Source organism: Canis lupus, chromosome 29 (genome assembly GCF_003254725.2).
Source record: "Canis lupus dingo isolate Sandy chromosome 29, ASM325472v2, whole genome shotgun sequence".
In the NCBI taxonomy this organism is placed as follows: domain Eukaryota; kingdom Metazoa; phylum Chordata; class Mammalia; order Carnivora; family Canidae; genus Canis; species Canis lupus.
In genome coordinates, this window is record NC_064271.1 from 27,329,051 (window position 1) to 27,770,804 (window position 441,754).

A 441,754-nucleotide genomic window follows, 5' to 3' on the forward strand; every position below is an offset into this window, starting at 1 on the left:
GTTTCTCATGAATAAATAAATAAAATCTTTAAAAAAAAAAAAAAAACAGAGGCTGGAAAAGACTGGAGCTTCCCTGCCACGCTCCTGCCAGGTTAGAGAGCCAGAATGTGCCCTTGCATTCAGACTTTGACGAACCAGAGCTGGGCCTAAAGAACAAACTGGAAGTGAGCACAGCAGGCTCTTCAAACAGTTTTTGTAAAAGTGTGGCTGTCACAGGGCCAGGTCACAGGGCCAGGTCACAGGGCGAGGTCACAAGTCCCAGCTCAGGCGGCTGACAGGCAATCCATCAGCCCTTAGCTCTGCCCCTGGGAGCCCTGACACTTTTCACGGCCCCTCCACCCGCCGCCCCCCTCCACACCCCCAGGTGAGACAGGCTCAGTGTTCCTAAAGTTATCACTCCACGGCATGTTGAGCCCGAAGCTCAAGGAGAGGCAGAAGGGAGGAAAAAGCAGAAGGACTCAGGCCTAGGACTGAGATCACTAAGGAAAAACACTGCGGGCCCCACGATTTTATTCTCAGTGTTGAGGCCTTGACAGCCTCCTCCTGCAATATACAGGAACTCCAGGGGGACACAGCTCCAGGAGATGGAAGCACTTCCACTGCCAAAAATGAATCTCTTACCCCTCCAACCCCCTCAGAGCATTTAGGTTTGCAGCTCTGCACCCGAGGCCTAGGAAGATGTCAAAGCTTTGACAAATCGCCCAAGATCACACTTTAGTCTCTGGCCAGAGAGTCCCAGAGTCCATGAACATTCTTTGGTTTCTTTGGAGATATCTGATCTCGAATGATTGGGGGTCCTAATGACAGAAGGGGAAAATCCCAGGGTGCTCTGTGCAGCTGGAAAGTGGCTTCCCGGATACTTGAAGGAGCCCGTGGTCTTCTCCCCGGGGTCCGCGCTCGCCAGGAGGCGCTGTTGTCGCTCTCTGCTTCCACCTCCCCGCAGCCTGACTTCATTCTGCTCCTATGGGCCCGAACCCTCCAGTCCTTTAACAGTCTCATAGGTTTGTTCCATCACCCCCTCGTTTTCCAGAAATCTTCATTTAATCACTTATGACAACGTGGAACAAGCACCACCTCACATTAGTGTCCCTGCATCTCCGCCAAAGAATATCCCAGGTTCCAACGCTGAGAGGGAACCCCAGCCCCTGCTTGGCCAGGTCACTTGGCAGATGCTAGGACAACTGGAGTGCAAATACCCAAGCATGGAAGCAGGATTTACATTCTTACCCCACCTTCTCCTCCTGGGCACTGTGTCATTTCCTCTACTCATCACAGGCGCCCAATTTTCTTCCATTCCCTGAAATTGCTCTTCAGGGCCCGTTTACAGCTGTGAATTAGACTTTCTCAGAGGGCTCTCAGCCCAGAGGATCCCAGAGCTCCCCTGAGGAAGGGAAGGGGGCTTCGGGCACCATTCCTGATCTGCCTCTCATCATACCTCAACCTGGACAACCCGCACTCGCCAGGCCTTGCCCTCATCCTTGTAATCATCTTAGGAATGTTCCGAGACCTCTGGGCAGAAGCACTCCATCACAGAGTTGGGGAGACGAGCTTTGTTTAAAGTGTACCCTGGGTCCCTCGTGAAGTTTCCAGGCAGAAGGATGTCAGGAGAGACCTAGGGAGATGAAAGAGCTGCTAGTAATGAGAGGGTTTCTAAGAGGCTCTCTGTTGCTTGCTTTCTCCCCTTCATTACCATTATTAAGATAACATCCTAGTCGGCTTTCCTGTAACATTCCAGCAATTCACAGGCCACGAACGTCATAAAGATGGAAGAGATGGCAACAGTGCATTTATCTGGTATGTTCCCGTTCCAGTTCCTAGCACTGTAATCTAATTCTTTTTCAGGAAGAAAGCATAGAAGGGAAGGAGAAAAAAGGAAGATGAAGAAAAGGTGACTTTTTAATAAAAAGTTGGCGTTGGATATACTCTAATTTAAATGTACAAACTCTGAGGGCTAGAAAGATCAGAAAGATACCTCCTCCAGAGGCCCCTGGGTGGCTCAGTGGTTGAGCATCTGCCTTCGGCTCAGGTCATGATCCCGAGATCCTGGGATCGAGTCTCACATCAGGCTCCCTGCATGGAGCCTGCTCCCTCCCTCTGCCTATCTCTCTCTCTCTGTCTCTCTCTCTCTCTCTCTCTCTGTCTCTCATGAATAAATAAATAAAATCTTAAAAAATAAAAAAAAGAGAGACCTCCTCCAAGAACATTGTACCATCTCTTCTACCATTTTTCTGCCAAGGGGTCCATATCTTTTGTGTGATTACTACTGAAATGCCCAGAGAAGGTGCCCATTCTGTCCACACTAACACTGTCCAGCGTCTCAGAAGGACACAACCCCAAGGACTGGTCTGGACTGTCCCATGACCATTACAATGCTGTTTTCGGCACACAGCCTGGGTTCCTCTTTCTTTTCTTTTTAAGATTTTATTTATTTATTCAGAGGATCACTTTATATTTATGCTTAATTTAGTACTTATAACACTGGAGGTTATAAGACACAGAGGAGAGAGAGAGGCAGAGACACAGGCAGAGGGAGAAGCAGGCTCCATGCAGGGAGCAAGACGTGGGACTCGATCCCGGGACTCCAGGATCACGCCCTGGGCCAAAGGCAGGTGCTAAACCCCTGAGCCACCCAGGGATTCCCCTGGGTTCCTCTTTCTATTTCTTTTCCCCTTGTTCTAAGTCAAATATGAGTGACCGTGGTTTGTTCCTAAATAATTGCAGTGTATTCTAGAGTCAACAACTCTGACTTTTTTTTTATTCCTTCTCAACTAAGCTATGCACAAGGCTCCCCTTACATTTCTGATCATAAGTCAATACCTACCTCATTAAAATAGTAGTAGGCTTGTTATAAGTCCTAAATTAAGCATAAATATAAAGTGATTAGAGTGGTGTCCAATGCATAAAAAGACCTCTCTTGGTACCGGCTATTATTAATAATTTTTATTTGTGTACATTTCTCTTTTTATTCCACGGACACGAGCCTTTTTCAAGGATGGAGCATGTAAGTCTGAAAGCTGGACCTAGCATTCTAAATGCCCTGGCACCTAGAAGATTCTTAGAGAGGGACTGGCCCTCCCTTCTCCATGAGGCATTCCATCCCAAACAGCCCTGCTCTTTCCCACTGGGAGATCACATTGCACACATGGGTCTCATTAGCTTCCCATTATTACCGTGACTACTTTGACATTCTTGTTCTCGTCATTGCTCCGAGAGCTTAATATGTACTTTGAATTATTTTCCTTGAAAGTAAACAAAAACCATCTCCACGTAGGTTTTTTTATTGCTTCAAGCCCTTCATGAGTGCTTGCTATTCCTTTAACATCACCTACAAGTTGCAATATACTGATTATATTTCTTTTTAGGTTAAAAAAAGTACTGATTGGGTAAATACATGTGAAGGCATATGTAGGAATTTTTAATTGAAACATATCAGTCAGTAGGCAGCTGATGCATTGCCCATTGACTGCAGAGCACAGTTTTTGGAAAACATGACTAATACTTAACAAATATTCATTGATTCCCACCACGTGCAAGTTACTGTGGCAGGTTTCCTTATGTGGAAAAAATGTAATTTTATGGGAAAAGATAGTTTTTAATTGAAAATAAATATGCATAACAGATACTTGGTGTTAAGAATCATCTGAGGTATTTCTGCATCAATCACCAGCGATGGCAGACAATGTGGCATCCCCCACTCTGAGCTCAGCCAAGATGAAGCCCTGGAATCTTCCTCAACATAGCTCCTTAGGCAATCTATATCAATCTGTCAGAATTCATCTGGGCGTTCACTTAGTCAACAGCATTTATTGAGCACTTACTATGTGCTAGGCATTGTGATAGGTGCTGGGTTGTAACAGCAAACACTACAGAATATGGGCTTGTCCTCCTGCAAGGTGTGTGTGATGAGGCTGGCATTCAATACGAAAGATATTTCCATCCCTGACTTGGACTATTCCTTGCGCTATGACACCTTTTCCCTTAGAAGATATAAGATGAGAGACTCTTCTTGTCTATTAACTCGAGATCACCAGGACTTGAAACTCTGAGTAAACAGACTGATAATAAAAGGGTAGATTACACATGAGGAAGAGGGTGTGTCGGTCAAGATGTCTTTAGTTCTAAGTTAACAGAAAATCCAATGTAAATTCACCTTAAGTGGTAATGAAGTTTATTGCCTCATTGTGTCAAAGACTGAGTTGTCCCCTAATATCCCATAGTCATACATCCCCCATTATTACCGTAGCGTTTGGCTACCCAGAATAAAAACTACTTCCCCAGCCTCCTTCACACTAAGTTTTAGCCAAAAAGATATAAGCAGAAGTGTATTTGGCAGTGTCTAAGAATCTTCCCCAAGAGACAGATGGTACATAACACTCTGCCTTCTTCTTCCTTATGCCTTCCTCCTTAGAGCCGCCTGGAAAACAGATGCCATTATCTTGAACCTTAAGGATAGGATCATATCCTAGAGATAGTGGGCTGATGATCTAGAAGAATCCTGGGTCCCTCCCTGACTCCTCCATAGGATGTGGTCACCACACTAGCCCTGGCCTGCATTCCTTTTACATGAAAAAGAGTTAAGCATCTATCTTGTTTAAATCATTGTTGCTTTAGGAATGCATGACTTTCAACAAAACCTGACCTTAATGACATACTCATGTATTGAGTGGGCTTCAGGGATGGTGTCTCTGGCTCCATTTCCCTGTGATACTTTTGGCCTCTGCTCTTCTCCGTGAGGGAGACTCATCTCGGGCTGGTAAGAATATAGGTGTAGTGGTTCTGGACCTCAGTCTGCACATAACAAAAATCTAAAAAGGGAGGGAAAAAGTAGCTTGCAGAAGTTTTCCCAGAGGGGAAAAAAGAACAAGCCAAGAAATCCTCAACAAACCTCTTCTGTTGTCCGTGGGCCTGAACTGAATCCTGAAACAATTGCAAGTAATTCCATTTGCAAGTGGACAGGAATACCCTTAGCCCAAACAGAGCCATCCCTAGAACTGGTGATGGGGCCACCTCCCTCTAGATCACATACACGAGCTTGTGGGAAAGGGCTAGAAAGCTAAACAAAACTGAAATTGTGTTAAGAAGGAGGAAGAGTAATGCTCTGGTTGCTTATTAGCACAATAAACCACCCAAACTTGGTGACTTACAAACCATCTTATTTAGTTTACAAGTCTGCATTTTGGCCAAGACTCAGTGGAGCAACTCATCTCTGCCGCATATGGCATCAGCTGGAGGAGGGGCACCCTGAAGATCACCAGGGCACTCGACGGCATCTCTGTTTATTTCTATATGACCCTCTACATCGTCTCTCCCACACAGAGGCTTGCAAGTTGCTGGATTTCTCACATAGCAACACAGGGCTCTGAAGGTACATGTCCTTAGAAAGAGTCGAGGAGTTGCTTTTACTAACTTTACCTCACTTCGTTCACATCTATTTATGCATGAAGTCACAAAGACCCACCCAGTTTTAAGAGGAGGGAACATAAACTCTGCATCTTGATGGATCCGTGGCAAGACTGGATCCTTATGTGGAAAAAAATGAGACTGGAATTATTGTTGCGACTTCTTTGTGGAAAATACCATCCGTCCCAAGGTGAATGGGAAGTTAGTTGATAGACCACCAATAACATCCACCACCAGGAGATAAGACATATCTACGGACACCCAGCTGCTTGCTGTGCAAAGTGATAGATGCTTTAAGACCTCGGCTGCAAGCACTACAGCAGCTCAGAAATGGAAGAGATTATATTTCTGATGGCAGGGCTATGCCCAGAAGATGACACCGGTGGTGGGCTGTGAAGAATGGAAAAGCTGAATGGGGAAATGTAAATAAGGGGATGCCGGTGAGACATGAGGTAAGCAAATCCTGAGATGCAAGCAAGTGCACACATGAGGGAACTCCAGAATATGAGACCAGGTAAATAAATCCAGAGGAGCAGGAACCGAAACCACTACTCATGAATGTCTTCTACTAAAAGATTTATAATACTATTTTTCAAGGACTCCCTTTTAAGAACGGTTGGGAACATAATATAAATAAGTAAATTGAATGACAGGAAGGCAGGCAGGCAGACAGGCAGAAGCACCGACAGATGAGGTGGGGGGAGTGAGGGAGAGAGACACGAAGCACGCATATAGCGGGTACCCTCTCTTGGAAGCTGCCAGCTTACAGAGTTGACCCAAATGGCTGCTTACGTTGACTGCTGCTGGCATCATGGTACTCACACTGATTTCCTGTAAATGGAAGAATTGATTTTAAACGACCAGCCTGTGTCACATGGAAAATGATCATGTTCCTCAGCAACCTAAGTGAGGAGGTTTGAGGACAGAGGTGACACAGCCCTGCCCAGTAGCTCTGGTCATGCTAAGGGCTGAGGGGATCTATATCCCATCCCACCTGTGACCTGGTTTCAATTTTATAAGATTCTGATTTAATTGACCTGGGGCTCAGCATGGTAAAATGGGAAGACCTCTGAGCTGGAAGGGACAAAGCTGGCTCTTGTGGCTATATTATGCTAAACTTCCAACTATATAGAAGTAACTGTATGATTTTTTTTTTTTAATCTCCAATCCAGATGTGTAAGGCTCTGAGGGGAAAACTCTCTGCAGTCTGGAATTTCCAATGGGAAGAGACTTCTTTGTCAGTAGACATCGAGGAATTGGAAGGTAAGTAAACCCAGGCTGGGAACACTCTTCGTGCATCAAATCTACTCTTCCCCAAATTCATCTCTGCCTGTGACAAAACACCTTTAGTCTATAATTTTTACCAAGTCCATAGTACTACCCGTTCCAATTGTTAATTGAGAAGTTGGCGTGCCTTAAGTCATTTTAGTAGCGTAAGCACACAGGAACATTCCTAGCCCATTGGTACAATCATATCAAGAGTTAAGAAATGCTTTCTAGGGTCACATGAGCCACCAATCAACTGTGAATTTTCCAAAGCTATTTCAGAGATGTCCAAATCATCCCTGAGGGAATCAGAGAAAAAGTTTCAGATCTGTGGGTCCTAACTCCTACTTGGGTGATTTGGAGACCTACAGAAACTGGTGTGTATGAGAACACACCTAAATGTCCACTTAGGAATGAGGCGGGAATCAAGCAGTGCCTTCAGAAAACTGAGCTCACCCTGACCCATGGCTGGACCCAATTCCTAATAGATGTCAATTCTTGACTCACCTGGGCCAGTATGAGCATGTGCCAGGCACCTTCTACAACAGACTGTGAGCTCTGCTGTCTGATGGCAATAAGTGCTGTGGAGAATGAGACTCAAGTATCACCCAGTGGTGCCTGTCTCTTACAGACATTGATTCTGACGGTCTGACCCCACAGTCTTACTGTCCCCCTTCACAGGCAGGGGTTGGATTCCAGAAATTCTTTTTTTTTTTTTTTTTAAGATTTTATGTATTTACTTATTTTAGAAAGAGAGAGAAAGCAGGGGGAGTGGCAGAGGGAGAGGGAGAAGCAGGCTCCCCGCTGAGCAGGGAGCTCAATGCGGGGTTGATCCTAGGCCCCGGGGATCATGACTTGACACTTAACCGACTGAGCCACCCAGGTGCCCTCCAGAAACTCTTCTTCCTGGAGACTCCTTTCCCTTCCAGGCAACTATCCTATCTCCTCCCCAACCTTGGAATGACCGGCATCTGGAAACTACTCCTCCAGTGGCGATTGCCATGCCTCTGCTCTACCCACCTGTCCCAGGTTCCCGCCTTTGTGTGTGCCCCAAAGTAGGAACTATTCCATCTCTCGCCTCAGCTCTAGTTCTTTCATTTTGGTTTTTTTGCTGTTGTTGTTTGTTTTCTTGGGGGGTGGGGGGGAGGGTGCTTGCGGGGGGGATTGTTTTGTTTTTTGCTTTTTATTGTTTTTCCACATTGTCACGATTGTCTTCCAAGAGCTACTGTGTTTCGAATAGTTGGATGCCTGGGTCACATGAGCTGCAAAAACTTGGGCACTTTTCGGTCTCCGCAGGGCCTGTGCCCCGGGCAGGCACTGCCCCCGAGCCCCGCTGTTCAGGGAGGAGCCCGGGGTCCCCGGTGCGGCTCGCAGATGCAGCGCAGGCAACCCAAAAACCAAAGGCACACGGAGCCGTGCCCAGCAAACAGGTTTCCAGAGAAAAGCTCCCTTGGTGGGAAACGAGGACTATCCCCCCACCGATTCACATGCCCTCCTGATTGCACGCATCCTGTCTAGACCCGCAAAGCCCACCTGGACACTCAAACCCACCACGAGCCCGGACTGCGCTGGCACCTGCGGCCGGTGCCTGCCTCCCGCTCCCCACGGCGCCACACTAAGTTCAAACCTCATGCAACGGCTCCGGTACAGGTGAGGCCTGGCCCACTTAGCCATTTGCCCACAACTGGTTAATGAGCCCGCGATCACTTGTTGTTTCATAGGAAATGAAATTAGCAAAACAACAATTCGCAAAGCAATCCGTTTGGGCTCCCATATCAAGCCTGTCAAAAGGGCAGTAGGCCAGGGGGCAAAGAGTATGGCCTGATCCCACAGACGGGGACTCGCGGCCTGCAAGGGTGAGCTCATCACTGCAGCAGAGAGGCTCAAGCAATGCCCAGCCCAGGAGGTAAGGGGAGCCAGGGGCTGGGTTCTGAGGACCACAGCGTGGAATTGCGAATGGGGCAGGCTTGCATGCAGAAGGGGGGGACTCCTTTCCCTCCAGCCTGGCAATTGTTCCCTAACTGATACCACCTCCTTCAAAACCAGCCCTGGTTTCCCAGGCTCCATGCATGCATTCCTTACAATATGCCCAAAGCCCTGGCTAACCAATCCCGGAGCGAGTGAGGCCGAGTGGGGAGCTGAGTGACCCCCCCCCACTTCCCCCAAGGATGTAGCAGCAGTGACTCAGCAGCTTCTAGTGCTATGCCTGTCAAAACAGCACCGTCTCATCCCTCTCACAGCAAATGCAAAGGTATCAGCCACTGGCCGGAATCTGCAAGCACAGATGTCACCCTGCTTCTCCTTGGGTTCCCGGGAGCCCAGCCAAGGGCCCCTCAGATCCCCGCCCCTCCCACTCCACGGGCAGGTTCCGGTTTTCCCAGATGACTCTCAGCCAGCTAGGTGCCCTTGGCATCCTAGTCAGGTGAACAGCAATATATAGCTCTGCTCTTATCACCTGAAGCTCAAAAGGGATCATGTCCTCTGGGGTGGTGATGGGGGCAGCTGGCTGTCCATGGAGGTACCAGCTCCGGAGTGATGCTGTCGTGAGGCTCCAGGGAATGGAGCCCACTGCAGTCCATAACTTGATTTGTGATATGTTGTGATACATTTGAAGTTAGAATCCCTGGGGGCTAGTCCAGGCTTAGCCATTTACTAGATATATGTTGGGCAAGTCACTAAAACTTTCTCAGCTCCAGTCTCTTCATTTCCAAGATGTGGTTTTATTGTCAAGTTTTGCCAATAACCCACAGTTAATTTTTTAAAAAACTGCAATTAGAGCATTTCAGTTGCAATATTAAGATAACCTAAGGGCCAATATGCAATAGAGCAAAGCATATGAGCTTTTTAGTATGGATAAAGTTAAGGCCCTTTATCATCCTAGCTTCTGTTTCCTCCTCTATAAAATGGGTAATGGCAGGTCAAGGGGTAGGGAGTCGGGCATTACGACTTGCACTTAGTGCTAATGGCCTTGGGCAAGTTATTCAACTTCACTGAGCCTCAGTTTCCTTCACTGTTCAGTGGAACTAATGTTATCTATTTTTTGCATGCAATTATGATTTTTTATTTTTAAGATTTATTTATTTGAGGGGGGCAGGGGCAGAGGGAAAGGAAGAATCTGAAGCAGACTCTGCGCTGAATATGGAGCCTGATTCAGGGCTCGATCTCAGGACCCTGAAATCAGACCTGAACTGAAGCCAAGCGTCAGCCGCCTAACCGACCGTACCACCCAGGTGCCCCTGTAATTATGATTTTTAAATGGAATAATGAATGCATGTAAAAGAAATCTTCTTGAGAGATTCCTAGCATATAAGAGACACTTAACAAAAGGAATAAAATGAAACTACTAGTATTGTTATATGTGAATATGCCTTGTAATTATGTGAAGGGTTATACACATATCAGTTATTAACACCCCCCCCCCCATGCCAAAGGATACAAACACAGTGGAGTGCCTAAAATTATTATCTTAGAAAAGTAAATAAATTCAGCTGTGGTCAAAACACAATAATTAAAATAAACATATATATTTTTTAAGATTTTATTTGTTTATTTTAGAAAGAGAGAGAGCACGTGTACATGTGGCAGGGGGGGCAGAGAGAGAGAGAATCACAATCAGGTTCCGTGCTCAGTGCAGAGCCTGATGCAGGGCTCGATCCCACAACCCCAAGATCATGACCTGAGTCAAAATTAAGAGTCAATCACTTAACCAACCACCACCCAGGTGCCCCTCAAATAAACATTACAAAACTAATATGCAACAATTATTAATGTGAATGATGCCCCACAGGCCTGTGCAGTACACAGCCTGAACAACCATACCTAGGGACCCTGTATAACTGAATGTAATAATTCATGTGTGCATGAATGTGTGTGAGTGTGTGCATATACCAAAGCACACATTTTATTAGTAATGGAATAAAGAACCAAGTAAAAAGAGAGGCGCAGGGAGAGAGCAGAGAGACACTGTACAGAAAGTGACATTTAAACTGGGCCTTGAGTGATGAGTAGAAATCAGCCAGGTGGAACTGAGGGCTAGAAGGGAAGAATGAAAAAGGATATCCAAGTGGAGGAAACAAAATAAGCAAAGTTCAGAAGCACAAGCACAACTATACAGGTTAAGAACTATCGTTGCAGGCAGCCCCCGTAGCACAGCGGTTTAGCGCCGCCTGCAGCCTGGGGTATGATCCTGGAGTCCCGGGATCGAGTCCCACGTCGGGCTCCCTGCATGGAGCCTGCTTCTCCCTCCTCCTGTGTCTCTGCCTCTCTCTGTATGTGTCTCTATGAATAAATAAATAAAATCTTTAAAAAAAATGGAAAGAAAACTTTACATGACAGCAGGTGGCCCAGTGGGTTCAGTGAGTACTGCTTGGCATCATGGAAACAATGCATGGACCTTGGTGGACCGAGAGTGGGAGGAACTGGCCAATCCAAGGAGGTGGGAAAGTGAAAGGGAATTGGAAACATCCTTTTCATAAAGGGCAGAAGGGCTCAGTCAACTCTTGTGTGTACACCAAACCAAGGAATACTGCCAGGTGTTAAAAGGAAAAGTATGTATATAAAAGATCTCCCAGAAATATTGTTGATTGAAAAAAGCAAGTGACCAAACAAAACACATAGTGTGACCTTCCTTTTTCTAAAGCCAACCCACCTATCAACACACAAAACAACGTCCCAGGACCCCTACGTGTGCATTTACAAGTATGTGAATACACAGGACACGTTCTCAGATGGATCCTCCATGCACTGATAATAGCGGTGATCTCTGGGAATGAGTTAAGCTTGAAAAGAGCAGTCCAGGGAAACTCGACTCGTTATATCACTCTATTTTTATAAGGAGAACGTATTCCTGTCTCATTTGTAATTAAAAATTAATTGTGAGGAGAAATCACAGATTAAAATGGAGCTGGCTTTGAAGACAAACCTGTCCCTCCTTCCCAGTTTCGCTCCCAAGGTGACATGGGGCCATCTCCCCCATATGTGCCTTCACCCGACAAATCAGAGATAGAGACCAGACAGGACTAACCCAAGGCCTTCTGCCTCCCAATAAACCAGAGCAGGCTAAAGCTACTAATCTCAATAAACACATGAAATAGAGGATTCTTAAGAGTACCATCTCATTCCACACGGGATTGTCTTTGTAACAGTGTGAAATAGTCCTCATTTACTGAGGTTCAGCTGTTGCTGGGCAACCTGGCAGGAAGGATTTTCATTGCAGCAAAAGCTTTACAGCTTTGAAAAAAGGAGTGCGTGACCACACCACCAAGGTAATAAAGAATGAAAAGCCCAAGTGTGCTTTTTTTCCCCCCTCATATGTTTTAAGTTCTCTCTCTAGTATCATGGAACTGGAAGGATATTCTGCTAGGAATTGTTCATGGAGAAGTAGGTCTTCCGTAGGGATTTGCACCAAGGGATATAGCGGCATAAATAGCAAGGTAACACTTAATTTTCTGTGCACAACCATCATTAATTCATGTGATACTCCTTACAAATGCCCCTGGTCAACCCAAGAAAACCTGTTGAAGTCACACACGAGAAACTGCCTAGAAGCCAAACCTTGTTGTTAAATTGAATTAAGTGTTTTATGTGTCACTTTTTGAAAAATAAACTGCACGACACATTTACCAGACCAGAAACTGCAGAAATACTTAAGGTTTGGCTCTTCCGCAATTGGGACCAATAGATGTCTTGATTCTACGGGTTTTCCATAGAGGGATTACAAAATGGAATATTTAAAGCAACTATGGGTTATTATAAAAAGGGTCGACAAATGCTCTTGGTCACTTTTTCTGTGCTACCCCAGGCAGAGAGGTTATGCCCCATAAGCTCCTAGAAGTGAATCATTACTTTGCAAATTCTATGCTCTGCAGTGATTCAGCACATCACTCATTGCTCTGAAATTGCCAGCAACTGTTGGTCCTCCCTCTTTCTCCTCCGCACGCACGTTACTTACAACAGCGCGGGACAGAGTAACCCCTTAAACAAGAAGGTATTTTGTGTTTTCCATTTAAGTTATCTTAGTACAAAAAAAAAAAAAAGTTACCTTAGTACAGAGTTACTATGGGTTTTATAAATAAATACCAAGTTTTTTCAATACCCATGAAATACAACACAATACATACAAGCAGGCAAAGACATTTTTCCAGATGATACACTAATAATCAAAAAAGGCAACAAGTGAAATTTAAATATTCAGGGTTTGAGTTCAGATGCAGAAGAGTTGGGTTCTTTAAAGGCAAGATCCAATTAGCTGAGGAGATTGTGTACCTACGCTCAGTAAAAGTTTTGAACCAACAGTTGAATAATATATGAAAAAAATTCAGGTCAATTTAAGCCACTAGATATGAAGATGTTTGCCAACAGGGCTCTTGAGAATTAAGGCAGGCTTCTCCATTCAAGAGTCCACGGAGGTTGTGATCTTCTTTAGTAAATTAACTGTAAGAACAGCAGGTGTGGTTAAAGAGGTAGGAGATACAGAGGTATCCTCTACTCTTACTTTTATTTTAGAGCCCTTTTCTCTAGAGGATAATAATATCTGCAACAGACGAGTAGGTACAAGTCGGGGGGGGGAAAGTGTGATTGGTATTCCAGGCAAAGAAAGTAAGGTGTGCAAAGATCTGCAAATGGCACAGAGACCACAACCTGGGAAATAACAATATTTCAAGGCAGTGAGGGGCATCTGGGTGGCCCAGTCAGGTGATCAGCTCTTGGTTTCAGCTCAGTTTTGATCTCAGGGTTGTGAGATTGAGTCCCATGACCGGCTCCTAGGTCAGCAGGGAGTCTGCTTAAGATTCTCTCCCTTTTCCTCCGCCCCTCCTGCTCATGCTCTCTCTTGCTGTCTCTAAAATAAATTAAAAAATCTTAAATACATATATATATATACATATATACATATACTGCAGTGAAATGTAAGCTGCAGGCAAGCAGAGGCTGTGATGGGGTTGGGACTGGATATTCTAGACTTTATCTTGAGAACAATGGAGAGACAATAAAGAGTTTTAAATCAGTAAAAGCTACAATTAGGATTTTTCTTTAAATGTATTATTCAGCAAGTGTTTATTTTTTTATTTTAAAGATTTATTTATTTATTTATTTATTTATTTATTTATTTATTTATTCATGAGACACACAGAGAGAGAGGCAGGCTCCATGCAGGGAGCCTGATGTGGGACTCCATCCCAGCACCCCAGGATCACGACCTGAGCCAAAGGCAGACGCTCAACCACTGAGCCACTCAGGTGCCCGCAAGTGTTTATTTTAAAATTCAAACTGGCTTAGGGACGCCTGGGTGGCTCAGCAGTTGAGCGACTGCCTTTGGCTCAGGGCATGATCCTGGAGTCCTGGGATTGAGTCCCACATCAGGCTCGCTGCATGGAGCCTGCTTCTCCCTCTGCCTAAGTCTCTGCCTCTCTCCTGTGTCTCTCAAGAATAAATAAATAAAATCTTAAAAAATAAAATAAAATCCAAACCGGCTTAACCAATAACATAGATGTATGATTTGTGTAAAAATCCAGAGATAGAATAAAATCAGGCACAGTTCTCTCATGGGTCAAACTCATTTTCTGTGTGATTCTCCTGGTTGTTCCACAGTCTATATTGACTTCATCTCATGCTAAACTCTTTCAGAGATCAAAACGGCTTCTAGGAGCAGCCACAGCTACTTGCAAGCTCACTTAAATGTGGGAGAAAGAGACAACTATCAACTTCCGTAGCTGGATTGGAGTTTCGTTCTGATGACATCAACTTAAACCAGTCCTGCTGGCCATGCTAATGGCCATGAACTAAGCATGGACATACCCAGAATCAATCATTGAGGCACAGGGATAAAATACTGCTAACTGACCTATAACAGAGTATAAACTTAGAGCACATCCAAAGTACAAAACTACTACACCTTAAAGAAGATGTCCAAAGAAGTCGATCCCTGAAGGAAAATCCAAAGAAACAAGATGGGAAGCAGATAGCCTAGTCTGATGTTATAACGTGGGAGACATTGTTGACGCCTAATCCACTAGGCATTTCCTCCTCCTTTGTTGCTTTTATAACTCTTCTTTGTTGAGGAATTAAGTGACCTTTTGCTTCATGGGCGCCTCTCTAGTTCTTTCTGCAGTGACTGGTTTGGGCACGGAACTGAGTCTCAGCCAATGGGAACTGAGAGAGAATATGCTTTGGGGTCTTTTCCTTGCTAATAAAAAGATATTTACTGAAGCAAACACCGCTTTTCTTCTTCCTTTCATGTTGTCCTGTCTGCATGCGATACCTGCTACCACGGCAGCCGTCTCACAGCCACCAGAGGAGACAGCACTGAAATGCTGAGGATGGCATAGCAAAAGCCTGGAAAGCACCTTGGTGACATCATTTTGTAACTAAACCAACCCTAGAACTTCTCTGGCTCCAGACTTCCTGCTATGTGAGATAACAACCCTCTTACTGTTTATGCCACTTTTGTTGGGTAATCTCAGAGTTCAAAACGTCTGAACTGAAAAAGTGTGTTTGCTCCATTTGTTCTTTTTCTCTCCTACTCATCCTCATCCTTGTCCTCCTCCTCCTCCCTCTCTTCTCCTCCCTGCCCCCACCTCCTTCTTTATTCAGAGCATGGATAGTTCAATTTCTCAAACTCTGTTCAGGAAAATAGATCAAAAGCTCTTAAGGTCAAAACATCTGGAGAAGTGTGTGGGGGATCCCTTTAGGTTTATCCATGCCAAATCACAACACAAAATTCTACTATGATCCCTTATAAGCTGTGGCTATTTAACAGATAATATATAAAGATAGCCAACCAGAAACTATTTACTAGGCATTTTCTATGTCCAGGATACAATGTGGAAAGCAAAAAAAGAAGAATGAAGAAAGAATAAGAATAAGAAAGAAGAATAAGAATAAGAATAAGAATAAGAATAAGAAGAAGAAGAAGAAGAAGAAGAAGAAGAAGAAGAAGAAAAGAAGTCCAAAATCCATTATTATCTGAGCAGGGTAAAGTTAGTTGGTATTTTTTACAGATATTTTCAATTTAAGATCTTTAGCTATTGTGGTAGCCCTTATATTTCTACTTCAGTCTGCTCCAGACAGGTTCCAACTCTTTTGTTAGAAACAGGTTGCCACAGTTTTTACAGAAGACCCCACCTAACCACAGCTTGGTGAGCAGCTCTGAGGACCAGTAGCCTACGAAGAGGCCCAATTTAGAGCTCCACCACTTCTCCAGAGGCACATCTACAGGATTAGGAACCCAATGGGTTCCTCTATTAATGGGACTTTCAATTTGTGTTTTGTTTTGTTTTTTACGAATTCGACCTGAGATTTATTTTTTATTTTTTTTATAAATTTATTTTTTATTGGTTCAATTTGCCAACATATAGAATAACACCCAGTGCTCATCCCATCAAGTACCCCTCTCAGTGCCCATCACCCAGTCACCCCCACCCCCCACCCACCTCCCCTTCCACCACCCCTAGTTTGTTTCCCAGAGTTAGGAGTCCCTCATGTTCTGTCTCCCTTTCTGATATTTCCCATTTTTTCTCCTTTCCCCTTTATTCCCTTTCACTATTTTTTACATTCCCCAAATGAATGAGACCATAAGTTTGTCCTTCTCCGATTGACTTATTTCACTCAGCATAATACCCTCCAGTTTCATCCACGTCGAAGCAAATTGTATTGTTGCTTCTAATGAATGAGTAATAGGGAATTTTAATTTGATCCATACAAAAGAAATCAGCAGACCTTAGAAGAGTGAAGTTCTAGGAGAAGCATTGGTGTCAGAATTTTAATTGGCATGAAGAAACTATTCATGCTTCTTATTTTCTTAGGAGAGTCATGATCTTGTTGCCTTATACTCCATTGGAGTCATTAAAATGAGTGATATTTATAATCAATATTTATAAAATACTAGTAACTAATCTTTGACACCTATTTAAAATTGTAATGAAAAACGTTAGACCCTTATTTTTACATGTTCAAAATTCATGGAGTATATGCAACCAATATTTGAAGACTGGTGCTCAAATGGAAAAACTATGACTTGAGAGAAAAAAAGGGGATTTATTGCTGTATAGAGAAACTGATACACAGAACATCCATCAATAGCACACTAACCATAGAAATCAAAGTGACCTTTATTCAGTGCAGAAAGGTCACACTTGGCAAAGTTTCAAAAGGTGAAGAATGGCTCCTAGAAAGGCATCAGAGACCTTCCAATGCACTATAGTCTCAGTCAGAGTAGAATTTCTATCCTTCCATCCTTCATCCTCTATCTCTCCATGAATGATTGTCCCACTCAAGGCTCCCAAGACATTAGTTGTTACCCTATCATCTTAATAAATTTTTCCCTGTGTCTTGTCACCAAGATGAATACTTTATTATTGTCTTAAAAATCAACTCATTTTTTGGGCACCTGGGTGACTCAGTTGGTTAAGTGTCTGCCTTTGGCTCAAGTCATGATCCCATGGTCCTAGAATTAAGCCCCACATTGGACTCCCTGCTCACTAGGGAGTCTGCTTCTCCTCTCTCTCTTCCTCACCACTCTGCTCATGCTCTCTCTCTCTTTCTCTCTCTCTCAAATAAACAAAAGCTTTGAAAAAAAAGCAACTCATTTTTAAAATTTAAATTTACATTAAGGAACTAGATTTTAAGGAAAATAGCAGATTTAATGGGTTGATTGTACTTTTCCTAATACATGATAAAATAATAAAACTTTAAAAATAAAATGTTCCCCATTGTGCAAACTAAACACATTCTGTGCGCCCACTGGTAAAACTACCAGGAAGCATTGTTTTGACTGGAATTGCCAGTGGGCTAAGGCTTTGATCTTCCAAACACTGGTGGACAGAACTGTCTCATTACTAAGGAAGAACTTGAGGCTGTTTCAGCAACCTCAAGGATTTAAATCTGTCTCTGGGCTCAGAGAATGTGTTTGGTTGAAAGAAAGGCCCAAAAGTGACCAAGGTGGTCATTTTCCCTCCCTCAACAAAGAGATAAAACGATATTGTTCACTAGCTTCATATAATGTGTTTCATTGGCTACTTTGCCTGGGAAAACAGCGTGTTATAAAACAGTTGGAGTTCTTGCAACCAAAGTCAACTGAATTTCAGTGGCACCAGAATAAAGAATGGGAAAATCTCCCAAACATTCCTTTAGCAATATTTGAGTTTGAGTCAATCAATTAAAATAGAAAAAATAGGGGTGCCTGGGTGGCTCAGTCGGTTGAGCTTCCAACTCTTGGTTTCAGCTCTGGTCTTGATCTCAGGGTTGTGAGATTGAGCCCTGCATTGGGCTTCATACTAGGCATGAGGCCTACTTAAAATAAATTATAATAATAATAATTTGCATGTAGCCAGAAGTCTGGCGGTACCTTTAGGCTTTTACAAGTCAAAAAAAAGGAGGGAAGAAGGGGGGGGGGGAGAAGAAATGAAGGTGGCAAAGAAATAGGAGATGGGAGACATGCTAGATATTAAGACTCTGTGGAAAACTATTAACAAGTATTAAATTGTCATGTATTTATATAGCTATTTCCTTCCACACTGCTATCACATTCTCTAAATATCTTGCAAAAAAAATCTTAGTTCATTATATATATAGTAATACAAGAAATATGCTATATATTATATATTACATAAGTAACACATGTAATATAATATAAAACCTATAAAATATTTCATATCATATATGATAATTTGGGTTTAGCAACCTAGCAGCTAATACAGAAGAAACCTGATCCAAAAAGCCTTATCAATGCCACGGAAGACCTTGCAACCAGAGAAACCTACATTTCATTCCCAGCTCTAATCAGCTCTATGGCCTTGAGGACAAGTCACCAAACCTTCTGGGCCTCAGTTTCCTCCTTTATAAAATAGGAATGATGATAAGTACCCCTTAGTTACAAGCTACAAAAGTCAAGTACAGGCATATCTCAAAGATATTGCCAGTTCAGTTCCAGACCACTGCCAGAAAGCAAGCCAAATGATTTTTTTTTTTTTTGGATTCCCAGGACATACAAAAGTTATGTTTATAGTATATTGTAGTCTATTAAGTGTGCAATAGCATTATGTCCAAAAAAGCAAGGTAAACACCTTAATTAAAAAATGTTTGATTGCAAAAAAAAATATTTGATTGCTAAAAAATGTTAACCAACATCTGAACTTTCAGCAAGTTGGAATCTTTTTGCTGGTGAAGGCTCTTGCCTTGATGTTGATGGCTGCAGACTGATCAGGATGGTGGCCGCTGAAAGGTGGGATGCCTGTGGCAATTTCTTAAAATAAGACAACAGTGAAGTTTGCTGCATCATTTGACTCTTCCTTTCACAAACAATTTTTCTGTTGCAATGCTGTGTGATAGCTTTTTACCTATGGTACAACTTCCTTCAAAATTGGAGTCAGTCTTCTCAAACCTTGCCACTGCTTTTATCAAGTTTATTTAATATTCTAAATCCTTTATTGTCCTTTCCACAATTGTCACAGCATCTTCACCAGGAGCAGATTCCATCTCAATAAACCAACTTTCTTTGCTCATCCACAAGAAGCAACTCCTCGCCCATTAAATTTTTATCATGAAATTGTAGCAATTCAGTTGCATCTTCAGGTTTCACTTCTAAGCCTAGTTCTTTTGCTATTTCCACCACATCTGTGGTCAGTTTTATCACTGAAATCTTGAACCCCTCAAAATCATCCATGAGGATTGCGATCAGCTGCTTTCTAACTCCTGTTAATGTTGACATTTTGACTTCTTTCTGTGAATCGTGGACATTCTTAATGGCCTTTAGAATGGTGAATCCTTTCCAGAAAATTTTCATTTGACTTTGCCCAGATCCATCCGAGGAATCACTCACTATCTATGACACTTCTACCTTACAAACTGTATTTCTAAAATAATAAGATCTGGAAAAAGAAGATGGAATTGCTCCTGGATCCATGAGCTGCAGAATGGATGCTGCATTAGAAGGCATGAAAACAACATTAATCTTGTTGTACAACTCCATCAGAGCTCTTGGGTGACCAGGTGTGTTGTCAATGAGCAGTCCTATTTTGGAAGGAATTTTTTTTCTGAGTAGTGGGTCTCAACAATGGGCTCTAAATTAAACCATGTTATTAACAGATGTGCTGTCATCCACGCTTTCTTGTTCCATTTTTAGAGCATAGGCAGAGAAGATTTAGCATTTGGGGACCTAGAATTTTTGGAATGGTCAAGGAACATTGGCTTCAATTTCAAGTCCCTGGCTGCATTGGTCCTTAACAATAGAGTCAGCCTGTCCTTTGAAGCTTTGGAACCAGGAATTGACTTCTCCTCTCCAGCTATGAAAGTCCTAGACGGCATTTTCTTCCAATAGAAGGCTGTCCAATCTCCATTGTTAAGTGTAGTTCTTCTATTAATTATCTTAGCTAGATCTTCTGGAAAACTTGCTGCAGCTTCTACACCAACACTTGCTGCCTCCCACCTTTCACTTTTATGTTATGGTGATGGCTGCTTCCCTTAAGCCTCATGAACCAGCCCCTGCTAACATCACACTTTTCTTCTACAGCTTCTTCACCCCTCTCACCCTTCTTAGAATTGAAGAGAGTTAGGGCCTTGTTCTGGATTTGGCTTAACGAATTGTTGTAGCTGGTTTGTTCCTCTATCCAGACCACTCAAACTTTCTCCATATCAGCAAGAGGCTGTCTTGCTTCCTTACCATTCCTGTATTCACTAGAGTAGCACTTTTAATTTCCTTTAAGAATTCTTCCTTTGCATTCACAACTTGGCTAACTGTTCTGCACAAGAAATTTGGCTTTCAACCTATCTTGGCTCTTGACATGTCTCCCTCACTAAGCTTAATCATCTCTAGATTTTGATGTAAAGTAAGAGACATGTGATCCTTTCACTGGAACACTTAGAGGCCATTATAGGCTTATTAATTGGCCTAGTTTCAATACTGTTATGTCTCAGAGAAAAGGGAGGCCAGAGAAAGGGAGAGAGAAACAACCAGTCAGTGGAGCAATCAGAACACACAACAGGTATTGATTAAGTTCACTATCTTATATGGGCACGGTTCATTGCACATCAATTACTAAGGTAACATGACAGATCACCATAACAAATACAATAATAATTTCAAAAGTCTGAAATATTGTGAGAATTACCAAATTGTAATTGTAACACAGAGACACAAAGTGAGCAAATGCTGTTAGAAAAATGGCACCAATAGATTTGTTTGATCTAGGGTTCAAACACTAGCGGCTCTCACTGGAATTTATCTGAAAGTCTGGCCCCTTGTAACTCAGATCACCAACTTTCGACTTGTGAAAAAAAAAAAACAACTACAATGTCTGCAAAGTGCAATTTAAAAAAGAAAAGAAAAATATGATGAGATATGCCTGTATCTAATAGAACATTTGGCATTCAGCAGATGTTTAATAGGAGTCATCACTTAAATGGCTCATATGATGCATAGAATAAAAAATAAAACCAGTTGCTCAGGACCAGCTAGCTAGCAAATAGCTAACCCTCTAACACCAGCAGAACTTCAGTGAAACTCAAGTAAAGAGAGGATGAAGATCCCACCCAATTTCTTTAACAACACTTGGGTTTTGAATCGATCATTGTGAAAAGTGAAATAATTTACACGTGGCCAGGAGTTTGCCAGTGGTTTCAGGCTTCACCATAAGGCATTTGGATTTGGTTTTATATGTGTGTGTGTGTGTGTGTGTGTGTGTGATGCTATCATTTTAATTTAGTAGTCCCTTGACTAAAAGTATTTCACATCCCTTCACAGATTTGCACAGGTGGCTTCAACATTGACCTTCCTTTTTCTATTTACTTCAGAAATAACTGGACTTCCGGGCTCTGCTTTCCTCTCCCAACATCACTGGAGACTGTGAGCTCTCTCTGGCTGAGAAGCCAAGTGAGTCCATTGAACCAGATTAACATCATTTTAATGGATCAACCAGTGACAAGTGCTAGACTCACTAACTAGGTGGCAGACTTGCCTGCCCAATCTCCTGGGAGGATTTCAGATTTCACGCACACCCAGCCCGTTTGGCTCATCACATCTTTCAGCTCCAGATCTTCTGGGATTCCAGTCAGCAGGCCCGTGTGTCTCATTCTACCTCTGAAACCCCCAGCCACTGAGCCATGATGATTTTTCCACACCTCAGCCTGGGGTGTGTCAGTACACAGAGCCAAACGATCTGAACTCTTCCGAACTCATTAAAATACATGTACAACTGGGGTCTGCTAACTCAGCATCCCCTACGCTGGCTCCCCACACCCCACTGTCCCCCTCAAACTCACAACCCCAATAGATCCCATTAATAAAGACATGTGTAGCTGTCTCTGGTGGTCTGGAAACAATACAGTCATATTTAATTCCCACTTGCACCTGATTATATTTTCAGTAGAGCAATAGCCTTTGCTGCCTCCCACATTAGCATCCCTCTGAGGCCATAAAAGACGTGACTGGAGGCCAAAGTCACACTTTCCCACAGAGGCCAAAATTGCCATATTTCTCAGAAAGCTGTATATTTTTATCCAGAACTGATTTGAAATGCTTGGAGAAAGAAATTTTTTAAAGTATGATCAGAAAAGTAGAAGCAAAAACAACTAAATGTCCTTTACTTGGTAACAGTACTTCTTGGGAAAGAGATACATTTGGTGGGGAAAAAAAAATCTCTAGGCCTCAGAAGACAGCAGTATGAAAGGAATACATTTTTATTATCAGAGAAGTTAGAAGGCGATGGATGAAACACTTTTAGCCAAGCTTCTGACAAAGAAATACATCACATCAGTCAACCACAAGATTTGAAGGTATGCCAAGCGCTGCTCATGATTAGACAAGCAAAACAGCATCAGGCTCAAGAGCTTGAGTTTTGGAAGAGATGTGGGGGTCATTTTTTGGGTTCTTGCTGTGGGCTCTTAATCAGGCTCTCCCACGTGCTAACTGTGGGACGTGGGGTGAGCCACATTGGAACTCAAACCTCAGTCTCTTCCTCTGCAAAATGGGCTAATTATATCTCTTCCAAAGGGCTGCAGTGAGCTGAACTGACAGCTTTGCGTTGCATACAGAACAGGTAGGGCAACGAACATTCGTAAGTGCCCATTACGGGATGGACAGTTGTAAAAGAAATGGTGACTGCCCTCGAGAAGCACACAACCTAGTGACGAAGAAAAGTGCAAATGTCTAATTACAATATAATGCAACACCTGCCTCAGCAGTGGTTGGATGTACTGCTCCAGAAGTGCAGAACAAGGGACATCTTCCTGGTGGAGCCAGGAGGCAGATGCTGACAGTCTCATCCCAGGACCTCTGCACTTCCCTTTTTTTTTAAATATTTTATTTATTTATTTATTTATTTATTTATTTATTTATTTATTTATGAGAGACACACAGAGAGGCAGAGACATAGGCAGAGGGAGAAGCAGGCTCCCTGCAGGGAACTCGATGAGGGACTCAATCCTGGGCCTGGGATCATGCCCTGAGCCAAAGGCAGACACTCAACTGCTGAGCCACCCAGGTGTCCCCTGCACTTTCTCATCACATCCCACAGGAGAGGACATGTCCACATGTCCTGGAGCAAGGACATGGCATGCTGATGGTCAATTTGACTCCCAACCTTGCATTCAACGTGAGAAGATTCCAAATACAGCTGGCCACTTTCTTTGACCCCGTTGGGCCCACCAAAACCAGTCATACCTGTGCCTCCTTCCAAGTCGGGAAGACCATCATAAAATAGATTCTTCCTCAAAAGACCTTGGTCACTTCATTTATTTTCTTGAGGATTTTTGAGTCCACATCAAGTCACACCACCACTCAGCTGTACAGAATGTCTTCCACCAGAATCTTCCCGTGAGAGTGGAAATGTCAAAATCAATTTCCTGGAAAGGAAACAAAAAAATGGCTTTTTTCCCCCCTAAAATTGTCTTGATAGCAAAATTTATGAGAGTTGAAGCATGTCCTGAGGGATCAGCTGGAAGGCTCATTTGAAAGGTCGTTTTTATCTGGACCAGGGAAAGCCCTGGAGAAGAAACTCCACTGGGCCCCAGAGGACAGACTGTATGTTGAAATTTTTCCTCACTTTTAACAGCTACAATTCTTTTGCAAAGTGCTGGTTGTATCTCAAGGCTAGCGGGTTGGCAAGGTGTTTTACACAGGAAAACTCAACAAGCTGGAGTCACAGACAGAGGCTGGCATGACATATTGCAGACAGCCTGGCGATGGGTGAGGTATGTCCAGGTGCCAAAGATATTTGGAAAGGCCCAGAGCCCTGTTAAGCTGTCTGGAGCTTCAACTACAAGGAATGCTAAGCTCTCACTGGAATTTATCTGAAAGTCTGGCCCATTGTAACTCAGATCACCACCCAGAACTCATTACAGAATGGTCAAAGGTGAATGGGTAACTTTGCCACAACGGGAAACAAGATTCTGAAGTAAAAATTAGAAACGGTTCTTTTCCATACTCTCCCTGTCCCCACCAAATACATGTTGAACAGAATTTAAGGACTGTCAGCTTGAAGGGATGCCAAACTTCTATCCTTCCCATGCTCTCCAATGCCACTCCATCCAGTTGGTCCAGAAGTACAGGCAACTGTTCCGGAGTCTCAGAATGGAAAGACTGAGCATACAGCGGGGAAAGTTCCGGCAAATCACCAAGTCTGATAAACAGGAGTGATCAGAACAATGATCCCACAGCAGATCTCAGGGCAGAGCCCAAAACTAGAAAGCCAGGGCCCATCCCAGCCAAAGCCCCGGTGCCAGGCCAGTTGATGTGTGAGGGGTCAAGGCCTGGGTCTAGGGAAAGTCCCATTCAGAAGGAGCGACCCCAGAATCAGAGTTTAAGAAGGACTTAGAGGCAGCAATTTTGTCAGAAGAGGACTAGAAAAGCTGAATGTGGATAACACTTTCCATAGAACTGGGGAAAGGTCAGTTACCTATAGCAAAACCCATGAGTGGGCAGCCCAGGTGGCTCAGCAGTTTAGAGCCGCCTTCAGCCCAGGGCGTGATCCTGGAGACCCGGGATCGAGTCCCACATCGGACTCCCTGCGTGGAGCCTGCTTCTCCCTCTCCCTCTGCCTGTGTCTGTGCCTCTCTCTTTCTCTCTGTGTGTCTCTCATGAATAAATAAATAATAAATAAAATCTTTAAAAAAAAACAACCTATAAGTGCTATGGAGAGTTGGAAGGAAAGCTGACACCTCCCAAACCACACACTGCAAGCCTCCCCTGACACTGCAGACCCCCAAAGTTTTCTGGATTCGGAACCCTCTGAGGTCACTGCTCTAAGGTCCCAAGCAGGATGGCAGGCTTGGAGAGGAGGGCACGGGGGCACCTGGGTGGCTCAGCGGTTGAGCCCCCGCCTTCAGCTCAGGTCCTGATCGGGGGGTCCTGGGATCCAGTCCCCACATTGGGTTCCCCACTGGCGAAGAGCCTGCTTCTCCTTCTGCCTGTGTCTTTGCCTATCTCTGTGCCTCTCATGAATAAATAAATAAAAATCTCTAAGAAAATAAAGAAGGAAACCAGGACACACAGTGGAGGATAGACTGAGGCTGCAAAAGTCAGCTGCTGAGGCCAGGTCCCAGCGGGCAGGAGGGCAGGGAGGGCCCGTTGCAAGCCTGAGCCCTGCAGCAGCAGTTCAGGTCCACGGAGGGACAGGCATGCTTGAGGAGCGGTGCGAGGGCGTCTGGACATGTCCCCTGACACTGTGGGCAGCGGGCACCGGTGGGGGTGCTGCTTAATCGTTTCCTGCCTACAGCCCAGACTGGTCTGGGAAGGAGGCCCGGCTGGGCTAGAGCTGCAGGTGGGAGGTCTGTGCGGCCAGCTGTGATGAGGCAGGAGGAGGCTGAGTCAGGGGAAACGTGAGGGGTGGGGGTAAGGGGGGCTGGGGGAGGAGGGAGGGAGGGGGAGAGGCCACGCATCCTCCAGCCTCCAGGGGGTTGAGGAAGAAGAGGGGCCGTTGGAACTTCCGTCCATCATTCTTTATTTTCCTTCCTCTCTCTTTCCTCACAGGCAACCAGCCAGAGGCTGGATGAGCTGTCTCAAGGAAGAAGAAATAAAAACAGCTTTTTAAATTACTGGAGGTCATGTCCTGTTTGAAAGGGCAAGAAAAGAGAACAGCCTCCCGCCCAGGCCGCGCTGGGGGCCCCCAGCCACCGGGATGACCTGATAGTGAAGGCGTGAACCCACAAATCAGCCTTCCAGGCTCCTGTGGAGAAGCTGCCTCCACCTCCACCACAGCTAAAGCACATGTTCCTTTTACTACAGATGCTGCCACAAGGGTTTCCTTTGAGAGCTGAGTGCAGATACAACAACCCAAGAGGAGGTGTCGGGGGCTCCTTTATCCTGAACCCCTGCTTCAGAACATGTGGCCCAGAACATAAAGTGGAGACACCTTCCTTCCCCACCCCCAAGCTGTAATACAACAGCCAGTGAGTGAGCAAAGGTATCATAGCTCCCCTTTCCAACTCATATAGTTTAGAATTCACCAATAACCTAGTTTTCGGGTGAAATGCAAGTGTCTTCAGGGTGTAAATCTTCTGCAAGCTGCCCTTCTGCAATCCAGTCTTCAGGCTGGTGGCCTACAGTTGTTAAACACACCATGCTCTCCGCAGGGCGGCAGGAAGCAGAAGGCTGTTGGCAGTCCTTAGATGCAGCAAGCAAGCCACACCCAAGAAACTTTAAAACAAACAGGTAAGATACACCCTGAGACACAAAATATAAAACCAGTACCTGGAAAAATAGGCCAAGTACCTTAATGAGTCAGAAGAGCTCCCCGAATATGCTGATCATTTGTGGGTGGGCTAAAGAGTCAGCAGGGTTGGTCAACCAGCCACAGGACTATGGCAATGCCTGACAAGGGAGAGGGTGGCCCGTACTCAGCACTGGCTGATGTGATCCAATACCACGCAGAGCTCCATGGGAAGGCAGGTGCATCAGGCCAACTGAAGCCCAAGGCATGAAACATGCCATTCCTTTAACTCACCAAGCAATCTCTGCTGATAATCAGGATCCTCCTGGAGGCCCGTGGTGGGAAAGCACGCCGGCTGAGGGTCAAGAGCACTGCTCTAGTTCCTTTGGTGGGTCTGGTTCTTCATTTTAATGGACATGGTTACTTAATTTACAAATAATCTTGGTTACTATAAATCTGCCTTTGAGACTTGGGTCTGCTGAAGAATTTAGTGCCTGTGGTAAACCCAGTCAACATTAACTGTTTGAGAAACTGAAAAAAAAAATAGGCTTCTTTGCCTGCAAGATTGAAGGTTTGTCGTTGAGCCATGGGAAATCCCTGTAGGCAACGCCTCTCTGTGAGCAGCTGGAGAGATACCCCGCTGGCCTCTCCGGTGCTATGAACAAGACTGCCATAATCGCCCCTTGATCAAACATGCAACTAACATGTTTCTAACATAGACCAATGCACATAAACCAGCTCGTTGGCTAGCGTGGTGGTGGGGAACATCGGGAAGGGGGGGTCCCGGGGAACTTCCATACTTCAGAGAATAATAAAAACCAACAAATAACTAGATTGTGTAGTTCATGAGCAGGAAAGTGTGAAGAGCTGACAATGGGCTTCAGTTAGCTTTGTAGGTTGACAAGGACAGAGGACTGGCCCAAGGGATCCTGGGTAGGGATGAAAATATATGGGAACCAGGAAAAAGATGGAACACTTACAACAGAAAGTTTAGGTTTTGAAGTACTGGATGATATTGGAGACTAAAGACCTGGCCAGATCTCTCAGTGTCTGAAATGCCAGGCTACAGCAGGTTCAGAAGCAGAACAAGGCCTCAGAAGCCTGACATGGTAACAGTGCATAGGCCGTGTCACTCACTGGAACTGAGAGAACAACTAATATTTTGAAGTCTGGTGGAAAGGGTGATTGAATCTATTTTGAGGACTTCCCCTCAACTCTCTAAAATGTTTCTCCTATGCTCTACTATGTCAGTCCAGCCCACTATATTTTACTGGCTTCTGCTACACACATATTGTCTCATTGAACTGTTCAACAAATATGAGTTACTTACTCTTCTCCCGATTTGTAGGTGAGGAATAGAGGCTACTTGCAAGTGAAGTGAGTTGCCATGGTCATGCGGCTGATGGCAAATAGCTGATCAGAGGCACAGCTCCGAATTCAAACTCAGGTCTGCTGAGCTGAAGCCCCACAATCCTGTATGTGTGTGAACAGTCCTCCTGCTATTTAGGGAAATTAGAGAGTATGATTTCTTAGCAGAGGCTTTAAAAGTCAAGTTCTCTACTTGGCACCTGGGTTTTTAAAATTCTTTTATAACAGCATCACATTTAGTCCAGGAAGCATTTGCTTTCAACAAGCATTAATTACACATTAGACAAGTGAAATTCTCGGTTATATTCGATCCTCAATCCTATGAACAGGGCCAGCACTAATTAGCACAGTACATCGAATAGGATTGGTGGCTTAAACCAGATAAAAGCTTATTTTTCTTTTACAGGAAGGAAATCCAAGAATAAGCAATCTAGAGTGGTGACAGTGGCATCACCGGATGGATCATCAGATTCCTGTCTTCCTGCTCCACCATTCCTAACAGAGGAGCTTCCATCTTTAAGTCACCATAGGGTCCAGTATGGTTGCCCAAGCTCTAGCCATCAAGTCCATGATCCAGGTAGGCATCTGAGGAGGTAAAGATGGGCAAGGAAAAATGCCCCACCTCCATCTGTCCCTGTCATAAGGGGCATTTTCTAGAAGTCCCTGTCAACAAATTCCACTTGGAGCTAATTGGCCATTCCAAGCCACAAGGGGATCTGGAAATGTGGCTTATTCTAGGCAGCAATGTGCTCAGCTAAAAATCTGTCACTCAGGAAGAAGGCGAGAACAGATACTGAGTAGGCAACTAACAGTCTGTGCCACTCAGATAACCTGAATCAGCAAGGAAGCCAAAAGTTAATTTAAATTCAGGCAGTATTCTAGGATTCCATTTGCATGTGAATAATGGAAATCTGAACCTCTTACAGCACTTTTCTTCAGGCCGAAGACTAAAAACATTTGAAAACATATTTGAGGGTCTTTAAAAGTTTGCTTTTAATTTTGTTCATGACTTCGGATGTTTTAATGAAAGAGGTATTCCTGTCAAGTAAGCCTAATTTCCTGAGATCTATCAAAATTTTCTCTTATTATATTTCCAATGTATGCACTTAGAAGAATGAGGGCAATATATGAAACATGAGGGGGATCCCTGGGTGGCTCAGCGGTTTGGCACCTGCCTTCAGCCCAGGGTGTGATCCTGGAGTCCTCAGGATCGAGTCCCACATCAGGCTCCCTGCAGGGACCCTGCTTCTCCCTCTGCCTGTGTCTCTGCCTCTCTGTCTGTCTCTCATGAATAAATAAATAAAATATTAAAAAAAAAAGAAACATGAGAAATATAACCAGAGGGGTTAGGAAGGTTGATGCTGGGTCTAGGGAGTGGTAAACGGTGAAAAGACACCACTATCACCCAAATCATTAGAGGCCTTCTGAGGTCTTCCCTGAGAGTTCAGCTTGTTCACAGAACTGTTTTATCTTGAGATTTGCCATGTGAAAATTGTGGAATATTTTTAAAATCAACCCCAAAGAGGGTTATCTTGATTGCCTAGCCACCAGAAACGGCCTCTTCTTGGTAAAGTAGACTCCTCTGTACCCTTTATCTTATGCCTAAATAGGCCACTGTGGTTATCATTAAGGTGGCATAGGAAATTTTTCAAGATCAGAGGTTGGCTATTATCTGTGCAAAATCTGATTTAAAGAACACATGAGAACAGAGCCAGCTGTATCCATGACTCCCCAGACTCAGCCAATTTAGAGTAAATACATGAAAACTCTCCTTGACCACAATTCCAAATTTTATTAGAAAATTAGAATCAAAAAAAAAAAAAGAAGAAGAAAAGAAAATAAAAGAAAATTAGAATCTGCAGAATTTCAGACCTACCATTTTTGATACGCTCAAAATAATCTAAGACCATTTTTCCACTTACGTTAACTTGAGAGAAGCATTGTCAGACAGTGCTGAGTTTGGGTAAACAGTTCCATTTCACCTCCAAGGAAAATAGTGACCTATTTTTAGAGACCAGGGGTTTCAGTGTTTTACCATTCTAGAAATAAACACCATCACCATTCCTTCTCTTTCAATGAGCACAGCTGTCCGGGTGAGGATGTAAACATCCCCTGGCCGAGTTGGGAATCCAAACACAATAATGTCAGGCTGGTGTGTGAGAACCAGGGAATGAAGCTGACTCCAAATTGCACAGGAACTGATCTATTCTCGTGAGCAAACCTAAATGAAACAAGACAAGATACGCAATACACTTGGGCCCCCTTTAAAAATTAACCTTTTTGTCAATCTAGGCTTCTCCTAGAACTGATGCAATGCTCTATTAATCATATTTTCTGTTTTCTATATTTTATGATGTTTTTGACATCTTGAGGGGCCTTGCTGGCCAGGGAGAGATGGCCCCTCCCTCCCTGGGATGGTTAATTCCCAATATACTAATTTACCTGTGAACACACCTTTCATATGCAAACTACCCAACCCTGAGTCCACACTCCCAACCACCTCCTCTATCTAAGTCAATATTCCCCCATCCTGAATTACCCCTGGGCCAGGTACCGGACAACCAAGGACAACTCACACACCCCAAACCCCGGCAGAAATATTTGAACTAGGCAATCCTAAACTGTTTCCCCTGTCCTGCCTTGCCTTTCCCACAGAAAACACAATAAAGACCCTGGCCTAGGTTTCTCTCTCCTTTCTGTCTCCTGACCAACACTGGTGCTTCTCCATGGCGTGGCATGCACCTCCTCTTGGGAAATGTAAGTAATAAAAATCTTCTTTCAATGCCATTAGGCTGTCTGTGCTGTCACTCAGTCACTTGTATAAATTAAAATCTCATGGGAACCAGGAGGACGGACACAGGCTCCCATTCACCAATGCTTCAAAACATGGCACTAAATGTAGACGTGCAAAGTCCCTGTTCTGTCTGTGTCCATCATCCAGTCTCTTGGCTCGGTCTGTGTGCAGTTGGGTAAGTATGACATCTGACAAGAGAAAAATATTTTCTCAACTGTGTAAGGATATCAGAACAATCTCATCTCACAAGAATCCAATACCATTTTGCCCCAGCTTTTCTCCTATGCTGAGAACATGAAGGAGGTTCCTTACAGACAGCACAGCTCTCCTCCCCAGGACGCAGGATGTGGACTTGGACCCTCATGACTCCCTGCCTGGACCACTGTGGTTTCCCAGACTCATCTGGCCGTAACCAACCATGGCCTGTGGGCCACGTCTGGCCCACAGATGTATCTTATTTGGCCATCACCAATCGTATGTTTAAATATATTTAAGTCAACATTTTAAAATCATGAAATTGCACACACAAATCTAGATTTCCAGCTTCTTATAAAGTTTGAAAACTAGCCTGTTTTCCTGAATGGCAAACACAACTAGATAAGCTAGAGCTGAGGAGAGGGAGCCCCTTAGCTGGGACGTTTCTCCAGCCCACCACGGGCCCCTTTGCACTAAGTTAGAGGCAGTGAAGTACTGGGAGGTGAGTCACGGGAGGTGACGGAAGGTTGTTGGAAATAGGGAGGAAAGGAAAGGACAATACATTGAAGATCGGGGTGCATTCAAGCCATTATCAGAACTGAAAGGAATTTTCATCGACTTCAGGACCAGGAAGACTGGAGGCAGAAACATGAGTCCTAACAAAAAAAAGAAAAAAAAAAAAAAAGAAACATGAGTCCTGAGGCACAAATGCAAGACCACTCAAAACATAAACCTGCCCACCTGGAAGAAGGTAGGAAGATTTTTAACCCTCTCACCTTCTAATTCATGGTCACATATACAGATTATGAGAAAATAGAACAAAAGTAACAACATAAAAAGAAAGGAACAACAACCAGGGAATAAATTAAGAAAGCACTTTTTACAGCACTTTTCTTCAGGCCGAAGACTAAAAACATTTGAAAACATATTTGAAATAACACTCCCTTCCCCCAAAAAAGTGCAAAAGCAAAGACATCGAGAACCTGAAATTGTTGAGATTATGCATCTTTTTTCCCTCTAGTGCTGTTGTGTAGTTTGTCATTTTTCTAGGATAGCTTTTGCAATAATAAAAGAAGTAGATAATTATTACTAATTCTTAAAGTTTTTTAAAAATACAAAATAAAAGGACGTGAGATGTCATATTATCTGTTACAACAGAGGAATAGACTATCAATTATCCGTAAAGCTAACATTTATTAAGTATCTACTGTGTACTGAATATGCTAAATGATTCTCTACCACTTCAATTTGTCTTCATGCCATCTCATTGACATTTGAGAAACTGAGGTTCAGCAAGATTAAATAACTTATTTCAAGGCCCACAGCTAGGATGTGATAGAGACCAGGCCCACCCAGACCCCTCAGATTCCACAGGTTCAGCTGGGATCACCAGGTATACTGACTGCCTCCGGAAGCACAGTCCTGCAGAGGGCACTAGGAGACACAAGCATGTGTTGTTGAGGGAAGTGTAAACCCATACAATCTTTCTAGAAAGCAATTGTGCAGTACATGTCAAGGGCTTTAAAAATGTCCCCATTCTTTGCAAGTAATACCTCCAGGAATACATGCTGAGAAAATAAGATTTGTTAAAAAATTTGCGCACAGGATGTTCACAGTATCATTATATATTATGGTGAGAAAATGGAAACAACTCCATGTCAAAGAAAGGAAATGGTTACATAAGTCATACTGTTTCAATTTAAAATTGTTTTCCATGACTTCAGTGACATGGCAAAATCTTAAATAGAAAAGCATGATATGAAAGCATATTTTGTATAATTCTGTTTTATAAATATGAAAAACCTATTTACATACACATGCACAGAAAAAGGACTGGGATAAAAATCACTCAGTTACTATTTATTGTGATGAGATTATAGATTTAAGTCTGTGCTTTCCGTATTTATTATGATGAATACATTCATGTTTGTATACATGAATTTTCTTATACAAGATCTATTCTTTAAGAACCTGGTTTGTACTCAACTTCCTGGATTGCACCTGTTGCCTCAAAAACACCTTTATTTAAGAGGAATGCTTTCAAAAAAAAAAAAAAAAAAAAGAGGAATGCTTTCAGATTTTTGGAATATACAGAATTACATAACTAAACATTACGCATTCCATATGGACAGCATTATGTTAATAATGTAACATAATAAATTTAACTCACATGGAGTCCAAAAAATTAAAATGCGATCATTATTAAAGATAAATTAGAAATTGTTTTATTTGCAGCAAAAGTCTGTTTATCTTGAATCCAGTCTACTAGAAAAGTAAGATAAACATAATTATTCCATGCTGTACAATTGAAGGGTAATTACTGTTCATAATGATGACTCTAAGGCATTGCAAGACGCCAAAATATGTCCTAAGTCACCGAAGAAAGATTGCATTACATTTAGAATAGCTTCATTGTTAAGACTGCTTCCTTGTGCTGAATTCTCTGAAAATGGGCTAACCTACATTTGGAAGGTGAAGTTCCTTTCAGGAAGCTAAAATTGTTTGTTCATCAGGATACCCTATTCCCTAATACTTTGGAATAAACCGGAGGGCACTATATATTCACCGAAAATTGTTCCGAAAGCAGAAAGCATGAACTGCCTCTGGGCTCTTTATGCTAAGCTTACCCTTATGATGTGGGGGCTGGTAGTTAAAAAAAAAAAAAAAAAAACAGAGAATTCATGGAATTGGTAAAAAGAGAAAGAAATCCTGCAAAGGTGGCTCCAGAGAAGCTGGGAATGGTCCCGTCTACAGATGATGCGATGTTGGGACAGTCAGGTTCCCTTAGCAAAGGGATGTGAGGGGAAACTTCAATACAGCTGCTCGAAAGAGGTCAGAAGCCAGAAGAATTTTGGCAAGCGCTGAGCTTGGAGCGAGTCCTACTCTGGGAACTGCAGGATGCTCCCTGCAGAGGACAATGGCAGCAGGAACCATCCTTCTCAGGGCTCCCTGGTAGAGATGCAATGCACCACCAGCCTGAGAAATGGAAACTTCAGCTTTCCTGAAATCACAGGCTTGCTGCCTGGGGCCAGACATGGACAAAAGGGTCCTGTTGACCAAGACAGAGAAGCTGCAGGCAGGTGAGCAGCACCCAGTGGCAGTGGTGTTTACCTCTCCTGGGAGCCCAAGAGCCCCAGAGAGAATGGCACGATAGCCAGCATCACAGCCGCCTTGTGGCCTTCTAGATTTACTCATGGACAACCCAAATTGGGCGATTAGGGTTGTACTTGTCCCCGGAAATAATACTGTAGTACAGGAAATCCATGAAGCCAGGGGCTTAAATGCACTGTTTCCATCTAGAGCTGCACTGCCCACTAGAGCAGCCTCTTCCCCATATGTAGCTATTCAAATTAATTCAAGTTCAATGTAAAACCCGTTTCTCGGCCACCGTAGCCACATTTTAAGGGCTCTAGAGCCACACGTGGCTAGTGGCTACTGTATCAGACTGTTTGAATATAGAACATTCCCATCATCGCAGAAAGTTCTATTAAACTTATATTGAAACCAACATAGATATATAAATGGCACAGAATACAAGTGTCTCATGAATTTTTAAGACAAGATACAGGAACTCAGTGAACATTTGTGCTTGCACCCGGCTGCTTTGAGCTAAGCCCCCAGGGCCTCGAGGTGTACCAATCCATCCTCTCCTTGCTGGAAGCAATTCAGCAGGAACGTCTGAAGAGCCTTGGATGGTGGGCAGCACCTGGAACATTGCATCGGGAACCTATGATATACTGCTTACTTATGGGTTTCGTGAACCAGAGGAAAAGCAAGATTTTGAAATAAAGACCATTCTCCTGGGCTCCTTCTGCTCCTAAGCAGCTCCCTGCCCACAGGTAATAATCAGCTACTTTCAGAAGCAGAAAAGTAAGTCTGACAGTTTTTTTCTATTCCAGATCTCAGAACCCAGGATCCCTGGGTGGCGCAGCGGTTTGGCGCCTGCCTTTGGCCCAGGGCGCGATCCTGGAGACCCGGGATCGAATCCCACGTCGGGCTCCCGGTGCATGGAGCCTGCTTCTCCCTCTGCCTATGTCTCTGCCTCTCTCTCTCTCTCTCTCTCTCTCTCTGTATGACTATCATAAATAAATAAAAATTAATGACAGGACCCTGTCATCCCTCCCCTCCCATCATTGGCCGAGCTCAATGAACTGGTGGAGGATCACAGGCAGGCTCACCCAGTTCCCTCCAGTTTGAAGACAGGTCAACTCTGTTTGGAAAGGGGCAAATGTTTGTGACTCAAGGGTTCTTTCCAGAGTAATTTTAGCATTTATTAGTCATTGTGAGCTCCAGAATACTCGGGTGTCTCTAAGGACCTCCTGCTTCCTGCACCCATGTTGTAACCTCCACCCCACCTTGGTGAGGTTCATGGAGCTCAAGAAGAATGTACTCTAGTCCAACAATTGACTGTATCTTGAGTACAATAAGTCAATCTTTAAAAAAAAAAAAAAAAACGGGGTTGAAAGTCAAAGCTTGTAAAATAATTCAGACATTTTATAGTGTTGTTCTGATTACATACAATTCCCACAAGAAGGGAAGTACCTTTAAAATAAGGACTATTCAATACTAGTACAGGATTTCCTCTTGTTGTTGATAATTTCCTCCTAACAGAAGACACGACGCAGTCCAAACCAAATTCAAAGGAGGTGTCCAGAGACAACGCGGCATCTACATTCTGCAGGGAACATTGTTCAATCTAATTGATGTTTTCCTTGCAAGGCAATAGAGTGAGTGGAACTATTTATATCCAGAACAGAATAGGTTCCCCCTAAACTTAGGGTTCCTGCGTCCCCCACCCCCAACTAGTTTTATATATAGTCAGAATCACAACATGTACCTTTCCAAAGTCAAACAGTTCCATGAAATAAGTTATAAACAATAGACAAATTTAAATGCCAAACTATGTTCTCATTCAGCAGGCTAATCTTTAGCAGCCATGGCGTTTTGAATTGTGGAAATTCTGGTTCAACCATTGTATCTTCGATGGATCCTATCTTCTCAACGGATATGGTGCCTAGAAAAGGATCCTCGGCCTTCATGAAATTGAATTTCTTCCTCTTGGCTAGAACAAGCTCACATATATCTACTTATCAGTTTAAGTTACCTGTAGAGGCCAAGGCCTTTCGTTATATACGGTCAGCCTCTCTGAGCAGACAATAAACCTTGACTCCTGTACATGCAACAGCAGTAAATCAGCAAGTGCATTTTGGCAGAACATTTTTCCAATTTCCTCCCTTCAGTCAGAGAGACACAATTCAACCTTCACAATCTGGCCGGACCTTCTAGAAATAAACTAAGGTTAGCCTTTCGTCCAACTACGTAAACATACCTCACGAAGAAGGTAGTCCTTACTTGAGCTTGAATTAGATGAAAGCTAAGATTATGAGAAATATGACTGCCTGGACCGGGGGGAAATGTAGCAAAATAGTAATAGGAAACATTTAAGAGCCTATCATCATGCAGACTTCTTAGAATTTTAACATGAGAACGTCATAAAGTAGAAGGACACTAGTCAGCATAGCCCAGAGCTCAACTCCAGGCCTTTGAGAAATGTTTCTGAATGAATAAATGAAGAATGAATGCATGATCTGATTAATTTTTGCGGAAATATTATGTTCTCCAGGTCACACCAGCAATCCGGTGGTTAAAACAGACTCACAATAAGAGCAGAAAAATGCTACTTCTTTGGCTCTATTTGCTCCCACCCCCATGCATGTAAAATTTAAGAAGCTGGTCTCCTAATCTGATCAGACCAGTACTTATTCACTGTGTGCTAGTCCTGGGCAAGTTACTTACTTTCTCTGGAGACTCAGTTTCCTCATCTGTCAAGCAGCTATCATCATGGACCCTAGTTCACCGTGCTGTGAACATTAAAGGAAAGAAGGGTGTTGAAAGTTCGACCACACGCCTGGCCATTGTAATCATATGTTATTAGAAACTATTACATTATTATACATTTGATGACATATTATTAAACTCTTGTCGTCATTATTGTTATGTTGTTCTTGTACCTGTTGTTGTTTTGTGCTATGGCAGCGACTCTCAAGCCCAATCCTCCCTGGCTAGTCTGTCTTAGTGGCTCAGGAAGGGCTCACGCATTCTTTTGGCCTCAAGATGACGTTGTTCTTTCCTATTTAACAGCTGCTACCGAAGTTGTCCATGTCACCTCAGAGCAGCCAAGACCACAGGAGCATCATGTCTTCCCTGCATCCTTTCCAGATGCTTTGTGCTTTGGGCTCCCCATGCAGAGGCGGGGACTTTTCCATTCTCCATCACGCTTTGACAGCAACCTGTGGAGAAAACATTCTTCATTCCAAGTCATGCTGGGCTGTAGTTCAGCCTGGGGTTCCAGTGCCACACACTCATCTTAGTGAAATGCCTTCTTAAATTTCTGGACTTTTTTTTTTTTTTTAGAAAGAGCAAGGGATGGACAGAGACAGAGGAAGAGGGAGAGAATCTTAAGCTTGGAGCCCGACAGGGGACTCAATCTCATGACCCTGAGATCATGGTCATGACCTGAGCAGAAATCAAGAGTCGAACACTTAACCGACTGCGCCCCTCGGGACCCTTTTTCTTATAGACCCCCTACGTGGGTCTTTTAGGATGGACCTGGGAGAAAATCTAGATAGCAGACACCATGTTGTGTACAAAACAACCCCTTGTCTTCCAAGGCCATTACCCTTGGGTTTTGTTTTGTTTTTGTTTTTGTTTTTTTTGGTTTCCTCTTCCCTTGAGTTCTGCCCAGAAGTCACCTGAGTCCTTCCTATAAACCGGCTATTCTCCCCAGACAAGCACCCACTGGACTTAGGCAGAGCCAGCCTGGGGACCCCGATTGATACCTAGCACCCCAACCTAATCCTGAAGCCACAGTGAAGAACAATTCTTCAAGGCCAGAATTATTTGGCCAAAATATCATTAAATACTACACAAGAAAATACCGAAGTGCTAGCCTGGGGTCCCTGCATAGGCTGCAGAAGATTTTAGCAAGTGGAAGATCCCATTTGGCAACATTATTACTCTTATGCAAGGGGACCCCCATCTCCAACTCATTGGGGTCCCCCCATGTTACAGCTCTTCAATCGTCTCACTCCCCACATAACACCTTTGCCCTTAGGACTTGCAGCCGGGGCTATACACTGTGCCTAGGCCACGTCGTCCTTGCATCCTGAGAGCCCAAGGCAGTACTTGCCCAGTAAGAAAGGGCTCGTAGTGGAACCTTAATAAAGCCCACTTGGGGTCGAGCCAGAGTTTATGGGGCCTGAAGCTTATATCATTTGGAGACCTCTTTAAGCATGCAAAAAGAATTTCTTTTTCCAAACTTTACAAAATTACACGACCAGGGAAGACACATTGCAGCAGCCCCCCCGGCTCCAGAAGGGCCCCGTGCAAGTGGGAAGCCCTGAAGCCCCCACACATCTGCCTCTGCCTCTGTGGTCCTTGCTGCCAGTCCTTGCAGCCACCCCCGTGTAAACACAGAAACATTCAGTCCTCTGATTGTTTTAAAGCTGGAGATAGCCTTATATGTAGCTGGATGGGGGGGGGGGTGCCCCCTATCCTTAGCTCTGATGGCCGAATGGAGGCTGACCACAAATACACCCGAAGGTAACATTTCTGTGTCATTTTAACTTGATTTGGCCCAACCTCCCTAACTGTCTGGTAGTCTGGAAATTTTCTTTTTTGTTTATTAGTTTTAAATTTAGTTTCTTTGCTGTTACATGTGCTGAGAAGCAGTGTTTTTTATCTTGTTGCACTGAGCATCCTTGCAGGTCCCCCCACCCCAGAGGGGAGGAGTGCGGTATTGTTTTGTTTTGTTTTGTTCCTAAACTCTACAAATAATAGAAGAAATGATATTGTTTGTATTGGGTGCACCTGCTTCCCTAAACCAGGGTGAGGTGTTTTGTTTTTTTTTTCCTCTCCACCCCCACTGTCCTTTTATCTCGGCTACACGGCCTTTGTTGTTTGGTGGGAATTTAGTGGCTCCTGCTTTCTAAGGGAACTTCCTATCCCAGAGAATTCAGAGATTCTCCCCTGGGGCCCCCAGAGACTGTATTGTTTTATTGCTCCCACCTTACCTCACCCCCATTCTACATAAGCCACATAAACAGGCACCCAAACACACAAGATGTTTTTAAAGGAGCAAAAGCAATGCAATTCTGGAAAGGTTTCCTGCGTATGTGTGTGTCTGTATGTACGTGTGCGTGCACGCGTGTCCATGTGGGGGGGGGGTTGAATGTGTGTACATATGTGTGAATGTTACAAAAGAGAAAAAGTTGAGTCTGTGTTTTTTTCTGTGCATTCTCTTTAGTCTTCTTCTTTCTTTTTATTATTGGAGTTCAATTTGCCACCATACAGCATAACACCCAGTGCTCATCCCATCAAGTGCCCCCTTCGGTGCCCGTCACCCAGTCACCCCCACCCCCCACCCACCTCCCCTTCCACTATCCCTTGTTCATTTCCCAGAGTTAGGAGTCTCTCATGTTCTGTCTCCTTTTCTGATATTTCCCACTCATTTTTTCTCCTCCTTTCCCCTTTATTCCCTTTCACTATTTTTTATATTCTTCTCTCTTTAGTCTTCAATACAACAAAAGTAAATCTGATCATTTCTTCTGCTACCTTGGCCTTTCTCCAAGTTACAAGATAGCCCCAGATGCTGAGCAACTTATGCCGCCCACTTCTTTGTCCCATGCACTTCTATCCCCAGGGCCAGTCTCAGCTCCTGGTTTGGAGTCTCTGGACAGCACCTCTCATAAAGCCAACCCCATAGACTGTGCTGGGTGTACAATACAGGAGAAAGGCAGTGGCTCCCTCTGATTCCATTTTATGAATCATGCCAGAATCATACTCCACTTTATCTCTGTGCTCCCAGATCCTGGCAAAGAGCCTCACACATAGGACCTGCTCAATATGTATTTGTAGGATGAATGTTAAATGATGTGACTTTGAGCCAGCCACTACAGGGCCCTGACTCTGATTTTCTTCCTGATAAAAAAGACAGATGATTCCTTGAAATATTTTTTAAAGATTTGTTTATTTATTTTAGAGCGAGAGAGAGAGAGGGAGAGTGCGTGTGCATGGGGGAGGGGAGAGGGAGAGAATCTTCAGGCAGGCTCCCTGCTGAGCGCAGAGCCTGATTCCGGGCTCCATCTCACAACCCATGAGATCATGACCTGCTCAGAAACCAAGAGTCAGATGCTCAATAGACTGAGCCATCTCAGGGCACCCCTTATTCCTCGAATTTTTGTCTAACACTATTATGTTGCTCTTTCAAATGGATTTGAATTGACCTCTTTATGTAAGTTGAGATTAGATGCATGTGGCAGGAAAAAAATAAGATAGTATCTCAGATAAGATGAAATTCCTTCTCATGTAAAATGAGTAGAAAAGTGGGCCATTCAGAGTTCCAAGGTCTCCTCAGGAACACGGGTCACCATCTTTCTGCATTGCCATCCTCAGTCTAAGGAAGATACTATAGCTACCGTGTCTTCCTACTAGATCACCAAGAATAGAGAGTATAGGAAGACAAGAGGGCCCCCTTTGCAGCTGAGCCCCAATGAAGCACCTTCCTGAAAATATCACCCAACAAAATATTTATATCTCATCGGCCCAAATGTAGTCACATGGCCAACCCTACCTGCAAGGACCTATAGATATTCTTTTAGCTGAACACAATATTGCCCCAAATAAGAACTAGGGTTGTATGACTAAGAAAGAAAGGTAGAATGGATATTGGTGTCAAGTAGCAATCTTGCCATACCTGTTCATCTCTGCTTGGCCTGATTTGCAATGTGAGGCACCTTTTCCACTCTCTAAGTAGCTACCCCTTCTTTAAGATCTTAAATAAAGGTATCTCAAATCCTGTTGACATTTGCACCAGTCCTTGAAAAACATGATTAAGAGAAAAAAAATTAATGCATTGTACTTTTCAAATACTAAGTTTATAATTAAATTTTTTTACTTAAAAGACTGCCCTTTATTTCGCGATTATATCATCTTTTCTCTCACATGAACATTTGCTTTTTCATCAAATGTTGCTCAAGGCGGGTGATAATTTTATTAATGCCCTTACTGTAAAAAGTAAAAAATTGTGAACTCTATGTGGGTCACCTGATTTTTTTTTAACCTGATCCTTCAAATTCAAAAGTCTAGGAGCATCACCTTAGGTCATTTCCTTATTTCTCTCCCTGACTTCCCTCCTCTGAGGAAGGAGGATTGAGGAAAGTAGATTAGAAAAGTCTGTACCCCATTAATAATATTAGAGAAATAGAGAACAGAGTTGTCACTCATTGCAGAGGACCATAAACCTCCTCAGCCCTTGATGTCAAGGAAACTGCATAGAGGGGTGTCCTCAAAATACGGAAATGAGGGCCGGGTTCCCGAATTGTGCCTACCTAAAATCCATATTGCCCCCAGAACATACCAGCTGAGTGATATTAAACAAGTGACTTAACTACTTTATGCCTAATTTAAATCTGTAAATGGGGATAATAGTAGAATCTCTCAAATGACTTTTATGAGGGTTAAATTAGAAAATAAACAGGTTAGCGTGGTGTCTGTCCCATGAGATGTCGTCAATAAACGTCTCACATATTATTACAGGCTTTGAGTTAGCTGTGAATAACCAAAAAGCCAAAATTACCAATGGCTTCAATACATAAATGTTTATTTTCCTCTTCTGCAGTGTAAGTCCAGAGACAGCCCAGAGCATGACTGGATTAGCAGTTACGGGCCCACTGGGGACCCCAGTCCTTCTATCTTTCTGTTCAACTGCCCTTAGCTCCTTGCATCATGAGCCAACGTGGCTCTGGAGCTCCAGCCAACACATCCACATGCAAGAAGCAGAAATGGCATAAAAAGATGGCACCTTTACCTTTACTTTCAAAAACTCTGCACAGCACTTCTGATTATAGCACCCTGCGTGGAATTTAGCCTCATGATCACATCACACCTAGAGGCTTAAAAGACTGGGTGCTGTCCTGTAAACTGAGATTTTATTAATAAAAGAGAAAGAGACAGCGAATGACATCATGGGCATATAGTAATCTTTGCCACAGGTATAAGTGCTGATATTATTATTACAAAAGACAGGACTCTGGGAAAGGGAAGTAGGAGGAAGGCAGAGATTCTTCGAGTCCCCAGTGTCACAGCTGTTATGGAAGACTACAGGGGCAAGAGTCCTGAAGCAGAGCTAGGATCAGAATTCCAGAATCCTCTAGGACTGAACACATAGATCTCCAGGTTTCAAACAATTCCTCCTCCAACTCCAATTCTAATTCAGTAGATCCGGGCTCAGCAGTGAGCATTTCTACTTATAACCAGCACCACAGTGGCTGATGCAGCAGGCCCATGAACCAGTCTGGCTCAGGTGTAGGTTACCTCTCTGCTGGAAAAACCTGTAGGATTTCTGCTCCAATGCCCACGCAGGGTTAGGCCTGACCCTGGGCCTTGGAAAGGGGAAGGTGGTGATTATAGAAGATTCTAAGGACATTGTCACCACTACCCCTCAAAATTCACTTAGAGATCCAATTTTTAATCAAATGAGAAAGAAGATGCCTATGTACTGTCTCACTTAATTCCAAAATAATTAATCTAATTGTATTAAATTGCTCGGAGTGTCTGATACAAAATAGCAAGAATATGGAAGTATCTTTATTAACATAAAAATATTTCTATGAATATAAAGAAAACCCACGATAGACTTTGCAAGTTTCGCTCAAACACCAAATACCAAATGCAGTCACTCAGAAGTAAGGGTTTGACCACACTGTACGGAGCCACTTGCTTTTGAAGGGATGTCAGACGGGAAGCAGGGATGATAGACCACGTATGAACTACTCCCGACCCCATGGTGGGGTTCAGGTTCTTCTGCATGGCTCTCAGGGTGCCAAGCCCTCCCATCCTATTAACTTCCTCATCCCCAGATCCCCAGGGGTGCTAACCCATAATCCATGAATGCGCTGGCTGCCTCTGCAGGGCCCCATGGGCTGATCCGCTGCCAGATGACCCACCTTAGATCAGAGAACTCGGGTTAGTTTTCTCCCGACGCACAGGCTTGGTGCTGAACCCTCTCCTGGGTCTGTGCTTTGTGGCTCTTGATGGCCCTGGCTTCTAAGGAACGTCACTTCGCAGTCTCCCATTTCTGACCTCCCCTGCCCCTTATACTTCACACCCCAGCCTGTTTGCTCAGATGTCACATTGGCTCTTTCTTAATGAATAAGCTTCCAATCCTTCTTTGTGACCCCTCTCACTTAAACTGACCCTGTCCTCTCCCCACCTCCATGCCACCATGTGTTTGCAATGTATCTGCCCAGTTCAGCCCACCCCATCAGGAACAATGAGGTGCTTTTAGAGCAATACAATAGGGAGCATAAGCATAAATTTGTACAAAGAAAATTTCCCAAAGCACCCCTGCTCCTTTTTTTCTCCCCCCGTATGCATTTTTCACTGGTGCTCCACGCATTGCACTGTCCTCAGGAAGGAAGGAAGGAGAAGACAGAGGGAAGAAAGTAAACAGAAGAAGGAGAGAAAAAATACTAATAAAGAGATGTCATTCTCTTGGGAGGTCTTGCAAACCCCAAGTCCCCAGAAAAGTTAACTTTGTAGTCCAATGATGAAACAGAGCATGTTCGCCTCAAGTGATCAATTAACCAGGTCACACCTTCCTATACCCAGCCAAGTGGCCAAGAGAGTGCTCTGGACATCAAGTGTTACAGGAGCACAGAGGAGGGTGAAGTAGCAAGTTGGATGAGACAAGAAAGGAGGCAAATCTTCTAGGCCCGATTATGGAGAACCCAGTGCAGTTGGGACCTTTCATTAAGAGTGGGCCAACCCTGTGTGACTCCTTTGTTAGCTGGTTACTACTTGGCCCCACTCTCTTACTCTGACAGCTTATCTCTCCAGTGAGGCTTAGCTACACACAGTGCCTTCTCTGCCCTGTTTCCTCAGGAGGGTCACTGTTGACCTCTCCCTGGGGGAAGGTGTCTACAAGCCACAGGGCTGGCGCTGGGGAAGAAGGGCATTTCCACAGCTCCTGGTCAGCAGCCAGAGCTCACTGTCATTGGAAGGAAGTCAAGCTCCAAATGGACAGAGAGAGGAAAGTTAGGTCAGCTCAGGGGCGATCCTAGTGAAAATCCATGTTGACCGTGAGGACCACAGTCTCTCTCCCACCCACTCTCTTTGATTGCTAGACCAAGGCTCCCACTCTTTTACAAGTTTCCTGGGTAAAAGCCCCAAGTCTGCAGGCTCACTGGTGCACCTGCGATCACCCCCACCAGCAACCTTTCTCTCAGCATCCAGCCTCTCCCTTGTTGCCCAAAGAGGCACGTCAAGCTCCACACGACTCCCCTTCCATTTTCCTAAGGCGGCAAGTAACAACCTTGGCTGCACATTTTTCTAACCACCCAAACAATTTTTACAAACATCGGTTGGTATCACCTCTAGAACATCTGATTTAGTCAGTCATGGGTGTGGACTGGCCACCGGGATCTTCTCAACCTCCCAGGTGACTTTCGCCTGCAGGCAAGTTGAGGTCCACCATCCTAAAGCATTGTTACCTGAAGTCATTGTTTTTCAGGTTCTAGATGAAGTTTGGGGGTTTATGAAGACAAAATTATGGTAGAAGATGAAAAATAATTTCAAAATACATTTTAAATTCTTATGCCCTTAAGAAAAAGTCTCTCAGGCTGTTTTCTCTCTTTGGAAGTTTATCCTGGCTGGAAAGAGAGTAACACCAGCAGCCACTTGATTCCACCTCCACCGGCCCTTCTCTGCCCCGCAAGTCCTCTTTCCTCCCCACTCAAGCACCCTGCCTCCAATCCTGGCTTTTCTGCACACAGATCTTGGCCATAATATGATAAGCGGTGTCCCCAAAACCTGCAAGAGACTGTGAGGTTAATGAAGTGACTGTTTGAACCTCTGTATTTGGCCAGCTGGGAATCTGGAAATCTGGGAATCAGGCTGTGCCTTCCAAAGACATTCCACCTGCTGGTGGTTTAATGGCCCAGCTACAATATCCATAGGGATAATTCTGGATGCTCTTGTCCGCTAGGACTTCCAAGGCTACACTAGGATTATAAGAACTCCAGGTAGCTGGCAACTGTTTCTTCCAGTCTGGAGAGATTAGGTAGGAGAACACACGAAACCCTCACTTACCAACATTCCAGAATGAGGTGCCCACCCTTTCCTGATCTGTTGTCCCTGCTCCCAGGTCCCCTACCCCTCTACTTTCCTAGCCCCTACTTCCTTACCCTCTCTCCCCAGTCCTAACCATTACAAAAGCTGAGAACTTCGGGTGGCCCAGGAGACAATGGAAGGTTAGCAGTCAGAAGAGGGGCATTGGTTACCCTCTTTGTTATGAAGAGCACATCTACACCTCCATGTCCAGTATGCCTCGACTTTCACAGCCCACACACCCACCAACATGCTCTACACACCAAATTACAGCCTCTCCTAGGTGGAATCTGGTGTTCCTTGGAGGCCATCCAGATCAAACACAAATAACTTCTTCGATGAATATTTTTCTTCCTGACATCCCTATGATATGTCAGCTACAGCATCATCCCTATTTATCCTCACACCTACCCCAATTCCATGGGGAAGGTTCTGTAGATACCCCATTTTTCAGATGAAGATTAAAGCTTGAAAAGCTTAAGTAACTCCAGGTAAGAACTCCAGGTAGCTGGCAACTGTTTCTTCCAGTCTGGAGAGATTAGGTAGGAGAACACACGAAACCCTCACTTACCAACATTCCAGAATGAGGTGCCCACCCTTTCCTGATCTGTTGTCCCTGCTCCCAGGGATTTCAGGGTAATCTGTGTTTCAGCTGGTAATCTGGATTTGAACCAAATTTAATTTCAGACATTTCTCTATAATAAAAGAGTTTCAGGCTTAAGACCAGGTAGACCAGTGGTATTGAAGGTTTTTGGATTGTGTGATATTGTTATTTATAATAAGATACATGTATATCTTGTTATATTTGGCAGAGCTCCTAAAACCCTTGGAATTCCCTAAGTGATAAGTGCACTAAACATGTCTTTTGATAACCGTAACAAGTCCTTCTCAACCACGCCTGCATTTACAACTATAACATGACTTTGAAAAACCACTGAAGGATGGAGGCTGGTTGCCAGAACCAGCCAGGCGATTAGACAGTCGAAACTTTCAATCCCATCCCCAAATCTCCAAGGAGGGGAGAGGGCCTGGAGATTGAGTTCAATCATGAATGACCAATGATGTAATCAATTATGCCTAATAATGAAGCCTTCAAAGAACCCAAAAGGGCGAGTTTGGAAGACCAAAAAAAAATTTTTTTTTTTTATGAGAGCCAGGGCGAGGAGCCCAAGGAGGGGGACAAGCTGACTCTGCTGAGTGCAGAGCCCTGACATGGGGCTCTATCCCACAATCCTGAGATCAATGCCCTGAGTCAAAATCAAGAGTCAGAAACTTAACACACTGAGCCACCCAGGTGCCCCCTTTCTTTACCTCTTCATCTGGCTATGGAACTACATCCTTTATAATATCTTTTATAATAAAGTGGTAAACATGAGTAAATGGTTCTCTGAGTTCTGTGAGCCACTCTAGCAAATTAATGGAACCAGAAAAGGTCAGTGGAACCTCCAATCAATACCACCAGATCAGAAGCAAGGTGGCAACCTGGACTAGTGACTGTCATCTGAAGCAGGGTGGGGGACTGCAATCCCTTTTGGGAATGAGCCCTTAACCTGTGGGATCTGACACTATCTACCTGTCAGAATTGACTTAAATTATAGGACACCCAGGCAGTGCCCCCTGAGAATTGGAGAATTGCTTGATGGTGTGGAAAACACATACACTGTAGATTGTATACTCCACAGAAAAATTTTGAAAAATTATCTCCACCACATTTTAAAACTGTTATCTAAAATTTGTCCCAAGTTTAAATAGTGGCAAATTTTGCAATGGTATAATGTTGATGTCTAATGAAGTGTTAAAGGCCATTAGAGAAAGCAAGATGCTATGATGGCTTGATACCAGCCATTGCCTTTGTTGGAAATACCAGAGCAAGTCCCTCTTGAACAGAGGGAAATTCTACATCATTCCTCTTTCTCTTTGAATTCCTATTGCCATCTCACCTCCCTACAGAATTTTATCCTAGTAACATTTTTATATTTGAAAGTATTTTCTTGATCTCCTATCCTAGTTCTCTCCAATAGGGGGTATGTACATAAATTCTTTTTAGTTTTTATTTCTTGGTACCATAAGGCTCTAAATTATGGAAACAGTGGAAAGAAGAAAGGAAGGAAAGGAGAGAGAGAGGTGTAGAGGGCAGGAAGAAAGGACACAAGGAAGGAAAACTCTGGATTGGGTTATTATTGGTTATTATTAAACACTATTTTGAATACTTTATTATTAAAACGTTATTGCAAGTGCATCTCTTCATCATAAAATGAATAAGGCTTTCCCCCCCCCAAAGTAGTTCATGCATAAATGAATGAATATTGCCAAAAGTCTCGTTCTGATGATTCATCATCAAAATTATTAGTAACAGTCTACCATCTGACAATTTAGGTCAGTCTTCATTTTAACAAAAGGAAAGAATTGTAAAGTACCTAATTTTAAAAAAAAAAAATGGTTACACAGTCATTAGTCAGTCTCTTTCCCAATTTCTGGGAAATGTACTAAAAAGATTTACCAAGTCTTGTTAAAGGAACTATTAATTATACCAGTTTCTCTTCTACCTAGGGCGACCTAAGGGAAGAGTGTTGAGAATAAATGGAAAGAACTCATTGACTTTACCCTGGGAGGGGAGAAAGAAAGCCTTCTAACCATTCACATTTCTTACCCATCCTCTCTGCTTTGCTATGACTTGACTCTTCAGAGAGGGTGTAGTCCTGAGCAGCATGCTGAGGATGGAGAGGAAAGGCCCTTAAATAATCATTGCCATCATCCCCATACCGCTGTCAATATTTCTAAATTCAGAACTTTTGAACATGTGCCCAAACACCCTATTTTATAGGTCTTTTTAAAAATTATTTATTTTAGAGAGAGAGAGAGAGAGTGGGGATTAGGGGCAGAGGGAGAGAGAGACTCCTCACGCAGACTCCCTGCTGAGTGCAGAGCCCAGGACCCTAAGATCGTGACCCGAGCAGAAACCAAGAGTCAGATGCTCAACCGCCTGAGCCACCCAGGTGCTCCTATAGCCCATGTTTTGCCCACAACAAAAATATGTGTAAGACAGGCAGAAATAGGAAGGAGAGGGTAAATGTATAGTTCCCCAATTATCATTAGGGAAGACTTCCCTGAAACCAAGTTTTAGAATTGTTCGTTTGTTTGGGGTTCTGGGGTTTCTGAGTCCCTGGGCCTGGGATGGGTGAGGGGCATGGCTTTCTTTTGTACTCTAGGGGGTTGCCGAGGCTGGGGAGGTGGAAAAGTTGCACGTCAAGAATTGCATACGTGTGGTGGTTTAGCACTTGGGGATCGATGCTTATAAAACATGTACCTGTATATCCAATGGCCCTTGGAAAGTCCTAGAAGCTCTAGTCAATTTCCCACTTGAAGCTCTTTTACAACATCCGGGGTATCTTTTACAACATCCAACATCCCTCTGCTTCTCTGCCCTCTGTCCACGGAGCTCATCCTCTCCCAAAGGAGTTGGTTCCATTTTCAGGTTACTGAAGTCTTTACAGGGGCAAGGAGACCCCCTACCAGGTTGAAATCAGTCAACTGACGAAAGGAGTTGGTGGGCTTGCACAACAAGGACGACACAGACTTCTGAGCTGCCCGACTGAATCCTGGCTTTGCCTCTTAGCATAGGATCTCGGACAAGTGTCTTCATCTTGCAAGATCTCGTGATCAGATCACAACGCTGACCTTTCGGGATAACCACTGTTAAAGATGGAAGATGGTGTATGCAAGTGCGCTAGCCCAGTGTCTGGCTTGCATACTGCAAGCAGTAAATAAAGCACGGTTGTCATTCAACAGATTCCTGAGCCTTCCCACGGCTCCATCATCCCGCTCACGTTTCTCTGACTGTTCCGGGAGATAGTGAGTGAGACGCTTGATGAAATGACTCGCTGCGGCCCAGATACGTTATTCTGCAGTGCGCCCCGAGGGCCCAGCAGCCGAAGCCTTTTTAAAAGGAATGGAGGGGGATCCCTGGGTGGCTCCGCGGTTTAGCGCCTGCCTTTGCCCCAGGGCGTGATCCTGGAGTCCCGGGATCGAGTCCCACGTCGGGTTCCCTGCATGGAACCTGCTTCTCCCTCTGCCTGTGTCTCTGCGTGTCTCTCTCTCTCTCTCATGAATAAATAAATAAAATATTTTTAAAAATAAAATAAAAGGAATGGAGGTGTGCAAGGCACAAGGCACAAGAACAAGTGTTTTCATTTACTTCCTGTAAGTGCTCCAAATGCCAATGTGAGTAATTTGTCTTTAAAAGTCGCCCTGTATTAACATTAAGCTCAGTGATTTGCGCATAGAAAATCCATCTTCTTTAAAAGATCCAGAACTTGGGATGCCTGGGTGGCTCAGTCAGTTAAGCAGCTGCCTTTGGCTCAGGGCCTGATCCCAGGGTGCAGGGATTGAGCCCGCATCCGGCTCCCTGCTCAGTGGAAAGCCTGCTGCTCCCTCTTCCCCTCCCCCAGCTCAAGCTCACTCTCTCTCTCTCTCAAATAGATAAATAAAAATCTATTCTTTTTAAAGATTTTATTTATTTATTCATGAGAGACAGAGAGAGAGAGGCAGAGGGAGAAGCAGGCTCCACGCAGGGAGCCAGACGTGGGACTCGATCCCGGTTCTCCAGGATCAGGCCCTGGGCTGACGGCGGCGCTCAACCGCTGAGCCACCCAGGCTGCCCAATAAATACAAATCTTTAAACAAAAATATTTACATAAATAAAAAAGTAAATTCAATTAGCCAACATGTAGGACATCATTAGTTTCAGACGCAGTGTTCAGTAATTTATCACTTGTGTCCCCGAGCCTTTTGATGTAAGCCGGGATGGGGGGCGGCTGTGGAGGCTCTTGTGGAACATAGCAGGGGGTCCTCTGGCCTCCGATTAAAAATCACGGAGGGTACTGGGCCCCAGGTGGGCTTTGGTTCTTTAGAAAGTGATGTACTTGCTGCTCTGAGCCCTCAGCAGAAAAAGCTGCCCTCAAAATCTGCTACAAACCCATTAGCGCTTGATGGTCAGAATCAAGGTCAAGAATGAAGCCCGCTCCCCCATCATAATCCTACACTGTCCTGTGCTCTAGGAGAATGTGTCAGTCTCTTGAGAACTCCCTGGCCTCTACTTATATAAAGTTCTCTCTTTACATACGTAAAGCAGTAATTTCCGTATCAGTTCTTCAGCCTTCAACTTGCTCCAGACTGAACTTCCTTTAAACTTGTCACATTGAGGGCAGGTGGGTGGCTCAGCAGTTTAGCGCCTGCCTTCAGCCCAGGGCGTGATCCAGGAGACCCGGATCAAGTCCCACATGGAGCCTGCTTCTCCCTCTGCCTGTGTCTCTGCCTCTCTCTCTCTGTGTGTCTCTCATGAATAAATAAATAAAATCTTAAAAAATAAAAATAAAAAACTTGTCACATTGAGCCTAAATACTCCATCTGTGCTGCTCTCCTGTGAACCCTGTGTGGCTATAGTCTGTCCCCACAGTAGAACACTTATTTATGAGAGAGAATGAGCACGAGCTGGAGGGGCAGAGGGAGAGTCAAGCAGACTCTGCTGAGTGCAGAGGCCCAGGCAGGTTCGACCTCATGACCCTGAGGTCATGACCTAAGCTGAAACCAAGAGTCAGATGCTCAACCAACTGTGCCCTCCAGGTACCTCCATAGTAGAAGTTCTATTCTCTTCATTTCTATAAATGCAGATACTGTGCGCCCCATCCCTACCCAACCATTTAGGCTAAAACGTGGCAAGATAAAAAATGCTGGAACCCCCTAACTGGTGAAAAGGTGAAGATGAGTTCAGAACTGAACGTCTTCAGTGGAGAATAGGGTCTTTTGGGGGAATATTAAAAAGTGACCGTAGGACACCTGGGTGGCTCAGTTGATTAACCAACTGACTCTTGGTTTCAGTTCATGTCATGATCTCTGGGTCCTGGGATAGAGCCCTATGTAGGGCTTGTCTCCCTCTCTCTCTGCCCCTCCCCCGCCTCTCTCTCTCTCTCTCTCTCTCTCTAAAATAAATCCTTTTTTAAAAAAGTGACCAATGTCCCTCAATCCCGACTAAGCACACACACAAAAGGAAATAGCCCTGAAGTAGGGTGGTCAAGCTGGATTTCTTTTAAAGCATAATTTTAGAGCAGTGATGAGAAAATGCTGAAGTGAAACATGAAATTGCCTTCCCTGATAGTTTTTAAAATAAGATTGGGGGAGGGGTGGATAGAGACCTCTCTGCGTGAACCTGCTGGGCTCGGCTTAGTGGTGGTAACAGAGGAGAGGATCGCATCCACCAATTCGTCCAACACACGCGTCTCGGGGCCTCCTGTATGTTAGGAGCTGGGTGAGGGACCCACCCCCGGAGGTGACCACACCAGGCGAAGCAGACAGCAAGCAAGTCAGCTGATGAGCTGAGGATTTCGTGGGGAACGAAGCCAGCAGCCTGGAGAAACCAAAAGGGGGGAAGGGGGTGCGGAGCGGCGGGAGGGGGCCCGGGGCTGAGGTTTAAGTAGACGGCGGCGGGCAGGAAGGAGACCACAGGGGAAGGCGGCTTTGCGGGGAGCCCCAAGCGGTGGCCAGTGCCCAGGGAGGGGGGGGGAGAGGGGAGGGGGGGAGAGGGGAGGGGGGAGACGGGGGAGAGGGAGGGAGGGACGAGGGAGGGGAGGGAAGGGACGGGGGAGGGCAGGGGGAGAGAGAGGGGACGGGTGGGAGGGGACGGAGGGGTGGGCGGGGGTAGGGCGGCGGATGGGGGGAGGGCGGGGGTGGGCCGTGCAAGGGCCTCGTGGGAGGGAAAGGGACAGGAGGGTGGGTAAGGGGTGGGGAGGGGGGGACAGGAGGAAGGGGGGAGGGGAGGGGGAGGACAAGAGGGAGGGTGGGGGAGAGAGGGGGCGGGGCGAAGGGGAAGGAGTGGGGAGGGGGTGGGGGTCACAGGAAGGAGGGGACGGGAGGGTGGGCAGGGGAGATGGGGGAGGGTGGGCACGGGAGGGAGGGGACGGGAGGGAGGGGTGGGGGAGGGTGGGAGGGGGAGGGTGGGAGGGAGGGGGAGGGGTGGGGAGGGGGCGGGCGGGCGGGGGTGATGGGGGAGGGCGAGAGGGAGGGGCCGGGCCTGGAGGTGAGCGCCCCCTCCGCACCTTCCAGCACCTTCCAGCACCTTCCAGCAGGCGGGGCATGGGACAGCGACGGGGGAACCGCGGCGGCTGCTGAGAGGCTCAGGTGGGGCACCCTTTAATCTCTGAGTGAGTCCGCCTTCCTGCGCCTTCCTACGCACCAGGAGCGGCACCGGCCCGGCCCGGGGAGGCCTGGAAACCAACACGCACAAAACCAAGCGCAAACGCCGCTGGAGGGGGCTCCAGCAAATCCTCGGTAAGTTGGGGGCCTCCTGCCCCGCCCGGCCCGGCCCGGCCCACTGGACGGCACCTCGGCCGCTGCCCGGAATGCTCCCCCTCGCAGGGGCTCCTAACCCGAGGGTCTGTCAAACCCCGACACAAAGCGCCCCACGAGGAACACTGAGGTGAGGGTGTATAACGGGGGCCTTGCGCGCCTCCCCCCGCGCCGCGCCGCCTGCCAGCCCGCGGGCCCGAACCCAGACAGCTGTCGCGCAGCCCCACCTCGGGGCCCGCCCCCCGGGTGTCTCGGACCGCGCCCCGCGCCCCCGCGCCCCCGCGCCCCGCGCCCCCGCGCCCCGCACCCCCGCGCCCCGCGCCCCCGCGCCCCCGCGCCCCGCGCCCAGGACAGCTCCCCGGAGGCCTGGCCTTTCCTCCCTTGCTCCCTCCCCCTCTCCCCGCCCCCGCCCCTCGGCGGAACCCTAAAGCCTCTGAGTGCAAAGCCCTGCAGTTCATCAAGATCAAGGCAGGCGTCAGGTTTCAAGTTGAGGTTCAAAGCAGCTCGCTCCGCTGGGCCTTGGTACTTCCTGAAATCAGATGGCGCCTGTAGGACCTCAGGGTGCTGAGTCACGGCTGGCTGCACGCTCACTCTTTCATCAAGGCCACCAGGCCGAGACCCCATCTTCCCCCCCGGTATAAAGTGAACACGGACCCCTCCCCCCCCCACATGCCCCTTCTGAAGTGGTTCCTGTGAAGTGACCAGACTTAGACCAAGAAGAGTGGTTTTACCTTCCCTCTCCTTGAGGAAATTTGACAACTCAGAAGTAAGTAAGAAACACTCTGCCCCTTCCTTATCTTTACATGATACTCTTTACAGGAAACCACCTTCAGCTCCCGATTCCTACATTGTGTATGTTAGGTGGGTGTTGATCCATTAAGCAAATTCATAGGCCATGATGGCAAAGATACTAGAACATTCTAGCCCTCGGGGAGCCATGCAGATTAGAGCCCTACAACCTGAGAGCCGGCTGTTGCCCCCTGGCCCAGCCTTTCTTACCTGCAGACAGGCTTCCGTGAGCCAGTTTACCAACCCATGTAAATGAGCCTAAAAATATAAAATGGGACATGTTCTCGAAAGCTTGAAAGACCTGGCAACACTGGACCAAAACTCCAGCGTAGAAAAACTGGCGTAGCCCTTCAGAGAGACGGTGCTGGGAGCACGTGTTCCCTGGGTCAGCACCCACCAAGCTGATGCCCCTGCATCCTTCCCCACTAAATGCCGTCCCCGTGTGTATGTGCCCAGGACCCCCACCTAGTCCAACCACTTTATCTGACAAATAAGGAAAGCAGGGTCCAGAGAATTTTAAATTTTAAATTCAAAGGTCACGATTAGGTAAAAGCAGAGCAAGAATTTAGGTCCTGTTTCCAAGACGCCCCCATCCCCCAGAGCTCTGGGTGTCAAAGAAATTGGGCCACATTTGAAGCAGTGTCTCAGATGATATTAGCTCTGAAGTTATTTTAATTATAAATCATCACTGGAAACTAATGAAGGCATCAAAGCTGTGATACGGGTATAGACCAGAAGGGCTGGGGAAAAGTATAACTAGGAGATAGAACATTTCCTGGGGGATTTTAAATATAAGTAATCTATATTTAAAATATCATGATTTTAGCGAGTAACAGAGCAAGGGGAAAAAACTGAATAAAAATCACATCCTAATTTAACTATACTGAATAAATTAAAAATGACACTTCTTCGATTTTTTTAAAGTGTTTTTTAATGCAAGAATTTTTGCCCATCTATGTATGGTTCATGTCATTAATTCATGGTAATACATAGAATGAGAATACGTGAGTATTGGGACCTTTCAAGATTCTTTGTGATGAATGGTATTATTTACCTCATAAGGGAGATTTATGGGCCATATAAAAAAATTTTGTTTACAGGAGTAGAATTATTATAAATGCATGTATAGTATAAAAGTGTGCTGGTGCTGGACGCCTGGGTGGCTTAGTGGTTGGGCGTCTGCCTTCGGCTCAGGGCGTGATCCCAAGGTCCTGGGATCGAGTCCCACATCGGGCTCCCTGTGAGAAGCCTGCTTCTCCCTCTGCCTGTATCTCTGCCTCTCTCTGTGTCTCTCATGAATAAATAAATAAAATCTTTAATTTAAAAAAAAGTGGGGATACCTGGGTGGCTCAATGGTTTAGCACCTGCCTTCGGCCCAGGGCATGATCCTGGAATCCCAGGATCGAGTCCCACGTCGGGCTCCCTGCATGGAGCCTGCTTCTCCCTCTGCCTGTGTCTTTGCCCCTCTCTCTCTCTCTCTCTCTGTGTCTCTCATGAATAAATAAATAAAATCTTTAAAAAAAAAAAAAGTATGCTGGTGCTAATGACCCTGATGTTCTTTTACTTACTGCGTCAATTCAGAATAGAAATGAGTTTTCCTACATTCATTTTTCTACATACCACTGGCTTATCATTATAATTCCACCCTGGTTCCCAGGAAGATCCCATTCCACCTGCACCATATGCAGAAACCTGTCACCTTGAAAGGGTTTAAAAAGAAACCGAAATTTTTCTATGGAAGATTATGTAATCTTGAAAATGACCCCCCCCCCAACTCCTCCTCCAAACAAAAAGAAAAAATTACTAGCCAGATTAAGATCCAGGGATCATTGATGTGCGAGTGGATCCTGCCACGTGTCTCACAGTTCCACGGCGCTTGCAGCAGGGCCAGCAACATGACAGGCCTTACTTCTTACATTAGCAACCATCTAAGCCTAGGTACGAGTAAGAGAATCTAAGGCAGTCTGAGCACAATGCTGTTCAGTAATGCTTTAATGCCACTTGAAATCACGGTTGCTAAAATTAAACTGACACTTGGCAGAAATTACCATAACACTTTCCATCACAGCATTATGACAGGCAGAAAGTGTCTGCGTGGCACAGGCAGTGCTAAGAACAGAGCTGCGCATCCCAAGAGGGACCAAAGCGTGAGGCCACGTAGAGAAAAGTTTGAGTGGGAGCTCGAGTTTGAGACCCACAATCACAAAAATGCTGCAGCTTCCATTCCCTTCAGAGAGACCCAGAAGCCGCCTCTCAAGTTCAAAGTCCAAACTTCTTTCTGCCTTCCTGTCTCTTGTTTTATAATCAGAGCAGGGAGGAGGAGCTCAGCGGTTGGGCAAAGGAAAGGGCAGGCTCTCTTTTGTCATCTGCCAGAGAAGGATTTCTCCCTCTCCTCGCCATCAACCTCAGGACCAAGGCAAACTTCTTGCAAGTCGGGAGACAGCACCCCTTAACTGGCAGGACTACTTTTAATGCAATGGGAGGGCACCGCTCTGCCCTTGGGGCCCAGGGGACTGCCTCTGTTCTGGCAGCGTTTTGTTCTAACCTAAAGCATTTGTCAGCTTCTTCACTCCACAGCTCAGGAGTCAACAGCAACTAAAGGGTTAAGCAAATTCCTTGAAACAAGGCAAGGAAAGACTCCTGGAGCTGTGCAGGTGCAGAATTACAGCCTGCCACTGCTCATCATGCCGAGATCCTGAGCCCCTGCATGGGTTTCAGAGACAGCAATGCTTGGCTTTTCTTGTTTTGCAATAAGAGAGAGAAAGAGAAAGAAAGAAATAAAAGGAAAAGAAAGAAGGAAAGAAGGAGAGAGAGAAAGAAAATGAAATAAATTTTCTGTTCTCTCGGCACAGAGCTATGCACAGAGTAGATGCTCTCAGAGAAAGAAAATTGTTGAGTGGTCAACATGGTTTTAAAAGATTTCATCAGGGTTCTTTCCCACCCTGCAGCTCCCACTGTGACTTGAGGTTTCCTAGGCCCCAGATGGCCAGGCCAGCGTGGGGCAGATCACCTGACCTAACAGTCAAAGGGCTGCATCTCCTAGTGGGAGTCAGGCCACAGCTCTGCGCTGTAATGGAGTCACTTTATTCAATAGCAAATGCACACGGTTTAGGATTCCCAAAATAATGAAGTTATTAAACACAAGAAAACTGGTGACCAGGTAAAAGGAAAATGAGAGGAAAAATTGATCTCTTCTGAACCAAGAAGGGGAAAGGCCAAGGCATGTAAGACATAGGCAGCAGAATAGTTTGTTCTTCCTTTTTTATTTAGTCACAACACATCAGTATAACAGAGGTCAAACCCAGTTCAGTGGAGGTCATTTAAATTACACCTGCTAAAAGAATAAACCTGTAAAATGATGCTTTGATAGCCTGAACCAAATTAAACCAAAAGAAGGCAGCAAAGCCCTTCTGAATATCTCAACAACCACGTTTCCATGCACCAAAGAGGAAAATACAACATAAAAATTTCCAATGAAAAGAGAAAACCTAGCGGTTCTGGGAAGAAGTAGGTTATGCATTTAACAGGTTCCACTGGACTATTCCATTGACGGCTTGCACCCCCGCGATCACTTATCCATGTTAACACTTGTGAATTTGAGATCCGTGAGATTGAAAATTCATTGCATTGCTTGGGGCTGGGAAATGCAGGCATATTCTATGCAATTACCTTTAGTCTCCTCCCCACCAACTCCAAATGGGGATCTAACCTACAAGTGGCTCTCTCCTAACTAAGCCAGAACTGCCAAATCCTGGCAGATGACAGCAGGGCCCCTGATGATTTATACACTCACCTGACTGCTGCAGGAGGCAGAGAATTAACTCAGTCTTCTTTCTTGGGTAAAGCTGATCATCTGATTTGTCAACGCTTTGTTCAGAAATATAAAATTCAACATAGATTCCCCACCCCACCCCAGCAGAAGAATATTATTTATACAACATCTTAATTGTCGAAATATTAACAAATAGCATCATGTTAACATTGAACTTAGTGGTTTGGAAAATTAATTCTAAAAACAGACTTCAACTATACAAGAGGAAAAACAGACCAAAATACGAAATGTTAAAATCCCCAAAACTTTGAGGCAAAAAAAAAAACAAAAACAAAACAAAAAACAAAAACAAAACAAAACAAAACAAAAAAAAACGGGATCATTCTTAGAGAGGTTTACAAAGTAATTAGCCATGAACAAATCTATTACCAAGTGTTGGTTTATACTCACTATTTCAATGTAATGTTTGGAACAAAATTTAACAACTAGCTTTTAAAAACTGCTAAGACGGGACCTGATTTTAAAAAAGAAAAAAAAAAACATTAAAAAAGAAAAAGTAAACCAACAAACCTTTAGTCTTTCAACAAAATTGATCTGAACGTGTACCTTTTCTCCTCTTTACTTTTACTGAGGACTTTAAGGTGATGTTGGCCACAGCCCAGCTCAGCTGGGCCTTTAGGTGTTCCCCTCCCTCCATCCTACAGCGTCGGGTCTTTAAAAAGCTCCAATCTCCGTCCCCCAAGGTCTATAGGGCTTGCCAAGGTTTGCGGCCTGCGTGGGTGCCGAAGGGCTCAGTGCATTGGGAGACAGGAGGTGAAAGGAGCCAAAGGAGAAGGGGAAGGCCGACAGGGAAGCCACCGAGGACAGCAGGGGCGGCGAGAGCTTGGAGGCCGAGGTGACCACGGGGAGCACCGGTCCGAGGCCGCCGCTAGGGGGCGCGCGCAAGGCGGGCGCCTCCGGATGCGCCGCAGCCAACCTGCCCTGGTGGTGCGGGTCCGTGGGCGAGGCGCTGGTGCCAGTGTTCCCGTGGCCGCTCTGGGGCAGCAGCAGGGGGTGCGCGACGTGCGGGTGGTGTCCGAAGGCGCTGCCCCAGGGGAGGTGTCCCAGGCCTGCGTGGGCGCCGCTGGCCGCTTCCCGCTGGGAGGCGTAGTTGTTAAGGTGGGAGACCAGCCGAACTCGAAGCGGGTCGGAGGCATCCAGTCCCTCAATGATGCTCAGATATCGGGCCACCTCCGCCAGGCACTCCCGGAACCCCAAACTCCGATAGTCCATAGCAAGGGCGTGCGCGTCGAAATAGCCTGAGCCGAAGAACAAAAGGGAAAAGAAAAAAAAAAAAAAAAAAAGCTCAAGGCTTTGCTCACTTCCCGCACTCCTTCCACGCCAAAGGCGGCCCTTCCCAGCAGAGAAATACCCACAGCCCTACAAACGGCACCCGACGGGTTCCCCATGCAGGTCCTGGTATTTGGGGGCCGACCAAAGCCTCTGCATTAATGGACAGGAGAGTATGTCTTTGCTAATGCAAGTTCAAAGCACAATTAGAAGCTGCTGAGCAGAAAGTGGAATTATACCCTACCAGCAGATGAAACTGCGTTCATCCCTTTAATGTTTTCCCCCAACAACAACAAAAAAATACATCAAGGACAGAGAAACCACAGAGCAGTGAAATTCATTAGACACACAGATGTAAGTTATCATCATGCAGCTTTTAGGCACTTGGTCCTGAGTAAAGCATTTTCCGGCTGGAGACAGACACACAGACCCCGGTCTCCCACCTTCTGTTAGGGCTCCTCTAATTAACCACAACAGGTTTCTTTCCTCAAGAGTCACGTGGGAGCTTTTTTTTTTTTTTTAATCCTGTCGATAAAATTAAGACCATCTACTTTTTTTTTTTTTTCTAAAGGCTTTTCCTCCAAACGTCAATAAGCAAATGTGGTGAGAGCTACCTGGATTTGATCAGGACTCTCACAACTTCAGGGCACCTCACACGTAAAAGGTCTTCTCCAAAAGAAGGTGCATTAGCTTAGTCCGGAGAGGACTGGGGTGATGAAGTCACTGGGGAAAACCCTCTGTGCATTTCAAAACGTACTGACAGGCAACTGTACACACCGCACATTCTCTCCCCACCCCCAAAGCACACAGCAAAAAAAAAAAAAAAAAAAGGCAGTGACTGCACCAATGCTGGCCTCCGGCAGCTGCTCATTCCACCCAGAGCACTCAGGGCCACCACTGGACGACGAGTACCTTTTCCTCCTGCCGTGTGCAGCATTTTCAGGTGATCCACGGTCATCTGCAGGATTTCGGCTTTTTCTAGCTTAGCAGATCCCTAGAGAAGAAAACAGCAAATAATGATAACGATAATCAAAAGAAAAGGATTGGGCACCAGGAACTGCCTAAAACGGATATGCGGGTACAGGCTTTGCAAATCATAAGGGTCCGAGCTAACGCAAAACGAGCTGCCTTCGCGAAAGATGTTGGAATCCGCGTTATGATTCATCTCCGGCACCAGCAATACGGTTATTTTTCGAGGCACGGAGGAGGTTCAGATTAATGCGGGGAAGGATCCCGAAGGTGTGGACAGCTACCCTGAGAGCTCTACCCACTTTCTCCAATTACCTGCTTCTCAAAAGCACTGGGTACCAGCCGCCTGAGCTCAGACAAACTGTTATTAATCCGGTCCCGTCGGCGCTTCTCAATGATCTGTGGCAAGCAGGCAAAACAAAGGAGGAGATTTCCATCAAGGCTGTAAATTTCAAAATGAAGCAAGGTAGTTCTTCCCATTAATTAATAACAAAACAAAAACAAAAAAAAAAAAAAAAACCAAGAAGCACTGTAAAGAGACTCACGCCTCTTCGTCTTTTCCTGGCCAAGATCTGTGAAGATGTAGTTGGGGACATGGAACCTAGAGCCGAACTCAAGTTTCTGAATGAGGAGGGGGGAGGGGGATTAAAAAAAAAAAAAAAAAGAACAAGAATCGCTGTTAAGCGAGAGGAGGTGAGAGGAGGGGTGCCCCCCCCCACGCCCTCCGCGCACTCAGGCTGTTTTGGCAACTTGGGGCCGAAAGCGCGTCGGGGGCGCCTCGGCCCGGACGGTGCCTGCCCCCCCCCGCCCCCGGGATGCGCAGAGGTCAGCGGAGGGCACCGACGCGCCCCGCGCCCGGCCCGCGGCCTCACCCATTCTCATCCGCGCTCTCCTTCTCCACTTCGACGGTCTCGTCCAGCTCGCTGTCCGAGGAGCTGTAGTCCGGGTGGGCTCGCTTCATGCTGGCTGCGCGGCCGGGGCTCCGCGGGCGGGTCGGCGCGGCGGGCCGGGGGGCTCTCAGCGGCGGCGCCTCTGCGCGCTCGGGGGCTCGCGTCCCGCGCACACTGCGCCCGCTCCCGCTCTGCCTCCGGCTAAAATTCAACCATCCCTTTCCCACGCTGCGCCCCTACTCAGGTCCCCGGGGGAAGGGCGGGAGGGGCGGAGGAGGCGGGCGAGGGGGCGGGGGGCGGGGCGGCGGCGGCTCCGGGGCAACGGCCTCCCCTCCGCCAACCCGGCTTCCCGCTCCGCTGATTGGCAGCCGCCGCGGGGCGGGCCCGGAGCGCGGCCCCCGAGCCCCGCCCCCGCCCCCGCCCCGCCCCGCCCCGCCCCCGCCCCGCGCGCCGGCCCCTGCCCGGCGGCGGTGCGTCGGCTCCGCGGGGGCTCCGCGGGGGCTCGGCCGGGGCTCCGCGGGCGGGGCGGGGCGGGGCGGGCGGCTGTGGGCCGGCGGCGGGCAGGCGGGGGAGGCCGGGCCGGGCCCCGAGCCCCGAGCCCCGAGCCCCGAGCCCGCCGCCCGCCGCGGCCCCGCCCCGCCCCGCGCGCCCCGATCGGCCTGGCCGCGCGCCAGGGCCGCGCCTGCAGCGCCGCCGGTGAGCCGCACGCGCCGCGGGCCGTGGGAAAGTGCCGGCGCCGCGGCCGCCAGCCAATCCGGGCGGCCGGCGGCGGCGACGGCGGGCGCGCTGGCGGCGGCGGCGGCGGCGCTGGGCGTCCGCATGAATGGAGAAGAATGGGCAGGCGGGGCGGCGGGGCCGCGCGAGGGCGCGCCGGCGGGGGCTGGGCGGCCGCGGGCCGGGCCCCCCGGGCGAACCTGAAATCGGAGCCCGGGCGCCGGGCGGGAAGGCTCGGCTGCGGGGCCGCCCGTGCCCGGCGGCGGGAGGCGCGCGGCTGGCGGGGCCGGGCCCGGCGCACCTGGCGGGGCGGGGGCGGGGGCGGGGGGGCCGTGCGCACGCGGCCCCTGGAACGGCCTCCGTGGTCTGCAGGGGCCGCGGCCCCCCGGGCAGCCGGTCTCGCCTCCGCAGGGCTTCCCACCTCCGGCGGGGACCGAGTGCCCCGTGCATCTAATTTCCGGGCGAGTGGAACGCTTGTTTTCTCGGCCGGCCGACTAGGTGGAGAAGGAAAAAAAAAAAAAAAAAAAAAAGACCCCTGGGGATATCCATTATGGGGTTTTTGTTTTGTTTTGTTTTTTGTTTCCAGGCCTTGGCGGCCAGATCCTCTCAGCGGGCGACAGGGTGGCGGGGCCGGGCCCCTGCGTCCCAGGGCCGCCCTCGCTGCGGGAATGCACGTCTCTGGGCCTTGCACACACGCGCGCACACGCACGCACACGCGCGCACACGGCACACCTCTGGCTTGGGTTCTCGGCGGGTCCTGGGAGCTCCGCGAAGTTACCCCAGTCCTCCAGGAGATGCGGGGGGGGGGGGGGGGCGGGGAGGTGGTTGTGTCTCCCTGGCTTGCTGCCCTATTCGAGGATTTGTAGGAGCAGCAGCCGGATGGGTGTTTTGAATTTGGAAATCCAGGATTCTCTGTCCCTTACAAAGGAGCAGAGCACTTGGTATTCCTCTCGGGTCCCTCCTTTGGCTGCTGACCTTGCAGTCCTGTCAGTGAGGGAGCCCTTGATAGATATTGAGGATAACAAAATTGTCCTCACTTTAGCAAACTGCGGCCTCTGTGTCTGTCCCCCCCCCCCCCATTAGTCTTAAGGCACTTCTGACGCCAGCCACACCCTCTGAATGGCCTGAGCCTGGTGTGTACGTTCGATTTTAACCCCTCGCCTCCACACACGCACTATCCCACCTCCTGGCTCCCACTGAGCTCTCACACTTCACTTCACCTTCACCTCCAGCCCCTCAGCCCTTCCTTCTGGCCTCCTCTGCTTCCTTGTCTAGGCTGAGGCCCTCGCTCAAGCCAGGTTGGATTTTTTTTTTTTTTCCTTTCTGGCACACCAGATGCCTTTGCTCCCTGTTTGTCCCCCTCGTGTCAGTTGTCCACCCACGATCAATCCCGTTATCTGTTTACTCTGCCCCTACTCACAGGTAACAGCTCTTGAGGGGTTGTAGAGGTTCGGCCTCCCAAGCTCCTTTCCAACCTCCACAGTCTTCAAACACTTCACTCACTGTCACCTGCCTCTTCCCGGGTTCCCAGAACCTAATAGTCCAGACATACGAGACCCTCCCCTCACTCCCTTCTGCGTTCCAGAAGTCCCTCTGACATTCAGTTTCTTCCCCCAAGGTGACAGTCCACCCAACCCCAGAAATTAGTGTGTCCACTGCCCCTCTGTGATTCTGTGCTCCCCAGCCTTGAACCTACAGTGAGTGAGCCTCTCCTGCTCTGGCCAATCCCTGCTGCCTCGCAGGGGCATGGACCAGCTGCAGATAGGTGGGTGAGAAGAAGACACAAAGTTGGGGTCAAGGACTCCGAACTCCACAGTACCTAAGCAAACTATTTCTTCCACATTCAGTATGACTTTTCTGTCAAAAATGAGATCTACATTACAGTGTTAGATTTCTCCTGCTTCTCAATCTTGACTCCCATCCATCCATCCATCCAACACCCAAGTGTCTTCGGTGTGCCCGGCCCTGTGCTAGGGCCTGAGGTTGCAGTGTTGACCCAGAAGTGGTATGGCCCCTGCTCTCCTAGAACTCGCATCCTGGCAGGGGAGCTAGACAAGGCACAGGTAAAATCACTATAGAGGGCAGCCCAGGTGGCTCAGCGGTTTAGCACCGCCTTCAGGCCAGGGCCTGATCCTGGAGACCCAGGATCAAGTCCCACATCGGGCTCCCTACATGGAGCCTACTTCTCCCTCTGCCTGTGCCTCTGCCTCTCTCTCTGTGTGTGTCTCTCATGAATAAATAAGTAAAATCTTAAAAAAATAAAATCACTATAGATGTGTTAAAGCTTGGAAGTACCTTTTGCTAGGGAAAAACAAGGATACTTCATGAGGTCTGGGAAGGACTTCTCTGAGCTTGGGAAGGCACTTCAGAACGAGGTGGCTCAGTTAGAGCCACAGAACAAAGGGCTGAGGCCCTGCCATAGGCCTCCTAGAATCAAGGAGAGAGCTGGACTGAGTATGAGGCCTAATTTTCCACCACCTGCAGAGTAGAGGGGATTTATCCCTGGAGGCCTTAAGTCAAGAACTGCTTTAGACTTCTTAGCAGTCCCCTGAGCAAGACCCAACCTGCTAAAGCAACCCCTTTTCCAACCAGAGTGGGGCTGCCTAGACCTAGCCCTGTAGTAAAGGGCCTTTTTCAGACATAGGTGGGGAGGGGGTGTTTTTCCTGTGATACCAGCCTTTTCAGATTTGCATACAGGCCCGTTTCCTTGCCTGCCTGTGGAATCTGGGTTTATTTACCCATTCATATCCAGTGGGCTGCCTTTCTCTGTGTTCTCTTGCAGAAAGGATGTTCCAGATACGCTGGAAGCAGTAGATACTTCCTATTAAGGAATTCACTCACAGGGCCAGGGCCAGGTGAGGCCTTCCCAGAGGTGAACCAGCAAGACCCCCAGAGAAAGAACCCGCCCTCAAACTGCAGTTCCAGCATTTCTGTATGAAAGAACGTTAAGGGTGGCCAATTGGCTGGAAGGGACACAAACAGTCGCTGGGTAGGGGACCACCCAGGATAAAGCCCTGAATCTTCAACTGTCTGTCCATCACGAGCTTTGGTCACTGTCAAGGTCCCTACCTTGGTGTCATCCAGGACACCAGCTTGCTAGTGAGTGCAGGTGATCATGGTGAGAGGTGCTGGAAATGGCATGCAGGAAGGCCAGAGACCACACAGCACCCCTGTAAAAGGGAGGGGCTGCCTCACTCTGGGCTTTCACGTAAGTCGTTTTATCCAGTCTGAAGCAGAACAGCTTTGTTAAAACCACTTAGAGGTGAAGCCAGCCCGTGTTCGAGACTTCTGAGTCTTGCTTGTTTATGTATTCACTTGACACAGGTATGTAAAGCCCCCACTACGTGCTGGGCACGGAGCCAGGCCTGGAGCAACGAGCTGAAAAGCCACAATCTTCATCAAGCTGCTCACGAGAGCGCGTGGCAACGATGCAGTCAGATCAGCCCTAGCTGCATGCCAGTGGGCTCGCCTCTCAATCTCTTTAAACTTAAAATGGGGATGTTAATACTAATGATTTTCTGATGTCACAGATTACGTAAGATCAGTTATATAAAGCATTTATTTTAATGGCGCTTGGCCAAGAGTAAGTACTTAATAAACAGTAGCTGTCGTTACTAGCTACTAATATACCTGATTTACCAATGAATACACTGAGCACTGGGTTACCCCTCCGTTTTCTGGTGATACTCTGTTACACATCTAATGAGGTTGAAAGGAGGGGGAAAAATAATGATCTAGAAACTGGATATATTAAAAAGTCTCTAGAAAGTCATATCCTTTAAAGACGACGAGAGAGAACCAGGGCTTTTTGCTAAGAGCACTAGGTTATTTTGAGTAGAGCTTAAAAATAAGCATCTGCTATTCATTATTAGTGAAAGTTGCGCTTTTGAGTTTCTTATTAAGGAACATCCCCTGAGCATGCGGTGATCTAAATATGGGCATGAATAAGTTGCATGCTTACCAGTTCAGAGACGGCTTCTTTAGGAGAACACCCCAAATCAGACACCACAAGACGGAGTCGCCCAAAACTGTCAGAGCAAAAGCTTGACCAAATGCCAGTTACCCTCCGTTCCTCATGCTTGCTGCTTTCCGTAGATGCGGTCTCAAACGCCAGATTGCCTTGTGGCATGTCATGCCACGCAAAAGTGCACTTCCACTATCAACTCCCCTAATTGAGGTCAGATGTAAGACGCCTTGGCGCTCGCCCTGGAGGAATCGCTTAATTGGAAACCCAGCAGGCAGCAGTGGGTACAGTGGGAGGAGGAGAGGGTTCCAAGCTGCCTGGGAGGGTTGGTTCTGAGGGACCCTTTCCTCGCTGTGGGCCCTGGAGCCCACGACCATACCTCTCCTCTGAGCCTGTTTCATCATCTGTAAATAAGAATAATCCCTCAGCTTTTGTTTTTTGGTGGTTTTTTTTTAATGTGATGAGGCAAGCATTTTATAAAATACTACACAAATGTTATGTCTTATCCTTGTGCATGATGATGATGATGATGATGGTAAGAACACGGGCTGTTTCAGCCTGAGCTTTGCTGGGCCACCTAGGAGGATGCTTCTGTAATGCATTCTTGCTCCTGCCGGTGAATTTCTGCAGGATGGGCCACTCTGTCTTTCAAAAGGGGGGAGGGGGTATTTAAAATGCTAAAATGCATTTCACAGACCATTAATCTCTCAAGACTCCGTAAATAAAAGAATCTGTTTTCAAATGCATTGGGAGATTCTTGGAGATGTGGGGACGCTGGAGAGCACACCGAGCGGTCTGTAGTAAAGAATCCTCATTTACATGTGTCTCTGCACTTCCCAAACTCATGGGCCACAGAACCCTTTTTTCATAGAACATCTGCTAATGGGCCACTGAAAAAGCATCCCCAGAAAACAGACTTGGGGAAATTCTGTCCTAGCATAAGGACAGATGCATTTTGCTTTTGACCCATAAGAAAATTAAGCCTAAGTTGAAAGCAACTTAATAAAAAGCGTTGTTGAGTTCTGGTAATAAAACTTCTGCTTTGTAAGCTCTTTGCTAACTATTCTGAGAGACCACTTTCTTTAAGAAATGTATAAATACTTTTTTTTTTTTTTAATATGGAACACGTCATGAGTTTGTGTGTCATCCTTGTGCAGGGGCCATGCTAATCTTCTCTGTATAAATTCTTTTTAATAACAAACATTTTTACAATGCTTGCTATATGCCAGGCACAGTTTTAAAGAGTTTAAATATAATTAACTGAATCCTCACACTAAACCAAGGAGGAGGAGGACCAGGCAGAGAAAAGTAGGAAATTTGCCCAAAGTCATATCTGAATCCCTGCTAGTGGCTTGATTCCATGATGCCCTCTTTTTTTCAAAGAGTAATTTAGAAAAAAAAAAGAGTAATTTAGAGTATTCTCTTCCCAATTAAAATGATATTGTTTTCTCAATTAAAGTAATTCAAATACAAATTTGTGTTTGTATGTATTCTTTTCACGATTTAAATAACTCAACTACTTTTTATTTCCAAACTTTCAAGGCACCTCTGGATAGAATTCAGATAAATCTTAGGGTATTACAAAAGCAAGTTGGTGAACCAGTACTCCTCTGAACGTGCACGGAGTTGCCTTCAATGGAAGTGAACGCCTGTTTTCCTCGTCACCCAGATGCTCATACGATACTGCCACAGTGTGTGTCTCACAACTTCCCTAGATCCTGATTCTAAGTATTTCATAATTGAGCACTTTGTGTTCATAGATATTTATTATGAATAAATCTAAGTGACTTTAAATGATTAAAATGCAAAGTGCGGCAGGAGGTTCCAGGTGAACCCCAAACCGAAACTCACAGACTCTGTCTCTGAAAATAGCGAGCTGCTAACCGCCTAGGTTGTCTGATTTGATATACACTGGAGCTTTGGTTTTATTTATTTTTATTTATTTATTTTTTTAATATTTAATTTATTTATTCATTAGAGACAGAGAGAGAAGCAGAGACACAGGCAGAGAGAGAAGCAGGCTCCATGCAGGGAGCCCGATGTGGGACTCCATCCCAGGACCCCGGGGGTCACACCCTGAGCCAAAGGCAGGCGCTCAACCTCCTGAGCCACCCAAGCATCCCTAGAGCTTTGGTTTTAGATTGAAAAGAATGCTGTTGCTTTTTGGTTTGTTTTGTTACGTTTCAATTTAGGAGCCCAGGGCAGATATGAGAAAGAAGAGAGTTGAGGGGATAGATTTTGAGTCTCAGTAGAGCAAAGGATTAGGACCAGAAGCTGAGGGAGCTGTTTGCATGATTATTCTGGTGAAAAAAAATAATGCTGACCAAGCACCCCAGTAATAACACGATTCAGGGTTCAGACAGGGTCCTCTTTCTGCAACCCCTGGCCCACCTCTACACTCACACCTACCACCAAATGGCACTGTGAGGGTGCAGGGTAATGCACCAGGGAGAGACTGGAGGCTTTGCAAAGCAGCGGTCTTAAGGACCTGGCAGTGGTGAACTCAGACCTGACCATCACTGAGGCACTGCCCAGGTAGGGCTGAGCATTGAGAAAGGGGTCAAAATCTGACAGACAGGCAGAAAGGATTACATTGTAATCTGGAAATTCATGTGACTTTGTCTGTACTCAAAGCCTAAGGAGGCCAGGCAGCATTCCAATTACAAGGGGGAGAATGAAGTGACGGGTATTCAGATATCATCCCTCCTATGTACTGAATTGTGTCCCCAACCCCCAAATTCATATATTGAAACCCTAACCCGCAATGTGATGGTATTGGGAGATGGGGCATTTAGGAAGTCATTAGGGTTTTTTTTTGTTTGTTTGTTTGGTTGGTTTTGTTGGGGGGGAAGGGGCGGTTAGAGAGGGAGGGGGGAGGAGGGGCAGAGAGACTCTTAAGCAGGCTCCATGCCCGTGCAGAGCCCGACAAGGGGCTCGATCTCACGATTCTGAGATCATGACCTGAGCAGAAATCAAAAGTCAGACAGTTGGGGTGCCTGGGTGGCTGAGTCGGTTATGCATCTGCCTTTGGCTCAGGTGGTGATCATGGGGTCCTGGGGTCCAGCCCCACGTCGGGCTTCCTGCTTAGCAGAGAGTCTGCTTCTCCCTCTCCCTCTGCCCCTCTCCCTGCTTGTGCTCTCTCTTGCTCGCTCGCTCTCTCTCAAATAAATAAAGATGTTTAAAATATAGGTAGGTTTAAATAAGGTCATAGAGTGGGGTCCTCATGATGCGATTAGTGCCCTTATAAGAAGAGACACCAGAGAGCTTGCTCTGTCTCTCTGCTATGTGAGGACACATTGAGAAGGCAGCCGTCTGCCATCCAGGAACTGTGAAAAGATAAATTTGCATTGTTTAAGCCACCCAACCTACGGTATTTTGCTACGGCAGCCAAAACTAAGAAAATTCCTATTTCAAAACGTATAGAATGTTAATATATCTCTGTAAGTAGGCATTTCTGTTATAGATGTGTTCTGTTTCACAGTTTTTATAATATATTTTCCCTTTTCAGTGATCTAAGAAGCTAAACAAAAGCTTTTTACAAATTTTTCCCACTTAAAAGGCTCCATTTTTACAGCATCAAAGATATTTTTCTATTTTTCAGTATCTTGTCTTTATAGAATGCCTTATTAATTGTAAGTTCATGAAATTGGACAAGTTGCCCCCCACCCCCCAAACAAATGGCAAAGACCTTAGTTAGTTAGTATCACCATTTAACAAGAGCTTGGGTTTTCAGCCTGGAATCTTCCTTCCTGTCCCTCTGCTTTTTGAGATACTCATCAAATGACAATGAAACTGTCTCTCTGCTGCAAGCTGTCACTGTAGGGAGCTGGCCCTACTGACCCTCTCGCTGGCACATGAGACAAATGAACCTGTTTTTTTTTTTTTTTTCAATTTATGAAAGACAGAGAGAGAGAGAGAGAGAGAGTGGCAGAGACATAGGCAAAGGGAAAAGCAGGCTCCATGCAGGGAGCCTGAAGTGGGACTCGATCCCCGGACTCCAGGATCATGCTCTGAGCCAAAGGCAGATGCTCAAGCACTGAGCCACCCAGGTGTCCCAAATGAACCCATCTTTAAGCCCTCTACCTCATCTCCCTGTCATGTGAAATGCCCAGAAGGGGTCTGGAAGTTTCCTTTGGCCAGTCTTGCAACAGTGGCCACCCCTCTGTGAACAACATTCCAGAGTGCAGCAGGCAGATGGCTTGAGCTCCTTGAGAGTACACTCTGGAGGACAGAGCTTGCCTCCTTGGATTTTAATAAAATGTACAACTGAATGAACTTTTCTTTTACCATCAGAAAACACTATAAAATATTTAACTATTTTGGCTGTTTGGGGTTTACGCTTGTTCCATTGTATTCAGTAATGACAATAATAGTATGTAGGATAAAATTAATGCATTTTTTTTCCACTTGGGAGAAAAAATAATAGAAATAGAAGGATGAGTTGGCAGTATTTGTCCTAGGGTTTAACATATGCCATAATTTTTGAAAAGCAGAATGTATTTAGCTCTTAAGGAGCTTGATTTGTCTTTGCTTCTATGTGCTGTCACCCTTCACTACCTCTGTTCATATGCAATTATCATAATACATACTGAAGTCCTTAAAACTTTTTATCGAAAGTACACAACCTCCAGGGCACCTGGGTGGCTCAGTCGGTTGGGTGGACCACTCTTGATTTTGGCTTGGGTCGTGGTCTCAGGGTCCTGGGATCAAGCCCCTGTTGCGCTCTGTGCTCAGCGGGCAGTCTGCCTGGGATTCTCTCCCCCCACCCCTCCACCACTCACTCACTTTCTCCCTCTCTCTCTCTAAAATAAATAAATAAATCTTTTAAAAAAAAAAAAGTACACAATCTCCAGATGCAGTTTTCTAAGAATCCACAGCTCTGAGTTAAAATGTTTTGTCCTCTGTGAAATGTATGACTCTCGGTAAATGTTCACACCCAATTTTAAAAGTGCATCTAACACTTTGCTGATGTCGGTGAAGCAAACCCAAAATGCTAAGACACTTCAATTATTCCTTTAACTGGTGAGCTTAACCAAAATTTCCGGAATCAGCCCATGTTAAATTTTTTTAGTACTTAATTCATACCACCTTAGTGTCTAAAATTTTCATTCAAAACACAGACTTAAAATATGCACACACACACACACACACACAAATTTATCATACTCTCCTGGTATCACTTATTGCTGATTTGCAACATTTATCTAGTTCCTCTTCTTGAAACTTGACTAGAAGAATTAGCTTTTAAATCAATGTTCTCTAACTATTAAATATTACCTTCTTTTATTCTTTCTCCAAAACTCAATCCTTACTGACAAGCTCCAAAGCACTTTTTTTTTAATTTATTCATGACAGACACACACACCCACACACAGAGAGAGAGAGAGAGAGAGAGGCACAGACACAGGCAGAGGGAGAAGCAGGCTCCATGCAGGGAGCTCGATGTGGGACTCGATCCCGGGTCTCCAGGATCATACCCTGAGCTGAAGGCAGCGCCAAACCACTGGGCCACTGGGGCTGCCCCACAGCACTTTTATAGTACAGCACATCCCTATGACATCTCACGGAGCTCCTGCGGTTGACATAGTGCTAGTAAATACCTAGTAGACATACATGCTTAAATGGTGAGGTACAGATGGGAGGACAAGAGTATCTGGAAAGAGAAATTTCACTAATAGTTCTTTGGATCTTATAATTATGAATTTAGAGGATCCCTGGGTGGCGCAGTGGTTTGGCGCCTGCCTTTGGCCCAGGGCGCGATCCTGGAGACCCGGGATCTAATCCCACGTTGGGCTCCCGGTACATGGAGCCTGCTTCTCCCTCTGCCTATGTCTCTGCCTCTCTCTCTTTCTCTGTGACTATCATAAATAAATAAAAAAACTTTAAAAAAAATTTTTAAAAAAAGATCACACACACACACACACACACACACACATACACACGCGATTTTGCTTTACAGTTGTTAAACATTATGAGTTTTCTACACACAGGGCACTTGGGTGGCTCAGTTGGTTAAGCGACCAACTCTTGATTTCAGCTCAGGTCATGATCTCAGGGTTGTTAAGACGAAGACCCAAGTCAGCCTCCATGCTAGATGTGGAGTCTGCTTAAGATTCTCTCTCTCCCTCTGCCCCTTCCCCTTCTCCCTCCCTCTCTCTGGAAAAAAAAAGTTTTCTACACAAGTCACCATATTATAAACTATAAATATTTTTCTTTCTTCAATTGGACAGTCTGGCCCACAGCACTAAACTATGGGAACACAGTACAAATCTTAGAGAAGATTGTGCAAGAGCACGTCATAGTGTCCTCTCCTTTAGCTTTTTCTGTCGGAAACAAGATCGACAGGTAAGGAATTAAAAGTTTTTGTCCTCTGTGAAAGGCCATCCATATTGTTCTCTAGGAGGAATTCTCATATCGCTTCCTCATTTTTGTTTCTTCATGAAATCTGGTCTCTAGGACTAACATGTTCAGGTGGAGGCCGGGAAGTAAGACTATGTGGATGGTGAATACAGAAAGAATTGTGAAGTAGACACTCAATGCAATGGGTCAAGAGCAATTGGCTGCCTTTATTCCCTCTACCTATGCTTGTGGCATTTATGGAGTTTAGGAGAGAAAGCAGGAGAGGGTGTGGTGTCTGTGCCTGAGGGGGGGGAAGAGGGCTTCCCGTGTAAGGAAACAGGGTGGCAGAGGGACAGTGCAGGGAAATGGGATTACCACTCCAGGAGGACAAAGAAAGTGAAACAGAGTAAGATAATCTAGATGGGTTCAGAAACAAAAGGGGGGATTTTGAATTCCATCACACATAGTTGCGGTGATACAGAAAGAAAGAGAGTCTAGAGTTGGAGATTCCACTAGGACTGAAACTGGATTAAAGCTAGGGTTTCAGGGAGGGCAAGAAAGAGGATTCAAGAAAGGAATTCTGAAATAACACGGAGCAATACTTGGCGTGCCAGTTGGTAGAGATGATAGAGCCCCGCCAGGAAGCGAATCCAGAACCAGTCCCAGGTTTCTTGCCCTAAAATGGTGATTCCCAACGTTTAGCACGAACTACAGTTATCTGGAGGGCCTGGTGCTACTGCTGCTGCTGCTGATCCAAGGACCACACTTTGAGAACCGCTAATTTAGAAGCCATTTGTCTTTGCTAGTAAAGAAACTCGACTCCAACAGAGAACAGTGGCGGAGAGAAATTTGCTTGTTTTCGTCCATCCAAAGATCGCGATGGGATATACAGTATTCAGCAATGTGTCTCGGAAGTCAGCCAGGCTCTTTCAAATGATAAGAACTATATACTTTTCTAATTAATCAGGTATACATTAAACTCCCCAATGGAGCTATTTGGACTTGGGGATGGTTTTGTTGGCAGTGGTAAAGGTTTGATGTTTTCAGAAAGTCACTGCCTACTTGAGAAACCATGGTCTCTCAAAATAAATTTCCCATGGGAAGAGCTCCATAGAGAAGAAAGGGAGCTGTTGTTCCCCCCATGTCAACTGAAATATACAGGCATCTGAAACCCAAATAAATGAGCAAATAAAAGATGAAAGCATACAGGAGATCATCCTTCAAATCCACAAAGGTGAAATAATTAAAAACTAGGTGAACATTACAGTGGTAATAATAAAACTTAATAATACATATTAATTATATAAACAAAGAAAACTGTGCTCCTCCAGGGCCTACTCCATCATTTTGTATTGAATTATGATTCACCCAAAATATATATATTCCAACTTCAGATCTATGTTTAGCTCAGTGGTTCTCAAACTTTAGCAAGCATCAGAATCACAGGGAGGGCTTACTAAAACAAAGTCTTGGGCCCCACCCACAGAGTGTCTGGTTCGGCAGATCTAGAATGGGCTCAGGAATTTGTACTTTAAACAAGTTTTCAGGCAAAGCTGCTGCTGATTGTTCAGAACCACACTTTAGGAATTGCTGGTTTAGGTCCATAGTTCCCAACTTAGCCATATATTAGAATTTTCTGGGAAGCTAGTTCTAAAGATTCCAATTCTTATACCACACCTCAAAACCATCACAATCAGAATCTCTGCGGATGGACCCCAGGCATCAGTATGTTGTTATTTTTGTTTTTGTTTTTTTAAGTTCTCAGGTGATTCCAATGTGTAGCCAAAGTGGAGAACTTCCAGTTAAAGCAGTAGTTCTCAACGATTGGTGCATGTCAGAATCACCCCGGGGACTCATTAAATCCCAGAGAACTGGCCCTTCTTCTAGATTTTCTGATTCAGTGAGTCTGGGTTGCACCCAAGAATCAGCATTTCAATCACGTTCCCAGGGGGACGATGCTATTGATCCTAGAACCATACTCAGAACCATGAGGTAGATGGACTTCGCCTGGCTGAACTTGGAATCTATTAGGGGATATGGTACCGAATACTGAAGTTTGCCTCCCCTCCACCGCCGCCACCCCCCCCCCAAAAAAAAAAAAAAAAAACAACAAAAACTGAGCATTGAGATTTAATTCTTCTGGGATGGTGTCTGGCATAAGTGTGCTGTCCATGCTCCCCGGTGATTCTAAGGTGCAGCCAAGACTGAGAATCACTGCTAAACCAAGCAAAGGTGAGGATGTACCAGTGTATGTGTCTGTCACCTGCAACGCTTGCTGCTCATCTGGGTAAATATGACCTCTTCCAACTAAAACATATTCCTGCTGTAATCACTATACGCAGCCTGTATCTTTGCTTAAGAAAAATACTACATTGAAATAAATGGAAGATTATGACAGTCATTTCTGAATTTGAGAAATAACTAGGTTAAGCCAGGAAGGGATTCCCTCCCCGCCCCTCCCCCCGCCATTGGTTGCTATAAATACAACCTACTGTCTGAATTTTTTTTTTCTGAATTTTTTTTTAATGTAACATGGTAACCCACCCCTTTGGTGATCTGTAGCTAGTCATGTAAACAGAAACATTATAACTGTTATTATAAAAGCAGTTTCCTATAAATGAGAATTCATGCTTATATCTAAATAAACTTGAAACCTGATCAAACACCCTGGCTCCAGGAAAATAACTTTGGGTTTGGACAACACAAACCAGAATAACGTTTTATTGCCAGTTGAAGTTTTTGGATATACAGGGTCATTCTTAATCATATAGTATGAGAATAGCTTGTCTGTTACAGACAGTAGAAGCTAAGATTTGTAAATGGGGTGGGGGTGTGGATGGAGAAGTAGCAGATGGAGTCAACTGTTAAGCAGAGCTTTCTTGGCCAGCCTTATGATATCAGATACCTGTTTGTAAATAATTACTTTCTACTTCAGCTTCCACTGGAAACAGTAATACCTATTGTGTTTTAGCAGCTGATTCACTAAGCTACCACTCAGGACCCTTCTAGGATATACTATGCAAGGTCCACACTTAACACCCAGAAAGACTTTAGAAATTTGGCACAGGAAAGGCTGAGAAGCCACTTCATACCAATTAAAATGGCGGTAATAGGGACACTTGGGTGGTTCAGCGGTTCAGAGTCTGCATTCCGCCCAGGGTGTGATCCTGGAGTCCCAAGATCGAGTCCCACATCAGGCTCCCTGTATGGAGCCTGCTTCTCCCTTTGCCTATGTCCCGTGTGTGTGTGTGTGTGTGTGTGTGTGTGTGTGTGTATGATGAATAAATAAAATCTTTTTTAAAAATAAAGTGGTGGGGATCCCTGGGTGGCTCAGCAGTTCAGCTCCTGCCTTTGGCCCAGGGTATGATCCTGGAGTCCCGGGATCGAGTCCTGCGTCAGGCTCCTGGCATGGAGCTTGCTTCCCCTTCTGCCTGTGTCTCTGCCTCTCTCTCTCTCTCTCTCTCTCTCTCTCTCTATGTCTATCATGCATAAATAAATAAAATCTTAAAAAAAATAAAGTGGCTGTAATAAAAAAGACAATAGCAAGTACTGGGGATGATCTACAGAAAGTAAAACCCTCATACACTACTGGCTGGGAATTAACCACCAATTTGGAAGCTGTTTGTCAGTATCCTTAAAAGTTAAACACAAACTGACCACATAACTGAGCAATTCTGTACCCAGGTATTCACCCAAGAGAAATGAAATCATGTTCACACAAAAACTTGCATGTGAATGTTTATAGCAGCATTATTCACAAATGGTTAAAAGGTGGGAACAATTCGAATGTGCGTCAACTGGTGAATGGATAAACAAAACGTGTTTATAGCTCACGCAATATTATTCAGCAAGGAAAAGGAAGCCTTTATATGTATTACAGCATAGGTGAACTTTAAAAAACATGCTAAGCGAAAGAAAACCAGCCACAAAGGACAGGGTATGATTCCATTTAGATGAAATGTGTAGAATAGGGAAATCTATAGGAGGCAAAATGGGCATTAGGAGTTGCTTAGAACTGGGGAGGAGGGGAGAGAGAGATATAGAGGAAGTGAAAGCTAAACGATGGGGCTGTTGTTTCTTGGTTTTTTGTTGTTGTTGTTGTTTGTTTTTTTAAAGATTTTCTTTATTTATTCATGAGAGACACAGAGAAAGAGGCAGAGACATAGGCAGAGCGAGAAGCAGGCTCCAGGCAGGGAGCCTGACGTGGGACTCGATCCCGGGACTCCAGGACCATGCCCTGGGCCGAAGGCAGGCGCTAAACCGCTGAGCCATCCAGGGATCCCCTGTTTCTTGTTTTTGAGAGAATGGAAATGTTTGTTTCTTTTTAAAGATCTTATTTGTTTGATATATAGAGAGAGAGGTGCGCACACCAGTAGGGAGGAGGGTCAGAGGAAGAAGCCGACTCTCCACTGAGCAGGGAGCCCGGACCAGGGGCTGAGCCTGAGTCCCAGGATCCCGAATCTCGACCTGAACGGAGAGACCCACAGAGCCACCCCGGGGCCCTGAAAATGTTCTCAGACTGGCTCTGGTGCAGATATGGACACCCATTCAACTGTCCACTTTAAATGAGCGAATTGTGCGGTGTGTGAATTCTATGTCATGAAGGCAATTACACGGAATGCCAGGAGCAGGGAGAGGCGGAAGCAAATCTCCATCAAGGCGTCCCTAAAAACACGGGGGAGCACACCTCCGGGGTCAGGCAGGCAGCACGGGGGCCAGTACGCCGGGAAGCCGGGTCGGCCGCTGGAGGTACGGGCCCTGCAGCAGCCCTAGCCCTAACCCTAAAGCCCTAACCCTAACCCTAACCATCCTAACCCTAACCACACCCTAACCCTAACCCTAACCACCCTAAACCTAACCCTACCCTAACCCTAACCGTAACACTAACAACCCTAACCCTAACACTAAACGTAACCTCCGGGCGTAGGCGGGCAGAGCCGGAGGCCAGCTCCCAGGGCGAGCGGCTCACCAGCTGGAGGTGCCGGGCCTTGAAACAGCCCTAACCTTAACCCTAACCCTAACCAACCACACCCTAACCCTACCCTAACCTTAAACCTAACCCTAACCCTAACCCTACCCTAACCACCCTAACCCTAACCCTACCCTAACTCTAACCCTAACCACCCACACCCTAACCCTACCCTAACCACCCTAACCCTACCCTAACGCTAACCCTAACCACCCACACCCTAACCCTACCCTAACGCTAACCCTACCCTAACCCTAACCCTACCCTAACCCTAACCGGCGGGAAAGGCGGGGCGGCTGCGGGCACTCAGGACGGCACCCCGGGGCGCCCCCTCCCCTTAGAGGTCGGCGCGGCCCTAAGCTGCCGCAGGGAGGCTCTCCAGTGGCCTCTTTCTTCCCTCCCTCTTCCCCCAACAAAGGGTAACTGACCGGCCCTGTGACCCGGCAAGAGCTGAGACTCCCCCTACCGTGTGCGGACGCCCCAGAAGCCCGGGAGGGACGCCGGGGACCCCGCAGGCCCCGCCCCCCCCCCCGGGGCGGACCCCGCGCCTCGCGCCGCCGGGCTGGGCGGGCAGCGGGGGAGGGGAGCTGTAATTGCGCCGCGGTCCTGGTTCCCACGCTCCTATTGTTGGCGACTTTGTTTCCAATTCCCATCACGTGTGCTAATTAGTTAGAGCCGCTGGCTGGCTGGGAGGCGTGTGGCTGGCCTCAGAGCAGAAAGATCACTTCCTGTAGGGAGCCGGGCCGCTGAACAGTACTGGGGCTCTTTCTCTCCCCGCCGCCTCCTCTGCCTCCCGGGAGGGCGGGAGTGGGAAGGCAAGGGGAAGAAACGCTGATTGTGGAGCAGATGCCGCTGAATTGCAATGGCAACCCGAGGGGGGGGGGGTACCAAGGGCGGGAGTCGTGGACCAAGGATTGAAGGAGAAATTCTCCTTAGACTTCTAACCTGATTAAGAAATGCGTTACAGAATCACTTTCACAGTTTTGTTCAGAGAGTCTTTGCCAGAAAGGGATACTGGACGAAAGGTATTTCAGTGTTGATTTAATAATAATAATTTAAAAAGTGTCCCCACTGAATAAAACCAGCACTTGCATCCGTGTACAGTTGGAAAGAGGGGGGAAATATAGTTGAGTCATGACTTTGGAGCCAGTAACCTGTCCTTGGACTGAAACCTCTGAGTTTTTTGCGCTTGGGTACTGAGCTGTTAGAAGGGGTGCGGGGAGGTGTTGGAGACCACTGGCAGAGGACAGGGGGAGGCTGGACAAAACACATGGGCTCAATTAAAAGAAAAGGACTTTCTATGTTTCTTGGCTCTTCACTGGGTTACAAGATATAGTAATGCTTTGATTCTCACATGGAAGTCTCCACTTTGAAAATACAATATTATCCATTCTTCTTCCCTGTGAATGAGAGGAAAGCTGCCCTTTTATGAGGACTCCCTGTGTGACCTTATAGACTGTAGCAACAGGGAGAAGGTTCAGCCCTTTCCTTGGAAAGCGGCAGCGTGGTGGAGGAATAAGATCAAGGGTGACTTCATTCAACATGCATTCAGCAAGGGTTTTTTTTTTTTTTTTTTTTTTTTTTTTGCATCTCATATGTGCCAGGCATTGGGCTAGGGCTGGAGATGGAGAGATGAAACATCCAGAACCTGTCTTTAAGCAGCTTACAAATCTAGTTGAGGAGACAGATAAGTATGTAAACCAGTAATTAAGGATGACTCAGAAGTGGAGGTCTGTATTAGGGACTGTGAGGGCCAGAGGAGGGGCACCAGATCCAGGCTGGGGAATTTGGGAAGACTTCCTGGAGAAGGGATGACTCATCTGACACTTAAATGGTGAATAACACATGGCCAAGAGAAGAAGGCAGAAAAAGGCATTCCCAAAAGAGGTAACAACACGTGCAAAAGACCCAGGGGTCTTGACAGAGAATGAGGTGCTCTGCAAACAGGTGTGCACAAGGCTGGAGGGGTAGGCATGGATACGCTGGAGGGGTGAGGGTCATGAAAAGTCTGGTTGAGGACTTCGAACCTTATCCTAAATACCATGGAAATTTTAAGCAAGGGAATAGGATAATCAGATTTGTTCTTTAGGAATATAACTTGGGCAGTAGTTTGGACTGTGGATTAAAGGGAGTCAGGCTAGAAGCAGGGAGAAGAGGTTAGGGACTGACACAATAAGATACTGAAATGAGGAACAGGATGGAGGAGATGGTCGAGTTCAAGAGATATTTAGAAGAGCTGGAAGGAGACCAGTGTTACTTTGCCATAAGCACCTAGGAGGAGTTGAGACAACTCTTCAGTTTCTGTCTTATCCGACTGGCTGAACGATGGTGGGATTCCCCAGGGACAGGCAACCAGGAGGACAAAGAAGAGGCTTAAAATGGAATGAGGTGTTGAGTTTGGTTCTGGCCATGTTATGTGAGAAGTGACTGTGGGGGTATCCAAGTAGTGACATCTGAGGGGCAGATGGTTCTATGATGACTACGGAGCTCAAAGGGGATAGTTTGGGGCCGGGGTGGACGACGTAGCAGTAAGGGACAGGAAGGCAGCATGGTTGGCCTCTCACTCACAGAGGTCACACTCACTCACAGTTTCTCGGCAAGTAGTTTCTAGATGTGCTATTCCAAAAGGGACTTTGGAGGACCGTATGATCCCACTTACAGGTGGCATGTAAAGTATCAAATTCATAGAAACAGAAAGTAGATGACAGTTGCTGGAGGCTGGTGGGAGGTGGGAGAGAAGAAAGGGGGAGTTGTCTTTTAGTGGGTATAGAGTTTCTGATTTGCAAGATGAAAAAGTGCTCGACATCCTTTTCATGATGATAATGAACATACTCCCCACAACTGGACCGTACACTTAAAAAATGACGAAGGTGATAAACTTCATTGTATTTTTTAATCACAATAGTTTTTTAAAAGGGACTCAAGAGGAAAGGAGATGGCAACCCTATCAGCTTCCTTTGGACGGCACTAGGCTAAAACCCTGTTATCTTCTGCTAGTGCACCCTTGCCCATTCTTGGTGGGAAGGTCAAGTTGAAACAGACATTCTAGAATAGACAATATAAATCAAGAGCCTTAGAAATGCTTATGCCCTATGATCTACATATTCTACTGTCTGAAATCAGTCATAAATAAGAAACCAAAAATACTGGAAGAAAATATGAAAATATTAGACGTAATTTTTAAATGAAGTATTTAATAATAGAAAAACAGACATAGTGAAATGCCATACAACTGTTATAAATTTTTTACAAAGAATATACAGCCACATGGGAAATACTTATAAGGGTTGAATGAAACAAAATTTGGTACACAGCATTGTATTTGTGTTTTGATCACAACTATGTCAGACACAATCTATACACAGAATAAAAGCTTGGAAGAAAATATACTAAAATATTTATAGTCGCTGTTTCTGGTTGGGGCCATTGGTGATTTTTTCCCCACCTACTTTTATATATTTTCCAAATTTCCATATTAAGCATATACTCTTTTATAATGGGAAAGTAACCTATATATCTTCTATCTCCCTATTTTTTTTCTGCAAAATTTTCTGATTCCTTCAACCTTAAAAGAGGTGATTTGCATTTAGCTGCAATAGATTGGCAAAGCTGCAAGAGATTATTACATAACTGATTTATAAATGTGTCAAAAGCCAAAAGGAAGGAGAAATGATCATCCGGTAAAAACTTAGACTTTGAAAACTCCTCCATTTGAATACCCTTTTCTTTTTGCTGCTCTTGTGTGGGAAAGAGGAAGCAGGAGATCTTAGCATCAGGAAGTGATGTCGAACATTTTAGCTGATTGTAAGTGCTAGAAAGGCAAATTAAGCCCTTCCCTTTAATTGGCTGTAATCGGTTAAACAAGGTAATAGACCACCTGTGGCCGAGATGGAGCCAAGTCATGAAGAGCCCCTGAGACCACAGCTTTGGCATTGAGCTGCCCTAAGGTCAGCTGGGATGGGCTTTTGATTCCATATCAAGTTACTCAAGACTATGCCACAAAGAAACATTCAATCAAATCCTGAGTGTACGATTTGGTTGAGAACATGTTCATAAAAGGAAGAAAAGTATAAAATTAAACATTTTAAAGAATACTTTAAAAAAAAAATCAATAACCAAGCAAGTAAAGAGCATTTCCTATACACCAAGTGCTTTTCTAAGCATTTCACATATAATTGACTTACTAAAAAGCCTGAGGGGTAGATTCTGTTAAGTATCATCATAATCATCCCCAGTTTGAAGATGAGGAAACTGAAGCACACAGTAAGATTGACTGGGTCACACAGCCTGCAGTGGTACAGGTGGGACTTGAACCCAGACGGTCTACATTCCTAACCACTACACTATGCTACTTCTCAAGATCTCGCTCGAGTTATGCTTTACTAATTAATTGTGAATTCCAAACATACCATAGGCTAGATCTGGCATTTGGAGCAACCATCTGCAGGACATTCCTACCTCCTCATGGTAGCATAATACTTGCAGAAGCAGCACTTGGGAAGTGAAAAAGCCCATTAAAGACTAATCAGCAAGCCTAAAATTACCAGGTGACAATAAATGTCACAAACACTTTAGCCGTGCGCCGTCTCATTTGAGCTTTGTGCATGACAGTGAGAGGATTTAGTGAGGAGCAATTAAGCAAACACCCCTTTGGAAGCAAAAAAAAAAAAAAATGTTCATACATGGTTTGGCTAGTGTGGGAAGACCCTTCTATCAGAGCTAGGATGGAGTCTGGGCTGGCAGTAAAGGAAGGCTCCTAAGAGTGTAGAAGCTCCGTGAGCCCGTATTTTTTTGGCTAACAACGTGTCCTCGGAAATTCTCCAGTGACCTAAGCATCCTTTAGACTCTTCCATGACATGAAGATAAAGGAAAGCAATGGACTAAATTTTCCTTTGGTTTCTGCTTTGCCCCTGCCTTCAATCCCCATGCCTGCATTTCATGGGACCCATTGGCTTCTTGTCCTTTCAATTCATGAGTTTGTTTTGCGTGGAACACACAGAGGATGCAAGTCTAAAAATAAGTTCATCATCTTCTCTCCAAACCAGTTCTTCCTCTCAGATCTCTTAATCAGTAAATGGCACTACCATTACCTGGTGGCCTCGGCTACTGGACCTCATCATTTTTGGCGCCCCCCCAACATCCATTCCACCTGACCTCACCCCCCACACCTATGATTATAAGTCCACTGGGGTGATCATCTCATCCCCGTGCTAGTGATTGTTTGGGTTGTGAGTGGGCAGGTCTAAGTTAATCTAGACCAAAGAAACAGAAGAGGCTTGTTTCAGACTTCTCAGAAAGAGAAGCCAACTTTCCCCTCTCATTCCATATGAACAAAAACCCATCACTGGGCATGGCCACCAGTTGATGTGGTAGGATGCCAATGCTATGGATGGCAGAGTGGAAAGGCAAGGAATGTTGGGCTGCTGAATTCACCCTACAGTGGGTCCTCATCTTAAGTCTTCTGTTGAGAGAACACGTTTCCTTTGTTTTTGCCAGCATGAGGAAGGGTGTCAATTATTTGTGATGGAAATCATCCCCACTGATCTATTTTGCACATTCAAACCATCAAGTCCAGTCTGTTCTCCTTCCTCAATATTTCAAAACCCACTACCCTCCCATCCCCATTTCTTTTTTTTTTCCCACCCCCATTTCTAATAATGATTCTGTTCAGGCCACCACTGACGTCTCATCTGAACTACTGCGAAGCCTCCTTTTACCAAAATCCTGAATTTTGGTAAAATCTGAATAGGCCTGAAGACAAAGCGAAGGTTGAGGCTATGGCAGGCACAGGGAGATTTTTCCCCATCTGGTCATAGAGCGAACTTTGAAGGCTACCATGCCTCGGCCCATCCCAAAAGACATAGAAGGAAGTAACCCTCCATTCTGAGCATCTCTAATCTTGTGGGCCTTGCACTGAGTGGGTGTCAAGACCACCTGCCTCTGGTCCCATCACTTCACTCATATTCTTATCCGTGCTATCTCCCGTCCACAGTTTGTCTGCTGTAGTAACCCCAAATGACACAACCTCAGCTAATCCAAGTTATGGTTCTTGCCAGCCTTTGGACTAGGAACAGTGTATGGTCAGGCCTCACTTGGATGTTCACCCATAGACACCAGGGCCATGAAGCCAGGAAATGTAGTTATTTCTGTCAGTCCTAACTTCTGTTCAACTCTACAAGCACTTGTGGAGTGCCTTCTCTGTGCTGGGCACATGCTAGGTCTTAAAAGGGTAGATAGGGAGCATGTCCTGCTTTGTGTTCCTCACTATTTGACACACGGTGTGCTCAAAAATATTTAAATGAATCAAATAAAGATAAAATGGTGAATACGTTTCAGCCTACGCTCTAGCAGCTCACAATTGATTGAAGAGATAAACCCAAAGTCAGGCTACCACAAGGCTCACTGGTATATAAAATGCAAAAATAAAAATAATAACCCACGCTGATGAGTCCAGTAAGACTCAGGCAATGTTCTAAGAGCTGACATGTCTTCACTTATGTACTCTCCACAACTCTTGCGGCACCTGGGTGGCTCAGTGGTTGAGTGTCTCCTGGCTCAGGTCGTGATCCTGGGGTCCTGGGACCAAGTCCTGCATCAGGCTCCCTACAGAGAGTTGTTTCTCCCTCTGCCTATGTCTCTACCCTCCCCCCTCTGATTGTCTCTTAGAATAAATAAAATATAAAAAAAAATAATCGGCACAACTCTTGACATAGGCTCTCATGTTATCCACACTTTACGTAGGAAGAAACCGAAGCTCAGACAGGTCAGGAAAGTTGCCCAGAATCACATAGCTGGTAACGTGAAGAAGAAAAGTTGGAGAATAGGGAAGGAAAATATTTATTTAGCTGGGACTCCGAAAGAGCACCCATGGAAAAATGGGTTTTGAGCCAAATCTTCAGGGATGAGTAGGTCTTCAACATCCTGGTGGGGTGTGTGTGTATATTCTGGATTAAAGGACAGCATGAATAAAGACTTAGAGGTGGAGATTGCAGGGTATATTCCAAGAACAACAAATAGTCCCACGTGGCTGAGTATAGGAGGTGAAAAGGAGGTAGCTATGGTGAGGATTGAAACGGGATAGATGGTGAGTAGCTCAATTGTGGAGGAGAGAGCTAGTGGCACACCCAGCTTTCCGTCCTTTCTTTTCAGTCTCTCATTTGTTCTGGAACCTTCCAATGCTATTCAACCCAAGTATTTCAGGTGAGCTTTACCTAATACCCATGTGCAGGGTAGTCCCTCACTTATTTAAGCCAACCTACACTTCCCATTCCCCTGGCCACAAAGATGAGTTCCAGGTTGGGCCCGTGACCTAAGCCTACCCGATCAAGGGAATCTCAGGATTCTTGCCCAGCATCCAAGGACAGCACTCTCTCCCTTTGAAAGTAGGCAGGGAAGTTCGCATTCCTACAAGCTGTTGACTTCTTCTTGCAAGCCCGAGGCCAGCCCACACCAGTACAGAAGGCAGCTGGCCCCACCACAGGAGGCACAGCAGGGAGACGCAAGATACCGGGTCCTGAATTACATCACTGAGCCTCGGGATTAAACCATCCCATAGCTGGTCCTCCCATCTCTGGACCTTCCCATTACATGAACCTAAAGAGTAAATTTTTTATTTAAGCAGCTTGAGTCAGGTTTTTTATTATTTGCAATAGAAAGAGGGCTAACTCATAAAGTCTTTTCATTAGGTCATGTGGTTTTAAAGTATTATTCTGGGAAGTGGTTTAGAAAGGTCATGCCGTGGCCATGTGGAGGGTAAAGTGGTTAGAGAATCTCGAGGAAGAGAGATGGCTGGAGGCCCAGTGAGACTTAATGGAGCAAGAACTAAAGCTCTGACAGTGGACATAGGGGGAGATGATATGGAAGAAGAGGCATTGATGCAAAGTTTATTTAAAATGCGCTAGGAAATTCATCTGGGGTTGAAATCATCATTTGTTCTATTTCATTCTACAGCAATGGATGCTTGTGTTGGAAAAATAACTTTTGGGGCCCCTGAGTGGCTCAGTAGTTGAGCATCTGCCTTCGGCTCAGGTTGTGATCCCAGGGTCCTGGGACCTAGTCCCGCACAGGCTCCGGCATAGAGACTGCTTCTCCCTCTGCCTATGTCTCTGGCTCTCTCTCTGAGTCTGTCATGAATAAATAAATAACATCTTAAATAAAGACAGGAAAAGAAAAGAAAAATCACTTTTAAGCTCATCAGTTCCCCAAAGTCTATCCCTTTCCTCCCTATGAAAAGAAGCGAAAGAAGAGAGAGTTATTAGATATTATTCCATTATCCAACTTCTGGTTTTGACTTTGTACTATTCATTCCTTCATCATATCCCCTGCTACATAGCTCATCCTGTCAGATGTTTCCATCCTTCAAAAATGTGCAGCCTGAAATCACATCCCCAGTAATCATCAAGTAGCCCAGTTCCATGTATTTAGCTCCTTTAAATCTTTCTTCATATTTCAGTACTTTTTTTTTTTTAAGATTTATTTACTTACTCACGAGAGACACACACAGAGAGAGGTGGAGACACAGGCAGAGGGAGAAGCAGGCTCCCTGCGTGGAGCCCGATGTGCCAGGATCACGACCCAAGCTGAAAGCAGATGCTCAACCACTGAGCCACCAGGCGCCCCAATATTTCAATGCTTTTAATTCCTCTGCATAGAAGGAGCTATGCTCACGGTTCTCTCGGTTGCATTTCGCAGCTCTTGAGTGGCAGCGGCCCACCGGTTGTGTAGGGCCCGCTGGACGTGTGAGTCCCAGCAGGAAGTGAGGCATGCGGCAATATGCACATCAAACAGAAGGCTTGAATGGATGCAGTTCTCACCTGGTTCTAGCTCTTTCCAGCTGCAGACGTAGGACAAGCGACTTAACCTTCTGGGTCTCAATCTGGCCGCCGCAGTACAGGAGTGATTATTATCCCACAAGGAGGCTCTCTTCCTTTAGCTCTTCCCGCCTCTTCCCAAAGGAGGAGGAGGGCAGATATGGGGGAATCAAGGACCCATCCCTGGGCTGAGTGTTGAATAGTAAGATCTCACTCTCTAAAGGGTGCTGATCTTTACATTTCAAAGCCCTCATGGCCAGAGACTCAGGACAGGTCCAGGCTACTGAGGCTGCTGGGAGCTGTTCTGCTCTGATGAGGTGAGAAGAGCCAGGCCTGCTCTAGGCTTACAAGGAGTCTCGTTTTCCTCTCCTTTACTTATCTCCCATTTTCTTGGACCATCTTCTCCTTGGAGCAGAGCAGGAAAACAGAGGGCTGAGAATTAAATGCGGCTTGCTGGCAAGCACTGAGAAAGAGCCTTGGCCTACTTGTCACATTGCAGCTTCGGCCTGGTCACAAGGAGCCCTCCAGGCGGTCCAGCCTGGCTCCCTGGGGGACGCCCTGGTATTCAGGGGCAAAAGGCGTGTGCTAACGAAGGCTTTGAATTAGCCCTCACTTGGCTACGGCATATATAGATCTAGGAACAGGGGCAGGACAATATTGACAATTGACAATTTTGCTACCTCAACGAAACTACTCCTAGTTAATAAGAGCGCCGTCTTCTAGGAGTATGATGATGATTAAATGAGATCGCACAAGAGGAAACATTTTGAAGTCTCCAAAAATGTCAGGTGATAATCTGGAATTCTCAACTTTTCCTATTCCAGTTTCCTCGTTCGTTAAATGTTCAAAGCTACTCATGAAGCTCTTAGGGATGGCGAGATGAAAAATAGGTGAAAAAAATGCCAAACAATAGCCGTGGGAAAACTCTCTTTTATCTTCACAATTGACAGTTTGGCACTGAAATCCTCTTTAGAGCTCATACTCTGTTAAAACTCTTCTGGACCTTATGCCTTGTTACGGATTTTCTAAATCCACAGAAAACAGGAAAACTCATTTGTTGTGTTCTCCCGTTGAGACAATATGGTTGTTTTGCCCTAAAAACACACAACTGTTTCATTTTAGATTCCTTGTAATTACATCATTTCTAGCAGTAAATGAGCCTCCCGTGCATCATAAGGACCCTGTCCCCTTAGCAAGATCACTCAGTCTATCCTACTGCCCACACCTGCTTTGTTGAGTGCACTTGCTAACCCTCGTGTATCTCACAGGTGGAAAGCATGGCCCTGCCCCCCCAGGAGCTTTTCCTTCAAGCAGCCGTCTCTGATCTTATAGATACAAGTGCACAGAAATCTCAGCCAGTCTCCTAGATATGTTGCAAACATCATGTCTCCACCAACATAAACAACTAAACATGTTAAGGTTTTAAAGAAAGTCTAAATTTCTCAAAGCATAGCCAGCATTTTGGAGGAAGAAACAAAAAGAAAAAACCATGAGGTACGGAAATGCTATAAAAGAAATCCCAGCAGTTACTCTATCTTTAAGGCAATAGGTGACTGGGTGCCCTGGGTACTTAGAGCCGACCAGAAGGAAAACCAGCTAAATAACTGAACAACTGAGAGCAGAATCTCTCTGGGATTTCTCCAAGACCTCATCGGTGCCACGACCGAGGTGCCATGCACCCCGCTTTCCTTCCCAACGGGTGCCTTTGCTGAATGCTGCACCATCAAGGGGCTGAGTCTTTCTCCTGTTTTCTGTGCCTCTTCTAGTTGGGAGTCTCCAGGGGATTCTACGCCAGAATCCACACCGGGGCCTGAACGGAAGGGGCAGAGCACATGATCACCCCGTCTCTGGCCACCCATCCAGCAGAACCCGCCCCCCAACCTGCTACACAGCACAGCAGCGCATGCACCCAGCTGGGGCCTGAGAAGCTGATGCCATCTCTGAGGAGACTCACAGTGTAAGAGGACAGTGGACTTGCTGGCTCTTGTCATAGACAGAAAAAACTTCAAGGCAGAGGCCTCCCAGGAAAGGGTCGCCTCCAGCATGTCCCTTGTCATTTGTCCCATAACTACTTTTTAAGCATCTACAATGTGCCAGCCCCTTGTAGGCTCTAGACCTATATCAGTGACTAAAAGGACCTCATGCCTGTCCCGGTCCCAGAGCCATAGTGAGAGGAACTGTCCCCTCAAGGTGAAGCTTCCTGACAAGTGAGGGATCTAGAACCCCCATGTCCTCATTTGTGAATCTTAAAGGGCACCTCTTATTTAAGAACACTAACATCGAACAGTAAAATCATTCATTTTTCTCCGCACAACACTCTCCGATAACACACTGACAATAGAATATTTTTCCATTTAGCAGGACTCCAGGCTGCCCTTCCGGGCAAGGAGATGCAAGGGGCTCCTTCCTGCTAGCCTGGGGCCAAGTGTTGCCTCTCTAAATAACCAAGAAAATGGCACTCCAATTAAATTATTTTTGATTCAGATTATCTATCTGACCAAAGGGAGCTAAGAGCAGCAGTTGGGAGTGGGGTGACTTCCATCAGCATTTTAATGGACAATGGAAAGATACTGACATTTTCTGGGAAAGACTCAAAAAACATCACTTGATTAAATTCACATTTCTCAGAGAAGCAATTGTAATAACCCCTAACAAATTAGAACAAATTCCATTCTGTCACAGAGTCTGAATCAATGAGCTTCGCCGAATTTCCCATTTCATAGGGGGGGGATGCCAGAGGCTCATTAAGGCTGAGAGACTTGCAGGAGGTGACCGCTCACCCCATCTCCTGATCCCTCACCCAGCGTGGTTTTGGAAGAGAGTTAACAGGTTACACCTGCCTGGAGCAGCACAGAGACAGGACATCAACGCGCCGTGCAAGACGCTAGGCTCTGGCGGGCTCTGGGCCCCCACACTGCCAGATGCAGTTTCCACCCCAGTTCACCATATAATTCACTCAGTCCAAAGCTACCTGGGGCCATGGCCCAAAGCCACAGAACTTCATAGGCATTTTTAAATCTTTTTTTTATTTTATTTATTTTTTATTTTATTTTATTTGCATGCAAGCCCAAAGGGAGAGGGAGAAGCAGACTCCCTGCTGAGCAGAGAGCCCAACTCTGGGCTGGATCCCAGGACCTTGAGATCATGACCTGAGCCAAAGGCAGATGCTTAGCCCACTGAGCCACCCAGGTGCCCCTAACCAGCATTTTTTAAAAAGAAAAAGAATATATTGGAAGACACCAGAGTGCATTGCACATGGTAAGGAAAGTATTGTTTTATGAAACTCTTGTCTCAGTAGGTAGGTAGGTAGGTGATTCGTCATTATTGTGGGCTGGGTCATAATGTAGAGGGCATTTCTACTGAGAAGCCTGGTTAAAGTAAACAGACGATGGGCAAGGTGTGCTCTCATTACTATTTTTGAATGAAGATATAACTAGCATAAAACATCGTGTGTCAGGTGTACAACATAGTGATTCAGTGTTTACATGCACTGCAAAATGATCCCCACAATAAGTATAGCTGACATCCATCAGCACACACAGTTACAATTTTTTTTTTTGTTTATGATGAGAACTTTCAAGATTTACTCTCTTAGCAATTTTCCAGTATACAGTAGAGTATTATGAACTGTAGACCCCATGCTGTGCATCATATCCCCAGGACTTGTTTTATAACTGGAAATTTCTAACTCTTCAACCCCTTTTGCCCACTCTCCCCTAACCTCTCATCTCTGGAAACCACCAGTCTGTTCTCTGGATCCATATCTCTTTACGACTGAGTCCTTCCTTTTTTCCACTTTGCTATTTCCAAATGTTTTTTCAGTTTTGCTGAACAAACAGTGTGCTTCACTTCTCGTTCTCTTGCATTCATATTCCCCAGGACTGTCAAACAGTCTCTGCCTACCTGGTCAGGATTTTTACCTGCTCTGAAGAGGTGATTCCAAGACATATTTTGCTGTTTAAGATGAGATCAGCCTAGGAAAATGAGTGTCATTCACAAGATTCCAAACATTTTGCAGAACTTAACAAACTTACTACACACACACACACACACACACACACACAATTTTTTTTCCTTTCTCTGGTCACGGTACCAAATAGTAGAATGTTTTTAGGACTTGGCCTGATATTCATGAGAGTTCCGTGCATTGTGGCACCCACTGTTTTTAGGCTTCCAGAACCATTTGCAAAGGCCCTCGGTGGCCATAGCCGGACTGACCTGATGGCTCTCTAGCATGTGCAGTGGCTGAAACAGATCCACTCCCAGTAACTTTGCTGCAGCCAATGGGTTAATCCTCCCTGAGCTGAAGCCTGCCATGGTGCAAACCACAAGCTCCCCCTTACAGCTGTTTGAGCATTTCATGAGCCTGACAGGAAACACTTATGTCTGACCTAAAGCTCACCTGTTGCAACGTGACTCCACTTCATTCATTCGCTCTGTCACACGGTCAACAGATATTTTCAACCCCCCGCCATGGGCTCACCCTTGCACGAGGCTCTCCGGAACCCAGGGTGCAGGTGCTCACAGCCCAGCCACAGAGACATCATGCTCATAAATCCCCAGGCCAGGCTGTCACTTGTGTGATGAAGACAATGGGACTTTTTTGGTGCATGGGAAAGGAGCAAAAAGTGTTGGCCTCAGGAGGACTGTTGTGGCTCATGGTGACGCTGGGTATGACCTACTGGAGATGGAAATGGGGATGGAGTCTTAGGATCTTCCCCCTAAAAGTAATTTTCCCTAAACTTCTCTTGTGAGTCCGGTTCAATATTCTAAATTGATTTTTCTTTTTATATCCAACTTTTAGCCCTTCCATCAATTCCATTATTGAGGTTCATTTATTCTCCATCTCTTCCTCTACAAAGAAATAAGCTCTGTGAAAGTAGGGGCTTTATCTATTTTGTTCCCGTGCTCTTCAATGTCTAGTACACTACCTGGCAGTAAATGTTTGCTCAAAAAAAATGTATGTGGCTCATTTTCCCTGGGCTTTGTTGGACTAAAGTGGGGACTGGGACTAATGTTTAAAATAAATTCCTGAAACAAAATAAATTAAATTAAATTAAATTAAATTAAATTAAATTAAAATAAAATAAAATAAAATAATAAAATAAAATAAAATAAAATAAAATAAAATAAAATAAAATAAAATAAGAGTTCCTCTCACAAATAATGAAACAGACCCCCTCACTCCTACCCACCATTGCAATATCTCTATCCCCACCAGGTCTCTCCTGCTTGTTTCTGAGCATTCTCGAAAATGTCTGTAGTGTGCTCAGGAATAAGTTCCTGTAGGTGTGGCCACCACATTAGAGACCTCCACAAGCTGAGGGAGTTCTGTGTTCTCTACGCCCTCCATGCAAGGGCCATAGCTGTGAGCCATGAAGAAGAGGAAGAAACACCTCTTCCTCTCCATTACATATACACCAAAGCAATGTAGCTTTGTGCCATAGATTTGGAAGATTTGTTAAAAAACAAAACAAAACAAAACACATCAATATGTACTTACAGCCCCTTATTTCCCCTAGATTCAGACACGAGTCCATGAAGAGCTCACCTGAAGGCAAGGGGCAGTATTCAGTTTCTCTTCTTTCTGCAGAGCTTCGAGACTTTGGTATTGGGCTGAACTTGTAAGGGCGAGGGATTCCATCACTATTCAGTGCCCCCTGCAGAAAGGACCGCTTGGTTAGCCCATCAGGCACTGCCAGGCACATCTAGACTCCAGTGACCATGTTCAACCCTGAGCTTGAGAGCCACCACTGAATCTCTTCTTTCAAATAGAAACTTGGGCTGCCATAGAAACTTCCCATGAGCCTGACCAAGCCTGTGTGTATGCCATTCATATTTTATTTAATATCCCAGAGCTTGTGTGCGGCCAGTAAGTTTAGTGAAGCAGGTCACAAATCCACATGATATGGCCAGTGGCTGAGTGCTGCGGGAGGACACTGAGCTTCTCTCTAGCCCGTGGAGAGTCTGCCAATGGAGCTATCATCGCAAAGGCAGCTTTGAGAGGGAGTGTGGACCTAACAGACGATACCATCAATCCCATCAATGCAGCTGCTATGAACAGACCCACTGTTACTCCTCAGATCAGGACAGTTCACTCAGCTTTTGGTGTCCCAACAGCATGCAAGTCAATCTGCATAGGACACTTAACAATTAAGCTTTAATGATCTAGTGCGTTGTGAGTGTTTTGTGCATAATAGAAATGCATTTGTAACAGAGGCAAATCTTAGCTGTTTTTGGATGGCTTATTCAAGAATCCACCGCTAGCTACTGCCTTCCTACTGTGTGCTAGAGTCGCTTCTAGTCATAGTCCTAAAGAAAAGATACAAGGTCACCCGTCTCATGCAGCTTACTCGAAATCAGAGGACACGGTAAGAAAACAGATAAATAAAACAAGGTGATTTCAGATCATAAGTTCTATGAAAAAGGTACACAGGACAATATGGCATAAAAGGTGACTGGGATTAGCTGACCCCAATCATTTATACCCCCCTCTGCCTTGCATTCTCTAGTATACATGGTGGGAAGATAAAATGCTTGTGTCTCCACCATCACTTACTGCTAGGTGCTAGGGACTGTGGGACCCAAGTCCAAGACTCCAGGTTGAACCCTCTGAGGAGGCCTTCGGGTCCAATAAAATGCAGAGTCACATAAGAAATTACTTTGATCCTTTGAACTCTCCCTTCTCCTTGTTTGGGACACAGATATAATGCCCAGAGGTGCAGCAGCTGTCTTGTGACCTTGAAGCGAAATCACAAGGAAGAAAGTTGAGATGTTAAGGGGGGCAGAGCAGAAATGTGAGAAAGAACCAGAGTCCCTGATAGCACCACTGAGGCTTGAACAGCCTTGACCTAACTACCCTGGATATCTTAATATATGAGACAAAGGTCTACCAGCTTAGGCCTGTACCAGGTTTATTCTTTTTCTTTTTTTGTTTTTTTAAGATTTTATTTATTTATTCATGAGAGACACAGAGAGAGAGAGAAAGAGAGAGAGGCAGAAACACAGGCAGAGGGAGAAGCAGGCCCCATGCAGGGAGCCCAACGTGGGACTCGATCCCTGGTCTCCAGGATCACACCCTGGTCTGAAGGTGGTGCTAAACCGCTGGGCCACCCCAGGCTGCCCCAGGTTTATTCTTATTTGAAGCCACTTTCCTAACTAATAGCGGGACATGAAGTTGTGGTTGGGAAGATATCTTAACCAAGGTCCTCATGAAAATCTTCTCTGAGAAGGTGATATTTTAGTTGAGACCTGAGTGATAAGAAGGTGACAGTCATGTGAAGATCTGGGAGAAAGAAATCCAAGCAGAAGAAATAGCAAGTGCAAAGGCCCTGAGACATAAATAAGCCTGTTGTGTTCAAGGACGAGATTTCAATGTGTCCAAACAATGGGGGTTGTGGCCATACTGGAGGTCTTAGAGGCAGGCAGAAGCTAGACCACACAGAGCCTTGTAAGTCATGTCAAAGCTCTACTTGAATTCCAAGGGGATTTAAGATAGATGAGTTTGATCTACGTTTTGGAGGTAAAGCCTTCCACAGGGCTTGATGGATTCAAAGTATGATGAGAGAAAATAAGGAATTAAGGGTGACTCCTAGATTTTTATACTGAACAATGAATAGGGGCATCACTCAAGTGGGGGAGAATGTGAAAGGTCTGGGTGAGAAAGGGAAGGAAATGCAGTACAGAGGACGGTGTGCATGTTAAGTTAGAGATGCCCGTTAGAGCTGCAAGTGGCAATGTTGTATGGGAAGCTGAATCCATAAATCTGAAACTCCAGGGAGGAGTCAGGGCTGGAGTTAGAAATTTGGAACCATCCACGTACAGATGGCATTTAAGTCATGGCTCTGGATGTGATTTCCTGGCCAGAGAATGCAGATAAAGAAGGAAATTTCAGCCTGGGGTAAATCAACATTTACATGCAAAATGGAGGTGGGTAGGCCAGCCGGGGAGGCGGGGGGGGACCCAGAAGGAGAATCCAGAAGATTGAGACAGAAGCCAGGAAGCTCTGAGAAAAGGGTGTTTTGAGGACCCGTCATTAGCTCTGCTGAATGATGCCAAGAGCCTGGGAAAGTGACACAGTTGGATTTGTTCATCGGATGTGTTTGGTCATCTTGCTAAGAGCCGTTGCAGAAGAGAGGAGAGGCTCCTGCCTGACTTGAGTGGGGTCAAGACAACATGGGTGGTGAGAACACCAGGTACAGACCTCGCTTGAGTCCAGAGTAGTTCTGTGATGAAGGGAAGTGGAAAAGGGAGCAGTAGCCACAGGGTGTTAGGGTCAATGGACGGTCTGGGAAGAGCTGTTGGTTAGAAGACAGGTTCTATCTGGACAGCAAGGTAAATGGAGTGAAGTGCCAGGGTGTGTGTGATATTTATTGAGCTCCCCCTACAAATTTCAGTCAGTCCTCCCACCGAGCCTGTCAAGTAGCTATTTTCCACCCTCTTTCTGGACACGAGGGACACGGTAGAGTACACTGATTGGCATTTCTGGTTTGAGTCCAAGAGAATCTGAGCTCTGCTGTTTGTGGGCTGTGGAACCTTGACCAGTTATTGAACTCTCTCTGCCTCTGTTTCCTCATCTGAAAAATGAGGATAAAAAAAAAAGTACTTGCCTCAAATGATTGGTGTGAGGAGGAAAGTGTAATCATCCACATAAAACAGGTACACAAGCATCACACATAGTGAGTGCTCAGTAAATATTAGTTCTTTTCAGAGATGAGAAAAGAGAGCCTCTGAGGTTAACTATCTTCATTTATTGAACAAATAATATATTGAGCTTCTACGGTTTGCTCAGCACCACGTGAGGCCAGGGAGTAGAGCCATGGACAAGATACAAAATGTTCTTGTCTTCATAGAGCTTAAAGTTGATGATGATGATGATGATGATGATAATAATAATAATAATAATAATAATAATAATAATAATAAAACCAACAGTAGCCAACATGTATTTACAACATGCCAGACTCTGGAGGCTTCATAGCAGTAAATAACAAAAGCAGAATCTGTCTTACTCCAATTTGTAGTTCTATTATGTCATCCTTCCCAGCGGTATCATTTTGCAAGGAGAAAGAAACCCAACTCTAGTGACATAATCCTGGGGTGTGAGGACATGTTATTGAAAGGAAAACATTAGAGGTGATGACTAACCTTCCTTGCTTTCTCCACCACTTCCCCAAGATGCTATCAGAAACAGGTTGTAAGGATTGTTTTTCTCTGCATCCTGCCCTGTGTCCCCTTCCCTGGTTTCTTCCTTTGTTTAACCAAAGACACAAATGTGACAGGCCCCATGTTAGCTCATTGTGGGTACCAAACATGAGTGCTGTGGGCTGAATTGTGGCCCCCTCAAAATTCACAGGGTTGAAGTCCTAAGCCCCAGAATCTCAGAAAATGACTGCGTTTGGAGATAGGGCCTTTATGGAGGTAATTAGGTTAAAATGAGGTCAGTAGGATGGCCCTACTTCAATGTGTCTGGGGTCCTTATAAGAAGAGGAGATTAGGGGACACCTGGGTGGCTCAGTCAGTTGAGCGTCCAACTGTTGATTCCCACTCAGGTCGTGATCGCAGGGTCACGAGATCGAGCCGCACGTCGGGCTGCTCACTCAGTGTGGAGTCTGCTTGAGATTCTCTCCCTCTCCCTCTCCCCTTCCCCTGCTCATGCTCTCCCTATCTCAAAATAAATAAACAAAATCTTAAAACAAACAAACAAACAAAAAACAAGAGGAGATCAGGACACAGATAGGTCCAGAGGGAGGACCACATGAAGACCGCCAGAAGGTGGCCATCTGCAAGCCAAGCAGAGAGGCCTCAGTCAGAAAAGACCAGCCCGGTCCTCAGCTTGCTCTCAGACCTGCGGCCTCTAGAATCGTGAGAAGATAACTTTCTGTCGCCAAACCCCCCAGTCTGTGGGTGTGGCCGTCAGAGTGGCCCTGGCACACTAACACACTGAGGGAAACACCGCTGGCGTGCAAGGCCTGGAAGCATTTTGAGGGCGGGCAAGTTCACACTAAGTGCCATGCGACACACGGCAAGACTGGGCCGAGTGAGAAGTGCTCAGGTTAAGTTCCTGGACACCACAGATGACGCCCCCCCATTTCTCTCAGCATGGGGGACAGTGGGGAAGACCCCAGGAAAAGTTAGGCCGCAAAGCGGAACTAGGGGTTCAGTCTGGGGAACTCCAAAGCATCCCAGGGAAGTGGGCCAGCACGGATCACCCTTCTTCTATTTTTAGGTCACTCTCTTTGTCCCTCTTATGTGTTATCCTTACCAGTTTCTGTCCAAATCAGCGTGCTGGCACTCCCGTATTGTGACGTTCATTAAGGGGCCAAAGCCTTGTGGCCCATTCTACCGGTGAGGACACTGAGGCACGGGCGGGTGAAGCCGGGCCAGCCCCACACCCAGGGAATGGTGGAGCCAGACCCACCCCCGGCGGTCCTCCCCCTCCGCCGGTCGTGTAAGTGACACCAGGCTCAGTGGAGGAGCAGCGCGGGTGCAGGAGGAGCCCGTGAAGAATGCACAGGGGGAGAATGAGATTCCCCTTTGGAGACAGGTGTGTGGAATGCAAAGGCAGAGCGACACAGAAGCTCGAGAAGGAAAGAGAGGGGAAGGACATTGGTGTTACTTGTGAGAAGAGGGAAGATTAGAAATTGCAAGTGAAAGAGAGGAAGGAGATACTGAAGATAGATAGGAAGGAGGTCGTTAGCAAAGAAAGTTCTGGAAGGAGAGCAGAAGGCTCAGATTTACCTGCATGTGCGGGGCTGGGGGGAGTTTGGGGGTGGCGAGGCCAGCCTTGGAAAGAAATAGGGGACACGGTTTCCTCCGAAGTGAAAGTGAGGAAGAGTTCAAAGGAGGAGATTAGAAGTTAGGGGGGCAAAGGGTTCATGGTGCGTCTGCCCTCCCACCTGCATACCTGCCTGCCTTTTTTCCTTTCCTTCCTTCCTTCCTTCCTTCCTTCCTTCCTTCCTTCCTTCCTTCCTTCCTTCCTTCCTTCCTTCCTTCCTTCCTCTGTTAAAAATTGCTTTTAGTATATATTTTCATATTTGGTGTTGTTCTCTGTGAAGCACAAGGCCTGGAGACGTGATAGGGGAGGGGGAGACCTCAGAGGAGTTATGAAGTCTGGGGAGGGGGGCTGAGGTTCAGTTTTCTGTGAAGCACAAGGCCTGGGGAGGTGGCCGGGGGGCGGGGGGGGAGACCTCAGAGAGGCCGAGCACCAGAAAAAGGGTGCAAAGAAGTCAGCCCCGCACAGAAAGTGTGACTGTGCTGAGGGCTCCCAGCCCAGGTGCAGGGGCGGAGGGAGCACATGGGAAGGAGGGGCGTAGGGGGGCAAAGTCAAGGGGACCAGGGAACTGAGTCAGGAGGGGAGAGGCTGATGGGATTGAGTGAGGGACCCAGGCTAGGGAAGTGAGGAGAGTAAGGAAGCAAAAGATGGCATCAGAAAAGCAGGAGAGTTTCCAGAACTAAGCAATAGCCACGCCAATGTCCCCGTTAATCACTCACTGGGGGTATCCCTGGGTGGCACAGCGGTTTGGCGCCTGCCTTCAGCCCAGGGCATGATCCTGGAGTCCCGGGATCGAATCCCATGTTGGGCTCCCTGCATGGAGCCTGCTTCTCCCTCTGCCTGTGTCTCTGACTCTCTCTCTTTCTCTCTCTGTGACTATCATGAATAAATAAATAAAATCTTTAAAAAATAATCACTCACTGGGCATTTCTCTTGTGTTATTTTACACAGATATTTAAAAGTGAGACTCACAGGCACCTGAAGCACAGGCCAGATTTTGGTCTGTGGCCGTGCTTAGCTGAGAACCATGCTGAGAATACGTGGTGGGCACCAATGGTACAAGGTGCGATGGGGGTGTGTGGATTTCACAGACATGAGAACTCCTATGGTCAAGGCAGTCTCCTGGGGGGGGCCACGCCTGCCCCTGGGTGCTGCTGCGGCTGCCCACGGTCCTTGTTACCTTCTCCCTGCACTGTCCTCTCTCAGCTGTACCCCACCAACATTCTTTCTCTGTAGATTTGACTTGGGTGGGTTTCATTTTTAAGAAATCATCAACAATCTTTTAAGCAGCATCTGACAGATGAGGTCATTGACCAAGATGAGTATTGTACTCTTGGTCAAAATCAAAGTGAGAATAAAATAATGGGACCAAATTCGGGGTGAGAGGACTCACCAACTACTTGAGGACGAATACTGGAGGGATTCTGGAACAGTTCTGAGCAGGACAGGGTGAAGTAGGAGTCTGCTCTCCCAGGGCGAGGGTGGGAAGAGACAACATTCGTTTAAATACATTAACTATTGTTTCTGCTTAGAACCTCGTCTCCTTTTCTTCAAAGTGACACACGACATGCTGCATCGACAACCTCACACATCAGACTGGAGAAGCCCGTGTCTATAGCTGACAACCACAATGTACAAATGCACTAACAGCAAAACACGAATGACAATATGCACCAGATGTCAGAGATGAAGGGAAACATGATCTCAATTTAATAAATATTCTTCACAGAAAAATACATCTGACCACGAAAAAAAAAAAACCTTTAAAATTCCATCTTGAATATTAGAGGAGAAAGAAAATGTTCTTTCTTATGTTCAACTCATTTTCATTCAAGATACTTTTTTACTAAGTTGCTTAAAGCATAGGGGAGAGGAGAATAAAAGCTAATAGGAAATAAGTCTAAGGTAAAGTTACTCCACTAAGAAGGAGCTCCTTCTTATCAAAGTATGATGAGAGTCCTGGTCAGGGAGTCAGGACGTTTGACACATCCAAAAGTTTGGTCTTTCCTGGTCACTAAGTCATCGTGTATTCTTAGGCATGTTCCTCAGAGACCCTCTTCAGCTTTCAACTCACCTCATGTTTCCTTACCTCTTTCTCTCTTTGTTTTTAATTTCAAGTAATCTCTACACCCAATGTGGGGCTTGAACTTACAACCCTGAGATCAGTCCAAGAGTCCCATGCTCTATCAACTGAGCCAGCCCGGCACCCCTCCTTACCTCTCTCTCAACTGTGCTGCAAAGATTCCCTTTTCTAAAAAAAAAAAAAAAAAAAAAAAAAAAAAAAAAAAAAATATTCCCTTTTCTGAGCTTTAAGGAGAAATGAGCACGTTTAGCCTCTAATTACATGAAAGTCTGTCATTTCTTGTTACATAAAGAAATACCTTAAAAGTTATATACCTTAGTTGTCCTTCGTGTATTAAATCATGAGAAACGATAATGAATTTGGTTCACCATTATAAAATAAACTCCCTTCCGAGCTCTTTTGTCTATTTGCTCAATTCAAAATTTGAACAGTATAATCAGCTTATATTTTTGGTATTCACATAAAATTAGTACTTCATAAATATGAATCATGCTATTAACTGTGTGTATTGTAATGTTGTCTAATTACTGTCATTTGCATACTACACCACTCTTAAATAAGTCAAAAGATTAAAGGGAATTTTGGAAAGTACACTGCATATTTCTGGCTGCAGAGTCCAGCATGCTACAACCCGATCCTTTAACATATGTAACTCGATCCTGAACATATGTAGGAGAGACTTTCCACTTTCTAGCCATTCCCACCTCAGTCAAGCCTACAAACTCCAGGAGAAACTCATAAATAACCTCATGCATTAGAAAGAAGATTATGAATTTGTTTCATTTCAGACAGAATGAGGATATTTTTAAAACATTTTTAAATGTAGAGTTCTTTTTTCACATTAACTGGATTAAACTATTTTCTGTTAACATGCGAGGAAACAATGGTGGTAAGTTTTCATTTAAACATGCAAAAGCAAAAGGATCATGGAATGAAGATTATAGCTTCTGTTTAAATAATATTTGAGACAATAAATGATGTGAATCTTTGAGAATCAAAGCCATCAGAAAATATATTATTTTGCAAAGTAGCTTTGGTCCATGTTTTTAATACTTGGATTCTAAGGAGGGTTGGCTGTGATGGTGGCCATCCACTACATAAAACTCCATAACACTAATCCCACAGTAGACGGCAGGGGCAAAGCCGTTAAGAAATATGCTTGCAGAAGGGATCAACAGAACCCATCTCTTGAAAGGATATCCAGCTTTAACCATAGTAGTTTCTTCTGGAGTCAAAAAAGCATTAGTTTGTTCTTTCACAATAATTTATTCTAAACCAGGAAGCCATTGGTGAATAGGAAAAAAAGAAAACCCAACAAAAACCCAAGAATGTTCATTGTTCTACTCAGATGGAGACTCCTCAGCGAGGAAAACAAAGAGAGTTAACGTGTACTCATTTTTAATATTTTCCAGTAGCCTTCCCTGGCCAATCTGACTTTCCAGTATTTCCCCCAAGTAAATGCTAGTGCTGCGGGCATGCTGACGGATTCACAGCAGTGGTTCTCGAAGTGTGATTTCCTGGACCAGGACCATCAGCATCATGACTAGGGAATTTGCTAGAATACCACTTGCCACATCTTACACCAGACCTACTAAATCAGAGATGCGGGTGAGACGCCCAGGGACCCATATTGTGACAAGTCCTCTGGGTGGTTCTGATGCTCTCTGCAGTTTGAGAACTGTCTTCAGCACACGACCTGATGCTCTCACTCCACTCATTTTTCTTTCCTGCTAACGCCATAAATCCTAGTCCTCCTCAAGGCTGGCCCAGTACCTCATCAAACATTGACAAATTCCTTACTTGAAATAGCATTTAACCTTTCCATACCACAATTAAGTGTTAGCTATATCTGATGTGATTTGAGCATGCTGTGTCTTATGCTGGCCTCTAAATTTTTTCTTACCCATGTCTGTTGTATCATTTCACCTCAATTGAAAGCCTCTTGAAGGCAGGAACTATGTCTTATTTTACTTATTTTATTTATTTTAGTACTTGCCCGTGCTCATGCCCTTTTCTTTATCCCATCAACTTCCTTGTACCTATTTTTTCAAGGTTCGGCTTAAATAGCATTTTCAATGAACTTCTCTGTGTATAGTATTTTCCTTCCTTGGAAAAACCATAACTTTATATCTTTTTTTTTTTTTGCTTCATATTGCAGTCATTCATTTGCATCTTATCTCTCTCATCGTCGAAGATGGCGATAATTCTTCTAAACCACTCTTTAAGAAAAAAAAAGAAAGTAAGTAATTTAGCATGCCTCAGGGTAGACGTGTATAATTAGTTTATGTTCTCCCAATATTTATGACTCTGATTTTTGGTAATCCGACGATTTACATAGGAAGTAACTCTCACATTTCAGAGAGCTACAGATACTGTAGTTCTCCTAGGCACACTGGGGGTCTGGGACGGGGTCTGCATGCTGGAGACAATTGCTACAATTTGTGTGGTCTAATAAGCGGTCTCAGAAGATTAGACATGAAGTAATGGGAATCTGCAGGAAATCGAGCCATAAGGAAACCAGGGCGACTTGAAGCCACATTGGTAAGGAAGAAAAGAGCCTCACCCCAGGGTAAGGACCAGTAGCAGAAGGCTTAATTGTTACCATGTCGTGGTGTGAAGCCACCGTGTCGCTGCCTGAGCTAATGGGAACCTGATGCAGCCAGCTTCCTGCAACCCGCCAGTCCTGACTTCAAACACAGGCAGCCCGGCCTGTGGGACCAGGAAGGGGGGGTCACAGGTTTATTTCCTCTCCCACAAGAGGACCTCCCCGCCCCCACCCCAGCCCCCATCAGTGAAAATGAGCTTACCCCCTCACCCCACCCCCGCTGGCTGGGCCTGGGAGCCACTCCCCCTGTCTTCCCCATTTCACACTTCATTCCAACCTCTCCCCATCCCTCCATGAAAAGCCTTCCAGACTCATCTCTGTCGCCTCCAGGAGCCTCTGGGTCTGCTGGCAGACACAGGAGTGGGGGACAGTTCACAGGTCACTTGCCAGCAAATCCCCGGGGGCCAGGGGGGGAGCACACAGCAGGTCCGCACGCGCCTGCAGTGACTTGGGGCCTGGAGAATGTGCTCGATGCCAGCAGGGAAACCGCTTGGGGGGGCCCTGAGCCCAGGGGTCTGGCTCTCCAGTGCCTTCCCCAACCCCCTATTTTTCACTTGTTTTGCCACTGGCCCTTAATGAGAAAATGCCAAAGTAGCAGGCACAGAATCCAGCCGCTTGGGTGACTGGAGAAGGGTTTACAGTCCCCGGTGTTTGGGGTCAGCCCCAAGCCCCAAGGCAGCCGAGCAGGAGGGGCCGGCCTTCTGGAACTCTCAGCTTCCCGGGCTCAGGGACTCGGATTCCCAAAGGCAGCCTTGGTGTTTTGCCTTTGCTGAGATTTCTAAAGTTCCCTTTTTTCTTTTTACGTCCCTTATCGACGTGTAAACTCCACACGAGGGTGAAAAGGTAGGTGTTTAAGACGGACTGCAACAGCTGGGATAAACTGCCTCTTAAAAGGCTGTCTTAATGCAATGCATCTCTTTATATTTGGGGCATTTGTAAGCAGAATGGGAATGAAACCCGAGAAGATTATGTGATAACCAGACTATATCCTGTCAAGAGAGAGAGTGTTTCTCCAATAACACGAAGATGAGCTTCTAGATAGGCCGCCAAGATAGCCACCTTCCGCCCAGCGTCTCCCATCGTAAATCTGCATTCTTACTTGGGTTGTTTTTTTTTTTTTTTTAAGATTTTTTAGGATAGAGCTCATTTCCCTGGAGAGACAGGCCTAAGGAAAGATCTGGAATTCCTCCAGTTAAAAAAAGCCCACCATTCTGCTTAATCAACATTTGCTCCATCAGAATCAATATCCTGCAGAGGGTGGTTTTCATTGTTCTAATGTCTGTTTGCAGGTGACAGAGCAAAGATTCGGTTGCTGATAAAGATTTGCTGAAAAGGAAAAGAAAATATTCCTCAGAATAGCAAACAAGCCTCCAAAACTCTCCTTTTACAAATGAGCTTCCTTTTGTGAGATACTCTGCCTGCTTTTGCACACTCAAGAAATTTCCGTAACCTGACAACACGTCTCTTCCCAGAGCGATCTATTATTTCTCCCTGACGGGGCTCAGGCCTTTACTATGCATCTAATAAGTTGTTGGTCCTCTTCACACCTTAATTTCTTTAGCTTTAATACTCGTTCCCTACCCTGCAGTTTGCAAATGAAAAATAGTGTGTGCGAAATTACCTCTCCCATGCTGGACACGCAACAAGTTCCCTGCTCTATTGGATTTATCCACAGAATGGAGAGGAGGTGCACAGGCTTTAGAATCTGAACGGGGTTCAAATTCTGGCTGCCTTCCTTTTCATGAGGTGTCCCCTGACAAATCCCTTCGCCTGGCGTCTTCCCTTAATCTCAGTCTCCTCATCTATAAAGAGAGGATAAAGATATCTCTCCTCATTTCAGAAAGGCTGATGAGAGCCTAAGGAACAATGTAAGTCTTGTAATAGGCATCTGTATATTTATAAACTGTAAAGCACATAAATCTTGTTAATTATAATCATTAGTTTCCTCACAATTGAACACAATACATTGAACACTGCTGAAACCACAAACATACTGCAGAGATCAAAGAAAAATATTTCTTAGAAAGCAATTCTATTGCTATCTGGTTCTAGTTTTGATTGGTTTTCTTGAAATTTTTACTCCTTCTGGGGAAGGCTTTTCTAGAGAAGTTGTGCCAACTGAGATGATCAAAGCACGTGCTCTTGAGCTACAGGGAAGAGATCCAGAAAAGGAAGGTCTCTTGAAGTTCAAAATATATGGACACCCAAATAATTTATGAAACTCCATTAATTAACTTGTGTTCATGGCACTCATCTTTCTCTGGGCTCCCTTGGCTTCCTGAAAGAGACTATGGCACTCTGGGGTCCAGCGTAGGTGGAACAGCTGGAGATCCTCGCAGCCTCCTGGTGTCACAGCTTATCAGTGTTGACGGATAGAATACATAAGGCCCTGCCTGCCTCGCTGACCAAACAGAAAACACACTTCTCGATTTCTACCGGGCTCTTCTCTTCTTGCCAAGGAAAGAGCAATTCCATTTATGACACTGAAGAAGGACACGATCAATGCATTAATGTCAATGGGCAAATTCCAGCCCTGGACCTCACTAACCTAATTACTTACTCGATTCTTAGGAGCTGCAAAGCCTAACACAGTCAACTTTTGATCATCTTCAAAAGAAATGGCATAGCTTTTATGAAAATCGTAGGCACACAGGCCCCTCTTTTCGATTTCACTGGAAAGGGAGAAGTCTGAACAATCTGTGAATTGAAGACTGCACATATTCGATACAACAAATACAGATGATATTAATGGGATACACGCACACCCCACAACCCATGGTTAATGATTTTAAAAGAAGCTAATCTCTGTAAATTTTGACTTGGGGTTAAATAGTTCAAATTTCCAAGTACGTATAATGTATGTGACAAGGGTTTAGTGGAACGTATTGCTTTTGTTAAGTTCGTTTACATCTCAAATGAGAAAATAAGCATGCGTAACCCTGAAGAAGTCTGAGTGCACTTTCTCATAAGGTTAGTGAGTAAAAAATCAGTGCATCCACTTATCGTTCATTCCGTAAGTATTTAGTGAGCGCTTACAGTATACCAAGTGCTGTGCGTGTACAGACTTGGTCCGAGCCCTCAGCATTGGCCTACTGATATTACGACAGCATGTGCAGCCTCACTCCTTTTGGTCTAAGGAAAGAGAGACTAGTATTAAAAAAAATTATCTTCACACTCATGTAACTTGCACCTTACATTGGGCCAATAGGTAGGAACGAGTCTACTCTGTCACTCGTCAAAAGCAAATCTAAGGCTGTCAGAGCAGCAGCCTGCCATAACCATTAAGAGCACAGGCTCTGGAGTCAAACTGTCTGGGTTGAATATTGGCCTCCACTCTCTAGTTGTGTGCTCTTTGGCAAGATACTTGATCTCCCTGTAAATCTGTGAAGTAGGAGCCATATTAATACCCCCCTCATAGGGCTATTTTAATGATTAAGTCAAAACATATAAAGCGGTTAGAACAGTGCCTGGAAAAGAGCAGGTGCTCAATAAATGCTAGCAATTGTTATTCATATCTGACCTCATCTCCTGTCAGGGCTCCACACACAGCCTGGGGTCCAGGCAGGATTACTTCCATCCTTGACATCTGCCCAATTTCCCTCATCTGCCGTCTCCCTACAACTCCTCCATGCTTGTACATGTGGTATTCCATCAGCCGGGGGAACCTTAGTGTGTCTTTTGTTCCCAGCAAAAGACCTTTCTTGTGTTCTCCAAGACTCAGCTCAAGCTCACTTCCTCTGGGAAAGTCTCCTTACCCTGACTGCCAGCGGTTGGGTGCCCCTCTGCTCTGCGCAACAAACAGCTGTGCATAATTCTAATTCTCTGATGCACGCTGGACTTGAAGTGCTTGTGTGTTCCATCCCACCAGATGGGGGCTGCTGTGAAGCCGTAGGAGAGACTCAGTCAATGTTTGTTAAATGAACAAATGAGGGGCCAGCTGGGGGCTAAGTCAGTTGAGCATCCGACTCTTGAGTTTGGCTCAGGTCATGATCTCAGTGTTGCGGGATGGGGCCCCGCGTCGGGCTCCACACTCAGTTTGGAGTTGGCTTGAGCTTCTCTCCCTCTGCCTCCCCCTGCTTGCGCACTCTGTCTCTCTCAAATAAATAAATCGATCTTTTTAAAAAATGAGCAAATGAATTAGTAAGTAAGCTGATGGAGGAAGGAAGGGAGGGAAGAAGAGAGCAAGGGAGGAAGGAAGGACAATAACTTAATCGAGACCTTGTAACATTTGGAGCAGGCAGTGAGATAAGCTCCCTGAAAACCTCGGAGCCTGATGATTATTGCCTCCTCCAGACTACAGTGCTCTGCTGTTGGCCTGAAGACATAAGGGCAACCAGAGATAGAGCTAAAAACAGAAAGTAGCTAACTTTTTATATGGCTTTACCCTCCACGAACTCTGACCACACCAGAGACCTACAGGCAGTCTTAAGATAGCATCTGCACCAACCCTCTGTCTTTAAGCACATGAATCCCTGCATTTCTCAGGAGGGATGGTTACCCTTCGCTTTTTTCAAGTCTGGAAAGTGCACATTTCCCCTTGGTTAGCACTTGCTTTGGGATACTCCTCAACAGAAGTGACCTTTCTTAAGGTGCAATTTAAGCCCATGATTGCTGTCCTCAAAATTAGTTCACTTCCCAATTTCTGGTTCACCAACAGTACAACATTTTGATGAGCTGTTCACACTCCCAACCAAAAAAAAAAAAAAAAAAAAACACAGAAACAAAAAACCCCAAAAAACTTCCCAACACCAAAGACCCCAGGCATGTCAACATTTTCTAAACACTCACGTGCCAAGAGGGGAGAGGGGAAATACTCTGTTTGAATATCATATGGACTAGAGGTCTACGATAAAACAAAAATCACTGAGAACTCGTTCACTGAGATCTCTGAAAAGGGCAAGCATTGTGCTCATTGGCATAGAAATTTCAACTAGCAAGAGCTTTTAATTTCCCCAATCTGAATAGAAACAATTAAATGTTAGAAAAACAAAGTATAGTTTTTCAAGTTTCAAAACTGAGATCTCCATATCCTCTTATTTTCCTCTCTTACCTTTCTTCGTCTCCCTCATGTGAACTCGCTTGGGGCGTGTAATGAGCTATACCCATATCTTGATGTCTGCGGCCCAGGGCGATCTGCTTCCATTTTCAGGAATAAGACTTTCTGATCACTGTCCTTAAAATAGGTTCATTCTCATACTTGCTTATTCATTCAGTAATTATTTATTGACCTAGGGCAGACATTCAACTAAGCAAAGGGGGATAAAATACAAAAGCACAATCTGCCCTGTGCCCTGGGAAAGTTTTGACTAGTTGGTGATTTCCTGGTGGGAGACAATTTGCATGTATGTGCCTACCTTTAAATGAAAAGAGTACTTTTGAAAAAGTTTCACAAGACTTGAATTTTTAATAAAATTTAATTTTTGGCAAAACGAGACGCTCCCACTCCGTGGCATTGTATCTAGAATATAGCAGGCGCTCTGTAAACATCCTTTTTTTTCCTACCTTTGAAAATCAAGTCCTGTTTAAGAAGAATTTGGGGTCTCGATATTTCTGGCAAAGCATGAAATCTTACTTCTCTGAGAAGCTGTCTAGTGGAATATAAAACCATGGTCTTTATGGGCAGCCTGGGTGGCTCAGCGGTTCAGCGCTGCCTTCAGCCCAGGGTGTGATCCTGGAGACCGGGTTCGAGTCCCACGTCGGGCTCCCTGCATGGATCCTGCTTCTCCCTCTGCCTGTGTCTCTGCCTCTCTCTCTCTCTCTCATGAATAAATAAATAAAATCTTTAACAAATAAAATAAAACCATGGCCTTTGGAGATGGCCTCATCTGGCTTTCTGCACAGGTTCTCTCTGCCACTCAGTAAAGCAGTGATGGCAAGAAAGTTGCTCACGCACTCTCAACCTTATGCTCCTCGTCGGAAAAATCGGAGTAGTACATCTCATGTTGAGATGTAAGATTATTGGAGATAATGTATTTAAAGCCATTTTCACAAGAGTCTGGCATCAACAGTAGGTATTATTTACTGTCAATAATTAGCAGCCCCAATTTATCTGCTTTGGGGGATCAGCTTATTTATAAAAAGAGATTTTCTTAAGACAAAACATGCCTATGATTTGCAACGAAACAGCAAATCCAGAGTGGAAGACCGTGGAGTTCTGGCAACTTGGTCATTTTTCAAGATGTGTATTAAGAAGGCCACCTGTCCCCCAGGAGTCCTGTCCTGCCCTACAGAAGGAGTTTGTACCACCACCTGCCCATGTACACTCTTCCCAAGTGATGGAACCAAATCCTGCTCTAACTTCCTCATCCAAGTGGTTCATCAGGCCTGCACTAGAATGGACGCTCTTTCAGGTTCTCACGCCTTCTCTCTTTGTTCATCTGTCCTCCCAGACCACCGCCTTGGGAGTATAGCTTCTGGGCCCGGCGTACCCCCCGGCTAGACCTGCCCCAGGGAGATCTGTACTGCACTGCCAGGTACTCCGGGCAAGCGCCATGCGGGCACCCCCACCTGCCTCTGTGTGTCCTCTCTGGGTTCCTGTTTGCATTCAGCTGCATGAATCAGGCGCCCAGGATGCACGACAGCCCAGCACACAGAAGACAAGGCATTTGATTTCACAAGGCCTGTGGTTGAGGGAAGCCAAGTACCTCCCCCACCCCCTGGCCAATAAATAAAATCACCTTTGGAAAACCTTTAAAACTGTAGTTCTTAAATCTCAGGGAGTCTTGGACTCTTGAAAAATCTGTTAAATACACAGAGCTGGCTTCCCGGGGCTGTGGAACATAGAACGCTTTTGCATATACATTTTTTTTAAGTTTTATTTATTTATTCATGAAAGACACAGAGAGAGAGAGAGAGAGAAAGAGGCAGAGACACAGGCAGGGGGAGAAGCAGGCTCCATGCAGGGAGCCCGACAAGGGACTCGATACCGGGTCTCCAGGATCAGGCCCTGGGCCGAAGGCCGCGCTAAACCGCTGAACCATCCGGGCTGCCCACGTATAAATTTTTAATACAGTTTCAGAGGATTCACAGACTCCCTGCAGTCCTTCCATGCACCCTTTGGGGTAACCCCCTAATCTAGGAGAATACCAAATAGAATCCCAAATAGAGCTCAGGATTCTAATTGTCTCTTTCTTGTGAATCTCAAGAAAGCCACCAAAGTGGTGAGCCCCTAAAGAATTCAAACAGGGAGTGGGATCCTGCGCAGCCGACTGTCTCTGTTCTGGGTGTCCCTCTCTTTTACAGAGGGGTGATCATTCATCCCACTGGGGACATCCTGGTGGGGGTTTCCTCAGGCCCAGACCTGGTGCCAACTCCAGAAGCTTCTGCGTCCAAGAACAGGCGCGTTGTGCAGAAAGCACACGGCCTTACAGTCAGCGGGGCCCTTTGGTGAGCAGTTGCTCGGGGCATTTTCTAGCCAGACTCAGAACTGATGTGCAAACCCAAAGATTAGGGCGCGCCGGGCAGCCTCGAGGGTTGTTTTCTGTCTGGTTCAAGGGAAGCCGCTGGAGGAATTTTTTGCCTCCAGCCTCTCGCTGAGTGACAGGAAAAGAAAAAAAGGATCATTTGAAGGCTCCCCCCATTCAAACGGCGCGGACAGAATGCCAGGCCCTCGCTGCCCCGGAGAAAGCCGCTCTGGTGCCAGCTTAGGAACAAATGTGTCCCCACTGTCTCCTGGAAAGGCCTTCCCCTCCCCTGCTGAGGGGTGGATTTCAAAGCAGCTGACTTCTCGCCCTTTTTTTTTTTTTTTGCTAGGACTGCAAGTGCTCCCGTTTCAATTCTGAACCCCCCCCCCCGCCCCGTTTCCGCGCTTGCCCGAGCACAGCCTCCCTCCCGGGCCCACGGCGTCCTGCGGGCTCCCGCGGCGAGCAGGCGGAGCGGGCGGAGGGCTGGCGGCCGACCGAAGGCGGCGGGCAGAGCCACCCAGGCCCCTTCGGGGTGCGCCCGCGCGGCTGCGGCTGCGGCTGCCGGCCCCTGCCCTGCCCTGCCCCGGCGCCCCGCCGCGGGGGGCGTGCACCTGCCGGCCGCCGCCTCTGCGCCCCCTCCGCGCGGGGAGACGCCGCGGGTTCGCGGCCCGGGGCCGCCGGCAGCTGCCCGCCCTCCCACCTCGTCCTCGGGAGGCCGGCGGTGCGCGAAGGAGGTGCCGGTTCCCACAGCTCTGATCTCACTCGGCTGAAATTCAATCTCCGTGTGACCGACGTCAGCCCGCGCTCCCGGCCCCTCCGCCCCCGCCCCTGCGGACGGACCCGCGGAGCCGGTGGGCTGGCCTTGGCGGGGGGGGGGGCTCCCCTGCAGCCCGGCCGCCCCCACCCCCGCCCAGGAGGAGCCACCCTGTACCTGCAGCCCGGCCGCCCCCACCCCCCCAGGAGGAGCCACCCTGTACCTGCAGCCCGGCCCCCCCACCCCCCCAGGAGGAGCCACCCTGTACCTGCAGCCCGGCCCCCCCAACCCCCCAGGAGGAGCCACCCTGTACCTGCAGCCCGGCCCCCCCACCCCCCCAGGAGGGCCACCCTGTACCTGCAGCCCGGCCCCCCCAACCCCCCAGGAGGAGCCACCCTGTACCTGCAGCCCGGCCCCCCCACCCCCCCAGGAGGAGCCACCCTGTACCTGCAGCCCGGCCCCCCCACCCCCCAGGAGGAGCCACCCTGTACCTGCAGCCCGGCCGCCCCCTCCCCACCCCCCCAGGAGGGCCACCCTGTACCTGCAGCCCGGCCGCCCCCACCCCCGCCCAGGAGGAGCCACCCTGTACCTGCAGCCCGGCCCCCCCCCCCACCCCCAGGAGGAGCCACCCTGTACCTGCAGCCCGGCCCCCCCACCCCCCCAGGAGGAGCCACCCTGTACCTGCAGCCCGGCCCCCCCCACCCCCCCAGGAGGAGCCACCCTGTACCTGCAGCTCGGCAGCCTCGCTGGGGGCGCGGGAGTTATCGCCGCAGAAAAGAGGCAGCTGAGCCCGGGGAGGCAGAGAACCCGAAACAGATGTGAAAGCCATCAGGCTGAGCCTCCCGTGCATCTTCAAGGCCCGGAAAGATTTATGGGCCCTTTTAACCCTCTTTTAACGGAGGGGGAGCCGGGCTGCTTTTAGAGCGAGGGAACCAGCCTGGCAGTCACAGGCGCAGATCGCCGGAGCCACGGGGTCTGTGAACCCTTAGCTTCCTTTCTTCACCCTCTGTCCCCGCACCCTGATCCCTTAGCCTCCGCATTTCATGGGGACAACCCCACCACAACCCCTTCATATCGTCCCAACCCCAGGTGGCCCCAAGCGACCAGTGCCTTGGACCCTAAACGGCGTTCAGGTTCCGTGTGCGTCTCTATCCTGAGCAGGGAAATCATAAACCTCTTTTAGAAAAGGTGGAGATTGCAAGGGGCCAGCGCTGGCCAGGGAGGCAGTGGCCCTGGCATCCCCCCCCCCCTTTAATTGTCACGTAATCACATTATACTGGATCAAGCGCACTTTCTTTTGATGGAGAAGGCTTTGAACTTTGCTTTGCACTTCCTGCAAGAAGAGGATTTCTACCTCGGGGCAGAGAGTCACAGGAAGGCAGAAGTTTGCGGGCACCTTTTACAAGCCTTATGAAGCTAAAGGGAAGGGGTTTATAAAGGCGTCCTAATGAGGAATGATGTGTCAAGGCAAGCAAGCGCCTCCTGAACCTGACCCTGCCCCTCTCTGCACAGGCGGCCTCGGGAACATTCTTCAGCACGGGGCCACCAAGCTATTTTCCAGGCAAAGAAGCCCGCTGACCTTTCAGTCCTTCATTCACTGTACTGCACACAGTGGGAAGAGTGACAGGCAAAGTCACACCTTTGTATTTTGCTTATTTTTACTATTACTTTTTTTTTTTTTTAAGAGCAACACAATTTACATGAAAGGATCTCTCTTGGGTAATCACACACCGCCTTGCTTATCTTGATATATGGATAAGAACAGGCAGGTGATGCTGGAAAGTGTTTCCCTCACCTCCTCCAGACTCCCAGAGTCTGGGTCGTGCTATCCTGGAACGCCAAAATTTAATGTCCTACATAGGAAGAAAGACACTCTATTTGAACACAATCTTTTGGGAGCAAGTTTAGAGACTCGTCTCTGTTTCCCAACCCACCTCCCTTCTCTTTCTTGGGAAGAGAGGTAGAGATGACCAGAGTAAGAGAAATCTTGAGCATTAGCAATTCTTTTTTTTTTTTTTTAACTTATTCTGCGCACAGGCTGCATCATGAAGGGAGGTGCCATGGAATAAAGAAACATGGTGCTGGAGGAGGAGATTTTTCCCTGCCCAGAGAAGAGGAAGATTCCTACAGCCAGGCTCAGAAATAATAGTCTGCCTGAGTCCTGAGAAAACTGCCCAAAATGTTAACACATCAATCTTAAGGAAACAAGCCTGGCTTTTACCGACTTAATTTCATATAATTATTTCAGAGTTTGAGTCTTTACAAGAAAGAGGGAGTGGAGGAAAAAGATCAGAAAATTGAAGGGGATGAGCAGAAGAGGAATGAGATTTTCTTTGTTTTGAAGATTCCCGTTCCACACCCCCCCATCCTACCCCGCCCCCCAGCCCCACGCCCAGGGCTCCTGTCTATGCTTTCATCTTTTGGGAGCAAATGCACAGCACATTCAACAGCATATGGAATAGCTCGGAAGGTACTGATTTCAACTCAGGTCTATTTTTTTTTAAGATTTATTTATTTATTTATTTATTTATTTATTTATTTATTTATTCATGATAGACACACAGAGAGAGAGACAGAGACACAGGCAGAGGGAGAAGCAGGCTCCACACCAGGAGCATGAGGCGGGACTCAATCCCGGGGCCTCCAGGATCGCGCCCTGGGCCAAAGGCAGGCACTAAACCGCTGAGCCACCAGGGATCCCCAACTCAGGTCTATTTTTAAGGGGCACCTGGATAAAGCTTTCTCTTGGGTCTCAGGTCCTAGAAATAAATGTGCAGTGAAATGAGGCTAGAAGACCTGCCCATCCCTCCTAACTCCTGCCTACTAAGGTATAGTGCGGTTGGTCCAAGTCATTAAGCTGCTTACCACTCATCAAATCCCACTCTCTGCCCATTTGAATTCGAGCTACCTTCAAAGTCAGTTTAAATCCTAAAGCATCCAGAAAGCCTCCCCCAATCACTTCAGCCTATATTAATCATTCCCCTCTTGGATGGCTTACAGGGTCCCGATTACACCTCTAGAATGGAGGTAATAATACAGGCACACCTCTGAGATAGTGAGTTCGGTTCCAGATGATCTCAATAAAGTGAATATCATAATGAAGTGCATAATGTAAATGAAATGTAAAAGTTACGTTTACACTGTACCATAATCTATTAAGTGTATGATAGCATTATGTCTACAACAATAATATATATATGTATATATATCTTAATTTAAAAATACTTCATTGCTGAAAAAATACTAACCGTCATCTGAGGTCTCAGTGAGTCATAATCCCTGATCACAGAGCTCCATAACATATACAATGATGAAAGAGTTTGAAATATTGCAAGAATTACTGAAATGTGACACAGGCACATGAAGTGAACAAATACTGCTGGAAAAATGTCACCAATAGACTTGACGTAGGGTCGCCACAAACCTTCAGTTTGCAAGAAAAAACAAAACCACAATATGTGCGAAGTGCAATAAAGCCAACCACAATACAATGAGATATGCCTGTCCCCCACTGCCCAACTCGAAGGGTTGTATTTAGGAAAACACTTTGAAAGGTTAAAAGTGCTGCTATACAAATGAAAGGTATTATCCTTACAATAATAAAGTTTAACTATGATCAGTACCCTGTATTTCATTAATTTTAACTATTGCTAGTCTTCACATAAGAGTCAGACACATTTGGTAGGTAAGCAAAAACTTAAACATTATCTAGATGATTTACAAATGCATATTGCAAAAAAAATAAAAATAAAGAAAATGCATATTGCAAAGCCCCATCCTCCAGAAACTCTGATTCAGTAGGTGTAGAGTCTGCCCAGGAATCTGCATTTTAAATAAGCCCCTTGGAGAGGGGAAGACAGATCAGCAACCCAACTTTGAGAAACACTTCATTTTGCAAAATGGGGACATTTCTCAACCTCCCACTTCCTAACCATGCCCATGCTCCCACTGGGCCTGGGTGTGAGAAGAGAGCACATTACTTTCACATCCCTTCATCAATATTTCAGAATCTACGACATGAAGTACTGGAAAGAAATAAAGCAGAATGGGGGATTATGTAGATGGGTTTGGTTTCCCTTTAATGATGAGAAAAATGCATGTCTGCTCTGAGCAGATGATAAATTGATCCAGAAAATGTTGCACAAGTGTTCTTTGCTAAGCTGCAGGGTCAAAGTCAACAATATAAAAGAAAATATACCTCTGTTTAGTTGAAAAGGACTTACGTTCAAGGCATTGCACAATGGGGCTGGTATGGGTTACACTCTGTCAAATGGCCCTGTTCATTTACTCAGCTTTCCATAGAACTGTGACAAAAGAGGACAATGAGAGAGAGAGAGAGATCTAGCTCTTGTGCTTGCAGTTTGTTTTTGCACCTGTGGTTTTTTGTTTTTGTGTTTTTTTTTAATGACAATAGTTTGAGAGCATCATGATAATATTTCTAAAGATAATCAGTGACAGAGTTCACAAGTGAAGTTAGGATAATGAAATGGAGGACCTCTCCTAAAAAGAATCCCTTTTCAGGAAAGAGTATCTACTCTAGAATTAAGTGAAAACAAAGAATGAAACTGAGGAAGAAGTTTCTAGAGGTGGCTCCTAGAAATCTAAGAGTAACTATTTTAAAAAGATTTATTTGAGAGAGAGAGAGAGAGAGAGTACATGGGGGAAGGGGCAGAGGGAGAGAGAGAAGCAGAAGCAGACTTCCCTATGAGCAGGGAGCCCGACATGGGGCCCCATCCCAGGACCCCAAGATCACAACCTGAGCCGAAATCAAGAGCCAACTGTTCAACCAACTGAGCCACCCAGGCACCCTTCTAAGAGTGACTCTTTACCAATGTTAAACTCCTTTGTCTTGCAACTTTCCATTTCTAAAATCAGAAAAAAAAATTAAAAACAAAACAAAACAAAACAAAAAAAGAACTCACAATCTATTCACTTTACTCATAGAAAACTCTCAGGTCCATCTTCACTACCTCCACCCACATGGGAGCACATGCACATATGCGTGTGTGCGTACTGGGTTTCTGTGCTCACAGTAAACACCGAGAATTAGAAAATCAGGGTAGAAGCATTTCTGAAGTCGGGTACATCGATAACCAGAAGTGGCAGGTAATGGCCTGATAAAAATCAGGAAGACAGTCTATTGAAAAGTTTACAAGATAACTTCAGAATCACCAAAATCTAGGACCCTTCGGTGTTTCTGGCAAGCTTGGCACAGGAGTGAGGAAAATCCTTTCCTGACTCTGAATCCTCCCCTTCACCGTCTTTTCTGAGTGACCAAAGAGGGGTGTGTGACCATCTGGCCAACTCTGTACTCCTGCCTTGGCGAAATGTGCGAAACTCAGCCCTTTACATTCCTTGCTCAAAACCAAGTGCTTCTATGCGCTCATTGAAAAAGGCAATACCGCCAAGTGTCATGACTTAAAACAGGGAAAAAAACCCAGTAAAACCCCAAACCAAAAAAAAAAAAAGGAAAAAGGAAAAAAAGGCCAAAGGCCTCCTGGGCTCCTGTGTGCAACAGCAGAGTACAAAACCTTTGTTCACTGCAATGATGCCAACACCTCAAGAAAAAGCTCAATCATCTTCCATGCTCTGTTGATGAAGGTACTCCACAATGCATTTTGGAAAGATTTCCATTAAAATGGTTAAAATGAGAGGAGTTTCTGTACTGGAAGTGAGGAATCCTTATCTCATTTATTCAAAAATACTTCTTTCCCAAAATTTCTGGATAAGCAAGGTTTGTCTAAGGAGGCAAGATTAGGGGTGGGGGAGGAACAGCTGTTTTGAGTTAAGCAAGAAGCATGTTAATGACAGCGCGGGAGGCAGGAAGATACTCAGGTTTAGCTGCCGGTCAAAAAAGTCATGTGCTAAATGGTTGAATGAAAACAATTATTCAGGGTCTGTGATAACAGACGTGAGGATGGAGATTCAGAAGACAGCGCTGATGAATGAGGTATCTGTGGCAAAAAACCCATCCTTCTCGAACCTTCGGTCCCAAGCTGGAATGGGAAGTAGACCGCAGGGCACAGGCGCTGGGTGCTGAAAACGGCCCCGTGTGACTTGCCAACGTTCTGGCTTTATTTTCTGAGAAAGGTGATAACTTGACGGCAGATGGATCGTGGCAGGGACAAGAGGGGAGAAAAGAGGGTGGTTTCAGCTGGAATATTAAGGATAAACACAAAATGCCATGATTACTATGAACGTTACAGGCACCAGAGACACTCAGGAAAACAAGCCAGTAAGTCATTTTATCTTTACAGTGGTTCCTATAAGGGGTCAGCGGGTCGTGGCAGAAACTACCAGTTAATTATCTCCGCGTGTCTCTAAGCCAGCAGGACGCCTCTCTAAGTCAGAGAGCTCCAGCCTTTCTGCAAGGAGACCCTGGAGCTTACTGGTGCTGGGCTGGAAAAGGCCAGGAATGTGAAGGAGGATTCCCAGCACTGACCTTCCCGAGGAGAGGAGAGAAATTGGCATCAGGTCCCCTCACCCCCTCATCCTGCTTGCCTCTCACCCCTGCACCTGCATGCCAGAGACCCTGAAAACCTCCTACTGACAGGGGAACTCTGTCTCAACTGAAAGGAGACCGAAACTAAACTATCTCCATTTGAGAAGTGGAGACCTGTACAAGGAACACAGAATCGAAACTGCTCTCACCAGGGCACAACCCTGATTTCAGCCCTTACCTTCTCCTAAACCACTTGACAAGAAGTAGCCATGTTTAGGGCTTTGAAACACAGAAATCCTTTAAAAAATTGTTTGTTTTTTCTCGTTCTGCATCACATTATCTGATTTATGCTATAGATTATAGGAAATACAAAAGTATAATTATTAGGTTCTTAAAAAACAAGCTGGGAAATTGCACTGTTGGGGATTTACCCCAAAGATGCAGATGCAATGAAACGTTGGGACACCTGCACCCCGATGTTTCTAGCAGCAATGGCCACAATAGCCAAACTGTGGAAGGAGCCTCGGTGTCCATCGAATGATGAATGGATAGAGAATGGAATATTCCTCAGCCATTAGAAACGACAAATACCCACCATTTGCTTCGACGTGGATGGAACTGGAAGGTATTATGCTGAGTGAAATAAGTCAATCGGAGAAGGACAAACATTATATGGTCTCATTCATTTGCGGAATATAAATAATAGTGAAAGGGAATAGAAGGGAAGGGAGAAGAAATGGGTAGGAAATATCAGAAAGGGAGACAGAACATGAAGACTCCTAACTCTGGGAAACAAACTAGGGGTGGTGGAAGGGGAGGAGGGTGGGGGGTGGGGGTGAATGGGTGACGGGCACTGAAGGGGGCACTTGACGGGATGAGCACTGGGTGTTACCCTGTATGTTGGCAAATTGAACACCAATAAAAAATAAATTTATTATAAAAAAGAATCTAGATCCTAAAATAAGAAACAAATTTAAGAAATGTAAAAACAAACAAACAAACAAAAAAACAAGCTGGGAGGCCATGGCCATCCACAACTACCTATAAATAGCTCCTAGATCCAGATCTCTCCTCAGCCCTGGCCCCATATTTCCAATTGCCTACTGGACATCTCCACCGGGGTATCCCCTAACTTGTCAACTCCTTGTTCTTGAATTTGCTTTCCTCCCAATGAATGTCTGTTGTCACCTTTTCTTCCTGGTAAGTTCTTGAGATGAGGAAGACTAGGAGGCTGGCTAATCAGAAACACATCTGTCCCATCACACCATGGAGACAGATGCACATTGGCTGATTCTCAAGGATGTTGATAGGACTTAGAATTCAGGTCACAGTGCAGACCGACTCAGAGATGTGTGTGCCATGGTCCCGCATCAGCACTTGTCCTGAGTCAGGGGTACAGCTGACCCTTGAACAACACAGGTTTGAACTGCACAGGTCCACTTATATGTGGATTTTTTTCTCAATAAATACAGCACGGTGCTGTAAATGTCTCTTCCTTCTGATTTTTGTAACAAGATTTTCTTTTCTCTGGCTCACTTTAAGAATACAGTATATAATATATATATAACATATAAAATATGTGTCAATTGACTGTGTGTGTTTTCAGTAAAGCTTCCCGTCAACAGTAGGCAGATAAGTTTGGGAGGGGGTCAAAGTTACACATAGGTTTTCAACCGCACAGGAGTAATCCCCTGTGTTGTCCAAGGGTCAACTGTACTTGAGATAAAGGACACCAAGACAGCAGGAGTATAGAATAGGCACTAATAATAGTTTTTGTTACTGTTATGGTCATGGCCCCATGGATTTTCCTTGACAAAAACATGATTAAGGGAAGTTTGGCCTTGATTGCCTGCCTCTTCATTCTGGGCCCTTCCCCCTAAAGATAGAAACCTGCTCACTCAGATCCCTATTCTGAAAATGTTCCTGCCCACATAGTCTTTCCGTATAGACTCATAGAAAGTGGAACCTGAAAGGAACATTGGAGGTCTTCTAAGTCAGCCCTTTAAGTACAGATGAGGTCATGGAAATTCAAAGAGTGCTAGTCCTTGGTCACAGAAATCCAGTGGCAGAGCCATACTAGAACCAAGATCATCTGTGGCGTTTCACCCTCCTTTCTGCTTTCACAACCACACAACGATGAAGAAAAATTGATATCCTTCCCAGAGATGGTTACACTTTAACAGGGTTCAAGGAATCAAGTTAACCCAGTCCTTAGGGTCGACTATCAGGGATCGATGACGAAGCAGAGCATGTGTTTACGGGCTAGCTATTCATGAAGGGACCCTCATGAATGCATCTCTTTTACTATCACAGAGGTCTAACATTTATACATGGCTTCGTTGTCTCTTAAACTCTGTGAAATACGATGCTGTCCTAGATGGAGAGGAAAACACACACAGAAACTATGCTGTCCTGCTGCACAGTCTACATGTCATAATTAAATCCATCATATAACCTGATCCTACCTCTTATATGTGCAATCATCTACATTATTTCCCCCCAGAGAAAAGTGAGGCTAATAAGAGATTCTTATATCACTTTCCAGTGGCTCTTGGTATTTTGTTGCCAATTTAGTGATTGCTCAGCTTCAAGTTTGAGCAGGAGGAGGGACTAAAGGTGTGGGTGAAATCGTGGATGTGAGCTTGGACCCAGGAGATGTCTGTGTTTACTCACCTTGGTGATTGTCAAGCCATTTCCTATGGGCAGCCTAATTAGATTGCAAGAGAGTCAGCATGCCTAGTAGTAAGCACTGCTTCTTGAACACCAGCTCACTCTCTTCTCACATCCCCATCCTTTCTTCTTTAAGAACTGGAAATAGTTTTGCCATTTCTATTTATCTCTATCCCCGTCTTCCTCACTTCCTTCCCATTTATCTTACCAAGGTAAATGCCAAAGAAACTCTTTGGAATACATATTTAACCTAGCATGTCACAGGTATGCAATAAGCACGCTGAGGTTAATCCTTTCTTCTGTGCCTATGAATCAAGAAATCTTGGGAAATCTGTCAGATTTTCATGTAGGTCATACATGGAAATATTGCTTAAAAGCTAAGGAGGGTGGGGCACCAGGGTGGCTCAGTTGGTTTAGGGTCCAACTCTTGATTTCAGCTCAGGTCATGATCTTGGGGTCCTGAGACCAAGCCCTGTGTCCTGTGTCTGGCTTTGCGCTCAGTGGGGAGTCTGTGATTCTCTTTCTTCCTCTGCCCTTCCCCCACTTGCACATAATCTCTCTTTCTTTCTCTCTCTCAAATATATAAATCTTTAAAAAATGCTAACAAGGGTGAGGATTATGATTCCAGATAGGATTCTTGACATTATTCATGGAGTTTTCCACAGCTTCTATTAAAGGACCTACAGGATCTTTTCCACAAAGGATCCATTCACCAGCATGAAATTCAAGTTCCGTTTCATGTCTTTAAAAATCTTGATGGTTTTCACTTTACTCCATCAAACATTCATGTTTTTTAAATATAAAATCCTCCCACAAGTTCTAATGAAACGGACACTTTAAGAAGATGCACCATGTTTATTCTGTGATTCTTAACAGCCCCTATAATACTACTACCTACTCCAAAAAAAGAAATCAAACTTAGCCATCAAGAGAACCATTGAAAGACTCATGCTCTTTGGAGGTTTGGTTTCCAATTTTATTCTTAACCTTTTTCCCCCATCAACTCTAAAATCTGAGAAATGCTTCTGTTCAATATGTATACTAGAACTTTTGGAATGCTATCCAGTCCATGTGCCATCCTTTCTATGATGTTTTTATCCATAGTCCTGCTAAAGAGATAGACTAGTCTGTCTTGTTCATTCCATGTGCCAGCAACTGCCCTGACCATAGCTAATCAGACCTGACCCAAGCTGACTCAATCAGACACTCTCCTGAGAATTTAGAATTGGGTCCCAGCAATTACCCAGTGTTGGGTCCTGGAGCTGAGAGGTCATATAGAGCCAGGGCTGGGGCAGTTTTTTTATGCCATAAACATTCGGAAGTAGAGCAAGCTGGTCAAGAGAGAGAAAGAGAAGAATTACGCAATATCATTTTTTAAAATATTTATTTATTTATGTATTTATTTGAGAGAGAAAGAGTGTGTGAGCATTCATGTGAGCCAGGGGAGGGACAAAGGGAGAGGGAGAGAGAGAGAGAATCTCAAATCATGACCTGAGCCTCAGTCAAGAGCCAGACACTTAACTGAGGCACCTCTTAAGCAAAATCATTTTATTTATTTTTTTTAAAGATTTTATTTATTTATTAATGAGAGGCAGAGACACAGGCAGAGGGAGAAGCAGGCCCCATGCAGGGAGCCCGACATGGGACTCCATCCTGGGTCTCCAGGATCAGGCCCTGGGCTGAAGGCGGCACTAAACTGCTGAGCCACCTGGGCTGCCCCAAAATCACTTTAAAAGAGAAATAAAGCAGCAATAAATAAGTTAAAAAATATTTTTCTTACCAAAGTGGAATTAATTAGAAGTCAATAACAAGAAGCTATATACATGCTACCAAATATTTAGAAATTAAGCAGTGTACTTCTAGATAATTAGTGGGTCAAAGAAAAAAAAACATAAGCAAAATTTAAAAATATTTTGAAATGGATGAAAATAACAGTACAACATATCAAAAGTGCAGAATGCAGAATTCCCATCATAAGAAATTTGAAAAAAAAAGCAAATAAATTCAAATCATTCAGAGGGTGGAAATAATAAAGGTAACAGTAGAACCTGATGAAATCTAAAACACAAAAGCAATAGAGAAAATCAATCAAATCAAAAGCAAATTCTTTAAAATGACCAATAATATTGAAAACAAGGAAAGAAGTGTGATAACACAAATCACCAATGTCAGGAATAGATGCGTGAATAGAGCCTGTAGACATTAAAAGAATAATATCAGAATATAATGAATAGTGTCATATCCATAAATATCACAACTTAGATGAAATAGACAAGTCCTTGAAAGACACAAACTACCACAGCTTCCTGAAGACAAAATAGTTAATCTGAAAGCTCTGTATCTATTAAGAAAATTGGATTAATATTTCAGGATTTCCTTAAAGATAAAACTCCAGGTCCACAGGCTCCACCAGTGAATTCTATCAAACATCCAGGAAAGAAAGAATATCCATGTGTACAAACTCTTTCAGAAAATAATGGAGGACAACTTTTAACAGTTCATTTTATGAGTTCACAATTACCCTGACACCAAAACTAGGCCAATATCACACACAAAAAGTTATAGACCAATATTCTCATGAATATAGACACAAAAATCCTTAGCAAAATAAGGCAAATTCAATCTGGCAACATATAAAAAGGGTAATACTTCATGTCCAAGAGGGATTTATTTTGGGGGGGGGGGTATTCCAGGCTATTTTGACATTTGGAAATCAGTCAGTATGATTTAATGTATTAACAAACTAAGAGAGATAAACAATATAGTCACTTGAAAAAAATCAATAACCATTGCAAAATACAACAACAACGAGCTACCACGACATACCTATTAAAATAGCCAAAAGCCAAAACACTGATACTACCAAATGCTGATGAGAATGAGAAGCAACTGGAGCTCTCATTCACTGCTGGTGGAATATGGAATGGTACAGTCAGTTTGGAAGACAATTGGGCTATTTCTTACAGAACTAAAGATACTCTTATAAGATCCAGCAATTATGCAACTTGGTATTAATCAGATAAGTTGAAAACTTATCTCTTTTTTATATATTTTATTTATTTATTCATGAGAGACACACAGAGAGAGAGGCACAAACACAGGCAGAGAGAGAAACGGCTCCATGCAGGGAGCCCGATGTGGGACTCAATCCAGGACCCCAGGATCACACCCTGAGCCAAAGGCAGGCGCTCAACTGCTGAGCCACCCAGGCATCCCGAAAACTTATCTTTATACAAAAACCTGCACATGTATATTTATAGCAGCCTTATTGATAATTGTGAAAACATGGAAGCAACCTAGAGGTTCTTCAGTAGTTGAATAGATTTTTTAAAACTGTGGTACATTCAGACAATGTAGTATTATCCAGCACTAAAAAGAAATGAACTATCAAGCCATGAAATGATAGGGAGGAAACTTGACTTCATATTTCTAAGCAAAGAAAAGGCTACAATGGCTGATATGATTCCAACTTATATGACCTTTTGGAAAAGGCAAAACTATGGAGGCAGTGAAAAGATCTGTGGTGGCCAGGGGTTAAGGAGGAAGGTAGGAATAAATAAGCAAAGGTCAAAGGACTTTTAGCTGTTCTGTATGACACAATAATGTGGATACACATCTTTGTACACTTGTCATGCACAATACCAAGAGTGAAACATAATGTAAACTGTGGACTGGGCAGGGCCAGGGAGGGGGAGTAGGGGTGATAATGATGTAATGATAATGTAGGTTTATTGTTGTAAGAACAATACCACTCTGGTACTACTGGATTTTGATAGTGAAGGAAGCTGTACAAATGTAGGGGTAGAGGATATATGGGAAATACATCCATACCTTCCCCTCAATTTTGCTATGAACATAAACTTCCCTAAAATATAAAGCCTATTTTAAGAATTGGTAAGTGATAAATTTTAAAGTCACTATCTGTAAAAGCATAAAGAAATGAAATATTTAGGAATAAATCTAGTGCAATAAGTGCAATATTTGTGTTCTGAAAACTAGAAAACATTTTTGAGAAAGTACTAAATTAATCAAGAGATATACCCTGTTCACAAACTGAATAATCAATATGAATAAGAGATCAATTTTCCTTTCATTGACTTGCAGTTTCAGATCAATCATTCTAGCTAAAATCCTAGCAAGTTTTTGGTAGAAATTGACAGACAGATTGTAAAATGTATATAGTAATGGAAAGGTCCTAGAATGCTCAAAACAAATTTTAAAAAGAACAGCAAAATTAGGAATTTATATTACCTGATTTGAAACCTCCTCTAAATCTACAGTAATCAGGGTAGTATGGTGTTTGTTTAAGGATAGACATATAAATCCCTAGAATAGAAAAGAAAGTCCAGGAATAGATCAACATACATATGGTCAATTGATTTTTGACAAAGGTGCACAAGTAATTCAATGGAGATAAAGACGGTCTTTGCAGTGAATGGTTCTGGGACAACTACATATCCATATGGGGGAGGGGGAATAGTACCTCAATTCACATCCCCTGTTAAATATAAAAATAAACTTGAAATGGATCAGAGACCTAAATGTAATATCTAAAATTATAAAATGTCTAGGAAAAAGCATACAAGAAAACCTTCTTGATCTTGGGATAGGCAAGATTTCTGAGGACACATACAGAGATAAAAGGTAGAGCATTGGGAATATAGTCAATGGTATTTTCATGCTGTTCATATGGTGACAGGTGGTAGCTTGTGGTGAGCATAGCCTTTTGTAGAGTTGTCCAATCACTGTATTATACACCTGAAGCTAATATGACAATGTGTGTCAACTATACCTCAATTTAAAAAAAAAAAGATTTCTGAGGATACAAAAAACACTAATCATAAAAATCCACATAATCGTCTTCCTTAAGGTTCGAAATGTTTTCCCCTCCAAATGTGCTATCAAGAAAATGAATCAACAAGCCAAAGACCATAAGGAAATATTTGCAATTGCATGTATCTAACCAAGAATTTCTATTTGGAATATAAAAACACAATCCAGTAACAAAAAGGTAACACCCTAGACAAAAAATGGGCAAAAGATTTGAACAGACACTTCACAAAAGAAAATAAACAAATGGCCAATAAGTACATGAAAAGATGTTCAAGGTTCTTAATAGAGAAATGCAAATTAAAACCATAATGAGATACTACTATACACCTTCTACTAGAATAGCTAAAATTTAGAAGTTTGACACAACCAAAGACATGGAGCAGCTTGAACACTCAGGCATTGTGATAGTAGACCACTTTGAAAAACAGGTTGCCAATTTCTTATTCAGTTAAACATAGATGTATCATGAATGTAGCAAGTACAGTCTGAGGTATTTAACCACCCCTCCAGTAAATGATCACACAAAACATTTTACCCAAATGTTCATAGCAGTTGATTAATAATAATCAAAAACTGGAGGGGCGCCCATGTGGCTTAGTGGTTGAGCGTCTGCCTTTGGCTCAGGGCGTGATCCCAGGGTTCTGGGATCAAGTCCAGCATTAGGCCCCCCTGTAGGGAGCCTGCTTCTCCCTCTTCCTATGTCTCTGCTTCTCCCTCTGTGTCTCTCATGAATAAATGAATAATTTTTTTAAGATTTTATTTATTCATGGGAACACAGAGAGAGAGAGGCAGAGACACTGGCAGAGGGAGAAGTAGGCTTCACGCAGGGAGTCCAACGCGGGACTCGATCCTGGGACCCCAGGATCACACCCTGGGCTGAATGCAGGTGCTAAACTGCTGAGCCACCCGGGCTGCCCTGAATAAAATCTTTTTTAAAAAAAACTGGAGACAAACCAAACTCTGACCTTCAGATGCATAAACAAGTTGTACTACATTCATACAACAGAATACTACTCATCAATGAAAAGAATGGCCTACTGTTGTCTCGGGGCTCCTGGGTAAGCTCAATTGATTAAGTGTCCTCCTCTTGATTTCGGCTCAGGTCACAATCTCAGCATCCTGAGGTCGAGACCCACTCCATGCCCAGCACGGAGTCTACTTGAGATGCCATCTCTCCTGTCCCTCTGCTCACCCCCCACACTCTCTGTCTCTTTCTCTCTAAAATAAAAGCTAAATAAGTCTTTAAAAAAAAAAAAGGAACATTGTCTCAAAGGCATTATGCTAAGTGAACAAAATCAGACACAAAGATTACATATGTTATATGATATATGTGAAGTTCTGGAAAGCAGTTCAGTGGTTGCCTGGGGCTGAGACTGAGGAGTAGGGGTGAAGAAGGGAACTTTTAGCTTGATGGAAGTGCTGTACGTATTGATTTATGACAGTGGTTAAACGAGTGTATACAAAACACATCCAGCCATGCACTTAGAATGAGCACATTTTATTAGATACATGTTATAAGTAAATAAAGTTATTTGGTTAAATTAACTTGGTGTGGCTAAAATATAAAATGTTCATGGACAAAATGGTCACCAAAGAAGGCTCTATAGGGTGGCAGCAAGTGGATCCATGATGTTTTTCTCATCCCACACAAATTGTATATTTTGTTTAAAATATGTTTTAAAATGTATATACCAAAAAATGGCTCAGGCTATTTATGGAAGACAATGTGTAATAAATCAGGAATCCTTTTCTGAGCACAACCCAGCATAGGAAGAACATTCTACCTCATGACCCACTACACAAATACCCACATATATAACAGGCTTATCCCTCTCTACATGCAGTGAATTCATAGGAACACAAGCATTCATAGGAGTAGGAATATTTCCTATTTTATCTTTTTTGAAATGCTAGTTTCAACCCTTTATATTTATGTCACAACCCACTAACGGGTGATGATCTTCAGCTTGAAAAACACTATATTAAAAACCTATCTGGGGTGCCTGGGTGGCTCAGTGATTGAGCATCTGCCTTTGGCTCAGGTCCTGATCCCAGGGTCCTGGGATCGAGTCCCACATCGGGTTCCCCATGGGGAGCTTGCTTCTCCCTCTGCCTGTGTCTCTGTTTTTCATTCTGTGTCTCTCATGAATAAATAAATAAAATCTTTTAAAAATAATAAAAAATAAAAATAAAAAATAAATAAAAACCTACCTGACATGGTTAAAGACTATGATTAAGCAACTCAACTTTAATTTCTAGATAAAATCAAGTTTTAAAACAGAATAGTTTAGAAGGAAAAGACTGGGGAAAATTGAGAGTTAAGAGGATTAGGGACATAAAAACATAGGGACAGTCCTAGTTTATTCCTTCCAGCTGTGCGAAGGCCGAGGCGCTAGAGGAGTATTAACTTCCTTGATAGACGAATCTGCTTTACACTTGGTGTGGGATCAACTAGCTGTATGATCTTATTCAATTAATTTGGCCTCTCTGAGTTTCAGTTCCCTGTCTTAAAAAAAACATGGTGATAATACTTATCTCATAGAGTTGTATAAGGATTAAGTGAGATAGCAGATAACGAACAAGCACAAAGTAGTTTTCCCTTCTAATTTTTCATGTGACATAGACCGTATAGCAGAACATGGAGCCTCCTTTATGAAAAAGGAAAGGCAAGTTCCCAGAGTGAGCCAAGGATGCTCACAGCATATATGAAATGCCCATAAGGCACAAGGAAGGTTGTTTACTCAGTGTCTGAGATGAAGGTAGAGTTAGGTCAGGCAGGGTTAACTCACAGTTGGATTTCATGCAGGTATCAAATTGTGTCTTTCTCCCTATACTTTGTTCTAAATGGAGTTATTTGCTCATGAACATTTATAATTTGTCATTAATTATATAATGCCAGTTGCCAATTACTATCAGCTATAGACAAGGGCACTAAAAGGCCTGCCTTGCTCTCCTTCACTTCTTCACCTTCCCATGTAGTCCTCATCCTCTGCCCTCTTGCCTCCTTCCACCTCCTCATTCTACTAAAATTTCCCTCCCTGAAATCACCAATGATATAAGGCCAGCTGTTCTAAAAGTGTGCAAACCCTAGAAGGAAGTGGGGAAGGGGACCCAGGACTAGATCCTTTCAGAGAGTCTGCAAACAGAAAAGCAATTAAAATAATTCAAGACTGCCATTAAATAATTTAATAATAATAATAAAGCAATTAATGATTGTAGAAAAGAAAAACTGCAGAAACAACTTTTAGTTATTTATTTAAATTTTGTTACTTAACATACAGTGCCATATTGGTTTCAGGAGTAGAAGTAGAATTCCGTGATTCATCACTTACATACAATACCCAGTGCTCATCACAAGTCCCCTCCTTAAGACCCATCACCCATCTAGCCCATTCCCCACTCACCTCCCTCCATCAACCCTCAGTTTGTTCTCTATCATATATGGAATTTAAGAAAGAAAACAGATGAACATATGGGAAGGGGGAAAAGAAAAAAAGAAGAAAAGGAAACAAACCAGAAACAACCTTTAAAAATTATCATTAAAATCTTCTGAGAAACAAATAAATCATGGATGTAAACTGCAGCATAGGGAATATAGGCAATAATATTGTAATAGCTTTGTCTGGTGACAGACAGTAACTAGACTTCATGGTGATCACTTCATAGTGTATATAAATGTTGAATCAGTATGTTGTACACCTGCAACTAATATAATATTGTATGTCAACTATATTTCAAGGTAACAAACCTTCTGAGAATTAAAAATTAAGGTATCACATTTGCAAAACAGGAAGGAATGATTAAAAAAAAAAAAAAAGAAGCCTTAAAAAATGCCCTTAGGGGCATCTTGGTGGCTCAGTCAGTCAGGTGTCTGCTTCCACTGAGCTTGAGCCATGATCTCCCCAAGTGTCAGGCTCCCTCCTCATCAGGGGGTCTGCTTCTCCCTCTGCTCATGTTCTCTCTCATTTGCTCTCTCTCTCAAATAAATAAATACAATCTTTGAAAAAAAATTTTAAGTGTGTCTTAAAAAATATTTAATGCAGATTGAAGAAATCTACAGAAAGTTTAAGCGATAAACTGCAAATCTCTCAAACAGTAGTGCAAAAATACTAAGAAATGGAAGATAGAAGGGAAAGACTAGATAATTAGAAGGTTAGCTCAGGAGGTATAATGTGAAAAATAAACGTTCTAGAATAGAACACCAGAAATAGAGACCAGAAAACAAAGAAATAATTCAAAAAAAATTTACCTGTTTTTCTAGATAGGGAGGGTTTGCCAAGGGTCCAGCACAATAAATGAAAAGAAACCACCATACAGACATATCATACTTAAATTTAGTCTGAGGACAAAGATATTACAAATGGGAAAGAGTGAGAGAGAGAGAGAAGCGAGAGAACAGTTCATGTATTAATGATCACAAATCAGAATGACGTCAGACTTCTCACCAGCAACCATGGGAGGAACCCCAAACAATAATGGCTTCTAAATTACCTCCCACCGTGTCAAATACCAAATGTGAAACTAAAAGAAATATGTTTTAAAATATACCCGTTATACTTCCAACATCCAAATTTATATGCTGAAGCCCTAATTCCCAAAATAGCTATATTTAAGAGGGGATCTCTAAGGACATTATTAAGGCAAAATGAGGTCATAAGAGTGGGGCTCTTATCTGATAGGATTAGTGTCCTTATAAGAAGAGACACCAGAGAGCTCCTTTGCACTCTCTGCACACACAGGGAGGAAGGCATGTGGGGACAGAGCAAGAAGGCAGCGATCTACACGCCAGGAAGAGAGCTCTCACCGGGAACAGAATTGACTGACACTTTGATATGACACTTGCGGCCTGCAAAACTGTGAGAAATAAATTTCTATTATTTAAGCCCACCAGTCTGTGATATTTTGTTGTGGCAGCCCGAGCTGACTAATACAACACTAAAATTTACCTCCCACTCACCCTTTCTCTGGAAGCTACTAGAAAATGTGCTGTAGCAAAGCAAGAGAGCAAAAATGAGGAAGAGGAAGAAACAGCAGTCGGGAAACAGGAGTCTCAATGTAGGAGAGGTAACGAAGACTCTGGAAGGAAGGAGATCTAGGATGATCACTGTGCACCAGCAGCAGAGAGCACTGTCCAGATGGGATCGATCAGATCAGGCTTCCTGAGAAACTTCTCTGAGAACCTAAACTCCATAGAATAATGTGAATGAATATTTTGGGGAGGCAACTAGTCAAATGATGGAGATTCTGGGGTTGAATTCCTAAATCCATTCCCCCCCCCAAAAAAATTAAAAACTAAGCAAAGGAGAAAAGCAAAATACTTGTCAACCCGTGAAAACAGGAAATTCATCTTAAATGGTCCCAACTATGAACTCATTGTATGGCCATATAACCATTTTGAAAGGTGGGCATGGGGACTAGGAAATGTTTCTGAGAGTAAAGAGGAGGAAAGAGAACTAAACTCTCATCTTCTGTACTAGGAAGTTCACAAATAATACCTCAAACTGAAGGGAGAATCAGGGTGTGGCTCTGGCATCACGCTGTTTGGGGGACACAGAGGCAAGCACAGCAAGAGTAGGCCGGAGAGGGCAGTGGTCGCCTTTGGGGAAGGGGTGGGGGGTGAGGTTGGAGGACAGTTGTTTCTCTTAGCAAACCGTACAGAGCTAGGTGACTTTTTAAACTATGCATATGTATAACTTTGATAAAAATAAAAGCTTAATGTTTGTGCTTTCGTAACCAAACATCCAAGTCTTTCACTCCTATGCTACAAGCTGATTTCTTTTTTTTTTTTTTCTTAAGATTTTATTTATTTGAGAGAGAGAGAGCACAAGCAGGGGGACGGGCAGAGACAAGCAGACTCCCCACGGCTCAGCGTGGAGCTCGGAGACCCCGGGATCACGACCTGAGCCAAAGGCAGACGCCGAACCGACTGAGCCACCCAGGCGCCCCTACAAGTTAATTTCTTAATGGCTTACAGAGACCCAGGGACAGCAACCCCAGCATTTCCCTGGGTTATACCATGGCTTGTCATAATCTTTGCTTTGTTCCAGAGTGGTTTCTAGTAAAAGATGGACCATTTCAAAATGAGGGTGAGGACGAGGATGAGTTATAGTCTGATTTTCCCCTATTGTATCTGAAAATGTCCAAATTGACTTAAAATGGAAATTATAGAATAATAGGTAGGGATAAATCCAAAGGTATCAGTATCATAGTCAATCAAGGTTACTGATGTCACAAAGTAAAGGCAGAGATTCTTAGCTTGAGTTAAAACTGAATCAAAACAAAACAATCCAACAACTATAATACCACACACACACACACACACACACTTGGTGACCTTTACACTAAAGTTTCCTCTATCTGGGATACTGTTGTTCAATCTCTGTCCCCAGGACCCCAAGAGCCTTTCCGGAGAACCTCTGTCTCCCCCTTCAAGCTCTGCTTAAAAGTAGCCTCCTCTGTGAAGTCTCTTTGGAGCCTGCTGGCTGGGCTGGTTGTCCCCTTCTGTGTTCCCATAACCCTGTGTCTTTATGCCCTCATCCCCAGTGACTGTTCTGATGACAGTCCCCTCTGATTGTCTGCCCAGGAGCCCCCTGCAGGGAGTTTCCCTGGGTGCCTCTCACACAAAGCTTGACATGCCGGATGCCCTGCCCCTTGGCCACGGTGAACAAGACCACAGAAGCATCAGGCCAAGGAGATCCAATCTGTAGGTGGTCTAGAAGTGGGTATAGACTGGTAAGGTGAGAGAAATAAAGGGGCTTTACAAGACTATAGCATCCTCCTAATTGAAACATCCGATTGGGCACTTGGCAGGAGGGGAAGAAGCTGAAAGACAAGAGAGGAGATTTAGACTTCCTGAGGCAGTCAGTGGGAAGTCACTGGTAGGCAGCCTTGATGAGTCAGTAGGAGCCCTGAGGTGGAGAAAAGCTACACGAGGGGAGGGAGATTACGGAGCAGGAGTGGGAGGAGCACAGAGGAACTGAGTCACCCCAGCAGGTGTTGCTGAGCGGAGTGGTTATGAAAGCTGCCCAGGGTTCCTGTCCCACATTTACCTACTGTCCCAACTTCCCAGAGGCTGGCAGGTAGAGCTGTTGTCATACCTAGCGTCCCTAGCCTCCTGATGAGATACAGGAGGGATGCTCTGTTCCTTGGAAGAAAGCCTAACAGACACAAGCTCTCCCAGCACCTACCACCACGCATTGCCATTCTCGCTTGTAGTTCTCCCCCTCTGGGCCTACAAGCTCGCTGCTGGCACCATTTGCTGGTACAACTCGCTGTGCCTCCTACCAGGCACACTGCTTGGGCCAGAGCAGAACCCAATACTTACTGTTTGAGTTAAGCAAAAAGGATTCATGATGAATTAAATGTGTCACAAATGTGTGTGTGGGGGGGGTCCATGTTGTGGATCTCCCATGGAACTTCTGGAAGGGCAAGAAATGACTTTCGTTAACTCCTCAGGGCCGTGTCTGGTTGAGAACCCAATGCAAATGGGTGAAGGAAAAACCCTCACTGGTGTCGATGAGCCTCCAAAACACCTGCCAACCACGTGGAAGGATTCGGAAGCAGAACTCTGGGGCTGAGACCTAGACCTCCCTGCTCAGCTGTGTACCTCTGCACATAATTGGAGGTTAAAAACGTGTTGTGTGGGTTGTTATAGAAATCAAAAGTACACGCAATTCTTCTGAAGCCTTGCTGATTACCCTCAGCGCATTGTGTTTTAATTTTGATCTCTGGAAAATATCAGGAACAAGGAAAGAACTTCCCACCCCCACCCCGCCAACCCCCGGCTCCATAGGAAAAACAGTGTTGAAATAATACAAACATCTTGGATCGACCCTCTTTTGAAAGTAAGAAACTCGCCTCACCCTCCCAACAGGCTTGAAGTCTGCACAGTTTGTCCGCCAAGAGAGGGGGATTTGGCAGCAGTCCTCGTAAACTCCAACCGCAGGAGGCCTCTGATTGAATTGAAATTGTTTCCTCCGGTCGGAGTTTGTTGGTGGTGCACCCCCCCTCCCCAGGATGTGAATTCATCGTGTTTGCTGTGGGGTGAGACTGGGGCGGCGGGAAGGGCACATGTGAGAGGGACTGTGTCAGGGTGTTGTGTGCACGCACACGCACGTGCACACGCATAGCCCCGCTGATTCCCTAACATCCTTAGTAAAGTCACATTGACACTACCTAAAATAATTCTGGAAAATGATACACATCCTCAGTATATCCTTTGAAGTGACTGGAATTTGATCAACAAAAATAACGAATTGGAAAATGTGAAATGCAAGGGCTAAATTGGCAGCGAATTCCCACAAGGCAGTAACCCAGCCTCCCTTGCCTGCACGCACATACTTTCTAACCTTTGGAGAGCGCACAGTAGTCAAAGGGCTGAAGACCACGTCCTCTGGCTTCTTGAGGATGCGGTTGCGGGGACGAAAAGCGGGTTTGGATGGGAGAGGATGGCCATTGCCATGTGGTGGGCCAGTATCCCGTCTCGTGCTTGTTTTTTTTCAAAGGTAACCCTGCCGCTTAAAGAAAGACTTTTTTTTCCCTCCTGCAGTAAAAAAAAAAAAAACAGAATTTAAATTTACCGTCTGAACTCTTTTTAAGTATACAGTTCAGTAGTGTTAAATGTATTCATATTGTGGTGCAACAGATCTCCAGACTATTCCATCACATGATACTGAAACCCACTAAACACTAATCCCTCTGCCCTCCCCCAACTGGCCCTTGGTAACTGCCTTTCTTCCTTCTGTTTCTCTGATTTTGGCTATTTTAGATACCTCGTGGGATTGGAATCATAGAGCATTTGCCCTTTTGTGTCTGACTTATTTGGCTTAGCCCAATGTCCTCCAGATTCAGCCATGCTGCAGCACGTGACAGGATGTCCATCTTTTTAAAGACCATGTAACATTCCATTGTCATATATATACTACATATTCTTTATCCAGTTGTACGTCAGTGGGCACCTGGGTTATTTCTACCTCTTGGCTGTTGTGAATGATGTCGTGATGAACGTAGCTGTGTAAATATCTCTTTGAGATCCTGCTTTTGGGTTCTTCTGGATATATGCCCAGAAACTGGATTGCTGGGTCTTATCATAATTCTATTTTTAATTTTTTTGGAGGAGCCTCCATACTGTTTTCCATAGTGATTGCATCATCTTAGACTCTCATTAATAGTGCATGAGAATTCCAACTTTTTCACATCCTCATCAACACATGTTATTTCCTGTTCTTTTTTTTTTGTAAAGTAGGTTCCACACCCAGCGTGGAGCCCCAGTGCAGGGCTTAAACTCATGACCCTGAGATCAGGACCTGAGCTGAGATCAAGAGTTGGACGCTTAACCAACCCAAGTACCTCTATTTTCTGTTCTTTTGTTAGTGGCCATTCTGATGTGTGCAAGGTGATATCTCATTGTGGTTTTGGTTAGGACACTCTATTTCACGTGAAGAAAGTAAAGCCCTCATTGGAGCAGGCAGGTGGGACTTCCTGGTCACTAAGTCTACGATTTGAATGTCTATACTGGCAAGTATGCCAGCCTCAGTAAATCCCATCCTGGGCTTCTTAGGGAGTAGTTCAAGCCATAAAGGAAACATGGTATGTCTTCTAGTCCCTAAGTTTTAGTCAATGATAAGTAATTTAAAGCACTCTTTTTATATTAAAACAAACATGGATATATTATGAAACATAAAATTTATGTGCATTAAAAAAAAAAACACACAGGACTCTATGGAACTTTGCAACCTGCGATGGGATGCTTTAAGCCAAACCCATCACAACCCTGGGAGGTGCAAGCTCTCTCTTCTCTGCCACTAGAAAACTGTAGTGGAGAGATCTGAAAAGCACTAGCATAGTCCATAGAGTACCATGAGCTTGTTTTCCCTTTCTTATTGAGTCATGGAATTGTGGGGGTGGAAGAAACATTAGAGAAAATCTTAATCCCCGCTGTCATCTTACAAATGAAGAAACAGAGGCCCCAAGAAGTGAAGGGCCACGCTCACGTTCCCACAGCAGTGATTCTGCATTCTCCAACCACAGCCTATGGGCCTGATCACAGCTTAGAGGATGTAAGTTACTGAGAGAAAACAATCACAGGCGTAGAGGGACCACAGATGCTCACACTCGACTCAGTTATGCAGAGAAAATGAGTTTATTTTTTTGCTCTGCGTTTAATTTGGCTCTATCAGCCAAGAAGTGAGAAGGCAAGAAGCAAGTCTCTGTTTTAAACTTTTAATCCAATGCAATGTCCTCAAACAGGTCTTTAGGAGATGCTCAGTCTCTCCCTTTATATTTCTCCTCCCTCGATCCTCTCCAGAAGGTTAGCTAGGTATTCCGAGTGGCCCAGTGACCTCGTAGAGGCAGGATGACTGGGTCTTAGGACTGGCCTGCTGTTCTCTGGACCAGCTGCAGAGTGGCTCTTCTGAACTCCACCGGGGAATCTTTGGCTCGAGTGGTTCCTGAGCGTTCAGCTGGTGTCTGTTGCTAACATCCTGCAGCTGATCAACTTGCGGTCTATTCTTTGTCAGCTCAGAGTGTGGGGCCCTCCCTGCTGGCTTGGCCTCCCCTTGGCTTTCACTGGCGATTGACCCCTCTGAGTTTCTGCCCCATCCTCCATCTGGTCTTCTAGCCCTGCAGTCCTTGGCCCCACCAAGTCTTTGCTGCAAGGCCACCTCACCCTCTCATAGCAGGCTCCGTGCGAATGCACTAACTCCCAACATCCATGTGATGTGCGAGCCAAGGGCAGCTCCAGGGTGTACCGCAGACTCTAACCACACTGAGTTCTGTTGCTCTGGAGAACCCTGCCTAATACAGAAGGCTACGAAATTCCTACTTGATCTGTAAGAGTGGAAAAGTTCTAGGCCAAGTAAACAAAAGACTAACCTGAATCATCAAAACAGAGAGTCACAGCCCTTCAATCAATTTCCAGACTTGAGCTGCTATACAGGCCCAAAGCCCCTTGAATGAAGGAGAAGCCAGGGTTCCTTAAAAAAGGATCCCAATACACTGCCAAAAATGTAGACCATTAATGTTTCTCACACTCTTCCCCAGCAGGACCTATGCCTTTTATTAGGGTCACTGTGAATTGAGGGAAAGGAAATAATCAGAACTTCCAGGTACTGAATGCTGGCTCTGGACCCTAGTTCCAGGAGACCCAAAGTGTTGCTGTGGTCTCTTGGTCAGAATAAAAGCTTATGGAGGTCAGATCAATGGAGTCTCACAATAGACCCAGTGGGTCTCTGAAGCTATCCTGTGGCTATTTCCTGAGTTCTGGAATATGTAATTGGAGTAGACCTCCTCGGCAGCTAGCAGAATCCTCACATTGGTCCCCTGACCTGTGGAGTGGCACTGTGGGAAATACCAAGTGGAAGCCATCAGAATTACCTCCACATAAGGAAATAGTAAACCAAAAGCTATACCACATTCCTGGAAGGACTGTAGAGATTGGTGCCACCATCAAAGATTTAAAACCCCCACCACATCCCCATTCAACTCACCCACTGACCTATGCAGAAGACAGATGGATCATAGACAGTAACAAGTGATTATCATAAGCTTAACCAGGTGATGACTCCAATTGCAGCTGCTACAATAATGTGGTTTTGCTGATTGAGCAAATTAACACAGTAACAAACTTTCTAGTATGCAGCTATTGATCTGGCAAATGTCTTTTTCTTCATGCCTGTCCATGAGGCCCACCAGAAGCAGTAGGCTTTCAGCTGGCAAGGCCAGCAACACACCTTCACTGTCCTGCCTCAGGGGTACGGCAATTCTCCAGTTCTATGCCATAATTTAGTTCACAAGGGTCTCGATTGCCTTTCTTTTCCATAGGATATCACACTGGTTCATTACATGGATGAAATTATGCTGAATGGACCTAGTGAGCAAGAAGTAGCAACTACTCTAGACTTATTGGAGAGACATTTGCATGTTGAAGAATAGGAATTGAATTAGACAAAAGTTCAGGGGCCTTCTACCTCAGTGAAATTCCTAGGGGTCCAGTGGCATGGGGCATGTCAAGATATCCCTTCTAAGATGAAGGATAAGCTGTTGTATCTAGCTAGCCCATCTTATAATCAAAAAAGAAGTACAACACCTACTAGGCCTTTTTGGATTTTGGAGGCAACATACTCCTCATTTGGTTGTGTTACTTCAGCCCAACCACTGAGTGACCCCCCAAAAAAGGTGCTAGTTCTAAGTGGGGCCCAGAACAAGGGAAGGTTCCACAAAAGGTCCACACTGCTGTGCCAGCTGCTCTGCTACACAGGCCAGCCGAACCAAGTGGGAGTGGCAGATAGGGATGCTGTTTAGGGCCTTTGGGAAGCCCTCGTAGGAAGTTCAGTGCAGGCCCTTAGGATTTTGCAGCAAAGCCAATTGCTCTCCTTTTGAGAAACAGATTTTGGCCTGCTACTGAGCCTGCAGAGAGACTGAACACTTGACCATGGGCTGCAAAGTTACCAGGCAAGCCGAGCTGCCCATCATGAACGGGGTGTTATCTGAACATTACGCCATAAAGTTGGGCATGCACAGCAGTGCTCCATCATCAAATGGAAGTGGTATTGGACCACTATTCCACACTTCCACAAGGAAGAGCGTGTCTAGAATACAGGAGATCTCCTAGGAAATCTCTTAGTATCATCACGCCCTGTGATTAAGGTCAATGGAAAACTATAGTAATCCAATCCACACTACTAATGGCCTAGAACTTTTAGGAATAAAGGCTATGGTCATTCCACCATGTAAAGAGCCATGATCAACTGAGGTGCTTGCTGAAGGCAAAGAGAATATAGAATGGGTAGTAGAAGATAGTTATAAATACCAGCTACAACTTTGAGGCCAGCTACAGAATTGAGGACTATAATTTGCATGGGTATTTCCTTCTCGTTTTGTTACAAATAATATCTTTGGGGTTTTTCCTCTCTCTTTTATCCCCTATCATGTAACAAGATGTATTAACTTTATATCATAGTATTTAAGTCTCATTAACTTTATGTCATAGTATTTAAGTTATGGGATATTAAGGAGAAGAATAAACATCACTCAAGAACTTTACTTCCTCTTTTGAGAAAGAAGTTAGTATGCTTTCGGTTGTATGTGGGATAGTTTTGTCATGTTGGGCAGGATTATGATGTCATTGCCTTTTTTTGGAGATTAAGCATGGTTTGAGAAGATGCATATGGGGGCCAAGAATTGCACCTGGACTACAAGGGTCCCAGATAGTTGACTGAATATTATTTTAATGTTTCTGGGAGGGAGTTTTTGGATGAGATTAACATTTAATCAGTAGATTGGGTAAAACAAATTGCTCTTCCTAATGCGTGCAGGTGGCCTCCTCTAGTCTGTGGAAGACCTGAATAGAACAAAAAGGCCAATTCTCCCAATAAGAAATAATTCTTCCTGCCTTACAGCTTTTGGATTGGAACATCAGGTTTACTCCTCCTTGAACTTGAACTTTAACATTGACTCTTCCTGGGTCGCCAACCTTGCTGGCTTTCACACTGAACTACACCATCTGTTCTCCTGGTCCCCAGACTTGGACTAGAACTAAACCATTGATTCTCCTGGATCTCCCACCTGCTGACTCACCTTGCAGATTCTGGGGTTTAAAGTCTCCATAATTGTGTGAGCTGATTCTTTATCATAGATAGATGGATAGATAGATAACCGATCATTTTGTTTCTCTGGATAACCCGACTGATAGAAGAACCTAGAACGACCTTCCTTTCCTGTTGGTTGTAAAATTTGTTGTTGAAGTCTCACCTTAATCTACCCTCCTGGCTTGGTTTCTAACAGGTTGGGAAGCTATCAGATAGTGGGAAATGCAAAGAGGAAAATTGAGATGCATCCATTTAATATTTATGAAAATATTTCCCTTGTATGTAGATGAGTTCATGGTGCTGAATGGCCACACTGTAAATGACCTACATAAATCTCCATCAGAGACAGTTTCTGCTTCAAAATGCATCCCAGTTACCACAATTACCCAATATTTCTGGAGACCAGCTCTTTCCTTCACTTAGCTTCTCTCTGTACAGGACCATATCATTTGAATCAAAGTTTAGAGTACTTGGCATGTCAAAGGATTTTTTTAAATATGTGAATGAAAGTTAATTTCTCCTTCTTTATTGAAAGAAGAGCCCAAGAGGTAATAGCTCTTGATCTCAGAAAGGGGTGGGGGGAAGAAAAATGTCCCCCAATATCATCTGAAATTTAGAGGACAAATTGTCCAATGGCTAGTTTGATGGATACTGGGCACACCTCAAACAGTGGCCACAGGAGGGAGAAGTACCTCTGACAGAGTGGATGAATGGCTGGGAACCCAACACTGAGCTCCTGGCTTTGGGAGCTGTGGTTCATATCTGAGACTCTTACTTGGCCCCACATAAGGAGAGTCAACTTTCTTTGAGAAGATGAAGGGCCTAAATAATGACAAACATGTTAAGCTGAAGACTGGGAGGCTCTTCCCTGAGCTAAAACCAAGAGTCAGAAGCTCACCAGACTGAGCCACCCAGTGTCCCATCTTTATTGTCTTTTAAATATGTGATATGAGTCTCTCTGAGCTAAGCTTAAATTCTTTGTCGAATGGCAACACTGGGAGTACAAAGACCATTAAGAATCTCAATCTTCATGATGACTTGGTCTACACATTGCAAGTTGCAATCATTGATGAACAGGCGAGTTCTACCTTTCGATGTCATTTTGTCTTCACTCCTCATTCTTCCCTCTTTTTAAAAATTTGCTGAACATTTATTGAAAGCCTTCTATGTGCTAGATCTTAAAAAGAAAAATAAAATAGGAAATCTCTAGTCTTAGGGACCCTACAAACCAGAGATATAGGAAGAAAAAGAACTTAGAATGTGATAAATGCATCAGGACACCATGACAGCACAAAGGAGCAACCCTTAGCCCAGCCTTTTAACTCCATTCTTCAAAATAAAGAGAATAATATTTTCCAGGCAACAAAATCAGAAGACAAACTTGGTGAATGTTCTAAAAGCAGAAATCAGATTAGTGAATCACATCACAGAACTACTTTGCCCTAATTAATATGAGACTGCTCCATGCTAGAGATAGGGCGAGATAATTTGGTAGTGGCTCCGACAAAATGAGTATTGATATTATTTTACATTTCAGCGACCAGCAATTCAAGATTCCATAGAGGTTGACCAGGACATTTCGCCACAGGACTTTGGTCACAAATCAGTCATTGTGAAATTTAGAACCCTTTAACATTGTCACAGGTGTGGTTTAAAAGAAGTCGCATGCTTGCCCTCCCATCTCAGCCCCAAATAGAAAATAGGAGGGAGGATTTGTGATTCTCGCTCCACCTCCTATGCCCCAGCCTCTAGCCTTCCTCTAGGGCAAAGAGCAGGGAACCACTTATCCTAATAGGGAGAAAGGAAAGTCTCCCACGATCACATTCCTGTGATTACAGGAAGTATGGCCAGGTGGATCTCAGACTTGTATTTCTCATCCCAACTGTTATGTTTCCAAGAGACCTTTCAGGCCTAGTATCCGAAACTTGTCATCCAAAGGCTATGGAACCTGTTTAACTGTAATATCCACGTCTTATTTAATTTTAAACTGAGTAATAGTCACCAAATACTATTTTAATTATACAGCTAAACTCCCTCTAAAATCCGCATAAGTTTTACATACAAAACACACAGAGAAAAAGAATTTAGTCCGAACGTTAGTTTCATAAAAGGAAAAGAAAAACAAGAAAAGGAAAATTAAGTGGAAGGTTCTTAAAATATTTTCGTGCATAAATATTTTGATTTTGTATAGTGTGGCACTAGTTTCTACATCACTCTTCCAGTGTACTTGTCTTGTTTTAATGCCTTTTTTCAGAAAGTTGAATAGTTAAATGCATCTTTCAAATGCCAAAATTTCTCTGAAATGTTTACATCAATGGCTAATGGATTTTGGCACAATTATCTAATACAAATTCTTTGCTTTTGAAAAGTCAATAATACCGTTAAGACAATGTTGGATTTTTTTGTTTGATTAACCCTGCATACTAAAAAACCATTAGCAGAAGAAAAAAGACAAAGCACAATTTGCCAGCATTCAAAGGGTTATTTTTGTTCAAAATTTCAGCTAAAGGCATAAACCATAGTAGGTCTCTGAGAGCAAAACATCTTTATGTAGCTTTTATTATTGTTGCAGAGCAGAAAACCTCAGATGAGGAAGTGGGGAATGGATTTTCAGAATGTGTCCCTATGTTGACCAAAGCCTGAAATTGTCACGAAACTTTGGAAGTGACAATAAAACCCAGGTGCCATCGTGAATCATCTGTGGTGACCACCACTGAACCAAAATCATACAAAGCGCAACCCTAATAAATAAAAATTTCAAATTTAAAAAAAAATCACGCAAACAACATTGATGTCCAAACGTTGCCGTTAGACTATAATAATGCTATGCCATCTTCATTTTTCTTTTTCCTCTTGCGTGGAGACCCATAAACAAATTGGACTTGGATTTTGTCTGTCTGTGCTTTCACTCGGACAGCAGGGTGTTGGGACAAACTGGGAGTCAGTACAGGCACAACACGGGGAGAGAGGACAAGTAGAGAAGGAGCAACGGCACCTCTGCCAAACCCTGTCAATAATGTATGGGGTGTCAGCAGTTGATCACCGAGCGTGGCTCCTCCCTCTCCTTCTGCAGGCTCCTTTCCCAGTGGACAGTCAGGCCAGCTGTCTAGGCAGCAGGAATAGCCCTCCTTTCCCAAGCCCAGACCTGTGGGAAAATCTTCATTGGCCAGTAATTGATTCCACCCTGCCAGCTCCATTACTCCAGGCTCCAGTCAAACTGGCAGCAAGCTGGGGAAGGGAGCCCACTGAAGGGGTGAGGGGGTGGGAGCAAAGGCCATCAGGCCCCCCTGCAATTAACACTAATCTGAAAATTGGCCTCTGATGGCAAAGCCCAGCACCTGACAGCTAATTACTTATGTCAGACTGACGTGCACTTCATATGGAAGGGTTATATATCAGAGACCAGGGTTTTCTTCTCCTCCCTCCAATCTTTTTTTTTTTTTTTTTCTGTTTGTCCTAGTTGAAAACAGTGGGGAATTGTTCCTGGTTGCTTAGATCCCAGAAACTGTGAAGGTTCTCATACCCCGAGAAAGGTTCCTAAATGTCCTAAGACCCAACACAGGTATTTTGTGCCCCTCACTGTGCTGGAGACCAAAGACAAAGATATCGCAGAGGGTGGGGCTTATTTCCTGGTGAAAATGGAGCCAAAATGACCGAGTCATGGGAAATCCAAATAACCAATGTAGGTACAAGAGGGGATTTTAAGAAGGGCAAACCAACTTTATTCACCTCGCTTTCAAAAAGCCAGTTCACAGTGGGGAAGGTCAGTAAATGGACTCAAAAGCGTGCTGCCTTAACTTATTTTAAAATATTCTAATATTCATAAATCTCTATAGTAAGTGACCCACACAGGCATACTGTCTTAAAGTTGCTGATTGGATCTGCCTTGCCAATAATAAAAGTGATTATTAACTGGGGAGAACGATTTATATAGGACTTTCTACTTTCAGTCAACAAACATGTTTTGAGCATATTTTATTTTTCTTAGAGTAAGAGAGAGCGCACATAGGCATGCACACAAGTGGGAGGTGGGGAGCAGGGGCAGAGGGAAAGGGAGAGAGAGAATCTCTCTGTGGGGCTTGATCTTATGACCCTGAGATCATGACCTGAGCCAATATCAAGAGTCAATGCTTAACTCAATCAATGACGGAGCCACCCAGGCGCCCCTTGAGCACCTTTTATTTTATGCTAGGCACTGTGCTGGGTTCTGGACATATGAGATAGACACGTTTCTTGCTCTTAGAAAGCTTAAGCATTGGAGAGTGACACAGATAAGGAAGGAAATTACAGCATAGCATGCTCCACGTTAGTTATGGTGAAATACAATATCTCACCTGAAGGAGGACCTGACCTACATTTGCGTGGTATGGAAAGTGACTTCCAGGCTGAGATCTGAATAAACAGGATGTAGGCAGGCACAGGAGGGAGGGGGTAACAGTGGACAATAGAAAAGATAAAGGAAATGTCATGTACCCCAAGCCTAATGTGGGAAGGCATTCAGCAGTGTTGAACCCTAGAGTCGGCACGACCCAGATGAGGCCGATATTTAAGGCTGATGGTTAATTCATCCCAAGGGTTTCCAAGTAAAAAAGCATAAGGCTTCTAGTTTAATGGACATTTTGTTATTCATCCTTGCTCTCCCTATCATCCTACAGGACCTTACACCAGGTACCTAAGCACTGGACAAGACCATGCCAGGGAAACTGCCATATGGTTACTGGATATGAGAGCAGCAATCAGAAGACCTGGGACAGTAGACAAGGACAATTGTTTGCCACCAACTATCTCGCTCTCCAATGGGACTCCCTTTCCCCCCACCACATGTGAGTCTGGGTTTTCGTAAGGATGAATTTATTTATCTAACAAATGTTGAGTGTGTCCTCTGTGCCAGGTGATGGGAGGCACCAAGGATACCGAAGTGAACAAGGCAGGCATGGCCCCTGCCTTCGAAGAGCTAGTATATTCTAAGAAGACAGATATGAAACCGACGGTTATATAAAAAAAATCAATGTCGTGCAGTAAGTGCTAATCAATTAGGAAGTGCAGTATCAAAAATCATCGGCATGAAACTGTTGAAAGCTATATATAACGTCTGAAATGAAAGATACTGTCATGAAGATATTTGTGAAGTGAAGTCATGGGAGGAAAAGACAGGAAAGAAGGGCACCGGGGTTGAGCTCTTGCTGTCCGTCTGCCACCGGGCTAGTGCCTTACATGCACCCTGTCAATGGTGTCTCATAATGAACTTATGAGGGTATCATCATTTCCCCTATTTTGCCAAAGAAGTACTGAGACGCTAGAGTTAAAATTAACTCACTAAAGAGGGGGAATGGTTAGGCCCGGGCTGAGGGTGACAGCTTCACTCCATCTCCGCCCGCCAAGAACACAACCCCATGGGCATGTGCATCAGCCCTTCCGCAGACTTCATTTTTCAGGACTAGGGAACTAGCTCCTGGCCAGGCCTAGAACCAGAACAAACCTGACCGAAGGTTCTGGGGCTCCTGCGGACTACCTCTCCACTTAGAGTTATTGGCTTCTATCACTGGGCGAGAAGACTTATAACACTTTCTCAGGCACAAGACCCTTTTCATAAGACCCAGTAGATGTCATAACAACAAATTTCTATCCCAATCCGTCCACGGCACTACCTTCCAGGCCTTTTAAGAAATGTGATCCCGAGTACAGAAAAATTCGTCGAACTTAGGGTTTCAAAAGGCAGAGAAACTGCTATCAAAGCAGAAAGGCCGGGCTTTTCAAGGTTTCTGAAAACAGGAAACCAGAGAAATAGACGGAAAAGAAAAAAGACCTCGCACCCAGATGTGCCGTCAGCCGAGTGTTAGTCATCCCACGCCCGGGTGATTTCAGACGAGCCCCCAGTGGCAGAGTTATGACTGTACAGTCATTCCGCCCGGTTAGTGCTCAGGGAGCACTGCAGTTTGCACAGTCACGACCGACTCTCCCGGCACCGGCGCAAAATAACTTTGCTTTCAGTAAGTGACGACCAGGGAAGCACAGGCCCGGGGCTCAGACACAAAAACCTGATGAAAGCAAGCAACCTCACACTCTGCATCACCCCCACCGGTCCCGGGTTCTGAAGTTTTCTCAGGACACAAAGCCCACAGCTCCAACTCAAGTGACCCCTGAGCCAGGGCTCTTGTCAAAACGATGTCAGCAGCAGCTTCTGGAAACCGCAGAAGCTGTGATCTCTGTCCTTAACAGATCATTATGTTTGGGCTTCCCAACCGGCCACTTGGAGGACAGAAAGAGAACACTAACCAGAGTGACCAGGCTGTGGCCTGCACTTGGCCCCCTGCTCCTGTTTGGAGGCCGCCTCCCCACGCAGGCCTTTTTTTAGGCACTCCAAATGGAAACAAGTCTGATAGTCTCTTGGCCCCTAGCGAGGTCTCCATTCCACAGCTACTGCTATCGGTTTAGCAAGAAACCCAAGTGGGTGACACGCTCACATCCACTTGTGTTTCCTAAATGCTTCTCCGGCCAGTGTTGAAAATGCTTAAATATTATCAAAGTCCTGTTTTCCCTTCATCTGTCTTTCACAGTATCTTTTTTTTTTTTCTTGCAGTGAAACGAAACACCTCTGGTGCCAAGAATGAGCATGATTTTTTTTTTTTTAAGCTTTGCTTTGTTTCTACGGAATGATCTCATGCTGATTTGCTTATAAATGGTGAGATTGTATGATTTCTGATTAAAGAGTCTATACCATCTGTTTTGTAAATAAAGCATTCATGTTCTGGTTCTTCTCGGAAGTCAAGAAAGAGTGCCTAACCCTAGCCTCACTCTAAGCGTGCCATTTCTTGCAAGCCAGCCCATGGAATGGCCAAGGGCGAGGATGCCAATATGCCCACCTGGCTCCCTACCACAACCCCCAGTTTCCATTTCCTTCTGCTTACCGCTTACCACGTATCACAAAACCATATGTATGCCCAGGACCCCAAAATATTTCTGCATGAGGGGTTCCCTGCACAGCCCTCTGGATTGCTGGAAGTCGGCCATCACTCTCAAAGCTTCCGAAGTCCCTGGACACCATCAGAGTGCCCCTCCAAGCCGAGTGACACCTGCTCTCTGCCTGTCTGGATGGGTGGAAGCCTGCTGTGAGATCACTGGCACAGTGGAAGACCCCCGGAGAACTCCCTTAACCAAATGGTAGGCAGGTGGGCATCAAGGCCATCGCTCCAGGGGCTGACTTGGAGCACTATATTCAAAATCATAATCCTAAAAAAAAAAAAGCATTTTGGCAGCCCAATATATAAACTCTCATCAAGTTTAATAGAGAATGATTATAAAGACAGGCTGTCCTTCACTTCTCATTTGGCCAGATTCTGATCTCTTTAGGGCCTATTTGGGACCCAATGACAACATGCGTATGGTTTCACCTGGATCCGCCTTTTTAAAACTTGATTAAGTGCCCTGAGAAGCTGACTTAGAGCAGGATTTTTGGAAGCGGGATGACGGTTTTCAAAAGTAGTAATAATGACTACGGCTCGAGCTTACCGGATGCCTATTTCAACAAAGAGAAATGCCACATCTTTCATAATCATTATCTGGCACTGATATGCAAATCCCCCCTTGCACCCACCCTCACCACCCGCCCCAGGCACAAAGTTGTGTGCTGCACAGCTGTGAGTCATCAGACATTAATGTGGACTTAATTTGAACTGGTGCTGGAGGTAGTGGGCACAACTCAAATTAGACATGTGGTGGGCGTTTAACCACAATATTACCAATTCCCATTCTGACATCTGACAGCCCTTAATAATTAACTGCATGTAAATGGTCGACCCCTCCCTCGCTGCTGGACCAGTCTCCGGCTATCCCAGGCTCCGCATTGTAATTGCAAGTGGGGGCTGTCAGTTGCACTTGAGACAAATCATAGGCAAAAGATCAGACAGCTTTAGGAGCCCCGGGTTCTCTGATCTATCTGCCTTTTAATTGGACTGGACGGCCTTCCCAGTAGCTCCCATATGCCACCTCCTTAGAACGACATAATATTGTCTCTGGGTAAGAGGGAAATTGATTGTGCTTTGAGGCTTAATTGGAGGCTTTGGGGAAGCGTGCTTTTGTGGTGGGACTTTCAGGGTTCCCCCAGCACTGCCCCCAACTCGCACGTCACTCTTCCTCTTCTGAATCTGCATTCTTGTACGACTTTTTCTTTCCTCTCCTTCTAAAATGTCTTATTCAGATTTAAGCCCCAGGCTGACGGGCTGACATTCCTTCGGGTCCCCCATTGAAAAAACAGATTGGAGCTCTCCGACAACCTAAGGGAAATGTTGCAAGATAGAGGTGGTGAAGCCCAGAACCGTATACCCATCACCTCTTTTGAAATTAATATCAAGTTGAAACTTGGAAGCCCATGAGACAAACATCCTACTGCGTCTACTCAGCCGAGCGAAGTTCCTTGGTGTTTGTCTTTGTTGCACGGTGCAAAGATACAACTGATTATTTAGGAGAGTATGACCGCCCACGAAAAGGTCATGTTTGTAAAGAAAACTTTGGGTATAGCACACATACGGGAACTAAAGACACAATCACATTTATAATCAAGTTATGTGGGATGTGCATAGCAATAGAAGTGAATTTTACTTTTGTATGATGGATGAGAAAAGAATTTACTAAGCAAACGAGTAATATAAAATTGATCACAGAATTTGTAAAACAAGTAAAAGCATGAAATTCTCAATGCTGTGAACGTCTTTGATGTGCCATGGAAGTACTATTGATAGGCTGATTAAGAAGTTTGTTCTCCTTTTAGTAAAATAGATCCCCTAAGAACTTGTCCCAAATAATATTTTATTACTGTAGCTGGATACTCTTCAAAGTATTAAATTTGCACTTTTTTTTTTTTTAAGATTCTACAATTGCAACTGGATTTGCCCAAGTCAGGCAGGTTTTCCAGTGGAGCTAGAGGATGTGTGATGCCAGCTCCCACTAAGTATAGCAAGCCGACCGATACTATGTGTTAAGTAATAAATACGTAAACAATTAATGTGGCTGTCAGGCTCTGCCTGGGTTCTTAATCCTATATTCACCCCTCAGGCTGAGTAAGCACACTTGAAGTATCAGCCCAATGACATCCTAATGGAATAAAAATGAGCTCCGAGGGAATAGGAGGAAGAAACAACAACAACACAAAAATACACTAAAGAGAGAGCATAAAGAGAAATGTTCTTTTAAAAAATCATTCTGTGTATTTGTATAGAGAATGCATGAAGCAAACAGACATGAGAGCCCTTGGAACTGAAAATATGGTTGTGTCCTGGTCATTTCTCTGTCACAGAAGAAGAATAAGGCCTTTTCAAAGCCTGGTCTGAAGGAAGGGCTAACATCAAACGGCCCCAGAATAACCAGATTAAAGCCCGAAGCTATTCAGCTTCCTGCCCTGTAACTAACTAATCTACTTAGAGTTGGACGAAGATGAGGGGCACTATTGTACCAGAAAAAAACATTTCCAGGTCGGATGCTGCAGCCTGCACCGTATACTGAAAGGCGCCAGGAGCAGAAGGTAAAGGACTTGAGCTGCTTCCCACCCTACACCTGCCCTGTGGCCCCAGGCAGGTTCCTACGTGTCCCTTCCCCAGGGGTTCACAGGCTGGCCGTCCCCCCACCCCCAGCCCCCGTGCTGTCCACCTGAGAACAGCCTCAGCACAGTGAGAAGTGCAGGAAACGCTTGCTGGCAGAGGAAGACATCGGCTCCGTTGCCAGGGCTCCTTGCAGCCAGTTCTCTGTTCTCCTCGTCATTGGCACAGGCCGGGGCACCTCTAACATTCGTGGGTTCCCCGACTCATCCCTGCTCCCCAGGCTCCATTTTTAACTGCTAGTTTCTAAGCACTCCCACATCTTGCCAGCTCCTGGGTCTGGCTCTCCCTTATTCCATTCCCGGCCTAGCCTTGGCAGTCCTTGGTCCTGGCCTCCGGTATCTGCCACAATTCAGGGTCCTGGCATGGCAACAGTCCTTTAACTAGAAACCTAAAAGTATTTTGGAAAATGACTGTGAGCTGATATGAAAGAGTAGAGCCAGTTCCACAAACCAGCGATGCTGACCCACAGACCTGGCATACTGTTATTTGATGAAACTTAGGAGAAACTGCACAAGTTTTTTAAGTCTGTTCCTGCCTCTTCTCTGCCAAAAAAAAAAAAAAAAAAAAAAAAAATCAGGTATTTTTATTTGCTAGGCTTACATTCATATATATACAGTTGACCAGCATATAAAATTGAGAATACTGTCAATACTTAAACTAGAAAATGAAGTGTCTGCAAATATTCGCCTTGCAGTACCCTCAACTACTCACCATATCATAAACAGTAAATTATGATGTACTCAAATTTAGCCAAAATGTACTGTAACAATCTATTTAGTGAAAAAATATTGATGAGTTATAAAGCAACTTTCTATCATCAAGATATCATCGAAACCTATGAGATACTACTCTAAGGTAACTTAACATTGAAATAGAACCATAAAAAAATAAGAAAAGAAATAGAACCATAAGAATTACATTCTGCTTCCGAGATATATTTTATAGTTCAAACATCCTGACCAATCTGTCCTTCCTCCATCCCCCAGTTGAATTCCATTCAAGGTGATAATGTTATTTCCCTAAGAATAGAAGAAAATAACTTGGACAATAATACAGAGATCCTATTTACTGGACAGCATTTAGCACCAAACTATTCATTAAATGCTTGTTGAATTATAAATGGGTGAATAAATAAATGAATGGATGACAATCCAACTGTTGTGATTGTTACTAAAAAAAATTCTAAACCAGTACCTAATCTTTTCTCCCCTCACCCCCTCCCCCCAAATCTGGTAGCTCAGGAGACTTTCCTCACTCTAAGGTGGCATTTAAATGACAGTCCAGAAATAATTTTCAAAGTGAAAAGAAACATATGATTCAGGTTCCTTTAAAAAGTCAAACTAGTTCGACCAGGTTGGTTTTTCCCCTCCTGTGCACTTGACCCCTGCCCTCCTTGGCTGCTGGAACTGATTAAGAGGTGCGAGCAATCCTACCCTAGCTGCTGTTTGTTCACAGCGATGAACCCCAAGGCGGCCAAACTCTTTCTCTAGGCAACCAAAGTCACAAAGAACGCAAGGAGGCAAACTCTTCATTATGGTACTTCCCGTAACTACAGAAGGCTTCTCTTGAAAGTGTCTTTGGTGCTCTATTTGTATTTTGTTTTTATGAAAACTTGAAAATCAGTATCTCCAAGGGGAGACGATTAAGATCCTCACTCTCCACCTCACTAGAGGCATTTGTAAACCCAAGAAAGCCAGGGAGATCTCAGAGCACTTATTCATTTTATTGGGCAACCTAAGTGCAGACTGGTAGTGGGGGGTAGTGGAACAAGGACCTCAACCAGGCTGAACAAGGATCCCCCAGGAAACTATTCCAACTCTCTAACATCAGCAAGATTCCTGAGAAATGCAGGCAGTTCTCACTTTTTCACCAATTCCCATTTGCTGCTCTGTTTATTCTTTGCTACATAGTAAACAATTAGATTTCATGCCTAATAGTTTTACTCATGAATTCAAAGGTTCTACCAATGTATAGATGGAAACAACAGCATTTGCACTTGCCAAAATAAGTAAATATATAGTTGAGAGTCTACCTAAAACCAATACGCTAAGTGGTCTACAAGAAACCCATTTTGGCTAAAAGCAAATTCTGATACTTCATTGTGCCCCCAGTGGAGAGTAGTACCAAAAACTCTTAAGACTGTCAGAGTTGGTTTGAAATCCAGCTTTAAGACTTAGTGGCTATGTGATCTTAGGTAAGTTAGAGCAGCTTATCCATGCCTCAGTATTTTCTTCAATAAAATGGAGATAATACCTATGTAATAGGGTTCATAAGAATTAAATGAACAAAAATGTATAGGAGTAGACAGCAATCCTAGCACATAATAGGCATTTAATAACTATTACTACTACTAATATACTATTGCAAGTACACCAAGGGCTTTGAAAAGTCTCAAGCCCTAGACAAATGTAAAATATTATCGATGATCATATGTTTGGGTTTGGCGTGCAATGCAATTGGTTAGGCAATGCAATTCTGAATTTAGAAACACACAAGTAATAGCACAGGGATAGGTAGAAGGATCAAGGCACCAGGGAAGATAGTCCCAAAATAGATCCACATATATATGGACATTTGATTTCCAAATTAAGGTGCCAAGTGAATCCAATGGGGAAAGCCTTTTTAATAAATGTTGTTGGAAGAGCTGAATATCCATATGAAAATAATTAAATCTGTTTCATTCTATAAGCAAAAATTAATTTGATCTGGATCATAGACCTAACCATAAAACCTAGAACCCTTAAGCATCTAGAAGAAAACACTGAATATCCTTATAACTCTGAGGTAGGCAAAGATGTCCTAGACTGCATATAAAAAGTACTGACTATAATAAATCAGGCTACATTGAAATTAAAATTTTCTATACCATTAAGAAAATTAACAGACAAGCCACAGAAGAGCAAAAGTAACTATACACATATCTGATAAAAGACATATCTAGAATATATAATGAACCCCTGTAAATTAGCAATCTATTTTATTTTATTTTATTATTATCATTTTTAGCAATCTATTTTAAAAGGGGTAAAAGATTTGAACAGACACTTCACAAAGTAAGAAATATGGTTGTCCAATCAGCACATGTAAAAGTGCATGTCAACAGTCATCAGGGCAATGCAAATTAAAACCAGACTGAGGGATCCCTGGGTGGCGCAGCGGTTTGGCGCCTGCCTTTGGCCCAGGGCGCGATCCTGGAGACCCCGGATCGAATCCCACGTCAGGCTCCCGGTGCATGGAGCCTGCTTCTCCCTCTGCCTGTGTCTCTGCCTCTCTCTCTCTCTCTCTCACTGTGTGCCTATCATAAATAAATAAAAAATTTAAAAAAAATAAAAAAAAAAAATAAAAAAATAAAACCAGACTGAGATACCATGTCACAGCCACTAAAGGCCAGAACAAAACAGACCAACAATTCATGCTGTTGAGGATGCGAACCCCTTGAAACCCTCATGCATTGCTAGTGGGAATCAAAATGTTACAACCACTTTAAAGAGCTGTTTGGAAGTTTATGACTTTAAAGTTACCTTATGTACTAGCAGTTTCACTCTTAGGTATTTACCCAAGAGAAATGAAAACATATATCCACAAAAAGAGCTTTTCTCGTCATTGGCATATCAACCCAAATGACCATCGGCGGGAGAATGAATAAACTGTGATATACTCATACAACCGAATACTACTCACAAAAGAACAAACTATTGCTACACACACACACGCACAGTGTGGATGAATCTCTAAAACATCATATGAATGGAAAGAAGCCAGATACAAAAGGCTGCGTGCCATCTGATTCCATGTATATGAAACCCAAGAATACGCAACACTGATCATGGTGACAGAAGTCAGAAAGCGGTGGTTTTGTTGGGAATGGGGGCATGTGGAAAGGCCGAAAAGGGGTTTAGGGAACTTCTGGAATAATGGAAATGCTCTATATCTTGTTTTGAGTGGTTGTCACATGAGTGTACACCATTGTCAAAACTCGACAGACTGGGCACTGAAGATCTCTGTATGTTAGTATCTCATCTCAACACAGATTCACACACAAGGCCAAGTGACTGAGTCCCTGACCTCCCAGAGTTTGCACCCGTGCTGAGGACAAAAGGTATTGCTCCATTTAGATTATCAAAGAAATTAAATTACATTTATAAAGTATCTGTGAAGTCTAGTCCATTCAAACAGCATGTTGCATGACACACAACAAAATGTTTCCTGTGAAGCCAGTAAAGGGTGTGATCTGGACGGGGCTTTAGTGCATAAAGAACCTCTTTTGGCCTTCACTCCCGCTATTTCTTGTGGTTTACTGAAAAGGACTTGGCAGGTGCCTGTGAAGGGGGCCATTCTCCTCTGGGCAAAAGAGCCCTAGGTTATTAAATTCTTCCTCCTCCGGCCCTGTTCACCTCTACTGTTTATTGTTTTGTCTTGTTTATCTGTGGCTGCCAGCCCAAGGCAGGCTCTGTCCTCCCTCTACTCCCCCCAGGGATTAGCCCTCACTCAACACTCTGTCATGTTTTCACTACTGATCCTAGCATGGTCACAATATGGCTAATAAAAACAGCCACCCTCCCCAATGCTTCACACTCTTCGTCCTGGGCCCAGAAAGCAAAAATCCAAATCGTTTCTTGCCCCCCCGCCCCTCGGTTTTACTCTTATATTAGCTTTCTGTATTTGTATCTCAGGGCAATCCTGCTCTTCTAATTTGTGATGTTCTAATTGATAGTGACATTGGCCGAAACTTAAAAACCACTCATCAGAAACCATTCCTGGCTCCCTGGGTCAGTGGATGAAGGGAAGTGTCCTGACACAGTTAAAAAAAAAATACTCTGTGGGGTGCAGAAAGGGAGAAGCCAAGAACAAGTCCTTTATTTGGGGCATTGTTTCCATTTCTAAACCATTCTATCGGTGTCCTCTTTTCACTCACAAATGGAATATTGTTCCCTTTCTGTCTGCCAACAAACCCAAAGGGGAGAGGAGACAGAGAGTTTAAGAAATGGGGCAGGGGAAGGGTTTATAAAATGGTTTGTTTTATGTGTTAAAATACATAGAAGGGGGGGGGAAGCCTGTTCAGTTACATTGTTCCTCCCTCATTTAGGGCAGATTAAATCACATGGAGCAGATGGAAACAGTTTGCAAGGGAAGAGCTAACACTGAGACCACCACTCTAACCTTTGGTGTGTGCTCCCCATTCAGTAAAAACAAGTGTGATTAAAGGTAGACAACAACCTAATTGATAATCCCCTGTAACACCTTTGGTACAGCTGCTGTAACCATCCACCCTGATTCCTTAAAACCAATGGGGTCTTCTTGCTGGGAGATCAGTTCTGTTCTTGCCTTCCATATTTTGGTCTTTTAGAGATGAAATCCTTCAAGCTTTTTAGCCACCTATTTCCAAAATGTCCACATTCTACCCATGCCTCAGGATTCTTGATCCAGTATCACCTCACTCAAGACCGGCCCCTTTTGTTTGCACATCTTGAACGTTTTCTTGCTTTTCTTATCATTACATTTGGGCTCTACTCTCTGAGAACACTTCACATGTTCAACTTTATCAATCACCTTTTCTTCCTGCAACTCTCAGTTGAAGGACTGACTTCTCAGTGAAGCATATATCACATATATACCTCTTCTAGGTAGACTGTCCTGTAATTTCATCATACTTCATGGATATCTCCATAAAGCAATTATTTTCTTATAGATACTTATTTGCTCCTGTCTCTGGTCTCTGGGAGAGCAAGAATGATGTCTCTGCCCCATTGCATACTCAATACAACCCTTTACATGGAGTATACAGTAAATACCACACACACATTCATTGAACTTATCTTTTTGGAGGTCATTATGGACATTGTTTTGTTTTTCTCTGAAGTAGAGAAGTCTGAAACAATATTGAGTATCATAAATCATAAACAAAATGAGTACAAGAGTAGCAGGTGTAAAGGAAGTAGCAATGGTAATGGGGGACGACTCTTTTGAGAAATTCATTGTTAAAAAAAAAAGAGAGAGAGATGGAAGACTAAAGAGAAGTGGAGGAAGGAATTTGGATAAAAGTAAAGGCTTGAGGGATTTTTGAGGACTGAGCATGTATGTAGGCTCTGAAGGGGGACCAGTGGAGAAAGACTGAAGATAAAAGAGAAAAGTCACAGTGAAGAGATCAAAGTCTTAACCCAGATAGAGGAGCTGGGATTAAGAGTATGGCTGGAGGGAAAATTTTGGAAAAAAATAAAATGCCACTTGTTCAGAATAGTAGGAGGAAGGAGAGGATGAAGAAATGAAGAGGAAGAAAGAAGAGAATAGTGAAAATACAACTGAGTGGAAATAATATACTTTCTTAATAAGCAGCCTCAACTGGAAGTAGAAAAGTCAAGAGAAGTCCTAGAGGGCTTAAGGGGGGGAGGGGCGGAATTTGGAGCAGTCAGTGGAGCAGGAAAGGATTGCAGAGAGGTTAAGTGACCTTGTGAGGTCCTTCTCAACTATCCTCCCCAGAAACACTCCCCCAGCCCATATTAATTACACAATCCCAAATAAAGAACAAAACTAGCTAAAGAGACAACTTTAAGACCTAGAACCCATAGACTCAGGTTGAACCAGTAATTATGAAAAAGTCACTATGAAGTTTCACTTACTAAGTTAGTTTTCCTAAAATATAAGCAGCCCTCTGGGAGAAGCTTCCGAATCAGTACCTGATGACCTAAAATCAATTAGGGAAATTTTATCTAGTGCTTCTGATATACTAGGTCCTGTGGTGGCCTAGAATAGAAGGGGCCTTCCAACCTTAAAAGTATAAAAACTACTGATGCATACTGAAAGAGATAGCTTTCCATTAATTCAACTAAATCTGCATGCTACTGTGTGCCAAGCATGTTGCCCTTGATGCAACATCTTGTCTGCAACAGACATAGTATCAGAGATAGTATGTGTCCTCACTGTGAGTGCAAGTCTCTTAGATGAAAGACACTAAACAAATACCAACCAATTATTTAATTATAAACTCACAAACTCACAAAGAAAAAGAAAAAAATTGAGTGCTAGGAAAGCATGTAATAGGCCTAGCGAGGCAGTCAGAGATACTTTCTAGGGAATTAAAGGATATAAAGGAATTACTTAGGCCACATAGATAGTGAGATAGGCCTCCTAGGCAGAGAGAAGTCCATGCCCAAGGCTCTGAAACAGTAAAGAGTAGGACAATTGAGAAAAATGAGTGGATGCCAGAGTAGTAGCTGGCATACCTACAGCATGGGCAGTGACAGCAGGATGAGGATTGACCTGATGGGGAGCTCTGTGAGCCACATTAGGGGTTTGGATTTTATCTTAAGAGCAGTGAAAAGTCACTGATGGCTTTAAACAGATTAGGTTGCACTTTTAAAAGGTAACTCTGCAGAGTGGAGAATGCATTTGACATGCAGTCAAGATTGGACGCTGGAAGACCAATTGGGAGGATATTGTAGAAACTGGGCATGAGCAATGAGGGTGGCTTGGACTGGATGTGGCCCTGGAGATGGAGAAAAGCAGATGGGCTTGGGAGAAGTTTGGCAGGGAGACTGACAGGATCAGTTAATGGGCACGTTGGGGAGAGGAGCAAGAAGCAGGTGGCAATAGGTGAGTGAGTGCACAACATGCCATCAGTTTAGACAGAAACATGGGAGGAGGAACTCCTTCTCCAGCTACGAAGTAGCTAAGCATGAATCCGAAAATCTTAGGCCAGTTCCCCAATCCAGCCCTGCGTAGCACAGTGAGAACACTGCTTCCTCAGGTACAAACACTGACAGTAGCTGGGTCTGTGGTAATTAAAAGGTCAAGCACTTTGACTCATATGCGTACTCAAGTGCTACCTGGCAGGGTGTTAGCCTTTCCTTCCTTCTTTCCCTGACTCATATCTCAGTCTGACACCAGGAACAAACAGAACTCTATGATTTCTTTTTTTTTTTTTTTTTTGAGCTCCCAACAGCCATTTTACATAATCCTCAACAATAACCAGCCTTTGAGTATCCAGGCACAGGCTGTACTCTGTGCTTGGAGACACTTATCTTCCACACTTCGATGAAAAGATAAGCATCCAGTCTATAGATAATGCATTAGGCAGCTCCTGCAGCATTAGGCAATGTGTTTTCCCTTCTACTTTTCTGTTCAGCCATGAAAAGTGCCGGCCTCAGGATTTGCCTGGGCTATCTTAATCCGTCTTCACCTACTGTAGCTGTTTACTCCTGGTGATGGGTTTGACACCTAACACAGTGTTAAAAGGAAAAGGCAGGGATTCAAGATTCAAAGGAGCAGCTCAGATTCTAGTCGTAAGGAGGAAGTCTTCCTGCTGCTTAAAGAAATCAAGGCAATGGCCCACTCTTCGCCAACCCCCACCTACAGAATCAGCATATCCTCAACTGTAAGCCTGAGACTCAGGGAGTGTTTAGAGGGCCCCAAGCCTAATGTTGGCCATAGAATTCCAAAGGGAGATAGAGTGAGAAGACTCTACCCGTGTTCTAGTCCTAGTTCTGATAGGCCAAGTGACCTTGAGTAAGTTACGAAGCCATGGGTCTCATCTTTCCAAACACGGAATGAAATGGAGTGTACCGTCTCCTCTCATAGTTTATCTCAAAGTCCTCAAAGCTTCAATTGTCTTGACAGTAAAAATTACATCCAGATCAATGTGTTACTTTTGAGGGTTTCATTTTATGATATCTTGCCTTCCAACTAAATTGCAAAAACAGAAGGATTCATAAAATTTTCATGATGTGGAGTTCATGCAGAATGAGATGAGAAGGCAGGAGTGTCTGCTTATAGTTCATTATTTCTCCCTTGACAAGGATGAAGACTCCCCAAAAGCAGGGACCCTGACTATCTTGTTTACCACTACACAGTGCCTGTTACCTAGTGGTTTCTCAATAAATGTTGAATGGAAGAGTGAATGTTTGGGAACAGATGCCATACAGAGAGAATAGGAACCTCTCTTTCTCTCAAAGGCAAGGTTAGGCCTTTATGAAAACTGAAATTTCACCAACAAGAGAAGAATTCTTCATTTTCATGGACAGCGTAAGAGCCTAAGTAAGAACTCCAGTTGCAGAACAGGAAGTAGTGTCTTGGTGTAGAGCGAGGCTTCTCAAACAGGGGTGCAAAGCAGCAGCAATGTGTTAGAATTATGTGAAACCACACGATCTTTATGAACAACAGTTTTACTGACTAAAGTAACTTAAAATATTTTAATATTAAAACAAAAATGTGTATGCTGGGAAGCAGAAGGCAAAACTCTCATGACTAAAAAATATGAAGTGAGGCTTACAGCTTTTGTGAAACAGTGCAGGGGAAACAGCAGCAATTATAGCCAGACACCCAAGTCCTTTCCAGCAAGGTGGCCATTTGGCTTTACTACTGGCTTCCATTTCCCTATTTATGGGAAGGAGACTGGAGTAGATGTTCTCTAATATCTCTTCTAGTCTTAACATGTTCTGATGATGACTCCACAGGGAAGGGATGAAAACTATTCTTATATAGTCGTAGCTTCTGACATATATTACCACCGCTCTGCTCTGCTCTCTGGTCTTAGCAGTGACTTGTATTAGCCTCCGGGGAATGTAGAAAACCTCTAAGATCAGATACTCTGACACTGCATTTTCCATTCCCCCATCCTCACTCTTCCTTCCTCTCCTATCTTGACAGCTAGATGGATGGATAGATAGATAGATAGATAGATAGATAGATAGATAGATAGATAGATTGAATGACTGATAAATAGATTGATAGATGTATATATAGGATAGTTCCGGGAAAATGCTCCCAATCAAGCCAGCTAACTTCTCCACCTATTACTTTGTCTTAAACCAATTTTTTCCCATCACTCATGTAAGTCTGGGGAAAGCCAGTCTGCCTGCCTTGTCTCTCCCTCTACACCATTCCCTTGCACCTTAATTGCTTTGTCTTGCACACTTACCTCTCTATAATAGGTGACTTCCTCTTCTCAGAGTAAACTAATCCCATGGCTCCTGGAAGAATTGTTCTGTACAGAGCCCTGTGAAGATTAGGCACTGCACAAGCATTTGTAGAGTTGAGTTTTTGATTATCCAAGAATTATTTTATATTTTATGTTATTGAAAGTAACCCTATGTCTCTTACTGAAAAACTTACTTTTCAGGAAAGATAATCCTTTGTGGCCAATTGAACTTATGATAAAGCAAAGATGGCTATAACATAACAAAGCTACTCTTCTCTGCTCCCCACCAAAGAAAAACTTTCTAAAGATGATAAACTTTCACAAATTCAGCTAATAGCTTTTCTGTACCTCATTATCTGTTTCTACCTATCAAATCCTCACCATGTATCAAGGCTCATCTCAAATGTCTGTTCTCACATAAAGCTTTTCTTGGCCATTGTTAGGGGGAGCATTTTCTTTATCCACTCTACTCTCAGAGCTATATATTGTCATGCCTTTTTTTTTTTAAGTATTTATTTCCCCATGTAGTATTATAGATATCAATATTCCTACTAAAAAATAAGCTCCTAACCAAACCAGAAATTCTCTTATTCCAAAGGAGGCCTTTTCAAATGTATTTGTTCATGAATGTGTTTTATCTTGACTCTTGCAGTTTTAACTATGAGATAGTTTCTTACATATAAAAATTACATTAAATAAAATGTGTAAGCTATTTTTTGATTGCTCCCTCCTCCTCATCACACACCACAAGGAAAGAGAGGTGGAAAGAAAAGGAGCCCTATTTATTTTTGAGGTATGAATAGTTAAAATGTTAGCTCATTGAAGAACAAACTATTATCTAGAAAGAAATCATGAGGAATGTAGTGGGGGGTTTTTTTTGTTTTTATTTTTTGAAAAAGGAAATTTGATACGGTGTGTTAAGTGCTTCCTAATTTTCTTTTTCGCAAACCTAAACTTTGTGTTATTACCTTATTGTACCTCTCAGAATTTCTCAAACCTCGAAACAAAGGAGTAGAAAGTACACAACTACAAAAGACTCCAAATCCTTTTTCTATGTCAGAATACAATACCAACCACTAGTCCAATTACATGGGACTGTTCCTCTTTGAGTCGTAGAAAGAACACAATCACGTTTCTTAACTTGTGCTTATGTTCATCAGGCAAATCTAACTGCATTTTAAGCATCTTAGCAATAATAAATAGGAAGCAGACACCTGGCTTAACTTCTGGGTTGAGCTTTGCTTTGAAAAGTTGGAATCTTTGCTGGAAAAGGAGGAAAAACAGCATTCCAAATTTCTGACACTTCACTGATATTCAGAGTCTCAAAACATATTCCATTAGTTTTAGATGCTTCAAGACTTGTATGCATCCAGACCTGGGAATGAATAAGCCAGTGCAAGCAAATGGAGTCTCATTCTAACAGTAAGGCAGATGGTGGAACGCTGGCTTTGAAAAAACACAGACCTAAGTTTGAAGACTAACTCCAACACTTTACTACCCAAGTGAACGAGGACAAGTTACCTTTCTCTTTAAGCTTTAGCTTCTTTGTCAAAAAGAAAAAAAGATAATGCCTTTCTCATTAGAATATTGTGAATATTAACCAGCTCAGATGAGCATCTATAACAGGGCTGGTGCTCAACAAATGTGATAACCCTTACCACTTTAGCAATGAGGAGAAATCGACTCAGCCATAGTTACTGGAGAAAGGAAATATTCTGAGAATTTTTTTTTTTTAAGATTTTATTTATTAGAGACACAGGCAGAGGGAGAAGCAGGCTCCATGCAGGGAGCCCGACGTGGGACTCGATCCAGGGTCTCCAGGATCACGCTCTGGGCTGGAGGCGGCACTAAACCACTCAGCCATCAGGGCTGCCCTCTGAGTATGTTTTGAAACAGACATCACCTACTAAAGAGAAAGCTCAAAATAATTTTTTAAGTGACTATAGATTGTGGTTTGCATCTATCTTTTCTTGAAGTAAGGAAACCTTTGGCATTAGTGAAACTAATAGCTTTGTGATTATTGCTCCAGGGCAAACTATAAGCTTTCTTTCCCTTCTAAACTAGATGTCAAGTAAAAACAACAACAAAAAGTTCCCAATTCAAATATTAGAATCGATTTTAGAAACATCCATCAGCTATGCGTACAACTGAACTAATCCAAATAAAATCTTAATCTCAGAATTTCATTTCTGAAGCCATATTTCCATTCACATAAATCATTTTCCTCTTTTCCATTCACATGAATTCAGGAATATCAACTTCTTCTGATCTTGTTTCCTTATTTTTGTGTTCTCTAGAGAAACCCAGATATGCTTTTTTCATATTTGTTGGAACATGACCAGTAATGGTCTGATGTGTTCTATGTACCTCTAGGGTAACTATCCAGGTAATTCTTGTGGGTAGATCTTAATTTGCATTTTCCAGATGCTTTCTTTAGTTTTGTCAAACTGCCTCCCAACCCTTAATGGCTTGCACAGACAACTTGGTGACCCACATTTAACATGCCTAGCACTCATGGTCTTTAGCCAACCTCCTCTGGATTGAGATCTCACAAACTAAGCAAAACCAGGCCTGATGCTTCTTGGATAGAAAACCAGAGGGGAAAAGGATGTGAGCTGAATTATTTAGTAGATGATAATCTTTCCTGAAATCATCACTGAACCAATCACCCCTTGTAGTCTGAAGTTTATCTGGAGGGCATCCCTTGGAATAACATGTAAACCTAAGATACTATTAGTTTTCCCTGTTGCAATGCTTCTTTTGTCTCACATTCTTGAAAAATGAGGAATTCTACTAATATATTTCACGACCAACTGAAGCTTATTCCTTTAAGTGCTAAAACTTTGTATTTTAAATCAAAACCATCATGGAAAATTACGATCTACTTCCCTGTCTTTCTAAACAGAGTGCAATAGGCATCATCTCACCTTGTCTTACATAATTATTAAAGTTTTTTTTATTGATATATACTGATGAACTCCATATCTTTTGTGCTGAAAAGTTTTCTCACATTCACAAAGGCTCTAGATGACTATTTGCATTTTAAATTACTTATCACTTCTTTCTTGCATCTTAAAATGTCCCTTCAGAATTCAATTCCAGTCAGTATTGTACCTTCCCCATTCTGTTTATTGTGTGGTAGGTAATCAAAAAAACCCAAGACCATTAGAATCATGCTTCAAGAAAAAGCAAATAGTCTCTAAGCAGAAGCCTATGTGAATCTCCTAATAATAAGGTATGTAACCTTTAGTGCTCAGCCTTCTTGAGCTTTTCTTCCTTTTTTTAATGCCTCCTAATTTGATAGTTGTGTGTCTGAGAGTTAAGGTTGGCATCATTGTTTGAATGAGGTGTTACTGCAGCAGAACATTTCCTTATAAAAGAACATAAAGAATTTAGTCCTCATCACCTGCAGCCAGGTCTTGACAAGCCCTGCTTTTTTGTATTTATTACTGAGAACAGACCAGTGAGGCAACTTGTACAAGACTGGTAATGCTAGGGACAGAACTAGATACAACAATGTTATCTTTTAACTTTTCTGATCAATTCAGTAAGCCCAAAATAATTGATACGACTCACCTCAAATTTCAGTTGAGTATTTTGGGTAAATCAAATGCTATGGATAGAATGGTACTTGTTCATGTCGCTGTATTCAAGGATTTCCCTAAATGTTTAATTTTCATAAATGGAAAGGCTGAAGGAGGCTTTGCAAGAAGAGAGGATAGAACTTTTTCAGTCGAGTTGATGGACTGGATGCCTCAATGGTGCCTGTTTCTGCCACTTGGGACTCAGGGATCTGAACCCAACTTAGACTTTTTAAAAGTGAGAGTTACTGCTAATCATGTGGCTCTTCAAAAATATGTATTAAAGTAAAAAGAGATCTATTTCTTGTCAGCTGCCTATAATTCACCTGATACATAGAAGGCATTAAGTTGATTTATTTGATTTTTAGGAGGATAAAGTCCATCACAAAAACCAACAGCCCCTTTAGTTCAAAAAAAAAATTTTTTTAAAGACTTTATTTATTCATTTGAGAGAAAGAGTGCCCATGAGGGAGAGCAGTAGGAGGGGTCAGAGGGAAAGGAGAAGCAGGGACCTGGATGTGTGGCTTGATCTCAGGACCTCTGAGATCTCAGGATCTCAGGACCGATCTCAAGATCATAACCTGAGCTGAAGGCAGATGCTTAACCAGCTGAGCCATCCAGACGCCCTCAACAGTCCTTTTAGCCCAAATCTTTAGGACACAACGGTTTTTGTTAGAAATGAAGCAGTATTAATATAAGATTATATAGATTTATCAGGTTGCTTGTGTATGTACGTGTGTATGTATATATATGTGTGTGTGTATATATATATTTTTTCTTTTAAAACTTATTTTAAATACCAGCACCAACCACTTAGGCCACAACAGGAATATGCATTAAAGACATTATCAATCCAGAGGTTTCTTCCTTGCCCTTCACCACTCTGACCTGGGAGCTTTAGAGTGTGGGTGGGCAGGAAAACACCAGGTTCCAGGAGTGGGAGGGGAGCTGAAAGCAAAGTGACTACTGAGAGCCCGGTCAGAGATCCCCCAGGGGGCTGAGTGGAACACTTTCTGGATAAGAGGATCTCCTTGCCCTCAGCCCCATTCTAAACTTTTGGTCCTGGACAGAGAGAATTGGTGAACTCTTTGTTGTCCCCAAAGAACACTGTCCCCAGTGAACTGTTAGCTTCACTCAGTGCAATTATTTATCTCAACATTAAATTCTGCTCTCCAGACGCCTGGGTGGCTCAGTGCCTGAGCGTTTGCCTTTGGTTTAGGTCATGATCCTGGGGTCCTGGTATGGAATCCCACATAGAGCTCCTCTGGAGAGCCCGCTTTTCCCTCTGCCTATGTCTCTGTGTCTCTCATGAGTGAATAAATAAAACTTTTTAAAAGAATTCCAGGGATCCCTGGGTGGCGCAGCGGTTTGGCGCCTGCCTTTGGCCCAGGGCGTGATCCTGGAGACCCCGGATCGAATCCCACGTCGGGCTCCTGGTGCATGGAGCCTGCTTCTCCTCTGCCTGTGTCTCTGCCTCCCTCTCTCTCTCTCTGTAACTATCATAAATAAAAATTTAAAAAAAAATTAAAAAAAAAAAGAATTCCACTCAAGTCTCTTACAATTATTTAAACATAGACCTATGTGTTTGGATATGGGCAAGCAAGCACAAAGACTTCACTCTGACGCTCTGGATCGTGCAGTGAAGTCTCCTTAGGTAGCACAGAAGGGGAAAAAATGTGAAATATGGAGCAGCCGGGTTGAAACTAAGACATTACTGTAATCTGTCAAACTTTAGGGGTTTCCCAGCTTGGAATTCACCTGGCTTTACTAGTTTTGGAGGGGTTGACTCTTATTCTGAGTCTAAATCCTACTCCCACGTCCCCAAACACACACACACACACGCACACACAAGGCACACGCACAGACACAGCGGGTTATATAATGATGCCAAAACAGACAAGGAAGGGAAGTCGAGATTAATAGCCACGAGGACGGTGATGATTACAACAAGCTCGGCAAGTTGTATTTGCACAGCGCCTTCCTTCAAGAACCGCAGAGCCCTGCACAGATATCATCTCACTAATCCTCAGTGGAGCTTTCTCAAAGCGGCTTTATCCAGGCTCCGGTGAATGGAGAAAGTGAGGCACCGCGAGCAGAGCTGGTTAAGTCCGCGCTAAGGCTGGAAACCTAACCCGGGGCCCCGACATACAGGCCATTGTCCCTTCCCCTGGACCACGCCACCTTCCTGTCAGGTGCCTGGTAAACAGGTTAACCGATCTGCTGATTACGCGGCCGCCTGCTTACGTGCAGTGACCTGTGGCAGGCAGCATTTCCTTGTTATAAATTCGCAAATACACAGCAGCGCGGCTCCGGGCTCAAATATCGTCTCCAAGCGGAGAAAAGGAAACTGGCCCAACGCAGCCGCAGCCGCAGCCGCAGCCGGGGCGGTGGGAGCCGGCGGGCGGCGGGCGGGAGGGGGCAGGCGTGGGGCGAGGCCGGTGCCCGGGGGCGGGGGCGGCCGAAATACAAAACCCAGCCTCATTTCATACATCTCTCTCTCTTTTTTTTTTTTTTTGGTAGTCTCATAGGCTACTGGCGCATTCCTTTAAGAAAAAGGAAAGAAAAGAAGAAAGAAAAGAAAACAAGAAAAAGAGAAAAGGAAAAGAGAAAAAGGAAAAGGAAAGGGAAAAAAATTAAAAGGAAAGGGAAGAAGAGGTCCCGGGAGACGGCTGGCGCTTGCACTCGGGCCCGCGGAGGGAGACGGTGCCCTCAGAGGGCGCGGGGGGGGCGGGGGGGGGCGGGGGCGGGGGCAGGGCCTGGGGGGGGGGTGGAGGGGAGCCTCGGGGGGGCGCGGGCCGGGGAGGCTCGGGGGGGCGCGCGGGCAGGTGGGGGGCGCACGGGCCGCCGGGGGGTGACTTCGGGGGGCGCGGGCTGCGGGGGGGACTTCGGGGGGCGTGGGCCGCTGGGGGGGCTGGGGGGCCGCGAGGAGGTGGGGGGTGCGCGGGCCGCGGTGGGGAACCCCGGGGGCGCGGGCCGCGGAGGGGGGCTCGGGGGGGCGCGCGGGCCGCGAGGGGGCGCCGGGGGGCGCGGGCCGCTGCGGGGAGCTCGGGGGGCGCGCGGGCCGCAGGAGGGGCTCGGGGAGTGCGGGCCGCGGGGGGGCTCGGGGGCGCGCGGCCGGCGCTTCCCCGCGGCGGGGGGCGGCGGGGGGCGGCGGAGCGGGCGGGCGGCAGCTGCCCTCAGAGGGCCCCACGCCCCCCTCCCCGCGAGGGCGCCCGCCGCCGAGCAGGCTGCGCGCCGCGGTAATTGGGCACAGGGGCCTTTTTCAGAGTCGCTCAGTCGGTAAATGAAACGTCAGCTCCCCTGTGATCCCGCGTGTGCGGGGCGGCGGCTGCCGAGCCGGGAGCGGGAGCGAGGCCCGCCGGCCGCCGCTGCTCTTTCACAGCCGGCCCTGCGCAGCCCTTGCCCCCCGCCGCCTGGGGTGCCCGCCCCGGGGCCGCCGCGCCCGACCCGCAGCTCGGACCCCGGGCCCCGAGGACGCCCCGCGGACAGGAGGACAGCAGGACAGCAGCCTCCGCGGCCACTAGCCTCTCCCTGGGACGCGCGCCTCGACGGGCAGCCTTCGCCCTGTCGGACGCCGCGCTCCTCCTGCGGCCCTTCGTGGGCAACAGCCGAGCAGGGGCACCTTGACCGAGCCCGGCCCGCCGGGGCCCCCCTGCTGCTCCCCGGGCACGGACTAGGGAGCTGCCAGGACCCCCGGCGGCCCGCGCACCGGCAAACTGCCTTCACCTTCGTCCTCGTGGGGCTCCAGGACCCGGAGGCTTGAGCTCTTGGGAGAGACTCGAGATCCTCGCCCCTCTCAACGTCACTCACTCTTTGGGGCTCCAGGGGTCACGACTAATTGCTGCGTGGTGTCTGGGCTTGCTGACCTGTGAGATGACCCCGGGAACAGGGCAGAGCTGGTGGGCCTGGGTACACCGTGGCTCCTCCCAAAGAGAGGCCCCAGACTCTGCACCACCCAGTAAGGAGCAACACGCAGTAAGGAGCAGCACCCAATAAGGAGCAACACCTAGTAAGGAGCAGCACCCAGTAAGGAGCAGCACCCAGTAAGGAGCAACACCTAGTAAGGAGCACCCAGTAAGGAGCAGCACCCAGTAAGGAGCAGCACCCAGTAAGGAGCAACACCTAGTAAGGAGCAACACCCAGTAAGGAGCAGCACCCAGTAAGGAGCAACACCCAGTAAGGAGCAGCACCCAGTAAGGAGCAACACCTAGTAAGGAGCAGCACCTAGTAAGGAGCAACATCTAGTAATAAGCACAGGGCAACACCTCTTACTTAGTTACCGAGCCGCGAGCATATACTATTATTATGTTATTTCTTCCCCAGCACAATCTACCTTAGGATGGTAAAGCAAGCTTCTGGAGGTTCAGAGAGTTGCCCAAGCTGCAGCTGGTAGGTGTCAAGTTTGACTCCGTGCTCCAAAGGGTTCCACCAACCCGGCCGGATAAAGTAGAATCAATCTTGCATGTGGTAAAGCAGCAGAGAAACCAGAACGGGAGGCAAGAAGGGAGAAGGCATGTTACTTTTTGTTAGCTATTCCTTTAGAAACCCAGCTTGTAGAAGCAATATTTACATTCTCACTAGAGGGACCCTGCATTAGCTTTTTCCTCTAAAGGAGTCTCTCAAAGGCTTGAGGGTTTAACCCTCATCAGAGGCGCTTCTGTTTCTTAAGTGCTCAACAGGGAAGATCCCAAAATTCACCCAAAATTCAGAGAAGCTAGTGAAAAAAGGGTAAAACTAGTTGTGTTAGTCAGCTCGAGTGCCATGGCAAAATATCATAGATTGGGTGGCTGGAACAACAGAAACGTGCGGCTATGGAGGCCGGATCAGCAGATCAGGATTCGGCATTGCTGGGTTCTCCTGCGAACTCTCTTCCTGGCTTGCTGACAGCTATATTCTTGTGTCCTTGCAAGGCAGGAAGAGAACTCCGTCTTCCTCTTGCTCATGAGGTCCCACTCCTGGACCTCAGATTAGGACCACACCCTTATGACCTCATTTAACCTTACCCTCTAAAGACCCTATCTCTAGGTCCAGTCCCGCTGGGGGTATGAACTGGAAAAGAGAAGACACAATGTGGTCCAAGGTCCACTAGTAATATGGGAAAGGTGAAAAATTCAGCACAGTTCTGAAATCCAGAGCTGTGGTACCTTCAACAGCAACAAACAGATATTGATTAATGCATTGATATTAATGGAAATGGGGTAGGAGTCAAAAGGAGAGAACAAAAACCAAGCCCTTGTGGCTGCTATAGAATAATTTCATATTTTAGAATGTCTGACTTAGTATTCATTATTTTGCATATACCTTAACTGAAGCTTGGTGCCATCTTCTGGGTCTGATACCATGAGACCCCCTTCAGAATGGAATTGCTGTATCGCAATGCCTTGGACACTTCAAAAATCAAAACTTTCTTCAGGAAAGTCAAAGATTTACTTTATAGAGAACTGTATTCGAAAAATTCCTTTCGGGCACCTAGGTGGCTCAGTGGCTGAGCATCTGCCTTTGGCTCAGGTCATGATCCCAGGGTCCGGGGATTGAGTCCCATATCCCCTGCAGGGAGTCTGCTTCTCTCTCTGCTTGTGTCTCTGCCTCTCTCTCTGTACCCCTCATGAATAAATAAATGAAATATTTTTAAAAAGAGTAAGTTTCTCTCATAACTAAAAGCAACTTATACAAATATTTTTGTAAAGTTAATCATTTCTTTAAGAGAACATTTTTGTTTAATGTGTCAGAAGAATGCCATTTTGGTATGGTTCTCATTTACTTGAAAAATAAGTTCAGGGAGTCCAGATTGATCAGGAACTTGATTACATTTCTCCATATATGAAAGAATAATCCTATTGAGAAGCCTTATCTTGGTCAAACATATGGACAACAGAAGCAATGATTTCCTATTCGTTTTCTAGTAACATTTGTGTGGGTTTAGTTGATTGTGGTAAAGAGCTAAGAACTGAGGACTGCCAAGTTCTAATAAAATTCCTCTCTGACCTTCGTTTCTCAAAAAGAAAAATGATGCACAAGACCCAAAGCAGCCACGCACAAGAAATGATAACTATAGTACTGGCCTAAAGAATCTTCCAGTAAATAGTCATTTACATCTTAGTATGAATTGGTTTTCCTTTTAAGTGAGGGATGGAATAATTGCGTTTTCCCACAGTTTTTTTTTGTTTTTGTTTTTGTTTTTGTTTTTGTTTTTTACAAATCACTGTATGTTCTTTGGTAGTTAGGATTTCTTTCCACGATCCACACACAGCCCCTCTGAAAACTGTCATTAGATCACTGGAAGGTTTGATGGGTTAGGGAAGAGGTAGAAAGTAGGGATGATTCTGGTTGATTGTGCCTGGCTCCCTGGATAGCAAGCATGAGGGTGGGGTGGGAGATTGATGGCAGAAGGATTAAAGCTTCAAAATTTCAGGACTGGAAGGCACTTACTGCCCAGTGGGAAGGGGAAATAAGATTTCAGCCAATGGATAAGGAGCACGAAAAGGGAATTGGGAAGTAGATTTAATTTGCTTTATGGTGTAACCAGATTAGGTCTTGGGTGTGGGCAGCAATGTCATACAACAAACCTGAGATGTGGCCAACTCCTGGTAGGAAGGTTCATGTGACTTTTTCTGACTGAGTCAGAAATTGAGGACACTTGGGTGGTTTAGCAGTTGAATGTCTGCCTTTGACTCAGGGCATGATTCCAGGGTCCTGGGATTGAGTCCCACATCAGGCTCCCTGCAGGGAGCCTGCATCTCCTTCTGCCCATGTCTCTGCCTCTCTCTGTGTGTCTCATGAATAAATAAAATCTTAAAAAAAAAAAAGAAATAGAAGTCACTAAAATGCTATTATTATGCATGATTGAGATAACTATTGCTCAGAAAGAATTAAAGCACTGCACACTAAATTACAACGATTCCACTTCTTGCAGCTCTGGGTTAGCCATACCCCTCGGTCAATACATTTACCCTTTGTTTCATTGGATAGGCCCTTTAAGCCACATTTATTCCTGAAAAGCCTAGGCTCTATTTCTTGACCAGCAACTACAGATTAATTTTTTAATGTTTTTTATTGTGGTGAAATATACATAACATCATAAAATTTGCCATTTTAACCATTTTTAAGGGAACAGTTCAGTGGCATTAAGTACACTCAAAAATTTTTTTTAAAGATTTTATTTATTTATTCATGAGAGACACATAGAGAGAGGCAGAGACAGAGGCAGAGGGAAAAGCAGGCTCCATTCAGGGAGCCCGATGAGAGACTCAACCCTGGGGCTCCAGGATCATGCCCTGGGCCAAAGGCAGGCGCTCAACCGCTGAGCCAGCCAGGGATGCCAGGACACTCAAATTGTTGTGCAACCATCCACCATTCATCTCCAGAACTTTTTCATCCTCCCAAACAGAAGCTCGTACCGCTTAGACAATAATTCCTTATTCTCCTCTTCCCTGGCCTTTGGTGACCACTGGTTTCCCTTCTGCCTCTATGTATTTTATTATTTTAGGTACCTTATATAGATGGAATAATGTAATATTGTCCTTTTGTGTCTGTCTTCTTTCACTTGGCACAGTATCTTTAAGTTTTATCCATGATGTAACCGGTGTCAGAATTTCCTTCCTTTTTAAGGCTGCGCGATATTGTACATATATACGTTTTGTTTATCCATTCATCCATAGGTTGGAAGTAAATTACCTTTTAACAAGTGCACCAGTACTTACACATAAAAATGATGCTGTCTTTCAGAAGAGGGCACTTGGAAGATTATACACTTTCTCAGAGATGAGTTGTATTATGAGCTAAATCATGTTTCCCCCAAATTCATATGTTGAAGCCCTGACTCCAAGTACCTCAGAATGTGACTGTGTTTGGAGACAGAGCTTTTAATGTGGTGATTAGGTTAAGATGAGGTGTCAGAGTGGGCCTAATCTAATTTGACTGCTATCCTCATAAGAATTAAAAAAAAACAGGACACAAAGAGACTCCAGGGATGTCTCTGACCAGGGATGTACACACCAAGAAAAGGCCATGTGAGGACACAGCAAGAAGATGACCATCTGCAAGCCAAGAGACAGGTTTCAGGAGAAACCAACCCTGCCAACACCTTGATCTAGGACTTTTGGCTTCCAGAAGTGTGGGAAAATAAACTTCTGTTGTTTAAGCCATCTATCTAGTCTGTGATATTTTGTTATGGCAGCCTTAGCAAACTAATGTAACTTGCTATAAAAAACATTTGGGGGGATCCCTGGGTGGCGCAGCGGTTTAGCGCCTGCCTTTGGCCCAGGGCGCGATCCTGGAGACCCGGGATCGAATCCCACATCGGGCTCCCGGTGCATGGAGCCTGCTTCTCCCTCTGCCTATGTCTCTGCCTCTCTCTCTCTCTCTCTCTCTCTCTCTATCATAAATAAATTAAAAAAATTTTTTTTAAATGTTAAAAAAAAAAAAAACATTTGGGGTGCTTTTGTGGAATGGCCTCAGCATCAGTTTAAGGCCATGCACCAAAACCAGCCTCATTACTTTATAGTCACAAACAATACTTCTCTGCTTGATCATTTGTGTGTGTGTGTGTGTGGGGGGGGGTCATCATTTTTGGCTTTAAATGGCTTTTTGACTCCTTAAACAAAAACGTAAGTCCTCTCTTAAAGGATAAAATTCCTTCTATTGAGGATATTCAAAAGAATGCTCTGCCAACTTTCAAGGAAATTCTTAAAGGAAATTGCTTCAAGCAATTGAAATAAGCATTTGTCTACCATGGAAACTTGCATCAAGGGATATACTGCTCATTAAGATGTGTATGCTGTTATATTTGCTAAGGAATCTGTCACGTGGCTTTATATTTCTGTGTCTTCTATCTAAATATGAATGTGCATTTGGAACTTGCTCGGCACTTTTTCTCCAAAAACTCAAGCTCTTCAAAGAGTTCCATGACCTGACTCTTAAACCAAAGCTTCAGAGCCTTCTGTTTCCTTAATCCGCAGCTGGATTGCTTTGATACTTTGGTCAAAAAGATCAGCTCTCAATGGGTCTCGGCTCATGGGCAAGCTCCAGTGCAGCCCCCCGTCCCCTGCTGGCAGAAGAAACAAGTAAAGGTGGGGGTCATGATGACAACACTGAATGATAAGGAGAAGAGAGCAAGTAAGTCCTAGGAAACTAGGCTTTGTGTTTTGAGGGAAAATAACTGAGTTGTAATTCGTGACCTTGAGCCATTATATGCACCTAACTTGGTGGAGTCTTCACATTTGCCAGACACTCTCCAAAAAGCTTTCAATTACATTATCTTATACAATTATTTCACAAGGCAAGAGGAGTATGAAATAGGAACATATGGATCTCTAACTCTACTGAGGGTCCTTTGTCTACAAATACCCCGTTGAAAATTTTTCGCATATGATACGAACTGAGAATCATTTATTTTTCTAAAAAACAAAGTCCTATTTTTGCTGGGATGAACTTCTTGAGGCTAGGGTCCATGCCTTTGTCATCTTTACATGGTTAGCATCAGGCACTGAGTGGCACTCATAAATGTTCAATGAATGACCAATAGCCCTTCTTCGGTAAGTTTTCAGTTTCTGTAATCCCAAAGTCCACGATCCTCTGTTGTGGTCCTCACTTGTGTCTCATTCCCACTTGATGGTCCCTCATTCTGACATCTTCATGTTGAAACCCAAATTTATGGTAAAACTTTGCTCATGGCCACAATAGCTTTTAGCTTCATCACAGCTCTAAATTTGAACTTGTAAGGTTGGTTAGGGTTAAGAAAAGTAAATGGAGGGACACTGGCTGGCTCAGTGGTTGAGCGTCTGCCTTTGGCTCAGGTCATGGTCCCGGGGTCCTGTGATTGAGTCCCACATCGGGCTCCTTGTAGGGAGCTTGCTTCTCCCTCCGCCTAGGTCTCTGCCTCTCTCTCTCTCTGACTCTCATGAATGAATAAATAAAATCTTAAAAAAAAAAAAAGAATAAGAAAAGTAAATGGTTGCTACGTAAGCTTGGGCTTGAGTCAGGTGGAAATGGACTTGGACTGAAGTTCTGTCCTCTACTTGCAGACCATCTCTCATGCAGGTGAAGAATGCGGTCTTGGCCAAAAGAATCCAGCCCTTAAAGCTTCCTTAATTTTTGAAGTCAAATGGCTTTAAGGTACTCCTTCAGGCTTCAGATCGTTGGTGAAATTAGATTAATGCAAGAGAACTCTTTTAGTTAAGAAAAAGAAATCCTACTGCATAATAACAATTCTTTTCATCAGAAAGGGACGAATGGATTGAAACACCCATTAAGAGACCTGCCTTTGTCTCCCACCATGTTAGAATTCTATGGCTGGTGTGAAACTCAAAGAACTCATTCCACTGTTACCCCAAAACATGCCATATACAGAATGACTGTATGTGGACAGAGACTAAGAAAGATACCCCTATCCAGTGAAACAAGCTTGAATTCCTTATCCTTAAAATACTTCTCGAATGAGTCCTCATTCTTTCAGCAGACCACCATGCAGGCTGGCAGGTGGGGGTGCTTCCTTTGTGAACACCAAAGCCCTAAAGAACTTCTTAACTGTGCCTGAACTTGGCAATCATGCCTATTGTGAATGAGCTTTCTTTTCTGAGGACCAAGGAATGCAATATGAACAATTTACCTTTTTTCTTCACGAGCTATTTTATTCCTCATTAATGGCAAGAGAAAAGGGCTTATAAGGGCCCTTGACATGTAAACGTCTAATTAGGAAACTTTCAAAGCTGACATCATCTAAAATGCTCACATTTTTTTAAAAAAAAAAGAAGAAAAAGAAAGAAAGAATTTAGCATTATACTGCTAAAGAAGTCTTCCAATAAAACGAGCTTCTTTTTTGTACATTCCACTTGAGCTAGGCTGAGCCCGTTGCTCTCATCTATTAAGTTAAATGTTCACATTCTCATTTGGCGCAGTCCTGGGGGCATGTAGTATTTATTCACACTCACGGTTTTAGCTTGGGTTTCCCTGAAGGAAGGGCTGATATCAGGCCTTGTGTGCAGATGAGATCATCTGGCAATTCTTGGGAGGAGAAGAGAGGTCAGAGAGAGTAGGACAGCAAAGGAAAGAAACACCCTAACTATGGGAAGCAGGGGCTTGATGCTTCTCAAGGGCCATCTGAGAAGCCCACTTAATGCCTTCCAGAATTGTCTTCTTGAAAGCTAGGAAGCAAGTCCATATATCCATTGACTTCTCTCTTATTGGTCAAGGTCATCCTCAGGAGTGTTAACTTCCTGATCTATGCAGATGCTTGGACCAAGCCAACACTCATCAGTATCTGAGGTAGCACAGGGTAGGAAGCACAAACATGTGATATACTATGTATTGCTACATAAAAGATAACCCTAAGGTTAGTGGCTTAAAACCACAAACAAGTATTTCCCAGTTCCCATGGATCATCAGGGATATAGGAACAGCTGGGTAATTTTAGCTCAGGGTTCACTCATGACATATGAACCTGAGCTTCTGTCATCTGATGGCTTGACTGGGGCTGGGGGTCTGCTTCCCAGCTGGCCCATTCCCACGGCTGATAGCAGAACATCTTGGTTCTTTGCTGAGGTTCACACTAGGCTTTATTCACTCATCACATGGGCCTCCACACAGGGTTGCCTATGTGTCTTTACAGCATGGCAGCCAGCTTTTCCCAGAATGAGTGATCCATCCAAGATAGCAAGCAGAAGCCACAATTGTCTTTTATGTCCTAGGCAATAGTATCTATGCTATTGGTCACTTAAACCAACCTTTGACACAATGTGGGAAGGGACTATATGAGAATGGGAATATAAGAAAGTAGAGATAATTGGGGGCTATCATATAGGCTAGCTATCACACATACCCATATGTGGGTATGTGCTAAAGGGGCACTGTCAGCACAAAATGTGCCAAAAACCATACAGAACCATGTACGCCAACAATAGCTATAATAATACATGAAGATGTAAGTCATGGCAATCCAGATGCCTGGTTGAGCTACACCCACTTCATGCTTTTTACCATTCATACCCAATCATTTCCTTGGCTCCTTAAGTTCAATCTAGGAGGATGTTAAATAATGAGGATCTCAGAAAATACTGATGGGAAAAGCTAATCTAGAGTTCTAAAACACAAGTACAATAGATGATCTGAAAGTGGTATACATCTTGGACTGATTAAATCATTTAGAAAGTTTATTTCTTGGTTTTCTTTCACCCCCAAACCACAACAGACAGGCTACAGAAGCCAACACATGACTGTCTCCCTTTTAACAGGGGAGCAGAACAGATCAGATGCTCCAGTTTATGGAATAGGCAAGATACAGCCCTAAGTGAAACAAATCTGTGTTAAACACAAATGTCAATCAAATGCATTCATCATAAGAAGATTCATTTTGGTTTAACTGCAGTTAATATTACAACAGACTTCTTCAGCATATAAGGGATGAAGGACACGTTCCCCAAAGTCATGATTTATTAAAACATATGCAACAAGGGGCATCTGGGTGGCTCAGTCGGTTGAGCATCCTATTCTTGATTTTGGTGCAGGCCATGATCTCATGGGTTGTGGGATGGAGCCTGGCGTTGGGCTTCCTGCTCAGTGGGGAGTCTGTTTCTCTTCTTCTCCCTCTCCCTCTGCCCCTCCATGCACTCTCTGTCTTTCTCTAAAATAAATAAATCTTTTTAAAAATCTTTGAAAAAATAAGTAAAAAAGAAAACACATGTAACAAAATCATTTGCACGGACAAGGGGAAAAAAGCATTTTCAACCACAGAATAGGCTAAAAAACTTTAAGTTGCAAGGACAACGAATTGCCCATCCAACATCCATACTCACCCTTTTTCCTTATTAACAGTAAGCAATTTTGATTCCCAGCTTGAAAAACACTTTCCTCTTTTCTGGCAACTTGGAATGGCCATATGACACTCTTCTGACCAATAATATTCATGTGAAGTCTGTTAACGAATTCCAAGATTTTGCTTTCCTGACACACACCTGACTCCTGTCACTCCCTGTGAAGTTGAGATAGTGACTGACACTGGAGCCCAAGTAGCCACCTTGTCGTCATGAGGCAAGGGCCAAGAAAATCGCAGAGACTCTGGGTCATCCACAGTCAGCCACTGGTTAGCTTCATCCTTGTGTGAGAAAAGGAAGCCACTCTGTGGCTTTAGCCACTGTTTTTGGCTTTTCTCTTACTTGCACTTGAACTCAATCCCTAGGGAACACAGCTCACACAAGTATTTTTAGGTTATCTCTAACCAAGTGGTAATTTTATTGCACTGATTTAAATTAATTTAACTAACAAATTAAAAAATTAAATTTAAAATTTTTTCATTGTCTTCAAAGAAGCAGTTTCAAAGTTGTCCAATTTGTAAAACCATCATTGTTGACTTAGCCCCATGATGGTCCTGACACCTCTGCATATTAGCATTTTCTTTAGTCCTTGCAACTGCCCAAATTATCACACACTTCTGGGTCTTCACATCATGTCAGTGTTTCTAACTAGATGTCTGACCCCTCTGCTTGTTCCATCCCCAACTTCTCCCTGATTCCTCTGATCTAAACCAAGTTACATTCCCATGTAGACTGAGTTTTTCTTTCTGGAACTTTAGCAAATTTTTGCTTATGTATTTATTTTTGAGAGTAAGTGTATAGTATCTGTTTCCCCACTGAAGTGTAAGCTCAGGGAGACCAGGGCTGTGTTCACCCTTTTACTCCTCAGCCCCGAAATGGTGCTAGATGAAATGTTACGTCCACAGTGTCTTTAAAGGAGCTCCTGGAAAGTCCATAGTGGAGAGCTCTAAGGATTTATAGAATTGACATATTATCAGAGATGATCCCCAATACTTAATTATGCTAATTTAAACATTTAAACGCTCTTCTACTTGTTTCTCACTTGTCATTCTCTCTCCCTGGAAGCCTCTCGGGAGCAAGAATGCATCCAGGGATTGCAACCTCCCCCCACACAGTCCAGACAAACTTTCACACTGTCAAGCCGATCAATAGAGTTTCCAGAATGACAGGCCAGATTCTAATCCTTCTTAGTCACCTTAAATAGAGGGATATACAGATTGTCCATATTTAGAGGCGAGAGCCTCTTCATGCTCCACCCCTTTTTTTAAGGGCTGCATTTTGAAGAGGTAAATACAGACTGGAAAATATCTGTTTACACTCTGGTGGCAAAGCAGGCATCTGGAGAGCATTTAACTATGGTGATACTTTGCTCCCAAGTAAAGGTTCTGTTTGTTACAATATGACACAAAGCTATTTGGCTTTTCAGAAAGGCGCCATTCTCCTTCTGAGTTCTATACAAAACGGAAGGCAAGATTTCAAGATAAGCTATTTTGAGACTATTAAAACATGGGCAAATCAAAATGAAAAAACCAGGACAAACTGGAAAGAAATCCAACAAGTCAGAAGAAAAATCGAAAATATAATACCCGCTTGTGAAATATATTACCGTTTGCTGCTTATTCTATTTGTTTCCTTTAAGCACTTCTTACAATGGAAATGCCTGTAGTGAGTCCTGCCTACCCGGAAAGCTGGTTAAGCCAGACTGTCTGGGGCTTGAATGACATGGAGGCAGGAAGTGGGATAAGAGAGGTGGGGAGGTAGAGAGAGGTTGGCTAGAAGCATTTCCAGGCACAGGCTACACTGGGATATTCTGCAGTCTCAGTAACATGAGGTCAGTGGAGACAAGGTTTCTGGAATATCTGGGTGCTTATATACCCAGATTACTCGGGTCCCAAAGGAGTCAGGTAGAAGGGTTTCTATTGCACAAATAAATCTCTGACTCAGCAGTTGATTTAATTGAAAGTAGAGCTTTTATAAGTTACTCGTTTTCTCCTGGAGTTAGGATATAAATCCTTAAAAATGAATATTTTAAATTAGTAAATAAAATTCATATAAAAGTAGACTGCGATAGGATACAAATGAACTTAACAATCCTTTAGTCATTATTTGAGAAATACCTGCTTTAAGGATGGGGGAATGTAATATATATATATATATATATATATATATATATATTCATATATATATATATATATATATATATTCCTGGCTTTTAATATAACCTCAATATACTAAAAGTACTGCAAAAAATGTCATTTTTAAAAAATTCATAATACTTCTCGTGCCTTTTAGACAAGATCTTTGAAAGGTTACACAGAGGCAACGCATCATAAAGAACTAACTAGGGGCACCTCAGTGGCTCAGTTGGTTAAGCATCCGATTCTTGATTTATACTCAAGTCATGATCTCCAGATCTCGAGGTCGAGCCCCACATTGCTGAGATTCTCTCTCCCTCTCTCTCTGCCCTTCCCTCTGCTCATGCTCACTCTCTAAATAAATAAACAAATATCTTTTATAAAAAACGTTTAAAAGAAAAAACAAAGGACTAAAAAATATCAGAAACATGGAGTTAATAAATCTAAGATAATTATATACTTTTGTACTTTGTGTGTCACGATAACAAGGGTAATAGGTTTAGATCTAGATAGGTGTTACCTTTGCCAGACAGAAATTTTATCTTTGAATGCTATTCCACTGGGAAAAAAAATTCTGAGGCCAGAATATCCATCTGAAAGTGATGACTTATAATTAATGTCACTTTCAAGTCCACAAAAACAAGGTGTACCGGTGCCTTCACTTATCTATTCTTTGGGGAATCAGCCTCATTAAGCTGAACTGGAGGTCAGAAAAATGAGTAGCTTCCAGCATAGAGCTTATATTGGTGCTAATAAAGTATAGATGACTGTTGAAAATGTTTTTTAAATCACTGTTGCTGTTTTAACTATAACTGGGAGTGGACAGAGCAAATAGCAGTTCTACTTGTCTATTCTTAAGTCCTAATAAGTAACTAAACGAATAAATCCCTAGAACTTTCCCATGAAAACATACATAAGAGGGCTGCCCAATGTTAGGAGCTTGAGTCTAGCTGGGCCTCTGTCATAGTTTCCATTGCTTGTGTTTTCATCCTTAGGTAAATAGAAATATTTCACCTGTGATGTCACAGTTTAATCTGTGGGGCTTGGGCTAGAAGAAACAGATGAAATTGATGGAAGTTTTACTGAGTGGACAATGTGATTTTTCACTCTGTTTGAGTGACACTGTTTTGTGTATATACATGGAAAAAAAAGTTTAACAAGCCATGATTTACTATGAGAACGGGGGCATATGAGTGGTTCTCAAGCCAAAATGCAGAGATTCTCTCTTTGTGAGGACAAATTTGATTAAGATGCACCCCTGGTCTACTCTTTGTGGTACTGGACAGGGAGCTAAATGTTTAGCTTCAATATAACCATCTTTCCAGCATCCTTGAGGAAAAAGCTGCCTATTAACATTTGGGTGAACAATATCTATGAGTGATGGAAGGAAAAGAACTCAGAGGCAGGAAAGCAGTGGGCACTGGTAGGCTGTAAAACCTGCACGCAGTTTGTGAAAAAACCAGAAGGCTAAAAGAAGGAAAATGGAATTCTGTGCATTCCCTTCTTTGGTTTCCTCAAACTGCCCACAGTCTTTAGACTCAAGAAATTCTTTCTTGGCTGCAGTGAATATAGTGAATACTCTAATGTTTGTACGAACAGAGAAATAAAAGATCACAGTTAACATAAAATAATGAGGCATCCTTTCAAGTCATACACATAGTCACCTCCTGCTCCTTCCCTGTAGGTCAGCAAAATGCTAAACGTGTAGACACGGGCTCAGCAACCAGCTTTTTGCTATAAAATTACCAGGAGATATGAACCAGACTCAGATATTTGAAATCTGTATGCATAAAATCTGTTCATGTAGCACAACTTTTTAATTTTTGTTCAAAGCTCTAAACCAAAGTGGTGAAACACCATTACTCAGAAATCCTGGGGTGGCGGTAGAGATGAGGAGTTGGGTGTGAAGACTGGAAGACAGGAAGAGAGAAATGGGAGGTCATTTAGGAGATCTGGGCTTATCTCATTGCTAAAGATGTCTGCTTTCTACCTGAGGCAGCAGAATTGCAGAACAATTAATCTTTCTCTTACTGACAGATAATCTTTTGTAATTATGGCCGCTGGATCAAGCAAATTACTCCCAACAAATATTGATGAATATTTTCTATGTGTTGGACACTGTTGGGCACAGAAGATACAAAAATGAGTAAAAAAACAATTCCTTTCTTGGAGATACTTACAATTGAATAGGAAAGAGCACTCATTGGCTTCAAAGCAGAAACAATCAATGAATCCCACCATCCTTTCATCTATCATTTTGTTTAGATACTCAAGGTCTAGGAAATTTTATCAGGACAGTCTTAAAACTGATTTTTTAAATAGTCTATTTTCTTATTTTTCTTTCTAAAACCTTTCATTTCAGTGATAGATTGAACACAACTTTTAACATCTGAAACTCGGCCATAGTTCTGAGAATAATGGACAAAAGGCTCCAAAATAGAAAACAGATATCGCAAAATTCATGCACATTTCTACAGATTTACCCAATGATTCTCAATTCTCTCCCAGAAGCTAGTATAAAACAAGCTTTTAAGTTAGGCACAGAAAAGCATACAGACACCAATAAAAGTGGCAGCTGACAGCAGAGAAAAGAGGTGGTAGAAATGTTTAAGGCAGAAAAACTAAAAAAGAAGACTTGTTGAGAGTCAATTAGGATATAATCCCAAATTAGAGTAACACCAATTAAGAGCAGCAAGGGAAGTACTAGAAGCAGGTACAACAGAAGCAAAAAGTATCAGCTGATATGCAAAGGGAGGTGATAGGTAACGAGTTAAAAAAAAATTTTGCCAAGTTCTGGGGCCATTCAAAGGAGCAAGCCGCTCTACCCACCTTAAAAATCTTTAGGAAATCACATCATTATGAAATTGTTTTCCATAATAGTAGCCCTGAGTCATCAAGGAAAGCTTTAAATCCTGTTCAGTATTCTCTATTTTAAAAAGCAGGAAATGTTTTGAGGACAGGCAACTGAGTAATACATTTTAGAGTTTTATAGGCAAGATTTGGTTGGGTAGACATTTGCATATTCCCTAGCAGCTGAGCTTGCTCTAATTATTCAAGAGTTTGCAATGTTTTTGATAGATAAAATTTTTAAAGAATTTTCTCTAATAGATACCGGCTTATGCTATATCATTAGAAAAATAGTAGATTGGGGATCCCTGGGTGGCTCAGTGGTTTAGTGCCTGCCTTCGGCCCGGGGTGTGATCCTGGAGTCCCAGGATCGAGTCCCATGTCGGGCTCCCTGCATGGAGCCTGCTTCTCCCTCTGCCTGTGTCTCTACCTCTCTCTCTGTGTGTGTGTGTCTCTCATGAATAAATAAATAAAATCTTAAAAAGAAAAATAGTAGATTATATTTTCCATATATCCCTATAATTTTATTTATCTATTTATTTATTTATAAAGCTTTATCTATTTATTCATGAGAGAGGCAGAGACATGGGCAGAGGGAGAAGCAGGCTCCCTGTGGGGAGCCCGATGCGGGACTCAATCCCAGAACTCCGGGATCACGACCTGAGTCAAAGGCAGATGCTCAACCACTGAGCCACCCAGGTGCCCCCTATAATTATTTTTAAATACGAAGCTGACCTATACTGATGAGGATCACAAGATCCAATGGGTGCCTCGGTGGCTCAGTTGGTTAAGCAATCAATTTAAGAGTTTTCTTTCTTGGTGGGGCATCTGAAGGCACGTCTGCCTTCAACTCAGGTCATGATCCCAGGGTCCTTAGATGGAGCTCTGTGTGGCGCTCCTTGTTCTGAGGAGCCTGCTTCTCCCACTCCCCCTGCTGTGCTCTCTCTCTCTCTCTCTCTCTCTCTGCAAATAAATAAATAAAATCCTTAGGGAAAAAAGGATCACAGGATCCTGGACTTCTGGCAGATATCATGATTAAATGAGCATTTAGGGGGTGGAAGACAGTGTCATAGGATGGGACTGAGTGAATTTTGCATGTGGCAGGGATGTAAATAGGTATGACCAAGAAGATAACTGTGATAGATTGCATTACTCATCTCATTTCTTCACTGCCCTGTAGTAAAGTAAAACCCTTGCTATCAGCTCAGGATTGATAAGGTGTAGTACCCTTGCCATTGGGGAGCTTGTTTCTTTAGTTGATGTACATTGAAGATATAAGTAAATTCAGGAAAGGTTTAGATTAACCTATGAATGGTAAATACAGATTTGCATATTAAAAAAAGCCCAGGGAGTTTGAAACAAATCCCCAAACTTCTGAGGCCAACATTAATGGAATACTATGAAACTTTGAAACCACAGCTGGTTAGACCATTGGGCTGACCCAGTATTGCATTTCTTATATTCATATCATTTGGTTTTTAAAAATAAATACACATTTTAGTATAAATTCCTAAGGGAAACATACAGTTTATTTGAAAAGACTTTAACTTTCCCCCCATGTTTCTTTTAAACTAATTACAAAGAACTCAGAGATGCTCTGAGCCAAAGGATGTAGGAAACTCTGTGAATGAACCTGACTTATTTTACATTCTCACACCTGCATTCTACATGTGGGAAATGGAAAAATGGGATTTTGAACATAGGATTTTAACCTCCAGGTAAGGAACTGTATGGATCCTGAAATCATCCTGCGGACAGATGAAATCTTTAGAAACCAAGAAGTGGCTCAGATTACTACCATTTGCTTCACAAAATTGCCTGCTTGAAAAAACAATTCAACTCTTTTACCATGCTCTATAAGTCTCAAATCATTATGGTTTGGAAACAATGCACATGAGACCGTGACAGCAATAATTACTTTGAATGAATGAATACAAGAAAGCAAGATATTGTGTCTTTTCCAGGCAACATTTAAATGCAAAATCTTTCATTTTAGATGCAGTAAATACCACAGAAGCCAATAGATAAAGATGATGTCCCAACTCTCAAAACCATACCAAAAGGAGTGGGAATTCCACTCAGGCAGGCAGCTGAGACAAGGACTGTGGGTAAATGCTGCAAGCTTATTGCTCAGGAATAATGGTATGTCTGAGTTATGTTACTGCCTAACTATCTTTTAGATATATTTAGTGATGCCCAATATACTAGTAAATTTCCAAACAGAACCACAAAATGGATGACAATTTAGGGTAATTCCATGCCTGTAATTTTGTTTAAAAAGAAAAAAAGAAGAAGTCTGGTCCATTAGTCATTTCTATCTTTGTTTAACACCTTTCCCTTTCCCATTCACCCTCTGGTGCAGGTGTTAATGAAATTTGAAATGACCGATGGACCAAAAAAGGTCCTGGAAAATCTATCAAATGGATATTATAATCAGCTTCCACATACTCTAACTTAAATGTTACTTGATAGGTAGGGAGCAAGAACTAGAAAAACCAGAGAAGACATCCCACAAAAAGCAAAAAGGAGAGTGATTATAAAGTTTGATCCTCTGGCAGACCAGAAATTAAAGACTTACTGATGTGAGGTGAATGAACTTTACACTGGTTGTCTTCTAAATCATTCTCTATAAGCCTGCCTCAGGAGGTAGGAAGTAACCTGTCATGGGTGTTTATAGTGTGGACTGGATGACCACTTGAGAAAAGACTGTCATGTGCAAGGAAGACTCTATGGTTTCCATGGTTTTTAAGGGAAACAGACACAGAGCTTTGGCTAATTAGATAGGGCTTGCTTATCCTTCCAGGACCCTAGGGTCTGTTTTGACTTTGTTTCTGCCCTCCTGCCTCAAGGCAGAGATCAGTTTCTGCTTTCCCCAGTGTTCCCTCAAGCATATCTAGATGGCTCCAAGTCAAGGTCCAGACAAAGTTAGGTTTTCTCCCTCCCCTCTGTAAGGTCCTGTTTGTAGGGTCGATTTCCTATTCCAACTCCGTGTCCCTCCAGATGAAAGACAGGGCCTGTCCTAGGGTCTGAGCAGGATTTACTTGCATATTGGGACAAAACACTAGTCTTCACTTCTATCGCAGAGCGATAGACAGAGGCACGAAGTTATTCTCCTACGTTCTCCAAACCCCTCCGTGCCCATGGCCTCTCCTGTGGTGTCTTGCCTCCCCCTTCCACCACAAAATCTCTGTGCAGTCAGTTCACACCAGCATTAGCAAACATGCCAAATCACCACATATTCTGCATACTGTTTCTATTGCTGTCACCTTTCTCCCTCGCATCTCTCCATCTATATAAATTCTACACAAAATGCTTTCCCCAGTATAGGTCAGGTTTAGTATTTAAAAAGAATTTCAGGAAAACAGAAAATATAATCTACTATTTTGCTAAGGATGTACCATGGTCGATATTAGAGAAAATTCTTTTAAAGTTTTATTGATCAAAGACATAATCTCTCGATTAATCAGAGAGATATCAGCTGCTAAGGAATATATAGATGTCTACACAACCAAATCTTGCCTTAAGATCTATAAAATCTTGCCTCTTCACCCTTTATCCCTCACAGGGCCTTTTTCCCTTCCTACTCTTAGCGTCTGCTTCCCAGAGGACCTGAGCCGACACAAATGCTATGAGAGAGTTTTTCTGTTCACTTGTTTGGCACGGTTAGCTGACTTATAAAAAGAGCATTGACTTGATTCAAATACTTACTTTAGTATGGAAGGAACAAAGATTGTCCACTGAAAACTGATTTTCTTGGACATCTCAACCTGGGTGATTTTAATTAGGTGACTGATGGTGGCGGGGACTGATTCTCTAGGTTAAGATCCTCATGGAGATTTTCATCAAGGCTGCAAATGGAGGACATGCTCTATAAAGGAGTGAAGCAAGAAAGAATGTTACATGGAGCAGAGGAACTAGAGGTACAATACAGGCTGTCAATAGGATCGTGGGGTCAAAGCATAGGAGCACTGTATAGCTTTCTCTGAGTGAGGCTGGGAAATTAGTGCCTGGCATCCAGCTTCTCATATGTGCTTGGAGTATCAGTTTCCTAGGGCTGCCATTACATGTTACCGCAAATTGGGTGACTTAAAACAACAGAACTTCATTCTCTCACAGTTTGGGAGGTCAGAAGTCTGAAATCAAAGTGTCATTGGGTTGTTCCCTTTTTGGGACCTCAGCCGGAGAATCTGTTTTCATACCTTTCTCCTAGTTTCTAGTGGTTGCCAGGAATTCTTGGCATTCCTTAGCTGGTGATAGCCTAACTACAATCTCTGCCTTAGTTGTCACATGACATTCTCCCCGTGTTTCTGTGTCTCTGTGTCCAAATTTGCCTCTTCTTATAAGAAGAACGGTCATATTACATTTAGGACCCACTTTTAATCCAGCATGACTTCATCTTAACTTGATTACATCCACAGACTATTTCAAAAAATATCACCTTCATGAGCAGGTCTTGAACAGACATGAATTTTGGGGGAGGCACCATTCAACCCGGTATAACTGGGAACTTAAGTGATTAAAAACTAGCCTTTAGGGGCACCTGAGTGGCTCAGTGGTTGAGCATTTGCCTCTGACTCAGGTTGTGATCCTGGGGTCCTGGGATCAAGTTCTGGATCAGGATCCCCATAGGGAGCCTGCTTCTCCCTCTGCCTGTGTCTCTGCCTCTCTCTGTGTGTCTCTCATGAATAAATATAATCTTTAAAAAACCAACAACTAGCTTTTAGACTGGTAGTCATAAGAGATGAGAAGGCATTTTCTGGTGATGAGCCTTTGAAAACAGGAATGAATATAGGGTCTGGTCGTAGGATCGGAAGCATCAGAGGGTATAGCTTCTTTCTTGACCATACCTCCTCTACAACTGAGACAACACTCCTCTTGCCTTTCACATCTCAGGGTACAGTGAAATAGTCTGGTTTGGTGCGTTCGCGGATGTGCATTCACCTTACTCCTTTACACCCAACTCTGCCTGCCTCTGTAACACACATTCACCTTCATCCTCTCCCATAAAGACAGCAGAATCTAAACACGAAATTGCCAGACTTCTGTTGACATTGGAGAAAGTCACTTTGGGTGGAGGCAGGCGGTTGCATCATTGGAAGAGAGTGAAAAAGGAATCTGCGTTATTTCGCAAATAGCTTTTACCCAGTCTTCCTTATTTTGTCATTTGCCCCTCCCCCAATTCACTCCCAGATCTGTAAGTACCCAGGACTGCCACTTACTGAACATCCTGAGGATTCTGCAGTAAAGCAGGTTGGTTCTCCACCTTCCCCACTGCCAGCACAGAATTTGTCTCTCTCTGTTCTAAATTAATTGCTTTTCATCCATTTACTTTCTAGACTGCAAAGTTTTATTGCTGTTGTCTTTCCCTGATTTTCTACTTGAGGTTTTTGTGTGTGAGGTGTTCTCATGTGCCTGTCCTTCTGTCACCCACCCAACCACCACTCCTTATTGCAGTCCTAGTGAGGCGTTGGGAGTGAAGATGTGTATGTTCGTTTGGTATGTAAATCTGGAATTCCAGATTTAAAGCAATACCAATCAATATGGTTGCACATTTCTCCTGAAACGGTGAACTCCTCAGGTGCAGATGTGAGGTTGACAGAGTGAATTAAGGTTAGAGTTTTGCCAGCTAAGAAAAGGAGGGAGCAAGGTGACAGGACTTAAGAAGACTTGATTTGCAAGGAAATAATCATGGCATGCACCCTGGACTTTAAAGCTAGGATAGTGTGAACATGAAGGAGATGGTTAAGAGTGAAAAACTGAAGGTCACTGGACTGAAGCCTCAAAGATTTTGAAAAAGTGTTCAATTGAGCATACAAGTGAAGCGAGCAGGGAGGACAAAGAGTAAAAGGCATTTATAATTCGGATCTGACCTTTTTGGAGGTGGTGGTTATTATTGGGTGTGAGCCATAGAGGGATGTGGTCAATCATCTTCCAAAGATCTCTCTCATCCTGTGTGGCTTCCTACAGTGTGACACCGCCGTGCATCCATTAAGAAGTGGAAGCTCATTCCTTCCCTCTTGAATCCAGGCTGGCCTATTAACTTGTTTATAACCCAGCGAGTGAAGTGACGAGGCATGATTTCCCAGGCTAGGTAGAAAAGGCCATGTAGTTTCTTTCCAACTCTTCTGGAATGTTCACTTTGGGAAAAGCCAGCCACCACTGGCTGACTACCCTGACACATACCATGCTACAAAAGCTGCACATAGGTGCTCTGGTCACAGAGCCAACCTTGCCAAAATACCAGATGAGGGAGTCAATCTGTCTGGACCCTCCTAGACCAGCCAGCTAGATACCTCTGAGGGACTCAATTGATGCCACAAAGCACAAAAGTGCCTGGTCAGAGCGCCTGGATTCTTGAGCTACACAGATTGTGAAATATGAGAGAATGTTTGTGATGTATAAGTTTCTATTTTCCATCCAGACCTCTCCCATGAACTCCAAACCCATATAGCCAACTGCCTCAGAACATCTCCACTTAGATGACTAATAGGTAAGTTGGATTTACCGATTAGGTAATCGGTACCTAATAGTACCGAATAGGTACTGGAGGCACCTATTCAAAACTGGGGGCACCAGTTGGTCAAATGGCTGCCTTCTGCTCAGGTCATGATCTCAGGGTCCTGGGGTTGAGCCTCAAGTCTGGCTGTCTTCTCAGTGGGGAGTCTGCTTCTCTCTCTGCCTTTCCTCTCCAATCCCCCTACCCCACTCATGCTCTCTTACTCTAATAAATAGATAAAATATTTTTTAAAAATATTCAAAACTGAGCTCTTGATAGTCCCTCCTGCTTTTCCCTATCTTGTTTATCAGCAATTCCATTCTTCCAGTTGCCCAGGCCAAACATGTTGCTATCATCCCTCACTGCTCTCTTTATCTCATAATCCATATCCAGTGTTAGGAAATACCACGGTCTCCACTTTCAAAATACATCCAGATTGCTACCACACTCACGCAAGCTGCCATCACCTCTCATCTGGATTACCCGCAAGTCTCCCCATAGATCTTGCTGTTGCTGTTCATCTTCATTCTACTCAGTATCCTGCTATTATGTGAGAGTATATCCTTCCTCTGCTTAGACTTCTCAAAGACCCTTCAGCTCAGAGTAAATAAAGGCCAAAGTCCATACCAAGACCTACAAGGTCTCTTCTACCCTCCAGGTTCATCTCCTACTCCTCTTACACTCAGCTACAATGACTTCCTCCCTGTTCCTTAAGCTGTACAGGCACAGTCCTGCTTCAGGGCCTTTGCACTAGCCATTTCCTCTATCAGAATTCTCTTTCCCAGAGATTCATGTGCTAGTTCCATTTCCTTCAAATATTATTCAAAAGTGAATTCCTAGAAACTATGTAAGGTGACAGATATTAACCAGACTTATTGTGGTGGTCATGTCTCAACATACACAAATATTGAATCATTATGTTGCGCATTTGAAATTGATACAATGTCATGTGTCAAAAAGGTAAGTTTTTAGAAGAGCTTTTTCTTTTAAGATTTTATATTTGAGAGAGAGTGCGGGTGCACATGTGAGCATAGGGACGGGGAGAGGGAGAGAATCTCAAGTAGACTCCTCACTGAGCATGGAGCCCGATGGCGGGGCTCAATCCCAGAACCCTGAGACCATGACCTGAGTTGAAACCAAGAGTTGGATGCCTAAATGACTGAACCACTCAGGTGCCCCAAGAGCTTTTTCTAAATAGTCTATCAGTGTTAAAATAGAAATTATATATTACAAAAAAGCAGATTTTTCTGTGAGGATTTCCATTGACACTAAACTTAAATTTCAGTTTCTCACTGACACCTCACAATCCCACTACTTGCTTTACTTTTTTAGAGATACAGTTAACATATTAGTTTCAAGTGTACAATATAGATATTTCCTGCAAAATGATCAGTAAAATAAGTCTAGTTAATATCACCATAGCTACAAAATCTCTTGTCTGTGATGAAAAGTTTTGAGATCTACTCTCTTAGCAACTTTCAAACATACAATATTACTAACTGGAGCCACCGTGCTGAATATTACATCCCATGACTTATTCTATAGCTTAAAGTGTGAAGTACGTATTTTTTCCACTCCCTTCACTCATTCTGCACACCCTACTCTCACCTCTGGCAACCACTAATCTGTTCTCTGTATCCATCAGTGTTTTTTTTTTTTTTCCAGATTCCACATATAAGATAAAATACTATCTTTTTTAAAAACTTTATTTATGTATTCATGAGAGACAGAGAGAGAGAGAGAGAGAGAGAGAGAGAGAGAGAGAGAGAGAGAAAGGCAGGCAGGCACAGGCACAGGCAGAGGGAGAAGCAGGCTCCATGCAGGGAGCCCAATGTGGGACTCGACCCCGGGGACTCCAGGATCACTCCCTGAGCAGAAGGCAGACACTTAATCACTGAGCCACCCAGGCGTCCCTCTTATTTTTCTTATTATTTCTTTAGCATACCTCCAAGGTCCATCCATGTTGTTGCAAATACCAAGATTTCCTTTTTTATGGCTTAATATTTTTATTTTTATTTTTTTTAAATTTATTTATTCATGATAGTCACACAGAGAGAGAGAGAGGCAGAGACACAGGCAGAGGGAGAAGCAGGCTCCATTCACCGGGAGCCCGACGTGGGATTCGATCCCGGGTCTCCAGGATCGCGCCCTGGGCCAAAGGCAGGCACCAAACCGCTGCACCACCCAGGGATCCCGGCTTAATTTTTTTTATATATGTAAACACACACCACATTTTCTTTATTCATCCATTGATGGACACTTATGTTGCTTCCACATCTTGACTACTGTAAATACTGTTGCAAAGAACATGGGGGTTCAGCTACCTTTTCAATTTAGTAGTTTTGTTTTCTTCAGGTAAATACCCAGAAGAGAAATCACTAGATCATATGGTATTTCCACTTCTAAACTTTTGAGGGAACCCCATACTGCTTTCCATAGTAGTTGCAGCAATTTAAATTCCCACCAAACATGCAGGAAGATTCCCTTTTCTCCACATCCTCACCAGCACTTGTTATTTCTTATCTTCTTGATAACAGCCATTTTAATAGGTTTGAGGTGATCTCACTGTGGGTTACACCTTACATTTCTCTAATGATTAGTGATGCCGAGCATCTTCTCATGTACCTGCTCGGCCACCTGTATGGCTTTTTTGGAAAGATGTCTATTCAGATCCTCTGCTTTCCCTGCTCTATTTTACTTTGTCCCTAGCACATATCACTGTCTAACATACTAGATATTTTACCCATTTATTTTCTATTTCCCCAAAGCAAGCAATTTTGTCTAGTCTGTATACTCCTGTTCCGAATCGTGCCATGCACACAGCAAGCACTCAAAACATTTATTGAGAGGATCCCTGGGCGGGTCAGCAGTTTAGCACCTGCCTTCGGACCAGGGCATGATCCTGGAGTCCCGGGATCGAGTCCCATGTCAGGCTCCCTGTGTGGGGGCCTGCTTCTACCTCTGCCTCTCTCTCTCTCATGAATAAATAAATAAAATCTTTAAAAAAAAAACAAAAAAACATATTTATTGAAAAACAGAATTCCTAGGAACAGTTTATATTACCTCAACAAAGGAAAGTGGGTGTAAAAGGAGGGAGGAGGGGAGAAACAACTAAAAAAAATTCTAATGAATAACAGCTGTAATTATGGCTTTCCTTTATTATGTCTTCTTTCAATCATTTATTCACAATTTTCTAATTGCATTCTCGATGAATATGTAGGTTCAACAACAACAAAAAGGAATGCACTAAGCAAAGTCTGTTTCTTATTCATGATGTTCCTCTTATGATTTTGTGTCTTTACTCTCCTGGATTCCTAAGAGAATCGCATCCGCCTCAAGTATAGTTGTATCTGTGGTCGCTCCCAGGAACCTAGACGTAAGTTCGAGATCTAACAGTCGCAGCCGGACTCTGGTTCCTTTCTGGTATTTCCTAAATAGTAAGAAAAACAATTCCATGAATTTGGCATATCACAGTATGAACAACTAGTTTAAAGGAAAACTCAAATTCTAATTTTAAATGTGGTGGCTCAAAATAAAGAAGTTAATACATCATTTATTAAAAAGAACTTTATAGTAGTATCTGAGATATAGTTGTTTTTGACAGAAAAATAATTTAGTTGTATCAGAATTTTCATCTTAAGGGGACTTTTAAAGATTTTATAACCAAAATAAAAACATAGCCCAAACTAAAATGCAAACAAGTCAATTCTTGAAACTGACATTTATTTTAATATGTCATTCATTTTTTTTTTTTAAATCAGAGAGTGATATCAAGGGAAAAAACGATTTTCAGATACATATTTTTTCTTCAAAAGTTAGAATCTTCTTTTAAAGTAAAGGAAATTTTACAAAAGCAAAATGGAAAAAAGTCTAAATGTTTAGTGTTGGGGCTTGACTGCCCTGTAATTAAGTATAATGATAGCCATAACACGCCTGATGGTTCACTTGGTCAATAAAGTCGTATTTTATAATACCAAATGAAAACTTAGACTCATTTGCCTTCTTCCTCAATCAAGTATTTTAAGAGTGTAATACCAAAATTATGAAAGGGTGCAGGAGAGTGCAAATATTGCTATAGATTGAAATCCAAAAATCTTTAAAGATCTAAATATACAAGGCATACTTTGTTTCATTGTGCTTCACTTTGTACTTTGCAAATTTTACGTTTTTTACAAATTGAAGTTTTGTGGCAACCCTGTGTCAAATGAGTGTATTGCCACCATCTTTCCAACAGCATTTGCTCACTTTGTGTCTCTTTGTCACGTTTAGATAATTTGCACAATATTTCAAACTTTGTCACTATTATTATATTTGTTATAGTGATCTGTGATTAGTGATTACAACTTGTTGAAAGCTGAGATGATGGTTAGCAGTTTTTAGCAATAAAGTATTTTTTTAATTAAACAATTTTTTTTAATTGAAGTGTAGTTGACACACAATGTCACATTAGTTTCAGGTGTACAACATAGTGATTTGACAATGCTAACTCCCAAGACGTGTAGCTACCATCTGTCATCATACAATGCTACATACCTTTGGCTATATTCCCTATGTCTTTTATCTCCAGGACTCATTCATTCCATAAATGGAAGCCTGTACCTTTCACTCCCTTTTACCCATTTTGCCCGTTCCCACCACCTCCACTCTGGCAACCATGAGTTTGTTCTCTGTATTACGGGTTTGTTTCTGCTTTATCTTCATTTGTATTGTTTTCTAGATTCCAAGTATAAGTGAAATCATGTGGTATTTGTCTCTCTGACTTACTGAATTTAGCATAATACTTTCTAGGTCTGTCCATATTTGGGTCCATCCATTAATACATACACCCACCACATCTTCTTTATCCATTGCTTTATTGATGGACACTTGGGCTGCTTCCATATCATGGCCACTGTAAATAATGCTGCAATAAACATATAGGTAGGTGTATATATTTTTTTCCAATTAGGGTTTTCATTTTCTTTGGGTAAACATCCAGTAGTGGAATTACTGGATTATATGGTACTTCTATATTTAATGTTGGAAACTCCATATTGTTTTCTACATTTCTATCATATGAGGGCTCCTTTTTCTCCACATCCTCACCAAAATTACTTGTCATTTTTTATCTTTTTGATACAAGCCGTGACAAGTATCAACTGACATCTTATTATGGTTTTGATTTACATTTTCCTGATGATCTGTTTATCGCTTCTATGCCTTCTTTGGAAAAATGTCTGTTCAGGTCCTCTACCCATTTTAAAATCAAATTATCTTGGATTTTTTGTTTTGTTTGGTTTGGTTTGGTGTTGAGTTGTTAAGTTCTTTACATGTTCTGGATATTAACCCTTCTCAGATATATCATTTGCAAATGTCTTTTCCCAGTCACAAGGTTGTCTTTTTGTTTTGTTGCTGATTTCCTTCACCATGCAAAAGCTTTTTATTTTGCTGTAGTCCCAATAGCCATAAAGTATTTTTTAATCAAAGTATATGCAGTTAATAACCTTTGGGTAGGGTTTGAACTCCCCAGGTTCACTTATATGTGGATTTTTCCCCAATATATATAGTACAGTACTATAAATGTATTTTCTCTTCCTTATGATTTTCTCAATAACATTTTCCTTTTATTTTGTTTTGCTTTTTTAGAGAAAGTGCTAGTGCAAGCAGGGGAGGGGCAGAGATAGAGGAAGAGAAAGAATCTTAAGTAGACTCCATACCCAGAAAGGAGCCAGAGGTGGGGCTCTGCAATCTCACCTCCCTGTAATTACCACCCAAGCGAAAATCAAGAGTTCGACACTTAATCGACTGAGCCACCCATGCATCCCAATGACATTTTCTTTAGCTTACTTTATAAGAATATAGTATATAATACACATAACATTCAAATACACATTAATTAACTATATTATCATTGAGGCTTCCTGCCAACCACGGGCTATTTGTAGCTAAGTTTCTGGGGAGTCAAAAATTATACAAGATTTTCGACTACATGGGGGTTAATGCTTCTAACCACCGCATCGTTCAAGGGAGAATTGTACCTTGCTCTTTTAGAAATAATGCTATTGTTGCACCCTTAATGGGCTAAAGTGTTTACAGTGTAAACATAACTTTTATATGTGCTGGGAAACCAAAGAGTTCATTTGACTTGCTTTATTGCAATATTTGCTTCATTGTGGTGGTCTGGAACTAAGTCTGCACTATCTCTGAGGTATGCCTGTGCACTTTTGAGTATTCTAAGTTAATTTTAAGATTAAGTAATTTTATATAAATGGAAGGTAAAGAAACACAGTTCTCAAAAAAAGTCACTGGAAAAGGATTTTTGTAGATCATCTGATGAACAGTCTCCACACAATGTTTGACTAGGTATTCTAAAGGAATTTACATATGCTCCATCAAGTAAACATGAAGGCTATTTCATTTCTTAAAAAACATATTTTTCTTTCTGATTACAGAAGTAAACTTTCTTTTGTAAAACTGCAGAATAATGAAATCAGTCATATTTTCTTGTCCTTCTACATGTGTATTTACATGTACATAGACATGAGTGTGTATTTGACAGCACAGATCTTATTATCTTTGTTTAAAAAATAAAGGGATATCTTAGAATATTGAGGCATAGCTGTATAGTCTTAGAAAACAGTAATTATAGGACATACCCTATATGAATTAACCACTCGGAAAAGGAGGTTAGTGCATCAACAAGATAAAGCTAAACACTATTTTTTCTTTTTTTTCCCCACTTTTTTTTATTAAAGATTTTACTTATCCATTCATGAGAGAAAGAGAGACACAGGCAGAGGGAGAAGCAGGGTCCACACAGGGAGCCCAACGTGGGACTTGATCCCAGGTCTCCAGGATCACGCGCCCCGGGGCCGAATGCCATGCTAAACTGCTGCACCACCCGGGCTGCCCTGAACACTATTTTCTGTATTACTTGGAGCTGTAACCTATGTTCTAATAGATTCTTTCATTTGTCCTCACAGCATGACACACAGTTAATTCATTAAATCAGCTTTGATTTGTGTTGACCTCTCCTCCCCGCCTTTCCTGCAACATCCACTTAGCAAGTTTAGTTCATTTCTTTAACAGATATTTCTTGAACTTAACCCTTCAAGTCTCGTTACCCCTTAGCTGAAGCTTGAGGTCCAACGTGATCTTCTCAGAGCTCATGTTTCTACTTGCTTCTCAGGATGGGTTCCATATCTTGGCCTAATGTTCATTCCCACATACTTCATTCCCTCTGTACCTTTGCTTCTATTGCCAGCACTGCTTGAACTTATCATCTATCCATTGATAGATAATCTTAAGGTCCAGATAGAATGAATACATCAAATGCAGCTCCTGAGAACCTTGACATTCTCCTTGTCGGAATGAAGAGTCTTGGATGCAAATCTGAGCCCTACTATTTACTAGTTGGGTAACCCTGTGTAACTTGCTTTCTCTGAACCACAATTTCCTCATCTACAACAATGGTGATTCCAGGTTCACTGTGAAGGTTAAATGAAATAATATGTTGAAAATGCTTACCACGTGACTGGAAATGTTAGTGCCCCTCACATACTTGTATTGGTTATCTATATAAGTCTCTGATTTCTCATTAGCCTGTATGCTCCCCCAAGATCTGGCACTATTATTTCTCTCTCTATCCTTCTAGAACCAATGCAGCAGGTACTCAAACATCTGTCAATAAATTAACATGACACTTGCTGATAAAAGCTACCAGGTCACAGATTATCTAGAATTTCTATTTTCTTGGCTTTAGCAGCTGTGTAGACTGGTACATTTACTTAACCTCTCTGAAATCTGCCTGGCACTGTGCCTAGCATATAGCGGTTAATAAAAGTTAGCTTTCTTTTTTCCATTGTTAATTGTTGGCTTATTTCTTTTTACTTATTTTTAGGAGTATTTATAGGTAGATTATAAACTAATCATGAGGAGATGAACGGTGACTTTTCATAAATACAGCTGAACATGTCACAAATACTAGAGGCAAAAATTCTGGGTGTATCATAGTGAAAGGAAGTTCTCAGTTTAAGTGGTTCTGTGTCATATTAATGATGAAAGTGTCCAATTAAAAAATAAAAACAGAAACATCATGAGTGACCAGTATGGTTGGTAATTTATGGAAGGCAAAAGTTTGTCCCCATTTTTATATGCAGTAGCTTTTTTTAAAAAAAAAACTTACTTATTTAGAGAGAAAGAGAAAAAGAAAAAAACTAGTGGGAGAGGGGGAGGGAGAGGGAAAGAGAATCTCAAGCAGACTCCACAATAAGGATGGAGCTGGACGCAGGGCTCAATCTCACAACCCTGAGATCACCACCTGAGCTGAAACCAAGAGCCAGATGGTTTAACCAACTATGTCCCTCAGATACAGTAGCTTTTAATAGTATGAAAGCTTTGCCTTCATCTCTAAAAAGTATGGAAATTCTGAGAATTACCCAGTGAGATGGAAATGGAGATGAAAAGCAAACTGCAGGCCTTTATGTGTGTTGAAAGAAGAATTATCCAAATATACACATTGTGTACTACATAAAACGAAACAGAACCTTTAAAAAATTCTTACTTCTGCTATCTTGAGTAGCTATTTCTACTTTTACGGTACTTCATTTTTACTTTGTATTAGTACAGCTAATTCCATATAAGTGTTATCTCCTTTATCAGACTGTAAGATCCTTAGGGGCAGGGATTTCATATCTGTCTCTTATAGTACCATGTACACACTTCACATAATATAGCCTTCTGAACAGTATATCACACTTTCCAGTATATCAGAAACACCTTGGGGTACTGATAAAAAAGGCAAATGGAGGGAAGCAACCCTGAGAGTGAGCTAGCAAATCTGGGGTGGGACTTAGGAATTAACCTTTTTAGCAAGCTTCCTAGGTGATTCTGACTCAGGCTCCTCTCGTCACCACTTGAAAAAATCTGGCTTAGAATTATCTTTGTTAATATACAATCAAGTGCAGGAGGACAGGATAGTCTACATAAATACAAAAGGCCCGTGAAATGAGGACCTCTGACAAAACTTTGTGGGCACCATTAACAAGCTTCAAGAGTAACAGATGTTTTCCTAAGTGACAACAGCCTCTGAGGGTAATTTAGATAGAAAAAAGAAAAAGTTAGGAATATATCATGGACAAATGCATCTAAAAAGAATCGCTTGAATAAAGCTCACTGATAGTCTGGGGTGAGGCTGCCTTGCTTGCACTGAATATCCAGGACATGGAAAGGTTAGCATACTTCTCCAACAGAAATAGCAGCCATACAATTAACATGGAGTTTATTCTTGCTTTAACTTTGAAATACTTTATTAAATTAAAAAAAGAAGAAGAAATAACTAATGTATTTCTGAGAAGTCCATTTCTTCCAATATAATTCTAGGTGAAACTTCTTTGATAATCAGTAATACTGCTTAGTCTTCTCATTTGGGTTTCCATTGTTCCACATAACAAGATTTAAAATGAATATGCCAGTAAACTCTTTTCCCAGATTGTTTATGCAGCCTTTAAATGGTCACTTTATTCAAAGATTTTGGCCTAGGTATAAAAATCCAGAGAAGGCAATGTAGTGATTGAGAATGTGGGCTCTGGAGCCAGATGACTAGACATGTGCAGTTTTATCACATAAATATACAACTCTGAGCTACTTTATCTCTGTTTCAGTGTCCTTATTTGTAAAATGGGAATACCCATGACTTAGGTTCTTATGAGCATGAAAGAAATCAACTCATGCCAAGCCCTTATAAGTACTCATAAATGTTAGCTATCACTGTCGCTCACCATCATCATCATAAACACAAATCCAGTAAAAATTGATACTCTACGTTGGGTGATGGAGAGTACAAGAGCACTTTCAGTTCTAATCCAGTTACAATTGAATCAATAAAAGATGCCGACAGAAGGAAAATTGGGGTGGGGGGGTTCTTCCCATATTTGTTATGATTCAAATTTTATTTATTTTCATGGTATAAACACTCTTCTCTTAAAATATAACAAAAATATTCTACAAAAATGAAAACCATTTCTTTTGAAATGAATGTTGAATTTCCAATGAGGATGTGAGACAAAACAGCTCCAAACAAAAGCAAGTGAAATTCAGAGAACTACACACTGAGTGGTCCGCATTTCCCAGCACTGACCACAACATAACTAGAAACAAGAAAGCCACGTATACCATCAGTCACAAAAGGGTCACAGTGATTTATCTACTCTCATACTCTTTTTGGCAGGGGCTCAGGAAGACTGAGGTGCAGGGAAAGGTGTCTCATTTTGCCTGTCTGCTATCCCTCTTGCTTCATTAACTTTTGATGGAGGTAAGCCTCTGACAAATCTACTTATATATTTAGCACACACCATTTCTTAGAAGAGGAAGATAACAATTTCTATGGATTCATAATTTGTTCTTCCAAGAAGCAATCTTTAGCTTCATTTTAAATTCAATAGCAGCCTTAACCTCTAACCTAATCAACTGCCCCCTTTCATGATTTTCTTTTTTATTTATTTATTTATTTTTAAAGATTTTATTTATTTATGAGAGACACAAAGAGAGAGGCAGAGGGAGAAGCAGGCTCCATGCAGGATGCCTGATGTGGGACTCAAACCCAGGACTTCAGGATCACGCCAAGAGCCGAAGGCAAATGCTTAATTGTTGAGCCACCCAGGCGTCCCTCATGATTCTCTAAACCTGAATCTATTTCTTCTTTTTATAATGGGGTTTTATTATTCTTTTATTTATCTAGTTTTTCCTCATTCCTTTGACTGTATCAATGAACTCTTCCAAAATTGCACAAATACCTGTAACAAAATTTTGCTACAATGTGAAAGGGGTTCACAGATTACATGAAGGCTATCCATGGACCTCTGAGATTAAGCAGCCCCACTCTAGATTTTAAGTCTGTTTATCTTTCTTGAAGTAAAAGAAATGAGTTTTCATTTTATGGACACATCATGGCCTTGTAATAATTACTTCTGATTTATTTCCAAAGTGCTTCTTAAGGAAACCCAGGACTTCACTGAACAAGGTCACTGAGCTAATGCTCAAAGCCATAAAGCTTCATTTTCTCATGGATATAAAAGTCCATAATAAATTAGTAAAGAAAATAATATTATTATCTATGGTCACTTAAATTAAGTCTACCCTATTAGGAATGAATAAGGACAGGTGTTAAAAGAAGAATCATATCCACAGTAGCATTATGTTTTCAATTTTAAAAATATGGAAGAAAAAGATAAATCAACAAAAAGTATCCAACAAAGAAACAGGCTTAAGATGATTATTTTAAGAGGATGGATGGGCCCATAGTCTTGAATATTGGGCCCAGCATAAAGCACAGGTTTTTTTTTTTTTTAATTTAAATTCAATTAATTAACATATAATGTATTATTAGTTTCAGAAGTAGAAGTCAGTGATTCATCAGTCTTCTGTAACACCCAGTGCTGATTACATCTCACGCCTTCCTTAATGTCCATCACCCTGTTACCCCATTCCCTCTAGCAACCGTTTGTTTCCTATGATTAAGAGTCTCTTATGGTTTGTCTCCTTCTCTGATTTCATCTTGTTTTATTTTTCCTTCCCTTCTCCTATGCTCTTCTGTTTTGCTTCTTAAATTCCACATATGAGTAAAATCGTATGATAACTGTCTTTATCTGATTGATTTATTTCACTCAGCATAATATCCTCTAGTTCCATCCACATTGTTGCAAATGGCAGGATTCCTTTTCTTTTCTTTCCTTTCCTTTCCTTTCCTTTTCTTTTCATTTCTCCTTCCTTCCTCCCTCCCTTCCTCCCTCCCTCCCTTTCTTCCTTCTTTCTTTTCTTTTCTTTTCTTTTCTTTTCTTTTCTTTTCTTTTCTTTCTTTCTTTCTTTCTTTCTTTCTTTCTTTCTTTCTTTCTTTCTTTCATGGCTGAATCATATTCTATTATACTATATCTTCTTTATCCATTCATCTGTTGATGGACATTGTGGCTCTTTCCATAGTTTAGCTATTGTGGACATTGCTGCTATAAACATTGGGGTGCAGGTGCCACTTTGGATCACTACATTTGTATCTCTGGGGTAAATACCAATTGCTGGGTCAGAGGGTAGCTCTATTTTCAACTTTTTGAGGAACTTCTATACTGTTTTCCAGAGTGGCTCTCCCAGCTCAGCACAGCTTTTCTAAAATGTGTTGGAAATGCTTACAGGTACTTTTTGATGGTCACAATGATCAGGCTGACATTTAGCAGAGGGTGGGTAGAATGCAGATATTCTGTAAGATATAGAACTCTTCTGCACAACAAAGTTGCCCTACATCTGTGCTAGACAACCCATGTGGGTGGAAAACCTACTAATCTAAGCCTAGAACTAGCTCTGCTAAAGATAAAAAGTTGTTTTTTTAAATAAAAGTTAAAGTATACACTAAATTTCCAAAAATGTGATTACTATGTAAATGAATGGAAGACTGACTTTGTTCAGAATGTTCACTGTCTCAGAAAAATCACATCACCATAAACAATACCACCATTTCATTTTTGTGTTCTGCTCCATGTGGTAAGTGTATCTTCTTTATAATTTAACCTTTGGCCTACTCCTTGCATTGGTAGAAGATCAGTCCTCTTTATACTTGTCATCTAAAATACATGATTTTTGGGACGCCTGAGTGGCTTAGCGGTTTAGCACCTGACTTGGCCCAGGGTGTGATCCTGGAGTCCAGGGATCAAGTCCCACATTGGGCTTCCTGCATGGAGCCTGCTTCTCTCTCTCTCTGCCTATGTCTCTGCTTCTCTCTCTCTCTGTGTCTCTCATGAATAAATAAAATACATGATTTATGTTCTTACCTTTCAATGAAATGCACTGATAAAAACTTAACTAAAATATCAGTAATACCGGGACGCCTGGGTGGCTCAGTGGTTGAGCATCTACCTTTGGCTCAGGGCACGATTCCAGATTCCCAGGATTGAGCCCCACATCGGGCCCCCTACATGGAGCCTGCTTCTCCCTCTGCCTATGTCTCTGCCTCTCTCTGTGTGTGTGTGTGTGTGTGTGTGTGTGTGTGGTGAATAAATAAATAAGATCTCAAAAAAAAAAAATCAGTAATACCAAACACCACAGCCCAACATAACTTTCTATGATAACAAATAACTTTAGATAAGGTTTGAACACTTGAAATATGGCTAGTGTGAGTAACTAAACTTCTAAAATTTTTTTAAAAGATTTTTATTATTTATTTATTCATGAGAGACACAGAAAGACAGGCAGAGACACAGGCAGAGGGAGAAGTAGGCTCTACGCAGGAAGCCCAACGCAGGACTCGATCCTGGGACTCCAGGATCATGCCCTGGGTCAAAGGCAGGCGCTAAACCACTGAGCCACCCAGGCGTCCCCTAAACTTCTAAATTATACTTAATTAATTTAAATTTAAAATTTAAAAAGCCACATCAAAGTGCAGCTCTAGACAATTTCAAATTGACAAGTAAGCATACCTGTCCTACAATACATAAATATACATTGTGGCAGAAAGGCTAGTTTTGCAGGAAAAATAGCAATTTGAAATAATATGTTGGGCAGCCCGGGCGGCTCAGCGGTTTAGCACCACCTTCAGTCCAGGGCCTGATCCTGAGGGACCCGGGATCGAGTCCCACGTCGGGCTCCCTGCATGGAGCCTGTTTCTCCCTCTGCCTGTGTCTCTGCCTCTCTCTCTCTCTCTCTGTGTCTCTCATGAATAAACAAAATATTTAAAAAAAATAATATGTTATAACAAATATCACTAATTACATCTAGCAATGATAAAGTCTGATACTTCTTTGCCATTACTAACCCTTCAAACATTTCTTTCCTGTTACCTTTGGTGCTCTTCCTCAATTCTATTGGGACATTGTACTAGATCTATAGCAACTGAACTGTCTTATTAGATATTTTGAGGTTATAATTAAGTTCTCTGGAAAGATAGCTTCCCCATTATTACAGGCATAAAATTAAGATACATGGAAGTGAAATAACTTGCCTAATGCTGCAAAGTGGTAAGAAAGGAGTCACAGATTCTTTTACCTCTTCCTTTTCTCAAGTTCTCAATTACCTGTGACTTCTTGCAAGAACTATAAACTTAATCCCCTAGGGGTGGTAAGAATTTACCACTTCATATAATTTTATACTATCTTTCCTTTTAAATAAAATGTAGGCCACATTGCTGTCATCCAACTCATTATTTTAACTGTTCTCTCATTAGAAAAATGATTACTTTCAGTGGTAACAAATAGCAACATCAGAAAAAAAAATCTCCATGGCTTTATACAATTCTCTCTCTTTTTTTTTTTTTTTTTTTTACTTTTTTAATTAGGAAGAACATTCCAGGTAGTAGTTTTTTAGAAATCTTATATTTCATATGAAAACCACTGAATACTGCTGTCTTGAAAGGCAAATAGGATGTCTCCAATGAGCGCATTCAAAATAAAAATAGCCTGTGTTTCTACTGCTTGGTACGTTTCTTTCTTTTAACTTCAAGTGCTTGCCTCCTTGTGATCTTTGTGAACTCCAGGCTAAACGGATCCAATCCCAGCCTTCACCATGACTGCTCTCTTCCACTGTGTGCTTTCTCGGACCATATGCTGCAGTAAATGAGCCTGCATGGCTGAGCTGTTTAGGAAAAGGGCAATTAAATCTGGTTTTGCATTTCTTTATTAAAGACATGGTTTAAAGACTTTCCTTAGGAGAGGTTTTTGACATTCTTTCCACAGACGTTCTTTAACATCTGTCAGGGCATGCTAGTGATGGTTCTCATAGACTTAAAATAGAGAGAATCCCTCTGACTAGTTCTTTGATATAAATATATTAATAATCCAAAGCTGACAAATATAAGGCATGGATTAAACCTCAATATCTAAAGAATATTGGGAGGAATTCTGACTTTGCTAGTCAATTTAGCTATCTTGCTGTAATCATAATTCTCAGAGGTTTAAAAATAGTTCTTTTCCCTCAAATCATTAGACATCTATGTTTTTACCCCAATGAGTTAAAATGGTTTAGAACTTTTGTATGTTCAAATTCTGATTTTCATACAATTCTTCATTTAAAGTTTTAAGACTTTAGAAGTAAATTTTTCTTCTCCTTTTTGAAGAGAAAAAGTTAAAATGTTTCTAACAGTTCAATTAACATCTATTTGATTTTTTCTAATTTATACAAGTGTTCACAATGTTGATCTATATGTAAATCCAGCAACTTGTCCATGTGTGTGTGTATGTGCATGAGTGCGTGTGCGTGTGTGCAGAGAGCACAAGAGCATACACGCAAACGTGAGAGCACATGTGGAAATGTGTGTACTTTTTTCTTCAAATGAATTGTCTGAACATCAATTTCTTCGTCTTTAAAAAAGCACAGTGTTAGAAAAGACCTAAGGTCTTTTGCAGTCCTATGATTTTGTTCTACTTTTATACAATGTTAAGTATTTGAAAACTGATATAATGTAAAATGATTTTAAGTGCAAAGCTGATTAAATATATATGAAATGAAAGATCTTAATAACTTTTATTAGCTATATAAAATATATAAAATGTTATTATAGCCTTAAATAGTCAATTAACAAATGAACCCTATGCAAACTACTTGATGCACTCTGGATTTGTCTCACTTTTTCAAAATACCATCTGCCATGTTTCCCTGACCTATCTGGTCTCTTGCTTCTTTCTGTCCAATCTGTCAGATGTCTTTCAAGATTTTCTCACCACCATACTATCCATACTGTGTTACCAAGCACAGCAGCCATAGTTAACAAAATAAAGGTAGAAAGTGTTCATAACGTTCTATAGCTCTCCAATACTTACACTCATTAAAATGTAAAATGCAGCACAAATCTTAAGTTCTAATTTATTATCCTAGGTCATTAGAAGATGTAAATGGGAAACAAAATTATATCCATAACTTCTGCTACCTGAATTATTATCAAAAGCCTTTTGAAAAAAACCTAATGATTATATCTTTAAAAACACTAGAGAGAGAGTACTTATCCAATAGGCCAAAATAAACTATGCAAATCAACTGGCAGCTGGAAACCTACAGGCCATTGCGGCAATGAGCCACTGGATATTGTTCATAATGCCAAACTGCATTCCTTGCTCAAGTTGCAATCATCCTAGATATTGATTTTCTTTTTTTTTCCTGTAATTCTAATATAAATGTATGATTTTGTTTTTCCCTTAAACCAAGTTCTTTTTAGCCTTTACTGTGTTAGTTAATATTTTGTGTCATGATAAACTGAAGTTTTGTCTCATTCAAGCACTGATTTATGAAATGTGAAAATGACACATTTAAAAATATATAATAGCTTCACTTTTTAATAATGTGGAATATGCATATAATGTAATATAGTACACACAGAATCAATAATGACAGTTAAAATCTTTTCTCAGAGCTAAAAAATAAGATGTATCAAATATGAGACACCTGAGATGCACTGGGATCAAACTTGGAGCTGGTATTATGGCATCAAAACAAAAGGGGATATATTTTGAGGTATATAATTTTAAAGCAAATATATGTATTTATTGTCAGAGAACAGTTTTGCCAGTGTAGAACAGAGGAAGGAGTATGAGCTTTCAATCATTATAGAAAGATCTAGATTTGACTGTGATTGAGAGCAAGAAACTTACTTTGAATTAACAGGAGGGTAATAAATACCACCTGGCAAGGCTGATGTGAAGCTTCACACATTATAAGGTATGGAAAGTGATAATACATACTCAGTAAATACTAGCTACTATGAATTCACCACATTCACACTTTATATAACAGATAACTGAAAGGATAGTAACTTCAAATATGGTTTTATCAAAGACATTAGAAAAAAAAGACATTAGAACACTGTTCAAATGAACAAGTCTAGTAGCAATCTCCAGTATATATGAAAGAAACAAAAGGAAAACAAAACTCACTGAAGGGATTCTTTTGAGTTTGAATTTGGAGCTGAGGGAGGGAGCTAATAAAATCCAGAAATTACTTTATAATATATAGGAATAGATATGTTGACTCTATAGGGAGTCAGAACTGGAAGTTGTAACAGAATTGCTTGTGGAAGCTTTTTACAATTTTTTTTTCTTCTCTTCTCACTTTTCTTAAAAATACTGATACCAGGGGTCCAAACCAGACCTACTCCATAAAAATCAGTGGGGGTAGAGCTGGAGACTCCTGTACATTTGGGAAAATGCTCCTTAAATGGGTCTGATCCCCTAACCTTGGTCAAAAAGCTTGTTCCTAAGTTAGATTCTCTGAGTCTTTGTCTCAATCAAATTCTAAATCAATTGTTCACGGTAGTTTCTGGGGCTAAGCTGAATCTTGCCCAATTCAAGCTTTAATTTCCTAACAAGTGCATGCAGTACAGACACTGAGTAGAAGGTCAAAATTATAACTGTACTTTTAAATGTCAAATATGAGATGAGCAAAGTTGTTTTTCCATTATGAATACTCAAGAGATTAATATATATTTTCATCTAAACAAAGAGCTAAATCATTTTATGTTGGCTATATAAGATTTACCGCAGTTAAGGATGCATTTTCATGACCAAGATATTTCCAAAGTCACTTCCACAGTGATTGAAAACCTAACACTTCCTAGCCTAGGCAACAAGAATCAAATTTAGCTTGAAAATTACCTTACGGCAGATGTTATCTCCTCATTACCTCAGCTCTAAATGTCTTTGATTATTTCCTCTACTGGTAGAACCTCTGTCTCCAGATTCCTAATTCCCTGCACTTTCGACCACATTAAGAGAACAGAAGACTTCTAAATTCATTGTACCAACCCATTTTCAGAGTTTCTTTTCTTTTAGTCTTATTTCTATCGCTCTATATTAATTGCTTATTAAATAAATATTGTTGAATTTTCAACAAACACCTATTCTACATCTGTATGAAGTAAGGGCATACCAAAAAGAAAGAGAGAAACTATCTTGTCCCCCTAACCCACAGAGTAAAAAATGGAGTGAAGAGCCATATTCCACCTTGGTGGGACATAGGACCTACTTTAGCAGGTTGGTCCTGATTTCTGTACCCTTTCAACAAGAGAGGAGACTATCAGATGCCTTTTGGAAAGTCAAATACTTAAGAGATTGTTATTGCAATAGCTTATGTGGACTGGCAAGGGTGAGAGAGAAAAATCTTCCATAAGAGAATCGGATCCATGCTGCAGACATCATACAATCCAGAACGTTTTCCTTCTGGTTTAAGAAAAGAAATTGTGGGCAGCCTGGGTGGGTCAGTGGTTTAGCGCCGCCTTCAGCCCAGGGCCTGATCCTGGAGACCCGGGATCGAGTCCCACATTGGGCTCCCTGCGTGGACCCTGCTTCTCCCTCTGCCTGGTTCTCTGCCTCTCTCTCTCTCACTCTCTGTGTGTGTCTCTCATGAATAAATAAATAACAATCTTTAAAAAAAGAAAAGAAATTGTTTCTGAGACCATTGGTATCGCTAGAGTGACTTTGCTCTAAATACTAATAGAGTAAAATATTGTCAAGAGTAAAAAAAAATCTTGGGAATGGAATGATGAAAAAAAATTACATACTTTATGGTCTCAGAATCAAAATCAAAACATCTACTTATGATTAAAATTATAAATAAAAGCTTTTTGTTTGCTTTTGCTTTGATTTAGTAGAAGGCTATGGCTATTTCCTTGGGGTTAGATACTGATATTATTTTAAAGCTCTTACTACCTAGAAAACAACATTCAAAACGTACTAAAATTCCCAAAGAACAGTGTTAGTTTAGCATTTTGACTAATACAAGTATCTCTAAATAAGTTCTTAGCTTTTAAAGTAAAGAAAAATAGGATAGAATAGTGATTTAATTTTGTCCTTTACAACAAAAAGGGATTAGTGTCCTTAATAAGAAATTCTTAACTTTCCTTCTCAGATTCTATTTACCTGCATCTAGCTTCCCTTGCCCATGTAAATGGACTTCCTAAATCATTGCCTATAAAACAGGTGGAAAAAAAATCCCAAGATCCTAGAGCTCTTAACTTGCCAAGAAAAGATGAATGAACAGCTAAATTCTGTTCAAAGAACAAGTATTATGTCATATGATGAAAGAAAGAAAGCTAAAGAAAGCCATGATTTACTGACCAGGTAAACTAAAACCTTGGATAACAAACTGACAAAAAACAAAAGTGTCTAAGAACAACTCCGTCTCCCAATTTTCTCATTTTATATGACCAATTCTATGATCATTATACAATCTTGGATAAGGTTATCTTTTGTAAAATGGGAATCACCATAGTACTATCTCCTAGATTTCTGGCAAGATTGTACAAGAGAATGCAAAGTCAGGACACACTTTGATTTAACAAGTAAATGGTACAGGCCTATAACTAGCTATTTTCTGTCACAATTCATGTAGGTCTGGCTATAAGGTTTACTGCGGCTGACAAATTGACATGGCAGGGGGTTGATGTCTGTTGGGGAAGAGAGCAATTGGCAAAAGTTTCCAAAGATGCCCTGTTCACAGAAATTGGGTTTAACTTTTAATGGATGTCAATTAGCTAATCTACTAGATAAGCAATAGCAGTTGGACTTTTTTTTTTAAGATTTTATTTATTAAGAGAGAGAGAGAAAGAGAAGACAAGCAGAGAGAAGGAAAGGGAGAAGCAGGCTCCCCGCAGAGCAGGGAGCCAGATATGGGGCTCGATCCCAGGACCCTAAAATCATGACTTAAGCTGAAGGCAGACACTTAACTGACTGAGCTAACCAGGTGCCCCAGCAGCTGTACTTGTGAAGAAGTGTGTTTCTAGACCCTGAAGGGCCTGTTGAGAGCAGGACCCAAGTGACTAAGCATATGGGAACAGTGTATGAGCACTGAGGGAGATGGGCCTGGTGTGACTGCTTGCTCTGGATCTGGGGCTCCAACCTGTCACTCTGTTCACTGGTTTATTCATTCAACAAATATTTCTTAAGAGCGCATCTGTGGCAGTACTCTTCTAGGTGCTGGAGTAACCAATGTATAAGAAAGACAGGGTTCCATCACTCACAGAGTTTCCACTGCAATAGGGAGAAAATGACAATAAACAAACTACATAGGAGTAAGTGCTGTATAGAAAATTAAAATAAAATGATATGATGGAGAGGGATGACATTAGACTGCGAGGTGAAGGAAGGAATCTCTGAAGAAGTAACATTTAAGTGGAGCCTTGAATGACAAAAGAGCCAGCTGTGTAAAGATGGGGGCAAGAGCATTTCAGGCAGAGGCACAATTGGTTCAAAGGCTCAAAGCTAAGACAAAGTTGGTACGATTGAACAAGCAAGAGGAAGCCAGCATGGCTGGAGAGCCCTGGGTAACAGGGGGATGGGTAGGCACGAGAAGCAGAGAGGAAGGTAGGAGGTAGGCCACATAGTGCTTCATACACCAATGTAAAAGATTTGGGATTTATATTAGATGTTCATGGAAAGCCTAAGTAGAAGGGAAATGCATGATCAAATTTAAGACCACTCTGGCCACTCTGTGGAAAATGAATTGTAGGGGACAGGGATGGAAAGATGCTGGGTAGGGAGGACTCAAGGGCTAATTGGGACCTTATCCATGGGCAGTTGCATTACAGTGAGATATAGGCTGTGTTGGCATACCAAATTGCAAACTTACAGCAGCCAGATCTAACTCTGCTGATAATACTGTCTGTCTTGATTATAAGTCATTCAGGATCACAGTAGAACTGAGCCAATTCTTTAATACGCTGCTTGTATTCTTCTTGGTTTGACAAACAATTTAGGCAGGTGTTGAACTACCTATTTCCTATCATAATGGACATAAGCCTGGCTGTAAGGTTCTCTGGGGCAGGCAAATTGACAATAGAGTTGTATCCTTATGAAGACAGACAGCAGCTGACAGTTTTCAAAGATGTGCAGTAGAATCTTGGGATGCAGGACTTTTAAAATTTTCTAAAGCAGTATTTACTCCTGCATTTATTTGTTTATATATATGTGTATTAGTCTGCTAGGGCTGCTATAACAAAATACCACAGGCTGGGTGTCTTAAGAATCAGAAATCTATTTTCTCACAGTTTGAGAAGCTACAAGTCCAAGACTGATGTTATGGCTAATTTGGCTCCTGGGAGAGATGTTTGGCTAATTTTGCTCCTAGCTTGCAGACAGCTGTCTTCTCACTATGTCCTTACATGGCCCTGTAAGGACATAGTGAGAAGCGCAAGAGAGTAGTCTCGTGTCTCTTCCTTCTTCTACAAGGACACCGATCCCGTTGGATTAGGATCCCACCTCAATGACCTCACTTACCCTTTTTTACCTTCTTATAGGTCCTATTGCCAAGAGCTTCAAATATAAACTTTGGCGGAATACAATTAAGTCCATAACAGTGTGTTACTGTCATATGAATTCCTATTTGTCTAAGTACATGCAAATATTAAGTTACTTGAAAACATATTTGTGATAATTACATACCACACACATACTCAGGATGTGAAGAATAAGTGTGATCTTAAGCAGTTTAGAAGTCTAGCAAGAGAGATAAACAACTATAACGAAATGTGGAATACTATACTAGACTTATATGTAAATGCAAATAGTTTTATTAGGCAAAAAATGTCAGGGGACCCTAGGGATAACTGATATTTATGTTAAATTTTATAAAGTGGAAATTCACCAGTGAGGCAGACAAAATCCAGACCTACCGCAAAACCCAATTTCTATGGAAAGGGTCTCTCTCTGACTACCCCAGCCTAAAGATATACATCCTTTCACCAAGTTTCAAGAATAATTATTATTTACATAGTTCATTCGGCCATTAAAGAAGTGGTGCTCTGAGGTATGACTTCTACTATTGTCCTGAACTATTTAAATCTTTCATTACCAACAACTTTGAATGAGTGCATTCCTTGTTTTCTAACTAGAATGTAGGTTTCTTTAAGGTAAGGATTACATCTGATGAATCGTGCAGATTAGGAGCCTAATAAATGAATGTTGCTTTGATTTGATGAGACTAAAGGATACAGAAGAGAGTTTAAATATGAGAATCAAGAGCTTTATAATTAATCAGGGTCTGACTCCTCACTAATGAAAAGAGTATTACTGGTTAATTTCTCTGGGTCTCACTTATCTCTGTCAAAAGAGAGAGTTGACTAGATAACTCTGGCTCTTAGAAGCTCTAAGCCTCCATGAACATACTAGTTCAATCTTTAACAACCCCATCAAATTAGGGGTGACTATAAAGGCTCTAGTCTCTACTACTTTTGTTAGTCTCCTTTCTTGTTCAGACATTATATAAGCAACTAGAAGGCCATAAAAAGTCACTCAATATTGTATTTAACATAAAAAGGGAAAAGAGAGGGATAACTAAAAAGAATTCAATGATCAATCCTTGTAAGTTTAAATTTTAACCTTAAAATAGTTAAAATCTATGTTAACATCTAGTTGTTTTACTTCAAGTAAACTATATGGAAGACTAGGACAGGTAACACTGGCAAGCAAATTAAAAAACACTCACTTCTGCTTTCTAGTGATTAGATTTAAACATATGGTTTAAACATTTCACAATATAGTATTTATGTATTAACAAAAAATACTCCAATGCTAATGTAAAACATGTAAGTTTTGCACCTTCTATTTTGTAACAAAACACTATCCTAAACAAACAGGAGGGCTACGAAGAAATAACTCAACTAAAAAGATATTTTCTCCAACAATTCTGAAATAGACTAATTTAGTAATTGTAAAAATGAAAGAAATTTTTTAAAAAAAGAAATAGGTCCACTTGAAAAGTGGTTACAGTTCTAACTTTATAGTGGCAAACTCCTTTGTTAGATCACATTAAATAAATTGGTTGTCAAAAAATAGGGCTAGCAAAAAGTAACTCTGATGTCCAAGTATGGGACAGGCTCCATGACCACAAAACTATGCCAGTTCTACCTTTTAAATAGAGTTTGCCAAGATGAGTGTGTTATTAGCCAGGCTTGGCTGAAACAATCCACTGCCCACAAAGCTACTTTAATGTACTGTCTCTATTGAAAATCACAGCAATCCAACAATACATGACGATACTTTCCCATCACTGCAGCAATTCCCACCACAGGCAACACTTTGTCTCCAACAAAGAAGGCTCACATTCTATGTCTGCAAAAACCCCAATCCTGACTAGTACTGTATGGCTGCCAAGAGGAACATCTGTGTGCTCAACAGTACACAAAACTGGCTCTTTTTTCTCTGTTTTCTCCTTTTTTATTTCCTAGACAATAAACTGTGTGATTGCTTGGTAAGGAAATTGTCTTTCATTCCTTTCCTCTTCCCTTTTATTTGTTTGTTTGTTTGTTTAACATGACAGTCAAACAACTACATCTGCCATCTATTATTACTTGGAGTCCAAATCCTGAGCACATAGTAAAGTTAATTTGTTTTTTGATTCACTTGATCTCAGACTTGTGATCATCTGAAAATTGCTGACTTTAAAGATGAGATTCACTAAGAAAAAGAAGCTATTCAATTCTCAGAATATTCTAGAACTTTATTTGTATTTAGGAAGTCATACATTCAAATAAAATACTCAAGAATGGCTATATACTCTCAAGAATAAAAAACCTGTAAACTATACATTCCCTATAGAAAATTTACAGTATAAGCTATTAGTTCTATAAGAATATTACATTTTGGTATTTTATACCATGAAAGACTTTTTTGTTTACATTTATCTCAAATCAATATTTGGGCTTAAAGAAGTTAAAAAAAAATTAAGGCACACTGAGAGACAAATGAACAGAGAATGTAACTAGGAATTTCCCAGAGATAAATGACATGTTAGGCCCACAACATCTATCTGCTCCTCAAACAAAAGAAAAAATGTTCAATTTTATTAATGATCAAATAGATGCGAATTAAACCTAGATACTTTTCTTATTAATATGATTAATATTTGAAAACAGAGTACCTATGTTTACAAAGGAATAGACTAGCTGGGATTTTAAACTAGTACTACCTTTCGAGAGAGCAATCTGGCAATGTAAGTGTTTATACCAGTTGGCCCAGCAATTTTACTTTTAGGATTTTACCTAAAACAAGTGAGAAGAGGGGATCCCTGGGTGGCTCGGCGGCTTAGCGTCTGCCTTCGACCCAGGGCATGGTCCTGGGGTCCTGGGATCGAGTTCCGCATCGGGCTCCCTGTGTGGAGCCTGCTTCTCCCTCTGCCTGTGTCTCTGCCCCTCTCTCTGTCTCTCATAAATAAATAAAATCATAAATAAATAAATAAATGTGAGAAGAGATGGGCATCAAGATGTTTACTATAGCTGTATTTAAAACAAACAATTTAGAAACAGCCAAATATCTAATCATACAGGATTTGTTAAATAAATTAGGATACATCTCTACAAAGAGTACTATACAGCCAAGAAAAATATAGTTTGAGAGACTAAATAATAAAATATTTTTACTGTAAAGTTAATAGGCTATAAAATTTGAGATAGGATGGCAACTGACTTTTTAAAAAATATGCTTGCCAAGGTGCCTGGGTGGTTCAGTTAGTTGGTTAAGCATCTGACTCTTGATTTCAGCTCAGGTTATGATCTCAGGGTTACAAGATCAAGCCCCACATCAGGCTCCATGCTCAGCAGGGGGTCCATTTGGGATCCATTCCTTCTCCCTCCTCTTCTGCCCCTCCCCCTACTCACACACTCTCTCCCTAAATTTAAAAATCTTATAAAAATAATATCCTTACCTAGAAAAAATTAAAATGTTAATAATAGTATTATGGTGATATGACAAATTTCTCTATTTTATAACAAATATGTTCTTAGTTTCAGAATCAGTAAAAAGCTTGTAAGTTATTGTTTCTTAAATGATGCCAATATTTAATTTATTATCATTAAGGAAATAAAGGGGAACTCATTTCTTAGATATATTATGTGTTTGGGGCACCTGGGTGGCTCAGTTAGTTAAGTGTCTGCCTTCAGCTTGGGTCATGATCCCAGAGTCCTTCTATGTAAAGTATGGATTCCATTCCTTGAGTTACATTATTCTTTTTCCATGACACATTTTGTAAACTAGTTTTAAACCACATAGCTATTTGTGATTCTGCTAACTGGTCCATGTATTTCTTTTGTAAAAAATAATTAGTTTAAAATCTCCCCTTTCAAAAGTGTTTCCAAATGAGAGAGACAGAGTTGTACTCTATTAAGTGATACAGGTTTACTACATGGTGTTTAAAAACCATCACCAGAGGGGCACCTGAGTTAAGCGTCTGACTCTTGATTTTGACTCAGGTCATGATCTCAGGATCCTGCGACTGAGCTCCTTGTTGGGCTCTATGCTCAGTGGGTAGCCTATTTGAGATTCTCTCCCTTTCCTTCTGCCCCTGCTCACACACACTCATTCTCTCTTTCAAAAAACAAAACAAAACAAAACAAAACAAACCCTATCCCCAGAAGTGATTAAAAAAAGCCTGTTTTTTTTAAAAATCTGGATTTCTTCTCACTGTATACAGAGTTCATATTATATTTTTATATTTTATTATTATAGAAACCAATTAATGTTTTTTGTATTCAGCATTGTATCACTAAATCATGTTCTTAAATAAGATTAAAGGCAAACTAGCAAACTAGATAAATGAAGGCCTATCAAAAATTATACAATTTTTAAGAGTGTTCTTATGATTTAATCACTAAATAAATGTACTGCATGTATGTGTGTGTGTGTGGGGGGGAATGCTTGTCTATTAAGTGAAATGTGAATGCCATATTACCAAGACCCAGGTGGGAGATATGCCACAGAAACACATATGCCTGCACTGAAGACTGGATTTTTTTTTTTTTAAATGGAGCTTATTTAACTCCTACTATTTACATGTTATTCCATTTATTCTCACAACTTCAAAGGTAGATGTCAATATCACCACTCTCCAAGTGAAAAAACTTTCCCAAAGTCATATAGTTAAAAAATAGTACAGCTCAGATTCAAACCTTGATCTCTTTGATTCCAATCTGTGTTCTTTTCACTATGTTATTGGGTCAAGAGAAGTAAAATGACTGAAGCTAAAATTACAAGATACATTAAGGATTGAAGTTTTAGCAGTGAATGCCACCAGACTACAAATACTCTACTTGTTGTGTTTCCTCTCTCCTTAAAGACACTGAATGTCCATTTATTCAGACAAGTTAGATCCAAACTGTTTGACATAAGAAAACTAGTAGGGGGCATGGAAAAAAAAAAAAAAGAGAGAGGGAGGCAAACCATAAGAGACTCTTAACTATAGAGAACAAACTGAGGGTAGACAGTGGGAGGGGGATGGGGGGGATGGGCTAAATGGGTGATGGGCATTAAGGAGGGCACTCGTTGTGATGAACACTGGGTACTGTATTTAAGTGGTGAATCACTAAATTATACTCCCGAAACCGGTATTAACTCTAGACTAAAATTTAAATATTTTTTTTAATTTAATAACTTAATGAAGAGAATTGGTAGAAAGCTGGACAGTTTTTTTTTTTTACAAATATGTCAAAAAGGTATATCAGACTGTCAAGTTATGACCTAATTGATTTCTAGAGAAGCTAGACTATTAGTTCAGTGATATAAGTGGGTTTTCTGTTCAGAGAACTCTGATTTGATCACATACATAAATTAAAAAAGAAAATAATGTTTTAAAAAATTTGTGAATATTTATTAAGTGAAACCAAACATCTGACATAAAATCTATGAGTGGAGGACTCTTGGGATATGCTGATCTGGCTCTGAGAGTGAGGAGGAGGGTGCTGGGGTATTTTGTGTTGGTTACTGCTTTGACTTTCAGTTTCTATCCACATGCACTAGCAATCACAGTTTCAGAGACACTTATTCCAAGATCAGGGCAGTTTTTCTACAAATTCCTAAGAATGGATTCATTTACCTCACCCAATTTCACTAATGACTTTTATCCTTCCTTTCAAGAAAATTTTGCTCAGACTGAAAAAAACAAAACCTTTTTTGTGGTCACACCACATTCTTACACATTTGGAAGCAGGACATGCTCTTCTGACAAAGTTGTTGCTGGCTGAGAGGCATATTGATTCCTTGAGTATCATGCAATCAAACATTTTCTATGTCATCAATCAGCCCATTATTATTTTTTTTAAAGATTTTATTTATTTATTCATGAGAGACACAGTGAGAGAGAAAGGCAGAGACACAGGCAGAGGGAGAAGCAGGTTCCATGCAGGGAGCCCGACATGGGACTTGATCCCGCCCTGAGCCAAAGGCAGACACTCAACCTCTGAGCCACCCAGGCATCCCACCCATTATTTTTTTTAATCCCTTTGCCTACATGAAGGTTTTAAGATAGAAAGTATACCTAATCAGAGATACACATACTTACTTGCCCTTTTAGAGCATTGTGACCATAAATGTGTGTAAAAATTTATTGCTCAAGCAATAAATTATTACTGTAATAAAAATTTTAAAAATCAGCCTTGTCTCCATCATCATTAAGAAACTGTTACTAGGGGCACCTGGGTGACTCAGCTGGTTAAGCATCAACCTTCAGCTCAGGTCATGACCCCGGAGTCCTGGGATCAAGTCCCAGATTATGCTCCCTGCTTAGGGAGAGTCTGCTTCTTCCTCTCCCTCTGCCCCTCCCCCTGCTCCTTTCTCTCTCTCTCTCTCTCTCTCTCTCTCTCAAATAAATAAATTAAAAATCTTAAAAAAAAAAAAAAAAAAAAGAAACTAAGTATTCTGTTAAGGAAATTTCTTTTAAGAAGTGCCTGCACCTTTTAGTTTTCTGGTCTCTTTCCACAATGTTATCAATTCCTCCTGCCACACTAGAATCTGCCTCAATTTGCTACATGGTTTTTAGAAGTAAACCACTTCTAATCACCTCTTTGCTGGGAAACCAAATAATCTTATTAAGAAATACATTGGAATACATTGGAATGAGGGCTTATGAAGCTCTTTATAAGGCCAGAAACATCCATTCTTCATTTTTAGTACATACGTGAAGTAGTTGGGGGATGTACTAAAGGCTGATTTTGGGGACTCTTCTGCAGATATTCTGATTCTTTACATTTGGAGTGAGATTAACGGATTGGATATCAAGCAGAAATGTCTGGTAAGAAGATAGCAGGTTTTAATTCAGAGGTTCTGTGGCCACTATTTTTAGAACGCCACGTTATTTTCAGATTCTTTCCTCCGTTTTGGAGAGCTGTCATTATAAGACTCTTATTCTAGGCAAATGATTTCTGAGGTTTCTCATATATTATGCTTTTGACAGCAGTCTTGCAGGATGGGTTATATACTACAAATTCTGAAAGAACAACGGACAAGTGATTAAGAAGCCCTGCCTTTATTTCACAGCAAAAGAAACTATACAGCAGAGCCTTTCTTTCTGCACCATCTCCAAAGTTGTGGGGTAGTTTTCCCACAGTATCGGATTGCTGGTCTAGGTACACACACAACCTAGGTGATAATTCACTTAGATTTAAACTACTTTTTTCAAAGCCGACTTTTCTAAACAATGCATCATCTACATTTTAAATGGTAGGTGAAATTCTACCACCACTCTCAAAAAAAGGGGGACAAGGAGGTGCATTGTACTGGACAAAAGAAATGGAGGAAAGTATTGACAGTACAAGCAATCTATAGTACCCTTGGGGTAGAAAGAATTGTTGAAAAGAGTTTTCTCACACATGAAAAAGCAATGAAGCTCACAACATTGATTATATTTCCTGATTTTTTTGGACCTGGTATTGAAATACCTGAAAAGAAGCCATAGTTTATAAATATGTATAATCCCTTTTTCCTAGTAATAGACAAATCAGTGATATAAACCTATGCTTAAAAATAAAACTTAAAAAAAATTTTTTTAATTTAAATTTTAAATCAGATTAATGAAATGCTAGAAAAAATTTGTCTTTAAGAAAAAGCAAGACATATAATCTCTGGTAATTAATCTATACATTTAATCATTTAGAGAAATACATGAAAGGGGCGTGCCTGGGTAGGTAGGTCAGTTGAGCCTCAGACTCTTTGATTTCAGCTCAGGTAAGGATCTCAAGGTCGTGAGACTGAGCCCCACATCAGGTTCCACATCACACTCCACACTCAGAATGGAGTCTGCTGGAGATTCTTTCTCTCCTCCACCCATCCAACCCTCCCCTGCTCGTACAATTGCTCTCTCTCCATCTAAATAAATATAATCTTTAAAAAAACCACACGAAAATCCTCAAATCTTCTAGTCCTTCCACAATCCTAAATGTGGCAATATAACATCTTGATCCATTACTTCCTCTATTCTTCAGATTACCAATTGAAAAAAGATGCTCCAATAGTACAAAGATATAACTACTATTCTATTTTCTCTGTATATAACACATTGTGTTTGTATAAACTTAAAGCCAGAGACCTTCAACATTCACTTCCCCACACTGAACAATTGTTAAGAATGACATCTGCGGAACAAAACGAACTTAATGGAGTATAAAAATTACATTCTTGGGTCTCTCTGAGAAGTCACCTAGTCAAACCTCCTGCCCCTAGTCCTCTCAAATCAGCATGCTGCTTATAATGAAATGCAGCTCTTCCAAGATTTTATCCATCCCCCCAAGATTTTAGACTCAAATTTTTTAAGTTAAATTAGCTAGTATGATTTTGAAAGTATTAGTTTTAAGTGTTAAAAGTTCATTATGAAAGACAAGTCACTTGGAATGAAAGAGAAAATGTTTTCAACAATTTAATCAGATCTAAAGAGACAGATACATATATCTTCCATTTTACTACCCAGTATAAAAATGTATGACTTGAATATTATAAATTAGAGAGAAAGAGATTAAGATGAAAAACATTTTGCATGTTCATGCTCATGCTGATTACTTTGACCAGCTTCCACAGAAGAAGGTAAAGCATATGGGGAGCCTGGGTGGCTCAGCTGGTGAAACATCCAACTCTTGGTTTCAGCTCAGGTTATGGTCTCAGAGTCATGATCTCAGGGTTGGGAGATCTAGTCCAGAATGGGATGGGCTCCGCATTCTCAGTGAAGTGTCCACTTGAGATTCTCTCTCCCTTTGCCCCCCCATGTGTGCACACTCAATAAATAAATAGATAGATAAATAAATAAATAAATAAATAATTTTTTAGAAGAAGGTAAAGCATAGTATGCGCATTTAACTTATTTTTTTTAAACAAGTTTATTTTTTTAATTTTTATTTATTTATGATAGTCACAGAGAGAGAGAGAGAGAGAGAGAGAGAGGCAGAGACATAGGCAGAGGGAGAATCAGGCTCCACGCACCGGGAGCCCGATGTGGGACTCAATCCCAGGTCTCCAGGATCGCGCCCTGGGCCAAAGGCAGGCGCCAAACCGCTGCACCACCCAGGGATCCCCATTTAACTTATTTTAATGTGGTCAGCTGGCAAGGAAATTTGTGGAGGAGGTTAATATGTAAGCTAAATTGGATAAATCACGTGGAGATCTAAGACTCAACTAGTGCACACAGCTTCCTACTGAGGTGACAAGATATCTGAGCACAGTGAACCTAAAATTGCAGGGTAAAAACTAGAACATATTTGATTTGCTTATGGAAGTTCAGGGACTATATTTTAACCCTACAGGAAGTTGATAAATAGATGGCCAAGAGTCCAGACTGACTCCCTGGCTGATCCAGGCTGCACACTCAAGGAAGTGTGGTAGAAAAAGAATGCAAATCAAGCCCATTTCAAGACGTTCACAAGTTGTCAACAGGAGGGACAGTGCTTTATACCTACCTCAGGATAGCTCAGTTTCTAAGACCTGACCTGACTCCACTCAAAGTAAAACCATGACTGACATCTCTGGTATTCTGAGGAGTCTCAAAATCCCAGAATTATACCCAAGTTTCTGGCTAAATGACCAACTGCAGGCAATGCCTGCATCTGTCCGGTTCTCTCATGAAATTTCTGTAAACAAAGCTGAGAGAGGACCAGTCCTAGAAGCCTAAAGTCAGAGCTGTTACAGGGTCAATGTGAACTGTTTATCCAACAGTTCTCAAATATGTTCAGAGATTTCATCAGAACTGATCTCTGGTTAACACTAGACCTGTATTTATGCACTTTTATAATTTAAAGTTAATTACACTGATCTCTTAAAACATTAAAGAATAATTATGTTCAAATTTTCTAATAAGCTATTATAAACATGGTTAATATATGAAAAACTCCTCATATGCTGTCTGTAGATAAAAGGAATTTTGACTGTGTAGCCCACTTTTGAATAAAACAAACAAAAAAATCCCGAGTTGTATGTCCCTGTTCTAAGTTAGTCAGGAAGGGGAGATTCTGGGGGGGGGGGGGGGGGGAGGAAAAGAAAAGAAAAAGAAAAGAAGGTTAACCAGGAAACTCAATTAAAACTACTTCAATACCCTTCCATTAATTGTCTATATTTTTAGGAAGAATCAATAACCCTATTTCATTTGAACTGGCCAAGCTCTAAGATTAAAAGACTTCCTCCTGCAAATTGTCTTTTTTCATACTTCTGTTAAATTTTGTTGCTAATACCAAGTGTTATTTCCCCAGCTGTGAAGTCAGACCAGCAGCTGCCTTAGCAAACCATGCCAACACTACACCAGTACATAAGGACAGCTGCCTTGCCTGTCCTTACAGATGAAAGAAGAGTGCTAAGGGCCTAGAAAAGTCTCCAGTACTGGCAATAGCTGTGAAGGCAGCTGCTTGCCTGTCATACTGCTATAGAGTGTGCTATGTGACAATAGCTACAAGAAATGAAGGAATGTATGAATACAACTAATTTTTATGGATAACACATTTCGAAATTATTTTATTTATGAGATATTACATTATTTTTGATGATTTTATTTTTAGATTCCTCAGCATTCTATGCACAGAAGCAAAACCTCACTATAAACATTGTTACGTATGTCCTAATTTCTACTTTAACAAACTAAGGAAAAGCATCTAGAGGTTTTGTATCCAAAATTTTAAGTTACCAACAGCAATTGATTTTTCTAACATTAGCATTGTTATAAAGCTTCAAAAATCTGAGAATCATAACAAGATACAACAGAATTTGACACTGACAATGATTTGGTGGGAACTAACATTTCTAAGACTGTTTCTGTCTCATTAAAATGGACCTCTTTGCATACATTCAGAATGGGTTAAAAGTTTAAATAAAGTTTGTAGGCAGAGCTGATATTTATATTTCTTTTAGGAAATATTTTTACTGAAAAAATATTATTTTTATCATGATGTCTGTGACTTACTTTGAAATATTAAAATATATACATTTCAGAGGGTAGTCAATTGTAGTCATAATAAAAAAATCCATATTCTAGGGATGGCTACTATAAGTGCCACTATTGTCGGTATTTTGGTAGACAACTGACCCTTGGCTAATCACTACATTAAATGTCAGAGAAGGTTTCACTAGTGAAAATAGTGGGCTATAACTAGCATGAATATTAAAAATAGGGCCCCATTTTTTGAATAAAAAAGCATTTAAGAAATATGCACTGGCTAAACAGTATTTTAACCATTGCCCTAGCCTTTCATGAAAAAAGCACAGGAATACACTGGGGCATAGATACTTTTCCCTTATGGATGCTGTCCCCCCTTTAATGAAATACTTCTCTAACCAGCCATGAATGTGGAGAATTTTATTTGTCAGTTGCTGGTATGAAGCGGGCAGAGTTTTCCCTTATGTAACTCCTTTTCTGCCACGTGTTGGTCAGAGCCTCTCCGAGGACTCAGAGATGGGGTTTTCTCAGGTTCCAAAAACTGCTTTGTGCCTGCTTGTTAACATTTAGTTAATAAATCTCTATATATGGGGATCCCTGGGTGGCGCAGCGGTTTGGCGCCTGCCTTTGGCCCAGGGCGTGATCCTGGAGACCCAGGATCGAATCCCACGTCGGGCTCCCTGCATGGAGCCTGCTTCTCCCTCTGCCTGTGTCGCTGCCCCTCTCTCTCTCTCTCTCTCTCTCTCTCTCTGTGATTATCATGAATAAATAAATAAAATCTTTAAAAAAATAAATCTCTATATATGTATATGTGTCCATATATGCAACAGAATTTGTCTGAGATTTCTTTTTAGAATTTGTCTGAGATTTTGCTAAAAACAGGCATGACCACACTTGCTCAGGTCAGTGTAGAACAGTAGTAAGATATATATTAAATGCTTAAAAATAATCCTACTTAAAGCCATGATCTTGCCAAATACAAAATTTCAAATCAATATATGATTATTACTATCAAAGTACATTTATTAATAATATAATTAGATTGATCTGCATAGGAACATATGACTTTACACCAAAACATGTTAAGCATAATATATTTCAATGAAGCCAGTTATGTAAATTTGGAAGTCCTAGCATCCTGGTCAAGTGGAAGGCCATTCAGAGATCTTAGTTTTTCGGAGGAGGAGGGGGAGAGATATGTGTGTGTGTGTGTGTGTGTGTGTGTGAGTGTGTGTGTACACACATACATACACATAGAACTTAATGGATGATAAAGTGATAAAGCCTGGCCAATAAGGCAGTATGTTTATAAATATTGGAGAACTGAGAAAAAAATAGCTCTTAAAAAGCCACCTATGTTTATGTAGGAAACTTCATATATAACAGAGAAAGCATTTGGGTGGCTCAGTCTGTTGGGAATCCAATTCTTGATTTCAGCTCTCATGATCTCAGGATTGTGGGATGGAGCCCTGCAATGGGCTCCATGCTCAGCGTAGAGTCTGCCTGAGATTCTCTCTCCTTCTCTCTCTGCTCACACTCTCCCCCTCTCTCTAAATGAATAAATAAATAAAATCTTTTAAAATTTTTGAGAAAGTATTTTACAGTTGTGAAAAAAAAGAATGGGCTAATTCAATAAATTATATGAGGAAAACTGGCTATATATCTGGAAAAAAATTAGATCCCTATATCAAACCATCCTTAAAAACAAGTTACATAATCGGTACAGGGTTTCCTTCTGGGGTGATGAAAAATTCTGGAATTAGACAGTGGAAATGGCTGCATAACATTGTGAATACATTAAATGCCACTAAATTGTATACTTTGCAATGATTAAAATGTTAAATTCTATTATATTTTTATTACAATAAAAATAAGCTGCAGATACATTACAAAATGAAAAATCAAGCTTCGAATGTAACATACAAAAACAGGGGAAATATCTGTTTGACCTCGGAGTAGGAAAAGCTTTTCCAGATAAGACACAAAATACTATTAATCCAGTTGCATGATAATGCTACCCTAAAACTTGGTGACTTCAAAGAATAATTATCATTAATTTTGTTCAAGAATCTGAAATATGGGCAAGGCTCAGCAGGGACACCTCATCTCTGTTCCATGCTGTTTCTGCTAGGGTGGTTTGACTGGAACCAGAGAATTCATTTCCAAGGTGGCTCACTCATGTACATGGTAAGTTAGTATTCACTGTTGGCTGCTGTCTATGTGTACCTTTCTAAAGGTTTTGGGCTCCCTCACAGGATGATGGCTATATTCTAAAAACATCCTCAGAGGCAGGAAGTGGAAGGGGCCGGTTTCTTAAAGCCTGGGCAAGCCTGGGCGGGCCCCTGTATCTGGCACAATGTCACCTCTGCTATATTTTATTGTTCAAGGAATCATTTAACCCAGATTTAAGATACAGACCCCCTTGATGGAGGAATGTCAAAGAGTTTGGGGGCCATGTTTTAAGAATACGTAGCAACTCATAAAAGAAAAAATAGGCTTAGCTGACCATATCGAAACTTAAAACCTTTGCATAAGTTACCATGAAAAAGGAAAAACATGAGATAAATTGAAAAGAGGGAATTTCTAACACATGTAGGAAAGAATACAGAATACATAAAGAACTATAAATCAGTATGAAAAAGGAAAACAATCAAATAAAAAAATGCATGAAGAATATGAACAGTCAGTTCATGGGAGAGAGACCTAAATGGCCGATATATGAAAAAATATGTTCAATATCGCTTTATAGTGATTAGAAAAAAGCAAATCAAAGTATCTCACATATGATACTATTAAAATAAAGTCTAAAAATTTCTCCAAGTTTGGTGAATATGTGAGAAAATCTGGGACTGCCATAAACTTTGAGTGTAAAATGGAGTAAAAACATTATGAGAGCAATTTGGCAATATCTAATAAAATAAAATATGTATACACAGTCGTCAACCCAACATTTAAGCTTTCGGGTAATATGAGGCAACAAATGCATTTGTCCCTGGAGATGTATATAAAAAGAATGCTAATGCTCATAATATTCATAATAATTAAAAACTAGAAACCACCTAAAAGTTCATCAATAGGGAAAAGTATAAAAAATAATTGGAGTATGTTTATAGAATGGAATTTATATTGCAGTTACAGTGAAGGTCTAAGATCTCAGTGTAGATTCTTAAACAGATTTCAAAAACAAAATGTTTTTTTTATATAAATTTATTTTTTATTGGTGTTCAATTTGCCAAATATCGAATAACACCCAGTGCTCATCCCATCAAGTGCCCCACTCAGTGCCTGTCACCCAGTCACCTCCACCCCCCACCCACTTCCCTTTCTACCACCCCTAGTTTGTTTCCCAGAGTTAGGAGTCTCTCATGTTCTGTCTCCCTTTCTGATATTTCCCACTCATTTTTTCTCCTTTCCCCTTTATTCCCTTTCACTACTTTTTATATTCCCCAAATGAATGAGACCATATAATGTTTGTCCTTCTCCGATTGACTTATTTCACTCAGCATAATACCCTCCAGTTCCATCCACGTCGAAGCAAATGGTGGGTATTCGTCACAAAAACAAAATGTTGATCAAAATGTTACAAAGTGACATAAAAGTAAACACAAACAAAGCAATAATGAATAACCATAAAGAATATGGTTATGTATACACATAGTACTTGGAGTATATGCTATATATACAAGATGGTAGTTGCCTCTGGAGAGAAAAGCAAATAGTACAGGAAGCTGAACCAAGTAAAGATACCAGAGAAAACTCGCTGTTCATCAAAGTTTAGTGTGCCTTCTTTATAAGTTGTTGATTGGTGGCCAAGAATTCTATTTCCAAGCACCCTTACATCTAGATAGGGTCATGTGACTTTGTCTCACCAATGGAGTATGAACAGAAATGAGGCAAGTCACATGAAGACCATGGACCTTAAACAGTGGGAATGCCTTCCACAATCTTTCCTTTTCCATCTGCTTATTATACACAAGCACTGTGACCTTGGAAACTATGTGCTGAAGATGGTAAAGTCCTAAAAAGGAAGAGTATGGATCTTTATATCCCCACATGGAATCCCAGCTACCAGCCAGAAATAGTTGCGTGGCAGTGTTATGTTAGCGAGAAATAGTGGTAAGCCATTAGAATTCTCGGATTTGTTTCAGTTAACTTCATCCAACTATATAAAAGGGGGATTCCTTTTATTTTTTTTTTTAAATCTACTGATACCTGTTTCTGTAGATTTAAAAGAAGTCCGAAGTAAAATCATCACCACTACCACAACCACCTCCACCAAATGTCAGAGTTTAATTCTAGGAGGTAGACACTCAGTAAGCTGTTACACTATTTCCTGTAGTTTTGCAACTAAAAAGAAATTTTATTAAGAAAGATTTAACAGAGTTAGCCGTTCCTCTAATATTTTATAGAAACACTGTATTTTTATTGCAGTTTACATTTGCAGTGCTGCATAATCCTAGAAGTTCTGTTCTTTGCTGTAGCTAAACCAGTTTTCCCCAGATTGTAAAGGATTCAACTCAATGCACCTATGCAGCTCCAGAACTTTCCTCCTTTACTTCTGTTTATCTGACTAAATGTAAAGACCACATTAATTGTAAAAATAATGAGTGACTCAATATTTTTCAAAACTACATAGGAAAAAACCATATGGTCTAAAAAAGGTATGTGAGAATAAAAGAAAGAACAAGTCCATGCATGCAATCCTCTGCAATTTAGAAGAAAAATGGCTAACATTTACTGAGGACTTAATATATGCCAATTATAAGTCAGTATTTTTAGTACCAAGTCATTAATTCCTTAAAACAACTCCATAAGATACATTAATATAAAGCCCCATTTTACAATAAGAGTAAAGGAGATTGATGAAAAATCTCCCTTAGATTTTAGCACTAGTTTAAGAGGAGTATGACCAGCGCAGTCACTTTGGGTGTCATGTGCCAAAGGGCCCTATGCTTTGGAGTTTAAAGCTCTGTAGTCATTGACCCGAAATTCTTAAGAAATTTATCTTTGCTACAGATGCAGTGGAAAACCAAAACACCTGGACCCCAATGTTCATAGCAGCAATGTCCACAACAGTCAAACTGGGGAAGGAGCTTGGTGTCCACTGAAAGATGAATGGATAAAGAAGATGTGGTCTATATATACAATGGAATATTAATATTCCTCAGCCATTAGAAACGATGAATACCCACCATTTGGTCCAACGTGGATGGAACTGGAGGGTATTATGCTGAGTGAAGTAAGTCCACTGGAGAAGCACAAACATTATATGGTTTCATTCATTCGGGGAATATAAAAAATAGGGAAAGGGATTACAGGGGAAAGGAGAGAAAATGAGTGAAAATATCAGTGAGGATGACAGGACATGAGAGACTCCTAACTCTGGGAAACAAACAAGGGTAGTGGAAAGGGAGGTGGGCGGGGGGTTGGGGTGACTTGGTGACAGACACTGAGGTGGGGGCACTTGACAGGATGAGCACTGGATGTTATGCTATATATTGGCAAATTGAACAACTGTCCATCCCTTTGACATGTTCCTGGCTTCCCTTTCCCCAAATGAATGTTATATATTACATAGCCCATTTTATACCCTTTCAAAACTTAAGATTATTTTCAGTAGTAAAAAATAAATACAAAAGATTATTTTCAGTAGTTCCCATGATCACAGAAAAAATTTTATTCATACAAATTGAGATATATTGTCATGATAAACATTGAATATAAGAAAGAAAACTACATTTCTAGGAAATCTACTTTCTTTCTTGTCCTACCTGGACTTCCAATATCCAGCTCATCATATATGAGCTAAATACCATGTAAACGGAGAATAGGAACAAATATATTTCCACTGGAAATATAAATGTCATCATACTCTATTTGGCAACAGAATGACATTAAATAGTTTTCATGGAGAGGTAGAAATGTTTTCCCTATGGCATATTCTGGTTTCAAGATTCAAATGAGCTTGGTGGAGCTTGGTTGGCTCAGTTAGTTGAGCACCCGACTCTTGATTTTGGCTCAGGTCATGACCTCTGGTCGTGAGATCCAGCCCTGAGTTGGGCTTTACGCTCCACATGGAGTCTGGAATTCTCTCTCTCTCACACTTGCATGATTGCATTCTCTCTCTCTTTCCCAAAATAAATAAATAAAATCTCAAGAAAGTAAAAAAAAAAAAAAAAAAAAATCCAAATGGGCTGGAACCTAATCACCTCATGGCAAAATAACCATCAGAGAAAGCACACCAAGCGACATCTCAGTTCTCACTAGTGGATTTTTTCCTATCTCTTTGCATCAGAGTCCTTGACATGAGGAAGGGTCTTACACCTTCAACAGAGTTCCTTATCTCCCATGGGGAGTTTCTCACTATAGGAACCAGCTGTTGGATACAATGATTAGGCCTCTCTTGAGACCTGCCTGGTTCTGTAAAGCAAATTATCTATTCCAGGAGAAGAATAAAAAGAAGACTAAATAGTAATAGTTACAATTAGGTAAATTGATAAATTTGTTAGGTAAAGCACACAAGAGCAGGCCAGGGACAAAAATTCATCTGATGAGGAAGGGGATTATAATCTGTTGCAAAAACCAAACCAGTTAAAACTCATGATTACAGCTTTCTAAGACAGAACTTCTGGTAGTGAGAGAATTATTAAACATTCTTCAGAAGCCATGGAGCTGAAGTCAGTGCACTGACTAACAGAGCAGCTGTCAGTGCAAAGGAGGTTCCTGTTATAATCCTGTTCTGACCTCAGAGTCAAGCCTGAGAACCTGTCAGAAAGGTGCTCTCACAGTGGAAGACAACGAACAGCAGCTGCTTGCACTCAGCGGGCTGCAGCGGTTTCGCTCCCTTTTAGAAAATACAATGCCACTCTGGGTGTGTATTTCATGATACAAGGGGTGTGCACAGTTCTCCTCCCTGCTGCAGAGGACAGTGAGTTTTCAATTCCATTGGTATATTACTCTCAAGGACAGGGTGTCTACCAGAATCGCTTCAGGAGTTGGAGCTGCATCTGCATGCACAGATGCATATAGTTATAGAATAGTGAGTAGTAACAGAACTATCCTTTCCCAGGAAATTCAAAATTAATAGTCATTGATCCCATTTACACAACTGAAACAAAATGACTTTTAAAATTTCTTTTAGGGCAACTGAAGAAAGAAATAAAATTTTTAAAAAAGGAGGTGGAGGGAGAGAAGACAGATCATATAAGATAGAGAGCCAGACAGATCGATACATATAAAGACAGAAACAGAGATCATCAATTTAGAGAAACATGAGAGAGACATGCTGATACATTCTTTTGATTTGGGGATGGTCATTTATGTAAGAGTGCTAGGTTGAGTAAGATCTCCCCACTGGCAACATTTCCAGTGGTTTCTCTCTGATCCATCCCTTTTGTACTTGTCAGCTGAAGGTGAGAAAGTCATGATGAAGAATAATGGAATTAGTGTGCTTGTGAACTCTTACTGACAAACCCCTTCCAAATGCCTGACCCAGAGTGGCTGCTCCACGGGTCTCCTTCCCAGGTTTCACTGCTGCCTCCCCACAAGTGGTCATTTCTCTTATCTTGTAAACAATAATGCTATTAAAAATATCTGTGGCTTTACTTCTTCTACACTGATTGGTGCTACATATAGTATGACGGCTAGTTTTAGGTGTCAACTTGGTCAGGCGCTAGTACCCAGTTATTTAATCAAACACTCATCTAGGTGTTGCTGTGAAAGTACTGTAGACTGGGTTAGCCTACAATTTATAATTACCCTCAATAATGGGAGGAGGCCGGGTAGCCCAGGGGTGTGATCCTGGAGACCCAGGACCGAGTCCCGCATCAGGCTCCCTGCATGGAGCCTGCTTCTCCCTCTGCCTGTGTCTCTGCCTCTGTGTGTGTGTGTGTGTGTGTGTGTCTCATGAATAAGTAAATGAAATCTTAAAAAAAAAAAATAATGGGAGGGGGCCTCACCTAATCAGCTGAAGATGGTAAGAACAAACCCAAGGTTTCCTGAAGAAATTCTGCCTCCAGATCAACTTTGCAGCATCAACTCCTGCTTCAGTTTTCAGCCTGCTGACCTGTTCTGCATATTTTAGACATACCAGCCTCCACAGCTGTGTGGGCCAATTCCTTAAAATAAATCATCTATAGCTGTATCTGTATCTCCTATTGGTTCTTTTTTGCTGGGGAACCCTGACTAGTAGAGATGATAACACCAACTTTTCTATTTTCTGAGTGGAAAACCTGAATTTCCAATCTATGCTGGGTATCCTGACAGGGCTGGGATACTGATTCCGGGTGCTGTAAGGAACATGGGAGCACACAGGCTTCCTGGTCTCATGGGGACTAAGTTCACTACCCTAAGGCTTGACAAAGGTTTGAACCTTTCAAGTCTGACTGGCAGCTTTCCATTCTGTGCCATCCCAGCTGGATTCCCCCTGGCTGGAGAAGTGCAGAGAAGGGCCTTTGCTTTCCCCTTTCCTCCATAACCTTTGCTACATTTGATTCTAATTAAAGCTAAAAATATATATGCCCCATACATTTTTAAGTTTAACTATATATTATAGATATAATATACACATGACCCACTGAGCAACACCAGTTTAAATTATGTGGGTCCACTTTTATGTGGATTATTTCAACAAATACAATATAGTATTGTATATGTCTTTTCCTTATGACTTTCTGAATTACATTTTTTCTCTATTGTAAGAATACAGTATGTAATACATGTAACATACAAAATACGTGTTGACAGTTTATGTTGTCAGTGAGGCTTCCAGTCAACAATAGATTACTAGTAAAGTTTTTAGGGAGTAAAAAGTTATACATCAATTTTTAGTTGCACAGAGGTGCAACCTAAACCCTGCACTGTTTCAAGGGTCAACTAAACGTATTTTTTTAATATTTTTTACTTTAAAAAATATACACACATACAGAGTACGTTGTCTTTTCTTTCTTAAAAATACAATAGTAAGATATATGCAGCAAAACCGTGGGTGTATCAAGAACTTAAAGGATGGGGCCCTCTAGTTAATTGAATTTCCTGGGTTACTGGAAATGTCAAATTTCTATGTTGAGCATATCTAAAAATAGAAAGGGAGGAGGGAAATGCAAATAGTAAAATGTTGATTTAAACAGAAATATATCAGTAATTACTTGAAATGTAAAAGGTCTAAGTACTCCAATTAAAAGGCAAAGATTGGCAGATTGGATAAACAAATCCCAAGCAAATGCTTAAATAAATACAAGACACAGAAAGGTTGAAAGTAAAAGCATGGCAAGTGATATACCACAAGAATGCTGACTAAAATAAAACTGATTTAGCCTATTAATAAAAGACAAAATAGACTTTAATATATGAAGCATTAGTAGAGATAAAAGGAAATATTTCATAATGACAAGTACCAAATCTACCAGAAAGATAATGTTCTAATTTTGGGGCACCTAATAATATACTCTCAAACTATGTAAATCAAAACTGACACAAATAAAAAGAGAAATGTGCAAATACAAAATAAGGGTATTTTATCAGTACCTAAAATACCAATCAACTAAAATTAAAAATCCTTTTTTAAGGATTTGAAGATCTAACCATAATTAACAATATTTTACCAATTGACATAAGCAAGCCACCATGCCCAAGGAGTTAAGAATACACATTCATTTTTTAAATGTACATGAAACATTTTCCAAAGTTGACCACATGCTAAGCTATAAAGTAAGTTTCAACCAATACAACTATAATATTTAAGACACTATGGTATTGGTACAAAGACATATAAACAGATCAACAGCACAAATTAGAGAATCCAGAAACAGACCCACTCAACTACAGCATTTAATTTCTGAAAAAGGCAACACTGCATAGAACTACAGAAAGGAAAGTCGTTTTTAAATTGGTTCTGAAAAAATAAATAAATAAATAAATAAATAAATAAATAAATAAATAAATAAATAAAAACAAATTGGTTCTGAGGTGACTGGGTAAATATACACAACAATAAAATTTGACTTCAAACTCACGCCATATACTCAAATCAATCCCAGGTGGATTTCAGAGCTGTGTGTAAATGGTTAAACAATGAAACTTCTAGAACATATAATAGTATCTTTCAGAGTAAGGAACAATTCTTAAAATAAAACAAAGAGTACTGCACACAGAAGGTGAATATATTGAACTATTACCTCTATTTACCAAGATGCCATTAAAAGAGTGAATAGGATAGCTACAGAGTAGAAAATATTTTCAACCTACATATCCAACAAAGGGATGATATCCAGAATATACAAAGAAATCCTACAATTTTTTTTCAAAATGACAGAAAATCCTATAGAAAAATGGGCAAGTGACTTAAGTGTCACACACACATATACACAAAAAGAATTTCAAAATGGCCAATAAACATATGAAAAGTTCTCAACCTCAAGGAAATACAAATTAAAACTAAAATGAAATAACGCTATCATCCATCAGAATGATTAAAAATTTTAAGACTAATAATAACAATTATGTGAAGTAACTGGGACTCCCATTCACTCCAGGAGTATACTCCAGGAGTATAACTGCTACAGCCTTTTTGAAAAACTGTTTGGCAGTATCTTCTAAAGTTGTATATATACATACCCTATGGTGCAGCAATTTTACTCTGTGTATGTGCACACATTTGTGTGTATACTCAATAGAAATGGCTACAGATTCACCAAAAAACATGTACAACAGCAATAATAATCAAAATAAGAAATAACCCAAATGTTCATCAAGTTGTGGTATATTCATATAATAGTATATTATCCACTAATAAAAATGAATATACTACTGTCATACACACCAATATGGCATATCTCAACAGGCTAGCAAAATAAGCTAGATATAAAAAACAACTACTATAATGATTCCATTTAAATAAAGTTAAAAACCAGCCAAGTTAATCTATGTTATTAGATGTCAGGATAAGGATGAGTTTTGCAAAGGAGAAAGAGGTAGTGGTTGGGAGGGGGCACATACACGTCATGTGAGGTACTAGTTATGTCCTATTTTTTAAACTGGGTGGTGGTAACATCTGTGTGTTCACACTTTGGGATAATTTGGTAAGCTAGATACTTAGGATTGGTACACTTTTCTGTTTGTATGATATTCTTAAAATGTTCAGAAAAGGGGAAGAAAAGATGAACTGCCAAGAACTAATAACTACTAACAAAACTAGTAACTTCTCTGCCCAAGCATTTTATCAATGAAAGACTAGCAAGATTTAATGGACCTAATGTCATTTAAAAGGCTTCCTCTGACACATTCATGATAGGTGATACTGGATGTTGGCTGCGCCCTCAGCTGGGGCTGTCACCCAGAATACCTTTATTTGGCCTCTCCATGTGGTCTGGGATTCCTCACAGCATGGTAGCTAAATCACAGAAGACAAAAAGTAGGCAAAGGCTGCACTGCCTTATGACCTGGCATCAGAAATCATGTCACTTCCATTGCATTTTGTTTGTGAAGAGTAAAACAAGCTGATATTCAAAAGGAAGGAAATTAGACTCCACCTGTAGATGGGAGGAACATCAAAGAATTTGTAGACATGTTTTAAAATCACCACAGCCTGACACTGCTCACAAATTATTCCTCTCAGGAGCAAAATGTACTCATTCCCTCTTCCAAGATCTTTGCAAAGTCTCCTTGTTATGATGGCACCAGACTAAGGTTCAAGGTCCAAGATCTTATAATTTAAATCAAGTCCAGGTGCAGATGAGGCTCCCTGAGTACAGTTCTATGGGAATGGATCCTTTATTACTATTCTTCTTGATATGAAGATCTATAAACTAAAAAAATAAATTACATGCCTGCATACATGAACACTCAACATACAATGGTAGGACAGACAGAGGACAACTGCTAAAGACAGTGTTCTAAAAAGGGGGAACCAGGAGGCACATGGCAGATTCTAGTCCACAATTCTGAAATCCAGCCAATGTTGCCAGCTGCTTGCTTAGGATTTGGTCCTACTGTCTAGGAATGAATGACTCTCTAAAGCTTTCCTCTGCCCTCTGGGTTCTTGGTTTCATCCTATGAATTATACTTCCTTTTTCAAAAAGTGCACCCTGCATATACACCTGAGTAGTAGTTCTCTCAGCCTGCCTCCTCTCCTTAGAAATCCAGGGATTCAGATACATCTTCATTTTAAGACTATCTCTGTACCTTTTAGTCAAAGCTGGCACTGTCTTCTCCACTGCAATTCTCTTAAAGACTCCATGAGTTTTCTATGAGTCATATGAGGAGCTCACTCCATTATACCAAAGTTAACATATACAAATCTTGTTGAAATTAGCCCTTCTCTACCTTTAAAATTGCAATGGAAAAATGTCCTTGAAAACATCAGAAGCTCTATTTAATATCTAATGAAAGACAATCTGTGAGGCACATCCGTAAGATTTCTAAGATCTTTCATCTGTTTGAAAGAGTCTGTAAGACACCACCTTAAATCACTCTGAGGTCTTGACAAAGGGTTTTACAGTAACATCTTTAACTTCATCTTTAGACCATGTTTTCCTGATAGCATCCTTGGATTTCGTCTTCACCCATAGCCATCTCTTAATATTAGAATCATTTACCATCCAGAGAGGCTTGGAACGAGAAAATGAACTTATATTTGAACCCAGCGAGTCCTAGCTCATTTATATTTAACATCTTGTTTTTTCAGTTCATCTCCCTTCTCTCCTCATTTTATTATAGATAGGTAGAAGAGCCAGGTGGAGCTTGTCTCCTCTGCCTGGAAATCTCCTTAACAAGATCATCTGATTCAAAAGATACATTTTCTACTTTCCATATTATTGTAGATGATTATACTGCCAAGCTTTCCTCTAATGTATAACATATACCTCCTTCCCTTCAACTTCCAATAACATTTAAGCCTTTTTGATCCTCTTGGGGCTTCTACTAATATATCAAGGTCCTTACAGCTTCTGTCCACTGGCTGGTTCCAAAGTGAATGCCATATTTTTAGGTTATTTTATAGCACCATTCCACTTCTAGGTACTCAAATCTGTGCCAGTTCCATTGCTATGTAAGAAACCACTCTAAAACTTAGTGGCTTGGAATAAAATCATTTCAGGACAAAGGTTTGGTTCTAGTGTAAAGTTCCAGAACATCTAGAAAAGCAACAAATATTTGCTAAATAAATGCATTCTCTTTTAATAATGTAGCCCGAGAAACCACAAAGTCTTTTAAACAGTCAACCGTCAGGACTATTCAGATTAACACTGTTAAGATTTTTTTTTTTAATGGATTTTATTATTTATTTATTGGAGAGAGAGAGAAAGAGAGCACAAGCAGGGATAGAGGCAGAGGGAGCCCTACGTGGGGCTCAGTCCCAGGACCCTGGGATCATGACCTGAGCTGAAGGCAGATACTTAACTGACTGAGCCACTCAGGCACCCCAATATTGTTATATTGTGGGTATTATTATAAGATTAAAATCAAGCTAGGCTAATGGTTTAGAAGCACAGAATATTAGTAATTTTTAAAAACTTTAACTGAAAGTACTTCCCATTACTAGAACTTTTAAATTTTTTTTGATATAATTCACATATCATAAAATTACCCATTTAAAATGTATAACTCAGTGATTTAGTATATTCACAGAGTTATATCACTATTACCACAACCTAATTTTAAGACATTTTCATCACCCAAAAGGAAAACCCTGTCCCTATAATGGTCTCTCCCCATTTCCCTCTTTGCTGGCCCCCTAGTAATGACAAATCTAATTTCCACCTCTATGAATTTGCCTATTCTGGATATTTCATATAAATAAAATCATATATGTAGTCTTTGAAGACTGGCTTCTTTTATTTAGCATTATGTTTTCACGGTTCCGCCATTTGTATTACAACTTCTTTCTTTTGTAATATTTTCAAAAGATCTAGAAGAGAAACCTGTTGTCATCACTTTTGAAAATCTCCCCCAGTTAGCATAAGATGAAAAGAGATCCCTGAGTAAAGGAGAAAATGTTGAGATTCAGAGGAACTCAAGAACTGTCTTTAAAATAATTTTTAGGGATCCCTGGGTGGCGCAGCGGTTTGGCGCCTGCCTTTGGCCCAGGGCGTGATCCTGGAGGCCCGGGATCGAATCCCATGTCGGACTCCCGGTGCATGGAGCCTGCTTCTCCCTCTGCCTGTGTCTCTGCCTCTCTCTCTCTGTGTGACTATCATAAATAAATAAATAAATAAATAAATAAATAAATAAATAAATATTTAAAATAAAATAAAAAATAAATAAAAAATAATAATTTTTAAAAACTGGACCACTTTTGGGGTGCCTGGCTGGTGCAGTTGGTAGAATGTGGGACTCCTGACCTTGGGAGTATGAGTTGAATTCAAACCCCATGTTGGGTGCAGAGATTATTTAAACATATATATATATATATATATATATATATATATATATATATTTAAACATACATATATATATATATATTTTAGATTTTATTCATTTGAGAGAGCACAGAGCTAGAGAGAGAGAGAGCACGAACAGGGGGAGGGGCAAAGGAGAGGAAGAAGCAGACTCCGTGCTGAACAGGGAGCCCAATGTGGGGCTCAATCCCAAAACCCTTGGATCATGACCTAAGCTAAAGGCAGACACTTAACAACAGCCACCCAGGTGTCCCAAAAATAAAAATCTTAAAAAAAACACAACTGGACCACTTTCTTACCATGCACAAAAATAAACTCAAAAACAGATTAAAGACCTAACTGTAAGACCTGAAACCATAAAATTTCTAAAAGAAAACATAGGAAGTGGGATCCCTGGGTGGCGCAGCAGTTTGGCACCTGCCTTTGGCCCAGGGCGCGATCCTGGAGACCCGGGATCGAATCCCACATCGGGCTCCCGGTGCATGGAGCCTGCTTCTCCCTCTGCCTGTGTCTCTGCCTCTCTCTCTCTCTGTGACTATCATAAATAAATAAATAAAAAAAAAAAAAAAAAAAAAGAAAACATAGGAAGTAAACTCATGGACATCAGCCTTAGCAGTATTTTTCTGGATATGTCTCCCCAGGCAAGGGAAACAAAAACAAATAGTTGGGACTACTGCAAACTAAAACACTTTTGCACAGCAAAGGAAACCATCAACAAAACAAAAAGGCAATCTAATGAAGGGAAGGATATTTGTAAATAATCTGATAAGAGTTAATATCCAAAATACATAAAGAACTCCTATAACTCAACACCAAAAAAACATATAATCTGATTAAAAATGGACAGAGGACCCAAATAAACATTCTTCCAAAGAAGACATACAGATGGCCAACAGGAACATGAAAAGATGTTCAACATCACTAATCATGAGGGAAATGCAAATCAAAACCACAATGAAATACCATCTCACACCAGTCCAAATGGTTAGCCCAAAGACAGTAAGTAACAACTGTTGACAAGGATGAGAAGAAAAGGAAACCCTTTTCTATTAAGTTACTAACTTTACTGTTATAAAAATGTAAATTAGTGCAGCTACTATGGAAAACAGCATGCAGGTTCCTTAAAAACTAAAGACATATTTCCCTGACAAAAACAGAAACACTAATTCAAAAAATATATATATACCCCTATGTTTATTGCAGTTATTATTTACAATAGCCAAGATATGGAAGCAACCTAAGAGTCCAAGTAATAGATGGGTAAACAAGATGTGGTATCAACACACAATGGAGTATGAGCCATAAAAAAGAATGAGATCTTGCCATTTTTAACACGGATAAACCTAGAGGATATTATGCTAAATGAAGTCAGTGAGACAAAGAAGGGCAAATATCAAATGATTTCACTTACACATGGAATCTAAAAAGTAAAAACAACAACAACAAAATAGAAACAGACTGGTAAATACATAGAACAAGCTAGTACTTACTGTGGGGGAGGGTAAAGGATATACGTGAAATAGGGGAAGAAGATTAAGAGGTACAAACTTTCAGTTACAAAATAAATATGTCTCGGGGATAAAAAGTACAACATAGGGAACATAGTCAACATTGTCATAACTTTGTATGGTGTACACTTATGATGATGAGCATTTTATAATGTACATAATTGTCAAATTACTGTTGTATACCTAACACTAATACAATTATATGTCAACAGTACTTCAATAAAAATTTTAAAATTTTAATAGGAATAAAAATAATTTGTATTACTAATTTTGTTATACCAAACAGTTTTTAAAAGACATTTACTGAGAAAGAGTCACTAATTGATTTTGTTGAGTTTTTCTTAAATGAAAAAAGGGAGGCTGGAGACTTTGCTGATGAGCATATATCAACACAAACTGATTTAGAGAATGACAGGTACCCTGTTACTTTATCTACTCTGTCCACACAAGTAAACTAATAACAAATGCCACGTGTACTCTACTCCACAGAAGCTGGATTCCTGTTAGTAAAAAGAATCAGGTGAATTTTTCTAGGATCTTATAAGAAATGTTTCAAATTTAACCCCCAAGGGCATACCAAAACTAGTTTGGATTTGTTCAGCTCACTTGATTCAAGCAAATTACACAACTGAAGTTAATAAGGGTTCACTGTGAGTCTTAATAACCACTGCCTTCAGCATAAACATGGGGTTACAATCTAGTTTTGGAGACTATGTGAGTTAAGAAAATAATACAAGGTTGTCTAAAAATGAGTACCAAAATGAATGTGTGGTATGAACAATAGCAGTATCCACTTTAACAACTGCAGCTACAAAATAGACTTTCAAATGAAATGCTTTTCTATTTCCATATGTGAGCATATAAAACATCAGAATGTACAGGATCATGTTATTTTAGTGCAAAAAACCTTACTGAACTAATAATATTCTATTGTTAGCCTGACTAATTGTAGCAGTAAATCAGCTCCAAAATACTGTTATTAATTTTCTTATGGTAGTGAAACAGTACAATATTAAGTAATGCTTCAAAAAAAAACAGGTCACTGGCTAAGTGCTAGAAATCTTTGTTATACAAAGGCTATAAAACATGAAAAAAAATATTCTCAGGGAGATATTCCGCCTATTTTTAAGAGTTATGGGAAAATTAGCTTTTTTTAAATAAAAAGACTAATGAAGCTTCTTCTAAGAACTCCAAGATTTTGTTATATATACAGTCTTTGAAAGTTGGATTTTATCCTGAAAGATTAAATAAATAGTACAACTCTAAATAAATGGGACAGATGGGGGTCTCTAATATAAAATGAAATAATTTTATCTAAAAAAACTTTCAGCAGATATTCAAGCATGTTTACAATATGGGCTTTTGGTATAAAGAAAGGTTATTCTAGATGCTTTATTCCTAAAAACTTGGGTTATGAACCATCAAATAGGAAATCAATTTATACTTTTACCTAGTAAGACCCATAGAAAATACTGAATTATGATCCTTGACCTTTTGGGATTTGTATACTTCACAAATCTAGTGTAGATGTTTAAAAAAGAATATGTTAATAAATTTTTATTTCAAAGGTTCCTAATCTTATGACCAATATTATCAATAATGGCAACAATAAAACTACAGTACTTTCCTTTCATGAAAAAACATGGAGTCTAAACACTGAGTGACTGAAATTTCTCAACATTGCCAAATCTCCCCACAGATCATTCCCAAACCTCAAATCCTGACAATATCCTGCTTTACAGGGAATACTGCTTTCCACACGATGCAGTCTCAGAGAGACAACAGGGCTTTCCTCAGTGGGTTGAAACGAGCCCTTCCTGAATGGAGCAAAAGCACTGAGCAGTGAATCACTACAGAAGTCGTGCTTGATGACAGGTACTCCTGCCTCCTTTTTAAAGAGACAAATACAATAGGAAAGCTGGATGGGAAAATGCCTGGCTGCTTTGTCCCTTGTCTGGACAGCCTCTCACTTTCCCACAACAGGTAGGCACAAGCACAGACTGCTGCTGAATGCTCCAGACCTTGCCAAGATGCTGAAACCCACTGGTTTCTGTGGTTGTCCCATTTTCTACTGATCCTGGCTCTTCGCCAGAGCCTAATTAAGCCACTGAAAATGCCGGATGGTTAACCCTCTCTGCACTACACCCACCTATAATTATTTGCAAAGCACTCTGATATGCTTTCACTTTTCCCAAAGATAAAGATCTGTACCAGACTATACCAATGTACGATGGGGGGAGAGAGTGCGTGCAGGTACCCACAGTCCAGGACTTGCTACCAGTACCCACTGTAAAAGATGAGAAACTCAATACCTGAAGCTAGCATTCAGAAAACCTCTCCAAAATATATGTGCACTCTGATTTTATTTATTAGGCTTTGGAGTCGCATGCAAAATAATCCTATATTTTAGTCATGTTTCATCTTAGGGAAATAATTTTCCATTAAGAAAAAGAAAACAAGTATTTGATCCCAATGTGTGTGGTGAATCCTTTTTACTGTATGAACAAAACATTATAGAGCTTTTGAAATTCCCAGAGCCACTGCTGTTCATTAAAAAAAAGAAAGCACCCTTTTAAGATGTAGGTGCTTTATCTTTTTTACAAAATGAAAAGATCAAACATGAAACCTTATTTGTAAGCAAAGCAATAGTGTCTCTGGGTCTCTTGCTAAGATCAACAGCAAAGAGGATGAATGAGGGGAAGCAGTGACAATGGTCAAAATGGGTGAAAGGAAGCCCTCTGTTGTGGCCAGCCTTCCCTGATTGCAATCTTCAGACCCAAGGCCCATAACTCTGTTTAACTACTATATCCTGAATAAAAAGTTAATTTTGTTCTAGTGAGAAGCAAGTAAAGTTACCTAAGAGGAACGCTAAGTAAGCTAGTTGAGACTATACAATCTGATATCAGGGAAGATCTGTATTGGAAGGTAATTTAAGAATTTCTAAACTGGATTCAGGAAAAATACCGGAAATGGATTAGTCAGGCTAATTATTTTCTCTTTTCGACAGCAGGGTATCCACTACATACACAACACAGAGTTAAGTAATTTTTTCTCAATCTAGATTCTCTAGCAACAGACATCTGCTACAGATGTTCGGCTTTCGTCTTCCTGTCAACAGTGAGACAATTCTAAATGGACCAAAAGTGACAGGAGTCAGTTTTAGCTATCCAGTGCCAAATTCACATTTACATTTTATCCCAATAGCTTTCCCCCTTCTTCTTGTGCTTCAATTACGTGTATTTGCAATTCCTATTATTTTGTAGGAAAGTAACACTGAAGTTACCTGCTTTCCCTAGTGACTATGGTCGATACATAGAATTATTCCTATCTGATGAAGACAGAAAATTTCACACCTATGCAACACCACAAGATGGCCAAAACAAAAGAGATGCTTAATTAATTGCTGGCCAAGAGCCACATTCTTTCCAAATCAAGGCTTCTGCAAGATGGCATATGGTTTGTTATTTCTCAAAAATATGAAAAGCCTTTTGAAGGTATTATACTTAGTATCTGTTAAAATAATTCTGTGTATGAAACAGCAGCACAAAAATAAAAAAAAACCCTATTTGTAAAAAATATTTCACTTCTAAGGGTTAAGACAATGACTGGCATGCATTTTAGTAAATACTTTAATTCTATATACTGTTCCATGCAGAACATGCCAAATTTACTTAGGAACACTAAAGGAAAACATTTTTAAGATGGAAGGAATATTTCTTCATTATTGGCCCACTTTTCAGAGTTAGAACCTATTTATTACTTGATTTTTTATTATATTACTTATTCCTTTAAATTCAATCACTATGCTTCCCCCCCCCCGCCCCCATCTCCCACCCCAAAATTGTGCTTGTCACAGGGAGGATGGTAAAAAAAAAAAAAAAAAAAGGCATTTAATCTGAGTTCCCTGAGGGTAAGAGTTTTATATTATTCATCATTGTATCTCCAGTACCTAGGATGCAGGAAGTGCTGATGAACTGTCATCCTTCTAATAATACCACAAGCTCACAAAGAGCCCAGAGCAACCAGCCCTAGTACACTCTGGGCCGCACACAGCAGCAAGAAGGCATGAACTGGGCAGCCCGGTGGCTCAGTGGTTTACCGCCACCTTCAGCCCAGGGCCTGATCCTGGAGACCCAAGATTGAGTTCCATGTCCGGCTCCCTGCGTGGAGCCTGCTTCTCCCTCTGCCTGTGTCTCTGCCTCTCTCTCTCTCTCTCTCTCTGTGCCTCTCATTAATAAATAAATCAAATCTTAAAAAAAAGAAGGCATGAACTGAGCCCAGCTGACTGGACTCTGACTCAAAAGACGGCATGATCTGGGCTCTTAGCCATCCTGAATGATTTCTCATCAAGGTCCCAGTGGGATTTGTAACTCTCCACTTAGTAAGATAGATACTGCAGCAAAACATTAGGAGATAAAAAGTGCCAAAACATAAAAACCTTGAAGTGACAGGTCTTAAAATTGCTTTCCTTGATCTCCTACAACAGTTCCACTCCTGATATACCTCATAACACTACTAGTGACAATCTGAATGAGAAAAACTAAATCAACAGACTTTATTTTTAAATTGTACCTGATACTTAGCACAAACTCTATCACCTACCAGGCTTTTAATAAATTTTGTTAAATAACAAAGTGTGGAGGTGAAGAAAATATATGAATAGAGTGCTCTTGTGGTAAATGGATTTTCATGGGTGGTGGGAACACATTTCTAAACATTTTGTTCCACTAACAGAAAAGTACTGCTTCTCCAGGATTCATTCATTCCTATCTTTTGCTCTTTAGAATACTAAAACTAGAAAGGATAGAGTTTATTAACATAATCAATAGCCATAAGGCTCAATTCATTCCAATGTACCTTTCAGGACTTGGGGACCATGGGTCTCTTGCAAATACCGGCCTATGCTGGGGGAGCAGGGCCATGAAACACAACAGGTAAAGTGACTAGGTGAGCAAGCAAAATGAAGTTATGAGAGGCAAACTTTTCAAAGTGACTTAGTATGATGGTAAGATCATATAGGATGGAGACACAGAAATTATCTTTACTCATATTCCTTAAAAACTAAAACTAAACCAAGATTACCCAATCTGGAGTCATGGGAAAGCACTGTGTCATCAAAGGAAAATAGATGCCACCAGCTGTGGCAGAGGCTATTTTAAAGTATCCACCTTGTTGATCTTTTAGTCCTCCTGATCCATGATCTGTTTTCAGTTAAAAATCATTAATGTCCAGCATATAAGAACTTAGACACAGGACAAAAAACCCCGCATATTTCTTTCCTATGGGGCGGCAACCAGATGTCAATAGCTGCAGCTGTGACTATATAATTACCTGTTTGCATTAACGTAGACCACAGTTTAGATTTAATAGGTCAGATGACAATGCAGCAAAATGCATTTAGCCTATGATTACCCCCTTTTCAAACATTCTCTCACTCGCAACTTCGACCCTGGGAACATAGCAGGCACAGACTTAGGTCAATAAGAAACACTGGCCAGCACAATAGGCCTTGCCTCAAACAGCGCTGTTGACAGACACCAGCACAAAGGGGATGAATAGAGTCCCCCTCAGTTCTCACACAGAGCGAAGAATGACTCAGTGTACTGCTGCTTTGGTGCTCTGTTTGTACAGTGTATACAGCTTTTGTCCTCAGCCACTGTTCACAGCTCAATGGGGGCTAAAGAGCCGAGGAAGTGAAGGCGGAAGAATGCTCCACACTCTTCCCTGTGGCCAGCAGTTGTATCCGTATGCACAGGACAGGTCAAGTGAGAACTGGAAAGTCACTAGATAAAACTCCTCCAATCCCAGCTTACACGAGTAAAGTGATTTCGGAGTTAAAATACAAAGAAGGCATTATTTAGAGTGTCTAGGACAGTCATCATTAGTTTGCTACTAATATAGTTATTGATCAAATTATTGTTTGGCTTTTTCTTTTCTGTCATACTGATCTTTCAAAGGCTTCGTTAAGGGCAAAGAAACATTAGAAGTGGGTTAGAGTAGAGATCTAAAGTAATATAGATCAGGACTCAACAGAGACCATTAGAACAGGGCCAGAAAGCAGGTGAACAGGCAAGATCCAGACAGGGTGTCCACAGCATTAGCAAGACTGGCAGTGGCATTTCACTCCATTTCACTTGTATATATTAATATCATATTGTCCCAAGTAGATACACATCTCTTCTTATGGCCACTTCCTAAGGTAATGGGGGTAAACAACAAAGAACTGAACCCAGGGGAAAAAATAGAATTTTAAGACAATTCAGTGGAGACTATGAACAGACAGCTTCCATAGGCTTAAAAGACTGTTTAGCTTGATACTGTCCAAGAAAACCTAGCCAGCTAAAGCAAGGGATAAGCTCCAGTGCTGAGTGAAATGTCATTTCCCTAAGTTAAAATATGTTGACAGAACTGCATCTACATTTAAGTGGACACAATTTAGCATTACAGTGTATTCAAATTCTAGTTCTGCCAATTACTGCTTTGTGACTTTGTATAACCCACCCCTCCATATCTTGTTATCTGCATTTGTAAGATGGGATGTCCACCCATTTCTTTATTCAAAAAATAATCACTGAGATAATGACAGGACCCATTTCACTGGTTGCTGTAAAGATAGAAGAAGTTAATATATGCAAGATACCTAGCAGAGAACCTGGTACCATGTAAGCATTTGAAAAATATTGCCTATAGTGAGCATTAGCCCCAATAGCTATTAGCACCACTATAACAATCTTGCAACTACTGCTAAAACTACAAATACCACTACCACTCCCATAGTGAGGTTAACTGCTATATTCACGACTCTACATAAAAATTCATACTAGATGACTGAGATCACCCATCCTTGAGTCCCTGACGATATCCACTTCACCCAGAAATTGTTTTTAGTTGTCTCTAATAAATAGATAAATTCAAGCTTTATGGATGCTATATAGGTAACATATATATGACATACAAACCTATTAATATTAAAACTTCTAAAAATGTATATGATTGGAATTTTTCCCCAAATTTACATAGAAGAACACAATAGCAAACAACTGCTTGCTATTCCAGGAGCAAGGTAAGTCTTCTAAGTGATTTACCTAAGGTACTATTATTTTTTACAGCGAAGAAACTGAAGGACAGAGCATTAAGCAACTCAATTAAGATTACACTGTTAAATAAGCAAACCCAGGCAATTTGGCTTCTGATCCTACATCCATAAACACGACACTATACTATCTCATTAATATTATGAGAGCATCTCTAACAACTTGCTAAGTAGTACTATCATTGTTCTTACAGTTAGCAAACTTTTTTAGAAGGCTCTGGCATACAGTCAAACCATATATCCACAGTAGCCTCATAAATAATAATATGCTATGAATTAAAATATGCTTAAGATATATCCTTTTATTATTTCTGAAGATAAGCAGTTGCTGACCACAGCCAGGCTAGTAGGAGTCGAAAGTAAAATGCTCTGTTTAATTGCTTTCATAATTCTTTATCACCACACAACCATAATTAATTTCATGCTTGTGAATTTAATCTTATATGTTAATTATATCTGCTTGATTCTAAGAATGCAAAGAAGTTAATTAGTGAAAAAAAAAACACCTTGAGGATAGACACTTTAAGCATGTAACTGATTACTCAGAAAAATAAAAGTCTCTTGTTTCAATACTTTTAGAATGCCTTCCCGTATTTAAATCTCTCATGGTATTGGTCTACGGAACATCAATATCAAGCAAGAACCATGTTAGAAGCTGAAGTAAGATTTTGCATTTACTTAAAAGTTAATCTCCATGGCTCTGATTTAATTTATTCTTAAAATCTAAACCTGTAAACATATACAAATATTCATGAATGCTGACAATTGTAATTAAATTACAAATATAGGTAATGGACTTCCATATTCAGCAGTATGTTACATTGAGTAAACGGGCCAAAGCTTCTGCTAAAAGGAAATAAACATAGTGTGATACAAATACCACAAAATTTTTAAAAATATTTTGTTAAATACCAAAAGATATTTTCTTTAATTGTATCATTGAACCAGTAATTTAGGAATGATTATAAAAAGGCAGAAAATGAAGAGAGAGCTAGAGCTCAAAGAATAAACAGACCACTGAAGTCAGATTTTGTAGAACTTGAGATTCTTTTAACATTTCTATGATATAAAGGGTCACTACATGATTAAGAAGGAGAAAATTACTTAGAAGATGGGAAAATTCTAAACTTGTATGTAAGTGGTAAAACAGTCTCATTACAAATAGTAAAAATTGAAAGACAAGAGAAACCACCATCAAAATTGTTTTGTAAATGGGGTAAGTTAACAGAAATTGATCAGACACTAAACTTAAAAAAGAAGTTTTAATAAATTTCAAAAATTGATGTTACTTATGAGAGACTCCTAACTCTGGGAAACAAATAGAGGGTTGCAGAAGGGGAGGTGGGATGGGGGGGATAGGGTAACTGGGTGACAGGCACTGAGAAGGGCACTTGATGGGATGAGCTCTGGGTGTTATACTATATGCTAGCAAATTGAATTTAAATTTAAAAAAATTTTAAAAATTGGAGTTACTTCCTATATCACAGTATAATTATGATAAAAATTAATAATAAAAAAATCTCACTTGTTTGGAAATTTTAAAAAAAATTCTATGTAACTCATGAGTCAAAGAAGAAATAATGGAATTTAGAAAATTGCATGAAAAAAAGAAAATTGCATGAAAAAGTATATGAAAAATATATAAATTAGCAAAGTTGCTTAAATGTACTACGTAATAGCATAATATATATTAGCAGAGCATCTTAAACTCTTGTGAAGTAATCTACTGAATAGCCTGCAGTTTGTCTTTAGTTATCTTATTGTCTAAAAAGAATATCTGGTTAGCACAGTATAATCATGTATGCTAGGTATAAACATGTGACCAATATTTTTTCATCATAATTCTATTCTATCTCACTTTCTATTCATTAAGAAACTTTCTCAGGGCACCTGGGTGGCTCAGCTGGTTAAGCATCTGCCCCCTCAGCTGAGGTCATGAACCCAGGGTCCTGGGATCCAGTCTGGATGGGCTCCCTGTTCAGTGCGGAGACTGTGCTTCTCTTCTTCTGCCTCTGCATACCCCCTACTCATGCTCTCTCTCTCTCAAATAAATAAATAAAATCCAAAAAAAAACCAAAAATACCTCTCCTCAACTAGGCTATCCGAAAGTAGAATTTGTGTTAAGTTTGGCATCTTAAAATTTTCTATCTTGAAGGTATACCTTTAGGATTCTTTTACTCCAATGTACATACTCCTTTCTAAATATTGTTGAGCAATTACACAGATGCATTTAAAAGCAACCTTGATTTCTGAATGCAACAGACTGAATGTTTCTATCCCTTCAAAATTCATATGTTAAATCCTAACCATGCCCAAAAGGTGATGGCAGTAGGACGTGGGGCCTTTGGGAAGGGATTAAGTCATGAGTGTAGAACCTCAAGAAGGGTATGACTGACCTTATAAAAAGAAACCCCAAAGAGCTCCCTTGCCCCTTCAGCATTGTGAGAATACAGCACAAAGACAGGCATCTCTAACCAGGAAGCAGGCCCTCACTAGATAACAAATCTGTTAGCACCTAGATCATGGGACTTCCCTGCCTGTAAAACTGTGAGAAATAAATGTTTTGTTTAAGCTACCCAGTCTGTGGTATTTGTGTGAGAGTAGCCCCAATGGACTATGACACTGAATAAGTTCCAATTTCTCTATATTCATAAACTGGCTACAATACTTGGCAAGAATCATTTGAAAATAAGGAAAAGAACAGGGGCGCCTGGGTGGCTCAGTCAATTGAGCGTCCAACTCTTGATTTCGGCTCAGGTCATCATCTCAGGGTTTTGAGACTGAGCCACTCACTCGTGAGGCTCTGTGATAGGCAGGGGACTGCTTAAGATTCTTTCTCTCTCTCCCTGTGTCCTCCCCTATTAAAATAAATATATATATATTTTTTTTTAAAAAGTAGAAAAAGAACAGTAAAATTCAGAACCTGGAATTAAGGTTTTTAGAGACATATCATATATGTACCTGAATTTAAAAATTTGTGTTGGAATGCATACCAACACATTTCCCACTCTAAAGTGCTAATTCTGATCATGTTCAATCCAAACACTTAAACTGGACTAAAAATATGGAGGCCTGACCTATATTTTGAATCAATGATTCCAAGTATGTGTCTAAAGGCTAAATACTTTTCAAAAATGATAGGCCTGGTTATGTGTGATATCACATCCTGTAACATCTTTTGACAACAACCAAGATGGAAAATGAGAGCAGGAAGTACTGGTGTGTAGATATTGACTCTTGACTCTAAGAAATAGAAATTAATTTAAACCAGCTTAAGAGAGAGAGAGAAAATGAATTCATTATAAGGATTCACAAGTGTCTTAAGAAACTCTGAAGAAGATTCAAGAAGGGCTGGGCCCAGAAATTGAGAAGCCATGAAAGACTTGGACAGTGCTCTTTCTCTCTTCTGATTCTCACCTCTCTCTGCTTCACACATCTGCACATTCCTTTCTTTGAATCAGCTTTCTCTGTTCTCCAGTTTAGTGGCATATAGTATGATTACTCAAAGCCCTTGATTTTACATGGTAAAGCCCCACATGTGAAGAAACCAATTATCTGTCTCTCGTTGCCAATTCCAAATTCCAGGGGATGAAACTTGGATTGGTTCCAGCTTGGGGTACCTACTCTGGTCTAATTCAGATGGAAAAGGCCACATGGCTTCAACATGGCTGCCCACAGACCACTGCTTGGGTGGTCAGGGGGTAGCTAAAGATGCTGTTTTATAATGGAAACTGCAAAAGGCACTCACCACGAGCAAGAAATAAGTGCTATGCCCCAAGATGCTGCCAATTCTTCCTCTCTACTTTCTCTACATTCGGCTAGGAAAGAGATTTTTCTGAAAGAACTGCTAAGCCTCTTCTCCCTGCGGCCTTTACTAATATCCTGAATTTTAATTTTCTATGCTCAACATTGTGCTTCACCTCAATTCATATACTTGATACACATTATTTATAATATTGTGATTGTGAAGAATTAAATGAGCAAAAGTTAGTATGACAAAATGATTTTGTTCATGTCTTAGGTAAAGAATGATTATCCACCCATTTGCTATAAATCCTAACATTATCCTTTACCTCTTTTCTATCTCCTTCCTGCTTGTTTACTATCACTTCTTATTCTGAAATAATTTCTAATCAGTCCCCTCAATTCTATCAACAATACCATAACCTTAATTCAAAATCTTATCTCTTTTCTGAATTTTTAGTATAGCTTCCTAATTGATCTTCCTGCTTCTAAATCTCCAGTATATGTTGTACTAGCTTCAATAATTTCCATTAAAGTAAAATACTGTCCTTGGCACACCTGTTTATAAGTCTCTACTAGTTCCTCACAGCCTATAGCAGAGCTCTTAAGCATGCCTGTCCATCAGAGCCACCCAGATTCCTAGTCCTCATCCTAATCTGAATCAACGTCTTCTAGAGTGGGGCTTAGGAATTTGCCTTTTTAATGAACTCCCTACTACATTCTGAGGTAACCAGCCCAGCATCAATCTCTGGATTTATATTACAGAACTGCTCTATAATACAAAGTCCAGCTCCTGAATAGAACAAAAGTCCATTCACAACCTGATTCCAACCTATCCCCTTCTCTACTCATCCCCTGCAATTCTCCCTTCCTGGCCTTTCTCTCAAAACACAACCCTTTCACACTGCTGGCCATCCATATATCTGTCTTCGTCAACTCTCCTCTACTTTGGGAACTTCCACTCATTTTTTAGGAATCAGTTCAAATGTGACCTCCTCCATGAAGCCTTCCTTGACTGTCTCTAACATGTACTCATTCTTGATTCTAGAGATTAAGAGGTAGTATAGTGTGATGTTGTTAAAAGTACAGGCTCTACAACCGGCCTGCAAATGTCTGAATCCAAGGTCTGCAAATTACTAATGAGTAAGTGAGGAACACGTGGCCTGGGACAAGTCATTCAACTTCTCTGTGCCTTCAGCTGCCATCATTGTAAAATAGGAATAAAAACAGTATGTGTTCCACATAATTGTGAGAGTTAATGAGTTAATGCATGTAAAGCATTTCCCTGAATTATAGCAATTGGTCATTAAACAGCTTCCTGTTTAAAACTTATTTCTATCTCTTAGACTATGAATCAGCCTTTTATATTAAGCCAATCAATTTAAGAATTTTCTTTCTGGGCAGCCTGGGAGGCTCAGCGGTTTAGCGCCGCCTTCAGCCCAGGGCATGATCCTAGAGACCTGGGATCGAGTCCCACGTTGGGCTCCCTGCATGGAGCCTGTTTCTCCCTCTGCCTGTGTCTCTTGCTTCTTTCTCTCTCTCCCTCTCTCTCTCTGTGTCTCTGTCTCTCATGAATAAATAAATAATTTTTTTTTTTTTAAGAATTTTCTTTCTTGGGCAGCACCTGGGTGGCTGAGTTGGTTAAGCATCTGCCTTCCGCTCAGGTCATAATCCCAGAGTCCTTGGATCCTGTCCCACATTGGGCTCCCCGCTCAGCAGGGAGTCTGCTGTTCTCTCTCCCTCTGCTTGCTGCTCCCTCTTGCTTGTCCTCTCTCTCTCTCTCTCTCTCTGTCAGATAAAGAAAGACAGAATTTTCTTTCTTTGTTGTGGTACAAAACTGAAAGAAAAAAAGTAGTTTACATATAAGCTTCAATATAACTTTTCAAAACGTGACTAAAGACGGTGTACTAAAACTATTTAAGAAAAAAAATGCCCTTTATATGGGAAGGATTGTCTTTTGAAGTCATTCACTAGGGAGGCAGAAACAACTTGGGATTCTTAGAGCCTATTTGAATTTCAAAAAAGAAAGGAAATATTGACCCTAGCTGAGGGCCATTATTTCCTAAATTATAGAAAAAGAACTGAAAACTCTGGAATGAAATCTCAGAACAAAATTTCCATTACTTATAAATCCAAACTTTTAGGCAAAAATATATTTCAAGAAATCCTGCAATGTTCAAAATAACTAGAAACGATACAAAAACTATTTATGAAGTCTGCTTTTCCTTTAACTACAAAAGTAGTACCTGACATGGAAAGGACAGAATAATTGTCTACAATAAAAGAAAAACAAATAACTGTTGTGCAAGGTGAAAAGTAAATAGGAAAGCTAATTTTGTGCTCAAATGCAAAATGAGCATCTTCTGTAATGTTACATTATTACTAGATGCATTCCTATCTGTTTTTCTTATTCTGCTTCTAAAATATCACTTATTAAGAAAGGGAAGAAACAAAATACGGTGAAATTAGCTCTTCAGCAGAACCCATTCATTCCTTCAATAAATATTTATAGAGCACCTACTTTTATACATGCTTGGACACAGCAGTAAACAAAAGAGCCAGGCATGTGTGAGGCATTCCTATGATGCTTATCATGGGAACAACCTCTATCTTCTAACAAGGTCAGCAACATTGTGGATACCTATACACTGCCATAAGGAACAGATGGCTCCACCTCTGAATTACCACCATTAGTGACTCCAGAACAGAAAACCTATCTTGCTTTCAAACCTCCAGATGATAGGTTTTAACCTAGGTTCATGAGTCCCTAACGGTCAATGGGTGTGCTGTGGGAATGTGTGAACCCCCTAATATTAAATATAAAATGTATGCATGTACATACATGTACAAATCTTCCTAGATACATGCCTCACTGCACTCTCAAGTGGGCCTATTACCTCAAAAAGGATAAACATAATAAGCGTTAGGTGTAAGAAAATTTCTAAAATCTGTCCTATTGAAAAGGTTGCTGCCATATACCAACACCAAGACTACTTGGCAAGTTCCTCCTCTGACCTTTTACTGCACAACGTTCGACAATGTCACCATTGACAAGTTGTGTTTGCTCCTCTGAAGTCTGTCCTTTAATGTTTTGAGTACCAACAATCTAGTCAGTCTCTCAGACAAAGACTTCTTCCAAAAAAATTGTTTACAGAACTTGGGCTCCAGCAACTCTTGCAATATAATCCTTGTGTATAACTGAGCCACAGAAAAATAACTCCTTAATTTGTGGTGAGAATAACCACTGCAGAACAACCTATAGTGGGTGGCATGAAACTATCACAATTATAAAGTAACCAAGCAAATAATATACTATGTCTATAACAGATAAAATGTTATAAATCCAAAACATACATTGCTATAAATAAAGTCTGTGGTTATTTGCTGAGATACTCTAACATCTCAGCGACAAGGGCTACTCTTAGCATGTTTTATAAAGAAGTAACTAAAGCTATTACACAGTAGACTCAGTGGCACCACATGTATTGTTTGGGCTAAAAAATGAGGTAAACTGCACTGTATAGTAATGTTGGGAAAATGCTGCCTTTAATATAAACAAACAATGGACTTTCCTTTAGAAGCCATGATAAGGGAGAGGAGGACAGCAGGATTAGTCCTACTAAATCAGCATGCCTGCAATTTGGGAAACCGTTGAATAAGAGCAATCAGTGTGTGTAAGTGCATATTTGTTGACAGCTATAATCAGATCATTTTCCCCAAAATTAAAATCAGAGCTTTTAGAGTTGGGAAGGCTCTAAAAATCAACAAGACAACAGGATGAGAACCACGGAGGGTGCATGACTTGCTCAAGTTCACAAAGCAGAACAAAGAAATTGCATCTTTTGACTCCCTTATATTGCCATTCTTAGAAAAGTTCTTTTACTTGTAGTTTTTTTTATTTTTTTTATTTTTTTTACGTAATCTCTACACCCAAAGTGAGGCTTGAATTCATTCATGACCCTGAGATCAAGTCTCAGGCTCTACCAACTGAACCAGTCAGGCACCCCTCCAAAAGATCTTTTAAAAAAAATTAAAATATAAGTCACATACTATACAATTCACCCATTTAAAGCAAGTACTTCAATGGCTTTACTCACTAAAGAGCTGTGTATCCATTAACACAATGAATTTTTTAATGTTTTTCATTGCTCCAAAAAGAAACTCAGTATCTACTAGCCATCATTCCCTTACCCTCTCCTCATCCTCCCACTCCTAAGCAACCAACTAATCTACATTCTGCTGCTATAAAGTTGTCTATTCTGGACATTTCATATACATGGAATTATGCAAAATGTGGTCCTTTCACTTGGCATTATGTTTTCAAGGTTCAGCCACGTTATATCGTGATGTATCAGTACTTCATTACTTTTTATAACTGAGTAATAAATATTCCATTGTATGGATCCATACATATGTATTAGTTCATCAGTTGGTAGACACTTGGGTTGTTTCCACCTCTTGGCTATTATGAATAATAGTTTTTTGTTGTTGTTGTTACATACCTAGGAGTGGAATTGCAGGGTCATATGGTAACTCTGCTTAGTTTTAGTAACTGCCAATCTGTTTTTCACAGTGGCTGAATCATTTTACATTCCCACTATTCAAAGACTTCTTGCTTTTAAGATATAACAGGAGCACCTGGCTGGCTCAGTCATAGAGCATGCAACTCTTCATCTAGGGGTTGTAAGTTCAAGCCCCACACTGGGTGTAGAAATTATTTAAAGTCTTAAAATCATAACAATCAATCAGATCATAAATACAAACTCCTTATTTTCTTCTAATAGTTAACTGAAAACTCAAGTACTGATGTTTTTTAAAAACCACACACTATTAGTACATAAAATTCAAATCCAGAGTTCAGACAGAAAGATAGCTTTAAAAGGGTTCCCATGTAGTAAATATTCCCTTTATTATTTAAGCCATATGAAAATAGTAGTCATGAGCTACATATATATGTCAAGCATTCTAAAATACTAGAAAATCTTAAACATGAATAAAAAAGAACATATTAAATTTTCTCAAAACTAAATTAGAATTTACCTAATTAGGTAATATCTATATACTTTCCTTCATTAGAAGAAAGAAAAACTATCTTTAAGAGGGAAAATTGATGGGTGTTCAAGATGGCAAAGTAAACGCCATATGCTGATTTGGAAAAGAAAATGAAAGCTAGCTTCTACAACTATTCTGTAAAGATAATAACAAGAGTTATTGTCCCAGTGGGTTCGTGGTAAGCATTTGGGAATAACAGCTTTATAAACTATGCTATAAACTATGTATTCTGGACAGTAAGGAGCTTTGCTTCTATCTATTGGGTGTGTTTCAGGAAGGCTAAGGCAAGTCAGCATCTATGAGTACTAAGTATGAAACAGAGCTGAGATGGCCAAGCATCACTACCCCCATCAGTGTTTCTCCCAAACACAGTCCAGAACTTTGGTAAGGGCAGCAGGCAGACGAATGGCCAAGAAGGGTGACTCCGAGTAGAAAGAGAGGCTGAAGATCCTCAGAAGATACAAGTTACAGGCAGCTGGTACAGAAATACAAACGTTCATCACATCCCAGTACCAGCCATTTTGTCCCTTCTTGTCAGCAGTGGTTACAATCTTCCATAATTGCCTTTGGCCTCACCTTTACAATCTCTGGACAACAGTGGATACCCAAGTAAGAAACAGTTATAGCATAACCCAGCTCCCTAACAAAGATCCCTTTACATACACATATTCACAACAACTAAGTTTCCCAAAAGCAGTAATTAGTTTTGCTCTGTATACTGCATGCTAAGATTTTCTAATCTATTTTACTAAAAAACAAAGCAGAGAATGACTCAATACTTGCGATATACAGTTTATCAAGGACATTATCTCAAAAACAAAATAACACAAAACACCAATAGGAAACAACAGGTTTCCTCCCACTACACTATGCAAAAATTTGCCTTACACCACCTCACTTTTACCAAAGACCTACATTAGTACCCGTTTTCACTAATCAAAAGAAATCTGAAGATTTTCAGTTTTATGAAATGGTAATTGCTTCCTCACTTAACATCATTTCAGCTTACAGGAGGTTTTGAAGAAACAATTTGCATTCAGGTAGCAGGGAGAAACTTGTAATATAGTCAAGACTAACTCTGCATATGGACAGGCAATGACAACTATGTCACAAACGTCACCTGGCCAAACAGTGACTTCAAGGAGATAAGAGAGAGTAACATGCAAAGAAATGTGTGTCATAGAAACTATGCAAGAAGGTATTAAGAGTTCAGTGATTATGAGCAATTATTATGATGGGCTGGAGGAGGTAGATGATGACTTAGTACAAAATAAATTTCAAATAGTGTAAAGTAAGTTAAAACCAATATAAAACTATAAAATACTAGAAGGAATCATGCCAATATTTCCATGGAGGCAATGGTCTAGGTATGACAACCAAACTAGAAACTGTAAATGAAAAAAATACATAAAATTATATAATACAATTTGTAGGGCAAAGGTAATCTATAATAAACTGAAAGTAAACAGTTTTAATTATGAAAAATGGTATAAATTAATAAAGTGATAAATCCAAAAGATTAATGAGCAACTAGAATGAGTTAATGAAACCAGAATATAAAATTCATTTCAGAATTAAATGTTAAAATGTTCATCATTGTCTCAAAAATGCAAATTAAAACAATGATATATTTTTGTCTATTAGATTGATTAACATGAAAAATAAAATAGCACATAGTATTAAAAGGAGAAATAGTTACTTCGTGGCAAATTGCAAATATGCATACATTTTTAAATAATGTATATCCTTTCTAGTTCTCTACTCCAAAGAATTTAATCCAAAAAAAATCAGATAATCATACCAAGATTTATGAACAGAACTGTCACTGAAGTGCTATTTATGAAAACAGTGGGGACGCCTGGGTGGCTCAGCAGTTGAGCTTCAGCCTTTGGCTCAGGGTGTGATCCCAGTCCTGGGATTGAGTCCCACATAGGGCTCCCTGCATGGAGCCTGCTTTTCCCTCTGCCTGTGTCTCTACCTCTCTCTCTCTCTGTATCTCTCATGAATAAACAAATAAAGTCTTTAAAAAAATAAAAAAAGAATATATTTGATATTTATAATGATAAATGTATAAATACTTTTCTTAACTTTCCTTTTTCTTATAAAAATGCACTAGAAATATTTTCCGTCTTTAAAAAAATAAAAAAAGAATATATTTGATATTTATAATGATAAATGTATAAATACTTTTCTTAACTTTCCTTTTTCTTATAAAAATGCACTAGAAATATTTTCCTTGGTTAATTATCCGTTTTTAAAAAATGAACCTGAAAATAGAGCTCTACAAACAGAAATATGGATAGACCATACCACAATGTCATTAGTTAAAAAGACATATTTTGAAATTCAGACTAGAAAGCTCAAACAGGAATAGTCCATATGTTCTATTAGTCAATGATAGTTCATGGTTGACAATGATGTGGGTAACTTTAGCTTAACTTAGATATGTATTACTTGATAACATCTCTGATAAGTGATCTGGTAAAAACAGAAATCAAAAAGTATGGTCCTAAGATAAACTATGACTTACACTGATTTATGTCTCTTAATTATTTATTTTATAAAAGATTATTGCAACAAAAAATTGTTGCAATGTAAAAAAGTGATATGTAGAGATATATCATGTTTGATAAACATGTCATTTAAATATTTTAAAAGAAACAGAAAGATCTGTCTTAAGGGGAGACTGTTGAGGATTTCAGGCTCACAGTGAGCTGTGGAACAGATCATGCTCTAAAACAAACCCTGCTGTGGCCTAGCTTATTGCCTCTGCCTAAGTTTCATACTTCTCTAGGCCTCAGCCTCCTTGCCTACAAAATGTGGATAATGTTGCCTAGCGCAAAATGTTACTCTATCTTATCCCTTTTTCCTCTACAAAATTCAGTGTGATTTACCTCAAATATAAACAAGACAGAATAAAAGAGTAAACAATAGTTATGTCTCTGAGGACTGAATAGAGAATTTGAATTATGACCTTAATTTCACCCATTCTTCACCCCACCCCCATCTCTGAAAAAACATAACAAAAAAATAAATATGCAGTTTCCAAGAATTGTGACATAATTTTATTTTCCAGAAAATGAAATCAGTGGATAACCACCCTTAGGAAATGAGCATAGAACAAACTCATTTACCGTGAGTTAAAACATAATAATTAGAACGGAAAGAAGTAAAAACTTATTACTTTAATTATGTATTACGGGGTTCTTTTTTACTATAGAAAGTTGAAAAATGTTATCAGAAATCCCCTGAAACAAACATATCTTAGTAGTCGTATCTACCATAAAAAAACATTTGGTCACTAATTTTTGTTTTGTTTTATATTTCTATTTGAAGACAGGGAGAAACACATAACTTATAACTTCAAAATTCAGCCAGGCTAAAGAAGTACATAGTTTTATTCTGATAAATACAAAATTTTAAGAAGAAAAGCTGTACCTATGTAGATGTGGGATAATGTTTTTTCAAAATGTTTGTAATGTGGGTGTCTGGATTTTTTTTTTTTTTTTTTTAAGGGGCAGAACTGGAGAAATAAGTTAGCTTCTGAAGTGCAGCATACCTGGATCTGTATCTCAGTTCTGTCCCTCAAGAATTGGTCCTTAGGCAAAGGGGTCGAGCCCACTGGCTTAGGTAATAGAGTTACTCCCCTTTCCTTCTCCCCTGCAGCACTGTACTATGAAAAGATTAAATGCTTGTTTTCAGAGTTTTCCCTGCAGCTAGGGAGGGGCCAATTTATACAGGTCTGATCAAAGAAAGAGTCTGGAAGAGATTTCTAAATGAGCTTTCCAGCTTTTGCTTTCTTGATTAAAAAAAAAAAGGCAGAGAAGCTAACCTGGCCTACCTCATTCTCTTCCTTCTCTTGAATACAGATATGATATCCAGGAGCCTTACCACACCCATGATTCAAGAAGCCTGAAGCTGGTGCTGATGCTGTGTAACCACTGAAGCAAGCCCCAAGGCCATTAACATCCAGAATTGTTACACAAAAAAAGTAAGTCTCTGTAACTTTAAGCCACAAACTGTTAGGTTTCCTGCTATGTGCAGTTGACACAAGTCCAAGTGATCTGGAAAGTCACTTAAATTCTCTGAGGCTCACTTTCCTCATCTGTAATGTAGGTATAATGACAGACAGTAAGATATGTATGTCAGATATGTAGAAAAGGTTCAATAATGTCAGCTACTGATGACGATGACGACCACCTCATTTAGTGCTCATACTAACCATTTGAGGGAAGTCCTATCAATTCATTCATCCATTTTAAAGACAACAAAATTGAGACTCCAATAAGTTAAGTAACTTGCCCAAGATACTTAATATACAATAAGATACACAATAAGAAATATGGCCAATAAGAAATATGGCCAAGATTCAAATGCAGGAATTCTTATTTCAAGGGCAATGAGCTTAAACCACAATGATACCTAGAAGTGACTAAACAAGGCAAGAGCTAACAGCTGATAATTACTGTCTATAATGACTGATAATATTAGACAACTGTGAAGATAAGAGCAGATATCTATTAATTTCTAATTCTGGAAAATACTAAATTCTCATTGAATTCAACATCAGTTTCATTTTTCTTAACAGTTCTTGTTACTTTACTGAAACAGAAATACACTTCCTCCTCAACGAATGCAATTCTGTTCCTTTGTAACACCAATGGAAAACTAAGAACAGTACATCCTCACCAATAACTGCAACTCCCTACTGTTAGCTAAATGCTTAATATTTACGGTGAATTTACTTTACTGCAAGGCAATATGCCAGGCACTTAAAAATTACTTCTGTCAAAAGATATAGCATATGTTTTCTTTCTTAAAGTGACTTTAGATTCCTTTGGAGAGAGAATTTCCTAACAGTTCTAAGAACTAGGAAGTGGCTGCTGCTATAATCAGCCATCATCATCACCACCATCATCACCATTACTAACATATATAGAACTTATATCACAAATCAGCATATGCTAAGCTTCAATTCTGGAACATTTTCCTTCAAACTTCAGATGTTTCCTTCAGTGAAATGAATGAAACAAAGAACTTAAAAAATTCATAATGAAGGCACAGTATTTGAAAAAGAAGCTAAATTCAAAATTAAAGTTTGTAAATAAATTACATTCAGGAAACAGGCAGGCTAAAATATTTGCAATTGCAATTAGGAAAAGATATTTAGTTTCTGGATTAGATTGTGAGAATTAAAGAGTTTATGTTTAGCTGTGAACTTTAGAGAACAGTTTGGCACATATCATCCCAGTAAATAAAAGTAAATGTAGTGTAAAGGCCAAAACAAAATGGATGGTAAAACAAAAGTTCTGAGGTAAGGTTAACAAGCAAAAATGCTGAGCTTCAAAATGTATACATTCACAGCAACATGTTTCCGAGGCCAACTTCAAATCATATACCCCACAATGAAAGAGGTATAGTTCTCTCTGCTACATGTCATAATAAGTAACTGATAATTCCATTTTCAGAAAAAGTACTGTACATGAAGGAAAATGCTTTTAAGGATAATACATCCAGGAAAGATTCATTGCTTAATAAATTCAAAAATGACACAGCCAGTAGCATACAATCCACATGAACATTATAATGTGCTCAATCAGTACTAATTAAAGATTTAATTACACCTATTTAATACTAATTTGCATTTTAAAAAAGAATACAAAGTATTCTATTTTAGGTCTAAAATTAAAGTTCTGAATTAAAACTTTAAAAGAAGTTTAACTGTAGTTTATTTATGGAAAAATCGTTCCCTAAGAATTAAAACAAGCTGAAAACAAAGCATCTTATTTTTGAGTACAGGACTATGTTGAACCTGAATTCCTAATTCACTCATAATTAAAATATAAGAAAAAGAGATACATATAAATGGAGACACTTATAAGGGTCATTTATAGGCATATAAAGTGTTTTTCCAGGATGATACAGAATTAGAACCAAGGCCTCTTGTCCTCCACTCCCATGTTCCTCCTGATTCTTGTTCTTCTTAACTTCCCTGCACATGCCAGGAACTTCTGGGTCTCCTCCTTTACCGTGTTTCATCCCCCAAATTTTATAAAGCCCTTTGAGAGGAATGAATAAAAAGAACAGGGAAGTAGAAGGAGCACCATGAATATGAAGGTATATGATAGTTTGAGAAGGGGGATGAGCCATGGGTGTTGAATACCACAGGACAGCTTCCACAAACTGCTGGGAGGACGCCCGGGGCACCGCCAAGTTTAAAGGGGCTTTTCAATGAGTTGGATGGGTGGGCAGAGCCAGGTGGTCTGACCTGATGTATGTATGGAAATCTGGGAAACTGGGGCAACTTGGGGGGACAGGGAGGAAGAGGACAATAGTTTGAAGAGGAAAAAAGGTAAAACTGTTTCAAATGTTATCAGATTCTCTAGGAAAGATGACTGAAGGTAGAGAATAGAAAATATGGGGGTATTACATTGAATCAGATATTCAACTTTTTTTACTTGAAAGAAATCATAATTTCATATGGATTAAACTAATGTAGGAACTTGATTTCAGTAAAGAAGGGGATCAGGTTACCTGCTGAGGAGATGGGCGAGGAGAATAAGGGACACAAGAGTGAAGAAGAGAAAGTAATAAGAAATCTTCTAAAAGCAAGTGAGGGCAGCCCGAGTGGCTCAGGGGTTTAGCACCCAGGGTGTGATCCTGGAGACCCAGGATCAAGTCCCGTGTCGGGCTCCCAGAGTGGAGCCTGCTTCTCCCTCTGCTTGTGTCTCTGCCTCTCTCTGTCTCTCATGAATAAATAAATAAACTATTTTAAAAATAAATAAAATAAAAGCGAGTGAAAGACATTTTGAGAACTCGGTAGCAGCTGAATAATAAGAACCTCTAATGAATACACCTGGCAAGGTTAGGCTACCTCCCTATGATCTCATCAGTTACTGCTACATTTGTATTCTACTGTGAGAAATAAAGCGATTTCAGGTCTGAAAGGATGCCTGAAGCCGAACGCAGCAAGGTTTCTTCAAATCAGTCACTCTCCCTAATGCACAAACACAAATCTGCACTGATGCCGTTGCCTTCATTTTTTTTGGTTTGGTTTTGTTTTTCTGATACAAGCAGAATATATAGAAACTTACAGTCCAATATGAACTTGCTAATTCCAGGGTTGCTGTTATTCTACAGCCTAATTTTTCATCATTTCATCAATCCAATCCCACATGGCCAAATACCTACAGAAAACCACAACATGTCTAAAACAGAGCTCCATGTGCTACCTTATTGTGAACAGCAACTCTGCCCACCTTCCCTATTGCCGTGACCTCTATTTTTCTAGTCACTCAGGCTGGAAACCTCAAGCACCGGTCATTTCCGGGAACAGTCCCTCCTAGCTTTCCTTTCCCATCTCTCCTAGAAGATGAGTCCCCGGCCTGGACTACAATGGTCTCAAAACTGTCCCTGCGGTGTCCATCCCATCTCACACCTTATTACGAGTGTCATTACACATAAATATCACTTCCCAAATGCCACTCTGCTATCTTTCCATTGTTGTAAGTTCTTACCCTGAAATTCAGAGTTTTCTATACAGGCTCTTGCCTGTCTAGCAAAACAAGTATTTAATCCCTAAAATTTCACCAAGCCATGGGCTCCTGACAATTGTGGTGATTTTAAAATATGTACACATATTTTGTACACAATTCCCTCTAAAAGGTGGAGACTAATTCCCTTCCCTTGAGTGAGGGCTAGGTTTAGTGACTTGCTTCTAATGAAGAGAATAAGGCAGTTCAGGCACCTGGGTGATTCAGTCAGTTAAGTGTCTGCCTTTGGCTTGAGTCATGATCCTGGGATCCTGGGATGGAGCCCAACATCTGGCTCCCTGCTTGTTTGGGACCCTGCTTCTCCCTCTCCCTCTGCCACTCCCCCTGCTTGTGCTTGCTCTCTCTCTTTTCTGTCAAAAAAGTAAATAAAATCTTAAATTTCTTTTTTTTTAAAGAATAAGGCAAAAGTGACAATGCACAGGACTAGGTTATAAGAGGTATCATAACCACCTCAACCTTTCTTAAATTATTCACTCTTGGGGAAGCTAACTACTATGCTGTGAAGCTAACTACTATGCTGTGAAGATCCTCAGCAGCCCAATGGAGAGAAGAAACTCAGGCCTTCCTATCCACAGCCAGCACTAACCTACCAGGCACATGAGCGAGCTGCCTTGGAATCAAATCCTCCAGCCTCAGTCAAGCCTTCAGATGACTGCAGCCCTAGCTAATATCTTGTCTGAACTTCATGAGAAACTCTGAGCCATAACTGTTCAACTAAAACACTCTGGTATTCCTGACCCACACCAATTATGTGATAGAATAAATTTTTATTGTTTTAAGCCACTAAGTTTTGGAGTAACATATTACACAAGTAGAGATAACTAACATAACCCCACCAAGCTCATTCTTAGTTCCATGCCACTACTCATGCTTTTCCCCATGGATGTCCTCTTAATATCCATCTCCTAACAGAGTATGGATATTATCCTTATCCTCCAGAATCTAGCTAGTTTCATCTCTTTGAGGAGGCCCTTTTTTGTTGTTGTTTATGAAACCATTTCAACTTTCATTTCTCTAGCTTCTCCTTTGATTTCTAATGTTTGACCACATCATGTACATAGGCATTCATCCCTGTATTCCTCTGAGTTACTGTGCTCTACACATCCTCCCTCCTAAAGACATCACACAGTTCATTTAAACTACATTCAGCATACTGTAATTAAGATACTCAATAAACATTTGCTGAAAAAATTAACAAATCATACACACACACACACACACACACACACACACCCTGGAAATATATCTGATCAGTATAAAGTAGTGAGTAGTGGTTAATAATATGGAGCCACATTGTCTCAGGTCTGTTTACTTACTAGCTGCTATCTTTGGGGAAGTGACTTAAAATCTCTATAGCCTTTGTTTCTTCAGTGTTTTTTAAATGAAGATTCTAATAGTATCTACCATAGAGTAATAAAAAAATTAAAGAAAATACTACATGCAAAACTCTTAATATGCTAGCATAGAGTACTCAACAAATGTTAGCTATTATTGTTCTTATTATTAACCACAAATTACAGAATACATACTGAAATCCTGGGCCCCTGAGAGTTTGTAGATATTATAAAGTGCCAATCTAAATTAATACAAAATTCTACAAACTAAAGTAGAACTCATACTTTCTATTTAAGAGAGCTTTTAATTTTTCTAAAGTCTATTCTTAAGTCAATAGAACTACAGCCTGAACCAATTGTAGGGAGTGCAGCCTTGACTTTTTCTCCTCTTCATCCTATTAAGATATTAACTTCAAAGCTTTTGCAGGAACACTTAATTGCTTGCATTCCTTAACAAGCAGCCACCATAGTAGTTTCCAGATTCACTTTTAACCTTTACAGTCCTGGGAAGGCATATATGGCAAATGTATTAGACATATAAATTTACACAATCTCTGTGCTAATACAGCTATGCATGTGAATATGCTATATAAAGTAAATCAATTTTGTACATCAATCAAAATAAAATCCAATAGAACAAATCAAATAGAAGAATGCTATGCCATATATCTGAGGGGGAAAAATAACCTCTAATGCTATTCATTAAAAACATGTTTTTTATTGAGGTATAACTGACATATATAACATTAATTTCAGGTGTACAACATAACAATTTGATATTTGTATATACTGTGAAACGATCACCAGAGTAAGTCTAGTGTCACCATATACAATTATGCAAGAAATTCTTTTTCTTGTGATGAGAACTTCTAAGATCTACTCTTAGCAACTTTTGAATATGTAATACAGTATTATTAAAAATAGTCACCATGTAATACATCATATCCCCAAGACTTACTACTGTAATTTTGTACCTTTTGCTCCCCTAGCACCCATTTTGACCACCTCCTACTCCCTGCCTCTGGCAAACATCAATCTGTTCTCTTTATCTGTGAGCTTAGTTTTGTTGTTATTGTTGTTTTTACATCAAATGCTATTCAGAAGTCTGATTACATGTGTTTCATGAACTCAGAACACTTCTGAGATATTTTATAATTTACACATATTCTTAAGACTTCTTACTAAAAAGTTAAATATAATAGATGCTCTTTTATCCTGAAAAATAATCAGAGCTCTGTTAAGAAAACATGATAGAATGATTTTCAATCACAAATCTATTTTAAAAAAATTCATATTTTTAAATTGTGTACCATGTCCTCTGGAATAAAGAGAACCACTTAATTCAAATTCTTTTTTTTCTCTTTTCTCCCACCAACACGCCTTGAAAACTTCAGTCTTTGAAACATGCAATATCCATCCTACTCTATTTGACCCTATATATCATACAACCTGAAATAGAAACAAAGACTGGGAAATTAGCTCGTTTTTTCTACCTTAGTGTCAAACAAAAGTACAAATAATATTCAGTGCACGTGCTAGTTACCTTAGACCTGCCAATCATGCTTGTTTTGAAACTCTTCGATTTTCAGAACTGTCAATCATGTGTGTTTTGATAGAGATGCCAATGTAGAAACAATGCTTTAAAAGACGTGATCTTCATTAACACATTAATAAATAAATAGACCTCATTTGTAAAACTGGTCTATATGATTTTACAGAAATACATACAATTCTTGAAAAATCAAAATTAAAATATAACAATGAAATAAGATTTAGAGAACTTGGCTCTTTAACCAACAAGATAAATATAGTTTAATAAAAAGGATTTTATACTTCAGTAAAAAGACAAATGTTCCTTAACTAATAATAATCAGAAGTAGTATGACTATGAGTGGGAATGAGAGAATCAAAACTGACCTAAATCTGGGCATTTCATCAATATAATCCATTCCCCATGTCTACCTCCCCAGTACGACCAGATTTACTATCTACTAGTCATTCATGTCTTAAATCAAACACCAAACTTCTACCTCATTATCCATGCTTAGTTACCAAGACCTGTTTCTGCTAACTCCTAAATTGCTAACGAAAGTCTCCTCTCAGTCAGCCCGGGTAGCTCAGAGGTTTAGCGCTGCCTTCAGCCCAGGGTATGATCCTGGAGACCTGGGATGGAGTCTCACGTCGGGATTCCTGCATGGAGCCTGCTTCTCCCTCTGCCTGTTTCTCTGCCTCTCTCTCTCTCTCTCTTTCTCTGTCTCTCATGAATAAATAAATAAATAAATCTTAAAAAAAAAAAGTCTCCTCTCTTAACTGTCTTACTTAATTAATGGTCTCATTACTTCCTTCCAGAAGCTTCTTTATTGGCCTGACTCATTTCATTCTTCCAATATATGCTCCACAACACTGCCAGAATGCTCTCATTGAAACACAAACCAGGTCTGTTTTAATGGCTCTTTATCACTTTCAGAAAAAAGTCCCAATTTTTTAGAATGGTATATAAATCCCTTGAAGGTCTGGCTCCTGCCCATCTCTCCACTGTCTCATCACTTCTCAACTTAAACCAACTATGCCATTTGAGTTCCCAGAAAAGCCAGGCTCTCCCTCACTTAAAACTTTACAAGTACAGCCATTTTTTGCTCTTTGTATCTCCTACAATCCATCCTTTACAACTCAATTCAATTGTTAATTCCTCTGGGAAACCTTCTCTGACAACCTAACCGAATCAGGGATTCCCCTCTTCTCCATTCCTTTTGGAGACAGTCAATAGAACTTATACAGTGTAATATGTATCGATTTACTTCTCTATCCCCCTGACTGAATCAATCAACTCCCTGAAATATCCTGTCTTTAATCTGAACATAAACAGCATTAAACACAAAGGTGACGCATGATAGCTACTCATTGTTTCCTGACTCAGTGAAAAATTGCACCATGACCTAGTTTATTTAAAAATAGAATTATATATATATATATACACACATACGTATATATAAATTACTCAGCCATAAAAAAGAATGAAGTATTGCCATTTGCAAAAACATGGATGGAGCGAAAGGGCATTTTGATAAGCAAAATAAGTCAGAGAAAGACAAACACCATATGATTTCACTCATACATGGAATTTAAGAAACAAATGAGCAATAGGAAAAAAGAGAGAAAGAAACAGACTCCTAAGTATAAAGAACAAACTGGTTACCAGAGGGGATGGGTGAAACAGATGATGGGGGTTAAGGAGCACACTTGTTGCAATGAGCACTGGGTTATGTATGGACTTGCTGAATCACTATATTGTACACCTGAAACTAATATACCACGGTATATTAACTATACTAGAATCAAAATAAAACCTTAATTAAAAAAATAATAAAATCAACAGCTCAATTCTTGAGACTAATAAAAAGTACTACAGGTACATTCCAAGCCAATCAAACTAATCAATGCTATAAAACAATACCCTTGGCTTAATAATGTTCTTAAGGGATTTACTGATTTACTTACAAATTTACTGTAAGAATTGATACTATCTCAAATAGTATTTGTGGTCCAATAATCCCACCTTATTTTCACTAATGTTCCTACTGTTAAACTCTCAACCACAATAAATACTCATGTGCAAGACAATAGCACACTGACTGGCTCAACAAACACTGTCCTGAGATGTGACAATCCCTACCAAAGGCATCAGTGAACAGGCAGTCAATGCAGGCAAGACCCCTACCTAGTTATACTTATCAGGAAGTTAGTTATCTGGTGACATCAAGTCTCCACAGAACCCAATGAGAACTAAGCAAAGGAGTTTAGGAGCTGTTAAAATACATGTTGAAGTCCATATATTAAAGTACATACACTTTACTTATAGAAGAGGCTGAGAGGTCATTACTCACAAACACTACTATTATTATCTTATTTTAAGCACAACAAATTTGGTGACCAATTTTCTGGGCATCAGAATATTAGAAGAAGAAAATTAAAATTTCAAGAAAGCTAAAAATGCATACATAAGTACAACAGCAGAGAAAGAATGATGACATCTAAAGGTGAAACACAAAAACTACAGAATTAGAGGGGTTGTACAGCTAAGGAGTAATAATTCTATATATTTGGATTATGATACACCACAGACACTAATGTTTGTAATTATGACCTTGGTTCATCAAAAACAAAGACCAAAAAAACAGGTTAAACCATTTTGGTCTGACAAAGTTCAAGCAAAGTATATGACATATTTTATAAAAAGAATCAAAGAATTAAAAATTGAGTATTATATATAGAGTCAACTTTCTACAATTTGCAAAATAAACTTTTCTTGAAATAAAGCTTTCTCATATAACACGAGGCCAGATGACTCTAAGCTACAACTCGTTGTTAGAAGTTAATCAGCTCCTGTAACTACAAGTCTCACCATGATTGTTACACATCCATTCTGAAACAAAGCCTGGACCCACTGGTCATTAGCTTATTAGTGGTAACACTATCCAAACATATTAGACTATGGATACCATAACCAAAGATATTATAACAGGCTACCTACCATTCTTTAACAGGCCTCCATAGAGCTTTACTATCACACTGTTTTCAGGGTTGCTGGTATAAAAACTGGCTCCTATGTGAGATCCTTTTAGGAGGGTCTTATGATACTAAGTAACTACATGCTGCGGGATCTAGAGAGCAGCATAGTAGAGTTGAAAAGAACATTCATGGGCTGTGTATGACACACACAGCCTAAAGTTTGAATCCCTGCCTTAATTACCAGTTGTGTCACTGTAATACATGCAATACATTATGCATGGAGACTCACTTTCTTCACTTGGAAAGTAAGGAAAATATCCCCTACTTTCCTTCTTTTTCTTAAATTTAAATTCAATTAGCTAACTTATAGTAGTACATCATAAGTTTCAGATGTAGAGTTCAGTAATTTATCAATTGCATGTAACACCCAGTGCTCATTACCTCACCGGCCCTCCTTAATGCCTATCCCCGAATTACCCCATTCCGCTGCTCCAGCAACCCTCTGTTTGTTTCGTATGGTTAAGAGTCTCAAAAAAAAAAAAAAAAAAAAAGTCTCTTACGGTGGGGATTCCCAGGTGGCTCAGCGGTTTAGCACCTGCCTTCCGCCAGGGTGTGATCCTGGAGTCCTGGAATCCAATCCTCCCTGCATGGAGCCTGTTTCTCCCTCTGCCTCTCTCTCTCTCTGTCTCTCATGAATAAATAAATAATTTTTTTTTAAAAAGAGAGTCTCTTACGGTTTGTCTCTCTCTGATTTCTTCCCATTCAGTTTTCTCTCCCTTCCCCATGATCCTCTGAATTGTCTTTCTCTGACTTATTTCACTCAGCACAATACCCTCCAGTTCCATCCACATCAATGTAAATAAGATTTCATGCTTTTTGATGGCTAAGTAATATCCCTGTGTGTGTGTGTGTGTGTGTGTGTGTGTGTATACACACCACATCTTCTTTACCCATTCATCTGTCGATGGACATCTGGGCTCTTTCCATACTTCAGCTACTGTGGACATTGCTGCTATAAACATTGGGGTGCAGGTGCCCCTTTGGATCACTACATTTGTACCTATTAAAACTTAATAAAAAATCTTAAAAATAATGAAAAAATTAAAACATTTTGCAAAACTGAGTATTTATTAAATGAGCTATTTTTCTTTGCATTTAATTAATTTAAACCGTCCTAAAGTAGAATAGATTCAATGACACAAAAGTCAAACTGAAGAGAAAAAATGGTTCTCAAAAGGGATTTAAAGCAAACCAGGGATCCCTGGGTGGCGCAGCGGTTTGGCGCCTGCCTTTGGCCCAGGGCGCGATCCTGGAGACCCGGGATCGAGTCCCACGTCGGGCTCCCGGTGCATGGAGTCTGCTTCTCCCTCTGCCTGTGTCTCTGCCTCTCTCTCTCTCTCTCTCTCTCTCTCTGTGTGTGACTATCATGAATAAATAAAAAAAATTTTTAAAAAAAATTTAAAAAAGCAAACCAGGCTGATGAATGATGAATAAATTACGTAAATATCTACATTTTATTTGTAGTCTCTTAGGTAAATGTATCAAAGCAAGAAGTTCTGCCATTACTCAGTTACCCTTCTAAAATCGGCTCAGAGGCAGCCTGACAACATGGAGGTAGGGAGTAAACATGTCCAGCCCAAAAAGCTGTTCTATCTAATCATATAAACTAAACTTGTAGGTATGAAAAGGTATGACCAGAGATCTAGCTGGATCTCACTACTTTCTCATTTGGTACTATTATCTTTCTACCAACTATAAAGACAACAGGTAAGATCTAAATAAAAGATTTCCCACCTACAAATTTTGTCTTAAATATAGGTAAGTAGTAATTATGCTGATCTAACACTCTTCTATAATACTTTTTATTTCTTTATTATTATTTTTTTTAGAGGGGACAAGTGACAAGTGAGGGGGGAAGGCTACAGGGAGAGGGAGCACAGAGCCCAACTCAGGGCTCAATCTCACAATCTTGAGACCATGACCGGAGCCAGTATCAAGAGTCAGACACTTAACCAACTGACCCACCCAGGGACACCAATACTTTCAAAGCATTAGTGACAGGTAGCTGTAAGAGACCTAGAGAAGGGTTTTGGAAAGAAACTAAGTATTTCTTCACACAGAGATCAAGAAATTCAATAAATATTCTGTGAAGAGTAGAAACCTTCTTTCCATGATGAATTAAAAACTGGACAACAAAGGATTTGCTAATATAGAAAGTTTCTCCCCAGAAAACAATGTATGTAGATATGGAGCTATAGTTGCTACCTACATAGCCATTAGGGTATGTATACACATAGATTGGAAGGGAACAAAAGATACCAAACTAGCAGGTCAAATCTTGGCTAAGGTGAACTACTCTCCTTAGCACATTATTAGAAATAACATTACCAGTCTGTAGGACAAGAGAGGAATAGAATTTAAGCCTTGACTCTTGCTTATCATTAAAAGAAAAAAAAAAAAAGCACTCAGAGTATTTTCAGACTTTCAGCAATAGAAGTCAAAGCCCTTTCCTAACTACTATTATCTTCTACCTGCCAGACATTTTGTCACCATATTAGCCCTTTTTTACTCATGTAATTACCAATTTTAAAAACTGATTTCTGTACTTGTTTACTATACATTCTTTCTCCAGTAGAAGTTGCTGCCCAACTTCATGAGGGCAGACAGAGAGCTAGTCTGGATAGTTTACCAGCCCTTACAACAGTGCCTGCCAAACTGAAGAGGTCCAGTAAATATTTGCTGAATGAATGAATGGATGAACAAATGAACAAATCAAATTCTGCACCAGCATGATTCCCCCCCTCTTCATGATCCTCAGTCATGAATATATTGATTTTGTGAGTGATTTGGAAATTGAAGTGAAAATTTCTGGTAAGAGTAATTGGATACGGGACACTCAAAAGCAGGAGTTGAAAAATAACTATTGCAGATAACTACAAAAAGAAAAAAAAGATGCAGGCATTTAACTCTGCTAAATACATTTTAAAAAAGACTCTAATACAGTGACTGCTCCACAGACTAGACAATTTCCTTGCAAAATTATTATAAGCCATCAGTCTCACCCCAAAAACTTCTGTTAAATAGACTGCTTCACTGGCAGGAATATATGTGAAGATAAGAGCTTCAACCATACAGTAATTTCTGTAACAGAATATGTGCTTCTATGGTATGTGCATAGTTTTCAATGAAAAATTAAGACTTAATAAATGTTGCAACAAATTCTAGTATTTAATCATTTAAAGCTATACTGTACATAAAATAAACTTAAACCATATTATGACACTTACTAGAGAAATATCTAGTCACAAATACTGATACTTAAAATTCTGTGATGCAGTAAGGCCTAAGAATCAAATCAGAATTTCTAGTTTCTAAGACATTCTGTAATATTATGCTAAAAAATATAACATAATGACAAAATTAATGTTTTAAAAATTTAATGAAATGAGAATAAAGAACAGTATACATAAAATAATACCCACAAAGAGGGGCACCTGGGTGGCTTGGTGGCTGAGAGTCTGCCTTTGGCTCAGGGTGTGATCCCAGGGTCCTGGGATCGAGTTCTGCATCGGGCTCCCCACAGGGAGCCTGCTTCTCCTTCTGCCCATGTCTCTTGCTGTGTCTCTCATGAATAAATAAATGTTTAAAAAGAAAAAAAGAAATATCATAAAAAATTGCCATTCAAAAACATAAGGAACTGTGTTTACTATACTTGTAACTTATAATAAATCTGACTAAGCAGGTGAAATATCCATAATTCAGCAGTGTTATCTGTAAAATACATTTTTTGTAAAGTTAATACCTGATGTTCTGGCTGTAAGAAAGGTCAGCTCGTGAGAATAAAGATGTCTACTGCACCTGAGAAGATTTCTTGTATAAAATAAAACAGTACTTCATTTTTAAATTACTGATATATTCTCTATTAATGAAAAATGATCTGCCACAGATACTACTGACAGTATCCAAGAGCTTAGGATGCCTCTTTTAAAGGATAACTTTGGGACTGCATATCTTCATACTTGCCTCCTGCATAAACCCTCATTGATAGGAACTCTTGAGGAATGTTATAATTGGTTCACAAAAATCCAAATCACTACAATTTCAAGAATAGTAATAACAGTACCTGTTTATTATATATCAATCACTGTTCTAAATCTTTACATACATTATCTGATTTAATCCCTTCAATGACCCATTACACAATAGATAGTATTAATATCTAGATTGACAGACTTATCCTACTTAGAAATTTCTTGAGGTCTTACTACTTTTGATTAAGCATATATGTTATTTGATATAACAAGACAGCTATCTTGAGCTATTACCTCTCAGTGCCAGGCAGCATAAGAAGCCCATTTTCTCCTCCAGGTATCACTTGGTTCATGGCACCTACCTTGCAAGACACCGTTTAGCTTCTGATTATCTGAGGTAGAGGTGTGCTGGAGCCAGACTACGCCACCTTATAGGAGCTGAGTATGTATATATATTCCCAACTCTGCATTTGATTAACATTACATTGGAAACTTAAGATTGGCCATGGTGAGAGTGTTTTAGACCACAGACATTGGCAATCTGGGACTTTTTTTATTGAAGAACTAGTTGTTAAATATTTACTCACACACCACTGATCTGAGGAAATTTATACTAAGTTTGTCAGGTCTAATTCAGATTCAGGTAGAATGAGTTCATGTCTCCTAATCATTTGGACCTCTAGATATCCAGAGCTCTCAGGAGAGAGGCAACCAATTTTCATAACTGCTCACTTAGATCTAGAGTTACTCTTACCCTATTCATTTCTACAATATGATTCATTCTTAAACATCACAAACTTCTTAATCACTGTAATTTCATCCTAAGACGCCACTGTGTACTAGATTCACCATTATGTACTATTAAGAATAAAAAAAAAACACTGCCAATTGAATTGACATAACATCTACTCTAAGATGCATCCTGGTACTAGAAATACTGAAATTTTAAAAGTGTGCATATTAAAAACTTATGGGAAAAAAAATCATTTCTATATTGCTTACTATTGTTTTCCAATCCCAGAATCTTATTTCCACATCTCCTTTCTCTTGATATTCTACTCCTAGATCTTCCACCTTAATGGTTTCCCCAGTGCATATTTATATTCACAAATATCTTTACTTATAGGCTATAAACAGAATGAATTCTGTTCTTAATAAGAAAAATTATAATTCTGAAAGTAGTGCAAAATAAGAAAAGAAGATAATAAAGTATCAGAATTTGATAGTGGGAGAGGAAAGGAGAATGAAGAAGTAGAAAGGGAGGCTTCTCTGAGAAGCAAAAGACTGTAAAACAGAAGAAGAGACCAAAAAAAAGTTATAAAATGGCCTTAGTAGCATATATTACTATAAAGCTAGTTTTAATTTTATGGTGGGGAATAGCTGATTACCAAGATGAACATCAAAATCTCCCCCAAAAGTGCTCTCACTGCTTTGAGAAGATACGAATCTAGCCTAATGTGATTAAAATGACATGACGTGAATCCAGCCTAACTTCCCTAATTAGCATAATGAAGAGAAATAAAGCATATTTTCTGTCTTTTAGCAAATCACCAATTAAAATTCAATAATACTTTGAGGTATCTTAACTTTTATCAGTACTCTTAAAAACTTGGAAATGATTCTACTTACTCTCCATCCACTTCTGGTCTTCTACATACACAATGAAACTTGCCACCAAAATCTATATAAAGATCATTTTCTACAATATGAAAGATTCGTCCAATGACTAGTTTATCCTTGGCAGGTCCCATCTGAGTAAGAGGAGAATGTCTCAACATAGATGCAAAGGATTCCATATTTTTTGGAGAAGCCTAAAAAAAAGAGGAGAGATTTATAAGCATATAATTCAATATAAAGGTATGAATGATATAATAAAATCTTACAGGGGAAATTTTTAAAAGTCAATATGCTGTATATTTACATTTTATAGCAATAAGAAAAAAAATTTAAATGGAATTTTGCTTAAAAAAATCGATATACTCTTCAACCTCCTGTTCCTCCCTTTCCTTCTTCAAGAAGAAACCAAGAAAAGTGTTTAGTGGGAAATGATGCTGATGTGTTGGCTCAGTGTAGAATCTGGAATGTGAGAAAAGTAAGGAGTATCCTATAAGACAAAACCTCCTACCATGGAGACAGAGGGAGGTCAGGGTCTGAGCATGTGGGCATTCAAGAAAGTGATTAACTTTATTCCTAATACTGATTATCTGCCAAAAAAAAATCTTTCAAATTCAAGTTTAGTGGGACTAACTGAATAGTCCTCAAAAAATTAAAAATACAATTACCATATGATCTAGTAATCCCACTATTGGGTATTTAATCAAAGAAAATGAAAAAAATTAATTTGAAAAGATTATATGCATCCCTATGTTTATTGTAGCATGACTTACAATAGCCAAAGTATGAAAGCAACCCAAGTGTCCAGTGATACATAAATGGATAAAGAGGACACACACAAAATAGAATATTACTCAGCCACAAAAAGAATGAGATCTTGCCATTTGCAACAACATGGATGAAACCTATAGCATATAGTGGTAAATGAAATAAGTCAGATGGAGAAAGACAACTGTCATACGATTTCATCTGAATGTAGAATTTAGTAATTTTACTCATGTGAAATTTAAGAAACAAAACAAATAAAAAAAGAGACAAACCCAAAAAGAGACTCTTTAATAAAGAGAACAAATTGGTGGTTGCCAGAGGAAATGGGGAGGGGGGGGATGAGTGAAACCTAGGGGATTAAGAATACACTTACCATGATGAGCATTAATGTACATAATTGTTGAATCATATCATATACCTGAACTAATGTAACACAGTATATTAATTATACTTTAATTTAAAAAATAGCCAAATAAAAGGGCTTTTTAAAATTTAAATACAGCTCCTTGTTTTGTGCTGCTCATTTTCTAGGAGTCTTTTTTACACACTGAATTTACTTAAGGTATGACTGAGCCTATAATGCAGGCTCCTTCTTTTTTTAACTTACAAATTTTTTCCAAACATGCTTTTTCAGAAATCCATGAGTACAGACTTGTACCTTCTACTCATCTTTAATTTGTGTCTGCTGTGGTATGTGCATTCTTTGGCTCAAACTAAGGGAAGCACTAAGTTTCTGTTTTTGAGAACTAATTACAGAAGAATAGTAACAATTTAATCTACCTACACCCTGTATTTGGAATAAGTTTTACATCTGTTATTTCAGGGAGAATTATTAAGAGTTTGATAGTAAACTTACTCTAAAAATTATAAAACCATATTTATGACTCATTTTAATACATGTAGTACTCCAAGGATTACAAATTCAAAAGCTAGGCTGAGTGGGGACTTGGTAAGCAGAATATGTGCCAGTCTAAAAAGTACAGCCATTGGGACACCAGGTGGCTCAGTGGTTGAGCATCTATCTGCCTTTGGCTCAGGGCGTGATCCTGGAGTCCGGGGATCGGGTCCCACATTGGGCTCCCTGCATGGAGCCTACTGCTCCCTCTGCTTATGTCTCTGCCTCTCTCTGTGTGTCTCCCATGAATAAATAAATAAAATCTTCTAAAAAAAATGCCTAAAAAATACAGCCACTACTCAGCTCTAGCTACAGTTACAATTTGAGTTCAGTGTTGCCACATCTTTTGATTCTCCAAGAAAAGACAGAAATCCATGTAGTAACATAAAATTTCCAATTCTGGGGATCCCTGGGTGGCTCAGCGGTTTGGCACCCGCCTTCAGCCCAGGGCCTGATCCTGGAGACCCGGGATCGAGTCCCATGTTGGGCTCCCGGCATGGAGGTGCTTCTCCCTCCTCCTGTGTCTCTGCCTCTTTCTCTCTCTCTGTGTCTATCATAATAAAAATAAATAAATCTTAAAAATAAAAAAAAAAAAGAAGTGACTAAGTGTAACCAAGCTATAGGGTAAAAACTACTTTAAAAAAAATTTCCAATTTTTCCATGTTTATTTTTTAAAAAGTCTTTTACTTTATCAATCTAGTAAAACACACTTTGGCCCAAAGACCAAAAGTCTGTGACTTCTGCCTCAAGGAAAAAAAAGTCAAAATATTTGGCTGATGCCAAGTCCCTTAGATGCGGGAAGGAGGGTATGGTGATGGATCTGTTTCAGTGAATTGAAACACACTGGGAAGGAATCCTGAGGACTGAAGTGTCCATCTAAACCAAAACAAGTCCGTATATCAAGATGTCAAATAAAACTAAAAAGGTAGCCAGGAATATTATGCTTTGAGCCTTACTACTAGTTTTATAACTCCACAGAGTATAATATTAAAGATCCTTAAATAAGCACCTCAAACAAATAGTTATTTCTTGCAGAGAGCCAAGGATGAAATACATTCTACAGGCTCAATGCAGACATGGGCTATGAGTTGTCCTCTAGAGGTAGCACAAAGAGTAATACCAAGCCAGCAGTGATAAGAGTAGCTACTATGACACTCCACTGGGAGCCACTATGTCCTCCATAACAGCTGCCACCAGAGCAGATGAAAAGAGCACTGCTCAAAGGAAAAGCAGAGTATCAGCTTCTAGGCCTCATCCTGCTTGCAGTCAAAGAGGTCAAAGAGCTACAGGTACAATTTGAGTCCAGTGTTGGACTGGACTCTTCTTCCTATGACCTGCTTTCTCATTACTCTACTCCTGTGGTTGAAAGCTCCTCCTCCCTCTTCCTCCTCCCTCTTCCTCCTCTTCTCCCCTCTCCCCACCCCCACTCCAGCCCCTTTGGAAGACTTTCCATTGAAGCTACAGTCTAATCAAAACAGCTTTAGGTGATAGGAAGATCAAGTAGTAAATCCAATAGTTTTAAACACTTATTAAAGATAATTTAGCCATCACTAGAGTCTGTTCCTTAAATAATGCAATCTTTTAACTGTAAAGAGATGTTTGGGCTAAGATTGTATGACAAACTATTTCCTCCTAAGTTTGAGAAAATAATTAAGTGTTAATGACTAATTATTTAATAAGATCTCTTAAGGCCTTTTAGTAAATCTGTTGTAAAATATTTATATTATAAATTTCATTAAATTATGAGTGACTTTTTATATTGAAGTATAATCACAACATATAATATGACAGAATAGTTTCAGGTTTATAACATAATGATTTGATATTTATATACACTGTGAAATGATCACAACAATAAGCCTGGTTAATTAATACCCATCAGCATATATACTTACAAAAAAGTATTTTTTCTTATGATGAGAATTTTTAAGATCTGTTCCATTAGGAACTTTCAAATACAAAACACAGTACACAGTACTAGCAACTATAGTCACCATGCTGCATTCCCCCCATTTTATAAGTGCAAGTTTGTAGTTTTTGACCTCAGATCACTCTCCCACCTCCCATCCCACCTCTGGCAACCCCCAACCTGTTCTCAGGTTTTTTTTGTTTTGTTTTGTTTTTTAATTTATGATAGTCACACAGAGAGAGAGAGAGAGAGAGGCAGAGACACAGGCAGAGGGAGAAGCAGGCTCCATGCACCGGGAGCCCGACATGGGATTCGATCCCGGGTCTCCAGGATCGCGCCCTGGGCCAAAGGCAGGCGCCAAACTGCTGCGCCACCCAGGGATCCCCATGAACTTTTTTTAATGATCAAGTAAGTGATATCATACATATTTGTCTTCCTCTGATTTATTTCACTTAGCACAATGCCCTCAACATCCATCAATATTTTTGCAAATGGCAAGATTTCCTTCTTTTTTATGACTGAACAATACTCCATTATGTATATGTATATATACACACATTTTCTTTATTCATCCATCAATGAAAACTTAGGTTATTTCCATATCTTGGCTATTATACATAATGCTGCTATGAACATGGGGGTGCATACACCTTTTGAGTTAATGTTTTTACTGTCTTCAGATAAATAGAATTGCTGGGTCATATAGTAGTTCCATTCTTAAATTTTTTTTATACATCTTTTTAAAGATTTTATTTATTTATTCATGAGAGACACAGAGAGAGGGGCACAGACACAGGCAGATGGAGAAGCAGGCTCCATGCAGGGAGCTTGATGTGGGACTGGATCCTGGGTCTCCAGGATCACGCCCTGGGGGTGCTTAAACCACTGAGCCACCCGGGCTGCCCCCATTCTTAAATTTTTTAGAAACCTCTATACTGTTTTCCATAGTGACTATAAGAAATTTACATTTCCACCAACAGTGGTACAGCATTCCCTTTTCTCTACATCTTTACCAATACGTGTCATTCCTTTTCTTTTTGATAATAGCTATTTTAACAGGTGAGGTTACCTCACTGTGGTTTTGCTTTGTATTTCCCTTATGATTAATGATGTTGAGTATCTTTTACATACTTGTGGGTTATCCATATGTCTTCTTTAGAAAAATGTCTACTTAGAATTTCTGTCCATTTTTATTTTGTTTTCTACTGAGTTATATGATTATTTAAATATTTTGGATATTAACCTCTTATTGGATAGATGATTTATAAATATTTCCTCCCATTCAGTAGATGCCTTTCATTTTGCTGATGGTTTCCTTGCTTTGCTGTAAGAAGCTTTTCAGTTTGATGTAGTCCCACTTATTTTTGCTTTTGTTGCTTTTGCTTTTGTGTCAGATTCAAAAAATCATCACCAAGATCTATTACCAAGGACCTTACCACACATTTTCTTCCAGATTTATGGGTTTAGGTCTTATGTTCAAATCTTTAATCCATTTTGAGTTAATTTTTAATTTTTGTATATGCTGAAAGACAGTGGTCCAGTTTCATACTTTTGCTTGCAGTTATACAGTTTTCCCATCACCATTTATTAAAGAAACTGCCCTTTCCCCACGTATATTCTTGGCTCTTTTGTCATAAATTAACTTAACATATACATGTAGGTTTCTTTTAAGCTCTCTATTCTGTTCCATGGTCTATATGCCAATAACATACTGTTTTGACAACTACAGCTTTGTAATACAGTTTGAAATCAGAAATCGTGGTATCTCCAGGTTTGTTCTTTTTTTTCAAGGTTACTTTGGCTATTCAGGGTATGAAAAATTATATTTTAAAAGAGATTTAAAATTCAAATAGTAATAGAATGCTATTGTTTTTTATTCCATCATTTTTGCCTACACTTTGTTACATTTTACAATGGAAATCAATGTATTTTCAGTGACTGAAAATGATTTTACCACAAGCATAAAACCCCTGGATTAACACCTGAAATTTGCTTTTAAATTGTACACTCACTATACTGTTTGGACACTATTCAAGTAATCAGACAAAAGCTCTCCTTCAAAAATCATAATCTAGAACTATTTCTGAATTCGTTTGTTTTTTTTTTTTTTTTTTATGATAGTCACACAGAGAGAGAGAGGCAGAGACACAGGCAGAGGGAGAAGCAGGCTCCATGCACCGGGAGCCCGATGTGGGATTCGATCCCGGGTCTCCAGGATCGCGCGCCCTGGGCCAAAGGCAGGCGCCAAACCGCTGCACCACCCAGGGATCCCTGAATTCCTCGTTATTTGCCAAATGTCTTCTTAAAAAATAAGTGTAGCAATTCCATCAACCCACGTTGACAATAACACTGTTAGCTCCTCTTATGCTGATGCAGACTACAGAGATTATAGTAGGTACACTGTCACCTGCTGGGTATACCATGGAGCTCAGTGTCTAACCCTGATGATGGAAATGTTCCCATAAAGCTCATTCATACAGTTATCATAGATAAGGCAGGTAGAGCTGACTGCTTCCTTTAAGAATTGGTCACAGGGCTTAGATTCCCTAAGTATTCCTGTTATACTACTGTACTACTTTTCCCTTTAAGGTCTAGAAGTTGAACAAGACTGCCCAGGTAGAATAGAGGAAGGTGAAGGGATCACAAATATAGGGAACAGTATCACTTTAATTTATTCATTTTCCAAATGTGTTCAGTATGGAGTGCCTGTCATGTACTAGGCTTATTCTAGCCTTGATATAAAAATATGTAAAATAGCAGGGAAAACACAGAGTTAAACCAATATGACAACAGTCCAAAAAGTTGCTGTAAACAACTGCTACCCTCACATAGGTCGTAAAGAGTCTCGTACCATAGTGAAGTCAGATTCAAAAGAGGTCTGTCATTAATGGGGTAGCAATACTTGCTCCTTCTTTTAAAAAGAAATCTTTGACAGCAGTATGCAAGATGGACCAGAAAGAGGGGGAAAAATTAAAAGAAAAGTGTTCAGAGGCTCCTCCAATTAGCTAGGACAGGGATGATAAGGCCTACACTGATGCAGTGGCCACAGGAATACAGCAGAAGGAATAAAGAGCTATTTACCAAACAGTACGCAAAGACTTGATCTCCAACTGGCTACAGAAAGTAAGGCAGAAGGGCAACCATGAATAAGATGTAAGAGCAGTACAGGAGAAGTAAGAGGGTAAGTTAGTTCTACACATATTAGGTTGTGATACCTATAATATTTCAGGGAATACTGGCTATCGAGTACATACTTAAAAATTATGGTTCAAAGGAGCACCCAGGTGGCTCAGTTGGTTAAGCGTCCGACTCTTGATTTTGGTCAGGTCATGATCATGAGACCAAGCCCTCAGCACATACTCAGTGGGGAGTATGCTTGAGATTCTCTCCCTCTCCCTCTGCCTCCTCTCCAGCCCCCACCAAAATAAATAAATAAATCTTTAAAAAAAAGAATGGTGCCCATATTTATATGCATACTAACATAAATTTATACATTTATAGTGATATATACAAATATAATTCCTTCTAAAGAAATACTATTAAATGCTAACAGTAATAATTTCTATGTAGGAATATTTCTTTATATTACTTATTATGGAAAATCTAGAACATAAAATCTATGTATTACTTTAAAGTTTCAATGAATTTTAAGTTTATATAACTTTCACGCATATAAGGACATTTAATATACAGCTTGGAATCAGAGGCTATTAGTGCTAAAAACATGAAATATCAATTTGTTCAACCATCTCACTTTACATGCAAATACCATACCTGTTATTCAAAACTACATGATATGGCTGAACAGTGACCCTTAAATACAAGTTACTTCAGAAGACGAAAAGTATATAGAAATAGTATTTTAAAACTTGAAGGAAACATAAAGCAAAATAACAGAAACACTGAGGAAAACCTCAGTTTTATGACCAACTCTGCCATTAAATAGCCAAAAAATCTTGAATAAGTCATTTAAGTCTTAAATTTGTCTTCTCATTTGTAAAAGAAAAAAAAATGGATTGGATAACTACAAATTTAGTAACAGGAATTATTAAATATTCTAAAATGTAAAAAGGATTTTATAAAGTAATAAACATAAATGGAAGGCAACTTTCTAGTAAATACTGGAATATATGCTCAAAGATTTTTTAGTGAAGGAGCATGATAAAAAAAAATAAGTTTAGAAACCTCTATAATAGATATCATCATAGTAGGAAAATAATTATGCTAAGTAGGGAGAAACAGATTTACAAAAGGAGGCTGGATAATCAGTAGCCTTCTCTTTCAGAGATGAGCTTGAGTCACACCCTTAAAGATGATGGAAGGGAAGTGGAGAGAGAGAAAAAAACCTTGGGACCAAAGGGTCCCTTAAAGATTTCTAGTAAGACATAAGTTATCTGATTAAACGATAAAGCATGCAGGTATACACATGGAACAGTACTTCAAACCATTCTGGGATATGGGACACTTCTAAAACGGAATTAAATTGTCATGTTCTAAGATCTTACTATAATTACTCATAGTTTTTTTCTCTTAATCGAAGTATAATTAACATACAGGGCTATATTAGTTTCAGGTGCACAATGTAATGATGCAACAATTCTATACATTACTCAGTGCCCATCCTAAGTATACTCTTAATCCCCTGTATCTATTTCCCCCATCCTCACTCAATTCCCTTTTGGCAACCACCAGTTTGCTCTCTATATTTAGGAGATTGGGTTTGTTTGGGGGTTTTTTTGGGTATCTTTTTCCTTTGTTCATTTGTTTTGTTTCTTAAATTCCACATGAGTGAAATCATATGGTATTTGTCCTTCTCTGATTTATTTCACTTAGCATTATCTTCTTTTTTTTTTTTAAGATTTTATTTATTTATTTATGAGAGACAGAGAGAGAGAGAGAGACAGAGAGACAGAGACACAGGGAGAAGGAGAAGCAGGCTCCATGCAGTGAGTCCAACGTGGGACCTGATCCCAGGTCTCCAGGATCAAGTCCTGGGCTGATGGCAGCACTAAACCACCGAGCCACCCGGGTTGCCTCAGCATTGTATCTTCTAGTTCTAATATTATGCAATTTATTTAATAACATTCATCACATTTAAAATCAATTGTTAAAAGTTTGTCTTCTTTGCTATAATCCTTTAAGATGGAAAAGGAGGGGATCCCTGGGTGGCGCAGCAGTTTGGCGCCTGCCTTTGGCCCAGGGCGCGATCCTGGAGACCCGGGATCGAGTCCCACATCGGGCTCCCGGTGCATGGAGCCTGCTTCTCCCTCTGCCTGTGTCTCTGCCTCTCTCTCTCTCTTTCTGTGTGACTATCATAAATAAATAAAAAATTTATTAAAAAAAAAATAAGATGGAAAAGGAGAGGTCTGTTTTGTTCAGTACTAAAAAAGTTTACATAAATATATTATCTTAGTTCCTGGAAGACAAATAAAAAAACAGGATGGATATATTTACTGACTATTCTAAAATGAACCTTCTAAAATCAATTTCCACCCTATCCTTGGCACCACCCCTTCCTGTGTTATCCAAGTACCAATAATTAACAAACTCAATAGTCAAAACATTGTTTTTAGGGATCTGCTATAAAATGCACTGCTATCTACTTCTACTTTTTTATTCTAACCCTGCACAACAAAAGCACAGGGTTAACAAGCAAATAAAGCCTAGAAGAAGTGTACAGGACAGGAATTGTCTCATAAATAGGTACTCAAAAAAGTCCCTAGGTTAAGGCTGTGAACACAAGAAGATGAGACTACCAAAATGGTTCCAGAAGAATACAACTGTAAGATGGGTTGTCTACATTAATTCTGGGCTATCTGGGGTTTGTTTTCTAAATTGATTGAACCTAAAGGGATTAGTGAACCCATTTCCACGATAAGGGACACTGATGGTCCACAATGTGCATTGGCAAGGCAGTTTCTTAAATTAACATCTGTGGACACCTATAACCAAGTGCCTATAGAAGGCAAGGCTTTGTCATGGGAAGTATCTTCTGCCTCATTATCAATTAGGTCAAAATACAGAAGTATAAAAGTGTCATTTGCTGTTAAGTGCACTGGAAAATGATTAACCTCGCGGGGGGTTTAAATTCCCAGCTAAAGGTTAACATAAGGGATCTGAAAGCATCTATAACTCTCCTAAAAGAAATCTTTATCTCCTTTAGCTTCAGGCCCAAGATCTAAAAAAAAAAAAAAAAAAAAGGCCCCCAAAAACAAAAAAAAACAAAAACAAAATCTACTTCTGCAGATGGCTGAATAGCAATGCAAACTGAGTTCCCAACTTCACAGGTCCTCTAGTGTTAAAATTGGGGCATTAAGAAGGTGGTGGTGAATTCTGAAAATCAGAATGGGGCATATGGGCAGATGCTAATGAACCTGCAGACCCTTAGCCCCTAAATTCTGCCAGTGTCCTTCGCCATTAGAAGAAGCCCTTCTATCCCAACCTGAGGTTAGTTTTCCCTTTCCTGAAGTACCTGCAATGGTCTACCTGAGTAGTTGCAAGAGCCCACTGATCCTCCTAAGCACTGATCTCTTCCACTTCTCATCGCTTGTAGACCTGCATTGTTTGATATGGTATTCACTAGACATATGTAGCTATTCAAATTTAATTAAAAATAACTTTTAGCACTAGATCTATAACCAAATTCAACTCTCAGCAGACCGCAGGGGGTGAGATACAAAGTATGGTCCATGAAGAGGTACAACACACACCAAAAGAACTGAATGATTTTGTTAATTCATATCAATATAAACAAAGGATCTGTAAGGGAATGGATCCTAAGAGTACTGGGTTAAAGTGAAGCGAAGACAGTATTGCCTTGGGCCAAATTTACTAGTACGGGCTCACTAAGCCAAGATTCAGATACAAAAGTTAGCTTCAGAGACTAGGTAGGCATGGCTCTTAACTGGTTGGTTGGTTGGCTGAATAAAACCTAAACCCAAAGATAGACTACACCACATGAAGTGGAATCACTAGAACTTCTTTAGTACACCACAGAGAAAAGAATCCAAATGTTTAGAGAAAATAATAGAATGTTGAAGTATATCATTTACAACCTTTTCACCTAGCCCTTACTGTGGTCCCTAGCAGGATCTGTAACACTCAGTTCACCAAAGCTATGGGGTGAAGGGAGCACCAGCATTTCTAAATTGCTGTGTGGTGACTATTCTCCGCACTAGTACTGATCGGTAGGAACTGCTTCCAAAAGGAGCTCTCTGAATTCAGTTAAAATAATGAGATCTTGAAGCGGCAGGAGCCAAGTCAGCACTTACTAGCCAACAATATGATAGTCATGGTTATCATAAAGTAATAGAGTGTAAGCAGTAATCCAAACAGTCTGACTTGAAGAGCTCTTTTGTAGAATTGAAATAGATGGGAAAAGTCTGTCGTTCTAATGAACAGAAGTCTGGACTGAATAACCACAAATGACTGTCAGGGCCACTCAACAAAATCCCAAAACTGAACCAATTCCTAGACACGGAGTCCTCTAAATGAAGAGAAGATCAGATCAAGGAAGGATCCTGCTACACATAGCTAAAAATTTATACTGTCTATCTTCCTACTAACGAGAGTCATAACTATTTACCAAGGTGGGGATCCCTGGGTGGTGCAGCGGTTTGGCGCCTGCCTTTGGCCCAGGGCGCGATCCTGGAGACCCGGGATCGAATCCCACGTCGGGCTCCCGGTGCATGGAGCCTGCTTCTCCCTCTGCCTGTGTCTCTGCCTCTCTCTCTCTGTGACTATCATAAATAAATAAAAAAAAATATTAAAAAAAAAAAACTATTTACCAAGGTGTCCACTGGGGAAGGAGAAATAATCACACTTTTTAAGGATTATGTGAACCTCTATAACTCTTGATGACTCAATGTGCTTCTAGTCAGAACAGGTTTATGGTGGGGGGTCACATGATTAATGGGAGTTTTAGCTTAGGCCTATCCTCTGAACTTACTGTAGTTCTCTCTCCAGTTCTAGAATGCATAATGGGAATAGATTTACTGGCAGAATGCCCACATTAGTTCCTTAATCTGCAGAGTGAGGGCTATTAAGGTAGGAAAGGAAAAGTGGAAAATACTAGAACTTCCCCTACCTACTGAACAAGTAAATTAAAGGCAATACTACATTCCTGAAGGCACTGCAATGATTAGTGCCAAGGACCTAGAAGACGCAGAGTAGTGATTTCTATCACATCCCCACTTAACTTGCCTATGTGGCCCTACAGAAAACAAATGTGTCCTACATAATGACAATTTAATATCATAAATTTAATCAAGTGGTAACTCCAACTGCAGCTGTTGTTCCAGATGTGGTTTCACGGCTGGAGCAAATCAAATATCCCCCACCACCTGGTATGTGCTAACTGATCTAACAAATGCTTTCTTTTTCTAGATCTGCTAGTAAAGACTATATACCTCAGGGTTACATCAATTCACCAGCTCTGTGTCATAAACTGGTATACAAAGACTGCCATTTCACTCTGCTGGACATCATGTTGGTCTGTTATACATACTGATTGGACTGGAAATAAAAGTTTCAACTACTCTAGACACATGGTATGACACATGTATTCCAGAGGGTGGGAAATCTCACAAAAATGCTGGGCTTTGATGAAATTCTTAAGAGGCCAGTGGTCTAGGACACGCTGAGATGCCATTTTTACCACTAAGAAAGGTGCACACAGTACTTACTGGGTCTCTTTGAATTTTGGAGGGAACAAATACCTTATTTGGACATTCTTCTCCAAATCTTTTACCAAAGTAACCCAAAAAGCTGCCAGTTTTAAGGGAAGCCCAGAATAAGACAAAGTTCTGCAACAGGTCCAGACTACCAGGCAAGCTATTCTACTAGCCAGGCTTTATAGCCTGGCAGATTCAGGCTATACCTGAGTATTTCAAGTATCTGTAGCAGATAAAGATGTAGAATGGAGACGTCATCAGACCTCTCTGTAGGTGAATCTTAATGCAGAGCTAGAGTGGTCCGGAAGGACAGGGGTAAAGGAATAGCCCCTCAGTAGGCAGAACTTTGAGCAGTGCACCTGATGACCTTGCCTGGAAGGAAAGACAGCCTAAAGAACGGATCTGTATTCATTTGTATAAAGTGACTAATGATTTTGCTGGATGCACAGGGATTTGGAAGTCACATGATTCAGAAATAGATGACAAGGTCTGGGAAAGAGATATGCAGACAGACTTCTCTGAATGGGCAGAGTGAGAAAATAAATCAATCACATGTAAATGATTTCTTTATCAGTGGATGTCAACCTCTTTCCCCAGCTATTCCTGTACCACAAATGGGTTCAAGAACAAAGCTGCCACAGCAGCAGGGACATACTTCTGTCTTAGTAATAGGAGGGCTATCTGAACATGTTCCAGATTGCTAGTCAATGAAAAATTTCACCAAGGTGGCAGGCTGCTGAATTTTTGTGGGCTGGAGGTTATGCATGGATTCAGAAACATTCACTTCTACTCACCCATGTGGATCTGGCTACAACCACTGCTAAATGACCAATCTGCCAACAGCAGAGACCAACAATAAGCTTCTAATATAGCGTCATTTCCTAAAATGATCATATAGCTAGCTGGTGGCAGGTTACACTGGGCCATTTTATAGAAAGGATTGTGATATATTATCACTGGAATAAACACTCTAAATATAGATTTGCCTTTCCTACCCACAAAGCTCCTATCAAAACCATCATCCATAAACTCAGAGAATCTCTTGTTTACTGTCATGGTATTCCACACAGCATCTTCTAACCAAAGAAATCATTTTACAGAAAATGATGTGTAATAATGAATTTTTTCCTTGATATTAAAACAAACCCTTTAAAAAACTATATTCTGGATTTTTCCAGTATTCTGAAAAGACAAAATGTCTGATTATATCTTCTGCCTTCTGGAATGTTCCAGCATTTTGAAATAAAAAATATCAATAAGAAATATTTATGAAAAAGTAAAAAATAACATTTTTAAAAATCTGTATGAAACCTAATATATTGCTAAAATAAAAATATAAACTGTCTTATACCATCAGTATTCTGCATAAATAAACCAAAGCAGCAAAATCTTAAAAGAATAAAATGTTCTACTGGGTCATCTCAAAAACTCTTGCAAACCATTTTTGACTATGTTGAAAAGTCATATGCTACCCTCTACTGTTAAAAAACAGTATTATTCACAAAGCAGAAAACCAATTATTTGCTCAACTATTGCCATCTTGTGGCTGTTAAGATAGGTCATCTGCAATTGCACATCCTCCAATTGGCTTAACATTATCTGTTGAGTACAAATCTCTACTATCTAAGTGACATAACAGTGTCAGAGATTTTTAAATATTTATTTTTTTAAAAAAGAGGAAAAGGAGTCTAAGTTAAAAAATATACTTAGCAAACATTTACCTGTTCTCTATACGTAAGAATGTGTTATGTTGGTTACAAAAATGAAAGCAATTGGTCCCTACCCTCAAAAAAACAAGAAAAAAAAACTGTTGCAGAGATAGGTGCATAAACCGGTATTAGGTAATAAACCAAAGAAAAACGAAAATGGATATGTGAGCATGGGATGAGTATGGTACCTACAAACCCCTATATCAAACAATGGCATTTCAGTTCATTCAAACTTGAGATTCCTTTAACTAGCAACTTCAATGAAATCTTAGGATACGTATTTCATGATGAACTGCCCTTGATTAAATTCCTGCCTGCAGGGGAAGGTTTCTTTTGAGGATAACTGGCCTTGCTCTTACTATCACTTATTTCCGAGGTGCCCATACACATACCTATGTTGGCACTCTAAGGATAAGAATGAAATCATTGAGAACAATTTCAACCTATGTTGTTGACTATACATACATATTGTTAAATCTAATAGGTCGAAAAAAAATCTAATAGGCCACTCAAGATATTATAACTGTGTAAGTTTAATTCCAATTTAAGTCTATAAATATATATTCAACCGCTAACTTATGTAAAGAGTAAATAAAAAATGATCCCTAATCTTCAGGAACTACAATCTAAAAAATAGGATAGAAAAAGTTCTCAAATGACTTCAATATAGCTTAAAGAGTGGTGTGTGTACCATTAAGGAAATCTAAAATAAAGCTCCAGAATATTCAAAAGGAGTTTCACCTGCTTGATGAGACGATAAACGCCTAATGGAGATGATTTTTATAATGGAATTTGCAGGCAGGGAAGCTAATTCCAGGGGAAAGACAAAGAAACAATGACTTGTTTAGGCAACAGTGAACTATTTATTTCCACACAGAAAGATTTTTTGAGTAGAAACCATGTTATAAATGAAATCTTGCATAGAACCCCAATATATACAAAATAAATGTAGTATTTTGTTAGGATAAGGGTATTTTATGGTTCAATTTGATAGCATTTGCTTACTATGAAGTCAAAAATGTGAACATAGATATTTTGATAAAAATTACAAGTAGGTATCAGTGGTAAGGAATAACAACCCCAGTTCCCAATTTCAAAACTCAAATTGCCTATACACTTTGACCCAGCACATATCCCATGTATGCAAAAAAATATATACAAATGGTCACTGTAGCATGGTCTGTATTTATATTAAAAATCAAAAAGGAACAAAACAGAAAATAACCTAGAAGCTCATTAATGAAGGCCTGGTTAAATAAATTATGCTACACCCATACCATGGAATACCAAGCAAATTTTTTTCAATGAAGTATATACATATTACACATATGCAATAGGGAAAAATATACTTTCAGGTAAATATAACAAAGTATAACAAAGTTATACTTACCTGAAAACAGCAATTTTCAGCAGCATCAACTAAAATATACCGAGTGCTTATTAGCATCAGGCATTTTGTGCTAAGTATTTAAATAATACGTTCTTTAATCTCATAATTTCATGATAAAGAATTTTTACAGAAAAGAGAAGATAAACAGATATTAAGTAATTTTCCAAGAAAACATAGCCAGAAAATGATAGAAGAACCAGGATTCAAACTGAGACCATCTGAATCCAGAGCTTACACTCTTCAAACAGTAATAATTCAAAACAGTACCAACCAATTTGTGTTTGGGTATAGTGATTACTTAAAAAATAAAATCCTTAGGAGCACCTGAGTGGCTCAGTCAAATGTCTGACTCTTGATTTTGGCTCAGGTCATGATCTCAGATGAAGCTTCATAAGATGAAGCTCCACAATGGGCTCCATGCTGGGCAAAGCTTGCTTAAATTCTCTCCCTCACCCTCTGTCCCTCCCCTACTCCTCCTTCCTTTCCTCCCTCCCTCTCTCTTTAAAAAAAAAAAAAAAAAAAAAAAAAAAAAAAAAACCACCACCAATAACAACAAAAAAGCCGCACTCTCAAGTTATTCCCTATGATCTCCTTATTTGTTGCAAATAGTCTCCTTTGTGTGACAACTCCAAGCACACATACACACACAAACACACTCTCCCATCTGGAAAGTTAGGGAAAGGAAATGGGGGCTTTAACATTTCCCATAATAACCTTCAATGCTATTTAAATTTCCTTTTTAAAGTAAGCAATATTATGTTTATACTTTTCAAAAATTTCAACCATATGACCAAGGTGAATTTCATTCATCTTATAAACTCAGGGTACTCTCCAATGAATTAGATCCAGGAACTTCAAAAAGTGAACATTTCTTCACAAAATTGAATCTCTTTCAATACCTCAAAACTGTTCACATTCCTCATCATAAATACTAGTCAGAAAAGCACTAAAAACTTCCAAAAAGCACTAAAACCAAAACTAATGTGGTATTTTCAGTTTTATCACTCTTAAAATTACTTTTGCTCAATCATTATTATAGACAAGCACACTTAACTGATATGCTGAAACTTGTACTATTCTTAGCTATACAACTGTTTGTAAGCAGTAACACACAGATCTCAAGCCAAAGACAGCCCAGGCAAAATTAACACAGGAAACAACAAGGATGAGGAGAAAAAGGAGCCCTCTTACACCACTGGTTGGCACACAAACTGGTACAGGCACTCTGGAAAACAGAATGGAAGTTCCTCAAAAAGTTAAAAATAGAACTACTCTATGATCCAGGAATTGCACTCAATACTAGGTATTCACCCAAAGGATTAAAAAAAAAAAAAAAAAAAAAACAGATTCAAAGGGGTACATGCACCTCGATGTTTTATCAATATTTAAGCTAAATTAAATCAAATTAATTAAATTAAATTAAATTAAGATAAAAGGCTTTATCAACAAAATTTAAGCTATTGAAAAAGCCCAAATGTCCATCAATTGATGAATGGATAAAGATGCAGTATACATACACAATGGAATATTATTCAGCCATCAAAAACAATGAAATCTTGCCATTTGCAAGGATGTGGAGCTGGAGTTTATTATGCTAAGCAAAATAAGCCAGTCACGGAAAAACAAATATTATATTATTTCACTCATATGTGGAATTTAGGCAACAAAACAGATGAATGTGTGGGAAGGGAAGAAAAAAAGAGAAGGAGAGGAGAAGGCAAACCATGAGAGATTCTTAATGATAAAGAACTGAGGGTTGATGCAAGGAGGTGGGTGGGGGTGGGCTAAATGGTGATGGGTAATGAGGAGGGCACTCGTTATGATGAGCCCTAGGTGTTATATGTAAATGATGAATCACTAAATTCTACTCCTAAAAGCAATACTACACCACATGCTAAACTAGAATTTAAATAAAAATGTGGAAGGAAAACAAAGACTGTCAGGTATAATGAAGTTCAAATATGTACTATGTGTACTATTCATTTATTCAGCCATTTAGCAAACATTTATTAGTGCCCACTAAAGGTCAAGCACTGTGCTAGCTGCTGGGGATATAACAGAACAAGACAGACAAGGTCTCTGTTCTCTCAAATTTATATTCTTGTGGGGGAAAAAGCCAGAAAAAGCTTTATTCTCAAGTATGCACACGTTATTCTGGAATCACAAGTTAACATATTAATGATTACAAATGTCCTTAAATTAGGATTAAACAGAATGCATGTGCATTTTTTTAAATTAGAGCTTAATTATTATTAATTATTTAGGAAAGCAGTGGGATTTCATTCTAAGAACTGGGCAATCCTGGAAGCATCTCTCTCTGTGGCAGGAGGTTGGAGGAGAAATAGCTGAGGACATACAAAAGCTAAAATGTACCAAGTTAAAGCTTATTCTACAACAGTCACTGGGCTGAGAACACTTCAAATGTATTAATTCATGCAAATTCCACCATAATCCCAGTCAAGAGTATTATGTTCATTTAAGATAAGAAAGCAAACTAAGGGGGCACCTGGGTGGCTCAGTCGGTTAAGCATCTGCCTTTGTCTCAGGTCATGTTCCCAGGGTCCTGGGATGGAGCCATGCAGTGGGCTCCCTGCTCCACAAGGAGCCTGCTTCTCCTTCTCCCTCTCCTGCTGCTCCCCCTGCTTGTGCTCTCTCTCTGTCAAATTAAATAAAATCTTTTTTAAAAGGGGTGGGGGGAAGGAAAGGAAAGAAAGAAAAAAACTAAAACAGGCTAAGTAACTTGCCCAAAGTTAACTAGTAAGATGACTGCACCAGTCTCTGAGTCCTGGCCTTCTGAAACTGAATCTAAATTCTAATCTCTGCACTGGCCTCAGTCCTAAATGGCAGCAGGCTGATGATGGAAAGGTGTGAGTTTAATCTTGTAGGCAGTGTGAAGGAAGGTTTTTAAGTTTTTCAAGCAAAGCAAAAAAAGCATCTCATTAAGTCTGATGACAAAGCCCAACTTAGGAAGATAAACTCTGTCCACTGCATATAATGACCTAGATTGAAGAGTAACTGAGGGTCAGTGGCATCAATTAAGAATAGTAAAGGGGAAAAAAAAAAAAAGAAAGAAAGAAAGAATGAGTAAAGGGGTCCACGTAATTGGAAATGTTCCAAAGCTAAGAGCTCTTAGAATGGAGACTACAATCCAGCATTCTGACACCCTCCTTTCCAGGGAACTTCCCTTCCTTCCACTAAACCAAGATGTTGAAAAATTTTGAATAGTAAGTGAACTGCATGTTGCAACCAAACACATTTTTTTAAGTAGGCTCCACACCTAGCGTGGAGCCCAGCCTGGGGCTGAAACTCCTTCTGAGATCATGACATGAGCTGAGATTAAGAGTCAAACACTTAATAGACTGAGCCACCCAGGCACCCCACAACCAAATGCATTTCACCTCCATCTAGTAGAATCATACTTCCTAAACTGCGTTAGAGAACAACTGCCCAGAGAGACTCCATTAAGCCTGAGCTGGACTGACCAATTCTAACAGATGTCCTGGGACCTCAAGAAACACTCCTGTATCCTCTTGGAGGAAAGGAAGGCAATGGAATCTTGATCACACTCAAATATCATGGTTGTTTCCTTCATAAACAAACATTGCTTACCATGTGAAACCCCCAAGTATGATGCCATGTGGCCTTTCAAACACTCTACCTATGATGTTACAATTTCATTTTTGCCCAATTAATTCAGCAGATGAGAACTATTTTCTGGCAGTTTCTGATTGTGTTTGGAATTCAGTGAAAAGGCATGCAGGAAGGGGTGAAGTGACAAATACCTGAGTTATATTTATACATCTCCTACTTAACTGCACTTAATCCTCAAAGCCATCCACTAAGGATGGATCAAAATCCATTTATTAGTCAGCTTCTGGTCAGTCGCTGGTAACATTTCAGGATTTTATGACTGCTCCAGGTAAGATAGACAAATAATGCACCTCCCCCCCCCAATATGTCCACATCCTAATCCCTGGAATTTGCGAATAGAATATGTTACCTTCCACAGCAAAGGAAAAAAAAATTTTTAAAGATTTTACTCACTCATTCATGAGAGACACACGGAGAGAGGCAAAGACATAGGCAGAGTGAGAAGCAAGCTCCCTGCAAGGAGCCTGATGTGGGACTTGATCCCTGAACCGGGAATCATGACCTGAGCCAAAGGCAGACGCTCAACCACTGGGCCACTCACGTGCCCGCAAAGGAAAATTAAACTGCAAATGAAATTAAGGTTGCTAATTACCTAACCTTTAAACAGGGAGATTATCCTGCATTACCTGAGTGGGTCCAAAGTAATCACAAGAAGCTTGTAAGTGGAAGAGGTAGGCAGAAGAGAAGTCAGAATGATATGATGTGAGAAAGAATCAATTTGCTGTTGCTGGCTTTGAAAATGATAGAAAGGGGGGGTGGACCGGGTGGCTCAGCGGTTGGGCATCTGCCTCCAGCTCAGGGCGTGATCCTGGAGACTCGAGATGGAGTCGGGCTCCCTGCATGGAGCCTGCTTCTCCCTCTGCCTGTGTCTCGGCCTCTCTCTCTCTCTCTCTCTCTCTCGCTGTGTGTCTCTAATAAATAAATAAAATCTTTAAAAAAAAAATTTTTTTTTTATGGTAACTTGTTAGAAGAGCAAAGACAAACCTAACGCAGCAGGCTTCTCCCAATCCTTGGATGTCAAGGACATTCTGTCAATAATAACTATCAACAATTACCAAATTCCAGGTAGTTTTCTCTACTCCAGGGCACTACCAGTCTGCGAACCGCTTGGTACTGGTCTCCAAAGACACAAACACAGAAGTTGAGAGCGTTTATTTATTTTTTTTAAATTTTTATTTATTTATGATAGGCACACAGTGAGAGAGAGGGAGGCAGAGACACAGGCAGAGGGAGAAGCAGGCTCCATGCACCGGGAGCCCGACGTGGGATTCGATCCCGGGTCTCCGGGATCGCGCCCTGGGCCAAAGGCAGGCGCCAAACCGCTGCGCCACCCAGGGATCCCGAGAACGTTTATTTTTATGTAGTTTAACGTGTCCAGACATCCATCCAATCCCATGTCTGCTGCATCTAATACAAAATTGTGATTCGTATTTACGTCTATCCATTTTTCCCCTATTTTACATAGTACTGCCTGAGACACGTAGAATTTTTTTTTTTTTTTTTTTTTTTGGTCATTTACAGAAAAGGAAAGCAAAGCACTGACAGGTCAAATCATTTTCCCAAGTTCACAGAGACAGTAATTCTCTTTCACCCACTCGCTGAATTAACAAACATTAACAGGGAGCCGGCCTTGCACGCCGGACCGCAAGCTCCGCGCTCAACTCCTGGGTATGAAGAACTCGAGGGCAGAGAGCCCAGCCTCTCCTGGGCCGGTGGCGGGGGGCGGGTGGGGTCCGGTTCGTCTGCGAGGCCCTCCCGGGGCCGCCGCCCCCGCAGCACTCACCCAGAGGAGCGTGCACGAGGCAGGTCCAGCACGTCCACGCCGCACAGAAGCACAAGCGACGGAGAAGACTAGGGACCCGCGCGTCTCCTGCGACCGGCCCGCCGCAGCGCCCAGACACACCCCTGCTCCCAGCTCCACCCCGACGCCAGGCTCCTCCTCGACTCCCGCGCCCCCCCACCCCCACCCCCCCGGCGCCGCGGCTGCCCTCGCACCGCAGCCCGCTCCGCCGCGGCTCGCTCACCGGCTTCTCCCCGAGCTCCGCCTTCCGCCTCAGCTTCGAGTGCCGCTCCAAAGCGCTCGCGAAGCCACCCTGGCGCATTTCAGGCTCCGCGGCATCGGGACTCTCGCTCCCCGAGCTGCTCCCGGTGCCTGTGCCTCGGCAGGGCCGACGGAAGGGAAACCCTCGCAGGAAACGGCTCTCGGCAGTTGCGGCACGGGCCCGACACAGCGCCGCCATGACGGCCCCGCGACCTCTGACCTTGGACCTCGCCGTCAGCGTGCAGGTCAGGGGGCGGAGCAACGAGGGGCCCACCCCCTTGCGGGACGCGGGTGAGGCGCGGCGGTGCCGGGGCGGGCGTCGGGACCGCGCGTGGGCCCCGGCGTGGGAGAGATGGCTCCGCGGGGGACTGTGAGCTTCGTCCTTGTCCTGCTGCAAGTCCCGGCCCTGCGCCGCCTGCTGGTCCGCCGCCTGGGCTTTTAGAAAACCCAGAGGGGGCACCCGGGTGGCTCAGCGGTTTAGCGCCGCCCTCGGCCCGGCGTGTGACCCTGGGGACCCGGGATGGAGTCCCGCGTCGGGCTCCCTGCACCGAGCCTGCTTCTCGCTCTGCCTGTGTGTCTGCCCCTCTCTCCCTGTCTGAATGAATGAATGAATGAATGAATGAATGAATGAATGAATGAAACAAACCCAAAGGGCCGTTAAAGACTTGTTTTCGGGTCTTTGCTCCAATACGAAGTTCTCCGTGATTATACCATATTTAGAATTGGAACCCCAGACACACTCAACCGGACTCCCCGGGTTCCCTTTATACCGTTCAGCGACCCTCAGTACTGCTGCCTGGTTTATTTACAGGGTTGTGTTGGCGTCTGCGCCCCCAGCTTTGTGAAGTCTTGGTTGGCTGTTGGATCCCTGACGTCGGGCACACAGTGCGGTTCAGCCAACGTTTGTGGAATCCTGGGTCCAAGGTGGTCTCTCGTCACCTCTTCTTGAGGTCAGTCCACTGATGTTCAAAAGTCAACCCTTCTGAGAGGTTTTTGTCACCTGTAGATAGCTCCAGTCCCTTCCGAGGAATCCCGTTTCGGAACGGGCCTAGACAGACTCTACCAGAGACCCCCACCCTCACTCATGCTTTCCTCCCTTTTCCCCCACCGATGTTAATTCCCAGAATTTGCCCCCCCTTCTCAAAATTGAGCCTAACGTCATACTTAACCGTTCACAAACTAAGCTGTCCGTCCGTCCGTCCTCTACCCAGTTTTATAGTAATCCAGTTATTTTAGAGGAGGAGGCAAGCCCCTTTACAGTTCATTTGCAAGTACCTTGATAGAAGGAATTTTTATGTATGACCACAGCCCGTTTTAAGAATACCTGACTATGGATTTTGAATCTCTCTGGTGTTCTCATCGATTGCATGGTTAGATGATACACAGAACACTAGAAGTATACTAACCTTGGGACCGTGCCTGATTGTCGGAATCACAATTTATTACCATAGCCAACTGTAGGGTCACTGTTAGAAATTCACTAGGGGGCTTTGAGATAGATTCTCCTCCAGGGTGTTCTTTTTGCCACGTTCACAGTTTATTTCTTTTGACCATTAATGAAGTCTGACCGGAGACATTTTTGCATTGTTATCTGTGGCTATTGCTACTAACACTTCCCTTCAGGAAAAAGTGGTAAATTGTAAAGAGCATTGGCTAGTGACCTTATGAACCCCTTAGTTCTAGTTCTGACTGTAATACTGATCTCAGGCAAAACCAATGTAACGTTGATTTGGCTTCTTCACTTGTAAAGCCAAGCCATTGGGCCCCTTGCTAAATTTTAAGTGCTTTGTAAATTTAACTAAATCAATAGCTATGGAACAAATGGGATTACTAAAGTCCCAGCTCTAAAATTCAATAGATGTATTTATTATATTCATGTCCTACCTCACCCAGATGATAAACTCCCTGACATTTTGGGACAGATCCTGAGGTTTTTAATGTATTAAAAACAGCTTGTGTCAACTGACTTCAAGTTATGCTTACTTAGTTCTTTATCTTTGGTAGAACATTAGAAGTATGAATTGAGAGGGACTGTAAAGGACTCGGTAATACCATCAACAAGGAGATACCTACACAGTTTGTCCTATACCAACACCAGTTGTAACATCAGCTCTAATGTTTAACATCTTGATGGCACCTTAGGGAGTCTGATCCTGTTCTGCTCCTTGCATTACACCTTCCTTCCTGCTTTATTAAAAAAATACAGTCCTTTTCCCCCGTAGCCTGCAAATTATTCGGACACTTTGTAAAAATATTAGCCATGGTGGACGGCAAGGAACGTGAACAGAATATAGTTCAAGTCCTGGCTGCACATCTAATGGTTGTAATCTCATTTATAAAATGGTTACCCTGCCACAATCTTGAGCAAAGACTTAAGAGAAATGAGTGAAAATGTCCAACACATACTGAAAGCTTAATAAGAAGTGGCTATTAATGTCTGGATGGAGTGATTAGAAATTCATGTCTCTTAAAGCATGCATAAAAACCTAGAAAAAAGGATAGGACTAGTGATATACTTGGGAGATAATAGTATTACCCTAAAGATATTATCTCTGTGGCTGAAATGACTAAGATCATTAAGGAGATCATATGAAAGATCAGTAGGGACAGGCAAGAACACTTGAGGAGTGGGAAGAAGAGAATATCAGAAAATAGTCAAACTGGAAAAGAAGAATGGAGAATTGATCCTAGAAACCAAGGAGATGACCAAAGCATGCTGAAAAGGAGAATGTTAAAGAGAAAGATCATACCCACTTATAAATATTCCAACAACAAAATTGTGTTAGGTTTTTACTGTATGGTTGGGAGACCACCAATTTAAAGAATCACACTACCGGGATCCCTGGGTGGCGCAGCGGTTTGGTTTGGCGCCTGCCTTTGGCCCAGGGCGCGATCCTGGAGACCCGGGATCGAATCCCACATCGGGCTTCCGGTGCATGGAGCCTGCTTCTCCCTCTGCCTATGTCTCTGCCTCTCTCTCTCTCTGTGACTATCATAAATGAATAAAAATTAAAAAAAATTAAAAAAAAAAAAAGATTCACACTACCAACCAACCTCATTCTGTATTCAAAATTCTGTAGGAGAGTTGGCAAGAAATTTAGTCACCAAGCATCATTTATGTAAATATGAAATCCTGGCCAGTGTTAGGTATAGGTAGGTCCTGCCCCTCTGGGGGCTTATAAACTAAGAGTGGGTTTCTTTTGGCTCATTCTGATTTTGGTTCATTTTAATTTCAGAGTCAGAATATGGAAATTATTTGCATAAGGTTTGCAGGCATACTTAAAAGTGATAATGCTTTATATTAACTCTAACCCAACATGGTCTGTGTAACTAATCCAATTACAAGGGGACAGTCATTAATTTATTGCCAAGTGTTTCTTCGCTATGGGCAAAAAATCTGATTTTTCATCTGGCTCTTAAGAGCTGTAAAGAAACATGGGTGAAGTTGACATAGGACCTTGTGCAGCATCTCCTCTACATATATAAACAAATTGTCACTGTCAACATGTAGCTTGTTCAGTTTTAATACACTAATTCCATATAGCTACTAATGGGTTGGGTTTTTTTTTTCCCATACCTAGGACATGAAGTGTCTGGAGAGAAGTTCTATTAATGGACTCACCTCTTTCCTTGACAGATAATACATACAAAAGAACCCATACCCAAATTACAGAATTTTTATTGTGTTCAAATACTATACAAAAAAAAAAAAATACAGTGTGCATTTCGTGATAAACAGATCCAGAAACAGTGATTCCAAATTAAAGGTATTTTTGTTCTCAATGTCAGTAGTTTGAGTAGTACTAAAAGGATAATCCAGTGAATTCTCTCTTCCATTGATTACTTTGGCCTCATAAACATGAGAATTCTTGCTATATCCCACAAACTCCATAAATTGAAAATATTTCTTTGTAAAAAGGGGTTAATTTTGGGATTATTTTCTTCTGTCACAGTTCTTGAACTCTTAAATATCTGAGATTTCCCTATTAGATTACTGTTTTCCTACAGTGTCAGACACAAAATTCAAAAGAATGACCAGGATCCCTCTGGTATTTTTAGTAATTATTGTGTTCCAAATTTCTTAACTATCTGTGAATTCATAATATTAAATCCTCCACAAAGACTATTTTGAATAATACTTCTAAGTCCATATGTTTGTTTTTCTAAATTCAATCTCTTACTACTTTTTACTACTACTTTTAAGATGCAGAGTACTTTTCAATAGATTATTTAAAATAAGTATAGGCAGATGTCTGGAAAAGCAATTTTTCCAGTTTCTTTCACAACCATCACCAATAGCCACATACTCCCCATACCATTTTCCACTCCTTATTCTATCATTTCTCATTATAAAGTAGAGATCTGAATATACTTCACTCAGCTAAAGTTGAAAGATAGTGAGAGGGCAGGACATCCAAGAAACAATGTGCTAAAAAGATGATGTGATATTTTTTTTTTTAAATGAAAGACTAGTTGGAAAAAAATAATTTATGTTGAGTAACCACAGTATTTCTATAAAAAGACAAATTTCTACAGATCCACTTCTTCCAGACAGTGCTTCAGCAACTGGGGCAACAGCCGTAAAGCCTCTTCAAGGAAATAATTTATATGTTAGTCTGACATGGTTAAGTGGTGATTTAAAGCAGATAGTAAAAAAAAAAAAAAAAAAAAATTTTTTTTTTTTTTTTTGCATAAACACCAGTTGATTATTTAATACAAGCTGTTTCCAGACCACTGGTCTCACAATAAATATTGAGACCTATACTACAGATATACAGAATTTATTAGGCTTTTTACATTTAATTAGAGCATATTTTCAGTTGCATCTAAAGTGCTATAACAAAAGCTCTAGCAATCAAGAATGGCAGCATGTTACTTAGAACAATCAACACTTGTGGCTTTTCAAATTTGGTTTTCATAAGATAATTTATCCTGAAGTAAATCTAGTCATGCTTTTAAAAAAAAAAAAAAAAAAAAAAAAAAAGCCTCAGGTCACTCCAAGCTTGGCAATTAACATTTGGCATAAACAATAATAAAACAATCACAACTTGATAAATAACAAATACGACATTATAGGCCATAACCATACACAGAATAGTGAAAAGGTAATAGTGATGAATAAGTAGCTATTAGATTAGAGTACCTTGGCCTCCATGCAGATACTTTTAGAGGCTTTGGTTCATTCAGCCCTGCCATTTTTTCAAAGTAGGGCAACATCTACAGTATCATTTTATAATTTCTAACACACCGAAAACAAGTAGAAAACAATGAGTTGATTTTCATTAATGCATTAAATCCTCAGGAATTACCACCAACACCTTAGTATCAAATCTTTTCAAGTTATATTAGTCATACAATTTTGTGTGCTTATTTTTTTAAATGTTGCTAAATGAATTAAATGAAGACAGCAATGTATCCCCTAATGTGATTGATTTTAGCATTTTTACAGCTACTGAGATCTAAAAAACGTTCAGGCTTTTGAATGGAACATGTGATGAGAGTGTTCCTATTTCAACCGACTGGTAATTACAATATGCCCGATTCAGAATGTGATTTTGCAACTTACTCTGAAACCAAAAATTCAGTCTCATGAAAAGTAAGCTGAGAGAAGTGCCATAATAACAAATACAATGAAATGGTTACTGTCACAAAGGGTGACAAGGATGTGAGGGTTCTACTCTCAAGTCACCCAGGACTTTGAACCGCTGCACACGTTGTCATGGTCACTTACCAAACTATAACAAATTGGATGTAGAGCGGATTTACTTAGTCTGCTGTCTCCGACAAACAAATAGAAGATACCTTCTATCAGAACAATGTTTATTCAAAAATATTTTTTTGTAGCTGGTCTTTCTTTCCTCGGAGGTAAAGAAAATTATGCCAAAACTTTTAATAACCAGGATTCAGGAAATTTTAAAGAAAATTTTAGTTAGCAATCAAATACACAGAAGTTCAAGAAAGAAACAAGAAAATCATATTGAAGACAAAGATCAAACTGGCATCCCAGATCCAGAGCAATTTTGTGAAGTAGGAAAGCAATTACGATAACCTGAAGCTTCTTAGATCATTCTAATGAGGATCCCCAGGAATTATGTGTGTTTTTATACTGATATTTCCTAAATTGGGGCCCTTAAATGCACAGTAAAGGGTGTTTCCCAGGAACAGAGGTGAAGATACTTTTATTTTGTTCAACCCACAAACTATTTGGTCAAATGAATATGTAAAGCTAAGTAAAAGCACATCTGGTAGAAATTCACAGCAATGAATGTTGACAAGATGTGCTTGGATCTTGCTTGCAGCATCTGGCAGTGGGTAGCAGAACAAAGGTAAGAACTTCACGGGCTCGCCTGAGTCTGTTCTGGAAGGGGCTCTGGGGCGGTGGCACTGGCATTTGCAGTTGAATTCAAGACTTCTCCAAAATCCCCGCCAGCCGGCTTGGTTCCGCCTACTTTAGACTTTAAAAAAAGTTCAAAAAAGACAAGACATCATGAAACATAAACTCAGCTGACTCTGCAAAAAAAGTAACTCAAATTTTACTTTGAAGAACAAATCAGTCGGGAACCCAATAGCCCAGTGACGATTATATTTGTACTGAAGTTAGTTCTGTTGCAGTGTTCCGTGCACTTTAATAGAAAACCATGTGGGCTTCTCTGCTGAAATATTCAGATTGGTAAATTCTACCCACCCTCTTCTTTCCCATCTGCTCATAGTTCTTCACAGGAAAATTTGTCTGAAAAACTTTAGGACCTTTTATTCTAAAATAAATCTATTGGAAGACTCTCTATATTTACGTACCACTTTGTATTCCATCAGATTGTTCATTCAGCTATACGCATGCAAGAAATACTGCATATAACGAAAGAAATAGATCTATTTTTCCCAGTTACAGTGTAAACTTCCTAACCCGCTGCTACTTAAAAGTGTGGTGCGAGGACTTGAGTCCAAGTGTGGACTCAACATCACCTGAGAGCTTATTAGAAATGTAGACTCAGACCAGCCTCCCCACACTCCATCTACAGAGATCTCCAGGGCTTCCTCAACAAGTTACAGTTTGTGAAGCACTACTCCAATTTATCTGGCCTGAAATTTTGTCAATAAACATTTGTCTGCAGAAATAAGTCGGCCTAACATTTGTATAATACTTTATGCTTTTCAAAATGCTTACTATGTCACTTCATCCCTAATAACACTGATACATCTATGCTCACTCTGTTACATCTCCTTACTGACCAACAGGACAGCTAACATTAAGAAACCAGTCAGTAGGGATACCTGGGTGGCGCAGCGGTTTGGCGCCTGCCTTTGGCCCAGGGCGCGATCCTGGAGACCCGGGATCGAATCCCATGTCGGGCTCCCAGTGCATGGAGCCTGCTTCTCCCTCTGCCTGTGTCTCTGCCTCTCTCTCTCTGTGTGACTATCATAAATAAATAAAAATTAAAAAAAAAAAAAAACAGTCAGTACTTCACAGTGCCACTCAGTAGATTTAACTTGACCCTGCTCTTAGCTCAGTCTTAACTAGCTACAGACACATTAACAGTTGGAATCTAGTTGAAATTTTTTCTCACTCTCCTTGGTCTCCCATCCATAATGTCTGAATAGTTTGGAAAAATCTGTACAACTTGTGTCCCCTGTGTATTTATTAAATTTATTAAAACATATTTCTTAATTATAGGAAAATACTAAGACCCTTGGAATTCAACATGTCTAATGCTGAACCCCTCCCACAACTGGTCCCTTCTCTATTCTTTAAGACTTTAAATGGCTGTAACGTCTACCTAGTTGGCCTAGTCAAGATAGCTGGGAATCATCCTTGGATCCTTCCTCATCTTGTTCCAGATCCAATCAATCACTGACTTTTTTGGCTGTCGGGTTTTCTAAATTCTAAATCTCTCTCAACCCTGTCCCATCAGCACTACCTTGAATTCACTCCACCACCATCTTTGGCCTGGATTACAACTCCTTCCTCCTAACCAGTCTCCCCGAGTCCAGTCTTTCTCCCCTCAGATCTTCAGGGCACCAGTGATCTTTCTAAAATGCACAGAATACACTACCCACATTGTTTAAAATCCTTTAAAGGCTTTCCATTGCCCTAAGTCCAAATTCTTTAGTGTGGCCTACCCATCACCCTAGCTTCATTTCCTAGTCACTACCCTATAGCACAGCAAACTTCCTGGTAGTCCTCAAAAGGGCTCCAAAACTTCAAATATTCACCTCAACCTAAAGGCCTCCACTTATATTAGTATCCTATGAGAAACACTCTTTCCTTCCTCCTAGGCTTGATCAGACATTCTTGCTACTGGTCCCCACTGCATCCCTGAGTTTCCCTGCCATGGCACCTTACCTCGTTTTATTTTCAATGGCCATTAAATTATCTACACATCTTACAGAAAGGGTCTGTGTCTCTTGCTCACTGTGGTATCCCCAGGGCCTACCCCTGGCACATGGAAAATGCTCAATAATCACAGATCGATGAATCAATCCAAAATCTAAACATAAGTGCATGTAGACCTAATGCTTAATTTAATATAAATGTAATTTAGCAAAATCATATCCCAAGCATAAAACTATATTTTATAGCTTTTTTGGGGGGGGGGGGCGAGGATATCTGTTTGATTAACTTTACTTTTAAAAAGTTAAAAGTTTTTATTTGTATGGTGCCTAATCATGTTTCAAAAGCAAGTTTCTTTTTTTTTTTAATTTTTATTTATTTATGTATGATAGTCACAGAGAGAGAGAGAGAGGCAGAGACACAGGCAGAGGGAGAAGCAGGCTCCATGCACCGGGAGCCCGATGTAGGATTCAATCCCGGATCTCCAGGATCGCGTCCTGGGCCAAAGGCAGGCGCTAAACCACTGCGCCACCCAGGGATCCCCAAAAGCAAGTTTCACCACAATTTATAGAATCCAAATATACTCAGAGGGAGAGTATACACTGAATGAGCTAGACGTTTCTCCTCATCTTCAGTGTCAAAAAAATACAGTTGTCTGGTTTTCCAACCAGACATTTCAAAAAATAATGCTTAAGGCTGATTTCAAGGAGAGGCTTAAGATAGTCCTCAAAAGTGAGAATCAAATCATAGTAAAAGCCTTGACTTCCTACCGTTTGTTTTCAAATACGTGACTGGGCATTAAAAAGAATAAAGCAGGTCTCATACTGACCTGGAAGAATAACTAGGATGTATTTTTGCTCATCAAATATGTACTAAGTAGTTTCAATGTGCCAAGGACTAGTCTAGGCCCTTGAGAACCATCAGCAAGCAGAGAGGGTCCCTGTGTCTGAGGGATCATAGAGCACATATGCTAGTGGGAGCTAAATGAACAAGCTCTAGAATGGTGTGTGCAGTGTGATTCCTTCCTGAAAAGTGTTTATACAGTTATGTAGAAACAGAAAAGGTATGTATACATGTTTGTGCAAGGAAAAAAGGTCCAGATCATGGTACAGTGTTTGGTTTTCTTTCCATAAGCATCCCCTGCTTCTGCAATTTAAGAAAGGTGCATTTAGAAATAAGTGACTCACAGTTCTGAGAGACCAAATCTGAATATTTGTTTTTAAGTAATTTATATAGAATGTTTAAGATTAAGATAATACTTTTAATCCTTAAAAAAAACATCTACAGTAATGATCAGATTTAGTTTAAAAAGAAATGAAATACTACTGGCTTTGCACAAACTGTAGAGAAGACTGGGCAGTGGATGGGAACTAGACAGCCCTTTCTAGTCACTTGTGATCCTAAGAGTTGATAATATTATCATTTTGAATATAATCTTGAAAATACTACAATTTACAAAATAATAAAGCTAATCATGGAAAAATGCCCACCTTCACTGAAATCAAAGCAATCAAAAAATAAAACCATGAATCATCAATAATGATCACCACGGCATCATCATCATCATAAAAATGTCTAATAACCGAGGACTGAACAAACAATATCTCATATGGTACATGCAAGAAACCATTAAACATAGTATTGAGGAAGAATATTTAATGACAGAGGAAAATATTTATGTTGTATTTGGTTAATTCTTTTTTTTTTATTTTTTTATTTATTTATGATAGTCACACAGAGAGAGAGAGAGAGAGGCAGAGACACAGGCAGAGGGAGAAGCAGGCTCCATGCACCGGGAGCCCGACATGGGATTCGATCCCGGGTCTCCAGGATCGTGCCCTGGGCCAAAGGCAGGCACCAAACCGCTGCGCCACCCAGGGATCCCTGGTTAATTCTTACTTAAAGCATAATGATGTAGTTCCATTATGTATGTATGGCTTGTCTCTTGCTGGTAGGACCAATTTTTTTTTGCATTATTTTTTGTGCTTTCACAATGTTAATTTTCTGCAACAAAATTTATATTAAGTTTTGTTCAATTATAAAAGTATTTCAAAAAAACATTTCAGCAGCACAAAGTTCTCAAGTACTATTGCTTTTTAAATTATACATATCCTTTCAGCATTTAGCATCTACCATGCTACAACATACACTCAAAAACTTGCTTAAAAGTACATATCACCCATAATAATGTATAGTATAAAGTTATTAAAGCTCTTTAAGTATTTTTAGAAAGATAGAGTAATGAGAATAATTTACCCACAGCAAAGAAAATCAAGGTACCAAGTAAGACATCACTAAGATCCTATTCATCACTACTTGCCTTTAAGTTTTCAACCTTTTCTTCAAATGATTTGAAAGTTGGGGAGTTTCTATGGAGAGAAAGAAAAAGAGTTACAAACACAAAAACATTTCACAAATTTTGCAAACATCATTAATTGTATTCCTCTTCACCACGTTTCTCAGTGAGCCAAAGAGACAGATCTATTTAACTGTACATATGCGTTCAGGCACACACACAAATCGACATTATTAGGTAAGATGATCAATTTCTGTTCTAAGATTTCTACAACGACGCTTCCAGTTCCACAGACAGCCCATCTCAGACAAATGGGATAACAGACCTAGTCAAGTATGTGTATGAGGAGAGGGAACAAAACCAGGTAAAACATCAATTCGGTCACTTCTCCAGCCATCTAGTCATGATACTTTAATTTTGGTTAAGGTACTATACTCTAAAACTTGTGTTTAAATTCCCATGTTGCCTGACAAGAGAGCCCTACATGAATCCACATCGCCAAGCTGGACAAGCAGACCACATAAGATTCCATAATAGGGATCCTGGTTCTCAGGGAACAGCATTAGAGACGAGGAAAGAGAGACCAGAAGGGAGACACACAGAAATGTGATTTTGTCTACATAAAGCTACCCCATGAAAAGCCGCTCCCTTGCCTTCACATTCCTATATTAATTGAGAAGGATCACAGCACCTATGTCGTTCACAACTGGGTTTCCATAGCTTCTATACTATCCATCTGACCTCAAATATCCTTCCTATTACCTAGATGAAAAAGGTAAAGAAAGAACAAGGGTTTTCCTCCCTCCCACAGTGGTGATGCACAGCCAGTCCCAAGGGGTGGCCCCTCGGGTGCATCAGTAGCTCCTGGGAAGTTGCTGGCAATGCAAGTTCTCAGGTCCCACCCCAGGCCTACAGAAATCAGAAACCAGAGGTGGGGCCCAGCAAGCAGAGGGTTTTAACAAGCTCTACTTGTTACTAAAGGTGAAGCAAAGCATATACTGTTAGAAATTCTCTACCTCTCTAGAGTGGTTAAGTGGGGTAATGACATACTTAATAACATACACCACTTGCACGAATTTCCTGGTAAAAGGGGAGAGTAGAATTCAATCACATTGGACTCTAAACGGCACAATGGGATGTGAGAAGTGGAAATGGGGAGGATGGAAGAAAAGCAGAGTGTAACTAAAACTAATGTAGACAAATGTGGTGGGACACCTATATAGCTGGGGAAAAGCAGCTTTATTAGGAAGTGGTCACTTTTTCAATTAAGCAGATTGAAGATATGAAACAATTTAATAGGTTTACAAAATAAATTCGAGAATTCTTTTCTTTAAATCACAAATCTCTAACGGATCTCTTGAACCCATCTTAACATCATAGGAAGATGCAACTTAACATCATATGAAGAGCAACTAAACACCGATACAGTGTGGATGTGCAGCTTATTTAGAGCAGAACCCTAGTTCCCTATTGCAGAAATGTTCGAGTTAAACATCTAAATAAAGAACAAGAAAGCATAAGATCAACTACATTTTGTAAAAATATACTTTACCTCATAGCAGGCATGCTAATTGAATGTTGAATGGAGCGGATACTAAGGCAGCATTAAAAAGAGACAGACATGAAGTTAGTACAGTGATTAGACATTAGAAAACTTTGCTTTCTAGGGGCTTATTCTTTTGGCACCATGAAGACTTAATCTACTTTTTGAGGTGGAGGGGATCAAAGTTATTTCAACATAATTTACTTTTATTCATGAGCCTTTCTTTTAATTTAATATTTTCTTATTTTTTTTTTAGTTTGACTGATTGACTTATATAATCCCTACACCCAATGTGGGTTTGAGCTCATGGCCCCAAGATCAAGAGTCACATGTTCATTGATGAGCCAGCCAGGTGCCCCTTCATGAGCCAATGTAACCTATGTGGTAAATAGAGCTAATAATTCAGCCTTGCATTTTATAGCACTTTGAAAACCCTATCATCCTTTCACTTATATCTGCATCTAGCACCAAGGCTCAGAAGTTAGACAATTTACCCAAGGTTACAGCAGAATTGAGAATGGAACCTGGGTCTTCTGGACTCCTAATCAATGTTCACCACCTCCCCTCAAAAAACGAAGCACACACACAGGCACGCATGCATGCGCGCGCGCACACACACACACACACACACACGTGAGGCTAGTGAAAGGCTCCAGCAGCTGCCTTTCTCCCACATATTTGTGACCAGACCAAAATAAATCACCTATTTGACAACTTTAAGTGAGATTTACAGATCACTCCTTAGTAGTAGTACAATTTTCTAGTAAGAGGTGCTTGTACTTCAACCTAATTGTTCCTAATGGTCATTCAAATCACATTTGGCCCTTTGTTTTACTAGGACCAACTACTCCAGGGCAATGCAGTTGACTGACCATTCAGGTTCAAGGTTATCTACTCTCAGCCATCTCCCATAGAGACCACCTCGCAAGATGAAAGTACTTTAATCTAGAGGCTCACAAAGTCACTATAAATTGCTGATATGGTTACTGTGCTTAAAATATTCTGATCACTGACACAGTTTTTTTGGTAGGAAATCTCTCCTTCAGTTATGCTGGACAGTCCAAAGTATTCTCTATATATTTGAATATTGTGTGATTTAGTTTTCTTAAAAACTCCATTGTTACAAATGACAATGTGTTTCAAGAGAAGCTCCCCAAATCTAGTTCACACTAATATGTAATGACATGAAGTATGATCTTGATGGGAATCAAAATAGGCTGGCAGTTCACATAGGCAAGATAGTAAAATATGTAGACATCTTTGTACTTGAGGTACCTAACACAGGAAAATATCCATATTCCTCACCATTCTCTCTATACTATAACCTCAGGTAGATAACCTCAGGTATAAGACTATATTCCAGGAGGGATTTGTTCATTCTTTTCCTGCTTGATCTATTGCAGTGGGCTGGATCCATATTTGAAGGACAGAGATTAATTAAAATCCTCCTTTTTAGTTTATAATACTAATTGTATTAATTACAATAGTTTATAATAGTTTAGACTCTTCTAAAGAAGCTGTTTGCATAATCACATTTCCACAGCCACTTTCCATCATCATCAACAATGCTAACTGGATCAGGAGAGTTCTACCCCACCGCAACTAACCTGGTGATCTACAAATTGGACTGAATGAAAAGGAAAAAAGATCATTAAGAATGAAAAGAGAAAAAAAAAGAGGACAATTAAGATGGGAATTCATAATTAGGACATTAAGCCACTGGTCAGTTAGTGGCTAGGTGCATGAGCTAAAAGGTAATGTAGGCTTAGATGCTGAGGAAGACCTTTTTGGGACCAGGAAGGGTAAGCTGCAAGAATGCAGAGGAAGCCAGTTCCCAAAGAAAGGACTGAACATAAGCAGAGAGAGACGTAGAGGAAAGGAGGCAGAGAGAACCATGCAGGGGAGAGAACAGAAATGGAGAAGAAGGGTGGTTTCCTTAGCTTCGGGAAGTGACCTTGATTTCTACCAGCTTTCCAATCAGCAGGGCTAGTCTGGGTGGATCCAGGGCTTGCTTCCTTTCTCCTCTCTTTGGATCCCAAAAAAACTCTTTTTCTGTGTAATACATGCCCATTCCTAGGTCAGGTAATTTACATAATATTTTTGTTCCTTATAACCAAGACTCTTCATTAGGACATTCGTTTTGGCAGAAATGACCAAATTCTGGCAAAAGAATGGAGAATGATGGCTGAATGTGTGATAAAATGCTTGTTCATGGGACTCACAGATTGAATTCAACAGTATCAACAAAATGAGGAAATAAGTGAAGAAAGTACAAATTTCTAGCCACTATCCCTAAGCACCCACATAAAACCTCATTCCTTCCAACAGCCATTTGGGGAGTTCTGTGCCCCTTGAACCAGCATACAGGCCAGTTAAGAGGGAACAGGTCAAAGGCAAAGTGGAAGACCCCATCATAAAATGAATTCTAAATGCATCAACTAGACTGTCGTAAATTTAACATCTGGGGAGCAAATTACTTCAGGATTACTCTATGTAAGAAATAAGCTCCGGGGTCATAAAAATTGAAAAACTAAACTGTAACCATCACCTGAAATTATCAAGGGGTGGAGAATGGAAACAGGAAGCCAGTGGAGAGCTATGCATGAATCTAATCAAGGGGGCTCCCCTGATCGGGTAAGAGATAGATGGTAGTGGACCATCAGTGCAAGGAGAGGTCAGGAAGAAAGGGGAAACCGACAAATAAGGTCAGCAGTCAGGAGAAAGCAGTAATATTGGAAATACAGATAATTTTTTAAATGTTTGATTTTTACAGCATTACTACAGGAAAGGACTACCAATATGCTTCCAAAAAAATCAAGTCAGAAGTTGATAATTTGGGGCACTTTTGGGGCACCTCCCAGGCCCCAGTGATTTCTGCAATGTGATTTAAAGAAGAATGTTAAAAATGATCACTCGGAGAAATCTAAGAAACAATGTAGCAAGTCAAGTCCTTTAGGGGGGCACCTGGGTGGCTCGGTGGTTGAGCATCTGCCTTTTGCTCAGGTTGTGATCCTGGGGTCCTGGGATCAAGTCCCTGCATCGGGCTCCCTGCATAGAGCCTGCTTCTCCCTCTGCCTGTGTCTCTGCCTCTCTCTGTGTGTCTCTCACGAATAAATAAATAAAATATTTTTTAAAAAATACAATAATAAAAAATAAATAAAGTCCTTTAGGGCCTTCAAAGGATCCTAAAGTCCTTTACAGGATCATGACATAATCACACTTGCTACTGTTAAACTTCAATTAGCAGCCGAGACAAAGTGAAGAATACACACACTAAATGTTTATGTGGGAATAGATAAGGAAAAGCAAGGAAGTGGTAACAATAAGGTGTTTACTTTGTGATGAATCACTGACTTGAATTTGATTGTGAATGCTTCTATAGGTTTCATATTTCCCAATAAGATTAAAAATGTACTCACTGAACAGAGAATGAAATCAAATTAATACAAATTCTCAAAAAGTACAGGTCTCGGGCAGCCCCGGTGGCCCAGTGGTTTAGCGCCGCCTTCAGCCCAGGGTGTGATCCTGGAGACCCAGGATCGAGTCCCTGCATCGGGCTCCCTGCACAGAACCTGCTTCTCCCTCTGCCTGCCTGCCTCTCTCTCTCTCTCTCTCTCATGAATAAATAAATAAAATCTTAAAAAAAAAAAAAAAAAAGTACAGGTCTCCCTGCTTTTGAGATAGCCATTTTAGTAGGGAGACAAGGAGTACCTAGCAATTTCTAGTCCATTCAGGTATTTGAACTTCTCCGCAAAATCCGTATTTAGGTGAAATTCAATTTTGTTGGTGGCTAGTTTTGTAACTCAACTATAGGGCGGCTGTTCTCACACTTCTAGCTTCCCTATGGAAAGTTACACAAAGCTTCACCTTGCCTCAACTTACATAACATCTCCGATTCCACTGAAGTTCAAATAGAATATGGGAAACTCCGGAAAGAAAAAGCCATGCTGCTGCTGGACCAGAACCGTCTAATAGTCACACTGTGAGGATTCATTAGCAATACAGCAAATTTTGTTAAAATTTTCCCAGCTTGGTTTGTAACTCTTAAATATGGTATCAAAAGTAGGAATACAAGTCTGGGTTCCTCAAAACACTGACCAAAAAAGAAACCACATGCCAACCAGATTCTCACTAAATGCTTCTCGATCTTACACTTACTTTAGAGAAGTTCATCTTTTAAGAAGCTGAATTGATTTTTAAATATTTTTCTTGTTTCTTTCACAGTTACTTGATCTCTTTACCTCTCTAATCACAATAATGGAGAAGGCACAGAGGGAGGAAGGAGGAAGGAAAGGAGGAGGAGGTGGTACACGGAGAAAGGAGGGGAAGAGCTAATGGTTAACCTGCCTACTGAGTGTCAGGCATGCTATCTGTGCATCATTATTCCATTTTGCCCTCACAGTAATTTCTTGTAGGTGAGAAACCAAAGTAACTGCTGGGCAGTGCCTAGAGGGGCATATTCTTTAACTATAACTGCTTTGGGGGTGGTGAGGAGGCGCAAAACAATGCAGAGAAACAGAATTTAGGCTCCAGAAATAGTGTTGCTTAGGTTCAAATTTTGGCCATAGCCCCTTAGCTGTGTGACCTTGGGGAAGTCACTTAATCTCTCTGTGGCTGTTTCTTCATCTGTACAATCAAAAAAAAAAAAAAAACAAAAACAAAGGCACCTACTTCAGAGTAACTACAGAGCCTTGCCTGGAAGGCAATTATTCACCATTATTAGTACTAGGGATATTTTTAATGGAAACATACATTAACATTTAATTTACATTAGATTATATTCTTTAAAACTGTCATATTGCACCCAGTTTGTTTATTTCAGTTGGTAACTTGAACCACACAGTCTAGACCAGGGGCTGGCACAGGGTTAGCATTCAATAAATACTTCTGAATGAAAGAATGAATGGATGAACAACTGTGGTAACTATAATTAGGAAATATGGGCATGAAAGGTAGAAAAGTTCAATAAAGCTTTCCGAATTCAAATCAAGAAGTACTCTCTGAAAGAAAAGACATCACTTTCTTTCCTCATTAAGTGGTAGAAATTTGCATCAAGACAGAATGGTCTGGAGTAACTTTAATGAGCCCAAAACAAAAATATCCAGAGGGTTATATAAAGAAGTATACATATAAAGAGGAGAAATTTCCTTTGGAAATAAAAGCAAAGTTAATGAGCCCTTCCTCCTAAATATATCAAAAGTATCTGACCAATGAAGCTGCTGTGTTATTTTACTATGCTTTAACACTAAAACTGATGTTTAACCCTGGCACCAAGGAAAATGAGAAAGCTCCTTCAAAGTTTCTCTCAAAAAATTAAAGGCATGAGTCAATACTCAGCATGTATGTGTAGAAAATAAGCAAAGAGGGAGAGGTGGATATGAACACACCACCTGGGGGTAGGGGGAAGCTGGCTGCCCCTACTGGGCCTCTCAGGACAGTTCACATTACCATGTCCCACGTCTGGCCCTCAGACACCTAATTCTCAGGGCATTAAAACCAGATCTCGGGGGATCCCTGGGTGGCTCAGCGGTTTGGCGCCTGCCTTTGGCCCAGGGTGTGATCTGGAGTCCCAGGATCGAGTCCCACGTCGGGCTCCCGGCATGGAGCCTGCTTCTCCCTCCTCCTGTGTCTCTGCCTCTCTCTCTCTCTCACTCTATCATAAATGAATAAATAAATAAATATTTTAAAAAATAAAATAAAATAAAACCAGATCTCTGGGACACCTGGGTGGCTCAGTGGTTGAGCGTCTACCTTTGGCTCAAGTTGCATTGAATCTTGCATTGGGCTCCCTGCAGGGAGCCTGCTTCTCCCACTGCCTATGTCTCTACCTTTCGCTGTGTGTCTCTCATGAATAAGTAAATAAAATCTTAAAAAAATAAAAACAGATCTCTGTCTCTCGTCTCTTCTGCTTCCTCCTTCTTACCCACCCACTTGAGGTGTAAGACAAATATCTAAATCCCAAGTGCCTATTTATTAATTGACAATGTGACATGAAAACTGTGGCTGCATCTAACAATTCACGTCAGCAAATCATCCACAATCCTGTCAGAGAGTGAAATCATCGCCTCAAGCTTGCTGGGTTAGCATGGACTCTGTAAAACAAAAGGTAGTTGACAGGATTAACCAACTATTTCAAGGACGTGGCTAAAGAGACCTCTTGCCCATCTCCACAGGAGCAAAGGCCTGGCTGGGAATGAAACCCTCAAAATCTATGCTCTAAGCTCCCTCTCCTTGAACAGTTTTTGGGGCCAGTACCGGCTCCCTTGAGTCACTGATCTTAGAGGTGTGGTCTTTCTTTATGTACATTTTCTATTATGTATGTTTTTATGTGTTTCTATTATATATGTTTTCATATATTTTTATAATATATGAGCACATTAAATCTGATGACGATCAGGGCTTCTTGGCCTGGAAATGACTTAAGTGACTTCAGTCAACTTTTAATCTGTAAGAATTATAAAATTTAGCTTTCGGAAGATGATCTCCTGTCTCTAATTTCCAAGTTCTCATCAAAAGCCTTACTTTAACCTCCATGTATCAATACATATTATTAATCCTGGAGGACAGTAGGAAGAAAGGCAGGCAGGGTCAAGGGGCCCTGTCCTAAAAGGATTATCCTACACCATCCTGGAAGGAGGCCTCCACACCCTTTCCCACGTAACAACTCCCTGATAGGTAGATGAGTGTGTGGACAAAATCCTGATTGGGTGACAGGCACGTGGAGGGCTAATCAGATTAAAACAGCCCACTAACATTCTCACCAACGTTCTTGTAAAAACCCTTAGACTTAGAAACTCCCAGGGCAGGGATCCCTGGGTAGCGCAGTGGTTTGGCGCCTGCCTTTGGCCCAGGGCGTGATCCTGGAGACCTGGGATCGAATCCCACGTCGGGCTCCCGGTGCATGGAGCCTGCTTCTCCCTCTGCCTATGTCTCTGCCTCTCTCTTTCTCTCTCTCTGTGTGACTATCATAAAAAAAAAAAAAAAAAAACTCCCAGGGTATCCCTCTTAGGTCCCCTCCCTCTTCTTCAGGAACTTTGTCCTATCCCTCAATACACGCTGCCCTCCACTCTTATTCTTTGAAGCAGTATGAACGAATCATGGGTGCTAAAGAAAAAGAAATCCTGAACGTTATTAGAAGCAGGACTTAAAAAAAAAAAAAAAAGGACTAAAAGTGGTAGAGTATAATCTCAATTACATATTTTTTTAAATATTTCTTTATTTTAGATGAGGAGGGGCAGAGGGAGAGCATCCTCTAGCAGACTCCCCACTGAGCCTGGAGCCCAACACAGGGCTCAATCCCGGTACCCATGAGATGATGACCAGAGCCTAAGCCAGGAGTCAGACGCTTAACCAACTGAGCCAACCAGGCGCCCCTCAGTGATATTTTTTAAATGAATAAAATGAAAAAAGGGACTAAGGAGCTAGAAAAAGGGTGGCAATACTCAATCTGTCCCCGGCCAATTAATAAGACATTTGCTTAATCTTCTTAAACACATAGAGAATAGGGACACATACTAATGAGTCATTCCTCTATAGCACTTACATAAATATTCTTGCATTTTTGTTTATATCCCATCTAAAACTGTTTTATATAATCCAGTGTTAACAGGGCTCTTCCACCTTAACTTGTTCCTAGTCCCTGCTTCTTTCCCCCACTCCATCCACTCAAAGATTTTTAAGGTCTTTCCGTACAAGAAGCAGATCTGTTTTATGGTTCTATTCTTTGGACCTGCCCACAAAGTGCAGTCTAATGTTAGCAGGATGGATTATGAGACTGAATACCTGTTCACACACAACTCACAGACAACCTTAGATAAAATGGTCTTAATTAACAGTTGCCTAGATCACTTAGGACGTTTTTTTTTTTTTTTTTAAATACACTTTTTTAAATTTTTATTTATTTATGATAGTCATACAGAGAGAGAGAGAGAGAGGCAGAGACACAGGCAGAGGGAGAAGCAGGCTCCATGCACCGGGAGCCCGACGTGGGATTCGATCCCGGGTGTCCAGGATCGCGCCCTGGGCCAAAGGCAGGCGCCAAACCGCTGCGCCACCCAGGGATCCCACTTAGGACGTTTTTAATTGAATACCAAAGATACAGTATCACCTCCTATTAGTGATTTTTTTTTTTTTTAAAGCACAGGTTTAACTTTAAATAATTCAGCTTTTAGAGTTGACACATCCCTATGATTTACTCTGACTTCCAGGGCCAAGTGTCAGTAGGGCAGAAAGACCTCAGCTCTAAGTACATATTCCCTTACTTAAGAAGACAGACTACCACAAATGACTGCTTGAGAAGACAATCTGCCTTCATAGGAACAGGTGTGGAGACTACCAATGCTGTCTTTCCTGCTTATACTCTAAAGACCTTGCTCCAACTTCATTTTCTCAACTAATTGGATACACAGTCTGTATGGGAGACAGAGAAGAGGTTTGTTCAACATCACAAAGATTCCTTCTTCTCTAAGGCATGGTTTGGACTGACATCTTTTTAATGTGCTTGTTTTTTAGCCTAAGAGATTATTTTTCTTTTGCAACCATGAAATTTCTTTACATGTACACTTAAAGAATATAATGTATAGAGAAATTAAAGGATAGTAAAAATTATACGCTAACAAAGCAAGTAGTGAAAAGTGCAGAGTAATGGTATATTTTACTTTGTGTATATTTTACCACAATAAAAAAAAAATATCCAGAGTAACCTGTATAAGATGGGAGACTAACATCACGAGGCGGGACATATGCAGTCTATTACAGATACATAATGAGACCCAGGTGAAGAATTCCAACATCCTGACAAAAGCACCAAAGAAATTAAAGCATCAAAAACAAACAAAGTCAGACATTAAAAGGGAGGAATTCTGTATGCCATGGTTAAGCTGCTTCTTTTTCCCAAAAAAAAAAAAAAAAAGTAAGAAACATCAAAATCATTTCCATATCCCTAAACCACAATGTCAAATTATTCTTTTAATTTATCCATTACCCCGGGTATACGAGAAATCCTCCCTTAGAAATAGGTATGCACTAGAGAAAGATATTCCAGATGCAAGAAAAGTATGTAGTGGACAAACACAATCATCCAACGTGGCATAATAATCTAATTAAGCACACTTGTCTTAGACACCACCGGCTAAGCTGCAGGGATGGTTCAAGCTCTCCTTACCTAAAGGAATGTGAAAAGGCTTGCAATCTGCAAGAAGCCGCAGTAAGCATTAAAAAAGAAAGGAAGTTCTGGTAAATCTAAAACAATGAAATTACCTGTTTAAAAGTTGTGTAAGGTTTTAACTGGACTCCAAAGCGCTATACAGTCAAGTTGGCAAAAAAAGAAATGAGAACACCTACGAGATGTCTATAAACTGTCAGAAGAATCCAAGTAAGCTATGTTTATTACACAATGCTTAGAATGATGATAGTCCAAATATAATAAGCAAGTCATTTTTTTTTGGTACAATGTATAATACATTTGATTGCCAAACTTATTCAACCAACAAAATTCTGGTTGTAAAAGCTACATTCCCCACAAATGAAAAACACAAAGTCATGCAATCTGAGGGTTTTGTTGGTAAAACAAAATAACTTTCATGCCAACAGAAGCACAGAAAATTTAAACCATGTTTCTCACTTTCAGCGCTATTCTAATCAACATAGGGGAGGAGGGCAGGGGAGACACACAGAAGCACCGTGAAGTGGTTTTATCAAAATTGCCACAAAAACTCTGCAGACTAATCTAAAATATAAATGCAAAATAAAAAGCAAAGCTCAATATCAAGATTTGGGCCTAAGCATGAATGTAGAGAGAGCTTACAAATGAGTACAAGTCAGTACACAGATGGGCATGTTGTAATCACACCACGGTTTAACAATGTAACACACAGAGCTGAAGGCAGGTCTTGGCCCCAGCGTGCAGTCAATGCTCCTGGACGTGTCCCCAGTAGGATCACAGGCTCAGCCCCCAACCACAAACTTGCAACTGCGAGAGATATACTTACCCTGCATGACCAGGAAGGACTAGAAGGATAGAAGTGCACAACCAGAATTTTCCAGCAACTTTAAATGTATTCATAAGATGATTATTTTGAACGCTATGTCTGAAAGTCAGAAAGCTACCCCTAAGATACTTTAGGCAATATTTCCCCTCTCCTGTTTTGAAGGAGTGGGCTCCCCTCAGTTGAAAAGAATCCGGCATCATCCACAGCCAAACTCAGGAAACCAATGCAACCACAACATAACTTTAATTTGCCCCAGCTACTTAATGAGCAAGGAGAAATGAGGACATACTTTACGTCTTCCAGCTTTTTGGTGATGACTGATCCAACAGAGGAGAAAGCAGCTGACGCCTTCTGCCCAGCTTGAGATAAGGTTTCGGAAGTCTTTTTGTATCTACATTAAATTATAAAAGAACAGAACAAAGAAAAGTTAAGCTAACCTTTTCTAATAGTTATTTAAAGCATAATCACCACCTCTTGGAGAGCTCTCGAAAATTAAAATGATTTTGTTTTCAGAACATCCAATCTGCTTCACAACCACCAGGTTGGCATCATCACTTCACCTGATGCTTACCCCCTCATTCAGGCACGATCTTCTGCAGAGGCCTAGAAAGGCAGGACCAAGGAAATCAGGGTGAGGGGCAAACAATCATGAAGAAAAGATGAAAATGAGCCAGAGGCTGAAAGAAATTATACCTCTTCTTCTTCTCCACCAAAGCCAAACAAGACAAAAATGAAATCAAATTCTTCACGTGCCTTTTATAACTTAATCTCCTAAAAAGGGACCAGAAGCAAGGTAAGGCCCACATGTACTTTATTATTCAAATAAATTGTATGGGCTATAAAGAATTTTTTTTTAATTTCGCATGTCTGCAGAGCTACCAAATAAGGACTTGTAGACTCTCAGCAGAGTATGTAAAAGGTGTGACACTCAAGATAACTTTAGTGTGGTATTTGCTATAACATAAATCTACCATTTACCACCTCCCTCTTCCCATCTACCCACGGATTAGTGAAGGGAAAATAAAAATAAGCGAATATGATAATAGCTACCAAGAGGTTAAGATCCCCACATTACAGAAAGGAAGGCTCAGGCATTTTTAGTTATCCCATCAAGATGAAATATTAAAAACAAAAAATGTATGGTGATATACAGTCAAAGGATAGTTTCCTGGACTTATACGGGTAGAAAGTGGACCGAAGGGGGTGGAAAGACCCTAGTGCTGTCACGTAAGGATGCCAGCAGCCTCAATGCCTCTGGTCACCAGCTCAGTAAGTGGGACTGAACAGAATGATAAAGAACACACTTCAGAATCTTCACAAGCTTGCTCCTCCTTATGCTGGGAAACAAAACTGCATCATGATGATGCCATACCAAAATCTGTGTGATCAAAAAGACAAGATGATTAAGGGGTGGGCCTCGCCACCAGCACCTATCAGAGGCGATAAATCGAGTCTTATGCTCCCTATAGAGCAGGATGAAGAAAGACTGGCTCAGGTCAAACCTGAGTTCAAATCCTGCCCCCACATTTTTGAGTTTTGTTACCTCAAGACTCACCTGCTCCTGCTTCCTTATTTCGGGCTAGCTCACCTACCACCCTATTTGATCATTCTGAAGACTATGTGACACATGTGCATTTCTGGCAAGTCAATATATAACACTGTGGGAACTTAAATGCCATGTCTTCAACTCACAGACGAGGCTGGTTTTCTTTCTATCCCCTAGAACAGTCTGGAAGACCAGAGTTAGCAGGTACACTGGAGAACTGGGTTGGGAGGGCCCTGTGTCGTACAAAGAAAAGTTGCAGAAGCCTCATCCCCTTTCAATTCCCCTCCCCACACAAAAGGAGCAGAAGTGTCCTTCACGTTCTCTGTTCTCTAGAAAAATGTATGATCAAGGGAACGTACGCAGATGTTGCTGTCACATCCTGCCAGCCTTTGGCAATGTTCTGTTTTAGTTCCTGTAGTGAATTGATCCCAAGTTTCCGTTTGATCTCTGCTAGGTGCTTCTCTTTTGCTGCTAACACTTGAGACAGAGTCTGGATTTCTTCTTCTACCTATGAGGAAGGAGGTTGGGGTAAAAATACAGCATGAGTCCTTCAGTAAGTGAGGATTATTAGTGCAAAACTATTCTCAATATTCTTCTATAAGAGTCACTTAAAAACATGTTCTGATTCATTTATCCGTCTCTGAAAACAACATACAGCATGTTTAGTAAACTGGTTACATGCTGAACTCTACTATAGAGCTTCTCTTTCCTCTTCTTTTTTTATCTTTTTTTTTTTTTTTTTTTTTTTGAGAGAGAGCACACACATGAGTGGGGGTGGGCAGGAGGGGCAGAGGGAGAGAGAGAATCTCAAGCAGGCTCCATACCCAGTGCAGGGCCTGACGTGGGGCTCCATCTCATGACCCTGAAATCATGACCCGAGCAGAAATTGAGAGTCGACACTTAAATCAGCTGAGCCCCCAAGGCACCCCTCTTTTCTCTTCTTTATATTTCTATCTTGAATTGTCCTTAGGCTTCTCTTCTCTCTCTCTCTATACTTCCTTACTCAGTTATCCCATGGAAGCTTAGGGCTCAAACCTCCACACAGATAATATTCAAATTATTCTAACATCCACTCTTCTGACCTCTCGTCTGCATTTCCAGCTGGACACGTCCACCTGAGTACCCACAGATCTCATATTTGTGTACCAAATCTCTACTCCCCACTAAAACATGTGCATCCAAGCCAAATCGAAATCCAACCTTCCTACATATTTCATAAAAGTTTATACTGGAAATGTCTGTCCCAGAGCCTGCCAAAACCACAGCTCTCAATGAATCAAACTGTCCCCCCACAAAGAGCACCACAGAAGTCCCATGTGGACCTCAGCTAAGGCTGGACAGTTAGAGATAGGCCCTTGACCCAAGGACAGCCAATCCGTCAAGTGGCCACCACCCAGGGATATGCCTGCTGGAAAAAAGAGATGCTCCACTTATCACAGTCTCTGTCATTCAGGAATCTAGTTTGAGAAACTGAGATAACACTGAGAATAGTAGCTGAAAAGACTTGGATAAAGATGCCCTAAAATACAGAAGAGGAAGTGAGATTAGGAGATTTGGAAGCTTAAATATATTTGAGGAGGCCAAAACTCTACATGCAGAAACTAAAAAGAACAAAAAAGACTTACAGAGCAAAAGAAAAGCCTGCAACAGAAAAACAGAGCGCAAGAGACAGACCCACAGAGACAGACCTCACACGAAGAGAACTTTTGTCCTGGAAAGTTGAAAAAGTGGGATAGTCATTAATACTCAAGACCCTTAGAAAGATGCTTCTCTTGGCTTGTTGCAAAGCCATATTCTCAACCTTGACCTCTCATTTCTAAGATTTCAAAGACAGCATGGCCTTTAAAAACAACCTATAGTGAGCGCGTGTGGGTGGCTTAGTTGGTTAAGTGACTTGGTTTCGTCTCAGGTCATGCATGATAGCAGGATCCTGAGATCATGCCCTGTGTTGACAAGAGTTTGCTTGTCCCTCACCCTCTGCATTCCCCCTCCCTGGAGTAAATAATTAAAAAAATAAAATAACAACATTTAGTGTTGTTAAATAAACTCTTCTCACTGCCAATTAAATCTTTACAGAACACAAAGTGAAGAAAAATTGTACTCAACAAAAGGAGAGAAGAACAAATCACACGTGAAGTGGCTAGCAAAACACACACAGTTCTTAAGATGGCATTAATTAGAATGTAGGTCCAGAACAAAGACAACCCTCTGTGCTTGTCAGGAAGAACCGCTCATTCTGTGCTAGTCTTGGAAGTCACTTAAGTGGAATATGAAAATAAAAAGGCAAGAACGAATGAATGAGGTTCAAAATCAAGTAAATTAAATGATTTGCCCTAAGTCATCAAACTAATAATGTAGGAACCAGAATTTCAACCCAGGTTTTGGGGGCTCCATTTCTCAGTTTCCTGGCTAATTCTCATTGCACACTATTAGCTTTCCAACACCTCCCTCTCTATCCCAACTCCCAATTTTTCAGATGCTCCAAAAAACAGACCTAAAAGATAAAATATTCTACCCCTTGACACTTCTCTCAAGATTCCCTTTCCCTAATGACAGTTGGAGAAAAGACCACTAAAAATCTGACCCAATGCATTCCCCACTTTTGTTGGTTAGATTGTGCTGCCAACATACCTAGTTCAGCATATCATAGCTACAATTCCTTAATTCAATATATACATATCACAGACATATATATATATAAAATACATATTTTTAAATATGGAAAAAATACATATATAAAAGAACGACCTTAAAGCACAAAGAATACATCTGATAAGATCTAGTATTCATAACATATAAAGAACACATATAACTCAATAATATAAGAAAAATAATCCAATTAAAAGTGGACAAAGAAAAAAAAAATAAAATAAAAGTGGACAAAGGATTTAAATAGACATTTCACCAAAGATACATAAATGATCAATCATCATATGAAAAAATGCTCAATACCATTAATTAGTAATTAGAAAAATTCAAAGAGACTCTTACTCACTAGGATGTCTATCATAAAAAAGACAGTGACAAGTGTCGACAAGGACATAAAGAAATTGGGGCCCTTTTACATTACTGATGAGAAGGTAGAATGGTGCAGTTTGGCAGCAAAACAGTCTGGCAGTTTCTCAAGAAGTTAAACATAGAGTTACCATATGATTCAGGAATTCCATTCCCTGGTACATAGCATATAACCACCCAAAAACCTGTACACAAAAATATTCACAGGAGCATCATTCATAACAGCCAAAAAGTGGAAACAACCTAAGTATCCAACAATTGATAGATAATCAAAATGTGGTAGATAGCTATACAATTCAGCCATAAAAAAGAATGAAGTACTAATATGCATTATAACATGGATGAACCTTGAAAAAATACTAAGTGAAAGAAGCCAGTCACAAAAGACCATACACTATCTGATTCCATTTATACAAAATACCTGTAATGGGCAAATCTATAAAATAGAAAGTAGACTAGGGGTTGCCAGGGGTTGGAGGGAAAGGGCTGGGAGTGACTGCTAATGGGAACACGGTTTCTTTTTTGGGTGATGAAAATGTTTAGAATTAGATAGTGGTGAGAATTGTTCAATAACATAATCTACTCGGAGATTTAGAACCTGTTTCCTCCTCAATCAACTCATGATAACTAATAGTATTAAGTAATGTATAGAATTGTGGAATTACCATATTGTATACCTAAAACTATGATACAGCATGTTATACTAGAATTTTTTCAATAAATAAAAAATAATAGCATGTGCCTCTTCACACTATTGTGATAATAAATGAGATGATGTATGCACTGAGTTCAGCTTAGCAAGCAATCTGAAGACACTAGGCACTATTACTATTATGTTAGTATTACTGATAATAAAATAATAATACCAAGAATGGCAAGGATTTGGAAAAATGGCTTTCTCATATACTGTGAGAAATTTTCTGAATAGCATTTTGGTACTACCAGTGTACATGGGAATGACTCTGTGTCCTTAAGAAAAAACTACTAGACCCAGGAACCCTCTTTGTAGGAGTACTAATTAGAGAAGTGCATAAGGGATTATGTGCAAACGTTTCCACCAAAATATTACATAATAGCAAGAAATGGAAACAACCTAAATGTTTATAAATATGTCCATTAATTAAAAATGAGCTTGCAGCAATGAAAAAATGGGCTATCCAACAATTAAAATTAATTTTTTATTGGCATGAAAAACTGTTATGAAATCCAGTTAAGTGGGGAAAAGTTATAGACCTTTTTTTAAAAAGGCTTTTTAAAGTACAGAAATAAAAAAAAAAAGTACAGAAATATAACAATACATATCTAGAAAAATGTCTGGAAACAGATCATCTAAACTTTCACACTGTGAGTAATTTTCATTTTCTTCAGTTTTCTTTTATGTTTCTACAATAAATATATGTAACTTGTGGAAAATGTACTTTTGTTTTTCTTCTTTTTAAAATAGCATGTACTAAATACACGGTATTTTTAATTCTTACTCCTCCATAAGGCATATCACCACTCTAACCTACCCATCCTATCCCCACTTGTTAGTAAAATCTTATGTAAACAAGTGGACAGAACATATACATCAATAAGAAAACAGAAGACTTGAACAACACCATAAACCAACTGGATCTAACAGATATATATAACACTGTGCCCCAAAACAGTAGAATATACATTTTCCCCAAATGTACATTCTCCAGCACAGAGTATATGTTAGGCAAAAAAAAAAAAAAAAATCTCAATAAATTTAAAATCATATGAAGGGGATCCCTGGGTGGCGCAGCGGTTTGGCGCCTGCCTTTGGCCCAGGGCGCGATCCCGGGAGTCCCATGTCAGGCTCCCGGTGCATGGAGCCTGCTTCTCCCTCTGCCTATGTCTCTGCCTCTCTCTCTCTCTCTCTATCTGACTATCATAAGTAAATTTAAAAAAAAAATCATATGAAGTTTTTTCTCCAACCACAAAGAAATGAAACTTGAAATTTATAAAAAAGGAAAGCTGCAAATACCATAATTTATGAAAATTAAACAACACACTCTTAAACCACCAATGGAGCAAAGAAGAAATCACAATATAAACTGGAAAGTAGGGGCACCTGGGTGGTTCAGTCAGTTGAGCATCTGCCTTTGGCTCAAGATGTGTTCTAGGGTCCTGGAACCTGGCAGTATTGGGCTCCCTGCTTATGTTCTTTCTCTCTCTCAAATAAATATATAAAATATTTTTAAAAAAAGACCTCAAATCAATTATCTAACTCTACACTTTAACAAACTAGAAGAAGAAAAGGAAATTAGCCCCAAAGCTAACAGAAGGAAGGCAATGATCAAGATTAGAGTGAAGATAAGACAGAAAACACAAATAAGAGAAAAATCAATGAAATCAAAACCTGATTCTTTAAAAAGACCAACAAAATTGGTAAACCTTTATTTAGCTAGACTGACAGAGAAAAAAACAATAGAAGATACAAATAACTATAATAAAAAATGAAAGCAGCAACATTGATACCACCTTTTTTTTGTATATTTTTTATTGGAGTTCAATTTGCCAACATATAGCATAACATCCAGTGCTCATCCCGTCAAGTGCCCCCCTCAGACTGGGTGACAGGCACTGAGGAGGGCTACCAACTTTAAAGAAATAAAAAGGACAAGGACACCTCACTGGCCCAGTCAGTAGAGCTTTCAACTCAATCTCAGGGTCATGAATTCAAGCCCCATGTTTGGCATAGAGCCAGGAGAAGAGAAGCCAAGACTAGACATAGGATTATAAGAGAAAACTATGAACAACTGTATGCCAACAAACTTGATGACCTAGATGAAAGGGACAAATTCAAAAAAAAAAAAAAAAGGGACAAATTCTTAGCAATTTACAAATTATTTAAACTGACCCAAGAAGAAACAGAAAAATCTGAAGAAACCTATCATATGTAAACAGATTAAATTAATTATCAAAAATCTCCCAACAAAGAAAAGTTCAAGACTTAGATGGCTTTATGGTGAATTATACCAAACATTCAAAGAATTAATGCCAGGGATCCCTGGGTGGCTCAGCGGTTTAGCGCCTGCCTTTGGCCCAGGGCGTGATCCTGGAGTCCCAGGATCGAGTCCCACGTCGGGCTCCCAGCATGGAGCCTGCTTCTCCCTCCTCCTGTATCTCTGCCTCTCTCTCTCTCTCTCTCTCTCTCTCTCTCTCTATGTCTATCATAAAATAAATATTTTAAAAAATAAAATAAAATAAATAAAGAATTAATGCCAATCCTTCTTAAACTCCTCCACAAAACAGAAGACCAAGGAAAACTTCCTAACTCATTCTAAGATGCTAGAATTACCCTAATACAAAAGCCAGACAAAAACATCACAAGAAAAGAAAATCGTAGGCCAATATCTCTCATGAATATAGATGCAAAAATACTCAACAAGGAAAAAATAAATAAATAAAAATTAAAATAAATAAGTAAATAAAAATTAAAAAAAAAAAAAACTTCAACAAGGGGTGCCTAGGTCGCTCAGTGGTTAAGCATCTGCCTTTGGCTCAGGTCAGGATCCCAGGGTCCTGGGATTGGAGTTCCACAGAGAGGAGTCTGCTTCTCCCTCTAGCCCTCCCCCTGCTCATGCTTGCTCTCTCGCTCTCCAATAAATAAATAAAATCTTAAAAAACTAAAGACACTATGAAGAAAGTGAAAAGACAACATACAGAATAGGAGAAAATACTTGCAAATCATATATCTGATAAGGGTCCAATATACAGAATACATAAAGAGCTCTTATATCTCAACAACAAAAAAACAAACAAAAAACAATTAAAAGAAAAACTGGGCAAAGAATTTGAATACACATTTGTCCAAAGAAGATAGACAAATGCTAATAGGCACATGAATGCTCCATATCATTGGTCATAAGGGAAATACAAAACTAATGACATACAACTTTACACTCACTAGGATGGCCATAATCCATAATCTTCCTTCGAAAGATCAAAAATAACAAATGTTGGCAAAGATGTAGACAAATTGCTGACTGGGATATAAAATGGTGTCCCTGCTGTGGGGAAATAGTTTGGCAGTTCCTCAAAAAAGTTAAACATGGGGAGGGCACTTGATGGGATGAGCACTGGGTGTTATACCATATGTTGGCAAATCGAATGCAAATTTTTTTAAAATGTAGGGGAAAAAAAGGTTAAACATGGAATTACATTTGATGCAGCAATTCCAGTTCTAGGTATATACCCAAAAGAACTAAACTTAGGTATTCAACAAGTACGTTTACACAAATGTTCCTAGCTCAGTATCTACAATGTGGAAACCACAAACAGATAAACAAAATATGGAAGATACATATAATGGAGTATCATTCAACCATAAAAAATAATAAAGCACCAGGGATGCCTGGGCTGTTCAGTTCGGCCCAATTTCGGTTCAGGTCACCATCTCAGGGTCGTGGGGTCAAGCCCGTGTCAGGCTCCACACTCAGCACAGAGTTTGCTTGTCCCTCTTCCCCCCACACGCCCCTCCCCCCCACTCATGCTTGTGTGCATACATGCATGTGTGCTCGCTCTCTCATAAATAAATAAATAAATACATACATACATTCTTTTAGAAAAACAGTAAAGTGCCAATATATGCTGTAAGAATGAACCTCAAAAATACTATGCCAAGTGAAAGAAGCCACAAAGAAAAAGTACCATATTATATGATTCTGCTTAAATAAAATATCCAGAATAAGTAAATCCATAGAGATGAGACATAAAGCAGATTATTGTTGCCAGGGGATGAGGGAGGGGCGACTGATTGAGGATGCCAGTTTAATGAGTATAGGTCTCCCCTGGGTGTGATGGAAATGTTCTGAAACTACACAAAGATGACAGCTGCACAAGGCTGTGAATGTGCTAAATGCCATTGCATTGTGCACTTTTAAACAGTGAATTTTAAGACAGAGAGAGAGAGAGGGAGGGAGGGAAAGAAGGTTTAAAGTGCCTATACCCACAACACAGCAAAGGGGAGAACAGAGTCACTGATGCAGCTGAAAAGGCAAGTGTGTTAGACTCGGTGCAGCCCCTCAGGTGATCTCTAGCACTCCTCTTGCCTGGGTCCTCCTTCACATCCTACTTCTCGGACCCACATCACCCGTTATATACCTTTTTCCATATAAAAACCAACTGGTATCACGCTCCTCTATTTCTTCTCCCCCCCTCAAGACCTCTTGGACATAAATGCATGCTGCTTTCTCTCCCCTGGAACCGATGAGGAGATGTGACCATGTGCTTTAGAAATCTAAGTGACATTGTAAGGGCAAAGCGTGAAGTTCCAAAAGGAAGGCTTCTTTACCTTTGCAAGTTCTCTTCTTAGCTCTTCTTGCTCCTCCTCTGATAGGGTCTCTGTGGCACCAATTGTGGCAACAACATCTTCTCCTTCCTCGGGTACTGGGTCTGTTCTCAGCAGACCTTGTTGAGGATTAAAAAAAAAAAAAAAAGTATGAAAACTAAATAAGATTCTCCCTTAGGCTCCTCTAACTGCCCCAGCGAGAATAAAACCAATTAGACTGGATCCACACATCAACTTTCTGTACCTTCAAATGACCTGGCTCTCCCAGGAAAGGACAAAAGAAAAGTCTGACCTACCGCTAAAAACCACCAAATTATACTCTGCCAAAAATGAATTTAGAATTCATATTTGCTTAGCTTCTGTCCCTTTGCTCAGTCACAATATAGTTACTCCAAAGCAGAAGAGTTAAGAGGCCAAGAATGGGCTCTTGGCAAGGCTTAAAATGCTAAGCTAGTAAATCAGCATGACTAGTAACTCACACTAACAGTGAAAGGGGTTTGTAAATGTCTCTAGCTTCCTCTGCTAATCAAATCCAGCACCTAACCTCAAGTCAAGAACTGAACAAACTCAAAGCCTACAGAAATTTTATTCCTCCCCCCAAAACAAGAAAGAAATTGTATTTCATTTCTTTCCATTGTTAGTGGAGATAGAAAACACCACCTTGTGGCTTTTAAAATAAATATATTAATATATATATTACATATATATCATCCAGATAACGTTTAAAAAGTCCTAATGTATACAGAAATGACCAACAGCAACACAGAAGTTTTCCATATTATTTAAGAACAATACGGCCACAGCCCCTCCCCTTGAATGAAGCCAACCACTATGGGTCTTTCAGGAAGAATGTGGTATTTCTCAAGTGGCCAAGGAGGCATCTGACCCTCTGCAATTCTCCCTTCTCTTCTGCCCAACCACCCATGCACAAGGCTAGGGTGAGAGGCCAGCAAGGCACCCCTACCCACAAACCTTGGGTGCAGAATTTAAGGTGGTACCAAAAAACTCAATATAAATAATATTTTCATGTAATATTTTTAGAAAAGTTAATTCAAAGAATCTATAACGAACAAAATATCACAATTTTCTTTTTAAAGATTTTATTTATTTATTCATGAGAGAGAGAGAGAGAGAGAGGCGCAGAGACACAGGCAGAGGGAGAAGCAGGCTCCATGCAGGGAGCCTGATGTGGAACTCGATCCCGGGTCTCCAGGATCACGCCCTGGGCTGAAGGCGGCGCTAAACCACCAGTCTGCCCCAAAATATCACAATTTTAAATAGACAGGCTCAGTATTGTTGACTTTTTCCTTCCACCTCAGCCTCCAAATTGGCTTTGCACAGTACCGTTCCTGATCTTGTCTTTATTTAAAAGTTTCGTATTTTGTTCATCATGATTTCATCTTAATTTTTTTGAATACTATGTTAACATATTATTGGTCTCGACTGCAGAGCATTTTGGTGCCCTATTAAATTTACAGCTAGGGGCACCTCGGTGGCTGAGTGGTTGAGCGTCTTGCCTTTGGCTCAGGTTGTGATCTCAGGGTCCTGGGATCGAGTTCCACATTGGGCTCCCTGCAGGGAGCCTGCTTCTCCCCCTACCGATGTCTCTGCCTCTCCCTGTGTGTCTCTCATGAATAAATAAAGAAAATCTTTTAAAAATTTTTTACAGCTAAGGCAGGTGGCTGCTGGCCCCCCTTGCCTTACCCTAGTCACAGTTCTGCCCATACATTCCTATATCACAGAGGTTTGGGTTTTCACAGTCTCCTCTGGCAACAGATTTTTTTTTGCGCAGGGAACCAGGGAAAAGTCTCCTCCTTTTCCTGCTCTTCGCCTCTTTCTGCCAGTGGGCATTACAGCAGACGCAGAGCCCCACCACCCCACGCCCATTTCTGAGAAGAGCTAGTTCAGCCATAGCAGCAATGTGGCATCACGCCCAAATCAGGATGCCAGGCAGCAGATGACAGACTTCACGGGCAGGCAGAAAGGCAGGAGAGAGAATAAACCACGCTGTTCAACAAGCAGCCAGCGCCATGGCAAGCCTAAAAGAAGTATATGAATCAATGACACAATGTGTATGCACACTGTGGAAAAGGTACAGAGACACCCTTTACGGGGTCTGTTGCATATAAACTGCTAATGGCCCTTAATAATCATAACAGCAACAATCATGAGCATAACATGCCAAAACAGTGCCCACTCGAGGGGCGTTTACAGAACTGTGAAAGGAATAAAAAGCAATACAAAGAAAACAACTAAAAAAAAAAAACCACAAACTGGAGCAGCAAACAAAATATGATTGAGTCTTCTAATGCACAGACAATACGTGACAGGTACAATCAGTAGATGAAAAAGGCCAATGAGTAATTGCTTCTGTAGGCCCCCTCTAAAATATCTTCAGGCTGCTCAAGTCATATTTCTATGCTAGAAATCTGATCGTGTCACTCTCTAGTTTGCAATCCTCTAGTGGTTGGTTCCCTGTTGTTTTCAAGACAAAACTCAACCCCGTAGCTTAGCACGCAGGACTTACTGGACCCATCCCCTGCTATCTGTCATTGGAACCCTCATACTCCAACTCCAGCCAAATCAAACTACAGATAAGGTACGTACAGTCAGAAATCACTGAGGAGGGTCCATGTACACTTGCAAATTTATCCCCTATACCAGATTATGTGACAAGAGAGTCCAAGATTGAGGGTGGAAGGGGAGTATATAGTAGAAGCACATAAGACAATATAGTCAGAACTACAACAGAGTTCATTATGAATACTCTTCATTTTTAAGGTTTTGTTCTAACTTTTCAAGTCTCCAACTAGAACAGGACTCAAAAAAATCTAACAAAACTCTGCTTTTTGTTGCTTTTTAGCAAGGGCTCTTTCATGTCTTTTAATAGTTTGCAAAACTGCTTAAGGGGAAAAAATGGAATATCTAACTACTAATAATGCTTTAGGCACAAATGCCCACTTCCAAAAAGAATCTAGGGGGGATTGATACTATTCAAGTATTTAGTTAGGCTAGCAGAGAAAATAAATGTCTCAGAAAAGGGGGTCATGTAGTTGTCCACAGTTGGCTCGGACCTTGAGATTTTATATTAGGAATCATTAGTAACATAGGAATTACAGGTTCTGCTTTTTCCATATTAGCCTGTAGGTGGCAGCAAATTATCAACATTACAATTTTAAGGTGTGGTTTGTTTTAGGGTAATCAGACTGGGGGGGGATGGAAAATGAAGAATACAAAGGGAGAACAGAAAGGTAGATGTCAAAATCACTGGCAAAACATGACAATCATGACTTAGGATAATTATTAATAACCACAGCCACCCCCTCAGAGTGCATTCCGTATATATTCAAATCTAAACTAAGTAGTCCAAATATATTACATCATTTGTGTACAACACTGCTATGATGCAGGGATCCCCATCCCCATTTCCAGAGGGGAAGACAAGCTTAGAGGTTAAGCAACTTGCCCATGGCAGCACCTGAATCCATGGTGGGGTTACAATTCTGAACCTCAACAGCTTGATGTGAAAGTATATGCTTAAAATCACTGATTTCTATAATACAAATGAAGAAAAGAGCAGGGAGCTGAAGCTCAAACTTGTAGGATATCTAGAAGCAATAATAAAGACCCTGTACAAAGGAAATGAACCTGACCAACCAGATCAAAAGCAATCTTCTTCATTTCCAAATGTACAATTTCTCCAAACCTGGAGCCTTACAAGTTTTTCTAAGTATTATCCAATTTCCCATATGTTCAGTAAGAGTGCAATATTTATTGTAGAGGCAGAGTCTGGCTTTGGGGAGAAAAAAAAATTAACTTCTCATTCACAACACAAGTTGGGAAACGGGAGCATTTTAACATATAATTCCTTAAAACTATAAATACTCCCAAAAACAATTCTTATTCAATCATTAATTTTAATGTTTCTCCTCAGAATCTGATGGGAAACCATTTTTATTGTTTTTAAAGATTTTATTTATTTATTCATGAGAGGCACAGAGACAGAGAGAGGCAGAGACACAGGCGGAGGGAGAAGCAGGCTCCACGGAGGGAGCCCGATGTGGGACTGACTCAATCCCAGGTCTCCAGGATCACACCCTGGGCCGAAGGCGGCACTAAACCACTGAGCCACCAGGGCTGCCCTGAGAAACCATTTTTAAAAGATGACAAAGAAGGACAAAATATGATTGATATTTGTTGAGATCTAATACACCAACCAGGGAGATTCACATTACCTCATTTTTGAAAAAACATCTTATAACCAACACCTGATGAAAGGAGGATTATTTATTTCCACTGGGAAAGTGAGACCCTCTGCGGTTAGTCATTTGCCCAGAATCACAGGTGAGATTAAAATGTGGGTTTATCTGACTCCAAACTCTTGCTCTTTCACGTACACTTTTTCTTAGAGAAATTCCAATGAGCAGGGAGGACAAAGGTCACAGAAGCCACGACGGGCAAGCAGTAGGCAGAGGGCTGGAGCCTTCTACACAGGGACTTCCAACTTCCCCCAGGGTGGAAGAGCACATGTGGATCCCCAGCTGAAGTCACAGGTACCATTATCCAGCCCAAGCGACTAAAAATTGGGGATAATTTGTTCCTTCTGGTTATTACTATTCTGGCCACCTCCTTCATTCCTGTAGCTGTGCAAACAGATAGCCCACCTGCCTCCCCTCCGAGGAGTTATGGAGCAGAGAGAGCTGGGAGCCCATTGGCAGGCCAATGGTCGGGCACCCAGGTGAGAGTCCCACTGTCAAGAGTGGGCAACAGGGAAGAGGAACAGAGACCAGGAGGACCATGCTCCCTCAATCAGAGACCAGGAGACCATGCCCCCTCAATCCGAGGACACAATTAAATTCTGAACTTGAGATGCACTGAACAGCCAACCAGTTAAGCGGTCCTTATGGCATAGCAGTTTATCACTGGTAAACATGCTCCAAAACTTGCAAAATGGGTGTCAGGGGCTTAGAAAATCACACACTTCTCCTTCAGCAAAGTCTGCATCACAAACATTACATGCTGAGAAAAATAAAGCAAGACATGGATTATTGCCAGGTGAAAAGCAATTCTGGTTAAGTTAGATAATGCATTTGAAGATGTTTCTGGAGGTAAACTTGGTTTTACTCTAAAAAATAAGCACAGGAGTGTTACGGTCAACATGTATGTCTGAGTAAATCAAAAAGGATGTCAATAAGCATTAAAAATTTTTTATTTTTGGGGATCCCTGGGTGGCGCAGCGGTTTAGCACCTGCCTTTGGCCCAGGGCGCGATCCTGGAGATCCGGGATCGAGTCCCACGTCGGGCTCCCGGTGCATGGAGCCTGCTTCTCCCTCTGTGTCTCTGCCTCTCTCTCTCTGACTATCATAAAATAAAAAAAATAAAAAAAATAAAAAATTAAAAAAAAAATTTTTTTTTGTTAATCTTTTTTTAAAAGATTTTTTATTTATTTATTCATGACAGACACACACGGGGGGGGGGGGCAGAGACACAAGCAGAGGGAGAGGGAGAAGCAGGCTCCATGCAGGGAGCCCGACGTGGGACTCGATCCCGGGTCTCCAGGATCGCACCCCGGGCTGAAGACGGCGCTAAGCCACTGAGCCACCAGAGCTGCCCTGCATTAAAAACAATTTTAAAGCAGTGTCTTTAGTCTTTTAACTTGCAGCAATTTTCCCCCTTCCTCAACAAATCCTATAGTGGTACATCCTAACATCCATGGTGTCTTGGAAGAAATGAAGTATGATACTCCACACTCCTGAGAACTTGTTAGCAACTTGAGGAAAACGAAGTGCTTAGGTGTCTGGCTTTAGTGGAAATGTGTGTGATGAACAAGCATGACAGGGAAGAGCAAAGATCAATGGAAAAAGAGTTCAGCCTTGAACATGTCTCTAGGTGCACACTATAAAGTCCTGATGTCACAGCCGTATCTTTTCATTTCAATGCTCACGGTGCCAAGAACAGAGCAAATGTTAATGCTTTATTTGAACTGACTGGTTAAAGATTTATTCAAATCAAGTTCTCTTTACGTTCCCATGCATACCCATCTATTTGACAAATACTGCCAAAAATGTCAACCAGGTATTTTTTTAAAATACAAATTTTGAACCTACAATTAAAATTAAACCATGATTAAGAGTTTGGTGAGTATCTTTCTGCTCAAGTGCTATGGAGGCAGCCCATGCCACCCCATATTGGAGCACCCACCCAAACATTTCCCTTTGGTTCACCTTTGACCTTTGACTCAATTAAGACCAACTGCTTCTCCTCAAGACCTTCTACAACTATCATTTAAAAACTCCTTAGCCATTTTTTTAAATAATTTCAGATCTGAGAAATTTTGCATCATTTTATTTAAACATTTTATTAAGTAAGATGAGGAAATGGGGCAGAGATTTTTTTTTTAAAGAGTAGATAAAGCAGGAACTTTGAAATTAGATGGTTCTGTAGGTTGACTTGTGTCCCCCAAAAAGACACATTTCATTTCCTAACACCCAGGACCCACAAATGTGTTTTTGTTTGGAAACGGGTTTTTGCAAATATAGTCAAGATGAAATCACAGTATATCAGGGTGGGCCATAACCCAATGTGTCCTTATAAGAAGAAGGAAATCTAGACACAGAAACCCAGAGCAAACAACATGGAAATATATGAGCCCATAGAGGCCCAGGGACAACTCCACATGATAATAGAGGCAGACTGGAGGGATATAGCTGCAAGCCACAGAATGCCAGGACTGCCAGCAACTGCCAGAAGCTAGAATGAGGCAAGGAAGAATTTCCCTACAGAGGGAGCATGGCCCCACTGACACCTTCATTTTGGATTTCTAGCCTCCAGAACAGAGATAGAACACATTTCTCTTAAGTCACTCTATTTGGGGCACTTTATTATGGCAGCCCTAGGAAGCTGAGCCCTCAAAAAACCCCTTGCATATTTAAAAAACAACACAAAATACCACCTGCCTCTCCAGAGTTTTCTAAGAACACTTTAAAGGATTATGAACATGGAGAGCGGGCACATGTTAGATGTTCAGTAGGGATGTACTACTGCCCCACTTCTCCATGTGCTACAAGTCTTCCCAGTTACTTCCTATCTCCTCACCCATGAAGCATGGCTCACAGGTCCCCTCATTCCCCATCTCTCTTCAACCCCATCACCTGGCATCTGCCTCTCCTCTGCATCCTCAACATGACAGTTGTCAATCGCGATGTCATTTGATGTCTCCAAGGCATCAGCACTGAACCTTGGTCTGGAATCTCCGTTCCTGTGTTATCTCCCCATCCAATCGCCCCAGATTTGTCTTACATCTGAGATATGGCTTCATCTCACTCCCCCAGGCATCTCCTTCATGCCTCCCCTCCAAACCTACCACTCTTGCCTTGATTCAGGCTCTCACGATGCCTTGCTCAGATTCTTGCCCCTAAAGCTCCCTGATGGTGTCCTTCCCTCCAATCCATTCACCACCCTGCCATCAGAGTAAGCTTCTAATGTAGGACTCTGACCATGGCACTCCCTTGTCTTAAATCCCTCCAGGGCTTCCCACCTCTTATTTCTCTGGACAATCTAGGGCAATCTTGCTCTGGACAATCTTGACAATCTGACAATACCCACCCAACACACTCACTACCTTTCCCAACCTGCAGTCCCTATGAAGACATGCTTTTTTTTTTTTTTTTAAAGCAACATATTAACTCAAAAAGTAAAACTGCCTCCCCTACGTTTTTTGCCCATTTTTATGGTAAAATATGCAAAATAAAAGTTGCCATCCTAATCCATTTTTAAGCATACAATTCAGTGGCACAAACAACATTCACAATGTTGTACAACAACTTCCACTGTCTCAAAACACACACACACACACAACTTCCACTGTCTCTTTCCCAAATCATGTTCTTTTTTTTAAAAAAAAAAAAACATGTTTGCACATCTTATTTTCACTTCTGGAAACCCCCTCCTTATTTCCAAGTCATATTCACTTCAATAAATCAGTTTTAAGTGTCTCCTGTTCTTGTAAGCTTTCCCTGGATCCTGTGTCCAGGTTCCGCTCTGGTACAACATGCTATAATGTCTACTGCACTTAGGACACAGCCTGATGGGCTGGGCAACATTTGACCTCAGCACTGTGCTCCAGTCCTGCATCTTCAGCCCAGCATTGTATCTGGTACACAGACACTCATTAGCATGCTCCAAATAAATAAATTACACGAAGGTACACAGTTGAGTTAGAGATAAGAACTCGGTGTCCCTACGCTGTCATTGTATCTTGAGATTTTTATTTTTTTTAAAAAGATTTGTATTTATTTATTCATGAGAGACACAGAGAGAGAGAGGCAGAGACACAGGCTGAGAGAAGCAGGCTCCATGCAGGGAGCCCGACGTGGGACTCGATCCCGGGGCCCCAGGATTGCTCCCTGGGCCGAAGGCAAGGTGCCAAACTGCTGAGCCACCCAGGCGTCCCAAGATTTTTATTTTATACCTCATTCTTATTTCACTGCTTCACCTACACAAGGCTTTCTATTTAAAGCAGACATAATTTTTTTTAATTTTTTAAATAAAATAAAACACATGAAATGTCATTCTCTAAAGAAATACAACTTCTGTCTCACACATAATCTATACCAAGATTGTTACATCTGGAGGTCATATACCTTCACTATTACAGGCAAAGTGTGTTCACAGCCAAACGCACCATACCTTTATGGGGGGGGGGGGAGCACAAGTGATATTACAGAGGGAAAAATATGATGTCAGCTGCTCCCAAGATACACACTTAGAAGAGAAGAAGATGCAGAGGAAGTAAGCTGAGATATTTGCTTACTTAGTTAACATGAGGACTACACAAGAGCCCTAGAAGCTTCTCTACGAAATTAAACTGTATACACGGGATACCTGGATATCCAGCTCAGTTGGCTAAGCATCTGCCTTCAACTCAAGTTGCGATCCAGGGTCCTAGGATCGAGTCCTGCATGGGATACCCTGCTCCATGGGGAGCCTGCTTCTTCCTCTTTCTCTGCCTCTCACTGTCTCTCATAAATAAATAAATAAAATCTTCAAAAAAATAAATAAAAGGGCACCTAGGTGGCTCAGTAGGTTAAGCATCTGCCTTTGGCTAAGGTCATGATCTCAGGGTCCTGGGATTGAGCACCACATGGGGCTCCCCACTCAGTGGGGGAGTCTGCTTCTCCCTCTCCCTCTGCCCCCTCTCTCATTCTGCTCTCTCTCCCAAATAAATAAATAAATAAATAAATCTGGAGGTTTTTATTTATATGGACGTATATACCTTCTTTACACAGCCTTTAAAGAGGCTACAAAGGCTTTAGGACCAAGGTAGGAATAAGAAATTTTAGTTTCTAAGGGTTGTTTTACATAAGCACAAGCAAGAATAAATAAATATATGCCTTTTAAAAAAAAAAAAAAAACCTAGGGACACAAAAAGAGATACAACGCACAGTTCAAAATGTCTTTAGTGGTACTATCCAAAAAGATCACAATACAAAGATATTTTCCCTGTTAGAAGTCTGTGCAGAGAAGACTCCGCTCTCTGGGTCTTCTCTGTTCCAAATGTAATAAAATCCCAGCAGAGGCAGGAGGAATATTTGGAAGTCCTCACAACAAAGTCAGATCCTAAACAAGCAAGACCCTTCTCTCTCGTAAGAAACCCTAAACACAGGGGCACCTGGGTGGCTCAGCGGTTGAGTGTCTGCCTTCGGCTCAGGGTGTGATCCTGGGGTCCTGGGATCGAGTTCTGCATCGGGCTCCCCACAGCTTCTCCCTCTGCCTGAGTCTCCACCTCTGTGTGTCTCTCATGAATAAATAAAATCTTTAAAAAAGAAAGAAAGAAAGAAAGAACCCCTAAACACAAAAGATCTATTTAACACAGGGCTTCTCAAGCATAGCACAAGGGGGCATTTCGAGCAGCAGCACTGTGGTTGGGGCTGTCCTGTGCATCACCCCATGTGGCATGCAGGCATTCACCCACTTGACGTCCCCAAAGATAAGTGCTGTTGTGACAACCAGAATCATCTCAAAATTGGCTCTAGGCATGGCCAGAAGGCCTGCAGGCGGGGGGGGGGGGGGGGGGGGGGGGGGGGGGAAGTACCTGCTATTTGACACAGATTATCTTCAGAAGAAAGCAATTCAGAAGCACAGGCCATGAAAACGCTGTATTTCTTAAGGATATAATCTTTCCATATTTGCCGGTGGTGATACAGTACAAGAGAAGGAGAGAAAAATGAGTCTACTAATTGTCATTGGGGCAGCAAGGAACAAAAAGCTGAGGAACCTTGACCCACTCCATCTGGGGAAAGAACCAGAACCAAAAAAAAAAAAAGAACCAGAACCCAAGAGATGAACTGGGCAGTATCAGGGCCACTGAAGAGGACTGGAAGTGGGTTGAGGAGGGGAGGCAGGCAGCTCTCAGGCCAGAAGGGAAAAGAGAGCTGGGACCCAGATGGGCAGAGAGGGCTCTGAAAGCAGAGCCCTGGTCAGAGGTCAACTTGCAACCCAAAAAGGTCACCCTCCCAAAACCTCACAGAAAGAGTGGAGGAGGAAGGAAAGATCACTAAGGTAGAACACATCAGTATTTTCAAATGCTTTACTCACCTCCTCCAGAAATTCCTAAACTGACCCTTAAGTCTCTTTCATCTTAAAAAAAAGAGGGGGAGGGATCTTCAGGTGATTACTTCAGAACCATCTGTTCTCCCAACCCCAATCAAGTGTAAAATGAGTAACTAGGACAACTCAACAAAAGACAGATCAAAGGTCAGCCATGGAGCAATGTAGGGGTCCCCAGGGAGGGTGTCATTTCCATTCTTAAATTTCCTCTGTAGGAATAAGTTCTTCATAACTTCAATTCTGCTCTGATTTTTACTTTGTAAACCACGTTATCTGCTCTTGAAGACCTTCACAAGTAATTACACGTAACTTTCAAGAAGTAATAATGACTTCCCTAAAAAGAAGTGAGAATGACACAGAGTAGAAACCAAAAAGGTAATAAGACAGATAGGAAAAGAAGGACTCTGAGCTAAGGAATTCTAGTTTGGTTTTAGAGTTTCAAATATGACAGCATAAAACTAAAATGTCAGATGTTTAAATGGCTTCTACTCCTATTTCCTGAAGTCACTAGAAATAACCAAAGGTGTTTCATACAACGGAGCTGCGTCTTTCTGTAATTAAAAAAAAAAAAAAATTAAGAGGAAGAGTGGTTCTACATAAAAAGGACTTGGGAAATTATCTTTGTAGGTGTTCACTGAAGGGATGAGAAAATGCAGCACAGGACACTAGCGAGAGAGAGAGACGGCTGTGCTGACCATCAAGTGCAAAAACCAATGGAGTCCATGTCAAAGTGGGGCATAAGCAATCAACACGCTACCCCCCATGGTAAAGTCCTCGATGGACGAGAGCTTACACCTGGAATGATTAACCTGTTCTATAATATCCATCACCAAAGATGCCAAGAGAATGAGATCAAGAAGTAAAAAAACACTAGCTTGGCGGCAGAGGGATGAGTGTGAGACCCAATGGGGGCTGAGCTTTGTGATTTGGGGCTTTACAACACCTCTCTTGGCCTCAGGTCGTAGGGAAGAACAGTGATCAAAAAAGACTCACATCCCTAATGGAACTTACATTCCAGATTCTGAAAATTAGAAGTCAGTTTTTCAAACCATGGACTGTGAAAATCCATTTAGCAGTACCAAACGAGCATTTTAAAAAGAACAAATGGAATGATATATCAGAATACACCATGAATAGTAAAGATACGTTCTGTTTTCACAGAATCCTGCCTCAATGATTGTTATTTGTATTGATGAGGGTTGTGGGTCAAGACATAGAAGGTATTCTGAATGTGGGTTGGTTATACCAAAGCACTTAAAAAAACCCTAATAGAAGACCTCTCTTTGTCCTAGCCACAGGCCTTCATCCTATCCTTCACTCAGACTGCTTCTTAGGGACATTCTGCCCATAGATTCAATCCCATTACTCGCCCATTTGCCCCACGATGGCCTGGATAAATATCAAAGAGTATGTTTTTCAGATCAGTGCTCCCAATCTTTCTGAGTAGGATTCCTTTTAACACCAGTCCCTTTTGTACACTACTTGTCTGCTGATTAAGGAAATGCACAGTGGGGCTGCCTGGATGGCTCAGTGGGTTAGGCAGCCGCCTCTTGATTTCGGCTCAGGTCATGATCTCAGGGTCATGAGACTGAGCCTGTGTTGAGCTCTGCACTTAGCATGGAGTCTGCTTAGAATTTTCCTCTCCCTCTGTGCACCCCCCCACCCCCAACGCTCACATGTGCACTCTCGCTCTCAAATAAATAAATAAATCTTTAAAAGAAAAAGAAAATGCCCAGTGACCAAAAGCCACATGAACTTTTAAATGTAATTAGAATGTATCTGTCCTGAGAGCTCCTACTGAGAAATACACGGAGTACAAGTGCACCCAAGACACAGCATTCCTTCCATCTATGCCCCATGCTTGATGTTCAAACAGACTTGCAGGCTTCTTATGCCCTGAGGGGTCCCAGGCACAGGGACTACTGATGACTGTTCTAGATCCTTTTATTTGGATATTTCAGAATCACCATGTTCTTACTAAATGACTGCTTAGGGTGGTTTCTGTTTGTTTTAACGCTCTCTCCCCCTCCTTTTTTCCAATGAAGGCAAACTACTGAACTGGAACTCTAGTGGGTACATGAGTTTGTTTTTAGTTTTTATTGTTCACTTGTCTCTCTTTTTTTTTTTTTTTTCCCAATAAATTTGTTTTTAAATATCATGAGCCCAGACTCCTACACATTGCTGCTAGGATTTGGAAAGATAATTGTTCAAAATTTGCCTCGAGACATATTCAAACTTCCCCACTGCTTTATTTTTAATAGAAAACATCCAAAGGCAGCAATTATTGCAACTGGGAAAAGTGAAAGGAGGTGAAGAGAGAACTAAAGCCAGGTAAATCCTCCCACAAATCTCACACTCCCACACACACTGATCACCAAGATCTGCGTGAAGTCACATAACTTCAGCTGCTACTTCCCCGACCTTTGTCGGGCTTTACTCTGCCATCGAGCTTCAACTCCCTACCGTGTGTTGTTTTTGAAGCATTTCCTATATGGAGGATTTAGAAGTTACGATGGATGGTGCCATCCTGTTAGGGGCCAGGCATAGGGGAGATCCCCTATATTAATAGAGGCCCAAGGTGGGCCCCGGAGATGGGGGAAGGGAAGCAGCCTGACACCCCAGGCAGACATCTAACGGCAGCCTCCCAGTCTCCATTTCTAGAAACCAGTTCTAACCTGTTATTGTCAACCGTTGTTCCCTGCCTGGAAATCCCAACTACACCTCAAAGCTGGCTGTGGCTGCAACCAACGGGTTGGAGTAACGTTGCTTCAGTAAGCTCTCTGCTCTCAGCAAGTATACAACCAAAAATACTCACACCTAAGTACCCACTTTGTAAACTTAAAAAAAGCAAAATGTGACCAATCATTAACAAGGAAAAAATTAACTTTGAGGAAAATCTGCTTACTTCTCTGGCAAGTTACAGAGGAAGTCATCTAGGGGTCTCCAAGCCTTAGCTGTAAAATGAGCTAAAATGGCCTGATGTGCAAGGGCTGCTTCCAGACCCGTGCTGCCTCGTGCCCATAACCTAAGCCTCTCCCTGCTGGTACCTGGCATCGTGCTGCCATCTGAGAAGGAATGACTGCTGCCCAAGGGACAGCAACGCTGAATTCTTCTTTTTTTTTTTTTAAAAAAAAAAAGTCTCTTGCCTGTGTATTTCTGCATGTTAGTCTCTGTATTCCAAAACAAAATCCTGGATGTCCACAAGCAGGGCCTTAAATGAAGTCAAGGCTTCAGATATTTCAGCCTCATTTGAACAAAGACAAAATCAGGGGTGGCTCTTAAAAAATTACATGTAGATGGCCACAAGCAAAGACCTTCAGATTCTCCCTTTTTTTGTTATTTATCAGCTCAATGAACTCAAAGTGATCAGAGGAACTCTAGCGTTCATATAAATAGTACCACTTTTAAAATCTAAGTTCCTGGGGCTTGGGTGGCTCTGCAAGTCGACCTGGTTAAGCGTCTGCCTTTGGCTCGGGTCATGATCCCAGGATCCTGAGATGGAGCCCCACATCGGGCTCCCTACTTGGTGGGGAGCCTGCTTCTCCCTCTCCCTCTACCCACAGCTCCCCCTGCTTGTGCTCTCTCTCTCTCTCTGTTAAATGAATAAAGTCTTAAAAAAAAAATCAAAGTTCCTATTTTGTATATAAAAAACATATTCTAAATATTTAGTGACTTCTCTCTCTCTGCTTGGATTCTTCAACAGCTTTGTTCACTAGTTTCAACACAACAACACAATACCTCTTTACACTACATAATTTTAAAGCCAAGCAAACCCCGAGTTGTGTCCAAGTTTTATTACAGCAAATCTAACTTTAGAAAATCAATAGTGGGGATCCCTGGGTGGCTCAGTGGTTTGGCGCCTGCCTTTGGCCCGGGGCATGATCCTGGAGTCCTGGGATCGAGTCCCGCGTTGGGCTCCCGGCATGGAGCCTGCTTCTCCCTCTGCCTGTGTCTCTCCCCCTCTCTCTATGTCTATCATGAATAAATAAATAAAATCTTTAAAAAAAAAAAAAAGAAAGAAAAGAAAATCAATAGTTACCAAACTTCTGAAGAGTAGGTGATCCAGATGGAGACAAATTTCCACTAGGAGACAAGTAAAGATAGTTTTTGTTCACTCCTGTGTCAAAATCAAACGGGGACTGGTAATCTTCATAAAACTCCATCTCCCTACAGTCCACTCCGGACAAATCAAGAACGCGTGGTTTTATAACCACCTGATACTCTCCGGTTGAGCGCCGCTCTGGGCATAATACCATGCAACTGTGCTGAAGGAGTCAACCCCGGGGTTTGAAGTCCCTGGCTGCCTGGCCCAGGTGTGACATTTCTTTCTCAGAGCCTTCACACCCCTAGGACAAGCTGGCCTGTTCGATAAATGACTTCTCTGGAGCAACCCTAGTTCTCTGTTCACCACCTGCTGTTAACTCTGGTCAACAATGAACAACAGGCACAGGGGCGCGGAGCTTGCTTTGGTCAACAGAGGAGGGCCGGGTTCCGCAGTATCTCCCAGATGTACAAACAGTTCAAGCCAACGTCAGGCACTGGCACAATTACAAGAAACCACAATTTTTTTTTTTTTCTAAACCGGTCAGCTGACCACAACTACACCAGGGCAGACTTAATCTTCTAGGACAAGGAAGGATTACCAGTCAGTAATCTCCTCCAAAGGCCATCTGGGTGATACTTTTTTCCACCCAGGATTACAACAGAGTCCTAAAAGCCAAGCTTCCTGCTTTAGCGATCAGCTTTCTAAGTATGACTTCGTATAGAAATAAAGCTGCGTTTCCATTATTACCTTATCTAATGTCTGGCTTAGTGTCACAAAAATTTGTCTGTCCTCCCACCCTCCCTCCTTTTTTTCTTTCTTTCCCTTTCCTCTCCTTTTCTGGAAAGATGGTGTTTTCGTGACATACCCTGTGAAGAGAAGCAGCAGCTCTGGAGGGAAAGGTCCCAGGTGTTGGGGCCCCTTCCTGGTTTAGGCCATGCCCCTGCCAGGTCTGCAATTAACCTGTGTGCAAACACGCAGGAGCCACAGAGTGGCCCCCTCAGGGCACACACTGCAGAGTGACCTGCTCTCGGGTACCTGTGAGCCAAATTTCTAAGTCATCAAATTTATTTTCTTTGACACAAGTCTATCAGCAGACCCTTTCTATGTTAACCATGGCCTCTGCTCAAGAGATAGCACTGGAAGTTTCTGCCACTGTTGAGTGAATGGCTCACCTACTCTGAACGAGGTAAAAATAAAGGCAACCCCTCTTCCTACGTAGGCAATGGTCTATCACCACACAACCAAGAAGGCAGTATTCTATCTCTACAAGTCGACCCGATAAAAAATATGCTCTCCCTCGACTGGAAGCAAATATAAAACCTAAAATATTTTAGGCATTAAAAAATACTCTGTGTCTAGCATATACAACATATTTGCACCAAGACAGTCCTCTGTTCATCTCACCTTAGGATTCATTTTCTATTTTTCCCCTCAGGTTGATACTCTATTTTTGGCAAGCCTTTATCTTCCTGAAGTTTTTAAAAGTTTAATTTTTTTTAAGATTTTATTTATTTGACAGAGAGAGAAAAAGAGCACAAGCAGGGGGAACAGCAGGGAGAGGGAGACAGAGAAGCAGACTCCTCATGGAGCAGGGAGCCTGATGCACGGCTCTATCCTAGGACTCACAACCTGAGTTGAAGGCAGATACTTAAACTGACTGAACCACCCAGGTGTCCCAAAGTTTATTTTTAACAACAAAAATCTGCCTTTTTCTTCTAAAACTTACCAAAATTTGAGCAACTGTAAATGCTATTAAGTCTATTTTTGGAAACAGAATATAAAGGCTTCTTTATTATTATATGAAAAAATGAATTTTCTGGTTTTTTGAAATCCAAGAAATCTACTCCCTTATCTCAGTGGGATGGACATCTTGTCTTTGTATTAGAGTGTGGTTGATGGGGCCCCTGGCCTTCTCAATACTCTCTGTATTTGGTCACTAAATAATTGGTAGAAAAAACAGTTCTCCCTCTCAATATTTATTCTTCCCCCTAGAACCGCAAGTATTAGAAAGTGTTACGGACTGAGTGTCTGTGGCTCCCCAAAATTTGTATGCTGAACCCCTCACCCCAAGTGATGGTTGTAGGAGGTGGGACCTGTGGGTGGTGATTAGGTTCAGATGAGGCCAGGAGGAGGCTGCCCCAGGATGGGATTAGCATCCTTGTAAGAAGACAGCTAGCTCTAGCTCTCTCTCACCACCATGTGAGGACACAAGATGACAGCATGTGCCAACCAGGAAAAGGGCTCTCACCAGGAATCTAATCGACTGGCACCTTGATCTTGAACTTCCCAGCCTCCTGAACTGTGAGAAATAAATGTCTGTTGATATAAGCCACCCAGTCTACAGTAATTTATTAGAGCAGACCAAACTACGACAGAAGATAAAATACAGACATACATACAATGCAAGCCACAGCCACCTCCATACTTCTCACTATCCCTCAAAAATCCCACGTCCTTGACCTTCAGTGTTGACATCCATGCTATATCCTCTGCCTGACATGCTGCCTCTTTTCTGCCTGCTGAAGTCATTCATCCTTCAAGACTCAGGCAGAAATGCCACCTTCTCTCAGAAGCGCTCCCAGTTTCTGTCCCTCGTGGCCAGCACTCACTCCAGCAGCGGCACACAGAAGGCAACATGTCCATCGGCCAATCCTCCAGTGCCTCCCCATCCTCCCCTTCATGGCAGGCACTGTATTTTCTATTGTGATGCCTAGTCAGAAGTTCTGGCTCTACTCAATGTGGAATGAAGAAAGCAAATAATAGCTCTTGTGGACACTGCTTACCTTATTTATAAATATGAGGATTTAGACTTTAAGTGACAACTAAAACTTTTTACACTACCTGCTTAGGTACAATCTTGGGGTAACATCACGTCTCTCTGAACCAGCTGTAGTTCTCCAATCAGATCCCAGTCAAGGCACGCTAGCATGTAAGAAAAGTCAGACTGGAAGATTAGAGGTGGGAAAAGCATCAGATATGTTACTGGAACAGCAAAAATTCAGCTGACTCGAGATTCACATACCAAGAGAGGGAAGCTGTAAGATATAAAAGATGGAAATGTAGCTTGAGGACAAACCATTAAAGCGCCTGAGTGACAACTTTTATACTTAATAGGATATGCAAAAAAACAAAAAACAACAACAACAACAAAAACACCCACTACAGGTGTTTGAGGGAGGTCAAGACAGGATAAAAAGTTTTACAAAGATGACTCTGGAAATGGTGAACAGGATGCCCTGCAGGTAGAGGCTAAAAGGGAAGGGACTCAGAAAGCATCTACTGGTACAGCCCAAATAAGGAGAGAAGCCTCTGTATCAATGACTACTCTTTATTTCCTGCTTGAGCTATTGGCCCAAGGAAGGAAAAACCAGGTAAGATTTGGTTCTGTCGTGCTGGACACTTCCACTGGGTATTCGAGAAGAACTTCAAAATCAACAAGCCTAAGACTGAACTCACTGGTTTTCCTTACCATATTCCCATCACTAAATGCGTGGTCCTAAATCCCAAGGCCCCACCTCCCAGGAGTCACTGCCAAGTATTCCTGCTGTACGTAAAGAGGCACCACCAGAAGCTGTTCTTCCAACTTGCACTGTCTGCCTTTTTCTTTTCTTCTCTCACTGACCATGCCCTACTTCAGACGTCCCTGGAGTGTTCCGGTAGAGACCAGCCACCATTGTGGTGAAGACCTGTCTCTTTCTCTTGAGGAATTCCATGTCGTCTGTTCCGTGGGGCGATAGCCTATCAGAGTTCCCACCTACTCCTTGCTTAAGGCTTGGGCTTGTGCTTTAGATCTGGCCCAGGTAGGTACCCTGGCCCCCTTGCTTACAGAGATTGGCCTAAGGGTAGATGTCTGACCCAAACAGTGCCAACAACAGGTATTCCCTGAAGTTTACTGGATGAGTAATAGACAAAAGTGAGAATTCCTGTAACCTAAGCTTTGGGGGGGTGGGGGAGGGCAGGGGTCTCTTCTATCCTCCTGCCTAAAGATGAGAGAACCACTGCCAAGTCCGGGAAGAGAGGAAAGAAGACATGAAACAAGGGATGGAGAAGCAGCATCTGAGCCCCCTGACCCAGCTACCCCGGGCTTCCCATTCAACCAGTACATTTCTATTTTGTTTCACTTATGGTTGGAACTAGAAAGAGTTCACCATACCTACTTTCCAACCATTTCCCAATATTGCCCCACCATGTTTCCACCAAACTTGATTTTCCTGTTTCTCAGAAACATCCTAAACTTGGTCTAGGCAATTTTCTCAAACTAGAATGTCTTTTCTCTATATTTTTATACCTATCAAATTCCTATCCACTATTCAAGTTCAACTTAATACGTCACATATGAGGAATGTTCATTTTAGTGCTATATAAAATGGGGAAAAAATAAATACAAATGCCTACTAAAAACTGATTTATTTAAATGCTAAATTTAATTCATATTACAGGAAACTATCCAAACATGAACATGATGATGTAGAAATGCATAGATGTCATAAGGAAAGATATTTTTGATACATTCAGCAAATAAATACAAAACTCTTTGTACTGTATGATCTATAATTGTGTCATAATTGGAGAGAGGCAAACCAACCAAAAGAAAGAAAATGGGCAGAAGTCTATCCTACAACCTCAGAAAGTGTTTACGTGGGGATCCAGGGGTGGCTCAGTGGTTTAGCACCTGCCTTCGGCCCGGGGCGTGATCTTGGGGTCCCGGGATCGAGTCCCACATCAGGCTCCCTGCATGGAGCCTGCTTCTCCCCCTGCCCCTCTCTCCCTCCCTCCCTCCCCCCACCCATGAATAAATAAATAAAATCTTTTTCAAAAAAAGTGTTTATGTGCTGTAGTGCCAGCAGAGGGAGTCCATGGGCAGCTCAGAAGTTCATTTAGTACAGCCAGTAAAATGCATACTATAGAACAATAACCCATTAGATGACTCATGTTATTACAAATAGAAATGGAGTATGAAAAACTGATTACAAAAATATTCAGTTTCTACCTGCTTATTAAGACTTCACACAAATATATGAGGGTAAGTTCTCCCTAATTTTATGAAATATTTAAGGTAGAGGCTGATATAAAAGCTACCTGACCCATACGACAATTTACGTGGAAAGGCCTGGGAGGGGCACACAGAGAGATGACGTAATTACCAACAGGAGAGGCAGGCCACTGACACCAGACACTGTGGACATGTCACAATGACACAGCAGACAGCTGGAAGGAGCTCCAGCTGGCCAAATATACAGCAATTTAATCACCAATATAATCAAGGATAGCGGTGGATTATAAATCACTGAAAAGAGGAATCCAGGAGTCCATATGTGATGCTTAACGTTGTGTGTCAATCAGACTGGACCACAAAATGCCCAGAGATTTGGGTAGATGTTATTGTAGGTGCATCTGCAAGGATGTCTGTGCATGAGATTAACATGTGACTCGGTAAACACTGAGTAAAGCAGATTGCCCTCCCCAGGATGGATGTGCCTCAGCAGTCTTGTTGAAGGCCTGCACCAAAAGGAAAAAAGAAATTCTATGAAGAACATTACTGGGTCAGTTAGAAAAACTGGAATACAGAGGCAGATGAGGAAAAAAAAAAAAAAGCATTCTATCAATATCAAATTTACTGAAGTTGAAACTGTACTGGGGGGCAGGGGGGAACGCCTAGGTGGTTCAGTGGTTGAGCATCTGCCTTTGGCTCTGGTCATGATCCCGGGGTCCCGGGACTGAGTCCCACATCGGGCTTCCTACATGGAGCCTGCTTCTCCCTCTGCCTACGTCTTTGCCTCCCTCTCTGTGTCTCTCATGAATAAATAAATAAAATCTTTTTAAAAAAACTGCACTGGGGTTATGTAAGAGAATATCCCTATTCTTAGGAAATACAAACTGAAAAGATTCAGAAGTAGAGGGCCATCACGTCTGCAACTTCCTCTCGTGATTCAGAAAATATCATGTGTGTGTACACATACACACACAAACACACACAAAGAATGATAAAGCAGATGGGGCAAAATGTTAACAGCGAATGAATAATATGGGTAGAGTAGGCAAGTGTTGTTTTTGCCATTCTTATTCTTGCAACCTTTCTGCAGCTTTGAAAAAAATTTTTTTAATGGCTGAGAAGAACTCTGCACAGGATTCAGCAGCCTCTAGAGAGCAGGAGCAGAAAGGAGTAGGTCCCTTCTCACAACAATGGAAGGGCAGGTGGCATAATGGGACTTAGTTACGGTCACAGGTTGGATATCCAGGCCCTTCCTGGTTCCTGGCCACTTCTGAGAACTGGAAGGACTCTCCATCTTCTATGGAAGCAGCTGACAGGCCCTCCCCTGTACAAGAAGTCTCACCATCGCAGCCTTTGCAGGGCCAGGGCCCATCCTTCCTGAGGAACGCCAGGAGGTCCTGCTCCACAGTCAGGATAGAGAGGAGGGAGGTGAGCGGGAGGGGAAGGAGTGTCAGTGAACACCATCTTCATTCCCCCACAGTGCCGCCTAAGCAAACCTGGATCCCAAAACACATGCAGAGTGTACCATGAACCAAGAACAAGAAAAGTACTTAAATATGCAATTCAGGGATGCCTGGGTGGCTGAGTGGTTGAGCATCTGCCTTTGGCTCTGGTCATGATCTCAGGGTCCCAGATCGAGTCCCACATCGAGCTCCCCACATGGAGCCTGCTTCTCCCTCTGCCTGTGTCTCTGCCTCTCTCTGTATGTCTCTCGTGAATAAATAAAAAATATATATTTTAAAAATATATGAAATTCAATTTAAAATCACAGAGATAGACATTCTATTATTTACATACTTTCTCAAGTAAGCCTCAAGACCTCTGTGAGGTGGGTGTTATGGACTGTGCCCAGTTTTCTGATGGGCAACAAAGCAAAGACAGGTTCTGTAAGCATCCATACCCACACAGAGCTAGTTGGTGAAGTAGCCGGAGTTTGGAAGTGAGTGATCTGTCTCCAAAGCCTGTGTCTTTTCTGTAGCAGGAGAAAGCTGGACTATAGTTAAGAATCAGATGATGAGCCAGGACATCACATTCAAATGACCTGAGCATCTAATCACAGGGCAGAGTCTGCATCACTCCCAAGCTCTAGGTGACGGTCCTTCTAGTCCGGGTGACATAAGAAATCTATATTTGGTCCCTCACACGATCAGGTTGGTGTATTTGGTCTTCAGCCACTGTTCCTGCAAACACTTCAGACAGAGCCAAAGAGGGGAAATCGGTATCTCTTGCTATTAATGAAGGTTGAGGGGATCCCTGGGTGGCTCAGCGGTTTAGCACCTGCCTTTGGCCCAGGGAGCGATCCTGGAGTCCCAGGATCGAGTCCCACGTCAGGCTCCCGGCATGGAGCCTGCTTCTCCCTCCTCCTGTGTCTCTGCCTCTCTCTCTATGTCTATCATAAATAAATAAATAAATAAATAAATAAATAAATAAATAAATAAATAAATAAATAAATCTTTAAAAAAAAATGAAGGTTGACTTTAGGACCCCAACCAAGGAGGCCGCTAGTTGCCAAAAGGACCAACCACGTGATCAGAGGGTTTGGAACTTTCAGCCCCACCCGCACCCCAACACACCCACTGGGGTGGGGGGAGGCGCTAGAATCAGATAATGGCAGCCTTAGCCAATCAGGATTATGCAAAGAGGTCTCCATAAAAACCCAAAAGGACTTGGCTCAGAAAGCTGCCAGGCTGGCGAACATGTGGATTTGAGGAGAGTGGCACACTCCGAGAGAGCGTGGAAGCTCCATGCCCTTCTCACATACCTCGCCTTATTTATCTCATCATCTAGCTGGTGACTCAGATCCTTTATTGTGTCCTTTAATAAACTGATGAATGTATGTGGTTCCCTACGTTTTGTAAGCTGCTCTAGCACATTATCCACACCTACGAAGGAGGTCAGTGGAACCTCCAATCCGTAGCCAGCCAGGTCAGAAGCACACCTAACAGCCTGGGCTTGCAACTGGCATCTGGAGGGGGGTTGCAGTGACTGGACTCATGGTGTTGTAGGACTGAGCCCTTCACCCCTGGAATCTGATTCTACCTCTGGGTAGAAAGCATCAGGGCTGACTTGAACTCTTGGATACCTTGCCGTTTGAGAACTGCTTGGGCATTTGTGGGGGGAACCTAACCCAAAATGGAATGGGATCTGAGAACCTAAAAAAGCCCAGGACCACGCATGAAGTAATAAAGTGATGGAGGAACTTAAATGGCAGGCTGAGAGGGACGCCTGGGTGGCTCAGCAGCTGAGCACCTGCCTTCAGTTCAGGCTGTGATCCCAAGGTCCAGGATCAAGTCCTGCATGGGGTTCCTTCAGGGGAACCTGCTTCTCCTTCTGCCTCTGTCTCTGCCTCTCTCTGTGTCTCTCATGAATAAATAAATGAAATCTTAAAAAAGAATAATAAATGGCAGGCCGAGGAATGTGAACGATTTTTAATAACAATAAAACAACTATCAGTTTGCATTTATTTCATCCTTACAGCAACATGCCTAGGTTGTTATCTCCCATATGCATATGAGGGAATGCAGGGAACTGAGAAATAAAAGACAGTGCCCAAAAGTCTCCTAGCAGTAATCCTCCTCATACTGCATCAAAGCAATGGGGAACCATCTCAAGTTATTAGCAGTGAAGAGGGAGATGGTCAGAGCTGTACTTTAGAAGGATCATTCGTTCCTGCCCCCATATGAAGATGAATTTCAGAGGGAAGATGGGACTCAGGGAGACCATCAGCAGCACCAAGGGTGTTATGAAATTAATCGTGTCCCACACAAAATTCCTATGTTCAAGCCATAATCTCCAATCTAATAGTATCTTGGATATTGGGCCTGGAAGGAACTAATTAAGGTTAAATGAAGTCATAGGGCCCTAATCTGATAGGAACAGTATCCTTATAAGAAGAGGCCAAGACACCAGGAAAGTTCCTATGTGCAGAGGAAAGCTCATATAAGGACACGGCAAAAAGACAGCCATCTGCAAGCCCAAGAGAGAGACCTCACCAGAAATCAACTCTGCGGGCACTTTGATCCTGCCCTTCCAGTCTCTGGTGAGAAAATAAATCTCTGCTGTTTAAGCCACGCAGGTGGAGGTATGCCAAACTTTGTTAGGCTATGGCCACCTAAACAAACTAATACAAAGCGTACGTTCCAGGGAACAACAGTGAGAACAGAAAAGGAGAGACGTATTGCAAGACACCCACAGAGGGATCATAAACAGAGCCTGCAATCCAAATGGATGACTGACCGGAGTGCAAGGGAAAAGACCAAACTCTATGACTTCCCAGCAGGAGTTGTGAGATTTGGGGGCTGCATTGAGATGGTGACAAAAGAAGAGCCATGGAACGAGGGAGGGGAGGCTTCAGATAACCAGAGAATGAATTCCATTTTGGCACTTTGGCTTGTAAAGCTCAGGAGATTTCTGAATGTAAGCCATTAGAGTCTGGGGCTCAGAAAAAGGTCAGGGCTAAAGAGATCAATGTGGAAATCCCACGACTGTCAAGGAAAAACTCAGAAGAGCAGCCCAATGAATGTAAGAAAAAAGGCAAGAACACCTACAACTGGGAAACAGGTCAAAGAGGCTGAAAATGGCAAGAAATGCTCTTTGATGATGGTGATGATGGTGGTGGTGGTGGTGATGATGATGATGACGATGATGATGGCAGAAATGACGTTATAACTCATCCCTAGAAACCTTTACTATATATGTGCCAGAAACTCTTCTTTGCCCTTCATACCAACCCTATGGTACAGGAGTTTTTTTCTTGACTCCCATTTTACAGATGGGAAAACTAAGACACACGGAAGTTAATTAACTCCCCCAGGCACAAAGCTAGTAAGTGGTGAAGGTTGGTTTCGGACTTGGGTAGTCTGACTCAAATGCTTGGTGGAAGCAAAAGGCATGGAAGAAAAACTCCAGGGAGCAATATCACAAGGACAATAGGAGGAGAGTGGACAAGCCTAAATGCTACAGAGATCTACCAAGAAATCACTGGACCTGGTGTCCTGTGATTTTTCAAAGACATTTTAGCCACAGCAATAGTGCCAGACAATAAAGGGAAGCAGAGGCCAGTGGAGGGAAGAAATGGGTAGGACTCAGTGGAGACAAGGTTAGGGCTTGTGCATTTGTAGTGTTGGTGATGGAGAGACACAGAAGGCAGCTCAGGGATTGGTCCCCAAATGAGGAAGGGCCTTCAATTCTAAACTAAATCATTCGACTCTCTTTTTACATATGTTAGCCCTCAGTGGGGGGAGTCAGCCCTCAGATTGGAAACCACAGGAGAATTTTAGGAAATATACTCCCCTATGGAAATGCTATTACTCTCCCCCTTTACTTTTTGACCCCAAGAGGGAAAAAGTTGGCTGTAGCATAGTACAAGAAAACACTATCCTCTCTGACACCTCCTCTCCAGAAAAAAAATGCATACATTAGCAAACATATTCAAATTATCAAGACCTAAAAGCAAACACTCTAAGTGATAAACAAGTTCCTATAAAGTACAAATCCATGTCTTTGACCCACTGCCTCGCAAAGAAATTCTCACGTAGCAGGAGCTCCTAATATTCTACGTGAACACTTTTCTGCTCTCTCAAAATAACTGAAATTGAAGTTGGTGTCCGACAGACAAGCCAGGGACCTTTTTCTTTCTTCCTAAGAAATGTTTTCTGACATATGAAAAGAGCAAGAGTTACATTTACAGTGCCAGTGAGACTTTATTTCCTCTTCCAACCTATTTCCAAACATATGTTGTGGGTGAGCCCTTCCCTGGGAACACCATAACCTGTTGAGAAATCTTAAGCATACCTGAATTTTCTATCACAAAGGAGTCAGAAATTGGACTCAAAAATGTACAAAAAAAGGTCTCACTCTTTTTTTTTTTTTTTTTTTTGGTCTCACTCTTTCAATGAGGTCACCTCTCATCCATTCAGGACGTGTTGCTGCCACTACTGTTCTTAGCCTGGAGAGGTTTCGCTAGCACACCAGAGAACAATAGAAAATAGCTCAACGTGCATCATGTATCCAGATAATTCATTTCTGATGTACAGGCTTTTCAGTTTATAAATACAGTTTGAGCAAAGGTTTTATGGCCCCTCATGATGATTGGTGGTTTCCGTGATGACAGGCTCAGGTAAAAGGTCTCCAACCAGTGTTTCTCAAACTTTACTATGTTCACAAACCACCTGGGGACCATGTTAAGCTACAGATTCTGACTTAGAATGGTCTGGGTGGGGCCCAGACTCTGCCCTTTGGACAACTTCAGGTGTTTACTGAAGCTTGCTTCAGACAGCAGCTGCTAAGTTTGCCTTAGGATAAATCATTAGGATAAAAAGCACCTGAGTGGCTCAGCAGTTGAGCATCTGCCTTTAGCTCAGGCCACGATCCCTGGTCCTGGAATCGAGTCCTGCATCTGGCTCTCTGCTCAGCGGAGAGCTGCTTCTCCCTCTCCCTCTGCTGCCACTCCCTCTGCTTGTGCTCTCTTGCTCTCTCTCTTAAATAAATATTAAAAAAAAAAAAAAAAAGGCTGGGGCAGCCCCAGTGGCTCAGCAGTTTAGAGCCCCCTTCAGCACAGGGCGTGATCCTGGAGACCGGGGATCGAGTCCCATGTCGGACTCCCTGCGTGGAGCCTGCTTCTCCCTCTGCCTGTGCCTCTGCCTCTGTGTGTGTGTGTGTGTGTGTGTGTGTGTGTGTCTCATGAATAAATAAAATCTTTTAAATAAATAAATAAATAAATAAAATCTTTTTTAAAAACTTTAAAAGGTTGAACATATTCTAAACACTTGTCACTCTACATGGCCCTAGCATTTTCTAAATATACATTTTTTTTAAATATAAGAGATTTTGTAGCCAAAGGGGTTTTGGTTTTTTGGTGATGATTTTTGTTTTGCTGCTATTCTAACAGTGCACAGAGCAAGCAAGCTCGGACAGTAGACAAAGTTGGCTATGTCACAGCAGGGTGTACACCTGCCCGGCCTTTTCAATAGAATTACTTCGAGTCTGGAATTACAATGGTATAAACAGTCTAGAACAATGGCTCAGTAATAAGGGAATGAAAGGCCATTCCATCTTAGAGTAAGTAAGTAAGTACTAAGCATGTATTGTAAGAGCGCAGTGGTCTCCATGGTCAGAATACTGGAAGATAAAGAGGTTTTGCACCCGAGCTAAATGTTTCCGATTTGCTGACAGAGTTTAAAGAAAGCTCTGTAGGGGTCCATAAACACAGACTGTCAGAACCCTAAAAGAAATAAATGAACAGTGGATCAAATTTTAATTTGGAAAAAACTTCTACAATGCTTACGCAGCTATTCTCAGCAACCAGAGAGAGGCTCAATGGAAACACTTCTCCTTAAGGGAATGAGAGTTGCTTGAGAACAGTAGGCACTTACTGAAAATTAATATTTGAGTACGAACTTCAATCATCAGCAAGCTGAGGCATACCAACATGCTCAAAATACCCTATTACCAAGGCACATTCAGGCAGCTGAGCTTGCTTCTAGCTTAGATTAATTACGTATATCCGATGGATCGACCATTATAAAAGCACTCAGCAAAAAAATACATCAACAAATTAATAAACATAAAATAAAACCTGTAGCATTTCTAGCCGAACCTGCTACTCTGGTTAAGAAAAGTCAAATTCACATATTTTCCTTTTTAAAGGCAATATTCGAATACCAGTGTTAACTCAAGAAAAGCCCATTATATTGAAAGGAAATCAGTAGCCAGAAGGCTTCTAAAATAAGCCAGTCTTCTGATACAAGACTAGGGCCAACTAGGGATTTTTTAAAATATCTCACTTAATAACAACCATACTTACTGTTGTTAAGGCTTCCTACTGACTTTCCTGAGTCAGTAGGAATTGTTTGAGTTTAGAAAATGAGTTTTAGAAAAAGTCATTACCAAACAGGTATTTATCAAAGCAGCATACAATTTTATTTATTCCATTTAGCCCTCTCAGTGGTAAAAGGACAGGATAATTCAAGGTGCAATGAGAAAGGAGCACTGAGTAGAGAAATGCCTTCCTGAGAAGTATCCAGAACTATGAAATCATGCAATTTCTGTTCTTTTGTCCGTGAAATATCAAAATAAAGAGCTACATGTGTAATTTAATAATTGTACTCAATACAGCTAAGATTACTAAATAATCACTGAACAAATTTCCTTATTCCTGCACACACACAGAGACTACATTTCCTAACTTCCCCTGGAGTCAGATGTGGCCATGTGACTCAGCTCCAGCCAAACAAAAATGATATATATTTAACATAAGGGGGATATAAAGATTGTTGACAGCTACTGAGATTTGGAGGTCTTTACTGCAGCAAAATTAGAAGCTGAATGATAAAAATATTTTGCCAAACAGAGCTTCAGATGGATTTTTAAAGTTTCTCTTTTAAAATGACCCTATCCCTGGATGAAAAAGTTTTGGAAAACACTGTGATGGCTGCACAGCAATATGGATGTAATTAGTGCTGCAGAACCGTACACTTAAAAATGGTTAACAGAAATCACAAATTTTGTGTTAGATATATGTTTTTAAAGATTTTATTTATTTATTCATGAGAGATACACCGTGGGGGGAGGGGCGGGGGGCAGAGACACAGGCGGAGGGAGAAGCAGGGTCCATGCAGGGAGCCCGACTTGGGACTCGATCCTGGAACTCCAGGATCACACCCTGGGCTGAATGAAGGCAGGCACTAAACCGCTGAGCCACCCAGGGATCTCCATAGATACATATTATCACAATAAAAAAGATCATATAAAGAAGATGTGGTTTATGTATACAATGGAATATTCCTCAGCCATTAGAAATGACAAATACCCACCATTTGCTTCTACGTGGATGGAACTGGAGGGTATTATGCTGAGTGAAGTAAGTCAGTCGGAGAAGGACAAACATTATGTGTTCTCATTCATTTGGGGAATATAAATAATAGTGAAAGGGAATAGAAGGGAAGAGAGAAGAAATGGGTAGGAAATATCAGAAAGGGAGACAGAACATGAAGACTCCTAACTCTGGGAAACGAACTAAGGGTGGTGGAAGGGGAGGAGGGCGGGGGGTGGGTGAATGGGTGACGGGCACTGAGGGGGGCACTTGACGGGATGAGCACTGGGTGTTATTCTGTATGTTGGCAAATTGAACACCAATAAAAAATAAATTTATTATTTAAAAAAATGTGACAAATAAAAAAAAGATCATATAATTTTAAGGGTTGAGATAGTCATTAGTCATTCACACTTTAAATTACTATCAAAAGACTAAAATACAAAGTTCAAATTGGAACAATAGGGGCAGAGATGGGAGCACAGAACCATGAGTAAGGAGTATTTGCTCTTAAACATTTTAAATATTCGTTCCTAAGAACACAAGCAGGACCTCTGTGTCCACACTTGTTCAGGAAATGTTCCCGATGAAAAGAAAGAAGCCCCTGGCAGAGGTAGCCTGGTTCACTGTCACAGTAGGGAGGCCACTGTCAGCAAGGGAACAGTCACTAGGGAACAAGAGTGCATCATCACCAGGCCAATAACCTGTTTCAGATCAAGCAATCATGTCCCCTGGTATTTACCTGGACAGAGTGAAAACTTAGGTCCACACAAAAAATCTGCACACAAAAGATAATCATCATATGGTTTCACTCATAAGAGGAATATAAGAAATAGTGAAAGGGACTATAAGGGAAGGGGGGGGAAACTGGGGGAAAAAATTAGAGAGGAAGACAAAAAATGAGACACTTCTAACTCTGGAAAACAAGCAAAGGGTTGCGGAAGGAGAGGAGGGTAGAGGGATGGGGTGACTGGGTGATGGGCCCTAAGGAAGGAGGGCACTTGATGGGATGGAAGAACACTGGGTGTTATACTATATGTTGGCAAGCTGAATTTAAATTCTAAAAATTTTGTTTAAATAATAAAAAAAAAACCTGCACACAGATGTTTATAGAAGCTTTACTCACAGCTGCCCAAAACTGTAAGCAATCAAGATGTCCATCAATAGGTGAGTGGATAAACTGTGGTACATCCAGACACTGGAGTATTATTCAGCAATAAAAAAGAAATTAGCTATTAAGCCACGAGAAGACATGGAGGGACCTGAAATACACATCGCTTAGCGAAAACACCCAGTCTGAAGATACTACAGACTGTATGGCTCCAAGTGCATCATAGTCTGGAGAAGCCAAAACTAGGGACGCAGTCAAAAGATCAGTGGATGCCAGGGGCTCAGGAGGAGGCAGGGATACACAGGCAAGCGCAGAGGATCATCAGAGCAGCCACACTACTCTGCACACTGCTAGAACGGTGGGTACAGGACAGAAGGCATTTGTCCAAACCCACTGAACTGCACAACACACTGAACCCTAACATAAACTGTGAGCTTTAGTTACTAATAACGTATCAATATCAGTTAATCAATTAGAACATGTTAGCACACAAATGTAAGATGTTTAATAATCAGGGAAACTGGAAGGGAGGGTGGACAGAGGAACTCTGCACTATCTGCTCAATTTCTCTAAACCTAGGACTGCACTAAAAAATAATCTATTAATTTAAATTAAAAAACAAACACACAAACACGTTTCACTTACTCTGCTATTCTGTCCAGGGGAAAACACCCAGGGCACTGAAATTCAGCTGCTTAGGCTGTTATCAAGGCTTCGTAAATATCTGAAGGCCCGCCACAGAAAGCATGCTTATATATAGTTTCCAGGGCAGGTCTGAGCTCATGATAAAAGAAGTGACTTAATTACCAAGTTCCATTATGAATGCAAAGTAAACAATCACCTGAGCAGTCTAGATAAATTCCCCTCATGTATTTAAAAAACAAAAAACAAAAACAAAGTGGTATGAATATCAGCTTCCTAGCCAACAATGCTACAAATTTATGGAGTACTTTCATCTTCAAAGATCTTCCATCACAGGTGAAGTTGGCTGGCAGACTGGCTAGTGGTCTGACATCTTTCTAAAACTAAATAGAAACAGGCAATCTATTCAATACGGATGTAGGGCACCAAGTCTGAGGCCTACACTTGATCCTCAAAGTCTTGTTTCTTGGCAAAATTCAGTGGAAACAGCCTAGCAAGACGGCAGACCCACCACAGCCCAATGATGCAATTAATACTGGCAGCCTTACCGCTTCCTGCGGGTCTCTAAGGAGGCAAGGGAGGCCCCAGCATCTCCATTAAGTAGGGTTCTAAACATTGAACCAGCATGTTGATCAAAACTGAGAGAGCAATTCAAATTTAGATTCTCCATAAGAGGATTTGATTTAGGGAGATAATCCTCTGGAAATCTGGCCTCCAAATTTTGAGAGGTGGAACTTAAATAAAGGCAGTCACTGCACAGAGGCATAATGCCACACAAAAACAGGCTGGGAAAGACCAGACACCATGGTAACACTTGTCTTGATAGGAAGACGATTGCTTTAAATAAGCTGATCCGAGCCCTAGCGATTTTTCTCTGCCTGCCACATTCTCTTACTTTTAAACAAAAACAGAAATACTGTTCCAACTGACTTCCCTTTATAGAGTTTACTCTGCTGCTTAAGAACCAGCAGAGAGAAAAGCAAGAAGACAATGCGATGCCTTCAGCACTTCCATCTAAAAACCAAGAGAGTTTTCACAACAGAAACTAGAAGCTGCTTCACTGACAAACTGCCTCAATCAGGGCTCCTTCTGGCTGCTGGGTAAAGGACGGTTCACCATGTGGCATCTCAGAAATAGGTACGAGTCACCTCCTTCCAGGCGGCTAGCCAGCTGTCTACTGAGTGCTGTGCTGAGTTTTACAACGATATACTTTCTATTATATGCATCTAAGCACCAGGAAGCCAGTCAACAACATATTTGGGGAGAAAGAAAGAAAGCAGAGATGATCTAGATAACAAATAAACATAAAGTAGAAGTAAATTAGACAACTAAGTGAAATATGTGCGTGTGAATGTGTGTGTGACAGCTGAGAGGCTCCAGGATGTTGGGAATGAATAACTCAGAACTTCAGACTAAAAATTATCTAAGGCTTTTTAACAATTATTCCAAAATTCAGCAGCTTAAAACATCAACCATTTGTTAGTCACAGGTTGGGAAGGCCAGGTATCTGGAAGCAGCTTAGCTGGTTGCTTCTGACTCAGGGTATCACAGGCAAGGCATTGGTCAGGGCTGCAACCTCCCAGGCCCTTACAGGCTGGAGGAAAGGCTCCCAAGCACTCTCCCACAGCTGCCATCCGGAGACTTTGGTTCCTCCCCACATGGGCTTCTCCACAAAGCCACTCACAACATGGCAGCCAGCTTCCCCCAGACCAAGAGATGGAGAAAGACTGAGAGAGAAAGAGAAGCCCCAAGTCTTTTACAACCTAATCTTAGAAGGGCCATCACATATCATCATTTCTGCCATATGCTAAACCTGGTACCATCTGGGAGATGACTATACAAAAACTGAATACCAGGATCACCGGAAACCATCCTGGAGGCTGGCTACCACATAGGACATGCTGGTTTTACCAGGGGTGCAGAAAAACACCTCCGTAATGAGTTGTGACATGAGAAACTTGCAAATGGAAAAGCTTCTAGCACATCTTGTAAAGACAAATTGTTTTTTTAAGTTCTCAATCATCTAGAAATGATGCAACTCATCTACCACAAATACAGTATGCCCAATGAGATTTATCTCCAGTATGACAGCAGGGAGGAACCAACACAAATGCATCCGAGTCTAAAGTATACATTCTCAAGATAAAAGTGCTTAATAACTAGAAGATGATGTCATGGATGGAGCAAGTGGTCTGAAGTTAGGCAGAGTGGGACATTAGTGACAATTCCACAGCTCACTGGCTTCCTCATCTTTGGCAAATTTATTCATCAGCATAAATCTTAGTTTTTCTCATCTGTAAAAGTGGGCTAATATCTACCTATCTCCACAGGGTTGCTGCAAACAGCCTAGAACATGCTGAGCATAGACACCCAGTAAACAATGGAAATTGTTGCTAATAAATCACTCCATCTAGAAAATTAAAACATTGACTCATATTTTAACAATCACCATACATATTTTTATAGCTTTGGAAGTATTAACATTATATCCTGGGGAAAAAAAAAAAAAAAACATTATATCCTGAGGAACATGGGCAAATGAGCCACCCAAGGTGACTACTGAAAATGAAGATGACTTGCCCCAACTTCAGGGATTACAATTCAGTAAAAATAAAAATAATTATATCGAAAACTAAATGCTTACTATGTAATAAGCAGTGTTCTAAACACTTCACATAAATTAATGTATTTGATCCTCACAGCACTATGAAATAGATATTATCATTACCATGATCGTTATTCCCAGATCAGGAAACTGAGGCACAGAAAGGTTACATATCTTGCCCAAGATCACTGAGCCAAGTAAGAGACAGATTTAGGATTTGAACCCAAACAGACTACCTTAAGCTTGTGTTCCATTACCGCAGTCTACCTGCAAGATTAATCTAGGTAGGGCAGGGCCCCAGGCATCTACAGTCTTAACTTGCATCCCAAGTGATTCTGATGTGGATAGTTCAGGAATATACTTAAAGAAACACTGGACTACTGGTAGTAAAGAATAACAGTTTAGAAACTGTATCTCTCCTAAACCTAAAAAAAAAAAAAAAGTAGAGCTTATCAAGCTAGTTAACTATTGGACTTCTTTGCTAAGGTACAAGGATACACAACCAAGTAGAAAAGAAATTCCACTTCCAACTGAAGCATCTGAATCAGTTCATACAGGTGGGCTCCCTGCCTCCAGACTCTCCATCCCCTCTCTCCATTCAATACCAAAGAACCTGGCTTCCTAGACTGTTCTCTCTAATGTACTACCAGATTCCATCATGTGCCACCTTCTCACTGAAGCCTACCTTGACTACCCATTTAAAATCACAACCATAAAAAAATAAAATAAAATAAAATAAAATAAAATAAAATAAAATAAAATAAAATAAAATAAAATCACAACCATGCCTTTTCCCACCTCTCCCACACACACAACACAACTCCCTTTGATTCTGCTGTATTTAATGTTTCAATAGCATACATTACCTAACACACTATATAATATACTTACCATGCATAATGATTATCGATCATTTTCCCCCACAAGAACATAAATTACACAGGAGGAACAATTTTTTTTTCTTGTTTACTTTGCAAATTGATATATCCCTAAGTGCCTAGAACAGTGCCTGACACAAATGAATATTTTTTAAATGGATGCTGAACTCTCAATCTTTCAATAGTTCCCTACTGGTTATCAAATAAAGTCCAAACACCCTCTCAAGAATTCTGGACACTAACTGACCTTTCCTCATCTTAATCCTCTTAAATCAGACCCAGAAATCCAGGGAACCATCATTCTCTTTGTTCATTTGTTGTCTTTGTTCATATACCCCTCCTTCCAGGAATGCCTTGCCCTATGCCCCCTATACGACAACATCTTCATCCATCAACATCCCACATGTTTCAGCCATTCTCCGAGGCCTCTGAAGTGGTGGTGTCTTTTTCAAATATTTTCTTGAGTTCATTCCAAGGAGACAATTTCTGGATATTCATTTACCTGCAGAGAAGTGATCTGTGGATTAATTCCCAGACTCTCTATGTCCCAACACCACAATCTGATTATCTGGCCAATCCTATCTGATACTATTTTTCCTATTCTCTATGAATTTTTACAATAGAAGCCATCAAAAGGTAAACCAAGCATATCTGTTTCTTCAGAGCTAACAGAGCTTAATAACATAGAGGCAGCAATGAACAGTAGTTAAGAACATGAACTTGATACAAGCCACAGCCAGAAAGGGAAAAGGTAGATAAATCTAACCACATGAAAATAGAAAACTTCTACAGAACAAAAATATCCAATGAGTTAAAAGATACTATAAACAGGGAAAACACATTTAGAAGTCATTTAACAAAGTCTAATTTCCTTAATATAACAAATCGTGTTAAAATCAATAACCCAATAAAAAAGAGTAATGGATTTAAAATTAGTTCTAGGGATCCCTGGGTGGCTCAGCGGTTTAGCACCTGCCTTTGGCCCAGGGCGTGATCCTGGAGTCCCGGGATCAAGTCCCACATCAGGCTCCCGGCATGGAGCCTGCTTCTCCCTCCTCCTGTGTCTCTGCCTCTCTCTCTCTCTCTCTGTCGATCATAAATAATCTTAAAAAAAAAAAAAGAATTTGCTAAATAAATAAATAAAATTAGTTCTAGATAAATATAAATAGCCAATATATGAAAAAAATCTTTAATCTCATTAATGAGTATAGATCAAAATAAGGCAAAAATGTTCACAAATCATAGGGGTAAATATAAAAAAAGTTACATTACTCTCAGTGCTTGTAAGACTGAAAACAATTCTCATACACACTGGTGCAAACTCAAGGAAGGGCAATTTGTTAATTACTAATATTGATCATAACAAACATGACATGCCTTTTACTTAGCAAATCAACTGGTAAAAATTTCCCCTCAGCTGTACAATATTATCAAAAATACACCAAAATATGTTTTTAAAAATACTGAGGCTTTATTTATAAATGTTAATGATCATAAATAGGTTAATTATGGAATACTATGTAGTTGTTAAAAATTTTGCTCTATCTTTTTAAATTTCTAAAACATAAAGCTTTAAAAAGCTTGCTTAAAAAGTGAGGCAGAACTAAAATGAGAAATGAAAGAAGGTCATTATTACCAACAAAAATAAAAAGGATTATAAAGGAATATTACAAACAATTATATACCAACAAATTAGAGAACTTAGATGAAATGAACAAATACTTGGAAAGACACAAAATCCTTAAACTGATTTAAGAATAAATAGAAAATATGAAAAGAACTCTAACGAGAGATTGAATTCATAAACAAAAGTACTTAACCACAAGGAAAACCCCAGGCCCAGATAGGCTTCGCAGGTGAACCGTACCAAGTATTTAAAGAATTCATACCAATTCTTACAAATTTTTCTTTAAAAAAGGAAGAAAGAAAACTGAAGAGGAAGGGACACTATCCAACTCATTCTATGTGGCCAATATTACTCTGATACCAAAATCAGACAAAGATATCACCAAAAAATTACAGACCAATATCTCTAGAATAAATACAACACAAAAATCCTCAAATACTACTAAACCATACCTAGCAACAAACAAAAGGAATCATTTAACATTAATAAGTGGGGTTTTATTCCAGGAGTACAAGGCTGAACAACCAAAAATCAATGTAATATTATTATGACAGCACAAAAAAAGCCTTAAAAAACATATATTCAACACAACAGACACAAGAAATACAGAAAAAGCATTGGATAAGATTCATAACCCCTTTATAATAAAAACACTCAACCAACTAGGAGTGTAGCAGAACTTCAACCTGATAACGAGTATCTATTAAAAACCACAGCTAACACCTTATTTATTGGTGAAAGACTGAATGATTTCCTCTAAAATCAGGAATCACATAGGATGTCCACTCTCACTATCTCTATTCAACATTCTACTGGAAGTTCTGGCCAGGACACTTAAGCAAGAAAATGAAATAAAGGGCACTCCTCTTGAAAATGAAGTAAAACTATCTATATTTACAAATGATGTGATCTCATATAGAACAACTAAGGAACTGCCTATAAAACTATTAAAGTGCAGAAATGAGTTCAATAAATTTTCAGGATACAAGATCAATATACAAAAATTATCACATCTATATAATTACAATGAATAATCTGAAAATAAAATTAAGGAAAAAAGTTTCATTTAATAATAGCAGCAGAGGGGCACCTGGCTGGCTCAGTTAAAAGAGCATGCAACTCTTGAAATCAGGGTTGTGAGTTCCAGCCCCATGATGGGTACAGAGATCGCTAAAAAAAAAAAAAATTAATTAAAAAGAAAGTATGCCATTTAAAAAAAGTAATAGCAGAAATAATAAATTTAACAAAGGAAATATAAAATTTATATTCTAAAAATAAAAATTTATTGAAAGAAATTAAAGCCAGTCTAAGTAAATGGGAAGATATCCCATATTCATGGATTAAAAGACAATATTGTTAAGGTGGTGATATTCCCCAAATCAATCTATGAATTCAATGCAATCCCTATCAAAATCATAGGGAAATCCAAGGCACCTATAACAGCCAAAACTATCTTGAAGAAGAATAGGGGCACCTGACTGGCTCAGTCAGCTAAGTGCCCAACTCCTGATTTTTAGCTCAGGTCATGATCTCAGGTCATCAGATGAAGCCCCTCATCAGGCTCTGAGCTCAGCATGGGGTCTGCTTGGGATTCTCTGCCTCTCTGCCTGTCGCCCCTCTCTCCCTACCCCCCCTTTCTAAATGAATAAAACCTTAAAAAAAAAGAATAGTAAGTTGGAAAATTCACTTTCTAATTTCAAAACTTACTACAAAGTTACAGTAACCAAGATAGTGTGATATGGACATAAGGATAGTGTATTAGTCTGGTAAGGCTGTGTGATATACTAAGAAATATATATTTGGTCCCCACCCTCCGTTTTTGCCACAGAGCTCCTTGTAATTTCCTGAGTGATTGGGGTAACAGGAGCATCTGACAGTCTTTTCATCAAATGGTACTGGGACTACTCTATATCCACATACAGAAGAATGAAGATGGACACTTCACCTCAAACTACACACTTAGAATAAAAGACTTAAATATAAGGGCTTAAACTATAAAACTCAGACATAAATGTACAGGGCCTTGGATTAGGCAATGGTATCGTAGATAAGACACCAGAAGTGCAAGTAAAAAAAGAAAAGATAAATCCAAATAGAAAAATAAAAACTTTTATGCTTCAAGAACATGGTCAAGAAAGTGAAAAGCCAACCCACAGAATGGGAAGAAGTACTTGAAAATAATATACCTGATAAAGGATTTGTATCTAGAATATATAAAAACCTCTTATAACTAAATGAGAAGACAATCCAGTTTTAAAAAATGGACAAAGGGGGATCCCTGGGTGGCTCAGCGGTTTAGTGCCTGCCTTTGGCACAGAGTGCGATCCTGGAGTCCCGGGATCGAGTCTCATGTCGGGCTCCTGGCATGGAGCCTGCTTCTCCCTCCTCCTGTGTCTCTGCCTCTCTCTCTCTCTCTCTCTCTGTCTAAAATAGATAGATAGATGATAGATAGATAGATAGATAGATAGATAGATAGATAGATAGATAGATAGATAGATCTTTTAAAAAAATAAAATAAAAAAATTTAAAAAAGGACAACGTATCCGAATAAACATTTTTCAAAAAAAGATATACAAAAAGAGCCAATAAGTATGTAAAAAGATGGTCAAGATCGTTAGTGATGTGAAATGGCAATTAAAACCATAGGGAGATACCTACTAGAATTAGTATAACCTACTAGAATTAGTATAACCTAACCTACTAGACCTACTAGAATTAGTATAATCAAAAGAATAATACTAAGTTGTGTTGGTGAGGCTATGGAGAAACCAGATTCTTCATACCCTGCTGGGAGGAATGTACAATAGTGCACTCACTTTAGAAGACAGCTAGCAGTTTGCCAAACGGTAAACAGTAAGTTACCAGATGATTCAGCAATTGCACTCCTAGGTATATCCCCGAAAGAAATGAAAACATAAATTCACACAAATATACAAGAGTACTCAAAATAGCCCAAAGTGGAACCTACCCCAAATGCTCATTAACCGATGAATGGATAAATAAAATGTGGTACGTCCCTACAATGAAATATTATTTGACAATAAAGAAATTCAGTACTGATACATGCTATAACATGCATGTATCCTGATAACAGGCTAAGAGAAAGAAATCAGAGACAAAAGACCACATACGCATAAAACCGTTTTTATAAAATGTCCAGACAGGCAAATCTGTAGAAGTAGATAACTGTCTGCCTATGGCTGGGGCAGCAGCAGTGAAGAGAGACTACTAATAGGTAAAAGGTATCTTCTGCGTTAATGTTTTACAGTGGATTGTGTTAGAGACTGCACAAGTATATACTAAAAAAACACTGAATTGTACACTAAATGAGTGAGTCGTATGGTATGAGAATTTTACCCCAATAAAGCTGTTATATTTTTAAAAAGCAAAGTAAAGAATATATAGTACATATAGCATGATTCCATTTGTATACATTTTTACTCATGGATAAGTCTGTGTGCTGGAACAGGGACAGAAGATTTCTGGGGAGAAAGTCAAGAAATTTTCATTTTATCCCTTGCTGTTCATTTAAAATTCATTTTATACCATATAAAAGAAAATGTAAACTTTTTAAAATTAGAAGAGTATGAGTTTTGCATGGTGATTAAAACCACACAGTACGGGCATAAGAATAAACAGATTAATGAAACAAACTGAAGTCCAAAAACCTATCTCCGTACACAAAGGAATTTAATATAGGACAATAGTACAGCAGAGAAAAGATAAGCTGTTCCTTAAATCATGCCAGAAATTCCAGATGAAATATGCCCAATAAAAATGCTAGAAAAACTGTAGGGAGTAGCAATCTACCCTGTAACTATGGACTACTTTCATAATAATTGATGGTTCTCTAAGATACAAAATCCAAAAGTTACTAAAAGACTGACAAATTTGGTTACGTGCAAATTTAAATTCTGTTATAATAAGATAGTTAAGCTAAAAGACAAGTCATAGCCTGCAAGAAAATATTTACAAAAGATGGAAGTTTACATTCTTTGCACATACATACAATAAAAATTCAGCAGATGGTACCTTAACATAGTGAAACTGAAATTACTTAATATTTTTAAACAAAATGGATGGGTTGAATTACAGGTTCATTGTAAAAGTTATTGATGGGACTTAAATGCAATATATGTATATAAATGAAGTACAGCTATTAATCTTAAAAATGGTTTGTATTTTTATCAACACTCATCTGACCCTCTTCAGTAAGCAACATAAAACAATGTTTATTATAATCACTTCAGCTAAAAAACCTAAGTAAGACAAATATTTTTCAGGAAGCAGGTTTTCTTCAATTATCCTATGCTTAATAATATAGCGATATAACTCATGTGGTGTTAAACACCAAAAATCTGCACTAAATAAACATTCAAATTTCTGTTGGTTTTCTCCTCTATCTACACAAATTTATGAATATATCCAGCTAAGTACAAGATTATTACCAAGATAACTAAGATCAACACTCTTCTCTTTCCCACTAAAAACAAATAACCAATTTAAAACTAAGGGCTGGAAAAAAAATTTTTTTAAATAAAATAAAGCTAAGGGTGGGATGTCTGGGTGGCTCAGAGGTTGAGTGTCTGCCCTTGGCTCAGGTTGTGATCCTGGGGTCCTGGGATCAAGTCCACATCAGGCTCCCCACAGGGAGCCTGCTTCTCCCTCTCCCTGTGCCTCTAAATCTTTCTGTGTCTTTCATGAATAAATAAAAATATTTTTTTAAGTAAATAAATAAAACTAAGGGCTATGTGGGGCACCTGGGTGACTCAGTTGGTTAAGCATCCAACTCTTGGTTTCAGCTCAGGTCATGATCTCAAGGTCATGAGATCAAGCCCAAGTCTGGCTCTGCTGGGCATGGAGCCTGCCTGTGATTCTCTCTCTGCCTCTCTCCTGCACTCACACACGCTTTCTCTCCCTCTCTCTCTTTCTCTCTCTCGTGTGCACATGCTCTCATAGACAGACAAATAGATAAATCAATCAGTGTAAGTATTATTTAAGGTGAACATAGCAAAACTACCACCCTTTCACAGCCCGAGAAAAGGCAAGACATGACAGAAGCCCCAAGTATACATGAAGTGACATCTTCTCCTCTCCCTACAGGATAAGAGACCACATTATTCAACTCAATTCAAAGATTACAGTCACACAGAATGGAGGTTTTGACTGAATGTTTTTATAATAAGCTCTCAGAAAGTCTTAGGTTTAGTCTTACTTAATGCACTCATTAATCCTCATGAATACCCTACTGCAAAAACTAATAAGTAAGTAGTCAACTCCAAACAGACCAGCCAAACTAATCCTCTGAAGCTTCAGGAGCCACATGGAAAAATGTAATGTAATGTAATGTAATGTAATGTAATGTAATGTAATGTAATATAATATAATATAATGTAATGTAATAATCTCCCCCCAAACTATGTATGTTTGTTACAAGGAGTTCCTACTGGGATTGCATTTGCAGTATAAACCCCTGATTTTCATTTCAAAACACACTAAGCCCAGACCTAACCATGTTTGTTGCATTACGGACACTAAAAGTGCACTGGTTGATCACTTTTTGTCTCCTTTCAGACCGGCAGCCTGGTTTACAGACGAGGCTTCAGTCTGACTTTATCCTTTTTTTATTCATTTGGAAGATTTTCACTGGTTTCCTGTTGAGTTCCTAGAGCTATGGGTAATAATTTACCATGAAGGTTTTCTCTTCAATTATATAATTAATAATAAAGAATTAGGTTTATCATTATTATTTTTACTTTACATATTCCTTTTGTGCTTTCAATACACTATCCCACAGAGACCTTCAAAAAAAAAAAAAAATTCCTAGCCAGTGATGTTTTATCATCATTACCATTTCATAGATGAGAAAACTGAAAATCAAATAAATTACTTAGCTAAAATCTCACGAGTCCCCCTCACACGAACTAGGAATCAGGTCTGGCACCATGACTAGGGCTTTCTCTAATTGCAACTCATTGCATCTCCTAATGAAACAGAAAACAAGATTACACCCAGTTGGAGTGCACAGAAGGAGTAAGGCATCGAATAGGAAGCAGAGCCTGGGGCTGAATGAATGGCAATAAACAAGGATGTGACAGTTCTGAGGACAGTAAGTGAATTAGCTAGGTCAGAAAGTAAGATTTAGGGAGCCTTGGGACTTTTGCCGTGAAGTGAAGGTCAGGTCAGGAGCAAAGGGCAGGATTAAAGGGAAAGCAAGCACAGCAAGTGGTCTGGAAGACCTGGTAAGGTCTTCTGGGCAAGAGGGCACCAGCTGAGAATCCAGAAAAATAAGGGCAGTAGAGGTGAGAGGAAAGGAGAGCAATGCTGGTGATATATAGGCAGAGCGGTGACAGTTCAGATCTGCATCTTAGATGAGTCCCTCTGGCGACTAGGAAGGAGCAGTTGGAGAGGGACAAGCCCAGAGACAAGGAGACCAGTCAGGAGACCCTGCAGCATCCACATGAGGATAACGTCCTGAGCTAGGGAGCACCCCAGTGGTCTTGAGAGAAAAAGACAAATGCTGAGAAATAGTTATGACATAAAATTTGCAGCCCTTAATTAGTGGACTGTATATAGAGGGAGAAAAAGAAAAAAAGATGACTCCCAGATTCTAACATAGAAAATGGGGTGGATGATTAAACAACTTTGCAGAAAAATAAATTCCATTTTGGTCAAGTTCATGGGTTATCCAAGTAGATATGTGGCATGGGAAGTTGGAAACAAGATTCTGATACTGATGGGAATAACCAAGAAATCGTTGGCACAGTAAGGGAGCTATTGAGATGCATAAGCTCTCTGAAGATGAATATGCAAAAGTGGCAGAAAACAGTTATCTTTTAAGTTTTTATGAAATTCCAGTTAGTTACCATACATAACTTGTTTCAGGTGTACAATATAGTGATTCAACACTCCCACAGAACACCTAGTGTTCATCACAAGTGCACTCCTTAACCCCCATCACCTATTTCATCCAGCCCCCACCCACCTCCCCTCTGGTAACCATCAGTTGGTTCTCTATAGTTAAGAGTCTGTTTCTTGATTTGCCTCTCTCTCTCTCTTTCCCCTAGCTCATTTATTTTGGGGACACAGGTATCTCTAAGAGATGGACGAGAATCTTGAGTTTTTAAGCACCAGTGAAAGAGGTATGAGGAGGAACATGGGGAAAGTTCAAATCCTGGAAAGAATGGGAAGGAGAGTTTTACAACAAGGAATGGGCAAGAGTGCGCAAAATACAACAGAAATACACAGTACAATAAGGAAGAAGTCAGTGGCAAGCAAGAGATGACGGGTGACATCAGCAACGGCACTTCAGTCAAGTGATGAAAGGAGGAAGCCTCATTACATGGGCTGAACATGATCAAAAGGTGAGGAGGTAAAGACTATGAGAGCTGCCCACTCTAGACAATCATGCAGGAGATGGGGAGGCATCTAGACAATACTAGACAGGGACCTATGAGCAAAAAAGAGGTAAAGGTATATTTCACAGGCTAAGGCAATTGTTTTCAACCTGGGCCAGATACCAATCATTTTTAAAAGCTCCCCTGGTGATTCTAGTATACAACTGTGTTAAGAACCACTGGACTCATGGGGCGCCTGGGTGGCTCAGTTGGTTGAGTGCCCAACTCTTGGTTTCGGCTCAGGTCATGGTCTCAGGATGGTGAAATCAAGCCCTGCATAGTCTGCACAAGATTCTCTCTCTCCCTCTGCCCCTCCCCTTGCTCATACTCGTTCTCTGTCTCTGTCTCTCTCTCTGATAAATAAATAAAATTTAAAAAAAAAAAAAACCAATGGACTCAGAGATTTACGAAGAATGGAAGAACAAAGACTCAAGAAAGAGAGGCTGAAGTGGAAAAAGAATCTGGAAGAGTACAGAGTCCCAGGTAGAGATGAAGATGCAAATCTACTACAATTGGAAGAGAGACATGATATTGATGTTTCTTTTTCCAAATGATGATTAATATGCAAACCAAAAGTTCTATGAAATTTTGATTCAAAAAAATTACTGCATTCCATCTAATCTCAAATGCTACTACGGTACCTATCCAGATCAATTTTAGAATCAATAAAAAAACGTATTTTTGTAAGTGTTCATTTCCATCATGTCATCCCAATAGCATCAACACCACGTCCAATTTTAGTTTCAGGTTCTAAGACTGTTTAAAGATTGAAATTTAAATATGGAATGCAACCAAAGTACAAAATTTGTAAAGATAAGCTGTTTAATATCACCAATCTCTAAGGTGATCTAGCAGAGTTCTACATAAAACCACTGCTGGCCATAGTCTCTATCATCTATCAGGTCAGCTACCAGATTCTATCCCAGAACCACCACCCCCATTCAAGTGAGTATGTGAGAAGGGAAAGAGCACTTCTGGTTGACTGTCCTGAATGGTCACACCAACTGGCACATATTCACTCTGGGAAATAAGGAGTACTGTGAAGATCGCACTAAGTAAACAGAGCCAGCTGATATCAATATGTGCCACACAATCACAGATAAGCTCAGTTGTGCACAGTTCTGATAAAATCAAATGCCCACACTCCTACTTATGAAGTCTAAAATTCTCATACATACTTGACACTTGCTTCATTTAAAATTTGTATTTTTTTCATTTAAGCAATTCTGATTTTGGTTCCATTTAGCTCTAATTAATTTCTGAAAACTGAAGTAGAATCCAAGCATGAGACTATAAATTTTGCGCTATTCTGAGAAAGGGAAAATGTCATATCTAAAATGCCAAATTTATTATTATTTCAGGTTTTATTTTCTCCCAAAGGGAAAGGTTTTTTTCTTTGTTTTTGTTTTTATGTTGAAACCTTTTGAGATTTTTTTTTCCCCCAAACATCCTCTGTTCATTCCAAATGGACTTTAAATAGTCATTATTTCTCCTAGGCTGAAACAATAAAATAATACTTGTTTTTGAAGACAGAATTTTATAATGTTGCTTTCAAATTCTTTAGAACATTTTAAGACAGCACATTAAAAGAAATTTTAAATAAAAGAAATTCACAAATAGAAATCATTATCAACTAACCTAACTGATTCACTCGCTAACTATAAATTTAAAGTCTTTTTCAGTACAATTTGAAACATTTTAATACTTCTTAGTTCTCAATTCCAATGTGATAGCCTGGATTTTTTGTGGGTTTTTTCTTGTATTTTCTGGCTTGGATGTTTTGAATAGATTATATTCCTCCTGCTTATTGCAGGTTCACTTCATTTACATATGTTTTGGTAATTTGACAATCATTTCATAAATGCATGAACAGAATTGTGAAATGAAACTGACTGACAAAAAAATTGACAGAATGTCACTTAGTCACAAAATCTAATTACTTATAAATTAAGAAGATATGCATGACAGCATGAATACAGAGCTCTTGGTTCTTTTTCTCAAATTCTGCAACGAAAATTCTCTACTTAATATAATGGAGCCATGCTAGGCCTGAATATACATTTTATTCAAATCAACTTCAATCTGCTACAAACAAATTCATTAAAGGAGTCTCATCAATAATTAAAGATAAGTTACTGGTTTCCATCAAGATAGCTAACTATAGAAGTAAAAAAATGATGGTTGATTCAGTATTTATTACTGGGAACAATGTGCTAGCCATTAGGGAAAACTGCATTATTAAGCTTGATCCCTACTTCCATAACTCCTTACACTCAAAATTACTCCAGATGGAAGAAATATTTGATTGTACACTTCTTCCATTTACAAAAGAAATTATGGGTGGATTTTTTTTTTCTCATTTTAAAAAATTAATCTTGGAGTGGAAAGCACTTTCTAAAATGACCAAAAACCCATTAGCCACAACGGAAAAGACAGACAAACGTTAGTCCATGAAGACTTAAAACTTCTATTTGGGAACAACTACCATAAACAAAGCCAAAAGCCAAATAAAATTGGATGGGTATTTGGACTATGTGACAGCCAAAGAGTTAATAAAATAAATACGTCTTTAAAAAAAAAAGAATCCTTAGACCACTGGAAAAACTGCTCATTTTTTCCAGCCCCATACAACAGTGTTAACATTTGGCCACATCCAATCTTCTTTGGGACCAGGTATCCTTCAGTGATACCTATGAGAAGACTTAACCCAGTAAGACAAGACACCCCATGGCCAACTATTCACAGCCATACATCCCCTTACAGCTACTCCATGCGGCAACCACCTATTCCAGATGGCATAAGAGTAGAGATGGGATGGGAAAAGTTTTTGTCTGGGCAGAGGTTTTGTGTGAACAGGCAATTCAGCATCCTAGTTAAGAACATAGCTGTAAGGTCAGAAAAACCAGGAATGCTAACCCAGCTCTACCACTTACTAGATATGTGAAATTCTAAAACTTAAATGTTCTGAACCTCAAGTTCCTCATAATAAAACTGGAATAAAAACCTATCTCATATGGTTGTCGTAAGGATCAAATTTCTCTGTTTGCAAGTCATTGTCATTCAGTGCATGGTACATGTTCTGTAATCTTTTTTAAAAAAAAAAAAAGTGTTTTTGGTTTTGGTTTTGGTTTTTTTTTGCTGTTCTCTGCCACCCTCTACTGATTCAGAGCAACAAACACAGGCCTCCTGCTTCAGTAACTCTGAGACAACTGTGCCCTAAGGAGACACAGTGCCCCATGAGGAAGTTCTCCAGCAACGGAGCAAACAATGGGCTGGAAGGGAAGAGGCATAAAACATAACCCGGCAGTTCGTTACCCTGAGCTACTAATTGTTACCAGTGGGCCCATGCCACTTTTGAGTTACTTTAGTTTTCAGATTCTAGCGATTAAAACTAGCCATACATACACCTCTGATGCTCATGGAAAAAGAAGATACCTTCATTCATAAAGGTAAGTTCAAATCTCAGCTGCAGCACCTACTAGCAATGTGACTTTGGACAGATCAGCTGATCTCTCTGGTCCTTTTCTGCTGCATTTGGGAGACTGAGATAACCGCATATACCTAGCATAGGTGCTACTAGGAACAAATAAGACATTTAAAAGCACCAGTCCCGGGCACCTGGGTGGCTCAGTGGTTGAGCATCTGCCATTGGCTCAGGTCATGATCCCAGGGTGGATCCAGTCCTGCATTGGCTCCCAGCAGGGACCCTGCTTCTCTGCCTATGTCTCTGTCTCTGTGTTTCTCTCACGAATAAATAAATAAAATTAAAAAATAAAATAAAATAAAAGCACGTCCCTGACACTCAATGTTTGTTTCCTTCACTTTTCTTTAGTAAACTATAGGTCCCTCTTCCTGAATCACTGCAAATGTAACACACTCAGGCAAACAAAGACTTTACACCCTGTGTCTGGCTCTGAGAGGTTCCAGGGATGGCTGCAAGGAGCACTGTGGCCAACCATGGGTAAGCCGAGTATAACTGCCTGATGGAGACCAACCTCCCTCAAATTCAAAATTGAAACAGAATTTTACTTCTTCCCTCCAAAACCATATATTAGTTCCTCTGTTCATTTGTGTTCCTCTTGACCTCTTTTGTTCATCTTAATATTTTTTTTATATTTATTTATTTATTTGGCAGGGGTTGGTGGGGGAGAGGGAGAGCATCCCAAGCAAACTCCTTGTTGAGCATGGAGACTGATGTGGGGCTTGATCTCACAACCCCGAGATCATGACCTGAGCTGAAATCAAGAGTCAGATGCTCAACCAACTAAGCCACCCTGGTACCCCAATTCTGACTTCTTATTAATAGTACCACCACTTTCTCTGGTCACTAGGTTTAAAACTTTCACACTTTTTACTTCTTTCTAGCCATTCACCAATTCAGGTGAATTGGTGAATCAGGTGAATTCACTTCCTTCAGGCTCTTTCAGGCCCATTTCTTCCTTCCATTCCTCCTACCACACCTTCATCCTAGTCCTGTTCACCTTCTCAATTGTAAATGAATTTTACCTGTTAAAAACTGTCTCAATTTTCCAACCTGGAGTCCAAGAACTTGACAATATCACAAAAAAAAATGGACCCTTGGGGCACCTGGCTGGCTCAGGTGGTTGAGCATCTGCTTTCAGCTCAGGTCATCATCCCAAAGTCCTGGAATGGAGCCCCGCATCGGGCTCCTTGCTCAGCAGTTGCCTGCTTCTCCCTCTCCCTCTGCCACTCCCTCTCCTTGTTCTCTCTCTCAAATAAATATTTTTAAAAAATGGATCTACATTATTGGTACATTTAGGGGAACCTGGGCAATGAGGGGAAGGGATAGCTAACTACAGCAAAGAAGAACAATGGGGCCACTTTTATTTTTTTAGGACTTAAGTTTGTATCCTACAAACTTAAGACTTAAGTTTGTATCTTGTGTTAGCACAAGAGGATGAAGATGTAAGGGTCTAGAAGTTATGGTTGGAATTGAGATTGGGAAAGTCATCCAAACATAAAATTGTCAAATTAAAACTATTTCCCTATACGTAGTATTCCGTGCAGCTGATGACACAGTAGACACATATGGACCCTAATCCACCATCATAATTATTTCAAGAATAGTTAACAGTAGCTGTTAATTGTGTACTCACTATGCGCCAAGCCCTGAGCTATGTGGCTTACAAGTGTTCTCTCCCTTGGTCCCTACCACAACTCATAAAAACATCTTGCCTTTTTGCTTTTCTTGATCCCACAGAAGGCTGTCCTGCAGACCATCAAGCAGATCCACACACCGGTGTTCACACCGGCAGGAACTGAGGCCTCCTGCCCACAACTATTTGAGTGACCCATCCTGGAAGTGAATCCTTCGGTCCCTCAGCCTTCAAGTGACTACAGCCCCAATCCTCAACTTCACCACATCTCATGTATCTCATGAGAGACCTAGGCCAGGCAACCCAGCCAGAGAAGCTGCTCCAACGTTCCTGACTTATTCTTGACCTAATAAACATTTGTTGTTTTAAGCTGGTAAGTTCTGAGGAAACGTGTCATGCAACAAGAGAGAACAGTACAGCTGCCCAATCCAGAAACCACAGAAACAGGAAGCCTGAAGGTCCTCACCATGAAGAAGCCGGAGAAAACTGGGATGCCTGGAGAGAATCATGAACTCCCTATTTTAGCAGGTGTAGACAGGTGTAGGGAGAAGAATCATCAGAGAGATCACAGCAGGGATGCATGTAACTTCAAGTAACTGCCAACCACCAGATCCAACAAATTGATCTTTTTCAATTTTATTTATTTATTTATTTATTTATTTGAGAGAGAGAGACAGAGAGACAGAGAGATAAAGAGGAGAGGGAGAGGCAGACTCACCGCTGACAGCCCAATGGTGGGGCTGGATCCCAGGACCCCAGGATCACAACTCAAGCTGAAGGCAGAGGCTCAACTAACTGAGTCACCCAGGCACCCAGATATAATTGTTCTAAAGTTCTTCTCAGTCTAGATATATATACTGGTCCCAAAAAAGCCAGAATGGAATAGCTGGTAGACTAACATGTATCCAAAGCCTCCTCATTAGAACTTTGGAAATAATTCAATATTCTGATAGAGAAATGGGGTCACACAGGAAGCTTCCCTGAACATTTTCATTTCTACCTCCCCCTCTCCCAGACTGCTGGCCCCCCTTCCCAGCCAATACCCAACAAATTTTTTTTTTTTTTCCAACAAATGTTTTTAACTCCATGAACCACCCTCCTCAGTCTTCTCACTCTCCCTGCCCCTAGGAAGAGCTCTAGTACAGCTCAAATGAAGAGAAAGCCTGAATATAATCTATTTGTTCCCCAGACTTAGAAACTAACTCCTAGGACACTAACTTTGCAATATTTCTAATAATGTTTATATCACAAACACACATACATATACAATTTACAATTAAAACTGACTTTTCAAGCAGCCCCAGTGGCCCAGCGGTTTAGTGCCGCCTTCAGCCCAGGGCGTGATCCTGAGGACCTGGGATCGAGTCCCACATTGGGCTCTCTGCATGGAGCCTGCTTCTCCTGCTTCTCCCTCTGCCTGCTTTTCTCTCTCTCTCTCTCTCTTTCTCTCTCTTTCTCTGTCTCTAATAAATAAATAAAATCTTTAAAAAAAAAAAAAAAAACTGCCGTTTCAGGGGCGCCTAGGTGGCTCAGACAGTTCAAGTGTCTGCCTTTGGCTCAGGTCATAATCCTGGAGTCCCAAGGTCAAGCTTGCATCGGGCTCCCTGCTCAGCAAGGAGCCTGCTTCTCCTTCTCCCTCCACACCCCCACCCCAGCTCCTGTTCTTTCCCCCCTCTCTCTCAAATAAATAAATAAAATCTTAAAAAAAAAAAAACAAAAAACAAAAACAGATTTTTCAGAAAACAATGCTCACCATTTGAGAGCATCTATAGCACTTTGGTTATTCTGTTCTACATCATCAAAAAAAAAAATGCTGGTTAGAATCCACGATCCAATAATAGGTCCCCAAATATAGTTTGAAAATATATCCTAAGACATACTCCTGAATACTCAGCTACGCCTGAAATCCTACTTATGGACAAAGTGGAAAAAAAAAATAATAATAATCAATTCCCTTCAATCTTATGTAAATAAGATTTCCACTTTCCCATATCCATAAAATATGCCTTAATGTTTAGGCTTCCACCTAATCAAGGATGACCTCAGGCAGTTTCTATTCAAACAGATAATTACTAAGGCCCTAAAAATTCTTCCAGTCCTACAGCTAATCACTGGAAATTCCACAAACAACTTGCACTAAAATCCCCTTCTCGCTCTTCCCAAGTCTGGACCAAAGACAAATTTTCAACCTTGTCAAATTTTTAAAAAGGAAATAAGAAGGCAGCAAAATAAAACATCAGCAAAAATCTAGATTTGCTTGGACAGAGACCTTAAACACATGTTCTTCTACTTCCACAAAATGGACCACTGGTTGTAGTCAAAAAAGAATAAAATCAATCTAGAGAGACAGAAAGTAGATTAGTGGTGGCCTGGAGGTGGGACTGCAGAGCAACTGCAAATAGGCATAAGGCTAATGGAAATGTTCTAAAATTGGATTGTGGTGATCATTTCACAACTCTGTCAGTTTACTAAAAGTTGAATTGTACACTTTTAACAACTGAATTTCAAGGTAAATTATATGGTAATTATTTATTGCAAATTATATCTCAATAAGGCTGTTTGTTTTTTTTTCTTAATTAATAAACCTGTGTGTGTGTGTTTTTTTTTTTTAAGATTTACCCATTTGTGTTAGATGGGGAAAAACACCTAAGAAGATACATGACACATAAGACAAAGTGCAGAATAGTATGTGCATGACATGTTCCCATTTGGATTTTTATTTATTTCTTTTAAGATTTTATTTATTTATTTATTTGAGAGAGGGAGAGACAGAGATAGCGACAGAGAACACAATGTGGAGGAGAAGGAGAAGCAGACTCCCTGCTGAGCAGGGAGACAATGGGGGCTCGATCCCAAGACCCTGGGATTACGACCTGAGCCAAAGGTGGATGCTCAACCACTGAGCCACCCAGGTGCCCCCCCTCATTTGGATTTTTACATGGTTATGCATTTACTATTACTACTCTTTAAGAAGGGACACTTCTTAAAGATCATCCAAGGAGCTTGATTACAACAGGTGTCTCTGGGAAATTAGTCAAAGGGGAAGAGATTTGGTTTTAACTACATTCCCTTTTTTATTATTTGAATTATTTTGCTGAGCGTGTATTATTTTTCATAAATATGAAGATAAGTTGGTTAGGAGCCCTCAGAAAGTGGACCCTCACAATAGTAAATACGGTGCTAGTTACCATTGTCTTTTGAGGAAGGGACCAGCCCTGTCCCTCAGAATTCAAATATTTCTCAGAAGACTATGCTAAAAAAAAAGGAAAAAAATAGTGATTGTCTTGGACAATAAGATACCTACGTGACAGAAACTTCAGCCTGAAACTTCACTGCATATAACCCAACAGGAAGAGAATTTGAATGCTCGTTGAGGAGCAAATGTGGTTTTCTTGACTTTTAGTAGTCAGCTTCTGCAGATGCTAGAGCAAAAGAGAATGGTCTATGCTTTCCAATGATACATGGGAAAAGGCATTCAATGCATACTGACCAACTACAAGACTAGATGCACACAGAAAACTGAAACTATACTCAACAAAATTTACTAAAAATAAAACAAATACACAAGTGAAAAAACTAAAAATAAACCCAAAAGACCACTGAACACGACACTCCCAAAGTCTGTAACCAGATCTTGGGTAGCTGCCCAGATCTGGGCCTGGCTTGTCTTCTTGCCTCACACCTCATTTCTTGGCTTTTGTTAGACTGACTACCTGATGGGGGCTTTACCTTGCTACTCAAGGACACAGACACTCTGAAAATTAAGAATTTGTGGCTCTCTGAATCCCCCTCTGCCCGACTTTCCCAAAATGCAGCCATCCTCTGGCCATGTGTCCACTCTCATCACAGGGCTTCCTGACTTAGAAAGCCAACGTCACCAGAATCTGGACCACAAAATACTAGCGTTCCCAATCTCACACCCAAGACTCACATTTAAACTGCATCTGAAATTATCTGTGGCCCCTCCCACCCAGATCCTCACTGGCATGTGGAGCATCGTCTTCCTCCCTCCAGAGCCATGCTTGACAAACATCCACCAGCACAGCCAGCACATCGTGCCACAAGCGCCCCCCCACCTCCAAGTAACAACCAAACCCCCCTCTGCCCCTCCCCGCAGAGCTCACCTCCTGGAGTTTTACCCCTACCACTGCAGTGCCCATTTCTACCCTCATCTTACTGTGCTACTTGGCACTTGGCACATAGATTTCAACTACATTATTCAACATTCAGTCACCTATATGTACGTGCCTGCTATGTCCAGGACACGGGTGGGAAGGAGGAAAAATGATGATATTTTTGTAGATTAACATTTAGGACAATGTTTCCTTTTTTTAATAGCACCTTCACTGACACAATAAAAACCACTTTTTTTTAAAGATTTTATTTATTTATTCATGAGAGACAGAGAGAGGCAGAGACACAGGCAGAGGGAGAAGCAGGCTCCATGTGGGGAGCCTGATGTGGGACTCGATCCCGGGTCCAGGATCAGGCCCTGGGCTGAAGGCGGTGCTAAACTGAGCACCCCGGGCTGCCCCCTAAAAACCACTTTTTAACATTTTTCATATATTCACAGTTGTGCGACCATCACTACGATTTAATTTTAGAACTTTCTATCACCCCAAAAAGAAATTCCAAAAAGAAATTAACATCTAGAGTAGTGTTTTTGTGAAAAAAGAAATTAAAAAAAAAAAAGAAATTTTTTGCAGTTTCAGATTTGCGAACTTTTAGAATACTTAAAATTATAAAATGTGCATGTTATCCAAAGACTGTACAGTATGAGATCGAGATTAATATGGTTAATAATTATCCACTGTTGGGGCTGTGCAGTTTAAAGGACAGAGGTAAAGTTTTCCCTTGGGGAAAAAATCCAGCACAACTATTAAAATAACAAGCAACAATAAAGAGCAGTTTGTATTTGGATAGCGCCTCATGGCTTTTAAATGCACTTGGATACAATGGCTTTCTTCTCTCATCCCAAGCCTCTAGATAGGCACACAGAGCATTTACAAGAAGGAGCCTGGACAAGAAGTTCAGGGACACATGCCTGATGCACAATGAGGTCACCTAGGGGTCCCCCAGCCCAGTTCATGTGGCCCTTGGTCTTTTTCCTGGACCCACACTTTCTCCACTTACTCTGTCACGGGAGAAGTGCACAAGCAGCTCGATGAGCAGGCTTGTGTTACCATTAAGCAATTCCAATTTCATATCTGACTGAAAAAAAAAGAGAGAGAAAAAAGAAAAGAAGCCTATTTGTGCTCTCCATGCAACAAAACACGCCTTTGTCTTATGCGAAGGCCCTGGAGATTTTGTCAGCACTGGTCCAGCTGTGACACACAGACATTGGTTCAATGGCCTATGTAAATGCTCTTTGTTCAGGGGAGAGAACGTGAGCCCTCTCTAAACCCAAATCCTAGGTTCTCCTGAGGTCACTCTCAAAGTTAGGAATGGAATCTGACAAAAAGTACCTGTGCCTTGCTCAACGGTTGGGTGGATAGGTTAGAGTTAGAAAATTTTAATTAAAATGAGATAAAATTCTAATTACTTAATAGTTGTCTCCAGAATAACATCATTTCTTATTCACCAAGTGCTTATTATAGCCTGAACCGCTGGGAACACCCGGCTCCACCTTGTTAACCAGAGAAAACAGCTCACTTTTTCTAGGAACATTAACTCTTTTTTCAGACATAAGGTAGTATTTAGTGGGTTTGCTCATTAGTCGCTAAGCCTTTAATGGCCTTAAAGAGATTAACGAATTCTGAAAAGTAATCTATTGTGGGTTATAATGTTGAAGGCTTTCCTATAGCTACAGAAAACCACCACAATGCAGGACATATAACACTGGTGCTCGCTTAGATATACCACACACACACACACAATACCCCACGGGTACTCTACTTTTATATGCACTAGTGACGTATGGTAACAAATTTTATATGACATAAATAAAATGGCTAGTGCACTGTACTCTAAGAAATTAAACATTTCTACCATCTGCCATTCTTGCTCAAAAATTAGAAAAAAGTTGGAGAGGTCAACACTACTAAACCAAGTACTAAACCAACTGAGTGAAGTTACCTCAAATTTAACCTAAAATCCAATATTCATTACAGGTTCTATCATCCTGGCAGGAAGGATAACCAATAAAAAGTTAACAGCAGTGCACTGCATTATAAGGCATAGGTGAACCGCATGACCCCACCTCAATGTGAGCAACACTTGGACGGTTTCCTTCCAACACAAACCCCACCTCTCCTACAAATCTCACTCTGCTCCCCTGCTAGCAATAACTCTGAACTCTCACATGTTATTAAAGATTTTATTTATTTATGAGAGACACAGAGAAAGGGGCAGAGACATAGGCAGAGGGAGAGGCAGGCTCCTCACAGGGAGTCTGATGTGGGACTCGATCCCTGGTCCAGGGATCCCGCCCTGAGCCAAAGGCAGATGCTCAACCACTGAGCCACCCAGGCATCCCTGAACTCTCACATTTATAACTCCTACCTCTGTACGCATTTTGCCTTCTACCTGGGATCATACTTAAGTACAAAATATAACTCTCCTACTAGACTAAGCTGTTTGAAGCTTGATTCCACATCACATTCATTTCATGAACTTTTACCATATCAACATCAACTTCACCTCCGAGATATCACTCCTCACTTGCCTAAGTCCCAGGTACAGAGGCTCTGCACCTTTTCCACACACACATTACACACCAGGTCATCTCTATGGTGATGTGATCCACAAGATGGCCTCCAAGATGGCTTCAGTGATTGCTCGTAGTCACACACCTGTACCAGGGATGATCTGTATGACCAATAAAATACAGTTCTTGGGTTCTCTCTCTGTAGGATGGATGAAAATCGGGTCATTGGCAGCTTTATGGAAAGGCCCAGGGAGTAAGAAACAGATACCTCCTGCCAAAGACTACCCAAATCAAGCTTTGAGATGACTAGAGCTCCAGTCAACTGTTTTAATGCAAACTCAGGAAAGACCCTGAGCCAGAACTATGTAGCTATCTAGTCTCAGATTCCTGACCTTTAGAAACTCTGTAACATAACAAATGTTTGGGTATTTTTTAAGCTGATAAGTTTTAGGATATGTTAGGCAACAACAACAACAACAAAAACGTGTGAATTTGTTACCATATGTAAAGCAATCTCCATACCACCTTCATCTAGAATATTCTGAGGCCCACCTCTAACTTCTCGAGGTTGAGATCCAGTGACGCTTATCTTTAGTGAAAATGCTTTGGATCCTCCCTCACCAGAATTACTCTTTTCCCTTAATTCAAATTGTATGGATCACTTTAACTATGGAGTCAGTGCATCTTCTGGTGCAGTGAAGGCTCACAGGCCTGCATCCCACACAAGCCAGCAACTCCCCAAGGCACAGATTAGGTCTCTACCTCTCATTAACCTAGTCAAATCAAGGATTCTCCACCATCCCACATCCATAAACAGAAAAAAACTAGAAAGTTATATTATTGGACATTTGTTAGGGTTGGGATGATCCCCAGTAATAAAGACTTGATTAACTGTGGAGAAGCTTGCTGTAGTCAGGGACCACATTTGGAAAATGGGAGAATCAGAGAAAGAGGAAAAAGGAATAAAACAAAACACAGACTGGTCCTGAGAAGAATTCAATTTTTCCTTCCTTTCTCTACCCCTACACTTTCTCTTGTAAGCGCATCAGAAGAGAATGGAAAAGGAGGATAATTGACGGAAACATCGTATTTGCACATTCACAGAGGAAGTGAGATGAAGCAGGTGGTTCAGGAGTCAAGAGAACAACACCCTCCAAGTCAGCTGCCAATGGCTTCCAGCACCTTATCGTAGTGGTCACAGAGCATGAACCTGGGAATCGGACTGATTTGGGTTTGCATCTTGATTCCACATTTAGGACCCATAAGACCAAGGAACAAAGCATCCACTTCTTGGGCCTTCAGATCTCCCACCTGTAAATTACTACAAATTACTAAGGCAGTTTTTGAAAGGACTAAATGAGACAATCTACAAGTTTATATGAAACATCTAGAAGGCTGCATGTTCTCTCATCCCCTTCTCTTCCCCTTACTGGAGCCAACCTTCAGAATCTGTGCCCCAAAGAGAAGGGTCTAAACCCTAACACAGTCAAGTCATCTCTATTTGTCTTTGTTGCTATAAATCCCAAAAGAGGCTCTAGCTGGGGCGCCTGGGTGGCTCAGTCAGTTAAGCAGCCAACTCTTGGTTTCAGCTCAGGTCGTGGGATCAGGCCCTACATTGGGCTCTGCACTCAGTGGAGTATCTGCTTGAGGATTCTCTCTCTCCCTCTGCCACTCTCCCCACTCACGGGCAACCACTCTCTCTCTCTAAAAAAAAAAAAGAAAAATCAATCTTTTAAAAAAAAGAGGCCCTACTGTTGGAAAGACAACCTTTCCAATTTAAAAGTATGGGTACTTTGGAAAACACATTTTCCCTTTGACCAGAACTCATTAAAACTTAGCAAGTGGCCACCCATAAGCATAGTCCACGCTAATTTTTTTTTTAAGTTTCATAGTTAACACAATGTCCACCACATTAAAAGCAACCAACTGATCAATCAACTAAAAAATTATCATTTCTAGATTTTACAAGTATCACAAAAACCTACTCTGGGGACTAGAAGTATATAAAGATTAAAAAACCTACTAAGGACTAGATAGTTCCATTTTCAACATGAAGCACATGCATTAAATGTTTATTAAGATTCTAGTACATTCCACCGTATTAGGCACCAAAGCAAACAAAAACAACACGCTTTTCAAAAGAAAAAAGTGTTATTTATGCTCTCATTCGTGAAATATACACATTACATTTTTAAACAATCATAAACATCACAGTTTATTTGTGAACGAATCTGTAAAATGAAATCCGTGGAAAAGACTCCAATATTTAAGTTATATAGATATATAACAAATTCTATAATTAGTTTTAAAGAAAAAAGTTCAAGGAATGGTCAGAACCAACCAGGTCATTTACCCTTCTTCAAATGAAAGTCATCCTTGTCAGGCACATGTTTTTTTGTAATATCTTGTTCTCTTCTCTACTATGAAGAATATCACATTAACAATACAAATAATTAGTCAGTAAATTATATCTTAATGTTACCAACATACAAGTTTAGGATTCTGCAATGGGAAGCCAAATCCCAAGAAAAATAAGACAGTACTTTAAAAAAACACTCAACAGTTAAAAACAGCAGACATTTTACAATACAGGAGGCCATAAAGACACTGATCAATAGTCATCAGAACCAGCAGGGCTCTCCAAGCTAATCGAGGTTAAGTGACCTTCCGCTCCTGCTCCCCTCCCTGAAGGGCCTTTGTCACACAGCTGGGACCAGCACCAGCTTCTCCATAGCAACTGCAGCGAGCCCTGTAGCACTAGGAAAAGCATCAGATGCCTCCCCTTGTATTAAATATGTAGTAGGCTTCAGGATAGTGGTCTTCTTGGGAGGGAGTTCATGGGATGCTCATGTGGCTCAGAGCCCACCGCCACCCTTTTCTCAAAATACCTTTTCTGTCAGATTCACGGAAATAAGCCCACAACTGGTTCCCTGAGACTGCGGAACTGCCTTCAGCATGGTGTTTGGTGCCCATCTTAATCAAATCGAAGGAGTTCCACATTTTTTTAGGTCATCTCTACCCCTTTGGCACCTCATCCAATAAGTTGTAACAGAAAAAAAAATCTAATAAAGCACTGTACCTATTTAAACCCTAATAAGCTCCTTAGATCTTGGTTGTTTGGAAAGAATTAACACTGTAATGGGTCACTCTGTGGGTTATTTTTTCATTTGTTTCCACACACCACATGAGGTTCCAAATGCACAACTGTCTCAGGCTCTGCTGAAGTATTCTGGGACAAGGAGGAGGAGAGGTTCACTGTGTATGTGGGGAGCCCCGGTGTTAAATCGGAACAAGTAAAAAAAAAAATCGGAACAAGTTTTGTTACCATTTATGGGGTACTTTCACATGCAAAAGCACAAAAGTAAATAATAGATATGCAGGTTTCCTTACAATAAAGTTTCTTGGCTTTAAAAGGAGATGCTCCCGAGAAGCTCAAAGATACACCAACAACATTGGCAAAGCACAGCTTGTAGCCCGAAGTGACCAATATAAGCAGATTTTGACAGCAAGTGATGATCTTTGAGCACACATGGCAGTTGTCATCATAAAAGTCTTTTTTTTTCTTTAAAGATTTTTATTTATTTATTCATGGGAGACACAGAGAGAGAGAGAGGCAGAGACACAGGCAGAGGGAGAAGAAGGCTCCACGCAGGGAGCCCGATGTGGGACTCGATCCTGGGACTCCAGGATCACGCCCTGGGCCGAAGGCAGATGCTCAACCACTGAGACACCTGGGTGTCCCATATATAAAAGTTTTAACACTTTTTCATGGGAAAACAGTCTGCATGCTACAGACAAAGCAGGACTACCAAGGAGCTGCTGAAATGCAAGAACTCCTTCCTCTGCTTCTTTTTTTTTTTTTTTTTAAAGATTTTATTTATTTATTCATGACAGTCACAGAGAGAGAGAGAGAGGCAGAGACACAGGCAGAGGGAGAAGCAGGCTCCATGCACCGGGAGCCCGACGTGGGATTCGATCCCGGGTCTCCAGGATCGCGCCCTGGGCCAAAGGCAGGCGCCAAACCGCTGCGCCACCCAGGGATCCCCCTCTGCTTCTTTTTTATCTAAAACGTAGCTCAATGCCTGACACACAGCGAGTGCTCCAAGGAATGGGTGACTAAGAATCCTAAGAATTTTTCTCCTTCAGGAGAGCTGCACTTTATAGGACCACCTCCACGTCCAGTCACTTTTGGGAGCACCATTAACCAACAGCATGGCAAACTAGGAAAACCTAGTACAGACATTACATTTTTTACTCCAGTGATAGCAGCTTCCTCTATATGGTAGGCCAACGCCAGATTAAATCAACATTTTTCACTTGCCAGAGGCAAAGGAGAAAAAAAAAAATTTTTTTTTCTGAAACTGAACTTAAAAGCAATGCCCTTTATTCTCAGATTATGATCTTCCTGATTTGAGAGGGTGGAGAGGGGTGTTAAAAATCTCACTCTTATAAAAAGATGGTGGCTTTATACTGGCTGATTTTAATGACTTGGCAAAACAAGGAACTGACAAGCCAGCATGAGCTCCCCACCTCTAATTCTGATTTTACCTACCTAGGAAATCAAACCTATTTGCAATGGTAGTGCTGAGATGTAACACCCACCTACTTTGCCACAACCTACCTAAGACGGTAGCCCCACCTAATACCTGCCAGACTCACTTAACACATATCGTTGCCCAGGGCAGAAAAGAAAAAGAGGAATAACTGGTTTAGGAAGTGGAGGATACAAGAAATGCTACATTTGGTTACCAATATGTAGAGTCTGACAAAAGGAAGGACACCCAGAATGGAGAAGTCTAACAATGACTTCACATTACAAGATACACTTGGACCTATATCCTCTATAAACTTGACATAAGCGAGCCATTGTTACCAAGGGCAATGCTTACCCACCAAGTGTACCGTGAGTGGAAAAAATGGTTGGATTATCAGTTTTAGGAAGTCTATAAAAAATGAAAAAAGACTGGCCAGCAGCCCAAAGCCCATTTCAAGCTGAATTTCCAAAGAGCCCAATCAGCACATTTTTACAATTTTCCTAGCAACTCCGGTTTAGGCCCAGCTTAGGAGGATAATGAATTACTCAGGGCTAGGTGTTAATGTGGTAAACATCATAAGGAGTCAGGGTGACGTTACCAACTAAAACAAAAATAACATAAAATATATAAATGCTCAGCAATTTCACTTCTCCATACTACCCTAGGCAAACATGCTTGCCTAAAGGATGGATAAACAAAGACGCTCAGTGCTGCAGTTATTTATAATAGTTTTACAAAATTCTGTAAAGAACCCAAATGCCCATTAATAGAAGTTAAATTAAAGCATATTTATACTCTGAAACACTATGCAGCAGTTAAAAAGAATGAAATGATCACAGTGGCACCCGATGACTCAGTCGGTGAAACATCCAACTCTTGATTTTGCCTCAGGTTGTGAGATAGAGCCCCACATAGGGCTCTGCGCTGAGCTGAGCATGGAACCTGCTTAAGATTTTGTCTCTCAAAAAAAAAAAAAAAAAAAAAAAAAAAAAGATTTTCTGTCTCTCCTTCAACCTCTGCCCCTCGTGCCCTCCACACTCTTTTAAAAAAAAGAGGAAGTGATTGCTAGGTACTACCACAAAAAGCTCTCCACAAGACAGAGCTGATAAAAACTAGAGAAGCACCTATAGTACAATAGTATTTGCCCTTTTAAAAGGCACACATATGCAAAAATCAATTCTATGAGTGTTCCCAATGTGTGGTCCCTGAACCGGAGGCACTGATATCACCAGGGAACTCGCTAAAAATGCAAATTCCCAGGCCCCACCCCAGACCCACTGAATCAGCAATCTGAGTCTACTAATATGTTTAGACAAGCCCTCAGATGCAAACAAAAGCTTGAGAACTGCTAGTCTACACAGGTCTATATTCAGGTCGCTAAGAAAAGGACAAGACTCTCACCAAATGAGGTGTCTGAGCAAATATCTTTATCCATATTCTCTTGACCAGACCCCCCCATACTGCCTTTTTTTTTTTTTTTTTTTAACAAGAAGTGTTTTCCTGCATTGTTGCACTGTTCCTATAAATTAAAAGTAACTTTTTTTTAGATACTACAGCTACTGGGAGGGGATTGGAGAAATGGTTAACCATGCAATTACGGTAGAGGAAAAGCTTATGGGATAGGAGAATAGAGGTTCCCTGTGAGCTAGTGAAATGTTGGAGCTCACAAACATCATGAAAAACAAGCCAAGTTAGGAATTTTACTCCAGAATTCTCAGGAGTGTATCAGTGAGTTCAGCTGATCTTACTAGCGTCTCCCACAGAAAATGTACACGATGGACACTTAGCTACCAAAGAATAATGCAAACATTGTTTTGGAAAAGCTGAAGTTTCACAAAATCTTCTGTTGTCCTGTTTTGTTGATTCCTTTGCACTATACTCTGCGGTGGACAATGCTGCTCCCAGGCTTTGCTGTCATCTTTATATTTTCTGGGGCTGCTTCCTTGAGCAGCAGGGAAAAGGAGACAGGAAACAGGGCTTTGAAATCTAAGTAACAAATGTAACCCTCTAAGCCCTGACATCCCTTTCCAGGTTGTGGGGTCTGGAAATGCATAAACTCAAGCAAACACCTACACCTGTATTTTATTTCTCACCAACTTCACAGAAGTAAAATGGACCATTACTGCCAATATTTATAAACAAAGATGCACAAGTGTAGTCTGGAATCCACTTTAAAATAAGGTTATGGGGGGCGGGGGGCACCTGGGTGGCTCAGTTGGTTAAGTGTCTGCCATTGGTTTAGGTCATGATCTCAGGGTCCTGGGATGGAGGCCCACAAGGGGAGCCTGCTTTTCCCTCTCCCTTTGTCCCTCCCCACTGCTCTTGTGCTCTCCCTCTCTCTCATAAATAAATAAAATCTTTTAAAAAATAAACTAAGGTTATGGAAAACTATAATATAAAAATAGGATTAGCTATAGTTAATTTTCAGCAGAGAGATGGCAAGTAGGAGATAACCTTTTAATCTCCCTATTATTGCTACAAGTCATGTTCCAAACTAGGAATAAAAATAACTGGTACTTTATAAAGAATTATGAATTTTCCACTCAAATTTTTTTAAGCGAGAAGCCCATTTGATGTCCAAAATGCAGGTATCACCCTTGACACACATCCTACAACAGCTTAAAAAGCCAACATCTAACACAGCCTAGATATTCTTACCTTAACTCTGCGATAAAAGATCAAGTATAAGTTTCTCTCTCTAAAACAAGTACCCTTCAAGTTTCACTGAAGAGAAAAAAAGGAATAAGAGTACATTCTCACTCCTGGGTTTTGGGAACATCAGCTCCTTCAGTTTCAAGCTTTATTCTCCTAGATATTGCGAGGTCATCACAACCCACTTGTTCTTTGACACAAGCAAAACCCCATGCTTAAAGTGACTGCAGACCTACAAAGGAACAGCTGTGTGCCATTCAATGATCTGGGCCATGCTTCTCCATGGTACAGAGAAAAATGATCTCTTTTTTAACCTGAAAGCATGCATAGTTTCCTTCTCATCTCCCACCATTCAGCCAATTTTTTTTTTTTCCTTTAACAAGGCCAACTTTTTAGCCACATCCATTTAAGAAGCTTAGGTTCTTTACCTAGCGAAGATGAAACAAAAAGTTACAGCCTCATAAAATAGAAATTTCCAAGTTTTTAAAAAAGAAAAGATTTAACACTACATCAAGAATAATAAAGAAAAATACGATTTCACTCTGGAGAGAAAAAGACTTAAAACTTAAGAAAAAGACCGTAGTGTCAGGCATCAGATATATTAAGAGATCATCCTGTAATATGTCCACTGTAGTAGATCCATTCCCAAATGAGTCAGGAAGCAAGTGAAAAGCCAGGATAGAATTGCCTTTATGTCAACATCTGTCAGAGAAGGACGAAGCAATTACTGATAAGCAGCTTTCAGTATAAACAAGAGCCCTTGTACCTCTCTGTTACGTCGATAACAGAATGCTGCAACCCTGGGGAGCCTCTACCTTCCTGCGCCCCCTTCTAGAACAGACATTTCTGAATACTTCTGAATACTGCCTCTACCTCCCCCCACGGCCACCCACCTCAGAAGCAGGTCCATCCTGAGCATCTTTTTCCTCCCCTCCTCCCCACCCCAGCTCTCCAGGGACGCTGGAGGACCAGGCCAGCCCGCAACCATGACTAACAGAATCACATGGGCAGAAGCCAACTCCACCTGGGCTGGCATGAAGCAACCTGAGCAGCACGTTGAAATGAATGAAATGAAATGCTGCTATGAGAACACCTTTCCTCAACACCCCCAGCCCCCCCAATCCCTCCCCATACCAATTACATTTACTATCCCAAACTGTGACTGGCAAATCCAGCTTTCAAGAAGATCTCTTCCATGAGAGAAGTCAGGCACAAGCAGGTCTCAGGGTCCCTTTGAACAGAGGAAACTTGATATCCTGAAGGCCTGCCAAAGAAAGCAGCCTGTGTTTCAAGTCCGAGCTTGTGATTAGGAACCTGAATAGTGACTGGACAGGGTGTGTGCAGGGGAGAGGCAGGAGGGCTGGCGGAGGAGTATGAGTGACTACCGGAAATGAGGCCTGGGCTTTGGTTTTTACTTTCATTAAAACGTGTTTATGTTTCCCTTAGCACATCTGTCCCTTAATTAACAGGTATTTTCAAAGAAGGGATGATGCTGAGACACAAACAAATAAATGTGGGAGGCGGGGTGCTTAAGATGACAGAGGTCTCTAGGCCCCTCTTATTTAAAAGACGTGTTACATTGCTTTGCTTTTATACATTTTTGTCCCCGAGGATTATGTTTAGCTTGGGGGGGGGGGGGGGCGGGAATGATAAAGAATTACTGCAAAGCACTGAAAAATACTATACACATTTATGGCTGCCTGAAGCTGGAGATGCCAGGTAAGTGAAGGAAGCTAATGGCAGCCACAGTTGCTTCCTAAAAAGCCCCCCCCCCAGGGGGCAGGGGGGTGGAGCTGCCCACTGGCTTGGCTGGAATAAGCAGAGGTGTATTCAGCAGGAAAAACTAATTCCTCAAAAGGTGCTGAAGTTCCCTCAAGTGAGTCCTACAGGGGTGAAGGGAATGCTTCTTTTCCAGCACTTCCACTCCCACCTCAGCACGGCCTTCTCCCCAAAACAGCAATCGCAAGACCTAAACTGCGGACCCAAGGACTCTGGCTCTATTGGCATCCATACGTGACTCATCTCCAGTTAACACAAGAATTCACAAGCACAATCCCGTACGCTGGAGACTTGGTTTTATTAAATAAATCTGCTCCATTTTAGCAAATGTATGTCTGTAACAAATCCATTTAAAATAAGGACTCTTGGGGTACCTGGGCGGCTCAATCAGTTAGGCATCCAACTCTTGGTTTCAGCTCAGGGGCATGATCCTGGGGTCCAGGGATCGCATCCCACATCAGGCTCCCCACGGGGAGCCTGCTTCTCCCTCTGCCAATGTCTCTGCCTCTCTCTGTGTGTCTCTCATGAATAAATAAATAAAATCTCTAAAAATTTTTTTAATTTAAAAAATAAAAATAAAATCACATCTCTCTACTTGACTGACAGGTGGCAAAATATTGTAAACTGTATGATACTGGGTAGTTCTTTAAGTCCCCCACACTTCACTCCCCCTTATCAGTAAGATGGAAAAGGAAGAGTCCATCTGAGCAGAGATGCAGAGAAGCTCAAAGAAGGCATCTGCTGCCCTGAACTGCTTGGCTGGAGCCAGGACCAGGCATATACTGAATACATCGTGAGCATCCCTGCCAAATAAAATTCCTCCTTCCCACATGTTACTGGTTGAAAATAAGTAAGAATTTCACATTCTTCCAAAGCTGAAAGGCCCAAACCATCCCCATCTCACCTTCTGCATCCTTCCAGTCACCTTTGCAACCTCTAGAGAAAAGACCAAAACTGCCACACTCTGTGGCAGGGCGCCTCGTGAAGGGCCCACGAACTTTATTCTTTTGATCAGCACAGAAAACACAGATGTGAGGTAGTGGTATTAATGGCACAATGGACACACGTTAAAAATTCCCCAATGGGTCTCCTGGGGGACTCCATGGGCTGTGGTCCTGACTCCTGATCCCAGCTCAGGTCTTGATCTCAGGGTTGTGAGTTCAAGTCTCACACTGGGCTCCATGCTGGGCGTGGAGCCTACTTAAAAACAAATTCCCCAAAACTGCATTTTATTGTCAAAAGCAAAAGGGTGACTGGGGGTGAACAAGCCCCCGGGTCAGGAGAAGCAGGACAGTCTGAGTGCCGGAGGCTCGTGGTACAGTGCTCTGTGTGCAAATGTGGGTGAAAGCCCCAGGAGCCCAGCCCGGAGGGACTGCCCACCGCACAGCCTCCTCCTCCACTCAGGGAGCTGGAACACTTGCTGGTGGCCAACATGTCCAGAATCTAAGGTGGAAGTGACAATATGACAAGTGTCCATACTCTGGGATGACACGGGGTTAGAAATGCAATTGACTACTTCCCTCAATTCCTTCAATTGATAAAGAAAAATCAAAAGTTCCTCTTCATCTTCCAGTAAATTTTAAAAACTATGCAGCCTCTTAGTGTTTCCACTCTGCCCAGAATGCATAGAGACCCAAAGAGTTAAATAAAGTGTGAGTTCTGAAGATTCTAACGACTAATTTGAAATATTTTGTCTAAGCTTTGAATCATTACACACATGCCGAGAGAGAGAGAGAGAGAGAGAGAGAGAGAGAGAGAGCGCCCTAAATTAATGTCACAGGGGATCCCTGGGTGGCTCAGTGGTTGAGCACCTGCCTTTGGCCCAGGGCGTGATCCTGGAGACCCGGGATCGAGTCCCACGTCGGGCTCCCTGCATGGAGCCTGCTTCTCCCTCTGCCTGTGTCTCTGCTTCTCTGTGTGTGTCTCTCATGAATAAATAAATAAAATCTTAAAAAAAAATTAATGTCACAATAGCAATGAAATTAATTAATAATAAATGAACAAACTAGGAAATATGTTACTCGGGGATTTTTTTATTCCCTCAGAAAAAAACGTTAATACTAATAGGAAACATAAAATATCTTGAATAAATCCATGAAATAAAAGCAAAATTAAAAAAAAAAAAAAGAACAACAAAAGTCCTGAGTTCTGTTTTATGACCCAAAATGGGGAAAGATAGAAAGGAGCGGGAGAAAATGGAAATTCGGTGGAGATAAAAGACAGGAAAAGAGAGGAAAGCTGAAGGAAGGAGGAAGAGCAAAGTTGGATGACAGACCCACAGAAAGTGTGGTGTGCAAAAGAGAAAACTGACAGGAGCCAAAAGACAGATGTGTGATTTGTAGTTTACACTTCACTCTGGATTTTGAGGAATTATCAAAGCTATCAAGTGCACTTGGGTGTTTGAGCAGAGTTCACTCCTCTTCAAATTTAACAGCTACGGTTGCTATTATAAATAGAATAATCAGACTAGGAAAACATCATCAGACCAGCTGCAGTGACCACAGCCCCAGCCAGAGGCAAACCAGCAAAACAGCAACCCCCCTCCCAGGACTGGAGTCCCTTCTGGAGATTAAAAAGAAGAAGTCTGCGGGATCCCTGGGTGGCTCATCAGTTTGGAGCCTGCCTTTGGCCCAGGGCGTGACCCTGGAGTCCGGGGATTGAATCCCATCCCACGAATCCCACGTCGGGCCCCCTGCATGGAGCCTGTTTCTCCCTCTGCCTGTGTCTCTGCCTCTCTCTATGTCTCTCATGAATAACTAAATAAAAATATTTAAAAAAAAAAAAAAAGAGGAAGTCTGAAAATGGATTATAATTCTGGGAAAAAATAAAAGCCCCTAAACCAAGAGCAATCTGTCATATTATCTTTACTGTTAGTCAAAATTTTTATCTAATCCCTGAAGCAATGGGCAATCCATTTTAAACATCATCATCAGAATAGATTTGAAAGGTATGTTTCCCTTCCAACAGTGACCCGAGAGAAATAGCTGGTGGACTCCTGTTTGGGACCTGTCACTCTGGACTGCAAATCATTTTTCAAGAGAGCCTTCAAGAGAATATTTGACAAACCCAGGCACGCTGCACAAATGAATCCCACAGCCAAGACACTCCATGATGGAAGTGAGCACTCACAACTTCAGATTCGCCCTGAGAAATCACCAGTTTAAAAAAAAAAAAAGAAAAAAGAAAAAAAAAAACAAGTTACAGCTTCACTAGGATTTGGCTCAAATGTCACCTCCAGGCGAAATTGCTTCTCTGGCTCTCATACCACCCAGAGAATGTGTAATACTGCACTTTCATTTTGCAAGTATTTAATAAGTACTTACTCTCTGCAAAGCTGTTACCATTAAAGTGAATTATTGCTCATAGACTTCAGCTCCTTGAAGGTCAAACTCCAGGGTATGACTATTATAATACATTTTGCATTAAAAGCATCTTAACTAAAACCAGTGACATATACAGCAATAGCAAAGCCAGTTATTCTCCCCCTGCTTCTGGCTTCTCTCTTTTTACAAATGCGCACAGAGGTCAAACTACCACCCTCTTTGCGTTCAAAAACAAAACCTGGGATCCCTGGGTGGCGCAGCGGTTTGGCGCCTGCCTTTGGCCCAGGGCGCGATCCTGGAGACCTGGGATCGAATCCCACATCGGGCTCCCGGTGCATGGAGGCTGCTTCTCCCTCTGCCTATGTCTCTGCCTCTCTCTCCCTCTCTGTGACTATCATAAATAAATAAAATTAAAAACAAGGGATCCCTGGGTGGCGCAGCGGTTTGGCGCCTGCCTTTGGCCCAGGGCGCGATCCTGGAGACCCGGGATCGAATCCCACATCGGGCTCCCGGTGCATGGAGCCTGCTTCTCCCTCTGCCTGTGTCTCTGCCTCTCTCTCTCTCTCTCTATGTGACTATCATAAATAAATAAAATTAAAAAAAAAACAAAACAAAACAAAACCTGGGATCCCTGGGTGGCGCAGCGGTTTGGCGCCTGCCTTTGGCCCAGGGCGCGATCCTGGAGACCTGGGATCGAATCCCACATCGGGCTCCCGGTGCATGGAGGCTGCTTCTCCCTCTGCCTATGTCTCTGCCTCTCTCTCCCTCTCTGTGACTATCATAAATAAATAAAATTAAAAACAAGGGATCCCTGGGTGGCGCAGCGGTTTGGCGCCTGCCTTTGGCCCAGGGCGCGATCCTGGAGACCCGGGATCGAATCCCACATCGGGCTCCCGGTGCAGGGAGCCTGCTTCTCCCTCTGCCTGTGTCTCTGCCTCTCTCTCTCTCTCTCTATGTGACTATCATAAATAAATAAAATTAAAAAAAAAAAAAAACAAAACAAAACCTGGGATCCCTGGGTGGCGCAGCGGTTTGGCGCCTGCCTTTGGCCCAGGGCGCGATCCTGGAGACCTGGGATCGAATCCCACATCGGGCTCCCGGTGCATGGAGGCTGCTTCTCCCTCTGCCTATGTCTCTGCCTCTCTCTCCCTCTCTGTGACTATCATAAATAAATAAAATTAAAAACAAAACAAAACCTGACACTGGATACTGGTGAGCAGTCCCACCCCACCCCAACCCATGGAGTCTGAACCCCTCAGCATTACCTACCATGGGTCCTCAGCACCAGCCAATACCCAATACTCTTTCTGGCCCATCCACTTGGCTCTCTCCACTTGCCTCTCCACCGCCCCTGAAAGTTGAACTCCCTCTGTCTTAACTTCCACCTTCCTCTCTCTGCCCTGAAATGTTCACATCCAAGTTCTGCTCTCATTTCACTCCACTTTCCTAGCCCTCCCCCGCTCCCCCCACCCCCCACTGGGCCATCTCAGCAACTTAATAGCTTCCAAGATCACAAGTCTCCCAAACCTCAACATCCTGCCCAGCTCCTTCTCTTAGAGATCCGTATTTTACCCCTGAACCTACCCACATAAACGTCCCATGAGACCTGGGTAGTGATTTTAAAACATGTGCCCAGAGCCACTGATGCTCTTCCCTCCCAAAGTGGAGTCAAGTCTCACCTCCTTCTCCTTGAGTATGGGCTGGCCTCTGCTGGCACATTTCTAACAGAATGAGGACGAAGTGATGCCCGAGGCGAAGTCATAAAAGCCACACAGCTTCTGTCCACCTCTCTCTTAAGAGTCACACCTTGGGAGCCCTTAGGGAACACACAAGAAGGGTGGGCATCCCGGGGCTGCCCACTGTCAGGTCTACAGCACAGTCTCCGGCATAAACTACTACTCAACACAGGCAACCAAATAACCACCATCAAACAGGCCCGTGCTGGGGGGGTTTTTCTGGAGGCCACGCAGACAGAGACGGGTGCTGAGGAGCCCCAGCTGGTTGAGTCTTCCCAGTACCACCACCCCTCATGGGAGTGAGTAAGCCTTCAGATGATCTCCGCCTCACACTTCAAATCGCCCCAGCTGAGGCTGAGCAGAGACAAGCTGTCCCCTCCAAGCACTGCCCAAGTGACAGATCTGTGACCATAACAAATGCTGTTGTAAACCACTGGGTTTTACCATGGTGTGTTATGCAGTTCGGACAACTGGGAAGGCCTCAAGTGTGCCATACTCCAAACATAATTATCTGCTTCCCTGCATCTGCTTTTCTTTCTAGATTTTCCATCCCAGTTCCTTTTCCATGCAACCTGAAAGCCCTTCTCTCTACTCTTCTCTAACCCTCACATCCCCTCCACCCCTGACATGACACACGGTAGCCCAGCCATCTCTCAGGAACCCAGCACCCCCACCTCTGGTGTGGAAAACTAATAAAAAGGAAACCTCACTAAAATGGAGTTGGGGGGGTGGGGAGGGGGAACTCTCTTGCCCCACCACTCATAGTGGATTGCAGACCCAACAGGAAGAGAGACAGGACCTTGCACACAGATACTACTTTACAATTCTAGCAGGAAGAAAGGAGACTTCCTCCTGCCCCAGCAGCCCAGCCAATGAGAGAGAGTCCCAGCTCGGCTAATGAAAAGCCACTAGGCTTAGAACCCCCAGTTTAGGGCCCCTGGGTGGCTCAGTCTGTTGAGCGTGGGACTCTTGGCTTTGGCTCAGGCATGATTTCAAGGTCGTGGGATCGGGCCTGGCTAGGGCTCCACGCTCAGGGCAGAGTCTGTTTGAGATCCCCTTCCTCCCTCTCCTTCCTGCTCTGCTTATCCTGCTGCTTCTTTCTCTCTCAAATAAATCAATAAAATCATTAAAAAATAAAATAAAAACCCTCCCAGTTGACTCCAATGAGGTCTTTGTTTATGACAGTCTTCCCAGCTTCCCACTTTCTTCTACAAAAGAAGATTCCTCTCCTGTGCTCGGTGGACTTGCCTGTGGATTTTGCCATAGTTTTCTTGTCCTGGATTGCAATTCTCCATTATTCTCAAAGAAACTCATCTGTTGCTGGTAAAATAACTGGCAGTTTTGCTTCTTAGGGTTAACACTGGCTAGGAATACAGAGACACGCTTTACCTGTTTTGCTAGTACCTTCTATTCAATTGCCAAAATAATATCCTAAAACTGAACTCCCCACACCTGCCACCTACTAACCACCTACAGAATACCGTCTGGATTCCTGATCCTAGCACACAAGACTGCTCACACCACCACCCCCTCCCCACACCCAGATGACTACCTGAGGTTCCGGATCCAGGGAAATTCTGAGGATTCACAAACACCCCTTTGCCCATCCGTGCCACTGCTTCATTGTACATGTTGACTTGCCTCCATAAACTCCTTTCCTCGTCTTTCTCTCACCCCTCACAAAGATTCTTACTTAGCCATCCAGTCCAAGGTCAAAGGTCATGTACTGTAAGAATCTTTTCTGATGACCCAGCCAGAGTTGCTCACTTCCTCCTCCATCACTTATGCAAGCTCTTACAACACCCATTTCAAGACAATGAGCAAGCTCTATGTCTCTTTCTCAAGACTGGCCTTGAGCCTGAGGGCAGACATCATAGCATGTTTGCTTTCAAATACATTAAATGTTTAATTTGAACGGGAAACCACCGAAGTAGCCTTTTACAGAAATGTTTAATATTCAGTTTCAGAATCAATACTATTCAGCACCAAAACTAGTCATCCCTTTACACCTTATTTCTTCATTTGTAAAGCAGGGATATTAAAGCACTGTTCATGGGTTTCTTGGGAAGATATTTAAAGATGGGGCAGCCCAGGTAGCTCAGCGGTTTAGCACCATCTTCGGCCCAGGGCATGATCCTGGGGATGCGGAATCGAGTCCCACATCGGCTCCCTGTATGGAGCCTGTTTCTCCCTCTGCCTGTGTCTCTGCCTCTCTCTCTCTCTCTCTCTCTCTGTGTGTGTGTGTGTCTCATGAATAAATAAAATCTTTTTAAAAAAATAAATAAAATATTTTTTAAAAAGATATTAAAAAATGAAACTTGAAAAGCACTTAGAATATAACCTAACATATAAAACACACTCAGCAAATGCTGTTGCTGGTATTAGAAGGAGTCGGAGGAGTATTTCTATAAGTGATCCAGTAAAAACCCCAGCTGGAAGACTTAGGTAATTATAATGCAAGGCTGACGCTATGTCCCTTCAGATTCCAATTTTATTTTAATTAGTTGAGGAAAAAAAACATCTCTAAGAAGTATGAAGTATCCCCAGGGCTTTAAAACCGGTTAACAAGTGTAGCTTAAATTTTTCTTGGGGTCCTGATGATTCTCTTAGAGATAAGAGGTGTGGGACAAAGTTTTTGTAGCACTCACCACATCTAGCACAGTGTATGTAGGGAAGTCGTGATCAATCAGCTTCTGTTTCCTCGTATATAAAGGGAAAATAATACCAGTCCTATCACCCACCAGCACTAAGATTCAAATGAAATAATACGTCAAAAAATTAATAAGAGTTTTGCAAAAGCCAGGTGGTGGTATCACCATCATCACCAATATCATTCTGAGTTCTAATAAAGTGATATACCAAAAGGGATATTCTCACAAGAGACCAAAACAATAGGTTGGTCATCCTTTTGCTAACTGCCCCCAAGGCCAAAATGTTTGCATTTTTCTCTCTCTGCAGAATTCTCATTCTGGTTAACTAGTGGTCAGTACTTGACACCACTGTCAACATACCCCCTTGCCCTTCTCAACTGCAGTCAAAGAAAACTTCTAAAATGCGCGGAGACCACCCATGCCTCCTAAGCCCAGGACACATTTGAAGCAAATAACTAACTTTGGTAGAACAACATAGGAAATGCATCCGTGAAAATATTTATTGAGCACTACATCCAAAATGCTTTAGAGAATAGAAATGCAACCTCACTGTCTCTTTCTCTATCTACATACATATATACACACAGTTAACATAATACCTCAGAAGTAAAGTACTAATTTGGCTTCTTCTATTTACAGATTTTCAGTGATTATATATAAAACTAAAAAATATTTGGAACCTATCGTCTTGCCTCTCTGCCAAACCATTATCCTTTCCTAATTCTTAGTCACTCTATCTAACCCAATCTGACTCTATGCTAGGAATCTTTCCAATTAATTACGCACAACAGGACAAAGATTTATGGAGTACCTACTACATACACACCTGACTGAGTGCTAGGAATACAAATATAAGAACCTTTTTCTGTTCTAGTGACACTTTATTTCCAGCCAACTACAGACACTAATGAGTTAGATAAACTACTATCTTCATTCCTATAGCCCTATTGATTGCACCAGATGTTCCTTTTCACACCACAATGCCTCCAACAAAGCCCAGAACACAATGGCTGAAGTCTGATCCTAACAGTAAACTCCCAATCCTAAACTTTATCAAAGTTATGCTTATATAAATTTTTAAACTGACATTATTTGCCTATCTGTAACATGAAACACACCATGCCTATAAGCCGAGGCATGTAAATTAACAGTAATACCTAAACCCACTATTTTTAGTACTGACTTATTACAAAAGTGTGGTAAGAGAGAAGACTTAAAGACCCAGGGAAGGAAGAACTGAAAGCTGCCCAGAGCCATGCAAATTACTCCCAAAAATGTCACCTACAAAGTATTTGCTCTTAATACTGTATTTTGTTAGTAAAAACAACATCTTAAAGGTCTGACATAACCAAAATAAAAATAAAAACAGGAAAAATATGTGCCACAAAACACAAAGGTTTAATAGGACCATGGGGGGGATGATGAGAAGGCGGCCAAGACACACCAAGATCCAAGTATAAAAAGTGAGTAACAACCTTAAGAGGAGAAGAAAAATGGCTAATAACATATATAGCTTCTCAGTAAATAGAGGAATTTTAAATAAAAAGAGATGGCATTTTTCTCCTATAGAGTTCCTAATTCTTTTTTCTTTTCTTCTTCTTCTTTTTTTTTTTTTTTAATGCAATGACATTTGTGCAGCAAAGGAAACAACCAAGAGCAAAAAGACAACCTACTGAATGGGAGAAAATACATGTAAACCATTGATCTCATAAGGGCTTAGTATCCATAATACATAAAGAACTTTTACAACTTGGCAACAGTAACAAAAACAAATTATCCAAACAAAAATGGGCACAGGACTTCAACTGACATTTCTCTAGAGAAGACATACTGACGGCCCACAAGCATATAAAAAGATGTTCCACATCATTCATCATCATGAAAGTGCAAATCAAAACTACAATGAGCTATCACCTCACACCCACTGAGATAGCCTCTATCAATCAATCAACGAACAAGTGTTGTTGAGGATGCAAAAAAACAAACCCTTTCAACCTCCTCTGTCCATTTTTTTGCTCCCCACTCACACCTTCCCTCCTCCCTTTAAAATAACTGTTGGTGGGTGACACCTGGCTCAGTCAGCTGAGCGACCAAATCCTGGTTTCAGCTCAGGTCACAACCTCAGGGTTATGAGATCAAGCCCCACATGAGCGCCACACAGGGTATGGAGCCTGCTTAAGATTCTCTTTCTCTACCCCTCTGCTCCTCCCATGCCTCCCTCCATGAAAGAAAGCGAGGAATGAAAGAAAGAGAGAGAAATGGGGGACAGGGAGGTAGAGAAGGAGAGGGAGAAAAGCTATACCAACAGGATTTCTGTTGTATTTTCATCTAGACAAATTGATTCTAATGTTCATTTGGAAATGGAATCTGGCAAGAATAGCTAGGAAAAAATTCTAACAATAAATTAGAGGGGCTCTTGGCTGGCTCAGTTGGTAGAGTGTGTGACTCTTGATCTCAGGGTCAGGAGTTTGAGCTCCATGATGGGCATGGGGAAAGAGAAAGAAAAAAGAAAAGAAAAGAAAAAAAGAGAAGAGGAGAAGAAAAGAGAAGAGAAGAGAAAGAGAGAGGGAGGAAAGAAAGAAAAAAAGAAGAAAAGAAAGAAAGAAAGAAAGAAAGAAAGAAGAAAGAAAGAAAGAAAGAAAGAAAGAAAGAAAGAAAGAAAGAAAGAAAGAGAGGGGAAGGAGGGAGGGAGGGAAAAGGAAGGAAAGAAAGAAAAGAAAAGAAAAGAGAAAAAAGGAAGGGAAAGGAAAGGAAAGGAAAGGAAGGGAAAGGAAAGGAAAGGAAGGAAAGGAAAGGAAAGGAAAGGAAAGGAAAGGAAAGGAAAGGAAAGGAAAGGAAAGGAAAGGAAGAGAGGAAGGAAGGAAAGAAAGAAAAGAAAAGGAAAGAAATAGTAATCAGGGACGATCAGTCTTTCCAGGTATTTTTACATATTATGAAGCTATGATAACTTAGTTTGGTTGCTGGGAATGCACAGATAGATCAAAGGAAAAGAACAGAATACAGAAATTTAGTATATGACAACAGTAGTATTTCAAATCAGTAGAAAATCCAATATTCAGTGACTGGTATTGGGCAACTGAGTGGCCAATTGGGAGCGGTGGTTAAGATTCATACCTCACACTTTCTATCAAAATATACTCCAGATGGATGAAAGACTTAAATGTAAAAAATAAAATCAATAAAAAAACAGAAAGTGGGGATGGTATTTCCAGGAATGATTCAAAAGCTAGAAGCTAAAAATGAAAGCAGCCATCAATTAGTGTTTCTACTTGGGAAAAGATCACTATCAAGTCAAAGGAGTAAAGACAAACCAGGAAAAAATACATTAGCAATTCATATCATGGATGGAGGGCTACATTCTGCAAATCAAGGGAAAAAAGAACACAACAGAAAATTGGGCAAAGTATATAATCTGACATTTCACAGAAAATGAAGTATAGATTTAAATTTACCAAACCACTTTCATAATAAAAAAATATATATAATAAACCATATGCTAAGAAACCCCTCCTGCCGTATAGGATAAGCAAAGATGAAAAAGTGTGACAACACCCAGGCCGAATGATGGAGGGAAGCAGATGCCCACACAATGCTAGTAGAGTGTAACTGGCACTTCTATTGAGCAGGATTTCGCACTATCCAAACTGAACAGTCACATCCTTCTAACAATTCTTCCTACAGACATACTGGCACATTTATCAAATGACTTGCATACAAATTTATTTGCTGCAGATTTGTTTTAAAAGCAACATACCAGGGGAAAGTGAAATGGCCATCAATAGGGAACAAGTATCACCTATTAGGATACATAACATGGTACATCCACAAATAGCCATTAAAAATGAAGCAGCTCTATATAACTATTGAATAATCTCTAAAACATATATTGTATTTAAGTGGAGGGAGTCAGGTGGTAAACAATCTGCATGTTACAATTTATATAATATATCCACATACATATATATTCAAATATAAGTGTATAGATACCTACCTGCATAGACTCTGGATGGAAAGAGAAGAAACTGGTACAATGCTGGTACTGCTATCTGAGGGAAACAGCCCAGGAGACAGGAATGGGAGGAAGATTTATGTTTTGCAAACTTTGAGTCAGTTAGAATTTTGATCACACGCATTAATTACCTGGTCACAGTAGTCAAAATGATGTTGGAGAAGCATATTTTTTAAATATATTGACATTTTGTTTTTTGTTTTTTGTTTTGTTTTGTTTTTTGAAAAGGAGTTATAAGGGGCGCCTGGCTGGCTCAGTCAGAAGAGCATGTGACTCTTGATCTCAGAGTCATGAGTTTGAGCCCCATGTAAGGTGCAGAGATCATGCAAATAAATTTTAAAAACTTAAAACAATTTATAGGGATGCCTGGGTGGCTCAGTGGTTGAGCATCTGTCTTTGGCTCAGGTCCTGATCCCAGGATCTGGGATCGAGTCCCGCATCAGGCTCCTTGCAGGGAGCCTGCTTCTTCCTCTGCCTAGGTCTCTGCCTCTCTCTGTGTCTCTGAGGAATAAATAAATTTTAAAATATTTTTTAAAAAATTAAAAACGAGTTATAAAATGAAATGTTCAATAAGAGATCATTTTGGGATCCCTGGGTGGCGCAGCGGTTTGGCGCCTGCCTTTGGCCCAGGGCGCGATCCTGGAGACCCGGGATCGAATCCCACGTCGGGCTCCCGGTGCACGGAGCCCGCTTCTCCCTCTGCCTATGTCTCTGCCTCTCTCTCTCTCTCTGTGACTATCATAAATAAATTAAAAAAAAAAAAGAGATCATTTTATGACTTGTTAAAAATGATACATATTGATTTATACCCATAAATCAATAAGCTAATAATGAGTTTTCAGAATAGAATTATGGATGATTTTTTTCTTTTTCATTGTATTTTCTGATTATTCTAAAATGAACAACTATTCACAGCTACCAAAAAGTATTTTTAATGTAAACATGTTTTTAACTTCAACTAGACATTAAATCATTTGATCCCCCCCCCCTTGGATATTTTTCCAATAAAAATACATCGCTAAGATGATGGTTTCTGTACTACATGCAAATAAAATTTGGGAGAGTCTCTGAAGATTACAGCAATCAACAATTAAAACAGAAATAATGAACCCCAAAGGAAAATATAATAATCTTAACCTACAACAAAAGGATTAGAAGCAAATAAATTCAGGGGATTTTGCTGTTCTTTGTGGTCCTGAACTGAGAGTATGTTTGTTTTTATCTTGCGCATAGATTATGCTGTTTTGAGATCTTGCTAAAAGATCACAACCCCTCCTACCACTCAGCTTTTGCCCTAGAGACCAGGAAGGCTGCCGCATAAAAATAAATGCAGGAAGTGAATTTGAACTAACAAAGACATTAGTACCATATGGAAAGCGAGACTTGACCAAAGACACCCAGGAGTGGGGTGGGTCAAACCCTGAGATCTGTGAGCCGACCCTCTGTACTATTATCCATTCATCTCTACATTTGTTTTATTTTTAAATAAGTGACATCTCACGGTTCTACTATTTTGAAGGTACAATTCAATGCCAAAATTACAGTGGCATAACATTGTGTTACTTTTCTTGCAGCCTTCTCCTCTCCCAGGTTTTTGGCTCCAGCAGCCCTCCCTCTCTCCCTGAAAAAAAAGTTGTAGGGTGAGTGTGTGTGTCTGTGTATGTGTGTGTGTGTTGTATGAATTCAAACACAGATAAAATGCACTAATGGCTAGATGACTGCCAAAGTACAGGTTATTGCTAACATAAGAGAGTACTCAAGTATAAATATTTATTCGACACCATAAAAGGCAGCCAGGAGGGTTTTTTTACACAATGTATGCTCTAGTTAGCATGGCACACTACACTTTCAAAGTAGTGAAAGCAGCACACACATTCAATGTGCTGGCTTCTGGGGAGAAAGTCTTGAGAGGCACTTCGCAGTCTAAGGTAGGTTTTATTTTTTGGGGGGGTAATGGTATGCATGCAAGTATGTATGTATGTATTTGACAGAGAGAGTGTGAGCACAAGCAGGGGGAGCAAGAGAGGGAGAAGCAGGCTCCTTGTCCAGCAGGAAGCCCATCAGGGTCTGATCCCAAGACCCCAGGATCATGACCTGAGCCAAAGGCAGACACTTAACCAACTGAGCCACCCAAGCATCCCTTGGGGTATGTTTTAAATGAATTACTGTGGACTGAGTTCTCAATATAAGCAGAATATTATGTACAAGGTCTGGGTACAGGGGAAGGTGGGGAAAACAGCGGACTCTGAGCCAGACACTTTGCAGTATTAGAATATATTATATAAAACACAAGGAAAACTGTTCTAAGACTTTATAGCTCTGTTAAATTAAAAAAAAAATAGTAAGGGATAGATTTTGACATCTTTAAGGAAGGTATAAGGAAACATTTACATTAAAGAAATGCAGTTAAGACAAGAGGTAGGGCATTTAATTTTGCATCTAGAGTCGTTTTTTTGTTTTGTTTTTTTTTGTTTTTTTTAGGGAACAGACAAATGCAACTCCGTGTACACTAAAAAGTAAGTTAAACAAATCCCAACATGTTCTCATGCGGCTTTCAGTACTTGGAAAAAAAAAACCACAATTCAAGAGAAAATCAGAGTTTCATACACTTTCTTTCAGCCAACACTGTTTGGGAGGGAACATGCAGGTTTGCAATCCCAATTTCCTCCTCTTTTTTCAAGCAAGTCTCACCACGGATTCAACAAGACTTAGCCATCCACTCTGCTAGTTCCAAGACCTTACAAGTAAACTTACTCTCTAAGTCCAAAACAGCCTTGATCGACAACTTTCTCTGCCTAACCACAGAGTTCTCCTTTAAAATACAGAGGGGAAAAAAGAACAGTAGTAAGTGGGAACCAAGGGCGGACATCAGAGGTTCCAACAGCCAGAACGTACTCTTGGTCACTTTTCCTTTTCATCTTTGGCAGTCAACAAGCATTTCGGAGCACCTACTTTGTGCCATGGGAACATAAGGAGGGGAACGTGTTCCTCCCTCTGCCTGTATCTCCATTTCTGTGTCTCTCCTGAATAAATAAAATCTGAAGAAAAGAAAAGAAAAGAAAAGAAAGAAAAGAAAAGAAAAGAAAAGAAAAGAAAAGAAAAGAAAAGAAAAGAAAAGAGAAGAAAATGCAAAAGAGATAGTCAGATGGAACCAGAAGCCTAAGGAGAGGCCACGTGGCTGCAACACAGCAAAGCTGAGTGAGCCACCTGACCTTCCCAAAGCAGGTGACTCATGTTTCATTCTGAGCTGAGTTTAGACTCCCCACTTTAGGAGGATGGATTTCCCTTGCCCTCGAGGAATAATAATTAAAAACAAGAACTAACATGACTAACCAAAGAAAACATCGGAAAGTTAGAAACAGAGAGACTCCCCTCATAGGCCAAAGAACTCATAAAATATCTCACACACGAAAAACTAGTCCTACAAAAACCACACAAGGTGCAATCAGCACGCAGGTACTAATGACTGCGATTCTCACCAAACTAGAAAACCAAATCTAGTAACATCAGTCACACCATCCACCTGGTCACACACAGCTATTTCATCTAGTTTGACAAGTACCAAACAGAGCTACTCTAAAAACAGCATCATGATAAATATGACAATGTAAGGCATATGCAAATACGCACGTTCACATGTTTGACATCACAGACACCCTCATGAAAGAGCAGACAGAACAATGCTGGCTTACATGGTGGCTCCTAGGCCTTCTCCTAACAAAACACAGAAGACGGGAGGGGAGCTTTCTGATTCAAACATTTAAGGATCTACCATGTGCAAATCACCATGTTACCCAACCCTGGACAAAGATGCAGTATATGCTTCTAACATCAACAAGCTTCCAATCTAAACAACAGGTGTTCAGATATATGTTACTTATTACACACACACACACACACACATCAATTACATATTGTATACACAATAGTTTATATGGAATATGCTTTTATTTACATAAAAAGCCTGCCTAAAGGTAAATATAAAGTGATAAGCAAAAATGAAAACTGTCGCGCTTGAACTCAAAATAGGAGTCGTTCCTCTCCCCACTTCCTAAAACGTACCTTAATAGTGTTACTTTTTTTTTCCCCCTTGACATTTATGTATCTTTTTAAAAGCGTGCCACCGGCTGTATTATTACCGGGTTAGTGTCACAAAGATGAAGCAACCTTTAAATACTTCGTATTCAGATCTTAAAACCATGCCCTCCTGTTTGCATCCCCCTTAAACCAGCCTTCTGGCGGAGACCAGTTCACTTGAGACACTACTGTTTGCAGAAACAAGTCCACCCAGAGCAGCAGCGGTGACACCGTGGGGTTTCACCTTGAGGAGGCAAAGAGGCCCCTTACTCGGAAAAGCTCCATCCCCCGCACCCCCCATAAGCCCCTGGGCACCACGGCAGAATTTAGGGGCACCTCTTACACAGAGACGTCCAAAACCACTGCTCCGGGGCTCAAACGCCCCCAGGACCCTAAGCACGCTAACTGGACGAGGGCAGAGTCTCCATCCTGGGGACGCGGGGGCGGGGGGGGGTCCCGGTCCCATCCGCAGCGGCGAGAGGACCCGCGGTCGGCAGTTCTCAGTCTGCACCGGCGACAGGAGCGCGCGCGGCCCCCTCGCCGCCGCCCAGAGCCTCCGGCCCCCCCCCCCCCCGGGCTCTCCCGCAGGGCCCGGGGCTCCGTCCGCCGCTCCCGCGCGCGCGCACACACGGGCGCACACACACGGGCGCACACACGCGCACATACACAACACATGCACACGCGCGCGCACATGCACACTCACATGCACACGCGCGCACACGCACTCACGCGCACACACACATGCACGCGCCCGCGGCCCCCGCCGCCCGCTCCCCTCTCCCCGCGGCTCGGCCCCGCCGCGACGCCAGAGCCGGGTCGGGAAGATGCCAGTCGGGGAGGCTCCGCTCCCGCCGGGGCCGCCGCGCACCTGCTGCGGGCGCCCCTCCCCGAGGCGCCGCGCCCTCACCTTGCCCGCCGCGGTCCATGGCTCCGTCCCGCCCGCCGCCTCGCGTCCTCTGCGCCTCCGCCCGGCGCGCCGCTCCTCGCCTCCGCCCGCGACTCCCGCGAGTCCCCTCCCCCGGCGGCGTGGGGCGCGGCGGCGGCGCCCGCCCTGGGCGGGGAGCGCTTTCCCGGGGCGGCACCCAACCACCTGACCCGGCCGACCTGAGCGCCCCGCCACGTCGGCGGGGGGGGGCGGGGCTCCGCGGCGGGGGGGGAGCGGCCGCGCGCCGCGGGGAGGCCCCTCGAGGTGTTGGTGACCCCAAAGTTTCCGCGGCGGCCGCCGGGGGCGCTCCCCGTGCTCGGCGGGCACCTGCCCCGTGGCGCCGGCGGAGGGGCGCTCGGGAAGGCGGCTCCCACCCGCGGCGCGGCTCCCCCACCCCCCGCCCCGCCCCGCCGGCCGCGGACCCCGGAAAGCGCAGGGCAAATGGCCCAGACTCGCTTTTCGCAGACGCTGCGGGTTCTCCAAATTGGGAATGTGTTTGGGGGCTTCCCATTCACTGGTCACCGAAGTTCCTGGAATAACACTTTGAATTATCATCAGTACTCTATTTTCTTTTCTTTTTTTTTTTTTTTTTTTTGAGATTTGTATTTATTTATTCATGAGACAGAGGCAGAGACACAGGCAGAGGGAGAAGCAGGCTCCATGCAGGGAGCCCGATGCGGGACTCGATCCCGGGTCTCCAGATCCGGCCCTGGGCTGCAGGCGTTGCTAAGCCGCTGGGCCATCCGGGGATCCCAAGACCCCATTTTCAAAGTGGTTTTGCAGTTAACTCATTTTCCATGAAGCCGCTTTGAATAATGTTGGTCTAAAGTGGTGCCTCGATTGCATAAGCCACCTAGGCCTGCGAGGGAGGCGACTTTGCATCTGTGCTGTACCCGGACACTCTGCTCGACCTCCACCTCAGCAGCGTATAGTACTCCGCATGCACGCGGCTTTTGTTAATGTGCTTCCAAAATCATCCCTAGTCACCTGGAGCGACTCCACGGTTTCTGTCTCGGTGACATCGCACCGTAAGTGAAGTGTGGCTCCTTCCGGCCTGTAAGTGCAACGTCTCCTCCCTGAAGCGTATTCCGTGTACCCCAACCAGGGGAGGGCTCTCCTGTTTGATTTCTCCGGCTCCTAGGGCGCTGGGCCTTCTCCCCGGTGCACTCTCCTGGCATTCCTCTCCAGCCAGCCTGCTGCAGCCATAGCTCCAGGTGTTTCACAGTCCTACCGAGTTAGAACCTAGTAGTTCGTAGGCTAGACAGTCAAGGACCATTTCGGTCACCTCCTCATCCCTTTAATTATACCATGCATTTAGTAAACATTTTAAGTACAGCTTTCAGGTTTAAATTTTAAAACAAGCTATATTGTATCTACCAACAACCTAGTGTTTGTAACAGATGTACAACGATAGGCTTTTTATTTTATATTTTTGGCTTTTATTTATTTATTCATGAGAGACACAGAGGGAGAGAGAGTCAGAGACACAGGCAGAGGGAGAAGCAGGCTCCATGCAGGGAGCCCCACATGGGACTCAATCCTGGGTCCCCAGGATCACACCCTGGGCTGAAGGCAGCGCTAAACCACTGGGCCACTGGGGCTGCCCACCATAGGCTTTTTAAAAATGAGTTTTAGAATGTAACAGTGAAGTCAATTTTGGGATTGGCAGAAAATTCTGTAATGTAGTAAAGGATTTTTGACTAACTGCTGTTTAGATCTTTTGTACAGAGATAAAAATCTGGAGAGAGAATCTCTCAACCTATAGACTAACTTGTGGACACATAAATAGCACTTGAAAATTGTGCTGGCTATTTAATTTGCTAGATCATTGTAATTCTATGTTGAGGAGAAAATCCCTAGGGTTTTGTTTTTTTTTTTTTTTGAAGAATTTATAAGCACATTCATATCTATGGCAGGGATGGCTAATAGCCTACCCAGTATCCAGTTTTCCCAAATAGTGTTTGGGATAACAGTGTGTCCAGCTGAAACAATGGTCACTTCAGGCTCCCTTGCGGCTGGGCATGGCTCTCTGACACATAAATGACCAAGGAGATAGGAGCAAAGTTCACTAGCTGGAACCTTCCAGAAATCATTCTAAAAGAAAACAGACTTGGCAACTTTATTTTGCTCTCACCCTCCCCCTTCCTGCCTAGAAGGGCAGCAGCCATCTTGCAAGCATGAGGAAGAGAACCACTAGCAAGGATGGCAGAGTAGAAAGGCAGAGAGAACCTGGGTCTGCAGTGGCATTCCTGCTTCTTGCAGGAATAAAACAGATGCCTGACTTTTTTGTAAGCCATTATAGCTGGGTTCTTGTTATATGGAGCCAAAAGCAATCCTAGCTGATACAATGTGCCACTTAAAAAATCCCTATCTGGCCTGGTGGGGTCATGCAATCCTAAACCTTAGGCAAATATTAACTTAATTTTCTGTATGAGGTTAAATAAGCATTGTTCACACCATAAACAACCTAGTACACGATATTTCCACAGAAGCCTGTTTTTCTCTTGCGTCTTCGTTCTACCAAATTTTTTTCCCTGACAAACAGAATCTGCACTTGCAACTCACACTGTGTTACGTCTGATATAAACAGAGCTTATGTTTTAGCACTCTGAGGAATCTCTGGAGAGTAGCTAGCACTTAAACAGAGCACCTGGGTGCATTTAGCTGAATCATCCCTTAAAAGGCTCACTCAGTACAGGAGAAAGACACTAGATTTACTTTGTAGTGTTGTTGTTGTTAATGGTGACACGGATTTTTTTTTTTCAAGTTTTTTTTCAAATACCCATTCATTGGTGGAATTTATACAAGGAAACAGCAGATGAATTGAAGCAAATGAAAGTACTGGAAAGGATAGAAATAGTAGCTCTACGTTATAACTAGAAACCTCTATACTCTGCCCTCGTTGTACCCATTACCCATCAGATAGCCAGCAGAAAGCACACAAAGTGTATGCATGGTCAGATGCTATCTGCAGACCCACTCTTCACATTTGTGGGGCCTAGAGCAAGGGTATAAATGGAGGCCCTGGCTTTCTCTTCTGGGTCTCTTCACCTAGGGCTCTGTCCTATGTCCATGTGGACCTGGCATGCTTCTCTGTATGAGCAGCTTAGCTACATATCTCTTCCCTATCCACACTTTCCTGTCAGCCACCCCAGGTCACCCCTCTGGACTAGGGTTGCACTTAAAAGGACTCTCTTGGGGAAAAAACCAAAGGCCCTGGCGGGAGATTTTGGAGCTGCAGGTAAGTATGTCTACTTGACACTAAGGACTCCTCACCCTGAGGTGAGGCACTGGTGGGGAGTTTCTAAAGCCCAGGGCCCAGTGAAGGAGTCCCCAGTAGCTTGGGTCTAGAGTTGCAAGGTAAGATGGGACACTCAGTTCAATTTGAATTTCAGATAAGCAACAAATAATTTTTAGTATATCCGCTGCAATACCAGCAACATGTTATACTAAAAGAAATTATTCATTATTTATCTGAAATTCTTAATGGGGGCCTGTTTTATTGGCCAACTCTCTCAACCCAAAGTGTTCCTTTTTTTTTTTTTTTTTTTTTATGATAGTCACACAGAGAGAGAGAGAGAGAGGAAGAGACACAGGGAGACGGAGAAGCAGGCTCCATGCACCAGGAGCCCGATGTGGGATTCGATCCCGGGTCTCCAGGATCGCGCCCTGGGCCAAAGGCAGGTGCAAACCACTGCGCCACCCAGGGATCCCCCCAAAGTGTTCCTAAGGGCAGTTCTCGCTCCCTGATTAGTCAAATAACTGAAGGCATATGACACCACGACTTTGAAAAAGTGATCATATTCCAGCAGAGAGACAGAAATGCCTGAACTGTGCTAGTAAACTAGATACATATACTGGGGGAGGGTCAGGAAACCGAGGAAATCAAAAACAAGTCTTGGAGAAATGTTGATTTAATATGCGGTAATTAGTACTTAATTGCCTAAGAAAATATTATGACCATCTTATATTCTCAGCTATGTAAAAGACTGACTGTGAATATGAAATAAACATCTTTTAAAATGTGGAAAAATGGATATTGGCAGGAAAGAGTACTTCATGCTAATGGAAGGTAGACATGTAAGTCCCTGAATGTTAGCAGAAAGTCATCTCACTTTATTGATTTTGGCTATTTAAGAAAAGCCATAGACCACTTAATCTTCCTTTTATTTTTTTTTTTTAAGCCATATTGAATTCTGTGTGTTTATCCAATTACATCATGGGAGCTGGGTGGGGAGGGAAACACAGGGAGAGCCACAGTCCTCGAGAGAGTTTAAGTAAAAAAGGTAATTACAGGTTCACATAACTGGAAATAATAGGAGTGAAGCAGAATTTGGGGATAATTGAGTCCTGATTAAGCTAATGAGCTCTTGGCATGGCTCAAGGTAGGGAAAAGAAGCTAAAGTGATCTTCTGGGTAGCACCCTTTGGGCTACTCAATGTACTGTTGTGTTTTCCAGCGATGCTATATAATTGGTATGGATATTCCTCATGCTTATAATACAAATGATCATAAAGTTCAGAGGGGATTATCTTGGTAGAGAAAAGCCAGACATACTAGTTCCCTTGGAACCCCACAACTTTAATAACAACTTTCTGCCTTAAGTTTCTTTGAAGATTTCACCCATGGGAGCCTTTGACAAAGGGAGGCAGCTTCTTTGTAGAGATACCACTTTGGTTATGGAGTTGTTGCCCCTCTGACTAGAAGCAACTGGAAGCAATTATTTGGCTCCTATAGAAACTGAATGCCTGACCTATCAAGGCCTTGGGACTCTTCCCATGGTATCTTCTCATTCTGAGGAGGATCAACATGTACTCAATGTTGTGTAGGAAGGACAAGCCTCACTGATGACATGCAAAACGTGTATTCAGAATGCAGCCAGACTGGCCTTAGTAGTGTCTTAACTTTACACACAAAAAAGTGGCAGCTTTGGATTGACACGGCTTAGACCATAAGGCTAATGACCACTTGTCTGAGTACACTGCTCGTCATGTCCCCCTACATTAGATATGTGGGCCAGGGTAGGGACATAGTGTGTCTGTACATTTTGAAAAATTTACTTGTTGGGCACCTGGGTGGCTCAGTGGTTGAGCATCTGCCTTTGGCTCAGGGCGTGATCCTGGGGTCCTGGGATCGAGTCCCTCATCTGGCTCCCCATAGGGAGCCTGCTTCTCTCTCTGTCTATATCTCTCTCTCTTTCTGTGTGTCTCTCATGAGTAAGTAAATAAAATCTTTTCATTTTTTTTAAAGATTTATGTATTTATTTATTTATGAGAGAGAGGCAGAGACACAGGAGGAGGGAGAAGCAGGCTCCATCCAGGGAGCCCGACGCGGCACTCGATCCCGGGACTCCAGGATCGCGCCCTGGGCCAAAGGCAGGCGCTAAACCACTGAGCCACCCAGGGATCCCCTAAAATCTTTTTTTAAAATTTACTTGTAAAAAAAAAATTATTGTAATGAGGAAGGCTATGGTTATGTGGGAGTAAGAGATATATGGGAAATCTCTATACCTTCTTCTCAATTTTGCTATAAACCTAAAATTGCTCCAAAAACGAAATACTCTTGTCCTTGCATCTGCCCCTTCTAGATGAGAGGTCTAAATACAAGTAGTGGATGATCTAATAAAGGCAAATTTGTAGCTACTAGAATGGAGTACACTGATTTTTGGAGTGGGGGGAACATTGTAAGATCCAAGGGGCTCAGAAGAGGAAGGATATTAATGATCTTTATATTTGAGAACTGCACCTGGAGCCTTCTTCACAAAACCTCTTCCAAATTTTTGCAAATGTCTTAAATTTAACTGATGAGCTCTAACCACTATTTGGGCACCACTCCCATTAATCCTGCCAAGAAGTCTGTTGAAAATAGCAGGAGATGGCTTGTCTCTATACCTCCTAGGGAAAAATAAAAATAAAAAAGCCCTGTCAACATCTCTGGATGTCTTCTCCACTTCTACTTCTATGGTCATCACTCTGTCATTCAGTGGGGCAGAAGAATGCCACTCGACTGGTTATATGAACAAACTGAATAGGCCGGACAGACTGTTCTTAGGCAGACCCTCCAAAAATGCCTACCCTCAATTACTCAGACTGAACTGGGAACCCTGAAACCCACCAGACAGTTGGGAGGCCACACTGGCTGCCCTATCAACCTGTGCTCCCTGACGGCTGGTGGTCCCATTTAGGGATCTTAACAGTTATACACAACACTTGCTTTCCGGGGGCACCATGTGTGCTCCTGGGACTGTGCTTCCTGTATGGAAACTAGGGGTTCACTTGCCTCTCTCTAAAAAAATTGTTGACTTGCACATTAGGGTTAACCATAAGAAACCTTTAAGTATCTAAGGAAACACCATAAGTAGATCGTGTAGCCCTCAGACAACAGCAGAGTTCTCTCCAAAATGAGGCTTGGTTACTTCTGGAAAATTCCAGAGGATTAACTGACTTATTATTGATGTGGTCCCTATGATGCGGGTCCTCCAGTTAGAAAAAGGTGACTCAAAATTTGTCCTTGACTCTAGCTGAAGTGATCACTGACATTACCTTGACCCTGGAAGGCATTCAGATTGTCTTCAATTGACTGGCCAGGGCTGTCATAGATGAATCGCCAGATGTCTTCTTTGCAGATCAAGGCAGAGTCTGTGTAGTGTCTAATACTATACCTTAGGACACCTCGGTGGCTCAGCAGTTGAGCATCTGCCTTCGGCTCAGGGCGTGATCCAAGGATCCAGGATCAAATCCCACATTGGGCTCCTTGCAGGGAGCCTGCTTCTCCCTCTGCCTGTGTTTCTGCCCCTCTCTCTGTGTGCATCTCTCATGAATAAATAAATAAAATGTAAAAAAAAAAAAAAAAAACCCAAAACCCTTTAATACTACTTGTATTAATACCTCAGGCCAAGTGGAAACGTCAATATAGAAACTAAAGGAGAAAGCCAGAAAGCTATGTAAGACTCTGATGACTTTTGGAATTTGTTCAGCTAGTTGTATCCAGGATCCTAGGGGTATGATTGTGGTCGCTACTGCAGTCTGGCCCTATTCTGCTACAACTGGAATGCTGTGGACAGTAGCCTTAATTAAATGCTGTGCGAGATAGATTAAATGGGTTCAGGGGGTGACTGGCTGGCTCAGTCAGTAGAGCGTGCCACTCTTGATCTCAGGGTTATAAGTTCGAGCCCCATGTTGGGTATAGAGGTTACTTAAAATAAAATCTTCATTGGGGCACCTGGAGTGGCTCCATTGGTTAAGTGTCCAACTCTTAATTTTGGCTTAGGTCATGATCTCAGGGTTGTGAGTTCAAGCCCTGTATCAAGCTCCGTGTCAGGCTCCCTGTAAGGCTCCAAGATCAACAGGAACTCTACTTCTCTCCTTTTCCCTCTCCCTCTGCCCCTTCCCCTGCTCTCTCTCTCTCTCTAAAATAAATAAATAATAAATAAATAAATAATAAAAAAATAAAATCTTCAAAAAATAAATAAATAAATGGATTCAGCCCTTACCTCTGTAAGTCAGATTAATTATAGTGGCTAACAGAGTGGCATACTCATCGGAAACTTCTCCATGAGTCTCTCATGTTTCTGCACATCTTGTTCCAGACTGTCCTGTCAAAGATCATTGTATTGTGAGCACTCTTGGAAGACAGAGAGAGTTTCCTCTCAAGCAAAGGGCAGGTTTGTTTACAGCCTTGTAAGATAGATAGTGTTTCCTTGAAGGCAAAAGTCAGGTAAGGTTACTACCCTATAAGATTTGAACTCAGGGCCACCAACTCAGGTTCCTTCTCCTGTAATGGTACCCACTGTCCACTCAGGCCTCTACATCATGCAGTGGAAATCTGGACTCAGACTGCTGCCACTGCTGAAGAAGAAGAAATGTCAGTGCCATGGCTACTCTTTCTCTGTGAATAATATAAAGCCTTTGGTCTCTGATCCAGGAATACTGTTAACAACATCCACAAACCTGTGGCAGGCTAATTTGCTAGCTTGTAAGCGGGATAAAGTCTGGTGCCTTTCACAGTTCTTACTACCATGCTATCAAAATTCTAGATTTCCTCCTGTATTCAATAATGATTCTCAAGGAGATTGTCAGGAATAAGAAAGGTACAATTTATCTACTGGACTAGAGGAGCCAGCAGGGCATCAAGTGGAGACAACCAATGAAGAGTTGGATATTGTGGTATTTGGTGTATGAGTGATATTAAAGACATGGATTTGGTTAAGGTTACCCAGGAAGAACACATAAGTGGTACACCTGAGCCCGCTCACATCTCATAAAAGCCAATTTTGTCCAGATCTTCCTAATTCTATGTTCATCTTGGTAGCTTGAAGTTGACCATATGAGAGTTTTAATGCTATGGAAATTAATAAATGCTACAAACCAAAGCTCCCCCTGCCCAATCCTATGAGAGCTAGTTACCAGCATGCCACAGACCATGGTATAGCTGATAAACAACGGGGAGCAGGTTCCTTAATCTATTTCTTCTTCTGTGAAATGTGGAGGATAATTTTCCTATATTGTGGGATTGCTTAGAGGACTGGACAAGGGAATCTGCAAGCATGTAGAATAATGTTGGTATATATTGTATTTAATTGAATTTAAGATGCTACCAAATTAAAGATTTAGCCTTAATTATGTCATTCAGCCCAGAGAGAATAAACACTGCTAACTCACTATGCTTTCTTACCACATGATTGTAAGACATGTCTCAACTTCAATAATGGTAAAACTGAAAAAATATCTTAGAATGAATGAAATACAGTGGCTTGCTTATAAAATGCTTCACTAATAGCATATTATGACTATGACCAGCTACAATGTGTGTGTAGGGCCACCTGGGTGGCCAGTCAGTTGAGCCTCCAACTCTTGGTTTCATCTCAGCTCGTGATCTCAGGGTCATGGAACAGAGCCCCACATCAGACTCTGCACTCAGAGTGGAGTCTACATGGGATTTCTCTCCCCTCTTCCTTTTGCCCCTCAAATAAATAAATGAATCTTTAACATAATAAATAAAATGTGTGTATATATGTAGTAAACAGTCATGTCTTATTCTACTATTTTAATCATTAATTTATCCAAAACTTCTAAAAAGAAAATTGCTGAGAAGTTAGTTTTAATGAATGCACAACATATAAGTAGGAGGGGAGGAGGAGACTGGAAATGTGTCTGTTTTTCAAAATAAACCCAAACACACAATGAAATGAATTTTGAATTTCAAAATAGTTTTTTTTTTTTTAAGATTTTATTTATTTGAAAGAGAGAGAGAGAGAATGAGGGGGGTGGGTAGAGGAATCTCAAGCAGATTCTGTACTGAGCACAGAGCCATGGAGGACTCAATTTCAGGACCCTGAGATCATGACCTGATCCCAAAATCCCGAGTTGGCTGCTTAATCAACTGGACCACACAGGTGCTCCTCAAAATAGTTTCTTTTAAATGAAGATTTAAACATACAAGAAACATCAATGGGACCATACAATAATACTTACAATCATAAATAAGTGAATGCACAGTTAGGAGTCCCCTGAACAATTTTTCTGTATTTTAGAACAGCCTGTAAACTTCTGTGAAAATGACGGGAGTATTAAATGTATTTATTTGACTCATTATGTTCATCCTGCGAAAAGGAAAGGGAACTGTAAATAATTACAAAGGAAGGGAATTGTCTAAAGTGTAATTATCTCAAGTCCATGGGAATGAATTTATATTGTATAAAGAAAAACTCCTGGAAACAAATGAATCAGGTTGCCAAACTTGGAGAGAGAAGAGAGACTACTATATTCGCACAGGAGAACTTCAAAGAGAAATATTCATTGTTTTGTTTTTACATCGTTGGAACTAAAAATAAACCAGAAGAGCCTGCCATGATTATGTGAAAAATTTACAGCTATTACACAGAATACAGAGTTTCAAGCAGGTTATAAAATACAATGACCTTCAGTAAAACTTTACTCGAAACTTCACAGAAGTAATCTCCAATTCCCTCTGTGGAAGCTTAATGTGCAGCATAGAAAGATCTGGCTTTTGACCTCAAAATAACTCCAGAGCTCAGCACACAGTTTCCGGACTCATTGCCTAAATGCATGCTTGCCAGCTGACCACAGCTGAGGCGGTCTGATGGAAGTAGTGTGCAAATCATTTTTCAGACCGTGATGGGAAGGACACTCCCAAAAACCAGTGTAATGGACGTGGCATGAAATTTTCAATCAGGAGACAGATTTCTATGACATGTAGACATGTGCCTTGGGCAAAGCAGCTTGTCATGCTCGGAGTTCTTATCAAAAGGAAATAATAAAACTTGCCTCTTAAGAATCATGAGACTCCTGAAAGGATCTACACATATTTTTTTTACACATATTTTTTAAAGTGCTTTTTAAGTTGTAAAAGTCTTTTACACATATAGTAAGTGAATTATTATTACTACAACCCTGCAGGGCCCGCAAAGCAGCAATCATCATACTGTTGTATCATGAACTTGGGATACGACTCCACACAAATGAGTAGTAAATAATTATTCGAAAATGAAGGCATATTAAGATGTCTTCGTAACCCAAACAAGTGTTTCAAGGTAGAAATGCCACTTTTTTTTTTTCTATTATAAAGTCTAAAAGAATGTGAGAAATTTCAGGGCTTTTAATTCAGACTGGGATTTGAATCTGGATTCAACATCTTACTAGCTGTGTGACAGTGGGCAGTTGACTCAACCTTTCTGAGTTTAGGGAGGCCCTACCTCCCAGGCTTGTGGGTTTTCCATTGTGTAAAATGCCAACCTAGATCAATAAATTCTAGCTTCTTCTCTCTGCTTTTAGATACTTTGTCTGTTTTCCTTACATTTTGCAGGGAGCTCTGGAAAAATCCAACATGGTTTTGGGTAATGCTTTATAGACTGGTAATAGCATTTTTTCCCACCCTTCCTGTATACTAGGTACTGTGTTGAGTCTTCATGATTAATCTTGTCTTTTCATTTAATCCTTGCACAACCCTATAAGGAAGGTATTAATGTACCGTATTAGTTTACTGTTATTATCGTAACAACCAGCATTTCAGTGGCTTAAAGCAACACAAATGAATTCTCTCATGGTTCTGAAGATCGGAAGTTCAAAACAGGTCTGCAGGGGCTGTGTCCCTCCAGGAGACTAGTGGACAATCCATGCCACACCTTTTCCAGCTTCTAGAGAATACTCACTCTCCTTGGCTCAAGGCCCGTGCAACCGGACCTCTGCTTCTGCTGCCACTTCTCTCACTTTCCTGCCTCCCTCTTTCCTGTGTAAGGACCCTGGTGATTACATCACACCCACCTGAATAATCTCCCCCTCTTAAGATCCTTAGTCACAACCACAAAGCCCTGTTTGCTGTGTAGGGTAACATACTCACAGGATTTGGGGATTAGGAAACTTCTCTTGGAGAAGTCATCGTTCTGTCTACCATACATGCCTGTGGAACAAACGAGGGAAGGGGGACTTCATAACCAGAACCCAGGTTCTGAGTCTTGACAGCAATCTCCCCACTTACTGTCTACCCAGAAGCAATGAGGCCATTTGGTTTGTGGGAGTGTGTTTCGTTTTGGGCGTGGTTGCGACATTTGCTAAATAAGGATCAGATGTGAGTTGATTTTGTGCATTGTCTTGAGCCCAGGAGCCATATTTATTGTCTACCACCCCACTGATCACCTTCAAGAAAAATTTAGGACCTAGCTGGAAATGTACCAGTTGTTACAGAGAATTAAACAAAGACCCAGAGCATGTTGTCCTTGAGGCCATTTCCAAGACCAACAGTAAAAAAGTACAAAAGTATACGTGTCAGACTGAAGCCCAGGTGGGCCTTGCTGCCCCCACTGGGAAGGATAATTAGCATATTCTGTAACATGGAATTCTTTTGTGAGTCTTTTGCAATGGAGTTGTTGACTTGCTCCACTTACTCTATCTTGATTACCATTTGCTCATGAAAATACTGATTGAGGTTGAAACTTTGCTTGCCTTTTTTTTTTTTTTTTTTTTTAAGATTTTATTCCTGAGAGACACAGAGAGAGGCCGAGACACAGGCAGAGGAGAAGCAGGCTCCCTGCAGGAGCCTGATGAGGCTCTTATCCCAGGACCCCAGGATCACAACCTGAGTCAGAGGCAGACGCTCAACCGCTGAGCTACCCAGGGGTCCCAAAACTTTGTTTTCTATTTAAAGTTTGGAGTTTCTGCCTACTTACAGGAATTCAAGCAATAATCCCTGCTGTGGATAGGAGTTCTGCTCAAACCAAGTTTTCCTCACTAAAGATTGATGAGAACCATTTCACTAAGATGGGAATTTAGAGGGACATATAAGCAAGTCCCCCAATAATGAGCATGCTAGTTCCTTTAAACATTACCTCTTTTCATTCCCTGCTTTTGCCAGATTTGAAAACAGCTTGCTTTCTGAGGAAAATGCTGATGCTATTTATATCTTGTGTGGAGGAAACCTGGAAAGGAAGAGACACGGGCATTTGAGATTTCAGCAATTGCAGGGCCTCAGGAAAAGGAAAGAAGCAGAGAAGAGAAAGGGAAAGGGGAGAAGAAAGGAAGAAGGACATAGTAGGGGTGGGGTGAGGGGTGGAGAAGGAGCAGAAGGAAATCCCACAGCACAGCAGTAACTGCCCATTTCCATGGGTGTGAAGGATGGGATCACAATTCCAATCCTCTGTTGAATATTTTGTGTTTGTTTGTTTTAATTTAGAAGGAGCCAAAATGAGACATTTGTAGGTGACCGGGTCCTAGGGCTGTTTGTCACTGCTAACACCAGCTAACTGACTCTCTCAGGCTGCTCCCCGCAGCTTGAGTTAGGATGAGAATATTCTTGGAAGCAGAGGCTGAAGGAGGGATGGGAGGAAGCAAGAGGAGGAGGAAGAGAGGCAAGAAAGGCCTCTGCCTTGCTGGGGCCGCCGGTCAGGTGCTGAGCTGGCTGAGTGGCCTCTGACCTCTGAGAACAACTGGAATCTCGGCTCCCTCAGCAGTTTCAGGAATGTTCGGATTGCACATGTGATACTCCAAAGTGCGCAAAGTACATGCAGATGTGGATGAAAACATGTCTCTAGGACCTGGGGCTCTGAAACCTTGTGCCATTCAGGGATCAGGAAAGTGAACCCTAGGCCCAGGAGAGGAGCTGACCCTCCGGAAGCACCATGAGTTCCTGTCAATGTCAGTGGCTGGTGGCTTCCGGGGGTGGAGGGGGTGGTGGTGGGGATTTGGGAAAACACCGCATGTCAGGGGGTGGACGGGGTCAGGAAAGCCATGTGTGAAAAGGAGAAAGTACTCTATCCTGGGCAGTACCTATAATGAGGCCACTATTTGTTTATCTGGTTGACTCTGAAGCTTCTCTCTCTCTCTCTCTCTCTGCTGCTTTTCTTCCCCAGTTTGTCCATATTCATGGCTTTGAACACAATCAGTGCCCTGACTCCAACGCCAACATGAAGCTTCTTCTTTATGCACCTCTGGCACCGTAATTCTATATTCATAATTCTGTTAAGGTGTTTGTATCTGGTAAAAAATTATTGCTTAGCTCTTCATATAATCCAATAGTAATATATTATCTACTGAAAAACAGAGGAGTGACATAACAAACAGCTTTCCTTTGGATAATTACCTCTTGCCTGTTGCCAGATCTTAAGGGTCCATCTTCCAGTCCTTTCTCTATAGGACCACAATAAAGTGTTCCAGAAGGATTAGCTAATGGCCTGCTGGCTTCACTTAATTTCCTTTGAGAAGATTTATCTTTATTTGTGTCTATACTAGCGACTGGATAGCAGCACTTACAGGTTTGTGAAGCACTCTTCTCTTATGTACCATTAACGCAATGAGTAAAGATCAGAATGTTATCATTTTTCTCATGTGTCACTGCCAGAAATGAAACATGTGGTAGCTATTTCACGAAAAGAATTTTTTTACTAACAAAACTCATAAACTGTGGAAATCTAATAATCAAGACACTTCATAAAAGAAATTTTCTTTAAAAACATTTTTGTTATTCCTGTCTGTTGACATTTGGTCAAGAATGGATCTTTTATTTATTTATGTTTTAAGATTTTATTTTTTAAGTAATCTCTACGCCCAACATGGGGCTTGAACTCATAACCCCTAGACCAAGAGTCACACGCTCCACTGACTAAGCCAGCCAGGTGCCCCAGGAATGGATCTTTTAAATTTAAGTTATTAACCTAATCCTCTGAGCTAATTAAATAAGGTGTTGGCCACTCAGGAAGAAGCCTCCATGGGCTGATGTGAGGCAGTGAAGATTTGCCTTTGGTGTGACTTTTCTCCATTCACTGTGCCTTCTCAAGAGGTTTTCCAGGAGAAGTAAATTTGTAAATTAACCACCATTTTGAGGCCTGCAGTGAATCAGGCCAAACTGTGCTGCACCTTATACTTGAATTCTCATAGCAATTCTCTGAGGTGAATAGTACTCCTATTTTACTTTTATTTTTACTTAATTTTTTAAAGATTTTATTCATTGATTTGAGAGAGAGAGCATGCAGAGAGAGAGAGAGTGAACAGGGGGAGGGAGCAGAGGGAGAGGGAGCCGCAGTGGGGCTGGATTCCAGGACCCTGGGATCTTGACCCCTGCCAAAGGCAGACACTCAACTGACTGAGTCACCCAGGTGCCCCAGCCTTATTTACTTTTGATACATTCAGATCTCACCAGTCTTTGATTGCAAATAAGGTTGCAATTTTTTTTAATGCTCAAGTTATGACACTTTGAACATCCTCTGACTAGGGACAATAAATGACCTGTCATCGCACTGTCCTTGGTACATGGTGAGTGTCTCCGCTGAATGTCTTGGCCATGGAGCAGCCTTGGCTCTTTCGCTCCAGCTTCCCTGTAAAGTCGCCAACCCAGGCGTATGTACGGTGCCAGTCCCTGCGCTGTGGAAGAGCTTCAATAGGGCAAGGAGATGAAAGCAGACAAAGATACTCATCATTGAATCTTCACAATGTGTTTTACCCACATTACCCATTCGTCCACATGAACACCCTGTGAAATATGTTCTATTATTATCTCCATTTTATGGGGTGAAGGAAGAAAAGGGGCCTCTGAGAGGCTGAGGAATGTGTTCAGCTAGCAGTCGGCAGGCATCAGCCACACATTTAGGTTTTTCTCCTCCCAAGCACTTTAACTGCTGTGCCAGTTAGTATTACTCCATTGCTGCTAGATTATAGTAATAGATTTATTGCCAGATACATGCTCTTAAAATACATGTTTGATTTAATTCTGCCTCAGAGTAGTAAAAGCCCATACAAATTCTATTCAACATGATTGTCTTCGTCTGCTCAGGCTGCCATAACAAAACATCATAGACTAAGTGGCTTAAACAACAGACATTTAATTCTCACAGTTCTAGGGCTGGAAACTCTTAAGATGAAGGTGCCAGAGCATTCGGTTCCTTGTTGAGGGCCTACTTCCTGGTTCATAAAAGGCCATCTTCCCACTGATACTCATATGGCATGGAGAGAGAGAGAAAAGAGAGAGGGAGAGAGAGAGAGAGAGATCTGTATCTCTTCTTATAAGACACAAATCCCATTGTGAGGCTTCACCCACATGACCTAATTACCTCCCCAAGGCCCTACTTCTAAATATCATCACATTGAGAGTTAGGGCTTCAACCCACAGGAATTTTAAGGCGATACAAAGAGTCCAGAACAAAGATAAGTAAAGAAAACTATTTAACAGGAGATGTGTGTCTCCTTTCATGTCAGAACTGTCTTCTATTTTCTTACATCCGGGTATATTTTTAAATACCTTAAATATTACAAAAGTGAATTTGTTCTAGGGTAATTAATTACATGCCCTGGTTTCCCCAGTACAGATTTGGTTTATGCCTGCTGTCCTGGTGGAATTATTAATAACACCCCTTCTCAGGCTCTCAAAAGTATCCTGGTTTGAATAATAAATTATATGGGCATCCTTTTATTACTAATACTTCAAAATATTTGCAGATTAGAAAATGTTGATTAGAAAATGTTCTGAAGCTGGGTGATAGGTATAAGAGAATTTATTTAATTTCCATACTAAAAAACCTTATATAGTTAAATTTTTATAGTTATGGTTTAAACAAATACGGAATTTTTTTTTAAGATTTTATTTATTTATTCATGAGAAACACAGAGAGAGAGAGAGAGAGAAGCAGAGACACAGGCAGAGGGAGAAGCAGGCTCCATGCAGGGAGCCCGACGTGGGACTCGATCCCGGGTCTCCAGGATCACACTCTGGGCTGAAGGCGGTGCTAAACTGCTGAGCTACCCAGGCTGCCCTGGAATATTTATTTTTAAGTTCAAGTAATTATATCTCTCTTTCAAATATAAACATATCATTAATAAAGCAATAACTTACCATTCTTTTCTCACGTACAAAAAAAAAAAAATGTGTTCCTGAAAAGTTGTTATAACTGAAAAGCACACAAATTGAACTATTATAATTGAAATGTTTTTGAATGAACTCCAAATATCTGTTATAGTAAAAGAATAGAAGGAATACTGTCACTTGATAAATAATCTCTTTGTAAAAGGATTATGTTTTTAAGAGGGTAGAGGGAAGGGGTGCTTGGGTGGCTCAGTCAGTTAAGTGTCTGCCTTCAGCTCAGGTCATGATCCCAGGGTCCTGGAATTGAGCCCCTTATCAGGCTCCCTGCTCAGTGGAGAGCCTGCTGCTCCCTCTGCTTGTGCTCTCTCTCTTTCTGTGTCAAACAAATAAATAAAATGTTTTTAAAAAATTTAAGGGGAGCCTGATGTGGGACTTGATCCCAGGACCCTGGGATCATGACTTGAGCCAGAGGCAGACTCTCAATCACGGAGCCACCTAGGTGCCAAAATTTTTAATTAAAAAAAAAAAAAAAAAAAGAAAAGAAAAGAAAGAGGTTAGGGGGAGGATAATACACAAAAACTTCCTGAAGATGACACTTGAACCAAAGATTATAGGATGAATAAGAAATAGTGATGTAGAGGGAAATACCAGGAAACCAAGTACATTAGAGACTTCTAATAATTTAATGATGTAAAAATGGACATTGAAAGATTGTTCAGTTTAGGAGAGCTGAATCCAGATCATGAAGGGGAAATAGAAATAGGACTTCGAGAATTGAATTGGAAGCAAGTTAAATGGAGACAACTAGGGGAAACTATCTAAAAGCTAGCTCTTTTTATTTTTACTTTATTTTTCTGTTTTTTTTTTAAAGATTTTATTTATTTATTCATGATAGACATAGAAAGGGTGGGGGCAGAGACACAGGTGGAGGGAGAAGCAGGCTCCTGAAGGCAGGCGCTAAACCACTGAGCCACCCAGGGATCCCCTCATTTTTATTTTTAATATGATTTTCAGAGTCCTAAACATGGCCTCTCTGTTTTCTTTCTTTCTTTTTTTAAAATTCCAGTGTAGTTAACACACCGTGTTACATTAGTTTCAGGTGTAAAATATAGTGACTCAGCAATTATACACATTACTCAGTGCTCATCACGAGAAGTGTACTCTTAATCCTCTTCACCTATGTCATCCATCCCCCCATGCCTCCCCTCTAGTAACCATCTGTTCTCTACAGTTAAGAGTCCGTTTTTGGTTTGTCTTTTTTTTCTTTGTTCATTTGTTTTGTTTCTTAAATTCTACATATGTGTGAGATTATATGGTATTTATCTTTCTCTGATCTATTTCACTCAGCAGTATAGCCTCTAGGTTCATCTGTGTTGTTGCAAATGGCAAGATCTCATTCTTTTTTACGGCCAAGTAATATTTCTCTACATATAGGTATGTGCATATGTATACACACACCCCACATCTTCTTTATCCGTTCATTAGTCAATGGACACTTGGGCTGCTTTCAGATAAAGAATATAGCTCATTGCCAGGCATGCAGTAAGAACTCAACAAATGTTAAAATTTTTCTTGATGGTAAAGTGATATATTATTTCCAGTAGAATGTTAAATGACAGCAACAAGCACTCTTGGAATTTATTACTTTTTACTACCCTACTCTTTTGTAATTGAAAACATAGACTCAAAATATTTAACATGTCTAACTGGGTAGCATGGAAGTAATAATTTTATCAAAAAGATGCTTAGGTTAGTTTTGCACTCTCTCATTAATTAAGCCAGCCAGTCAGTCATGAACTATTTACTGAATGCCCAGTATGCACAAGCTAGGACCTGTGCAATTAGAGCCAGAAAAGTGTGCAATCTGAAAGCAGGACACAATGAAAAACAGATATGGTCACAATATTAGAGTCTAGGTTTACTTGGTGGAATTAAGAAATCCTAGTTACGAGTTGCCAGGCTGGTTCAGTTGGTACAGCATGAAACTCTTGATCTTAGAGTTGGTAGTTTGAGCCCCACATTGGGTGTAGAGACTACTTAAAAATAAAATCTTAAAAAATAAGAAATCCTGGATAAATTATAAATCTTGTCATTAATCAGTAGTATACCTTTCCACCCTGGCCATAGAGTTATTCCTATGTTTTAACAAGGAACAAAGATGTCTCCGATGTGCTTTTCACTTGTACATTTTCTACGCCTGGAGGCTTAATACAGTCTATGAAAAATCTTTCTTTCATTCTTTTCATTGTCCCCCAAAGCCTCAAGACTTAGGGCCTTTGAAATAAATCAATACTGAATTCATTGACTTAGGCATTCCAACAGAACAAAGAGAACTTCAGAGACTAGACAAAGTATGAAAAACATTTGGAATATTTTCTTCCTGAAGTGCCCACTTTTTTCTTATTGGAAAGCAACAGTTAACAGTATTCTCGCCGCAGAATTGTCATGCTTTGCTTGCAAACAAACTAAAAACCTTGTCAACTGTCCCCTGCCCAAGTTAATTCAATAGCTTTGGGGTTGCTAAAATTCTCTCTTGGCTTCTCAATCAATAAACAGCAGGAAACCTTGGCTCTTTATTAGGGTATTTTCAGTTGCAAGACAGCCCAACTCAAACTGGTTAACAATAACTAGAACCGTTTAACAATTAACTAGTTTAAAGGTGATACAGCTTTCAAAATGGATTGATTTAGGGGATCCCTGGATGGCTCAGTGGTTTAGTGCCTGACTTCAGCCTGGGGTGTGATCCTGGAGGCCCAGGATCGAGTCCCACGTCAGGTTCCCTGCATGGAGCCTGCTTCTCTCTCTGCCTATGTCTGTGCCTCTCATGAATAAATAAATAAAATCTTCAAAATGGGTTGATTTAGCAGTTCCGTGGTATCAGAAGAACCCCATTAGGGGAGAACTCAAATGTCATTCTTTTTTTCTTTTTCTTGTCTTTCCTAGAGTCTTACTGTCATAAAATATGCAATCTCATAGCTAGAAAGCCTGTCTAGAATCAGGCCTACAAATACATGATATGATCTCCAGTAAACTTCAAATCTCATTAGCCTTAGAAATCTCACTCACTGGGGGATCCCTGGGTAGCTCAGCGGTTTAGTGTCTGCCTTCAGCCCAGGGCGTGATCCTGGAGTCCCAGGATCAAGTCCTGGGATCGAGTCCCACGTTGGGCTCCCTGCATGGAGCCTGCTTCTCCCTCTGCCTGTGTCTCTGCCTCTCTCTCCCTCTCTCTGTGTATCTCATGAATAAATAAATAAAATCTTAAGAAAAAAAAATCTCACTAACCTATTATCCCCTAAAATAATATTGCCTCTACAATACCTTGCTCAAAGAAACTTTGCATGATAAGGGGAACAAAGAATTTGGTAGCAGAGGATTACTGCTACTACCCCACTGCATAATTATGAGATTTATGGCAAGCTATAACCTCAATGTTTTTCAGTTTCCTAATCTGTAAAATTGAGTTTACTAATAGTGTGTTCGCAGACTTTATGAAGACTATCTGACGAACTCCTATAGCAACCACATTACTGAATGATAATCCAGTAGGAGCATTATTTGAATGTCTGGAGTTGAAAGTCCAGTTCCTTGTTTACCTGTTGTGTGTGGCTGCCTTCGTGATATTATGGCAGAATGGAGTGGCTGGAAAAGAAACTCAATGCTTAAAGTATTTACTCTCTGGCCCTATGGGAAAAGTTTGCTGACCACTGCCCGGTAAAAGGAAGGCTTTAGTACCAGAGTTGCAGCTTTACGAGTCTTGTTTTTCTGGATCACTGGAAAAGAGGGAGAACAATTTAGGAACGTCCATATTTTTACCCAAAAGATATGAGTCAGAACCCCAACAAGAAACAGATGGCCATTTGAACACAGACTTATTTAAAAAGGTATGAATTTAGGAGCTGGGGTTCACCACCTGAAGGGGTAAGGGAACCATTGCCAGAAACACTTAGGAGATGACTGTGTAGAGTTAGTATCCCAGAGAAAAATGAGGACTTCTCGTGGAGGGACAGAGCCAACCCCAGGAGATCTTGCAGTGGGGAAGGCAAGGGAATAAATACCCTGCCTTTGATTTCCTCTTCTCTTTTCTTACTGGGACTCCTCGTTAGCTAAACCCAACCACAGCGACAGAAGACCCAAGAACGCATCATTATAGTCCATACCATTCAGCCTCCTGGGCAGAGGGCAGGGCAGAGGTAAACTATGGTGGGGCAAATAGAAAATATGTGGTACAGAGAGCTATCTTGGGGGTGCCCATGAGCAAAATGAAGAAATATAGCAGTAAAACAGATTGCTACTCAAGCTCCTCTTAGAGGGTCTCTTGGTAGAATGACATCCTGGTAGCAACAAGCATACTTAGCATCCAGATCCTGGTTTCTAAATATCCTCCTCCAATAAAAGGAACTAGTGCTCCTTGGGGAGATGTCTTGCTGGGACATGTAAATCTGGGACAAAGTAAATATAAGTTGAGCGTGGAGTGATCTCGTTTTGCCAAAGTAAGGAAGAGCTAACATAGGAAACAGGAGTCAGCTGAAAGGGGCTCCCACTGACAAACTGAAACAATTTGAACATCAAATAAAAATAGTTCAGATTGAATTTCAGACTAAATAGGGGTACATGAACACATCACAATATAAATAAACGGGGAGATGGGCAACTGGGTGGCTCAGATGGTAAAGCGTGTGCCTTCGGCTCAGGTCATGATCTCCCAGTCCTGTGATCAAGCCCAGCATCAGGCTCCCTGAACAGTGGGGAGTCTGCTTCTCCCTCTTCCTCTGCCTCTCACCTCCACTTTAGCTCTCTCTCTCTCTCTTAAATGAATAAATAGAACCTTTTTTTTTTTTAATTAATTTATGATAGTCACAGAGAGAGAGAGAGAGGCAGAGACACAGGCAGAGGGAGAAGCAGGCTCCATGCACCGGGAGCCTGACTTGGGATTCGATCCCGGATATCCAGGACCGCGCCCTGGGCCAAAGGCAGGCGCCAAACCGCTGCGCCACCCAGGGATCCCTAAATAGAACCTTAATAAATAAATAAGGAGAAAGGAAAGTTCTACCTTATAGTAAAAGTTTTAAAATATATCCCTACAAAGTATCTATTAAGTACTTACTAATCAGTGAACACAAAGTATTCATTAGTTAACTTTATAGTGGAGAAACTTGGCAAACACCACACTGACAAATGTGGTGACAAATGTCATTATCAATAATGAGACAAATCAGGGTGCCTAGTGGCTCAGTCAGTTGAGGATCCAAATCTTAATCTGGGGTTGTGAGTTCAAGCTCCGTGTTGGGCTCCACATTGGGCACAGAGCCTACTTAAAAAAAAAAAAAAAAAGTTGCCTTCAGCTGAGCACCCAACTCTTGGTTTCAGCTCAGGTCATGATCTTTGGGTCATGGGATCAAGCCCCACATACGGCTCCATGCTCAGTTTGAGAATCTCTCTCTCCTCCTCCCGTTCCCCTGAGGCAAACCATGTGCCCCTCATATAATGCAATGAGGAAAACATAGCATCAATTCTATGTTTTGTTTTTTTTTTAAGATTTTGTTTATTTACTCATGAGAGACACAGAGAGAAAGGCAGAGACACAGGCAGAGGGAGAAGCAGGCTTCTTGCAAGGAGCCGATGCAGGACTCGATACCCAACCACGGCATCACACCCTGAGATACTCAACGGCTGAGCCACCCAGGCATCCCACTTCTATGGTATTCTTACAGATGTGTGTAAATCATGAAGATATATTAGATTCACCCAAACCAGTGGATAATTAAATGATTACTAACCTGCATTCTTTAAAAAAATGATGGATTTTAGATTTATTTATTTATAAGTAAATAAGGCCCAAAACTCACAACCTTGAGATCAAGAGTCACATGCTTTACCAACTGAGCCACCCAGGCACCCCAAAAAAACAACAGATTAACTAAAGACAAAGAAGGTCTGCAAAGCAATTGCTTACTGAAGGAAGCGGAAAAGATGTCGTAACTAAACCCAACACGTGACCTGCGGCCGGATCCTGGACCTATAATGAAAATTACGGGGACAATATTCAGAATTTGAATGAGGGTCTGAGGATCAGGAGGCACTTTGAATCATTAATTTTCTTTTTTTTTTTTAAGATTTTATTTATTTATTCATGAGAGACACACAGAAAGAGGCAGAGACACAGGCAGAGGGAGAAGCACACTCCCTGTGAGGATCCCCATATGGGACTCGATCCCAGAACCCTAGGATCAGGACCTGACCCAAAGGCAGACACTCAACCTCTGAGCCACCCAAGTGTCCCCACAATGGGCAAATCCTGGAGAAGGGTATATAGCGCTTTTTATACAATTTTTCTAGCTTCTCTGTACATTTAAAATGATGTCAAATAAAGAGCTAAAACATACTCAGAAATGCTGATGTCTCAATACCACCCAAGATCAGTTTAGCCAGGATTTCTGGGGGTAGGGCTTTCAAGGCTCCCCAGGTGAGTCACATGGACTCCCAGGCTGAGCTCCGTGTGGCTGGTACATCTTGCTCAGCAGTTATCTTGGCTTCACAGCTTCCAATAGCAGCAGCCAGCACTTCCCATTGGCATATCACATGCCAGCCTCTGAGTTAGGGACCTTGGGCACAGGAAGGAATGAGACCAACGTGGGCCTTGACATCCAGTAGCAGCACAAGGGTACTGGAAACAGGCTAATGTTAGGCCCTCTGCCTGCCCAAATATGCATGAAGTTGGAGCTGTGGAACCTTTTTCTCACCCTCAGAGTCAAGAGGGGCATATGCTTCTGATGCAGGTTATGTTAGAGAAGCACTAGGCTCTGGGTTTTGTGCTTCCTTTACACAGGGCTTGGGCAAGCCTAGCTGTGCTCAGAGGCTCCCCCTCTACCCCAGGAGAGCCAGTACCTGGCCTAGTCCTCCTCTTTTTCATTCTTTTTGTCTCCACCCATGAGTCTGACATTTTACCCATGCGTTTTAATTTCAACATAAGTTTATATCACTTAACTTCTATGTTTTAATCTTTTCCCTAATTGACTTTCAGCATCTTTATCATTCTAAATATTTCTACTTTATATGACTTTATTTTTATTATATCTTTTTTTTTCAGATTCAAGTTCGTGGTTAGTGTAAAACTGTGCTTAGATACGTAATGTAGAAAGCAAACTTCCCCAAATCCCATCAGCAGGGTTAATCATTGTTGTTTTTTTTTTTGGGGGGGGGGTTAATCATTGTTAATAATTGATGTATATTTCTCTAGATCTGGGTATATGTATAGATATATATGTCAAGATATTTTATTGACATTAGTAGTAAGAGACATGGACTTTACACACTATTTTAAAACTTTCCCTTTTTTTCATTTAAGAATATGTCATGGGAGGGGAGTCCGGGTAGCTCAGCTGGTTAAGCCACTGCCTTTGGCTCAGGTCATGATTCCAGTCCCTAGAGCAAGCCCAGCATCAGGCTCCCTGCTCAGTGGGGAGTCCGCTTCTCCCTTTCCCTCTGCCCCCCTTCCCCCGCTCATGTTCTCTCTCTTGCTCATTCTTGCCAAGATATGAAAACAACCTAAATGTCCATCAATGGATGAACTGTCAATCAAAGGAGATATATATATATCACATTGTATTTTATATATATACCACATAGCGGATTTTATATATATATAAATATATACATATATATGTATATAATTATATACATTATATTAGGCAACCATGAGAAACAAAGAAATCCTGCCATCTGTGACAACATGACTTTGAGCGCATTATGTTAAGTGATGTCACTGAAGAACCTACGAATCATGTTGAAGCTAAACTCGTATGCAAAGACCATGCGCTGGAACACCATTCTTCGCCAGGCCAAGAATCACAAACTCTGGATGGATAAGGTGGCGGCAGCCTTCGAAGCCAAATCAGATGAGAAGGGGGTTCCAGGCAAGAAGCCTGTGGTAGGGAAGAAAGGAAAGAAGGCTGTTGATGTGAAAAAGCAGAAGAAACCTTTGGTAGGAAAAAAGGCTGCAGCTACCAAGAAACCAGCAGCTGACAAGAAGCCTGCTGCCTAAAAACTTAGATTTGTTTATTCCATAAAAGTCAAATCATTTTGGACAGCTAATTTTGAATAAAGACCTGATCAAAGACAGTGAGAAAAAAAAATGTCAACCAGAGAAAGGCAACTATCCTATGATATCAGTTATATGTGGTATCTTAAAAAGTTGAACTTGTAGAGTAAATGGTGGTTGCCAGGCACACGGGGGGTGGGTAGAAGAATTGGAAAGATGTTGGTTGAAGGCTACAAACTTGCAATTAGAAGATGAGTAAGTTCTCCAAACTTAATGCACAACATAGAGATTACAATCAATAATGCTGTGTTATATACTTCCAAGTTGCTAAGAGACTCAGCCTTAAATGTTCTCTTCACAAAAAAAAATGATAATTCTGTGATGTGACAGAGGTGTTAGCTAATGCGACAGTGGTGTTGGTCATTCTGCAATATATAAATGTATCAGATCAACAGATTATATACCTTGAACTTACACAATGTTATATATCAATTATATCTAAATAAAAAGGCACATCTTTGTTTAAAATTTTATTTTTTAAGTAATCTCTATATCCAACTTGCAACCCTGAAATCAAGAACCACATGCTCTACTGACTGAGCCGCCAGGCACCCCAATAAAAGTATACATCTTGAAATTTTTCCAAAGGATTCATTCAAATCTTATGTATCATACAAATATAAACATATACTAAGATATTTACTAGTTTTAATATTATTGGAACTTGACTGTACATATTATTTTGAAGCTTGCTATTTCCTTCATTCAGTTAAATATAAAATGTGAAAAAATTTCCAGCATTTATTCAAAAAATACTAACACCTATTGGGTGGCCTGGATGATCCAGTTGGTTAAGCATCTGCCCTCAGCTCAGGTCACGATCCCGGGGTCCTGGTATCAAGCCCCGTACTGGGCTCCCTTGCTCAGCAAGGAGTCTGCTTCTCCCTCTCCCTTTGCCTCTCCCCCATGCTTATGCTCTCTCACACTGTCTCAAATAAATAAAATTTTAAAAGATAAAAAGCAAAAAATACTAACACCTACTATGTAGCAGGCTTTGTTCTATGCTCTAGAGAGGCCTCATTGAAAAAGATGATGTTCCAACCTTAACATACACGAGTATGTTATTATAAAGAGGGATTAAGAAAGCAAACAAGTGCGCACCTGGGTGGCTCAGTGGTTGAGCATCTGCCTTCGGCTCAGGTCGTGATCCTGGGATCCTGCTTCTCCCTCTGCCTATGTTTCTGCCTCTCTCTGTATGCCTATCATGAATAAATAAATAAAATCTTTTTTTTTTTAAAGCAAACAAGTGAGTAAATAAGTAGTAAGTGCCACGAGAAAATAAAATCCAGTAAGAGGGTAGAGATAACGGGAGAAGTTTTGTTTTCATTGGTCACAAAGGAATCTCCTCAAGAATTTGAACTGGAGCAGATAACTAAATAATAGGAAAGTCAGACTGCATGATGATCTGGGGAAGAACATTCCAGTTAGAGGGTAGAGCTGGTGCTAAGTATCAGGGATGGGAACAAACTTGGCTTGTTCAAGGAGCCCAGAGAAGCCAAGTGGGGTTTGGAAAGGAGCTAGCAGGAAGGAAGAACAGTGGCTGGTATGAGAGATCACTAGGTAAGAGGTTTATAATTTATTCTAGGAGCAACAGAAAGCCCTACAAAGATTTAAGCAGGGATGTGATATGAACATATCTAGGATGTTACAAAATCACTCTGACTGCTAAGTAGCTAATGGATTATAGGGGAATAAGAACAAAAGCAGGGTGCCCAGAGAGCAATCTATTCCTGAGAGAAGCTATAACTCACTGAAGTTCTGGGAATATAGTAAGGTTTTGTAGTAAGTGTTGAACTCATGGGATTTGATGATGGATTGAATGGGAGGAAGGGTGACGGTAAGGGAGAAAGAAATGAGCGACTCTGGCCTTTTGCCAGGTATCATCTTTAACATTTGGATGACTGGGGATAACACTGATGAGTTTTGAGAAAGAAGTGGGAAAAATGGAGAACTCTGATTTGGATATGCTGAGACAAAATGTGACCTATCACACATCCAAGTAGAGATGTTGCATAGGTGAATGAGTTCTCCCAGGGGAGATGAGAGGATTATCGGGTTTGGAGATACAGATGTAGAAGTCATCAACATATGGATGTTATTTAAAGCCATAGGACTGAGTGAGGTCATTTTGGAAGAGCATACAAATACAGAAGAGGAGAGGGCTTAGATGAGAGCCCTTGCTTACGGACTTCTAACATTTAGGAGAGAAAAAGAGCAGGAAAGTGGCAAAGAAGGAGTAGTCATTAGAAATAACAGGACTGTGTCTCATGAAGGTCTACTCAGTCAAACTCCTATGATAGGAGAGGACTAAGATGAGGACTAAGAATTGTTATAGGATTTGCAAAGATGGAGGCCAATGGAGACCTTGACCTACAGAGAGTGATGGAGATAGAAACTTGAGTTGAAATCCCACTGAGGGCAGCCTGGGTGGCTCAGTGGTTTAGCGCCACCTTCAGCCCAGGGCCTGATCCTGGAGACCCGGGATGGAGTCCCACGTTGGGCTCCCTGCTTCTCTCTCTCCCTGTGTCTCTGCCTCTCTCTCTCTCTGTGTCTCTCATGAATAAATAAAATCTTAAAAAATAAAAAAGAAAGAAAGAAATTTGAGTGTTAAAGAGAAAAGGAAAGGTGGGGAAATAGAAATATCTGGGAGAGAAAACACTTTCAAGCTAAGCAGAGATGGAGCAATTGGAAAGCAATTAAGTAGAGGAAGAGTTTGGGTTCTCTGTTTTTTAAATGGTGACGACGACATCATGTTTTATAAGAATGGGATTGGTCCAACTGAGAGGAAAATATTGGTGACTTTGCAGGAGCAAAGTCCTTGAAATGTAAGAAGGGGTGGGGTATTAGGCATGGATAAAGATGTGAGCGTTAGCAAGGAACTTAATTGGTGCTCAATAAATCTTATAGGAATTTAGGTGCATCTAATTTTTCTTTTATTTATTTATTTTTAAGATTTTATTTATTTATCTGACACACACAGAAAGAGAGAGAGAGGAAGAGAGAGACAGAGCTCGAGCACAAGCAGGGGGAGGTGCAGGCAGAGGCAGAGGGAGAAGCAGGGAGTCCAGTGTGGGGGTTGATTCCAGGACCCCAGGATCATGACCTGAGCCTAAGGCAGACCTTAACCAACTGAGCCACTCACTCAGCTACTCCTTATTTTTTATTTTTATTTTATTTTATTTTTTAAAGATTTTATTTATTTGTTAGAGAGAGAGAGGAAAAGAGAGAGGAAAGGCAGAGGTACAGGCAGAGGGAGAAGCAGGCTCCATGCAGGGAGCCCGATGTGGAACTCGATCCTGGGTCTCCAGGATCAGGGCCCGGGCTGAAGGCGGCGCTCAACCGCTGAGCCACCCGGGCTGCCCCTATTTTTTATTTTTTAAATATAATACTTTCAGGATGCCTGGCTGGCTCAGTTGGTGGAACATGCAACTTGATCTCAGAGTTCGAGTCCCATGTTGGGTGTAGAGATTACTCAAAAATATCTTTTTAAAAAATGTAATACTTTGGATATCCTTATATATTTATCTTTATACACTTATGGGACTTAATGGAGGATAAATTCTAATAAGTATATTTCTTGGTCAAAAGATATGAGGAGCTTAATTTTTATAAGATATTAGAAAATTTTCTGCCAAAATATTTCATTTTTTAATTCTTAAAACTGAATTTGGAAATATTAGCTCTAACCATATGAGCTATTGTCTTTTTAGTCTCTTATAGGTTCCATTTTAGATATTATTGGTTTTATCTATTTAATTTCTGTCCCCTTCTTTATATTGCTCCATTTTCCTCTTTATTTTTCCTATATTCCTTTTTGATGATTCATCTTTGAACTATTTGGCCAGAACCAGGGCCTGAGGGAGTGTGAACCATGGAGGGTTCACAATGTAAACAAGAAACCTCTTTCTCCCAGCTGCTCAGCCACCTGCTCCCTCGGCCTCCCATGAAAACAAGTCCCCTGGTGCAGTTAATAAGATTCTCTCAAAAGAATTTCCTCTGAAGAGACAATAAACTCAAGGGTTAAGTCTCTCCAGAACCATACATTCCATTGTGAAGATAACATATTGGATTTCCTTAAAAAGTGTTAACATACTATACCATCTAGTATTTATATTAAAAAATTGTTTGCCACAAAACCCATGGACTCCAGTTGAATTTGAGGCAAATTGTCAATGCTAAGCCACAAGACAGAAGGTGGTGATGCCATGTTGGGGGACTGCTCAGCTCATGATGTGGGTTTTGACCCTGCTCAGGAAGCACTTGCTCAGGAAGCAAATGGTGGTGAACTTTTTGGAGATTCTGAAATGAAGTGGGACAAAGGATGGAAGTAGAGAAGCATGCAGCCAAATTATTGGCACCACTTCTAAACCAACTGCTTTTACCCTTTTATTACCACAATGAATCCCCTCCCTTCCCTACAAAATCATAGGAAGATTCTTTTAAATGATAGGTGTTTCCAGCTCTCTTTTCTTATTCTAGGGGCCAAGGAGAAGCTGGCAAAAGTGAAGGTTATTGTTCAAAGATACTTAATAAGCTCATGGTTCTTCTGGCGATGGTTCTTTTTATCTGGTTGATTCTGTATCTGGCTATTTAGAATGGTCTAGAGGGCAACTTTTAAGAAGAGACTCCCTCTCACTTTCTAATCATTAGCCATGGTTCCACTAGATCTAGAAAGCTCTTGAGATATGGGGACATAGCTGATGCTGCACTGTTAAAATTTTTTGCCCATTATTTAAGAAAATAGGATGATTTCCGGGGTAAGTTGAGTTTCAGAAGACAGGTCTAAACAAATTTTTGGATCTAGGCCGCACTCAATGTTTCTAATGTTTTATAATTGTCTCCCCACAGATAATTTACTGGGTGCATTTAAGCAAGAATTACGCTAACTAGTGTACCCCAAATGGGTTAACCTCAATATTGAATTCCTCTGCCCTCAGGGTCATTGAGTGGGATCTGAATCAGCCTGAGCTCCCAAGATGGCCGTCTCTGGCATTGAGTAGCATCTTAAGTTTATCTAAATGTGTTACTTAATGTGTGCCAAGATGTGAAAAAGTTTAGGAAGTTCTGCCTTTAAGAGTTTAGCCTTTCACCAGGTTGTCTCGGTATATATGGAAATACCCAGCAAATTCACTGAAACTCAGGCAAGTACTCTTGATCCAGGCCACATCACAATGGCTGTCCCCAAAAGCTCATTGTCCTTCAACCCATGTGCCTTTGTTGCTACTGTTCAAGCTTGAGTTAGTATAGCTGCTCACTATAACACAGACAGCCTCAAGGATGTGGCTCAGACTCTTGTCCAGCACTGGTTGCTGATGATGTTATTTCTGCTAATTCTTTTTCACCCAACACGACAGTCCCTTCTTTCCATTGCAACCTCTGTTAAAGATTATCCACTCTGAAGGGCCTGGGCAGCTCAGCTGGTTGAGCGTCTGACTCTTGGTTTCGGTTCAGGTCATCATTTCAGGATGGTGAGATGGAGCCCTGCATTGGAGTCTCGCTCAGTACAGAGTTTGCTTGGATTTCCCTCTCTTTCTCTGCCCTTGCCCCCTGCTCTCTTTCTCTCTCAAATAGATAAATCTTTTAAAAAACAAAAACCAAACAAGCAAAAAAGATTCTCCACGCTGAAATCACCTTTTAGACGCACTTGAATAATCTATTCCTTAAGGCTCAAGATTGCTACCAGTTTGTTGCAAACCCAGACCGATAATAGTCCCCTTTCCCCTCCAGACCATAGCACAGAAGCCAGCCCATTAATACTTTTTCCTCCTATCCTAATGATGAGTTATCCCTGTAGGATCTGTTCATCCTTTCTAGCTCTCTGCCTAGCCCAGTCCAGAGTTTGACCCTCAAAGAGAGAGAGAGAGAGAGAGTGTGTGTGTGTGTGTGTGTGTGTGTGTGTGTGTGCAGCCTTACAAGGGAGCAATGAGATCTTGCTAAGTATGGATGTTCTATCATAAATATTGCTATACCATTCACCATCACCTGTGAAACAAATATTATTGGATTATTTGAGGCTTGCATTTTTTTGGTCTCTGCTTTTGGGTTTGAGGAAACAGCATGCACTCCAGTTAGAACACTGTTAGTTTGGATCCTTGGGTGGCTCAGCGGTTTGGCGCCTGTCTTTGGCCCAGGGCGCGATCCTGGAGACCTGGGATCGAATCCCATGTCGGGCTCCCGGTGCATGGAGCCTGCTTCTCCCTCTGCCTATGTCTCTGCCTCTCTCTCTCTCTCTCTCTCTCTCTGTGACTATCATAAATAAATAAAAATTTTTAAAAAATGCTTTCCCTTTAAAAAAAAAAAAACACTGTTAGTTGATGATTATATGGAACTAGAGTTGCACAAGTACCATGAGTTTTGGGATCAAAGAAGAGAGCTTTTTGAGGAGGTCCTGACTTTCGGTGAGTTATGTGTTTTCCCTCTCCTTCCCTTTCTCCCACTTCCTTATTTTTTAAACCAGTTGTATACCGACTGATAATGAGTTTTGGAGAAGCTGGATGCATGTCATCTTCTAAAGAAACCAGAAAGACAGGTGTTCTTCCATTACAAATACTATCTTGAAGACCAAGTAACCCAAAAAGATAACTGGCTTGCTGGGTAATTATTACCAGAAAGGAACATTAGAGCTCAGTTGTTCTTGCTATCAGCTTTCTCAACTTTTATTGCTTGCCATAACTGGTTGTTTCACCTTTAACTGGCTTATAAGTAATGATTTCATGTTAACAGGTCTCTTCATTAATTTATCTTGGAGTCATTTTTCAGGGATTTTATGGTGAAAGAAATGCCAGGAAGCAGCAGTACTTAGTGCAGGGTGTTGTATGAGTGGTTTACTGAAAACAATTCCTTGTTATTGACAAGGAGGTTTGGATACAGCTGCTTTAAAAATTGCCCAGGCTATAAATACAGATTAGAGCTCTAGAGATTGTCTGCCCATTCTTCTGTCCAGTGGATATGAGTTGGCATTCTGGTAAGACCTAACACCCTATTCATCTCCTCAACTTTCATAAAATCCTCTTCAGGTTCATTGTCTCTTGGCAAAATCAAGTCACTGGAGAGCAGATACTTACTGGCACATAGCTATACAGCAGGTACCAGCTCATTATCACTCAACAGTTGAGAAAACCAATATACTTGTAGAGTACTTGAAGAAAACTCAGTCCATTCATGCTTAATGATAGTCTACAATTTATTCATGGACCAAGCCAGGCCAAAAGAGAGCTGGGTCCCATCAGGTCAATTAACATGAGACATTAAAGGCCTCTGAACAAGGGAAGATCCCTAACCCAGATTCAAAATGGAAGAGGGGAAGGTTTTCCCAAGGAAATGACGTCTGAGGCAAGACCTGAAAGATAAGTAGGCATAGTAGCAAGGCAAAGAAAGATGTGAAAGAAAGCCAAGAGGTGAGGAAGAGAGCACAGAACATTGAAGGAACTGAGGACAATTCAGTGAGGCTAGAGCTTAGAGTGTAAAGGAGGAAGTGGCAAGAGGGCAATTAGGCAGGAGCCAGATTGTGCAGAGACATAAAACTATGTCAAAGATCTGAACTTTGTCCTAACGGCAATGGGAGTCACTGAAAAGTCTTATGCAAAGGAGGTGACAAGCTGAGATGTACCTGTTTGAAAAATCATTCTAAAAAAAATAAAAATAATTTAAAAAAAAGAAAAATCATTCTAGTTGCACTGCAGTGATAGAGGAGACCATTGGGAAAGACAAGGCCAGAAGCTAGAAGACCACTTGGTAATGTCCTGGTAATACAGGAAGGAGGCAAGAGTAGTTGGAGAGTAGTTGTTTTATCTGTTGTGGGGTACACTGTCTAGGGATCCAGGAGCTCCTACAGTCACAACCTCTCACTTGGCTGCACCTGCTTTTTTTTTTTTTTTTTTTTGAAAAATAAGAATCACTCAGAGTGGTCTTTTTATTATTTTTAAGATTTTATTGATTTATTTATATAAGAGAGAGCATGCAAGAGTGGGCATATACAAACCCAAGCAAGGGGAGGCATAGAGGGGGAGGGAGAGAGAGAGAAAGAATCTTAAGCAGACTTTTGACCCATGAGATCATGACCTGAGCTGAAATGAAGAGTCAGACGCTAAAGTGCTCAACTGATTGAACCTCCCAAGTGCTCCCAGAGTGGTCTTTAAAAAAAAACAAACAAAACCCCCAATACTTAGAAACCACACAAATTACAGGCAACTTAACTTTGTTAGGGATTTCTATTCTCAAGGAAACATTCCACTTTCCCATATTATTTTTTTAATTGGATTTAACTTTTACGTAGTATTTACAGGATACTCAGGGTATACAAAAGTTCCATAATTTCACAATTTAGGAGCCACTTTTGATTCCTGTCTCTCCATTATTCCTTTATCTGTCACATCTGAGCAATCACTGAGTCCTGTAGACTCTGTCACACTTTCTACTTTCTTTTCCACCTCCCAATCCCCCGCCCCCACACCCTGCACCATTGTAGTCTGGATCATATCATCTTTCACTTCCAAAGCCCCCTAACTGATTTTCCTTTCTTTATGTTGCCCCTTCTACCTACTACCAGCCAGTGGTCCTTTCACATGTAAACCAAAGCCCTCCCAACATTCTTTCAAAGCCCACAAAGACTCCTCATGTCCTTGAGATAAAAGTAGGTCTTACTTTGCCTCCTGCTCTAGACTCATTTTATACTGCTCTACTCTTGCGCTCTCCTAAAGGTTTCCTGAACTTTGGTCTTCTCTTACAGCTATACCCTGGTCCCAGGATTCACAAAAGCCATTCCTTGAAATGACTTGACATGCAGCATATTGTCTCTTTTTTCTGGCTGTCTCCTCATCCTGCCCAGCTCTCAGTCTGAACCTCTGCTCTTCAGTTCATCTTTCATAATTCCAAGATTTGGCTAAGTTTCTCTGTTATGTTTTTATTAGTATCTTTAATTGTCCTATCACAATCTTCAGTATACGTTGTTAATTCTTCTCTAAGTGTATCTTTCTCCTGGCTGACCAGTCCTGTCTTATTCCCTTCACATATTTCCTGGTATATAGAACAGAAAAGCATGTTTCAAACTTAAAAAAGAATTATAAAACAATCTTGAAAAAGAACGAAGTTGGAGGACCCCTATACTTTCCAATTTCAAAACTAAAAGTAATGGTAATCAAGACAGTATGATAATGGCATAGGGATAGATATATAGCTTAACAGAATATAATTGAGAGTCCAGAAATAAGCCCCTGTATCTATATTTAATTGATTTTTTAATCAAGTGCACTAAGCCTACTCAAGGGGCAAAAGATAGTCTTTTCAAAAAGTGAGGTTAAGACAAGAAGATATCCACATGCAAAAGAATGAAGTTAAATGTCTACCTCATACCATATACAAAATTTAACTAAAAATGGATCAAAGATCTAAACATACGAGCTGAAACTACAACATTCTTAGAAGGAAACATATGAGTAAATCTTCATGACCTTGGATTTTGCAATGATTTCTTTTCATTTTATTTTATTTTATTTTATTTTATTTTTTATAAATTTATTTTTTATTGGTGTTCAATTTGCCAACATATAGAATAACACCCAGTGTTCATCCCGTCAAGTGCCCACCTCAAGTGCCTGTCACCCAGTCACCCCCACCCCCCGCCCACCTCCCCTTCCACCACTCCTAGTTCGTTTCCCAGAGTTAGGAGTCTTTCATGTTCTGTCTCCCTTTCTGATATTTCCCACTTATTGGCAATGGTTTCTTAGATGTGACACTAAAAGCATAAAATAAAAACATAAGAAATATTTAAAAAGCATAAAATAAAAATATAAAAAAGCATAAAATAAAAATATAAAAAAGAAAAAGAAAAGAAAAGATAAACAGGACTTCTTTAAAATTAAAAACTTTTGTGCTTCAAAGGACAAATGAAGAAAGTGAAAAGACAATACACAAAATGGGAGAAGATTTCTGCAAATTACATATCAGATAAGGAAATTGTATCTAGAATATACATATTTTTAAAACTTCTTATAACTCAATAATAAAAAAAAACCCAATTTTTAAAATGGGCAAAATATCTGAATAGACATTTCTCCAAAGATGATATAAAGATAGCCAATAAGGACCTGAAAAGGTGCTTGATGTCATTAGTCATCAGGAAAATACAAATCAAACCCATGAAAAATTGCCATTTAATACCCACTAGGATGTCTGTAATCAAAAAGACAGATAGGGGGCATCTGGATGGCTCAGTTGGTTGAGTGTCCAATTCTTAGTTTGGCTCAGGTCAAGATCCTGGGGTTGTGAGATTGAACCCTGCATTGGACTCTGCACTCAGCCCTGAGTGTGCTTGAGATTCTCCTTCTCTCCCTCCCTCTCTGCCCCTTCCCCACTTGCATGCATGCACACGTTTCTCTCTCTCAAATAAATAAATAAAATCCTTTTAAAAAGACAGATAATAACAAGTGTAGGTGAGGATATGGAGAAATCAAACCCGTCATACACAGCTAGCGGGAATATAAAGTGGTAAAGATACTTTAGAAAACAGTTTGGCAATTCCTCAAGAAGTTTAACATAGAGTTATTGTATGAACCAGCAATTCCACTCCTAGAGAAATGAAAATACACATCCACACAAAAACTTGTATACAAATATTCATAGCAGCATTATTCATAACAGCAAAACAGTGACACAATCCCAATACCCATTAACTGATAAATGGATACACAAAATGTGGTATATCCAAATAATGGAGTATCACTTGGCCATAAAAAGAAACAAAGGTCTGATACATACTATAGTTTCAATGAACCCTGAGAACATTATGCCAAGTGCTAATAAGAAAAAGAAGCCAGTCACAAAAGACCACATATTATATGATTCCATTTATATGAAATGTCTGTAATAAGCAAATTTGTAGAAATAAGGAATAGATTAGTATTTGCCTAGGGCTCTGAGAAATGGGAGGATTGCCTAATGATAGAACTAAAGGGCAAAGCGTTTTTTTGGGGGATGATGGAAATATTCTAAAATTGGCTGCAGCATTTGTTGTCCAACTTTATGAATATAATTTTTAGAAAAGTTGAATTGTTCATGTTAAATGGGTGGGCAAATTGTATGGTGTGTAAATTATATCTCGATGAAGCTGGTACAGAAAAATGAATTATAAGTGGAGAAATGAAAATAACATACGGAAAGGAGGTGAAAGGGGCCAGAGGTTAAGGGGGAAAAAGACAGAGGGGAAAAAAAAGGGAAAACATTTTTTTCTAGGCTTCAGTTTCTATAGCCAGAGCGATAGCTCTTCATAGGGTATTCACACAGTGTTGGCGAGGCTTCCCCTGGCTGTGTTCAGACACTTCTCCAAGATTTGCTTACCTAAGAAATACTCATTTTGTTGGCAGCACTTCAGTTAGGCTCTTGGCCTCTTCTCTCCCTACATAAGACATCACCAAGAACAGATTTTTCCTCCAAGCAGAAAGATTTAAGAGAAGAGAGCTCTGCCCTGACAAGACTCTTGGTGGGGAACCATTCTGCCCTCCCCCACCCCCAGTAATCTAACTTAGCCCCTGTAATGGATGTTGCCATATACATAGAGATATTCCTCCCAGATAAAAGGACTCTCAATTGTTGAAAGGTATAGTGACCCAGAGTTTTCAGGAGTCACCTCTGTCTAGGAATTGTCCTTGATAAAGAGCGCCTCCTTACCCATGGTTACACCATTTTCCAGTGGCGGTCGTCAACCAATGACTGGTCAATACAGGTCCATAAAGGCCTGACCCCCTCTGCCCAACTCCAGACAATTAAAAAAGCTGGCCCAATGATGTCGTTCAACAGATGAATGGATAAAGATGTGGTATAGAATGTGACTCAGCCATCCGAAAGGATGACTACATATCATTAACATACACATGGATGGAACTGGAGGGTACTATGCTTAGTGAAATAAAGCCAATAGAAGAAAGACAATTATCATTTGGTTCCACTCATGTGGAATTTAAGAAACAGTGCAGAGGATCATAGGGGAAGGGAGGGAAAACTGAATGGGAAGAGATCAGAGAGGGAGACAAACCATGAGAGGCACTTAACTCTGGAAAACAAAGGGTTGCAGAAGGGGAGGTAGGTGGGGGGATAGGTGACGGGCATTAAGGAGGAACATGATGAGATGAGCACTGGGTGTTATACTATAGGTTGGCAAATTGAATTTAAATAAAATACTTTTTTTTTTTTTTTTTTTTTTAAAGTTGGCCCAGCTTCAGAGCTCCCTCTGCTGTTGACTGAAGCCTCTGGGGTGAGTGCATCCCAGCCTAGCTCCCCCTTGGCCCAAGTCGGTTTCCTTCACTGCCCTCCTTGGTGTGGATCCCAAGTCCACTCTATTAAACATCCACATGCTGATTTCCATCTCAGTGTCTGCTTGTCTGTCATTTCTGGATCTCTTTCCCTTGATTCATCTACTGGTCATGGATCATATTTCCTGCTTCTTTTTATGAATGATAATTTTTGATTGGCTCCTAGTCGTTGAATTTTTGTAGTTGGTATGATGGATTTTGTTATAGTCCCTTAAGGAGTTTTGAACTTTGTTTTATCATGCATTTAAGTTGCCTGTGGATCAGTAGATATACGAAGGACTTCTGGAATAATGGATATTGTTCTCTTTTTAAGCTCTGGGTGCTGGTTACATGGGTGTGTTTATTTTGTTAAGCCTTATTGAACTTATGATTTGTGTATTTTTCTGCATATAGGGTACACTAACATATATCCCACTTTAATAAATTTACGTAAAAAAATATAATGAGAAGAGAACATCTGCCTGCCTCCTTGTCCTTTACTTGATCCTCCCCAGATGATGAAGAGGGGCTTCTGTGTTTGTGACTGTGAAGACCTGACTTAGCATGGCTCCATTTTTAATTCTTCCAGGTGGCTGTAAAATGGTTGTATTTTGGTTCATTTTTCCACTTCTATCTTATGGTAAATATAGTGACTTCAGGTATAGCTGCCTTCTAAAAGGCCCATTCCTCTCTCCCTGCTACTAGAGCTCAAGGCACATGCACTCCAAGGGGTAATTCTGAGTGAGTTTTCAGAATCTCTCCCAGGTTAAGTCATCCCATGATCTTGGCTTGGAATGGACTGGATTGTGACCAAAAACTCAAGCTATTGTCCTTGATTCAGTTTTGCCAATCACAAGATGGATAATTTTATCTCTATCTGCCAGACTTCGATATCTCTTTCTTTATTGGTTTGAAATTCATAAGGTAAAGAGAAAAGTATTTTTTGGAGTGCCCAAGAAACCCCAATAAGACCTAAAATGCAAATCAGATATTGTATTAAGAAATGAGATTTGACATATTTGACCCTTCCATGTGACTAAAATTTGAATTTCATTTTAAAACATGAAAATAATGATGTGTCTTTTTCTGAACCACTGGAGTTGAAATTTTACACATGGATAAGTTCCACTGATTTCACATGATTAATTTCTCATTAAGATGGTTACCGTAGCAACTACTACATCAAATAACAGTTTTATAACTTTGACACACAGAGAAACTTCTTAAGTACTCAACAGCATTAAGTAAAAAATGCTACCTTGGAGTGCCTGGGTGCCTCAGTTGGTTGAGTATCCAACTCTTGGTTTCAGCTCAGGTCATGATCTCAGGGTTGTGGGATCAAGCCCCATGTGAGGCTCTGTGCTCAGTGTGGAGTCTGCTTGAGATCCTCTCCCTCTGTTTCTTCCCCCCTGTATGTTCTTGCTCTCTCTCTCTCAAATAAATAAATAAAATAGGGACGCCTTGGTGGCTCAGCGGTTGAGTGTCTGCCTTTGGCTCAGAGTATGATGAGTCCCATATTGGGCTCCTGCATGGAGCCTGCTTCTCCCTCTGCCTGTGTCTCTGTCTCTCTCATAAATAAATAAATAAAATATTTTAAAAAGTTAAAATTAAAAAAATAAAATCAATCTTAAAAAAAGTAAAAAGTGATACCTTTACTAGCTTACTAAAATTTTTACATATCAAATAAAAATTGCCTATCAAATATGAAATTCTCAAAACTATAGATGTGACATACACAATATATAATTATCTTCTTATAGCTGAGTGGGCTGCTCTTATGACTTGTGGTGTAATATCCACAGATTTTTTTATTTGATCTTTTCCAAGCAACAGAAAAAAGGATGCTGTTGACCTAAACATGCAGTATAAACTTCTATAAATATGCTGTCAATACAATAATTCCATTTCTATAAATATTTATTTTGCCAATCACGTTACTAGAATTTTGAGATATAAATCTATAAAGTAAAACATCTAAAGAAATTTGGAACAGCAGTCAGTTTGGAACCATGCACTTATTCATTCATTCAATAAATATAAAGCACTTACATTGTGCCAGGTAATTTTCTAAGAGAGGGAGTAGGGAGGGGTACACAGTGAGCAAAATGAGCAAAAAACTCTGTACTTATGGGAATTTATATTCTAATGGGAAAAAAGAAATATGAAGCACATAAAAAAATAACATATTTATCAAGCTATAAAAAGTGCTACCAAGAAGAACAAAGCAGAGGCATAAGGTGTGTGTGTGTGTGTGTGTGTGTGTGTGTTGTAGGGGGAACGGTTGTAATTTTTTCTTCGGTCACAGAAAATGGAAATATATTTAAAACCATGGGCAGCCTGGGTGGCTCAGGGGTTTAGCACTGCCTTCAGCCCAGGGCATGATCCTGGGGACCCGGGATTGAGTCCCACGTGGGGCTTCCTGCATGGGGCCTGCTTCTCCCTCTGCCTGTGTCTCTGCCTCTTTCTTTCTCTGTGTCTCTCATGAATAAATAAATAAAATCTTTAAAAAATAAAAATAAAAAAAAATAAAACCAATGAGCTGGGCTCCATTCAAATGATCTGTTTCACTGGCAGCATTGAAACCATCATGGTAGGTCTAGTCTAGGGTTTGCCTTCTTCCCTCGTCGGGGTGTTGACTTTGGGCACATCAAGGTAGGAGAGTCTCTTTACAGCTGTCTGGATGTGCCCTTGACACAGTGAGCACTGTAAGCACTGTGTGTTGTTGCTCTCCATTTCTTCATGACCTACTCAGAGGTGAAGGGCCGCCAATGGGGGCGTGGTGGTTGGGCTTACTCTTCCCAGAGCACTCTTCTGAAGGTACATGACTTGCCTTCAGAGTTGTAGTGTTCTGGGCCACTAGAAGGTGGAAGATGTGTAGATCTTTCTCTTCTTTTGGCTGTTGACTTCTTTCTGCATGGCTTTCTTGGCTTTAAAATCCTTCTCTTTTGCTTCAGTTACATGGGTGTGTTTTGTTCTTTTTGCTTCAGTTTTAGGAAAACTTCTTTCCTTTCTGAATCATTTTTTACAAGAGACAGTTATAACTTCAGGTAGTCAAGAAAGGCTTCTAGAGAATATAGTATTTATTTATTATTTTTAAAATTTTTATTTATTTATTCATGAGAGACACACACAGAGAGGGAGAGAGGCAGAGACACAGGCAGAGGGAGAAGCAGGCCCCATGCAGGAAGCCCGATGTGGGACTCGATTCTGGGACTCCAGGATCACGCCCGCCCTGGGCCAAAGGCAGGCACAATAAACCGCTGAGCTACCCAGGGATCCCCCGAGAATATAGTATTTAGACAAAGACTTGAAGGTGGTGAGAGAGGTGGCGTGCAGATACGTGGAGCATGTGCAAAGGCCCCGGGGTTGGAAGTGTGCCTGGTGTGTTACAGACCTGAGGTAGACCTAAAACACAGATTTAGGATATAACGTACTTGTGGTTAAAAAGCACTCCCAAGACAAGAATGCTTAGACTTCACTTTGTATAACTAACCCATAAAAAGTACTTTTAACTAAAGTGTCTCAATTGTATTTATAAAGTATCTATTTAATCAAGATGACCATAAGGTAGAAAAGTTATTATGTCCATTTTATGCATTTCAGAGGAGAAGATAAAGAAGAAAAAAAAAGTTAAGCAATATGATTAAGAGCATGAGCATGGAAATTACTTTGCCTGAGTTAGAAATCCCAACCTTGGGGGCACCTGGGTGGCTCAGTCGATTAAGCGATTAACCCGGCTGCCTTCAGCTCAGGTCACGACCCCAGCCGGGGTCCTGGGATTGGGTGCCACTTTGGGCTCTCAACTAGGAGCCTGCTTCTCCCTCTGCCTCCCTCTCCCCTTACTTGTGTGCTCTCTCTCTCTGTCGAATAAATAAATAAAATCTTTTTTAAAAAATCTCTTTAAAATGTGGATTCTGGGGTGCCCGTTGATTCTGCGCCTATAACAATCTGAGGCTGGCCCACAGACCACACTGTCGAATCGTGGTTGTAAAGTTTTTAGAACAATGCCTGTCACATTGTGGGCACTAAATAAATTTGGCTATTATGCTTGCATGCCCTTTAGCCGGCAGGGAAGTGAGATGAAAAAGACAACAATTTCCCCCCATCCTTTTCTTTTCTTTCTTGTTTAAAAATTTATTTATTTATTTATTATCTCTCTATCATCTATCTAAGAGACAGAGACAGAGGAGGGCAGAGAGCAGGAAGGGGAGGAGCAGCAGAAGCAGGCTCTCCAGCAGAGGGAGGCCTTAGTGGGGCTCGATCCCAGGACCCTGGGGTCATGACCTGAGCCAACCGCAGGCACTCAAGGCCTGAAGCACCCAGGCTCCCCGCCCTCCTTTTCTATCAGGTGTTCCCTGACGACACCGCCTCCTAGAGCGGGATTCTCCTGGATTCTGAGCTCCAGCGAGGAGTGCGGATGAGGAGGACACGGTTCTCCTGTTTTTAAGTCTGCGAGCGCAGCGCTCAGGTCTCCGGTGTGTTGTAAGGGATCCAAAGCCCTCGGCACAAAACCGGATGAAAGAAATGTCCAGACCGGCTCAATAAATCATCCCTCTGGGGACGGACGGTGCTGCAGGAGTTTGCTTGCCCTTTGCTGCAGCGGCCCGTGCTCAGGTTATCACCCAAGAACCGGCAACTGCGCTCCAAAGCCCGGGGTCGGCGGCGCCCTGCGGACGGACGCCACCCGCCCTGCCCCGGCCTGCGGCCCGGCTTTACGTGCCCACGGCGCCCTCTACTGCTCCAGGGCGCAACCCTGCGCCCAAACCCAGTCCCCGCACCTGCAAATCCCAGGTCAGAAAACCCGATCCTCTGGCCTTTCAAGGAGAGGGGACGGCGGTGTAGCGGGTGTCCACGCCAGGAGGAGCTCTGGGCTGCTAGGCAGCCCACCAAGACCCCGAGAGGGGAGGGGAGGGGACCTGCTTGCAGTGTGTTGCCAGAGGAAGGGAAGGGAGGGGAGGTGGAGAGGGGAGGGGAGGGGAGGGGAGAGGACAGGAGGGGAGGGGAGGAGAGTTGCAGTGTGTTGCCAGAGGAAGGGAAGGGAGGGGAGGTGGAGAGGGGAGGGGAGGGGAGGGAAGGGGAGGGAAGGGAGAGGAGGAGAGCTGATTGCAGTGTGTTGCCAGAGGAAGGGGGGGGGGGGAGGTGGAGAGGGGAGGGGAGGGAAGGGGAGGAGAGCTGGTTGCAGTGTATAGCCAGAGGGGAAGAGAGGTGGGGAGGGGAGGGAAGGAGGGGAGAGGCGGTTGCAGTGTGTTGCCAGACCCCTGTCCTTCCCTCGCGAGCACCCATTTACTCTATTCACCCCCCTTTTGTCCCCACTAACTAGCCTGGTGTTCATCCTCCTCCTCAAGGTTAGTTGTAGTGTCAGCCCTTTCCGCCTGCGCCCTCCTTCACCTGCCCTACCAGGATTCTCCTTGGGAGAAATACAGGGAGCCCCCCTGCCTGCTGAGCAGGAGCAGCTCTTCCTTCGGGTGGTCGGGTGGTCGGATCCTTTCATTTGTGGCACCATCTTAACTTGTTTTCCATGCCTTTGATATAGTCACAGAGCTGCGCAACTGTCCTGTAATCTGATCTTACTTTTTTTTTTTTAAGATTTTATTTATTTGAGAAAGAGAGCGCACCAGTGGAGGGGAGGGGCAGAGGGAGAGGGAGAAGCAGACTCCGCGCTGAGCAGGGA

At 41.6% G+C, this 441,754-nt stretch overlaps 3 protein-coding genes, 3 long non-coding RNA genes, 1 other non-coding gene and 1 pseudogene across 32 annotated transcripts; 1 reads left to right on the top strand and 7 right to left on the bottom strand.

Annotated features, from left to right (window-relative positions):
* Positions 1 to 18,778: 18,778 nt before the first annotated feature.
* On the bottom strand, positions 18,779 to 20,529 carry LOC112678381 (tigger transposable element-derived protein 1-like; annotated as a pseudogene).
* Positions 20,530 to 56,200: 35,671 nt separating this feature from the next.
* On the bottom strand, positions 56,201 to 60,173 carry HEY1 (hes related family bHLH transcription factor with YRPW motif 1). Its single transcript, XM_025478068.3, has 5 exons — positions 59,899 to 60,173; positions 59,572 to 59,647; positions 59,342 to 59,425; positions 58,970 to 59,051; positions 56,201 to 58,026 (listed from the first exon to the last, which is right to left on the bottom strand). Exons 1-5 carry the CDS (start codon positions 59,985 to 59,987, stop codon positions 57,443 to 57,445), a joined length of 915 nt encoding a protein of 304 aa, XP_025333853.1. The 5' UTR covers positions 59,988 to 60,173; the 3' UTR covers positions 56,201 to 57,442.
* A 5,533-nt stretch (positions 60,174 to 65,706) lies between these two features.
* Positions 65,707 to 65,809, bottom strand: LOC112678660 (U6 spliceosomal RNA). Its single transcript, XR_003147744.1, has one exon. It is a non-coding gene; the product is annotated as a U6 spliceosomal RNA (small nuclear RNA).
* Positions 65,810 to 79,076: 13,267 nt separating this feature from the next.
* Positions 79,077 to 91,562, bottom strand: LOC118352802 (uncharacterized). The gene is made up of 4 exons (XR_004810560.2): positions 91,272 to 91,562; positions 90,264 to 90,372; positions 89,196 to 89,393; positions 79,077 to 88,686 (listed from the first exon to the last, which is right to left on the bottom strand). It is a non-coding gene; the product is annotated as an uncharacterized LOC118352802 (long non-coding RNA).
* Positions 91,563 to 171,077: 79,515 nt separating this feature from the next.
* Positions 171,078 to 287,443, bottom strand: MRPS28 (mitochondrial ribosomal protein S28). 11 transcript variants are annotated; one of them, XR_007407167.1, is made up of 5 exons: positions 287,192 to 287,443; positions 266,189 to 266,370; positions 264,011 to 264,152; positions 180,446 to 180,605; positions 171,078 to 171,565 (listed from the first exon to the last, which is right to left on the bottom strand). XR_007407167.1 is itself a non-coding variant. In XM_049103954.1 (4 exons), exons 1-4 carry the CDS (start codon positions 287,405 to 287,407, stop codon positions 180,519 to 180,521), a joined length of 642 nt encoding a protein of 213 aa, XP_048959911.1. In that variant the 5' UTR covers positions 287,408 to 287,443; the 3' UTR covers positions 180,445 to 180,518. The 11 variants fall into 11 exon arrangements, 9 of the variants coding, with proteins under 9 accessions (XP_048959911.1, XP_025333857.1, XP_048959916.1 ...); XR_007407166.1 differs by having other exon boundaries at positions 264,011 to 264,167; XM_049103954.1 differs by lacking the exon at positions 171,078 to 171,565 and having other exon boundaries at positions 180,445 to 180,605; positions 264,011 to 264,167.
* A 12-nt stretch (positions 287,444 to 287,455) lies between these two features.
* On the top strand, positions 287,456 to 290,768 carry LOC112678650 (uncharacterized). Of its 3 annotated transcripts, none has more exons than XR_003147735.3 (3): positions 287,456 to 287,578; positions 288,020 to 288,158; positions 289,213 to 290,768. It is a non-coding gene; the product is annotated as an uncharacterized LOC112678650 (long non-coding RNA). The 3 variants fall into 3 exon arrangements; XR_003147733.3 differs by having other exon boundaries at positions 287,492 to 287,629; positions 289,213 to 290,767; XR_003147734.3 differs by having other exon boundaries at positions 287,506 to 287,779; positions 289,213 to 290,767.
* Positions 290,769 to 290,869: 101 nt separating this feature from the next.
* On the bottom strand, positions 290,870 to 399,724 carry TPD52 (tumor protein D52). 13 transcript variants are annotated; one of them, XM_035708443.2, is made up of 8 exons: positions 399,379 to 399,724; positions 319,232 to 319,347; positions 311,271 to 311,419; positions 309,655 to 309,756; positions 308,540 to 308,566; positions 299,386 to 299,427; positions 297,858 to 297,906; positions 290,870 to 293,663 (listed from the first exon to the last, which is right to left on the bottom strand). In XM_035708443.2, exons 1-8 carry the CDS (start codon positions 399,395 to 399,397, stop codon positions 293,544 to 293,546), a joined length of 624 nt encoding a protein of 207 aa, XP_035564336.1. In that variant the 5' UTR covers positions 399,398 to 399,724; the 3' UTR covers positions 290,870 to 293,543. The 13 variants fall into 13 exon arrangements, with proteins under 13 accessions (XP_035564336.1, XP_048959903.1, XP_035564334.1 ...); XM_049103946.1 differs by lacking the exon at positions 399,379 to 399,724 and adding an exon at positions 398,808 to 399,198; XM_035708441.2 differs by lacking the exon at positions 399,379 to 399,724 and adding an exon at positions 389,287 to 389,431.
* Positions 399,725 to 400,024: 300 nt separating this feature from the next.
* Positions 400,025 to 421,719, bottom strand: LOC125754003 (uncharacterized). Of its 2 annotated transcripts, XR_007407154.1 has the most exons (8): positions 421,655 to 421,719; positions 419,295 to 419,471; positions 414,735 to 414,829; positions 414,132 to 414,277; positions 411,740 to 411,829; positions 408,870 to 408,997; positions 406,889 to 406,990; positions 400,025 to 400,623 (listed from the first exon to the last, which is right to left on the bottom strand). It is a non-coding gene; the product is annotated as an uncharacterized LOC125754003 (long non-coding RNA). The 2 variants fall into 2 exon arrangements; XR_007407153.1 differs by lacking the exons at positions 419,295 to 419,471; positions 421,655 to 421,719 and having other exon boundaries at positions 414,735 to 415,456.
* Positions 421,720 to 441,754: the final 20,035 nt, after the last annotated feature.

What these genes read in the sequence shown, in the direction of transcription:
- MRPS28 (XM_049103953.1), bottom strand. Translation starts at nt 287,407, where the DNA reads ATGGCGGCGCTGTGTCGGGCCCGTGCCGCAACTGCCGAGAGCCGTTTC. An exon ending in CGGAGCTCGGGGAGAAGCCG is followed by an intron (nt 266,371 to 287,191) that starts GTGAGCGAGCCG and finishes TCTTTTTTTTAG; the next exon opens with GCTTCTCCAAAAAATATGGA. An exon ending in AGACCAGAAGTGGATGGAGA is followed by an intron (nt 264,151 to 266,188) that starts GTAAGTAGAATC and finishes TATTCATGAGAG; the next exon opens with ACACAGCAAGAGACATGGGC.
- HEY1 (XM_025478068.3), bottom strand. Translation starts at nt 59,987, where the DNA reads ATGAAGCGAGCCCACCCGGACTACAGCTCCTCGGACAGCGAGCTGGAC. An exon ending in GAGAGCGCGGATGAGAATGG is followed by an intron (nt 59,648 to 59,898) that starts GTGAGGCCGCGG and finishes CTCCTCATTCAG; the next exon opens with AAACTTGAGTTCGGCTCTAG. An exon ending in CCAGGAAAAGACGAAGAGGC is followed by an intron (nt 59,426 to 59,571) that starts GTGAGTCTCTTT and finishes TGCTTGCCACAG; the next exon opens with ATCATTGAGAAGCGCCGACG.
- TPD52 (XM_049103946.1), bottom strand. Translation starts at nt 399,135, where the DNA reads ATGTGCGCGTGTGTGCGCCCGTGTGTGTGCGCCCGTGTGTGCGCGCGC. An exon ending in TGGACGTCTCTGTGTAAGAG is followed by an intron (nt 319,348 to 398,807) that starts GTGCCCCTAAAT and finishes ATCCTCAACAAG; the next exon opens with GTCTGCTGAGAACAGACCCA. An exon ending in ATTAGCATGCCTGCTATGAG is followed by an intron (nt 297,907 to 299,385) that starts GTAAAGTATATT and finishes TTCTCTCCATAG; the next exon opens with AAACTCCCCAACTTTCAAAT.